General features: G+C 33.4%; 17 protein-coding genes and 2 non-coding genes across 28 annotated transcripts; 9 read left to right on the forward strand and 10 right to left on the reverse strand.

Annotated features, from left to right (window-relative positions):
* Positions 1-10,427: 10,427 nt before the first annotated feature.
* LOC113398639 (protein ENL-like) lies at positions 10,428-25,755 on the forward strand. 2 transcript variants are annotated; one of them, XM_026637488.2, is made up of 4 exons: positions 10,428-10,719; positions 10,798-11,005; positions 21,188-21,371; positions 23,572-25,755. In XM_026637488.2, exons 3-4 carry the CDS (start codon positions 21,188-21,190, stop codon positions 24,210-24,212), a joined length of 825 nt encoding a protein of 274 aa, XP_026493273.1. In that variant the 5' UTR covers positions 10,428-10,719; positions 10,798-11,005; the 3' UTR covers positions 24,213-25,755. The 2 variants fall into 2 exon arrangements, with proteins under 2 accessions (XP_026493273.1, XP_026493272.1); XM_026637487.2 differs by having other exon boundaries at positions 10,798-10,883.
* A 1,920-nt stretch (positions 25,756-27,675) lies between these two features.
* LOC113398540 (UPF0729 protein AAEL015238) lies at positions 27,676-28,227 on the forward strand. The gene has a single exon (XM_026637319.2). It carries the CDS (start codon positions 27,871-27,873, stop codon positions 28,129-28,131), a length of 261 nt encoding a protein of 86 aa, XP_026493104.1. The 5' UTR covers positions 27,676-27,870; the 3' UTR covers positions 28,132-28,227.
* Positions 28,228-29,459: 1,232 nt separating this feature from the next.
* On the reverse strand, positions 29,460-33,044 carry LOC113398539 (46 kDa FK506-binding nuclear protein). Of its 2 annotated transcripts, none has more exons than XM_064216864.1 (8): positions 32,797-33,044; positions 32,274-32,501; positions 31,956-32,120; positions 31,356-31,521; positions 30,752-30,962; positions 30,420-30,590; positions 30,029-30,201; positions 29,460-29,863 (listed from the first exon to the last, which is right to left on the reverse strand). In XM_064216864.1, the coding sequence occupies exons 1-8, from the start codon at positions 32,804-32,806 to the stop codon at positions 29,782-29,784; spliced, it is 1,206 nt and encodes a 401-aa protein (XP_064072934.1). In that variant the 5' UTR covers positions 32,807-33,044; the 3' UTR covers positions 29,460-29,781. The 2 variants fall into 2 exon arrangements, with proteins under 2 accessions (XP_064072934.1, XP_026493103.2); XM_026637318.2 differs by having other exon boundaries at positions 31,356-31,519; positions 31,951-32,120.
* A 505-nt stretch (positions 33,045-33,549) lies between these two features.
* Positions 33,550-34,628, forward strand: LOC113398653 (small ribosomal subunit protein eS17). 2 transcript variants are annotated; one of them, XM_026637506.2, is made up of 3 exons: positions 33,550-33,663; positions 33,805-33,956; positions 34,361-34,628. In XM_026637506.2, exons 1-3 carry the CDS (start codon positions 33,661-33,663, stop codon positions 34,605-34,607), a joined length of 402 nt encoding a protein of 133 aa, XP_026493291.1. In that variant the 5' UTR covers positions 33,550-33,660; the 3' UTR covers positions 34,608-34,628. The 2 variants fall into 2 exon arrangements, with proteins under 2 accessions (XP_026493291.1, XP_064073002.1); XM_064216932.1 differs by lacking the exon at positions 33,550-33,663 and adding an exon at positions 33,692-33,712.
* Positions 34,629-35,798: 1,170 nt separating this feature from the next.
* LOC113398566 (ubiquitin carboxyl-terminal hydrolase 3-like) lies at positions 35,799-43,357 on the forward strand. Of its 3 annotated transcripts, none has more exons than XM_026637356.2 (10): positions 35,799-36,067; positions 36,752-36,896; positions 37,177-37,495; positions 38,009-38,359; positions 38,602-38,750; positions 39,154-39,244; positions 40,080-40,211; positions 40,410-40,552; positions 40,980-41,126; positions 41,230-43,357. In XM_026637356.2, exons 1-10 carry the CDS (start codon positions 35,977-35,979, stop codon positions 41,390-41,392), a joined length of 1,731 nt encoding a protein of 576 aa, XP_026493141.2. In that variant the 5' UTR covers positions 35,799-35,976; the 3' UTR covers positions 41,393-43,357. The 3 variants fall into 3 exon arrangements, with proteins under 3 accessions (XP_026493141.2, XP_026493143.2, XP_026493144.2); XM_026637358.2 differs by lacking the exon at positions 35,799-36,067 and adding an exon at positions 36,161-36,309; XM_026637359.2 differs by lacking the exon at positions 35,799-36,067 and adding an exon at positions 36,214-36,323.
* A 34,379-nt stretch (positions 43,358-77,736) lies between these two features.
* Positions 77,737-79,209, reverse strand: LOC113398756 (forkhead box protein L3). The gene has a single exon (XM_026637642.2). The coding sequence runs from the start codon at positions 79,195-79,197 to the stop codon at positions 78,238-78,240; it is 960 nt and encodes a 319-aa protein (XP_026493427.1). The 5' UTR covers positions 79,198-79,209; the 3' UTR covers positions 77,737-78,237.
* A 10,890-nt stretch (positions 79,210-90,099) lies between these two features.
* Positions 90,100-91,951, forward strand: LOC113398755 (alpha-(1,3)-fucosyltransferase C-like). Its single transcript, XM_026637641.2, has 2 exons — positions 90,100-91,001; positions 91,621-91,951. The coding sequence occupies exons 1-2, from the start codon at positions 90,100-90,102 to the stop codon at positions 91,949-91,951; spliced, it is 1,233 nt and encodes a 410-aa protein (XP_026493426.2).
* Positions 91,952-104,774: 12,823 nt separating this feature from the next.
* On the reverse strand, positions 104,775-105,704 carry LOC113398770 (cuticle protein 8-like). The gene is made up of 2 exons (XM_026637657.2): positions 105,548-105,704; positions 104,775-105,437 (listed from the first exon to the last, which is right to left on the reverse strand). The coding sequence occupies exons 1-2, from the start codon at positions 105,647-105,649 to the stop codon at positions 104,835-104,837; spliced, it is 705 nt and encodes a 234-aa protein (XP_026493442.2). The 5' UTR covers positions 105,650-105,704; the 3' UTR covers positions 104,775-104,834.
* Positions 105,705-110,346: 4,642 nt separating this feature from the next.
* LOC113398842 (U6 spliceosomal RNA) lies at positions 110,347-110,415 on the reverse strand. The gene has a single exon (XR_003368936.1). It is a non-coding gene; the product is annotated as a U6 spliceosomal RNA (small nuclear RNA).
* A 1,384-nt stretch (positions 110,416-111,799) lies between these two features.
* On the forward strand, positions 111,800-119,267 carry LOC113398769 (cuticle protein 21-like). The gene is made up of 3 exons (XM_064216994.1): positions 111,800-111,908; positions 112,013-112,462; positions 118,723-119,267. Exons 1-3 carry the CDS (start codon positions 111,897-111,899, stop codon positions 119,161-119,163), a joined length of 903 nt encoding a protein of 300 aa, XP_064073064.1. The 5' UTR covers positions 111,800-111,896; the 3' UTR covers positions 119,164-119,267.
* Positions 117,044-122,888, reverse strand: LOC135193631 (cuticle protein 18.6-like). Its single transcript, XM_064216995.1, has 3 exons — positions 122,862-122,888; positions 122,299-122,700; positions 117,044-117,550 (listed from the first exon to the last, which is right to left on the reverse strand). The coding sequence occupies exons 1-3, from the start codon at positions 122,871-122,873 to the stop codon at positions 117,110-117,112; spliced, it is 855 nt and encodes a 284-aa protein (XP_064073065.1). The 5' UTR covers positions 122,874-122,888; the 3' UTR covers positions 117,044-117,109.
* Positions 122,889-123,876: 988 nt separating this feature from the next.
* Positions 123,877-129,907, forward strand: LOC113398767 (cuticle protein-like; the record flags this gene model as incomplete). Its single annotated transcript, XM_064216993.1, has 2 exons — positions 123,877-124,290; positions 129,290-129,907. Coding segments are annotated over 2 exons (951 nt in total), but the record flags the coding sequence as incomplete, so codon positions are not given.
* Positions 129,908-135,167: 5,260 nt separating this feature from the next.
* LOC113398688 (superkiller complex protein 8-like) lies at positions 135,168-138,844 on the reverse strand. Its single transcript, XM_026637552.2, has 7 exons — positions 138,697-138,844; positions 138,536-138,624; positions 137,817-137,965; positions 137,385-137,620; positions 136,870-137,057; positions 135,874-136,042; positions 135,168-135,378 (listed from the first exon to the last, which is right to left on the reverse strand). The coding sequence occupies exons 1-7, from the start codon at positions 138,712-138,714 to the stop codon at positions 135,268-135,270; spliced, it is 960 nt and encodes a 319-aa protein (XP_026493337.2). The 5' UTR covers positions 138,715-138,844; the 3' UTR covers positions 135,168-135,267.
* Positions 138,845-139,344: 500 nt separating this feature from the next.
* On the reverse strand, positions 139,345-142,473 carry LOC113398675 (superkiller complex protein 8-like). Its single transcript, XM_026637534.2, has 7 exons — positions 142,334-142,473; positions 142,131-142,255; positions 141,610-141,776; positions 141,030-141,265; positions 140,302-140,489; positions 139,538-139,709; positions 139,345-139,471 (listed from the first exon to the last, which is right to left on the reverse strand). The coding sequence occupies exons 1-7, from the start codon at positions 142,349-142,351 to the stop codon at positions 139,382-139,384; spliced, it is 996 nt and encodes a 331-aa protein (XP_026493319.1). The 5' UTR covers positions 142,352-142,473; the 3' UTR covers positions 139,345-139,381.
* A 643-nt stretch (positions 142,474-143,116) lies between these two features.
* LOC113398620 (pre-mRNA-splicing factor RBM22) lies at positions 143,117-146,149 on the forward strand. The gene is made up of 7 exons (XM_026637458.2): positions 143,117-143,401; positions 143,488-143,541; positions 143,645-144,138; positions 144,468-144,641; positions 145,134-145,276; positions 145,355-145,467; positions 145,621-146,149. The coding sequence occupies exons 1-7, from the start codon at positions 143,348-143,350 to the stop codon at positions 145,777-145,779; spliced, it is 1,191 nt and encodes a 396-aa protein (XP_026493243.1). The 5' UTR covers positions 143,117-143,347; the 3' UTR covers positions 145,780-146,149.
* Positions 146,150-147,271: 1,122 nt separating this feature from the next.
* On the reverse strand, positions 147,272-155,269 carry LOC113398787 (secretory carrier-associated membrane protein 1). Of its 2 annotated transcripts, none has more exons than XM_064216991.1 (7): positions 155,049-155,269; positions 154,867-154,968; positions 154,503-154,622; positions 152,970-153,174; positions 151,861-152,119; positions 151,120-151,237; positions 147,272-149,980 (listed from the first exon to the last, which is right to left on the reverse strand). In XM_064216991.1, exons 1-7 carry the CDS (start codon positions 155,103-155,105, stop codon positions 149,825-149,827), a joined length of 1,017 nt encoding a protein of 338 aa, XP_064073061.1. In that variant the 5' UTR covers positions 155,106-155,269; the 3' UTR covers positions 147,272-149,824. The 2 variants fall into 2 exon arrangements, with proteins under 2 accessions (XP_064073061.1, XP_064073060.1); XM_064216990.1 differs by having other exon boundaries at positions 154,503-154,631.
* An 894-nt stretch (positions 155,270-156,163) lies between these two features.
* LOC113398786 (furin-like protease 2) lies at positions 156,164-405,593 on the forward strand. Of its 3 annotated transcripts, none has more exons than XM_064216986.1 (15): positions 156,164-156,438; positions 188,344-188,394; positions 321,054-321,358; positions 373,204-373,308; positions 391,118-391,294; positions 391,392-391,526; positions 391,606-391,913; positions 392,148-393,944; positions 394,068-394,301; positions 395,328-395,486; positions 395,766-395,905; positions 396,445-396,700; positions 399,045-399,139; positions 401,275-401,438; positions 401,787-405,593. In XM_064216986.1, the coding sequence occupies exons 3-15, from the start codon at positions 321,197-321,199 to the stop codon at positions 401,943-401,945; spliced, it is 3,891 nt and encodes a 1,296-aa protein (XP_064073056.1). In that variant the 5' UTR covers positions 156,164-156,438; positions 188,344-188,394; positions 321,054-321,196; the 3' UTR covers positions 401,946-405,593. The 3 variants fall into 3 exon arrangements, with proteins under 3 accessions (XP_064073056.1, XP_026493471.2, XP_064073057.1); XM_026637686.2 differs by having other exon boundaries at positions 401,790-405,593; XM_064216987.1 differs by lacking the exon at positions 188,344-188,394.
* Positions 342,428-342,509, reverse strand: Trnas-gcu (transfer RNA serine (anticodon GCU)). The gene has a single exon. It is a non-coding gene; the product is annotated as a tRNA-Ser (tRNA).
* Positions 405,594-514,793: 109,200 nt separating the features above from the next.
* LOC113398630 (bifunctional methylenetetrahydrofolate dehydrogenase/cyclohydrolase 2, mitochondrial) lies at positions 514,794-518,960 on the reverse strand. Of its 2 annotated transcripts, none has more exons than XM_026637479.2 (5): positions 518,845-518,960; positions 516,997-517,452; positions 516,014-516,222; positions 515,618-515,740; positions 514,794-515,394 (listed from the first exon to the last, which is right to left on the reverse strand). In XM_026637479.2, the coding sequence occupies exons 2-5, from the start codon at positions 517,446-517,448 to the stop codon at positions 515,279-515,281; spliced, it is 900 nt and encodes a 299-aa protein (XP_026493264.2). In that variant the 5' UTR covers positions 517,449-517,452; positions 518,845-518,960; the 3' UTR covers positions 514,794-515,278. The 2 variants fall into 2 exon arrangements, with proteins under 2 accessions (XP_026493264.2, XP_064072993.1); XM_064216923.1 differs by lacking the exon at positions 518,845-518,960 and adding an exon at positions 517,691-517,844.
* Positions 518,961-576,716: the final 57,756 nt, after the last annotated feature.

Genomic DNA, 576,716 nt, shown 5'->3' on the forward strand with positions numbered 1-576,716 from the left:
GTATGTATATTTCCTGTTTTTTTTTTATTTCGCTGGAAAAACACGTTACGCGTTTGACCCACGTGAAAGTAGGGGGATATAGGGGGGACTCACCTTTGCCCTGGACGCCGAGTACGTCCGGGGCGTACACCGGAATACCACTAAAAAACCAGCGGTACCCTCTCAGTCTCTTCGGCGGGAGCCACGGGATCGCTTTAAGCTTTAACAGACCTATCGCAGCCTTAACAAGCCGTTACTGAACGGAAATATCTAGCTCTAGTAAAGTTCTATAATTAAATACCTATATGTATCAAAAATATAAAATAATTTATTAGCAATAACACGTTCCTAAGTAATTGGACTTTGAGATCATATCATACGATCTGTTCAGATCATAATTGCGATAAATAATTATTAACTTTATCATTCTCATAATTATTATAAAGAAATAAATTTTATTTGTTTGTTCGTATTTATTGTATTTACACGAAATCAACTCGTTTGAATGATATTATTTTTTACGTTATGAAAGTATGAATATAGCGACCGTCATTATTGATGTATTCCGGTTTGAAAGACGAGCACTTAGCAAACAGGCACTTAGTTCCCAAGCTTGGTGGCGCATTGTTGGAATGGTTAACGTTTCTTACAGCGCCAATTTATTTGAACGATGGTGACCACTTACCCTCATGTGCTTCGTTTGCCAGTTAGTGTACCTATTATTAATAATAAAAAGAACTAGTGCTGAGAATACTGGGTGATAGACTTTATGAGTTTTGATAAATATAATGTTATCGGAAAGTAAGCGAACGTCAGTAAGTGAGCGCTAATGTAATGTGCAATGCTATCCTTGTTAATATCAACTCATTTCGATAAATAGTACGTGATTATGCTCATATCCCTAAAAATAGCGCAAGCTGAAATTTCGAAATCCGTTGTCGCACTACTGAGAAATCATACATAATTCAAAGAAAGCAGACTTATTTGGGTTGCCTCGATTTTTAGAAGGGTATGCCTTATGTCTAAAAACATTATTAACAGTAGCGGCGAATTGATTACGAATTCAAAATACTTTAGTATTATTGTTAATTAATTTGGCATGAAGATTAACTTTACATGTTACGTGTTTGTGATGATGGATGGTAATTCTTTGTTGGAAGCTATGTTTGTTCGACGAAAAACATATTTTTGGAATCTAGGGAAAATTCTAATTTTTTAAAGACGATCGGTTTCATAATTAAATTATGTTATTAGCTGATAATATTTAGCACATACGGGCCCAAATGAAGCCATTGTAAAATTCGAGCACCAACAATTGATTTAAAACTATAAGTTTTATAATAAGGAGAGGATCATTATTATAAAACCTCTTATTTTAAAATAAACTTATTATTCGAACTTTTTTAACAAATCCAAAATCTAATTATTCTCTTGTAACGTATGTCACTTAAATATTAATCACCAAACTTGCTTTAATTGATATTAATACTAGTGTGTCGCCCAGTTCAAAATTCGTCAGTGTTTCTTCTCGATCATGACCGACACGAAGGAGATACGCCGGAAGGTAAGGTCCTGCCCAGGGTGCCAAGCTGAGATGATACTTAATTCGATCAAAATGTGCTTGCTTAGGCCTCTGATTCAAGTTCGCAACACAACAAACACAACTTATGTAGTAGTAGGTCCGTACGTTATTACCCCGGGAACCCCCTCTAGGTGTTGGAGGCCCGCATAGGCGGACCGACCGTCAGGCCGTCACGGTAGCATGCGTAAGCGATCCCGTGGCGCCCGCCGAAAGACGGAGAGGGTACCGCTGGTTTTTAGTGGGTATTCCGGTGTAGGCGCACTCGGCGTCCAGGGCACCGGCGAGTCCCACATACCTCCCCACTTAACATCACGTGGGGGAAACGCGTAACGAGTATTCCAGCGAGAAAAAAAAAGGTTCGCACGTTATAATTTTTTTTAATACAACCGTAGCGCCGCTCTCTAACCGGTCAGTAACTTTTTTCTACATCAATTATTTGTTAAATCGTAACAATTTATTAAATAACAATCAAGAATCCTCTTTATTTTTCTGACATCGACGGCTGGAGCTCTTCAAAATGAGACCATAACCGATGTTTCATGTGCAGCTATCTTCTCATAATCACTGGGACAAATATCGGCTTACGCTATTAATTTATAAGATTACATCAGAAGCAAGTAACGTAGGCATGATTGCGATCTTATCTCATATAACAACGCAAGGAGAAAGACCGATGATTGTAAACGCAAACAAAATGACCGCTACAATAGTCTACTGTGTGTATTCTTCGGTATTTTTGGTAAGAAGTTAATATTATAATAAATCAGAATCCTTTTATCCTCAGTGATATAGAGTGAGGCAGGTTTTTCCAGTAATCCCCCCTAAAGCCTATGAAGTTCGACTGTGAAGTTCTATCCAGATGCAACTATGACATTCAATGTATAAATAATATCACTGTTACTTACTTCAGGTAAATAACGGCCACTGAAAACTATCGTTGATATGTCAAACTTTATTTCGTAACATATTATTTAGTTTCATTTCCTTTTATATTGTCAATGAACATTTTAGCTGATACTTACCGAGAAACACCTCTAGTAATTCAAAATTAGATGACCTTGAAAAACTTTTGTTACTAATGAAGTGATATAATCGGTAATATGCAAGACAAATAGTTGGGTACCCTGGATCTCAAAAGCAAAGGTAACAATTAATTGCCATTCGAATGGCCGGTTAATATTAATCACTTAATTATAGCAAAAAAAACTGCTTAGATAAAATAATCTTAAGTAGCCAATCCCAAATAATATTAAAAAAATAAAATCGATCAAAGATATTATATAAGATATATGTCCAAGGAATGCCAATAATCTGTATTTTAAAATTCGATTACTTCAAGATAAAATCATAATAATATAATACATTTGCTGCAACGAAATATAAAAATAAATTTTTAGTAAACTGGTATTATGTCATACAATATGCGTTTATATAATCTCATATTTTTGACACAGGTGATAAAACATTCGTATATTTAAAAAAACAAAAAAGTGGGCTATGGCTGTCCTATTAATGCGCTAATGAGAAGGAGATAATTCTACCACGTTGCCCAATGCTGGTTGGTGGATACACACGTGGTATAATTTCATTGAGATTAGACACATGCAGGATTCTTCTTAATATTTTCCTTCAATGCCGAGGACCAGGTGAATTATAAACACGGAAATTCAGCGGTGATCTCCTGCCGTTGATTGATCGCAATCATCCATTAAAATACTCTTGTTTAAAACATCTCAGCTCAGAGTAGAACATGGACCAAATAAAAGGTTTTTTCAAAAAAAATACATCAAAATTTTTTTTACGCATATTTTTGAGACTGGACATGATGGTATGGTAGGTTGGTTACTTGCCTGTACTACTACTAGAGAAGCTGCTCAAAATTGAAATTGTGTCATATTGAGGGAAAAGGGGAAAGAAAGCAAGAGGGGACGTTAGTTCGGCGATGAAGCCGCGACGATCGCGCAGATGTGTCAGAATAGTCTTTATCTTTTTCCGTTTGTCTCTGAGAGTATTATAATGCAATTTGATTTCATAATTGTCATACTTGTTGTGGTATTAAATAGATAGACAATAATATTAATAACATATAATCAAGATTGCAGATTAAGATTAGAACCTATAATAAACCAATTGCAGATTAAGATTAGAACCTATAATAAAACAGAAATCAATTTAATACTTACTTCAGAAAATGTATGCCCACAGAAAACTTTATTGTTCTCTGAGAGAATATTTTTTACAGTACTGAAGAATTAAATTCGGCTTTTTTGTAAAAATAGTCGTTTTTAATAGTATTTGTTTAAATAAATATTTTTTTTTATATTTTCCGTTATTGATATATCTGTTTTAAGTATGTTAATCTATGTCGGAATATCGGTTATACATTTTTTTTTTAGTTTTACGAGGAGGAAATGTATTTCCACATGCCGATCTACGACGAACTCTCCCGAGTCCGCCACTGGAGGCTGGGCGTTAACGGTTGACGCCATGCGGCAGATAAGATGACTGGCTCCGCCGCTGACCACCGGTGTAAAACACCTGGGAGGCTCGAGTATCGGGCCCTCCCCCTTCTAGCCAACGAGGCCACTCACACGGTTCACTCTGCTCCTCAAAGACGTACCAGGAGCGGCCCCGTGGCATCCCTCTGCGCCAGTCTTAGCCGTGGCCGACGAGCAAGCCCAAGGCCCAGTGCACCACGAAGAGGTAACTGACATGCACCCCAAATAACGGTTATACTGCTTATTTACAACCGTTTTCAATAACCTATCTCTTTCAGTAACTAGAGATAGTCAAATCTATGTATTCTTCTGCCCTTACGTTCTTTTCAATAACCTATTGACAGTAAGTATTTCGTATCGAAACTAGCTGGCCCTTATCCGAAAACGGATATCTTACTATAGATAGAAACGCTCATACAAACCGTACTTACCAGCATTTCAAGTTACTTTCGGATAGACGAAGCTGTCTCTAGTAACGTCATTCGGTTATTTGTCAAAAAATCGGCCGATAACTTTGCCTTTTGAAAATAATGTCGCTGTAATTTCTATTAATATTGTAGCAGTGATGACAATTAGGAATTAATTCAAATGATCTTTGATTTTGATGCAGACAGTTACAGTGATACCGATATCGTACGGTCACAGTATATGAGACTAAATTAAATGATTACTAATTTGCATATTGAAACAGAATGAAAAAACTGCACGCATGGATGCTGAATGAATTAAAAAAAAAGTTTCAACCCTATTTGACTGTAACGTCTAAAAAGTAAGATTAATTTTGTCATACTAATGATAAGGAATATTTTTGTACATAATACCAGAATTCAATGTTACAACTTATTCCAGAAATCATGGTTTAATTGTCTTCTCTTCATCAGATACTTTTGGCAGTACGATTTTATGCCTTGGGTACTATATTGGCGTCTGTTGTATTTTATTAGAGTCCTAATAGACGTTAGAAGAACGAAACAAACATATTTATGTATTGATTTGTAATAATTGATTATTGTATTCGAGATAATAATCAAATTAAAAATAAATTAAAATAAAACAAGTTTTGATAGTAATAATATGTCCTGGTTATCGTATAACGAAACATTCGAAGAAAAATATAGATAGGTGATTTATTGGTGACAGAAAAATAATATGTCGATGGTTAAAGATAGATAACACAAAAGTTAAGGATAGGATACATCGGTTTTTATTGATAATCGGGGAAAGCGATCTATCCGGAATCATAGACAGGTTATTAATACGGCCGTTAGGTTAGGTTAGTAAAGAGGATGAGGAAATCTAGTCTAAAGCGAAATCGCATATCAAGACGTCTCTCTAGCACGAAAATATCGTAAAATAATTTGATTACAATAGAAACTACTAATAATTACTAACGCAACTAAACAATGGGTTGCTACTGAAAATTGGCCAGTATGCCATAGGATAGCAATTCTAATTGCGATATTATGCTTAAATTATGCCATTTTGTTTTGTCTTTACGTAAAACGTTACAGTGAAAAAAAACTACTTAAAATTGAAATTACTATAAATAATAAGTTACAACGTATTTAAGTAAACTTTTACATTATAAAATATTTACACTTTTCTGTGAAGATTTGCCTAACAGCCTGTAAATGTGCCACTGCTAGGCTAAGGTTTTTCCACCACACTGCTGTTAGAATTGTTAGAATTTCGCTGAAATTAGATGATTTCCTTCATCGCTGAGCACGAGATGAGTTATAAACACCAATTAAGCACATGAAAATTTAGTTTTGCGTGCCTGGGTTTGAACCCGCAATCATCATTTATACATTTATATACTCAACGCTTTATCCATAGAGTAATTTTACGATAATTTGCTTTACTGATATTTTTAAATAACATTAGCTAATTAATTTTTAATGATGTCTCTGAGATATAATTTTCATTTAAGGATTTAATGTTTATTAATTAATTAATAAATTACGACTAATTTATAAACCTTTCTGAGTGCGGCAGTTATTATCATATAAAAAAGATAACATTTAAAATTAGCAATATCGAGGATATTAAAATTGAAATTGGTAAATTTATTTTTACGGTCGGAATGTGGATACTTTTTATGTACCTAAAATAATCGGACCTAAAATTTTGTTAAACGATTGTAATAAAATTTAAGATACAAACCCCAGATAGGGAGGGTGAATTTTAGGTCCTTTTTTATTTTTGGTATATATAAATGATCTCGCAGTCTATATTAATACTATTTGTGATATTGTATTGTTTGCTGATGACTTTAAAGTTAACAAAAATACTAATTATGACGATGTAAACAATGCATTATTGCTACATAATTGATTAACAACAAATAATTTGTTTTTGAACGCCAAAAAAATTAAATTAGTTGTTATTAAAGATTTTTATTCAACTAATGTTAGAAAATAGAAATTATACCAAAGTATTTATAATGATTACTTTCATTATTCAAAATTTATCTAAACACGAGAGATAAAAAAATACCAGTTTATTTTAATTTAAACACCAAGTTTTCGACTTTACAATGTTGATTCTTCCTGAAGTTTTAGATACTACACTAATATTCCGCAGCCAATTTTACATTTATCTATACCGAAATTAAAACTCATGTAAAGAAATAAGATTATTAAACTGTACAGGATTCTATATATAATACAAGACATAACAAGATAAATATAATCATGTATATATAAGCATGAAAGAAACATTTATCACCGTAAACTCTATTTGCGTGCTAACTGCACTGCAAATTGTTTGTTGAAAAACATTTTAGCGCCTGCCGTTTTTTTAATGCAAATTGTTATTTATGTAAAATTGTTTCAGACATGAATAACAAAAGACATGAATATGGATTGAATATAAAAGGAAAAAAAAGTGTTTGTATCTTTTGAGCATGAAGTAACGTTACTTTGATTCTATAGATTCCATGCGACTATCCATCATTTTTTTATTCCATAATATGCAAGACTAGGGTTAGAATAAAAACGCTAAACAAATGATGTATAAATAACAAGCACTAATGAATTTTAAGCAGATACTAAATTATTGTTTACACTGACAGTATTTCTCTTTTTATGTTAGGGGTCGTGTACTCTTATTTTATTGTCCAATAAAGTAGGAAGTTATTTTCGTGATTCAAGGGAAAGATAAATAAAGAATTAAACTTAGTAGGAAGATTTATTTAACAATTATCCTTCAAAATTAATTAGCTTTATTGTACTACAAATCTCACCATTATCATCATCATCAGCCAATCGTAATCCACTGCTAGTTGACCTTACTATACTCTTTTTATGTGTGCCAAAGCTGCTGGTTCTCCGTCTTATGCATTCAGTCAGATCCCACCACCTTCTTCAAGTCATCGGTCCACCCAGTTGAGAGGTGGCCTACAATTTCGAGAGATTTTCCTTTAAAATATATCGGTTTCCAGGGGACATGCTTGTTGAACATGACTATGGTCTTTTCTAAGATCTTAGAAAAGACCCTGGGAAGACTCGCTTAGACTTCGCAGCATTTCTTTAAGTTGTTAAAACGACTCTGCAATTATGCAAATCGAAGGTGTATGATGTACTCGCCCTTTAAACAAATCTCAGATCGGTCTAATTAAAAATGGTTGATTTTTCTGTGGTGGATTTTTTAGTAGCAGCCAAGAGTGATATGAAAACTTTGTTAACCATGCATTGTCATCCAAACTGAACGTGTATACAAAATTTCAGCTCAATCGGTTAAAGATTTCCGCTTCTAAAAAAGGTAAGATTATCTTTAATATAGATTCTTCTACAACATAACTACCCACTTTAAAAGCACTAGCTTTCAAATTTAAAAAAAATCATCAATATCGGTTCACCCAGCCGAAAGTTCTGAGGTAACAAACATAAAAAATACAGTCGAATTGAAAATTTCCTCCTTCTGTGAAGTCGGTTAAAAATAAAATTACAATCTCCATAGATTCGATATTAAAATAGTGACCATCGGTATCAAAGACACCGATTAAATTATTTTTTAAGGCAAGGTGACAAACTAGCATGAAGCTGACCTGATAAAAAGTGACTACCACCGCCAATAGACCTCTGCAATACCTGGGGACTTTAAGAAATGAGTAGTTTCTATCCTTGAAGCTTTGCAAGTCTCTCGCGTAATAAGCATATTATTTCTCAAAAACTGCCGCGAAAGATGGTTTCATAGAGTAGTTGTGATAACCAAAAAATGCCTTAAAAATCACGCTTTTATGGATTTTCGGACATCGAGGTGTTGTGGCCGAAATCGGGATTTATGACGAGATGTCCGGAAGTAAAATTCAGCTGCCAGGATTAATTCAAACAATTTCTCGGAAAATTCGCCGTGAAAGTTCTTTAGAAGATGCAAAGTAATCCATCTAACATCTCTGCACAACGACAAAGGATCAAGCAGGTCGGAAAAAGTTTGATCGTCGACAGTTCGAGCTGCTCTACGTTGAATTCGTTAAAATGGAAGACGTTGGTATTAGAGAGCTCCTGCCCACTAATACTATGCTCGAAATATTGACGCCAAGTATTCCAATACTGGCTGCAAAAGCGAAATGCTCGCCAATCATGGAGATAGGATATATGGTGACTTTTAGCGGTTAACGCGCAATCTTGTGTCTTGACGAGGTTTAACTGACCCTGACCCCAGTCCGAGACTCTGGTCTGGTCTGGACTGGACTGGGTGGTTAGTTGGTTGACTTTGATCCGTTTCTGGTCGTGATCCCGAGAAATATTAGCACGGTCGGTCCATATGGTCTACAAAGATGTCCACATAGCAGTGAATAATGCTGATATACAATAAATAATTGAGATATTTATTATATGTATTTTATCATTTACAGACTAGGGTTGATTTTAAATTTATTATTTTTTTACATCATTCAATGTTACATAAGCTTGTTGCCTAGGGCAGTCAAGATATCACATCCGCCCCTTGCCTGGAGTAAGGTAGAGCAAGGGGAGCCAAATAAATGCTCTCGTTGGTTTGTCTTTCTTTTAGAGTAAGAGATGACATCTCATATCAATTTTAACGTCGGAAAAATTGACTTATATTGTTAGGAATATATTGTATTATCAAAAACTAGTAATTTTATCTATGTATAAAACTCATTATATTATATAAGTTATAATATTTGACATTATGTAGAAGGCTGGTAGAGCAGCATCTATGCCAGTAATAATGAGTATATCGTGTAAATAGTAACTAAACAAGACTAAAGACTCAATAGTGATAACTAAATATACAAATGTAGGTAGAGCTATAAATAAATGGAGAATGGAACTCTATAATAATCAGAAGAAACCTTCTCAAGAGAACAGTTTGAACTTAGATTAAAAAATGTAGAGCATATTACCGTTTTGAAAAAAATAAATAATGTGAACATGATTCATTTATTTATTGAATGTTAATAATAATAATAGATGAACATAAGCTTAATCCACAAACCCGCATGGTTGTCATGGGAATGAGATGGAATAAGCTTCGAACTTTCCCATCAAAAGGAGAAAAGGCTCTGTCGAAAAGACAATTACGGCTGTTACATTTTAACCCATTATAGTTCTTATAATATTTTTTTGTGATTTAACATTTTGAATAAACATTACATTATGTTAAATATGTTATTGCCTACTTTTAAAATATATAATATTATTCTTCATTTTATCTTTTGAGTTATTGATTAATGAATGTCAATATTTTTTTATCGTTATGGTTAATGTTGTCGAGTAGTTTCATTATAAACACTCAGGTTATTAAAAAGGCAAACTAAAAATTATTGGGTTTTTCTGACGATAAATACTGAGTAGCAAGCCGGAGTTATTATTAAATGCCGATATTATGAATACGGGAATTTATAGTATACTTCAACGGAAAATAAAGTTAATTTATCGTTTGTAATAGCCTTTAGAAAAATATCCAGCCATCCTCGTCGTGTCTCGGAAAGTCAAGAAGAAAGAATCCAGAGAATCATTTTATTTTCCGCAGCGTCCGAGAGAGTGATCTCGTCGCTTCACACTGTGTGCTGGTACGTCTTCACGAACATATTTCGACTGCTGTCCTCCTCCCAGAAACCTGAAAGAGAACACATTTCTAACGCTTACATAAGTTTAACCCCTAACCTAACACTAATTCGTCGTATCGTGCGAAATCTAGGTCATTATTTGTATGTAATGAATATTCTCACGCTTATATTACCTGCTCTATCAAAAATATCATTTTGTTTCATCATATGCCCATAGCGAATCTGAAAATTAAGTTGTATTCTATCGTAGCGTTTATTTTTTCAAAAGATGAATAAAAAATAACATATTCTGGACCATTTGCCGTGACTAATTAATGGCTTTGAATAACAACGATTCAATATCGTAATACAAATAATTACTTAAACTACACTATACTTGAAACGGAACGTATTTGCACATACGTCAAACGGAGGCGGGAGGACCGAGGCGGAGGGTACGAGCGAGGCCACGACGTCACTTGCCCACGTCACTCCGCAGCGCACCCGGCCTCATACAATCTCATTCAGTTAGCCAGTGATAAACGCGCTCCGACGACGTCTCGTCCGACATGCTGCGCACTTGACTTGCCGCCGAAAACCTACAGCTGCCTAATGCATCTTTGCCTGTCACCAATAAATCACAAGTGAGTTGTGGTAACAGTGCCAGTGATACGCTATCGCCGCGCTGACGATCGACTAATGACCTCGACGGTGTGTTATAGATGTCAGCCGTCACCGCACGCGGAGCGGCGGTTTTATCACATCTTAGAAAATGACTGAAGGTCCTCCATATCGACATGAGAAGCCGGTGAGTGCTCGCATAATAATATCGCGTGCCGTCCGACCGACCGTCCCCGTGACGAGCGTGACTAAAAAAGTTGTGAACGCATGTTTGGGAACTACACGTGATCGACCGACGTTCCTCAGCGGGTATGCATTGAAACGCTTGTTTTCTTTAACGTTATCAATTAACGTCAGAGCTTATTATCAAACATTTTAATCTTGACCTCATCTTTCAAATAGTTGACTGCATATTTAAATTAATTGTATAGGTATAATACAATTTATTATTTTATACACAGAGTTTTTTAATGAGAAGAGTGTCAGTGATCTTTCCCGCGCACTTAATGTAACTGGTTTTTGTGAACTCCAATAACGCAAGTTTTGCCATATGTACACAATACAACAACTGCCATTCAAATATATTTAAATAAGTTTTTATTGTATGTTTAGCTATTTTCCTTATCGCTTACGTATATAAGTTTAAATTTACATTTCGTAAGGAAATAATAAATAAATATGTTTTTTTTTTCTATATCTTTTTATTGACAAGATTATACCGGTAATGTACACATTTCGTTAATCACTTCTAAATTGAATATAAAATATTTAGTTATTTAGTGAAGTGACGTGTCCACCATTTTAACAAACAGCTAGTACCTACAATAGGTATTTACATATTATAATTTTTATTTTCATGTATTGTGTTCAATTATTTGATTATTGTTTTCTAACTTAACCAATTTTAATAATAAAATATTAAAATAAGTGATCATGAAATTGCACATACTTATCTAATAATATCATACAATAAAACCTCCGCAACGCGCGTATTTCAGCAGTTTTGTTCTATCAAGCAATACAAAAAAAATCTCATATTTTGTTAGTATAGATCATCAGATGATTTTTTATCGTTAATATCTTTTACAAATATTATACTGACGATAAACTTCAAGTGCCTACTCCATTAGACATCACTAATACCTAACATTTTTTGATATACTACATGTATAAATATCTAAAGTGATAAAATAGAATGATAAACTAATTATCTCAAAGGATATTGTTATCATAATTAGCTTGTCCCATTTATTTTATGAACATTATATAATAGGTATGCCTGGTAGCTTTGAAGACAACCTTTTGCTGGCAACATCCCTATACTGATGGAGCCGTGGATCTGTCTATCACGATACATCTCTTAGTCTGCTTTTATGACATCTCTGTTTTTTATTTTGAATTAATTTATTTACCTTACACACTGGATATATCTTGTATATTCGAACGTTCGCATCTAATACGAAAACCAAAATAATCATAACTTTTTATTATATTTATATACTATATCAATATGATGATAATTCTCGGGTTGTTTGTTTCATACTCAAAGTACTCGAACAGAGATATAATTATCAGGACGTAACCATGGAGTTTGATATCGAGCAAGAACTTTAATTCAATTTCAATGACTTATGAAAAATCGTCAAATAGAACAGGGAACAATAGTTATGGGACTTTTAAGCGAAACCGTAACCAAAAACCGATAAAAATATCTTTTTATAATAAAGAAAGTTTAAAATTGCATTTTAAGGTTATTAGTTATTTTCTATGAATATAACTAATAAAAAAGGTCTACAATAAATTCAAAGTATAAAAAAGTAAACACGATATTCGAAATTGTAAAATAAACCAATAAAACCCATCACATAAGATTGTCAAATTTAGTAACGGTTCAGGTATCCTTATTAGTCGAAACTTTGGGCATAATCTCTGATTAAAACTGTGTTTTTTAAATAAACATTTATTCATGCTTCTCAAAACATTTTTAATAATTGGAAAAAACTTTACAACATCTTGAAATAAATAAAATCCTTTAAAATGTCCAATAAAACAAAAATATTCTTATATTATTGTTCTCGATTGTAGGCCGTCGGAACTTATTTGGGGCGATTCGCGTAAACTTCGTACGTTGTAAGTTAGCAATATAATCATCATGTATTTTTTATCTGAAATCGCTTTTTTGTTTTTAAGAGGAGATGATTTCAAAAAAATATGTTTTATTTTGGACTTATTCTATCTGCATAAGTTAGATCGTCTACTGACATTTACATTTCACATTACGATCCGAAGAAATGTTACAAAAAACGACAACGTCGACCAGACTGTAGTAGTATTTAGTTGACATGCACTTACTTCTCCGCCTATCGCGTGTTTACATGTTTAATCCAATTTACGCGAGTAGAACCACAGGGCACGTCTATTACAACATGTTCGAACATTGAGCTCTCTTAAAATTGTCCTTATCCGATCGGATTGTGAAAGGTCGATAACCCCCATTAGAATAAATGTAACTAATAAACCAAGGAGGTTACTTCGTTAATTTGATTTTATAGAACAACTAGCTGAACCTGCGGCTTGACCGGCGCCAAATTTATAAAACTATCTATACCGCCTAATCAGTTACCGCCATATTACTTCGAGGGTTGGTTTAAAATGTACCCTGGCCTCCTTCTATAGGACTCAAACTATATTTGTATCAAAGTCCATATAATCGGTTCAACGATTTAAATGTGAAGAGGTAACAGAGTTACTTCCTCATTTAAGTTAACATTTATTAAAGATCTATAGAAGAGCTCTAAATATGCACTTTTCTAACCTATATACTCTTTGGGCCAAATGCCTATAAAATAGCACGTAATCAATATTGCAAAATATTTAATGTGATTTACTATAATTTGGAGACTCGGGTTCGTATCTGACACGAAGCCAAGTTTCCGAATGTCTAACTGTAGTCATATCTGTTTAGCAATAATTTTACCGACCAATGCGCCAAAAACTTGGGAAAACTCCAATAATATTTTTCCAACTGTTATGTAAAATATAGTCTAGATATATTTTTTGCGAATGTTACAGCCATAATACATTTACCAAAAAATATCGATGATGAGTACGATTATACATCTAAACCATTAACTCTTCAGCTATTTTGCCAAACTTGCTTTTTAATCGATTCAAAGGTTTATTTTTATGTTTTTATTGTGTTCTGATATCAAATGGGCAAACTCACAGACTTGTTGTTGGTAGGGCTTTGTGCAGGCCTGTCTGGGTAGGTACTCCTACTCATCAGATTTCTACCGCTAAGCAGCAATACATGACATCTTAGTTCTCATGGTGGTGAATTAAGAATGTTGAATGGTGAATATCTCTTGGTGGTGACTACTTACCATCAGATGGTTCGTCCGCCGAGCTCTATCAGAAATAGTAAAAAAAAACGTAGCTAATAAAAAACTGTCAGTAAATAAAATTTGAAAAGGGCTCTTTTGTGAGGTTTAATGTTTTTACTTTTATTTCTATATAAGGTCGCATCTAATTTACGGTAAGTTATGATACCGTTATGTTTAGTAAACATTGTAAAAGAAGTAAAAAAATGCTCGAATTTCGTACAAAACGAAAACATTACGACCACAATCAATGTTATTTTAATTCACATTTGAACGGAGCTTTATTGCTCAAACTATTAAAATAATAAAATAATGTTAATGAAATTTCATAATTAAATTTGTCTATTTTATTAAAATAAAAAATCATTTATTGAAAATACAAAAATAAGTAAACCATGAAATGCGTTAAATAAACTAAAATGTATTTTCTATAAAATATATTAGCATATAAAACTACTACTACTAAACACAAAAGTAAATCTCCTTTCAAAATAAACTCAGTAGGTAACTGTTTAACCTTGGTGTTTTTGTGTAACGTGACGACAAGCATTTGACTACTAAATTTTAAGCTGGAACGTGAAACGTGAACACTACAATATACATATATGTACATTGCTATTATTGTAAGCCGAAGAGTTTGTTTTTAACGCGTAAATACAGTTGGATTTAAAAAACAATATATTTTATAGGCTTAATCTTGAAGAAGGTTACAGGCTATTTAAAAACAAGATAAGACCCACAAGGATGGAGCAGTAACGGTAAAGTAAATAAAAAATAGTTACTGTACAGTTCATGACTGCGTGGCAAAAATGCAAGCAGCATTATCAAATTGAATCACAATTGCCATTGTTTTGGCGAAGTAGTCTTCCTGTCTTCAGATTTTTTTACAAGTAATTGTAAAAAAGCTCTACTATCAAGTCAGGCCCAAATGTAATGAGGGGACTATGAGATTAGCCGACCTAAGCTAATTAGCGATTTCGACATTAGCGAATAAAGCTCCTAGGACATGATAGATCAATATATTCTGCACGGTATTATAATAAACTCTCATGATATGTACTTAGTTTTCAAATTATCATTAATTAGCAATAAAGTTTCTAAGGACAGTTTGAATAAATTTTTCGTACGAATTTGATTACTTATGTAACGTTTGCGTAAAACGATTTGCAGAAATGCAAAAAGTTTTCATTTCGTCACGTGATCAGGGTTCCATCCGTTTTATTATTAGTTTGTATTTTATCAAGTGATAAAAATACATAGGTATACGTTGAATTACGTAATGATATTTAATATTTTTTTGATTAATGTATAATTCGATGATGAATCAATGTTAGTTTTAGACTTATTTTAATCTTGTAAAATGACGATTAAATACGAGCGTATTCTAATAAGTTACATTTCGCGAATGCGGTTTCAAATTACTGTTGAACGTCTCTCGAAGTTTTGGTGTACTCAACATTTAGTATTTAACTTTATATAACGCTTATTTTACAGAAATTTGATCACTTGAAATGTCATATGATTTATTTGTATTAAATGACACCGAATAATAATATATAGTGTTACACAATTTAGACACTTTCATTGTTAGCTTTCGTTATAAAAATAAATATATAACAATAATTATTATATAAATATATATTATTATATATATCTTATTCATATCGCATTTATGATAACCGGAAAATTGTATTTCTTGCTTTTAACCATAGAGATAATTAAATTTAAAATCATTATTAATTATAGAAGCCTTACTTTACTATTAATTTTCAAAAGTCTACCACGGGATGAATAAAAACTCGTAAGATCTGAGAAGAACCGGCGAAAGGAATTGGGTAAGTCTTTCCCACTCATTTTGTTTACAATGTTTTTATTGATACCGGAGGTGCTCTATATATGATCGTTACAATTCCAAAATGTGTTATAATCTAAAACAACCATTACTTTTATAATATCCATTAAAGCAAACGTTTCTTGATAATTGTTTTGGTTTTTACAATTAAATATCGTCAATTGATCTATGATCGACTATTTAAAATAAAATACTCCTAAAAATTCATATCTCCCAAATCTATTTGAAAAAGAAACTTCTTACACAGTTCATCAATTTATTTTCAGTTTCCTCGGTAGTAAAATTCTTGGTCTTATTCTCTAGAACTATGAGATTTCAGTCAATGCCGAAAAACTCTGTCATAGTAATTAAATGAATGATAGTTAAGCTAGACTTATAAATTTAGTAACGATACAATTGGAAATAATTATTTAAAAAACCTTAAATTTCCAAATTTTTGTATGTTTCCAAATTGTAGTTAATATTAAAATAATCAGTTGGAACCTAAAGTTCATTCTATAATTTAAATCATAATATTTAAACAATCGCTTAATAACTTTTTAAATTAAAACGTTTAATAACCTCATATAAAATTGAAAACATACTATCTCTGGTAGAACCTCCTTTATTCAAATTTATTTCAATAAAATGTCATAGTGTTCTTCTAATTTTGATATTAAATGTCACATCGCATCGCATAAAACAATCACCTAATTTAAAGTATATCTAACTCAAAATTTGAAGCACAGAAAACGGGTTTTATAAACACTTTTAACTTGTAATTTACTTGTACTTACGACTTTTTATATAATACTAGAGACTGTATAAATAAGGTTCTGGTATAACATATCTCATAATGGACTTTGTACGAGCGAGACAGTGGTAAGATTATTCTATCTACTAATAGATATTTAATAGTGAGTGTTGACTTGTTTTATATACAATACAATAGCTACGAAATAATCCATAAGCACGTCGAAAAAGTAATTTGATAGCTACACTAAATCTATTTACTGAACTTATTGCAAAATGCTTATATCGGTAATATTTATTTTACACTTCGATCACAAAGGCATTAAAATTTCTTGGTTTGCAAAATTTAAAAATAAAAAGATTGTTCTTTTGTCCGAATTGAACGTTTTTCATAAGATGAGACAAAAAAAGTGTTGAAAAGTTTCAAAAATAATTTATAGCGGATATAAGAGCCAAGGCTGATAATTAATACGAGGAAAACAATAGGAAACGAAGGTAACACATACTAATCAAATGTTGGGATTAAATCAGAATGATTGAAGAACAGGTGAATTTTAACCAAAAATCATGGCCAAGCAAGGTCAACTAGATTTTGCTCGATAGAGACGATAAACATCGTGACTGCATGTACCGGATGAAAACCTGCCACTTGTGTGTTAAGCTAAAAATTTTCTTCTGAAAAAGACAGAATGATTTAAACCCAGAAGTAGGACATTCACAGACTACCGTAACGTATTCATTAATAATGATCGAGAATTAAAAGTAACAGTTCGTCAATGTTCCGAGGCTGGTCGAATGCCACTCCTATCAAGGAGACATTTTTGATTCTAACACGTTTCTCCAGTGAATAATGGTAGATATACTTTCGCCACGATTTTATCCAGAAAATTGCGAATTCAAACCTGGGTCTACAGAATTAATGTGCCATTTTCTGTTCATAATTCATTTCGGACTCAGCGGTGAAGGAAAAGATCGTGAGGAACCTGCACGTAATAGTTGAGAATGTATGTGCCACGTGTACACCTGTACACCAAGCCGCATTTGAGCAGCGTGTTGGACGAGCCGTGCATCTTCTGACATTAACATACTGCACTTATCCGACGCATGTAGGTATCCTCAACGTATGAGCATAAAATTAATTAAAAACACAAATGCGCATGAAATTTCAATGACAACATTATTGAGGTTTTCATCCGGATTTGAACCTACTATCATTGATTCAAATTCACTAATTTATAAATCATACCATCATTTATACCATGATAGATAATACATTGTATAAGAGAAATAAATCTTCAATTGCAGCGGTACAACATGAACATTACCCAACGAATTATAACGAGGAAAACAATAAAGAATATTAGAATATAAAAACACTCAGTGCAAATAACGCGTAAAGAAACATAGATTTAATCACCATTGACACGGTACTGAACAAAATAATTAATGCATTATAACTTATCTAAATAAGTGAGTGGTAGATAATTTTACCGTGACCTTAAATAAGTCTAGGATATAATAAAACTATGCTTCAAGATACATTCAAAACAAACGAGAAACATTAAAAAATATTCGTATTAAGATTTTTCAAGATCTTTTGACATTGCACTTTTGGTCAATAAATAAAAAAAAGAATAATAAACAAAATATGCCTCATATTATTCAAAATAAGGTAAGGCATACATTATACCTTTATTTGCACTTTAAACAGTTCTTGATTAATATCTTTATATATAAAAAAAATACTATTCCACTTTAGTACTTATATCCACATTTATTTTAGGTCCAATGTTCCGATAGCTACTTCGTTGACATTCAAAGCGGCATTAATACGCGAATCCATAATGAATATCGTAGATTATTCAACATCTCGACCAAAGATTTCGTCAAATCAATGACAAAGTTTTATATTCGTCTTTTCTCCTCCTGGGATTGGAACAGACATTTTATAATAATATATAATAGATAATGAAATGGAAAGTGGAACATTCTCTTTTAACATTTTGAACTTCATCCAATCCAATCAATCTTTTTAAAACTTCAAAATAAACACATGTAACCATATGTAAAAAAACTGCCTGTCCTTTTTCCACGTAGTAGAAACCCCCAGAAACTTATTTGGAATGCACTAAAACCCCAGCGATGGCTGTCGCCATGGATCGAAGAGGTTGCGGGATCCTATTGATATAACGATTCAGCGGCTCCTCCCGGCTGAGGCCTACCCGGCTGCAATTCTGTCAGGGCCAAACCAATCATCAAAAACCACTTCTGGAGTAAAGCATCCTCTCTTTTTGTTGGTTTGGAGCTTTCACCTCCCGATGCTCCCATGCGGTGGCTTGATAGACTTATATGTGCAAAAATATTTTTTTAGTTACAGGTGTGTATAGTATCTTAAACGTATGATTTCCTTCTGACCGAATTTACCCATGGCGGTAATTCTGAGTGACTAGTCAACTGCGTAAATAATACTATAGTGGACAAATGTGTCTGCACACTTTTGGGACGTGTGTTCTTTGCCAATTTCAAGACACCAGGCTGCTATTGAGATTTTTTCGACGAAAAAACTCAATAACCTTACAGGTGCGATCAGGGCATAAACCCGCGTCTCGGCAGCTGTGGCCTTATTACTGTTGTTAACTCAGCCGCTGGACCGACGACAGTCTCTATAATTATAGAGATATCATTCTATATATTCTACCAATTAAACTTTCTCAGTAAACATGCGATGGCTCGAACCATGAGAAATACCTATTGGTGCTTATTACCAACACACACACACAATTGACTGCTCATTGATATAATTTGACGGCGAGTAGCGACTAGCTAGCTATTAAGATTTTATTCACTGCCAAGGCCGCGACGGGTGACGCAACAATAGCCGGCCGTGCTTTTTTGGCACCATTCACTCTAGCACTTTTTTTTAACAACTCAAATTGTCTATGGTCATATAGACAATTTGATTGAGATCTGTGCATTTTTAATACTGTTTACTACTATACCAATAATAATAACGTAAAATTTATTTCTAAATCGTCTTTTGGTGGTTTAGAAAACGATAAATCTTCCTACTAGTATTTATGGGTTAAACGTTGCAACCGAATTTTTATTTGGTTTCACCCAACCCAACTAAAAATTTATATTCGATTTATGAATCTATATATACTCTATTCCAACTACAAGAGGGGTAAAGCAAAAAAAACAGATTTGACATTGAATTGACGCAATATAATCGGTCGAGTTCTTGTATAATCTATGACATTCATTATGGTTTCGTGAAAAAATGGCGTTTTGAATGTCGGCGATGTTGTTATCGGAACCTTGGAAGTAAAATAAAGTGTTTATAACTATCAGATCAAAGCGAATAAATATAATTGTATACAATTTTGGCATTGACAAAACGATTAGCTGATAACACACATTTTTTTTATAGATGTCTACTGTCGAAACCCAAGACGTGTGGTGATAATTTATTCAAAATAAATGATCGATATCTTCCGTTATATCGTTTCCTAGATTAAACAGGAAACCATAACGTAATACGTATTATAAACTTATACCTAATAATATCAAACGTATACATATTCTACCGCCAAACAGCAATACCGAATATTTTTGTGTTCCGGATTGAAGGGAATGACCCATTGTAACTCAAGGTTCATTTATCTTAGTTGCAAAGTTGGTGACATATTGACGATGTAAGGAATTCTTGAGTGTCTATGGGCTAATTGGTGGTAAGAGATGGTGATCACTTACCATTAGTTGACCCATTTGCAAGTCTGCCAACCTATTTTGAATTTAAATAAAACATAGTACCCAATGTAACCTAATTACAGTTTAAAAAAAAAGATTTAACACGGAAGATCTTGTGTAATAATTGTAATAATAAAATGAATTGGAGTAAATTTAAAAATAAAAAATATTGAATCGACTTTTTATAAGATTCTTGAAAAACGATCGCTTCGGATTATGGAATCTAGGTTCTCCTGAAGTAGCTCTAAAATTTAGTAGTTACTATAAAGTAGAGTTGTAATTTAAAAATGTCGATTTCATTTTCGCTTTGCATAAGATTCAACGACAAATACTAAAACGGGGGACCATTTCTATCATCTATATAATTATTTATTTAATAAATTCACTCATTAGATTGTATAGATTAGCAACGAGTAAACACTTTATGCTATATGACTATTTATTTCCATCACTAGTGATCGAAGTTGTTTTATATAGTTTGGGACATAATAAATTACTGTGATAATAAAAAGTCTTATTAAGAATAAATTATTCCCTTGGAATTTTATGCCTGTACACATATTAGGTATTCGTCTCTACTCAATCTTCGACGATTATAAATGACTTAAAAACGAATTCTGTTCTAACGTACAATATATAATATACTGTGCGACTTGGCTATGTGCTGTGCTGATACTTGGTGCAGTGCTTACACTGAGGACCAGTGCCTTAGGTACTTAATAGAATTGAAAAAAACATGAGTGACTGTATGAAATATTCAAAGGATACATGTTACAGATGTGTGTACGCATATGGCTTGAGGTGGGCCACGCTTGCGAGCCGCGGCGTTCGGTGACGGGTCGCGCGCTGGCGCTGGACTGGCGTGTGTGGGTGCGCGGCGCACGCGGCGACATCAGCGCCTTCGTACACAAAGTTGTGTTTAAATTGCACCCGCCGAGTGCGTTCGTGTATCCCAAACGAGGTATTACTCATAAAATTATACTCATTATGTCACTTCATCCAATAAAGCTTATTCAATTGTATACAATCGCTAAATTAAACCTTATTTTTACATGACTAAAACACACTTACTTGTTGTCCTTTTTATTTTCGCACCTGAGAAAGATATCGATTTATATATGGTTCTGTCAAAATTAAATTAGTTTAGAGATTGTGAACAACAGAATCATCAGAAATTTCATAGAAATCGAAGCTGTTTTTAAAGTTAAGTTCAGAAGTGTGGTCTTTATTTTACAATTCCAATCAAAGAAGTAAAAACAAACCTTAGATTTACATTTGCTTTGCTAACAGTACTATGTTATGCACTAAAAACAGTTATTGATTGAATTATCTCCGTAATACAACACCATTCCGCTTAACTGCTTATAGTAATTTAATTTTACTTCCAAAGTTCCGATAACAACATCGGTGACATCCAATATGCTCTTTATTCATTGTATATTATAATGAACTGGCGACCCAACCCGGCTTCGCACGGGTGCAATGCTGATAGACCTTTTTAAGGTGTACAATAGTGTAGTATATTATTTTAATCTATCTCGTAGGGTTCAATGGAAGCGCAAAAGAATGTTAAACACATTATTTTTCGCTTACATTTACGACATCACATTAAAAATATTTTAAATTATCAGTGTTTCTATACTATATTATGTATTATACACATAAACCTTCCTCTTGAATCACTCTATCTATTAAAAAAAACGGCATCAAAATCCGTTGCGTAGTTTTAAAGATCTAAGCATACATAGGGACAGCCAGCGGGGAGCGAATTTGTTTTGTTATATGTAGTGATTCCACGGATAATTCACGATATACGCAAATAATCAAAATCATTTATTTTGATTTCTTCATTTAAATAGGCTTTAACAAGCACTATTGATTGAAGCATCGTCATTTTGTAGAACCGTATAAACTTAAAGCTACCATCACTTCGGAATGTAGATTCTACCGAGAAGAACTGGCAAGAAACTCAGTAGTAGTAGATACTAATCATATCCATTGTGTCAAAATCGTTTACTTGTGTTTACTCCCTCTTTAATTACAATAAGCTTTACGATGAGTTTGTACAAAAAGCAAACGATGAATAGTTTCAGAAAATAAGTATGATTTAAAATGATTAATTGTTGAAAAATTATCACTTGAAACTATTAGAGGAACTTTTTCACTCAATTCACTGTCCCATGTGTAGGTAGGTTCGAAGCATTTATTCTGCAGTAACGCCGGCTATAAAATGTAAAATCAATAAATATAAATATTGGACAACATCACATACATTACTCTGATCCCAATGTAAGTAGCTAAAGCACTTGTGTTATGGAAAATCAGACGTAACGGCGGTACCACAAACACCCAGACCCAAGACAACATAGAAAACTAATGAACTTTTTTCTACATCGACTCGGCCGGGAATGTACCCTGGGACCTCGGAGTGGCGTATCCATGACAACCGGTGTACACACTACTCGACCACGGAGGTCGTCAAATTCTTTCTCGTTCGTTTCTTCTTTAATTTTTTTTTATTTTGTAAATTCGTCCTTTAATATAATCATTTTTTGACGATCTTCTTCTACTACTTCTTCTACTACTTCTTCTACTCCTGCTAAGACGGTACTCGTAGCTTACAGTGAAATAAACAATATTTTTTACACATAATGCATAAACATTTCTTTCAAGGTAATATTCTTATTCAAGATCATTGCTATTTGATGAATGCAGTATTTGATCAAGATATACAGTGTCAGTACCGTATATAGTGTCAGTACCGTATATACTATATTACAATATAACTTACTTATAAATATGTTAAAGTCAACTGATGGTGTATGATTAAAACCTTATCATTTTATCTAATCGTAATTATTAACCGCTTTATTCGTCAATAGCTTGTTTCGCAAACAGCGGCGTAGTATTGTCTTATAGAACAAACTAATTGAGCCGATTATTTATTATGAAATAAGTTAATAATTTAAAATGATCGCTCTTTCGCTGCTTGAAAGCAACGTACTATATCTACATATGTCTGTAAACGTTAAAAATGGTTACATATTAAAGCAAACTCACTCTCGTTATCACCTTACGATAGTCGGTAACCAAGCACAGTGCAAACAAGACCGCAATAGTTCACTGTCTCACATTGAGCTCATCTGTTTATCATTTTTCAGTTCTTCAAGAACCACCGTATGAAATTCAAGAGTCGGGTTGCGCTTCGATCAATATACCAATCCAAGTTTACCTGAAGTTTACGAAGAAACCAAAGAAAATCTGTCTCAGATACAGTCTCCACATCGAAAACAATAACAAGGCAAATTCGGAAACGAGGTCCGTTTACTACGATTTTGAGAATCCCTCTGAAACCTTGTGCAGCGCCTTGATGAAGGGTGGAGGTGAAATAATCGGCAGAACCGGCGCTGTGGATAACTCGAACAAATTAGTCGTACTCTTCTCGGATGGACGGTCTAAGGATCAGAAAGCGATGAAAGTGAAACGTTACAAGTTCATTGAGCCGGTGCGTTGCAAACACGGAACTAAAAACGCACCAAAGTCATGCATACTCGAGGAGATTTGCTCTAAATGCGGCGAACCGATAAACGCCGACTTCAGAAAACAATTACACGCAGTGGCCATGACCGAGGATGAAATAAACCGCGTGTCGCAATTATACATATCGTATAACAGTTACGAGAAATCAGTGAACGCCTTAATGCTACCACCGCTCTCGGACCCCATATACAGGGTTCCAGAACTGCCGACGTCGCTTCGTGGCGCGCTCACTAGTGTGGAAGCGGACTACGCGATGCAATAAAGTGCCTTTCATTTGGTCGTTATTAAAAGTACAGACCCATGAAACGGGCTGCGTTTTTGGACAGCGACTTTATTTGATAAATGGGTTCTTAATCGTAGCAAAGCATCGCTTCCACGTAGGACTGAGGGTTGCCTTATAATTTAAAAAAAAAGATATATTTTTAATTGTTGCTTAGTTTTATGTTTTTGCATATTCGGGAGTTAAGTGTTTTAAGAGCAATTTTTTTATTATATTGCAAGGATTACAAGGCTCAATAGTGGCAAACGGGGGCAATAGTGCGGCTTTTTGTGTAGGTTAAGCTTTTGCGGGTTCGTCTTGACCACTCAGTTAGAATTCTTTCTACCGCCAGACAGTAATAATAAAGTATTACAGTTTGGCATTTTCTGGTTTAAAGATTGAATAAGTGAGTATAATTACGTGCACAAGGGACATATTGTCACTATCCCATAGTTTTCGGTACATTATCTCACAGTGCCAGTGTCTAGGGTCAATTTTAAAATACCGACGACTTCCTCATTAAAAAAAAAAAACTTAACGAAAATCTGATCTTCGAAAATAGTGCAGGTTAAGTAATCGTATATCGCGCCGTTTATTATATTTATAAAATTATTTGGATACTAAAATGTGCCATGGGACTGTTATCTGTTCATATAACATGTATCATAAGATGTTATTTTAATTATAATTTATTATAAAACATAAAGTAATGTTAGTAAATAATTGAGAATATTTTTATACAACATCTTTTATTATATTTATAAAAATTGTTTTTAAATACAACTAATTGATTATTAGAGAGATATAGAATATTTAAATCGTTATAAAATGACTTAAATAAATGTGCTGTGAACAAGATCTCAAATGTCAATGTTGTCATAAAATAATTAGGTTTATTAGAACTAAGATTATATGATTATAGTGATATATTTCTATTGTTACTATAAATTAATATTTATACTAATTATGTAATTTGTGACTAAACGTACCTATTGCATGTTCAGATGTTATCAAAGAGCTTTTAATTTTTTTTTTTCTAAAATGTATAACTATTTATATACTCTCCATTATTAAAAATTCAATTTTACTTAGCTATGAACGTAATGCTATAGAAATATTAATTTAACGAAAGATACTCAAATATAATACTAAGTCTAAGGACTTTAAATGTATTATCGGTACATACATTGTTTTAGAATCGAAACAACGAAATATAAAAAAGTTTGATTTAAATATGTATAATGTTACCACTTAAATATTTAAAAAATGTTTTCACACAAGGTGCTTAAATTATTTAATATTAATAAAATGTATATTTAATAATATAGCTTAATACCATAGGAATTTATTGTTTTTCCTGATATCTAATGTTATTCTTAAAAAAAGAAATGTGATAAAAGGAATTTACTTAACTTTAAGAATTATAATTTTATTCTATATTATGATGAATGTATGTTATAATGTACTTGTTAAGCGAAGTCTAAAGACCTAAAAAATAACGTTAATTCTATAAAAAAGAGCAAATTTATTTTAATAAAAATTATCATAAAAATCCCTGTTCAATCATTTTGTGTTATACTATCACAGTGTAGTCATTAAATTTCAAATTTTCAACCTACAAAGAAAGATTCTTACCTAAGATTTATTGATTCTTTCTTCGTAATACACGACATCCATAAAAGCGTTTGAAAGTGGATTTCCCGATAAATAATGCCTACCCACTTGAAATCAATCTATTAATGTTAAAATTCTAATCATTTCATAAAGATTCCAATCAAATCTTGAATTATAAAGTATAATTCAAGATTTTATTGGAAAGCGTATACATAATGTACATACATATATAGCTCCATTTTACAAGCAAATTTAAGCTGTTTTTTTTTGCCGCGAACTAATCAATTAAAATAAGTAAGCCGTCGTGGACTATTCTGTACAAATTTTAAAGATATCCATATTATACCCTGTACAAGTTAGCTTGATCTTTTTGACAGGCGGGCTAGTGATGGAAACAAAAATAGCCCAAAAAATAACGTTTTAAAATACTTGTAACTGTAAAGATGGTGTGGGTGTATTATGTGTGAAATTCTTTATTGCACTAGACATAAAAAACATTGGATAGATAAGCGACGGTGGGTCAATATTCATAATAAGCTATTTAATATTACGGAGTTATTTTTTTTTTCACTTTTCGACCCGTTTCTTTGGTAAAGTTGTTTAGTTCCATGGTCTGAACCACCTATTTAAATTTGACGGGAGGTCCAAAAATAAACCTCTATGTAAAAATTAAGGTTGAAAAATAAAATCATTTATCTTAAAATCAGTTTTTATTAAGGAAGAGAAGCACAGTCGAGATCATCATCACCAGAGTCGTCGGAGCTTGTGTCATCATCTCGAACTTCAATTATTATTTCTTGGTCAATTAAATTGTCAAAGTGGACGTCGCGCATCCGTACCGTCCGACCGATGTAACATTGTACAAGCGTCTATTATTTTCAGTGTTCCTATTTAAAATTTACTTTGAAGCAATAAAAAGTCTTAAATATTTTAGATAATGCTTGAATCCTTAGGGACTTTTGTGTTATATGTATTTATTTTTTTTTATATTTTTCAATTTTTAAAATCCTTAAATTAAGAAAATAATATGTTCGTCATTGCAAAGTTATGTCGATCAGAAAAATTTACACATGTCAAAAATATCAAGCTATAATGTATAGGGTATAATAGTCATCTAGGTCAAAGAACAATTTGCTATCTGACTACATAGACTAAAATCGTAAAATGTATTCAAAAAAATACAGAACATTTTTAGTAAATGAAATCATACGTCCTGAAATTAGAATCTATCACTAGTCCGTGAAAACGTTTTGTTAAAGTAGCTTTTACAAGAGGTTATCGAAAAAAATATAATTTTTCTATGCACACATTTTCCGTACCAATTCCTCTATGTTAGGAAAATGCTAGTGATTCAAATTTGATTGCAAACACATCAGACCGTTACTCCTAGTCCTACAAAGAGGATTGAGTAGCATTACCCAAACACAAATGGCAAATTCGTAGTCAAGAGTTTTTCTTTATTCAATTTATATGAATAATTCAATCATTATACATATAAATCCAAAGTTGAGTAGTAAATGTTCACAATTAATTGCTGCAAAACAACCTTCGGCTACGAGTACGATTGCTTACACAGCCAGCTGAGAACCTTCATTATATTTCGAGATATGACATGTCTAGATTCACCATGTCTAGCTAAAATTTTCTTATACGAAATATTTAACTGGCATCAATTTTCAACTATTATATATTTAAAAATAAACAGTAATAAATTAATGCATTAAAAAATCACATTAAAAGTACTTTCAGTAATTTCATTGTAACCCAGAATATTGACCAAACTTAACCCACCGTGTATTTGAGCTTTAAGAAATGAGTTTTGACAGCTATTAAATACGCATTGACAGACATTTGACATTGACTTGTTACCAATACTGAAATACTGAAGTCCGTCGATGTCAGCTGAATCAAGTTCCAACTTCATTTATGTTATTGATGTAATTTTCTAAACCTTTGTTAGTTTTGAAATTCTAGCACATTCCATAATTTAATCGGATGAAAGTTTGAGGCTTCCATTGTGAAATATAGTAAAAAATAAAAAAACAAGATGGTGTGCGTTCCATGTTTTATCATCCCAGTTCTGTTGTTTTTATGGCATAAATTCATTCAACCTTATGTACTACGTTTTTGGAACCCATGGGGCGTTAAAGATGCGGACGGAAATGTGAAGACGGAATTTCCTTTCAAATGTGAAGGTGGGGTTTGTGCTTTTAGTAGAAAACAAGTTGAAAAAAACGACACTGAAGAAATGCAGAAAGATGCTGGGGAAGTTCCACCAAAGATAGACGGAAGAATAAAATCGGAATAAAAAAATATCTCAATTATAATTCAGTTATTTATTTCATAACCTTATGTGCTATCTCTACGCACCGCTAGTATTTTATAATAAATCGATTATACCAAATGTACTTTTATTTCGTATACAATATATCTCTCGATTTAATTCCAGATTTGCTAAAGGATATTACAACACTAATGACTTTTTAGTTGACTGCACACCTTGGGAATGAAATGATCGCCTCCAGGCTGTTTCAAATAACTAAAATATAATTATTATTGTACATGCAAAATGGAAAAAAAAAAAAAATATCCCGCTGAGTTTCTTTCGCCGGTTCTTCTCAGGTCCGAGGTGCTAAATTCCGAACCGGTGGTAGATTTTTGACAATCAATAAGCAAGTGTAAACACTTCTATATTGAATAAAGATTTTTGATTTGATTTGTAAATAACCAAAAACCTTGTATGAGGTTGTAATCTTAAACTATGCAAAAGATAAATATGTTGGTTCAAAGGCTATATGTATTTCCTATTAAATCTCAAGGATAAAACAATAGATAAGTTATTAAAGTTTAAAAATACAGGTGTGGTTGATATTGTTTATTTCATACAGGATAAATTGTTCAAATGTTTATAATTAATCCAAAAATGTAATTTAATTGATTGTTACTAAATTTTAACAGGTACCTTTACTAGTATCTATTTGCTGGACTAGACCCTCAGATGTTAGCATTCATTTTATATGAGTAGTTTATTTTTGTGTTGTAGTCATTTACCATTAATAAGGTTAGTTTAAATAAAACAACATTAAATGGAATATTTACTCTATTTTACATAACCAAGGCTATTGAAAATTTAAATAACAAAATAATGTTTAAGCTGGGTCAGAATTTTGTAGCAGTCATTATGTGAAATAAAATTTGCATACGGAATACAAACAATATTTTGTCTCGAGACCATCAGGCATTTCCATAAAATAAAATAAGCACAATTATTTACTATTATAAATGATAAAATAAAGTCTACCTTGGATTTTGAAGGCCCTCGCTACTGTGTATATTAAAAATTAAATATACTTCAAAGCAGGTATTGATTAATATGTGAAGTTCATAAAGGAAACTAAACTAGCTCATTTTAAATGATTATTTAAGACATACTTTCACTAGATATCCACTTCACATTATCAACATCGGAGCCAAAGATTATTTTTAAGCTTGCTTGAATTTATTAATGCTGAAATTATTATATTGGAACTATGAATAACACTTAAGTATATTACATATTTATGGAATATAAGTTTATTGAAGTTATAAAGTTTGTTTAAAATTAGTAAGACCTAGTTGATCAAATTTAATTTATTAAAAATTGGCATCCAACCAGATTTCATCATTATGCAGCTGATGATTTCTAATTCTTAAAATCTAAATAACCTGTTTATTCTTAGTGTCTAAAATTATCAACTAACATAGTAAATAACTAATATGGAGCATCCACAAAAACAATGTAACTTCAGTAATTTAGACATGTCAATAAAAAAAATAAAACTTTCTTTTTGATAATGCTCCATATTAGTATAATAGTAGAAATGCTGACAGCATTTACACGATAAATGGCATTCAATCAATGACAATCAAATTAACTGAAACAATTAATATGTCCATACACTATGATGATAACTAGCACTTATTTAACATTCTTTAACTCTACTTCGAATACTAAGCTTGAGTTTGGAGGAATAACTGGTGGTGATCCCTTAGCACCATACCTGAAAATATAAATATTAATTTATACAAAAAGAGTAATAATCATTCTCTTCTTCATCATCATTCTTACCAGTGATTGGTGGAATTCCTACAGTAACAAGTTTATAGTGCTTTTTTTTTTAATTTGTATTTATGAACTTTTATATACTCTACTACTATGTACTTACGCCATTGCTGGTGGACAAACAATCTTCCTTTTTCCTCCGACTTTCATGCCAGCTACACCAACATCCCATCCAGAAATCACTTCCTTAGCGCCAAGTTTGAACTTGAATCCAGGTCCTTTCTGGCAGTTGTCAAACATCTTGTTGTTTTGCTTCAGACGACCCTCGTAATACACCTGTGGGAATAATTAATTATATCATATGAGCTAAACAAACTAATGACTACTCTCTCTGAGAGAATAAGGTTTGGTACAAAAAATATCTTAAACCGACAAAAAATAAAGAGAACTCATATTGAATACTAAACATATTTTTTAGTGGAAACAAATATCAATAAACATGATATTGTTAAAATTATACTTGTAATTAATTGATTTTAACACAATTATCTTACCATGACAACCTTGCCAGGTTTTGCGACTGCTCCATTGCCCACTTTCAAATCTTCAATAAAAACTCCACCGCTGAGTGATTTCTTTTCTTTTTTGTCACCCTCTTGAGCATCCTTTTTTGCTTCTGGTTTCTTCTTCTCTGCCTTTTGTGGCTGCTCAGCAGGCTTCTCTTTCTACATAATTAAAGGTTAAGTTCAAAATATCTGGCACAACCAATAATGTTGCAGTATAGTTAACATATACTTGTATTATACACAATATATTTTATCATTGTTACGATATTAAGAAAAAATTTATACATAATTATAATTTATTCAAAAAGTGGAAAATATACCTTGGTTTTCTCAACTCCATTTACTTGAGGTTCTTTCTGCTTCTGCAATTTCTTCTTCAGACGGCGTTTCTGTGACTTGGTAAGCTTGGACATGTCAGCAGTGCTATCATCCTTGCTGGTATCAAGAGTTGTGTCTGCTTTCTCGGAGGATTCATCTTCATTGTCATCATCATCTTCATCATCTTCGTCTTCCTCATCAGACTCTTCATCACTGTTAATCAACAAAACATTTTTATAAAGGAAATATTATCATTACTATTGCACAAAACATTGGAAATGAATAAAAAACTTGGCAATGATATAAATAATTATATAGACTACCATAAATATAAATATGTCAATTATATTTATGGTAGTAGTACTTTCAAGGCACTATATGTCAGTGTAATAACAATTGTGACATTTTTGAAAGCACATGTTGCTTTAGACAAGTTGCAAGAATTAGATATAAAGGGGACTGATAATTTATATACAATTCAACGAACCTTCCTACTCAATAAATAATAATAACATATTTTTTTTTATAAAATAGGCAGATAATCCACCAATTGTACAAAACAGTTACACATTTTTAAATTATTATGAAAAATTTGTATGTCCTAACCTGTCAGTTGCTTCGGTGGATGTATTCACTTTGAAGGACTCATCATTGTCATCGGTATCAATGTCCTCCCCATCGAGGAACTTTTGTAGTTGATCTTCACCATCTTCGTCCTCATCGGAGCTCTCGGCGGCAGCAGCAGGTTTGTTGTCTGTTTTTTTGTTTTGCTGTTAAATAAACAACTATTATAATAGACATAAAATAAGGTGGGTGGATAGGATGTAGATAGGACGCATACCATATATATTTTGGTATGTGACCATGAAAAAAAATACTGTCGAGTTTACGTCTTCTGCTCGGCACTCAGTTATCTCTTTTGAGAATTAATAACCAAGTGGAATTACTTTATAGTAAATAAAGATATTGACTCATTGGGTAGGTGATACACTCAGTAATATTTAAAAAAAAAATTAATACATTGTAAATTTATACCTTGAACAAGCTACAAGCATCAAAAATATTGCAAAATATTTAGTCTTATCAAATACTTCACTTATATTATTTAATGCTATACCACATTAACTAAAAACATTAAGATCGCCAGCATATTATTTTTGCAGTTTTTCGGGATTCAAATTCAAACAAATTTATGTCACACCTTAGCTTTCTTGTTAGTAACTCCTTCATTGCTATTCTCTAGTTTCCTCTTATTCTTGGCGGGAACCAGAGCTGGTGCCTCCTCTTCTTCTTCTTCTTCCTCTTCCTCGTCTGAAGGTTCCTCCTCAAATTCAGGATCCAGGTAACCCGTCAAGTGAACATTGCATTTACCTACAATTAGAAGAAATATTTAAAAAATTTATATTTTATTAATATTAAAGTAAGTTTCATGGGGATGCTATTAAGTTGAAGTTGAGTAGTTAGTTAGATTAAAATATATAAAATAAAATTATAATGTATTAAAATGATTAAAAAAAAAATTACCATTTGTCAAGAATGAAATAGAATCTCCAGCCTTAAAATACAGGTCGAGTGGTACTTGAATGGTCTTGTTCTTCTGTAATGTGCACACGAGGAAATTTTTACCATCCACCACAATCATCACCTGGCAGGGATCATTGTCGCCGGTGGAAATGTCCATAGCAGCTTGCGATATGTGAAACGGCTTCTCCACCACTTGGGAGTACCGCTTATTCGGTTCCATTATTAATCCTAAACATAATAAATTCCTCTTTATTTCTACAAACCAATTCTGATTTAAAGATAGTCAGAGTAAGCAAAGTTTAGTATGATATATGAAACACATTCAACATGTGTTGACGGCATTGTAAGTCCCACACGTTGCGAGGTGTTACTTTAACGATATAACGAATCCCAACCGAAAATGGTTTACAAAATGATATCGTTCTTGTGAAACGTCTGTTTAACATTACGTTTAATAAGTTTTTGTAACATAAATTGTTTAAATTAACAAACACGTGGTGGTATATGGTTACCGGTTACTTACCCCAAAACATCTTGAAAATTTAATATACGTATGAAAAAGAAGAAAATATCTAATAACAATCAAGGTAAATACTAAAACTAGGTAATTTGTCCGAAAATAATGGATTATCGATCCAACTACTATAGCGCGGCAAATTTACACAACCGCGTCGGAACTCGGATTCTTCGTCAAATCCACACCACCATAAAATTAATGTTAAAGATAATGAACGACAAATTGATGACAGCGCCACTAACTCGGGTTTCGGAAGTTCGATATTTTCATAGACAATAAAAATATCTTGAATGAATCAAATAGGTATACATTCTAGTAAATTATTTTAGAAATCGTAGATTTTGTCTTTCCCTTCGATATAATTTTTAGATACAAAATTGTAAAATTGACCAATTATATCTTATTTAAGATGTAAGGTTAATTTAAGCTTCATTATAATTCGTCTCCATTAGCATTTTTATTAATCCTTGGCTAATATAATTTATCGATTCCTTATAATACGAATAGAATTGTAATGTGTTAAGATTACATTTCTAATTCTTAATAAACAAAGAAATTATAAAGCTATTTAACCCATATTGGGTTAAATAATCTCTAAAAATTTTTGACGAACGTTTTGTTGTCATTACGTATTGATTTTTATAATTTTTAATAGTAATCACAAAACAATAACAAATTTAAAATGCTATACATTAGATCGTAAAAGTAATAACTTCTTTATTAAAAGTATAAATCCTATAAAATATACAAAATAAATAAAACAAACATAGATTTTTGATCTGTGTAAATCTTATAAACAATTTATAATCTGTACACTACAAAGTTTTTCTTTTCTGTTAACTGTCAAACGGCGGATACATAGTTTTCACAATGGTAAGAATTATTTTATTACTAAAAATCAATTTATATCTAAAGAATCATGGTACTTTATGATTTTTCACCAATAATATGTACATATGATATTGAGTTGTAGTCACTAACATTTATATTTACAGTATTGTTTTTAACTTGCAGGGTCGTGTTAGAACTAAGACCGTAAAAAAAGCAGCAAAAATCATTATCGAGAAGTACTATACAAGATTAACTCTTGATTTTGATACAAACAAGAGAATATGTGAGGAAATTGCTATTATTCCCACCAAACCTCTTCGTAACAAAATCGCAGGGTAAGTAAATCTTTAACTTTTCAGGTTATGTGTTACAATTTTACGATAATTGTAATTATTTTTATTAATGTTGACATTAAAACGGGAGTCATTTATAATCCTAAAATTATTATCTTTTCAATATAAATATTTAGTTCATACTTGTTGTTATTCCTGAATTTATTTGTATTTGCACAAATTGAAACAATAATTGTTTACTATTCTGTTTTGTATCATTTAAGGGGGATTAAGTTTTAGATAGTTAAAAGGAGTTATGACATTAATAACATGAAAAGTGAAAGTATGTCATTTACATGGCAAATTTTTTTACTTAATTTTTAATAATGTTTAAATTTGTTGGTGCAATCCATATTATCCACATTAGGCCTTATAAGACCTAAAATTAAAGTGAACAATTTTTTTAGGTTTGCCACCCATTTAATGAGACGTCTCAGACATTCCCAAGTTCGTGGTATCTCAATCAAACTGCAGGAAGAGGAACGTGAAAGACGTGACAACTATGTTCCAGAAGTGTCTGCTTTGGAACATGACATCATTGAGGTGGACCCTGACACTAAGGACATGTTGAAAATGCTTGACTTCAACAACATCAACGGTCTCCAACTCACCCAGCCTGCAACTCAGGGTGGTTACAGTGGCAGACGTAATTAAGAATAATAAATTTTAAACCTATCTGGAATTGTTTTATTTGCAGTTTTAAATACTATATTCATAGAAATAAAGAAAAACATTAAAAAATAGCTTTCAATATCTTTATTATAATTTGGATATTCTGTTCAAAACATTGGTTGCTTGTTTTATTTAAGATTTAGTCAAATCTGTATGCATAGTCTAAATTATAATGTACTGGTAGCCTTATGCTGAATTGAAGTGAGTAAACTTTAAAATAAAGCAATTATTTTTAAGATATGTTTAATGTAATACTATGTTTTATATATAATATGTGTTTAAATAAATATACTTTTTCAAATATTTTGTTAATCAGGCTTATGAGGAACGGGCCTAAAAAATTTTTACCAAAGTATAAAGTATATATGTAGAAAGTACTAAAGTATCACTATAGTTAAGTTTACGTTTGATGATGAAAATGTTTTTCTGATATTTGCTATTCTTAAAGATGACTAGCTAACTGCAAGAAAATATATATTATTGCACAAACAGATGTCCTGTAATCCCTCATTTAATCCGACACGATCGGAGAGAGCTGAGGGCGTAGGATCAACGATTACTTTAACTTATATAACTAATAAAACTACAACAATTATTAATTAAACTTTCCAAGGCATATCTTCAAACTTCCACTACTAGACTCTAGGCTGGTACTGAGAATTTATCGTCAAAAAATGCAACAATTTTTATCGGCCCAACCCGAGATTAACCCCGAACTTCAGGTTTTGCGGCTTTATAAAATAGCTACTAGACCAACGAGGCAGTCAAATGTTAAAGGTTAATGACCTAGAACATTATAAAACTAAAATGGAAATACGGTAAGTAATGCAATATTTTTTGTATTATGAGTAAATGTATTGAAATCTATTATAGGTATGATAATTTGGATTTTTATTATTCAATCACCTCAAAATGGGTGAATGGAATTAAATGATTTCTGAATAAAAATGGCTTTTAAACCCTGTCCGAATAGAGATAGTTTATAAGTTTATACTTCTCACCCACGGGCGAAGTCGCGGCTGGAAGCTAGTTAAAATATAAACGTAATCATAAAAATAATATACAATGAAAATATAAAAACGAAGAAAATACACGAAAATTAAAACATGACACATTTTAACCGGTGCGCGTATCCGAACGTAGGGATTGTTGTTTGCGGTGTTTCGTTTGCTTGATGTTTTCTTGCTCATTCGCTCCTACTCTATGTGTGAAATGGATAAATTGCACTCGTTCGCGTTCGGGAGTACCATTTTGTGAATCCTATTTTATGTGCAAAAGGACTTACTTGGATTTCTATGAATTAAAGAACTTATTTTATTGAGTTATTTTTATATTCTAATTATTATGAATAATGGAATGTACCCATTTATTAGATAACGTTAACTTGGATAGCGATCTTTTCGGTGAGGAGACTGTGATCACAAAGGACTTTAATTGTTCAGGTAAAAGACGCATTTATTTTAATTAAATATTGTATTTACCGGTTAAAATGAGCTCTTGTAAAAATACGCTACATGAAATCCATAACGGGAGGTTAGTTTGAAAAATCAATACAGCGAGCTAAAATAATCAGCTGTTCATAAAGCGCGGAGCGGGAGGGGGCGCGGCATGGGTGACCGTGAAGATGTGATTGCGATGCGTTAAATAATCTAATACAATACGTTTCCTACCTATACGATGTAAGGTCTGAGCTATGTGGTTCATAATACGACCCGTTATGTGGTACTTTATTAATTTTTTTTTCTTCTCACTAAACTTTCGTATTTTTATTCGGTAGTCGACGCTTCTAACCCCCAATAATACATTTGCAACGGAACATAATGACTCATGAAGCAAAACATTAACATTAAAGCTGGCATAGATTTAGTTTTGCGTAGTTGAACTAATCTCTGACATCATCAGTGATTTGCTTACATATAGTTCAATTAAATCTGATCCTCCAGATGCATTTGTTTACCAATATTAAATGTTAGTATTTATACCTATACACAAGAGCCCAATTAGTAACATAAAACTACCTTTGAATTTGTTGCATATATTTGTTATCAATTTTAAATTTTGAATACCATTGATTTTGTGATTGAAAAAAATGTAAGTGTCTATGTAAAAATCTTTCTTAAATACAGAATGTGCGATCAAAGAGCAGAACTGGCTATGTTTGCAATGTGGTGTTGTCAACTGTGGCCGGTATGCCAACGGACATGCAAAACATCATGCCGAGTCACTTGACCATCAACTATGTATGAGCTGCGATGTGTACTCGGTTTACTGGTGAGATATAAATAGATAAATTCATATTTAACTTAGTGCAAGGGCTCAACTAATCACTTAAAACTGCTAGGAATATTAATAACACAGATAATAGTTCATCTCAATGAGTTTAAAATCATGTAATATAAAATTAATTTGTCTATCATTTATGTATATGAACAATTTATTTATCTGTGTAATTAATGTACTTAGAGATTTCATGCAATTAATAAATTAATGTTAAATTCATTAATATTTTGTTTCATATAACCCTTAGTATAAAATCCATTTCTCTTTCCAGTTACAAATGTGATGACTATGTTTCAAACGATGTAGATCTTCAAACTATAGACAAAATAAGGCAAAGTATTATGCATGTTAGGAATAATGAAGACGCTGAACCAAATAGCAACATAGAACAAATTGAAGATGTCAAAGACAATCAGAGTCCCAACAGTCCTGTATCAAATGAATTGGATTCAAGTGATAAGATTGGATTGTCCCCGAGTATCATTGAAGAAACCAGCATTGAAGTGACGCCGACTAGCTCATGTGATGTTCCAAGCTCAGAACCGAGTGTCTCTGATATGACTGAAAATAAAACATCAAAAACTGCAAAGGTAATATCAAAATTGTTTTATTGCTCAATAAATTTGAATAGTCATTAGCATTATCTATTGCTATGATAATGATCTAGATTATTCATATTAGATTTTAATTTTTATGTTTATTTAATCACATAACATTTTAAACCTGATATTTGATTAATCATGTTGCATACTTATTGAAGAATAGCCTCGCTACTCTAGGGGCTAAATATAAATAATATAAGGCCAATAAAAAGCTTGTAGGTATTTCTTTTAAAACATTCTCAAAAAAACTTAGAAGTTTGATGTGTGTGCACTCCCATGCCTCGGAAAGCCATTGGTGAAGCCATTGGTCCTCTGCCTGAACACTTTCCAGTTGGATGGGGTTTGTTGACTCATTGGATTATGAGAGTATGCGATTAGAGAGAGCATCTGTGTTTGTAGACACACTTGTAAACAATAATATCTCTTCTGTAGATGGTGAGACTTTGGGTTATTTATAAGAGAGACCAATAAGTCAGATAGTTTGATATTTTATTATTTTAGAATGCAGAGGAACCAGTGCGCAGCTTGCGACCACGTTCACGGAAACGATCTCATTCCGAAGACAGTAGCTCAGCAGAGAATACAAGTCAACCTTCTAGGAGCAAAGAGAAGAAATCATCTTGTAATGGAAAGAGTCAGAGAGAAAAGAAGATAGTAGGTTTAAAAAATTTAGGCAACACATGTTTTATGAATGCGGTGCTGCAGAGTCTTAATAATATACAGGAATTTAGTTGTTACTTCAGTCAGCTGCCGTCGTTGGAAATGAAATCGAATGGACGTAAAGTGTACCATTCGAGGAGTTACACCCGTCAAGAGATGCATGACGTTGTGATGGCAGAGGAGCTCAGAAAGGTGAGAGTTTATGTCTTGTTAACTGCTTTATAGAGCCGAGATAGTTCTGTAGATAAAATATGTTAAACTAATCTCAAGATTGTAGGCTCAAATCTGAAAAACTTCAGTTTTTTTTAATCTGTAGTGACAATATTGTATAAAAATCTGCGAAATCTCACTCAAAAAAATGTTGCCACAAATATGCCATTAAATTGGATTTAACATGTAAAAAAGTATCGAAATGAGAATAACCATCACCTCAGGTACTCATAAACCTGAACACGGGAGGATGCGGGTCGAAGGGCGCTATATCTCCAGAGTGCCTGTTCCTGGTCATCTGGAAGGTGGTTCCACGGTTTCGTGGCTACCAGCAACAAGACGCACACGAATTTTTGCGGTATATGTTGGATAGGTGAGTTAATTAAATGACTTTTTTTCCCTTATTTATTGACTTTATGAGTGACAATATATGAAGAGCAAAACAATCAGTGTAAAGAATTAATGAACACCAACCTGAATCAAAATTTCTACTGAAGATATCTATGTTATGGAAGTCGATAGTATTGTTTTTTCATACAACAAGGTGTGATCACTGCCTTCGTTCCCTAGTTAGCGGTATTATGAAAATTTGGTGGATGGGCAAGTGGACCACCTGATGGTGAGCGGTCACCATTGTTGATAGACATCGGCGCCGTAAACAATTTTAAGGATTCCCTACATCACCAGTGCACCACCGCCCTAGGGAACCGACGCTACGTCCCTCGCGCCTGTAGGTACACTGGCTCACTCCCCCTCAAACCGGATGTTTCCCGCAGACTGCACACGGAGCTGCAGCAGCTGCTGCCGGCCGAGCGGCCCGCCGCCTCCATCGTGACGGCCGTGTTCGGCGGCACGCTGCAGAGCGAGGTGCGTGCGGGACTTAACCACTTGGAAGATCTGTACTGGTTACTCAGACGATACCGAGAGCTGAAATGGACCAGTTGTTGGTGTATTGTAGCCAATGAGTACGGGTTTGAAGCTAGGCAAACCCTTTTCGTGAACATAATTGTGTTTCATGTCGTACTCGCTGGTAAAGGAAAGCACCGTGAAAAATCAAATCCTCTATGTACATCTGTATGCATAAACCCTTCAAAACTTTATAAGCTTTAGCCTTTAGAAAACCAAAATTTGCATCTTACTCCTACGTAAGCTTAGCGTGTAGGTTAGGTTACCTGTACCGCGTGGTAATGCTAATGCTGCATAAAGACGAATATCAATAATCATATAGACTGCCGACGGCCTGGGATTTATGGGGGCCAATAACATTTCACAAGTACGCGAGAGTAATATTTATCAAGATAAAAAAAATATTTTGTGCCATTGAGAGATCTCAGACTCTGGAACTGGAATCCAATAACGTTGAAATTCTAAAATATATATATAATATTTTACATAATAAAATTCGTCTATAGTGATATTATCAATGCGAAGGTAACACTCCGTCAGTCTGTCAGTCTTTTGCTGCCTAACCACTAAACCGAATTTAATGAAATTTGGTACGAAGCAAACTTGAACTCCTTGGAAGGACTATTTTATCGACCGCCCCCTAAAACGCGAGTGAAGTCGCGATCAAAAACTAGTATTCTTTTATAGTATTTAGTTCCACTTCTTGACTGAGAAATGAAAGCGAGACATTAAATAAACAAGTAAGATTTTTCGTAATTAAATAAGTTGAATATAGCTATCGGTTTTATACTTTCAGGTCCGCTGTCTGGCCTGTGGGACAGAAAGCAAGAAGTTCGACCCATTCCTAGATCTGTCTCTGGAGTTGCCCGAGTCGGGTAGACATGAGACTCCGGTGGCGCTCACTGATTGTCTCTCGAGCTTCGTTCAGGTGTTTCTTGTTTGTTATTTTTTATCCATTTATAAAAAAAAACATATGAAAACCTTGTCTTGTAATATGATTTTTTTTTATTATTAAACAGAATACAAATTATATTTATTGCATTAAGAAGTAATGCTGCATGAATCAATATATGTTTATTTTTTATAGTCTTATAAATTGTTTGTAAAATATGTTTTACAATTTCAGGTTGAAGAGTTAGCCGATACAGAGCGTTACTTCTGCAGTAGTTGTAAATGTAAACAAAAATCAACCAAGCAGTTTTGGATACGGAGATTACCCAATGTTCTATGTTTACATCTCAAGAGATTCCGGTGGCATAATTACTTTAGGTAAGTTTCAGTAGGCTCTAATTAAAGTTAACAAAACTGCTTATTAGATGCTTATTTCAAACAATAATCATCACTCCCAATTAATATCATACTTCCAATGGAATTGGACATACAAAATTATGTACATCTATGGTGACGTCATCGCCGACTTCAACTTTTATATATAGGCCATTATCAACAGAGAATATCTATCAGCGCCCGATATATTTCTAGTCTGTCCAGGCGTATGTGCACAAACATAGTACCCTATGTCTTGCTAATTTTTTACCTCCTGACTGCTATTGAAAATTCCATGTGAAAAAACTCAATATTTTTTTAACGTCATAATATGCTGTCGAACTTGTTTACATACCTATTGAAAAGACAAACATTTAAATGAACATATTTTTACGATTCACTCACTTTAATCAATTTATTGAAATTTTAGGACAAAAGTAGACACGAGCATATCGTTCCCGCTGAGCTCCCTGGACATGTCCCGCTTCGTGCTGGCCAACGTGCCCGACACGCGCCGCTCGGGCCGCGGCAGCTTCCTGTACGACCTGGCCGCCGTCATCGTGCACCACGGCTCCGGGTGCGTTTCCTCCTAATATCATTAGCATAGATTCAATGCGTTTATTATATTACGGGTATATTTCTGATCTATGCCGTACTGACGTGCGCCGTGTCCGTTGCAGCGCCGGCTCGGGCCACTACACGGCGTTCGCCATCAACGAGGAGCAATGGTTCCACTTCAACGACCAGACGGTGCGCGCGACGGACGCCAGCGCCGTGGCGTCGTGCAAGCCCTACATCCTGTTCTACATCCGCCGGGAGTTCGCGCTGCCCTCCGCCTCGTGACCGACCGGCGCGCCCGACGACCTCAGCTGCGAGCCCGAGCCCTAACGTGGCTGCCCCCTAGGTTTCCTGATTACGTTGGCATTTCATACGGAGCGGAGCTCACGCGGTATAAGTTCCGATCGGAAAAATGTTCGAAACAACGTCATCTCGAACGCAACTTGCGTACATTTAGAGCATGTCAACGTATACGAACGCAAATTTTCCTTTGGAATGCGGCAGTTCAAACATTCTTATGTAACTTCTCAGTGGAAAGAAACCAACGTGGGCTCCCAGCTGATGGAATTCCAAATGAAACTTTGTAAAACAGAAGCAAAGTCAGGAAACCTCTCATTCGCAATCCGCCTCAATGTGATTTGAAACGTGTGTCTGAGAACGTTTTGTCTCCCATACAATGACATTCGTAAGAGGATGGCTGTCAGAAATCTTAATAATCCTGATGCAGCTGTTGTTCGTTGTTAACGTATAGAATGGTGTGATTTCGAATTTACGCTCATAGCTATGGCATGTTCAGACTAGTGAAATTACTGTGCAGCTCATACTTTTTAGTCTTCGGCCAGTAAATATGTATTAGACGCATTATTATATATTAAATTCAATCTCGTTTGGCATGATCTTGGCACTCGTATTTATATATTATACTATTCGATTTTTGAATATGAATTAAGAATATTGGAAAAGTTTCGCTTATTAAAAATCATATATTCTGTGACATCTGAAAAGTTCTACTCATATCAACAATTAAAACTTAGGAAATAGGGGCCGATCAGTCTTCTTTCGAGTCTACTTCATAAAATGTGACATTGGCAGAATATTTCTCGTCTAGTGCACGACATTTACAGAAGTGAAAAAAGTAGAAAGATGAATAGGATTCAAGTAAAAAAATTTTTCTTCACGATTTTATCTTCACCATTGAATTTTGAAAAAAAAAAAGAATCACAGAGAACTAAGCTGGTCTGGATTTGAACCTGCGATCTTGTATGACCTACCTGTTCGAATTACTGGATCCATCTCGGCTCTACTAAGATAAATATCCTATCATTTATTTTCACGGCTGTTTTTTGAACGTAATTTAATTGACCTAAAGTCATTGATACTGATTTAAAAGGGCTGGTCTCTTTCCGGTTTTAAATATTCTTATTAGATGTCATAAATATAATTGACATGATAATAAAATAGTTGTTGATGAATTATAAATATTTAAGCTAATTGAATATACAGAATACATGTAAAGTTAACATTGATTCGTTAACAAGGCGACTGACCTAATTTTCCCGTAATGTAACATTCGCAACGAGACTGATGCCTTACGGTGTCATCTAAAGTGTGCTTGCAAAGACCGAGCCGTGCTAGTTACGAGCACAGTGCCTAGCCTTGCTAGTTGCGAGCAGAAGACCTGATCAGACGTTACCAATTTCGGTCACAGTGAATACTTCAGACGATAAAATTGATATTATATGACAATCATGCGATTAGTGTGCTCGCAACGATAAATTCTTTCAGTTTTTACTGACTCGAGAGATACTGACAACGAGGAGGACACTCGGTGCTTCTCGCTAGAGGAAGTTCAGATCGCTTTGTTGACTATATAGTGTTATATTACGTTAAAATAGAGGTCAGTCAACTTTACACGTCTGTTCATACTGAGCACTTTACACAATTAATACAGTTTGCTTCATTTATTTGTAAAATTTTTTAAACACGAATAATTGTAAAGCATGTCATTTTTACATTCCTAAGAAATATCTGTTTTTTTTTTTTAAATGTATTCACAGCGTTATACGCAGCGTTTAAAAGCTCGTTAACAATATTGTGATAAGAAAATGTGTGTAAATAGGACGTTTTGATGATTTGTGTCGTGAAGTGGTCTCTTTTGCAAGTACCTAATTGTTTAACAACAGGTTTATTTTAATTACTTCAATTACTGGAAGTTAATAGTGATTGAATTTAATAAATTCGCCAACTTAATTTTCTTTGTTTTATTTATATTATAAACAACCTTTATTTACAGCATAGTATGAATTTGAGGGCACGTTTAAAACATGATTTATCTTCATCAAAATCTGTTTCGAAGGAAAGATGTAAAGGAGGTATGTTAGAGGCTGCTGGAACAGTTCGACTATGATTAGCTACTTTTAAAAAAACTTTAACAGATTCATTAGCGTTACTTTCCTCATTCGAAAGGTTCTTTGTAACTATACTATCCACTGTATTGTCTATGGTATTTAAATCACAATCATATACTTCTATTATTTTATTATTGCTGTTACCTGTCCAGTTTCCTTCTAATTTCTCGATTGGATCTGATATTTCTTTTGTACGCGACTTTATTGGAGTATCCAGTTCTATTTCAACTTTTTGTATTTCAGTCGCATTTCGTTCATCGTTTACACCTTCGCTTATTGTAATTGTATTATTAGTATTATTTAAGTTAAAATCATTCTCCGTGTTTTCTAAACTTGACATTTGGCTCACTGTATGTTTATGTATGGTTACCTCAGGTTCACAATAGACATTATTTTGCTGGTAGCTTTCTAATTTCTTATCTATTAAATCAGCTATTTTACTTCTTCTCCTTTCTCTTTGTGATAAAGTACTTAGTTTTGATTGTGTGTTTTTAGGGATTGCATTTCGATTATATTTGTCCTCGCCTGACCCGTCTTCTAACCAACTGTTCATTGATTTTCGCAAAAAGTTGCTATAATTCGAACTAGTTTCGGTAATATCTGACATAGATTGTTTAATTGGTTCGGCTACCTCCGTTAGGGTAGGTAAAGGTGATGAAGGTAGGTTTAATTTGGGTATGAAATTAAATAAAGGCGTAGGGACTCGACTCCTGTTTTTTGTTTGATCATCGTCGTCTGTGATAGTGGAGTTGGTTGAATTGCTTGTAAAACTTGATGGTTCAAAGTCATTTTCTATTGAAATATTTTTAGAAGAAAACAACCATTTATATTGTTCTTCCTTGCAAATGTCACTGCATTCAAAAATTTTATATGAATTTTTACAATTCCACAAAACGCCGTCATATAGTGTATCTTCGAACTCGATTACTTCAATATCATCGCATTGGTCGGTATCCAATGATGTATTAGAATTGACATTATTATTAATAATTGTTAAACATTTAATTTTATTGTATAATGTTCTTTCATCTTCGTCATCCAAACCACAGTGACTATTAAAAGTTTGATTTAAATTTTCACTATTATCGTTATTCTTATCATCGAATATATAATCTTCATGTTTCAAGCGTGTCGTTTCTCTTGTATTTATATTATTTTGTACTTCATTATTAGTACGATTGTGTGAATATTGCTGGTCAGATTCAGTTTCATCAGAGTTTATTTCGATTATTTGGACGGTTGGTTGACGGTTTGTTTCATTTGCATTTAATGGCACATGGTCTATTAGATTCGGGTTACCGATATTACGATTTATAACTAGAAACAAATGTAAATTTTAATGTGAACTTATAAAAAACTCGTGTTATTTTTTATTGTTATGTAATTAGTTTAATTAGTGTAACTTATTGTTGTACTACTTGTGAATGTATTATCTAATAACTGCGTTTGTAAAAATAGCAGGTACCCAATGGCTATTTGCCGGCCCGTTTGTGTGGGTGGTCAGTTTAAAAACAAACTCAAAAGATATATATACCTACATTATATGTATATAAGGTAGGTACTTAGTTACAGGATTTATATACTTGTAATTGTCTATGGGTGACCAAGGTGTGTACCATATCGTGGCCTATTTGCTTATCAGTATTCTCAAAATATATTAGTTAATGCATCATTTACCTAACTACTACAAAAACAGTATACCTAACATAAAACGGTTTTGATATATGGTGGAATAAAAGGTTGTCAGGGCATAAGATCCGACTTGGTATCGTAGATACGCAACGCACTTTTACCTCTAAAATGTATTAAAAAAATGGATCAAAAATACTTACTCTCATATGGATTTATAATGAAACTACTAAATAAGTTATTTGAAGTATACGTTCGTTTCATTTTACATTATAATTGTTAATATACTTCACAATATACAATCAAGCAAATTAAAATCAACTTTATAGTTATTACTTTTGGCAGCGAACAAGATTCAACTTTCAAGTGATCAGTTTATTTTTAAAATGTTAACGTCAGCGAAACGTCACTTGCTATTCAGAAATTAGTACTTGAATTAACCGATTTCTTGATGAAATTCGCACATAATATGACGTAGATCATAGATAATAGATGTCACTGTATAATGCTATTTAGGGTACGATTTGTTCGTTCTTTTTATCCGTAATAAAATAACAAGTAAATCTCATCTTAATAACTTAGTGTTATTAATTGAATGAATTACATAATACTTGTCTTATTTTTATTCCGCGATGGCTGAAGAACGGCGTCCACTCACAAACTTACCGAGCCTCGTTGTAGTTTAGTAACCGGTGAATGTCCTACTAAGGCATTGTAGCTTATTTTATAACTCTTTCCATGTCAGTTTTTCTGCGACACATGGGAAAATTTCGATTTACCTTTCTTCCCAGGCCTTCAATATCTGTCCTCGATACGTAATGGAGTGTCTGCGATCTTGTGGCGTACGCACCAGCTGCGATCTTCGGAATTTTACTTGAATTTAAATGGTATCTTAATGTGGTTACAATTAATCTTTGTTTTACTAAATAATAACGTAAACATTAAATATATTTTTCAGGAAAACTGCAGGTAGGTAATTTGTAAGCTATAAATTATTTGTTAAACACGGACTCTACTTTGAGTAATTTCGACAAGATCATGTTAATTACTAACAACCTATTTAGTATTTGCTTTTATAGGTTTCTATCATGCCATATGTCAAAATATAACCAGTATCCAGCCATCTGTGAGGGGTGAAGTAGCTACTGAAGCATTGTTGGAACAAAAAGACATTCATGTTTTTTGTCTATCTGAATTTCTGCAAATTTCTAAACATCTTGTCGTTTTAAGAAGTATTTTATAAATGCAGACAGCCAACCTGCCGGCGTCATGGTAAGTGATCGTCTTCCCTTACAGACCCTCACCATTTACCCGTCTTCCTTAGAAACATAGCTGACGTTACAAAAATGGCAAAAACAGAATGATGATGATGACGTATTTACTAGCTGATTTCAGCTACGGCGGACCTTAACTAGTTGGCTTAGGAGATACGCTCGCATTACTCGATGAGGCCGTTATCTGAAACTATTGAAAAACAATCATGCATATTAGCAACCACGGGCAATGTAACACTCGCTACTGCTAATCCCGGCTGTTGTAGAAAAAAAATTGAAATAAAAAGCCGAATAATATTTGCCCAATTCGGAACGACTTGCTTCGAACCTGGGACCTAAATATCTGCAGCCATATAGGTAGCCACTAAAAGCGAGTTGTAATATTTAATGGTCACACTAGTATAGAGAGCGACAGTTTTTAGTCTTCCATTTATCACTAAAATACCGTTTCAAAAATATTTTCCAACAAAGTGAGCATGAAAGGCCAATTAGGTTGTCGCTAAAAGCCGTGGTGTCGGGTGTAGCTACAGCGAGTAGAATGTTAGCGAAACAAAGTGTAAATGAATTGATTGCGCCAATTCTGACACAAAGGGAGACGAAATTGCATTAAAAGCTCCGCGGCGCGGGCCATTTGGCAAAGCACTTACTCCATTAGACGCGTCCAAATAACGTTACCTAGTGGTAGGAAATATTCCCTTGTGCGAGGCTCACAGTTCACACCTAGTTTTGCAAATTAGGTCGGTAACTTTGTTGTAAGGGCATATCTATTTTTACTCGTCTTCGGCGCGGCCCGAAGGGTGCCTTTTATCTTGTTTGTGTTTAATTGATTTATAGTAAATATTGGGTGTTACCAATTGTACAACGAAATTTTAATTTTTTTAATAATTATCTCTGCCACTATTTTGACAGCTGGATTATTCTCGTATCTGTCCGTGTATCACAGCAAATTCTATTTCAATTTGGTACTTAAACGAGATGACAAACATTTACGCAATTATACGAGTTCAGATTTTGGAGGTTATTAATTTTATATATTTGGTCTAAAAATATTTTGGTATTAAAAATTTATTAAAATATATAAAAAGTTTATTATAAGTATAAATAAACCTTTGATATGTGCTGGTTTGGACCTTGGCGTAGTTTATCCGCTTTTGATTAAATAAGATCTTGAAAAAAAAAAAACGTCATCAAACTAATAAAAATAAAACCTATTGGATTGATGGATTCAGAAACAGTTTACATTTAGGCCAAACTTAAAAACTATTATTTAAAAGGAAGCAATTTAAGTTTAACCGTAAATATAGATATTGAACAGTACAGGCATAAAGGTTATATTATATAAAGTGGCAGGCGACAAAGCTTAATTAATTGGCTTGTGCGCTTGAGTGGCACTTATCGCTAATTCACAAATTAACTGCCGACAAAGCGAGCTCTCATTCGCGTCATACACGTGTTGCCTCTCTCTATTTCACTTAATTCCTAACCGTTTTACGATCATTTCAATCACGCTTCAAATTGTTGCTAATTTATTAGCCTTACATTTACATTTTAGATTATCTTAAATTAAGTAATGCTTACCAAGGACATATGTACCTACTCTATATTTATACAAATAATTTATACATTTGTTGATCAATTATTTCGCTAATATCATAATATACTTCATGTGTGGATTAGAAACAAGATCTGAAAATAACGCAATAACAAGTAATAATTAAATAACTATTCTTCATATTAATATATTGTAAAAACCTTAATACTTAGTCCACTAACGAATTATTTATAAGTAAATATGTTAATATTAGCAATGATTAATCCATTTACAAAAGTGTAATAAATTGAAATGAAGTCGTAGTCAATCTTACGATCAGACTTCCTCTTAAAACACAATAAATTACGCATTAATCAAGCTTAATGTTTGCCGTTCACGCAAACATCCATTATCTCTGGCGGCACCGAAATGTTGCATTCATTGCGCGATATAATTTCAATTTGCTTTTGTCTATCAAAATATTTTTAATTGGTTATAGCGTTGGAAAATACTGTAGTATGTTATTATGAGCTCAAAGGCGTGTATTTGCCTAATGGATAAAGATAAAAGCGAGCGCTATCGGGCGATCGGAGCGTAATTAGAGGGGCGAAGCCGCCGTGTCTTGCCTCTTCCTTAACATGCCACTTAAACCTATACTGCCTCCTCACATGTCTTATTATGAAAGTGCCAGGAATCGCACCAACCGATGCTGATATAATAAGTATATGCAGCTTACTTATATTAAGCGCAATTATTTTGTTCAGTCAATAAGGAGAAAGTAGTGTTTTTTGTCAGCGGTCGAAATTTGACTTCAATAATTGTTATTGAAAACGAGTGACATGAAAAACAAAACCCAGACCACCAGTGAAAAAATAAAACTAGATTTATATTTGTATATATGTATATGTATGTACATATATAAAAACTATACATTTAATTATATATGGAAACAAAATTGAGCTCTTTATAATATTAGTATAAATTTGAGGAAAATATGTTTCTTACATGAATGCTTCGGACATTTTATTTCTAGTCATATTTATATTTTTTTATTGGTCACACTAAAGCACTTCAGTAGATACAAAAAAAAATTGACAAATAAGAGAAAAAGATACTGAACTATTTTGCCATTGACTATTTCTTGGACGATAAAAACTAAAGTTAGCTTATAAACTTGGAGTACTTTATAAATGTACATAAATGTAGGTTTTACTTGGTGGTGGTCAGATATTTTACCGCCAAACAGTAATACTTAGTAATATTGTATTCCAGTTTGAACGGTGAGTCAGCTAGCTACAGGCACAAGCGACATAACATTTTAGTTCCCAAGCTTGGCGATGTACGGAATAATTAATATTTCTTACTGCACCAATGTCTATTGTTGGGATCATTTGCTCGTCTGCCTACCTATACCATAAAAAATTACTCATTTTTTTTTATGACATCGGTAGGCGGACGAGCAAATGGGCCATCTGATGATAAGTGGTCACCACCGCTCATAGACAATGGCGTTGTAAGAAATATTAACCATTCAAGTTATATCCCTTGTGCCTGTAGTTACACTGGCCCACTCACTTAAAACCGGAACACAACAATACTGAATACTGCTGTTTGGCGGTAGAATATCTGATGAGTGGGTGGTACCTACCCAGACGGGCTTGACCAAAGCCGTACCACCAAGTCGTTGGATTGTTGTCATGTTGTAATTGGCTTATTGCATTGATAACTTTTAAACTTTAATCAATAAACAGCAGTAGTCTCTCTTTCAGGAATCGTAGCAATTTAAAAAATTGATAATTTTACATTACAATGATGGTAACATATCACAACGGAAATATACAATGCATATTTATAAATACATAAATATTTTTTATTATTTAAGAATAGCTTATTGTGAATACATGAATATTTTTTAAATGAAAACAGTGATGTGAGAAATGCAGGATTACTTCCGTACGCGATTGCGGTGCTTTTAGTGTAATTGCCCCATAAATATTCAGAAAGTTGGAAAAAAATTAATAACACACTATCGTGCGACGTTAATTGCAATTTACCAGTGCATTAATGTTTCCCTTAAGTGTTCCCTTTACTTAGGTACAACTTAATTACGTTTTAAAAGTGTTTAAAATATGACTATACAGAAAGTTTCAAGTTCGTATAAAATTTCTCGTGACATTTTCTTTATCTAGCAAATAAATAAGTAATTTCTTAAGCGGTCGTGTAAATAAGTAGGTTAGGAATAGGATTAGCATCTTATTTCTCAGAACTGTCAGTTTAGTGATGACTGAAATAATACATGAATTCATTCAGGAGATATGGCCCAGTGGTTAGTACGCGTGCATCTTAACCGATGATTTCGGGTTCAAACCCAGGCAGGCACCACTGAATTTTCATGTGCTTAATTTGTGTTTATAATTAATCTCGTGCTCCGCGGTGAAGGAAAACATCGTGAGGAAACCTGCATGTGTCTAATTTCAACGAAATTCTGCCACATGTGTATTCCACCAACCCGCATTGGAGCAGCGTGGTGGAATATGCTCCATACCTTCTCCTCAACGGGAGAGGAGGCCTTAGCCCAGCAGTGGGAAATTTACAGGCTGATTATGTTATGTTATGTTATGTATTTTTATATTATGTAAAAAAATCTTTCGTGATTGAACCTTAAATTGATTAAAAGACGACTTAAAGGAATGAGTAAATCTTATTGTCAGTAGTTGATTTTAATTTTCGATATTATGTTACTTACCCTTAAACTAATATTATAATGTTACATTATTTCTTCAATAGGTACATTAAAACAAATAAAATTATTTAACCATTCAAACAAGATTGTAATCAAATAGCGTGTCGGAAACTTTTTGATTTCGATTGAAAATGAGTTTTCAAAACTTTAGGTAAACTTAGATTCGTATCTTTGCTTCCTACTGAATCAAGTCATGCTGGTATATCGTGCTGTTTTACAAAGCTACAAACAACCAAACATGCACCCAGTGAGGGTTGTCGAGGCATTGGTTAGCAACCTTTAAGATTTCTTGTATCACTATTTCAAAATAGTAAAGACGAATAAATAAACTTTACTAAAGTTAAGAGTGATATTAAGCGGTACAGGTTTATTATTTTATAAAATAAAATTAAGTCTAAATAAACCATCAAACTACGCTGAAAACGTTTATCATTAGGGTATTTATTAAATTGATCATTTTAAATTATATTTCATATATTTTCTTGTTACACATTATCTACCTTCTAGTAGGTACGATATAAATTAGATAGAAAAATTAAGCTCATGAAAAACCTGTTGTCTTTTACGAATTTGAAACCGATTGATCTTTCGATTAAGATCAACGTTGTATATTCAATGTAATCTCGGTAAAAAATATATTATCAAAATCAAATTACATAAACTTAAATATATTAAAATTTAAAAAATTTAATATAAGTAAACCGAATGTTGTGAACACCAAAACGTAAATGGAAGCAATGATTTGACACTTTCTTACGAATGTTTTAGGAAATGCCGGCGGTCGCTCTGTTATCCAAGAGGCTAATACAAAGTCACCGATGCCTAATTGTCACGTTTTCACATAGAAATTACGATTTAATTCTACACTTTCAATAATAACCCAAATATATTAGGTTATTTATTTTGTCCTCTTTGTCGGTGAAAGGAAATCGATGGACTAATGTTTTTGTAAGAAATAGTCGTCTTACGAAATGTAAACTGACGAGACCACACGAGGCAGCATGTAACGAGTAGGTACAAGTACATGTTTAATTAAATATATATATATATATATATATAATTAAATGTTTGTTGGGAATATTAATCAGAGTAAACTTTTATAAAAGCTGTACCTATTGTGATTTAATTTTGGGTAACTGCCTCGCTTAGGTTTTTGGCTCAACTAAAAATTGACGAAATATGTAAATATGGCAAATATTTACATATTTAAGGGAAAATATGTAAATATGGCATTCTAGGATCAAGACTACTCAGCCTACTCGTAAATCAGTCATCAGTCACATAACAAAAAAAAATGTATTTATTTTAGAAACAAATAGTATTTTTTATTGTTTAAAATAACAAACATGAATAAAACTTAACCTAAGCCCTTTGTAATCCAGGTGCAGGGGGAGAAAAACGCAGGCGCCGCGCGTTTGTGGGGCGCCGACGATGTTCAGGTCTTGGACCATTGGGATTGTAGCATTGAAACGAACTCTGTTTGCGGGTGCTTCTTGTGTTTAAGACGGGGGACTGAGTTATCCTTTATATAATAAGTTCTGATTGAAGGAAAGAAGATTCACAACTAAAGTGAAATAATAAATAATTAAAATTAAATAAAATCCATAACAACAATTTTTAATTAAAATACTCCTTATATTCAATTAAAATTTATTAAGGTAGATGTGAAGTATGTAATTATTTAGGAACAGTACATTGTACTGGGCACAACTTCGATTTTAGAATTTAAATTCATTTGTAGAAACATCAAAAGTAACTTTATAACTATAACATATAATAATCAGCCTGTGAATTTCCCACTGCTGGGCTAAGGCCTCCTCTCCCGTTGAGGAGAAGGTATGGAGCATATTCCACCACGCTGCTCCAATGCGGGTTGGTGGAATACACATGTGGCAGAATTTCGTTGAAATTAAACACATGCAGGTTTCCTCACGATGTTTTCCTTCACCGCCGAGCACGAGATGAATTATAAACAAATTAAGCACATGTAAATTCAGTGGTGCCTGCCTGGGTTTGAACCCGAAATCATCGGTTAAGATGCACGCGTTCTAACCACTGGGCCATCTCGGTTCGCTTTATAACTAGGTTATACTTATTACTATTTCGTGGAAATTTGAAATGAAATTTAATTTTGAAAGTCAATAAGGTGAGTCGATTTCATAGTTTAACATTGTGTATAGAAAAACTTGATTTTTATAAAAATCTTTCCAAATATAAGCTTTTATCTTATATATTAAAAGCGTAAGCCGATATTTGTCCCAGTGATTATGGGACGATAGCTGCACATAAATAATCGGTTATGGTCTCATTTTGAAGAGCTCCAGCCGTAGATGTGCAGAAAATTTAAGAGGATTCTTGATTGCAATTTACTAAATTGTTACAATTTAACAAATAATATCTCAAAGTCTTTATAAAATAATACAAATGTAAAACGTACTAACAGACATCGTCAGCTTACAATGAAATTAAATCAAAACAAAACCTGTTATAGGTTTCGAAATTAATTTCTAAAAACCTTTAGAATAAATGCGAAGTACACATAAAATACATAAACTTTAGCACCTATAGGTATGTTTTTACTACTGTTTACTGTGACTACCGCCAAAAATTCTGTGCATGCAGTTGAATAGTTGGGCGGAAATGGTTTAAATTTCAGTTGCAAGATTTGACCCTATTAGATAATTATGTATTAGGCTAGATAGACGAGATGGAAAGCGGAGAACACTTCGAAAAAATTAGTGGCCAACGGTTAGTCAATAATTACACGCACACTAGGTATTACTAGTGTAGTATAAGTACTGGATAGTATTTGGTGAGTGTGAATTGTCAAGCGTAGATGTCAGGCAGACAAAGATAATAAAGTGGGTTGGTTCTAGTTCTTTTGTAGTACCACACTCTATTTAGATATATAAATATTTTTTAATTTAAGCTTGAAAATATTTAATTTTGTTTAAAAAGTTTCTCGTACGTGGCCATATGTTTTTAATATCGAAAACTTATGTTTTTGTTTCTCGGATCGTAAATGGCCCTACGAGAGTGGATGTGTTAATTTATAAATTTGTAACCATAATTATGTTGAAGAGGATCTCTAAAAGTTTTTCTGGCTTCGAGTGTCAATTATTTCATCACTCAGATCTATCGGCGCCGGCGCATCTGATGCTATCTGTATTTACACGTCAGCATTACGGAATAACAGTTTTTTGTTAGTAGACATTAACATATTCGGGGGAATGTTAAATTATTTTAATCGTTTCGATATGTATTTTTTTTTTCAATCGAATGAATTTATTTATTGCAGATTGTAGTTTACAATGGTAGTAGTACAAAATGACTAGCACATCAATCAGCCAGGGTATGGCATGCGATATTAATTTCATAAACTATTAATATTTTTAACAATAATTAAATAACTAATTTAAATACAATGATATTACAATACTGAATGAAATCATCAATCCTCTTGACAAATATAAGAACTATTTTTTATTTATATAAACATTCTGCTTTATCTGTTGTTGAAAAAAATATATACCTAAGTTTTTTTTGCTTGGCTAACGTTTTAGGCTCTGTTTTTTGTTGTATGGAATGTATCGTGTTATGTGAGAACTGATGTTGATGCACTATTTGTATCTTTTAAATGTTATATCAAAAGATATACATACTTACTTGGGAATAGGACTTTGTGCAAGCAAGCGTGAGGATGAAGGTGAGGATCAGATATTGTATACAAATGCAATAATAAGCGTTTGTTCCGGTTCGAAGGGTGAGTGAGACAGCGTACGTAAGGTTGGTTAGCAAATTGGTTTGATGTAAGGAGTGATTAATATTTCTTACAGAGCCAATGTCTATGGGCTGTAGTGACTTACAATCAGGTAGTCCATTTGCCAGTCCGCCATTACATAAAAATTAAGAATAAATAGTCAAAGTCGCTTATCAATTGCTGTTTACCTACACAATCGTGTTCCGTAACGAATTCTGGTTTGTTTAAAAAAAAACTTTACTTGCTTTACATGGTACGCAACATCATAATCGGCGATCAAAGTATTCATAAACATTGTAAAATAACTTCAAGAATCTATAAATAGGTGTATTCCTAGCCTACCTTCAGAAAGCAGATTGCCTTCCATTGTCAAATATTGAATTATAATAATTATTTCGTATAATAATTTATAATATCGCAGTTCTCTAATATAATTTATGTTTCATGATATATTGAGCGTTCAGTTCACTTAGCTACATAACATCGGCTGCATTAGGCTACGTGTGCATTAGCGGATCTGTAATCAGGCGGCACTCGCCTCTAATCACGCGACCGGTCGTCTGTTTTACCACACCGTTACCTTCTATAAATTAGATTTAGGTTGAGCACTCACTATACGTTTTTATATTTCACATTTAACAAAAAAATACGAGAAATAAAACTACAAATGAATGTCTTGAACATGAAATTGGTATGGCGACAGTTTGAGGTCTGGGGTAGGGCATAGGATACTTTTTTAATTCACCCTCGAGGGGGTAAAATTGGTGGTAACGGATCGTTTGCAGGTTAAGTTTTATAAATTTCGCGTGGGTAAAATCGCAGGCTTAGCTAGTATATTATGTAACCTATGTAGGTACCTATCAACTTTTAGTAAACGGTTTCGAAGAGTATAAATCGAATAGATAGATACCTAGCAATATCTATTTTTAGATAACTAAATTGTCACAGATGTTGTCTTCCATGTATGTATGTATTACATACTATACCACTAAAACGTGCCGCGTCTTTTGGTATAAGTTGTACAGTTTTATTTGAGATTATTCAGTAACGAAACACAAAGCGCGTCTCCTAATTTATTTATATAGATATATATAAGATGTATTCAAATTTGACATTGACATTGAACTCTCATAAAATAACAAAAACAAGGAAAAATAAAGACAACAGTTAACCTAATATGTACATTGTACCTATCACAAGAAATCTCACCGTGGCGTTTGATATGAATTGTAATAAAAAGCTGTATAAATTAATTGAAATGCTACATTACGTCAGTTCCAAATAGGTGCACTACACAAGTCGCTTTACAAATATAAAACAATCATTTGGACGGCTCAAAGAGCGGCGTGTAACGCAACATCGTGTGGCGACGGCGTAAGTTGCAAGCGGAGCACAAACACAATGCACATACACTTAATTCTATAAGCTCTGACTATATCAATTTTGAATTGTCACATTACAAAATTTAAATATAAAGTTTATGTCGGTTCGAAATATAGACTATATCGAAAAAAACCGACAAGTAACTCTGTAGTTTCAATTTTCTATGAACTAAAAAACAGAAATTTTAATTAAATACTGTTAAATTTTGCTTAAAATCAACTGTCATTTCACGATTGGCAACACCTTGGTTGTTTATGGTACGGTTTCAGACCAAAATTAGTAGATCATTTGGTCTTAGGGAATTAATAATTCAAATTAATAGACTAACCATATTAGTATCAAGCTTTGATTGTCTGTTTTTCATTAGTATTTATACAAAAATAATATCAGACAAGTCTCTTATTACTCGTGCCTCAAACCGCCTCGCGCCTCGTCATCGCGGCTCCTTTCATAGCACATCTCAATCGTTTGGATCCTCCCCCACAATAGCCTTAGCACAAAGAGTTGCGTTTGCCGCCTCGTTATAAAATCGCCCAAACAATAACGCGGTATCGCTTTCGGTAAGAATCAATCGAATCAAATTAACAAAGAACATCGATATTGACAACCGCTATAGTTTGAACCCTCTGTGTGTTTTCAATGAAACAATGGACGGGTCTTTACTAGTGGCAATTATGGGGCAATATGGTAAATAAGGCGGTGCGGGATTGCAGCGGCCATATTGAAAATAAAGGTGCGCCAATCAACGCCATGCTGTCTGCTTACTTTTGACATGAGACCTTTGTCGTCTTTTCTAATATTATAACAAAAACTTTTCTAATCATTGTTTTTAATTAATTAAAAATAATTAAAACATTTTTTAAATTAATTAATATCATTAATATTTATTTATTTTATGTAACAAGATTTTGATGTTGTAAATATGCCGATAGAAAATATGATTTTGGCGGAACGCGTGGCGGAACATTAGATGCCTGTTATCTGTAAAGTTAACGTTTCGATAATCGATAGAATTAAATACATTCGAGTGTTGGATTCAAATCTTGAGACAAAAATAGTCATAGATTTGTCTTCCACTTCTTATGTAAACAGTTTGGTTCGATATACAAAACAATAAATGTATTCACCCCTCATTTAAGAGAGCGTGTGTAAAGCGATGTGGAGCGAATGCTGGCACATCGCACATACCTAATAAACATTACCGCACAAACAGCGCGCCGGAGGCAGCAACGTTGGCGCCGAATTTGCATAGTGCCGACTCCTCTGTCACAGAGTGACAACGACAGCTCGCCAATATTTTCGTGTTATCTTTAAGCAACGGTTCTAAATATATTTAATATATATACAAGCTCGTCATATTGTTTTTAGATTTATACATTTTAAAGTCATGGACTGTGCTTATCACCTTTAGTTTAGATTAAAATAAATATTTTGTTTAGTTTAAACTTTGATTTAACAAACTGTTGTTAAATATTTGAACATAATTAGTCAACCTTTTAATATTATTATTTGTTCATTTAATATTTATATTAGATTTAAAAAAAGTCTAATTCGGTACTTACGTCACCGCCATCGTCAGTTTTTTCTACAAGCACACGGCAATAGATTTAAGTTTTATTAATTAAAGTAAGAAGTATTCAAAATGATTTAAATATTAGTTTATAGATGATTAAATATCCTGATAATTTAATGATCACCACCAGGCCTTTTCAGATATTAAATAACTATTCTATAACTGCTTCGTTTGTCGAGTTTAGGTAGCTAGGTAATAAGGCTGCATATTCTGAGGTTCTGGGCTCAAGGCTAGAGTTAGGCTAACAACAGTACATAAAAACAAATTGTTAATACGTCCTATTCATACTTTGAAATAGTTCTACGAAATTGACTCTTGAAATTCAACTAGCTTATATTATTTTATATTATTTTTCACTCTGTGGCAGTGCCACTTGAACGCTAACCTAATACGACGTATGTCAGTTACTCATGGCTACGTGCTGGGAAATTGCTCTTGTGTGTAAGGGTTACTCGCTTGATTTTCGACTCGCTACCTCATTCTGAATACTCGGAATGTAGACGCTTTGTAAGGTCATAATCCCCACGTACGCAAGACAAGTATATAATACTGGATAAAAATTATAGCGGCGAGGATGGTAAATCTTATATTAAAATTATTTTTTACCTTGAAATTCACTTTTATATATATCTATATTTATTTGTGTAAATAACACGAAAACCTGACAAAGATAGTATAAAAACAAATTAAACGTTAAGCAGAATATTGTACGCTGAAGCTGAATGTTTGTCAAAAATACAATTAAATGAAACAAATAATACCTATATAACATAAATATTTTATGTTAACAAATATTTGTTATCAAATTCCTTTGTTTATAAAGTAGGCTATTACAACTTTAGAAGTTGTTATTTGCACTTTGCCTTTTTAAGCTGATAAAAGTATTAAAAAAAATACATTTTAAAACCAAGTTTATATTTGACAGCTAAACAAATTTCGATATTCGGTATACTTGTGTGGAACTGGTATAAAATTTAGTTGCAGCGTTTTACCCACAGATTGAAAATCTAAATAAAAAGCTTGTTAAAATATTAGTACAAAATGATCTTAGTATCGTAAACGAATGTTATTAAACGTAGGAATACTTAGTTAAAAAGTATAATGTGTACAATTCACACACAGTAAAAGTAAAATTATAAAATTTTATTTTTTTTTGTCTCTTTGGCGCGATGCCTTTTCCTTTTATCGATTTTCAAATTACAACAATTCTAAAGAAGTTTCACTTTAAAATTATATTTGAAATAAAAAAAGGTTTAATATTCAAAAACTTAAGACTGGACAGCACGTCTGTAAAGAAATAAGTAATAATACAGAAAAAAATAACTCAAGGCTGAAGTTTAACTTACACTAAAAGAATGTGGAAACAAATAACGCAGACAAACAAACGAGGAAGCAAACAATGTGCATCTCGAGTCACCTTGGAATCATCTTCGTACTCGTAGGTCTAATTTTTCATTGGTCTATTTAGATTTGGTCTATTTATTTTGGTTAGCTGGTACCGTTGCGGAGGTCCTGGGTTCAAAACCTAGTCTGTAAAATATTTTTATTGAGTGTTCTATCGAGGATTTGTTAGTAGCAACTCGGTGTTTGGAAGTTGGTAGTGTTATACTTCTATACGTTCATAGGTCAATGTAATTTTCATCACGTAAAAAAAGATAAATCTCAGAGTCCAATGGCCTACCGTAGTGTTAAGTAACTATTCAAGTATATATACCTACCAGCCCTACGACATTATTTAAGTTTTACAAACTGATGTGATCTATCCGATTTCCGGTAGAGAAGAGTAAAATAGAATAGTGACCATATCAATATATGGATGTCGGAAGAACTGACAGGAAACTTCAAATGTGTGTTGATATAGTGATGTGACGATAGCGCATCAAATCGTAAAGTAACGAAAAACCAGTCCAGCATGACATCAGTTGCCGGCCATAACGTCTACCAAATAATATATAAAAATTGATCGTTAAATTGTTTGGTTAACATTTCGACTAGATAAAGGAAATTTATCGGAATAACAATTCACCGGGAAAATCCTGCTTTCTTGTCTTGTCACCGTTTCATTTGGTCATGATTAGTAGCAATTTGAAACTTTGGTTTATATATAACTAGCGACCCGACCCGGCTTTGCACAGGCGCAATTCTGAGATTAAATACATACATATAAGTATTACAGAATGTCTTATAACGTTCACAGCTTTTTTGTCATTAGACAATACAAACCGCTATGTCCCTGCATTTTAAATCTGCAATACCTTCTAAAATATTCATTTAAATTGCTTGTTGTAAAGGGCCATATTAATTTATATTAAATGCACAATGTATTTACTTAATTGGATAAGGATTTGCTGTATTTCTTCAAATCGCTTCGAAAATAAGCCAATATTTCTCGTAAAAAGTATAGGATAAAAAATGATTATTATGGGTTATCCCTAACAGATAGACATATACCATAGCGGCATTTTTTGAAGACCTTTTTAAGGTGTCCAATACTGTATATAGTACATTATTTTGATCTATCTCATAGGGTTCAGCCAGCGTTTGCAATGTAAGCGCAAGAAAATGTGTTTTTTTACTTTAGAAACCTCTAAAATAATCCGTGTTTTTCTACTAAGTATATTGAGCTCTTGATTCAATCTATCTATTAAAAAAAACCGCATCAAAATCCGTTGTGTAATTTTAAAGATCAAAACAGACAGACAGACGTAAGAGACTTTGTTTTTGTCCTCACTATAAATAACTCATATTTATATATATACTACCAGCCTCATTTATAGTAAGAAGTATATAAAATACTATCATTATTCATTGGTTAACATTTTGGTGGCAGGAATTATAAAAATGTATTCTTTCAATTTGCTCGATCTCAGTGTAATAGTATCGTAATGAGTTGGCTTGTGGCCACGGCTATTCTGTGTACATAACTATTTTATCTATAGGGACAGATAAACACTTTTGCATAAGAATATTTTCTTGTTTTGTAATTTCTAGTTTGGGTATTACCAATTCAGCTTCTACTATTGATTAATACTCTGTATTAATGTACTTACCTACAGATATCAAGTTATCAGTGTAATTACAAGTATGATATAATATCTATAGCCTATTATAATGGAAGTAGAAAACAAGATAAACAAACCCTAGATTTACGTATTTCATGCGTACTCAGCTTATATTGTGCACTACTTATAGTTCTTAAGTAATATATCTTTATTTATAATACAACACTATTACATTTAACTATTTATTTTCACTTTAATTTTACTGCCAAAACTCCTGCTACTGCCTATAACAGTTTCGTCGACATTCATAACGCCATTTTTTCGCAAATCCTCGACCAATGACATCGTGTCAATTTAATATCAGATGTTGTTTATTTGGCTTTTCTGCTGTTTTGGTTGGAATTTAGTATAAAAAATTATATTTTATTCTCATCATATCCACATGAGACAAAGTAATATATTACATGATAAGTCATCGTTTGGTGATATCATTGGTATCATACGGTCACATCAAGAAAATGAAGCCTGTTTACGATATGAGTTGTAACCCGAGACGGCTCCTGCATTGTAGTCAGTGCTCTTATACGCACTCTCCGCACACTCCATGAGCTACCGACTTTTATGGACATCTAACGGTTGCTCAAATTTAAATATATACTCATTAATTTAATATAGTAGTACACTTACTTATACAAAGTACAAAGTAAAAAATACTACTTTACGCAAAGTAAAATACCCTTGAAGTATTTGATATTGAATTTGTAAAATTTTAAAAATAAAATTGTTTTCGGTAATGTGTTTTTTTTTAAATAATCTACATCACTTTTGCGAAAATGAATTTATAGAAATTTGAAGATAATGCCTGCAATTCTGTACACTCTGTGTACTCCAACGAAAGTGAGACTCTTTTTTCGTCCGAAACGTTTCATTTTAAAATGTAACATTGTGAAAACGTATGAATTATATCTACATATACATTTGCGTTATGAATGCTTCGCTCCTCACTCTTACAGTAGGTTGATGAAATATTTGTATTAATATGGTTAATCATTATAATAAGTATAAAAAATATATAAGCTTGAAACTGGTGACTATTTTTTTAATTCTACATTGACGATGATGACAATTTTCAGGTTCGTTCGTGATCCTTTGGCCTATCATCATTCTCAGGAAAACGGAAATATTCATAGTTCCATTAAAAAAAAAAATATGTTAAAGATATTACGAAAACAAACAAAACAATATTATCTAATTTTCAATTTATATTCATTTTATTATCTTTATTTTTACTTTATTCATGTGTCAGTAACGTGCCTAAAATTATTTCATTCATTCGTGAATGTTGTAGATTAAACTTGACAGCTTTAAATAACGTAAGGCACACGTCCGATCTGTTCGTGAGCATTCAGCCCTCATCGTCCGGTTGAGATGTTTGTACTGGTCGTCTCGATGCGTATTTATTTACACATGTACCCCGATGTGTTTCTAATGAGCTTCTCTGTTTTCTCGACGATAAATAAAAGTGCTGTTATATCAACTACCAGTCTTTGTGCTTTGCGTTCAGCGTCCGTAATTACGTTCCACCGTACGTTCAAATATTTGTCCAAAACTTTCATCCATTAATGAGCTACCGATATTATTATATTTGGAAGTTTTTACGTAATATTTGAGTCGGTATTTTATAAAGTAATTAATGATATATGCGTTTACCAAGTGTTTGATGTTTGGTCAGTTTGTATTGTATTGTGTTTGTTATTCAGAAACGTCAGGAATTTGAAGAAATCCAACAATAACATCGCTGGTTATGTAAATATTAAATGAAGTGGACAAAAGGAAATGTGCATATTTCTCGTAGATTGTGAAGTGGTTTGTTCAGTCAATAAATGTTGTTAGGTTTTTTGCTATCGAATGGCAAAAGAAGTTGAAATAAAATACAATTACAATCTTCATTTCTTAATACAAACTTGTCATATTGCATTCACTATTTGACAGACGGATATTACTTACAGTATTACTATATGGGATTATTTAACAGGACATTTGTCAATATTATGTCATTAAAGAGAAATATCAGCGCAATCCTAACCCAAACATGATATGTTAGATATTGAACCTCATGTTCTGTTCAGTAAATGGTTGCGGTTCTCAAAGACTTCAATTTTAATCAATTTTGTCATTTCATAAGCTTAAATATCTATTGCTAGCTGTCCATCTCAACTTCGAATGGATATAATCCCAACAAGTTACATCTCCCTTAAAGTTTCTCTAAAAGTTTAATTTTCCAAAAAATCCTATTTGTTGAGCATCTACGTCTCGAAAGAAGTTACTAACCTGAATGTCAAGGCAATCGGACATATGTATATTTTCAGAGAACTCATAATGAGACCGTCTGTTGTATTGCATATAGGTATAATTTATAGATATCAATTTATTATATTATCTGGATATAGGTATATTTTTAAACGTGTATTGTCATCAAATCAATCTATTAAAAGCACATTCCAAGTAGTATAAAAGTCCAAGTCATGTCGACAAATGTGCGGCTGTGTGGTTTAAAATAATCCGAGGACAGTCTCCAGTTTGCGCCATTGTGCCTGAGCCAGTGTCAACACTTGAAGCACTTCCCCGAAGGGTTACGTCTAGCTTTCAAAACTTCACACTCACAAAAGATTTGTTTACATTTAAATTACACATAAAAAGTTTTAGAGCACATTGCTTTTATAATGTGTGTATAAAATAATATTTTAGTTGAATATTTAATTTATTACAAGCGACTCACCATGGTTTTAAAATAATAATGTTAAAACTTGCGAAGAAAAAATTAAATTAACGCAACATTTCTGAAGAACCCCGACCCCTCGGTATATGCTCAGACATTCAGAATTGATATTCAATAGCTTTTCCATTGCTGTACCTACCTAATCGTTACTGCCAATATTAGTGGACATGATATTACATAAGAAACGATTACAAAGTTTTAGTGTTATTAAAATAAAACTATAATGGCTATCAAAATTGTAAGAAAAATATCATTAAATAGGTACATTAGGTTTATTTACATTTTATAACTCTCAAAAGCATAGAATAACACTCACATATTGATTTTATTACTTTTAACTTTGACTTTGACTTGAAAATATTATGTTAAAATATATTAGTAAAAAACTTTTACTTAAATTACTCATAACAACGTTTTATATCTTGCTATAAAAATATAAAGTATTAGGTATTATATACAAAGTATTATATTATAAGTAGGTACATACTTATTATGGATTTTCGTTATATGCAGTAGAATATGTATGTATACTCTATTCCAACCATAACAGCAAAAAAGCCAAATAAATAACATTTGACAGCAAATTGACACGATATCATTGGTTGAGAGCTTGATTAATCTATGATATATTCACTATGGATTTACGAACGTCGACGAAACTGTTATCGGAATTTTGGAAGTAAAATTAAAGTGGAAATAAATGGTTAAGTGCAATAGTGTTGTATTATAAATAAAAGTATTTTAATCATAAACTCTTAGTATTGCACAATATAGCCGAGTTATCAGCAAATCGCGTGAAATACTTACGTAAATCTAAGGTTTGTTTAGCTTTTTTCCTAACCTATAACCTATTTCCATTGGAATAGGTTATAGGTTTTTTAATTTATTAAAAGAGTAACTATTTAATTTCTTAACGGATCTTCCCGTTTGAATCTATATTACATCTACAAGATAAAGAGTAAATTACTTCTAAAATTACCGTTTAGATCTAATTTAATCTTGTTAAAATCTACTTAAATACAAATACGATTGTATTTGCTTACAATCTAATACGTTAACTAAAAGATGATTTCCCAAATTTTTTATAGTTATGATATCATATTAAAACAAATATTAAAGAGCTCCTCTTGACACTGATCGTCGGATAAATACGTTTAACGTCGTCATAGAAACCACTTTAATAAACCTCCACACAGCGGTGGTCCGTATTATTGTAAACACGAGATTTATCAATGATGATACATCCTATTGATATTTGTGTCTAACGAGCCTGTCAATGTAACTTTGTTTGTAGCTCTGTAAACTAGTGGTCCAAATTTGTATATATAGATAATGTAATCGTATCATAATTAATTTTAAAGGCATTCGTATCTATTATATTTAAACATAATAAAAGTTTTTTTAAGTAATTATGCCTTACCTGCTTAAGACATAGGTATAAGAATTCGTAGAATATTCTTTAAATATTTTTGTGATCTACAAATCTTGCCTAGCTAAAATGTTTCTTGTCTTTGCTGTATATTACCTATCGTGTTTGAAACTGAAATTGATACCTACTTTACTAGAACAGAAAATAGACAAATTCTCTTTAAACAATATTAAATGTAATATAATATTTATTTTATAGGAATAAAATTAATTTAAAATGAAAATTACTTGTAAAATCTAAAAACCAGTGCGAAATTTGAATTGTAATAAGTACAATCAAAATTAGATATACCTATGTATAAAATTAAACAAAATAAAAAACTGACTACAATTTTTATACTAATACAAAAACGAAAATAAAAGAATTATGTCGACTGAATAAACAATCAATCTTGAAAATAGCAAAGGATTCATTAAAAAAAATGTCTATCTAAAAATAAATTTCAAAAATAAAGAATCCCAATATGTCTCTCTAAATATTAATTTATGTCATCGAACATTATTTTCTGTCTGTAGTCGAACGGTTGCTTGTAACAAACATAATGTTAGATACTATTTCGGTATTTTGAGAAATGACAATTTACAACGTGTCTTATTAAAAACGATGTACTTACTCTTAGTTTTATCACAAAATCGAAGCTCCCTACAATTTACAAGGCAAAACATTAAATATAAGTATCAGTACATCAGTTTTGTGTATAAATAAATGTAGTGTCAATAGGTTTCTTCAGCTTAACAGATAAGACACGCATAAACACATACACAGAGATACATTTTTTAATTTAAATTAAATTAATGTTACTAATATTATTATTGTGAATGTTTGGGTGATTGGATGTATGTTGCTCAATCACGATAGAATTTGGAAAAGATATAAGACAACGATTAAGATATCCTTTTATCTCGGAAAATGTACCTTAAAACTTACCCCCTAACATGCCGGCGTAGCCGCGAACGGAAACTAGTATAACATAAATTAAAAACTATTGATAGTAAAAACATCAACGTTACAAGGAGTTTCATATCTGGGTATTTTAAACAATACCGCATAAAATAATTAATGTTGGTATAATCCTAACCTCGCCTTATTCTTATAGGTAAATCAATATAAAAATCAAAATTAATTTAAAACATCAAGATACAGTTAAAGTAAGGGTTACTAAATATCGTAAAAACAATTATTATTAAGTTTAATAACGACAGGGACGTTCTATAAACGATATAGGAATCAAAACTTTCTCTAATATAATCGCGATCCCTCGCCCCAGCAATCAGCATCTGTTTCCTTGTCCCACAATTAAATGTGTACACGCGACCGACTCTCAATGCTCGATGCCCTTCATTCACATTCACATTATGGGAATAGTCCGCGAATTATATTCGCTTCACTGTTCTGTTCCGGGCTCGCTGGATCGAAAACTGCTCAGAATTTTTGCGTATTTGCTTTCGAATGATCAAATGAATTTTAATCTGCGTGATTTGTTTAATACTGTATATTACATTTCGTTATCATTACGATATCCTGTTAGATATTATTTATTAAAGTTTTCTAAAACTTTACTGATGCTTGATCGTCTTCTGTATGTTATGCACTATTGAGTGCGTATTAAATTATATTTATTATACGATGGTGATGTCCACTTTTGTCCACGGTGGCCAATCTCAATGGAGACCAGCCAACTACGCAGGACATAGTACTGAGCACAAGTGTGCACTCTCTATTCCCTCTAAAAATTCGATGAGACGACAAATCTGATACGACCGGAAGGAGTTTCCTAAGTATACTATAAGGACAGGACTACTAAGGTACTTTTAACTTCCAAACTGCGGGTTGTGAATTGAGAATTTTTCGACCTAGTAACGGTTATGAGTCCGAGCTGGGCTTATGATGACATTTTTTGCGTGTATTTGAGTTGGTCCCTTGCTTGTCTAGATTGGATCCGGTAGGTGGTCGATCGGGAAGCAAATAACATTCTTATTTCACTCGGACGAAGTCGGCACGGGTAGTACTTAGTATCATTTAATATAGTTTTCTAAAATGACGATTCAAACGTGCTTGTAAAAGTTAACTTGACTAAAGTATATCTTTGGTTTATTTTTAATTTTCTATTAATTAATAAGTAGTTAAATTTTCTAAATGTTTTATTTAGATCAGATATCTTTGAAAAATACGAAAAAGATAAAAATTAAACAAGTTTATTTAAAACAACTTACAATTAAGTTTTGGTCGGGTTTTGGCCATGTTTCAAAAAATATACATTTCAATTGCAACTTAGAAGAGATAGTAGTCTTCAATTCATAGTTAGGTAAACCTAGGGTTAGAGCAATCGTGCGTCTGATCGGTTCTAATGCAAACATAAACCGCAAGACTATCATTTGTCTGACTGAAATATTCAAAAGAATTGGTAGAGGACAGTGGAAGAGTTTTCGGAGATCGAAGACGATTTTATCTTTAATAGATATTTCAGATTAGAAAACAAAGTTTTTATTCTTTCTGTATTTAATTGATATCTGTATTCAAATAGATATGACACAATTTTTATTTTTATTGAGTTATAAAAATGGTTAGTTGGAATGATTCCCTGAAGCCATTGGCTACAGTCAACCTTTGTAAGGCTAATTCTATTCATCTAAAATGGTATAATATCCTTTGCGCCTGTAATTACGTTTAATTAGCCAGTGTAAGTACAGGCACTAGGGATATATCCTATACTCAAGGTTGGCACACTGGTGACATAATGACCAATATTTCTTATATGTCTATTGGCAGTGGTGATCACTTACCATCAGGTGGCCCATTTGCCAGTCCACTACCTATATGAGATATAAAAAATACTCTTCTATTGAAATTATGATGTTTGACTGTTTTTCAATTTGTTTGCATAAGAAATATATTATAAGGAATAATATAAGCAAATAGTTCGTTTTCCCGGCATATGCCTGTATCGTTTGCTCCTGTTCCTGAACCCTCAGCTGAAGTGCGAATCTGCGGGCGGTCGACACTTCACGCCTCTTCACTCCTGTTTGTTTTGCTGGCGTTTGAACTAACTATACAATCGTAACCCCTATTCTCTGTTACGTTAATATTTCTTGCTATATTAACACTTACGTACACGAAATAGTGATGATATTTGGATGCCTTTTTAATTGGGCTGGTATAGCTCATCCTAACGTACCTACTATCCCTGTTTTCTCGAGTGTTGACCGGGTATATTGCGCAATGACGCCTTTAATATGCCTTTTGACAGATATTAAGTTACTTCTGGGACTTTTTGGAACTATGACAATAGTTTCAGCTTTTATAATATTAAATGTCTGTTGTTTTAGGTAAAATATTATGTTCATTGTCATTATTAAACTATAATGAATTGTGTAGAAATCATTCAAGCAATGCCTTCTTTACCATACATATATTTAATAAAATATTTATAAAGTAATAAATAATAATAGATAACAACGCTAAAATTACTTCTACGAGTAATGCAAACCTTTTGGCTTTTGCTACTGGTGTTTTGGCAAGTTTCGATTTAATAATAGATATTTTATACTGAATATTCTTTGTATTTAACGTTATTGATGATAGGATTTACTGGTGGTAGGGCTTTGTGCAAGCCCTTCTGGTTAGGTACCACCCACTCATCAGATATTCTATCGTGAAACAGCAATACTTAGTATAGTTGTGTACCGGTTTGAAGGACGAGTGAGTCAGTGTAGCTACAGGCACAAAGGACATAGCAATTCATAGCATATTAGTCTGCATGGTTGGTGGTGCATTGGCGATGTAAGGTATGGGTACTTACAGCATCAATAAGCGATAGTGACCCACAGGTGGAAAACGATCCCGTCCGTTAACCTGTATCATAAAAAAAATATAAAAATATTGAGTAATAATAAGAAATCGACGATTATACAACAAAAATGTCGTGTGCACGTATGCAATGTAAATTTATAAATAAATAATAAAATAGTTCGTTAGTAAATAATTCAACAAGAAAAAAAAACTACACCGTTGTCAATCACAGAGGCGATGATTTGTTATAAAAATAGTGCGCGTCGCGACCCGCGGCGACCCATTCAAAACGCTCTCCGATTCCGACGCATTAACACCTATTACCGCGCACCCTTTGTCCCGCGCACTTCACGCAAAATACTACACTTTCCTTTTTACTGTTTATTGTTATCGTTTGTTTCGGAGCGCAAACCGTTCGTCGACAATGCGCCAGTCGGTGCGGCTGGATGGGCGCTTTCAAGAGTCCAAAGCGGTAATTTGCTTCATTCAGTCATTGTTGCCGCTAAAAGTCGCCTTTGTCGACACTTGACGGAATTGGGAGCGTTTAGATTCGGGAATGGGCAATTCGCGGAGTGGACGTTTTGCGCCATTCGTTCACTCGCTCGCTTTACGAGAATAGTAGGTACATCAGCGGCTAATGGATTCTTTTAAGTCCGGATCATTCTATTTTCAGGTTAAAATTTTTGTATGGATTAATTTTGTGCTATATAATTAAACTGTTGATATAATATATGTTACTGTTTAGCCGGAAACCTTTCCCAGATTCACTAGATTCGATTTATAGGTATAACTTATTACAAATAATATAAAATATATACCTGCCTAGCTACTTTTAACCGTTTGTTTCTTTAATTATTTGTAATCTTAGAGCTAAATACTCCCTTCGGGATGTTTTGAACAATGTAGGAATACTCACTGTTGCGGCACATTATATGTACAACAATATTGATTATATTTGTAACGTTGATCGCTTTGATAGAATCAGTGGTAGTCATTGTATTATGTACAACAATATTGTTTATATTCACAGTAACTTGATCGTTTTGATAGAATCAGTGGTAGTCACTGTATGAACACGAGACGTAAGGATAAGCTTGTAACGCCAATTTTCCGTCTCCTCAAAGTCAATAAATCCTTCTTGGGGCAAGGTATCCGTTTCTATAATAAAATTACGCAAATATTTTTAACTTTGCTGATTCATAAATTCAAATCATTCGTTAAAAAATATAAAAAAGCATATTATTCAATACAAGATTATATACTTATATGATAAAAAAAGCGTGTGGATAATACTTGTTGACTTCCAGGTAGGATATTATATACATATATAATTGTATTTAACTAACATAACTTTTTGTTCTAAACGTTGGAAAAGAGTAACCCCTTAATTTCTTCTTCTCGGTAGAATCATTAATTATTAATTATTCCGAATCAGTGGTATCTTCGCGTAATATATTTTTGTAAAATGACGATTCAAAAGTGCTTTTAAAATTCTACTTGATTAAAGTTTATTACGATGTTGATATGATTATTATAATATAAATAAAAAATATGTCTATATGTTTGCATTATATATCTATATAGGTATATTTAAATATATTTAAATCATTGAGTTGTTCTGTATGTAGAACCTGATTATATCGGGTGCGAAGCAAGGACGTGTAACAGGTTAACAATAAAATACATTTTTATAAGTTACTAGCTGTGCCTGCGACTTCGTGCGCGTATAAATTTAACAAAAAATATTGTTGTAGCCTAAGTTACTCCTTATTACATCAGCTATCTGCCAATGAAAGTCCCGTCAAAATCGGTCCAGCCGTTCCAGAGATTAGCCGGAACGAACATACAGACAAAAATTGAAAAAATAAATTATTATATGTACCGTGTATACAAACAGACGATCCAATTTTATTATATGTAGTACTAGCTGTTACCCGCGGCTCTGCTCGCGTAGAATATGAATGTATTTACAAATTAACTTAAAATAGTACAATAATGTAAAACCTCTTTATATACCACATTGGTGTGTATTTCAGCCCTTAGGGTAGAATATCCAGAAACGCTTAAAACGTATCTACTCATTTTTAATCGGTAGCCCAAAAATAAAATTTCATGCTTCTAACTTTAAAAATGACGGACTTCCAGACTAACCTGTATACGAAATATCAACCCCTATTTCACCCCTTTAGGGATAGAATTTCCAAAATTTCGCTCCTTAGTGGGTATCATGATATGTTAGTTTATAAGTGTACAGCCTAAAATATAAGTTTTATGCTTCTAGTTATACAAATGACAGCACTTTCAACAACTTACAACCTTTCCTCCCCCTTTTCAACACTTTACAGCACTTTTTTCCACTTAAAAAGTAGCCTATTTCCTTTCCCAGGATCTAGACTATTTGTGTACCAAATTTCATTTAAATCGGTCCACTAGTTGGCGTGAAAGCGAGACAGACAGAGTTACTTTCGCATTTATAATATTAAGTATGGATTATAAGTAATTTATACGGATATTTAAATCATTATGTATCCTCAACGATTGGTTTATTGGTTGGTTTACAAATCCTTGATCCAAGTTAAAATGCCTTCTTTACCATCAAAATAATATATTATTTAGTTTAATAAGACTTATAATACAAATGCTAAAGTAACTCTGGCCGTTGGTCGGGTACTTCATATCGACTAAACAATTGAGGCGTTCGTAATTAAATACATAAATAAATAAATATTGGACAACATCACATACATTACTCTGATCCCTATATAAGTAGCTAAAGCACTTGTGTTATGGAAAATCAGAAGTAACGACGGTACCACAAACACCCAGACCCAAGACAACATAGAAAATTAATGAACTTTTTCCACATCGACTCGGCCGGGAATCGAGCCTCAGAGTAGCGTACCCATGAAAACCGGTGTACTACTCGACCACGGAGGTCATCGTCGTAATTAAATTTCGTACAGATCCCTAGCTCATGGATAACTTTAAGGGAATGTAATCGAATGAAACAATTAATACAGTCATATTAAATAAAAGCTAAATTAAGTTATTAAAGAATATTATAATAATTGGGTAGGTACCACCCACTCATCAGATATTCTACCGCCAAATAGCAGTACTCAGTATTGTTGTGTTCCGGTTTGAAGGGTGAGTGAGCCAGTGTAACTACAGGCACAAGGGACGTAACATCTTAGTTCCCAAGGTTGGTGGCGTATTGGTGATGTAAGGAATGGTTAATATTTCTTACAACGCCATCGTCTATGGGCGGTGGTGATCACTTACCATCAGTTATCCTACCGATATCATAAAAAAAAAGTTTGTAGGAGGTCGATTAGTGTGAAATTTTATACACGACTACATTGTCCAAATAAGTTATTAAAGAAATATATCGTCCTCACTGACTTCCTAATACCCTTGCTCTCATTAATCAATAGGAAAACCAATAAATAACTAAGCGGCTTTAGAAGAATTAAGCAGGAAGTGCCTTAAAAATGAATCACCTATAGCTCATTCCAACCACCAGAGGAGAAAAGCCAAAGACGAGATATCATTGGTCGAGAGATTGAATAATCTATAATATTCAATATGGATTTGCGAAAATATGTCGTTTTGAACGTCGATAAAACTGTTATCGGAACTAAAAGTAAAATTATTTTGATAAAAGTTTAGTGAGTAGGTAATATTGTGGTTAGTAATGTTGTATTTTAAATAAAGATATGTTCTTCAAGCACCATATAGCTGAATACGATACACCGTATTGTTTTTAATTTCAAGAAGGATTTATTTCTTAAATTAATTGACTGAATGATAGGTATACATTCGTGAAAAATTTTCGTTTTAAATATCATCGAGTTTGCTTTCGGAACTTTGGAAATATTTTTTTACGTTATTAGAATAAAGATATTTTTGTTTCACTGCAGTGAAGTATTTGATTGCTTTGATTAATTATATTGTATGTGAATTTTATTACGTTTGTCCAGAATAAACTTATCCACATTATACTTAAGCGTTCTCAGAATTTACCTTAAATTATTTGCATGTTGTTAATGTTTGCATGAGTAGTATAGAAGTGACTTTTTAATATAATTATTAGGATTATTTTATCGATGGATAAAACATCTATTGAAATCGTTACGAAATACTTAGTACAAGGTTGTTAGAAGCTACAAATTAACAAGGCGAATATTGTAATGATGAATGAATTGATATCTCGGTAAAACTGTACGTTTTTTTCCCAAAATTTTTTAATATTATTTTTTAATTTTATTCATACACATTCCAAATAGATAAAATCCCTTATCATGGTTAAAATGTACGTGCTAGCCGAGATGGCCCAGTAGTTAGAACGCGCGATCTTAACCGATGATTGGCGAACTCAGGCAAGCACCATAAGCACATTTTCATGTGTTAAATTTATATTTATAAATCATTTCGGACTCGGCGTTGAAGGAAAACAACGCGAGGAAACCTGTAAGTGTCTAATTTCAATGAAATTCTGCCACATGTGTATCCACATTACACTTCGTTACATTAGATACTTCCCGATAGGTACCTAAGTTCTAGCTCCAAAGATTATATAGGAAAAAATACTGCTATATGTGCTTTTGTAGAGTTGCGGTTATTTTAATTAATAAAATATAACGATGACTGGTTCATTTTAGCCCAAAGGATCGAAATGCAATTCAACAGAGAAATGCTGCTAACATTTTTGCCACCATTTCACCATGTCATTTTATTAGATATTCACGCTTTCAATGCTTATATAAAAAATTAAATTGAAGTATCAAAATGGATGACCCAAAATCACCAGTCAATCGTTTAAACAAAACATACATACAGAAACATTAGGTACTACTTCAACATAATTTGCCACACAAAGCTGAAATAGGTGAATATGTATGATTTTTTGTTAACCTTTTCACAAGAAACTTAAATCGTGGTCGAGAGATTGTATATCTGGTTAATCTCCTAAACTTCCTTTCATAAAGGCTGAATAATAATCAGGAAGTTGACGCACAGCCCTTCGTTGCCTTTCACAGCCTGTTTACTATTCGCAGATTACGACAAATGCTATTGTTCCGCTGATAACGTTTGATAACATAATATTGGGTAACAAGGATAGTATTTTTGCACGAGGTACCTATTCACTAAACCGGAAAGTGAGAAAATATTTCACGCAGGTGGAACGACTTTGTACCTTAGGTATAATATTAAGGAATTTAAAAACATAAAACGATGATATTCCTATTATGAATTTGATGGAATTGATTTTTAAATTGGTCTTATTGTTTGATATTTTAGTTTTTATTTTGGAAACTGACAAGCGTACTTTGATATTAATTGCGACCTTAAAAAGAAGGTACTTACTTAAGCTGAATATCACGCTACAAAGTAACATGCTAGACGTAATAGGTAATATTAATTTGACTCATCGATTTAGTGACTAAATTTAAAATGCAATTCCTCAAGTCATCTGTAGAAAATTCCGTTTGAATAAAATAAATGGTTTTTCTATTTAAAAAAATCTCAGTAGCTGACTGGAGTTAGGTGATAGCCGACACGAGGAACGATGAAGATGAAGCCGCTGGTCTTGACAAACTAGATAGTGTACCTATGTTTGCGTACTTACTTGAGTAGTCTATCTCTTGCGCAAATAATAAGTCTTTGAGCCAAAAAATACCTCGAAAATATAATTTTAAGCGCTCGTCATTTTACATTCTGTATACGTAAGCATCACCATTCAAAACTTATGGATAAAGAAAGACTGTACAACAAACTAAAAATTATAACTAAACACTTATAAATAAACATACAATTATTCAACAGATATAAATCTAATTTGTCTAAAAACTAAAAGTAGGTACTTCCTAATACAATATTAGGACCACCATATAACATAATGTATATAAAAACTTACAAAGAATAAATACGTACTTATCTTTTGTTTGTGATGATTCATTTGGTACAAATCGGCTTTGCTTTTAGGCGTGAGAACGTTTTGCATGTATTGTGATATAATTTCTTGTAACAAATTATATAATTGTTAAGACAAAGTCTCGACTTTTAGGCTAATCAGTTGGGAATGTTTCGCTTTGTGCGGTATTATTAATGTGAAGAATTGTTGATTACAAGTTTGAAAGTGGCAATGGATTCAATTTTAGTATTACAATATCATACAAGCCAAATTCAAGACCGATAGTTCAACATTGTCCTATAAGAGAAGCTAATTGATAAGTTATATTAAAATTTGTCTAAAAGTTTTCAGATGATGAGATCGCAGATATCAAGAAATCTTATATATTAATAGCGTAATCCGATTTTTGTCCCAGTGATTATGGCTGGACGATAGCTGTACATAAATAATCTGTTATGGTCTTATTTTGAAGAGGTTCAGCCGTAGATGTGCAGAAAAAACGAAAGAGGATTCTTGATTGCAATTTACTACATCGTTACAATTTAAAAAAGTATTAATTTTAGAGAGCGGAAAAAAGTTACTGGCCGGTTAGAGAGCGTTGCTACGTAAGAAATATAATATATTGCTGTATAAGAAATAAAATTTAATTTGACATTAAAATTTAATTTAAATTACTTTTTGTCCCATTTGCTGTCGAAATACTTGGCCCTCTTTATTTATTCTTTTGTTGAATAAATAATGCCCATAATTGTCACTAGTCGAATAAAATACAGTTTCTTTTCTTTAGTATTTTTTTCATTCAACACTGAATGTTTTCCTAAATCATATATAGGTACCTATATTTTTTTAGTAGTTGCTACTTCGTGTAAATATCGGCTTATGACTGATGATATATTTCATTCATAGTTGAACATCAACAGAGTAATCCAATTACATTATAATTGTTAGTATCTTTACTATATACATAATTCAAGCAACTAATATTTAAATGAATAATTTGTGCTCAACATACTTAGTACTTAGTTTATTTAAGAATTCATATTAAAATTTCAACCAAAACCTAAACTTATATACATAGGTAAGACAAAAATCAATAGAATGATTCGATTATTATTTTGAAATTATTTGATCCATTTAAAACGAAGAATATTAATTTATTAACATAAGAATTGATAACATTAAGTGCTTAAATATATACAAATATGAATTAAAAATAGTTGATGTATGAATCTTGACCGCGTGGAATAGTGTCAAGAATGCTACAATACAAAAAGGTACTTAATTTGACATAAGACACGAATATTTAGATCTTTTTTTTGCTTCTGCTTTTTCCGCAGTGGCACCGGCTCTTAAGAATATTTGATAGTATCTTATTCAGTTAATATTGGGTATGTTAGTTGTATACCAATAAAACAAACCGCCCAGTTGGGCAGTAGTTGGCCAAAGATAGATTTTATAACATAGTACCTATATAAACAGTTTGTGCTATCGTTGACTTAAATGCAGCTACAATGTATTGAAGATTATTTTTATAAGATATCAAAAATATCGTTTGATGATGGTAGTTTCTCAGTCGCTATAAACTCAATAACTCATTCCAAAAATTACCACTCCTGAAATCCGTCGCTGTAATCTCAAGTCTAATACTTACCCCACTAGTAAATCCTCCACTGCCAATACGATGCTATCCGTGGACTTAAGATAATACGATAGGCCTCTAATTGTGACTACGATGACTAACGAGAACTTAAACCTTTTCAAATGACAGTTTTACCAACATATTTTAGACTAGAGTTCACGGGTAGGGTAATCATCTTATATTATTAGCCTTTAACAAATAAATTCGCGTGAAGTTGAATTATTGTTACCGAGAATGTAATCGCTGTTGTTTAAAACTTTTACTAATCTGAGAATAATTATGTGTCTTTTATAAACATTTGTGTAACAATTTTGTAAACAATTTGTATAATCAGCGTAGCGTAATTAACTAATGAATTAAAGACGCAAGCAGTCATTAGGCTACACTTACTATTCTATGAATACAAATCTCATAATAGATATGGTCTCTTGTAGAGGTAAGTATGTCAGTGCCTATATGTCAGTAGATAGCCTTATTATTGCTAATAAACGCCTCGGTTATTGAAGGAAAAAATATAATAAAATCTCGAGGCAAAATTTTGTCAAAGAGACGGAGGCTGATTTGCCTCACCTAAATATCAAAACCGTTTGAATGCTTTATGAAACTCGACAATTTCACTGGCTATCCCCTTCCTCTTTTCAAAATTGTTTTTTAAAACCTTATGTAAGGGAACTTATTAAGAAACATTTTTGAGTTAATATTGAGTTGATATTATAATTAAATTAATTTAAAAAATCGTCTAGTCCGAATCTCCCGTTCATCGATAGTCACCTACCTACTATAAAATATTGAAGAAACTTAAGGAAAACATGATAGATTGAATTCATAAATTAATATAATTTTGAAGCGTCCGATTTTGTAAAAAAAGTAAACAATTGATAATCGTTATCTCAATCAGTTGAATAATAATGATTTCTTTTATTTAAGTATAAAATTTAAATGGCAGGAATTGATTTAATTGTTTTAATTAGAACATTAGAAATTACGTTGATAACAAATTTTCGATTCTTTTCCTAAATCTACTATGTACCTAATACCTTAGCAACAAATTCGTTAACGCAATTTTTCTTATCAAACAATCATACCGAAATGCTTATTAAGTCACTAGTTGAAAATACAATTGTCTTTGTGTTTATAATTGCGTAAAATCTTTAATTGGATATGTAATAGATTAGATTTATAACAAAAATAAAAATATTGATTCGACAATTTTATTAGCTTGATAATATCTAGTCGATAAAAATATAGCCCTGTGTCAAAACGGCAAAAAGTTATTTTTAAATTATTATGAATAAATATAATTTTCGTTCACGTTCACCTTGAAATGTGAAAATTAAATAGTTTTGCATCAGTCAATACGCTATTTTCTTGATAAATATATTATGTATTAATCGATGTATTTAGAGTTCATTAAAACATGTATCTAACTATTTAAATTTAGTACTAATTAGTTTTGCATTTTATAAACTGAATTTAGGATTGTGTAGATAATCTACTTATAATACGACGATTTGTCATTAATTTAACTCATATTATTTTTTGTTTTTGATAGTTGGAATAAGTAGGTTTAGTGAGAATCTTTGAAAATACTTCATAAAACAAATAAACCTAAAGTGTTTTAATTAAATTTTATTAGTTCTTTTAACACAACGATTGATTATTATATATATTAATATAATATATAAATATGGGTTAAGAAAGTAAAAGAAATTGTTATGTATAATTTCTATTTATTTGAATTTATAGACTTGTCTTACGATCTAACTAATTCGACGATCTATTAAACAAATAACATTATGTTGACGTTACTATAACAACATTGAGTAGATACTTTAACTGTATATACAAATAGCTATGTATGACGTAGGTATATCTACAGTCGCTTGGTCGCTTTTCAGACTTTAAAATTAATTTTAAGTATTCACTATAAGTAGATTAATTATAAAACACGTTTATAGATACAGTTATACACACTTCTAACAATTAATTTACAATAATTTACACTTTGTGTTTAGGAAGAAACAAAAAACAGAACCACGTAGCGGTAAAATGTATACGGTTGCTCCGATAAAGAGTTCAACGCGCGTTAAATACGAATAATGTGAGAAGTAATTGTTTGAGAATAAGTATTTGACGAAGATAGAATAGTTAACAGAGGAAGGAAATTAACACTGACGTAGTTCACTATACCTATAATGTTCTAATAATACTGAGTATTCACTATTCACATTTGTACAGATAGTGGCTCGATCTTGCCATATTGTCTAAATTCATGACTTAAGTATCCGGTGGGTGCTGTTGATCTGGAGGGCTTGGAGGGGCCGGAGAGTGTGGTGCAGCGTGTCGGCGTAGCTGCTGGAGGATCGCGGGATCGAGCGCGGGCCACCAGCCTCCGAGCAGCGGGTAATGCGCGGCGGGCGTCAGCGGCGCCCGCACCTCTTCCTCCGTCGATCGCACTTCTTCTTGATCACTTGCCACTACGTCTATATCTTCTTCTATTTCCTCTTCTCCACTGCTATCCTTTCGAGGGCGTTTCTCGGGCATATCGTCGGGTGCAAGTAGAGAAGCAACATCAAATTGCCTCTTTCGTGCCTGTGCATTTGCTGGTACCCTTCCGCCGCCCCAAAATGGTAAAGGCAAAGCCGTCGGCGGAGGAGATTGTGGTGGAGGCGATGGGGAATCCTCACCGTCGTCGTCAACAGCTAATCCCATATGTTTTCGTACTTTTCTCTGAGCTTTACGTCTTCTAAAATCACCTTTCCGAAAGTCCTCAATGTTTGCCGGGTGAATCGCCCAGTAGTGACCTTTTCCATTGGCTGATCTTCCCGCTTTAACAAAGCAATCGTTTAGCGACAAGTTGTGTCGGATCGAATTCCTCCAGCCGGGACCTCTTGTTCTGAAGTAGGGATAGTTGTCAAGAATATGTTGGTAGATATCGGATAAAACAAGTTTGCGTTCGGGTGAGCTGAGGATCGCCATAGCAATGAGGCCGATATAACTGTGTTGTGGTTTCGGTTCTTCGGGCTGAAGTGCGCGTTGTTGGAGTAGTGACATGGAGAGAGCAAGACGTGGAGCATACGGTCCATAGCATGGTGCCACGGCCGGCGGGTACAGGCGGAGACGTTCAGCGACAGCGTAGTTATAAAGCTGAAGTCGGTAGTGGTCGATCGCGGCGGCAGTTACGGCGGGCGCGTCTTTGGCTAGCGGCCAAGAGCCTCCTTCGGCTCCGCTACACATGTTCGCGGTGGCGGTCGGTGCGCGAGTGCGGCCGGGCCGGAGTCAGCTTCAGCGGGCGGCAGCGCGCGCTACGCCGGGGGCCGCTCCGTCGCCGGCCAATCACCGCTCGCCCGCTCCTTGTATACGTGTTTTTGTTTAGCGACGCCCCACTCCGGCGGCTTTGCGACTCCACGCGCCCTGCCTTGAGGCCGCTGGTACTGATCGCAAGTAAACAGTGATTTATGAGCTGTGAAGTCATAAAAATTAAACATAAAGAAAACCTTACAATACGTGAACTTTACAATTAGACTTACATATTTTTTATGTATAATAATAATTATAACGCATCGTTATATCGGGTAGGATAGCCGATAATTACCTAATTGAAAAAAATGGGATCTTTATTATGTTTTATTTATCAATAGATATAGTATTAGGAAAAATATAGCAATTAAGAGAATCCTCTTGTGTGAAATGTGTTTTTTTTTTTAAGTAATTTTGTGTTATTTAGATATCAATGGATTTGTTTTCAAAAATTTTACAAATCAACTAAGGACATTGAAAGTTCTGTATCTGTAACTATATCTATAAAAGTATCATTTTTACACTTAATAGTATCTATATGTTGAAAACGAAATAAGTAGTATATGCCTAAATATTTAATTTTTCGTGATTCATTTGTTTGCTGTCGGTCCTTTTAAAACCGTTACAAATGACAACTTCGTAGCGAGTACTTCCCTGTTATTTTGGAGATATCACAACAAGCAACAACACATTACTTCTCAGGAGGCATGCGAGAGCGAGATGCAGATATAAAAATACGCTATCTGCGGCAAGAGAGATAAGGACAGAACAATATGCAACAGTTTCACATGTCGCGGTAAACGACTGTGATACAGCTTGCTCTTATACCAGACTATTCGAAAATAAACCCTAATACGTTTGCAATAAATTAGACTTTCTGTTGTGGGGCGTGAAATTTTATGTCATGGTGAATGAGAAAGGATAATAAAGAGATTTAGCCGCGAGTGCGAGTGGGGTAGCACTAGAGATATCGATGAGACGCCGCGAGCTAACAATGCAGTTGCCGCCCATTTAAATACGCCATTTTGTTTACTGTCTCCACACCGGCCTTTGTTGGGGAAAGCGATGTTACAGAATAAGGAAATTACGGGAAAATTTTACTCGTCCGTAACGTAGACAACCAACATCTCCGCTTCTAAGAATATACTGTATTGTGTGTTTATTGTTTCGACTGGGGACATAATGACACGACGTAGTATATATTTTTGTAGGTTTCTAGGAATTGAGTTTTAAATATATTAATATACTTTACGATACTGAATTCGATTAACGATACCAATAGTCTGTACTCAATCAGGGTAGAGATAAATCTATAGCCGACATAGAACAGGCACAATAGAACACGAGTTATAACCGAAGATTGTGGATTCAAATCCATCACTAAAAAATCGTATTCGAATCGAAACGTATCTAACCGTTTTCCTATTCTAGTAACACAATGATCCAGTTGCGGTCAAAGTTGGATCGGAATAATATTGAGAACGTATCGGAATCATTATACCTAAGTTAGTAAAATTGGCTTCCAGGCATCACTGAGTTTGCTCATGTGCTTACTTTTGTATTTATAAATAATTTCTAACCGTAACTTGCAGTTGTGGTCGAATACTCTGCCAGCCTTAACCTCAAAAATCTAACTTATACCGGCAGAGAGACAATTGAAGATTGTTACTTTATAAATTCTTGATAATGGAGCTTTGTGTAAGTCCATCTGAATAGCTAATATTAGACATTCTACCTCCAAACAGCAATACTAAGTATTTAAGTGTTCTGATTTGAAAGGTGAGTGAGCTAGTGTAACTACAGGCACAAGGGACTTAACATCTCAGTTCTGTAGATTTGCGCATCGTCGATAAAACGAAAGGTTAATATTTTTTTATGCACCAATGGTTTGAGCGATAATTGGCCGCATATGTATGCTAAAAAATAACATCAATCATATCATACCGATAACATTTTGCAAAGATCTCTAAGTATAGAACTAAGAATGTTAGTACCTACGTATTCGATACCATAATCTGTTTTGATAACATAAACCCATAGGTTACAAATGTGCCTATTATGATACAAAAATATGATGTACTTATTAAATAATAATAAAGTACTAAGCTAAACTACAATCTATATGGGTACCTGAGGTAGTACCTGATGTGATTTGTATTCGTTCTTATTACCTACCAATAATGTTAGGTAGTAAATGACATAACTTTCTGTGGGTATGATAGCATTGTAGCCCCGTACCAACTTCCTTGATAGTTTTAATAACACACTACCGGGTATTTGCAATCGCTCTGTTATTATTAATTTTGTATCCGTTTTGTTACTTTACTATAAAGATACGTGCTAACAAAACAAATCGGGGACAATTTCATATTATTTACTTAAGATATAGGTACCTATCAAAATTGGTTATTAGTATAAGGCTGCTGCAAACCTTCTTCAGCTATTTAAAGAATAAAATTCATACATATTGTTCACATACGTATCTATCTACATGTTTAATATACCGATGTACTATGTAGGTATATCTATATTAAGTACTACGGCTGCAAAATTGTATCGACAATGAAATAGGCCGTAAATCATCTCGTATAAAACAATCGACCTGTTGAAAATTGTTTTTCGAAATGAGCGAAACACCGCATACACAACCGACTAACCGATTCGCATACTAATTCAACCTTCTGAAAAAACCGTGATAACATACTAAAAAATAGCGAGTGCCAAATGCCAATTTTCTTGTACGTAGACAATGTCTATTTGATATCTTATCTCTTTCATATCTGTAGGGCTGAAAAAGGATAGCAAGATAAGAGTCCTGTAATTAGTTAATCTAAATGACTATTCAGAAATAAGAGTCTAAGAATAAGTTGTTTCGATATGGTATTTGGTTCTACTTAAATGGATCATTATTATATGTATTAATAAGATACTTTTTTATTTTATACGCAGACGTATTTTATAGGTACCTATTTAACGATAAAAATACGAGATAAGTCTACACGAACTTTGATGAAGTTTAAGATCCTTCTATTGTTTTTTAATTTTAAATTTATATTCACTACAATGTATATTTTTTATAAATGGAACTTCATTTAATTTAAAAAAGAACGCATCTCTACAATATTCTTGTATTTATTTTCGTTTAATCCTTTGGAATATTCAAATAATTATGTATAACTTGTTTACATAAATTTCGACAGAGATTCAAAATTCGAACGTGTTCTAATTTATGCAGATTGATTTTATAGCAAAACGGTCTGTTTCATTGTTGTTCTAATTGCCCGCCGCAAGACGGAGGCGTGACGCTCCGCCCACCGTTCAGGCTCTTTGTACACGACTGTACCCCGTAAATTCATTCTCTCTTCACTACCGGCCCACAGTTTACTTTATGTTTGCATTGTTTATGTAACTGTACCTAGCGGGGCGGTGTTACGTTGAATTTTATGATGCACCTGGCATTGGGATGCCATTTCGAAACTAATATCAGTTTATACTGAAAAAAAAACTTTACTAAGGATTAAATAGGTTTTAAATTAACAAAAACAAATGAAATAATTAATTATGTCAGAAATAAGTAGATACTTATTTATTCTACACCAACTTGAATTGTATGTATCCGTATGGAACACTCATTAACACATTTATTATTATATTAAAGAAATTTTTTATTGAATGGAAATGTAATATTTCGCGACAGAAAATAACTTTCGCAATTATTTAACGCTCGTCGTCTGTATATTGAATTAGGGACTTTGTGTGGAAAACTGTTCGCAAAATATTTAGGCGTCACAAAGGAGGTATTAGCGAGGCGAGGGATGGTAATTTTATGTAAATCGACCGCCGGCGGCAAGACGAGTTCCTCAGCGGTTTCACAATTTGTTTATGTTTTAGAAACAACTTCGACGTTCGTCTTTCGACTTTCTTTATATTTGCTATGAGGAAATATGTATAAGAAATTTTACGTGAAATAAATCTTTTTTTTTCTTTTAATCGTAAATTGAATTTTGTTCTCACACTAACTTACAGGTATACCTTAGTTAAAAGTTAAAGTAGGTATGTAAGTAAGGTGGGTGGACCACGGAAGGCCACGCTCCTTTGAAGGCCAACTATTGAAAATTCGTAGTTATTGACATGTAAAGACATATTCCTTCTGCTATACACTTAGATGCATCAAAATCAAGGCCACAGATGCAGCGGCAAGTCGCATGCGCTGTTTTTGTGGCTGTGCGATCTCATGCTTCGTAGACTTTGTCGTCGACGTTACAATTGTTAATCGCGCGCACAGAAAAACAAAGGTTTTTAGTTTAATAACGTATTATTATCTCATATTTGTTACTGTAAATTATAGTATAAGGATATGTTTATGGTATTTCAGAAAAATAAAATAGTTTTGCCTCGATATAAGTTAAAATATTGGTAGTATTCTTATGAAAGTCGTTTGTTCCTTATAAGGCCAATCAAAAATTTGACGGTTGGCCTTGCTAGGGTACATGGGCCTTACAAGGAACTTCTACAAACCATATAACATATGAACAGCTACTTTTTAGTTATAAATACGTACCTTTACAGTTAAAACAATGTTTTATATTTATAATATTTTTATTTATAAGGCTTATTAAATTTTTTAAGTCATATTGAATACTCTTTTTCAAAATTATTTTGACAAAACAATTGGAAGAGTATTTATCACAGCGAATCAAACGTTTTGCAAAACTGGGTGTACCGCTTACGCCTAAATTTATCAGGAAACAAGCCTTTTTATTTTGTAAGAGGTTTAAAATCAATAACACTTTCAATATGTATGCTCAAGAATGGCCGGACACAAATGGCTCAATATGTTTTTGGCTCGAAACCCATCTATTTCAAAAAGAAAACCCCAGCTAATGAATCCATCTAGAACTCAAAAAATGAATAAGCCCATTGTAAAACACCATTTTGAAGAATCTCACTTCTTAAAAAAAGTAATTGATAGTAATTGTTAGTTTGGCCTTCTTAGGAACATTTTGGCCTTACAAAGAACGGACCCATAAGAAGGTCATTTTAGGTAAAACAAAAAGTTTTAAATTTTATTATAAAACGCGTTAGCGTTATTTGATGTCAATATAATACTCATTACTACTATTTTTAAATAATTCCCATTAATATATTCTTACTTATAGGATGGTGTTCAAGTAATGTTCGTTGAGTTTTTTATAGATGATAAAAACATATTGAGCATTTAATGTTTCGCTTAAATGAAAGAGCTTATATGCTTAATGAAAAGCAGATATATCAATTGTTACAATTCTATTTTTAAGTCAAACGACTGATGTATAATATTGGCCTTGTTTGGAGCCGTGTCCCTTGCAAGGCCATTTGGAACAGCTTAATAAAACTTAATTTTAATAAAAAGTGATTAAAGCTAGCTTAAGAAAAAGTGATTTATATGGTACACAATAAAACAAAGTATTACTTAAAAATTTGGTTCCTTCATTTATCCAGTTAATTGACGAATAAAAAGTGTTTACTCGTTAAGGTGGCCTTCCATGGTCCACCCACCTTAGTACGTAATCAAAAAATGTTAAATTAGTAACCAATCTGATATAAAATACAAAACTAAATATAAACATGGATCATAGATAAAGCAAGTTTAAGTGTTTTAGTCACTTTAAATAAACATTGTGAAAAAACAAAATTAATTTTAGAAAACTACTTAGGTATGTATTTGGTTTAGGTACACCTATAACTACCTCGGTATATCTATTTAACTAAAGTCTTCCAATACCTATAGGTATCCTTACCTACCTGCTTAAGTAGATGGATAAATGTTTCAAATTAAAGTTTACGAGTTAAACCTTACGGATTAACCTATAGAGCGTTTTTAAGTGAGTGAACAATGTTTTGTCTCTCTCTATCTAATGGCAAATCAATAATACAAGAATGAGATAAATTATTTAACTAAACACTGGCTACACATCGTTTATAAATATTTTTTTAGATGTTTATTAAAGCTGAACTCTTATAACAACATACATACAAATAAACTGATTTCAGCGGGGATGGTAGAAATGGGAGGCAGACGGTTAATTAGGACGGCGTCCCCCGTCTGCGCATTATCTACATGTAGGTACTAAGATACCTACTTAGATATAAACAGTACAAACAGCTTAAAGCTTATATTCGTTTAGTTGAATATTATAAATTTTCAATAAATAAAAAAAATCGACGTTTATTTTTATTTAAATGACATAAAAGTTCGACGAATAAATTAAATCTCTTTTAAAGTGTAAAAAATATATATGTCACTATACCTTTGTCTAAATAGTGTTATTTAAAAAAAAAAACCTTTTGTACGTAAATAATAAATATATTAAATTGAAAGCCTTTAAACTATAATAATTGCTATGTAGGTAGGTAGGATACCTTTATTATATGATATTTTCTTAGGTGGCTGATAAGCTTGTGTTGTAATAACAAGATTTAAGAAAGAAAATATAAAAAAACAAATTTGTTTAGCAATACCTACTTTAGAAATAAACATTATTGAATGACCTCTTGAAAATTGCATGGCCAATAAAAGTTATTCTAAGAATCCAAACCGTAACCAGAAATTAAAAAAAAAATAAAGACATATCGAGCCCATTGCGATACTTGAACAATCATCATTTTATTAAAACGAGATTCTGCGTAATATAATCAAAGGAAAAATATACTTTATATAGTTAAAACTAGGAATCATTTTCGGTCAACTTTAAGGCTTTTAATATAGGCTGTAACACAATACCCTAAGCGTCATTCACACTCATTTCAAGTTGGTTCCTTTATTCTGGTTGACACTTTTATACGGTTACGATTAAAACGTACAAACGAAATTAGAACCCAATGATATTATTAACTTTTTTTTTAAACTAACTAACAATGAAACCCTGATCTTGTGACTTAATATTTTGAATAAGTACCTCGGAATTTACTCGGATTACCACCTACGTATTTGTGTAAACACAATAAATATATTTTTTTTATTCCATCTCTTAACTCTGCAGATTAAAGATAAGTTCAGAGTTTGAGATGTAGATATGAGCTTGTCATAATTTGCAATAATTTTAGCAAAATACAGATAACATAGAAGATGTCATTTAAGTTTTTTTTTAATAGAGTTTTTATGATTTTTTAAAAGTTATTTAAAAAAAAAGTAAGTCATATGAAACGCTTAGAATTATTTTATATAATTTATAATGGAATATTTAAACGTGTTTAGTTTTATAATTTATAAACAAAGCCTTTGTTGTTGATAAATATTGGCATTAATGAGTTTTCATTTATCAGTCATTTTAATCAAGCAACATGTGCTAAAACCGATATTTGAGCCGACACCCGTGACTAAGTATCAATACTAACGATCAATATTGATCGTACATATTCTAAATAATTAAAGTGCCTTGACTGTGTTCACGGAATGTATTAATTTATTAAAGTGTCTTAAGTAAAAGAAAATATTCAAATATAACTAAAGTCTACTTCATTTCCTCAGTGGTCACTTACATATTTATGCTGTGTCATATGACACATTTTTTTGGATATTATTAATATCAACAATTCTTCCTATGGACACATGTATGTCTATTAGGCTCGAAAGTGGTCGCAAATAAAACACCCGCCGGGTCGACGAATTTCGCCCAGCTACGTTGGTTTACGCATTGATTCGCTATACCTATCTAATGAAATATACCAGGGGGTATACTGGCAGTATACCTCCGGGTATATAAACATACCTTTATAAGTAATACTATGACGCTTAAAGTTTTTTAATTCGAAGTCAATCAAATTAGTAGGTTTATGGTAACTTTAAAAATCAATGTAAAATATATTGATTATAATCAAATTATATTTCGTAGCCTTTTCAATTAAATGTATCGAATCAAATATATAATTCTCAAAGCTAGCGTAAATAAATCAATTCACTCTCAACACGGAAGCCGTCGAGTGGGTATTAAATCGTTCACGATTGAAAACATTCGTGTTCATTCGAACAATACGTGAAAGCCATTGTCGAAAATTTCATTTTGTCAATACGTAAATAGTTCATAAATATTTAAACAGCTTAAACCGAACCCTTGGGAACGCTTTGTAGATATTTTCAAGTAAGCAAAAAATAATTTGTAATTCATTGTGTCAATATGCTACTGGCTAGCGGACTTCCGCTAACACTTTTGAAATTAGATAAGCACTTTATAAGTCAATGATGTTTTAGGATTTATGTTTTAATATTGATCTTGATTAACGCTATTATTGATATTACTGAAAGGGTTACCATATCGATTAACCTACTGGCAGGTTTCCTATCGATTTGAGACTGCAAGTTCAATGTAGTTCGGGAGGTGATACATTAATCTGGGTGACGGCGCCGTGGGAATAGGGCGCGGACGACTTGGATAATATACTTTTCAATGGCTAGTAGACACTAGTCCCTCGAGTCTGGACTCATTTGATATGTTAAGACGAGTTCTATAAATTAGTCTGTTTTAGATTCGGTGACGTTCTTAGTGTTTTAAACTATTTATTATTTTATTTAGTTTTACCAATCAAAATTTTAACAAAACAACATGATTTATACGATCATTATCTCTAAACGATTCCGACGTAATACCATTATAAAAGTTTTCTTTAATTAAAGTAATTTGTGTTTTATTATCACTATTAAGTATATACTTATAAGTAAGTCTTGCTTAACTGTTTATTCACAATATACAGGTCATTATTACAACAAAATCCTTCGGTATTGAAAGTAGGTACTCATCCAAAGCCTTTTGGCTATTTAAAGACAATTAAATTTAGATATAGACAATTTTAATACTTTTTATTATTAATTATATAATATAACAATTTCTCAAATGTTACTTCCACTATTTTAATTTAAATAATAAAATGTTATTTGCATCAATTCGTAGAAAATTTTACATGGTTTCTTATTAAGACATAATTATTATATATCTGATGGTAATTATTTTCCAGTCAGTACAAATCATACGTACTAGGTATGTAATTGTTTTGTTTGGGTAATATTTTAGATTAAATTGTGTTAAATATATATATTTATAGGTGTGTGCGTAGTGTGTGAAGCGGGAAGAAATAACAATGTCCCCAACATGATAGTAACTCGTATAATACGCACACAATGAACACAGAAAGAAAAAGTCAGAAGGTAACAGAGTGTACCGAAGAAGAAAGCAACAGTTCTGATAGAATCGATAACACATATAAATCACTAAAACTAAATACGAAAACAATTTGATATTAAAGGCTAGTAGACGAATCGCATCGAGCGTGAGAGATCGACTAACTAATTAGCTATGCACTTTTTGGCGACTTACGATATTGCGCGGTGGCGGGTAGACGCGGAACAAAAGCGTCGCTCGGCCGATCCGCCGCGTACTACGGGTTTCGCCCGAGTATGCTTGTGTATTAATATTTTGTGTTAATATTGCTATGAAAATAAATATACGAAGTGTAATGTCGGTGTGTATTGTGTATGTATATTATATTATTACAAAAACAATAAAAAAATATTAAGAGAATATTATATCGTATTTGTGTAATTGTATAGTGTAATAAATATCATAAATTAATAAACTAATTATATACACAATAATAATTCACCTACATATTAATAAATAAGATTTAAATGTATGAATTATTGTTGTTTAAATTGTAACGCTTATGTAATGTAACAAAATAGCAAGACATGATCGCAGACGTCTTCAGGAAGTAGGGCAGGGCAGCTGCACTTCGGCGCCTCGCCAGTAACCACTCCACACATCCCACACATTCCAAGAACGGACGTACACATCGGAACAACGTTTCGAAACCAACTTAATTCAATTACACGCCATTGTCCACAGTTTTTGCTCGAGCATTTTACACTCCAACAATGGTTTTATTTTGCCAACAATAACTGTATATTTCTGAGCACAATGCTCTCGTCTCGTCCGAGTTGACGGACCGTCACGATGGTCAGTATTTTTTCAACACTTGAAAATAACTGTTCATGAAAGGTGAATTGTGTTTGCGAGTTGAGTGTTTATCGTGTCCTGGTCTGATACTATCTTAATCTCGGATTAGTAGAGTGTTAAAAGCTATTGTCAGGTTGTCTAAATTCTTGAACAGGCGCAGTGCCCACCTAAGATATAATAGATCTTCTAATGCTCCCACGCAAAATTATGGTGCTTAGTTAAATCTTTTCCAATCGTTCTGTATCCGGTCAAGTGTTTAGATAAAACACTTTTATATAATGCTAATAAACTATGGTACATCTATTTTAAATATATATCGAATGCTTCACGGCAAATGAACGTATGTATAAAATGATAGTTTTTAAATTTTATTCGCTGCTGTTAGGACTTTTCATGATGACTGATAAATATGCTTATAATACTACTAAATTTACTGTCAAATAAATCTCAACATTTGTTTAAACAGTATGATATGCAAGTTGTAGAGTAAAATGTATGGACATTCAAAAAACTTTAATTTTAACTTTTTTTCCATCATCTGTTGTCATACCGTCATTATACTTTATATATACTTTACTTTCCAATAATTATTTTATTTTATTGTACAAATTTATGAAGACAATATATTTTAGATACAGCTACAGTAGATACTGTTGTGTTGCATTATACATACATAAATCATTAATAAAAACTTTAAAATCATAAATCACCTACTTGCTCTATAATCCCATCTCTATAATCTGTTACATTGGCAGAATAATTTGCGCTCATCAAGCGCAAACATTTACCACAAAAAAAAAAAAAAGATTTTGACATATGAAATAATTATTTTTTATGCGTATTTCTAAAAATGGTTTGTCTTTTCAACATTACAAAATATAGTACGAAATCATTGTTCTACTTTTGTATTTGCTTTTTATTGTATGTATGGTTTATTAGTTATCTCCTTAAATTAGGTGATGATATCACGTCCATTTTCACCATAACACAGGAAATAGATACGAAAGCAAAATGGAATAAATATATTTTGATCTGGACGAATTTCTATTATTATCCTCAAATCAAAAAGGATAAATTATTATTGCGAAACCTAAACTGCTCAAACAGTAATTGTGTTTTGACAAAGAACAAAGCGCTCTTTGATGATTACACAAGATTTGATGCTATAATTTTTAATGACGACATCCTCATTTCCAAAGACAGACCATTGATCCGAAATCATAGACAAATATATATTTTTAATACATTAGAATCATCTTATTCTGTTCCAGCTTGCGAAGTATATAATGATGGATTTTTCAATTGGACTTTTACATATCGTCTTGACTCTGATATTGTGTCGAGTTACTTTGTAGTGAGAAATCTTAAGGGAGCGATTGTCGCCCCCCGGGTTTCAGTAAAGTGGCATACAAGTTCCGGCCCTATTGCTAAGAGAATAAGAGCTATTTTAAGAGGGAAGAGAAAAGCAGCCGCCTGGCTTGTGAGCCACTGCAAAGCCGATAGTTTAAGAGACGAATATCTGACGAGACTACAAGAGCATCTTTTCAATTTTGGTTTGAAAATCGATGTGTATGGTAAATGTTCTCATGTGAGCTGCCCTGATGATCACTGTGGCCAAACAATAAAGAAGAATTACTACTTTTATATCGCGTTTGAAAACTCTTTATCGGAGGACTACGTGACGGAGAAAGTTCTTCATGGTTACAATAATTACGCTGTTCCTATTGTTTATGGAGGCGCTAACTACAGCAGGTATGATTTCATGAAAATATTTCGATTATAGTTCTAATAATATAACATAATTTATCACCTCATAAAATGGTGGGTTAAAACAAAGTTTTACTTTTTTTACTTTAATCAAAGTACATTCTTTAGTAAAAATATAGGCATAAGTCATTTTCAATAATTTTGCAAGTACTTTATTTTTATCAACTAATAGACGTTGACTGCTAGACATCGATCTCTCCAAGGGACCGCATCCCGCCGCTGCTGTTCATTCGATACCATGTATTCACCTCGACAATTCCTCACCTCTTTGTCACTTCATCTTTACAATCAGTTCAGCTAAACAAATATCACTTTACGAACAGTGCTTCAATAGATCACATCATTCCTCATCACGTAGATCGCTCTCATGCAGCCCATAGTTAGCAAAGATAGGATCTATAATATATCATCATTATTAACTAACAATCCACACTGATTAATTAGCTTCGACTTTAATTCGATGAGAGATAATCTCACAGAGTAAAAAATAATAATACGAAAACAGATTATAAATATATAATTTAATTTTAATTTTATACAATTTAAATATTTTGTAATCTGAGTCTGTGCTGATCCTGAATAAATCTTACCCAATCATATTTAGATTCCTGCCGCCAAGCTCGTATATAAACGCCCGTGAGATGCATCCATACAATTTGGCTTTCGCTATGTACGAAGCCATACAGACTCCGGCTTTATATGAAAAATACTTCAAATGGACTAATTTATACACGATTTCATCTGATTTTAAATCGAACCATCCCTTATGTAAACTCTGTTATGAGCTAAATCACAATCAGAAACGTTCAAGCAAAGAATATTTTAGGAAATGGTGGAATGGTCTAAATGGTATGAAGTGGTGCCTTTCAAACGAGTACTGGACTGAAGCGTCGAATGTTAATATTGATGCGAGACATATTTTTAATTTATATTAATCCTTCGAATAAACATAGTGACTAGGTCGGCGATTCTTTGTCTTGCATTATTGAAATAATTCTATTTACCTTTTTACATTGTTTAAACATTTATTTACACATACGCAATTGCCAAGGTAAAATCAAATAAATATGAAAATAAACCTTATTCTAGTAGGCTTTTAGTAGCACTTTTGAATTGTTACATTACAAGATATAAGTACCTATTACAAAACAAAGTTAACACTTTTATCTATACTTCATAGATGGATGTCGTTAAGTACCTCATCTTCATATTTTGTTTTGCATTATTTCAACTCATATTAACAATTAAAACTTTAAAATTTGCAATATATTGTCATTATTTCTTGACATCGGTAGATGTTTTTACGCAAACGTAACACAAGTTTGCTATAATTATAAACACCGTTCTCCCAACAGCATAGTTATACCCTCCGTTATTTCACTAGGTACATATTTTATTTACACAAAAAATAGCAGAGTATATAAAGCTAAACATACATATGTGTTTTAGTTAATATTCAAATTTCACATTCCCTTCCAAGCTAGCGTGCAAACAGGCACCTAAGTTCAAAAGCGGTCGGGTAGGGGGAGTGAAAACAATTACCTACATTTACATACATCATAGCTGCCGCGGGCAAATATTTTGGTGCCATATATTTGGGATACAGGATTTAGTAAAGTCCTGTATTCATTTTATGTTTATAACAAGCTGCTAAAAAGCAACGATAGTTTAGTATCAATACTTATTTAGTAAATGCGATAGGTACGCTGTCTATTACCTCTACACGCTTACAACGCTAAACCAATTTAGATATTTTTTTTATATGTAAATGGTTTGAGACCCGGGAAAGAACATAGGCTACTTTTTTTAATTCAACCACTCGAGTCGGTAAAATGGGGGGTGACGATAAGTTCCGCGCGGGTAAGGCTGCAGGTACCTAAATAAATATCAAAGAATCCAATTTTTGATTGTTATATCTTAAATATAAAGATGGATGTTAGTATAAACTTGAAACTTTGTCCATGAAAATTTACATGTATTTTTTAATTAAATGATTTGTTATGCTTATATACTAGCACGTCAACTTTATACCGCTCAACCGATCGCCAAGACAAGTTTTATACATATAAGTATATAGAAAGCAGTACGTTTGTCCGATCTTGCCAGTATGGGGTGGGTTAAAACCTCTTGAATACCGTTAAGAGGGAGAAGTTGAATTTACCTATAGCACCTCTGCAGCGTAACGTTTAAGAGACGATTTTTTATAAGGAATTCCTGTTTAAATTCATCCGTTAGACCAGGCATTTCAACATTTTATTAATTACATACGTATTTTGTAAAAATAAACAGTACGCAAAATAGTTCCGTATATTTTATTATCCGTGGACTAAAGAGAGAGCAATGAATAGACATCGACTTCAAATATACGATATACGTACCAAATAAGTTTGCAATTTCGCATTTATCGGGCCTCCGATGTCACAGCGTCTCGTTTCCGGATTAAATACGAACGCAGCCACAAAAATAATCCCGCACAGTGCAAGATTAAAGAAAACTCATCAGATCCAAACGTATAAGTCTTCGGTGGACGGTAGTTTAGTAATCCGTGGTACAATGCGTGTTATTCATTTCATATCGTTACAAAAGAGCATGTTGCTACAAATATTCGACACAAAGACGAGAAAGTAATTAATGTTAGAATCGTATTGGTTGAATCCAGTCGTTAGTGCCCTGGGGAGGCACGACACAATACGGTAGTTAGGGAAGCCGGGACGAGGGACGTATCGGCGGACGTTTAACGAGCAAATTATTTAGTAAATGTTGCCAAATAATAACATTAATGTGGGTTGGGGTAGACTCGCGACTGCTCGCTAACTCGCCCGCTCGGGGAAAGACTAGTGTGGAACGTTATTTTAAAAAAAATGCAGGTACCTAGGTGACGCAGTGATCGATATTTAGTTTGTAATTATTTTATTGTATCACAAACAAAACCGTTGGCAGACTTACGTGTATATTGCTCAGTAGTTTATTTCAGTTAGGCAGTCATGTATGCAATGCAAATCTACGATAACATTACTTTACCTAAAAATGAAAATACTTCGTTAACGTAATTAGTAGAAATAATAAAAAGAAAATAATTTGACAAAAACTTACTTTTTATTAATAGTTATATGTATCTAATAGTATATACATATGTATGTATGTGAATCGTGAATGAATGAAAGTGAAGTGAATGAAACGTGTGATATAATTGTTAAATGAATTATTTAAATTAAAATGATTTGATATAATATTAAAATATATATAACAAAACAGGATGGTCTAACCAATATTTGTTTTATAAATGTATCAAATGTAAATGTTAAACAAAAGATATTTTATTTGGGATATGTATTATATTTCTTTATCTCATTTATTTCGTATCCCGCATTCAGTCAGTTTTAAAATACGGCTTATCCACAAAGCCTTGTTATGAAAGGCAGAGGGGTGTCCCCCTGAGGGTGGTTAGCCAATGAGAGCTCTCGTCACACTCGACCGGGCACCAGTGCAAACAGCAGAGCCTGAATGCCACATAATTGAGTGTCTCCTCATTCCTCGTCTCGATGCTCAACGACGCGAGCCCATTGTGGACCCCATTACAGCAATTATGAACTAAATGTTCGCGAATTAACGACGGTTTTATAGATGTTTTACACGTCGATGGGCAGTGACTGATGATAGAGCTTCAATTGAAGTGGATGGCTTTCGTTATGTCAATATTTGGACGTAGATTTAATGTCTTGATTTGCTGGAGTTATGTTCAAGGACAGACTACGTATATGTCAATGTATTACAAGGATTATTGGAATTTCATTTAAAGATATACCGGTCTAAGGTCTTGATGCGTCTAATTGAACATTTTGTACAGGTTATCCGTACACCTCACTGAAATCGTGTGGTCATAGAAGCTCCGATGTTTATGTTTAAGAGGAGAAGAGATTTTTAGTTTACGCTAAAAGAAATACACATTGTTAGGGTATAAGTGTTCACGTCATCATGTCAAGTTTTTTATGAAATTATAATAAATAAAAAGTTGTAAAATACATTTCATCTTTATGTAAAGTATCTTCATACTTACTCGCACTATCTTTCTAATAATGACAAAATCGGTTAATAATTAAAACACGAAAAGAGCGTTTTTTAAAGTTAACAGTGCGCAAAACGAGCTCGCCATCGTGAAGACCCAAGGGACGAAGAAGTCCCCGCAAACGGAATGGATAATTCAATAAGCGACGGAACGCACCGACTAATACCGAAATTAGCAATACGATACGATTAAATAGATTTCGGTCGAACAAAGCAGATGTCAAGGGAATACGGTAAGCCGGGGTGTTTAGCGTCATTACAGTCGATGATGAAGGGTTGCGCAAATATTATACTCAGACATTTACTGCTGAATAATATGCTTGATTTAATTCAAAACATGACAGTTTTATTTTGTTCTTTTTTTAAATATTTTATTTTTATTAGATTTGCCAAATTTAAATGATGGAACTACACTATAGATTGTTCGATATAAAATAAAAATAAAACAATATGTCTATAACAAAAAGTTGTCTGATATGAAACAATAATAGGCGTACCTTAGAGTTAAGACTACTCGTATGCCGTGACAACACACGGCATGATACTCATATGCCGCTCTCCGACGGTACTCGCTTGTGCACGCCTCGCACACACAAAGGACACAAGGACAGAAATGAACATGATTCGTTGACATATAAATTATTAATAGTACGAAAAAAGTATTTATTTCATTATTAATATTACACGCATGTCAAATTACCTTAATAAATAAATGTAAAAGAATCTTATATCGTTCTCGTATTCGGTAAAACTCAAATTCAGGAGGTCACTAAATATTTCCGTTCCAATTTTTCCGTGATCCGTAATTGTCATAGTTGGCTCACAGGATCAATTATTTATCGAAAGACGAACTTTTATGTAACAAATTCTGATTGCTATACAATCAGACAAGTTTCTAGGACCTCCATGTGCAGGTGGTACTCCTTTGTCTCGTTACAAAAAGAAGTTTAAGATAAATTTCTTGATTTAATAGATGCATGGGAACTAAGCTAATTTCTAGCATTACAAATCGTCGCTCAAATGTAATGAACCTGATAAGAATGAATAGCAATTACTCATACTTGCTAATTTGATCGGTTCACAGATATATAGCGGTGTTAATAATCACGCATTGTAATATACTACTTATCTGTATTTTAATAAGGTCTATATTTGTATAGTGCAACTTGTTTTGTACTTATGGGTCGCTGTATATTGACACGCGGCGACACGTGCGTAGTAACGCACATCGCTTTGTCCGCGGCAGATTGTTTCCGGGTGACCGTATCACTTTGCCGATGAAAAAATATTGACATCGATGCGGCTTCTGTACTATATCAATAATATGAATGCTTTGAATCGCCAATAAACGAAAATACATTAAGCAGTATTAAGTATAAAAAAAAAATATCTTGATATATTTTGATATCGGTTGTAAAAAGTAAGTTGTCGTATTTTAAACAATCTGGTTATAGAAAAAGATTGACCGGTAAATTTTCAACTGCTGGACTAGTCCTCTTTTCTAATTAGACACATTGAAACTTAATAGTGCTTGCCAAGGTTTAAAATTCCGATCCTTGGTTAATGTCACCTATCAAAGCCATATCAGCTCACAGATAAAAAAATGATTTCAAAATGTATACAAAAGTGTGATTAATAAAATAAAATCCAACTTTAAGTTACCATTTCATATTTGGCTCTAGTGGAGGGTTTAGGCGGTGGGGGGGCAAAGACGGAAACAATTAGGCAGAGCGCCTGCGCGGGCTTCCTGTTCCCGTAATTGCTGTATCTGTTCGCTCGATGTGTTCTGTTATAATTGACAACGATTGTTAATATTCCAATATTGAATGTTATCTGTGGAACGGATTTACATATTTTACTAAAATAAACGCGAACTTTTTTTATCCGATTGAATACAGATAAAATAACATTGCTAAAAATAATAGGGTATAAAATATCGAGAAATGGGAAGTTATGTTTGATATGTTTTCATAACCAGTTATTAAATGATAAATGTATTGAACAATATCTGTTCCAAGACTAGATTTTATTTTCACCAGCAAGAAAATTAGCTTCAAATTTTCATCTCAGGTGGTTGAATGTAACTGTTTTTTTAGTATCTGTATTTATTATTCTTAAGACACTTTTGCATTTATGCCTTTTGTATTCTATACTATGTATCAGTCCCGACTTCGAAGGGGTAAAATTCATATAAATCACCTCACCCATTTCCTTGGCCCTTAAAGTTGAAATTTACGTGAAAGTTAACTAAATTAATTAGTAGGTAGCTACATTTCAAGTCATTCGGACCTGCAGTTTCTATCTGATAAAAACATTGATCCCTCTGACTCCGTTATAGTCTTATTGACGCACAAGCACAATCCATAGAATTCTCATATTACTAATTGGTGTGTATAATTCATCTCGTGCTCACGTGAAGGAAATTATCGTGAGGAAACTTACACGTACGAGACACAAGGCTATTACTTTACATGTGACCGACAGTCTCTTGACCAGTGTAACTACGGACGTACTCTTTTTACTTCCGGCCCCCATTTTATCCCCGTTTCGCAAAATCCGGTAAAAAGTAAAGTTCATAGCGAATGTCTACCATAAATATATAAAGAACCTACCTGGCACATTTCTAGTTTGTAGATGTTATAGTTTCTGAAATTTCGTGATTAATTATTGAGTGACATTTCGCTTCTATATATAGTGATTAAGGATAATAAGCCTATCTGATCTAATGGAAAATTAGTAGAGACATTACATGCATTGCAGAGTAATTTAAAAAATATATTTAAAAATATATCATAACATCGTATGATTTAATAGATACACTTCTTTTCCGTCGTTTTAAAATTAATTTAATACAAACGTCGAGACTATGTTCGTATATTAATATATTTTAATCATAATATTAATATTTACTTAGTAGGTAATATTCGAATTTATCAATGAAACTACTTACATATTTAATTTAAATGTTTTTTATTTTTGATTTAAAATTGTTTTGTAACAAAGCAAGAGCAAAACTTATTATTTTATACATCGTTGTTAAAAACATGTCTATTAAAATACATCAACCCTTCATATTATTCCCTGAGGATTTTTCAAAGTAACATTCGGTATAATACCTCTCGTAATAGTAACATTGAGGGCGGAGTGATCATCCGATAATAGTCGGATTAACACGACAACCCTTCGTGGGCGGATTATAAAACTTTACCAAAACATTTGTCTGTACTAATCATTTATTCACGTACATCAAATATTCGTAAAAAGAATTCAATAGTGAAGATGCGCCTTTTTCTTTTTTTTTGTTTAACGAGGAGCAAATTAATTTACACATGCCGCCCGGTCGGGGGACCGGGACGGGTATGTGGGACTCAACCGGGATCTACTGCCCCGTGCCAGGGCTCGCTAATGCTAATGCCCTGTCCTACCCACTAAAACCATCCTCGGGTTTCCACTATACCGCCGAGTGGTGAGGCCACGGGATCGCCAAGGGCATGCACCGCGACCCCACCAGCGGCAGCCAACGCGAGGCGGCTGAATATTCATGGAAAGCGCGCCTAGTGCGCGCCTTACCCCTCATCCTCCACGTGGGAATGTGGCGAACTCTCCCGAGTCCGCCACTGGAGGCTGGGCGTCAACGAAGCTGACGCCCTGCGGCGGATAAGATGGTAGGCTCCGCCGCTGACCGCCGGTGTAAAACACCTGGGCGGCTCGAGTAGCGAGCCCTCCCACTCCCTCCTAGCCAACGAACCACTCACATGGTCCACCCTGACGCCGATCAGGGACGTACCAGGAGCAGCCCCGCGGTATCCGTCCCGCCATTCTTAGCCGTGGCCGACGAGCAAACTCAAGCCAGCCCCGTTGCCCAGGGTACACCACGAGTAGGTGACTGACATGTACCCCAGTGAAGATGTGCCTGGTTATTGTCGACATTTAATATTATACTAGCGACACCGCACGGCTTCGCACGAGTGCAATTAATTGATAAAGAAAATGATATGATACAAACACCCATAATTGATCACTAGTTGTAGCACTAGTTGTAGCCGCGGTTTCATTCGCGTTTTAAGGGATAGATATAAGGCAAAAAATTGTATGACTATCTCCTTCCTAGGGGTGTAAGCTTGCTTTAAGAATTCGGTTCAGTAGTTCAGAGCTAATCCCGCATTAATTATATGCGTTTATTAGTTCCGAAGATTATCCCCATACGAACAAACAAATACCAACCCTTTAAGTATAGATGCAGTAAGTATTTTGATTGCAAGATCGTTCGTTAGTATGTTTTAAAGTCTCTTTTTACGCCTGACAGTTATTGTACATATATTGACAAGGGTATAAACTGCTCTATATAAAAATCAAAATACACTTTATTCAAGTAGACTTTTACAAGCAATTTTGAATCGTCATTTTACATATTATTAAGTACCACCGGTTCGGAATGTGTAGATTCTACCGAGAAGCAAGAGACTCGGTAGTTAATCTTTTCCAACATTTAAAATACAGAGTAATGCGAGTTAAATACGATTATAAGTATAATATATCCTGCCTGAAAGTCAACAAGTATCACAATAACACCCATGGGGGTTAAACAGTGTATTTTGTCGCGGATAAAATAACAAGGAGCAGCTTTTTAATAATAAAATTCTATCCTTATCTTTGCTATATATAAAATGTTCGCGCGGGTAAAGCCGCAGGTCCAGCTAGTTGAAATAGAAAGAAATATACTAATCGATTAATTTATCCGCCAATACTACGCCGTCCTATGCTTAGAGATCTCGTTACAAACTCAACGCATTCTCACAAGTTTTTATTTACCTTCATCCTAATATATCGAATCTAGTTATTGATTTTTTAGACCACTTCAGTTCAGTCCGGACCAATCAATTTGTTAAAACTTCTCTTACGGTAGGCCAGTATAAAAAGTATAAATTTACTCGGTGGTCCCTAACACCGAGTAAATTTATAGTGATATAAAATCTTTTGTGCTAGCCTGTTTAAGTAGGTACTTATCGTATACTCTATCGCCAAGCAGCAATATTTAGTAATGTTGTGTTCCGGTTTAAAGGGTGAGTGAGCCAGTGTAATTACAGGTACAAGTGATATAAAATCTTAGCTCACAAGGTTGGCGCATTGGCGATATAAGGATTGGTTAATATTTCTTACAGCTCTAATGCCTGGTGGTTGTAACCACGTACCATCAGGTAGCCCATAAGTAAATAATTTATTGAAACTAGTATGTCATTTTAATTTTGCTAATTTTAGTGCGTAACAAAGATTAAATAAAATATTGGTTTTATTTTAATGGTATTCGTTGTGAAACAGCGTTCTTAGCGAATGCTTACAATCTTACGAACAGTCCCAACTATTAAGTCTAGAAAATTGAAAGTCGAAACCTTTATCATTATAAAATATATGTAACTGTACTGACAATAGTTGTGACTGATCCTTGATATTCAATCAGTTGACACTATTTTATAAGTATAGATAAGCATAAACGATTCGTATAAAATATTAGAACTATCATAAAAATTTAGTTTATTTCGCATGATGCAAATGAAATTTAAACCTTTTAACTAACCTCCGTACTAAAAAAAAACATTTATTTATGCTATACCACCTTGATAGCTTTGTACGATACAAACATACAAACAGACACAGGAATGGCCCTATAACGAATTCTCATCCATCCATCTTTTCAATTGAAAACATTCACATTAATTGTATCTTTTCAAATAAATGATCTTTATATTAACATCAATAGTCCTGTCTACATTCGTTTATATTTCTGCAACGAAATCCTTTAAAATATTGTTCTCCGAAACCCCTCATTCAGCAAATAGCAGGCGATGCGTTAACAAATCAAATATTCACATCACACATTTCGCGAGCCCCCTTGCTATCCTAACAACCACTTTCACCATCATTCCTGTCAATTTATATTTGCCTGCAATCATTAAACAGGCGTTGACGCATATCAATTTTGACTAGACATTTATTCGTAGAACATTTTCTTGAATTTAAATAAATATGATTCAACAATTATCGTTTTCACAAGACGTTCAACAATCACCTATACCTATAAAAATGTATACTGTTAGATACTAAGTATACATTTTATATAAGACTAGCTGTGCCCGCGACTTCGTTCGCGTAGTTGTCGGAAACACTATCATGATTATCGTTTGATTGCTCACGTTGATTTTTGTTATTATAATCGTCAATAAGATTTAATAATATGTTTTACAGTACTTCAGCGTAGATTATATTTTTAGTTTTATTTTCTTGTGGTAGAAGAACATACTGATATTGCCCGCAACCCGATCTTGACAACGCGACATATAGTTGGCCGTGTGAAAAGCAGTCTTGACGTAAATCGATTCCTACGTGTTTAAATGTTTGGCCCTGTGATTTATTAATGGTTACGGCAAAAGATAACTTAATGGGAAATTGAATTCTTTTAAAATTAAAAGGTAAATCATTTGGAATCATTGGGATGCGAGGTATAAGCACTGTTTGACCAACTGCCGGACCAGTCAAAACTGTTGCAACGATCACGTTATTGCGAAGCAATTTACGTTACATAAATTTGGTGGTTTAAGATTTCTGAGTAAAATTATCGCAGCACCTATTTTTAACTTAGGGAATGTGGTGGAACGCCGCTCGGGTTTAAAGAATTGAGAAACTCTTGTGGGTAATGGACAGCATCTTCTTGATCCATTACATTATCAATAGATGTGTAGGCAGTTATATCGCCTGGAAGTTTGGTTAAAATTAGGTCGTTAATTTCGTCAACGCTACTATTTCTCGCCGCCAATATTGCCCTTTGACACATCCATTGGTAATCTTTATTTTCTATTTCGACGATATTAGGGTAAACTTTTGATATTAAATCCTCTATGCTAGTCACTTTTTCTCCTAAATCGCGATCAATTTCAATTTTATTTTCAGAATGAGGTACTTTTCCATCTCCTATTAAAAGTAACTTTGAAGGAAAATTTGTACTTCCTCCCCCCAAATGTGCTCTCATATTCGTAGATAGTTTTAAGGTATGGACAAATTTCCATAACGGTGAACTTTTAAGGCAAGACCTTACAATGTCTGCTCTTGTTCCTCTTAAAATTACCGGTAAAGTTTGTCTAAATAAATTACCAACATCTGTGTTTTTATTGCTTATTGTTATACGGTCAATTATGACAACCCTTTTCTTAAACATAAAAGAAATATTGTACAATAGTGTACGATTGCGAATATTTTTTTTGTTAACAATTCGATGCAGGTGTAACGACATCTGGATGTAAGACAAAAGAAAAAGTCAATTGTAAATAAATAAATCACAAACAAAATTCATACTCTGCCAAAACAAACAAAACGTTCAACAGAAAATGTAATAGTAAATCTGAATGACTTTTCTTTGTCTTGGATTAGGAGAAAAGTTCATGAATTGTAATACCTGACGGTAGACATGTTTGCTTAAACACTCAATTTTGATTCCAATTTTCTGTCATTATATAGGACCACTATGTACGTATAGGGTTTAAAAAAACATCAAGAAGAAGTGTATTTATCGATAGACCAGATTTACAAATTTGGAGTATATCATATATTTACAAACCTACCTTGGCTGACACCGCCTCCAAAAATAACAATAATTTTAACTATAATATGTTATCGTAATAACTTTGCTGACTTTTAAATAGTCTAAATATTTTTAATTTCATTTTACATAGTATAAATCTAAAAAATATTGTGATCATTGTTTGTTATTCATAGGTTTGTGTTAAGTTAGATTTAAAGTGGGTAGGTACATACTTATCTCCTTGGAAACACAGAACGTACCTACATATTGGTAAGTAGAATAAGTTGTAGAATAATAAGCAATTATTTTTTACTTTTTAGAGCATATTATTTTTTTTCTCTTTTGAAGTCGGTTTTTTTTTGTCAAAATTTTTGTTTCTAAAATATTCGGCCGAGTATCGCTAACGTGCTCCTTAGAATTGTTCCGTTCCCTTCCGTACCGTTACTTTGTCATGGATCCTCTGCTCAGAACCTTACCAAACTTTCACCATAGTACCCTTGAAGTATATCCTTTATAATAAAAAAAGAATCATTAAAATTGGTTGGCACAATTTTGAGTTATTCACTTATTTATCGCGCACATACATAATGCACATTTAAGACTCATATCGTTTTCATAAGGATACCATCATCGTAACAGGATAAAATTAAAATGGGGCCCCACGGGAAGCACTACCTTTCAAACAAAAAAAAATTATCAAAATCCAGTGAAAAGTTATGAGGTAACAGACATATAAAAAAAAAATACAGACGAATTGATAACCTCCTCCTTTTTGAAGTCGGTTGAAAACAAACAATATTAACTTAAACGTAATAAGATAAACAAACCGAACAATAAGAAGTTTAGATTGTTTCTCCTTTGGTGTTATTATTTCATAAGGTGATTATAGTACAACCGTGTTGAATATGCTTGAACGTAATAGAAATTACTTGAAATATTGAACTACTAATTTATTTGTGTAGTCATTTTAAACGATATTCACCTATTTGCTTATTTGCATAATTTATTTTCTCAGTGATGATTAATCTGCATCGGTGAAAGTATCGCTCGCCATTTTGAACTTTTTTACGTGTGTAATGTAATTTTTATACCTTATTTATACCGTGAAACGTTTGAATTGTTTACTTGCAAAGTACGAAGGAATGTTCATTGAAATTTTATCTTATATCGTAAGTTAAAACTACAGCAGATTATGATTTAAATGTAATCGATTTTAAACGATAAAAAATAATGAGCAAATAAGCTGATAACAAAACCTAATTTTGATAAATAATTTAACTATTAAGAATGTTAATTTTTTTAAGTCGTTATGTGCATTGCTACTTCGCAGAACTACACCGCGGGTGAGAGTGGCGAGCGCGGCGGCGGGGCTGACCCGCCTCCCCCTCAGCCTCCGCCGCGCCCCGCCTGCTAGCACACTCTTAACAAATAGATATATAGTGTCACGGACTTTTTTTTTATTATTAAAAGAGGAATATATCTTTCATACACATTTTTTGAGTAACTTAAAACGTTTATGCTGCGCACGCATCGAAAGTCCATAAATGTGAATAATTTTCCCCGTTTTTGCAACATTTCTCACTGTCGCTGCGCTCCTATTGGTCGCAGCGTAATGTTATATAGCCTAAAGCCTTCCTCTATAATTGGACTATTCAACAAAAAAAGAATTTTTCAAATCGGACCAGTAGTTCCTGAGATTAGCGCGTTTAAACAAACAAACAAACAAACTCTTCCGCTTTATATATTAGTATAGATTCTTGTATTCTTTGCAATAAAATGCGTCTAGACATTTAAACTGACATCTGGCTATCTCCGAATAAACAAAACAATGATCTAATAAGTAACAAACGCGGGAGTTCTCCACTTTAATTACAGTGGTTGCACAAAAGTAAAGTAGCCGAGTGAATAGGTGTCAAGGGTGATGCGTCAGAGTGGCCGAGGGGCGCGGACGTGCCGCGTAACAGGAGCCACTCGCCTCATAATGTTACGTAATTCAATTGATTCCCCGACACTACCCGCACGCTTCCACCTAACTTCGTTTCGAGCGTTTTGATATCGGATACGCCGTTTGATGCCTTCTGCAATTCTTTAGTTTCCCTCGAAATAAATAAAACGGTAGGTTCAGTTGACTTAAGCTTTTGTATTTAACAGAATAAATATGTTTAACAGTAATTTTACATCTAGTGGCTGTAGGAGACGGCAGGTGAGGAGAAGGTCACGTGGCCGAGAGAACCTTCGTATGCCACCTTAGCAACTGGAGCTGATGCGTAATGTACTTTTGCGACGGGAGCTGCATAGGCGAACTTGGCGACTGGAGCGGCATAGGCGACCTTTGTAACGGGGGCAGTATAGGCCAAGGGGGCTGAGTAAGCCTTGACGACGGGGGCAGCGTAGGCAACGGGAGCAGAGTAGGCTACCTTTGTGATGGGAGCGGCGTACGCGATTTTAGCGGGAGCAGCGTAAGCAATCTTTGCTGGAGCAGGAGCGGCAATGGGTTGTCCTTCATAACGCACATTGGCGTTGAATCCGTGCTCGTTGTCAGCGGTGTACTCTACGATGCGGTGCACACCGTCAGGCTGCACCAGAGAGTAGGAGCCGTGCACGGCGTCTCCGGCGCGGGACTCCTGCTGCTGTTTCACATCGCCGCTTTGCTCATCGTGCACGGAGTACTGGAATTCGTAGTGAGCGGGAGCTTCTTGTTCAGCGTAAGCAACCTTGGCAACAGGAACGAACGGGACAGCAATAGCCGACGCTGCCGCCACCATTCCAAAGAAGAGTACGCACTGAAAACGAAAACAAAAATTAACTTTATAATCCCTTCAGATGATTTAGATTTTGTTCTGAATATTATTCCTTAAAATCAACAAATAATATAAATATTAGTGTTGCTTACTTTGGTGAACATGTTGATTGGTTTGTTTGTTGTCGGTATGTGTTGCTGTTGCGACTGCGCGGAGCTTTTATACCGTTTACGACTATCACTGGCATTGCTCATCGTACTAGTATATCGTAACACACGTGTAGGTCAAATACTGGAGCAGATTATGTCATACGCATACATTCATAATTTGAGCCCTTGTCTTTTAACTGTGTCAAGTCTAAGAAACAGGATGCCTATTGCTAATGATATTTTTTATGTTTAAATTGAGTGTAGGATTAATAAATCATTCTTTAAAAAAAATGTATTTTTAGGGTAAAATTTAACTATCCAATTCAAGTGGAACGTTTTAAATTTAATGTTTGTAAATATAGAGCAAAAAGATTTTTGTTCTATCACTTGTACTTGCACAAGCTGCTCGGTGAAGCATCACGTGTGGCCACCAAACCGCTTTATACCAACGCCAGAGAGATGCCAATATAACTCAAAGTTTCTCATTTTATCACAAATAAAAAAACACAATGTATAGGATGACTACATCATAATTATTTTAGTGGTAGGGTTCTGTGCAAGCCCATCTAGGTTTTTTTTATTTTTTATTCCGTTTTGAAGGGTAAGTGAACCAGTATAACTACAGACACAAGGGGCATAACATCTTAGCTCTCAAGGTTGGCGATGTATCTAATGGCTAGTATTTCTAGTACCGCCAATTTCTCGGGTAGTAATTTCCACTTACTATCACGTTTTCCATTTGCAAGTCCGACAAACTATAGGACACAAAAAAAAATTAAACATTACAATACGACATTAATGCTATACCATTTTTGTAAATAGAACACTGCCGAAGCTGGTTTCCAATTACAAATATTCCTATTTTAATAAGAAAAACTCGTGATTCCGGATCGAAGCAACGACTGAGATATCGTTAGGCAACCTTTATATTGCTTAGCTATTAACGCTAATATACATTATAATTAAATATTAAATCACTGATTGACTTAATTGGAAAATTATCAAGACTTGAACTAGTTCATCTATTTTCTATAGATATTTAAAACTGTCCCATTGGAATTATATAAAATTTATTTTTATACTGTACAAGCTACACGTCCCAGCTCCATGCGGGTACAATAAGAATCAAATTTAAAATTTTAGATTGAACATAAAAAGAAAAATTACTTTTTTTCCCTTTTCTCTGCTATATTATGCATGTATTATACACAACGATCCTCTTAAATCACTTTGTTTATTAAAAACTTCATTAAAATCTATTGCATAGCTTAAAGGTAGCGTACAGACGGCGTGAAGCGATTTTGTTTTATACTACGTGGAGATGTTAAAAAACTATGTAAATATTGTACTCGAGCCTTTACAACAGCAAGGCGCATTGAAATAAGAAGTAAAATAAAGGTTGGTTATATTATACATTAGCTGTGACCCGCGGAGTTATCTGCATATTTATTATTCTTCTAACTATATGGGTGTGCGGATTTTTTTTAGAAAACATAGCCTTAACTGTACTATTCAATATATTTGTAATTTTTTCCAGTTTACGTGAATCTTAGCATTTAAGATTCATGCCTTTTAATCATTGGACTCTGTTCAAAGCTCAAACCCAAACGGAATTTCCTTGTACTTAATTTGTGTTTATAATGAAACACATGATCGGCTCAGATGAAAATCTGCCATGTGTGTCCACCGAACCACATTTGAGCAGCGTGTTTGAGTAAGCTCCAAACCCTATCCTTAAAAAGGACAGAAGACTAATGCCTGGCTGTGGGACATTTACAGGCTGTTACGACTATTTTTGAAGATTTACGCGAACGAACAGACAGCATAAAAATAAAAAACGATTTGTTTTTTTTTATATAGCCGTTTAAAATACACGTATAATCTTTAAGTAGTATTTTGAAATCACAGACATACACTTAATCATACAGTTTAATCAACAATATTACCTTCAATAAATCGTCGAAAACGGTAACTTAAATTATATTTATTGAAACAAGTTTTATTTTCAAATCAAATTGCATTACGAACGAGTTTAAAATTTTCCCATAAGCAATATTTTGTCAAACATTAATGTGCTATTATGGCCACACTAACATACTCGTTCAACGAGTAGGCTAATTACTTGCATATGTTAACTTATGTAAGTACATTATTTATGTAACAACAAACAAGTACTACTCCGTTAATATGATTTTGGACATGTGTATGTAGGCGTGCTATGTTTATGACAAGTTGAACGGCCATCATTTTTTAACTTTGCCGTTTCATAGATTCAAGTCATTTGTAAAAAATACATTGGTAAAGAAGGCATATTATTCGATTCAAGATTATATAGATGATAAAAAAGCGTGGAGTTAATGCTTGTTGACTTCCAGGCAGGAGACATAACATACATGTATAATTGTATTTAACTAACATGACTATTTTTAGATGATGAAAAAGAGTAACTACTGAGTTTCTTGCCGGTTCTTCTCGGTAGAATCTACATTCCGAACCGGTGGTAGCTTAACTTTAAATAGTTTGTTAAATGACGATTCAAAAGTGCTTGTAAAAGCCTACTTGAATAAAGTATATTTTGATTTGATTTGATTTTGTTGATATGTAAATTAAATTGGTAGTCTATTGTTAACATAATTCTGTAAAATTAAGTACAACTAATTAACGGTAAGAGTACTTCACAGCTCTGTAAAGGATTTAATAATTCATCTATCAACATTGGCTAATAACCTTTGAAACTAAGATGTTATGTCTCTTGTGTCTGTAGTTACAGTGGCTCACTCACCATTAAAACCGGAACACAACAATACTAACTATTGTATTTGTGGTAAACAGGTTTGTTAATAACAATATCACTGGTAAATATGTAGAGTAAAGAAATATTTCAATTAGAGCAACATGAGTAACATCCTCAAATGTCTTCTGGGATAAGGCGTTAACTCCGTTTGAGTAAACGGTTTAGAGTTTAATCCACCATGCTGCTTGATACTGGTTAGAGGATAAACATGTGGCAGTTTTTTTATGTGGTACACGCTGTCACAATGTTCCTTCCTACACCGCCGAGCACCGATTTAATTATAAATACAAAATAAGTGCATTAAAAATACATAATGCTTTCCCGGATTTGAACCTGCAATCTTAATTTGAGATTTACGTTTTCCAACCACTGAGGCATACCGCTCATAAAGCAACGTATTACTCTTCAAATCTTGTTTTTTTTTTGTAAAAGTCGTGCAATTTAAGTGTCCCTCGAACTATGTCAATTATTAGCAATATTTCATAAGCATGAACTCCATCAATCAGACGCGCATTCTTATCTGGACGTGTTACACGCATTAACGGTCCGAACTCCGACCACACCCATCACATGTGGGCCAAGGTTCTGCAAGATTTAATTTCCCTATAAGAAACCACTATAACATGATCCGGTATATCCGCAGTGCTCCAACGAACACTAAAGCGAAGTAGAAAGCAAAGGGTCACTAAACGATGGTTAATTGCACATTCTTGATGCATATTTTTTGTTCGATACAGACACCTTGTCTGGATATTTTTCAACGAATCGATAGGAATAAATAAATGATTATTTATTAGTCTGATAAAATGTTTCATAATTAATCTTAAATTCACGAAAGTTTTTTGTGATATTAAATAATAAATAGTAATATTTGTTGATAATCTCAAGGTTATGCGTGTAGCCAGTTCGATTCCGACCTTACAGTAGAACTTGTTACCTGTCTGGTATTCCGGTTTGAAGGGTGAGGCAAAGTTGTCTATACAATATGCCTATCAGCGTTGGTGATCACTCACGATCATGGGGCCCATTTGCCAGTCCGCTTACCTATATCACAAGCACAGACTTCTGGTCAATTCCTTAAATATTTTCGATATATTTTGTTACCGTTTAAAATAGAATCATTAATAATACACCAACACAATATACCTAATATAATTGTGGGTTGCAATCTAAAAAAAAAAGTTATTTTATCTGTATTTAAGGTCAATTTACTGCAAATCGAAGAAAATAATTTTATTGCATATCGAGCGACATTCTTTAGGTACTTTTACCGATTTGACCTCTGTCATTTCTCACTTTTGACCTTTAAATTTGAAACAGTTAAACATTTTGAGACCTTATTTAAAAAATTGCATAATTTTAAACCGGTAAATAAGTAATATGACATTATTGCTATGTGCCTTTTATTTATGTGTCTATATTGCGTTAACAAATTGAATATAGAAATTTTTTTAATGGTATCTGATGTATTTCATAAAAAATATGTTTAAGAACAACTAAAATTATCAAACAATCAGTAACAACTCAAGCAAGAATACTATTTAGGTAGATAGCGAGTTTGAACCCTTACAAGATTTTAATATGCCCAATGTGTGTCAATAATCTTCGTTCGTTCGTTCGTCAATAGTGTTCGGCGTTGAAGGAATACATCGTGAGACTTACTTGCATATATTTTCTCATTAAGAAAAGAGATCATTTAACAGATAAGATCATACGTTACGACCCTCTGTCATTAAGCTATTAGTTCTAAATTATAAATGATATTTTTTATCTGTTTGTTTGTTACGCTTTCACGTCTCAACTACTAAACCGATCGTTATGATAAGTTACATACATATTGTACGGAAAACTAAATCTAACCCCTGACATCTATTTGTATAATAACTGTAACTGTAGAGTCCTCCGGCATAGTGAGCCTTAGTAAACCGGAATACCCACTAAAAAACCAGCGGTACCCTCTCCGTCTTCTCGGCGGGCGCCACGGGATCACGGGATGCTACCGTAAAAAAAAACTGTGGAACGCTTCGCGATTTTGCGTGTCCTTGAGCAGGGGCCATACTAATCTTTTCTGTATCTGGAGCGATACAGAGAAGATTAGTATGGCCCTTTTGGTGTGTGTACTGCCGAAACAAGTACCTTCGGCATAGTCCCTCTCTTACATAGCCATCTAGAATATTTTCAAATATTATATACTAGTTGTTGTCTGCGACTTCACTCGCGTTTCGTCAGTTGTTAGCTATAAAAATGTTTATTATACCATTCATCACGTACTGTGTAAAGTTAGATAATTGATGGGTTACACTGGAAACGTAACAACATTAACGTTGGAGCGCGTTACGTATTATTCAACGACTTCGATGATGTACAATAAATTAACAATATCATAACAGATACATCTTCATTAACAACATGAATAGAGAAATTATACAGGTATAGAGTATACTAATTTTCATATGCGGCTTCTCCCTCGTGTTAGGAAGCGTTCGTAGGTTTAGGTATAAAAAAGTAGCCTATATCCTTTCTTGGGTTTCAAGCTTGTTCATAGCAAATTAAATAAAAATTTGATTCAAGGTTTGGCCGTGGAAGCGTAACAGACAGACAGAGTTATTGTCGCATCTATAATATTAGTACAGATGCTAATCAAAGACAATGAGATTTAGACATAGGCAATTTTGGAACTTTTTACTAATATGATATATTCCTAACATTATCGAATTGAACTGCAACTAGTATTATAGACTATTGGATACCTGTCTAGTTGTTTGTTATCTAATTACAACTAAACCGCTAAGCTAATAGTGATGAAATTTGACATAAAAGTAGTCTGACTCATTTGATTGAACAATTTATATATTTTAAATTAATAATTTAAAACTAAAAAAAAATATATTTTCAATAAAAAGATTTTCTTTTAAGTACCTATCCTTTTTAAACGTAAACCACCAACGTAACCACGTAACCAAATAATAATATTTTCTGATAAAGAAGAATTAATAACTCATATAATTTTATATAAATTATATATATATACTTAATATATAAAAAGGTTTTAAACAATGATGTACTTTACGTTACAAAGCAATGTGAAGCAATCAAAATGGAATACAGAATGTTCCCAAAGTTTTATACAATAATATACAAATAATCATTCCTTCATTAAAGTTAAATTTCACCACAATCTGGTTTTGAACTTGGTAGGGACCAAGTTCACAACCAGATGAATAAATCACACTTATCTCAAAGAAATCTCTCATAGACATATTAAGTTATTTAAATGATATCATAAATATGCATTGAATATTACAAGAGATGTATCATATGATAAGTAAGGTGTTTTGTGATCTGTATGTCAACTCACGATCTACTTACATTTGACTTTTCAACCGTACGCCGACGACCTTCGCCTCGCTGTCAACTGTAGCTTTAATTAGTGCATGGTCTGTGGCCTGCGGCCGATTATATGTCACCATGCCCAAAAAGCTCGCGATAATTCATGTATAAAAACTTGAGCGGGTCACAACGAGGCATAGTTACATTTCGACAACCGTAACAGCAACAATGGCAGCTAAGGTGAGACGAAAACAATTACAAGTTATAATATAATATATATTTTTAAATAAATATGAAATAAAAGTTTTAACATCATTGTAAAATGTTTCTGGTCCCTTTTTCAGTTCATCGCCGTCCTCTCCCTGGCCGTAGCCGCCTCCGCCATACCATTGGTTCCTGTCGCGAAATACGCGTACGCCGAAGCTGAAGCACCCGCTCATTACGAGTTCCAATACTCCGTCCACGATGAGCACACCGGTGACATCAAGCAGCAACAAGAAGCCCGCGCCGGCGACGACGTCCACGGCTCCTACTCCCTAGTGCAGCCCGATGGCGTGCACCGTATTGTTGAGTACACTTCAGACAAGGAACATGGATTCAACGCAATCGTACGTTACGAGGGACACCCCATCCCACAGCCTGCTCCTGCTAAGATCGCGTACGCAGCTCCAGCTAAAATCGCATACGCCACCCCTGCCAAGATCACATACGCTGCTCCAGCCAAAATCGCGTACTCCGCACCCATCTCCTACGCCGCTCCCGTAGCCAAGGTTGCGTACGCCCCCGTTGCCAAGGTCGCATATGCTGCTCACCCCCTGACTCAAGTCACCTTCTCATCTCCTGCCATCTCCTACCACCACTAAGACTTAAATTGTTACCATTATCTAATTTATTTATATAAATAGTTGCAAATAAATTATTTGTTTAAGATTTACTCTGTTGTTTTTCTTTATCGATTTTTAAATAAATAAAAAAACGTTGATAATACACATTGCAAAACGTATTTAATGACAAATTATTAAGAAAGTTTAGCAAATATCTAATATTGTATTTGACAGATGTAATTCTATGTTCTCCAAGCACTACTTGATCGACTCTAAAGAGCTTTGGATTGAAGAAAAATTGATATTTATCACTTACTCTTAGTTAGTAACTCTTTTTTGGGGCAATGTATACGTTTTTACAACAGGATCTCAGAAAACGTTCAAAATTATTCAATTATAAAATTCAAAAGAATCGTTAAAGAGCGTTTGTGTGCTAAAGGATATTACAACACTAATGACTTTTTAGTTGACTGCACACCTTGGGAATGAAATGATCGCCTCCAGGCTGTTTCAAATAACTAAAATATAATTATCATTGTACATGGAAAATGGTTAAAAAAAATATATATATATATCCCGCTGAGTTTCTTTTGCCGGTTCTTCTCAGGTCCGAGGTGCTAAATTCCGAACCGGTGGTAGATTTTTGACAATCAATAAGCAAGTGTAAACACTTCTATATTGAATAAAGATTTTTGACTTTGACTTTGACTTACTGATTATATGCCCGTGTTTTTAGTAAAGTTGTATAAGCTATTATTTGATTCTAAATTTAAATGAATGAATATTTAATTAATTTCATTTATAATTATTACATTTTATTTCAATGATAATATATTTTATATATGATAATATTCGTTTATCAGCTGATTTAAATTGGCTTATATAGTGAACCTCGAGGGGCATTTGTTACTAAAACCACCTATTTGTGTATCATTGTTTATCAAATATATTTATCTAATTAATGAGTAAAACCCTACTAAGTATTTTGTAGAAAATATTTTACAATTTTAAGACATTTTTAAATTAATTTAAGATAAAAACGAAACAAAATAACACAACGATTAATAAAAAAACACAATCCAACATATATTCTTTAAATATTAATAGTTCTAAATTAAAAGTAGCCTAAGTTACTCCTTATTGCATCAGCTATCTGCCAGTGAAAGTCTCGCCAAAATCGGTCCATCTGTTCCAGAGATTAGCCGGAACAAACAGGCAGACAAACATTGTAAAAAATGTTATTTTGTTATATATATCGTGTACATGCATTTAGTAAAAAGCGGTTATTTTAATATTACAAACAGACACTCCAATATTCTTATATGTTGTATAAGATAATATAATATAAATAGTAATATAAAATGAGCCGAGATGGCCCAGTGGTTAGAACGCGTGCATCTTAACCGATGATTTCGGGTTCAAACCCAGGCAAGCACCACTGAATTTCATGTGCTTAATTTGTGTTTATAATTCATCTCGTGCTCGGCGGTGAAGGAAAACATCGTGAGGATACCTGCATGTGTCTAATTTCAAGGAAATTCTACCACATGTGTATTTCACCAACTCGCATTGGAGCACCGTGGTGGAATATGCTCCAAACCTTCTCCTCAAAGGGAGAGGAGGCCTTAGCCCAGCAGTGGGATATTTACAGGCTGCTAATGTAAAAAATGTAAGATAATTGGTGAACATTTCGACCTATTCGTAGTTTCTAAAACTTGCTCAAGGGCTTTTTACAAATAGCGCTTTTGTTAACTTGCACATTAATATTCTTTCTTGGATATTTAACTGGATAATTCTCTATACATCATTTTTATTACAGAACTATTGAAAACCTTATTTTAACAACCGCTTATTTAAAAGATTACAATGATATCTTGATCGTATATAATTTCAATCGTTTATTTTAGTAGTTCGAATATAATCGTTTATCGTGACAATTGCATTGAGTTCAAAGTAACTAACTAACTTCGTTTTGCAAAGGCAGTATGAAGTCTTTGCTACCAGATAAAAGTCGTTCGTAAATCTATAAAACTTTCTAATCTAAGACAGAATAAACAAGCCTTAGATTTACGTATTCCATACATTTTGCTAGTAGGTCGGCTTAGCTTAGCACCAGTTCTTGATTGATATAGGTATCTTTATTTATAATCTATATAATCATCATCTTTCTTTTTTTTCTTTCTTTTAGCCGGTGATCTTCTAGTTAATTTACTCATAGATGGGCGGAAGCAGTTGAGAGCAAGGGGGGGGGCATTAGTTGCCAGTCTGAACGGCGGTGGCGTGTGGCAAAAAGTGCTTCTTTCGAAGCTTCCATCCTATAGGCTTCCCGGGAAATTATGCAATTAGATCTTCAGCTTTTTGGCAGATCGGAGCATCAAGGTTGTTATTGACGGTAAAATCCATCAATTCTGGTGTTCCACAAGGCTGCGTTCTATCGTCCACTCTGTTACTTCTGCATATCAATGACTTGTTGCATATCAGGAACATTCACTGCTATGTAGACGACAGTACCGTAGACACGTTACACACCGACCGTGCTTATATTTCTGGGGAAACGTCGACGAAAACCGGAACAAACTTGTGTCTGAAATCGAGTCTTTATTAAACAAAGTCTCGGACTAGGGCTACTTCAACCCCAAAAAGAGGCAAGTTTGCGCGTTAAGCGCTAAAATTTTGCCATTTGTCGTTTCTCCTCATTTTGAGAACATTCCAATAGTCGCCAAAGCTACAATCCGAATACTTGACGTCGATATTTCAAGCCTTGTTCAGTCCGCGGTCAATTGGAAGGCAAAGACAAATTGGCATCAAAAAAGCTCGGTGTAATCAGCAAGTGCAGTATTTCACGTCGACCCATCGTCTAAGACTATGCAAGGCGCAAATTCGGCCTGACATGAAGTACTGCTCTTACCTCTGGGCGGGTGCTCTCTAGTACCAGCTCCTTGCATTTGACCGTATCCAACGTAGAGCGACTCGAATTATCGACGATCAAGCCCTTTCCGAACTGCTTGATGCTTTAGCATTGCGTAGAGATGTTGGATCGCTCTGCATCTTCTAACGAATTTTTCACGAGGAATGTTCCGAGGAATTGTTCGGATTAATCCCGGATGCTGAATTTCACCTTCGGACATCTCGTCAAAATTCTAAGTTTTACCCGCACCACCTAGATTTCCAAAAACCACAACAGCGCGATTTTTAAGACATGTTCTGCCTCGCACAACCACTCTGTGGAACCAGCTTTCGCCGGCGGTTTTTCCGAATCGATACGACTTGGGAACCTTCAAGAAAAGAGTATACTGATTCCTTAAAGGCCGGCAACGCACCTGCAAGCTCCCCGGTGTTGCAGATGTCCATGGGCGGTGGTAGTCACTTTCCATCAGGTGAGCCTCCTTCTCCTTTGCCCCCTAAAAAAAAAATCTTTCCACTTGACTAATTTTTCGACAATTTCGCCTTATCATAGATTATTCAAGCTCTCAACCATTGATACCAATTCAATGTGAAAGTTTTATATTTGTCTGTACCTACACCTCTTGTGGTTTAAATAGGATATCATAAATACTTCTTAATATATTCATACTTAGACTTAATTCATTTAGTTGCGTATATAAAGTTACAAAACGAACTGTCATACGTAACCTTCAAAGATTAAAGGTGAAAAGGGATTAAAGTTTAATCCTTTCGTGCCATTGTAAATATTCAATATTGGACGAAAATCTCTGCTTTTGATATAATAATTGAAAGATACGAATTTTTTACATGTCCGCACGAAGGAATACAAAATATATAATTAGTTGGAAATAAAGATTATTAATTAGGAATAATTTACATTGAGACGTCAAGAAGTATGTAGAAATCAAACTTCAAAAAGGCTCCTGCACAAATTATGACCTCGTGATGTGACAAATGAATGGTAGCAGGATATCTTGGATTAATAGCAATTTCGATAAGACAGGGAATAAGTTTCATACATATATACATATCTCCGACTGCTATTCTTGACTGTAAATATTACATGCAAGAAATTTAATTCTTAACAAATAATCTTATGAATTAATTATGAAATAAAGTTTCATAACGATTTAAGCTTTCAGAGATTTGCGGAGATTGGGGTGAATAGTAAATATTTTACGCCTAAGGAGGGAAATAGGGGTGACATTTCTTATATAGGATAGTCTGGAAGACCGTCATTTTTGAAGTTAGTAGCAGGAAACTTTATTTTTGATACTGATTAAAAATGAGTAGATACGTATTTAGGCGTTTCTTGATATTTTTGGCCTAAAGGGAAAAATAGGTGTTGACATTTTGTATTTTGAAGTTACATTATTTTTGGGCTAGTAATTAAAAATGAGTTGATTCGCATTTAAGCGTTTCTGGATATTCTACCCTAAGGGCTGAAATACACACCAATGTGGTATACAAAGAGGTTGAAGTAATATTTTAAGTTAATTTGTAAATATATTCTACGCGAGCAAAGCCGCGGGTAACAGCTAGTCTCTCATAATTAGAATAAATATAAATTAAAAATAAAACATAAAATAAATCTTAAACAAAAAATTTATTTGTAACTATTTATATCACATAAATAACTTAAGCAACGACAACAGATAACGACTAGTGACTCTAGTGCTGGTAGGAGATGGAGGGAGAAGAGTAAGACACGTGGGTGAGAGGGGCGGAGTAGGCCACCTTGGCGACGGGAGCGGCGTAGGCGACGGGGGCGGAGTAAGCCACCTTGGCGACGGGAGCGGCGTACGCGATCTTGGCGGGTGCTGGCGCTTGGATGGGGTGTCCCTCGTAGCGGACATTGGCGATGAATCCGTGCTCCTTGTCAGCGGTGTACTCTACGATGCGGTGCACGCCGTCGGGCTGCACCAGAGAGTAGGAGCCGTGCACGGCGTCTCCGGCGCGGTTCTCCTGCTGCTGTTTCACGTCTCCGCTTTGTCCATCGTGGACGGAGTACTGGAAGTCGTACTGAGCGGGCGCTTCCGCGTAAGCGATTTTGCCAACGGGGACTACGGGCAGGGCTGAGGCGGCGACGGCCAAAGCAAGGACGGCAACGAACTGTAACAAAATAAATAATTATCGCGGGTTCTTTGAGTTTCAGTTAGAAAAGTTAATTTAAGTCAAGTCTATCTCATACAGTTTTTAAATTAAAATATCACCTTAGCGACCATTGTTGCTGCTGTGAATGTCGAAGTATGAATATAATAATGTAAGTCAGGTCGTGTATTTATATAAAAAAATATTGCAAAAATGTTGATCTTAGTGACACATTCGTGCCCGCGAGCGATATAGCTTACTCGCATGCACTGCCCCCTCGCGAATTAACAATCTATGTTAATGAGTCGTTGAGATCGACCTCTAATTGACAAATTCAGGCTAGGAACTCTTTTAAACTTATGAAACAAGTGATATTTCTTATGTCCACTTGATGGTAAGTGGCCACCGCTGTCCATTGGCGTTGTAAGAAATATTAACCATTCCTTACATCACACCCATACACCACCGACATTGGAAGCTAAGATGTTATGTCCCTTGTGCCTGTAGCCACACTGGCTCACTTACTCTTCAAACCAGAACACAAAAATATTAAGTATGTCTGTATTTCGTTAAGTAATTATCGAGATTCTTGACGGTTATTCTCTGTAGAATCTACTTCACGAACGTTGAATTAAATTATGTAACGTGACGATTCAAACACGTTTTTATGTCAACTTGAATAAAGAATATTTTGATCTGATTTGTTTTTGAGTAGACGAACACGGGCCGATGGCGATGATGATGATGGATGGTACCTACCCAGAAGGACTCGCACAAAGCTCTGTATCAGAGTGAATTCATTGAACTGTCATTCGTGCGTTACTACAAATATTATGAACTGTACATACTTATATAACTGACGAATGTTTATAACGACACTCACGCATTAAATAATAGTAAGAGTACTTTTAGTAATCTATGGCACTGAAAACCAGATCGACCCAGTAAAACTTTTTGCAACAAGCAACATATAAGAACGCGCCCGAGACGCGGTTATCGCATTCTCACTTTGACATTCGCATTATCAACATGTCTGCTAAGGTGATTTATTTATTCGATTGTACTTAAGTGAGCACTAACATAAAAGAAATTAAACTTGTTTATAAGTTAGCGTTTAGCTAACGTAGAGTAACTTTGGTTTAATAAAACATTACGAAGCTTAATAACAGATAAAATATATTTTTCTTTTACAGTTCGTTGCCGTCCTTGCTTTGGCCGTCGCCGCCTCAGCCCTGCCCGTAGTTCCCGTTGGCAAAATCGCTTACGCGGAAGCGCCCGCTCAGTACGACTTCCAGTACTCCGTCCACGATGGTCAAAGCGGAGACGTGAAACAGCAGCAGGAGAACCGCGCCGGAGACGCCGTGCACGGCTCCTACTCTCTGGTGCAGCCCGACGGCGTGCACCGCATCGTAGAGTACACCGCTGACAAGGAGCACGGATTCATCGCCAATGTCCGCTACGAGGGTCACCCCATCCAAGCGCCAGCACCCGCCAAGATCGCGTACGCCGCTCCCGTCGCCAAGGTGGCATACGCCGCCCCCGTCGCCTACGCCGCTCCCGTCGCCAAGGTGGCCTACTCCGCCCCTCTCACCCACGTGTCTTACTCCTCCCCCTCCATCTCCTACCAGCACTAGAGTCACTAGTCATTATCAGTTGTCGTTGCTTAAGTTATTTATGTGATATAAATAGTTACAAATAAATTATTTGTTTAAGATTTGATTTAAGTTGAAGTTTTTTATATATATTTTTTGCCCATTGAAAAGAGCATTATATGTTGATAGTCACGTTATACTCTTGCGAAATAAAATAATCTAAAATAACATAATTAAATTGAAAACTCGATTGAAACAATTTAAACACAAGAATATTTTTTTATCGAAAATGGCTTTAACACAGTTTGCTAAATTTTGTAATTCATATTATAGAATCATCATGAATATTTATACTAAAGTTATGATTATTTGTCGAAATGCTATAAAAGATACATTTTAACACAATTTGACGATACTATCTTATGTTTATAGTACGTCTCAGTCTTTCGCTGTATAATCGAATAGCTTGTAGACCATAAAAACAGTTGTTCTCAGTTTAATTGCAGCGTTAGTAGTAAAGCTATTATCAGCTACGATTCGGTCATACAACCACCTGAATTATAAGTGCAGAAGGACTTCGATATATTTAATATTTGACTTACAACTGCCCCACGATGGATGGATTGTGTGAAAGACGATATGGATAGAAATAATGTTACTTGTGAGATTACGTCCGACAGAGAAGTATGGAAGAAGAAGACATGCTGCGCCGACCCCAATAATAATAATAAAATTGGGATAATGGCAGGAGGATGATGATGATGAACTGCCTCACATCTCTCCCCGCTTCTTCATACACGGGCTGAAACAAGTTATGACATAAGCAGAGAATTTCGTCCAATATGGAATACTTATAACGGAAAAAAGGCTAAGCTATAATGCTTTAAAACTACTTCATTCATAAGAAGTTTAGTATGAGAGTTCATTCTGTAGCTTTAGGTATCTGTGTCACAAAATGTATTAAGGATACTTTAAAATTAGAATAGTTGATATTGAACTCAATATAAATTTCACGATTAGCGATATAAGTCGCTCTAAATTTATAAGTGCGCCGAAAACTCATTATTTTATTAGAGTAATATTGTGCATAGGAATGTATTATAACTGGAAAATCATAATTAAATGTATACTAATATTATCAATGTGAAAGTAACTTTTTTTTTAAGTATAGGTAGGCGAACGAGCCTCTGGGCCACGTGATAGGTCACCACCTCGCATAGACATTAGCTCAGAAAGAAATATTAAACATACCTTGGGAGCTTATATCTGGGAGATGAGATGATCCCTCGTGCCTATGGTTACCCTGGCTCACTCACCATTCAAACCGGAACTTAACACTACTAATAAGTGTAGCTGTTTGACTAAAAAACTGTCTGTTACCGCTTCACGCTTAAATCGCTGAACTGATTTAGATGAAATTTTATATGGAGATAGTTTGAGTACCGGGAAATGACATGGGCTACTTTATTTAATTCACCCCTCGCGGGGGAAAACGGGCGTCACGGTTTGTGTGCTATAGGTAGTGTTATAATTTTTTGTTTTGTTTTGAAAATCAAAATACTAAATTATAAGTGGTAAAGTAAGTTTTCCAAAGATTTTTACTTAATTTTTAGTTAAAGACGTTTGATTTGTTTTGCTCGATTAATATATTTTGGATATTTTCACGGATCTACAGTATTTTAAATACCACACAGTACGTATAATGTAACGTTCCGGTAACGGCTAGGACATAAAACTACAATTTATAAAAAAGAACTGTTTGGGCTATTTTTATTCTTAGAGCTTAAGACTTATTTCGCGATGGTTATTTAAATACTTACAGCAGCATCTCGGTATATTAAAATAATATTATTCATATGCACAGATCATTGATTATTTTAATAAAAGTAACAAAGACCATTGCATTAACACGACCAGTAAAACTAAAACTGTCACTCCAGCGTTCCCTCTCCGCGAAGTCGATACACCCTTCTTCGAGCATGACATTTGCTTCTTGAATAAAATCCCGCAGATACTTGCAGGTGCGAATTAATGTATTTAAATTTCTTCATCTAAGAATAAAAGATTATATAGATGATAAAAAATATTATTATATCTACTGAATTTTTTACCGTGGCTTCAGAAGCTACGGTAAAAAAATCAGTAGATTCTACATCGAAACGGTTTACATTCGATTTAGTTTGATTTTGTAAAATGACAATTAAAGTATGGTTGACAGAACAGTACCGAATTATTCATTAGGAAATCAACTGTCTAAACCCCCCATAGACAGGGGGAATGCCTACGAAGGTATATATATAACGGCGCGTTGATAATTTCAGAGGGTGATTTAGTATTAATAACAGTTTGCCTATTTTTTATGGCGTTCTGATAATTATTATGATACTTATGATAACAAATTATTTATTTTTAATCGAATATTTATGTTAAGAGCTGGTAGTCCCGAATAGGGTAGTGACACTTTCTAACCTATTGGCTCTCAATCTGAATTAATCAACCTGAGAAATACTGGGAAATTAAATAATAGTAACAATAACAATGTATCTTTATTTCTGATATTCCGCCATTGTCACGCCCAACATGGAGGATAACATCCAAGAACATTTTAAAGGTCATTCTGATGATCTGACATACACATCTTTTTTTTAGTGAAGGAATTGTATTCAATTAGATAGTTTTAACAATGTTAGTCCCTCGAGGTTCACGATGCAAACTTACCTTCATTAGTTCGCTACGGAACCAACTGAGCTGTCTTATCATTTCATATCCAATCAGGAATTAAAAACATTTGATTATTATAAATGATTTATATGGATTTTATGAATAAGTAAGTACTTCTTATATTGATATGTCTTAGACTCTTCAGAATCGATTAAGTAGAGCTTGGAGGACATAGGAAAAATTTGACACATAATGTGTAGGTAGTAACACATAGGTGTTAAATTTTCTGTTGATATTTGTCAAATAAAGGTAACTTATACAAATATGAGTAACTCTAGTTTGGTTTGTAATTAATAAGTAATTACTATAAAATAGAATAAAAAGACATCAGAGTAAATCTTAAACAAATAATTTATTTGTAACTATTTATATCACATAAATAACTTAAGCAACGATAACAGATAACGACTAGTGACTCTAGTGCTGGTAGGAGATGGAGGGGGAAGAGTAAGACACGTGGGTGAGAGGGGCGGAGTAGGCCACCTTGGCGACGGGAGCGGCGTAGGCGACGGGGGCGGAGTAAGCCACCTTGGCGACGGGAGCGGCGTACGCGATCTTGGCGGGTGCTGGCGCTTGGATGGGGTGTCCCTCGTAGCGGACATTGGCGATGAATCCGTGCTCCTTGTCAGCGGTGTACTCTACGATGCGGTGCACGCCGTCGGGCTGCACCAGAGAGTAGGAGCCGTGCACGGCGTCTCCGGCGCGGTTCTCCTGCTGCTGTTTCACGTCTCCGCTTTGACCATCGTGGACGGAGTACTGGAAGTCGTACTGAGCGGGCGCTTCCGCGTAAGCGATTTTGCCAACGGGGACTACGGGCAGGGCTGAGGCGGCGACGGCCAAAGCAAGGACGGCAACGAACTGTAAAAGAAAAATATATTTTATCTGTTATTAAGCTTCGTAATGTGTTATTAAACCAAAGTTGGATGTGTTACTCTACGTTAGCTAAACGCTAACTTATAAACAAGTTTAATTTCTTTTAGTTTAGTGCTCCCTTAAGTACAATCGAATAAATAAATCACCTTAGCAGACATGTTGATAATGCGAATGTCAAAGTGAGAATGCGATAACCGCGTCTCGGGCGCGTTCTTATATGTTGCTTGTTGCAAAAAGTTTTACCGGGTCGATCTGGTTTTCAGTGCCATAGATTACTAAAAGTACTCTTACTGTTATTTAATGCGTGAGTATCGTTATAAACATTCGTCAGTTATATAAGTATGTACAGTTCATAATATTTGTAGTAACGCACGAATGACAGTTCAATGAATTCACTCTGATACAGAGCTTTGTGCGAGTCCTTCTGGGTAGGTACCATCCATCATCATCATCGCCATCGGCCCGTGTTCGTCTACTCAAAAACAAATCAGATCAAAATATTCTTTATTCAATTTGACATAAAAACGTGTTTAAATCGTCACGTTACATAATTTAATTCAATACCACTGGTTCGTGAAGTAGATTCTACGGAGAATAACCGTCAAGAATCTCGATAGTTACTTAACGAAATACAGACATACTTAATATTTTTGTGTTCTGGTTTGAAGAGTAAGTGAGCCAGCGTGGCTACAGGCACAAGGGACATAACATCTTAGCTTCCAAGGTCGGTGGTGTATGGGTGTGATGTAAGGAATGGTTAATATTTCTTACAACGCCAATGGGCAGCGGTGGCCACTTACCATCAAGTGGACATAAGAAATGTCACTTGTTTCATAAGTTTAAAAGACGTCCCAGCCTGAATTTGACAATTAGAGGTCGATCTCAACGACTCATTAACATAGATTGTTAATTCGCGAGGGGGCAGTGCATGCGAGTAAGCTATATCGCTCGCGGGCACGAATGTGTCACTAAGATCAACATTTTTGCAATATTTTTTTATATAAATACACGACCTGACTTACATTATTATATTCATACTTCGACATTCACAGCAGCAACAATGGTCGCTAAGGTGATATTTTAGTTTAAAAACTGTATGAGATAGACTTGACTTAAATTAACCTTTATAACTGAAACTCAAAGAACCCGCGATAATTATTTATTTTGTTACAGTTCGTTGCCGTCCTTGCTTTGGCCGTCGCCGTCTCAGCCCTGCCCGTAGTCCCCGTTGGCAAAATCGCTTACGCGGAAGCGCCCGCTCAGTACGACTTCCAGTACTCCGTCCACGATGGTCAAAGCGGAGACGTGAAACAGCAACAGGAGAACCGCGCCGGAGACGCCGTGCACGGCTCCTACTCTCTGGTGCAGCCCGACGGCGTGCACCGCATCGTAGAGTACACCGCTGACAAGGAGCACGGATTCATCGCCAATGTCCGCTACGAGGGACACCCCATCCAAGCGCCAGCACCCGCCAAGATCGCGTACGCCGCTCCCGTCGCCAAGGTGGCTTACTCCGCCCCCGTCGCCTACACCGCTCCCGTCGCCAAGGTGGCCTACTCCGCCCCTCTCACCCACGTGTCTTACTCTTCCCCCTCCATCTCCTACCAGCACTAGAGTCACTAGTCGTTATCTGTTATCGTTGCTTAAGTTATTTATGTGATATAAATAGTTACAAATAAATTATTTGTTTAAGATTTAATCATGATTTTTTTATATATTTATACTGGAATGTCCACCCTGAGAAGATAGTGGGTGACCCATATGACCGATATTTTACTCTCCATATTTTGAAAAATAATTAAATTACATTAATACATTTCTTGTAAGCGACACTATTTTCCATAACAAACATTATTTCGATTATAAAATTGGAGATAACAATGTTTTAAGATCTACAGTCAATTTAAATTGGGTCATATTGTAATAAAACACTATATCTGATTAAAGAATACATTCTGTAAAATATATATATACGTTCATCTGTGTCTGGCTCACATATACAACTTTATATATGTGTCTAGCATACATATTTACTACTGGTCCAAAATAGCATATTGTTTTTTTTAGTAGCACCAGATTGAAATTAGTAGATTAACGTAATAATAAGGACATTATTTAAAGAGTATTCTACATTTTGGCCGTATCTCAATTTTAATAGGTTATTTCGACTAGTTTATTTGTAACTAGCAACCTGCCCCCTATTCACACGGGTACAGTTTTAATAATAATAAAAAAAAACAAAAGTAAATTGTATTGTTAGATTAGATTAGTTAGCATCGGGATCTCACCTCGGTTAATATGCAATGTATACATATCAAAGTCAAGGACAGAAATCTTTATTTAATATAGAAATGTTACACTTGCTTATGGATAGTAATAAATCGACCATCGGTTCAGAAACAACACCTTTTTTCTTTTCTTAAATCTCATATAATTTATAACATAGCACTCAAGAATAATGTTGCTTTCTACAAGTGACTTTTTATTTTATTTTGTTGTTACTACCAGTGATTGCCAGTGGTTAAAGTTTGTTTGATTGTTTGTAGGGGACAAACAATCAAACTAATTTTACCTCGTTATAATATTTGCATGGATTTTGACATAATCTATTTTTTTGCAATTAATGAATTTTTTTAAACACATTTCAACAAAATGATTTTATTTATTTATATTTTTATACCAGTAAAATGAAGACTTTATTTCTATAAACACACGTCATGTTAATGTTCATTTATGACAATACTAGTTAATTTGACATGGTAACACAGGTAAAGAATGAAATGATCACCTTTTCGAGTAAGTATATCATTAATTCAGATAATTCATTTAACTGTTATCATATTATCTATGATAAATATAAATATCTCGCTGATTTTCTTTAAGAGGTTCTTATATTTATATTTAATAATATTATAATATATATATTTTTTTAATTTCATCATACAAAATTATTGAACTGTAACAAACCTTGAATTGATTAGAAATATGAAATTAAAAAAATCCTCATCACATCCATTGCAGCTTGAAGTGTTCAATAGCTATTTATAATATTATCGTATCAATCACTCGGCAAATTGATCTGTAATCATTTTATATAAGTAATGGCACTTGTAAGCTTTTTTTATCGTCAAGCTTGCAGCAGTTGCTTGATATTGACCGTCGAAACCGGTTTCAAAGAGCTCGGAGTGAATAACTTAAAGAAATGTAAAAATATTTTAATTACTTTTGAGTTACTTATTTTTAACAGGATATAAATTACAATTATCCATACTTGTAATAATGAAATCACCTTTTTAATAATTGAGTTTAAATTTTATGGTCAAATTTAAAGCACAGTCGGTTCATGAAAATTTAGACGAAGTAATATCTTTAGAAATAGATTAATTTCACTGATACAAAGAACACTATTATCGCTACCTTAGGTAAGTGTTTCCACATATTTTTTATATAAAGACCCTTAAAAAATAAAAGAAAAGCATTCAATTTAAACGAGTTAGAAAGACTTTTTTTTACGGGTCAGTAAACAGCTGCCTACATTGCATATTTGTGTAAACACGAACTGTCGATACGAAAAAGATCAAATAGGATATTATACATATTTATATCTAACATATTCCCCAAATCTTTGTACCGTTTGCAGCTGAAATACTTGTGACCGTGGATTGAAGGTGCAAAAACAATCCTAACTCAACATCCAGTAATGCCTCCACAGGTGACAGGACAGGCTTATTTTTAGCACGGCGAATCGGAGTTGCATTTGTCAGATTAAGTAAGAAATAAATAAATAATTAAACGATTACAAACAAGGCTTACACTATGTATTGTATGTTTTAATCAATTATGTAATAATAATATTTTAATTTAAGTTATTTTTGAATTGTATTGATAACATTGTTAATAAATAAGAGGGTACTTTGACTTTTCTGTTCAATATTGTGAGTCACGTGATTTGTAGTGAGGCTTATATAAGTGATGGAAGCTCGGTACAGAACACTTTACTTGACTTTTAATTTTCACTTTTATCCTGGACCAGCAAGTTGCAGCTAACATTTAAGGTATAATTTTGTGATATAGTTTAATTGTTATTGCTTGTTAAATTATTGATGAATATATGAATTGTGTTTTTGTTATTATCAATATACAAAAATAGTATTATATATACAAAGTTAGTATAATTGTATTTAACTAACATGACTGTATTTTTGGATATTGAAAAAGAGTAACTACTGAGTTTCTTGCCGGTTCCTCTCGGTAGAATCTACATTCCGAACAGGTGGTAGCTTTACTTTAAATAGTTTGTAAAATGACGATTCAAAAGTGCTTGTAAAAGCCTACTTGAATAAAGTATATTTTGATTTTGATTAAGGTAATTGGTTTTATTGTAATTATTAATTGATACAATAATACGATTACTACAGCTGTTATAATGGCTAAATAAATATTTGTGTTTCATATATAATCTTTTATTGTATTATAACCTTAAAATATAATAAAGTAATAAATAAATTTATCTTAAAATATCATGACATAATGTATTAAGTCTCTATAAAAAAATCTAACACATTCATTCCTTCATTGGGAAATGCTACTAGAATTACATAGATGTTAGATGTGATCAGTAGCTGTTTTTAATTTTGATTTGTATATATGTATTTATTTCAATGAAAATAATTCTAATGTCATTAGAATTTTAACCAATAGATCTAAGTAATGTATTAAGTTTGGATTTGAAATTAAGATATACTTACATATACTCTGATTTAAACAACAGGCCACCTATCACATACCCACACACACATACGCGCGCGAAAGCTAATCTAGTATATAATATCTATATTTAGTGTTCTCAGTATAACCCAGATTTATCAAATAGCACAGCAGTTATTTTCAAATAGCGATTGTATTACATCAGGTCTCTGTAATATGTAGTTCAGAGAAGTAGGATTCCGTAATCGAAAACGGAACCTTAAAACATTACATTCAATAGAAATGTTATATTTTATTATACTTTAAGATTATTTATGCGAATAAAATTGATGAGTTGAGATGAGATCCGTATGATTATATTCGTAACACAAAGTCAACGATATAAGTGTTGTCTAGGGTTTGATAATCATAAACCTGATCCGATCCTGACCTGTGTTAGGATTATGTCATATTAATAAGTCTAAATGTAACTGTCTTTAATTAATTCGTATCTATAATATTTGACAGTCCAAATGTGACAAATGACCTCAGCAAATGTCGAACTCGCTCCTAATATAAGATTTTGGCTTAACTGGAGGTGGAAAAGAGTATTTTATTATTGCCTTGGCAATTGCTGTTATTTAAAAGAAAAATAATAAAAATACATATTTACTTTCCATCGAATACTTATTGTAATAAATTAAAATAACATAAATTAGTTTATTCAATAGACTGTTTTTCTAATATTCTTTTTTATAAGTTACATCTATATTTTTAAAATTACTATTATAACAATTTTAAGGGTAAATTAATTTTATTTAAATATTTAATTATACAGAATTGTTATCTATAACAGTAATACTTGTATTATTAAATAATACCGTCGTCGTTATTAAACTAACAGGTGCCAACGGCGGAGTATTGCATGTCCTTTTGAGTTTCTACACAATTATAGCTACTTATTAAGAATTGAATTGTAATGAGATTAAATAATTTAGTACTTCTTTTAGTCTTGTTATTTGATATGGGTTTTGTTGTTTAAAGCAATTATTTATAAATGTATCGAGATCAAGAGTTTTATGATAATAGGTCTTTTTTGAAATGTGTTTTTTAGACGAGCAAGATAACTTAAAATTATTTCATCAGAAGACATAAGATAAACCAAATCCAATTACAAAAATTATTTTCCGTAAAATCGATGCGGATTAATCGCCCTGGCGATGGGCTGACTGGCCTATACGTAACTAAAATATGCTTAAAATACCTTTAATGACATCCCGATATTTCGGACACTACAGTAAACGTTACAAATCAATAATAAAAAAACTAGACGTTTTATTTTATATTTATTCAAATCCGTATAAAGAATTTTATTGCTAAAATGTTTACGTAAATTAATTAATTTTACTTCATAACACAAAAAATATTTTAGACTCAGATTCAATTTCAAAAAGTATTTAGTTTTTTGTGTTATTTTAAAATCGCTGGTGCCAAAATGAAGTGCAGCAGGTTTTTTTTGGATCAATTGTGTCACACTACGTCATATGCAAGCCGACCAAGGCACTCATGTAGGAACACAAGTTGAGCTACTCTCGTAAATTGCGCTTAAAAGTTTGACCTTGACCTCACCTGCAATTGTATCTTATTAATTAATGTATGCTCTATAGCCTGGGGCTACTGGTATGTCACCATGATTAAATGGTATAAAAACATAAGCTGGTCACCGAGAGACACATTCAAACTTGAACAATCACAAGAGTAACAATGGTCGCTAAGGTAAATAAATATTTTTTTTTAAATTAAGAGTTATCATCGGGATCGAATAAATGTAGATTACATTTATATATCAGATAATCTTACACCGATTTAAAATGAAATATTCTTTCAGTTCGTCATCGTCCTCGCTCTGGCCGTGGCTGCCTCAGCCATACCTTTGGTCCCCGTTGCCAAAATTGCTTACGCCGAACAGGAAGCACCCGCACACTACGAATTCCAGTACTCCGTGCACGATGAGCACAATGGTGACGTGAAACAGCAGCAAGAGTCCCGCGCCGGAGACGCCGTGCACGGCTCTTACTCTCTGGTGCAGCCCGACGGCGTGCACCGCATCGTAGAGTACACCGCTGACAAGGAGCACGGATTCAACGCCAACGTACGTTATGAAGGACAACCCATTGCCACTCCTGCTCCAGCTAAGATCGCGTACGCCGCTCCCGTCGCCAAGGTTGCCTACTCTGCTCCCGTTGCCTATCATGCTGCTCCCGTTGCCTACCACGCTGCTCCCGTTGCCTATCACGCTGCTCCCGTAGCCAAGGTAGCCTACTCTTCTCCCCTTTCCTACGCCGCTCCAGTCGCTAAGGTTGCCTACGCCGCACCTCTTACCCAAGTCAGTTTCTCCTCCCCCGTCATCTCCTACCACCATTAAAATAAACCGATCCTCGTTAATGTTAAATTATTTATTGATGTGATATGAATAGTTACAAATAAATTGTTTGTTTAAGATTTACTCTGTTGTTTTTCTTCATAGAATACGGCACATGTATTTATAAATCGATGAAACGTATTTACAATCTATTACATCTGAAATATTAGATTTGTGTTTATTTTGTTTCCGTTCCGCAACGTATTACGAATCTTTAAAACAGTTTTAAGTTAATTAATCAGATAAATATACATGATCTACAATCCGTCATACATATAATACATATGACGTCAACTTTGTCAGCGACCAGCTCACCGTGGGGAGTCATATGGGGAGGCTGGGCGCGGGTGGACCGCACCTGAATTATTCATAGAGCCGCATAGTGATTTCATCTCATTGAATCGAGCTGCCGGCGGCCGTGATTACGACAACGATACCTCCGCTTGGTCGACTTGGACAATACAGCTTGTCAACTAACACCGATAAGCTATCGCTAGTCGAGGTTCACTGATATATTACCCTAACCTACCTTTATGACAAATTAATTCAACAATGGTCGAGTGTGGATCTTAGAATGACTCTAAACAAGCGGAAATAATAATCACATAAGCATATTCTTACTATGACTGAAATTTAAAATTACCATCATCGATTTCGTAAAATATTGTATGAAATTTAACTAAACAAGAATTAAATATTTTTCTCGTACAAAGATTAATAATCCGACTATAAATTTAAATATCACTTAAAAATAATACAAAATTATATGGAAATAATCTTCTTAGTTAAGCATACAATTTTAAAATAAATCGAAATCAATGCCCCACGCGGACCGCGCGCACTCCTCATGACGGCAGGTAAAAATGAAGAGATTGGTTTTTATCTGTGCCGCGGCGGCAAATTGAATGTAAAGTTGATTTCCCGGCGGGCTTCGCCGCATAATTCCCCACAAATTAAGCCGATACCGATTCACTTGCTACCGATGTAAATATTTTCGATAAATGCCTCCATTATATTTGTATGTTCCATTTGATAAAACTGAATGCTTGCTTGGTATTATATGATGCGACCACAACCAAACTATTCACTCTGATATTTTTATATAAATAGGCGTAGACTAAACAGTTCAACGACAACAATACACGATTTCAAAAAACATTTTTTTTCTCTATTTGTCAACCGATTCACTTAATTTTTACTTTAGTGTTATAAATTAAAAAAAAAAAAAAACCTTCAAAACAAACAATACAATATTTGTTTTCTTTAAATTTACAGTAATGGCTACCTTTCAATATACTCATACACTGTTATTATTACTTATCTGTACATATAAATGAAGAGACTTCTTTGTAATGCCTGAATGAATAAATTACTAGACCTCTTAAAAGCTGTACACACACATATATATAGAATGAAGAAAATGCAGCGCGTTTTGTAGCAGGTTTTATTATACAATACTGTCATATAAATATCAATCGCATCGCAATTTCACTCAGGAACGCCCGGTGACGCTGTAAAGGCCAGTGGGGCCAACAATACATAAAAAAAACACTCACTTTAAATTAATACGACGTGTTAAGAAATCGTGACGAGCGTGAATATTATGTTTTGTAATAAACACAATGTAAATTATTTGAATTATAAATCATAATATTATTTAGTCGAGTATGCTCGTAAAGCAATTTTAAATCATCGTGTTAAAGTATTGAACTAATATAAGGTCACTGGTTCGTAAGTGCCGAAGAAATTATAAATACTATTTATAATTTCTCAATTTTTTACAGCTTGTATCGCCGTCGGCAAGGTTGCTTAAAATAGATCAATTGCTTGAATATTACGTATAATATTTAATATCTAATTTATATCGATAGCAAATCAAAATATAATTATAGAGACGACTACAAGCCATGTATTATAACTATAATATAAATAGTACCAACTTCATTACATAGTATAAAACAAAGTCGCTTGCCGCTGTCTGTCCCTATCTATGCTTAGATCTTTAAAATTACACAACGGATTTTGATGTTTTTTTAATAAATAGGTTGATTCAAGAGGAAGGTTTATATGTATAATAAATGCACAATGTAGTAGAGAAACACTGATAATTTTAGAGGTTTCTGAAGTGATAGCCCACGACGACCATTTTTTATCCTTATTTTTACGAGAAATAATGGCTTATTGTTGAAGCGATTTTAAGCAATACAGCATTAATCCTTATCCAATTAAGTACCTTAAATACATTGTGCATTTAATATAGATAAATATAGCCCTTTATAGCATGTAATTTAAATGAATATTTTCGAAGATAATACAAATTTAAAACGCAGGGACGTAGCGTTTTGTTAATTGAACGTTGTAGGACATTCTGTAGTACCTATATTTAGAAACAGGATTGCACCCGTGCGAAGCCGGGCCGGGTCGCTAGTACAAAATAAACTGTGAATTATTATTTAGTCGTTTTTGATGAACGTTTTTATTTAAAAAGCGTATGATTTTATTTATAAACAAATACCTATGTATTATATTTCGATACAATGACGGGAGTCTGAACAATAAAACTATTTATATAACCCAATGGTCACGAAATTAAGGCTCTGTAATAACCTAAAATCTACGCGGTGAAAGGACACGACTATAAGCCAATATGTAATCATTTCAATCATCGAAAATACAAACCCGAGCACGCTCAGCGTTATCATGAGCATTCCTAATTTGTTCAGATCCATCTAATGTTCAACGGTAGGTACAGGAATATTTCGGCGAACCTGTATTATATCACATTTAGATATATATACCCATAGCGGTAAACGTGGTGGAATATGCACAAAGCCTATTCTATAACAGAAGATTTGCCAATTAATTATAGCTTTATCATATACATATTTTACCGCCAACCAGCAATACTTAATGTTGCTATGTTCCGGTTTAAATGATGACTGAACCAGTGCAACTACAGTCAAATTGTACGTAACATCTTAGTTCCCATGATTGGTGGCTCATTAGTGATGTGATATATTTTTTTATGGTTTTTATGTAATTTTATTGTGACAATGTCTATTGGCAATAGTGACCACTTAATGTTATAAAAAAATATAGTAATATTTAAAGAAGTCGCCTCTTATAAGAGAAAATATTAATTAAAGTGTTCTGAACTATAAAATGGCAACATTCTATTTTACCTTTTATATGAATCTGTTCCCACACTATCTTTAGATTACGAACGAATAACATCTATTATAGATGGAATCCGCTTACCGCTAAAAATTAATCAAGAAACCCTACGGCTTAGCGAGGGCGGTTTTCTCGCTTTGTACACACGAAATCAATACTACCTACACCGTAATCTGCAACACAGTCCGCTTAGAATATAACTATTTGAGCCTACAGCCTTTTTATAATTGGCATGATATTTTAAATAGTAGATTTATACGTAATTTTATATACAGTAAAGTGTCAGATGATTTATTTATAAGTAAAAATTAATAAATATATATATTTAATTAAATTAAATATATTAATTGCCATAACATAACCTAAAAATAACAAAAAAGTAAATTTATAACAATCTTTTTTATGGTCGATTATTGCAAAGCAATATGCATAACATATTTGTCATCCACTCAGCCTGATTTTGAGGAGAAAACTCACCTCTGGTTTTCAGTGGTCGTAAGATCTCATAAGTGACATTGGTAATTGTTACTATTTAATTTAAAAAAGTTACTACATAAATAAATATACCCACATAAAATACTTTGTAACGATATTATGATAACATTAGTAGAACCTTTGGTTTAAATATATTTTTAATCACTATTCTAGCGGCAAGATACGATGGCCGTTTTGACACATTAAAAAAGTGATGTGAAATGTAAATTTATTATCGATATAATATATTCAAATCTTTGTTTTTTTGCAAGTAATTTAATTCAAGTTTTTGTTGCAAGTAGTATCTGATTAAAAAGGTTTAATAAAAAAAATATAAAATAAGTTTAAGTAATATATTCGAACGAAATCAATTTAAATCAAAAATTGTCTTTCCCATGTAATGATGTAGGTACGTTTTGTTGCCTGTTCTGAATACTAATATTATTTCTATTATCAGTTTCTACAATAAACATATATAAATAAAATAAAATAAATAATTTATAAAATAGATAAAATATTTACAGTCAACACAAATATAACACCGACTACGAGGTCGAGTGTGAGAGTGTGACGTACACGTTTACGCAAAAAAATAAATAAAAAAGTTATCTTCGCGGTACCCTAATATTTGTAGTTTAGAAATCACATTCGATAAATTTTATGACTAACTGCACGTCACTATTGACAATAAAGAACAACAATTTGCTCCTTTGATGTAATTATTTATTAAATACGAAACTTCATGAGCGGGCAAACGTCAAAACGGCCATCATAGCGTGCCGCTACTATAGACGGTACATAACAATGTTATTTCTTAATTATTAATCTGTGGTGATCTGTTTTTTTTAAACATGTACTTGTTAAGTTTTATAGTTATAAAGTAATGTTTGTATAGTCTTTGGTTACAGTAAGAGCGTGTTCACAAAGATGAACTTAGTTGAGTCTTTGCTTGAAATAAAAATACTTTAAGTACAGTCAAATTTTGAAAGAAAATTACCGAAAAGACAGAAAATTAAGAAACATTTTATTCAACACAAAATAGATAAGATTTACTTACTAATTACTCTTTTCTCAAATTGTAGTCAACTATTAAACAATTAGGTTGATGTATGTTATCTATGGAAAACAACGAATACGTATTCAACGCTTTTCTATATAATAAGAATATTATTATTTTACTGAGCTTTACTTTTAATTTAGGCTTCGCTATTAATGTTTTTTTTATTATTTCGTAATACCACAAAGTATGTGGAATATGTATTTTTTATATTAATACGTCAGTTATTTTGATGACGATTAAAACTTCTTTTTAATGATATACACGTGGATTGTGGAGGTTAAGTCAACCAACTGGAACGGTGGAGTATGCTCCAACCTTCTCAAAAAAGATGAAGAGCTTTAGCCCGAGCAGTGTGTGCGTGCGTGTGCGAGTGGGTGTATGTATAATGAAAGAGCATCGTTATGAGAATTACAAATAAATATATACATTTTGGTTATTTTAAAAGGTATAATTTAAACGCAGTCGCGCAGCACAGATTATATTCGAATATATACTATAATTATCACAAACCCCATTCTAAAACAAGTAATACTTTACAATAAAACAAATATAGATTATAAATTATATATCGATGAACAACTTTAACATTTTGGGACATTTGGGAATTTCTTTTAGTGCAAACAGATTCAATAAAAATAAAATAATTACTTAAAGGATTTTTATTACAAAATAATTAACAATTAAGTTCTCACAGATTATAAAAGTTTTATTAGGTCGTATTTTTATTATAAATACATTACTTTTTACCACTCTTAGTTGGAATAGGACATTCATAAATATTTATCGACTTGTCTTTCGACACTGAAAATAATTTATTACTGCTTGCATTAAACTTGAGATCGCATACCTGGAACAAGACCAGAAGGTTATTTAAAAAAATTAAAATGAAATACATAATATAATCGAGTACCTATAATATGTAATTAATAAATATATATTCATATTTACTAAAAAATATAGCCTTGTAATTTCAGTTTTATGTATTAAATGTGCTATTTTCTTTTTAAATCGGTAAAAGGTATCTGGACAAATGGACAATGGTTCGGGCGATCTTCCCCTCCTCCCTAAAAATATCGGCGAGGCGCGGCACCTGTGTTTTTCGTAGCCCTGCGTCACCCAGAAGGATAAGACGGAACTAGGTAACCACCGCCAAGAAATTGGAATTGTAAGAGATATTAACAATGCCTTATATCGCCAAAGCGTAACTTACCTAGTAACACAGGCTTGTCAGAACAGCCTAAGCCTAATACTAAGTACTGGTTAATATGTGATGTGATTGGTGGTTATAGGTCTAGTAAAGAATTTTCTTTAAAAAAAAGAAATAATTAAAAATTAAACTAACTGTTTCGTTGTGTTCTTGAAACGTCTTCAACACTTTCAGTTCCTTCACCAGGGCGACGGTCACGCAACCGTCGGCCGTCGCGACGGCGACCCGCGAGCCGTCGCCCGAGAAACAAACGCTCAAAACCCACGAATTGAATTTCAAACTGCTTTGATGATTTTCATTCGCACTGCGACGGAAAAATTCATTATTTTATTAAGTTGAAATATAATTATAATATACGAGTAGGCACAAATTAATTTAACAATTACAATTTACTTGTTTAATTATTACTTATTAGCCTTTTAATTAACAGCCTAGCCTTTTTACTTGAATGACATTCAGCCTATACATCTTCCGTTCATAGAATACAGTAATATACTTTAGCCGCTTTTTACTCTGAAGTAATTATTGTGTAAATATGAAGTAAGACTTGTGTGTGTGTGTGTGTTCAGATTGTTTAATTGTTTGTAATCGTATACAGTGTGTTCTCCATTGACATAAATCACTAGAAACATTGCTTGCATAGCGTTAGGAAAAGAGTGTTATACGATCACTATTTCCTACAAAGTTAGCGAGTCTCTGTTGAGATTGGACACCGTCGTCGAAATCAAGTCAGGAGGTCAGAGCTTGTTTTAGTGTTTTATGCCTGCGCACAAATAGTATCTATGGTTTTGCGTTATAAATAAAGATAATATTGTGTATTTTACTTTGATAGTAAAAAAGTATTAAGAAACTGAATTTACATTGAATGTCTTGTACTCATGGCTGGCACGGATTTAAACACAAAAAATATTATTTTTACCCACGTGTTTTATCGGCACATTTTTTTTTATATAAAGCTAGCAGGCCGGGCCACGCATTACTGAGGCTACGTCACACGTTGGATTATATTGTATGATAAAGTCCTTCTAATCTAAAAACCTCTGAAACACGCCATAGAACAGCACATATGGCTGTTGAGTGATGCGCATTCAAAAAAACATCGATCTCTTTACAGATACAGATTATACTCACACATCAAAAACTTTGACAAGTCCGTCATTGGAGCCAGTGACCAATAGCTTGGAATTGGGCGAAAAGTCTACGCTTCTGACGATCTGTGTGTGGGCATTAAATGTGTGCGACAGCTTTCCTTGGGACACGTCGAAAACATACACGGTTCCATCTACTGAACCACACGCTACACTTTTACCATCAATACTCTATAATATACAATGAAACATATAAATTGACATAAGTAATAACGATTAAATTACGAAGATATACTAATTTTATTGTTTAGTGCTCAAGGTATTTATTGAGGGCGAAGACAGACAGACAAATGGACAACAAAGTTATGCTATAATAGCACTAAATAAATACACAGTCGATAAAATGACAGCAATGCAAATAGCAATTACTGTGACTATAAAAAAAGTTGCATATCATATTAGTAAGTGACTCTCAAACATATTTTTTCTTATTATGATACAATTAACAAAAAGCCGATTAATATGTTTTGATTTTAGTCAAGTTCTTCCCATTCTTACCCAAGCCACAGTCAATGCGAATTTCCCTCTTGAATCCAACACTTTGTCAACTGTGTTAGTAACTATATTGTATACAATAAGCTTGCCGCTTTGACTGCCAGACACAACACGTGTACCGTCCGGCGAAAATGACACATTCCAAACATCTGTTGCATTTGTTTTTATTTCATTGATCTTGTTACCGCTTGTCAATTCCCAGATCATTAATGTTGAATCTAATGATGCTGATGCTATTACTGATAATAAAATATACATACAGTACTAAATTAGTTTTTGTAACCATTTTATAAAGTAAAGCTGTTCAAAATTAATCAACTTATATAACAATAAAAATGAGGTTATTAATTTGGCTTTATGATTTACACTTGCGGTCAAGTTGATAGCTATAAAAAAATATGTCCAAAGTGCATTTTGGGTAATATATCAACTTACTATGGCCATCCGGACTGACAGCAACAGAGACAACAGCCATACAGTGGCCCTCTAAGGTGTGAAGAATATCTATCCTGTTATTTTTGTAGCTCCACACTTTCACAAGACTATCGAGCCCTCCTGTGACTAAGTATTCTTCTGCGGAATTGCTACAAAATAATTATACATATTGCATTCAATGATATGAAATTTATAATACAAATCTTATTTAATATATCTATGTTTTACTAGCATATTCATAATAAAACAAAGTAACTTATTTACAATAGTTATTAATTTATCACTTGCCCCAGATTTATGAAATTATTTCGGGAAATTGGCATGTAAATTCCAAATAAGTTAAAATATGTGTTTTTTTTTCTTTCGTTCATCACTAACTAGCTAGCTGTAGCTTCATGTCATCCCTCACAGTCTCACTCTCTTCTCTTCGCTTTTCTTCTTGAAGGATCCACATTCAAACTTTTTATAATATTACATTCAAAACATGTTTATATTGAAAAAATATTTGTTTATAATTTTTTTAAAGGAAATTCGCTTTCATAGTTATTAGTATTATATCCATTCTCATCACCACATATATAACTCAACATTTTCCTTCATCCACACAATCCACTGAAGACAGTTAAACTCAGGACAATGTTTTTATAAATGTAAATACAGAAATTTATAGTAAAATATTTCATAATTCATAAATATATTATAATTATTAATAAACGTACTTGGTATCGTCTTTCGTCCTAATACTCGTGACGAAACAGCAATAAATGGGATCATCGTGGGCATTTTCTTTTTTGTTTAAAAGTGAATACTAAAAGTGAAAAAATATTTATTAATAAGCATATGGAAGCCTATATTATTTATACTGGTTATTTTTACTTACAGCAGCTGCAGCTGGCATTATTGCCTTATAGAAGTAACAATATAAGATTGATATAATACTTTATTTAACCGGTGAACTAAATAATAAAAAGGTAAACAAGTGTGTAATTCCAGAAATCCTATAGTTTTGACAGTGACAGTCGAAGAGCTAAACATCCACAACTGATTTTGACAGAGCACAGATTAGGATATGACCACGATTGCACAGGGAAATAATCATTGTTCTCAGCATTATTTTTTATATAAATAAAAAGTAAAAAACTTTTTCAAAATCTTAAAGCTCGAAACAGTATTAAAATTCTATATTATTAAAATGTAAAGTACATTTGAATACTGTAGAACATGAGTTAAAATGTAAACTTCATATGTCTAACTTTTACACAGTTAGAGTATCTCGCGTAGGTACAAAACTGTGAATATTAACTTCTATTTTATTTTTTTACGCTCAGTTTAATAAAATTTTATAAAATATTATGATCATGTGATAACAATATGACGATGTCGTATTTTAGAAAAGTAAATAATAACAGTATCATATTTAAAATACCATATTTCAACATATTACTGTCATAATTATACTATCCAAACACAGATATTTTAGTAACAATTGACAATTGTATTGGTATAGTTATGGAAAAAAATAATGAAATCAAATTTTTAATATAGTTTTTATTATAAGATAGCTATTATAATGGGCAGTCATAAATATTCAAACTTTTATCTTCAGATATTGATATAATTTTATTACTTTCTGCATTAAATTTCACGCCCCAAACCTGTAACAGAATAATTATTAATAATTGTATTCATATTATAATAAACGTGAATGAAATATTTTGTACCTGATCAGTATGTTCTTTAAAAACATGTTGGCATTGCATACTATCCAAATCCCAAACTCTGACTGTTCTATCAGAGCTTCCAGATACAAATCTCTTACCATCTGGTGAAAATGCAACTGATAGCACCCATGAAGCATGCCCAGATAATGTGCCAGCTAAATTTGCGTGAACACTAAAAAAATATACAAATTTAATACATTAATTTATTTTTTCAGCCAATTGTAAAGTTATATATGTAGGTCTTATTATAAAGATATTGTTTATGGTATATTTTATGAAGGTGATGGTGATGATGATAGGTGATTTTATGACGTTTTGTAAAGATTATTTGTTGAAAAGATGTATTCAGAACAACACAAGAAGTCAAAAGTATAAATATTAGAAATAAATTATAATTAACTAGTCTTTTAAAACTATAAAGTAATTAAACAGAAAGAGTAAATAAACTACTTTAACTTAAAATTGAGGCAAAATCATTGATCTAATTACTATTAGTAATCTTTAATTTCCATTCTATTCTATGAATTCTATGAAAAATTGGAATTTTATATTTAAGCGAAGTTGTTATCAGAACTTTGAAAGTAATGATAGAGTGGGGTATAACTAGTTAATTCAAGATTAGTGTTAAGATATATTAATCAAGAGTTTGTAGTGTATAATATCACAGATCTACTAGCAAATCACATGAAATATTATAATCTAAGGACTGTTATTATCTTCTACTTTTATGGTTGAAAATTGTAATTAAGTAAAAAATATCTTACACATCATAGAGCTTCATGTGTCCATCATCCGAGGCAGTCAACAATAACTGAGAGTCAGGAGAGAAACATAAGCTTCTAATTGGCATAGCATGTCCTTCAAGAGTATGCACGAGCTTACCCTGTGCTACATCAAATATATTGATAATACCATCTAATGCACCACTCGCAATATATTTACCATCTGGACTCTATAAAATTAAATTATAATTATAATACTACAAATCTGAACCTTATACTAACTGGTAACTTTAAAAATCCTTCATAAGAAGTTAACACACTGCTCCAAGCTCAGCTCAATAAAATGGAATAACATATCATACTCTTAAAGAAATACTGAAATCACAATCACTAACTTTTTTAATTGATGCTTTGTATTTTAGTGTAAATACAATCATAAAACAAAATTAAAACCACACTTATTGTATTAAATATACAATCTTTTATTTGTAGTATACAAAATAAGGGTAGTTTTATTTATTAACATAAAAATTGTTTTTAATTTAACCCTTTGGAATTAAGCCATTATTTTTATTAAACATTTTTTCCAAAATTTTGGGTTCTGTCGAAATATTACTAAAAGTATGATATAGTAAAGGAAATTTCTTTTACCATTTTTATTGTGTTATCTATTGTACATATACATATGTTAATTTAGCTATAATTTACAAATATAGAAAATGTTAATCTATCTATATATGTATTAACAAATTTCAGTCATAGGAACTTACATATGCCACACTTAGTGTAAACTTTCCTCTTGTGTCTAATGTCTGCTCATGTTTGCCGCTCTCAACTCCAAATATTAACACTTTCCCAGCATTACTGCCTGAGATTACATGTTTACCATCTGGAGAGAAGTCCAGTGTCCATACATCCATTGTCCCTGTCTCCATTGTCTTTAACTTTTCTCCCGATGCAATGTCCCACAGAATTAGGGATGAGTCTTGAGAACTACTAGCTAGAGCTGGAATAATTGGAAGAGGTTAATGTTTTGGGTTGGTGGTTGTGATTTTTGAAAGCCGTATACACATATATATACCACACAGCCATCACACATTTTATTGCCAAACAGCAGTGCCTAGTATTATTGTGTTCCAGATTGAAGAATGATCCAGCAAGTATAATTACAGGTACAAGGGATAAACATTTTAGTTCCCCATATTGATGGTGCATTTACTATGTAAGGGAAGTTGATTTTACTAATTGGCTATGTATATGGGTGGTGGTGATCAATGTTCATCAATAATTACTGAATGATGGTAAAATCAAATTTTAAAATTTGTTACTGTATCATAGAACATTTCTTACTTTTTCCATCAGGACTTACAACAACAGATATTAAGCCAAGGGAATGGCCTTCTAGTTGATGTTTAACTTCTAATTTTCCATTATCTAGTTGCCATATCTTGATAATGTCATCAAGACCCCCAGTGATGATGTAGTTATCCGGTGGCTCTTGGGAATGGTTTGAATCTCTGATAAAATTGTAAAAGTTAAGACAAAAAAAATCTTCACTGATATGTTGTTTGTTTTTATTATTATGATCTCTATATCTTGAGATTCATGTTAAATTTCATAATAAAAGTATCTTAACTAACTGACAAAACTAATTTCTTATTAGACGCGATTTATTCGACTCAAATTTTAATATAAATTTTGTAAATGTATAGTATGAATACTAAGATTTAAATATATATTAATTCATTTTTTTTATGTAAGCATATTATAGCTGTAGTGTTACTAGTACAGTATTGAATGATAGGTGGAGAGATAAAACAAGGTCTGAAAGAAGGAAGGAAGCAGTTTATGATTATTATAATAAAGCTTACTGTGAGTTTTCAACATTTTCTGGATTTTCAGAAACTTCTTTCGTTTTTTCATGACAAATTTGGCTCCAACAACAGCACCATATGGCATCATCATGAGCATTTTCCTTTTTTAACTGTAAATAATACTGAAAGAAAATATAGAACGTGATAAACATTGATAAGTTACGATATTATAATGACTTATATTATATATCATTATTTACCAGCGTCGTTATAGACATAGTAGGGGATTCGTTTCGTGTGAATTCTACAATTTGTATCCTTATAATTATAACATTAATTCTAAATCAAAGTTAGCCGCAAGCCCTCAATTCAATTATTCTTAACAATTTGACATTGACAGTGACAATTGATATTAACTTTAGTTTTTTTATTTCCTTTTCTCTTGGAATAGGCAAAGCGCATGTATCTTGTTTGATGAAGAAAACAGAATAATTTATATTTTTCTCATAACGTAAAAAGCGTATTGTATTTTACATGCTAGGACAGTGTTACCAACCAATAAGTCATATGGACAAATACTAGAGGAAAAAGGAATAGAGATTTATGAAACAGAACGATTGTATAACAATTATCTTACAATGATTTGACTCGGTTGTTGTTTAGTCTTAACCAATATTTTGAACTACTGAGTTGAAAAACGAATAGAGTTTGAAAACTAAATCGCAAAGTTTTGAAAATCGAAATTAGATGTGGTTTATATTAAAATTGATTACAATTAATATTGATCTCATTTTTGGATTTAAATTTATTTCTTTTTAAGATTTGTTACGTCTAAGTTCATTTGTCGTTTGGTTAAAACAAATTGTAAAAATAATCATTAATAAACTGATAAAAACATCACATACAACGAATATTACTAAAGTTCAGGAAGAAATGATACAGTTCCCCAAAAATTACTTTTTTATATAAACATAGTGTAACGTATAATAGAGGGTAATTTTTATCTTTAAAGAATCTGTGGTATTTTTGGTTCAGTTGCGTCACCTGTGAAGCAGTACCTACTACGTACTGTCTTATAATTTTATAATACGATTTATTTGTGTTAAGTTCTTGCCAAAGAATATTCACTATAATACATATTTCAACGACTGTGAAATACATACTTCGTTAAGATAATATTTATTGTATTAAATCATTCGCTTCCGTAAAATATTTTACTTCCTACTTTGTTAGTGATAAATTGACTCAATTCTCAGTAATAACTAATATCAAACATGGCTATGTCAAAATCAACAAACACATACAATCGTCAAAATTGGGAAGATGCTGTAAGTTAACATTACGAATATTAAAGGACCTTTTCAATCTTAAAATATTTTCAATGAATAGATACTAATTCTAAACTTTTTCGTAGGATTTCCCGATTTTATGTCAAACATGTCTCGGTGATAACCCCTACATTCGAATGGTAAGTTATATTTATACATAACATGATAAAAATTGAAAATGATTTAACCGCATATCATACACGTTATAATAAAATAACTAATATTTATGTTTTTCGTTCACAGACAAAAGAAAAATATGGTAAAGAATGTAAAATTTGTATTCGTCCATTCACTGTGTTCCGTTGGTGTCCCGGAGCGAGAATGCGTTTCAAGAAAACCGAGATTTGTCAAACATGCTCTAAATTGAAGAATGTTTGTCAGACCTGTCTCCTAGATCTTGAATATGGGTTGCCAATTCAAGTCCGAGATGCTGCCCTTAAAGTACAGGATGATTTACCCCGTAATGAGGTTAATAAAGAATATTATATCCAGAATTTAGATAGCCAAATGTCTAAGTTTGATCCAACTCAGCCTAGCAATTCAGCATTGAAATCAAAGGGTGCCTCAGACCTTCTATTACGATTAGCGAGGACTGCACCTTACTATAAAAGAAATAGGCCTCATGTATGTTCATTTTGGGTAAAAGGCGAGTGCCGAAGAGGTGAAGAGTGTCCATATAGACACGAGAAACCTACAGATCCTGATGACCCATTGGCCGACCAAAACATCAAAGACAGGTATAGTTTATTGATTTGTCTTCTGTAATTAGAGCTAGTTCTATAAGAGCGAAAGTAAAATGTAAACCATATTTGGCATTTGCCAAAACATTTATAAAATAGTTAATCTAATTGTGCTTAAATGGCATAAACTTTACATTGCAAATACCATCAGCATTAGGCAAAAAGTCATGAACAACCCTCATCTATTAATTATCTTGTAAATTTTTAAAAATTTTTACTTTCTCTAAAGAAGTGTTCTTAATATTGAAGTTCTTAGCACTGAGCCACAGATTTATAATTAAAATTCTATTAAACAGCTATCATTATTTTAATAATATTTTTCACAGATACTATGGTGTTAATGATCCTGTGGCTGAGAAGTTGATGCGTAGAGCGGCTGCTATGCCAGCTCTTCCTCCCCCTGAGGACAGAACAGTCACCACATTGTACATTGGTAACCTCCCAGAGAATATTGTTGAGGAAGAGTTAAGAGGACATTTTTACCAATATGGGGAGATACGGTAAATATTATTGTATCTATAATACTATGTTTTTAAATCATAGACTACTTTACATGAAAACTTCATTTATTGGTAAAATAGATGACCAAACTAAATCCATAACTGAGATTTACCATGTCATTTTATATGTATTGAATTATTTTAGATTCAGAAATAATAATGAAATATTTTATCAAGAGATTTTTTATAAATATCAAATGATAAAGGTTACTAAATAGAAGACAAAGGTTTTCAATGTTTGGCTGTTGTGATTATATTGAATAATTTTCAATACACAATTATGTTTGTCTCAATAACTTGGAATTAAATATTTAACTAAAAAATTAAATTATACTAACATAAGACAAATCTTTAAAAATGTTGGTATGTAAACATACATCAATGATTTTATTCTTGAATATGTTATTAATCTCATATGTCAAGTAGTTAGTAGGTTATAATTTATTATTATTTATTAAAGGCACTTAATATTATTATATCGACTTTATCCAGATCCCTCACATTAGTGCCAAGAGCTCAATGTGCATTTGTGCAATACACAACTCGCAGTGCAGCTGAACATGCTGCAGAGAAAACTTTCAACAGACTAGTTATAGCTGGAAAGAGACTTACAATAAAGTGGGGTAAATCACAAGGTATGCATTTTAAATTTAAATTACATAAATCAATCTTAAGAAATTATGGAGTAACAGTAATATTTCATTATCAAACAGGCCGGCAAGGTACCAATGAGAAGAGCGAACCGCCACCACCGCTAGAACCTGTTCCTGGTTTACCGGGGACTCTGCCGCCACCACCTGCTTTCCTACATCCGTTCCCACCACAAGTATGATAACTAAATACTATGATCAAAATTAAATTTATAACTTAAATTACTTTTACATACTTTCTGAGTCAAAATAGTCCAGTGTGTAAACTAAGTGAGTGAATAAAATAAGTTTATAACACCTAATTGTAACAACATACTCATCATCCGCAGATGCCACCGCCGCCCAGCCGGCCGAACGACTTCTTCAACCTGCACTACGCGGGCGGCTGGGGCGCTTGGGGCGCTCCGCCGCCGCCCGCGCTGCACTACCCGAGCCAGGACCCCGCCCGCCTCGGCGCGCACGCGCACGCCTCGCAGCCGCAGACCTAGTGCCCGCACTTGTACTACGTCACTCGCACCGGCACCGACTGAACATTCTCTCCGGCTTATCGACGTGTACGATGTCGATGTGTTTGTGACATGTTTCCATATGAGTCGACCTATAAAACGATCTTAACTAATTCGACAATAATGGAACAAAAAAATATTATTTAAGTCTGTATAATTATAATTAGAGTAAATTTGAAGTTTTTTACCTAAAGTAAATGTATGTATGTGGAATCTGAAAAATCTGTCTCTATTTTGAATATTTGGTGTTATTCAAATTTAATATTTGAATGTTAATAAGAGAATATAGTTAAGCTTCGTGTTAATTATGGTTAAAGTGTTTAAGAAATAAAATTGGTGAGTTAGATCAATACTTTTTACTTTGTTTTTTTATTTGTGCTATTACATGTGGCTTGTTTTCGAAAATGTCAATTTCATATTTTTAAATTCATTATAATTTATAAAACTAGAAAAAATTATACTGATTTATATAAACAGCCAGGACGGGTGCTTTATTTTGTGGTAGGGCTTTGCACAGACCTGTCTGAGTAGATACCACCCGCTCATCATATTATATTCTACTCCAATCCAATCCACTCCAAGTTTTGTTGTGTTTTGGTTTAAAGGGTGTAACTACATGCACAAGGGACATAACATCTTAGTTCCCATGATCGGTGGCGTATTTGCGTGGTAAGGAATGATTAATATTTTTTACATCGGCATTGGGCAGTGGTGACCATTTATCATCAAGTAACGCATTAGCCCGTGCGCCTACTTAAGTCATAAAAAAGGAGAATGTATCACTGCCATCTTCATTCTTTTAGATGATATAACTCCAAGATTTATTTTTTTACAAAAATATAAACTTTTTTATTGACCCGACCTGGGATTCGAACCCCATCTTTAGATACTAGACCAATGAGACAGATGAATAAATGAATTCACCTAAAACTAACTATATATTTCAATGAAGTCGCTTTTTTATTTAAAGGAAAGGGTCTATAATTATTTTATGATGAAAAGAAAAAACTCGTAAATGCAGAATTTACCATATGAATTAATAAAATTGTAAATTTTACCTATAAAATATACCTAATTAAGATATTTTTTGTTATTGTGATTCCAGAATATATACCTCTTTATAACGGCACATTACATTATGACAGCATTGTAATCAATAATTATTAGAGGTATTTTTAAAGTAATGTGTTTAAGGCGTTCATCAAAATAATTAAAAAACAAGTTATATTATTCATTCTAAGATCATACATAAAATAATATATATAAAGCGTGAAGTTAGTGTTTGTTGGTTTTTATGCAGGATATATAAACTACCAAGTATATATTTATATAATTACCAATCCGGTTAATTAATATAAATTCAATTTTCTGTAATATTGATTTAAAAGTGCTAGTAGAAAGTATATTTTGAATTAAAGAACATGGCAACACTCGCCACACAATACAAACCTGCTTTAAATAAATAAAACAGCAGTTCTGAAACTATATTTAATATTAATCATAAGTTTATAACATGACTTAATCGTTACAAAACAGTTAAACATTTATTTAATTCTATGCCTTCGCTTACCGTTATCTGGGTAAGGACGGTCTCAATAATTTACATTATACTAGGCCCAGATACATAGATACCTTTTTGCTGTATCCGTTCAAAGGATACAATAGATAGATAGATAGATAGATAGATAGATAGTGTTATAGATAATTGATTCGAGCTGTTATCATGCTCGTTTCCCAAAACTGTCAAGATCAAAAATCGTATCTTAACATTAGTCATGTGACTAGTTTGGTAAATTTAATATCTTATACTATTTTATACATAGATATAAACGCTAAAATCGAAGTCTTGTGCATCTAATATCGTAACACGGGGCAAGAGGGAATCACACATGAAACATCAAAAATTAAGTAAACGGACCGATTACAATTCTTATATATTTTTAATAAATTCACATTTAACACATGCTACATTTGAAAATCGAATACGATTAAAAACATTTAAATTTCGAAGGGCTATTAAAATATTTACACTCGCCCATGGAAAATGGAATGTAAAATATTTATTTTCACTATTAATCTGTGAATAGTATTCAAAATAAAATTTAAATCTTATGGAAATTACCAATATTATTGCGAGCTGAGAAAATTAAAATAATAATATGTTAAACTAATAGTGTATTTACTATATTTTTTAGTATTGACATATTGTCCCTATCTATGGTTATAGCAATTAATTTTTCTAGATTATTATTATATTAGTAACAGGGTGCAGCGGTGCTATGAATACAATATATACGAAATGTAAGGCGTCTGTAAGCTCATGTGGTTAAAACTAGAATAAACTAAACTATATTATGATGTAATCGAGCCGCTGTAGGAGACCGCATTAACATCTAATACTGTACGAACCGAAGGGACGATACTTATGTTAGAAGATACGGTAGAAAAGTTGTCAACTTCGCTTATAGATATAATATAAACGGGATTTTTCTGCCAAATATTTATTGTAATTTTCATCGTGTTTAGGATATTATGTACCAACATGTACATGGTTAGTATGTATTCTGTAAAATTTAATATGAGCATTTAATAATTATAAAATAACGAAGGTCCAAACTTCTATCACTCATATAATATAAGTTATTGCCATGCACAAAATTCGAATAACATATTTTTTTTTTGGATTATGCGTTTTCCTACAGATGCTTTATAAGGAAGGCGTTATGAAACATAATTATAAATATACGTTACGACATTTTGCAGCTAATACTAACAATATTTAAATTAAGAACGAAAATGATTAAAAACTTAGCTACAATAAGGGTGATGCCTGTACGGATTATTCCATTAGAACATTAAACAGAGTACTACATTATAAATGAACGATTATAAATAAAACATAATTAGTAAATCAATAAGTTGCACAGCCATTCGACTTTGTGGCCGTATTTATAAAATGCGCTCGTAATATACCTAAAATAAATTAACAATATTAAATATGTGGCTGTTGATTATACATGAAAATATAAAATTTGTAAAAGATAATTTTTATTGCTGTTTTTTTTTATTTAAACAAATATAGATTTACATTTGTTAGCACTTTTCTCTAAACACTTAACACATAATAATTTCATAAAAGTTATTTCAAATAAGATGCACAGATAACGAATAATTTTAAAAAATTAATCATAACAATTTTAATAGAACAAGCAATTTAATTGTTTAATGAAGACTTTATAATATTTAATAATTTAAAATCTCAGCATTGAAGAAAATTTTTATAAATGAAAACTTGTTATAAATATTTTTTTGAATATTATGATATACTAAAAAGCGCTTTTGATAATGTCGATTACGTTATTATTGTGTATCCTCCACACAGGTGACGCTGATTAATAATTGTCAGTTTTATACCTGAAATACAAAATAGATTTGCTATAGAATTTATTAATCATTATAAAATATAATGCGCTTATCTTCTTAATTTAATGTATACTGATTTTTCATGGCGAAGCAAGATATCATTGGCTGAACAGCGGATACCGTTACTCATGTAAGTGAGCGAGACAATGTGTCAATAACTATTGGTTAGATTATTTTAAATCAGTGTCCCATAGTTCTATTTTACTTTAAATATTTTATTACTAATAAACTCGAATTCATTGTGCTAATGTATTTTATGTGATCTATAGAGTTAAGTGGCAGGTAAGATTAGAGAACAATAGAGTAAGAGTTTTGTGCAGACACTTACGGTGGTAGTCATCAAATATTCTACCGAAAAACAGAAATAAATTATATTACTGTGTAATTAAATACACAAGGGGCTTGACATCTTGGCCTCATAATTTATGGCGCACTGTAAGCGTCAGATGTGGTTGATATTTCTCACAGTGTCTGCTCCTACAGGTAATATACTCGTTAGCCGTGTCAACTAAATATTGCGATTAGCGTGTCTATTTCAGGAAGTGTTCGGTGTGGGGTGGGGGTGGGTGGTGGAGGTGTGGTAGCACTAGACCGTCGGCCGGCGTTAGTATCGGTTGGCGGAGGCGATCTGCGCGTTGACGGCGGCGGCGGCGGCGCTGGAGGCGGCGGTCTGCACGTGCTGGTTGCGCAGGATCTCCGTCGTGAACTCGGCCTGCGCCTTCGCCAGCGACGCGCCCGTCGAGCGGTAGATGCGGTGCACCTGGGGGGGGGGGGGGGGGGAGCGTTATTACCACACAGGACTCAAATCTCAATAGATTTTACATTATAACCATATAAAGTTATTTAATAATATTTAATTATTCTGTCATAGGTCAAGGGTTCAAATAAACAAATTGAATTTTTCTAATTTCATTGATTCAGGCTTTGTATATATAATCTGTTTTCATTGCACAAAAGAAACTCCCTTAGGTATGTAATTAGAATAATTCCAATTGTGTAACAATATGTTTACAACGGTATTGGCAATAATATTGCCCATTTTGATAAAACCAGAGACAGTCATTCTATAAACAGGATAATCATATACACATGTTTCCCACATTTAAATTGAATTGTATTTAGCTGTACATAATTGTACACAACATTTAATTTGTATGTTTCAAAATAGTATCTAATAGATTTCTTGCTCATTCTATTCTAATCTAGGTAGATTCTACATCCCGAGCCGATCGTAACTTTTTATTTAATGCAATTCTGTAAAATGTAGATTGAAAACTGCTTGTAAAAGCCTATTTTATCGAATCAAATCAAATCAAATCAAAATATAATTTATTCCAGTAGGCTTTTACAAGCACTTTTGAATCATCATTTGACAAACTATATTAAGTAAAGCTACCACCGGTTCGGAATGTAGATTCTACTGAGAAGAACCGGCAAGAAACTCAGTAGTTATTCTTTTTCAATATCTAAAAATACAGTCATGTTAGTTAAATACAATTATATATGTATGTTATGTCTCCTGCCTGGAAGTCAACAAACATTAACTCCACGCTTTTTTATCATCAATATACTCTTGTATTGAATAATATGCCCCTTTACCAATGTATTTTTTACAATTGACTTGAATCTATGAAACGGTAAAGTTAAAAATGTCTGCGGAATTTTATTATAGAAGCGGATACCTTGCCCCAAGAATGATTTATTCACTTTGCGGAGTCGGAAACTTGGCGTTATAAGCTTGTCCTTACTTCTTAATAAAGTATATTTTGATTTGATATGTAAACTCTTTAAAGGATGTATCTTCTAGACTAACAAAGGTTGCCAGTCACTTGTCAACGTACGTTTTATTGGGCATAGTAGAGGCATACAAAATAGGCCCCATTATATTAGTTTGTATACCTTAGTGATGAGCATGACGTCAGCTACGACGGCCGTGATGAAGCCAATGGTGACGATCAGAGTCACGATCCCAACGCCGATATTCTCTCTGAACACAGCGATGCTCGTAATCAGTCCACTGCAAATCAAATCGTTTCATGTTTTTAATATTACTCATCTCACTAATATTATAAATTCGAAACTTTGGATGGACGAATGTTTGTTTATCAATTACGCCTGAACGGCTAAGCAGATTTTGGTAAAATTTTTCAGAGATAGATTATAATCTGGAGTAGCAAACTGCACAAAACACCTGCAATCCCCTTTCCCCTTCTTGTCACAAGCGGGTAAAGCCACAGTCGGAAATGAGTAGAGTAATTGAATGTATTTTAAAGGGTAGCAAGGGATGAGGAACAATGTTGACCTTTCATTTATATTGATTTTAGAGATCGTGTATAATTTGACAATTAAATTCTAGTATTCATATTTACTCAACTTAAGCACAAGCTTACGGACAAAAGAAGACTTCAATAGCCATATAGGAACAATCCATTTCTGATGTGAGTATTAGAAACTCACCATCAGATCTTTATGAATGGTACCATGTCGCAATAAAATCTCTTTGAAAAAAATAAAATATATATATTTTGCAAATCCCTCTTCTATATAGGAACCTCCTCCTTTTTGAAGGGACACAATATATAATATGTATGTCCTATTAAATTAATTAATTATTTAACGTGTTTAAAATATTTTACTCACCAAGAGCCTCCACCGCTGAATCCAATAGACTGCACCAGTGTTATAATAATTTGAAAGAGGAATATGAAGAAGAAGACCATGAAGTTGAACGAGGAGTCGCTTCTAAACGCCTTGTAGATCGGTCTGTACCAGCAGATGAAACTGAACGGAGTCAGCAGCACGAAGTACAGTATGGACAGACCGAAGACTGTGAAGCCTTGACCGGCGAACAGTAGCGACAGCCCACCGATTATATTCAACGCCAAAACCAGAGCGTGGACTGAAACAAGACGATATTCATTTCTAATTAGCATAGCAGGTTTAAATATGCCGAGATGGTTTTGTAACGTGTGAATCTTAATTAAAGATTGCTGGTTCAAACCCGGGCAAGTACCAATGAATTTCCATGTGCTTAAATTGTATTTATAATTCATCTCATGTTTAAGTAAAACATAACAAACAGTGATTAGTGTCAAATAGAGAGAAATAGTACATTTCCAGGCTGTTAGTTTACTTTTAACGAAACCCACTTTTATATACACAGATTCAAATCATTGAATCTGTGTATATAAAAGTGTATATTCACCAATCCTTTTTCTTTTAATTCATTGAAGCTATGTGGCAGAATAAGTTCCAAACCTTCTCTCCAAAGGCAGGGGAGGTGTTTGACCAGGTGTGGGGCGTAAAGTTTAAAATTCACTTGCAAGATTTTACCCACATATTAATAAGTAAAGTTAAGTTAAGCTATTAATTAACTTGATCATGTAATTATAGTCGTAGTATGTAGTGTTAATTTTGTCACAAGTCCATTACTTATGTATATGGTAGATTTACATAATATTTAATATTGTAGAATGACTCAAAAGTTGTAAGAGCCACTTGAATAAATTAATATTATATTAGCATTGATATCTGTGATACAGGTTATATATAAAATAATTTAGATAAATCAGGATTTACACCTTTATATTTAAATTCTTTATTGCTTTAATCATCATAATCTAAATGAACAGTCACATCTTTTAACAGACTGTATTCACATTTTTCACTAAAGTTTGAACAACATCTACATAAAAACTGTTAACGCAAATTACATAGGAAATATATTATTTATATAAAAACAAACTTACACATCCAAAGATGATACAAATGTCGAACAATTCTTTGGAACTCCAACGGGATGTCTACATTTATGTCCTGATAGAAACATGGCTGAATGGGGCAGAAGGCGGGTAGAGGTGGCCAATTATTTCTTCTACCAGCCGAACCTGCTCTGAGTTCAGCTTCACGCCTGGCCAACTCTTCAGCTTTGCGTTCTAATTCCTCTTGCCGTTTCTGTAGTTCAATTTCATTCGGTATCATAATTTAAACACTTTTATTATAAGAATAATCACATATACTTCCAAGTTGAACGATAAAACTACCACTGTGCGCTGTAAATAAACAGATAGGATGCTGTTTATGGGCTTAAGAGGGAAGTGATTCCCACACACAATGTTAATTAATATAAACTACCTATTCCATGCGACTCCATCCACCTTTAAATATTTCGAATAAATTACATTATATATATGTTATTCAAAAAAACAGGGTAATATTCTGTCAAATTTAATTAAGAATAATCATCAGTGGTTTTGTCGTAATGAGGTAAAAAAGAGGCAGAGTTGGTCCTTCAGTTGATTTTGTTTCATGTAAGTGACTAATATATTAAAATGATAATCTAAGACAAACATGACGGTGGCACTGCCTGATTTGGGACATATTTCTAAAATATCAAGATAGTGTTAACATATAAAGTCGCTGAATAATTTACTAATCAAATATTTACCTTTCAATCATGCTTTCAGTATAAAAAAATATATTTTTCAATCAGTATAACACATATAGTATTTAAAATAGGCAGACAGATGAGCTAATGTGCCACCTTATGTTAAGTGACGGAGCCAACTTTGGGAACTAAGATATTATGTCTCTTGAGCCTGTATTTAGACTGGCTCAGTCACCTTTCGAACTAAAACATAACAATACTAAGTATTGAAAGGCAATAGAATCTCTGATAAGTGGGTGGTACCCAACCACACAACTATGCAATATATACACAGTTTACACCAAGTAAACTGTGTATATATTGCTTATTATAGTGCTCTATTGTTTGTTTTTGTTTTAGAAATATTAACAAACACAAACAGATTATTGCTATAGATAAGAAACCAAACGAAGTTCTAAATAATACTCTTATCAAGCAATTCATCAACTATGACTAATAGTGATAAATGTTACCTTTAGCTCCTTCAGTGCGAGTTTGGAAAAAAAGTGTATTAATAGCATGCATAACTATAATTTTTCATATCTAATTAATTTATAACTAGTAACAATTTTATTTTATTATTGCATATTTAGTTTTTATATTGAACTATATTTCTAATAATGATATCATAAATTAATTACAATCAATAATTACACATTAATATTTATCTATCATTAACATTATTAAATTGAACAATTTATTAAAATATATTCAATTACTGTCGGTACCTAATTTAAACAATAGTGCAAAGTGCTTTTATATACTTTTAAAGTGGTTTTAAATTACTAATTGCTGATATTAATTGCAATATTAATAAACTCTTGTGTCTTTGTGTGTAAAAAGTTCAACAACTTACTTGAAAGTCAGCTGTAGTGAAGTTTTGTGGTGGGTTTTGACTCTGTTGTGGTTGATTTGATCTCGTATACTGGCCGCCGATGGGTGGAGAGACTGCTTGCATTATCGCGGGTTGTGTTGGCTGGGAGGGCTATAAATATTAGAAACTGAGTTAACTGGACTTAGGATACTAGTTACAATTATAGAATACTCTATACTATATATTAAAATAAATTGGGCCAAAACAGAGTAATATTAAAGATACATAAAATCTATTATATATTCACTTCTCAAACCGGTCGATTACATCTTTGAAGACTATCTATTAATTCGTTGGTATTATCAACCCACTAATATACAATTAATGACTAATATACACAGTTTACCGTAGCCTGATTTGCATTTTGTTGTCCGTCAAAGGGATTGTAGTCGTCCAGACCTTGAGTGGCATTGTTTGTACTTCTAGCCACTTGCTGCACCGATGGATCCTGATATAAATAATCGTATAATATTGTATCAAAACAAGATATAACATTGATCAAATTTTCATTTTTATCAACCCACTCACCGCAAAGGGATTGTCTATGGCAGGATCACTAAATGGATTATCCTCGAACTTCGACATTTCTTATTTTGAATTACGCCACTTTATATAATTGTATTGTTTAATAAGCACAAAAGAAATACTTGACTACTATATTTTTAACATAAAGAATGATTATATACAATCAATCCATACGATTGACAGATTGACGATGGTGACGAGGTGACATTGTAACATTTGATGTTGCAAGCTGTATCTCTTTCTATAGCAAAGTTATTGGTCGCCTATATGTTACACTTATTTTTATAAATCAATTAATATGTTTGTGATCCAATATAGACAAAGATTTAATAATATATTTGCAGTTCTTTGAGTTTTATTTATTATTTTAAATATAAAACAAAATACTTTGCGTTTTAGTCTTGCGTTTGTATTAAGTATTGAAGTAGTTCAGAGCACACAGTAATAATATGTTAAAATTGACTTTGTTACAAGCAAAATGTAATGTAAATATTTTATACGTAATTCCAGAAAATCATTTTTATTTTTAAAAAAGCTTATTCTTACTTTTGTAAGTACAATTACTTCTCTGCACGGTCGTTAAAAAAGCGTTTATTGTTTTGTAATGGTAGTAAGTAAATAAGGTTTACAGATTTTTTTTAATGTATTAGCGGACATCAACATAATTATTTAAAAATATAATCAAACAATTAAAATATTTATAAATATGTATATGTATATACATAAGTAGTTTTAGATTTTTCTTTTTTTTTATATTTCTATTATAGTTTAGAAAACTATTTTAATTGAATATGCCTAGATATTTTTGTTAAGATGAAGGCACGAAATATGTTACCTGTAAGCTTGAACTAAACTTTTGAGACAAGCTACATTTATGTAAGTATATAAAATAAGTTTGTTTAAATTGTATGTAAACTTTACAAATCCTTTTTTCAGTCAAGTTTAGATAAAATAAGTTGAAGATCAACGACTTCTAGTAGCTTAGTAGTTAAAAGCGTCACGGATTTAGTTGTGTGAAATTAATGATAATAATTCATGACGCAATTTACAAGTTACGTAGAAATATACGATTCTTTATGTTGGTACTAAAAGAAGGCGAAAGTGGTTTTGCAGTTGGCAGAATCACTTGTCAGTTTATTAGACGATTCTGTCAAAGTAGGCAGCTGTTTATGTTTTGTATAATTATTTTACGAGTGTTTTGCATAACTATTTTACCGTATTGTTTATAAGTCGCTATATATCGCTTTTAAGATTATAAAGTGACACATATTCTTGATAATTGCATTCATTCGAACCATGTCAGATGTCAAGAGGTGAATAAGCTGTGTTTTGTGTCAACGTGTGAGTGACAGTTTTTTATATTGTTTGGGATTTGGTGCGATAAACATAAACGGTGAGTGGTGATTTCTTTCATACGATTTGATTTGTTATGTTTTTAAGATTTTAATATTAAACTTAGTTATCTTTTTATATTATTTAATCGGTAATTTATTATTAAAAAGAAAAATAAAATAAAATGTAACTTAAACTATCAATTTAATACAGCAGCCGTATAATAACTAGGTGTAAACTAATGACTAATTGTGACATACATAACAATTAAAATATTTTGATGAAAGAGTCAACAAGTTGCGCGTGCGCAGTGCCGTCGATTACAGAGGTCGAGTTGTAGCGAAAGTTGTTTGATCTTGATGTTAAGGAAGTGAGAATAGTTTATCTAACTTAATTAGTCCATTACATAAAATATACTTATTATTCTTATTATTATTAGCACGCAAATTTATATTGATCGAAGGAAATGTTTTTGTACAACACTGTTTATTTTTGAAAGTCTAATCAAGAAAGAGAAAGCGAAATTTCTAGACAATTGTTAGCCCAAAAAATTTGACGCACTACAAATAAGAAATATAAAGTTTTAAATTTTTGAGTATTTTAATATTATGAAAAAATTAAAATACATTTTACAGAATTTTTGTAATCTTTAATTCCTTTGCAATTTCGAATTATTTATGAAATATATATATTAATTATGAAATTATTTTAGCCTTTGTTAAATGTGTCTAGACACGTTAGAAGTTTAAAACAAGTAAGGCAGGCACAGAATTATTATATAATGTAATTTGTATTCCTAGGAAATGGTTTGCCCACTTCTATTGCATTAAATCTCTTCACTTTCACTGCTTGGACTGGAATATTAAATAAATGCAATGGATATGTTATTTGAATTAGTTATAGTATTTTTTTTTTTTTTATGAATTTGGTTTTGTTTTGTATAATGCATAATTTGTTCTAAGCATAATCCTTATAAGGGTGTCAGATATGTGAGTATCTGTTGATACAGCAATCAATATTTATAGAAAAGATTTACTAGAGATGACCTCTGGTTTTGACATAAAGGTAATACAGTTGAAGTTTGTACAAAATATTAACTTAATGTAATTTTTGAATAAAATTATTTTAGGAATAAGGATTGGTTAGCCTTTTGTATGATACTGGCTTTGTATGAAGTATAAATCCCTTCCATCTTTGTTAAAGTCTTTCTGACCACTAGATATTTGTTATTTTCCTGTCTATTAATATACTAGCTTAAAGACACTACCTCTAAAGTAAATGGTCCATTGCTCGGCTTAGGTCTCTCGGAAGTGAAAGAAAGTTTGGAATTTATTCTGCCAAATTACTTTCCCGAAGATGTTTATTAGTATGTCATCAACTTATCTTCATCAGAGAGCATAGGATTTAAACACGAAATTAGTGAAAAGTTACTGACTGCTATTCTTTTAGATTTATTACTACAAATACCCTCACTAATATTCTTCTTGATAAGCTCTTACAAAAAAATCACAGCGGTGTATGGGCTGCTTGCTGCTGCTTGATGGCCTTTTGCTGCTGGGTAAAGTTTCATGAGAATAGATTGATACATGTAGGTTTCCTTATGACGCTTCATAAGATGAGGTATAAGTTCAAATTAGGCACATGGGAACTCAATGATACTTGATCGGATTAACGGCATGACCTTCGTTATGGAAGATCTATTTATTGAGCCACCTCAGTTCTGATGGACAACTACCAAGAATTTGTATTGTACGAAATCACATACTGAAAACATTATACAAATAACTTTTAGGGCAGGTATGGTTATTTCCAGTTAAATGAACATATGAGCTCATATAGTTTAATAAATGTATTCGGTTATGAATAATATTTGGAATATATTTTTACATCAAAATAATACGAGTATTTTATTCAGATATAGATTTTTTTTATGAAAGAAATTTCGTAAATCGTGACCAATGTTGTTAATACAGAGTATAAATGCAAATTTTTAATGAGTGTTTTATCTTATCTGTACGCGTATTATTCAGTCTATTGGAATTATTGTGGTGAAATCTTGCATGGCTGTCTTAAATATAGAAAGATCGTCATCGTTGTCGAAAATCTCGACAAACTAAACTACGTCAGAAATCCATAATGAAGAAAACTACTATTAGGACTTTTACTACGTTTAATATTTCGTGGTTACAAATAAAAAGTATTGCGTTATTATTCTCTGAGTCACTAAACAATATTTACAGCAGTTACGTAGACTTTTTTGATGATTATTGTTTATGGTAGAACTTTACCAACATGTTCTTTATTCAATTAATAATTTTCAAATCATCTACATTCATAGACTGTATATAAACAATAATTAAAGTTAAATAATCAGCTAAGACAATAATGTGATTGAAGTAGAAGTTAGATTATTTAGATAATCGGTTATTTGTTAGACTGATTACAAACTGTTAACATCAACACAACTATATAAATAACACAGTTTTTTAATATTCTATACTTAAAATTGTTGAACTTAATAAGGCTTCGTCTATTAATTTCGTCTAAAATTCGTCTGCGGGATTCTTTCGTGAAACGAATTCCTTGCCTCTGTATCGCAATTTATATTTATTTCGTTACTAAATAATAAGAGTTCAACTTAAGAAACTTACTTCTCTTTAGGGAAAAAATTAATGTACTATTTAAGTATTCTAGAATATAACGAATAACTATTTTTATGTATATTCTTAATAGTTGTGTATATCTTATAGTACGTCTTTCGAACATTTTAAAATCATTTAAATAGACGAGTGAGTTTTATAACGTGTCTACTGTGAGCTACAATACAATAAATCATTGTATTGTTCGAATCACATGGAAATATTTTCTCATCGATGAGGTTGTTACACTCGAAAGGTCATATTTACGTTATGTATGTAATCAATTGATACGAATACGATTATGTGGGTCGTATTACGTAAATAACTACGACGTTTCCAGGCCACTGCATTCGTATAGCACAACTTTATCGATAAACGGCCGGGCGGCGTCATCGTGACGGTGTCGAATGTCGGATCTTCGCGAGAATGGCATATCTCATCATGTTAAATGAACTAAAACAGGTAACCGACTTTGTAACTCATGGATCCAAAGCTAATGGTCTAGTGACGTGTCTCTTTGTCGCTACGAATTCTGTTCGATTTATATACGAATGTTCTAAATACTTGTTAAAGATTATATAACAACAATTTAATACGTTTTACATAGATTATAATCTGCTAAGTTATTTAAATTTTAAAAACTACGTATTATGGTATTAGACGTCCCAATCTTATTATGTATACATATTTTTTAAGTTAATATTATGTTCTGCTAATTGGTAACCATATATTGGTACTGTAATGACTAATTAAGAAGGTACATTACACCTATTGTTACACTGTCTCGTTCTATTCAAAACTGACCACATTCCTGTTGAGTTTTGCTGTTTCGTGGTTGAATAGATGATGAGTATGTTGTATCAGAGTTGGGTAATAACGTACGAATGCTGCTTGTAAAACTTCATACGGTTAAAACGCTGTCATTTCGATTTCCAAACTGATTTTGATCGTGGGCGCCATTCTCAAGTGAGAATATCACAGGAGTAATTATAGTGATCAAGCGTGGGCGCTTTGTATCAATAGTTATTACTTTCAATTTTAAAATCACTAGCTTGTACCGAAAATTTCTTGACAATGAATCTATTTTAATCCAGAAGAGATCTGCCGTCTGCTAACGCTGTCAGCTACCAGTTCTGAAATTGGAAGTAGATATAAACATTATTTAAATATTATTATTATACCGTGATTAAAACAGAACAATCTAAAATATATATACCGTAGCCAACTATTTAACTAATACAAATAAACAACTAGATACTTACGTGTTAGCTTTTAATAGATGTACGGTAAGATGTTTACTCTAACAACATGCTGAATATTAAGATCCGAAGATTACTCCAATCGCGTTTTGTGGCTAAATTTCGTGTAGTTATTTTTGATATATCTATGCATATATTATTATAGATAAAAATGTATTAATCTATATACGCGGTGGGATGTAAATACTATATGGATCCTGCAGAAAATTCAGTATACCATTATTTTCTCTACCCCATCAATTAAATTGCATATTAAGTATATATAAGAATATAATTATTTACCTTTTATGAAAATGATCGATTACGAAATAATATAAATAAAAAAACAAGTACTTGAAGTATTTTAATAAAGATTTAAAAAAATAAGGTAAGTCCAACAAGTCCAATAATATTATTTCAATTCCAACATTGAGGGGGTTCAAATGGTGAAAAGTAGCCAACGTCCGTGAGGTTCAAACTTCATGAAAATCGATTTGGTGGGTTAGCAGTGAAAGCGGAGCAGACAGACCAGCAGACAAACAGAGCTACTTTCGCATTTATGATATTAGTACATATTACTACAGATTTCTTACATTTCTGGTAAATATATGGGAATTGGGTATCATTTATTTTAAAAGAATTTCAACAAATTAATTATCGAAGAATCTCGTATTCTAGATTTCCTAATAATGGATACATTCGTATAATAAAATAAAATTTTCGAGGTTTTTTTTTAAATATTAGATAAAAAGACGGATGTGGAAAGTAATTTATGAGAACATTAAGACAGTGAACGGGTAACCTTGTAACGCAGTAACGGTTTATAATATCCGAGTTAATAATGAGAACGACTAAGATTTTCGTCAAGGCGACTAACTTTTAAACTGTTTTGTTTGTAATTTCACAACGTGATTAAGATTGATCAGGTTACCTCGTTAGCGAAATATTGAAAGTTAGTTTGTGCCCGCGGCATCGCCCGGGAGAGGGTGGTTTAGGTAACCCCCCCTTATTACGAGTGTGCCAAATGATGATAGGAAAACGTTTAAAATATTTGTTGAAAATACGACTTTCATCATGGCCAATCTATTAAAGTGATACTTCTTTGTGATGGTAGAGACCGATTTCAGTATTGGTGTTTATAGTATTTTTTCAGTAAATTCTTGCGTTTGCCTGGTCTAGCATATTTTAGCACGTATCATCATGACCCAACCGATGTGGCCATGGCACCCATTTCTAAGGGAAACTACACAACTGCGCAGAACAAATTATAGTGTACGAATGTGTGCGTATAAGAAAATGCTATCTCCATTACAGGAAAGATCAGGTGTAGGTGATGTGGTTTCCGAAGTACGAGTTTCCGTAACACTTTTTGTAACACTTGCTAATTCGTAATACCGGGTTGTTGCTGATACCTTTCTAGAATAGGTTGGTAGACGGGCAGATGGACCACCTAATGGTAATTAGTCTCTATCGCTTATAGACATTGGTATTGTAAGAAGTATTAACCATCCCTTACATCGTCGAGTCGAGATGGGCCAGTGGTCAGAACGCATGCAACTTAACTGATGTTAACCCAGGCAAGCACTGATTTTCTATGTGCGTAATTTCTTTTTATAAATAATCACGTACCCGGCCGTGAAAGAAAACATCGTGAGGAAATATGCATCTATCAAATCGCATTGGAGCAGCATGGTGGAGTAGGCCCCAAATCGTCTCAAAAGGGTGATTTCCTTAGCCCATCAGTAAGACATTTACAGGCTGTTACTTTACTTACATCGTCAACGCACCACCAACCTTGGGAACTAAGGCTGACTCACTCACCCTTCAAGCCGAAACACAACCATACTATGAACTGCGGTTTTTGAAAAAAGGTCGAGACAACCAGAGGACAAAATGGGCACTGCTCTTTACAATACCTGATGAGTACCAACCATGTGTATAATTAACTAAATTCCAGTACGATTGTGGCGCATAGCTACTGTTACGCTTCTTAGGTTCCTAGCGTGAAGTTATACAACCTTGTAACCTTCCTCATTTAAACAGACTATCTAACGCAAAAGTAATTTATTAAATTGGACTGGTATTTTTTGATGCAAGTGAAAACAAATTATAAACTTAAGCTTTAAAAAAAGTATTGAAGTTATAAGCGAATATTAGTATGATCAGATAACATGGATATTTTATTTTATTTTCAGTAGGACAACCAACAGTATGTACAATAAAACAAAAAATAATAATCACCTTGCACAATTACATTACACAATATTTATAAAAAATACAAATTAAACATAATCAATGATAACAATAAATAATAATTAATAAAACGAATTAGATATACCATAAAATTAGAAATAAGCACAAATAAAATTCTTTATTTTTCGATTGAACTGAGGGCGGCTATATATAAGGAAATGGTTTGTAAGTTTATTTAATGTTTTATTATTAATAATTTTAATTATTTCGATACCTTGTTTTATTTGTAACTCATGATAGTACATAGTTGCCCATAGAAATGGCCATTACAAGCATTTGAAACCATCACGTACACCTACATGCACAGACATCCACTGGATCTCAGAAATTGCACTCATTCACTCTCCAACCCGGAATAATTGAAGTTTAATGGTAGAGTAAATGTAGAGTGGACGGAATCAAACACAGGATGGATATAATATCTTGTAGATTTAAAAAACAAAAAGTAATAAAGTTGAGTATTGTACAATACATTGAAAATATGCTTTATAATTACAGAAGTATGAATGAAAAAGCATATTGCTGAATAAGTGATTACTTTCAGAAAACCACTGGATAAAGGACATGAGGTTTAAATTAGTAAAAAGGTTGGATGTGTGGATGTTAACGAATACATTCATTCAATAAAACATGAATTCTAATTTTATCTTGTAACAAGTCTGGCTTTACTTTGAAATTATTATTTGTACCTCTTTAGTGGTAGTTACTTGTCATATGTTTATACTTTGATAAGGAAAACAAAACAGATAGCAATATTGTGAGATAAACTAGTATTACAAAACGCAACTTTGCTCGCTGAAAGTTTTGAAATATATTTGTACGTTATCAGCGAAACAATTGTCTATGCGAATAGCCATATTTATTGGCTTAGTAAGCTGAAAGTAATGTCATTTGATACAAACGAAACGATTGGATTGAAGGTAGAGGCGATAGAGCCGTACTTAAAGGGAAAAAACTAAAATCCCTGAGCACCTCAATATCACAATCGAAGCTTTCCTCTAGATATCAAGCATCTATGCGTTGATAAGTACATATCTAATTATTAACCAAAATGTATATCGAAGAATAATCGTATTGTTTGTACAATAAATTATCTTTGTTATCGTCACTAAATTGTTTCTATTGCTTAGATATCCTTGTCCACTTTATTATCGCCACTTTATGTTTTGGGGAACTTTACTAGGTTTTCTGATGACGTAACATTCCTGCAAATTGCCCTATAAAAGTTATTTGTGTTGATTCCTCTCCTTATTTTGCTTGGTAACTACATTTTTAACGGCAATAATAGATTTGTTAGGTAATTTGCGTATTATTTTTGTATAAGTTAATTACAAATTCGCCAGTGATGGAGATGTTGAAAAGAAAACAGCTTATCGTCGTTTGGACATGTTATGAGAATGGTGAATAGGATGTGACCGAAGAATTGTTTATTATGAATATTAATGCAAGAAGTAAAGAGAAAAACAATAAATGAATATGGAGTAAATAAAAAAAAAAAATACATAAAGTTAGTAAATGAGATGCCGTTTTCACTACGTAGGATATTTCTTTTTTGCGTCATAGGTTGGCGACGAGCATATAGGCCACCTGATGTAAGTGGTCACCACCGCCCATAGACAATGGCGCTGTATGAAATATTAACCTTTCCTCACATCGCCAATGTGCCACCAATCTTGGGAACTAAGACGTTATGTCCCTTGTGCCTGTAGTGACACTCGCCACTGTTGTTTATCGGTAGAATATCTGATTAGTGGGTGGTACCTACCCAGACGGGCTTGCACAAAGCCGTACCAACAAATGAAGTAAAAATAATTTTGCTCCGAATAAAACATAAAACTTTACAAATTCTCTGAAATATTAGTGATCGTAATTTTGCTCATGTCAACAAGTTGGGAGTTTACAAATACAACATTGAATGGATGCAATTTGCTTTTAAATTGTTAAAATACATCAATTTGAACAAGCATTTGTATATTGATTAAACCCCCATACCATGCTTCATTGAAATCATCATGTCCTGTCCAAAGCTATCGAGAAACCAACACACGTTTGAATAATATTCGTTGTATTTGTATAATAGCAATTAATATAGGGATCAGGATATTATTTCATTTTAACACTAACTGTTCATTCAATAATACATTATTATTAATAAATATAAATATGTGGGTATTCAATGTAAAACAAGGAGTTAAATGAAACACATAAATGATTTCCTGTGTATTAAATCTTTAGTAATATTTGTGTGCACGTATGTATGTGTGTGTGTTAAACGTTAGCAAGAAAATATAAATAAAGGTACGTATTTAGTATGTTTTAATCAACCTCGTTGTGTAATAAGATGTGTTATATTTATCTATAGTTGGTATATTTAAGGGAACTGAAGCATGTCTGAAACGTATTACGTTAATGAACGGAATCGATCAAACATCACGCGAACGCGTACTGTGTTTATATTTTGGTCTATTTTTATATACAATTTCTAGGCCTGCGTTTTCGTTCTCATGGAATATGGAATTAGATAAAAGTCCATTGAACTTTTATGCACTGTCAATTTGTCAAGCGATACACTTAGAAAATAACCACAGGCTGTCACAATTTTCAAAATACTAGTTTGTTATTTTGTCTTTTGAATCAATATTATAGTTATCTTTATAGATAGTATACATTCAGGAAACACTCAAAGGAAGTCGAATGTACCATCCACTCATCAGGTGTTCTACCGCTAAACAGCAATACTTGGTATTGTTGTTTCCGTTTGTAGGGTGATAAAGTGTGATTACAGGTACAAGGAATATAACATGTTAGTTCCCATCTTAGGACCCACAGTCACAGTCAGTCTGTATTTCTATTTTTTTAAATATCTGCGTGTTAAATGTGTCGCGTGATTATGTAGTCTGTAACTATCTCCATAAATTATCTGATTTTGTCAAATCAGTTTGCTAGACTGATATTAGCGTGACTAAATAAACAAACCGTTTTCAGATTTATATAAATATTAATAATAAAAAACTATTATTACTACTGTATAGATAATATATCACAGTAAAGTTGCCTTTTGTATGCCAATCACGCCCACTCGACCTTCCTATGAGGTCGCGATAAAATTAAATAATATACCTTATCTTAACTGCGACAACTCAACGCGTGCGACGTGACTGCATGCTTCCTTGATTTGGTGTATGGATTCTATAAATAGTACAGCTTGACTAGCCAGTCTAATAATTCGTCAATGAGACGTGTATTACCTATATTTTTCGACGATTTTATTTTTAACTAGTAGATAGGTCTCCCGCGTTTATTCAAAAGATTTTTTAGAAATTTCGAAACCTATGTCAGGTTTTATTTAGATTTAATTTCATTGTAAACTGCAAGTCACTCATCTACATTTTGCGCGAAAATCATAAAACTTATTTAAATGAAAATTTTTATGTCAAATATTATACATTAGTTCAGTTAGAATTAGACTTTGTAACAATTTACATTAATTTTGTTTACGTTTTTAATTTTTTTTCTTATATACACGTAGCGCTCTCTAACCGGCCAGTAGCTTTTAGTACTAGTAAGCCAGTAACAGTAACTCCACTCTCTAAAATTAATTATTTGTTAAATTGTAACAATTTAGAAAATTGCAATCAAAAATCCTCTTTAATTTTCTGCACATATACGGTTGGAGCTCTTCAAAATGAGACCATAACCGATTATTTATGTGCAGCTATCGTCCCATAATCACTGGGACAAAAATCGGATTACGCTTTTAATATATACGATGACCCCTTTTTTATTCATCAAAGTAATACCATTTTTAAATTAGGGATTTTGTGTTTATATGTATGATAAGAGAAATGGATTAATTTAATTAATGTTGCTATGGTGATCGAGATTTTATCGTGGCAAATTATGTCACAGGGAATAGTAATATACTGTTATGTTAGGCAAGATCCAATTTCCAATTCGGTCGATTTTAAATCTAAACGTCATGTTTCAATATGGGAGATGAGTAAATGGGCCGCCTTAATAGGTATAAACCACATGTATCAAAACCATACAATCATAGGCACTACGATGTTACGTTCCATGATTCAAAATAAGTAATTACTGTTTTACGGTTGAATACCTATGTAATGAATGATAGGTACCTACCAAAACTACGCACTAAGTCCTACCTACCCCTGATTATTAGAAACAGTTGTGTGAATTCCCAAAAATAATTCGATTTTAAAAAATGTCTTTAACGTTTTTTGATTACGTGCCAAAACGACATATGTGGATTTAAAAGAATTTAAGAATCTAAGTGACTGTAGTACTATGTCAATTAATCTTTACGCATTGCTTAAGTCGGATTAGTATTTTCTTTAGAATCTTTAAAGTTTATATTTTATATTTAACAGTTTTCATCATTAATTTTAATATGATCTGTATCATGTATCTATTGAAGAATACATTTAAAAAATAATTGTTATGAAGTTTCGCATTTTTCTGTTACCGATTTATGTTTTGATTTACAAAAACGTTTGGAACATTTCGTACGATTAGCATAGATATCGTGTTTGTATTACAGAAATAAATTTTTATACGCAAGATTAAAATAAAACTTGACAAACTTTTTTCAACGAGATTGTCTTTGAAGTTTGAAGAGGGGATACTCTGAATAGCCCATCAAAGTACTAACGGAAAAATAATGTTGCCATAATTTATACAAAATATTAGTGTAGCGGCAATTTTAATGTAATTATACTGTGTTACAGATAAACATCATATGAAACCTGTACAAGTTGATTTTTTTCTTCACATAGATTTATTTTATTTAGAAAATTGGGTTGCCCTAGTGTGTCGTTACAACCTAAGGGCAATAAGCCAGCGTACCTCCTCTAATACAAAGTACAGATATTCGATAGTATTGCTGGATTCTTAATTGGTTTACGAGTACTCTCTTAGGTTAAAGGTCATTTTAGTTACTTATTTATTTTTTATTTTATATTATTGAAAGGTGGACGGGCCAATGGGCCACCGGATGTTTAGTGGTCACCACCGCTCATAGACATTTAACACCGTAATATTAACTATTTCTTAGATTCCTAATGCGACCATGGTGGTCGCCTTGGGAAATAACATGTGTTATACTGACGCTGGTTCGCTCACCCTTTAAATCGGAACAATGTATGATAGGGAGATAATGAAGATATGCTGTTTGGCGGTAGAATTTGTGTTCGGTAGGTAGGTCCTTAACCGGTGCACAAAGCCATTTGCTGGGAAGTATCAACGATTCACTGCATGAAGGAGATCAATGTGATTATGTATTTATTACGTGTTGAAATACCTTACAATTATAGATTATATTACCTGTATTGCGTTATATTTGATATTTGATCTCAGTTCGGCTTACAATGAAATCCGATCCTAACATAGAAGAGTACTTATGTAACATACTTCAAAGTTATGATATTGCATGCGAAATTGGCCAAGACCTAGATGTGAGGTAAATAATAATGTTATTGAAATCTATTTAATATATCTCCACAGAAATTTGGTGTATGTTTTATATATATTGGATTATCTATATTCTAATCTATATCACAATTATTTTTTTTGTATTATTGGTGACAATACCGTATTCAAGAACAATTCATGTTAGACTTTTTCATTGGCTCTGACAGAGTGTCAACTGACACACTCTTCCTTGGTGTTTTTAGTCTTCGTGAGATTCTATATTTCTAAGTCAGACTGGACGATAAACCATAATCTCTTCATCTCCGTGGTCGAGTAGTGTGTACACCGGTTTTCATGGGTTCGATTCCCGACCGAGTCGATGTAGAAAAAGTTCATTAATTTTCTAAGTTGTCTTGGGTCTGTCTGTTTGTGGTACTGTCGTTACTACTGATTGTCCATAACACAAGTGCTTTACTTACTTACATTGGGATCAGAGTAATGTATGTAAAGTTGTCCAATATTTATTTATTAATTTTGTTCACCATTTTTATGTTGTGATATTAATCACGTTTGACGGCTTATGAATGAATATATTTGAATATTATTGACCTAGTAGCTAGCTTATAAGGCTGTAGATACAAAGGTCTTCAAACAATGGCTTGGTAACAGTCCCGAGTTAGAAATTGGCAGTGTTACACTTCCGTGTCTTTGACATCATCTATATCGTATGCCGTAGGTCATATGCCAGATACCTCTATGATGCCTTCGAGAGTGCGCTTGCCATATACTTTTATATATACTGCACTGTAGACTAGTTCTCGGCTGCATTTATTTTAGAAACTTCTTCTAATTTATATTTGACCTATCAATTACATCTGTAGGTTTATTTTAATGTGTAGAGTTTAAACTTATTTGATTTAACATATACCAGGTGAACCAGTCTGTCCGGTTCGGTATAAAATCTTTATCAAAATCCGTTCTGTGGTTTAGCTACGAAAGGGTGACATAATAATAAAAAGAGTTACTTTCGCATTTTAATATCAGTGTGGACGATAAAAATGTGGGTTGATGTTTAAACTTTTTGAAATAGAACATCGTAAATTAATGATAAAAGCAATGTTGGATGACATCATTATAAATAGATATGCATATAAAATTACATTTTGCAAATTCGGACAATTGTGTCTGGCGGACGATTGTATCTCGACCATTAACTAGGTTTACTGCGGCTCCGATAGGCCTCATTTCGTTTGCCTCTAATTGGTCCATAAACACTTATCTAGAACATTCCATTCCCTTCATTACCACTCCGAGCCAAATTGTTAACAACAAGAATAGCAGATCCATAATCGCATGGCTTTATAGAAGCACTAACTGTCGAGGTTACGGTTTCAACAAACGGAACTGAAATTAATTTTGGAAGAAAATTATCTTCAACGTTAAATCCGACGAGATTCAATATATAAGATCGTAGAAGCCGTTTATGGACGACAGAACTGAAATTGGTTTCAGAATATGATCATCTCAGTAATATACTCAATATTGTTATTATTTCGAGCGCAATACAACGGTGATATCAACGCGAATGACCTTAGGAAACTGGAGCGTGGCGTATGGAACATATCATAAATTGAACAATATAAGGGTTCCCCGCAGCTAGTTGTCTTTTCGAGCGAACTTCCTTTCAGCCCCGGGAATATGTTCGGCTCGTTTTGTTGTGTTTGCGAGTTAGCAACGGCAAATTGTCGGATTACACAACTCGTAAGTCGAACGGTCAACAGAATCGAGAATCTTCTTATATAACGACTTTACGAGCGGCTTCTGTTTTTTGACGATCGAATTTGTTTATTTTCAAAACACGGCGTGAACAAAATAACTTACCAGTAACGTAATTTGAATGAAGCTCTGTTGGTGTTACGAATTAGGAGTTTTGTTTTGTTTTACATCGTTTTGTGAATTACTGTGTCGCTGCGAGTGAGGAATGTTCTCGCCTGGCACGCTCTGTTTTTCCTTTCGAAAATATTAACTTTCCAGATGTTTTTCGTAATATCTATGATTTATGTTTGAAAGTACTTTTTTATTGTATTGTGAACGCAATCAGTATTTTCAGATGATTAGTGGTATTTATACTTTAATATTTGTAATTTTCTGTTGTTCCTGTTTACGAGCGTTTCGATTAGATACTTGTGGGTACATTTATGAAAATTAATTACAATGATTGGCTTACTGGTGACTTCGGTTCCTTATTTGATTTATATTTAGAATAGAAAAAATGAATATCTTGTTTTCTTTACTCGGTACATATTAATAAAACGTTTTTTAAACATTTTCTTTTCTTTGAATAAGATGATATTTACACATTTACATTCCAACTTTATTTTAGGAAAAGGCTCCATATTGGTATATAGTTTTTGTAATTTTTTGTTTTATTAACAGACTATGCACCAAAGTATTTCCTTTACAACTTCATTGTACATTTGACATTGTTGTTATTATTCGAAGCGTACATTCAAGCTAATATAATAATTATATTGAAGTTTTCTTTATTTATAAAAGATAGGCGGAATGGCAAAAACTACTGACTGACTGACCGACCAGGTGATGGTAAGGAGTCACAAGTACTCATAGAAACCGGCGCTGTAAGAATGATCAACTATATCTGACATTTAACTTTGTAATTAAGATGTGATATCCCCTATACCTGAAAATATTCTGGCACACTCACCTTCAAATTGCATAATACTTACTACTTAGTATTGCTGTTAATCGATATAATATGCGGTGAGTGGATAGTACCTAAAAAGGCGCGTTTGAATAAAATACCTAGTACCAAATAGTGTTTGATTCGTATATTTGATTTAAGGATAGGTTTTCACTTCTCGCAGTGACAGTGTATGTACAAAGATGAATGTCAGCCGTCCTAAAAAACAAATATTTTCATGAGTATTGCAACATACGGCTGTCACATTGAATACCAAAATGCAGCAGTCAAAAAGTTAATAAAATAAAATTCAATTCACCGCAACACATGGCGTGGTTTGTTAGAGTTTGTTCGGTAAAAAAATCAACGCGTCAATTCATCGTTAAACGTTTTAAATATAACTAACTCGTAAAGAATAAAAAATAATCCACCACATAAACGGTGTAAGCAATGTTAACTTCTGTATTCCGTACACCGTCTATCCAACTTGGGATCTTGTCAACGTAACACAGTCTCACTCACCAGAATACAAGTCTTAATATTGCCCTTTGGTGGTGAAATGTGTGGTGAGAATGTTTACCGAAAAACTACCCAGTTATTGTACCTTTTTTTTATTATTATTGTACCTAATCTCACTTAATGATTGTTTCTATAATATATTTAGTGACATTTTTTCTTATTTTTATGGAGTAGGTTGGCGGACGAGCATATGGGCCACCTGATGGTAAGTGGTCACCACCGCCCATAGACAATGGCACTGTAAAAATTATTAACCATTCCTTACATCGCCAATGCGCTACCAACCTTGGGAACAAAGATGTTATGTCCCTTATGCCTGTAGTTACACTGGCTCACTCATCTTTCAAACCGGAACACAACAATTATGAGTACAGTTGTTTAGCGGTAGAATATCTGATGAGAGGGTGGTACCTACCCAGACGGGTTTGCGCAAGCTTTGCGCCCACTAAGTTTTGCCTACCACTAAGAAAAAAGAAAAATTACGGCCACGGACTTGACAAGGACGCATACATGAAAGCTTGTAAACACTAAGAATTATTTACTATTCTTAACATTATCAATGTGATTCTAACCATGGTTTTTAAATTTGTTCTCTCTTGCTCTAATTACACTTTTACCGGTTGGATAACCGTTAAAATTTATGTCGTTTGATAACAATTCTTAGGATGATGTATGGGTTCAAGGTTCAAGACTAATGCGTTAGACAATATATTAGATGAGCTTATGAATTGCAAATCAACAATCCGGATGTCAAAACCAAGAGCAATAATAATTTGGCGTTTATATACACTACTAAATATTCATTACTCTGGAATAGATGCTGTGAGCGGTAACTAAATTTACGTCTAAAATATTTGCTAACTCAAAAGCGCTTTGTTAAATATTAATATTATTTAATATCAAAATGGTTTCAAATGTATCGTTACTCTACAAATATATTGTACATTTATTTATTTATTATACTAATAGATGTGTTATTAATTTAGTAGAATATAATGAATGCTTACGTTTAATTTACGAATATTATAAACATACACACACAGAAGAAGTACGCATATAGAAGTTTCAAATAATGATCGACTTCGTGTGTGAATACGCCTGCGTGTGTATATGCGTGTATGTTAATGAGTGCGCGCGCGCGCGTTTGCGTGTGTGTGTTTGTGTGTGTGCGTGCGTGTGTCTGTGTGTGATTTTTTGTGAACTAAACTAGCAAAAATTGTAATTGGTACCATTTTGTATATATTACAATACCTATATAAATTCCTGGCTGTAGCATGTACCTACGGTATAATACGCGTACAAATTTGGGTTATAATCCAATGTAAATCCAAATATTATATGTCCGATAAGAGGAATAATATTTTTTTTTAAAGGAGTCATGTCTGTGGGGTTTTTTGAGCGATACATAGGATAGGAATATTAGTAATTCATACGAACTGGCTCTGTTATTATCTATAAAAAAACATAAAACATTGTATATTTTCTATCAACTACGATCAAATTAATTTAAGATAAAAGGCGCTGAACTTTTCATGTCCATTCGTGTGTAGTTTATAAGTGAAAATCGATAATTGTAGCCGACGACAGTATTATGAAACTATGTTATTCAGATATTCTATAGGTATTGACGTCATATCACATGGCACGCATAAGAACTGGGACACGTGGGCGTTGGCAATTTTCTATTTATTTTAATACAATGCGTTTCGAACTATGCGATAAAATGATGTAGGATATATTTAATACAGAATATATGTATATAACAGAGTTACATAGAAACTAGTAATTCAATCTTAGGGAAAAAATACTCAAGATAATGTCACCAAGCCAAACAGCCTGGCGTCAGGGAGTCAGTGCTATACTCCAGTACTATACTGGGGAAGCATATGAAGCCGTTTATCATGTGCCTTATCTCTCTCGAACTATATAGTGTATGTGTAATCTACATGTGTTTGTACAAACTTGTGCACAATAATGTCCGTCTATTTTAGTTTTTAAACATGTGTCATTGCTCTGTCATATATTGACAATTCAATAAAACGGTATATTTTTTTATAAAACTTTATCTGAAACATTTCAAAAATAAGATTTTAAAATTTCTACAGCGATATCATTTCCAGTCTCGTTCTATTTTATCGCTAGAATATAATAGAATGGTCTTTTAAGATACAACCGCACTTCTCGAAGCGTTCGTGCGACATACGTTTTATTATTATCGTCGATTCTAATTTGTGTTCTAACTAATCTCACATTGGATACATTCCAGCGAATTTACCGTAAAATGTTATATGTTGTAGTAATCCTGCGTAGTCTTGAAATGCAACTCTAAGTAGAGCATCAAAGGATCTAAATTTGTGACGCAAATGTTGATCAAATTGTCAGGCGCGGCACGTTCGTGCTGTCACGTTATGCTGTTTTCCGTGGTCAGGAAACTTACGTGGTCAAGGAGTCGTTTTCAACTTGCGTAACTCGTGCTATCATTACGTGAATGTTTATGGTCAAGCTTATAAACTACACGTACCTAAGTCAGGAATGAATGAACGTGTATAAAGAACTGTGGCACTTGTCGAGTTGATACAATATTTGCGTCTGGTTTAACAAGACTGTTTCGAGTAAAGATCTCTCACTTAAAGTAGTAACTATTGATTATTCCGAACCGACGGTAGATTTATATTTAATTTAATCTTGTAATCGAATATTTGTTAAGGTTTTTAAAACTTCGCCTAACATAAAGTTGGAATTCAATATAGATGTTTACCTCTTTAATAAACTAATATTATTTACCTAAATCTGCCCAATATGCTTAATATCGAACACCCGAACTTTAAATTACCATATACATATTTATCTGTGACATATTAATTGAACTTGAAACTATATTTTCTCATTTAAAAACTGTTATGATAAACAAATATTTCAACTACTGAGGCACCTTGACCTCAAAAGGTAATTGTTTCTCCTCGCTGCTTGCACTGCTTCGAGCTTGGCTTGATGAGGTCCGACCTTGCCCTACGCTCAATGGCGTGCATTAAATATTCAGTGGCTCCAGTTCAGAGCCGGAAAACGTATAGATTTTATCGCATCACTAGCGCTACTGGTTCTAAATAAAGATTATATATTCACGTGAGACGATTTTAGTAATATGTTATCCATATTGCATAGTATTTGTTATATATTACGCATTGCATATGGAAGTATTCGTTTTGTATTCAGTGCGTTTATGGGTCTAATCCCAAATACTATATTTATTTGTATTGTTGAACTGAAATAATGACACTTTGAACGGATCGGATATGACAAGTCGAAGATTGGAGGCTATAGAGTACTGTAAAATTAGAACTATATTACAAAACAAAGATATTAAAATATGAAGTATCTGTATCTTATACGTTGCTGATACGAAATCAGTCAGTCCGAACCAGTATGACGTTGATTTGTCCTGCCCATGTACATATGTCGCGGCCATTGGTTGAATAGCTGTACTTTAGATTGACTGTACTGATATATCTAGCGGCGAGTGTCGAAACGGCGCAAGATAAAAACGTTATCGTGTAAAAAATCGTTTAGGCTATTCTAGAGTCGAGACCGCGAATCGGCAAGCTAAGTGTAGGGCGCTTGTGGCATGGTGGAGTGGTGGCCGAAGATCGGACTCGGTGACCGTTGGGGGAGGCCTATGTCCAGCAGTGGACAGATATAGGCTGATTATGATGATGATGTAAAAAATCGTATATGTGGTGTCTTTCCTGCTAACCGGCAATCGTTATCGAAGTCTATTAATTGTAAACAAATACCACCATTCATTTTTAAGTTCGTTTCATACCTCCAATGGAACAAAGGAACCCTTGTAATATCACTTCGCTGTCCGGCTGTCTGTATGTCCGTCAAAACTCTTTTTCTCTGGAACGCGTAGAGGTATAAAGCTGTAATTAATACTAATAACTAAAGTCTGCGGTCCGTTGAAGTTGTGAAAAAATCAAACTTCCCAGTGTACGCAATTAAAAGATAAGGCCGTTCATGTCGCATGTTCCATGCATTCGGAATGGGAATCGAAACCAAATAAGGTTCCTCTCGTTGACCTAGTATCACGAAATTTGACAAGAAGCAATATCACGTAGAGGAAAAACTCCGAAGGCCGTAAATTGATTACATCACTGTCTGTTTGCATTGCACTTCTTTTATACGACTAGACAATAGACTCTCCTCCGTATCGTTATATCGGAAGATGTATTGAATATTGTTTATGTTTACGGAGTTAATTGTTTACTCCGACCGAGTAAATGGAGGATGCAAACATCACGCAACGCGGGTAGTTGAATAACTAGCCTAATTACCAAGTGAACCATGCGTGAGTGTAATCGGTTGCGAAGCTTATTATCTTCGTTGGTTTTCCTCGGTATCTCATAAATATTATATGTGCTTACTTGGTGTTAGGACTTTGTGCATGGCCGTCTGGGTAGGTACCCACTCATCGTATATTCTACCGCCAAACTGCAATCAGTCGTATTGTTGTGTTGTGATTTAAAGGGTAAGAGAGCTTGTGCAACTACAGGCACAAGGGTCGTAACACCTTAGTTCCCCAACTTTGATGATGCATTGTTGATGTGAGGAATGATTAATATTTCTTACGGTACAAATGTCTACGGGCAGCGGTGCCCCTTACCGAAAGGTGGCCCATACACTAGCTACATAGAAGTGGATTTTTTAAAAAATTATGCCGAGTAAAGTGAATGTGTCGGTAGATATCAAGATCCTTGCTCCAAATCTTCTCAAACAAGAAGTTTATTAACGCAGTATTGGCTCGTAGAATTTTTAACGACTAGTAATAAAAAATTTTTTTAGTGAAAATACTTAAATCATTATATATGCCTTGTTAGCTGATTTCTTACAGGTAATGGCGAGACTCTTACCGTTTACGGTTTATAGTTTTACCGTGAGCTTCTTAGCGTTTCTCGCGAGTTACGCCGTTTATTCCGCTAGAAGTCGTTTCCTGAAATTGTGATAGAGTAAAAATATTGACGATTCAATGTAGAGTTTACGTAATGACATTTCATCTGAATAAAATATTTCTAAGCGGCATATGTCCGTAGTAATTCAAATACATCTTTAAAATGTTATTAAAAAAAATGATTAATCTGAATAACAAAACGCCCGTAAAAGTGACAGTAACTTAATTTAAAGTTTCTTATCTTTGTATAAATGTCCAATTATTTCAATGTTCAAATTTTAATGTTTAAACTGACCGACAGATATTTTTATAACTACATAAAAACACGGTTAAGTGATTCAATGCAACCAGACACGATTGCTAAACTAACGTTATAAGATATCTATGTGTGCATTGAAAAAATATGTCAAACATTCAACAATTATGTTAAAATAAAAATATGTGATCGTGGAAATGTAGTCTTTATTCCAAAGAAAATAAAGCCTAGAATTGAATTTGTATAAAATATGTTTTAGTTTCAGCTCCACTGCACTGGTTTGTATTACGAGTATTATTTTACGCTATTATTAATACGTTTAAGTTTATATTTTAACGTGCATACTTAACTCGGAACATAATTTTTTTATATACAATTGCTCATATTCAAGGTAAAGTATGTAACGCGGTTACCGCGACATTGAAAGCTTTATAACTAACAAATGTCACTTTTACTTTTAATGCATTGTTAGAATAGAATTGGAACGTTTTTTTGTTGACATTGACCGAAGGCTTAAATTGAATTTCAAATCTTTTTTTTAAAGCAGACGAGTAAATGTCACTTCTGTTAAGTTAAGCCGAGCCGAGATGTCCCAGTGGTTAGAACGCGTGCATCTTAACCGATAATTGTGGGTTCAAACCCTGGCAAGCACCACTGAATTTCCATGTGTTTAATTTGTGTTTATAATTCATCTCGTGCTCGGCGGTGAAGGAAAACATCGTGAGGATACCTGCATGTGTCCGATTTCAATGAAATTCTGCCACATGTGGTCCAACCCGCGTTAGAGCAGCGTGGTGGAATATGCTCCAAACCTTCTCCTTAAAAGTAGAGGATTTAAACAATGACCACCACTTGTATATATATATACATTATACATATATAGAATTAATTAATTATTATTTATTTCCGATTCATATATGAATTTTATAAATCTCTTATTTTACGTTTAGCGTTAAGATTCGTGTTCGTAAGAGGTGTGGGTTTTTGTTTATATATAATCAGTATATGTATTTACAGCAACATCATGTATATTCACAATAATATTAATTATGTTAATGGAAACACTGACACACATTGTATAAACACGGTATAGATCTGCGTCACTCATGAAGGCGTATGCGTCCACGTTAAATTATTTATTAATATAGTATAAACGCACAATTATAATCTTTACTTTTTTTTTTCTCACTTTATTCTCTCCTTAGCCATCTCACGCACACTGAGACATCTTATATTCACGTGCGTAACACATGCTCATGATAATTTAACATGGAGGCTTCTCGAGAGAACAGATCTATAGGTACAGTATAAATTCGTTTAATTAATTAATTAATATACGTACAAATGTACTTTGTTAGGTTATAAAAGTGGGAAATAAGATCCCTTATTTGGTCGCTAGTACGAAATTTCCAAATGACGAAGTCCTTCATTTGTAAGAAAATTGTAAAGACTACTTACACAAAGGCCTAAACAGTAACTTAATAATATGAAGTAATATATTTCTTGTTTCAGAGTAAAATTGTATTCCAAAAGTTCTTTTATCTACTTAAAATATTATACATAACGAATTTAACGAATTATAATGTAATTTTCATGAAAGGTAAAAGCCCAATTTTGACACATTTACCAAAATTACTAAGAAAATAAAAAAAGCAATATAAATTAATACGAATTAAATATATTAATTAATTAGTAAGGGCATTTGTAAACATTTCTATTCAAATACATGCTTAATGCATTACAAATAGAAAAACATTTCAGTGTAAATAATAAACAAGACAAGAGGTCAGTGGTCGGAGACGGTAAATAATGGCGGAATAGGATTAAGTCTTGTACTTGTGGTTGGAGTCACGTAAAAGCAACAGGCTGACGTATCGCAGCATCAAAGGGAATTAAGCCCAGAAATCGGGTCGACTTGAGAACACATAAGAGAGCTAGAGTAAACCTCAGTTAAACGGCGTATAGCTTAGCACTGCGTTGTACTCGACAAACTAACAACTGGACGACATCTCCTTTAACAGGCGACGCTTTAAGACTAGCTGACTAAATGTTTTGAAGTTGGTGTCGCAATCTCTGATACTGAAGACGATTTAAGTCCTTTCATTCCGCCTATTTCCATTAATTTACTAGGAACAGTGTCATTAGCATACACTGAGTTACATAATCAGCCTGTAAATTTCCCACTGCTGGGCTAAGGCCTCCTCTCCCGTTGAGGAGAAGGTATGGAGCATATTCCACCACGCTGCTCCAATGCGGGTTGGTGGAATACACATGTGGCAGAATTTCGTTGAAATTAGACACATGCAGGTTTCCTCACGATGTTTTCCTTCACCGCCGAGCACGAGATGAATTATAAACAAATTAAGCACATGTAAATTCAGTGGTGCCTGCCTGGGTTTGAACCCGAAATCATCGGTTAAGATGCACGCGTTCTAACCACTGGGCCATCTCGGCTCTACACTGAGTTAACGATGCAGATAAATTGGATATTTTTGATTAGACGTGCACTTGTAGATAAAAACGATTCTGGTGGATATAGGCAAGGACAAAATAGTTCAGTATCTTTTTGTCCTCTGTTTGTCAAACGATTTATTTCTCACTCTTTACTAGGTAACTAATGATGAGATTTAGTGCTGAGTAAATTTTACAGTCTCTAAAGTACAAGGTAGTTCTTTCGTAGAAAGTCTGATTTGAGGAGCTGGGGTCTAACTGCATTTAAAGTCGGATATAGAAATAAAATGATTTGTCTCATCCTTGTGCGTTATTTAATATGGATAAACGTATATATGTACGTATATATAAGCATATTATATTATATGTAAAAGGAAGATTTAGAACGAGGTAGCCTTCATGCTAAGCCATCCATAACGATGCCATATCGAGCTTCATTAAAATTCATCGACGTTTTCCGCGTTATTCCTGCATAAATAGATTCACGGAAAGGTCAATAATATTGTTATATGTATTTTTGGTAAACACTATTGTGCGGGAATCTACGCTTGTCGAAATTCTTTATTTAAATTCCAATAAAGATACGAAAAATACAACAAGATATAGTGGAAAGAGTCGGAAGCACCAAGCTTTTAGGGAAATGAGGTTCAATGTCTTTATTTTAAAAGAACCATTTTGGCGTTTAGCCTTTGTTTGTTCTAATGACGATATGTATATATTATATTTATTGCACGGAAATACTTAATGGAGACTTACCAACTGCGTAAGAGATACTAAAATGCACAAGTTTGGGCGCAAACATAGATGCAGTTTATATGCACTCTCTTCTTTTTGGGGCATATGTTGGCGGACGAGTATATGGGCCTCTTGATGGTAAGTGGTCACAATCGCCCATAGACAATGGCGCTGTAAGAAATATAAACCATTACTTACAATGCCAATGCCCCACCAACCTTGGAAACTAAGATGTCATGTCTCTTGTGCCTGTAGTTACAATGTATCATTTATCCTTCAAACCAGAACACAAAAATACTGAGTACTGTTGTTTAGCGGTCGAATATCTGATGAGTGGGTGGTACCTATCCAGACGGGCTTGCCAAAAAAATGCTACAAAGAATAAAATACACTTTTAGACTAAAACTTTTGCTCTCAACTTATAACGTCATTTCTCATTTGACACAAATTATATGATATAAAAGATTGTCGTAAGATGTACTTGTAGTAATTAAATTAAAGAATTTGATGTGAATAAATTTATCTATTCAAGTTTTTGAACTAAATAAATACGAGTACATAAATGGACGGAATGTTTTAAAAAAAATTATCCACCGTGAGTATTCCATACAGGATTTAGAATGACGTCACACAGTTAACCATGCATTGTCATCCAAAATAAACGTGTATACAAAATTTCAGCTCAATCGGTCGAAGACATCTGCTTCTAAATTGAGTTGCAAGATTTCACCCGTACATACTTACATTGCAAGTTAAATAAAAGCTTGTAAAAAAAGCTTTTATTCTTCATAAAAATGACTAGTTCCCGATGTGGTGCGCAACTGTAAATTTTCAGGATCCAAGTCAACATTGACAATGCAACGGGAGTGTTCGTTTTACGGCGTCAGAGATTCAACTTCGCATACAAATTACAGGTGGTACTTTCTCGTTTTACAACATCGTTAGTCGTACTGAAATATTATCCTGTTAAATGCTAACGATACTTGATTTTAACTCGGAAGTGTCGAGTGAAGTGGTCGATGGTGGAACATCTTTTCAAAACAATTTTAATTGCATTCAATTGTGTTACTTCAATAATTCAGTGCCGTTTCATATTTTATAATTATTTAATATTACGATGCTATATTTATATGTTTAAGTTTCTCGCATTAAGGTTCGTCGTTGATCCCCTGTTCGATTGGGCGTAACCGATAAATATGCCTCGCGGAAACTTAACACCCCTGTGCCCTGTACTTGTAAAGAAATTGACACAGATCCGTAGAGCACAACGTCTCGTCCCGCTTTGTGTTAATAGGCAAAAGAGGGGTTACATCGCAATTTATGGATATATTTACTCACGAAGGCGCGCCCCTCCACATTAAACAATTGTTGTTTGCATTAGTATGAGTGAGTAACGGCATGACCGTTACTCCTACTTACATTGTCTTAGTGTGCGTGAGACAACTAAAAGTAGAGATAGCAAAATACAATTACATTATTTTTTTGTTTTGGTAGTTTTTTTTTAATTAATCTTATTGTTTATTTTAAATAGTAAACCGAGACTACTTCTACATCTGAGAAATTAATAGAATCTATAAAAAACTATCTTAGTTTAATTTTATAAGTATAAGCTTTAGTTAAATGTAAATTAAATATTCCTAAATTTGCCCACGTGTGCTAATAAGATTTTAGCTGTTCAAGTAGATATCCAATTTATTAGGGTCGCGCCTAATAGAATATTCTAGGCTATCTTGAATATAATCATATTATGGTCTAGAGGGTTATTGAGGTTAACTACGGGGATGGCGTAATGTTACTGTCTACTAGGTATCTGGGGGACCAGTTAAATAAAGTGTTTCACGATGTATATAGATAGAATTCGTTTATATACTCCATTATATAAGCCGAGTAATTATATTATACGACAGTCGAGGTAGGTATTCATAAAAAATAACATATTTTATTCAAGTATTCTCACAAGCACTTTTCAATCGTGATCTTACAAGGTCAATTTTAATGTAAAAACCACCAGTTCGAAAAATAAATTCTACCTAGAAAAACTATCAAGAAACATTAGTAGTTACTCTTTCAAGTAAGAGGGAAGTACTTACAATAGTCTTGTTACACCAGACGCATATTCTGTCTACTGGACAGCTGTTACTGTAAAAACACTCACATCACAATAAAAAATATGCATTTAATAATCGTAGAGTTGTATTTACTATAAATCTAGTATCATAAACAATATCAATGAATAAAACTCAAGCCCTTTTATCATCTATATAATAGTGTGTGTGGGGCTTGTTACCAGGCCGAGGTCAGACTGGGTACGGTCAAGGCCTCATAGGCCTAGAGATCCGTCAGCCCGTTAGCGAGTTAATATCTGTGGGTCTTTATACAGGACATTATGATAAGCCAGTATGTTATGTCAATAAGCAGTGGTAGTCACTTTCCTTTAGGTAAGCTTCCTGTTCGATCACCACCTATTTCATAAAGTCTCTTATTTTGTAGTAAATAAACCGAAGATTACCGATTGAAATACCGGCAAACAGGGTAGTAAATTTTGATATTTTTTAGTTTTTCTTAGTTGGTCATGAAGAAAAACATAACGAGAAATAGCCTTTATAGGATAACATTTTGCCACAATGAAGTATCATCCAAACACATTTAGATGGTGGCGCGTACGCTATGTAAAGAATTGTTAATATCTCTTGCAGCGCCAATGATTATGGGTACTATCAAAACCAACCAGGTAGCCCATTGGTCAATCCACCGACCCATATATTATAATAAAAAAAACAAATAAAATAACAGCCCTCTATTGCCGATAAATAAATAAACATTATTCTTAGAATGACTTTGTCTATAAAACAAAACAAATAATATGTTCCAACTTTCGTCTTGATTCGTGAAACGCTGTCGAATTATGTTAATATCAAATATCTATACTTATATTATAAATGCGAAAGTAACTCTGTATGTATGTAAACCACTTAAGCGAATTCGATGAAATTAATATTTATTTATTTATTTATACTTTATTGCACCCAAACTTAAAACTAAAAATTACAATATTGAAACAAAAATTATTATTATATTATAATATTATTAATATATTAAACTAGTATTATTTTATTTTTAATAGGACAACCAACAGATAAAATATTACATCAAAATAAAAATAAAATAACATTTCGAAATTATCAAATGTTCTATTTACATTAAAATTTACATTAATTATTATTATTATTTATTTATTTTAACATTCGTTATTATAGGAAATGTTTCACAATTTTTTTGTAATTTTTTTTTAATCGTATTATTGATTTGAATCGCCAAAGAACGTCTTCACTTATGTCCCCGATAACGTGATGATATATTCTTCCCGTTATATTCCAAGAATGAGACTATTTTGCACAGTTATTTTATCAGGAAGTATTGTTGATTCGTTATATAAATAATAAGGAAAAGTCGAAACATGTGCCAAAATGTTCGCAACTTGTATACGCAGTACGTAAATGATTTTGTAATAAAACTCGAAAACTACCTCACATATTTACTTTTGGGTTTCAACAATTGATACAGTGATTTACGAGGAAGATTCACGTATTTTGATCGCAGGGCCATCTCTGCTAATTTTAACCTTATTTTTAACTAATTATAACGAAGTTTGTCAGCGAAAAAGAGCTTTGTTTCCTTAACTTCATGCCTTGGATCACTAATATTTGCATTTATAAAAATAGCGCTTTTTTAAATAAATAAACGCGACGATTTAATTTTGTACGTCACTAAAAATTTAAATCGCTGTCGTTAATATAAAACCTTTTCGGAATATAAAAATACGCTCGCATTACTTTCACAAATTTGAGGTTTCACTTTTATTCGATGTTCTGTAACAATAACAGTGTCAGATTTCGACGACATAACTGCTACATATAAACGAGTTACGAGTTAGAAGTCGCGTTTGTTGATTAGCGAAAATTCGAAATTTATTCGAAATTTCGTGTCTTTCATTGTTTTGTTATTTTGTGTTCCGAAGAATAAAATTGAGGTTTTCTCTCATTAAATTTGCAGTAAAAGCTTGGAGGTTATCGTCGTAACATTATTATTTTTCAGTTATTCTGATTGTATTATATAAAAGCTTGTTAGTTTAGCTTATAACGAGGGATAAGCGGTATTCAGGCCCTGGGTTCAAACTCGGGTATAAATATTGCATTTTTTTGTCGAGACATCCGTTGCTGCACCGAGAAAGCTTTTAAACTGATCCTGATACCAAACTCTCCGGTCCTGTCCGATTACCATTCTAAAGGATTATAAGAAGAATAGAGAGTACACTTGTTTACAAGGACGTTAGTTGATTATTTTCTGATGATACAGCATCACACTGTGGCAGGATTTCATTGAAATTAGACACACGGAAATTACCTTCACCGCCGATCACGTGAATTATAAACACAAATTAAGATATGGAAATTCACTGCTGCTTTCCTGGGTTTGAACCCAATCATTGTTAAGATGCATGCGTTCTAACCACTGCGTCTTATCGGCTCTTACGGCGCCAATGAGAATGGCCGTGACAGAAATCGATCAGGAGGTTATCTTCATATTGGTGCTACAAAAAAGTAGCTAGCTTCAAAAGTACTTGTCTAAAGTCTGTTTAGATAAAAGTATTTTGATTTATTGAATATAATATCTGGTTATTACTAGTGGACGGCGTGGTTACAATTTAGAATTTAAGTACCGTCTTAGTAATTACTTACGTAAATAATATAGCATCAAAATTAAAAAAGATATTTATCAACAAAAAATAACATACGTCGAATTAAAAAAAACTGAATGAATAATTCGTTTGTTGGAAAATATTTAATTTGTTAAATTGGAAAGAAACATCGTATTGTACTCTGAATTAGGTTTGTTTACGAAACGCACTCGCTCGTAACGAAGGATCCCTCCGTCGGAAATAAGTGAATGGAATAAATGAAATGTCCTATAAAGTGGATAGGATGCGGCTGTTACGAGGAGTATTTTGCTTATTATACTGCAGCCATTCCAGAGACTTGGATGTTACTTTGATAGACTTTATACTCTGTGGCGATTGACTGCCGGATTTAAGGACTTAAGGCTAATAGAAAATGAAATGTAAAGCGCGTATAATTTGTGCGTCACGAACGTATAATCTCCCATTTTGTAATTAACGTATTGTTTGTTTACTTATAAATATTTTTTCTAAAAAAAAACTTTTTAAAATATTATATATGTTATTACTTATAATTGATAGTATGTTTAATTAGTTGTTGTAAATTTGCTTCACTTTGCGTAAATTAAATATTTGGAGATCATTTTTTTAAGTGATTTTTTTGTCAAATTTCATTCAGATTTGTTCTTTTCGAGCGTGATCGACAAAAAATCAAACATATAAATCCTTATTTCTATGTTTGTATTTTTTTTTATTATGTTTTTGTAGGTAGACAGGCAAATGAGCAACCCCATATTATGTACATCTCAACCGTGTTTATATCGTGCTAAACTTACGAAATATTAACCAACCCTTACTAACCTTGTCTCACTCACCCTTCAAACCAAAACACAACAATACTAACTTGTCTCTTTTATAAATACATTATGTAAGTGATGAGTGGGTGGTATTTACTCAGACTGGCTTCAACAATGCTCTACTGTCATGTACATTTTACACATATTTTTACGATGTTAACATCGAAACGTGAAACTCGAAAAAAAATCCCTATTAAAAAGACTATTTAAAATCTAAATCTGCTAAAGTCTATGTTAAAACGAATTACGTTTTTACGATCACTTTTGAATCGTCATGATACAGAACTCGTATTGTAAAGCTACCACCGGTTTGGAATGTACATTTTACTGAGAAGAACCGACAAGAAACTTACTTAAATTATGTTCTTTCACATTTTTGTTCATATTTAAAATATTTATATGTATTAATGTTATGTAGTGTTTAGTTTTTTTTGCTATACATATACATATAAACGTCTTTAGAGTTGTGTCACACTGTATAAGAACTTGTTTCCTACTTTTACTCAATTTGTAAAAATGTCGATGAGTTTCGGAAATCTATAAAAAAAGACTTTTGTGTTGATCTTCATCAATCGCTTATTTATCTGTCTTTATCCCATTTATTTGTTTTGCAGTATGTAAGCCGTATGGAAAGGGTTCGGTAGATTTTTACGGCCTGACGGCCGATCCTTCTTTGGATTTGTTTCGCTGTTGGATTTGTTTTCATACGGGCTCTTACGTATTCGATTGATTGATTCGCGACCACCACTGCCTCGTTGGTCTAATGACTAGATATAAGGTCGCAGATATAGATATCTGGGGTTCAAACCCTAGGTCGGTCGATGAAAGGTTATTCTGTCATAAAAAACCAGTACCCTTGTGTACCTTTCTCGGATTTGACACCTACTCGGACACGACAACCAACCCATTTAGGACATTCCACTGGGTCAATTAGACTGACCTATTGGGTCAAAACATATTGACACGGTAGCTGCTTGCTACAGTTGAGGATAAGCCCGGGCAAGGAGGACAACTTCGAGACCATTAAGCAGGAAGACCACTCTCCTTTCTCGTTGCGCTTTCCTCGAACAGCGTGTAAAGCCGTTGGTCCAGCGCCTCAACTCTTTCTGGTTGTGTTAGATTTGCCGTCTCATCGGATTAGAAGAGAACATCTGTATTTACGCACACCTGTGCAATATAAAATATCCTCTGTAATTGCCTGGTCTCCCTTGAAATACGCTGCCGTTTCCGAAAACGGTCAGACTGAAAGGACCATTACGTGTTGAGAGTGACTTTAGTCCATTCTTGCGATGAAGTCTCGCCTGCAAATATAACATAAATTTTTCTCATGCATCAGAATCACATTGTTTTTAAAGTTTTGTGATTATTATTAAAATAAAAAAAAGACTAAGTTAAATTGTATAATGGTTCTAAGATGGAGCTTAAACGGCTAAGAAACAGGACGTCGGGTCGGGGATTATATCTAATAGCTACTTGCGTCGTAAAATATACAACGCCGGTACATTGTTGTGATCCGGCTTTGTTTTAATGAATATTGGAGTTAAACAAGCCGTTAATAGAATTTTATTACGGTTCGTGTTATTAGCGGTTTGTTAAGAACTTCGTTATTTGATCTTGTTATCTTTAAATCATATTTATTTAGTGTAATCAGTACTTGCAGCTAGTATAGCTGTCCCTCCCTAGTTGTCCCTGACTTTGCTCAGTTTAAATTAGCATTCACCGTGATATTCTTTTAAATGAGGAGCATATATATTTAAGATTTTTTTTACGGAAAATTTAAACAAAGCGCAATGTCAACAACAGGGCTAAGGTCTGGGTTCAGCTATAGTTGTGAACCATTGATGTGAAGGCTTTGTGCAACTCTGTCTGGTTTACTAACCTTTACTCATTATGTTTTTCTCCCTCTAAACATTACTTAGCAATGTTCTGTTATGTTCTGGTGGATAGGTTAGCCAGTGTAATTGAAACTATTAAAATAATAATTTGTAATATTATTTATCATCAATATCAAAATATACTTTATTCAAGTAGTCTTTACAAGCACTTTTGAATCGTCACTTAACAAACTATATTAAGTGAAGCTACGACCGGTTCGGAATGTACATTCTACCGAGAAGAACCGGCAAGAAATTCAGTAGTTACTCTTTTTCAACATTTAAAAATACAGTAATGTTATTTAGTTATTTACAATTATATATGTATGTAATATATCCTGCCTGGAAGTCACCAAGTATCTCGTATACTCCACGCTTATTTCACTCCATCTTGGACTGTGTGGCAGTTTACACATTATAAACAAAAATCACATATATTTTCTTATTTTAAATATAATAATATAAAGCTATAAGTAAACGTTTATTTTCTCCGAGGATTCATTAATCATCCACGTCAGCGCTTATACAATATCTCCTTTAGGCTTAAGACAACTTAATTCCCTTTAAGACAACCGGATTTTGTATAATAAAGTGCTTTTTGAATAAAACAATGAGTATTTAAATATGGTTGTTAGCATGTATATTTAAATATTCTTTAATAATATGATATAGAATGGTCAGGCACTTCTGAAGACTTTGATAAGAGATTATACCACTGCTGGGCAATGAAATCATGTGAATGTCAACCGGAGATTCGTTTAAACTTCGAACATTAGCAAGTATCACTAACGATGTGTTGGTTTGTTTATTCATCTTAAGTTCGTAGGAGGTGGTGGCTGGTTTTTTTGTGAAGTGGGTTTATGGTGATGGTGATCTATTTCGAGTGAATTGTTACTACTATTAATAATTGTTTTAAAATATACTTTATTCAAGTAGGCTCTCGTGAGCACTTTTAAGTCATATTACATGATTAAATTAAATTTAAAGTTACCACCACGGTTCCACTACGGTTCCACTACGGTTCGGGATGTAGATTCTACCGAGAAAAACCAAATATTATTAAACATCCTGAATGGAAATCAACGAATACTGACTCCAAACTTTTTTATTATCTACATAGTACATAAACCTCTATCGAGTTATACGCCTTTTTAATCAAAGTTTTTTTTAAATGTAATTGAAATTTATTAATTGGCATAATTAAAAGGTAAAAGTAAGGCTTTTAGTGTTTATAATAAAATTGAGGTGTGTTATTGTTTTAGCTCAACACAATTTATTGTATTGTTTACAAAGCTTAAACAATAGATTCATAATTAGTCTTTAATTAATTTTGAATAATTTGATCTTACCTTTAATATTTTCATTTAGTTATCTGTGTGTTGTATTGTTTCAGGTACGCTATATGTTTTATGCTGATGTTTGTCTGCTAGACATAATATAACAGGTAATTTAATATTATCGTTTTGTTCATATAGTCGTAAGTGTATAATGCTACCAATTCTGAGGACCTGGAAACATTTTCAGTATCAACTTCGATTTAGGAAGTAAGTAGAAAGTAGTAGTACATTTCTGTGCCCCGGATAATAACTTTCGTGTTTGACCAACTTTTTGGAATATAACACCTTCTATTTGCGTAAACGGTTTTTTGCGCTTCCATAATTACTTGAGCACTTTAATTTTGAACTATTCCTTGATATTGACTACCATGAGCAAAATTCGGTCATCGCGAATTCTTCAATAACAAATATCAACAACAACACGCCGATCCAATTTTGTATATAATATATGAATATTTCTGCCATAATACATAATATGTAGTTCTGTGAGCCGAGATGGTCCAGTGGTTAGAACGCGTGCATCTTAATCGATGATTGCGGTTCAAACCCAGGCATGCACCACTGAATTTTCATGTGCTTATTTTGTGTTTATATTTCATTTCGTGCTCGACGGTGAAGGAAAACATCGTGAGGAAACCTGCATGTGTCTAATTTCAACGAAATTCCACGCATTGGAGCAGCGTGGTGGAATATGCTCCTAAACCTTCTCCTCAAAGGGAGCGGAGACCTTACAGGCTGTTAATGTTGTACATATGTAGTTCTAGTATAATTGGTTTAGTTATTTATAAGATAACCTCATCCAAATGGACGAAACATTTGGTAATCATTTGGTTGTTCCCGTGTACCACAAGATCGTATAATAATAAAACAGTTAAATCACGAGCGACACTTGAATTATATTTATCTGTAAAGACAAATAGATTGTCATGCAAACAGACGCAGCAGACGCTTTGTAGCGGAGAGTTTACAGTTGGCTGGCCCGTATGGCGGTCGCCGCGGAACGAGATGAAGAATCGAAATTCGGATAAACAAATACTGTGCTAAGTGAAATCACTTAAATTATGTGTTCCCGTCACTTCGTAATCAATTACAAAGTGTTACGATACTACACCCGATACTAGTTTACGCCCGCGGCTTGTGCCGCGTATTAGGGCTTGGTCGTCAGGTATTAGTCACACAATATCTTTTTAAATTATAACTTGTGTTATTCTGATGTATAAGCTATGTTATAGTAAAGTTTCATTAAAATCCATTATCTAGTTTTTGATTGAAAGATTACAAACATCCATACATACAAAACTTTCGCCTTTATAATTTTGTAAGGATATGGATCGCTGGTTTTGAAAATGGATGTGGATGGATATAGAGGTAGGGGACGACCCAAGAAACGATGGATGGATTGTGTGAAAGACGATATGGTTAGAAAGAATGTTACTAGTGAGATGAGAAGTATGGAAGAAGAAGACATGCTACGCCGACCCCAAGTAAAATTGGGATAAGGGCAGGAGGATGATGATGGATCGCTGGTGATATCCAGTGATGCTTAGTGATGTTAAGGTTGCTTCAATCGTGATAAGCTAGTAATAAACACAATTTTGGTTATTCCTAAGTATGTGTAAGACGTTGGTCTTTACCATATACTCTTTATATATTTCAACGCTAAACAGTATTACTTGGTATAGTTGAAATGAGCCAGGGTGACTACATGCACAAGGGATACAATATCCTTGTTACCAATGGGGGTGATTATTTCTTGCCGTGCCAATATCCATGTAGTAGTGTCATTTATCAGGTGGCCATTTGATCATCCGCCTAAAGATTTGGTAAAAAAATATCATAGATTTTTTATGTGGTTATTTTGAGTTTGTAATTCATCCAGTGTTGAAACGTCGTGAGAATAATTGGTACATGGCGGTTGGATACGCTGGATAACCGGTATTACAGTAGCTTCGTGTAATTTTCTTCTCTCTGTACTCTGTCAGCTGTGGATTTACAGTATTATTATTTTTAATTTACTTAGTGATTCCTTAAAAATACGTATTAATTAATTGTCAATATGGTAATTAGTTTTACGTAACAATGATGCTTAATATTATCTGTCAACGAAGTTGTTTATTATTTGTAACGTTAACTGGTTCTTCGTCACTTCTTACAAAAGATTCCCACGGTTCTGTTCTCATCTATTCAAATAAACACATCTTACTCATACCTACTTTATTTACTTTGATGCGTGTATTGAAAACTAGCGCAAACGACTACTTTGAAGTAGAATCTATTTGACCGTATGAATTAAAATAAAATAAATAACTTTAAATAGTGACTGTAAAATGGACAAAATAAAAAGTACATTTATGCGCTCTCAACCTTGAATAGCCCAAATTAAAAATACCATCAGTTAGGAAAAGTGAGAAGCCTCATCGAGAGAAGACAAAAACTAAGCGTGTTTTTCTTCTAATTTTATGACTGTTTTTTAATTCAACTCGGGGTGAGAAGGACCGATATAGAAGACACTAAATATCTTCCATATCGGTCCCCTCACCTCGAGTTACCGATGTTCTTTTGTCGATATCGGATACGGGTACGCTCCGATCGGATACATGTAAACTCCAATTCAAAATGTGTCGCTTTTTTCACCCCGTTCAAAGACGATACGACATCTCATACAGATATGAACACGTGATAATCGTAGCGACGTTACGTAAAAGTGTTGTTTAACTTTGCGTCTAGAGTTTTTGGGTCGCGACCCTGATATTAAACGGTGGTACGATCCGGCAGATATGTTATCTGGATGCAGCTGCACCGCATCACCCTACGGGCATCATAAAACGATCGCCACTGGACAGTAGGCGATCGTTTTGTTTCCAACTTGTACTAATATATATTATCTAAGTTACACTCATATAAAATCTTATTTACTACTTAAAACATATTTTATGAAACGTTATAATCCTCATATATTGTAATGAACGGAAATCCTCGTTGGTCTTGTGAAATAAGTTACCATTTGCTTTGTCTTTATTATAATACTGAAATAAATAATGATATGATAATTATCGTATCGCCGTTGCAATGTTAATTGGCAAGCTTTATAAATTATGAAAAAAAATAAAAAAATGTTAAGCTATTATGTAGAGTCGATCCTTGTACCTTTGAAATATTAAGGCGTATATCATCTTTTCGTATACATAATATAAATGACGTCTAATTTTACACCGATCCACTGATCCATTAGATGATAAGGAATTATTATCGCGTTAGAAGCAAATTGCTTCCGATTCGCCACACGCAACGTGACCCACGCTAGCTTTCAGTCATCGTAACATATTAACTATAGTCTGACCCTACTAATATTATAAAGGTTTGTTTAGTTTATTTTATGCCAGCAAAGCTCGACAGACGTTGTCCTGTCTCTCTTCAAAATTCATGGCGATCGGTTGAAAAACTACAGCGCCCTCCATTGTCTAATGAATACATAGTAGATGGTAAAAGAACCTCCTCTTGAATCACTCTGATTATTAATGAAAATAGCATTAGCATCCGTTGCGTAGTTTAAAATTAAAAAAAAAAAAAAACTAAAGCTCATGTCAAAAAAACGTTGATAAATAATGCATATTACTCAATACAAGATTACAGTGGAATATAAATGCGTGGATTTAGTATTTATTGATTTATTTATTTAACTATTTATTGCACACCAAATATACATAAAGATACAAAATATATTTATTGATTTCTAGGCAGGATATATAAAAAAATGATTGTACTTTACCGACCTACTCTGCCGGTTCTTCTCGGTAGAATCTATTTTCTATTTATATGACGATTAAAAACAGCTTTTGTAAGCCTACATGAATAAAGAATATTTTGATTTTGATTTTTTGATTATGAAAATATCTAAGCGTAGACACGACGGGAGGAGACTTTGTTTTATACTATGAAGAGATGAATTTTATAATTTCAAATTTCTAGCATGTTTATGTTCATTTTCAAGGGAGTTGGCGTCGGTTACTATTTATGCCATAAATAAGGTCAAACGTTTATTTTAATTGTTAATAGAAAAACGTTATTTTTATTTTTAAGTGGTAACTCGTAGTACCTTTATAAAACATTTAGTTCATGATGAATGCTAAGAAGATTAGTCCCAGGATATAAATATTCAATGGTGCGTATACACCCAATGTTGGTTTGTATGGAGTTTTATAATTGAACACATTTCTTCATATTCGAGTCTGATGGAAACCGTGCATTGTTTTCGATGTCGAACATCAACGGGCGTGCTTGTTGTAAGACTTACTCGTATGCCGTGAGGCGTGACGGCATACGACATGTCGGTTTCTTATGTCATGTCTCTCTCTCCCTCTCCCCTCTCTATCTCTCTCTATTCCCTAGTGTGTGCGTGGCGCATATGTACTTCTATACTAATATTATATAGACGTACATTTTTGATTATTGTATGTAAAAGTAATCTTCGTAACTACTGATTAAATTCAGATTCATTTTTTACTGGTAGGACGCCACATTATTTCTGAGTTATGTAGGGTATTCATTACATTTAAATAGCATATACTTTTCTTTATTAATATATTGCACCTGCGCGAAGCCGGGGTAAATCGCTAGTGTATTTATTTATTTTTTGATATAATGCAATTATTTCAATAGCCAATAATTTCGATAATTCATATCCACAGTGCGACTCGTGAAGGCCACTTTTTATATTTGTATTTGATTTCTGCAAAAACTTTTTATTTCATTCAATCGATTTTATCTCAGTGTTAATGTATTGTTGTGTTCAGATTTAAAGAAAGTTATGCTGGAATAACGAAACGTACATACATACATGCATGGACCCTAAAAGCATTACACTCCTTTCTTGGGCAGTCGTGTAAGAATGAAAGGAAAATTTGCGAATATTTTTTTTTATTCAAGTCAATGGCTGTTGTTTTTAAGTTAGATTCAGACAAACTATTCTTATAACGCGACTTAGTTAAGTTACGGTTAAGCTATTTCGGTGAGTGTCTCTTAATGTCAGAATCGATCTCTACATTGAGTTTCAAGCGTAGTATAAATAGCTCACATTACGAAAATGTTGAATTAGCTAACGTTCATGTGACTTTTAGTTTGAACTTTGATATCAATTCATCATCGCATACGTTCTGATATGACGTTAACTCGTTTTTATGAAACTAAAATAGCTGAGGTGAATTGAACGCGGTCAAATTGAGAACTTGCATGTCGAACGTGCCACGGTAAATTATTAAATTTTTTCCGGTAATAAAACTTCTATTTTACGTAATTTCTATGAAATTTTTTTCGAATTTCAAAATATAACAATTTCTAAATTGTTTGAAGCAAATGATTGCCTCTAAAATTTTTACATTCAGATGTAAGTACATCATGGGGATCGGACTACTCTTATAGACATAATAATCTTAATTGTAAACTGCTTACATACATATATTTATGTAGTATCTTTGCGATTCGAAATAAGTTAATTTTTTTATGCGTATATATTTATTAAAGTAAAGTTTATCATGAGTTATTTACATATTTTTTTAGAATTGAATTATACTTAGCAACCAGTCCCGCCTTTGCTCGTGATGGACAAAATATACTAAAAGTCGTGTCTTTTTAGGAAAAAACCTCGGGTTCGTTGATACCTCACAAAAGTTTCATCAAATTCGGATGAATGTTAAAATAATGAATTAATGACGAAAATAAAACATACAAATCTTTATTTTATTTATTTTTATAATTCATAGCCCTTGATATAATGTTTGTTATAACAATCCTTATTAACAGTTCTCAGATAGACTAACGAAGCATTTAATTATTAACCAATCGATAAGGTAATTGCAAGTATAGACGCTCAGGTGACAATAATTTGATGATGATTGACGGACGGCGTGGCGGATGTGGATTAATTTCACGGATACTTATTAGTAGATTAGGATATGTCATATTTGATATCGTATAAATACGTATTTAGTTATGCAATAATATAAATGCCACAGCTAGGCTAAGATTTGCTTATGGGGTGAAGGAGGTTATAATATTACGCTGCTTCAGAATAGTTTGGTGGATTGACTCGTGGCAGAAAGAGTAGGTTTGAACTGGTCTATTTTGGCTCTTTATATACAACTAGTCGTTGCCCGTTACGCTCGCGTTTTGAAGATTTGTCGTTAGATGTCATCTATAAAAAGTCTATGTCCTTCCTTGCAGTTTAAGCTTGCTTCATACCAAATATTATCAAATTCGGTTCAGCCGTGACAGTGTAACAGACGGAATGACAGACGGAGTTACTTTCGCGTTTATAATATTAGTATAGCTTTCGATAAAATCTCTGAATGATAAAGCAAGTCATATTGCTAATGTAATCGTATTTATTGTATCGCGTGTGCTTGTTTCATTAGTATTTTTGATGGTGATCATAATTTTCAAATTAATTCGAGGTACTATTTCTTTTGTTTATTTGGTTTTACTAAGTTTATATTAAGTATCGCAGTGATTGTTTGATTTTCAGCCATTCTCAAGGGAGACCAGCCAACTAAGGAAATATTATAGTCCACAGTGTGTGCGCCAACATACGTGCACTGTCTGTTCCCTCACTCTTATAATTCGATGGGCCGGCAAATCCGACCCGACCGGAAAGAGTTCAGATGCAGCACCATGGCTTTACGTACTTACCATACGCAAGCACGGGAATGTACCCACTTCCCAACTTCGAGACCTTGAGCTGTTACTAAGTGTCTTTCGATAGAAAAATCCGATAACTTTTTATCGGCCCGATCTTGGGTTTGAACCCAGACCCTCGGGATCTGAGGCCTTATATAATGATCAGATACCACAAGACCAACGAGGCATTCGGGTGCAACGACATAGTATTTAGCATGTAATACAGCTAATAAACGATATCAACATTATCCGATTAGAGCGTTTGACAAGGCTTTAATAGGGCAACTTGCTTGCTTTGTAACGCAGAAACTTAGATAACACCTTCCTGTCTAATGCACTACAACGCAGCCTTAGCTAGTTTAGATAACCTACTTAGCATCGGATGAAATTGAAATAGTGTACACTCTACTGAAGGCTATATACTCGTAAATATCTTAAGCACCGGCGACTTTGCTCGTGTTTTACGGGGTCTGTCGTCCTTCCTTTGAATTCAAGCTTGCTTCATAGAAAATTATAAAATAGTGTAAGAGCAATAGATGGACAGACAGACTGACAGACGGAGTTACTTTGGTATTTATAATATTAGTATATACAATGTGAATTTGCGGCTTGCGACGACGCGCAGTTTGTAACGATAATGCTTCTAAAACTTGTACAACATACTTAGTATTGCTGTTTGGCGGTAGAATATGGGCTGGGCGGTACCTACCCGGGCTTGCACAAAGCCCTCACAACTGAGAACAATCATATTAAGTAATCAATATTTTATGTAGTCATATTTAGATTGGTAATCTATTGACTCAGCTATACGTGATGAATCTCCAATGACACATCGTCTGATATAAATGTTTATTTAGCGACTTATAAATTGAACTGATCATTAGGCCAACAATAAATAATACGTTCTTCCTGTATTATTCGTTTCTAGAATTAAATAACGCAGTTATTTTATTAATTTAGTCTAAAAATATAATTTATATTTAACGTAAAAAAGTTTATTGGAAAATTCGGCTAGAAATATTACTCGACAAAAGACTCTAGCATATTTCAATGGAAGTAGGAAAAAAGGTAAACAAACCTTAGATTTACGTATTTCTTATTATGTTTTTTACTAGTTCTCGCCTGTGACTTCGTCCGCGTGTTTCGAAAGGGACGGTCGGGCGGTCGTAGGTTTTAAGTATAAAGTATGTCATTTCTTTGGGTTCGAGATTGCTTCATACAAAATTTAATCAAATTCAGTTCAGTGTTTGTCAGAGAGCGCAACAGATAGACAGAGTTACGTTCACAATTATAATATACGTACAGATAATTAATAAAGCATGCAGTCATTGATTTTTAAGCCGGTTTAATATTAATTTAATTGCATTTCATTCTTGCCGGTTTATGTCTGTAGAATCTGCATTTCGAATCGGTGGTAGCTTTGTAAACAAAGTGCAAGTGTCTATAACGAAGTGTAATTACCTAAATTCATTTGCTTGAAATGGGCTCTTGAATAAAAAGTTATTTTTTAATTTCATTAAAATATTTCTTAAGAAAAATGATCATCTTTTTAAAATAATTTAAATAAATCCGTTTTTAATATTCGAATATCCGTCGAGTATAATTTTAAACAATATAAGGATCTATGTTACGATTTCAATTCAACGTTTCGAGCGACTTAAACTCACTTAACTTGTGTTACGTAAATTGCATATTTTGTACTCGTGTGTGTATGTGTGTGTGCTTAACTTTTTAACGTATTGCATTGCAGCCGTATGGTCGTGTTGTAATCTTCAATCGGGGTTTTCGAAAGGCAAACTCTAGACTGTTAGGTCTCGCAATATTGTAATAGAATTTTATATTATTAATACACTTTGTGCGTACTCAATTTGGTTTAAATAAGCGACCAATTTAACTTGGTCTCTCAGTTTGATAAAACATCGTTAGGGCTTTGTTACGTTACATTTATGGCGTAACACAACTGAACATTTATTAAATCTCAAAACAACAATACTTATAATTTCCGTCTTCTTATTTGGTGGGTAAGTGAGCCAGTGTAATTACAGATCTATAGTCAATGGCACGTTGAAGGCATAATGTATTTATGTTTTTATTTATTTCAAAAAGAGGGATGAGCAAAAGGACTACGTGATGGTAAGAAGTTCCGTTTGCCTATAGATTAGTGCTAGTAACTAAAGGTGCTTGTAAAACGTCAATGTGACGCCTGCTAAGGTATCTAGGGCGTTATATCCCAAGTATCGGGTACATTGTCTCACTCAACATATCAACCGAAACAACTGCAGGTCTGCAAAGCCCTAAGAAATTAAGTAAAGTAAGAGGCAGTAAATGTCTCACTACTAGGGTAGGGCGTCCTTAGAATTGGAGTATATCTAACCATGCTGCTTCGATGCGGGTTGGTTGATACAAACATGACAGATTCGCATCTGGTACATAAAGTTTTTCTCGTGATGTTTTCTTTTGCCATCGATCACGGGATGAATTATAAACTAAGCACATAAAAAATCAGTGGTTCTTGTCTGAGTTTGAACTGGCATCCATCGGTTAAGACTCAGGTGTTCTAACAACTGGGTCACTTCGGCTCATGCATTCATAGCCCAATCACTGTAAAATAGCTATAAACAAAGGTCACCAATAAATTCATATTAGTAAGATGGCTGTCTTACTCTGTCTTAAAAATTATAGTTGAAATTTGTATGTGTACAAAATGTGATTTAGTTTTCTTAGATTTTAATATCGGATCATGATAATTTTATTTATTTTTATTGTTTCTGCCATTCGCTGATTGTAAATTTGTATTTAAAATAAAATAGTAATTATTCACAGTTTTCATTTATAATTACTCAAGTGTTGATTATTGTTGAAATTTATAATTTAAGTGGAATCCCTTGATATTTTATTAATTGTTTCCGTAAGATAATTATGTTTATTAAATCGTTTTAAATCTTGTGGCGCTTTCTATTCGTTTTTGATTAGGCATTTGCGTGACAGCCCCCTTGAGGCTATTGTGATTTGTACTTAGCAGTGTCGAGAGAGCTCAGTGGCGAGAACACGCGAACAGGCGGAGATTTACGGTTCCCAGCCGGGTAGCGCTGAGTTTTATGTGGTGAAATTTGTGTTTAGAATTTATCTCGATAGCTATATAGCACGTGATGCATAATAATTTACTACTTGGTTATCCATCAACCCACGGAGGAAGGGCGTGGTGGTTGCAAGGTCTTAATATATCCTTTTGACACTAGTATGACGTTCACAGACTGTTGATTTCGTGAGCGTTCTCAGTAAGTGTCGCTGTTAATCATTTATTATTTAAATTTTCACATACAAACAATTATAATATTGTTTAATTGAATTACGTGTGGAAATGACGGACCGGTTTGAGACGATTGTCTAACTAAAATAACTACTAAAATGTTATTAAGATTAATTAATGTTTTTTTATTGTAAGTACATATATATATACAGAAAAATATTTGTGTATTTTAAAATAAATCTTTATGTCAAGACTATTCTCTATCTAATTCTCTTCGTACTTAGCTTTCTCCCGTTTGTGTTAGTAAGGAATATATCATACTTCTTACGGCGCCAATATCTTTGGGAGATGGTGACCATTTCATCAGGTGGTCCATTTCCTCGTCTACCTATATTGTATTATACATATATCTTAAAAAATGTAGGTATCTTACAGAGTTTTGAATTACTTAATTTTATTTTGTAGCAGTTGCTCCGCGTGGATTTTTTCGTTAAAAGTTACCTCATACCTAAGTTACAGTGGGTTGAAGTATGATGTTTTACGGTTAATAAATTATTTACCGATTTACCGATTAACGTCCGGTCTGGACGAAAGAATAGAATATCGGAAACAAATTGTATATAATTTTTTTTTATTGTATAATTATATAAATTGTAATAAAGTTTTTATTAACTACGAAAATTTGAAAACAATCATTTGTTTACGTAAAAATTTGTGTTGGATTGGTATTTTCTCTGTACATTTTCATGGATTAATTTATAACTAATTATTAAAAATTTGAGCGACCTGATATCACGCAACCTACCCGCTGTTACGGTAATTAAATTTGTATTTAGAGATTATTTGTTAATTTTTTTTTTTAAATATTTTATTTTACTTTCCAATTAGAAATTGTTTTAATTAGTGCGATTTTTGAAAGTCCAAAATTTACTTTTATAAATAGTTAGATTTTTATTTTTGTATGCGAAATTTTTTGTCAATAATATTTTGATAAATATATTTTTTTATTATTGTAAACCTTTACGTATTAAAAGAGTCTCGTGTCGTGTTCTGTATTTTAATAAGGTATCTTAACGCCCATCTTGTTTCACATCCTACAAAGTTTAGCAAATTTCTTCCATACCACTTTTGGGTAGAGGAGATCATATAATAAACTGTTTACGGCTGAGAGGGATACGAATGGTAGCCGATAAAGTAATAAATAACTGAAAAGTAAAACACTCTTTTTATAAACAATCGTTTATACGTATAAAAAATCTTGTGTTTATGATGTTCAACGTTGAGGAATTGTTTCGTCTGTAGCCAATTCTGGGTGTAGTATCAGGTAATAATAACTATCAAATGTGTTCGAAAATGAACCAGCATGGTAAAATTTCAGATCAGTGTTATTAAGAAACACTTGCATATTAGACCTAAAAAGCAAGAAGCATTGCATGTTTATAAAGTTTTACAAAAAAGCCATTATAAATATATCCATGTTTACTTATATATAATACACGAAACAATTATGTAGTAAGCAGATTTGGAAGGTGACTCGCATATCTTCTGTTTTTATGAACGACTTTTTGGAAATATTGGAATATATAAGTAATTAGTTATGGCTTGCGACTTCGCTCGCGTTTTAGCGGTTGGTGGTCAGGTGTTACGCATCAAAGTAGCCTGTATCCTTCCTTGTAGTCCAGGTTTTATAGAATTGATTAAATTCGGTTCAGTGGTTTGGCCGTAAAAGCGCAACAAACAGTCTTAGTTATTTAGTTTTAAGAAAACTACTATAAAATGGCTACCGAAAATGATTATTTTGCTCAAAAGCTAATATTATATTTTATGACATTTGTCATACTTTGAAATCTGGTTTTAATATTACGAGATGTTCCCACGAGATTTTTCAGTGAATATGAATATGGAGAAATCGAACGGCGGAGAAAAGACGCCGCAGAGGCAGCCTGCATTCGACGCGATCATCTGTCTTTTTTGATCTGACTTTTTTGTTATGTTTTCTAGTAATAATATTAATTTAATAATATTTAACAATATTATTGTAGATTATATCTATATATTTAGTTCAGTACTTTTTTCTCCTTTATTTTTCAACCGATTATATGGACACTGATTTATTTTTTATGTTATACTACAAATTGGGCTGGCTGGGGAAATAAGACGTTATGTCCCTTGTGCCTGAACTTATTATCAGGGGGCCTCTTTTCGATGCAGGGCCACTATTTGCTTACTCTGTTTAATAGATAATTCAGCCCTGAGTATATGTACACAAATATTGCATTCCATAACCATAAGGGAAAGTTTTTTTGACACAAAAACCCATTTCTTTGTATTTCGAAGCCTTTGGTCGAAGATTTTGATCCCGCACCCGTGTAAGCCAGCAACTAAACTAACGAGTCACTCGGATCATTTATAACGAACATTTGACCAGTATTAGCGGGGATTGGTCGAGTTGTTGTGATTAATATAACATGTCATAAAACCAGTTTGCAACAAATCAGCACTTCCGTCTTCGTGCAGAAACTCGTTAAGAGCTGTCAGCATTGTGAGTTTACGTGTTCTTTATAACAAATAGACAAAAATACTTGCATTTATTTGCGTTCGAATTTCAAAAGAATTATTATTTAATTTGTTTTTATATTTGACATGTATGAATTTAAGTCAGTGTGTTTGTTCATACGGATTTTAAATTAGTTGATAGATTTTATTGTCATTTTACCATTATTATATACGATTATATATATACGATTTTGATGGCTATAGTTGTAAGAAATATATTGGAATTGTTATATAAAAGTAACTTTGAATTGCTTATGATGATTGTACGTATTTGCTAATAGCACTATAATAAAGTCTGCCTAGTCGGTTTTTTCATAAGTAACGTTAGAAAATCAACACAAAACTTTTGTTCTGAGATGAAAATTTTTTTTAGCTAATAAAATGTAATATGTACTTATTATGTATATAAAATTATATAATACATATTCTATAATATACATTTTATGCTAATCCGAATATAATATATTTTGTATAAAATTATATGCCTTATTTAACTCGTTACATATAAGCCTCAACTGTCTGTAATTAAATGTGTTATGTTAATATGTAGGAAGTAATTTTTCAACCGCTTCTAATTATTGTATTAAATTTAAAGTAACAATTATATATAAATAACACAAGGAAAGTTGGTAGTACCATCTCGAGAGAGCCCTGTGATGTCCCAGAACTAACCAAGTACCACTCGAGTTTGGTATATTTAGATTTCTGTTTACGTTTTTGTTGATTAACAAAAGTTGGTCGGCTAAAGTCGAATCGCGTTAAACCTCTATTGGCGGATCGCGTTAAACCGCTAATGTTTTTAAACGTAAATGACTGAGCGAAGATTTTACCCAGAATGTGGAACGTTCCCACTTTTAATTAGAACTTGCCTTTGCAAATGTACTCTTAACATTGGAATAGAATCTTCTGAGAATCTTTTCAATTTCGCTCTAAATTAATTATCTTTCATAATCTTTATTAATTTGAGATATAAACTGAATGTCGGCGGACCAATTAACAGGAAATTTTAAATTACTTATTAAAAGTTGCAGGATTTGCATGAGTGGGGAAAATAAACACAATTTATTTTAATGATTAACGAATAAACGAGGGGAAGTTTTTTTCGTAATAGAACTAAATGAGTAACTGAGTAGTAACTAAAACTGAGATATATAACAGACGATGCAGAGTGGTTCGCTGAAGGGTTTACGTGTAATGTTATTGCATGAGTATCCTCGCTTCGCCGTTTCACTCGTTTTGCATTTAGACTTCTGACGTGACGAGCATTTCACATTCCTATCATAGATAAAGCTGTAGGAAGTCTATACTCAAAATTTGCTAAAATGCTGACTACATTAGACCTTCAATAAATTAACTTGTCAGTAATTGCTCTTATCTCATTCATCACTCACTCACGCTTCAAACCGGAACACATAAAACTTTAATTATACGAAGTGATAAGTTAAGTACCTTCCGGATTTGCAGAGTCTTATCATCAAAGGCTGACCATGCTTACGAGGGGCGTTCAATGTATTCTCGGTATCGAGGTGATATACTAATGATAAGGGTAATTTAATGATCTCATTACTTAATGACACTCTCTGAGGGTATAAATACAAAATTTCATTTAATTGCCACAATTAGTATTCAAGATATCATTGCGAAAAGACAACTATGATGACTGATTCGACAATGATGAAAAAAATCGAGCATCGCGCAGTGATAAAATTCCTCACAAAACAAGGAAAAACTCAAAAAATTATCCATGAAGAAATGGTGGCTCTTTACCAAGATTCTGCGCCTTCATTATCTACAATTCAGAAGTGGTCAAGTGAATTCAAACGGGGTAGAGAGAGCAGTGAAGACGACGCCCGCGCGGGTGGGCCAATTTGTGCCGCTACTGTAGAAACCGTCAAATTAGTCGAAAAACTTGTACTTGAAGATGCCCGTGTAAGAGTGAAAACATTAGCAGAAATGACTAAGCTATCCGTGGGTACCATTCACACAATCCTTCATGAGCGCCTGAATTTGTCAAAGGTCAGTGCAAGATGGGTGCCGCGAATGCTCACCGCGCTACAGAAACAAGTGCAAGTTGACTGTTGTAAGGAGTTTTTGGACCTCTGTGGTGAAAATCCGCAAGGTATTTTCGATCGGATTGTTACTGGTGATGAAACGTGGGTTCATCACTATGACCCTGAGAGCAAGCAAGAATCTATGCAGTGGCACAAAAAAGGATCAGACCCGCCGAAGAAGTTCAAAGTCACTCCGTCCGCAGGAAAGCTCATGGCCACGGTGTTTTGGGATTCTAAGGGAATCTTGCTAATCGAGTACACAAAAAAAGGTCAAAGTATTACTGCTGCATCATACGCAACCACCCTGCGTAATTTAAAGGAGGCAATTAAAGAAAAAAGACGTGGAAAATTAACCGCAGGTGTGTTGTTGCTTCACGACAACGCGCCGGTTCACAAGGCGCGCCTTGCCCAGGCTGCTGTGCGGGAGTACGGATTTGAAGAAATCAATCATCCACCCTACAGTCCGAACCTGGCCCCTAGTGATTATTATCTATTGCCTAATCTTAAAAAAGACCTTCGTGGAAAGCATTTTTCGGACGATGAAGAGTTGAAGGGAGCAATAAACGAACATTTTTCGGGCCATGAAGAAAAATATTTTTCAGAGGGAATTAAAAAGTTACTTTCACGAACAAATAAATGTATTGAGATGTTAGGGGAGTATATTAAAAAATAAAATTTATTCAGAATTTTCCGCCTTTTCCTTCATACCTATACCGAGAATACATTGAACGCCCCTCGTAGATACCTATGTGTAAAATTCTTGGAACTGAAAACCGTTGTTCCCGCGCCTGAACTTCTCTTTCCGTTCGTGTCGAGGCACAGCATAGGTTTCTGAGAGTGAAAGAAGAGGGAGTGTGTGTTTACGCACACACTTGTAGAGTCTTGTTTGTCCCGCCCGTTAACTAGTCACGATAGAGAAAGGTCGCCGCTCTCCAAATCAGTCAGATGAACATCCAGCAATGTTAACCTATACTAATATTATAAATGCCGAGTTAACTGCGACTACCTGTCTGTCTGTTGCTCTTCCACGGTCAAACCAATAAACCGATTTCATGGAATTCGATATGAAGTTTGAAGTCCAAGAAAGTATCTACGTAGGCTATTTTTTTAGGACGCGAGCAAAGTCGCGGGAAAAAGGAAATGATTTATATTTAGATAGGTATTTATGTAATAATTCTTAAATGATCAATTAGTATGTAAAGGTCACGGTTTGGTTTCGCAACCTCGGAGTCAGCGTGTTGGTTGCTAAGTATTGTAATGTAGTTGAAAGTGAATGTGAACCGCACGTGACGTCGCCTTAAAGTGTTTTAAACTGATCTCAAGTTATTCAAAGGACGGACGTTTGGACTGGCGGAGATATATATTTTTTAAGTTGTGTTGTGTTGTGTTGTGTTACGATGAGTGTTGTTTGTGAAAGTTGAGTGATTATACGTTTTTGAAGAGAATAAACAATACTTTAAGGTAATTTTTCAATAACGATTGTACGTTTAATGTATGTGAACATTATCGTTGGTTTTCCTGAGTTATTACTCGTCGATTGATGAATTTATTTGATTATACTTGACGTTATGACGTTCGTTTCTTTTTTTTTTGTCTAAAAAATTACGAGCACAGGTTAAAAATACGGTGGAGCTTTTTACTCATTAAATTGTTATTCTGTATGCGCGCTAAATCCTGTTTAAACTTTTTAACTCGAGTGAAAGTATAAGAAGGGCCGACGGACTGACTTTAAATTTTATTTTAAGCGTTTTTACATTTTATACAGAAACGAAAATTTTATTTATTATTGATCATCTATACATTTAATAAAATTTGATTTACAATTTTTGTCTGTCTGTTTGTTCCGGCTAATCTCTAGAACGACTGGACCGATTTTCACGGGACTTTCACTGGCAGATAGCTGATGTAATAAGGAGTAACTAAGGTTAAGACAAAAAAATATATAAATTCATTTGCGCACGAATTCGCGGGTACAGCTGGTTACAATATGTATGTGTATATATATAAATTCGTATGACTTTATGAAAGAGGTAAGTCGAATATTTATTATTATGAATAGTCACAACTGTTCATAGAAATTAGGACTGTAAGGAAATTTATTATTTTCTCGTATTACCAATGTGCCATAAACCTAACTACTATCAACGGGAACTAAGATGTTATGTCCCTTGTGCCTGTAGTTACAAGGGCTCCTCAATCTTCAAACCGGAGTCTGTTGGTGGTACAATATATTATACACAGAGCCCTGTCCCACGAAAAAATATTCTAAATATAATTAATCCGAATAATATTATCTTAATATAGTATAATAAGTACATTAATTAATTTTAATTAATTGTAGTAAACAGTATCTTGACAGAGAACGTGATGCTCTAAAACTGAGGCTTTATAAAAACCCAGTCGTTTAAATCAGCAAGATATTCGTGTACTTTTGAATATTCAATTATTATAAATCATACAGTAATCAAAATAGCAACCATATTTTTACGTTGTGTTCATAAACTATTCATCCGATTCCGTTTTAAATGTGGCGAGGTGTTCTGCTTACACTAACGAGGGTCCTGGCCCGAAAAAGGAAATTCCCTTTAAATGTTTGTCCTTCAATATAAGCGTTGCCTGTAGACCCTTACAATACCCGTGCGAACCCCTGACTGGTAGCTAGTTATTTAATTTCACAATCTACAGTACTCGCAATTTACATCTTAGTCACTGATGGTAGCAACAAATCGCCCACTAAGCTAGCGTTTACTGGGGAACGCGTGAGCTGTAATAAACCGATTACAATTGTTTTTATAAATCATCTTATGCGTTTAAGGAAAACACTAAGTCCCGGGTAGAATTTCACCAACTCGCAATTTAGAGATCTAAGCCCAGCAGCGAGACATACATATATATTTTATTTCCTTCTTTTTGTAACAAATATTACAAAAATGTATGTTTTTTTTTTCATTTATTTAATTATATATAGATTTTTTTATTATATTTATTGATACATTGCAATGTTTAGTTTTGTACGCTGAGTAGGCGATGAACTGATATGTTTCGGTGATACGCTTTAGCCTCAGTCTGTTCATTTAAACCCGTAGACTTAAATTTTACCGTAATATGACTTACGACGAACAAGAACATACGGAACGCCTCGGATACAATATTCGGGCTGGAGTCCAAACTATCGTGCCAATTCTAGAACATGCCCCTTGAAATCCCATTAATAAATAGCTTCTACGGTCAGCTTTTGAAACAAGAATTTACCTCTATTTCTCTACCAGACCCTGTTGTTGGAAATCCGGAAGTGTGCGCGTTGTTATGTGTAAAAATGTAAGTACTTGACGAAAGATACGTGAGTGTGGCTGTGTGTGTGTGTCAAAAAATCTATTCGTTCTATAATGTAGGTCGCAAACATAATAAAAAGGTAAAGCTTCAATGCGTGATTAAATTAAAACATGCTTGAAATAAAACTACTTTAAATTGATCGATGACAAAGTATGTCATTTTTAAAAAAACATAAAATAATGTAAAATATTTTTCATTAACCTAGAAGCACATCGTGGACATAACAACCTATATATGTAGTCGTTTGTTAGCTTGAGGTTAAACAAGTAATTTAGTAAAACGTACAGCGTTGTGTCAGCACGCGATCGCGACTTTAAGCAAATGTTATAACTGATTATGAATAAGTTTTCCGCTGCCCGAGGAATTACCAATTCAATAAAGTCAACGCACGCACGTAAACGTGCACTGTTGGGAATAGGGGTTTATAGAAATCATGTTAAGTGGCACCCTTTATTTACCAATTATTTCGTAATTATCATTTAGATTAATAGCTCTAATAATTAGTAGATCTATGACAGATGGTCTGTGTCGTCGCTTTTATGTCTCTGCGCTTTCTTTTGTTTATTTTTTGAGTCGAATATTTTATGAGGTTTGTGGCAGTGGCGCCGTGTACACGTCGCCTTATGCGTATTTAGGGCAACTTGCTCTGATCTGAGATTAGTTTAATGCCATTCTGGTATTGGAAGAGCTCGGTATCACCGCATAGGCGATCGATTTTTTTGTATTATAGGTGGCAAACGACCAGGAGGCTCACCTGATGGAAAGTGACTACCACCGCTCTGGACATCTGCAACACCGGGGGGCTTGCAGATGCGTTGCCAGCCTTTGAGTTTTTACGAGTTTTACCTCGATAAATTTTCAAATATCATAAAAAAAGGTTTTATATATCGATATACAAGCCTGAAAATATAATATTGATATTAATATATATTTACAGATAAAAAATAGCACTGCTATAAAATATGTATAAACTCTATTATAAACGTTAAGTACCTAATTGTTTTTTTTTTAATTTCATAAGCAAACTAGCACGCACTCAATAAAAATATGAATGCAATCGTCTTAATAAAATGAAACTAAAACACAATGACTCGGATAATTTATTCGTTAATAATACAATGTCGGTCGTTAAACTCTAGTTTAGGTTATTACCTATTACGGAATATACAACTTTAACTGCTCATAAATATATGAATTTGAATATGTTTTTCAATCGACAATATTTTTACGCAAATAATCGATTGTACGTATGATCTAATATGTTTGATTTGTTTTTTTTTTTTTCAAAAATGGAATCGATATAAAGCAAATGCTTGACTGCTTAAAATTCACAAACATTAAAATATATTTGGAGCAATTGAGAAACTTTTCCTTATTTAGCTTTGTCAAAAAAACATAACTGTTCAATGTTAATCTCTGCATAGTATAAAACAAAGTCGCTTTCCGCCGTCTGTACGCTTAGGTCTTATAAACTAAGCAATTGCTTTTTTTTCACAAATAAAATGTGATATTACAGTAAAAAACCGAGAATTTAAACTTTTCTATCCGAAAAAAGACAAGAATTTCTCTTTTTTTGTTTATTCTTCAATCTAAAAGTTGTATACCATTATTGTTCTTTAATCTTTCACGGCTTTAGCTATAAATAAAGTTTACGTGGTGGTTGAATGATGCGCTCTTTTTCTTTCGAATGACAAATTAATTATGAAAAAAAGAGACGAACAACTTTTTAAAAACTCACTAAATTGTAAGCGAGACCGTAAATATTTATAAAAAAATGAATGTTAATATATTTATGTATGGGGAAATATATTTTTGTCAATAAAACTGAATGTAAAGTATGAACTGAATGTAAATTGTCTTATTCGAAGATCTTGTTAAAAGTTTTAACGAAATAAAAAAAATGCGAAAAAGAATGTCGTATTGTCGTTTCGCAAAATATATTCAAAGTTTGTCTTGGAGCATTCCGGACTATGCGGGTCACAGAGGGATCCTCGAATAATGTTTTCGAAAAGATCACATCTGATGGTCTCCTCAAATTGCTTCGACCCTAAACTTAAAAGAATGTCTCATTAAATGTCAAATCGGGGGTTTGGTCCCTTTCGTAACAACCCTTAACGTATCTGATCACACAAAGTGATTTTCTCATAAATTGAACGGTGCTCTTCATAAATATCGGAAATGTTTGAGTTAGGTTATCCGAACACTTTCCCTCTGCTCGTTTGATATTGGGAGTCTGAACTATTCTATGGCCATTAATTTGCAACAGCTTAACTTTAGTGATTTGAAGATGCTTGATTATACATAAGAAATGCTTTCGTTTTCAATTATCCTAACAGAAAGGTTGCCTGATTGGTTGGAGGAAGTCGTAAGCGATAGATATAGCGATTTAGCCGGAAATGGAGTTTACATTCGTATATTCATACATTTAATTATTTTAGCTGTATATCAAAAAACTTATGCATATAATAAAGTAGTGTCCACATCGTAATTGTGCTAAGTTCAAGAAGTAAAGAGACCAACAGACCGATTTCGATCGCGGCGCGCGGCGGCTACTCTCAAGTGAGATTAGTCAACTGCGCGGGACTTGTCATGGTGCCCAAGTATGTGCGGAAACAAAAATGTACTCTCCCACTCTTATTATTCAAATGGATATGGAATACAACACGATCGGAAAGAGATGACCTTATGACCAGGCACGGGAGTTTAAACACAGACAACATCTTTGCTCCTTCAAGCGCAACTAATTAAGAATTCTCGTCAGAAAAACGATTATATTTTTGGTCAAAACGGGATTTGAATCTCTGGATCTGCAGTCTTACAAGCTAGTTACTAGCGCGGCTGTCTAGTAGATAACAATTACGATAACTAAAGTCATATGCAGGTAATTAAATTGTCTAAAGTAATTTTTATTTATCTAAACCGGTTGTGGTGAATTTACATTTTTATGACTGTTTTAGAGGATCTCGTCGGATTAAGTTTGAATTTCGAACGAGATCACCGCGTTATTGGTATCGTGTTCACATGCAATCGGCCGGCACTGATTTGAATGTGAAACTAAAGTTAGCAATCGAATTATTTCAATTCTCTGAACGATAATACTAGTTATTGCATTATATGTGTACAAATTCTCAAATGACGCATATTCGATTTTTTATTTTTATTTTATCGATTTTAATGAAGGCTTGGTTATTCTACCATATTTATTGTTTATCGGCTCATTTCCACAGTCGTGTGGCTAAGGGAGAACGATAATGAGAAGTGCAAGTATGTACTAATTGTTTTGCTATCGATACTACAACAGACTGTATTACTACTACAAATAAGTGGCAAAGTAAGTCACTGTTATAGAATAGGATATCAAAATTAAATCGGGTTCGATTCCCGGCCGAGTCGATGTAGAAAATGTTCATTACTTTTCTATGTTGTCTTGGGTCTGGTGTATGTGGTACCGTCGTTACTTCTGATTTTCCATAACACAAGTGCTTTAGCTACTTACATTGGGATCAGAGTAATGTATGTGATGTTGTCCAATATTTATTATATATATTGTTCTGTAATACGTGTGACCTCACCAACCCGCATTAGAGAAGCGTTGTGGAATATGCACCTAACCTTCTCCTTAAAGGGAGAGGTGGTCTGAGCCTATCAGTGGAATTTACAGGCTGAACATTTTGTGATTGAAGGTAGGACTACGTGCACAATCATCATATTACTGCCTATATGCAATACTTATTATTGTTGTGTTCCGGTTTGAAGCTGTACTACAACTACACTGATACTCTCACCGTATTGAAATGTTATGTCTCTTATGCCTAGTACTACAGGCATAAGGGACGAACTATCTCAGTACTCAAGTTTGTTGGTGTATTCGTTGAGCGAGAAATGGTTAAAATTTCATACGCCACCACCAACGTCTATGGGCATTGGTGACCACATGCGATTAGCTGACGCATTTGTCAGTTCGCCAATCTATGACATAAATAAAACATTATATGTGTATAGTTAAACAGGTATTATTGAGATACCAGCCATTTGTTCTCGGTGCTTATTGGAGGTTACTATACATTTAATTCTCCTTTAAAATAATATTTTAAAATGATTCATTAGTTCATATATAAAGTCGACTTAGATTATTTGATTTCATTTTAAAAATAAAAGTTACGACTATAACTTGATCTTTATTGTACATAAACTATAAATCAGGATAGACTTGAGTTTCTTTCTAGAAATTTCTTTATTCAATTATAAGAGTAAATTCTCTCAACTGATTGTACCTTAAGGATGCTGCCAAGACCTACATCGCTCCCAACCTGGCACGTAGTATCTACGTTTCCAAGTAGAGACTTCAGCATTTGACCACGAGATCGCACGTCCCAGCGCTTAAGCATTTAAGAGCTCTCGTTACAGGCTTCGCTATTATTAACCTTTGAACATCGGGCGTTGTGCCATAGGTCAACTGGAATTGATCGTTTAATCGCCTTATTAATGTTTGCTTTAGCTCATTACTACCCCCCCCCCCCCCCCACCATAGTTAATATATTGACGTTCAACGAATTTCGCGCAATGTTGCGACCTTTAAGATCTACGTTATAACGAATAGATCTCATTGATTCTGCGTTGGACTAGAAGGATTCTGGGGTGGGTATGTTTCATCATCGCGCTTAGATATGATTTTGGTAATAATTTTAGTTATTTTACCGATTTAGAGTATTACAAACTAAAAATAAAAAAGCTAGTTTTGAAAACAGATCTAGACTTTGACTTGACTATCAAACAAATTAACTTTTTTATATGTATGTTGTGTAATAAACTTTCCGTAATTCTATAGAATGCGTTAAGATCAGAGCTACTTGATGGGAATATTTACTTATATTGTAGCTAACAATGAATTTACATTAAACCACACATGGTATTTAATGTTCCGATGAAGTATTTATTGTTTATATTCGTGGAAGTAGTCATTTAGTTTTGTATATATTACGTAGAACTATTTTTTAAATTGAATAACAAGCGTTTTAATATTTGTTAATAAAACTAAATATCCAAATCGTTTGTAGGAAATGTGATTCTATTTTTGAAGTTTAAAAATGGTGGTGCTCTTGACAAGCGGACAATGGGCGTCTTACGAGCGTACTCGGGGAGGGCGAGACGTTGACTAATGATAGCCAAGGACAGGTGATCCGGAGAACGACTGCCCATTCATTGTGTATCAGCACATTACTTCGTATTTTTGAAAATATTCGACGTTCGTATATTTGTCTTTCGCAACAATAAAAACAACGTACGATTTTATCTATATAGATCCGAGATGATTGGATTCTTAATCGACGATTGGTGATTCAAAATCGGACAGCCACCGATGAGATCTAGTGTTTAATTATTGCTTATAATTTATCTCGTGTTCGCTGGCGATGGAGAACATCGTCTGCATGACTCAGATGATATTCTGCTACAGGTGTATCCACTAAGCCCAGTTTAAGCTGCGTGGTGGATTAAGTTAGTTCTAAACCTCCTTCTCAAGATAATTCGAGAACTTTGGCCCAACAATAGAACATTTACAGGCAGATAATGTAAGTTTAACTTAATGTAGTAAATATTATACTAAAATGTTATGTTAAAAATTATTATCATTTGCATAATTAAATTGAAATTCACAGAATTTAATTACGATGAACTTAACATTGGTTTTTCCGTTGTTGATGTTGGTCATGTATATATTTTTAAATGTTATTATACGCGTGATACCTTTGTAGATGATCAAAGAAAGAATTAATCTGTTTATTATTTAATCCGTGGAAAAGTGAGTTTTTAACTCACTTATTTTTTAAATAATTGCTGTTAAAGTTTATACTCATTATGTTTCTGCGTAATTTCAATCGCATTACATGTGAACTATCCCGTCTGAATTCCAAATTTCTCAATGACAGGAAACACACACGCACAGCAGCGTGATTTTTAAGGATTTACCTGCTTCGCTATTCTGTGGAATCAACTTTCGTCGCTGGTTTTTCCGAACCGATATGACTTGAGAGAAGAGATTACTCATAACCGCAAGCTGCCCGGTGTTTCAGATGTCAATGGGCGTTAGTATTCACTTTCCATCAAGTGATCCTTCTGCTTGTTTAAAAAAAGCAAGAATGTTCTTTAATGAGTACATAAATTATATTTAACCTTAACATTGAAAGTTAAATAAAAAAAATCGCGATTAACTTTCATGTTGGATTAGCTTTCGTTTGCAGAGCAAATACTATATATAATATATGTTATTATAGCCAACGGATTGCGATTATATTTTCGACACAATGATCGCGAAAACGATTCACGGACGCTCGTGACGCAACCGGTGAAAGTGAATTCAGTGTATCCGTTACGAGTCACTCTTGACTTTCAATTGAGGATGGGGATACCGCCGTTTTTATAATATTTACGTATAAGCAGTCATTTTTATCCTAACTAATGTATAATTGCGAAAGCGATCTTGTTTATGTGTGTTTGTTTGTTACACTTTCAACTTACTTAAATGATTATCATGAAATTTTGCAATATGCCATGGGACAGCCACGCTTCCTCCTCACACGCAGTATTGAAAAAGGTCTTTATTTAAGCTAAAATAAATACAAAAAATGTTGTATGTCTACTCGATCACACTGGTCTCAACAAGGGTAACATGCGAACATATAAAATTCCGTATTCAATGATAATTCAGCGGATAGAGAACATTGAACTTGATAGATAATCGTGAACTAAAACTTGATGAGGAATACTGTCTGTTCACGTGTTTAATTCGGGTTTAAATTAAATTTGTGTTCAGATTCTCCATAACATGGCAGGCTTTTGTGTAAGCCCGTCTACTTAGGTACCACCCACCAAACTGATATTGCATGGGTTTCATACAGTACGAATTGTTAGTGAGCTTCAATTACAAGCAAAATGGATATCTTATTCGCTATCGTTGGTGGCGTATTGATGAAAGAGACTGCTTACCATCAAGGGGCACATTTGTTTTCTTAAATCAAATAAAAATGTATACATAGAACTTCTAAAAACATTGTTCAAGATTTCTTCATAAAGAATTTATAAAATGAAAATACGAAACAAAATACCGCTTATATTTTTTTTCAGCTTAGATGTAAGTAAAAAGTTACTCGCCACAAAGTAACTTTAACTTATAACGCCTTCCACTTTTACTTAACGGACTAGCCGAGATTTTCTTTCTCGAGTTAATAAGTAGTCTTATAATATTAGCGTTGGTATTCCTTATCGCATAAGATTCCCGAAACTACATATAGTACAGCGTGAGCGAGGCACTCGGCCCGGAAACTTCGGAACGTAACACGCCGATATAATTGATAAAGTTTAACAATTAATATGCGGGCTGCAGACAGTGAGGGAAATATTGGTAAAAGTGCTCAGTGACGCGTATGGTGTTATAACAACTTAATTGTATTAAATTACTGGTAACTACTTGGTGGTAGGGCTTTGCGCAAGCTCCGTCTGCGTACGTACCACCCACCGATCAGATATTCTACCGTCAGACAGCGATACTAAGTATGCTTGTGTACCGGTTTGAAGAGTAAATCACGTCAAAATGATTGATTGTGAAGTTTGTTTGAATATAATATATTGGAATTTGGATATTAGTTCCAAAGGTTGGTTTCGCATTGAATATGTTAGTGATTGTTAATTTCTTCAATTGCCAATGCGGTGACCATTTTCCATCAAGTGACCAATTTACCAGGCGACCTATCTATTATAAGTAATAAAAAACACACACACCGATATAAATTGTAGCGATCGTTGTTCAGAATTTCGTATTGGGTGCGTGGAATTGAATTGAGACAGCCGATTGAATTGGACCAGTCAATACGCTTTGGCGTTATCAAGGCGAGGCTGGACAGCGGTTTGTGAATTGTGATGTTGAGTATAAATGTATTCTAACAGTTTGCTCTATTCAGACCTTTGCAAATTGATAATAATACGAGTATCGGTTAGTGAGGTGGTTCTTTGTTCTGAACGTAACGTAAAAGTAACAGTCTGGTGTGAAGCATCACAATGTTCTCGTGGTGGTCTCTTGATTATTCATCTCGTCCTCGGGGTTGGAGGTTATATAGGATGTATTCACGTGTCGATTGATATTCAGATTTGTTTCACATGTCCAAGTATTCACGTGTTTATTTATATTCTGATTTTTATCACAAGTTGAAGCATTCACGTGTCAATTGATATTCCGATTACTGTCACACGTTGAAGCATTCACGTGTCAACTGATATTCTTATGATTGGTTGATGCTTCCTTGCTTGTCTTCACCGCCGAGCATGAGATAAATAAATAAGGCAAAGTGAGAACACGAAAACTGACATTCACCGATATCATCGCGTCGATTAAGCGTATTTTCAATTTCACATTCATTTATTCAGCTTTTTTTTAACATTTAAAACCTAATGAATCGTCAATTTGAATAAATCACACAAAAACAGGTTTTAGTTTATAAAATGTTTAAAATCGAATCGAACGAATGACAGTTGAAATCGAAGAATCGAATATTATTCATAATAGATGCGACTAGTCGACCTTGAATCGTCAGCTGTTCACGCCCTAGTTACCGCGCACGCAAGCACTCACGTGGGGGACAGTTGCACGCGTTACAATCTGGGATTATTGTGAATTGCATCAAACATTGCAATGTATTTGAATAGCCGATCTGACTCGGTGGATTAAACGTGTGGATCATATTCGATGGTTAGGGTTCGAAACCCTACAAGAACTAGACAACTGCTGATCACACGCGTGTTTATAATTCGTCTTCCATTGTTATTTTCTTTGTTAGTAGATTTACGTGTTTACAAATTAGTTCATTATGGTTTAAGAACATTGCGTATTTAGTTCATACTATGATTGATTTGCTTGCAGTTCCAATAACATATTGTACTCAATTAAAAGTTAATTAGATAATGCATTTTTATTATTTGTCGTTTATAATATGATATAGATATAATAGTAACAGCCTGTAAATTTCCCACTGCTGGGCAAAGGCCTCCTCTCCCTTTTTGAGGAGAAGGTTAGGAGCATATTCCACTACGCTGCTGCAAAGTTGGTGGATTCACATGTGGCAGAATTTCGTTGAAATTAGATATCTAAATATTTCCTCACGATGTTTTCCTTCACCGCCGAGTAAGACATAAATTATAAACACAAATTAAGCATATGAAAATTCAGTGGTGAATGCCTGGGTCATCTCGGTTCATTGTTGACATCTCAACATATTATAAAATAGTCGCTTCTCGCCGTCTGTATGATTAGAACATTTAAACTACGCAACGGATTTTAATGCGTTTTCGTTAATAAACAGAGTGGATCAAAAGGAAGGTTTTTACGTATAATAAATGCATATTATAGTAGAGAAAAGCCGAGTATTTCAACTTTCCCAGTCGAAAGAAAGGCAAGAGTTTTTCTTATTATGTTTGTTCTTTAATATAAAATTTTATATAGACTCTTATTTGACCCGCCTGAAGCAGGACGGATAGTTAGTCATATGTAATATATATATACTGCTTAAAGAAACCATCTATGTTTAAAATTAAACAAAGATATAGTAATATAATCTGTTATTTATATGAATGAACTCTCGTCCGTATTTCGGCTGACAGTTCAAAAGAGTGGCCTACAGCGTAGGATAAATCATAGTGCACATTAAACAAACACAGGTGATCTATCTATTTCTCTTGTTATATTGATTTGTTTGGATAACTGATGACAGCAGTGAGACGACATTATTAAATCACTCGATTTTTCATTGAGCCGACACGGCAATCGAATTAAAAACCTCGATAAATACAGCCTTATAAGCTAGTCACTAGACCAATTGGTGTTTAACATTAATAAAGTCATTATATTTAAATCCGATATATACGTTTAATAATAAAATATACAGTAGTTTAATTTTATTAACGTTGTAATCAAGTGCGGGCGATGTTAGCAATAATTTAAGACCTCTATTACGCAATACAAAACCGCGATCATAAATCATATGTTATTATCAGCGTTAACCAATGTATGGAGGTATAAATAGTTATATGAAACATAAACGTATTAACGTATTTAACTTCAAATAAATAATAATGTTTTAGTTTACTGAATCATGGTTGTCACACGAAATGTATAGACTCTATTTAATTTTTTTTTTTAAATATTTCTAACGAATTTATTAAAAGATGTCAAACAACGAAATTGATGTTTAATGAAAGGCAATGAATAAATATATGTAGAGGAAATTATTAAATAAAAAACATAGATTTTCGTTAATACAATAAATATATTTTTCTTTTTATTATTATAAGAAGTTTACTACGTAAGTTATACGCAGCTCAGCTTCATTTAATATAGTTCTGTAAAATGTCGATACAAAAGTGCTTGCAAAGCCTACTTGAATAAGTGATTTTTGGGTAGACGGTATAAGAGAAATCCATGTCGTTTACCGTCACGGCACACTAGTCTGTCGTACCCTCAAAGCGCATCAATCGATGTTTCATATCAAAATGTATCTGATGTACAGCGTTATGCAGCGCTGTTTGCAAATGTTTCGCGTCATTGTTAGACGACAATCATGGTATGTAATTATGCGTGTCAAGATCGCGCGAAAACCTTGGGATTTTCTGTTTCATCACTTCATCGATTATGCAGTTTTAATTTGAGCACGATACACGGTTCTTAGTGACTCGAGACTGCGAGCAGTTATGTTGTACATGATAAACTTTATTTCGCACCGAGCGACTCAGTGCATACGCGATACCGAAGTATGCGAGTTCAAATACAATCAAGCACCGTTTAGTTTACGAGAGTTTAAATGTGTAAATGTGTTTATTACTAATCTCTTTTTAGGAAGTATGTGTTGGATAAAACTGTGTCGTATGTCTATCCGAAACCCGTTCGGCCGTAGTTTGAATAAGCTACTTCTCTTTTATAAAATAAGAGTTATTTTTCTACTTATATTTAAACGGTCTGTTACATGACACGCAAGAATATATTTATTTATAATGATAAATGTAGACAGCGATTAACTTGGTACAATATTATGATATAAAAAAACTTTGAAAGTAATTATTTCGTAAGCGAAAATAATTAATTATGTTGAGCACTTAAATAATACGTACAGATTAAAATTAAAAATAGCTACAAATCGGGATCGCTTGGGGAGCTTAAAATTGTGGCGGGAATACTGATATAATATTTAATGTAAAAGTAATTACACATACTGCTATATGTTGCTGTATATATATTGTGATATAGGTAGATAGGTGTACAAAAATAATAAAAAATACCAAGCACGTAAGATATAATATGAGCTGACTTCCTGGCGACCTTGTACAATTATTATAACATTTATGAAGTTGCTAAAATATTTCGTTATTAATAAAAATAATAAATTAATTTATCCGTGATATATGTTGATTATGAAATTTAACAGTAATGAAACAGCCAGTTAATGTCCAACTGCGGTACCGATCTTTTTGAGAAGAAGGTTTGGAGTTTACCAAAGCCCGATGTTCCGATGCGGGTTTGGATACACTTGTGGTAGATTTTGATCCACACATAAGGTTTCCTCATGTATAATTATTAATCTTTAATTATTAATAAAGAAAATGATAAGATATAAAGGGAGTCCTAGGTCAGTCAATTTAAACAAAGTAATTACTTCCTCTAACAATTATTTATTATAACAATTTATGGTTGTGCCCTCGTTGAGCGCTCAGACCAGAATGCCTCCCGTTATCCAGCCGTTCTCAACTATGATCAAGTCCTCGCTGTGATTGGCGAACGCTTCTGATTGGCTATCGCAAATTTAGTCAAATTAACATTCAATAATCGAAATTTTAACTGATCGTATAAAAACATAATGTTTTACATACTAACAAAATAAATAACAATTTTAACAGGTATATCTATTAAAACCTTACAGATACAGATATAATGAATACCCTATATAATTCAAGAATAATCTATCTTTCTTTCAGTGTAAAAATATTTAGAATTCGATCATTAGTTCCGGAAATTACCGCCTACATACAGACAAACAAATTTTACTTCTTTAAAATATTCGTATCGATTTGACTCAAACGTAAACGAGTGAAACTAATTTACAGCGTGTGTATAAACAGATATTAACCCATCGCTCGTAGCCATCATGTTTAGCTGTCACACAAAGTTTGGTTATAATTTCGCGACTTAACTAGATCTGTAGAGTTTGTTAGGAATTAAATTGATTTACAATTTTATTGGATATATTAATTTGTTTTTCTCAGTGTAAAATATAGTCATCATCGTGATTCGCTTGTAACTATTCCTTGCTTGGAGTGCCTCGTTGGTCTCATGGCTAGTAGTTTGGGTACAGAACATAACGGGTGGATTAATGATATACAAACAATTTAACCTTGAATTTATTTGACATTGATGATCAAGAACTAAACGGTATGAATAGATCCTTTGTGCGTCTGTCTTAGTGAGAGCCGAGGTGTTCTTACGATTATCTCAGTAATGGTCCATTGGAATGAGACGACAGTTACGACAGTATGGTTGAAAGAGGTATAACTTCAGGTTAGGCTTTTTCTTCATAGAAGATGAGGCATTTGCCCAACCCAATCAGAACAGGCAAATGGGTCACCAGGTGGTAAGTGATTACCACCACAAATATACATGGGCGCTGTAAGAAATAATTAATCATTCCTTACGTCGACAATAATGTGCCTGTAGTTACACAGGCTCATTCACCCCATTCAAATTGGCACATAATAATACTAAGTATATCTCTCTGGCGGTGGATTATATGATGAGTGGGTGGTACCTAGCCAGACGAGCTTGCACAAAGCCCTACCGCCTACCTAATTATATTACTATGATAAAGTATAACTGTTGCGACGTCGGTCTAAATTCAATATGTTTGTGAGGAATTCTCTCGCCCTTGTCTCATTTAATTGGGATCAGCTCTGTGAACTAGAAACTGTTCTCGAATAAAAATAGATTTAGTAAAGTTTTAATACCGGTCGCTTGCTCGTCACATCTCCCTGAGAATGCTTTGAAATAGCAACTGCTTAACAAAAATTCCCGTAATCGGCTTACAAACCCACGCAATAGATAAAGGGTTGTTATTCTACGTTGTCGAAACTACACGGCATATGCGAATATATCACCTATATTAATATTATAAATGCCTGTCTGTTGCATGCTTATACAGCTGAACCGATTTAGATGAAATTTGGTATCGAGATAGTTTAAGTCCCGGGGAAGGAGCACTTGTCGAGGGGGGCATTGTGGGCAGTAAAATGTTATAAATATCCCAAGCCTTAGGTTCAGCTAGTATTATGTAATCGCATAATTATTCCGTTTACTATAAATCGCAAGATAAATTAGGGTCAGCGCTCTCTGACACGAGTTTTCCCGAATTATTGATTCGTTTCGCTATCAAATTATTATAGTAGATAAAAATGAACTTTATTAAAGGTCAATTACAATTATGATTTATAATATTAAATACATATATATCACTGTGTTATATTATATTATATTTGTACTGTCGAGAAATGAAAATCTGTTTACTGCGCCGACAGGAATCCCCCGTCACACTTACATACTTTTTCAATAACAATATGATAATAGAATAGTCTCGTATAATTTATTAAGAATAAAAGAAGTTTTACTAAATGTGATGACGTATCAACAGGTTTTTTTTTAAAGTTTTAATAATACACAATTTGTAGAGGATGAAATAAAGATACAATTCTTTAATATCTGAATTGAGAAATGATATGTCCTTCCATTCGTTGCCTGTGTTCAACTGAATCTACTTGAGTCAATTAAATGCTAAACCCGATTCAACCGTCTGGATAGACTCTCTTTTAAATATAAGGTACATAAATCGATACAAGATTATATTGATGATAAAAAAGCGTGGAGTTAATACTTGTTGACTTCCAGGCAGTAGACATGACATATTTATATAATTGTATTTAACTAAAATATCTTTATTTTTAGATGTTGAAAAAGAGTAACTACTGAGTTTCTTGCCGGTTCTTCTCGGTAGAATCTACATTCCGAACCGGTGGTAGCTTTACTTTTAATAATTTGTTAAATGACGATTCAAAAGTGTTTGTAAAAGCCTTCTTGAATAAAGTATATTTTGATTTTGATCGAATCAAACTTTTTTACTTGAATTTTCAAGTTGGTTGCTTCAATTTGAATTTTATTTCTTAGTTTTAATTTGTTCAACGACAAATTAAAAATTAATCGAATCGGACATACATGCTATAAAATCTAACTTATAAAAATGTAATTCTTCTTAACACACAAACAATTTTAGACAAAGGCTTATGCTGAAAACACGCACATATATTTAAAGTATCATTTTTTACCTTAAATCGTCGAAAATAAAACCGTGTCATGTAGTCCTATTATATAAAAATGCGCTTAAATGTTGGTAAAGTAACTGTAATAGAGATTCAATAGAAATCGTTTCAAATGAATATGGAACTAGTAAATTCAAATGCGCGCGCATAAAATCCGCTTGCCGAACTAACGACATTATAAAAGTGACGATTTCAAATGAAAAACAAACGTAGCATAAATATCCTCATAACGAACGCTTGCAGGAAAATACGAGAGGTATTTTGTTACTAAAATGTCCCTACATCCAGTCACACGCGAGCCGTGATTGAAAAACAAAGCGATCAAATGGTGGATCAAATTCGTATTTAGTTTAGCTTTGTATTTGTTTTGTTTGCGGTTTTTTGTTAACAATCGTTTTTTTTTTTTATTTATACATAATAGTATCTCTGAATTTGTATTTGATGATGGTGTGCACGTAGCACACATTAACATTTACGAGTTGTTTGATACTTCTGATCACTAGATGGCTCTATATCAAATCTTTAATATTTCTACATCGCGGTGGCAAGATACGCTATTTATTTAGTATATTGCATTAAGAAGTAGTATGATAGTTTCGAATATGAGTGGCGTCTAATTGGTTTCCATCCTTAGAATCTAGTGAGCTTAGAATCTAGTTGTTCAGTTGGCGTATATGATTTAAGCTGTTAACTTTATTTTATAGTGTGTAGTATTTTTAAGTAATAAACTTTTCAGGCGCTTTAAGCGATTTTTGGTAGCACAATCGCAAATCTTATTGGGTCGGGTCACCAATGTTAAATGTATGTTTGTTACTATTACTATGAGGTGTTGCTCTTGGCCAGCACTAAAACTATAATAAAATTTTTGATACAATTACATTAAAAAATAAAGGCTTGTTTCATTTTTTTTTCTCTCGGCGGTACCAATGATTTTCTATGTTTTTTAATGTGTATTTATAAATGATCAGTGTATTCGAAACTTAAAAATTTGTTCTTATTTGTTTCAGGTACGTACGAGTTCAATAGGCGACGTTATCGCGCGAAGAAATCTTAAAAGTAAATAGTAAATCTCTAGTACTCTGCTCGTTCTAATCTCGTCTTCATGATCCGAATGAAAAGTCGCTTCGTCCAATAAGTTCCGTCGTCAATGTGGCGTTATTGCCAACACAATACAATAAAAAGGAATCCTTTCTTACTTGAATCGTTTTTTAGAAGAAATCGACGTATTCTATTTCGGGTAACCGATACGCACACCACGCTCGTCAAATGAGATATTGTTACCGGGTTTTTCGAGACTTATTCTCGTGACTAGGATAACTTGTATTCGTATAGGGTATCTAGGATAGAATTATTCTTACAAGTATTTTTTATTAGTTGGTCAGATTAATTGGGTGACTTTTATTTAACTATTATCCAATAAAATAAGGTATATATATTAACTACGGGCATTATTATACTTTAAATTGATGAAAAATATTTAAAAAATATCATAATGTCTAGACCATTCTATTCAACAGTTCAAAATGAGCTCCCCATCAGTTCCGCCAACAGATGATTCACGTGAAGGTTCCCACGGGAGTCGATTCCATTTAACTAAAGCTGTTGGAGCTCGGGCTACTTGTTGAAACGTTTAATATAATAGCGGCCTTAACTTCTTGGGTGCTTGTAATAAGGAGTTATTATATAAATTAGTATCATTTAAACTATAAAACTCGGATACTTCATTTCAAATATAAATTTATAAACTTTAAGGCGCTGAGAAACGAATTGAAATATGATGAGTTCTCAACCGGTTAATATCCATTGTTTCGGTTTTACATATATAATTATTTATACATAATTTGTTGTATTAAAATTTGTTGCATTAATGTTGTTGTTTTCGATGATGAGCCGTCAGTTGCAAAGCGTCGTAAGGCTTTGAGCGAGCTCGTCTAGTTGGGTACCATCAATATATTCTACAGCAATACTGAGTACCGTTGTGTTCTGGTTTGTAGGGCGAGTCAGTGTAACTACAATACAAATAAATAAATAAATATTGGACAACATCACATACATTACTCTGATCCCTATGTAAGTAGCTAAAGCATTTGTGTTATGGAGAATCAGAAGTAACGACGGTAGCTGAAATACCCAGACCCAAAACAACATAGAAAACTAATGAACTTTTTCTACATCGACTCGGCCGGCAATTGAACCCGGGACCTCGGAGTGGCGTACACATGAAAACCGCTGTACACACTACTCGACCACGGAGGTCGTCTAATACAAGAAATAATACATCTTAGTTCTGAAAGATGGTGGCATTGGTGGTATGAGAAATGGTGAATATTTATTACAATGCCAATATCTATAAACGGTGGGGACCATTAACCATCAGATGGCAATATATATATATATGTATAATTTTAATTCTATAGCAATCGAATAAGTAGAACAAATTCCATTTAAGCGATGCCGCGGAAAAACTGATAAATGAATTAAAAACCGGTGCTCAGTGCTTGATGGACATAAGCGAAAGTGGATAGCCTGGATCGTGACGAGATTTTAAACTTTTTATTCGTCCTTTTATAGATTGTATTACGTGAGTAGAGAATGACGCGAATCACATTAACAACTTAAAAAATATATTTTTTTATCTTTAAATGATCACAATGTTTACAACTATGCGCCACAATATTTATCAGGTTACGTCATTTCGTTTCGAAGAGTTATGTTTTGTTTAAATTTTGTTAGGAATAATGAGAAGGAGACCAGATTTCGGGTGAGGATGATAAGGGATTGTTAGCCGACAACATTCGACTTGACACTAATCCAATTAACGAATACGCATTAGAAACATATTGCCATATCTATATTTTTGTTCTAATTTACTGTAAAATAAAGTTGTAAACAGATGGTCCAGCCCTATGAGCTATGACCTAAGAGATTAGTCTACTAACTTTTTATATGTTTCATTAGAGTTTATTTGTCATCTCTCGTTCGTGGAGTAAGAAAATATTAGCAAATTTGTTGGATGTAATTTTGTCAAAGCTTTTTACGTCATGACATTAATCCTCAGCGGAGTTGCCTGATGGAATCTTCCAATATTCTTGTAGAGTATAGAATTCCTTGGGCCAACTTTGAATACTTTAAATTTATCAACTTTTACTTGATTAATTGCGTAAATGTGGAAATTAATAACACGTGCATACTTGTCTTACAAAACTGTCTAGAAACTTTGTCTGTGGGGTTGAGTCTCCGAACAACAGTCTACTACGAACTAGGATTGCTTGTCATGCCTAACTGCATCCAGCAGACTATTCAGTACATGGATTAAGCGTTTTATTCGATTCATTTTAATAACTATGGTTAGTAATTTATTAATAAGATGCGCTCGTCCACGCTCACTGCAGATACATATACATATACATATATACTAAAATATATACAATAATACGTAATTGAGTAGAGCTGTGGAAAAGATAGAAAATTTTATCAAATCTTTTTTATATGATAAAAATAAATGTTGAAATTATAAATTATAAACATATTCATTGTTTTTTTTCTTAAATATTTTACGCCCGTCTTATTGCCTCCATTGGTGGCAGGAGGACTTGCTCATTTTTCGCCCAGAGAATCGGAATTCCGATTCAACGGGAAAATGCTGTTGGCATTCTTGCCACCTTTCCCCGCGGTCATGATTTATGTACGAGCAATATTTTATTTTTTCTAAATAAATTAAACTAAAACTCAATGTTAATAATAATTCTTATGGAAAAAGTTTGATGTAAAAGCGTAGCTCGTTATAAGTAGAAATGCTTGAAGTTCATGTAAACTTCTCGAAGTAGTAACTTTGAATAGTCGTACAATTGTTTTTAGTGGTTTAATTAAATTATTAACGAGTTCTCCGAACTCTTATCTTGACATAAAATGTTTTATCTATTTTAACTTGTGTATTTATTTTTATCTTATTTATCGTATTCACTTTAAACTTTTGCGATGTAAATAAGTTTTTTTATATCTGGGTTTTATCCGCAATCGTATGCTTACTTCTCGTCTAGGTACCGTACTGCACCGCCGATTAGCTTAGTCATAGTTTTTATTCTATTCTATAAGTTAGTCCTACGAGAACTACATAATCATCTTATTGATTGATTACTTTATATGAGACTTAAAAAAAAAAGAAATGGTTCTACAGTACTGTTCGTTCGTAAAAGAAATCACCCTGACCCGAGAAGCTTGGAACTGGAACTGGTAGTGAAGTAGTTGCCAAGGTGTTAGGTACTCTATGATTATATCACCAACTGATTTTTATATCCATATATTTTTTTCTGTTTTATGTCGGTCCGTTCTTATAACTACGAATTGGACATCATATAATATATAACTCCCATATTATAGTGTTCCAGGAACGCCTCTGGGACAAGGTCATTCCATATCCTGCAGGAACGCTACAGCTATTTTTATTATTTTTTATATTTTAATTAATGGCCAAGTAATCTGCGCCTTGGAGTAAAATTAATAAGTAAAGGTTTAGTAAATATTAAATACCGTTTGTCGAGCCTTATTCGATTTCGTATCGGTAAATTGATTCAGTCGACGTTTTTTTGCTCTTATGTAATATAAGAAATGGTAATCGAACTCGTAACGCTAGTTATTTAAACTCGTTATTTTTACGTGAATCAACTTCCAATTAAGTGTCTCTGCGTAAAAAGTGTCAGCCTGCGAGAATTTCTCTGCAACACCTCAAACCTGTTTCTGGAAACATATTAAGTTTACAGATGTTTGACAGAACTTTGTCCCGACGATACCGACAAAGATATTTTTCAATTACCAAACATTTTAGGTAGTGGGGTTTTATGACTGAAAGATTCAATCACGTTTAGTAGAAATAACTTTAAGGCGGTCATCGTTATTTGGACTGGAATAGAGTTTTGATTGTAATTCAAACATATTCTACAAAATTGAAACAATAGTTGAATATATGTACTTCAATAGGACTGACGATGTTATCTGATTAATGTTAAAATATCCCCGAAATGATTCCCTCAGGTATATGTCCTTTGAACTAAGGTTATATATTCCGTTTATTGGGTCGTGAATATTCGCCCTTCAAACTAGGATGTCGTACAATAGCCTCAGGTAGCTGACACCTTGTTAGAGAGGTCGTCCTTTTGAATCTTGCCGTCATTCTTGAGTTGGGTCTTCGTAGATTCCGTTACAAACATACTCCTCTTAGTTAGACCAATGAGACACCTAATTGAAATCCTATATCTTCCACCAGCGAGAATGTCAGCCTGATATCTATACTGTCGATTGCGGTATTATATAGTCGTGTGCTAATGTATACATATACTTTACTCAGCTAATTAGCTTTACGTTTGTCAGTAGACTTCCAAGTATCAAAGAAGTCCTGTCATCGACGAAATATCTAATTGATACAGATTAATTTATTGATTATTTGTTGTTGATTAAATAAAACTGAAATAGAAGATGAATAGAGCATCATTTTATTTGTTTTAAAAATATTTTTCATATAAATAAAAACCATTGATGATATTTTTAGGATCTTTCAGCGACATTCTATATGATCGAAATTGAGCAAGCATAGAAAGATATGTAGTACCAATTAGATATATTTTAAATCAATTATAAGTTGTTATTTCTTTTCCGCCGTTTGTCAATCCGTCCTACGTCGATTGGTACGGGCTGTGTGTTCTCAGCGCTAACAATGAAATGGACAAGATTTTTCCGAGAAATACAATTAGATCGGACACATTTCTCGTTAACGTCGTGTGTGGTCCAACAATTTAAAGCGCTCTTGGTTTTCATTAATAAAGCTTCAGTGGAATCGTTCTTTATGTTCTACACTTTAAATGGCTCATTTTTAACCAGAGCGCTTTTCAGTGTTGTGCTTTTTTATGATTTCTTTCACGATGTTTTCTACGTAACCTCTATAGGATTTTGCGAGATCTACGTCAAAATATACTTCATTCAACATAGCTCTTACAAGATCTTTTGAATCGTCATTTTACAAGATTAAATTTAGTATAAAGTTGCCGCCTATATAGAATGTAGATTTTCCCATGAGCTAATCACTCAGTAGTTACCTTTTTTATCAATCAATATTATCTATGCAAACTTGGATACGTCCAATTGAATTATTCTTTGTTGTTTTGGCTTAATTTTTGTATTTCGTCACAATATCCTGTAATTAATTAAAAATTATCTTATATCTTGTAAATTAAATGTATGAAATATTACTATTACGATTACTTTTGTTATTTACTTGGTGTAAGAAGGTCTGGGTAGGTATCACTCATCGTACATTCTACCGCCAACCAGCAATGCTTAGTATTATGTTCTGCTTTGAAGCTCGACTGAGCTAGTGTGACTACAGGTAAAAGGGATATAATATCTTAGTTCCAAAGGTTGATAGCACATTTTTTATGTACTTAATATTTCCTAGCGCGTCAATATCTATGTTGGTGACACCATAAGGCTCATTTGCCCGTCAGTCTATTTGTATTTAAAAAAAAAAAGGATTGTTTTAATTTGTATTATTCATAGATATTTTGGCTTATTCTTGTTTCGTTTAGTTTCATAATGTTTAAATTATGATCTCTGATATCGCCTTGAATATTAATAATGAAATAAATTTTCACAACGTTTACATATTAATCATTATCAATTTGAATGTTCTGCTTCCAAAGACCTAGTTTTTAAATTGAGAAATGTTCCTCATTTCTATGATCATCTATTTCTGGGTCTGAGCCGGTCGGCAGATTTCGTAATTGTTGACTGGAACAAGCCTTTATCCTACCGTGTTCGCTCGTTAGCGATCAGAACTTGCCAACTGTGTAAACGTTGGTTAGCAAATCGCCTTGGAATTCGCAAGTTGCGCAAAACGAATAGAAACCAAATCAATACATAGATATATATTTGTATAAAAGTAAAAGCTTACTGTTGTAGAGCTGAAAAGGATTTTATAAATTATATATAAAGCGATAATACTACATTTTTAGCATTTTAATCATGCAATATTAAATATCTATTTGTTACTTTAACATCATCAGTTATAAAGAGAAATTTAAAGGTAATAGGAAACAAATGAAAGGTGAAGTTATCCAGCCTATCTCAGGCCTATTTCTCAATAGTGAGAATTTATATATATTTCAGTAGAAAATTAGGTTTACAGGTAACAAAGGTTCGATGTAATTAAATTTGTAATCAAAATAAATTTTACACTTTCAATAGATCTATATCGGTGTCATCTATGCCGTTCAAGTAAATTAATAATAGTCGCCCGTGTTCTTTCTGGGACTCAAACTTTCTCCACAACAAATTTAATTTAAAACTGTTCGGTTTAAGTGTGAAGTAACAGACGGAAATACTTTCGCATTTATAATATAGATTACTAGAGAGGTGTACACAAAGTGTCAAACTATTTTACAAACCCTGGCAGGCGTTATCGTACCTGTTTATATATTCCGATTTTCAATGCTCACTTTAAACCGCAACACAACGATTCTGCGTACTGCTTTTTGGCGTTAGAATATGAGTGGGGGGACCACCCAGACACGCTTGCACAAAGCCGTGCCACCAAGTAGAACTTATTATTTTCCTTTGGTATTTTATAAGTTTGAAACTGACATAGACGAATACAAATGATATAAGGTTGGTAAACCTAATAAACGAAAGAAAAAGAAATCTCGCTTGGAGGGGTTATAACGCTCTGCCCTTACGTGAGGATTTCCGCTAGTTCACTCTACAGTACTGAAGCGTAAAAGAACTTCGTTCCAAAGAACGCATGAAATCTGTATGTGTCATATTTGCATGGTGATTAATCCACAATAAAATAATATATTTTAAATCTAAAATAAATTCAGATAATTATTTCCCAGTTATAAATAAAATCGATTGTAGATTAAATCTCGTAAAATATTTAATTTGTAATTGTTCACGCATGTACACTGTACAGTCGATCATAAAAGCCGTTCACACACATTCATCAACGACCAATTTGCTATAGTTTTTTTTTTTTTCAAATAAGTTTAGTTGTACCGAACAGATAATATTGTTTGTCATTGTACAAAAAGTTTATAATCGGAACATGTACGCGCTTATATCGTCGGAGGTCGGATGAAACACAATGAATGAGCGAGATTTCATTTAGCATGAAATAATTAGTAGGATTATGGTCTCACTTAATTCCTACCATTTTACCTTTGTATATTGAATAATCTATTAATTTTTTCGATGGCTGGATGCGACCTCGGTCCCGGGTGAGTTACGTGTAAAATTAAATTCGGCTGGAGGCTGATTCCATTCAACGTTCTGAATAATGCAAAAGGATTATTGGACAGAATAAATGCGTTATGCATTCAAAAACTCCATTATTTTAAATGTATCATACGTCTAACTAATCGATCGGTTTTCATTGTACGTTTTTAATGTTGAAATATCGGCGCGTGTTAGATGGAGCGGCCATTTTTTTTTTGTTGTTTTCGAGTGCCGTTTTGTATATTGTAATCCATTTATCAACGGCCGAGCCATTTAATCTATGCGACAGAGCGTGAAATATATATATATATTTTAATTAAGGCTAACAACACATTAAATGGCCTTTTTCGTGGATATTTGTAACTTATATTGTTGACGTCATGTAGCATTGATTTGATTGGTTTGTTATGACGTGATAAATCTAGAACACAAATCATAAGTCTCTTTTTTGCTCTTTCCGCAAAAACCGTTTGACTCACGGAAGCTTTCTTGAAGTCGTAGCTTATTTTAATGCCAAAGGTTTTCCATAAAGTTTTTATGTGATACATATATTGGCACGCCTTGGGGTTAAGACGCGGTGCCTCAAAACGTCACGACGCTCTTTTTGCCTTCACGCTCTACTCTCTTGTGTGTAGCGTGTACTTTATTCTATAAAAACCATCTAAACGCAACTGTATGTTTTTATTTACTTTACTCTGTATTTAAAAATATAAATTCTATCAATAACAATCAGTTTCAATGTTCCGCATTTGCCGGGGACTTGTTTTTTTTTTTTTAATATTAAACATTGGAAATATTTTTGTTGCCTTGTGTCGTAACAATTTTTGTAAAATAAATTATATTAGGAACGATATGAACCTACCTTTTAAATAATATAGGGTGCTTTTTCAAACTTGACGTGTAGCGTAAAATATGTCCAGCGTCCGTTTAATAAATAAAAACAATTACACATTTTTTAGTACTTTTTATTGTTACTGCGTTATTTATCGACGGAGGCCATTTTAATTTACAAACTATGCGAATGGTAAATTATTTCAAAGTGAAATGTTACAATTTTTTTTGTATATATATTTTTTTGATCATCGGGATGGCTCAGTGGTTTAGTGAGAATTTTAACTAATGCCCGAGTTCAATCGCAGTCAACCAGCCTTTGATGTTCATGTTTTGAAATTAATTTGTCTCTATAATCGTGTTCAGTGGTGAAGGAAAACATTGTGAGGCAGCATGGTGGAATTAACTCTAAACCTTTCCTTAAAAGGAAGAGGTTCTGATGTAAGACATTAGCAAGCTTTTGCTTTACTTTTTACTGATCGAATTAAAACTTGACTTTGCTTTAGTAGGTATTCATGTGTCTTGTTTTGACCAGTTGAAGATTTAAAGACTTAACAAACAGATAACGATACACGAACATTAAACATATTGAGACAATTAAAGCACATCGACTAAAAGCAAGGTCTGTCTCGTAGGCCTATATATAATTTTTTGTTTTATCATAAAAATTCGTAAAATTATTTTAATTGGTCCTTCGAAGTATCGCACAGAAAGGTTTGCTTTCCCTAATGTCTATTCGACCACGTTGTATCGATAGTTACTACCGAACTGTACTTAATTATATACTCATAACTTTAAGCGCGATGCGTTTTTTTAACACAAAATAGACTATATATGTATGTATGTATGCAAAAGTTGCAATTTCGACTTACGAACGAAGACGTAGACAGAATTAAACAAAAGTTATCGCACGAACGTGACATTTCGTATCGTTTTTTTTGTATTGAAACTAACTATTACCCGCGACTACATCCGTGACATATTTATTATTTCCGTTCATTCCGTAATTTATAAAACTATTTACTGATACGTGTTAGGCTGAATAGATGTCAAACATGACGATCGGTTTAGTGACGTAGTCATTGTGAGGTGTGAGGTAGAGACAAACGTTTACAATTAGTTTACAGTTACAGTTACAGTTTACATATTATATTGAGACAAATATTTACATTTTTAATATATGTATATATATATATATATATATATTCCTTTTTTTTCGTCGTATGATTATTTTTGATTTTGATTATTATAATGATAGATTCTTTATTGTAATAATTAAAGTATATTACTTAAGTACAATAATATTTTTGTATTTTTAAAATATCACACCAATATTATTGTTTTAAACTATAAAATACTTTTAAATAAGCTAGACCCCATCAAACATTCAGCGCTCAGTAAAATATTTCAAGTAAAAAAGCGCTTTAAAGTAGCGCAACAGCGAGAGCTAATACACCTTGCAAGTGTTTCAAGCACTTAAATATTAAACTATGGAAATAAACACTTAATAACTGCAAATGGAGTTTTTACTGTGTGCGCTAAGGAGCGATAGCCGTTTCGTAACTGGGTCGCGATTATTTTACATAACTAGTAAGACTGTAACTACCAAAATCTCGGCAGCCGCTGGAAAATTACCTTCCTCGGACAGTTTATTAGCATGTCTTCGTTTAATGGTAACATCTGTCTGTCCAATGGGAACCGTTGGTTCCATTTTTAAAATATAAACGTAAATTTTGTTTCTCTGAGCCTTGGTCTTCGGTATTGTCAATTTATGACGACCGTGGATCATTATTCGTATCTATTTTTTTTTTTAAACATAGTTATGTACACTCTGTCGTGAACAGTAAAAACTATTCTTTAAATTTTTTTGTTATGTAAATCTCTCGTCGGTCTAGCAGCTGGCTTGTTCTTGTACAGATTATAAGGGCTTGGGTTCGAATGACAGATTATTGGGTTTCTGTCACGTGTCCAATAGTTCTCAATAAAAGCCAGGTTGTCAAAAATGTTTGGACAAGTTGAAGTTACCAAGTTCAGTTGCCAGTGTTACGCACTCTCGCCTCGAAACAATTGTTAAATCATTGGCCCAGTCTTTTCTTTCTCCGGTCGTGTCGCTCGCCCTCTGAACTGTAAAATCTCTTGCGTAGTTTGTTACCCAGTTGCGAATGACATCATTATCAATACGTTACACAACATACATTTACCTCAAGCCCGTATGGTTGTCTGAGATGGCTACTTAGCGATAAGATCGCCTTACGCATGTTCGATAGTTATATGTTTTTGATATTGATATGTATAATTCATATACTTGGTGGTAGGGCTTTGTGCTTGTTCTACCGCCAGACAGCAGTGCCCAGAACTGTTGTGTTCCGGTTTGAAGGGTGAGTGAGCTAGTGTAACTATAGGCACAGAGGACATCAATCTTGGGGATATCTCAGTTCTCAAGGTTGGTGGCACATTGGCGACGTAAGGAATGATTAATATTTCTTACGGCGCTTTTGTCTATGGGCGGTGGTGATCACTTATCATCAGGTGGCCCATTTGCTCGTCCGCCTACCTGTACCAATATATATATATATATAGTGGTTAGTGTCGAATATGACGACAAGTGATATGTGATGGTGTATTGCATTGTTCTGTGTCGTTTTTGTATTCAGCTCGTAATATTTGCGACGGATAACGTTACGCGGATAGCGACTCGCCGGAACGTGTCGTTTACGTAATTGTTTTTTTATTTATTTACATACGTATCGGTTATTTTTTTTTATTTGTTCACGTGTTGTTCTTGTATTTTTTTTTAAATTATGTGTTAATCGTAACTAAATTTAACGTAAACTTTATCGTAATTCGATATTATAGTGAAAGTTTGATTTCGAGCCCGAATTTGAAGTTGTAAACATAGATTCATTAACAATTTTCTCTCTTCAAAAATCCATGCTCATTTTTTTTTTAATAGGTAGTTGGATTGTAATGAGTCACTTGATGGTAAATGGTCAACCCAACCTGTACATTGGCACTGTAAGAATTATTAATCAAAGCAAAGCGCCACCATCCTTGAGAACTAAAATGTTAAGTCCCTTAGTTACATTCAATAGTTGGTACCGCATCGGCGGTACTCAGAGCGGGTTATACTGCAATGCAAGTGTCTATAACTGGTATTTACTCGTCGGCCTTCCTAAATTAAAAAAATATATATTTTAATATTCGATATTAAATCATCCTTTTAAACTACGTTATCTAATAGATAAATAAATCTGTAATGCTAATATCGATGCTGTATTCGTAATTGATGATAAGCGCAATTAATATGGCCAAATAAATTACAGTTGTTCAGCTAATCCATAATTATCGACATAATGTATTGCGACCACTGTTTATTTGCCTGTCGGTGCGTGACTCTAATTGCGAACTGTGGTTCTAAACGTTTGTTTAAATTGAATACGTTCGCTGTATGAGCGCTTTTCAAATAGCGTGTAATGCTACTTGTATTATCTGTGGATTCGTGCCGTTGTGTTTTTTGTTTTTATTTTCATTCCGTTTTTGTTTTTTTTTTTTTTTTTTTGTTTCGAATGTTTGTTTTCAATTACCGGATTATATAATAAAGTTGATCTTCGTAAATAAGAATTAAATGTTACTAATATTTTAATTGTGACGTGAGTCTGATGTCAGAAGGGCTGAACGGTACGGAATGGGATTATGGTTAGGAACAGCATATAGGTTAATTTGTAATTTGATGTCTTACATTTGTACCTACGCCACTCACTTACCCCCTCACGGAAACTATATTCGACTAAATACTGTTTTAGTTACTCGACAACAATTATTCTAATATAGATTTGTCTAGTTTTGGGAATTATTTTTTCTGTGATGTACAAAAATAAATTAGTTATAAGTATTCTAAAAAATAAGAGGAACGTGTAAGATACAGTCAGCTGCTTAAAACTGAATTGAATCGTAATATTTATTTCGGTTTGAGTTTTCGCTATTCTCCGTATATTATAAAAAAATAAAGTTTTACAACATTTCGTTGGTTTCATTGGACAATATTATCAACTAAGTGCTGAGTTTGTGAAAAAATTGTGTAAATTTATTATTGAAGTGTGAATTTGTATTCATGAGAACTTTTATTCGACGTTTTACAAATTGTTGGTTTTAAAAATGAAAAGATTAGTAGTGTTAAACAATGGCTAATTCATACCTAAGGATTACGTTTTTATCCAATTTATTCTTTACGCGCGCAAATATCGTCATTGGGTATCCAAAGCTTTGGACGTTTCGTGCAGATTTTTTAGTCATTCGATCAATGTTTAGGAGTACCCTTGACTAATCCAGACTATTCCGATAACCTTGAACCTCCACCGGACGTTTTACTGGTAATTCTAAATCCTGCCACATCCAGTTACCCCAGTTACCTGAGGTACGGATATATTCGGCGGAGGTCGGGCGGATCAGCAATCGCTGATCCCTGTCCTGTGGACGTTGTTGCAGACCCGATCCACCGAAGAAGACCGGGGAGGAGGAAACAACGCTACGCGCACCTTCTCCCCCCGACTCAATAGGCACCACAGGGACTAGGAGGGTTCTCAATACCTCGGGAATCCCTCCTAGGAACTGGAGGCCCGCATAGGCGGGTTGACCGTCGGGGCATCACGGTAGCATGCGAAAGCGATCCTGGGGCGCCTGCTGAAAAGACGAAAAGGATACCGCTGGTTTTTAACTAGGGCACTACGTCCTGGGCATCGGCGAGTTCCATATACCCCCTTCACGTGGGGGAACGCGTAATGCGTTTTTCCAGTGAGAAAAAAAAAATACGGATATATTAGTCGTCAGAGTCGTCATCTTGTCCATTGGCTATAAGGGATAATACGAGCACTTAAGGTTGAAATTTGGGTAATAAAACTGTATAACAATAATTTACAGTAGCGCCACGGTTACAAGGAGAGAAACTGTGAGTCGATGACTAAGGATTTACTGTTTGTAGACTATTAGAACTGAAAGATCGTTACTATGTTGGTGTCCTTGAGACTTGCTCGTCTGGCTTTTTATGATCAGCAAGGAATAAAAATAACATAATATTTTTTTTGATAGACAAAAAGGTCAAGTTATAATCTAACAATAAGCGATATCGAGTGGCGTAAATAAACTACGAACACTTAATAAAAGCATGTGGTGTCGACTTACTACACGATTAAATTACTTAGCGCCGGAAATTCCGGCGCCCGTCGGTGGGGGGGGGGCTAAGGATTCACGCGTTGTCATCAATCAAGTTTAGTCTCGCATTAGTGTAATGACCGTCGGCGCGGACGGATGTCGCCTTATTTTCTTTATTTTTTGCCAGCCTTCCCATCGAGGCAATTTCATACACGATACTTTCAACCTTTCCGCGCTGATGGAAATCTATGAAGGATAACCACTCGTAGCTATTATATATATATATATATATTTTAACAAAACGTTAATGTTTCTGTTCGACGATGTTATCAATCTTGTTTATTCGTAGCAATGCTTTTGTCTGAATTGAACATAAATTTTTCGAAGTTTTGTTACGAGGTTTTCTGAAACAATTTTTCATGTTAATGTATTTCATGATGTTTCAACAAAGAATTCTTTGAAATTAAATGAAAAGCATAAACGTCTTTATCGTTTAGTTTAGTTAAGTATCAACATTAAATTATACTTAGAAATAAACTTTTGGTTTAAAGTGTCGCTAAATATTTACTAGTTCGAAGAAAAATATTAACGTATTTATTTTATTGCTACTTAAGTAAAATATTTTTTATTACACATAAATTAGATTATTGTAAATACTTATTATTTATATTACAATAGCTATACGGTCACACGTAATTTAAAAAAGAAGTTAGATGTTGGTTCAGCCCTCTTTGATTACTGTGCAGTGTCCTGGTAATACAGGTTGGCAGAAGTAGGTCAGCAGTTCTGACCGTCAACGATCGGAACGTCAAGATAAAAGAGACTAACTCGATACGAGTACCATAACCGCTGTGACGTAAAACCTTTTTATGTCATTGGTGGGCACTGATAAGTGGTCACTGTTCACATCACATTGGTACTGTAAAAAAATATTAATCATTCCTCATAAAATTAATTCGCCACCTTTCTAACTACGATGTTAAAATGTTCTGATAGTTAAGTATTGCTGTTTGGTGCTAGAACACATGATGAGTATAGTATGAGGGTGGGTAAGACGAGATTATTTTGTGCCACACAAAGTCTCACCACAAACTAATATGATAATAAATAAAGTCAATTTATATTCAATTGTGGCACCAGCGTAGTATTGTATGAATTGGATTACATTAAATGTTAATCATTTATTTACTGTAAATATATTTACGATCTATATAAAATTTACCCAGACGAGACTTGACAGAATCCTAACTTCGCTAAACTGGTGTAGCTATTACACAAATAAATACAAATCACCGGTTTGGAATGTGAATCGCGTGAAACCGGCTTTTTAATTGCTCTTATATAAACTACAGTACATACATAACATTATTATATGTATTTGATACAAACTAAAAATAACGAATCGTAAGTTCATCTTTTTGTCAATATTTTTATTATATTTTATATTATAATTCATCATCATCCTCCTGCCCTTATCCCAATTTTATTTGGGGTCGGCGCAGCATGTCTTCTTCCATACTTCTCTGTTTGACGTCATCTCACAAGAAACATTCTTTCCAGACATATAATCCATCCGGTGTTTCTTTGGACGTCCCCTTCCTTTATCCACCCACGACCATGCTCAAGACCTTCCTCACAACATGGTCCTTATTCTTCCGCATAATATGCCCATACCATGACAGCCGGTTTCCATATAACCTCTCAGTTATCGGTGCCACTTTTCATTTGATATTATTATTATTATTATCAACAATAAACCAAATACAAAAATATCCAAAAATAAGTAAGTATAAAAGCTTGCTTATTCTATAAATGTCATTGGTAGCTGGATTGGCTAATGGGCCACCTGATGGTAAGTGGTAACTACTGCCAATAGAGATTGATACTGTTAGAAATATTATTAATTTCTCATAATACCAATGCGAAACTAGCTTTGGGAACTAACATGTTATGACCCTTGTGTCTGTAGTTATACTGGCTCACTCACCCTTCAAACCGGAACACCAAATAAGTTGCTAAGTCTTGCTGTTTGGCGGTAATATAAGGGCGGGTGGTATCTATCCAGACCTTCCATCAAGACGAAACCGACATCTAAGTATTTCTTTAAATTTGACTGCAAGACAAATCCAAAAACCAGAATCCAAAACCAAATCGGTTAATTATTAAAATTGGAATAGACATTAAGCAAATCTTATAAAGCCTCTGTTATATTTGGGTGTGATTTTATCAAATTCATTACATTGCTTTTATATTGCTAAACTATGGAAAATAATTAGACAAGTTAATACAGTAATCTGTATGGAGATGAGCATTTGTATCCCGTTGATGTCATGCAAGTCTGAGATGGACACGTTTGTCCCATTACCATTCGCTTAACGAACTAATTAGGTCAATACCCAGGTTACGTTCGTCGGGCAGTAATGTATTACATGTCTTTAATGAGAACATGGACGCTCCACCTCTAATACCGAACTAATTCCGCGCGCGACTTCGTCTGCGTTTGTGGGCAGGGAAGCCAGGTATTAGGTAAAATGTATGGCGTTATATGAAATAAGTTATAGCAAGCGACTGACGAACTTGCGACGCTAGATGGGTAGCTTGCAAAGCAACTGCACCACGAGTCTCATTGTAATATAAATATTAAACATAATGAAGTGAGAGATCTGAGTGGTTATAGAAATTAGATCCAACAGCATTGTACGCAAATATTTTTTTTAGTTCAAACTTCAGTAATAAATATAAAAATATGCGAAAAATATTGGTGTTTGCTGGTAGAGGAATTGCCGAATTAATGGTACTGGTACTGGTACTATCTCGTTATGGTAGGTAGCACTGTTTACTCAAAAGTAAAAAGTAAGTCTAGTACTACTACAGATTGATATAACTATAAGAAATATCGAATACGAACGGCATATGTACTCTGCGTATGTATGTACTAACCATACTTGTGCTAAAACAAGTCGTCCTTGCTCCATTCGCGTCGACGGGTCTAGAACTAATATGCCATTAGCGCCAGACAGGATGTGGCCGATCACGTTACTTACATTGGGCATGTATCTGTGACAATGACTTAGAAGATAATTCGAAAATAATGTCTACATATTATTACGGGAATACAAAAAGTTGGGACGGAATTTGGCTATTTTGTAAAACGACGTTTTGTAATACATTCTGATATAGAGGTTGTTTGTTGGACGTTTTTTTAGGATCTGACAGTTCGATTTCAAAAAAATTTTTGGTTTAGATAGACGGTTTATTGAGATAGGTTTTAGAAAATATAACTTCACGCAGCGACTTACTGTAAAGTATAACGTCATTATAACAAAAACCATTTAAACTGAATACTAAATAATTGTGCCATGCAAAAAACCCGACTTAACTTTTTGTCTTGAAATTCAAATAGACAAACGGGATGTATAAAAAACAAAATTGGTTCATAAATGACGGAGTTCTGAGGTAAAAATATTTTTAAAAAATCTATCGAATTAATAACCTGCTTTTTTAAGTAAGTTAAAAAGTCCTAACTTAGCGGAACCTAAACCTTGGATTCACTTTTTATTATTCACACCTCAATCGATTTCTCAGCACCATAGATGTAGACGGTATTCAAGACATGAACTTAGGAACCGTAGGTGGTATTTGAAAATAAATTCTTGATACTTGTAAGACCACTATTTTCTCGCTTGACTCGTACAACAATCACCGAAATGTTGAAAGCATCTGAATGTCTATGAAAGTCAAATGTAATTGTATCGGAGGAGATTCAATGGTTAGTTATGCACGTCATCTCGTTATAAACTCAGTCATTTTTCGTAGTACGTATAATGAATGGATGGTTTATAGGTTTATAATTATTGAATGCCATCGCAGACGTTTTACGTTATAGAAGTTAGATAGATAGTATTTAAACCTCCATGAGAAAATAAGTGTGGCAATTTTTGTGGTAATCGAAAGTGACCACTACCTGCAACGCCGGCAGCTGGCTGAACTGCTTGTTACATCTTTCTAATGAAAGTGCTTCAAATTTATAAGGAGCTTAAGGTCTTGACCATCGATTGCAAGTTTAAACACTAATTTTTTATTTACTTAACTTTGTTTATAATCTCGTGCTCGCCGGCCAAGGAAAACACTGTAAGGTAACCTACATAAGAATAAAAAAATGTTTAAACAGAACAAACATACATTGCAAACATAAACAACAACAAAAAGAACTAAAAACATTTTAAATACGTAACAAATTAATATACATTCACAAACACAATCTTATTTTACATGTGTAATTGTAATTGTTTGTGTGTAATTTTCAATCCGCGTTGGAGCAGTGTGTGCGGATAAGCCTCCAAATTTCCTCTGCAAGGGCGCCTTAAAGGTTTTACTTTACTTTTTAAGTATTCATGTCAAATGTTCTTTTCCTTTAATTTTCCTCTCTCGACGAATCTCTCAGACGTGTTATTCGAGCCGTTAGTCTATCGTTTCTATCGTTTTGATTTATGTTATTTGTCATCTGCCTGCATGTTTTTATTTCAAACAATATTGAAACTTATTACGCATCGCTGATGACTACAAATTTTACTCTGTTCTTGTAATATTTTGTTGACACTAACTTGACTCATGTATGCTTTGAAGTTTAACAAGTGCGTGTGTATGACCAGTCACAGCACCAAAGATTAAACTATAGACACAGTAAATGTATATGTTCCATTTATGAATATTTATTAAATAGGTTGTATAAAAAGTCGCTTCTCACTTTCTCTACGCTTAGATCTTTTTAATTACGCAACGGATTTTAATTCGATTTTTATCAATATAATCTAAAAGTTTTATATATACTCTTATTGTACCCGAAAATAATAAAAATATTTGAAAACTGTGACAGCGCAGTTAGCAGGATTAGGTTTTCTGGTAATATTTTTTATATCGACGATTTGTTCATTGATCCGAAATGATGTTCGCCTGTTGTTGTACCGCAGTGTCTCCGCCGATAATCGTTTGACGGTTAAATATCAAGTTATTCCACATGTTTGCCGGCACTTGGTTCTGATTCATCAGAACAAAAGGGTAAGTTTTGACAATATTAGCATAGTAAGGACTCGAAAGTGAAAGGATGAGGCTGATTTGCATCCGCCACTCGTTTGAAACGTCTCAAACGAAATGCTTTCATCTCCGGGCAACGGATTTGTACGCTCAAAGGGAGTATCATGACGATTTCGCAACAAAGCCGTCGTTGTATTGTTCCTTATTTAACGCGGTAATAAATAACGGCTTAGCGTGATTTATTGTTTTTTATTAAAATGTAACAGTTCGGAAATCGTGATATAAAATCTTAAGGGAAGCGGTTTATGATTCTATCGTTGATTATTTATTGTTGGCATAAATTTGTAATTGAAATGGTGGACAAGACAAAGTTCCTGTGGGTTCGTGAAGTTTAAATTTAATCTTGGATACTTACAATGTGAACCGCTTGTATTGGCCTATTTGAATGATATGTTTTGATTTCACAATATGCAAGGTGCCCATTGCCCAGCACAGTATTGTCATACATTTCGCTTCGTGCTCTCAATATTGTATTTTCAAATATTTCGCTCCTTGCTCAATTGTACATGACCTCATAGCGGCACCGCTATCTTACTTCTAATACTTTGTAGCTTTTTCTCCTATTCCAGCTGTATTCACAGTGTAGCTGGAAATATGCATTCGACAATTGTCCACGCGATTTCGAAATTCTTTTGCTTCCTTCTAAATTACTTGATTTGATACGTCAATTTTGTTGATCAAGATCGTTTTCATGAATTTTGATTTTTTTTACAAACGAAGACGACATTGCTTTGTGACTTTGTTACGGTAATACCGTACAATCGTAATTGTGTTAATATTTAAATCGTTTAAATATAAAATGATTTCAACGGTATTATAAACGTTATTTTGGCGTAAAGGCTGACGATGCTCGAAAAGCCATACGCGGTGTGAACTTGCGGTCTGCCGACGGTTTAGCTGCAGCGCCGTGTACACGGAGCTTTACGTTGAATAGATATAATTGGTCGGCAATACACGAACCATAAAGCCGCGATCCAGCCAGATATTTCAGCGTCAAGTTAATTGTGAAGATACATTGTTGGGAAGTCGAACTTTTGCGGTTAGCGGCGTCATTTGGTTCAGTTGGTTCGAAAAATACTGCCTACAGTAGTACGTGGTTAGCTATTGTTTTCTGTTCGGTAAAACGGACAAAACCACAAATAGAACAATAGAATAATGTTCAGTTAACCACACAAACATTTCATCGCGTCATGAAATATATTTTGCCCCGGCTACCTATTTTGCAAAAGCGTTTCGACGATTAGTAAAGTGTCAGACTATTTCTGTCGCACTAAATTACAGAACTCTCTAAATTATGTGCTTTGCAACTGGAGTTGTGTGTCTGTTGAATACATTGGAGCTCTCAATTTGATTTCTGTCTTTTCTGTTTAACGTATGTGCGCCCCGTCATTATGTTTCTCATAGACAAAGCCCGAAATTCGAATTAGTAAAGATTATTAACATATTACAGTTTATGTTTACAGAGATCCGATTTTATAGTGGCTAATACTATAATAAACTACGGGTTCAAATCCTTTTGCGCTGAGTTTTGTTGTGCTTAGTTTTTGTTTATTGTTTATCTCGTGATGTCCGGCGAAGTAATTTCTCAAAATATTATTCAAATGATGGTTTTGGAGCGTATTGTACTATTTTACTCCAGTGTAGTGTAATTACGTTTGGATATGTGTTGACGAATATCATTCAAAACATACATGTTCTCTGACGATGTTTTCGTCATCACCAAGAACAAGCTTATTTGGGTTTGAATTCACAAAACCCCGGTTAAGATTCACGTGTACTAACAACTGAAACATTTCGGATGTTTTCGCTTTTGTAATAAAGTATTCCCATAGGCTACAATGTAACGCCTGATATTAAAGATAGTCTTATTTTATATCATATTTAACGCCTGACGAACAACCCCTAAAATCCGAGCGAAGCCGCGGCCGAACACTAATTAAATATAATTATGAATAGATGGCACAAATAACTTATAATTAGTATGGACATCAAAACAATTATTTCTGATTAAAATCACAATTAAAATTATTTTAAGAGGATCACTGACAATACTTTATATTCATGATGTAATGATAATATAAATGAACGAAATGTTTATTTCGAAGAAATATTTTAATATAAAATGACCAGCGGTAGTCGCGACTTTGTGCGCGTTTGTATTTAACAAAAAAGTTATTGTTTAGTTCGCAGATTTTATTATAACTTATTAATTCTGTATTAGGCAGCTTTTGTGATATTCAATCGTTGGTAGGAGGCCGACGTGATGGTGACGACGACGTACTGGACAGTATTTGGACATTGCAGCGTCAATTTGTTATTATTTTATATGTTATTCTAAAATAAAAGCAACCGTTCCAGAGATTAGCTGGAACAAACAGACAGACAGTCAAAATTTGTAAAAAAATATTTTTGGTATATGCACGTACTGTGTATACACACACATATGCGTTTAGTAAAAAGTGGTTATTTTCATATTACAAACATACATTTCAATTTTGTTATATGTATATAAATTTATATTCGCGAACTTTTTGTCTAACCGTAGAGTGATGTGTGTGAGTGAGATGGATCGACCGCCATTTATAAATCTTTTCTTTATTGGCACGGTTTGTACTAAAGCATTTTTTCTGAATTAAGCTCCGTTTTGACATAGTGCGGAGGCTCGGTAACGACTGCGCTCTCGTGACCGTAATGCGAGTCTAAACTTGATGGATATATTCTGGACGTCAGTAAAACTATTACTGATGCGTTCATCACACCTACAGCATCGAAAAATCAAAACTCTTTTTTAAACTATGCTATCATCCAGATTTTTTATTATTGTTTACCACCAACGGATTTATTTATCCGCTCAGTTTTTGTTTCGCTATCGTAAAACTAATAATTTGGCATGGAATAATCTGAAACTATTTTTATTAGATGAAGAGTGAAATATTTTTTCAAATTAAAAAATATATTTAGGTATAGCTGCCCTCTTTCTATATTAATAATTTCGTGCAGGTCTACGATAGACCCGATCGAAGCCTATCCACAATTTTAGATCGTTAAAAATAATGATTTTTAGTGGAAAACACAAATCCGCAAAATTTGTATAATCGTGATGTTTCGATATTAAATCTATGAAATATAATGACATGAAAGTTCAACGGGCGGCCATGTTTTTTAAAAGGAACTTCCGAATACTAGTTCTGTAGGTTATAATAATTGGAATGCCAAAATTAGTAAAATTTTGTTTTTTATCTTTACCTAAATTGAAAATGTAGATGTTTGATAATCGTAAAGATGGTCACAATTAATTTTCATTGTGACCATCAATGGATGGTCATTATGAAAAAGTTATGTGTTATATCAAAAGTAAACTATAAACTGTATTTGTTTAGTTTTATTTGTTTTATCCGAGCGAAGCCGGGTTTTCATCTACTTTAATAATAAAATATCGGTAAATTTGTCGAATCATGGCATTTTTTATTTCGTTCTTTACCATTAGTATGTAGTATCCTTAGTAATATTAAGGAGGCGCACGGCTTTGGACCTAAAAAAAATAAGTGATAATTAGACTAGGTCAGTTTTGTTCCGATTCGGAATGTAGATTGTGCCGAGAAGAATCAGTAAAAAAACAGTAGTTATCATTTTTTACAAAATTACGTCGTTAACTAAGTACAGTTAGTGTTCCGGCATGAAAATCAACTAATACTATTTTTAAACTTTTATTGCGTAATTTCATCAATGATTTCTTGACATGAGATTTAAATTTATAAATAAGCCATAGAAACTTAAAGAAAAGAAAAAAGCCTATTAATGTCTCACTGCAAATTAAGCACATGGATTTAGTGGTTCTTGCTCCGGATTTGAACCCAAAATTAGTTAGAATACGCAGCTCTTAACCACTAGGCCACGGATAACGAATAAGCGATATAAATAATGTTTATTTTTTTATCAGATCCAAGATTGGAAATATTTTGTAAATTTCATTACGAGTACACGTCAAAGTTTCGAACGCTTTGAATAAGTTTCGAAATATGGTAGAGATCCATTTTTCTAATAACTCTTAAACCTGTTCTCCTGAAACTATCAGTGTCATATATAAATGGGACGTCAGAATTTCGCCTCAAGTTTAACAACTTCAAGACTCGGTCAGACAAATCCAATTTGAAAAGTTAGGGGTTGCTTTATTGTAGATACAGTTCCTAGAAATAAGAGTAATAACTTTATACATATTTTAAACAAAAGGTCCCGCATACGATTTTCGAACTTTCGAGACGAAATAAAAAAGTGGTCCGAGAAAGGTCCCTGAAGGGGGTTACCGAAGTTTACGTTCTTTTATATTTAATACATTCGGTCTCTGCAGGTCTTGTGTTATTATTTATGTTACATTTGCTCCTGACCGCCGGCCCCGGCTGCGGTATTGTTTTTAATTAATTCTACCGGTTTTCCGTACCTTCCTAGTGTTACAACAATTATTTTACCGACCTCATTAAGAAGTTTGTGTCGAGAAGAAAAATATTCTACGCGTGAGGTTTGCGCTCCGTTTTGCGTTTCCTTTTGTTGTCCAGTTCGTTTATACTCTTTATTATTCGTTCAATAGTACGCATTAATATTTTACATATATAATTTATTGTAGTTTTTTTATATAACTTCGAACATCTTTTGTATTCAATACTTTTCATCTCAGGCATCTCCAAGCTCGTGACTCTTGGAGATATTTATATTACAAATTGGGTATATTTACTGTAGGATCATAATATATTAGTAACAATATTCCTTATATGTACAATCATTTTATTTATTTTGACATAAATAGTGTTTATGTTTAACTCCGGGTAGCTACTGAAAATAATTTTCCGGAAAAATATATATTTTTTTATTGATCCGGGATTTGGTCCTGGTTTCCCTAGACATGTCTATGTACATATATAGGCATATCTCTAGATGTGCCTATTCACAACGCCGAAGAAGCAGTTAAAAAAGTTTAAGTCGTATTCCAATAACTAAACAGCATGTTTATAAATATATACTTATATAAGTGATAGTGTATGATGTTCTAACTTCTAACATAATATTATTAAAGAGGAATATGTTTAAAGAGTTAGTTAGATAAATGGAGCAATACGTGAAGGATCGTATCGCTGATCGTTAGTGCAACGTTCGTTCGTTGTTTTACAAGCTCGTTCATCATGTTTAATTGCTGATGTATTTTGCTCTTCTTCTGTATTTGATGTCTAAACTTCGTCTCGTTTCGAACGTTTGCATTCGTTTCTGGCTCGTTTGACAATTTAAATCGATTCAACATTAGCTATTTGATGTATGTCTTTGGATTTTCAAAATTCGAACGTTTAATATATATAATTTTTTTATTATTATATCTTCAGGGGGTTTTCTAGTCAACGACATTCACCTATAAGGACTAGTAATTTATATAACGATTGACGTTTTTTTGTAAATGGCACCGAAATGTATTGAAATTATATATTATTGCGTATTTCATTTGTTACGTGATCAAAGACTGACGTAAGGAATCCGTAAGCTTTGACTCGAATCGAATACTTTTATCTACGGAAGCTTTAATAAAAAAAACAAAATATTCTCACATTTTCGTAAATTTTATTGGTTAAGTTAGGCAACTAGTACTTAGTGCTTAGTTAGAGCGCAAAAGATTAAACAAAAACTGGAATGTTTTGTCTAATGATATGGTGAGCTAAAAATCCCATAAAATACGTAAACATTTAGGTAGGAATGTTCTTTGTTTATGTGACGCAATTATGATGTCATATTTTGACAGGAAAGTTACTGATGGCACAGAACACGAGAATAATAAGACAATAACAAGTTAGAATATTAAATTAACGGTATATGAAAATAGTTAATCAATTCAATCCTAACTAAACTAATCTTCTAATGTATTTTATCCAAGTACGTTAATACGTGTTTATATGGGAAAAGATGAAGAGACTGATAGAAAAAATTGGGCCAAAATTAACATATTTGTTAAATGTATTCTATATACATGGCTGGCAACTTAGTGATTGCCGATTTCTATCAAATAAGAAGGAAAATTCAAATCGAGTTTATTGACATAACGAAGCATTTTTAAATTTTTTCGATGCATGTTTGCGATACATTGAGCTTCTCTGCAATATCACGTGTTTTACTATGACGATCTGAATCAATAATGGCCTTGATATGGGTTGCATTGACTTCGACTGGACGGCCAGATCGTTGAGTATTTTTCAATGAAAAATCACCAGACTGAAATCTGGCAATCCATTTTCACCACTGCCTTTCTTTGAAGGCTTCATTTCCACATATGGCACGTAACTTATTTTGTGCTTGCGATGCGTTCTTGCCTTTTCGGAAGTAGTACAATCAAATATGTCTGAAGTGCACGCCCTGTTCTTCCATTTTTTTAATTAGGATAAAAACAAAACTAAAGCACTAATCGATATATTTTTTTTACTGAATTAAAGGTAGATGTCCAAACAATACGACAAAAAGGTCTAGTTTAGATTTTTTGCCCACGTTAAGAAAACAAAAGAAAGTGTAAAGTCTGTCTACCCACAAAATCAATCACTTAGTTGCCAACCCAATAGTAAAAAAAGTAAAGTAACCGCCTTTAAATGTCGTTCAGGTTTGGAGTTTATCCCCCCTTGTACCAATGCGGCTTGTTAAGATACACACGTGACAGAATTACATTGAAAATACATGTCGTCTTCCCCACGATGTTTTCCTTCAGCGACGAGTACGGGATGAATCATATGAGAACTATAAACAAAAATTAAGTACATGGAAATTCAGTAGTGCTCACCTTGGTCGGAACCCGAAATGTCCACTGGCCAATCTCAGTTAATGATAAAGAACTAGGTACACTTGTCTTTTTTACCGTTTATATTTATAACAGGTAAATGCCAAATTAATTAAACAAACATTAATTCATAATGTGACAACATTGGCAACGGTGTCTCTGTAAACACTACAGTCGCTCATTTATGATGAATTCGTTGTTGAATGTTTAAATTGACCTTTTCGATATATAATATAAATTCGTATATTTATAAATTAAATTTCAATAAAATATGGAATGAAATTATACAATCACCAGGCCGAACGCCCACCCTTCAACAAACAGTATTATTTTAAATTAACTTGAAGTGGCTTGCATTTCACAATATATGCCAAACATTTTGAATCTGTTAATGTAAAGTATGAAAATGTTAAAAATACATCATAATAAAGCGCGTGTTGGTTTTAATAATATGAATTTGATTGTATTTTATTAAATTACCTATGTTCTTTTATTGGTTCATCTCGATACAATCTAAATTTACTGATTAACTCGCTGATTTTAAAGTGCTGGTAAGAGCCTACTTGAATAAAGTATATTTTGATTTGTTTTTAGTGATCACTTAGAGCGTGCGCTAAAAGTCGTGCTGGGTGCACTTTTAGCGCTTGGACTTCCGACTCAAGCCTGGGACACGATGTCGTGGTGGTGTTCAACTGATTCAGAAAAACACTATTTGAATCCAAATTCGATCAAGATGAGATTACTAACTCATAATTAACATGATTTGGGAGAGAAAGTGCACAAAAATCCTATCCTCCTCGAAGACTTACTTACAGAATTAAGATTACGAGACAAAATATCATATACCAGCAATACCGATGTACTGCACATTTTAGTATTAATGTTACTGCGATAGTTTGATAGCCATTTTCCTAATTAGAGTAGATTAGGACCCATTTCGTGGCCTGGTAGGAAGTCTGGACTAAACGCCAGTTTATTTCTATGTCTGGTCATATGAAATCCCTAGTTAACAACGTCTCGTCTGTTACGTCGACGAAAGACCGCAAAATAAAAATAAAAAAAAACGCATCAAATATGATGCGGTATAATTTGACTAGTTGAGTCACAACTTAGGAAAATAATGCGTGCGCGTAGAAGAAGTCACTTCGTGCAAGAACTTTAATTAGGCTAAATTACAAAATGTCTTACTTATAACTTAGCTATTGAACTGTTTCTAAGTCTAAATTTTATTTTTAATTTGTATTATTTTTTTATGGCATTGGTTGGCGGACGAGCATGGGCCACCTGATGGTAAGTGGTCTCCACCGCCCATAGACAGAGGCGCTGTAAGAAATATTAACAATTGCTTACATCGCAAAAGTAAGAGTTTTAGTTATATTCTTTGATAGTTCTTTGTTCAATCCCCAATCCCCAAAAACAATTATCCTCAAAAAGGAAAGATTTTTATTGTGTAATTGCCGTTAATTATATTTTAAGAGCAAAAACTGTGCCATCAAATTCGTGGTTAACAGCAGTTACTGCCTTTTCTGCATTCGTCTCAATTATGTTGTCGCGTCATGTTTTCATATTTATCGTCAAATGACGGATTATAATGTATGTTTTTTTAATTGTTAGTTTTAGTTTTAAAGTTATTGCAACGAACATATTATTATTAATTGCCATCTTGCCAAGATTGTTTTAGATTTTTTTTTAAATCAAAGCCTACGTTGTTTACTTTCCAATGTCTCTTAGAGGTCACAAATAATGCTTTTTGTACTTACCCGAACCATTAAACGTTTACTTCAAGTACTTATGGAAAATTTAGATTTTACACTACATTAGCTACGCCGTTTATAAAAAGTAAATCCCCGTATACAGACGTACAAGAAATAATAATAAATCTTGCAAAACTCATGATTCAGTTTGAAAGCGACTTAACAAAAACGAGTTCAATAAAACATCACTTCAAAATCTTTATATATAGTATAGAGAATGTTACCTTATGACGTCATTCGCCTCTGTCACGTTTTCAATTAGTGTTCAGGGATGCTCGAAGTAATATTGTAGGACGTAACGCCTCGGCTATTCATCGAAGCTCATAACGTGACTATTGGCTACATTTTAATGCTCTCTCTCTCTCTCTGAAGACATCTTTACGGTCAACAAATATAAAATTCTTGTTCATCCATTGGTTCGACGCTTTATTGTATCTCTCGCTACAGTTCTTATTTTACCTTTTCAAGTTGCTTAAACATTTTTATTTAATGTACTACTAGCGACCCGTTACGGCTTCGCATGGGTGTTATGATGTAAATATTGTTTACAACAGCACTCAGAAATAATGTAGCTTTCAACCATAGATAGAGATGATGTGTTATAAATGAAAGTCTAAAATAGTCGACCTCAGCAAAATCCGTCCAAACCAGTGCATAATAATTTTCATAAAGTTTAGTATTAAGCTGAAACCTCTAATTTGGTTGCGGGACAAAGCCTCAACTTTACAATGCGTGGTTCGAAATTAGGATGGTGCCATATTTTAGAGCCAGCTATTTGTGTTTCATGGATAAGTAAATAATATTTAATTATTAGTATGTATTTATTAATGCAGCTGAATTTTCATTTTGAATGAGGTTGATTTTCACTACTTTTTTTTTAAATATTTAAAGTAAGGCAGATAGTAAACTTGGTGGTGAGCGATAAACATTGCCTATAAACATTGGGTCTGCAAAAATATTAACCATTTCCGAAATTTCACGGCGCCACCAACCATAGGAACTAAAATGTGTGTCTCTTGAACCCGTAGCGATGGTATTTTAAATCTGATCTCTGATCTGATCACCAAAATGTTCCCAATTTCTTTTATAATATAAAAATGATATTAAATAGGATTCCCACACCAGATCTATCATAGCAGACGTTGAACAATATAGCGTCAGCGTTAAGTGTGATTTCGCTAATTAGGTAGCAGTCATTCACAGGTTTCGCCGCTGTTCGCTAAATTATCTCGTGATATATCTACTGAAGAGTGAACTCTGATATAACTGGATTAATCATTTGTATTTTTTAGGAAAATTAAATGTTTCACTCGTACTTTGCGAACGAAGATTTTAGTTAAATACTCATTTAATTTAGTTCTCCTTTAATAAAGAATATTTTGATTGGTTTTGATTTTATATTGTGTCGTTGAGTAAGATTAGAGATTCCTTAAAAAAAAACAAATAATCAGTTCTACTTCAGTTATCGTGACGATCAACAAATATCAAAAATAAAAATGTTTGAATTTACGCCTGAAATCCACAGTACAGAATAACATTAAATCATGCAGGATCACCAAACACACACAAGAGGCATCTATTTCACATGTTAATATGAAAGTAGATCCTTTTCAAAATATGCTTTTTAATTCGACAAATATAAATTTAACTTTTGGACTTTATTTGATAATTCTGTTGTAATTAAATTTTAACTCAGGATTCGTATGTCATCCTTCGCTTGTTAATTCTTAACATTGTTTGTTGTTTCGCGATTGTAACTCAAACATACATAAATGTTTGTGTGACTTGTTTTACTTTCGCGTTAGGGACCTTTGCATACGTAATGCTCTCTTCGTGTTATTTCATAATTCGACGGATTCATTTCATAATAACCTTTATGTTCTACGTTGTAAGGTTTTGTTTTGTAATTACTATGTGTGATATTGACTTTGAAAAACAAAGATGATTTTGGTAGTTTAGAGTGGCTTTGATAAATAAATGTTTGGTGATGTATTGCAATAGATTCTCTCGCCATTTTGATTTTAGAATATAACATTTAAGTGCTGTTATCTAATTAAAGTTTATTGGTTTTTATTTTTTTTATACTGACTCCGCAGATTATGTTTATTTGTTTTCAATAATAATAGAAAATTCGATGTCATTTATAGTCAGATAGTTTACGTTGTTTATAATAATTTAAGTAATAGACTCTCTGTATTAGGCTGTACGTCGAAAATGGCTTCTTTCTATACTTTCATGAATATTTTTACGTCACTAGTTTTTACAGGCTGAAACTAAAATTTACAATGTTTTTGCATGATGGTTAAAAGTTTGGTGACGGCTGAACGGCATAGAAGTTGTTGTGTTGCAGCTCTAGTGGCGTGTTATAACAAATTGGATCGTATAAAAACTTCCTAAAATAATGTATATTGCGATGCGATGCCAATTTTCATGATTATCTGTCGTGAAATATCGATGTATATTAATGTCAAGTGAATTCACCAACATCCATTTTTATACATATGAAATAATTACTTAATTTGATTTGTCTTCTAATACTTGATTTATTCCTGGTATCTAAAGTAATACCTTGGTTTATAGATAGATAGCTCAATCAACTAGGCATTTGAAATTGTTCTGTCTGTCCCCAGTCACATATCGGTGAATTTCATAAAATGAAGTGGAAATAAACGCAGGTTACCTTTGTGCTTCTGAGTGTCAATACAGCCTGATATTCGTCGACACGTTGAAATGTTTTCATCATATTATATGTGGATATGTTTAAACAATTTCAAACGGTACGCCATTGGAATAGGGTCGAGATCTATTTGAAATTGAAATGATTTAGTGCATCGAGGCGTGGATTCTCCAAAGCAGTCACTTAAAGTAACGTATTTCTGGATCTCGTGTGAATTTGACGTCACCCGGCGTGAGACTAGCTTTTATTATACTGATGTCAATAACACTAAAGGATTCCTCGATGTTAAAATAGCTGATATCACGTAAATGTATTTATGTAAATGTATATGTTCGTTTTTAATAACAAGGAATTTAATGAACCTAAAAACATCTGAACCGGAGATTACGGTTTTAAAATCCGGTCTAGTACTACTGAATTTTAATGTCTTTAATTTGTGCTAATATTAATTAATCTCGTGCTCGGTGATGAAGGTGAATATTGTGAGGAAACCAAAATATTTCTAATTATATTATGCTACATGTATATATCTATATACACCAACATCGGAGCAGTTTGGTGGAATAATCTCAAAAACTATTCTGACAAATGTGCCCATCGTCTGACGTGACTTTTATATATTGTTACTATTCATCATCATCATCAGCCAAATATAATCCGCTGCTAGATTTAGACTCAAAGTGCGTCAAAGGTCCCGGTTCTATGCCTTCCGCATTCAGTCGGGTTCCACCACTGTCCTAGGGGTTCTAATTAGTGGTATTACTGCATGTACCTGTAAAGACACGCTGCATTAAAGCACCTTGGTGGAAGGTGTAATATTCTTCTAGTTTAATCTTTTATTACCCTCATAATATCTCATTTCCATTGGTCTGTTTCTCTTGTTATCGTCATCCATGATTTCAATATCGACTTTTATATTAATAGAACTGTTTTCTCTTTACAGGTAAGACGACGGTGGTGCTCTCTATTGTTTATGAGGTGTCATTATCAGCACTTCGCCCTGAAATAGACGCTGTAAGAAACTTTGTAAGCCTTTGTTCTAAATTTAAATACTTTTTTTTTTACGGAAACTGCTTTATATATATATAATTAATTGCTAATATATAATTAGTACTGGGATGTGGATGAAATGTGTTGAAATGAATGTGTTAGTTATAAATGAAGGTATCGGTAATATTGCAGGTGGATTGATTATAATTTAAGAAAAATTAACGTAATGAGATAGTACATTTATATTAAATAATATAAATTAAATACTTTATTTGACGTCCTATTTGGGTTCCATTTAGTTGATTAAAAAAAAAAAGTTTCTAATAAATAACGCTTAATAACGTGCGTATTGCGTAAGCTTTGTATCTATGTAAATGAAAAATAGATACAAAAATAAATAAATATACTAAAAAAATCGTGTGCGTCTCGGGACGCTTGATAGAAGTGATAACTTAAAAAAAAGTGTGTCCGAAATACGACAAGCGCTGCGTACGCTTAAGAGAAAGGAAGCCTCTCGGCTTCCTTTTTCTGGCGCTGTAACGCGTTACGTAACGAAACGGTTTACCCTCCCATAAGTTATCACTTCAAAAATACATATCTATCTCCCCACCGTCTCTTTGATTTACGTTTCAATTTTAGTTGCATGATTCGCATTTGTCCACTGACCTACCACTTCTCCACCTCAATATAATATTGTATTGAATTCAAGTGTCTGTTTCGCACTAATTTATAGTCACTAGAGATATATTACACTTAATTCCCAATTAATTAACATGACGTACTTAAACAGTACATGTGTTAGTTCGCAAGTAATTTGTCGCCAGTAATCATTCGGAACGCTCACGAATGTTCATTACGCGGATCCATTGGATTTTGGCTCGAAATTATCCGATAGTGTCCGTAATACTGCCTAGGGATCTGTTCTAAAGGACAAAGCGTTCTCCCCCCATTACAGTAATGATCAGCTAAACTTGACTGATTACTTTCCCGGGGGTTGAATTTTTCTAACGTCGCTGAGGTGGATATTAGTGGTGTTAGAGAAATCTCGTAAGTAATCGAAGTTTCAGTGATTAAACGGCGAATGCTCTTCGCAAACACGTGGGGTTTTTATTTTGCGTCTTAAACTTAGAAAATAATATAAGTAATCTGTTAAGATATGTATATTATTGTTTAGTAAGAAACCTGTGTAAATTAAGTACCTCTAGTGAAATAGGTAAAACAAATAATATGATGTTAATAATGATGGATCAATATTGACCTAATGATAAAAAAAATACTGTTTGTTCATGAATGTTTTTTTGTTTATGGTATAGGTAGGCTGACGAGCAAATGGGCCTCCTGATGGTAAGAGGTTACTAAAACCCCTAGGACAATGGCGCTGTAAGAAATATTAACCATTCCTTACATCGTCCTAACTTTGGGTATTAGCCACTTATAGCCACTAACCTTAGGTACTAAAGTTTTATGTCCCTCGAGCCTGTAGTTGCACTGGCTCAGTCACCCTTCAAACCGGAACACAACAATTTTGGGTATTGCTGTTTCGCGGTAGTGTATCTATTATTTTTACAATTATACATAATTACAATTAATATAATGACAAAAAGAAATTAACAATATGGGACCTAAGTAAAAAATATTGTCACTCACGTGTGCTAAATTAGCACAGGTGAGTAACAGCCTATAAACAACCAAAGGCGTTTCTACTTCTAAGAAGTCGGGAAACTTATTCCAACGTTGTTATAGCGTGTTTGTTGTTCAACGTTGAGGCGGAAGTACATCTGACACGTGTAGTTTGGTTAGGCAGGTTAGTTTTTCTATTTACACTGTTATCTATATAAGTTTCATTTATAAATAAATGTATATGTATTTATTATGTCAGTTTTAAAGAAATTATAATATTGACTGTCACTTCTCAATATATATTTGATAATGTATGTTCAATAAAATGTTAAAAGGTTTTCTGGAAATTGTAATGTATATTTATGTATTATTATTACTAGGAAGAAATAAAAGCTTGTGACGAATTTTATACGACACAGGATTAAATATTCTTTTGTGGGAACAATTTATGAAAACATGATCTCATAAAACGTACAGAATGGTTCAATACCAATTTAAAATAAAAACTATGGAACGTTTGTGTGTTAAAGGATATTATAAAACTTATAACTTGTCAGACGAAATGGAAATATGAATAATTATTTTGAAATAAAAAAAAGAATGAAAAGCCCTGCTGAGTTTCTTGCGCCGGTTCTTCTCAGGTCGGAAGGATTTCTTTCAGAACCGGTGGTAGAGTTTTGGACACTAAATAAGTACAGTAATAAGTGTAATGCTTCTATATCCGTCGACTTGGGAACCTTCAGGAACAGAGCGTACTCCTTCCTTGAAGGCCGGCAACGCACCTGTGCGCCCCCTGTGTTGCAGATGTCCATGGGCGGTAGTAGTCACGTTTCATCAGGTGAGCCTCTTGCTCGTTTGCCACCAACAACATAAAAAAAAAATTGAATAAAGATTTCGACTTTGTCTTTATGGTTTCGCTTACAAAGCGTATGGATCGATACAATTAATTCTTTGATTGTATACATCTGTTGGCGCGTTATAAACAATTTGTGAATAATTATGATGCGCGCGCACAGGGTGACATTTGAACTACACGATGACGTTGCGAACTCAACCGCCAATTATATAAGAGCCAAGTCGCTGGAAATAGACAAGATCATTGCTTATCTAATTTTATAATGTATATTTTATTACAAATTTAAATTGCGACTGTTTAAATTTGTGAGTGAGAGTTATAATAGTTGTGAAAAACGACTATTATTCCAAAATTACGTATATCATAATTATGTTATATTATTATTTGTTAGGAGTTTTTTATTTTATTGCAATTAATTATTTGCATGCAAATTAAACCTATTTATAACAACGCCAGCGAACTAGAAATTCTCACATACGTACATAAGTTCACACACAATTTTTAATAATTTAAATATAGAATAAAACAGAGTCGCTTACCGTCTGTCTGTCCTTATGTTTGCTTTGATCCTTAAAATTACACAACTGAGTTTGGTGGTTTATATGTATAGAGAAACACTGAATATTTTAGAGGTTTCCAAAGTGATGTCGTTAATAAACATATTTTTTTCGCTTACATTGAAAATGCTGGCACAACCCGACGAGATAGATCAAAATAATGTACTACAGTATTGTACACCTTAAAAAGATCTTCAAAAAGTTTGCGAAGGTGTATCTCGACCTCTCAGGGATAGCCCATAACAACAATATTTATCCTTTACTTTTTACAAGAATTTACAGAATTAATCCTTATTCAATTAAGTACCTTAAATACATTGTGCATTTAATATTGTTCAGTATGGCCCTTTGCAGCATGTAATTTGAACGAATATTTTCGAAGATATTACAGATTTAAAACGCAGGGACATAGCGGTTTGTATTGGCTAACGACTGAAAAACTGTGAACGTTGCAAGACATTCTGTAGTATATTTAGTATCAGCATTGCACCCGTGCGAAGACGGGGCGGGTCGCTAGTAAATTTATAAGACTTTCATCAATCAGAGAGCAGTTTTAACATTTACTAAAAAAACTAAAGAAACAAAATTTATCTACGAGTAAATACGATTTTTCAATCTCCTCTAATATTATAAATGAATGTTACGTTAGAAAATGCGTTCAGTATAAAGTCCGCTGTTTGTAGATATGTTCTTATAGTGTTGTGCAATGAAGTATTAAATAAATAAATATAATTTCGGCACGCCGCGTAATTGGATGTGTCCGAATACTGCCGTAACTATCTATTTAGTGACTGTAACGAATTGAGTTGTCCGATCGGTCACGCTGTGAATTTTGTGTTCATGGAATTTTGATTTGTATTGATGATAATGTAGAATGATCGGGTAATTAATGTATTAAATGTACATTTTAAGTTCGATTATAACTTATTTTCATAGTGAATATTACTATTGAATTTGATGCGAACACGACGAAATTCTTTTAAAGGTGTTTTATTCTTTACTCAAGTAGGTTCTTAAAATAACTTTTAAATATTCATTCTACCGAGAAATACTTGCAAAAAACATTAGTCACTCCTGTACATTAATTCTATACATGTGAAAAGCAACAGCATCATGTACAGCCTGTAAATTTCCCACTGCTGGGCTAAGGGCTCCTCTTCCTTTGAGAAGGTCAGGAGCATATTCCATCACGCTGCTCCATTGCGGGTTGGTTGAATCACATGCAGGTTTCCTCACGATGTTTTCCTTCACCGCCGAGCACGATATGAATTATAAACACAAATTAAGCATATTCAAATTCAGTGGTGCTTGCTTGGGTTCGAACCCACAATCATCGGTTAAGACGTACGCGTTCTAAACACTGGGTCATCTCGGCTCGGCTTTCGGCAATTTATGTATCTCGTATGAAAATCAAAGTCAAAAGTCAAGTCAAAAGTCAAAAATCTTTATTCAATATAGAAGTGTTTACACTTGCTTATTGATTGTCAAAAATCTACCACCGGTTCGAAATTTAGCACCTCGGACCTGAGAAGAACCGGCGAAAGAAAGTAAGCGGGATATTTTTTTTTTTTTTTTTAACCATTTTCCATGTACAATGATAATTATATTTTAGTTATTTGAAAATCAAAGAAAAAATCCAAGTATTATTTTTGAAAATAGAATGCAGACGAAAATGGTGACGCGTTGATATCATAATATTGTATATTTTATACATTGTATACAAATACCTTCTACTGAATGTGCTGTAATTTCTGATATCAGTTTTACGGGTGAGGGCTTGTAGATTTTTAACCTCATTTATTAGGATAGACGCTAAAATCTTGTACAGTATGTATAAATATAAATTAAACAACATCTACGGGCTCACAGTTGCCGTGCCTTTATTCAGCTCGGCGTCCTTCTTGAAAGACGTGGCCCACACTGATCTCATTCTTTTTATTCTTTCATATACATTTGGACTTACTTTCTACTTACACACAATTAAAAATAATTTTCACAGGTTTTAAACACGGCAATGCTACTCTTAGGACCTTAATACAATTGGATCTTTAAATATATTTATTTATAAATGTAAAATAATCTAAGGGGATTCAATTATAAAACGTATAAAAAGAATCAGAAGATGCTTATTGTAGTCGTTTGAAAATAAAAAGTGACGTCGATACACCTATTGAATGTAAGTTAACACGCAGTCGAAGCCGACAGCCATTGTTTATTGTGTGCCGCTGAATATTGTCATTATTTCCCCGATAGTTCAATCAGACCAAGGGCATTGTTGACTTTTGCTATTAACCTTTATTGTGACTCGGAGCTGTTAGCGATATGCTGTGCATAGAAAATATTAATCTCAGCCTGTCAGGGAGACAAGTGTGTTTTATTTATAATATGTTATCGGATAATTGTGGTGATCCTTAGTTAATAATAAATCTAGACAGCTTTTTAGTCTTGCTAGTTAAATTGTTGCTTTTATTTCGAATTGCTCACTTCCATTGTTTTTTATTATAATGTTCAGTTGATGGGCAAATGGGCCTGATACTAAGTGGTTACCACCGCAAATTAGTTATCTAAGAAACGTTAAACATTATATTATATACCGCCAACCTTGTGAACTAAGATGTTATGTTCCGTGTGCCTGTAGTTACACTGTCTTACTCCCCCTTTAAACCCGAACACAATAGCACTAAGTACTTTTTTTAGAATAAATTATGCGGATGGTATCTAACACCAGAAAAACACCAAGTGATTATTATAATATAGCTTTATTATAGACAAACTCTTTACAATTTTGAGTTTCAACTTTTTCTTTGTTGAGTATCACGGTATTCACGGTATTCATAGTCTTTAGTACCTATTAATAAAAACATATTCGAATCGTGCAACTTCATGTAAGTGTTACAGAAGAAGTCAATTTTAAGATACAATTAATTTTTTTTTGGGATATTTAACTCTAGTAACATCACTATAAGAAATGAACGCTATAACAATTTTCTTCTACTGTTATAACTTGATCTTAAAGAAAAAACCGACTAAGTGTGAGACTGAGAAAATGTACATTACGTATTCCGTACCATTCTTTAACTTAGGTTTTGTCTTTATTTGAACTAACTAGTTCTATCTACTATTTATGTTCAAAATCTTTACTAATATTATAAATCTGAAGGTAACTCTGTCTATTATTATTCTATTCCGGCTAAACCATTGTACGAAAATGATGGTAGGTATTTGGTATGAAGCAGACTGAAACCGTAAAGAAGTTACATATGTTTATTTTTATACCTAAAACCTACAATTATATACGAGCCGATGGCCATTTAATATTTCAAATTTAAGAGTTCAGTTACAGTTCAAAAACTGGTAACATTCTTTTTGAATAAAATATGTTTTGCCCATTTGTTAGAACACTTCATAACCTTTTTTGTTTTTTTTTGTCTCGCTGGAAAAACGTATTACGCGTTTCCTCCACATGAGGTGGGGGGGTATGTGGAATTCGCCAGTGCCCAGGATGCCTAGTGCGTCCTAGTACGCCGGAATACCCACTGAAAAACCAACGGTATCCTCTCCGTCTTTTCGGCGGGCGCCACGGGATCGCTAACCCAACCTAACTTAACCCCGGAAAGCACAAGGAAAGTATTGAGAGTTCATACAATACATACATGTTTGTCCAATATCCCGCATTGACGGATGGTGGTGAAATATCGTCCAAAAAACCTCCTCTAAACCGGGTGTTTTCAGCCCAGCATTGGGATATTTACAGACTGATCCTTTGTAACTGTATACTTCATTGTAATATTCTGACAGACATACGTCGTAAGCTTCCACAATTTGCGCGCGGAACGCTGAAAATATCATAGATGGCTTTGTCTCGTGTATTATCGAATGGGAGAGAGGAATTTGAATTGCGAGACAAAGGTCAACATTGTTTATTACAACCTATGCAAAGAACGTGAGATTAGTTGTTATGACATTCACGTTTCTTACGATCGTCGTGTCTTCTGAAGTTCAAAGGGCGACGAGGAATATACTGGGAATAGCTATTTCTTGCTCACACTCGCTTGAACTTCGCTATTCTCTCAACAACGCTAATGTTACGATCGAAATACCAAGACGCTGAAGATATATTGCATATTCGTTTTTGAAGACTTGAATTAAATTCAAATGTACCTTTTAATCATTTAGCTAGAAGAGTGACTAGACTAACTAAATCAACAAATGCTCTGTGTTTTGATTCAATTTAATCAAGTGGTAATTTGCTTAAGTTGTTGGTATATGTAATACGTTTGTGAAACCCAAGTATTTATTTTTGTTTAGTTTCGTCTGTTAAGTAAACGCTACTCGTTTAAGATTCGTGGATCGTTAAGAGTAGTTAACGCGACACGCTTGATTTACCTTAACATTAATGATCATATATTATTCAAGGCAAGGTCGAGGCCCTCCTCCCTATTTACCTAAATAATGGAAAACATTTTTATTACAAACTGAATGGGTCTTCGAGATTTTTTTCCAGAAAATTCTGTCGCAGTTCTTAACTAAATTTAATTACGAAGGTGCGCCCCTCCAATTTAAATAATCGGACTGCGTTAGTATGAGTTTTGCACCTGCTTTACAATATGTATGTATTCCTGAGATGTCAAATGTAAGGCAAAAAAATAATATATAAATCAGTTAATATTTGTTAAAGCATCCCGATAGTTTAATGTGGAGGCGCGCCTTTATGAATGATCATATCTTAATCCCTACTACATTAATACGGAAACCGTATAGTCCTTAGACAAATGTGTTCTCAGTCAAAACTAGGACATTTTATAGAAAAGGAAAATGTTGTGATTGTAACAAATACATATGTACATGATTGTAACGCGGTTGAAATACTGCACTGATTCCATGATCATGTAAATATATCCAGAGCGTGTACACAATCGCATACAATCTGCATCCGATTGCATTTGACATGTGTCGTTAAAATTGCTTTGAATAAATCAACACGTCTAGCAGAGGATGCGAATCTGGGCTGTATGCATGTCCATACATATTCATACAAGTCGCTCGTCTGACGGAGCTGTTATAATGATATGCGTTGGACGCTGTTTATCTGTTGATCTGTGCCGTGCGTTATTCCTCGCGATAGTTTGTATGGATCAAATTTGTCAATTCTGTTTTTGTTTTTTTTTCTTATGTACATAAGCTTAACAAGAGAGAGAAATAAATTAGAGAAATAAAACAAATGAAAAAATTGACGAAAGAGAAGTAAATATAAAAGACATACTTATTGCTTATCTTTAAACGAGATTTCCATCAGCACATCCAATAACAGATAGATAAATAAAATGTAGACCAATAAAATCGCACAGAATATAAATTAGAATGAAAATTAGATGTACCCATAATACTATGCATAAAAACAAACATATCGTATGAAGTAGGAGAACGGCAGAAAACACTCTTTCAATAATAGAAACTAAAATTAAATAATATTTCAGTATTCGGTTAATTTTCGTAAAGTTCTCTTTCTATAGAATACTTCTCGTCGACTCGTTTATGAGAGTCTGAATAAAAATAGCAGTTCCAGTAGCAATTATAAAATGTTTTCAAATAGTTTTTCTGATATTCTGATCTGTAATTGAAATCACTTGGCACACAAAATGCCAACTTGTTATTCGATGCCGGCTCGCGATGGTTAGTCGAGGCTTTATCGGCTAAGAGTCGTTCGTTATCCGTCCTCGGTTCTAGAATTTTAAGTGGACGTCAAGTGTTGCAATATCGATGAATATCAAGAGCTTACACTGTGCATCTATGTTTTTTTAAATTCTTAATGATAATACTAAGTTAATATTTCGATAAATTTGTCGGTATTCCGACAATGTAGCGTTACGTGAATTTCTCTTGATGGGGTCAATAAGTGGTTGTTGGGTTTTTCTGTCGAAACATTTTCAGTAATATCCCGGAGTGTGAAAGTTGCAAGTCACTCTCGTGCCTCGGAAAGCACGCCAAGCCTTCGGTCCTGCGAGTGAACTCTTTCCGATCGGTCTGTGCGCAAACACCGGTACCGGTAACGTCAGTCCCTATTCCATCGTTATCATAATCGTTTGGATAGTAAATTTGGTAAGACTAACAAGATTTCAGGCATTTATAGGCGAAGCATAGACGAGACCTTAGATTGTGCGAAATTTTGATTTTAAAAGAGATAACACCTACATATGATCACGGTATAAACGTAAGCAAGAAAAATCCCACTGCGAAGTAAAGATCTCAAACTTTGATGCAGCTCCAACATATGTGTCAGAATTTTATCCAAGATATGCAGCTTTCCAGAATTATAAAACGCCACACGCGAAAACTGTTGATTTAAAACAGTCTTTACCGTAGACAGTTTTAAATCTTTATAAACATTAAAATGTTTGTTCATCTATTAATCACTGGAGTCGGCTCTGTTACCAATCGCTTAAACAGTTTAATTGCATAAATTTATGCTAATGTAAACCTGTCTTAGTACTACTACTGAGCTACGTGATGATAAGCAGCGTGTACATAAGAGATGTAAACACTGGCTCTAAGAAGTGATACCTGTGCCTGACTAGTTCCATTTTTTTTTTCACACTGCAATAGTACTAAATATTGTTATTTGGTGGCACAATTCAATGGTCAAATTGGGTTTTATTTATCTGTCCTTTACCCAAATAATGTCTGGAAGAGTACGCTAAATGATTTCATTTTTCATATACTTCATTCCAATTTTGTTTATGTATTATTTATATTTTTATTATGTTTTATACTATAAACTATTTTCTATTCTATTATCTATACTAGTATTAAAAATGCGAAAGTCCGTCTTTATGACACGCTTTCATCGCTAAACCATTAAGCCGAATTTGATAAAATTTCTTATGTACAAAGCTTAAATTCCAAGAGAGGATATACATAGGCTACTTTTTTATACCTAAAACCTACTGACGCTTCCTAACACGAGAGAGATGCCGCAGGCGAAAACTAGTATACTCTATACCTGTATAATTTCTCTATTCATGTTGTTAATGGAGATGTATCTGTTATAATATTGTTAATTTATTGTACATCATCGAAGTCGTTGAATAATACGTAACGCGCTCCAACGTTAATGTTGTTACGTTTCCAGTGTAAACCATTAATTATCTTACTTTACATAGTACGTGATGAATGGTATAATAAACAGCGCGAATGTAATTCGCTTTAATAACTGAAATCAAGCGTACATTCAGCGGAATTAGCGGAGAAGACAATCATTTGCGGTCACGTACGTTGTACGACGCCGTGACGCCATGTTTTACGACACGTCACGTCGCTTCTTAAGATACGTGACTCGTACGCTACACGTCAAATCAATTACGGGACACTTGTTTTATATTAATTAGGTTTTGGATTTGTTTGTAGAATTATGTTTATAGATGATTTCCGTTGTATTATAAATGTATTTGTATTTAGTTCAATACATACGCTATGAAGATTTGAAAGTGCTTTTATAGCCGATTTGAATTAAGAATGCTGCAGGTCAGAGCCACCAATTGATTCTAATAATATCAACATTTCATATGTTCCAGGCGTCCCGAGATGGCTCATTGTATTAAGTTGGATTTCGAGGTCATGTTAAAGACTAACCAGGAGTACGGTTGAGAATTTGAGTACGACTGAGCAGTGTTGTCATCTAAAGTAACAGCTTGTAAATATCCCATTGTTGGGATAACGCTTCTTTTTACTTTGAGGGTAAGGTATGGAACTTATTCCAACACGCTGCTCCAATACTTGTTGTTGGATACATATGTGGCAGAATTTCATTGAAATTAAACATATGCAGGTATCACGGTGTTATCAGATCACAAAAAGCTTTGCATCGTCTATTATTTTTTTTTTTCAGTAGGATTTCGTTGCCTTTTTTGTATTACACTAGTGTAAGGCTGATCGTATGAGTATATTTGATCACAGTGAAGTATAGGATAGGCAATTATAATGTCAAAATGTGTGTCGTCTCTATTTAGTTAACCGATTTCAAAATTAGTTTTCATCGGAACATTTTTTACAAGAGTAAATGTGTGAATGATTTTTTTTTATATATTTTTTGAAATACATACACAATTACATTTTCGTAAATTTAACATAATTTAAGAGGACAGTCCTTGCGGAACGCCTAAATAGCGCTTACTATTTTCGAAATATCTTAAAACTGGAGCATTGATTATGGATGAAAAAAAACATTCAGTATCTTAATAGATAGATCTCAAGTTTCACCGCGTGATATTTATAAAATTTGTATTAATAACTCAGTAAATTCATCGTCAACATCACTCCAAACACTGAAATCGACCTTTTCTATTAACGTTTTTTAAGCTATTTAGCTGCTAGTTTATACATGTATTTTTGGTTAAATAGAGACACAAAAGTGTAAATAACAAGTTCACCGTGTTAAATTTCTATTATATCACATAATATTATAGTAATTTTTATTTAAATATTGCTTACTTTTTGGCATTCGTCGTCCATACTTTTTAGTATGGAGAAAATCATTTGACGGTTTTGACTTATTATTCGACATCGCTGTCAATAAATTTTCAGTCCCTCCCCAGATCTCAAGGTGGGAGCACGTTAATTTTTATTTCGAGCCGAGTCTTATAATCTCGCGAATCGTCTACGCACACATAGACAAGTTAGCATAAGGGTGGGGCGCGAGTGTCGTGGGATGCAATTGTTAATTTTTACTTTTCAAGATTTATCGACTATTAGTCAAGTCACATATTATTAAGTTAGTTCTTTGATAAATAAATATTTTTGTAATAATTAATAAAAATTGAACGATTTTAATTGGCTTTTTAATTACCCTGTATGAATCTACCCCATGGCGTACGAATTTACCGCATTTACTGTACGAACGTACCCCTACCATACCAATACGTGGGGTACATTCGTACAATTATTTTATGTAGAAAAAAGCCTATAACCCTTTAACCTTTTGTCATAATAGTTTTGGACTTTTTTGTAACAAACTATAATATATTTGTTACAATTAACCACATAAACTACGTAAATACGACAATTAATCACATCGTAAAAAAATATAATCTGAAAAGTGTACGAAGGGTAACTATTTTCCCCTAATGTCGAATTAAAAGTACAAAATTGTAAGGATGAACATAGTGAATATCCGAATGAACCTGAATGTAATGTAATTTTTGCACTATCCTGCTTATTTTTTTCTCTTAATACGAAATTTAAAACAAACGCTAACTCATACCCAAACTCATGTCGTTTAGTTCGTCTGCTTAATTCCTAATTATTTAAATGCTTAATTAAAATAGTACATAGTGCTAAGCAAAAACGGTTGATATACATTCCATTTTGTACTGATGCTATACTTAGTTAGTACCTTTCATGACCAGATACCGTCAGCGGGCCGCCCCCCTGATTTTTTTGTAATATAAAATAATTTTAATTGACTTGTTTAACCAAGAAGATTTATGTCTTAATTTTTAGTTAATTAAAAAAAAACTGATTAATATTTACCTCCATTATTTTTATTTATAAAATTTAAGTAAGTGATTATTTAATGTGTCTTAACGCCCTAATTCGTTATACCTACCAACCTTAAAATATCCAGAAAATAATAATTTAGTTAGAGGAGAGCAGTAGAATCAATAAAAATCATAATGTATATGAGGCATCTTAATGCACTCTGACCACACCCTATGCTAACAAATAATTTATAATTGTGTTGGCGAGTGACAACCTTATAGCTAATACATTACTCATAAATAAATGTATTTTTATAAATCCTACGTTATGAACGCGCAATGAAAATTTAATTTATTCGTTGCAACGAAAACAAGCAACTAATTGTCTAGGGGGTGCGTACGATACACTGCACAATGCAAGTGTATTATTGGAAAGTACCTATGTGTGTGTTCTAAAATAAATTCCCACGCTTACAAACTATGCTCTTAATTTATACTTGTGATAAATTTATTTAGAATTAATTTTATTCGGTGTGTGGTTCTTTTCTACTCAATCGGAAATCAAATCTCTTATATTCGACAATTAATTTGTTTCTATAAATTCAATAAAATGTATTAAATTTAAATACAATGCAGTTCTATAATTGCTGGTTAACGTTACAACATAGTTGCATGTTAAAATATTCAGTTCCAACATGGGAACCGAGCTTCGTGTTTGTTCTGTGTAATAAATATTGACACGACAGTACGATATCTTCGTGGTAATCGACAAAGAAGTAATTATGCGTTCATTAATGTCACTCGCACGACACGCCACATCGCGTGACGCTAATAGTTCATCCCGTATATTGCCAAATAAACACGTTTTGACACTCAAATTGATATTACATAACGAGGATGATGAACGCTTCGAATGTACGTAACCAATCAGATTGATAGACTGCCGGTGCGTTTATATTATTTGATATGTTAGATGTATTAAACATTTATGGAAATTCAAGTCGGCTTACGAAACTAGCCGGAGTTTTTTAATTGGCTGAGAAATGACCCACTGCTGGGCAAATAACTCTCACTCAGGCGAAACTGCTGAATCTAATGATATGTTGTTTTAAGAGCATCCGTTAAGAAAGGATTTTTGGAAATTCACATTTTAATTCGAGAAATGAAGACAGCTAGTAAAATTTAGAGTACGAGCATATCAATCCGACTTAGTCATCATAAATGTATTTAATTATAATTATATACTATACTATACTATATTATACTATACCATACCATACCATACTATACTATACTATATTATACTCACATTTTAGGGGTTGTCAGGCTTAAAAAATAGCCTATGTCCTTCGAGTTCAAACCTGAGCAACGCACAGACATATTTACATTCGCATTTATAATATTAGTACATATTATTGGTTAAGCAATCGCGTGCCGGTTATTGGACAATCTCTATAGCAGTTATACAAAGTTACAACACAATCGGATGAAGAATGTTTGGACGTACAGAATAGGAACGAAATAAAAAAATACGTTAATAATTACACGTTACAAGATTTGCGATTCATAGAATGTATTAACAAGTTCATTATTGTGGCTGGCGTGCCACGATACATCGCGTGATCCGCTCCGAGTTCATCTCGATGTTGAACTTGATATCTTTGCTCGTAATATTTCTTACCTTAACTTGAGTTTGATTTGTTAATTGACGAAGCAAATGGATTGCATACGAACGATGCGAATCTCACAATCGTCCAATAATTTATGTAATTAATATTTTCTTCATTATTATTTGAAGTGTAAATAGTTGCGTTTCACATACTTATTAGTTAAATATTCAGAATATTTGTAATAAACGGTAGATATATTTGTGTTGAATGTTCGTTCGCGCGCGTTTTATTGTATTAAATTTTCTTCAAACGTAGCGAGCTTAATATTTTAGCTTAAATATACTAAACCGAGATCGTATGTGCCTCGACTACGAAGTTCGAAATAAAGCGAGAAAGATAGGGTCGATTATGGAGCACGAAGTATTTGAAATTAAAAGTTCCCTCCCGAGAGGACTTGCTGTTAACAACTTGAGCAAGTTAATACTTCAGTGTCGAGAGTTCGATAGTTTTATTGTCTATGTATAAAAATATGATCTCGTGACACTCTCAATGCCTTAGAGATGGAACAGTATAGTTTTTTAGTTAGAACAAATTTGAAACTCACCGCGGAACAGGATTGTTATATCTAGGAAAATTATATACGATATTGGTTTTAATAATTATAAAATTTAAAGAATATAAGTATCAAAATAGCGTAACAATATTACATTTCAAGAATGAGCTACGATGTTACAGAACATCTTAAGTTCCCAAGGTTTTAGGGTTGGTTAATATTTCCTGCCGCGGTCGTGCTGTCTATAGCCTCTGGCTCGTACCATCAGGTATCCATTGTAAGTCTTGTATCTATTTCAAATAGAATAATATCACTGTTGGCTAGAGATGAATGTGATTGATCTTATTTATATTTTGAATTATCTTACTCTATGTATTGTTCACTATCGTCATAATTTATTTGTTAATTAATTATCTTGCTAAGTTTCTATTGCGGGTGTGTCTGTAGAATGTGGATCCGTAGCGGAGGTAAATTTAAACGAGCATATTTATATACTGATCAGTTCTACTAACCATTGTTAAACGGCAATTCAAAAGCGCTTGGAGACATAAATATTGCATATTTAGTACCGATACGGTTTTTAATTAGATTTTACTTACTTTCAAATGATGTCTGTGTGTCTTCAAATGTAAGGATGTACCGCGTGTTCGTGTTATTTGTTATTAAATTTACATTAGAATAGTTTATTCGTGTTGGTAGAGCGATTTGTTCTCGGACCATTTAATTCATTCGAGACGGATTAAAATCAAATAAATATTAAGTCGTCGGTGCTGTTAGTTCAGTAAATACAAATCTACTTTTAATGTGTTCTTGTAGTATGTGTAGCAAATTCGAGCCAACTTCATGATGAAGTTTTGAGAAACTTGTAGTTATGTCGTTTGCTTCATAATGAAACAAGTTATGCATTTTAAACGTTCCGTAGTGTGTTTATGAGTTACGTCTCGCGTATATAATGGCGTCTGCGGTTTTTCCAGTATTCATCAAGATTCTTAATTACAAAGCTATGTAGTCACTTATTTAATAGTTTATTGTATATCGCAAAATACGTTATGTACAAAGACTGTCTTTAGCAGCCAATATTAGGAAGTATAGGTATGTTACTTAATGTGCAAAACAAAAAAAAAGGGAACCTTACTACTTGTTAAGCGACTACTGAGTCCCTTAGAATGTATAAGTTATGACTCTCTGACGTTGGTAATAAGTAATCGAACAGCGCGCGCTTTTTCAGCTTCCTGTTACACACTTCCGTCCCTAGTCACGTAATCACTCCCACACATTGTACAAAAGCGAGACGAAAGATGTTGTACATAATTAAATGATTAAAAAGAAAACAATCTTATTTGGTCAAAGATCACCTTATGCGACAGATATGTCCCGTCATTTTCTTAGTTTTTATGTAATCCACACAATATCTAATTATGTAATTTGACGACCTCCGTGGTCGAGTGTGTGTACACTTGTTTTCATGGGTACGTCACTCCGAGGTCCCGGGTTCGATTCCCGGCTCAGTCGATGTAGAAAAAGTTCATTAGTTTTCTATGTTGTCTTGGGTCTGGGTGTTTGTGGTACCGTCGTTACTTCTGATTTCGTTAACACAAGTGCTTTAGCTACCTACATTAGCATCAGAGTAATGTAAGTGATGTTGTCCGATATTTTTCTTTTTTTTTTAAACTGTTAAAAAAGTGATCGTACATCGTAATTACTCGTCGTCCTCGAAATAACGTGTCCATAATAGGTTTTGCCAAAGCTTTAAATTAGCCGTCATCATAGTAATCATTTGCTTGCGATTGTCCCATTTGCGGTTGACGCAGTGTGTAAATTGCGTGGAACTAGATTTGGCAGTATTTCACATCTGCAGTGCTATTCCGTAAAAAATCACTTCATATCTCATTCGTGAAATGTTGACAAGCAACTGACGGTGATTCAGAATCAAAATGAAAAATCAAAATATACTTTATTGGAGTAGGTTTTACAAGCACTCTTGAATCGTCACTGTAAATAACTATATTAAAAGTTAAGCTATCACCGGTTCGGAATACAGATTCTCCGGCAAGGGACTCAGTAGTTACTCTTTTCTAAGATTTGTAATATATGTTAGTTAAACTTTATTATATGTTAGTTAAAATATATCTTGCGTGACAGTCAACAATTATTAGCTCTTTTCATCATCTTATCATATAATCTTGTGTTGAAATATATGCCTTATTTATTAAAATATATAAAAGCGAAATATCAGAAACTATAACACCTACCAACTTGAAGTTTGGCAGCTGTTCCTTATCCGGTGTAAACGACCGACAATAAACTCCACTCCTAAGAAATTAAAACGGGGGTTGGAAGTTTGTGTTTTATGAACTTCGCGCGGGTAAAGCCGAGTGTTCAGCTAGTTAATTAATTATTTTTTTTAATAATTTATTTGAATTTATGAATCGGCAAAGTTCAAAATATTTGTAACGTATAACTACAATAATCAGATTTAGTTATAGTGTTCTGATTTTATCATAGTTAATGTCGAATATCACACTCAATACATGCATGCATGTACTGTGCTATTATATAATGGTTTATGATAATATCTTGATTCCGCGAACTAACAAGTGTATAATAATAAAAATAGTAGACGAAATAAAGCGATTTTTTTCCTGTCTGTCGAGTCTGAGTGAGTCGTGTAATAATGTTCGGTAGGCATCACCGTGGGAGGTATTTTAGGTCACCTAAACAATAAAAGCGACAAATTCAATATCCGTGTATTGGTTCGCTATGCGATTATGTTATGTATTATCAATTGAATTGTTAATTAATGGCGTTTAAAGTTGGTTTCTATTAATTAAGCATTTTCTAGGTTACTGTGATATATATGGATAATGGTCATATCATAGCGTATTTTGCGGTTTGCATTTAGCTGCAAAATTAATGTTATTTGTTTTGTATATTTAATTATTTTAATAGTACATTTTTCATTTTACGGGATTATATTATTTGTAAATCTACTACCGGTTCGGAATGTAGATTCTGTCAAGAAGAACCGACAAGCTACTCTTCTCCCCAGTGATAATTGCGTTGTTATATGTATAAATCAAAAATCAAAATATACTTTATTCAAGTTGGCTTTTACAAGCACTTTTGAATCGTCATTTAACAAACTATAACTAAGTAAAGTTACCATCGGTTCGGAATGTAGATTCTACCGAGAATGACCGGCAAGAAACTCAGTAGTTACTCTTTTTCAACATCTAAATATACAGTCGTGTTAGTTAAATACAATTATATATGTATGTTATATGTCCTGCCTGGAAGTCAACAAGCATTAACTCCACGCTTTTTTATCATCTATATAATATATATCTTAGTAACCATACATATCCCTCACTCAGCTTCATAATATAGTCATATGGTCGTCTATATTGAAATCTAAAACTCTCGTAATATGACAAAGTGTTTCCGCCTTTGTGGTCGGAGTGGAAGGTTAGAGTGGGTATGTTCAGGTGTTTGGTACATTTTTGGGGATAATGATGTCCTGATTGATTTAGGTCACGGCGGCTAATCTCAAGGGAGCCCAAGAGAGACCATGGTCTCCAGCCATATTTATGGACAAATCATAGTGCACACGACTCTCTCAGTCAATTTCAAAATCCCATTGAACAGCAAATCCGTCTCAACACGAAACAGTTTAGGTGCAGAACCTAAGGCTTTACGTACTTTTCCAGGCACGGCAGTGTACACATTTACAGACTCAGGGCTGTTACTGAAATCATAACAATGACAGGAACCCAGGACCTCACCATCTGCGGCCTTACATCTCGCCACTCGACCAACGAGACAGACAACTTTGGGAACTTATCAGTGACTATAATCCACTTCGACATCCATCCATACAAACTTTCGCATTTGTAATATTCATAAAATATCATGAAATGCATACGATATACGAATATAATACAATGTACGAATACAAATTAGTGATCCCGCTTTTTTAATCGAAAGTGTTTAAATTCTTCAATGTGATATATTTTAGTGAATAAACAGTACATTCAATTTTGGCTCTAGACAAGATTAATGACAGGCGAAATGAAATATGGCGTGGTTGTGTTTATCACGCGAACTCCGTTGTGCGGTCGACACACTATAAAATCGATCGACTTGTGTGGTCTAGCGGATGACGCACGACAAAGTGTTCGCCTTTTATATCTATAAATCATTTTATATCTGAATCTATGCTTATATTATAAATGCGAAAGTAACTCTGTCTGTTACCTCGTCACGCTTGAACCGCTCAACCGATTTAGATGAAATTTGGTATGTAAATAGTTTGAATCCCCGTGAAGGACAAAAGTATTGTTCCTTATTTCATTCACTCCTTGATTAATTGTGGCTTGACAGTTTGTGCGCTACAAGTTTTATAAATTTTGCGAGGGTAAAACCGCAGTTTCAACTAATGTTTTATAAAAATAAACGACACATTATACCAGTTTTATAAGCACTATTGAATCATAAATTTATAACATTGTTTTTACTCCATCTATAAAACATTTCTCCTGTTGAAAATATTTAGTTTGCTCACTTGTGTCACCGTTGTGTTTAAGTTGATGTATTTGCAATTTTGTTGTTATTTTACTATTAATATTTTTATTTAACTTTGTATTGTTTGCACCATATACTCTCTGTTTGTTAGGGTTGACTGGAAGAGAATGCCTATCTTTATATAAAAAAAAGTTATATATTTTTTGCAAATAAATTAATTTAATGTAATCAGTGCATCGGTTCTGTTAATAACGGCTAATGTAAACCGAGAAGAGACGACAGGAAATATAGAAGTGAAAATTAGTAAAACAATTACTCTAACATTTTTTATCCTCTATAGTAATATTTTATTCATAAATTATATATGTATTTTTGAACATGTTTTTATATATAGAAAATACGTATATTATGTTTGATAAATAGCGCAACGTATCCGGTCGCTTAGCGATGTAGAATTGAGACTCAGTTTAGACCCCTTGAGCTATTGTCGTCCTCACGCCCAATGGTAATATGGCTATGATGGAAAGGGTTCTACTGGATTTTAAATGGTTATTATGGCACTTGGCTAGGAGTCCCATTTAAAGAACGAACTTTATACTTTCACCAGTTATGTATATAGTCTATTAACGCATTTTTCTTCACGTCAGTCAGAAAATACTGCGCGTATATTTTTAAGGTTACTTTTTTTAATTCATTCTATCATAATTGTATCAGTATAATGATTGATGGTTGGCGTATAATAGTGACAGGTTTGTTTCGTTGAATTTGATTCAAGAGAGTGTTTATAGTTCTATAAATAACATTAATCAAATGTTTTTGAATAGCATTCAATTCTCAAATCGTCCATAGCATAGACAATGATGTTATTTTTTCTACATCAAATCATAATTATATTGTCTCGTATTATGATGAATAGTCGACGTGACGATTGTTTGAAATTAATTTTTTAAACAAACGTTTAGAAAACAATTTTTAATCAATCTATTTCTAATCTGCTCGATTGATTAGTTTGCATGTTTACGTAAGTTAATTTCACTGAGGGAAGTTATGTGTCGTTCGAAGGAGCGTTCGATATAAACGTCACAAACTATAGTAACTCAACACTCATTATGTCTCTGAAGTACACATAGTGAAGTAAGACCCTGTAAATGCCCCACTGCTGGGCTAAATCCTTCTTTTAATTTGCGGAGAAATTTTGGAGGGTGTCCGTCCATGCTGCTCCAATCGGTACACATGTGTCAAACATTCATCCGACTCTTGCAGGATTCCTCACCATCGTTTACATTAACTCCGAGCACGAGTTGAATTTATCAATTAAGCACATGAAAACTCAATGGTGTTTCTTCTGGTTAACCCGCTTAGTCGGTTAAGATGTACGTGTTCTAACCACTGGGACATCTCTGCTGAGCTCTGTAACTAACATGTGTAATCCAAGCATAATGAGAGAGTAACCGCACCAGCCACCGCACTGCTATTTATAGCAATGATAAAATTAGCGATCTACAAAGCTCGGAGTATTTGAGCAAGTATTTTTGGGAATAATTTAAATTTTAGTCAATCTTGAGTGTTAATAACATAACTATTAACATAGGATCCAAATTTCTGAACAATATACAGAAATAGTTGGCGGGCGAGCAAAAGGGCCACAATATGGTAGGTGGTCACCATCGCCCATAGACAATGGCGCTGTCAGAAATATTAACCGTTCTTTTCATCGCCAATGCGCCACCAAACTTGGGGACTAAGATGTTTTGTCCCTTGTGCCTATAGTTACACTGGCTCAGTCACCCTTCAAACCGAAACACAATAATACTGAGTACTGCTCTTTGGCGGTAGAATATCTGATGAGTGGTTGGTAGGTACCAAGGGTAGGTACCCAGACGAGCCCTACCACCAAGTGTAGAGTGTTTTAAAATTAGCTTTAAAAAAAACTTATAAAAGTATATTTTATAACTAGTTAGTAATTGAAGTAAATATTAAGGTTTTAGTAAAAATATATTTTTTTTGGTTAATTATGTTTTTACAATAATTAGATTTTCTGACATCATCAGTCAATAGAAGACAAAGGAATTGTTTTTATATGGACATAATAAAAGGAAGGGTCAATTATAAATTCGTGTTTTAATTAAATGTTCTATTTTTGAACCCGAATCTTTGAACGGATGTTAGAAGCGATAATTAAAAGTTGTTTAGTGGAGTTCCCTCATTAAAAGTTCACACCCAACGCAAACATTCCCTTACCTTCACACAAAACCAGTATATAACTTCACCTACGGTATAAATATCGTCATAATCATTAAAACTGAAATTTAAGCATATACATATATTCAAATAATATGTATTATTGAGCCGAAATGGCCCAGTGGTTAGAGCACGTGCATCTTAATCGATGATTTCGCATTCAAACCCAGGCAAGCACCACTGAATTTTCATGTGCTTAATTTGTGTTTATAATTCATCTCGTGCTCGGTGGTGAAGGAAAACATCGTGAGGAAACCTGCATGTGTCTAATTTCAACAAAATTCTGGCACTTGTGTATTCCACCAACCCGCATTGGAGCAGCGTGGTGGAATATGCTCCAAACCTTCTCCTCAAAGGGAGAGGAGGCCTTAACTCAGCAGTGGGAAATTTACAGGCTGCTAATGTAATGTAATGTAAAAAATGTATTATTACAGGCGGGGGGCTGAGGTGGAGGGGTAGTACAGTGTCTTATATATGTTATAATATGGTAGATGAAATGAAAGTGATAGCATTTATGACGCGACTTTTTCCACTACCGGTATTTCGTATGCGCTTTTGTTGGTTCCCCTGTAATGTTCCGCGCGCTCCATTTAACTTTTGTGTGGTAAACCGAGCATTTACAAATTAATGTATTTATGTTAATGTATATAATATTTGAATTAGACTAATTCCATAATTGTAAAAAAAACCGATTAATGTTGCTAAATATATTGAACTCAATACCTACTGATAGAATTCGACAGAATACGTATTGCCAACTCTTTCTTCTGCATAGTGTTAGAAAGAACAGCAAGTATCTTAGCCCTGTCAATATAGAATATTCTCAAAAGGTACATCATGAACAAAATTAATTTACCCTTTATAAATAAAAATACCAGTTCTCATTTCGCGAGTTTTCCCTCGACATTTGCGACGTCTAGAAAAATACTCGTACTAGTTACAAGAGGTCTTTTGTGCGGATCTGAATTCGTCGTACCCACAGGTGGCTGTACGTATTACTCTTAACTTCATTAAAGATAAGCTCTTTTTTAGAATAGCGTATTAATTCTAATTGAAAGTATATCCGATGATCTTTTATATGATCTACATATTTTAAGAGATTGTTTTTGAATTATTTTATTTGGAATTAATGGTTTTTCGTATGTATTTTTTATAAAGGTTAATAGCAGGGCCGGACCGTAAGTTTAGGGGGCCCTGGGCTAACACAACTAAGGGGCCCACCTAAGACATATCTGAACGTAGACTTGAATTAAATTAATTGAATGGGTTTGATTAAATGCAGGACTCGCAGGGCTGCAAACCATACGATCTGTTTAATTTAATAAAGTTATGGATTCTATTATCGTCTATTTTTGACTTTGACTTGACTTAGTTGGGGCTCCCTTGAAACCATGGGGCTCTGGGCTGAAGCCCAATAATCCATGTGGTAGAACCGGCCCTGATTAATAATGTTATTTATATCTATGACAAGAACTATTAATATCGAGGATTATATAAAACATTGGTAACTTAAGATTCGGTTTTCAATGTAGAATCTTCCGTAGAAATTCGACAAAAAGCTCAGTTGTTAAATTTGTCCACCAGTAATGGTGGAAAAATGATTGTATAATAATTATTGCAACGGAGTGCAACTACATTATATCTCCTGCAAGGAAAAACCACGAATACCAGATCCATCTTTCTCAGATCTATGTTATGTTTTATCGAGCAAAAGGTTTTTTTAAGTTATGTGTACTGAATTGTATCGTTATCATTTATTTCGAGTAATACTTATTTTAAAGGGAAGAAAAAAGGAAGAATAAACTCAGATAGTATTAACGCGAATCATTGAGCGTAATGATCGAAGACATTATTTTGCAATCGCTCAAATAGGATGAAATCATTCCATAAATCAATGCTAGATTATAATATGCGATTTATATATTTCTCAACGAGTTTAGTGGGAAATTTTAAATGTATGTACCAGATTATGTGACGCTATCAGCGAATGGAAGCGCTCATCGTGTTCGCACGAACATGTAATCGTTCGGACGGCCGCCAAAGCTATGACCACGGCTCGCCATCCGAAGAGATTTATGCAGTGGCAACATCAACAACTCTCATAAACTTTGCACGATGCCGCCGCTTCGTTTTCATGACACTTTAGTGTCTAGTTTGTGAAAAATACAGCGTTTACATACATACGCGCACTGTGTGTACACATGTACAGTGCATGTATGTGTGTGTGTTTGTTAGTGAGTGGTAGTGTGAGCTTGTACGTGACTCTTTGAAGCGGTATTTTTATCAAAATTACGATCTGTTATGTTTTCAATACTTTTGACCTTTGGCAGTTGGCTCTCGTCATTTTTAGTATATAAGGCTTAAGATATTTTCTTTATAGCTTTGACTAGACAGAAGAAAAAGATTGATATATAACAAGTCGTGACCCGCGGCCTTGCTCGTGTTTGCCGATCAGCATTAATATTTGTTAGCTATTATGAAATTATTACATTAAATATTTATTAATTTAGCTATTTGATCTCTCCTGCACGCCAATGCTTAAAATTAAATTGGACATTTTGATTAACAAAGGTTGCCTGAGGTGCAACAGGCGGCCTTATCGTTAAAGGAAGGATCTCTTTCAGGCAAACTTTATATTGCAACTATTATCTAGAAATATTCCAATGATTGTTATAGGTATACATATTTGAAAAAAAAATGGATCATTATATTAAATGTTATAAATAAGAATGAACACTATATTAAGGTAAAGTTATAACACCAAGTTTCGGACTCAGCGGGCCATACATCCTCCCTGGGGCAAGGTAGTCGTTCCTGTAATAAGATTTCGCTGCTATTTCTAAATATTCTTGGTTGAACTATGTAAGTATATTTAGATTTTAAATAATTTGGGATATATTAATATTAGGTATTTGTTATATACGATACAATAATTATAATAACAGTACTCTGTATTGTTGTGTTCCGGTTAGAAGGGTGAGTGAGCCAGTTTAATCACAGGCACAAGGGACATAACATCTTAGTTCCCAAGGATGGGGGCGCATAGGTGATGTAAGAAATGGTTAATATTTCTTACAGCGCCTTTGTCTATGGGCGGTGGTGACCACTTACCATCAGGTGGCCCATATGCTTGTCTGCCCACAAATGCCATAAAAAATGTCTTATATTCATAATTCAAACAAAACATCCTTTATTAAGCATCTCAAGGTCAACAATAATTGCGAAGAGTTCAATAATAAAAAAAAAATACTATAAACAGCTTGACGTACTTCTTTTGGGCGTAAATGTTATAGTTATTGTACAATATAACATTCACGTTCGCGTTTTTACTTCGAGTTTCAGTTTTGTTTTATACAAAATATCGCAAGAGATCGAACAAAACGCAATTTATATTCGAATTTAAATAACGATAAAGGTGAATAAAGCCGCGCTGCTAGCTATTTTTCCTTTTTTCTTTTTAAATAACAGCCATGTAGTGGAATGTAAAATTGAAAAGTTGGTTCAATTTCAAAAATAGAATGACGGAAAGGGTCGTGGGGACAAACAGAGCGTAAACCGTTTGTGCTGGGCACACACGGCCGTGTAAAGAAATTTAGGCCGCATTCACAAGAGCCTGGAAAAATTTTGACCTCAGCCAATATCGTAAAGCGAAATTTCATAATAAGATTCGGCTAATTATTTTGTATGTAAATTGCTAATGAGGTCGCGTTGACAATTTGGAATAATTGACTCCGATAACAGCTTCCAGTTTTGCGTCTGTATAAAAAAATTATAATTGCAAATTGTAATGAAAAACAGAGTAATCAATTATTTTCCATTATATATTAAACTAATTATTTTGAAATTAAAAAATTAGGAATTGTTGGATTGTTGTTTGTTTGCAAAAAAAGATTTTGCAAATGAATTACACTAATCCCAATTCTTGAACCTTCGTCTTTAAATTATATAAAAAAGAACGTACGAATCAATACTTTGAACATAGGTCGTTAATATTCGGCAATCAAGCGTCAAAAAAGTGTACGCCGACCCTTATCACGCGGTCGGCGAAGGGACATTAACTTGCACCTTGTAACTTCGCAGAATGCCTGCTCAAAGGTCCTGGGTCCTTTTTAATTACATTCCCTAACCCATTTATGGAACAAAGATAAATATTAAGCTGTTTCACGTCCAAGCAAAAGAGAATGTGTGTTGCTTTCGAAATAAGGTCGTTTTAGTCTCCATGATAATTAAGATACGATCTATTCTACTACGTAATAAAGGCGTGAACTTTGTACGTACCATGTGTTTACTCGAGAAGTGTCACTTTGCCAGATACATTTAAATAAACGACGGTGAGTGGTAACATCGTTACGTTGGTGTGTGTGTGTTCTTTTACATCGTCTTCTTTCGTCGTTTTTTTCTGGTGGCAAACTGTCAGGAGGCTCATATTGACATCTGCAACACCGAGAGGCTTGCAGGTACGATGCCTTTGAGGAATGAGTAGGCTCGTTTCTCGAAGGTTCGCAAGTCATATCAGCTCGGAAAATCTTCCGGCGAAAGTTGGTTCCATAGTATTTGTTTGATTCGGAAAGTGCCTTATAAAGTGCGCTGTTGTGGATTTCCATTAGGTATCCAGATTTTTTGGAAATAAGCAGCAAAAGAATATTGAGATTTTCATCTAGAAAAAGTCCTTCAAATCGAAACAAAGCTATACTAAGGTATTTCTGTATGGTAGGAGAATGCGATGTGTGGTACTTACCCAGATGGGCTTGCACTGGACCTACAACGTACAATCAAGTAAGCTAGTAAACAAGATTTTTAAGCTGCATGTTTGCAAAGATTGACTATAAGTCTATTCCCTACACTAAATTTTTTTCGTGAAAAAATAACTGTTCATTCTTCGAAAGGAATAGTGTTAAACCTAACTAACAGAGGTTGGTCTGACTGTGGCTCTGTATACGTATTCGCGGTTTCCCGCCGCTTCACTCATGACATATTTAATCCATTTCCTCGACGAATTCGTGCGAAAATTCTTTTGTAGCGAGCACTTAAAATCAACGAAAAACATACGTGCCCAATTTGACGTTCGTTTCAAATCTCGGGAGGTTTTGCGTTGAGTCTGTGAGTGAGTGTGAGTTTAGTGTAACTGAACTTGCTAATCGACTCAATTGTATTCTATTGACATTGTGCTATGGCTTAATGTATTTTTAAAAATTGTTTAGCCATTGTTTTTCCTTGCTTAGCATAAAGGTTGTACAGCAGATCTATACGCTGATGTAATTCAATGTCTCAGTAACCTTGGATTGCTTAGGTGCCCAAAAAATTGGCTATGTCACTATCGTCAAACAATGGAACATATAAAAACACATAACAGATTATTTGAAACAAAAAACGTTGGGTCGCCGACGAGACAGGATCGGAGACAATCAAGGTGCAATTTAATATCCGCTATGTGTAATCACAGTTGATGAGTTTTTTTACCTTTATATTCGGGGACTTTGTCACTTTACCATTGTAACTATACCAACTAATATTATAACTACAAAAGTAAATTCGTTTGTTTGTGACATTTGTTTGCTTTCACGCCTCAACTACTCAACTGATGATAATTAAATAATGGCATACAGAATGTCAGATATCGGAAAACTTGACACAATTAGTTCTTGATACAATATCAGATCTATTTAAAGTTTTTACAGAAAAGATCAGATAGAGATAGACTGAATAAGTGAGAATTAGACCAACGACACGGTTACTATTTATAAAGGAACTTATCTATAGAACCACAACTTATGAGAACAAAATTAAATTATATTTTATCTGAAGGTATTATTATTAGAAACGTAAAAGCAGTTTAATGAGGAAAAGAGAAGCCGGCATACGACAGGATTCAGAGTTAAGTATGACACTAATAACTAAATCAATTTCCACTTTCAGGGAAGGCATTGAGACGCCGCGCCGTCAAATAAATTAATCTGGCATCAGACTAGCGTCATACTTGTAAGCTAGGAGCTGAGAATGTTTATTTTATTGTACGTTTATTTATGTAGATAAATAGCGGTTGCTTGCTTCTTATAATATTTGAGATTTTCGGTTTAATTTTTTTTTATAATTATGCCTTTTTCATAGCTTCAATTTTCATATCGATTTGATTGCGTATTTTTGGTATTGCTGTGCTAATATTTAGGCTTTAAAGTATATATTAACATTTTAATTATTTAATCAACTTTGATCATTCTTGTTTTTTTTATGGGGATTTTTAATTAATACCGTCTCTTAGACTACAGGCCTAGTGACAGTTTATAGGAAGCGATAAGACTGGTATGCAATTAACGAAAAGCTGATTTTGGGAAACGTCCCTTGAGATAACGTAGTGGGATATAAGCCATCGAATTGAAAAAGATAGCATCAACCCCTTTTATTGTTATTAAAGTGATAGCTTTTGTAATAGATTGGTTTGTCATTAACACATAATCTTTAAATATTTATATATATCTCCTCAACGTAGACTGGCTCACGACTGGTCAAAAAGTCCTGAAATTTTGATTGTGGTATTTGGAAGTAAATCATATAATATAAACTATAGGTAGACTGATTGGCAAATGGGCCACCAGATGATAAGTGGTCACGACTGTCCATGGACAATGGCGCTGTAAGAAATATCAACCATTCCTTACATCGCCAATGCGCCACCAAACTTGATAACTAAGATGACATGACCCTTGTGCACTTAGTTACACTGGCACATTTCAAAACCGGATCACAACAATAGTGAATACTGCTATTTGGCGGTAGAATATCTGACGATTGGGTACCAAGCCAGCTGGCTTGCACAAAGCCCTGCCACCAAGTAACGACTGTGGATATATGTCACTGAAAAGTCTTAGAAAACAATTAATCTTATTCCACATTATTCTTGAATTTAATCCTAGTATTCATACCAGCGCCTGGCAAAAAGTTAGCAAAGACAATTTTCTCAACGGAACTTTGTTACGTACCCAAGTAGTTGAAACAACGAAAACATTAACACTGAATTAACGCCCGACTTATTATGGGACTTGCGACTAACCAGAATTATTTCGCAGGTATACGGATATAAGGAAAAAATCTCTCCCTGTGGTCCGAACCCGTAGCTCTGACAAGCTAAAGTTGTCAAGGCAACTTCCCTCCTTTTGTCTCGCTGTAATTAATGTTGTACAACTATCGCTTTTATTTGCCGCCTTTTTAGTAGTGTCCCGAGACTAGCGACCGTTACGTATATGGAGCTCTCCAGTTTTTAGGTACAATTACATTACTAATAAAATGTGAAAAGGTTACATTCTTTAACGTATATTTTACGATTAGCGTCTCGCATAATGACCGAAGCTGAAATATCTGACATCGTAAACTTTCCTGTTTATAACCCTCGTACATAATTCGTTACTTAAATACGTCGGACGACGCGAGTATTTTTAGCGCCATCTTTATTTAAAGCGGCGAGTTCAAAGCGTTGTTTCGTAATTAACTTGTTAATTTAACTTTCTACTATTTCAGAATTCGTAAGTTTGTTATTTAGTGAGACAGTTGTATTATTCAAGGGATGTCGCAACTATAATTCTTTTAGTTCATTTTATTAGCGAACCTCAGAAGTTTTCGGTTGGATATTTCGCAACGAATTTTATACGAAGTAAACAGAAATTAGTCTGTGAGTAGATTGGCACCGTATTCGTCGATGTGTCTGTGCATTTTTATATAACTCATTTGTGGACGACGATATTTTACAGATACGTGATTAATGTCGTCGTAAATGCTTTCACAATTTTCTTATTGTCGTTTATTTTATTATATTTGGTTAGAACTTATCATGAAAACTAATCGAAAGATGTCTATGTATCATAGAAGATGATAATACTTATAAGTAAACGAATACTCAGTAAACTTGCCTGAATTTGACCCATGATTATTATTATCACATGTTCAATCTATTAACACTTGGACCTTTGATTAGTAGTGCAAAAAGCTTTATTAAAAGAATAACACCTCGACTCATTGCTGCCACTGGTGACAAGGGCTGGTTCGTTTCTTGCCCAGAGGATCGGAATTGCGATTCAACGGAGAAATGCTGCTGGCATTCATGCCACCATTCCACGCGGTCATGATTTATACAGTAACTATTTAATTCATATTTGTATATATTTAAGGAGTTAGTTTTAATTATATTATTTACATAAAATTATAAATTGCATATACTAATCTGTATGGGCTACTTCGGAGCTACTGTCAAAATAATATTATAAACAGTATAATCGTTCAAATATCAGCTCAATTATATACTTGGTTGCTGCTGTGCATGTCACGAGAACATTCAATTACAATAATATATTTTATTTATACCTTAGAACATACTGTATAAATATAAACGGTCTTTTGACATAATGGATTAGGTGATTTTAGTTGTAATTCTCTTTGAGTGTGACACAATTACATTGATTAAACTAACAACTAGCAAATTACCTCTATAGCTCAATGAAGAGAAAATAAAAATGATAATCGCCCTTCACCTCACAAATGGAAACGTTCGATTTCAGTCCCGTTATCATAAAAAGGAACGCGCAAAATTGCAACATCCAATGGCTCTTAAAAATGTATTGTCCCTCGCATTGTTTTCGCTCGGCGAGCATTGCACTGCACATAAATCATTATGAACGCTGATAGGACTGATACATCGTCCCATCTCGGGCCTGCTAACGACGCTGCGCTCGGAAATTGCAATACTCGTATGTCACAGACCGAGGGAAAGCATCCGTATTGATGCGGAATGTATTGGTCTCTGGATAACCAGTGTAGCTTGAACCTCTATATGAGGCGTAAATTGTTTAAGTCTCAAATATTTCGAACTCGAAACCCTGCACTTGGATGTCGCGCATGATTGGTCGTCAAAATGACTGTCATTCTAATATTTCCTATGTACGGAACTTTGAGTTGTGTTCAATGAAATTGATTGCGAATTTAACGTGTTTCATATTGTCTAAATGTTATTACTGTTGTAATTTGGAAGTGAGTCGGTAGTTCGTCGTTATCTTGCGGTTTTATAATGAAGGCAAGTTGGCTCGAACGGCGTTTTGTGACCACAATTGTTTGCAACTTACTTTGAATACAATTTTAAATGAGACAAAGTAGTTGCACGTATACATTGTTTACAAGCAAATATTTAAATTACATTACGATAGTATTATAGGGGACAAGATATTGAGGTTTATTTAATAATTATATTAGTGATTGTTAATATTAAATAAAAGTTACGGTTTTATAAAATCAGTTTAGCGATAGTTTTTTTTAAAGAAAGAAACGGAAAGTAACATCCATATTATTCTTTATCTAATAACCCTCTTAACAATATATGCCTGGAAGGTCGTCATTTAATGTCGCATGGTTACTTGAAAATTTAGTAAACTTGCCTGACTTTGACCCATGATATATAGTGATATAATATTTTATATATTTCAATCTTTATCTTAAATCATTTCAGTTAAATTACAAGCATTTTTTATTATGTCAAATTCATTTACGCGTCCCTTTACACTAAGATGTGGATAAGGTATATGGGATGCCACTGGATCGTTTGAGTACGCTATCATAACGCTGGGATAACTCATAAACACAGCTTGGTTCCTTAATGGCGACTTCATCTTAGTCCGGGTTTTCTACGGCAGGGCCGGTCAGATAAGCATCTATATAACGCTCCACATCGTTGGTGAATAATAATTGTTTTTGAATATTAAATAATATTATATTCGTCATTATATGAGCCTAGTTTGTTTGACGTACTCGGTGGTAAAAAAAACATCGCGAAGAAACATAAATGAACAATTAAATTCTTATACTGTAAACAGTATCCTATAAGTCGTAGTAGAGGAGCGTCCTGGTGATTAAGCAATAGGAGATAAACCATTCAACATTAATTATTATACGGGATGTTATTATTTATTATAAAGGAAAGTTAAAATCCAGACACACGAGGCCATATACGCAGTCAGTCCAGATAATTCTCATTATGTGCTTCAATCAGTTATGCGTATTACTCATGTAGATCATGTTAACGCTGACACGAGATTGGATCATTACACAGTTAGCTGAATGGAATTTGATGTCAGATCTTATGCATTGAATACGAAACTGAATACCTTCGTATATCTCCGACGACTATGTGCTTAGCTCTACGTATGTATATTACAAAACGTGTCAATAGTCTTCGATCACGTATATATATGTAAATGAAAATGGTGTTAAATCCGTTGTTCTGGCCCTGTTCCGTGTATGACGTATGATTTATTCTTTAACTATTGTATCGGCTATTTGGACAGAGAACCTGTTCCAATAAAGATTTTACGATCACTTCTAGAATCATTTTAAGTTTACAGTTAAAATGCAACTGTGCGACTTTCCGTTTGTTTTCGCTGAAGGAAATGGTGGTAGAGCAGTTTACTTGAATAATTTTCAAACATTTAAAAAATATAATTTAAAAGTAAAACTCCTAAGTGAATGGTAATCTGCGTCTTCATTACGATGAGAGTTTTGTTTTTGATTTCTGTTATTGATTTGTTTTTGCGAATGATTATTGATATTGATATTACCAATGAAAATAAGCGGGCCTTGATTTAAAAAAAATAACCTTGTATGTCTTGAAGTTCATAAAGTGATTATAAAGTATCATATATTAGAGTTTCTTGAGATCAAGAATATGAATGGTAGATATTAATAATATGTTTAATAATTAACTGTTCAACCGTCCTGAATCTTTCCAGAAACTCAAGAGGAAAAATAATTGGAAACAGGATGTTAAAATAACGGATTTTTAAAATCATCTTTCAAAAGTTTTGGTGGCTAATTAAAAAAATTGCTGACTAGATAGGAAGACTTACATATATATAGTTACTGTAAAAAATATTATGAATTGCTTGCACATCGCCGACGTTTCCGACGACTATTGAATCTAAGATGTTTTGTCTCTTGTGCTCTGGCTAATTGAGCCTCATGGACCACTCATGACGCTAGAATTATTGGCCTTAAACCCGAAAATGTATCTCGGGTTTTTCAATTTGTTCATTTTACATACATTACATTAACATCCTGTAAATTTCCCACTGCTGGGATAAGGCCTCCTCTCCCTTTGAGCAGGTTTGGAGCATATTCCACCACGATGCTCCAATGCGGGTTGGTGGAATACACATGTGGTAGAATTTTGTTGAAATTAGTCACATGCAGGTTTCCTCACGATGTTTCCTTCACCGAGAAGCAACTGAGCTCGAGATTAATTATAAACACAAATTAAGCACATGAAAATTCAGTGGTGCTTGCCTGGGTTTGAACCCGAAATCATCGGTTAAGATGCACGCGTTCTAACCACTGGGCCATCTCGGCTCAATCAATTTGTTCATCATTAGTATAATACAAACAAACACAGCATTATATTTCACTATATATATTGTATATATGACAGGTCCTTAGCAACGAGTTATGTTTAATTCATATTCGGATAGAATGCAGTGCACGGAAATCCAACTGACCAACAGTACTATTCTGTGAGAACTCAAATCGTATTTCACTCGTGAAATGTTGAAAACATCCTTCAAATGTCAGAGTTATTGTAGGTAACTTAGCATGGCACTTTCTAACATTTAACGACGGCGGTTTCGATTTCGGGTTATTTTTATGGAATATCTATGTTTCAACATCAATCTTTAATTACTAAGGGAGTTCCCTAACTGAGAGCATTCGCCTGTGACGTAACAATCTAATATTTGATTTTGAAAATTCGCCTGCCGCCTAATCTCTATCATTTCAGGTAAACTGTAATACTCAGTTTTTTCTCGTTCACTTATGTAATGCTCAAATTTTAACTATTACAATGATGGGAGTTTTGTAAGGTTCAAATTTCAGAAAATAATAATTTTATAAATATAAATAAGATTTACGTAAATATAGTATAAATTAAAACTTAGCAGTAATGTTAATTTTGCAAAAGTTGTAAAGTTACGTTTGTGTAAACAACCCTATGAAACAATCCAAAACGATCATATAAATTGTTGATATATTGTTGATGGTCGCCTAGATGAAGAAGAGAATTGAGAGATGCAATGGTACTTTTGAAACCTTAGATCCATTAAACGAACGAGGCATAATACAACAAAGTTACAAAATGAAGTTACTTCCATGTATTCTGTCAGCCCGGGAACAGTTTCATACACACATATAATGAGATCAAATATAATTTGAAACTACTACATGATTCTGAATATACAAAATAAAATGAAAAGTTGATGAAATATTTTGCAGCGAAAAATATATCTTAGTTTGTATTAATTATAAAAGCTCGTTACAGACGATTCTGCGTCAGTCGTTTTATCAGAGCGCAGCAACGTACCGTGAGTTATTCCAACTCCCAGCGCCACTTAAATGCCGGACGCTGTTATTCTTCAATTTCACTGTTTATTTGCTCAGCTTATGACAAATATTAGGTACGAATTTACGAATACCGACCGAAATTTTCAGTACAGAATTCATTAAACTCAAACATGATTTTCACACAGACACGAACTGTATAACTGGAACCGCAATTAAAAGTTTGCTCGGAGAATATACGCCAACATTTTGATTTAAAATTTGCGAATTCATCCGACACCCTCGACACTTCTCTTTTTACGCTTTAAGTCGAAATTTCGCCGTCGAACATCGCTCTCTGTCTCGATAACTATCTCGTAGGTTAACTCGTTTTATATCGATGTATCGATAACAGATGATTTCATTTTTAATATATCGATGAGACGACGAAACTATATACGCATGGTTTGATTTTATTTTATCGCGTTAGTTTCGTTTTATGGACTAATTAGTGTAATGGCTGCGTTTCAGCAATTTCCAATATGGACAATGCTTTTTAGAATTATTCTTTGTTTGCGAGCGTATCAAGAAATAGATTTAGCCAATAACATTGAATTACGACCTCTCCGTACGGTCACAAAGGGGACGGTAATTATTCTTATTGCTTTGCATAAAAAATCCTGTTTTTGTGAGAAGCCATCCAACTAATTAAAACGAGGTTCGTTCGAATAGACGAATCCGTAAAAAATACCTTTGATTTGAAAGGCGCAATTCTGGTTTTTTTTTATTTCATTATAACTTGGTTTTTGAAACTGTATTCCAAATATTATTTTCTATTAAGCTTATTGTAAATAACTGTCACTAAGGGTAATATTCAATAGGATTGTATATTATTGAGAACAACTTAAAACTTCTTCAAATTTTAACTAAAATCTACCTTTTTAACACGCTTTGTAACAGCGTGCGTCACGCAAAAACCCAATTTAACGAAGGTAGGATTTTAATGATTAATTTTACGTTACACCGTGAGAATGTAGTCACGGGAAATCTTCTAAGGTATACAGATAAAGTCGTCAATCTTCAAGATTATTATAAAATCCATCAAAATTGTCATTTTCGGATAGGACAACATTTGACACAATTATCACGACACGAGTTACTTCAGAATTTAGTCCACTTAATATTAGATCAGAGCCGAGATAGCCCAGTGGTTAGAACACGTGCATCTTAACCGATGATTTCGGGTTCAAACCCAGGCAAGCACCACTGAATTTTCATGTGCTTAATTTGTCTTTATAATTAATCTCGTCTTCGGCGGTGAAGGAAAACATCGTGAGGAAACCTACATGGCGTTGAAATTAGTTCAACGAAATTCTGCCACATGTGTATTCCACCAACCCGCATTGGAGCAGCGTGGTGGAATATGCTCCATACCTTCTCCTCGACGGGAGAGTAGGCCTTAGCCCAGCAGTGGGAAATTTACAGGCTGTAATTGTAAAAAAAAATGTAATATCAGATCGCCAAAATTTCGAACCACTTGGAGAATATCGTCAACCGTTGCAGTAAAGTCATAATAGTGAACATCTTCGAGCTTAGTATTCGCATTTTCGCGATACAGTTTCGTATCCCTTCGGACAGATTCCCATTAGCACGGAGCGAGGAGCTGCGGTTATTTTTAATTAATACCAGCTGAAAGTTGCGAGCTCTCATTAGCTCTATACCTACTTTTGGCTGCGAAATTATATAAATGTTTTGCCTTATTTAGTCCGTTTTGGAAATCTGTCAGTTTTTTATTTGGAAATCTGGTTTTTTTTTTTATCAATTGTCAATTCGGACTGGGTCCACTATAAACTGTCCAATATCATGTTTAGTTTTTTAATGAATTTGAGAGTTCTTTGGATTGTATGCGGATTCTATTTGGCTCTGCCATCCTTATTACTATAATTTCATCCTTATTCGTTTGTTTTCCTATACACGATTCGCTCTCACCAGCCTCAGGCGATGTTTACGCAGTTTTTGCAGTTTCTCACTTTATACTTATATTACTGAGTTTGTTTAGTGTGTATATTAAACTTCGTTTGTTGTTCATTTTATTTTATTATTTGAGTTTGTTGAAACGCGTTTTATTAAAAACGATTGAAGTGTTCAACCGGTTTTAGCCAGTTTTAATAATAAGTAAGGTTATTTACTTTCGAGTTTATACTTATTATTGTTATTATTATTCTCATGGAAATATAACATTAATATGAGTTTTTCGATAAAATATTATATATATTTAAAAAAAAGTAGAGTTAAAATTATTTTCCATATATATACCTATTTGACTGTGTTATTAACACGTCTACGTAATTTAAATGGAGTGTAGACTAGTATTAATTGAGTTCCTGGTCACTTTTTCAGTAATACCTATTTGGATAAATAAATCTTTGATTTAGCTACATGTTAAGTGCGAAAATTGATCAGGCTGCTTATTGCGGCTGTTAAGGTAAAAACTGCCGTCAAGTGTAAACGCTGTTATAGTTTCCTATGAGATCAATACCCTAATTAATTGATTATTGTTATTATCAAAACGGAATATTCGTAACTTAATAAATTTGTGAATCGAATCATGACACATCAGACAAACATGAATCAGTTATGTATTAATAAAATAAATTATGAATTTATTGATATGTTCAATAGTGTTGAAACAATTGAATATTATACATATATCGTTTGAATATTCAGCAAGTAAATATCAAAAGCGATTCAGAGCTAAATCGTTGTTGAGAGTTCGAACTTCTCTATCTGCGCGCTGAGCGCTAAACCCGGTTACAAACTTCTAATCGGCCTCTCTCTTTCGTAATTTCATGTTTGCTGTGAAGTTTAGTTTAGTTAGCAACTAAGACAAGGTTATAATAAATATATAAATTGTTGATGGACGGACAAAATGGGCGATCGTGGTGTTTACCACCAAAAAAAAAAAAAAGGTATAACGTCAATTATTTATTTAACTATTTCCTACATCACCAATGCGCCACCAACTTTGGTAGCTAAGTTGTGATGTACCTGGTGCTTGAAGTTACACCAGCTCACTCACCTTTCAAACTGAAACACGACAATAATAATTATGATGTTGGATGCGTTGGAATATTTAATAATTTGGTAGTACCCAGGCGGGTTTGCTTGAAGCCCTACGACCAAGTAATTGTCAGTTTCCTACTTAATTGATTTAATATTAATATTATGTTTATTTGCATATTATATTGCAAAAAGCACACAGAAGTCGAACATAACATAACATAAAAGGCGATCTTATCGGTAATGAACGATTTGTTCCATGCAACCTGAGGGCAGAGGTAGTGAGTAGAGTAGAGGTCTGGTGACCGTATAGGTGTAACAGACACAAACAAAATTATATACTTGTTAAATATACAAAATATTATAGAAAAGAATACTGATAAAAACAGTCAAAATTTTTTTAATTAAAATTAATTGATTAGCAGTTTTATAATTCAAAAGTATATTTATTTTCCTTAAGAAAACAGACAGTCTCCCTACACGAACATATCAGTAAAGACTATGATAAAATATCCTCTAACATCAGCTACTGTGTTGCCAGACTACATAAATACCCACACCAATAATAAAAATGTAGCATTATTTTATTAGTTTTTTTATTCATGTATTTAGCGTGTTAATTATATTCTTTCTTATTTCTTATATTATTATTATTATTATTCTTTGATATTGATAACACGCCTGGCGCGTTGGTCTAGAAAGATCTAGAGCATTCGATCGATTAGATCGTTCGAATAACATAATTAAATTATTATGTTATTCGAACGCTTTCCAAATTTAAAATAGGGAAATGTATTCGAAATTAGTAGAATTTACGAATTTCGAATTCAGCAGAGTTGCTATGTTAATAACAAAATATCAAATACAGGGGATTTTCTGTGATGGATGTAAATTAATTGTCTGTATACGCCCCACTATTTGTCAAAGGCATTCTCGTCTTTTAAGCAGAATGTTTGAATTGCATCTTAACGCAATACCGCTGTATTTTTCGTATACTTAATTTATGTTCATAATTCATAACGTGCTTGGCAGTAAAGGAAAATATCGTGAAGAATTGCTTGTACTGAATGAAAATCTATGACATGTCTGTCCACCAGTCCGTTTGGAGCAGAGTGGTCTTATGTCAAAAGCCGGCTTAAGCCCAGCACTGGGACATTTGCGGGACGTTACATTACTATAGTGCTTGCGTGGATTTGGCCGCGATCTTTGGCTGATTTCCATATACTGTATGCATTGAGTTCACTTTGCTCTGACGGATATAGCTGAGACTAAAATTTCGCTTCCTTTCGTATCATATCATAAATATTCAACGTTTAACGTTTGCTTTGTAATATAATCCGTACCGAAGCTTAGGTACCCGAGCGACTCTGTACGCTCAGTAGTGAATAAACTGAACAAACACACGCACAGAGAAAATAACTAGTCGCTCGTGCAATATTCAGCAGATGTCACAATCCACGAGGTGAAGTTACTATTCGATATTCGGTGCGTTGAAATCATGTTACCGACGACTTGCCGTTACAACCTCGACTTGGACATTCGTACATTAGTCGCAGCACCATTTTGAACTCTACTCGTAATTTTCGACTCGTGAACTGAAACAAGCAACTCCAAACTCGTGTATTGAAATAAAGCTGTCGAGACTTCAATGTCATCTTCCGGTTTCGTTCAACAGTTGGGCTTCGGGTTTTATTTGACAAGCGGTCTGCGGTTTGAAGCTCCGTAATGTTTTATTGTTGATTTACGAATATTTGATTTTTTCCACTTGTTGTTTTAAATTGATGTTAAATGTTGTGTTTTGTACAGTCCGAGAGTGGTTTGGTTGATTGGTGATTTTGGTGGAACTGCTGTAAATCTTATTTAATTTACGTGTTAACATACTTAACATGATGTTGTTAATGTGACCATTACCTTATAAATATACGTTATTTAAAACCATGGATACGCGAATGGACAGGTAAAGGCAAATTGGCCATGTGATGGTAAATTGACGTCACTACGGCCCATAGACATTGGCGCTGTAAGAAATATTCAAGATTTCTTATATCGTCAATGCGCCTTCAACTTTGGGAATTAAAATATTAAGTCGTACGAGGGACTCACTCAACCTTCAAACCCAATATAACAATACAAAGTACTGTTTGGCGGTAGACTGATGACTGTGTGGAATTTAACCAAACAGGCTTACACAAAGCCACAAAGACGTGTTAGGTTTTGTACGAGTTCGTGTAACAAAACCAAGGTGGCTTCGTGGTTGTAGGACTGGGTCACGTATTAACCGAAGATTTTGCAGTTTCTACGTTTTCATTGGCTTCATTTTTATTTATAAATCATCTCGCGCTCGCTGATGAAAACATTGTCAAAAACTGCATGAATCGAATGAAAATATGCCATTTTTGTTACTTTCTTATTAACGAATACCTCTTTGTTATTTCATTCTTATCAAGCAAGAGTAGTTGTTGCAGCCGAAATGGCCCAGTGGTTAGAACGCGTGCATCTTAATCGATGATTTCGGGATCAAACCCAGACAAGCACCAATGAATTTCATGTGCTTAATTTGTGTTTATAATTCAACTTGTGCTCGGCGGCGAAGGAAAACATCGTGAGCAAACCTGCATGTGTCTAATTTCAACGAAATTCTGCCACATGTGTATTCCACCAACCCGCATTGGAGCAGCGTGGTGGAATTTGCTCCAAACCTTCTCCTCAAAGGGAGAGGAGGCCTTAGCCCAGCAGTGGGAAATTTACAGGCTGCAAATGTATGTAATGTAAGCAAGAGTCAATCGTACATAAGCCGTATTACTTGTATTTATTGTCAAAACAATTGTTATTATTAATATTCGCTTACGTGTGTTTAAATACACTTCGAGCAAGCAACATCGGCACGAAATTCACAAAATGCCGACACGTCTTGGCCCCGCGGCGGGCTTAATTGAAATAATATTCCTTATCCACAAGCCAGAAGAGATTGAGGACGACGCGTGCGGTATTTGATTTATTTTATTAAAAGCTTTTATTTAACTTGCAATGTATGTATATATGTATGTGCGGGTCGAATCTTGCTACTCAGTTTTGAAGCAGATCTCTTTAACCGATTTGGCTGAAATTTTGTATACACGTTAAGTTTGGATGACAATACACGAAAAGACTTGACGTCATTATAAGTCCAATATGGTGGAACATTCGAGATGGCAGAATAGTTATTTTTTATGCACTTCTGCAATATAGGTATCAAATGATATGGCCCGATGTGAGTAATTCGAAAAATAATGTGACGTAATTATAAATTCAATATGATGGAACATTCGAGATGCCAGAATAGTTTTTTTATGCACTTCTGCAATATAGGTGTCAAATGAAAGAGGTTGTTAAGAATAAATTGAAAAAATCATTAGAAGATCTCGTTATTGAATATTTAGACTGTTCGAAATTAACCGGCAAACGACCTTACAACAATGATGCGTTGAATGAGATGAATAGACTCAGAAACCTAGACAGTCGTAACTAAAAAGTAAAAAATAAGTTCAAAGTAAAACTACTTTTAAAAAAAAGCTTTTATTTAAATGCTCTAAAAAGAAGAAAGTAAATTTTTCCTTTAAAATTTTAACTATCAATTTATAACCTCATTATACATAATTTCTTTAATCATAAAAGCTTGAATAGACACGAGTCTGTTTGTTTGCTTGGAAAAATTTTTGATAAGTGGTTGGTACCAATCATTATTATTCTGCACCCTTAGTATTTTCATGTGTGGTAAATTTTTATCATGATTTTATTATCGCTTAGTACGAGTTTAATTATTAAAGATAAACTCTACAAGAGCTATTGTGGTATTAAATTTGTTTTGTAATAAATACTTTGTTCAGTATTTTTGTTTTTATTATATAATGATCATAATCATTTAAAATAATTTAATAAGTGAACTATGTAGAGCGTACGTATGTATGGGTTACATTCTAAAATGATCGGATATTCTACATGTACAAAGTGCTCGTACTAATACGAAGCCAAAATGTTTGGCCGCTAAGCTGGATCAATTTACATAAAGAGAAGCCACCGTAATGTGTCATTTTGGTTTTCGCTTAATTCTGTACTCGTATCCTTAATTTAGAGCCTTTGTTGAATGTTTATCGCGTCTTATCGTTTTTCTGGCATTTATGTTTTGACAACTGATGCGACTTAAAATTGATTTAATTTACCAACCGTTTCATAAATGCCACATCAATTTTCGCTTTGATGATTTAAGATTTTAAAGTTTTAAACGTCTATATGGGAATATTTCTTGGTAGTACGTATTCATTTTAATACGTATTATAATTATGTCTAAAGATCAATACAAAAAAATCTAATTTTAGTTTCGATATAAATGCCTACAAAATAACGAAAAACAAAATGCTATTATGATTTTGGTAACAAGTTTCGCTAATATCGCGTATCGTGATAAATTCTATATTTAAACTCCTGCCTTAAATATTTATTGAAATTATGGAACATAAAGGCACTGACGTTGCAGCAACATATTCTATTATAATATTGTTACAGAGCTGGTAATGAAATGATTTGCCTCGAGCGAGTAATAGTGATGGTTTTAGGGGTAATGACCTGACCAGACCTGATCGGTAATGTAATGTGAATTAGCCTTTATTGACTCTGACGGTTTGCTTGGTTATAGTAATTCGTCAGTAATATCATGGTATGCTATGTTTCTGTTGTGCGATATTCATGTAATAGTTTTGAATACACTTCTTGATTTATTAAAACTTTGTATTTTTATGTATAGTTACTTGACTTGATAATGTACACAAACATGCACGTTGATTTAAATCAAAAATACCAGATTTATTCTTGCGAAAAACCGCTGTGCATTTTTACTTAAAAAGCCTTCCAAATTAAAATAAAATCTCCCAATTTTCCTGATTGCTCAGGTATAATAAAGAACGCTCACTAAAAATATTTTTGGGAAATTTCATCTTAAAAGTGTGAAGGATAACTTTGAATGAATTTTATCCGTATGAAGATGGGACAAGTAGTAAAATTAAAAACATAATCTTCTTTAAGATCTCTTAATAGACAAATTAAGCATATGAAAACTCAGTAGTGATGGTTTAAACTACTCGGATCATAGAAGACCATTTTTTTTTCTAGTAATGCAACAGTCACGGGCTAGTAGTATCTAGTTATTTAAAATTCGCATTGCACGCTCGATTGGGTATGTGCAATAACATTAAAGAAAACTGCAAATGAATTTTCAAGTAACCTAAAAGTTTACCCGATACAGCTCGAAAATTGGAATTTGCATTATTTATAGGAGTTTTATCTAGGTTGTTTCGAATTTAGTGCCGACCTTTCAAAAGGCAATGAATGGTCCTCACTAAAAGATCCGTAAAATCCGTAAAATTCAATGAAGTATAAACACTAGAATAATGTTTGAAATGATAATGAAAAATTTGGAAAAGTGTGTCAGAAAATCATAAAATGACGATGAATACGTATTTGTGATTACCACCTGACCGATTTCGGTAACAGTTGTCAAATAAGACTTTAAAGTCAAAGGGTGCGCATCAATACTCTCTATCCCAGAAACTGATAATCTGATCGAAAGAGAACGAAAATCAAACGAATTCATACACGCCATATTCAAAGCACAGAGTTGATATGAGATTTTGTAGGACAAAAACGAAATAACTTTTTATAAGCACACTTGTGATTTAAACCTAGGATTTCGAGACATATATAAAAAATATATATAGTATCATGTATTTTGCTTTGTACGTATTTAGAATTGTGTACTTAGTTACCTAAACGGTCTCGTGATATTGCCCCAAATATCATCGATCGTCGTAACGTAATACGCAGTGCACAAAGCCTTTGTGGTGGTGTATTAAATTTACAGTCAAACGAGATGTGGCCCTGACTTGTATGATTTACGTACAGCTCTTAACGGCTAGGTAAATATTTGGTGAATTCAACGCCCGCATGTACCGCAGACGTCACGTCACTGAAACGTCAAGTCGCGGACGTAACATGGTTACGTCGGACGCACGTTGGTAGTCAGGTCGACGTCCGCTCCACGAGCGAGCGAGGATTTTATTCAACTACGTACCAGTAAATTGCATCTAGTTTTATACAATAGTGAAGTTGACTCACTTCACATTGAAAAAACTAGTGTCAGTGTCAACATTTTTCACTATCGCGTATCACTTTTATTTGTAATAGTATATGAAGTTATTCATTTTCATTTTAAAATATTAAATAATTTTGCTCGGATAGAATTCCTTTGTATTTATTTTTCCTGTACATAAAACATAATTGCAGGTAAGCTTTAGTTTCCCGTCAATATTTTTAGTTGCCTATTTTTAGTAGACTCTTTGTTCGCTTTAGGGTACCGTCGTTTATAATACTGTTGGTTTAGTTGTGTCGAAGTCTATTTTATTAATAATAAGATTCAATGAAAACAATACCGTAATAAAATGATTATAGCACCTATTATTAACAATACTATGTGTTTTTTTTTAATTTGTCGCTTCAGTTTGAAATGTAAAAATGATATAACAAGGATGAGTGGATCGGTCTGAACAAAAGGTTTGGCTTGGCTTATATATTGTAAAGAGTGTTTTTGTAGAGGGGGAACTTTAAATTTAAATAAAAAAGAAAATTGCTTTATTTGACAATTTCTATGGTATTTATGTTTGAATGTGATATCGGGCATATGGCTGCCGATCCTGACGCGTACATGACATACTATGGAGTTATTATTTTCATAAATTCTTCGCATTAAATCATCATGTATTTCAATACGTGTTGTGTGATAATAAAATTAAATACTCTATAATAAAATTAAAAACATTATTTGTTATAGACATTTCGCCTCCGTATTTTTGCGAGCTAATGAACAATTACACAGTGAACATAATGTACAGTGAACAGAAAATAAAGTTTCAAGGAGATTAAAAAAAATATATAATTGCAATACCAAATGTGCGGAACACTCGTTGCGCGAGTATTATTTGTTTTTGTTTTGTTCTGGAAAACTAAAATCGGTTCATGCAGATTAAATGACTTGCTTTTGAAATGCTTTTGTAACATTATTCAAATTTGAAAACATTTATTTGTATGTAACGGGTAAGCGGACGGACATTTCGGCCATCTGATGTTAATGGTTGGCAAGACAATGCGCCACCAACCTTGGAAACTAAGGTGTTATGTCCTTTGTGCCTGATGTTACAATGGCAAGGTTTGCGGTAAGATGTACGATGTGTGGGCGGTACATTCCCGGATGGGCTTAGACGAAGCCTTACCAAGTAAAGGTGTAGGTATATATAGATGACTAAACGTACAATGTTCTGTGATTGTAGATCACTACAATCCTCTGGGAGCCATAATTTCATCCCACTCTGCACCTCCTCTTTTAGATGAAATTGAATTATTCCAACTTGGTTTTTATATATATTAGGGTAACGTACGCTCCCCTGGGCTAAGACGCCGATAACTTTCTCACTTCCTCTGTGACGTCACACGTAATGTTTACGTATAAGACTGGTTCCCAAGTGACACGGAGGCCTATTCGAGTGTGCTTGGAAAGGCCTATCGATCTTTCGCCTGACACCGTTAAAGTGTTTATTACGTCGTAAACGATATCGGCTCCCAATCTGATTTAAAACAATCTGATTTCGATATCCAGAAAAAAAATATTTTTAGAATTTTTTTTTATTTAGATGGATACGACCTTTTGCGAGGAAATGTGGAAGTTACTTTTTTTTAATTTCGAATGTAAATTTACTAAATGATGTAAGATTTTAATTATCTAAATAAAAATAAGAGAGTGTATATTAAATTCCCGCGCGTACTGCCAACCGAGTCTACTTTCAATATTCAAATACATATTGTGAACATTTGTAGCTCTAATTGTAATTAACTAAATTTAAGTAAGAATTTAATTATCGTAAGAATTAATTAATATTGTGTTTTTTTTTTAAAAACAGTGTAATCCTTTATGGTTTGAAACTCTATGTTTTTTGTTTTAATTACTTTTGTTCTTATGTTTATCAACAGTTAAAGTAATAGGTAAGATGTCCTTGTTTTTTTAATTTATTTAGAATTTTATTTTATTTCGTCAATTAGGTACTAGAATTGTAAGCAATACTAATACATAATTGACTAAGTAGCTGTCTAAGATTTATGATTTAAATAAATTTGATCAAAATGTTGGTAGCCAGTGCTTAACTGGATCAGTCACCATTCCAACCGCAGAAAAACGGTAATTAACGTCTTAGATGTATATAATATATACTAATATATATATAATAATGCGACAGTAACTGTCTCTATGTGTTTGTCTGTTGCGCTTTCACAAACAAACAACTGAAACGAATTTGATGAAATTTGGTATGAAACAAGCTCTAACACCCGACGATCAACCCCTAAAACGCGAAGCCGCGGGCTACGACTAGTATATGTACTTAAAATATCATATCATATTATAAGGTAGAATGAATAATAAGGTCGATGTTTCACGGTTCGCTATCACGTTAAGCTATAACTTGAACGATGTATTTATAAAATATTAATATTTTTTTTTTGTTTCAGGTAAGTTCTCCCCTGCAAGTAACGTGTTCGCAATAATTGAGGTTTGGTCTTGCATGTATTTCTTATCGGTTCTTCTTCGTGACCGATTGCCAAGTGCGCGGACATATTATAAGCGCACAAGATCGTGTGTTAATATAGATGAACTTTTTATTTTCTTACTTTCATGGTCAGAGTGAGGTAATCCCACGTGACTGGAGAGATACAACAGCAATTCCTTGCTTTCTGATGTACATTAATGTAACATTTCATAAATAAATAATCCATGATATTATTAGCACTTATAATCTCCAGTAATACGAGTTAGCTTCGAGACAAACGAGACAATACTTTGAATTGTTTGATGTTAAAATGTTATGTTAATGTTTTTTTATTCTGCTGTATAAAACACGCAATGATTTTAGTTTAGAAATATCAGTAGCTTATTTTCTTTTCCTATTAGAAAACAATAATGTACGTTTTTTTTTTACGGTACAATGAATAGTATAAAATGAATCGTAATCGTAGTACCTCCCTGGATTATTACCAAAACAATAAAAAAATACGTTTTTCTAATGTATAAAAAAGCTAAAAACGTACGAAAATATAATCATAAAATATTTAAATAATCAAACTCGACCATCGCATGAATCTATGCGGAATATAGGGTAGTAAATATTTCTGGAGGGAGCTAGCGGGAGTGTTGTTTTGAATTTTAATGATGTTAGCGCAGTGCCGCGACCCGAAACACTAATCCAAGAAGCACGCCTCGGTTTCTGTAGGGTTTTATATAAAACTCGACTTGTATTCATTTGCTATACTAAGATGATTAAATGCTGTGAAATAAAATGGAATCTGATAGGATTTAAAACGTGATATTCGTCACGTTAAATGTAAAATATTCGGGACTATTTATTCTTCGTCTTACGATGCTTTAGTTTGATGATTAAAAAATAAAATGCAAAGATTGATAGTCATGAAACTAATAAATATTATTTGGTACTTTTTTCTATTAATAAATAATAAAATAAATTTTGTAATCAAATTACCTCGTCGATTCCTCCTGTTCGTATAGGTACCACGTTCTCATCCATAATTCTATTATTATGTTTCGGTTAAAAATGAAGTAAGTCAGTGGAAATATTGGCGCCGGTTTGACAGCATAATGGTTTTTGACAGTGAATAAGTGAGAGTAATAGAGGGATTTTGAGTTTTGAGTTTTTTACTTAAGGCTTACCACACCACTTTAATCTTTAGTCTTCCGAAAACTCGTAAATATAGTATATAATAACTATTTCATATCGCTTTGTATATCTTAGCTGCCGAAGTACAGATGGCACCTTAACGGGCATTGCTCACAGCCGGGGAACTAGAACAAATGGGAGACGCTCGGATATCGTAACTGCGACTGTTATTGTAACGGATGTAACTTCGGATAAATGTCAACCGTGCACGAATTTAGTACCGCCCGCCACTCGCCTTTATTAGCTCGTCCTGCATGCATTAACGCTAGGGGTGGGAGTTTGGAATTTTGAAAAGTTTACCCTGTGTCCATTCTATGAACTTCATCTTTCAACCCATTCACCCGAATCACTTGGTAAGGACCTCGTGCAAGCGCGGCTCTGTGTGTACCACCCTAGTTTTAGTTTCGAAGGTCGGTACCGATTTGGTAATTTAAGTAATAGTCATGCTTACAGCGCCAATGTACATAGGCGACTGTGTCCACTTATTATCAGGTGGCACATTTGTACTACCTATTTTATATATAAAAAAATAAAACAACTATTTTATACAGACTTCAGTCGATTGACACTGCTCACGAGGGCTCAAGTATGTAATGAGAGAGTTTGGAGACATGTATCTTTAAATACTCTCGTAATTAATTATAAACGGGTAAAGTTTGGATGTAGGAAGTAATATTCGAAACTACTCACGCGAACTGTCTTCACTAATATTTAGAATGAACTTCCGAGGTGGTGGAAATGTTTATTATAGAGTTAAACAATTTTTTTTTTCTGAAGATCAATTCTCTTACGCAAATCGACGAAACAAAAGTAAGGCAAAGGCGTTTCTTAAGATGTAAGCGATGTTTAAACGAGTTCTGAGAATTACGGTTAATTCATTAATTGATAAATTATGACTTGAAAATATATTCAAAATCCATTTTAATATATTAAATAATCAGCATCAAGTATGCCGGGTTTTGCTTTATAATAAATATACAAATTTAAATGATTTTCAATGAAATTTGAACACAACCCTAATTATATAGCATTTATTAATTATAATTATATAGCTACAAAGATCATACGTTCTGTATATTACATACTAAAATTATTAGAGAATTCTCTGTATGAACAAACGTCGTAAGATAACCGGGTCGTATTGTATTTTCTTACATTTGCAACGACAACTTTTGTCGCGAACTGAAACTGATTCAGTATAGTTTCTTGCTTCGTTTAACGTTACTGAGAGCGGACGATACAGGACCAGACAAATATCGTTTCTAGTTCCGAACGTCTGTGGACGTGTTGCGATCAGTGGGTATTATTGAAACATTTAATGCTTAACTTTCATTTCATTTTATTTCTATAAATAGTCTTTATTTATTTTCTTCGCTGGTTTTAATTTGAGGTATATTATATAATAGACAAATACATTTATATATACCGGAAGTTACGGACTTTAAAACTCACAATTAAAATTATATTGAATGTATTATGTTATATAAAATTATCATGAATGACAATTTGTCTACTGTACATGTCAGTGTTGCCACATTGAATATTATAAAATCACTCGAGAAGGTAGAAATTCGCGTCATTAAATTGTTTTATGGATTAGGATACATTGTTTTACATGACGTTCGTTATAGTTTTATAAGAAGTTTATTAACTATTGAGATCAATATTGTTATATTATTTCAAAATTACTTCAACTTGGTGGCAAGGCTTTGTGCAAGCCTGTCTGGGTAGGTACCACCCACTCATCAGATATTCTACCGCCAACCAGCAGTACTCAGTATTGTTGTGTTCCGGTTTGAAGAGTGAGTGAGCCAGTGTAACTATAAGGGACATAACATCTTAGTTCCCAAGGTCGAAGAACGGTTAATATTTTTTACAGCGCCATTGTCTATGGGCGGTGTTGACCACTTATCATCAGGTGGAAATAAAAAATAAACAATATTCAATAATCTTATGTGAAAGTACGATTGAAAAATATGTGATTACCTTGTAATAAGACTAATTGGTCCTTCTTTAGGAAGTGTTTAATTAGATTACGTAAGAAAGTAAATTAAATTAATTAATTGTAATCTTATGTAATGTGGAATGTAGTTTTTGTGCACGTTTCACTGAAATTAGACCTCGGTTCGCGTTGCACTTAAAGAAATACTTTCGTCGTAATAAAAAAAAAAAAAACATGCTCATTTTTTTGTTTATTAATTAATGAAATCGACATGTTCTAAGAAACGTATTCGCAACTGCGTGTCGAGGTGTAATCAAATAGTGTTTATAATAAAACACTTGCTATAGTTATTAGACTTAAACGCTGGAACAATTTCCAACTCATTTGGTAGTCGGGCGAGATCACGCGATCTGGCAAAACTTTACCTATATCCCCGTAATCGCTCGTAATTCAATAGGTTAGTGGGTTAAACAGCGCTGATCATAACCAACAAAGGTTAAGTTGATGATTCATAGGGATTGAAATCTATGGGCAACTTTGATTGGATTCAAAGTGTGTTGATTTTCTCCGTCGAGCTGTTATTAAGAAACACTATTAATGTGAGGAACTATATCTAATTGTGGACTGTTCGAAAGATGGCCTTAGTACCAAAATACAAATGACGTTTAATTTAACGTACTGAACAATGTATTCCATAACGTTCGATGTTAATAAAGGCGGCTAAGGAAACCAATGTGTGTTAGATGAAATTTCCCTACACTTCCATCTTGAAAAAGCATGATGGTTTTTTTTTATGGTATCGGTAGGTGGACGAGCAAATGGGCCACCTGATGGTAAGTGGTCACCACCGCCCATAGACAATGGCGCTGTAAAAAATATTAACCAATCCTTACATCACCAATGCGCCACCAAACTTGGGAACTAAGATGTTATGTCCCTTATGCCTGAAGTTACACTGGTTCACTCACCCTTCAAACCGGAACACAACAATACTGAGTACTGCTGTTTGGCGGTAGAATATCTGATGAGTGGGTGGTACCTACCCAGACGGGCATGTACAAAGCCTTACCACCAAAGAAACTCTAAAGAAACTTTAAGGCTCTCCGGTATGAGACATTACTATCTTGAAATAAAAACAGTCTAAATAATTTACTTACCGAGTAAAATAAGTTTCTTCAAGATGTACTTAAAAATTAACCTTACTCTGATTCTGGAACTACTGGAGCTTTCGTAGCACTACGATCTAAGTGCAGACATTTCAAGGTTTCCAGCTTATTTTAGTTGAAATTGAACTGAATTCGGTAGTTGGTAAACTAAACCGAGTACCGGTTAATCTATAATGAGTTGAGGGGATCAAATAGCAATTGCTTCGCTCGCTGTACTTCTGTTTACAAATTAGATTAAGCCGACCTCGATCCCGGGACAACGTAATCTCAACTGATGGACCGTCGTATACCTAAATATTTTGAAAACAAACTATTAAGATAATGTCCTTGGACTGTCCAGTCGATTAAGGGCGAAACAAATCTGTGGGTTGTATTTTTTGCAGTTTATGTAGTAATGCAGTACCCTCATTGGTTCCAACGTAAGTTACGTTACTACTGAACTATGTATTAAATTTTGACTTTGATAAGAATTTTGATAAAAATTCAATCCAACATGGCGGATATCACGCCGAGCAACAAATAATAATTGATTGTATACAGTGTAGTGTATTTATTGTTGAATATACACACAATTCGCAGATTATATTTGTAATAATTTATGTTGTATGTATAAATTAAATAAATAATACATTTTCACAAGTTCTCGTCAACGGCAAAACCAAGTAGTTTACATCTATCACACGTGGCGGTGGAGTTCGCGGGGATCACCAGCAAATATCTTTCATTGGGTAGGTTGACTTAAGGTAAATGGTCTGCCCAAGGCAAATATTAATTATTTTCTCTCGAATCTTAGTCACATAGTATGCCGCCCCCTATTTATGAAGGATGATAACGATGGAATTTCATAGTTCGACGTTATATAAATTAATTGATATACAATATCAATTTTAATAACATATTTTTTAATTACACCGACTTGGATTACAAGCATTGCAACTACGGTATTGTTTTTTCCTGTTAAAATAAATTACATTTATATATATAATTATTTATATGTAGCGTATAAGGAAAAAAACAAATTTTAATTCCTCTTATTAACAAAGCAACGGCCGCGTATGCTTGAATTTATAAAAAGATTTTTGCTTACAATAAGCCCGTTTCCGGTCCATTGCATTTGAATACTTATATTTGGAATCCTTATTACCGGCTCTAAATGTGTAGGAAGAAGCGCCAACGACCTCAGAAGATATATTTTTCATTTACGAAATAAAAATAGTCTCTATTCAAGCAGGCTTTTATATTTTTGAATCGTCCCGGAGGCCCGATCCCCCCCCACCCCCCCCCCCCCCCAAACATGATGGTTGTGCAGAATTTGGTTACATTACCCCAGGAGGGTACCATCAGCGACTGCGGTGGAGAATCCCTCTCTGGGCATCCATGCTCAGGACGTACACCACCTGAGCAGAGATGCCCAGGCTGCCCTCCGAATACGGGGGGGGGGGGCAATTTTGCGCTCGCCATTGTTCGGGGCAAGCGGAGCAGGCATCATAATGCAACCTCTACCATGCGGGTAGATCTGTTCTCGACTTGGCTTTAGCATATGATTTGACACAACTGGTCACCTCGCCAACGCGAATACCAGACGTGGAGGATCATACACCTTCCCTGTTGGACCCTCTGCTGACTTCCCATCCGGATAGCTACCATATTATCGTCGATCCCCCTCAGGGCTCGTCGGACCACTGTCTCGTCCGGAGTACAGTGCCTCCAATCGTGCTACGGACATGTGCTCCCGAGTTGGCGCCGGTTTTAACGCGTCTTTTCCGGCAATCCTACGCATTAGGCGTAGTCCCGATTTCCTGGAAGACTACTTTGGTGCATCTAATTCCTAAAAAGGATAACCTCTTAGACCCGTCTAATTATAAGCCTATAGCCATCACCCCCTTGTTCTCCAAGGTAATTGTAAACAGGAGTTTTTTTTTTGACAAGATTTTCATTGTCTCTGTACACGTGTCGTAGCTTAAATAGTTTCTGCGTATGAAGTTTCTACCTTTGTGTGTATAGAGGATGGAACGGAGGAAACAAACAAATGTCTTGTTATCATGCAAATATATGTCGTATGACAAAAACGATATTGCTTTTTATTTACAATAGCCTCTATTTGCGTCTGTTTCTCGGAAATATGTGTGATGCCTTAGTACAGGAGAAATAAAGTTATGTTTTTCATTTTAGACTGATAACCGATTAAAAATATAGTAATCTTAGGATGGTCGCAAGATTAAACAACGATATTCTTCCAGATTCATTCATTAACACTAGTTTCACATTTGTTTTACCCACTAATCCGTGTTTCACAATACATCCCGTAGTATATCCAAATCTGGCCTATAATTCTAATTATCTTAAAAAAAAAATAGAATTATATATATGTGTAAATTTTTTATTTAATCTAGTGGTAGCGTTCTATTTATTTCAACATACTCGGAAACTTAAATACACTACTATTTACTAGGGAAGTCTTAGTAAAAACAGGGACAGTTCAGCATTACTGTACTTGTTGATATTCCCAGAATGAAGAGACTTAATACTAGAACCGATTTATATCATTTAAATTTATCTCAGAAAAAAAAATCGCGTTAAAGAAATGTTTCTGGGACTGGTTGACTTTCATGATTTTTTTGGTTTCATGAATTTTTGGATAACACAACAAACAACCGAAGATTTAAAGTATTTATTAAGAAATATTGATGAAGTTCTTGATTTCTTTTGCAGTCATCGTTGCAGTAGTTTCTTATTTTTTATTTTTTTATTTATTTAATTTATGAGTCTCCAACAAAGGATACATACTAAATACATATTCTTAAAATTAAACAATATAAGGGTTACAAGTTGTGTGCTCCTTCTATTATAGGAGACCAAATGATACACTGTTAGGCAAAAAATATTAAAATACAATTAAATAACAAGTGAAAAAATAATACATACAAACTTGTTTCTCGGTTTATGTGAAAAAGAAAATTTCCCGAATCGTTTTTCGCCTCGACTGTAACACGATATGGTGCGACTAAGTTATTAATGACATGCTAACGAAACGTTAGTCCACAGCTAGAAATTACAAGATATAAAAATTGCAACATAATGTAAAACTCATTTTCCTTGGTGATATTGCTCCGTGTAGGCCCCCGGTTAGGTGCCACCCGTTGCGGTTAAAAGGTTTAGTACAATGACCGTAACTACAGGCACAAGGTACGTAAAATATGAATTCCAAAGATTGGTAACGCTTTGCCAATGTAAGGAATGGCTAATATTTCCCACAGAACCTGTCACTTACCATCAGATGACCCATTTTTCCCTACACTTACCTTTTTTATATAAAAAAATCACAAAATGAATTTAACTGGCGAGCAGTTTTGAAAACAATTTTCGTCTCGCTTGTGCCTGAGTCACTGAGACGTCACAGGACGACAATAGCAAAGGAGACAGCTATCTCGTCACATACTTGGAGACGGTACAATGTGAACCTGTTTGACTGAGATCCAGCATAACTGATCAAAGCAACGCATTAGCATGTACGATCGGGCGTGAAGCCTTCAGTCGCAGTTAAATTTGAATTAAATGCTCGACTGGAACAGGTACCGTTTCTATCGATTTTCTAGTTCCAATGATATATGGGGAACTTTAGTGTTCCATTTGTAACTTTGTCATATTATGACGATATTTCAAATGGGATCCAATGAAATATGATATTACAAAGAGTGCTATTATCAAATATCTGTGATTGGGTATCGGTTTTTGTGCTGTACAGGTTGTATATATGTGATGAGACTTGAGGCTAGTTTGTAAGTTATAATGTTGCAGATTTCTTGACATTCTTTTTCTCACCGGCCAGTATCAGACATTCGGCCAGTATTCATCGTGAAAAATTAAAATATTACATTACAACATATTCTAAAAATAGTCAATCGACATATTATTAATTAAATTATTCTAATAAATTATAATTATACAATGTGTAAAAAAATAACTCTAACAGTACATTTTTTGGTTTTTAATTTTTAGTGCAAATTAAATATTATCAAAAAAATTATCCCTAAAAAAAATTATTTGATATTTATGTTTGATACTCGTATTTCTTAATTGTATATATGTGTAAAATTTTTATTTAATGTAGTGGTAGCGTTCTATTTATTTCAACATACTCGGAAGTTTGTAAGTTATAATGTTGCAGATATCTAGGTCCTGGGTTCAAACCCGTAGGGCCAATATAAATGTAATAGTTCGATGGCTTATCATTTTGTTAAGATAGTAAAGAAATAGAAAGAAGTAATATATTTGGGGTTGGTCACACACATAAAAAGCCAAATAAACAACATTTGACAGCAAATTGATGCCATATCATTGGTCGAGAACTTGATTAATCTATGATATTCACTATGGATTTGCGAAAAAATTGCCTTTGAACGTCGAAACTTATCGAAATTTTGAAAGTAAAATTAAAGTGGAAATAGAAATAGTTAAGTGTAATAGTGTATTATAAATAAATATATTTTAATCATAAACTCTTAGTTATTAGCAAATCGCATGAAATACGTAAATCTAAGGTTTGTTTATCTTGTTTCCTGCCTCCATTGGAATAGGCTATACTACTTGCAGTTGGCTATATCATATAAATAAAAATCCTAAAAAGTTAAATATATCGTTTAAAATTGTAAACTATTGTCATCATTCGAATTTCAAAAAAAATGTACAACATATGTATGTATTAATAAAAAAAATACCTAAAATAAGATATAGGTACGTATAAACTGATATTTTGTAAAAAAGAACGTATTAGGTATAATCAGAACGAGTAAAATCTAATATCCCCATTCGCGGTTAAACGTTGAACGAACCAGAAAGATCGAGTGGCCATTGTGCCTCGATGGAACTTGACCCTGTTGGATCTGGGGTTACGAATGATCCTCTTACCTTACCAGCGCGTATTGGCTCAATATTGTCTCGCAAATAAATCTGTCTTTTGACTACCTGGTTGCAACTTGCAACGTACGTTCTGCTCTTCGATGTAGTAACTTTAAAGTCGATATTCAGATTTGTTTCATAATGTTTTTAATATATTTTCGACGAGTATTTTAGCATTTTTTTTCCGAATATATAATCTGAGTTTACCTTTGTGATATATTCGTTTATTTAATAATTTATTTTGCGTAACAGAAGAACGATAGATAAAAAAATCAAAAGAAAACTTAGCATTGGAAGCAATCTATTAAAGAGATTTCTTCCAGAATATACAGAAGAATAAAATAATTTAGATAGATAAATGAGGTATTAATATATGTATGTACTATATATAACAGTAATTGTTGTTCGTGGCTTCGCTCGTGTTTAGGCGTTGGTCGTTAGGAAGCATAAAAAAGCCTGTGTCCTTCCTTGGAATTCAAAGGTTGCTTCATACAAATTTTCATAGAATTCGATTGAGCAGTTTGGCCGCGATACGTTTGGATATATTTACAAGGAACCTTCATTGTTTATATCATACATTTTGAATTATATATGTCTTGGTTACCCTCTGTTCCTGTGTGAGAGCATTTGTTAATTTTCTTATGTTATATTGTTTACATCTTGTATTTACTAATGTTCTTCGTGTGAACGTCATTTGGTGTAACGTCTGCCTCTGCAAAATTTATGCAAATAAACAAATATGATACTCTTTAATAAATCACACCCTGCTGACGAAATTAGTTATGGATCGCAAAAAACTTTATAAAGTATATTTATTTGAATAGCAAGCTTACCTCACGCTTTACCTAATCCTTTATTTTTTATCTGTCCCCGACATTCGCGATGTTTTTAATACAATCACTTGTTTGTGCTTGTACAATGGAAACATTATTACTTTTTGTACCGTTTCTAAATGCAGCAACGTTTATAAAAGGAGATTTTGTTATAGTGAATGGAAAGACGTAGCGTCCGCGTCCGGCGCAGGCGTATGCAAATAGGGATCTATTCGTCATTGTTATAAGGGCTATTATGCTTTACTCTCGTTTTAAATGGTGGATAGATTCTAAAAGATGCTCTTTACAATGTACGACGTCAGCTACAATCTTGTCAACGCGCGGTGACACAAAAGAACTCGTCAAGTTAGAAATATATGTCGTAAATTCCAGTAACGTTGACCGACACGAACTGTTTTTATTTACAATAAATATATATTATAAATGTTTCTGAAACATCTTTCAGTCAGTCAGTTCAGTTTTGCTAATCTCTCATTGGTCGTTTATTGCATCATCGGCTGCAACCAAGCAATGACAATTTAGATTGAAGGTAAATTAATTTACTTGACATTGATCTTCGTTTCAGAAACGATAGGTCAGCGAAACAGTTCATTGATACAAAGTCTCTTATATATAATTAACAACAATAAGATAATTTTGTACTGTCATTATCAGTAATAGAAATATCATTGGTAATGAGAACGATCATTTATGAATATTGTTAGAATTACTGACGCGATATAACAATTTCCCAATAACGATTGTACCGCAAATTGTGTAGTGACGTTGAAACGCTATACCCTGTTCAAGCTAGCTTGATCTTTTTGACAGACGGGCTAGTGATGAGAAACAGAAAATATAACATATATAATAGTCGATGGAATGATGGAATGCGTAATTCAAATTAGAATTCAATTTTTTTTAACTTATTTTTCTAAAAATAGTTATACCAGCTAAAGAGACCCCAACCTCTAGCCAAAGAGACCCCAACCAAAAGGATAACAATGATCTTTAATAAGGATTTTTTTAATCGATATTTGTAGCTGTTACTGCCTGTTATTCGCGTCCCTACCGATGTAACATTGTCGTCTATTATTTTCAGTGTTTCTATTTAAATTTTACTTTGAAGCACTAATAGAAAAGTCTTAAAATTTTCGGATAACGCTTGAATCTGTATGAACTTTTGTGTTATACGTATTTATTTAAATATTTTTACAATTTTTAAAATCAATAAATTAAGAAAATAATATGTTCGCCATTGCAAAGGTACGTCGATCAGAAAAATTTACATCTGTCAAAAAGATCAAGCTATCTCGTACAGGGTATATTACTCTTATATAAACAGAGACCGGTACCATGCAAGTTTCAGCTTTTAAGCCGTCTTCTATCATACATTAACTCTTCAACATAATTCATTCCATATTACGATACAGATAGGACATTTTTGGTGTAGTCACGTTAACACGTTCGGCCAACCTTAAACAATAATATCTATATACATGTATTATAAAATATAACATGAAATTTTCAAGGAAATATGTAAAATAATTTAAAAATATATATCTAAAAGTTCGGACATTTAAAACCTTAAAAGCGTAGTTTGTCTCCGTCTCCGAACCGAAGTACATGAAGTGCACTGCAACGACGCAACATCGACCGCACCTCGCCTCGTGCCGCAGCATAATAAGCCATCTTAATAATTCCTTTTGTTACGAGTACTCTTCGTCCATGAGATACGGTGCGGGACAAAATACTTAGCTGTATATTTTTTAGACTGCTTCATTAAATACAAGGATGGGAACGAAAATGAGTTAATTACAGAAAATATTTAGAAATATTGTAAAAGTTAAGTACCAGCGTGAAAATGTTCTACGCTGGGCAAAGGCTCTCCTTTTGAGGAGAAGGTTTGAACCTTATTCCGCTAAGCTTCACCAGTGCGCTTAGGTGGATACATATGTACCAGGATATCATTGGAATTAGAAAAATGCAGGTTTCCTCAAGATGTTTTTCTTCGCCGAGCTTGCGATGAATTTTAAATGCAAAATAAGCACATGGAAATATAATATAAATGCGAAAGTAACTCTGTCTCTCTGTTTGTTACGCTTTAACGGCTAAACCACTGAATTGATTTTGAAAGATGAAATTTGTAATGAACCGAACTTGAACACCAAGGAAGGTATATAGGGTTTATCTTTTTATACCTTAAATCTACGAAAATTAGTGTTCAATTAAAAGAAGAAAAATTTTAATAGAAATTAATCATAATACAATAAACCCATAATATAATATATCCCTTGTGGGATTGTTGGGAATGATATCTGGTAGTTTAAATCATGCCATAAAAGGATGATATATTTAGAAAATTGCGAACGGTCAACCTCGGCTCGTCTGCGAGAATCACCTTTGTTCGAGCTCAAGCTTTATACCACCAAAATAAAAATAAACAATGTAACAAAGAAAATGGCTGCCGGCGTTTGATTTTTAAATTCGAGCATTTACAATTTACGTGAATCCTCATGCATTGCATTGCTCCTGCCAATTCATTATCGTTTCATGTAATGGTATTCGAATGTGTTATTTTAAAAGTGGACAGTGTTAATGGTTTTTTCTTTTTTATGTTCACATCTTCAAGTAGAAGTAACGTTGATGATGATGTCTGACCGATTTTTGCCACGCTGGCTAATCTCAAGAGAGACCAGTCAACTACCCAGGATATATTGTTCACATAGTGAACAAGTATGTGTGCAAAAACAGGTCCCTATTACCTGACTCTCATAATCCGATGGAACGGTAAATTCAACACGACCGGAAATAGTTCAGGCATAGGGCGGCTTTAGGTTCATTCCAGGGTACGGGAATGCACTCACTTCTATCTACCAGATTCCGTGATGTTTGAATTTTTTGCCAAAAAGAGCCCAACAACTTTTATCAACTTAACCCGGGGTTTGAACCCATGCTCTCGGGAGCTGCGGCTTTATATCTAGCAATCGGGTGACTACTTGTATATTGACTATGTACGTGCATAAATAAAATTGAAATATATTTTAATAACTATATTGATTTGTGAAGACTAGTCTGAGCAGGGACCGCGGGGCGGGCTGGTTCAAGCAGTCGACAATGCTTGCGCAAACGTCTTCCTGCGATTATATTACTTTATGTACCTCCGTCCGCTTTGCCTCCCTTATATCACATCTAACGTGACCTTAAAGAAATGTTCGTTTATTTTCGACTTACACATTTATTTACTTTCAATTTAAATGGAATTGTCGTATTTTCAATCGAGTAAATACTTATTCGAAATTTCTTCGTGAAACTTCGAATCAGCTAAAAACATGTATAACGCAAAATGTCGCGTTCGCGTTTTCAACTTTTCAATGGTTCCAAATTACATGATGTTTTTCGCTTATTTGTTGTTTGAAAAGGTCCCCGAGGTGAATTTATCCAACCGGTGCTTTACTTAAATTAATATTAAAGTTTCAAGGCTTATGAGATTTATACAGGGAATTTAGCATTACATGTAATTAGTGCCTTTTATTTAAATCATAAATACGAAAAGGTTTTTAATAATGTTACTATTGTCGAGTAAATAATATTTCTTATATAACTATTCGTTATATAATACATGATAGGATTTTTTTTTAAATATAACTTGGACACCACCGCCTTTGGACATACACATTTTATGTAATATTAGTTATTGCTTACATCTCTAATGCGCCGGCAACCTTAGGAACTAAGATGTTATGCCCCTCGTGCCTATAGCTACACTGGCTCACTCACCCTTCAAACCGGAACACAAAAATACTAAGTATTGCTGTTATTAATATCTGATGAGTGGCTGGAACCTACCCAGACGGGTTTATACAAAGCTCAAGGGAATATCTCATCAGAAAACACTAATTCGTTAGTTTTTTTTGCCTTTAAACAGAAGCCTATACAGCGATCATCCATATTTCAATCGTTGAAAAAAGGCAAAACTGCATACAAACTTGTAACGTAAGTTACACCCTCTTAGGTGATGATGAACATTTAATTCATTAACACAGGCCTAAATACCGATTTCCATATTTCTATCATTAGAAATGACGAATTTCTATATAAACCTCACGTTCCATATGGAAATCTTGTGAAAAATTTCATCCTGTTAGACCCATCGATTAAGACTGTGCATTCTATGTCAATTTAAAATGTTCTTAAGTGGATAGGCTGGGATGAGGATATCGTATACTCGTATCGTATTGTTCAACACTCAGCTTAAACTTCACTTACAATTGGGAGGCACTGGTGCATATGAAATGTTAGACAAAGTTAGTCTCACCTAAGAATGGTCGCCATAGCGGAATTCAGAAGGATATAACAATAATCACGATTAATAGGTGCACTTTGAAAATATCAACCGGATATACTGTTCATCGTCTTTATAAATAAATAAATAAATAAATATTGGACAACATCACATACATTACTCTGATCCCAATGTAAGTAGCTAAAACACTTGTGTTATGGAAAATCAGAAGTAACGACGGTATCACATACACCCAGACCCAAGACAACATAGAAAACTAATGAACTTTTTCTACATCGACTGGGCCGGGAATCGAACCCGGGACCTCGGAGTGGCGTACCCATGAAAACCGGTGTACACACTAGTCGATCACGGAGGTCGTAAAATACCTTTTATCAATTACCTTTTAATTTTCTTTTTTATGATAACATATGTAGATTGTAGGCAGACGGGCAATTGTTCCACCTGGTAGTAAGTGGTTACTATCGACCATCAACATTGGCGCTGGGAGAAATATTAAATATTCAGTATTACACCAATGCGCCGCAACTAACTATATTACATCCCTTGTGTCTGTAGTTACACTGGGTCACCGATCCTCGGAACAATAATACTGATTATGACTGTATTTTTAGATGTTGAAAAAGAGTAACTACTGAGTTTCTTGCCGGTTCTTCTCGGTAGAATCTACATTCCGAACCGGTGGTAGTTTTACTTAAAATAGTTTGTTAAATGACGATTCAAAAGTGCTTGTAAAAGCTTACTTGAATAAAGGTTATTTTAATTGGCGGTAGAATATATGAGGAGTGGATGGAACCTAACCAGACGGGCTGACACAAAGACCTACCAAAAAGTAATCTCTATATCTTTTTTGTTCTCTATTTAATTTGATCAAATTGTGGTGTTTATTTATTTATATTTACAATATATTAATGATCAGATAAAACTAAACGGTATGTTCCAAAACAATTCTTCAACACGTACTCGCAAAGGCGCGCTGAGAAAAATAGTGTAATGTTGTTATTTGTATTACTTCCTCAGTTTCCGTAATGCAGGAGTTTCTTTGAAACTTCCAGACTCATTGAAAATACATTATTTTTCTGTTAGTGCGAGATCGTGCCAATGTTGTCGCCTCCAAGTTCTGCTCAAATGAACACATAGTAATGGCTTTCTTCTCAAGATTCTTCGTTTATTTTCAGCCTTTACGTTTCGCTATGCGAATTTACTCGAACATGTTTCTATTCTCGTTTATTGGTGTGACCTTCTTTTATTTTTAAATTTGTTTCCCTAAGTTACGTCTGTATTGACTGTAAATATTTTGTGTAAAGCTTTGTATGAACATTTACATAATGTGTTGTAGTAACTAGGTGGCAAGGTTTTGCCCCTTCATATAGTTTTTAATGTCTGCTACGACTTGCGGAATACCTCTTCGTACTGTTGGGTACTACGCCAGAGATATTCACTCGAGTGTAAACAACTGCGCAAAGTTTTACAATATATTATGTGTAAGATTTAAGTGTGAAATAGCAACGTAAGAACAATGATAGCGTCTGCTCAATTAGTGAAGCGAATTCGCATCGGATAAATTAGTTCAGCAGGTGTTCAAAATTTATTCCTTCATGGTATTGTCCTATATGTAGTAACTAATATATTAAATGTTTTCCATTTAACATGTCATTTGGCGAATTATGTACCTCAGTGTGTAAAGTTTCTATAAAAATGTATATTTGTAACACTGGATTTTTAGCCCCAATACAAATAATAATGAATGAATACATTAATGATTTTATAGCCAGCGTCCCTCGGGATGATGTAAGGATTCTAAAGAGGGGCTATCTTATAGCTGTATTAAATTCTGTCCAGGCATTTAAAACTTGTAGAGAAGCATGTAAACTCACTGATAGCCTATTCGAAAGAAGAATAAATATAAATAAACCTAAGATTCATGCAATTTGCTCAGATATATTGAACACTGTTCACAGATCTTGATGAATATATCTTTATTTATATCACAACAGTATTTCACTTACCTACTTGTATCCGCTTTAATTTTACTTCCAATGTTCCGATAATACCTTCGACGTTCAATAAAATATTTTTTCACAATTTCGTCAAGAATATCATAGATTCAAGTTCTCAACCAATGACATCGCGTCGATTCGATGTCAAATGTTGTTTATTTGGCTTGGTTGGAATAGCCCATACATGAACCCGTCGCGTTGGTGCGTGATCTCATAGCGCCCTTCGAAGGGACGGGGCGAGTATCGCTAATTTTTTATTAGGTAATTCGGCATTCGAATGCGATCTTATATACCCCGCGAAAACGCAGAGTTGATAAAAATGCTTGGAGTTGGTATTTATTGATTTTCATGGAGCTTAAGTAGGTTTACTTATATATGTGATTTGATTAATAAAAAAGTGGAATTAGTTGCCGTTCCGATTGTATTTATTACAAGAATTTATTCTAACTGGACGTAGTTTTATATTTAAATTTTTGTTCAATAATCAAAAGTGCTTTTAGTTTATTTTGTTATTATAAAGTTATACTTAGGGTTGGATTTGGAACTATTGGTTCAAACTAAATCAGCTATTATTAATCCTATTAACAGTAGGCGATGTTTACAGCTTCAGGTTGCTTGGCGAGTTCTTGTTTACCTTCGTCTATACCTAACTTGAGGTCAAACATGTGCTGATTTAGGTCGAACCGTGCATGTTACCGTATGAAATAAATTGTAGGTACGAGTTAACTCGGTCGCCGGGAACCATGAGGTGTTATTCATAGCGTTATGCTTTGAATGTGACGAATGAATTGATATTTTATTGATGGTGTAATACGAGTGTACTGTTTTTTTTGTTGATATTTTGGATGGGCATATGGTCAGCACCGGCCATATACATTGGCGCTGTAAGAAATATTAACCATTCCTTACATCGCCAACAGAGAGAATTATTCTCTCTGTGAGCGTATTGTTAAGCGCGTTACGCCTCGACCATCTAAAGATCTACTAAATCCCTTTTTCCTAAATTTATATCCAGTTTACCTTACTGACCTCGGATCAATGGGTTAATGCCAAGCTCATATTTAAAAAAATATTGTTTTATTATAATTTTTATTAAATTCAAATATAATTTGCGACCTAAATTTTTTTTGCGAAGTGTTTATTGCTGTTGGTCCTAATGGCCTCTACAGCGTCACCGGGAGGGTTGACTTTGCGATCTTTTTTTTTAAAGTTTGGAACTCTGAAAAAGATGCAAAGAATATATGTATAACTGAATTGGTAACCACTTTTGATTTTTTATAAGTCGGTTAAACCTGTTATTCGTAAAAGAACATTTTTAAGAGTAAATTAATACAATCTTTTACAAAAACAAAATTTCAAACATTTTTTTAAAGAACATGCAAAACTTTTTTAACAATATATAAACCCTACTTAAGCCATATTTAATGAAAAGTCGATTATCATAATGAATTCAGGGAAACACGAGGGCGGACCGTTTAACAGAAAGATGAGACAAAAGGCTTATTTAAGCACTCGGGCTTTATTAACTGGAATCGTAAAGTGACATTTACATAAAATACTAGAGCCTTAAGTAGAAACGACAAAGTTAACACGATGATACGGATTAATTTAAAGATGAAAACGTCAACATATCACAACGTACCTTTTAATATTAGTTCTTCGAAATATCTGAAAAACCTGATTAGTCTAGTTGCTAGAATATAAGACTATAGATTCAGGAGGTCCTAGGTTCAAATTCTGGATTGGATAAAAAATGAAAATGTCAAAAAAATCTCGGTAGCATGCGATGCGTTGTGCTCCCGTGTCTCGGGAAATGTGTAAAGCTTTCCCTACAGCCGTGTTAGATTAACATCTCAATCAACTATGGATGAATGAATAGAAATTGCACCTTTTATACCTGTAATATTTTCGAAAATATTCATGTAATGCTACCAAAATAAGCCATTATTTCTTTTAAAAAGTAAAGGGAAAAATGGTTAGTGTGGGTCATCCCTAAGAGATAGACATACACCATCGCGGACTTTTGAAGACCTTTTTAAGCTGTAGTACATTATTTTGATCTATATTGTAGGTTTCAGTCTGCGTTTGCAATGCAAGCGCAATAAATGTGTTTATTTACGACATCACATTAGAAACCTCTAAAATTATCAGTGTTTATCTAGTATATTGAGTATGAATTATACATATAAATTTTCCTCTTGAATCACTCCAATTAAAAAAACCGCATCAAAATCCGTTATGTAATTTAAAAGATCTAAGCATACACAGGGACAGTCACACTTTTTATACTATGTAATGAAGAAGAAACACTTATGAGAAAGCAAAACAAATCCTTTTTAATATAGTAACCGGCTTTATGTCAATAACTTTCTAGGTCATAGTATATCATTATAAGACCATGGGCGCTATAAACAAATCAAGTAGTTGGTGGATCAAGAAGTTGGTGGATCAAGCTGTGGATTAGTAGTGAGGCAGTATCTTACCAGATAACTGACAACCGATGCACACGGTTAGGAAGTATACATACTGTACAGAGCGTGATTAATCGTCACCCTGCGTATGGTTCCCACACTATTGTTATAAGTTTTTATAAACCTCGTTGATCATTTTTTAATTAAAATTTTGTCACAAATTTCTAGCAGATCAAATGTGTGTTGTTATGTAAAATTATTAGATTAGTGTTAGGGATCTGTGCTAGCTCGCCTTAGTTACCACCTACTCATGATGTATTCTACCGCCAAGCAGCAATACTTGGCATTGTGCTCCGATTTGAAGCACGAGTGAGCTAGGGTACTTACAGGTACAAGGGTAAAAGTTTAAAAGTTTAAGATACCAGGGTCGATAACAATTTTTTATGGTTATGTAAGCAATTGGTATTGTAACGCTTATCTTCACTATGAAAAAAAAAAAACACATGTTCCATTTTTGAATTTTAATGAAAAATATCACTATCAAAATGTATTCTTCCCGGTTGGTTCTATTTGAAGAAAAAAATTATGTCGGTTTTTATATCGTTAAAGTCTTATGGTATTGCCGTTATTTTCATTTGATTTGCATTATACGAAATATCCAAATGGGTTCTCCTGGCTTACATCGAGTTAGCGCTGCGCTAAAGGAGACCATTAGGAACTAAACATACATCATGGTTAAATTCTAAATCCGGTTTTTAGATTAAACAACAAATTGCCTCGGTTGTTCCATGATAATCCTTCGTTCTGGTACGCTGGTACAGTGTGCTCCGCGTAAGCTTCGGTTAGATTTAGTTTGAGATAGGACCAATATAAAGGTTGTGTTGTTTTTATATATGCAGTATTTTCAATTTTAACCCACTCGAAGTACAATCCTATTTGCTACAGGCATACGATTTATTATTGTATGGTGTAATATGTTAACTTAGCGATAGGGCTTTGTGCAAGCCCGTCTGGGTAGTTACTAATATTTCATCATACATTCTAAAACCAAGTAACAATACTTTAGATTGCAGTGTTCTGGTTTGAAAAGCTGACGATTCAATGTTATTTATGGCAAAAGACCCGCGTAATCTACGCTATCGCGATCCCATGGAATCAGTTGGCTCGTAGAAAGTTAGGAGTTTTCACACGGGTTTTATTTGATAAATTAATCAAATGAATCTCAAAAGAGTTGAAACCTTCAGATTTTAACTTCGTAAGAACCTTCTACTTTTTAGATTCAAAATACGATACAATCCCGTACAAAACTAAGTCAACGAATGCAACTCATAAAAATTAATTATTATATACTTCATTTTCAACTTCACACAGGTATATTTTCAACGTTTAGTTTGGTCCTAAGAAGAGGTTTCGGCGCAGTCGAGGACATTCATCTTGAAGCCTTGATATTAAATTTTCGATCCTGTATGTTTAAATGTAACATTTACATTACATTAACAGCCTGTAAATTTCTCATTGCTGGGCCAAGGCCTCCTCTCCCTTTGAGGAGAAGGTTTGGAGCATATTCCACCACGCTGCTCCAATGCGGGTTGGTGGAATACACATGTGGCAGAATTTCGTTGAAATTAGACTCATGCAGGTTTCCTCACGATGTTTTCCTTCACCGCCGAGCACGAGATGAATTATGAACACAAATTAAGCACATGAAAATTCAGTGATGCTTGCCTGGGTTTGAACCCAAAATCATCGGTTAATGCTCGCGTTCTAAAAACTAGGCCATCTCGGCTCTTTTAAATGTAACGCAACTAAAATTTACATTGAGGGAATTCTGATTGATTGATATTGAACCACTTTAAAGTATGTAGGAAAAAAAATATTTGATCCGACTTAATTTTAATCAGAGAGAACGACCAAAGAATGTGCAAATACGCAAAGCAAAAAAAGGTTCGCATATCCAATTGAAATGTACGCGGGGCGAATATTCAACGCGTCCAAAATAAATATGTGCTGGTGGGTTATTAAGTCGTAAATATTTTGACTCCTCAGTCGCGTAGCATTAATGGAATTATCCCTTCGCGATCTAAGTAATTTGGGCGTCCATCCCTTTTAACTTTTGCTAACAGGTCGATGATTGAGGTAAGAATTTAAAAATGGAATCATATCATTTACATATAAATAATCTGCATGTGGAATTGACGAGAGATATGTTTATTCTACTAATATTATAAAGCGGTTCGATTGTGATTGCGTTATGACTAAGCTGGTAATCCGGATGACATGAAGCCTTACATACTATGATCTTTACTAATATTATAAATGAACTATTCAGTTTGTTTATTTGTTAGTTTGTTACGCTTTCATATCTCAACCCTTTGCATGCATATTGTCAGGCACAAAGACGGGCATTGGGCAAGGGCACGCCTGAACCCAACCAAGTGATTCATTTTCAAATACGCTTTATTAGCGCATTTGTGGTTCACGCATAAACATGAGCTACGAAACCGATGTCCATATTTCTAACATTTATAATTTGACGATCTTCCATACGAACCGTCTTAGGCGATCCTGAATCCTGAATTTTATCATCTTAGGCGAGGAATTTTCAAAGAAATATTTTAACAATTGGTCTTAACTCATTAACAGAAGTCCTTAACTCATTAACAGAAGTCTAAGTGCCGATTACCATACTTCTAATATCATCAATAGTGACGAATTCCCATACGAACTTTCATCCTCGACTTAATCCCCTTAGTATTTGGAAAATATCTTTCTTGCGTTCCATAATAAATTCCTGTGCTTAAATTCACCCCGCTAAACCAACCGGATTATGCTGTGTATGTCAGTCAGTCATGTTTATGTTAATTGTTTATTATTATTATTGTTTGAGAAGTAGGAGAGGAAGGTCACTGCAACTTTAAACAAATCTCGATACTAATTATTATAAAAAAGTGTTAGGAGGTAAATCTTTACGTTAGATGTGCGCGAAGTTAGGTTATTATAATTTTAATAAACCAATAATTTGTTTCCTATGTGGTTGGGTAAAAAAAAATCATTAAAACAACAATTGTATGATGGGTATATACCGCATATGAATATATGATTAAAACTGAGCATTTTACCTCATGGGGAACTTTATATGGGTAATCCTGATGAACAGGATATTAGAATTCCGCGAACCTTCTCTGGCGGAGACATCGTGGCTTCGAGCTCTGACATAAACGTTTAACGCAAAGCGCGGAATCCGCAGCGCGCCGCTCTGCAATATTTCCAACCGTTTTATGTTAGGTACATCGCATACTTTAGTAGTTTAGAGCTAACCCTTGTGCGAGTTTGTGTTCAAAATGCAAGTTTATTTTTGAACCCCTATACGAAACGTGTGGTTCAAACCATCACAAGTTTTAAGAGATTAACGTTTCTTCCGTAAGTGTTTTGTTCTAATTTCATTGGTACGTTAATATTACTTATTTAGGTTTTTCGTTTTTTTCTTCTCCTGTTGTAAAACATATGTGTGTTCATTTATGTGACATTTTTATTTAAGTATTTGTTGTGTGTGTGTTTCTTTTTTATTGTTATTAGTTACATTACTGTTTAACCGTTACTATTAATACTTGGATCTTGCCTTTGCGACATCTAAACGATTTTTTTTTTGTTTAAAATGATAATATAGATTAAATTCTGTAGACGTGTTGCTTATTCGGAAATTTCTCGTCTCTCGAGGTCTCATTTCGTCTGTTAATTCTCTCTAATGTTTAGTTTCGTCCTAAGAATGAGCTTCTGCGTGGCCCGTGAAATTTATAGCGAAACATTTCTTACTCTTGTCTCCGTGTCGGTTGATATCTTGGAGCCGACTTGGTATTAAATTTTTGATAATGTAATGTTTAAATATTACTGTTTGAAGTAATTATTTCCATTTTAAGGTTATCGACTTTTTTGTTAATGTTACTGTAATAATGAACTAACTGTTTTATATCTGTGTTGTTCAATGTGTTCTATTATAACACGGAAGAGTAACAGTTTCTAAATTTGAAATTTCGATAAATCCTAAAATTAATGTTTAGCGACTGTGAATTATTGACACAAATGCCTAAATAAATAAAGGAATAAAGAAATATGTATGTAACCTTTAAGTTGTTGTAACTTATGATAAATTCAACCAATTTTGATAGTACCTATATTGCAGTAAAATAAACCAATTATTTACGTTTATAAACTTAGAGCCGTTTCGTAGATTACTACATCCTTTATGTTTGAAATAACATTGGCTTTCGAGCCCTTTGAATCGAAATCAGCAATACTAAGTATTTTTGTTTGGCAGTAGAATTATCATTGACGTGAGCGTGGTCGAGCTTGCGCACACTCCCTAGGATCAGTAAAAACTTACCGCGGCCGACGGATAAATTTACAAATAAAATTTCATAAATATTTTTGATATATTCACGGTCAGGCTTTTCATACTTCGCCCGCGTGGCTTATCAGGATTATCTCGGGATTTCCTCTCGGATTTTTTTTAACTTGTTCGCATTTGTGCGTTCGCTTATTGCGTTTTATCTGGCGCGTGATTTGCCGCATCGCCCGCCTGCAAATATGTTTATCGTGCCCTAAATTCCTCTCAAATTTATGAAGCTCGAGAGTTAAAAAATAACCAACGTGAAAGCGAGCTGCCGCTGTGGGAACTACCTCTTTATTAAATTTTAATATCCCTCGGCCTCTTTGTGATCGCGATCGTTTCAATTAAAACGTTTTCATCACGCTATGCTATAACTGACGCTTTTGGTTGCAGGTGGTCGAGCGATGAGAACATATTCGGAACGGATCTTCTTGTGATTTATGACGCGTTGAAGTGTTGAAGCAAAATCGAGTGGACGCGTGAGTCGGTTCGTGAGTGTGCTAATGTTGTGATCGAGTGCTCGCAAGGTTTCTGTCATGGTGTTGTCATGGCGCGCGCTGGCTTTGCTGGCAGCGCTGCAGGTGTGCGCGAGTGTGCGCGAGACGACGTATCACAACCATTTCGCCGTACACGTGCCCGCTGGCGAGCAGCACGTAGATGACATCGCCAGAAGACACGGCTACGTCAGTCATGGACAGGTAAGTTTGGGATTTTGTATTTGTGCGGTATGTGAGAAAACGCCTTAAAATACTAAGTTGTAGAGGTCCTTATCCAATATGTAGCCTACAGAACCACATACTTTACCGGAAAATTTAAATGAAAACTTTTATTCTTAAGATTTCTACAAGAATTATAATCGCACAGAATATTCTCCTTACGAGTCCGATTCAGACTTTTGTTTTTTTTTTGTCTTTCATCAAAAAATATACATAATTCATCCACACCACCTTAGCTCTATCGTAGTATAGAACTGATGTTTTCATTATGATAGAAGCATTTTTAATTGAACAGTGAACTTGCTATTTTCAAAAAATATAATATTTATTCAGAAAATATCTACGATATAAGCTACACAAATCATTGAGGAAAGTATGCTAGTGAAAATTAGTCTAAGCTCAACTTGGTATCTTGGCCTGGCCGTCTGTCAGCGGCCGTCCAATTAAGTTCTCTTCGTGATTAATGACTGCAATACCTAACTACACGAATTACCTCGACCAGAAAATTGTTCGTTGAGAAAATCGGTATGTGTTAAGAGTAATGCTAGCGAAATTGAGATAAATTTAATTATGTAAATTAATAATAATATAATTAATATTATATATCTAACTTGTATCATGTCTAAGCGTAACTTACATTTGAATTATATGAGTTATATTCCCTTTCGTTTATATATACTAAAATATTTGGCGAATGTCGGTATTCTCTCATTAATGTCTTATTAATGGCCACCAGCTCGGCAACGGCCTCATCTCCTATCGAGGAATAGTCTGGATGCACCACGATGCACCAATGCCTGTAGATGGATGAAAATGTGCCGGATAAAAAAGTTATTTAACGAACGAGATGGAAATTTACAAACACTATTCAAGCTCGGTGTCGAACCCATAATATTTAAATAAGATTCACCTGTTCTAACTCACTGTTTAAGAATTAACTAACTAAATGTTAAGCAGATTTAATTATTTAAAAAATTACTCGTGAGTATTTTTAGATAAGATTATACAGTGTGAGTATTTATAAGGTTGCTGTAGAGTGTCAAAGGAACAAATATTATCTGCCAGTACTAACTGGCACTGTTGTAAGAAAATGGTCCTGATTCTTCGATTCTATACGAGAATAAAGCTTTCACAGATCACATTTCTAACATTTCCTGTCGCATTATCCAACGCTCCTTTGTGTTGGACTCAGAACAGCGAATAATAAAAATGGTAACGAACATATTCATAAAGAACAAAAGTTACAGATCTCTCGTAGTCAGGGTTCGCGGATATATATCAGCGGATATGTATCAATTGATTTTTATCTTGATATATATCAATCGATTTCTTCTGAACAACACTCATAGATCTATGCTTAAGGCCTGACTCTGAATGATTTCTTTTTATGATTAGTCGATTACAAATTAATATTAAAATAAAATTAGTTGATATATCTCAAAAACAAATGAAGATTATTATAATAATAAAAGGTACTTTTTTTTAAGTGTTGATTAAAAATTTCTTTCTCAAATAGTCGTTTGTTACTTTTTTTTTAAAAAAAATGTGGTATTTCGATACTTGTATTATTTTACAAATTCCTTTCACATTTTCAGTGTTTACAGATTGAAATTCGCTTCGTTTTCTTAGCCTGGATATATATCGGATATTAATATACGAGTATATTATAAAAAAAAAGTTTGAAAATATACATAAATATACAGGAAATCTTTGCTGCTTTGATAAACGATGACGATAAAGACAACAATGATTTGACCAAGAAACACTGAGTACCTAATTTATGTTTATAATTAATTTAGAGTTGAGTCCTAAAGGAAGACGTGACGAAACATGCATGAGTTGGACGACATTTTGCCACATATGTATTCCCTAAACTGCATTCACTGCCTCGTTTCCGATTCCGAAATTTTAGGTTCTAAGGCTGAGGTTTGGACCGTGTCGATAAAAAAATATTGGGCTTTTTCTGGCAAAAGAACTATTGCCGTGCTTCGGAAACCTCGTAAAGCTGTTGGTCATGGGCCTGAACTCCTTCAGGTGTCGGATTTGATCGTTCAAGAGAGTGAAGCTGTGTGTGACCACATACACATTTGTGCACTATTATAAGGTTTATCAGCTGATTTCCTTGTGGAATGTGGATGTAGGTACTCCATAATACTCTAAATATCTTCTCAAAAGCAATAGGACGTACACATGCTGTTTCTTCTTTTAAATGAACCACTTCCACAATATTTATGCTCTGAGATGTTACATGATTCTATGTCTATATACAGCCGCTCATTGTTTTATTTTATTCAGTAAATATTGGATAAAGACTGGTCTAGACTTTTATGGGGCTTCCCGGTCTTTTTTTATGTTTATAAGGTCATTTTAGCCATATCAAACAAGGAAATATCTACGTTCACTTTACGAATATTTATTAGTATAATGTGATTAAGTGTCTAAAAAAATAAGTTCGAGCTATGTTTCTACCTCAGTGTAGGAGGCCTGAATTTTTTCGTTTGTCCATTGAAATGTTACAATTTGAGGGCCAAACTGAACATTTCTTAGAGGACGCAATTTTATTTTTGGAAAATGTAGGAGGGGGTGTCCAGTACCAGCTTAACCCTAAGTTTGTCGCCGCCGCCATCTTGAAAAAAGTAGTGTAAACGCGTTTTTTGCGATATCTCGAAAAATATCAATCTTAAAAAAAATGTAAAAACATGTTTAGTCTAACATAAATACTCCAATACAGGATACAGCAACCCATTTTCACAGTCTCCGAGTGTCCTCAGATCCAATCATGGCTATGGAAAATACTATAATCCTGAAGATTGGGGCTTGAAAAAGTATGGAAATATTTGGATGCCAATCCAAACTTCGAAGCCTCCAGCACACAGAAATTGAGGAACGCGCTTACAGAGGCGCGTTCCACAATTTCTAGATGGGTTTTCAAAAACTCATACCACCGAGTAAATATACCGCGCAGTTGACTAGTTCCCAGTGGCAAAGCAAATTAACCATTATCATTGTAGAATGAGCTTTACATTAATCAATTAAGAATATAAGCCTTACTTATCATATTCCATCTTAGATTTGAATCTAAGGGTAATTTTATTTTAACGATTAAGCGTGTGGTCGATAATTTGCTCTCATTTGGACACGTTTCCAATTCTATGGCAAAACATAATAATTCTTATTTACAAATATATAACCATTTTTGATATACGTATATACATAATTATATATGTAATAGTCTGTCGAATTACATTTAATAACATTACGAACATATTACATTTCGCTGGGGAAGCGCTTTCAGTCTAAACAATAAACCCGTTAGGTATCCAAACACTTGGCAAGACATTCGGTCCTGTGTTTGACGTGCTTCGGTAAATCGCCTCCGAGAGCCCTTACCGTCTCGCTACTGTCTACACTGTGCTTATATAAGCATAGTACATACACTTATATAATATATATATTTCAATAACATACAAAGGAATATATAAAATAAATATACTTAGTTTCCGTTCTTATTTCTGGTATATATGTGGTACTTAAATAAAAACATACAATGGAAAAGTAAATAAAAGTGGATAGAAACCTATCTCTTACAAGAGATGACGGAGGCTTAAGAAACATTGAAGATTATTTACTTAGCAAATATTTGTCGTCCGTCCAATGTTGATAAAAGAGTTTTAGTCTAGAGGTTAAAATAAAATTTGTTTTTTTTTATTAATTATGTAGGCGGGCGATCAAACGGGCGACCACCGCCCAAAGACATTGGCGATGTAAGAAATATAAACCATGCTTACATCGCCAATATGCCGCCAACCTTGGGCACTAAGATGTTATGTCTCTTGTGCCTGTAGTTACACTCACTCACTCACCCTTCAAACCGGGACACAACAATATTAATTAGTATTGCTGTTTGGCGATAGAATATATGATGAGCGGGCGATACCTATCCGGACGGACTTGTACAAAGCCCTGCCAGCAAGAATGCCACATAGAATAAATACATTACATGCACCAACACAGGTGTAATCTATATTCTCTCTCTTTCAATTTGGTAAGACAGTAGATCAAATATATATAAATATATATTTTAAAAGAATAATAGCAATGCCTCAATTTAGGGAATTATTCATATTTCTATTTACCCCTCCTTTTAAGCTTATCACTTGTGTTAGGTTAGATTAGTGGGTACGACAATATTCCAGGGGTTCAGAATCGATCCTGCGACTTTTTACATAGCTAGGCGGCTGGTAAACCATTGCGCTATTGACGCTATCCGTAAACTTTATGTAACGTATAGTCCGAAACAAGATAGAGTAACTCATTATTTTAAAATTGAGCTGGTACTGAAAATTATAACTATTTTATGTTAGCAGAACATCGACCTCAAGAGTTCACGGTCTGAGAACTCAATTGAGGAAATATTTCCTCAAAATATATTACGATAATACGAAATTTAATACAAAGCCCGCCCCATCACTACGACCCGATAACATTGATAACACACAAAATTTCATATTTATAATATTAGTGAGATAAATTTAATGTTTGTTTTAGTCAAATTTTAAAACATAATAACTAATATTTACGAAAAAATATTTGGGTTATCTTTATACGTGTATATAATACTTTTGCATGTGTCTGTATTATTGTGTGTGTGTGTGTGTGTTTTTTTAATATAATTTGCTAGTAAGTGATGCGAGTGATCTTTACGTATACGATGCGTTATACTGAAATTCGATCTTGTAATTTTACGATAAATGTGATTAATGCTGTCTGACGTGATAAATAAAGTAAATAACAACAGTAGCTGAACGTACACGAAAAGTTTCTGAAGTAAACCGCTAAACGTGATATTCGGTTTTCGTTCCATCTCACGTAGCGTCGATGGTCCTCATCCGCTGAACCCATTCGTTTTGTACTCGATGTACCCAATCGTGGTCCGTTGTGTCCGAGGATAACGTATTGGACGATCCCTGGCACTCGAGCGATATCGGGTTAAGGTTAAGTGGACCATACGAACTTTGGTTTTTATGGGATCGAACGTTTTGAGCAACAGTTCGATACATGATTTGACTGTATGACGAAAACGTGTTCCATATTTGAATTTGTTTCAAATTGTTCGCAATTTAATTCTCAATACTTTTTTTTATTGCAAACAATTACCGTTTTTTCTATACACTTTTTATTTTATGGGCATTAAAAAACCGAATATGGTCATTATAATGCAATAAACGCTTTGAGTGTATAGTGTGGTAGAACGAAGGTAATTATCCAGTTAATGACTTGAAAATAAATTGTTGATATCGTAGAATGCGTTACGCCCATTTAATATAGTTCCGTAATTTTTAGTGACGCGATGCAAGTGTGTGCGGTCCCATGTTTGTTAATGACGAGCTCATAATTGGATATCGGCCATGATGAATAATTACTGCGTAGGAGGTTTTGCATAAGTATATGCACACTCTCTCTATTTCCTCAATCTCATAATTGATTGATATTGCAATACACTGAACGGAATACAAACACTGGACCGATTGCTTTACGTACTTTTCGAGGCGCGAAAATGGAAAACTTTCAGCTTCCTAATTTCGGGCTGCTTCTGAGAATATCATAACAGACAAGACATTAATGTTAATTTTTTTGACCAAAAGATCCAATTCGAGCCCTCGTTATTTGAAGCCGTATAAACTAGCACCTAGAACAACGGGGTCATTTAATCACGAACGAACGAAGTGTGTTATTATTATATGAAAACCGTTTCATAAACAGTTTCAAGAGTATTGTTTATGCTTTGAGAGACCGTGTTCCGTTCTCGCACAATGGTTCATTAGCGCGTTAGAGGCACGACTTTATGTTACGAATATAATCAAACGCTTGTCCGGCGTGCGTTTTCCGATGACGTGTTTGTATGTTTGCGTTGCAAACGTTGAAATTCCATGTTTCCTTGCAATTTCAAACTTGTTCTGATTCGTGCGATTTTCGAGGTAACAATTTTGGAATCTCAACGTTATAAAGTTGCCAAAGCTCGGTTTCGTATTTACGTCTGTGTCTGTCTGATTTCATATATGGATATATTTGATTTGATGGTTTGATTTGGTTTGATGATATGAATGATTTTCTCTTTCGGATGATTATTACGGTTCACATTTTTAATAAATGAACATATAAAGTAAATCAAATTAATACAGAAGTTTTATTTGCTTACGATAAAAGGTTGTCAAACTCTGACAATTAACGAACTGTGTAATGGCTCGCAGTGGATAATAGATTCAGCTCGTGACAGATCGGTCTTTGTCCATCTGTGTGCCTTTTGTCAATAACGTGATCAGGGTCACGTTTACTTCCTACCATTATCTTCTTACTAATCGTACTCCTCGAACTCCATAATTCATATGGTAAATATGAAATTAATAAGTATTCTGAACAATAACAAAGTCTGGAGAATCATAACATAAGTTACTTTAACTGTAACAGTTAAAGTAACTTAAGTAACAGTTCGTAATGATAAAATCATACATTACCAATTCAGATAATATAATTATCGATACACAATATCCAATTAAAACTTAATTATATAAACATTCAGTTTTGTAATACGAAACATAAAGACACCGTCGCGACGCGCTGCTGATGATGGCGTCTCCTTTGAGATTCGAGTACGTAATGTAATATTCCGTTGAAAAGCAAACAGTGACAGGTGTTCTCAAATCGGTATGAAAAATGCGCCGCCTGGAGAATTACCTAATGGAGGTATGTGTCAACGGATAGAAGCACGAATAGAGTTTTCGGATTCTTTGTGCCCGTAATAAGCACCAAATATGCCAGATGCTCCGGGAATTCTCTGCCCTAGCGCTCCATTTATCATGGACGTATGTTTGTTATATATTTCTACGTTAAAAATGTTTCTCATTGTGCCTTATAAAGTCGCAATAGAGTCATTCGGGACGGAAGGAAGACGGACCTTTCCTGTAGCTTGGACCCTCGGGAAAAATTAATGAGAAAAGGGTTCATTAGAAAACAAACATCTGCTAGACCATATAGTGTATAATTTACGAAAAGTGGCTGTTTTCTTTGTTTACACGAATTCTAGAGACAAAGCATATTTGTACAATTTCCTCTACAATACGTTTTATACAACAAACGACTCGTTTAACTTTCTCGGGATAATAACCTTTGTGTGTTCAGGCATGAGAACTGGAATCGCATATATTGCCGCGTTTTGTAACACCTAAGTAAGATAAAGGTTGGTCGGAGCCTCCTGAATACTTTCAGCAGTTGCTCGTTGTCGTTAAAGTTTTCAGAACAAAGAGCAATTTTTAATTACAAACTTGGCGGATAAAGTATTTTGAACCTTTCGCGGCGAAGGTTTTCTTTTGTTTGGATAATTTAAAAATATGTTAGATACTATTTAAAATTAAAGTTAGCCGTAGCTTTTATTACTCTTCGCTTTTGAATACAGTTTATTTAACGAAAATAAGAAATATATACTATTTATTGTGACAAAGAATCGGTACGAGTATTCAGAAAATAGGTATCAACTAAGGCTTTGATGATCTTTTCTGGTCCTAACCCGAAAAACAACATATTTGCCTTTTTACGTAGCGGGTGTTCTACGTTCAACGAGATATTTCTCACGCAAACAAATAATATACCTCTTCTAGGATAAAATACTTTTCCAATATTGTATTAGATTGCGTACGAAGAAATGAATTTTTCTTTGTTTTTTGTTTCGTCCTTTGTTTGATAAAACCTCAATAGTTCTAATGACTACACGGGTCAAGTACGAAATCTGATTAGGTGGAAAGGTACAAAGATTTGCCGGGGCTGTTATTATGTTCGGATGTAGTCGAATAATAGGATTAGTGAATGTACTCGAAAATGGTTAATGCGTATTCGTTAAAACGTCTGAAACAGCAGAACTGTATTGGAAGTGGCACGTCATCACACTGCTTCGAAATTATTGTTAATTATATTTATAATGGATAGCAAATGGGTCACCTGTGGTAATTAGTCTCCTCGGCCCATGTTTATCGGAACTGTAAGATACCATACCTTGTATTAGCAATACGCGAGTGTATTTAAGAACTACTGTTATGTACCTTGTACTTTTGATTACACTGATATAAGCTTTGCCGGCAATTTATTTGTGGTATTCTGTGATAATTTGTAACGAAATATGTAATTATAAAAAATAATATGTTTAGGTTCTTCTACGGAATCGGTGATAGATTTTTTTCCTAGACGGTCAATAAGTAAGTGTAATACTTTTATATTGAATAAATATTTTTAACTTTTAACTTCGGTTTACCATCAAAATTCGTGACCTAACTTCTTTGATAGTAATGTTCAGTGAGTAATCGTTATGTAGTATTACTTCTATGGAAAACTTTATTTCAATAATGTCGTACGTATCATATATAAGATATTTTGTGTTATATATACTTATTATATTTTAAATCTTACGACGTACTTTAATGTAATCCTTTAAAGTTACTCCTTAAACGGTTGCTGATTGCACAGTGTGCCTCTTTTAGTTTATTTTCCTCTATGGTCCATGATTAGGCTGTGCGTGGTTGGACAGTGAAATACGAAAAACGAATTTAACACTTAGACCATTAGTGCGTCCATTACCTCTGTGATAAGTAGGTTTACTGGACCATTGTAGTTGGATGGTTTAAGTATGACGTATATTAGTAATTAGATACTGTTTAAAGATAATGATTGAATTGACATGTTCTATTTTTTTTTAAATGTAAATTTAGTAGGCTTGTAATCAAATAGACCACGTTATGGTTTGTGATCACCGACGCAAACAGGCAGTGGCGCTGTTTTAACCATTCGTTACATTACCAATACGCTAGCAACCTTGGAAACGAAATTGGTTTGTCCTTTGTTACACTGGTTACACTGGTGGAGATGTAATGGTAACTTAACCGAAGATTGCGGGTTCAAAACTCATTACTAAATATACTTCATAAGAAGTACGATTTCAAACTAATTATAATCTTAATAAATATACGAGTACAGAACTCCCATTCAGATGTAGACTAATGAACTAAACTAATTAATAGTCGGTTTATCCCTGTATACCAATATATATTGAAGCTCGCTTAGGCTTACTTAATCGTACATTGAATGCATAGTTCTAACATATTGGAGCGAATTCCTGCAATTCCGCGTGTAGGCGTTCGTGTGTATATATTAAAGAGACGAAATTCAAATAATGTTAAATATTAAGACATTAACGAACCATATAATCGTCGTAAGTATTTAATTAGTTCTAAGCTTATTCTTTACATTTGCAGCCTGTAAATTTCCCACTGCTGGGCTAAGACCTCCTCTCTGGAGCATATGGTCCAAACCTTCTCCTCAAAGGGAGGTTTGTGGAATACACATGTGGTAGAATCTGGTTGAAATTAGACACATGCCGGTTTCCTCACGATGTTTTCCTTCACCGCCGAGCACGAGATGAATTATAAACACAAATTAAGCACATGAAATTTAGTGGTGCCTGCCTGGGTTTGAACCCGAAATCATCGGTTAAGATGCACGCGTTCTAACCGCTGGGCTATCTCGGCTCTTAGTCTTTAGATCGACTTATATTCATCTGAATCTGTCAATGGGCGGTGGTAACCACTTATCATCAAGTAGCCCATTAGTCTATTATTATACAACGATCATAAAAAAATAGATATATTAATTAAATACAATTTAAATTATTGTTTATAGAATATACCTTGTAGACATTCCAAGGTATAATAGTCTAATGTTGTTATAGAAACAAATTTCTTACCCCAGAATGAATGTGTTGACTATAAGTAGGAATTTTGGTATTACAAATGTACGAGTATAGTCGATAATATGTACTGTTAAGTTCCTTTATTAATCATGAAAACCGAATCGTTCAATTTCCGAGAATTTGTTAAAAATCTATCCTACCTATGTCAAGGAAACCAATTTAAAATCCGTTTCGACGACTTGAATTTAATCGAACTATTCAAAGATAGTTTTAGGCGTATTTCGGAACATTGCTTAAGCTTGCTTTGATCCATGTTAACTGAATCCACAATCAGTCTATCTATCAATCTTGTGTGGCGTTTAAATAAGAATAATTAATATTGAGGATTTAATGATATATATGTATCATAACATACATAACATAATCAGCCTGTAAATTTCCCACTGCTGGGCTAAGGCCTCCTCTCCCGTTGAGGAGAAGGTATGGAGCATATTCCACCACGCTGCTCCAATGCGGGTTGGTGGAATACACATGTGGCAGAATTTCGTTGAAATTAGACACATGCAGGTTTCCTCACGATGTTTTCCTTCACCGCCGAGCACGAGATGAATTATAAACAAATTAAGCACATGTAAATTCAGTGGTGCCTGCCTGGGTTTGAACCCGAAATCATCGGTTAAGATGCACGCGTTCTAACCACTGGGCCATCCATATATGTATCACAGATTAAAATAAACTAGTTCTTTCAAAATTAGCGGCAATATATATATTTTTTTGTTCATTATATTTGAAATAATTGAAAATCATCCTCCTGCCCTTATCCCAATTTTACTTGGGGTCGGCGTAGCATGTCTTCTTCTTCCATACTTCTCTGTCTGACGTAAACTCACAAGTAACATTATTTCTAGATATATCGTCTTCCACACAATCCATCCATCGTTTCTTTGGTCGTCCCCTACCTCTGTATCCATCCACGTCCATGCTCAAGTTACCTTTTGAAGTAATTGAACAGCGATATAATTACCATTTATATAGACAATGGTTTTAAATTTTAAAAAAAGCCGGTCATGTGCGAGTAGGACCCAAGCACTGAGGATTCCGTATTCTACTATACAGATATATAAACAAACACTGATGTAACAAATTTTCAGCTTTCTAGCTAAATTTCATGATTCTAGGTTAACTTCTCCTCAGGGGAGAGGAGGTCTTTAGCCCAGCAGTGGGAAATTTACAGGATGCTAATGCTAATGCTAATGCATGAATCTTGCGTTTAATGAAATTTTATATAATCTACTCGTATGACGTTTGATTGTTTAACGTTCACATAAAATATATAACAGCCGGCTTTTGGTCTGCATTTAATGTATTTTTTGATATGAGAATTATATTTGCACAAGTAACGAACACTTTAAGAATCGACCAATTAAAACGAGCGATTCGTGCCATCACAACCAATCGCCTATTCCAATCGAAGAAGCAATAAATATAAATGAACTTCAGATCAATGCACTACAAATAGTTCTTCATTAATATACCATGATTTTAAATAGAATAAATCAAACATTGATCAATTCACTCACGAAGGCAGGCCTCTCTAATAATTTTTCACCTTGTATGTGTGAGTGAGGCTCCTACTTACAAGAAGTTTAAGTGTGCGTGAGACGATTAAGACAAAAGTAGCGACAGTAAAAAATAAAATATTTGTTAATAAACATCAATAATTCAACAAGCAGGGGCTTCGATATTGAACAGATCTATACTTACATGTATTTTTTTTTATCTGTAACTAAAATTTAATTTAAGAAAAGTAAAAAAGCCAAATCTTGGAGTTCGAAGTTTAAATTTTGTATGTTGGTTCAGTTCCGATGATAGTTCGTTTTTATGCTAAGCATGACCTTATGTCCTGGGTTGGTTGCAGACGAAGGAACTCCTCAATGGTCTACAGCATAGATATTATTATATACAAAAGCTTGATTTTTAATATTAATTTATTCATTTGTAATAATAAAATACGAGGAAGTAAAAGAAATTTTCTCATTCAAGCGAAGAATATAATTTATAACGTTTCAAAATATAATTAAATACGATCGCGTTCAGGGGAAAATACGCTTTCATAGGAAAATAATTTTGGTAATAAATTTATAATTCAACCATACATCCATAGCATTTTAATTCTCTCTATTATTCGCGCGTATAGGTTACCGAAAGCGTTTTATTATTTATTCAAAGCTATACAGTATCGTATCGTGTGAACAAACACAGCTGATTCGAACGCAACATTGGAGCGAAAACATGCGACCATTTGGTATTCACCTAAAACATGCTTCTCGTACTGATGGAAAGCAATATATACATATTTATAAAGGTACAGAGTTGATAATCGATTGTTCTAATTGTTTTAGTAATGATTAAGTGTCGGTATTAATTGGATAGATTATATCTCAAACTCAAACTCAAAATTCATTTATTCAGAATAGAAGCATCACACTTACTTATTGATGGTCAAATTAAACACTACCACCGGTTCGGAAAAAAGAACACCCTGACCTGAGAAGAACCGGCGTAAGAAACTCAGCGGGTCTTTTTTTTTTTTGTCAAGTTAAGTAGATACATAATTGTATATGAATAGAAACAGCCAGGAGGTGAATGTTTCATTCCCAAGGTGTGCTATCAAACAAACTCACTAATTGTATAGTAACCTTTGGCACACAAGCGTTCCTTAACATTTTTTTAAAATTTGGCAACAGAAGCATTTTGAACGCTTTCTGGGATCCTGTTGTAGAAGCGTATACATTGTCCAACAAAAGAGTTACTTACTCTGTGCAGTCGAGTAACAGGAGTAACAAGATTGTGTTTGTTCCTTGTACCAATGTTATGAGAATCACATTTTCTCATAAAAACATTAATATTTTTCCGTACATACAAAACATTACTGAATATATATTGAGAAGCAACAGTCAATATCTTAATTTTTTTTAATTTATACCTTAATGATTCCTTGGCTCCTAGGTTATAGATTGCGCGAATAGCCCTCTTCTGCAGCACAAATATAGTATGGATAGCGGCTGTGTTACCCCAAAGCATAATACCGTAGGACATTATACTGTGAAAGTAACTGAAATAAACCAGGCGAGCCGTATCAACATCGGTAAATAATCTAATTTTTTTGACCTCAAATGCCGCAGAACTCAGTCTACCCGCCAATCCGTTTATATGGGGGAGCCACTGTAACTTGGCGTCAAGAGTAAAGTCAAGAAATTCAGTTGTTTCAACTGAATCCATCGATTCTCCATTGATAAGTACATCGGGTTTTACATTTTGCACTTTGGTTTTATTATGGATTTTAGTTTTTTTATTATTCAGCCTAAGATTATTTACGCTAAGCCAGTGTACTATATCAGACATAGCATTGTTTACATCGTCATACTGTATCTTTTTCCTATTAATTTTAAAAACCAAAGAGGTATCATCAGCAAACAATACTATATCATGTTTGTTCCCAACAAAAAAGGGCAAGTCATTTATGTATATGAGGAATAGAAAAGGTCCAAGAATTGATCCTTGTGGGACCCCCATACTAACTGAGACCCCAGGAGACCTTGTCCCTTTAACGTCGACCCTCTGAATTCTATTGTTAAGATAAGAAGTCAGAAGGTCGAGTGCACATTCTCTAATTCCATAGTGATATAGTTTCCTGACCAGAGTTTCATGTTGAACACAATCAAAGGCTTTGGATAAGTCGCAGAAAATCCCTAAGGCATCTTGCGACTTCTCTCAGGCTTCATAGATATTTCTTATAAGTTCGATACCTGCGTCGGTAGTCGAGCGACCCCTCGTAAATCCAAATTGTTTTCTATGAAGCAGATTGTATCTATTGAAATATGCAAATAATTGATTTAGAATATTTTTTTCAAATATTTTGCTGAGGGTTGGTAGTATTGAGATTGGCCTATAGTTGTTAGGATCTGAAGAGCTACCAGATTTAAATATTGGAATGACTTTACTATGTTTCATCAGGTCAGGAAATACACCACGTTGAATACAATCATTGAATATTATTGCAAGATAAGGTGTAATCACATCAATAATTAAATTAATCACCTTTACAGAAATACCCCATAGATCAGCAGTTTTCTTAATGTCGCAAATATGTTATCTATGCAAGTTGCTGTGGAATATGTTATTCTAGTTGGTTCTAAGAACAGATTTCCCAGATTATATGAACTTAAGAATGATCTGAATCTAATACTTGTGGTTGTATTATGCAGTAAATTTATATTAAAATCTCCACAAACAATAATTTCTTTATTAGATTCTGATAATTTCGATAAACCATTTTCCAATACATTTTCAAACAATTCATATAATCCACTAGAAGGCCTATATACGTATACAACAATGACACGCTCAAGCTCTGCACAGGCTATTTCTATAGTTTGCTCAATAGAAATACTCACAATATCTTTACGTTCCTTAAATTTAAAATTTTTACTCATAAGTATTAAAGAGCCACCGCGTATAGCTTTATTCCTACTGAACAAACTAGCCATCTGGTGCCCACTAAAGTTAAACATGACCTGATAATTCAGAAGCCAATGTTCAGTTAAACACATAATATCAATATCATTACAGGTCAAAAATAATTCAATTTCTAGGTCCTTCCCTAACATTCCTTGAATCTTTTGGTGCACCAGGTTTACAATCTGTTTCGATAAATTCATTTATGGGTTAGTTAGTTAGTTATTTTTTTGGAAACTTTATTTTTTTTTAAATACTCGATTCTGTGATGTTTACTTTGCTGAATTAATATATTGGTGTGATTTCATATGGACATAGCTTGGGAAGAGGCGTAAATTAACAACTGTAAATGTCCCATTGCTGGGCTCATCTCCCTTTTAAGGAGAAGATTTTAAGCTTATCTCACCAGACTGCTGGAATCTGGGTTGGTGGATACACAGCTACGTGGCAGATTTTCATTGAAATTATACACATGTAAGTTTCCTCTCCTCGTAAACTGAAATTAGGCACATGAAAATTCAGTGGTGCTACACTGGGTTTGAATCCGCAATCTTCAGTTAAGATGCACACTAAAGATCCATATCAAGTAAAAAAAAAATAATGGCAAAATATTTTTAACCGCAAAAGATATCACTTCTGTTAATGAAAAACTGGAGATTATTGTTTCATTGTAACACATATGACATCACTAGTAAAAATAAATGAAAAGCAACTTAATATTGGCGTTGTATAAATGCCCTGACTTAGAAATTAGTTTTAACGCGCGTTACGATGGGGGGGGGGACAGGTTGGATACCTAATCCTTATCTGTGCCAATTGTATGATGTAATTTCATAACAATTGGTTGAATAGTGAAGACGTGTAACATAACAAATCCACTTTCGCATTAATATCAGTAAGTTTTCGAACTTAAAATAACAATTTAAATAAACAGTTCATATCCGGTGTGATGTTTTCATGTGTAAATTGGTATCGCATGCGTACCGGTAATTTCCCGTGACAAACTTAATCGCCCCTCGGCGTTTTAATCGCCCTCGTATCGAAAATTATCTGTAAGTTTTAATTATACAGCTGATAACGAAGTCTATCGGACACCACTATCTCGTTTATTTATTTACACGACGGTTTTAAAAGCAATTTCGATAATATCAGCTCAGTTAATCATGTGATAATTTGTGTAATATTAAATTCAGTGGAACGGCCATTACGAGCCAGTACGCTATTACTCCTCGAAAGGGATTTTACTCTTATCCATATAAATTGAATATCAATTATGATTTTTTTTTATGAGTAGCGTGTTTTGCACGCGAAATATACAACTTAACATAACTAATATAATTATACATGAAGCGTGAAGCTTATGCTAGGAGAGAGGACGATAACAGTTACTGGACTGCCAGTTTAATGATCCCGTGCCCGGTTTTGAAGGAAAGCATCGTGAGGAAACCTGCATGTTTTGATTTGGCGTATTTGCGCTTACCCATCTGGGTAGTTACCACCTACTCTTTAGATTTATAACCTCAACAGCTATAGTTAGTGTTGTTGTGTTTCGGTTTTAAGGGCGAGCGAGACAGTGTAACTACAGGCACAAGAAACAGATATAAGGAATGGTTAATATTTCTCACAGCGCCAAAGTCCGTTGGCGGTGATGACCACTTACAATCAGGTGTCTAATTCACCCGTCTGACTAACCGTTCTATAATATGTACTATATATGTATAAAAAATTCGCTTGAAAAACCAATTCGCGTTGTATCAGCGCGGAGGAATAAAGTTTTTCCGCGAGGTTAGCCTAGTTGCGGAATATATACAGGCAGTTATAATGACTAGTATAGTGATCATATCATCACTGTTGTGATACAGGCCGTGTGTTTTGTTTTATTACGTCCGGTTAACGGGGAATACCCTTCTCTTAATGTACCCAAAACAATTCGTCGTGTTTTTTCAAAATTAGCATATTCAATTTGAATTTTGATTGAAAAAAATTGAACGATGATATATTTGTTTACAGATGAAACCGCAATTGAATTGTGTTTTTAACTATATTTCAATACAAATATATACATAGCTCGTACTATAAATATTGGACGAGTTGAATATTCAACGTCACACTAACTCGGATCACGGAATAACAAATGTTTTTTACGATCTATCGAAAATAAATTTGGTGCTGCACTTGTGACAAAAATGAATTAACTCGCCTTTGAAATTTTAAATGTACAAGTACCGGACGGGACTTATGGAATAAAAAACGCTTGTTTTTAATTAAATAAAAATTACAGTGACACAGGTCGTTTGGACCGAAGCTCATTGTAATAATTTATGCCAAATACAATATATTATATTTTTATATTTTATTATATTATACAGCAACAAAGTATACGCGACACAGAGCCAGGAGGCACGTCATGCCGTTCGCCGTCACGGAATACGAGGCGGTCCTCTCCAATGAACGAAAATATTCAAAAAAATATAGAAATGTGGAAGTTTGTATGGATAGAAGTTTGTTATCCAACCACGTTATGTCGGCATGAATATTGGCTCAGGTCATTTCGGCATGTGAGTGATAGGTTATAGTCTGATATACTTAGTATTGTTGTAACCCGGAACGGGTTGAAGGGTGAGTGAGCCTGTGTAACTACAGGCACAAGGGTTATAACATCATAGCTCCCGAGCTTGGTGGCGCATTGGTGTGATGTAAGGAATGGTTATTATTTCTTACAGCGTCACTGCTCTGGGCGGTGGTGACCACTTATCAGGTGGCCCATTTGCCAGTCCGCCAACATTTTACATAAAAAGAAGTATCTTTTTAACCTGTAAGAGTGTACCTAACACCTGCAAAAACATCGGGCGAAACTGTGAGAAATTAGTGCTCGAATAAAAAAAGGCTATTTTTAATTAAAAAGCAACGTCACGAGATGCGATTAAATTCGTGTATTATATTTAATTTAAATAGCATTTAAAACGGGTTTCATTTCGCAAATAAAAGCGGTACTACAAAAAAAAATGTTAATTCTGACCCGGGCCTCGTTCCACATGAAAATAAATATACATACCCAATTTAAATAACAGGATATTTCAATTAAATACAACAAAAAAAATTTACGAGGCGTTTCTCCTCATCCGAACTTGATTGATATTTCAATTCGGATATCTTGAATATTAATTGAAATAAAAAGTAATAGCCTTTGAATGTTCCTCTGTTGGGAAAAGGGTGTCTCCTATTGAGGAAGGCTGGAGCTCCAGTACTCGGTTGATAAATAAATATGTTGGTTTTATTCACCGCGGAGCCCGATGGATTAAATATAAACTTGAGACCCCACTGGTGCGTGTTCGGGCTTGATCCACCAATCATCGATTAAGTGCCACGTGTTTTTACTACTAGGTCATCTCGGCATAAAATAACTCTGTCTGTCTATTTGTCTGTCTGTTACGCTTACATCGAAAACACTGAACTGAAATTTGGTAAGACGTAAGCGTGCGAAGTCGCGCGTAACACCTTGTTTTATAAATGATTATTGTAATTAAAAACGAAATGACTGCTATTTGTCTCAGCATACAATAAGTGTATAGAATGTTTCACAAACTGCTTCAGCAGTGTATTAAAGTGTTAAGAGCACGGGAACTATACATACATATATTGACGAATATTTTAATACATAGAGTACGAATCAGACAAACTTCGGTCGTAAACGGTAAATTTACTGTTATGACGTCACAGCGATTCCCGCCGTAACTGCGTTATCATAAAGTATTCATCAAAATTACCAATTTCGTACGATTCCATTATTTAATTATTGTCCTTTTGTTTCTCTATATTATTTTTCGTTAACGGACCATATTAAACCTTACTGTTAAAACATATGATCGGTTTTAAAATCGAAAATGTACCTTATTCAAATAAGTTACAGGTTTAAATTGAATGTTACCATCATACGTTCGAAATGTCGTAGCTACCGAATCTCGCCAGAAAATTGCTTAGAAAAATATATTGGTCTAAGTTAGAGGTCTACTTCAACAGAAGTAAGTTAAGGTTTCATCAGTTAACATCGCCGTTTCGTTTCTAGTTAAGCAACATGTTGGTGGATCAAAACATAATACCAAAAAATTTTAAAAATATATTAACTTTTTAACGAGGCTCATAAGAGGATATTTTAATCGTTATGTTTTGTTAGAATCAAATTAAAGGGTAAAGCTATCACCGTTTCGGAATGTAGATTCGACTGAGCGGATTCCGCAAGGAACTCACTAGTTAACACACTCTATATCTAAGGATTAAGGAGGATTACATTGTACATAATTAGCTGTATATATATTTATTTACGTAAAACGAATATGTATGACGCGTTTTTATGTCGACTAATATTTGTAAATATAAAACCTTTTTAACACAAAAATAAAGAAAATATATTGATTGGATTTAAATTTGTATGTATATAATTGTTTAGGCTTTATTTATTATTTTAATAAATTTAAAAACCTTTTATATGATGGAATAAGAAATGCGAATGTTGTGTCGGCCCGGGATGAAATAATAAGCGGCCTCAGACAACAACAGAGGTAATTAGGCTTTATAACTTAAAAGGTTTCTTATCTAACTCAATTTATCCTAAGTAGCCATCCGCGGGGAGGCGTTGTGTAGAGAATTGTTCGCACGCACGAATTCTTAGCTTCGAACCAAAAATGTATAGTCATTTTTATTCTGAACCCGGATCTCTGTGCAAGATTCGTATTTTATATTAATATTATGTTCTTATATGGTCAAAATCTAAATATTTTTTTATTTAAATTGCTTTTTATAAGCACTGAAAAATCGTTATTTTAAAATATTCTAAATTTGGAATGTGGACTTAACGAAATAAACTAACTAAACAAAAAAAGAACATTATAAATATAATCGAATAAACTCATAAATACAATTAAAATGTCTCAATTTTCAATTGTTTTATATTACGAAACAAAATCCTTCTTACAAAAACAAAATAATGAATACGCTATGATCCGCCACAAATTAATGGCGCTCCACTCGGAATTGAATTCAGGTCCTCGATATCTGCAGAAATATAAGTCAGCTACTTCACAAACAAGTAGTAGGTACAAGTATTCAAATCATTGAAATGTCAATGTTCGTTCCGGTAATCATCGCATACAGTCGTAATAATCGTTAAAGCCTTGAATAATTTATTTTAATCAAGCGAGTTTCTAGTGAACGTTTAAATATATTTTTTGGTTGCAATACCGCTTTTGATGTTAGTTTGATTTTAAATTTCCATTAAATATTTTCCCGAAATATTCATTGATAAGCGATGACGATATGAGAATATTTTTAACTAATAATGTAATTTTGAAACTAGATATTTTTCAAAGTTTTAAAAGTAATAATAAAATAATTTTGTTTCAAACAGGGTTTGTGGAAGTACTTGCTGGTACTTGTAAAATATTAACAGTCCCTTATATCAACAATGCGGCACTAATCTCAAAAACTAAATCGTTTTGTCCCTTGTACCTGTAGGAATGGTTCACTCGCTCTTTAAACCAGAACACAACAATACTTTTTCGCTATTAGATGGGGGAATATGTGATGAGCGGTTACCTACCGATAGGCTTAGAACCCTATTACAAGCAAGAGCTGAGCTGTTTTTATAATAGAGTTGTACCGGAAACAAAGTCATTTCCTACAGAAGTCGGGTCGTGGCTGCGCGCACGGCGTTTGTACGTATTCCCTTAGAAATGACTTGAGAACAGTTCTTGGCAGTATTTTTATGTTATCAACGTAATGTTTTGTGCGTTCATTAGTTGTAATGTATCTGTTTTAGTATTGACTGGATTCAATACATATACAATTAACATTTTGTCTTTATATAAATAATTAGCATTTCGAGTTCGTTCGAACCAATGAGAAATTAAAAAATTATAAATAAAAAAAAATATTCTGATTATTTTAATTTGATTTTTTATGTACGATATCCAAAGAATATAAAAATTGATTTGGGCGAAAAATAAACAGTCTTAAGTCCTAGTCAACCTAACCTGAACTACCGAATCAGCAAACCGGTCATGCTGCTTAGAATGATATAAAATACGAACACGCGCACACCGAAATTTTATAAACAAATATATTCAACAAATTTTGTATTAAACAACGAAACATACGAGATAGAAAAATAATATTTTAAGGCGTTTAAATACATTGAATAATAAAATGGGCTGAGCTTATTATTCAATGTATTTAAACATTATAAAATTTACATTTTAAACAAGTGGAATATATAATGAAATCAACGATAACATGAAATAAAAACTATTTATAAAGCGGTCGCTCGTTAGACGGTTCTAGAAATAATTAAAACAAAACGATGGTACGTGTTGTAAGATAGAAAACCGTTGAATATAATGAATTAATTGTAAATCAGTATTTCAAACACAGACTAGCCAATGTTACAGCCCGTTTCCTACGGTTCCTTCCCCCTTCGTTTCTTTAGAAAAGAAGGTCTAAGAAGAAGGTCTAAGAATCTCCTAATGCTACAGGTTATTTATCAGAATTCCAATCGACACGTGGAGATTTTCTCACGATGTTTTTCCTAAACTTATAAGGTCAATGACTTGCTTCTTTATCGTTTGTTACTTGTAATTTTTTTATTTATTTACTGATCGATCTTATTAATTCCCATTTTTTTTATTTTCAGTTTTTTTTTTTTCGTTTACTTTTAAGGTTTCATTTAATTTCATGTCTGTATAATCGGATTATTTTAAATAAGTTTTATTATTCCTATAATAAACTAAATGATCAAAAAGACAATTCGACGAGGATGGGATTCGAACCCACGCGTGCAGAGCACATTGGATTAGCAGTCCAACGCCTTAACCACTCGGCCACCTCGTCATGTAAGTATGACATGAAATTATAGTACGTTCTCTGACTTTTCTTTCACTTTTAGCATATTTGAACAGTTGTTTAGTTAGAGTATCGTTGAAAAGTACCGTTAACGAGACCAGTTCACCATATAATACACTAGTTTATGAGACATGGGATCTTTTTAGTAAAATTAATTATATCTTGTTTCGTATGAGTGTTAATTTTTTGTTTTTTATAATGTTGGAGTTCAATATTCTCGATAGGTTTTCTATTTTTAAATATTATAATATTTCAGTTTTTAAATATTTAAAATGTATTTAAATTTTGATTGCATGAAAAATTCATATTTACAAGTTTTTGAGTATTAGTCAAGTTTATACATTGAAATGTTAATTTATATATATATATATATGTATTAGTAACAAATTTACATAGAACACAGATCAAATTTTCGACTTTTAAGGGCAAGGTATTCGATTATAAATTAAGACGAATATATTGCAACCCGCTTACAATATTAATATTTTGAAAATATTACTATGTAATGGTTTATTAGTTTTTTATTAATATTGCCTTTTAGTATTCTAATATATATCTACTGTTAGTCACCGATTTTTATCTTATTAAAGTAAATCTTCTGATGATTCAAAATTAATCCTTAAAGGCTTCTAGGATAGGGTTTATTTTGATTTTGGTTTTTTTTCTGTAATGTAATTTGTATATTGATTTCCATACTAACCAGTGTACTGTGAATTACTGAGTTCGACAAAATGTCCAGAATGTACCTGTAGCAATACTTGTTGCAAGTTTCTCAGTTATTTTAAATGACCATCTTAATATTAAACTAAGCATATATTACATATGAAATAACAATTATTAATAATAATTGTTACGTTACTTGGAACTGAATTAAATTAAAACAATAACGATTACTTATAAATTTTGTTAAGCGGTGGATTTGTTAAACTATGCTGCGTCGGTTTCTTTCGAATGTCGATATATTTATGACAGAAAAACAGAAAATTTTGTGTTTTACTTAGTGATAGAGCTTCGTGGTACCACCACATATACAGCAGATATAATGCAACAAAACAGTAATATTTAAGCGATGTAATGGTTTAAATTTCAATCGGCGCAAATGTCTATGGTCTGTGATGAACACTAGCCATCAGATGACAAGTAGATCAATGCGATCGAAATAAAAATTATAAACACAACATATGCGTGATTATGTATTTTAAAATGAAATGTGTTCTTAAAATAAGGTACGTTATAAAACGGGGAGGGGGGGTACTGACTCCGGCTTAATAGGCTGTAGAGTGTATAAATTAAGCTTAACTTTAGAATGCAATGTTTTCGTCCACTGCGTCTCATTCATATTCCGAAGAAGTGTTGTTATTATTCACGCGCACCGGGCATATTATGTAAGTTTTAATGAAAGCACGGCTCCATTAGACGCGGAATATTCATTCCCTTGATGATCTCCTCGAATAATAATGCCGGGGTATTATTTATTGTAGCTGGAATACAATGGTAGCTAAAATACCCCTTGTATCTTGCATAGGTCTTGAGATACTTTCCTTTCTGTAAATTCCAATAATAGTGCTGGTTCTAATTAAGTTAGCTCGAATGGCTTTCGTGATGTTTGTAATAATAAGGAATGCTAGGGGTGAGGTCGAATTTTAACTCGAACTTCAAATCACAATATTTTGGCTGATCTAGTAATGAAAGGGGCACTTTAATATATAGGACTTTGTGTAAGCCCGTCTGGGTAGGTACCACCCACTCATCAGATATTCTACCGCCAAATAACAGTACTCTGTATTGTTGCGTTCCGGTTAGAGAGAGAGAGGTTAGGGTGAGTGAGCCAGTGTAATCACAGGAACAAGGGACATAACATCTTAGTTCCCAAGGTTGGTGGCGCATAAGTGATGTAAGGAATGATTAATATATCTTACAGCGCCTTTGTCTATGGGCGGTGGTGACCACTTACCATCAGGTGGCCCATATGCTCGTCCGTCAACCAATGCCATAATAAATATATATATATATATATATATAACTTATTGTAGGATCTTGGTTTCCGTACCTCTGTCTGTCTATTCCTGGTCGCCCTGAATAATGTCACGGTTTGTTTTGTTAGTGTTTTGGTTTGGGCGATTCGGGGTTTTTGTTGTTGATTTTTCCATTTTTTTATATCAAAATATGTCATTATTTATACTCGGATATGAGCACAGAATCGTTACGGTATCCTCGCTATGAGTCCAATTCGCACTTTGTCAGTTTTTCTAAATACTACGCATGCGCTGCCGCGGGTAGAATCCAATTAAAAAATCGTTTTTAAAAATTTTACGTGATTTTTTTTTTGTTTTTGCATCCGTGTAGTGGAGTTACGCGTTACACGTTTTCTCTGATATCGTCTATCTCTCTATGCAATAAATATGGATCCGATGCTTCGTTGCTGTGGCAAATTTATATTTTTCTTCTCATTTATAAAATCGATTAAATACTGGTAACTTATCAATATTAAAATAATAATTATCGGTACAAATTTACGATATAATATAAATATTTTTTGATTTTTTTTCCACGAAAATGCCTTAAAAACACAAAAAATCATTATCAAACTTGTCCTGCAGATTATTTTAAAAACATAACCGTTTTTTTTAGCTCTCCAAAAATGTATAACAACTAGGATCTTATTTCAAAGTAACTGAAAAAAATTATCACAAATCAAGAGTTGTGGAAATTAGTGTTCGAAAAAAAGGTAAATTTGCTCTTTGAATGTCTCGCAAATAGGCTTAATATGCCGATGCAGGAAGCAAACTGGAAGAAAAAAAAGAACAATATACTCATATAGTTCTTTTTTCAAAAACTTTTCACATAAGAATTGCATTTGTTTTACAAATTGTAGAAAAAAAAAAATAGATTTTCGATACATTTTTTAAATAAATTTTTGAAATTGCACTTTTGACTTATTTTGAAAAAATCTAAAAAACGTCATAACTCAAAAATGGTTCACTTTTGCATTATGCACATGGGGGTTAAAATTATCGCAAATAGTCACTTCTATCAACTCCTAACGGGAATACTTCGAATTACCAATAACCGTGTATAAAAACATATATTGACTATTTTTGTTAGGAATAAGCTCCAAAACTTCTCTTCAAAGTGAGGCCTCCTGCCTTAGTCTAGCAGTGGGAGTTTTACAGGCTGTTCTTCTTACCTTTATTTAAATAAATATTTTCTTCATTTTAATCTTGATATGTCATTGTTATTAGTAGTGCTAGTCTAAAACCACTTGAAATATATGTATTCGAGACACAGAATATTATGAAAATTAAAAGGAAGGTTACGTGTCACGCAATTAATTCCATTATCATTTTTCAACCGTCGTTTGGACGTCGTGGTCGTCGTGGTCAGGAACCTGTGTAACTGTGTGTGTTTTGTCGTGTTGGACTCTCGTTTTATCCACTCCATAGTTATGTTCTCGAATAAAATGCCCAGTGGGACAATCAATAGACAACGTCCAATCCTAATTCGTATTCGTTCTTCCGACAGTTGTATATACGACTCGGTCATATGTTTTCATAATCAAGTACTGTACATTATTACATTTGAGATTAGATACCACTCATTCATCACTTATTTCTACCGCTAAACAGGACTATTATTGTTGTTTTTTAACGACCTTCGTGGTCGAGTAGTGTGTACACCGGTTTTCATGGGTACGCCACTCCGAGGTCCCAGTTTCGATTCCCGGCCAGGTCGATGTAGAAAAAGTTCATTAGTTTTCTATGTTGTCTTGGGTCTGGGTGTATGTGGTACCGTCGTTACTTCTGATTTTCCATAAGACAAGTGCTTTAGCTACTTACATTGGGATCAGAGGAATGTATGAGATTTTGTCCAATATTTATTTATTTATTTTCTAGTGTGAAGGCTGAGTGACCCAGTATAATTACAGGCACAAGTGATTTTTATTTTTTTCCATCCTATGGGCGATTTAAGAAACGGTAATTATTTCCTCCGGCGATGGTGACTGGTAAGTGGTCATTTAGTAGCGCATTTGCCAGTACGTCTAGAATAATAAAAATATTATGGATAGATAGATTAATTCATTCAATATGGTCGTGATCGTTAGTAATGTATTTACGAAAATCCATTTGGTTTGTTGTCACGTCAATACTTGCCGTTTACCGTTTGAACGGTTATGCTATAGGGTTATCTATACGCTGACTATTGTAAATAATAATTATGGAATATGTGTGTGTATTCTTGTTACAAATAATTCTTATTAACAATTTGATTACGAAATTTTGTTCTCTGTTCTGAAAAGATCTATCTACTCCCATTTTTGAGACAATAAAAAAAGGAAACCGTGGCGTGCAATGGGAGCAACCTTGTTTTATACTGTGCCGATGTTGTACTAAATATTTTTGTCAGCCGTAAAAGCCTGCAAAATCTTTTTTCGAGCAATGTTATAGAACACTGGGTCCGAACTCAAATAAATGGGATAAGAGCTAGCAGATTACATGACTAACTGGTAAAACAAAGGAATTCTTTAAATTAAATGAATTTTATTTAAAATAAGTGGCAGCCCTCAATATCACTGATTGGCTTCTCATTTAGCACGATTGTGCGTTACGAATACATAATTCGTGTTCAACGTCGACGCTATTAAGATAATCTCCACGGCCTATACGGGTCCTATCATTGATTGCTAACCGCTTCAATGGGTGCTCCACACGTGAGCCAACTCAACCGCCAAATTTTGACCTCTTTAGCTATGCAAATTATATACCCGGTCGTTCATAGCTTGATATTAGTTGACGATCTAACGCGTAAATTGGGGTCATATTGATTGGTCAGCGTAATATGGTGGGGTAGGTTTCGAAACGATTTTGTTTGTATATTCTTAATAGGAACTTTTCGTTCGTTTGTGACAAAATTTCAGTTCACAATGACTTCAATTGTTAATAGGCAAAAGAGTTCGTGACTTACTGAACTAATTGTAAACATTTGTAAAAATATATATTAACGGTTACTTCACAGAAAAATACACCTTTAGACCGAAGTAGCAATAAACCGATACACAAGTTCCATTAAACTTCGATAGTGATACGAGTGGCCATCAAACCTTCGTCTCGATAGCATTCGAGGTCCCCTAAGTTTTTCTATGAAAGTTTTTATGATGCGGTCGCATTACCATTTGAACGTTTACGGCCCACATTTGGACGATAAAATCCTGGGCCAGGGATGCGTCTGAGCCCTGTGAGGTACCAAAGTTGACGCGGTAATAAGTTTCAGGATTAGAGATGTTTGTATGGCCGAACTGGACATTCGAGAAATACTAAGACCGATAAATTAAAATTTGTGAATATATGACCTGAGCTAGGTAGATGATAAAAATTGATCACATTCATAATCGTTGTACCAAATTAATTATAAACAAAAATTTAGCACATGAAAATTTAGTAGCTTGTGTTTTAATTACAAGACCGTCATCTTAGATGTGTCTTATATACGATATATTCGTTAAACTTTATAATTATTTGAAATTATATAAAATAACTAATATAATATCTGTCTTACGATGTTTGTCAGAATATCACGTCAAAACTTTTCAACGGTTTCGATTAACGCTCATAACATTATTAAAATATTCCCAAATATATACTTACTTGAAATAGGATACTTGAAATAGGATTTTGATATACTATCTCTTAGATATTATTCACCAAAATTTGAGTATAAATATGATTTATCTGAGCTTAATAAAAACCAGACTAAATCAATTTAAACGAATGCGTCTTGTTTTTATTAATATCAATCACTTTAGCAAATTAATCTATTGAGTACATATTTATACAATAGCTATTCGTGATCGTCGATTTTAAATGCTAGAATTTGTAATATTGAGAAAGCAAATGCTTTGAAATTAGACTGAGGGTCAATGAACAAAGCTAAACAACTTTATGATGTAAAGTTGACGTCATGACTTGGAACAAATCGAACTTCGACTGGCTCATTAGGTATCCGATAAATCTAAATTCAGAAACTTCATCACATGAATAACTAACTTTACCATAGACTCATTTGTAACGCGATCAAACTATGACAACATTAGAATTCAAAGTGGTCGAACGCCGCTATCCGCTTCTCGACGAAAACACGGCCATTGAATAAGTTTGTAAATGGTGGCACCCATTAAAACTTATTTCAATATCGCGCCGAGCATGCGTTACTGGGATCGGAGCAATCGCTTACACCGCACAGCATGTGGCGTGGTAGCTGTTTTCCGTTGAAATAACTTTAATTCAATAGAAAAGTTAAATTGTACGTCGCTGTTTTCTAACGTATTCGTTACTTTGATGATTTTCTTGAATTTGATGTGAAAAAGTCTCGACATTTACGTAAATTTCATATGAGGGATACTGGTTTTGTCATATAGAGGTCTACAATGGTCTGGCCTGCGCATAACACGCGTTCTTACGAAAAAATCAAATACAGGAGAGCAAGCAAAATAATCTCTAAAATAAAAATATCCAAAAAGTTTTTTCTCTCATGTGGTTGTCTCTGTTAGCATTTTTTTGTTGCCTCCGAACCTCCAAACTTAATATGGCAATAATATTTGGAAAAATATATTTTGCACTCACACATGCTCTCTTTTGATCCATTAAACGATCTTTCGTTTAATGGAGATTTAAAGAAGAATTACTGTTTTAACATTTTTGATGGAAGTAATTATTTACAAAACAAACTAAACCACGAAACGCGCTTGATAAATGTCTAAAGTTGTACCTATAACATTACGAACTATTTATTGTCTCGAAAGTTCGCTCGAACTTAATGTGTTAATGTCAACTGTGAATGGAAATGGTTTTGATTTCAGTCAATAAATAATGCAGAATCGGGTCACATCTAAATCACGGGACGTGACGTCAGCACTATCTCAATGCGCCACCTGGCCACCCCGAGATATATCTCATTCTTTTGTTGTTCGCGAACGAGTTTTTCACGTTCTCGTCTTCCTACCGACGTTTCCTCACACCTGCGCCTATTCGCGCCACCCATATTTATTGTGCTCATTCTGTGTAACGTCGGTAACAATAGTATGTTTCAAGTTAAACGTACAACAATATGTATATACGCTGTAATTGGAAAAGTTTTGACATTCGTTTGAAGTTTATTTTTTAATTTATATTTTCACTTTAAGAACTTTTCTTATAGTAAATAAAATGCGCTCTAATGAAATTGTCTGCGTGCTACTGTACTCGAAAATACACAACTGTTTTATATCCAATTTTTTCTATCTATAAGTTATTTGCTAGCAAATAGATTTTCATTTTTAATTTGCTGGAGTATCCTCGAGCTTGCAGATTGACAGTGATAATATTCCTGTGTTTCAGAAAGTCGCGTGGTGTTACTATTGGTCGATGAGAATAGGTAAAAAGAGTACTTCCGTTTGAGCACATATTTGTGTACTGCAATATTGCCTCCCTTGAAAAGTGTTGGCTGAAACCATTGAGGGCATTAATTAATCAATATAAGACCGACGTCACGAATTAATAGGAGTGTTGGATGTCTAAGATGATAAATGGATGCGTTCAGTTGTGGTGATAATGTTGAGATGTGTGAGATGAGGAGATTGGATACAAATAATTCAAATTTATTTATTCAGTATAGAAGCATTACACTTATTGATTTATAAGAAAAATATCCTGACACGAGAAGAACCTCCAAATGAAACTTAGCAGGTTTATTTGTCTATTCGGTTATCAATTTTAATCTGATAAAGAAATAGCCTGGAGGGGATAGTTTGATACCTAAGGAATCTCATCAACAGCATCCATGGATTCCTTAATTGTGCAACCTTTTGCACACAATTTTTTTTTTTTGTATTTTAACAACGCGTGCAATTTATTCTCCAGTTTATTGCCCCACAGAAGAATTATCAACTCTATCCAGTCAACAGTACAAAAGGGTATTATATAATTAATTTGACATTATAAATTTTATTTCGTCTGACTGTACAATAGTGCTCAGTCGTGAACTTATCGCGTTTAATATTGCGTTATTTTTTCCAGGGGCGTTTCAACTGATGTTTTTATTATAAAGACGTGTTGGGACTGAGGAAATATTTATGTATGTTAAGGAAATTTGTACTCTTGATGTACGACTCGTTTTCTCGTACGTTTCGAAGGAGGTTTAGTAAAACCTTCACTCGCTTCACGGGATATGATTTTTTTTTTGTTATATTACAGATGGCATTCATTCTATGTTCTTTGAATCAGTAGTTTGTAAGGTAAATGATATGTTGAAATAATTATGAAAAGACTAAAACTTATTTTTACTCATAATAACTACTAAAATTTTAAATGTGAGATAATTTTTCTCTAAATTTGTTCTATTCATTGAAAAAACATTCTATAAAATTATCCAACGGTACAATATTTAATTGAAATAAATGTACTAGCGGAGAATTTCTTTATTGAATATCAACATTGAGTGTTTTCGTTTAATTTAATTCGATCAGATCAAGAGAAAGGCTCGGAAATTGCAACGGATCATTGATAAAAACCACACTGTATGGTAATACTAAGCTCATTTATGAATATTTATTGGTTTCTGATGGTTATATAATATAAAAATAGTTATGATGAAATGGATTGGTATTTACTTCGATACTGTACTGTACACACTACTCGACGACCTACGTGGTCGAGTAGTGTGTACACCGGTTTTCATGGGTACGCCACTCCGAGGTCCCGGTTTCGATTAGTCGATGTAGAAAAAGTTTATTACTTTTCTATATTGTCTTGGATCTGGGTGTTTGTGGTACCGTCGTTAATTCTGATTTTCCATAACACAAGTGCTTTAGCTACTTACATTGGGATCAGAGTAATGTATGTGATGTTGTCCAATATTTATTTATTTATTTATTTATTACTGTTTAACCGATTATAATGACCTATTCAGTGCCTTTTCATTTAAAAAGGGTTTTTATATTATCAACATCGTCGTATCTTGCTACTCAACTAGATGACTGCACACATAAAACTCTGTACCGTTAAGGCGAGGTCCATCGTTGACAAGCCGGGGTCAATTGGGCGCCATGTGGGACCCCTAGAACAGCTCAATTTGATCTCATTTTGTAAGTTTTTATTTTAGTTTTCTTTGTTATTTTAGTAAATAAGTAAAACTGAGCTTGGGCACGATGATAGCTTTATCAATGAATTATTCTCACTCGAAAGCGTTAAAAAATGAGTTCTGTATTGGTCAAATGGTGTGTTTTGAAATCTGATGATTTTTATGCCAGGTTTTGCTACCGACAATATAAAAAAACTAATAATTTATTAAGGAAATATTGTCTATCATAAGTACATAAAGTCTCACTATAAAATTTGATTTATTATTAGGACTAGATCATAAAGCTAATCCGAGATCGGAACAAATAATACGTATAGTTGATAGATTTTTTTACGGTCCCAATGACTAACGTGACCACATATTCGAACATCTGACTCCCTCATTTAAATTGTTATCGAGACAAGTTCCCATTTACACTACAGTTTCGTACTTTGCGAATTGGAAATTAGGCGTCGTGGCCTCGTTATCATTTTCATTCCACTAAGTACGCCGGAGTTGTTAGTGCAGTGCAAAGTGTACTATAAATAAATGAATTCAGTGTTTGTTCACGATGGGTGCTTAAATTGCGCTGTTTATACAGGGAAACCGAAATTTTCATCGTATTATTTTATCCACTTTCGTTATTAACTATTTTAATTTTGCCATAATTTTGTTCGCACGCTCATCTTTGCCGATGATAGCTCGTTTAAATTTAATTGATTGAAAATTTTACTTTTCACGTTGGTTATTATTACGTATATTGTATCTGAATTTTATTTATATATTTTTCAGTTGTACATAACGTTTTAATGATGGAATTTTATAAGATAAAAAAAAATAATAATAACAGTGAATAATGACGTATCTGATAAGTTAAATCCTAATTAGCATTGTGGATGGGAACGTTAGTTTGTTTATTGGTTTGTAACAATCATTCATCGGATCATTGCATACAAGTTCCAGTAACGTAAGAAGTACAGAAAAAGAAAGTGCCTAATAACTTCCATCGTGGTTTTTGGTTTCGGAAAAACCTTAGATGGATCTAGTTAAATATTCAAATGTAAATTGTTGTGACGTTACAAATTCAACCAGTAGTAAATTATAGTTCCGAGATTAATTAATTTGCGCAAGTAATTTAAATCAGTTGCCTTTTGCGTGATAAACACGTTATATACATTTTAAATTGTCTGTAATAGAAATTACCCACCCCGTCATAGAATAGCTCGCCGAATACTACCCGTCTGACCAATTCAGATTTCAATTCAAATTCACGTTAACAAAGAAGGCGCAAAAGAAAACAGCAGAAGACAATTAAAGTTGTAATCCTGAAATTTCCATGTAAGTAATAGGCTTTTGACGTTCCACTCCTGGGCAATTCTGCCACATGTGTATTCCACCAACCCGCATTGGAGCAGCGTGGTGGAATATGCTCCATACCTTCTCCTCAACGGGAGAGGAGGCCTTAGCCCAGCAGTGGGAAATTTACAGGCTGATTATGTATGTTTTATTATGTACTCCTGGGCAAAGGCTCTCCCTTTTGAGAAGAAGGCTTGAAGCATATTTCACCACGCTGCACAAATGCGGTTGATACTCGTGGCCGTTTCTCATCCACCCCGTGTAGGTCTCCATGTTTTCCTTCACTGCTGAGCGCGACATTAATTAAAAATACAAATTAAGAACAATAAAATTTATTGGTGCTTGCCCCGGGTTCAAAATCATCGCTTAAGATTCACGACTCGTCACCGGCCATCAGGGTCTCAAATTTCCATATGAACCCCTGGAAGTAAAATGCAGGCACATCAAAATATTAAAATCGATCAAAATAAAAGAAAGATTAAACACCAAACTGGAATACAAGAATACTAAGTACAATACCTTGCGGTAGAATATATGATGTGTGGTCGGCAACTTCCCAAACGGGCTTGCACAAAGCCCTAACACCAAGTACTTGGTTTTACTAGTTACTTGGTGTTAGGGCTTTGTGCAAGCCCGAAGTTTGTCCGATTTGCACTTGTTATTATCACGATTTGACTAGTCAGGATGTTGTAAAACGTGAAATGGTATATTAACTATAATGTGGTAACTAAGATAAAATTTATAGAAAAGTATTAAAGTCATAGTGAGGGTACATATTTCAGACACTAAATTTTGTCCGTAATTTGTAGCGGCGAGGTAGCGTCGACTCCACCTTGGAAGTTCTTTTTTAAATAAGATGATAAAGAAGTGTTGACGTCGACGAGATTTTGACGAGTAAAAATAAACACTTTGAGTTCCATGAACGGTATACTGTCTGTCTGAAAATGTATTCGTGTTAATGTTATTTCGTGTTTTCGGTATAATTGTGTATATGATTTTTGCTTGCGTTTTACAACTTAATTAAGGGTTTAGTTTTCTATTTAGTTAGATGACTGTCTCGTTGGTCGAGTGGCTATAAGGCTACAGATTCTGTGGTTCTGGTTTCAAATCCCAGGTCGGGCCGATAGCAAGTAATTTTATTTTTTAGTCTGGAGTTTCGAAGTGTTTACACTTTCCTGTTTTGGAAAAACATAAAGCCATTAGTCCTGCGTCTAAACTCTTTCCGTTCGTTTCGGATTATTAGAGTTATGGAGCAGAGATTGAATCTGTGTTTGCGCATAAATTTGTGCACTATAATATATCCCATAGTTGATTGATCTCCATTGAGATTAGTATTAGAATAAATATCAATTATTAATATTATTTTTATGTTTATACGCTTATATGATCGTGATAATTCAGTGGATAGAACGCATGGATCTTTTCAAAGGTAGCTCGTTTAAAGCTGGGCAAACATGATAAAGAATCCAATATGGCAGAATTGTGTCATTCAACCGAGGTGCAAAATATTACTTTTCAGCGTGGTGGAATAAGCTGGTGTTCTATTTCAAGTCTGTTACGTTATTTTTAATCTAATTAAGTCTTATATTTAATTAAAAGTGGTTTTATGAAACATATTATTAAATAGATTAAGGATTATGTTACGTTATATTTTAACGTAGTGCCATATCGGCGACGTCTTGTATCGATAATTGCTTTCGCGAATGTTCCAAAGCGTTCTTAATGCTTCAAACATTAAGCTGCATATAATCTGTGGAGCTTCTAAGGCGTTTCGGTTGTATCAGGTGAGGATTATATCGGTTATTCAGTAGGCGACTTGCTGCTTTCGCACTGCTGTTTGTTTATCGTTATAAATGCAGTGCATTAAATCTGTTAATAGTTCAGATACTGGCTGTTAAAATATTATCTGTTTATAATATCATATAGTTTTTATTTTTTAAATACATAATTTTATTATTCTGATTTGGTTTTATAAAAACGCAATTTTATTATTGCTTTATTTGTTAAATTTATAACATTATTTACATTCTTTAAAGTAAAAAGGTACTGTATTATTTAACAGTTATATTTTTTACTTGAGCTTTGTACCTCTGGGTATATACCATCCACTAATCAGATATTCTACCGCCAAGCAGCAGTACTCAGTATTGTTGTATTTCAGATTGTGGGTGAGTGAGCTGTGTAACTATAGGCACAAGGGACATGACATCCTAGTTCCCAAGGTCGGTGACGCATTGCCATTGTCTATGGGCGGTGGTGGCTTATAAAGTAGCCCATTTGCTCGTCTGTCTTCCTATATCACAAAAATGTGTTCAGAAATTCAACGATACTTAGCATACATATTATAAGATTGTTTTATGTCAAGTATGCATAAATAAAGAGAAGTATTTTTTTCGATACTAAAAAAGTTTTTTTTAACAAATTTATAATCTACTCCTGTACAACATTTTTTAGTGCTGTGATCACAGATTTGCAATTGTTAGTGTTTTATTTTGTTGTAACGATATCCTCAGTAATCCTGCTTTTGACCATAAAAAGTTGGCGTAACGTTTTAAACATGACCGATGATTTGGTTTCGAATTTAAGTCAAACTTTTTTAATGATTTTATTTTAAGTGTATTTATTCGAACAACGCTATGAAAATGTTATATACATATGTATAAATGCTATTATGGCAAATAATAATGATAATATTATCCAATCATTTTTTTTAAATGGTAGAGTAAGATCATAAATTTCGCATATATAGTTAAGTTCATCAATAGTTTAAATTTAAAGCGAGTGAAACTGAGAAACGTAACTACGTATGCCTTAATATTATACAATAAAATCTTCTCCGTAATGCGTTGCTTCTGGTATAAATATTATGTATATCGGTTTCATACTTTTATGAGTATAGATAGATATAACATTGATTATATGAGGATTGGCTTATAAATGTGAATGAATTAATTATTACTCCCTTGATTGTGATAATTATTTCTCAGCTCCTAAAGATCTTAAGCATTATGTTGTACTTCTTTAAAACTTGACTTTAATATTAAACACAATTTAATTCTCTTCTCAATAATATATATGTATATACATATATAAAAGCGAAATATCAATCACTGATATATAATCTCAGCAACTATAACAAGGTTGGTTCCTTATAGGGTGTAGACCGATATAGATTTTACGAAACTCCACCCCTAAGGGGTTAAACGGGGTTGGAAGTTTGTATAGAAGTCCTATGTTTTTGAAGTAAGAGACTTGAAATTAAAATAATATGGTGTATATATGATGTGGAGGTGTACTAATAACGTATCTTTTGGGGGTTAAAACAGGGGATGGTTATTTGTCACAACTAGTAGATATATGGTTAAACAGTTACGTGTTATAATTTCTGTTTTTATGGTATAGGTATGCCAGGTGATGGTAAGTGGTCACCACCAACCATAGACATAAGCGCTGTAAGAATTATTACTTCATCCCCGATGCGCCACCAACCCTGGGAGCTAAGATGTTACGTCTCTTGTGCCTGTAGTTAAACTGGCTCACTCAACCTTCAAGTCGGAACACAACAATAGTAATTGTTGTTGCTTGGAGGTAGAATATATAATGAGTGGATGGTACCCAGAAGGTCTTACACAAAACCCTACCACTATGTAAATTAAAAAGGATGTTTACTGTCTTTTCAATTAGAAAGGCATTTAAAAATGAATGTACCCTTAAAAAAAAGGGAAAGGGAAAAAGGAAGCCCGTCCGCGGCTTTTATTTTTTTTTTTATTTTATTTTTTTTTTTATTTTATTTTGAACGAATGAAACGCGAAAATTGCTCTTTTATTTCCGTTTGCATCGAATGGCCGATCGGATTCCGTTCGGTGTACAATATCAATACCTTTTTTATTCGCACCTGGTTTTTATTCAACTAGACTCCTAGAGCGTTAAAAAAAATGTAGATGATTACATGACATTTTCATTCGGTCGTTCGTTCATTTTAAGAGTTATTGCGACTTCGTTCGTTCTTACTTTAAACGGGCTGATGAAATTATATTTATATTATACTAGTCATCAGACAAGATACACTCAAAAATATATCGAAACGGATGTGCTATATGGTGATCATGGTGGGAGAGGGTATTAAATGAAGGTTCTTCAATATATGGTCTGAGCTCAGATAATATGATATAGGTACACCTGATGGTAAGTAATCACCACCGCCCATAGACATAAACCATAAATATTCCTTAAAATTAACGCTAGCTTTACATTGAATTCAATAATTAATAAAACAAAAATATATTTCGATTTTGATTCGAGTAAATCCTAAAAGCATTTCGAGAAGAAACTAAGGAGTATTTGTTTCAAAAATCTCACACCAATGCCGACCAAATCAAAAATAACGAAGAAACAAATTAATGTACGAAAAAAATATATTTAAAATTAGATTTTTTAAAATATAACGTAAATAAAAATAAATTTAATTTGTGAATTTTAATGAATCATTTTTTGTACACTTGTCAAAGTTTTTAAATGGATTTCAGCGTTGCGAGTAATTTATCGCGTCGGCTAATGCAAAGAGCCCTCCGTGTAAGGGCCGCCTTTGATATTGTCGCACTCGTAACCTCTTTGCCGGTAAAAACTAAATGACGTTGTGCAGTCATAGGTCCAAAGGCGAGCGTTCACGCGCTACGAAGTGTCACTTCCTATATCACATATTCTGTCGTGATTGGTCCAATCAACGTGTCGGTATTCGGTTTTAGTCGGTAGTACAGTGAGAAAGGGTATATGCTACTGTTATAAATGTTATTTAATTATTATTATTACTATTATAAAGAACAGTTTCTATAATAATTTCTATACCTTAATTTAATAAAACAATTTTTTTATTGTTTTTTTTTAAATGCGGCTAACTAAAAATTATCATATAATTTAACTATGATTAATAATATAATTAATATGTAGAAATATTCGTAGACTTTTTTAGCTCCATTTAGTTTTCACATTTAAACGTATTCGAAATTTAAACATTAAAATACTTTTTTTATCGGATTTTGTCTAGCCGTTATACGTACACGAAAAAAATTTATAATTTATTCACGATTTGAGCACACGTACAGTGAACAACTCCAAGTCCATTTGTTATCTGCTGTTCTTCGATAATAATTCTTCAGGGCATGGCATAAAGTCGTAAATAGCTTACGATATGGGTCGTTGTTCTTTTACTGCTGTTGTATATCGTGTGTTCACGTAAGGTCCTCTTACAAAACAAGGGGGAAAATTCTTTTTTCAACGTAACTTATTCACGCTGCGCCCACTATGTGAGATGAGGACACAAAATGCCGCTTTCGAGTGTCATTAACAAGATGAAGAGATACTGGTACACTTCGTTAGGTATAGACGCTCGTGGGGCGATGGGGGGTGGTGAAGCCTTGTTATATTTATTTCTTTGCATGATCTATTCAAAGTGTCATTAATGAGATTACGCCTGGTGCGTTTGCTTAATAAAGGTAGAATGTACCTCCCGTCATCTGTTAAACCTACCCACTCGATGTCTTTGTGCAAGCGTGTCTCTGGCCGCACATTTCATACATCACTTGCTCCATCGCTCATCACTGCTCTTCAGTGTTAAGAACAAGAAGGAAGAAGAAGAAGATTTGTGTTTATATTTCTTACAGTGCCATTGTCCATTGCCGAAGGTGGTCATTGACCATTAAGAAATATGATATTAAAAAAAAACTACTACAATTTGTCAACGATATTCTTTTCATAGTAGCGGCATCAGAAACTTAAAATGTAGTTTAATATATTTAATTACAACTAATAATAATATTTTAGAAGAACTTTGTCTGTTTGCTATCTCACAACAAGATCCTATAGTTGGACTATAGTATCTTGTTAATAACTAAACCGTAGTTTAGTTATCTATGGAAAAAATAAATATGACGCGAATAGAGTCCCGGGAAACGGCTAGTGTACGCTATAAATGCGGTTCTTTTATGGTGGTATAAAGTAAACGTCCCGTTTTTTATAGAGTTCGTGTTGCGTGGCTCGCCTTAACCGAGCGAAATTAGGCCGTAGCGCCTTTTGAAATAAATAAAAAAAATCACGAAATGGGTTAACTCGTTAAAACGTTTTTTATATTTCTAAAACTGATTTCAAAGAAACGTACACGTTAAAGAATTTACGAATGTCTTAGAATTTATTTGGATTACGTCTTGAAATTTTATTTATGATATTTAGTTTAGCAAATTTAACGGACATTATGAAATCAAACTTTAGTTACAACTGAAAACCAAATCAATGAGTTATAAAATTAAAAAAAAATAAACATCAATATTAATATTAGAACTTATCTATTAATGGATTATTACCTTATAAGGTTTTCTTCGAAATTAAAAATTGATATAGGTAATATTTTGAAGTCGGAAGCAATGACTAATTCGTATATATTTAAAAAAATAAATTTCTATCTTTTTTGCGGTTTTTATGCTCGAAATTAAAATAGATAGCAGGAAACATTTATTTAATTATTCGTTCGAATGTAAAACAGCATATTTACATGGAAAGGAATACTGCGAGACCAGCCGTACAAGATACTCGGAATAAAAAACGTAAGGTATTTATTTTATTGTACGAAATATACAGTCAATCCCACCATGGATTTGTCACTAGGCGACGGGGATAACGCAATATCATTTTACTTGGATATCGAAACAAATTACTTTATTATTTTATATCTCGTGGGTATTGTCTTAATTTGTATTTTGTACAACATTTTTATAATTTAATTTCCATATGAATTATAATTTGACAGATGAAAGTCCCCGTAGATAAATCACGTCGATCTTCAATGAAGATTTTGGGTTCAAATGCTTAATTTATAATATAAGTTTTTTGCTGAGTTTCTTTTGCCTGTTCTTCTCAGGTCCAAGGTTTTTATTTCCTAACCGATGATATAGTGGTCTGCTACGGCCTTATTATTTTAATCACTCAAACGGCACAACACTTTATTTTTCACTAGTACACTTTTCTTTTCGACGTTAGGATTTTAATTATAAATAAAATCTCTTCATACTTTTATAATGTAAGTATTTATTTGTCAGCACAACTTTCTTGTTTATCTATTTATTTAATACTATGTAATATATACACTAATAAGTTTCAAATTCATAAGTTATAACTGGCCATAGTCACATAATTACTTTAATTATGTAACTATGGCAACGGCAGAATAAACAAGAAGGCACATTATTGTTGAATATAATTGTTAACAATAAAATATTTAAATAAGAAAATAATCGACTTGAATTGGAGAAATAAACTTAGATCCTTTTATAGTCAAAATAAAAACCATATTATTAATCAAATAACTATTTAAATCTAAACGGAAAGAATCAATTGAAATACTAAAATATTTGTAGGATATAGTTTGTGATTTATTAAAGTATTGTATATTTCCGCTTTATTAAGCAATATATCAAAATCTAAATACCTAAAGTCGGTAACAGGTCAAAGTCGTAAGGGGAATAGGTAATATAATTAAGTTAGAATAGATTAAATACGTTTCGAAGTAATCAAATATTCTCCGATTTGGAACCAGTGGTAGATTTTAGATAACCGATAAACAAGTGTACGATTCTATATTGAATAAACCTTTTGATTTGAACTTGTTCTGTTTCTCGATCGATGTCTGCTAAATTCATCATTATATATATGAGGAAAACATACCAAACATGATGCTAGGGCTTTGTGCAAGCCCATCTGGGTAGGTACCACCCACTCATCAGATATTCTACCGCCAAACAGCAATACTCAGTATTGTTGTGTTCCGGTTTGAACGGTGAGTAAGCCAGTGTAACAACAGGCACAAGGGACGTAACATCTTAGTTCCCAAGGTTGGTGGCGCATTGGTGATGTAAGGAATGGTTAATATTTCTTACAACACCATTGTCTATGGGCCGTGGTGACCACTTACCATCAGGTGGCCCATTTGCTCGTCCGCCTACCGATATCATAAAAACATTTAATTACATATTTTGTCTTGGCTTAGTTATAAAATGCAGACAGATTTATCTAACTGCGATGTAAAAGTATGTGTGTGTTCGCGACACCTGTATGCTGCTGGATCAGCGTGATAGAACTTCAATCATTGTATTCAAGAAATGAAATAAAGCTAAATTGAAACACCAGTTATCAATACTTGCGCTTTGAACCCGGTGCTCACTTAATTTGTACGTATAATATCTATCCAATGAGTTGTCTAGAGCACGTGAACTCTGAATACATGCAAAAGTCCAAGAAAGTTCTTAATAAGGAAGGAAGAAGTTCTTTTCCATTTTGTTTGTTTACGTTTATAAATCAATTAATTACAACTTTGCGGCGGAAGAAAGACGTGTCGTAAAACTCCCTTTTTTACGGAAGAATTGAACTTCACTATTGATTTTAATATATATATGTTTGGGGATGGAAACGGAATCATACCAATGTGTCTATCGGGTTCAGTATAATTCCATACGTATTCATGTACATTGTTAAGTGTATATATTTATTTAGTTATTGTAATCATCTGAGAGTGACTAACATGAGTTTTGTCACCTCTGTCAATGCTCTGATATTGGTCTGTATTGGACCATTACGAATAGCATTCACCTAAAATACGTAGTGCATAAACAACCGTTATATAACGGAATATCCTCCAGCTACAAATCAAGTCAAATCTCAAGGAAATTACTGGTAACGTTGACATTACAATGTAATTTAGATCTAAACTCCCTGTATAATCTTGACCTTACACGCAACATCTTGTTAAACACTGCACGAGAACCGCAACAGACTGACGTGTTTGGTGAGACAGTAGTTACAAAATAAGGTGTTGCATTACTAAATGCGATTTAGAACACTTGATTAATGTTGTTTTGATTCGAAACTTGATTGTATTTTCAAATTGCAATCAAAACAAAAACATAGAATAATTCAAAATGTTTGAATTATTTGTCTTTTACTTCGACGAGCGTTTGATAATTAATAATCGTTGTCTCAGATGTCCGTTAAGTTATTTCATTTAAAGAACGAATAAATAAATAAATACATATTTTTTTATTAATAAATATTGGACAACATCACATACATTTTGATCCCAATGTAAGTAGCTAAAGCACTTGTGTTATTATTAAAATCCATAGTAACGACGGTACTACACACAGCCAGACCCAAGACAATATAGAAAACTTATGAACTTTTTCTACATCGACTCGGCTGGGAATCGAACCCGGGACCTCGGAGTGGCGTACCCATGAAAACCGGCGTACACGCTACTCGACCACAGAGGTCGAATTATATATATATTTTATTTTAATTTTATATTTTTTTTTATTTATTTTAATTTTTATATTCATTGATAAGTTACTGAAAAAAGATTTATTTCTGTAACGTGTAACGAGTTTGACTTTTGCCTTGAAGTTTTTTATTAATGTGAACAGTTTCTCTCACGGCTTCGGCCGCGTGCAGGGGGAGGTGTTTGTTAGGTACCTCTCGTCCCTTTCTGCAAAACAATATGAACTCATCCATCATCTTACAATTTTGTGAAAAATGTTGATTGATCGGTTGCCTGGTTAAGTGAAAAACTAAGAAATAAATTAGTTTTGCATTAATAATATGATTGTTAGGATAACTATAAAAAGTTCAAATTAATTTAAAATATCAATTATATATTAAGAAAGTGCAGGAGTACTTTCGATAGTCAAAAGTCTAGTACTGTTACTACTACGCGTTTTAAAATTTCACAAATATACTCGATGGGGAGAGTCCGGAAAAAATATAACACAATTGTTCTCAAAAATTAGTACTACGACTAAGTATTAGGTAAAAACAGAAGAGCACGGCCAACCTTGGCGGAGTGCTAAATAATAGGTCGACTTCACACACCTGGAGATATATATAGGCAAAGCTCTACACTTGTGTGGTGGCAGTTTTAGTGTATAGTATATACTCATTATAGTAACGACAGCAGAAAAATATCCAATAATTTATTTATATGTTTATTTATTTTTTTTGTAATATTTTTATCAGTTTATGTATAAATTAAAAACAACAATGTTTGACATTCATTTATTTAATTTCAAATACTAATAAGTTCCACTTTATGATACGATACGATATGATATATATTATTTTAAAACATATTACACATTACAACTTGTTTGACTTATTATACTTTAATCGCAAATTCACAAATTATCCACACAATCACAATCTTAAAAATAACTAAGAAGGAAAAATTATACCGAGGAGCCGAGACGGCCCAGTGGTTAGAACGCGTGCATCTTAACCGATGATTTCGGGTTCAAACCCAGGCATGCACCACTGAATTTTCATGTGCTTAATTTGTGTTTATAATGCAACATCGTGAGGAAACCTGCATGTGTCTAATTTCAACGAGATTCTGCCACATGTGTATTCCACCAATCCGCATTGGAGCAGCGTGGTGGAATATGCTCCAAACCTTCTCCTCGAAGGGGGAGAGGAGGCCTTAGCCCTGCAGTGGGAAATTTACAGGCTGCTAATGTAATGTAATGTATGTAATTATAATTTTAAATGGCGACAACAACATGAAGATGAAAACTGTATCGACCTCTTCCGACGTATGTTCAAATACAATAACTGCAATTGTGTGACTGCACGATGTTGGCTACAGAAAACTCGAGTCGTTTGAATATTACGTACATTATTTTCAAGTTCGCTCACTTCATGTAGGAATGCGGTAACTTCATGTGAAGATCTTTCTTCGACATTGTAATTACTGACATTTTAATGTGCATGTTATATTTACTGCTGCATCGGGTCCTAGCTATTGCGGCTCGCGTTAAGCAAATGCATAAGTTTTAGTTCTTAGCTTATATTCATTTGTTTTCACGTTACAGCTCAGTCAAAAAAAAGATTGGCATAATTAACGAAACTATATTTTGGTTATTTAAGACAAAGACATATAAATAAGTATGTATATGTATGTCAGCAGTAGAATTCCTGGTGATTGGATTTTGAACAAAGACCTAGTGAAATTTTTAATCGTTTTTGACAATACATATGTCAGTGAATTGGTTTCGTGTCGTCACGCCATTGGTTGAATAAGTGTGAAGGGACGTAGGTACTTATAATTCCCTCAGGGTGCTCCTTCGATTTCCGCGGCCTAGGAAGGCCCTTTCTCATGCAATGGAAATCGCATATTTCACTCATCCGGAAACCCCAAGGCCTTAATGGAATATCATAAATAAATATTTCGAAAACAGACTTCATATTCTTGCATCCATCAAGTGTCCCATATATTAAGGCGGTACGTTACAGTTTGATGCATTAGAGCCCGATTGAATAACCGACCGAGATCAATATCCCGACGCCCCCGAGGAATATTGGAAGATAAATTCTAGTAAGATTTACGACTACATTTTAAACACGCTGCTTTACCTCGGCTGTTGAACTTAAGTAACTGTTATAGCTTACATTATAAATTTTCATCGGTACTTCCTGTTCGATGTGTTCAAAAATTATTCTAGGGAGGCAGGTTACCAGAAGAGCTGCCTGATTTTAAGCTTCATTCGAAAGTAGAAACATCACTCCAAACACCGTCAGTACGATGGCACCAACATAGGGTCATAGTATTAATATCTCTTAATGTTACCAGATTTTACGTGGTACTTTTATAGTTTTGGTTTCTCCTGGCTAATGCCTATGGAATTGCTTATGTATTTCCTTGACGCCTCATTGGCTGCCGTGTCATACCGAGAATACCCTCAAATTCAGCGCGCAGCATTTTCGCAGGAGACGCCTTTAGGACGTTTCTCTTATTTCTGTTTTTCTTATTGTAGGTCTAGTACTCCTCCCAATCGGTGCTTCTGTTAAGGCCAATAAGGTCATTAGCAATACATAATACAGAAAAAAAAGAAGGCGCGATCAGTTCACTTGGATAGTGAATACATCTCTAAATAGCAAAGTACAAGAATTATATGTACAGCAGCAGCGAAAGCTTTTAATAATTCACAGAGATCCATAATCCGTGTGAATTACTAAGTGATTTAAAGTCTCGTTTTACTGTATTTTCTGTACTGTGGTAGTAAATAACTCATTTCGTTCGCAGACGGCATTTACTTTACAAGCTTGTAAATATGATTCAAGAAATTAAAATATTATATAGACGAGAACATCTAACAGTTTTGTTATGATGGTAATATTCTAGGAAAACCGTAGACAACGTTGTATGCTTTACATTACTGTCCACCTTATATTTAACACAACATCGCTTAAATTCCATCAAATGGTAGCTCATGTTATATTGGCTCAACTTTAATTTAGTTTCGGTAATTTATTCAAACCGCTATAATATGAAACACTCGTTCCTCTAGCTCTCGCATTAGACTGCTTTTTTAGTATTCTAGTTGAATTATTAAGTCGATTTTACTAATTAGTGATTCTAATTCCATATACGTACAACATTTTACTTTATTCAAGAAGGATATTTTCAATGGTTATTTATAAGATCTCAAATCAAAGCCGATCTCGATAAAGGTCGAAAGTAATGTTATTAATTATATTTCATCAAAATATGTTCTAGTACTATTGGGCAAAGATTGAGTCATTTGATTATAATAGATGTATGTATTACTTAAAAGTGTTTTAAAAAAGAGCTTACTGCTAAATCCCATTTAACAGTAACAAAATTTAATTTGTTAGCCTTAAACATGAATTATAATTTTCGCACAAAAGCGAGTGGCAACAGATTACAGAATATAACGATAAATTAAATATAAATATCACCCGTAACTAAAATTAAGGAGAATATCATACAGTACGTAACATAACATAAACGTGCAAGGAATTACGTGACTTAACCTTCCTCCATAGAAGTACTAGACGCCGTGAGAGTTTAGGTCTTCAACGTCGGTACTAATGCTTCCGGCGTCTGTTTATCCTGACCATTATAATCCGGGTACCTTCAAGACAAAAGTGAATAGGTATCTTCTAAGTAAGCGTACTTCTTCTTAGACCGTATTAGTACTTACTATCAGGTACAATTGGAGTTAAGTGTAAGGCTATGTTTTTGGTCGTAGGGCTTTATGCAAGCCTGTCTGCGTATCTGGATGATACACCGCTAAACAGCAATATTTAATATTCTTGTGTTCTGGTTTAAAGAGTTTGTGAGTTAATTACACATTAAGGATACATGGCAGATTTTCTCAAAGCTGGTGGTTCATTGGCGACGTAAATTATGGTTAATATTTATTTTAGTGTTAATGTCTAGTAGTGAGGTCCACTTATCAAGTGAGCCATTTGCCAGTACCACTTATATTAAATAATAAAAAAAAACACTGTTTAAAAATCGAAACGATTTGAGCATTTATATAAGGATGAAGACTTTAAAATTACAAATAACTTATAAGGGTTGTATAAGAACCCGAGTAAGCCACTTAGCTTGGAGTAAAATGTAATAATGTTGTCTTATTCTCCGCTGAGTCCACAGACAACCCGGAGATGGGATTGTCGTCTTCAGTATCACATTAGCGTGCAGATATTCAGTGAACAGCACGGATCAAGCTAAGGACGAGAAGTACTTATATATACTTGTATAGTATATTTAGGACTCTGTTTACATATAATAGGTCTTCTTTTAAACATAAAATAGAGCGACGTCAGATGTCACGTGTATTTATTTATTCAAAGATGACAGAAGAAATAAGTTCAAAGTAAAAAGACTTTTTAAAAAAAAGCTTTTATTTAAATATGCTCTGAAAAGAAGAAAATAATATTTTCCTTTAAAATTTTAACTATCAATTTATAACCTAATTATACACAATTTCTTTTATCATAAAAGCTTTCTTTAAAAAGTATTTTTACTTTGAACTTATTTTTTACTTTTTAGTTATGACACTCTAGGTTTCTGAGTCTTCATCTCATTCAGTGCATCATTGTTGCAAGGTCGTTTGCCGGTTAATTTCGAACAGTCTAAATCTTCAATAACAAGACCTTCTAATGATTTTATCCTACTTAAGGCCACGTATGCGTGACCAGAAACAAAGAGCTTCTTGCCTAAATAAACAACGGCGTGATCGACAGTACTACCCTGCATTTTGTGTACTGTGCAAGCCCTGTCCAAGCATAATATAAGTGGCAGCATTCTTCGTTCCACGGTTCCGTGACTATATTTTGCTGGAAATTGCACAGACTTGGGCTGAATGAGGTGAACACCGTCTTTACCGAAATCTATACGGACGGATGGTATATTGGATTAAGAGTGACGTCAGAATATTTTTCAATTTATTCTTGACAACCTCTTTCATTTGACACCCATATTACATAAGTGCATAAAAAAAAAACTATTCTGCCATCTCGAATGTTCCACCATATTGAATTTATAATTACGTCACATTCATTTTCGAATTGCTCACATCGAGCTCTATCATTTGATACCTATATTGCAGAAGTGCATAAAAAATAACTATTCTGCCATCTCGAATGTTCCACCATATTGGACTTATAATGACGTCAAGTCTTTTCGTGTATTGTCATCCAAACTTAACGTGTATACAAAATTTCAGCCAAATCGGTTAAAGAGATCTGCTTCAAAACTGAGTAGCAAGATTCCACTCGCACATACATATATACATACATTGCAAGTTAAATAAAAGCTTTTAAAAATAAGTAATGTTAATTTAACGGAATATTAGGCAAGTGAGTTGTTACCCTTTTATAAATGAATACTAAAAATCTCAAAGAGAGACTCAAAAGATGGCTGACTTTTTGTTTAACAAAGTTGTACCTTTTTATTAGTTCATCTATGGCCTTTACCATAGATAGTTTTATCTTTTGCACGCTTTAAGTTTAAGTACTCAAAAAACACACACATATTTCTCAGAATGTTCACGTTTTTATGTGTAGATACAATAAATATTTACTAATATTATAATTACGAAAGTAATTATGTTCGTTTGTCGGTTTCATTTTTACGGTAGAACCACTTAACAGAAAACCAAAAAATTGAGTATGTAGCAAGATTGAACTTATATAACTGAAACCTACGATCAGTCCTCTAACACGCGGGCGAAAACTAGTTGAACATAAATTTGTCCGTAAACAGACAGACGATTTGACACATGCTGTGATGTAATCTCATATATAATTAAGCGTTAGTCAGTTCTAACTCCCATGCGATATTTCGTGACGCTTAAATCAAAGTACTTAATCTATACTTGTCTTGTACAAATCCGAGGTAGCTGCATCAATTCCCAAGACGAGGGTACATATGACGAGGGTCTGAACCATAGATATTAATTTGTACGGCAAATTAACAGACGCGAAATGGCAACCCTGGCTGGGATCTAATTTGTTAGCCGAACTAATAATTCCTCTAGTTCTTGACTGTCGTACATTATACCGGAATTAATTAAAGATAGTCATTATTTGGGAAACTGTGCCCTTAACTCTTAACTCGAGTTATTTAAAAAATTGCAAATAAATAAATTAAATTAAATTATTTGTCCCAACTAACAAACCCAGGCAAGCACTTAATTTTCATGTGCTTAATTTGTGTTTATAATTCGTGCTCGGCGGTGAAGGAAAACATCGTGACGAAACCTGCATGTGTCTAATTTCAACGAAATTCTGCGAAATTGGAGCAGCGTGGTGGAATATGCTCCAAAACCTTTTCATTAAAGGGAGATGAGGCCTTAGTTCAGCAGTGGGAAATTTGATGAATGTAATGTAAATGTATTGTTCCAACTATCAACGTACAGTATAAAAAAGTCCAAGTCAAAGTTTCTAGACTTTTTAGGCCGAAGTAGGGTTTCTGGAAATTTGAACTTTAATGAAGAGGTGACCTCTCGGAACTGGTAGTATTTGATAAAGTTATATTGTAACTTGTAAGCCGAGATAGGCCTGTACTTGGGACACATAAAACATAAACGAAGATTGCAGGTTCAAACCCAGTTCCAATGGATTAAGTTACGTATAATAATAATCCTCTTTCAATATTTGTCAATCGTAGAACTCCCTTATGTTACACAAACTTTGTCCATATTTTCTATTCTGTTCCACGTCGATAATTGAATTTTCATTAATCCAATGAGCTGACAATGCTTCGACTAAAAACAATTATTATAAAATAAATATTCCTTAATTAATTTATGCATCATATAATTGTTTACGTCACAAATCAAAGCCGATCAGGTACATTTATTATTGGTTTTATTTACATCGGATTATTGCAATATAATTAGTGCCTAATAATTTAACGATGTAATGTTACAATATCATAGTTAATAACGTTATATGGTTAACGTGCTTGTGGGTAAAGTAAGAGAACGCAAGCATTCCATCTGACTGCTATGAGAAGATTACTATACAATTTTTGGGTGTGTCGATCGCCTCATCAATTGAATCGTCAGTTTCGGAGATTAATATCGGCTACATACAAACAAATTTTACATCTCTATAATATTAGTATAGAAGCATAGATTGTGTGATTTACCTAAATTTTCTTGAGTGTTAATAGTTATCAGATTTTCCGTTGACTTAATTTTAATATTTAATTCACTTAAATTTCCTAAAGTTGTGATGTGGACAATATTCGATAAACAAATTTAATCAAGAAATACTGGAGTATGTGTGTCAATAAAGCGCAATATCGCATGATGAATTCATGCAAGCATATTGGCTGCCGAGGTCAGATCGACTCGCACGGACTATGGAATACTTGAGTTTTAAATCTGACCTCTTGTAACCTAGTTTAAAAAGGCCAAATTTGATATTAAACATATTACAGCAAACGGCATTTCTGTTCTCTAGCACGATAGTCTTGAAACAAAACTACTTATATAATATTCTGTATAATATCAAAATTTTCATTCAGTAGAACTATTCTATCAAACAACCAAACTCGATATTGCCTTATTTTCTCTTGAGGATAAGATCTGGAGATTATTTCACCGCGCTGCTTCTATGTGGTCGGATTTTATTTCACAGATGCAGGTTTTCCCATGTTTTTTTCCTTCCGAGCACGTGTTGAATTATAAATACAAATTAAACTCATATAAATTCGGTACTTCCCTGGGTTTTTATTCGTAATCAGCGGTAATCATTCACGTGTTCAAAACATGTCATAATATAGGTATTATTAGGATATAGGTAGGTTTTATTAGGATAAAACTTATCTTAAGTAATATAATAGTCTAGTGATACAAATTCAGTTAGGAATGCATTACAAGGTCTAAAACGAAGATAAGAAATCTTTACCTTGTTAAATTTTTTAAACCTCTGCAGTGAATTATAAAAATGGGAAAAGGGAAAAACGGAGCAAAAAGTGTATCCATAATTATAGTTGTTTAGTTACAAGAGGTTTACGAGTTGAAACAAGTCCAGTTGTAGATTTGCTGGTATTAATACCATCTAGTGGACTAAATGTAGTAATCGATTGGATAAATACATTACAAGTAATATCTACAGAGCTTTAACCAACTATAAGCGCAACTACTTTATTTCTATTCGATTTGCTTGTTTTCGCCTAAAGATCTCACTAAAGATATTCATAGTATCGTATAAATATTCGATGTAAAGTGAAATACAAACAAGCCATTATATATTTTAAATATAAGAAGAAAAGGTCAACAATCGCGCGTATCTCCTGCCTGTTGATATCCAAACAATTTTTCCTCTAACCACATTTGATATACGGTTTAAGTTTCTTTGAACATTTTTACAAATACTACGCATCTTTACGGGGACTTTATTGAACTAATAAAGGTAATAGAGTTTAGTTCCACTCGAGCGTAAAATTCCTGCGTGAACGCCAAAGTGACAAAAATATATATTTTACGACAGCTCTCTCTGTACCGAACTTTCTAAATAAATTGCCATGTTTTTCAAATTTTGTTCACTCACTCCTTCATTTCTATGTACCTACACATATAGGTATTTACTTCAATATTTATTTGATACTTGCACTTGATGTTCATACTATTTGTAAATTTTCTTAATTTTAAACAAAAGCTAATTTGAGGAAGTTATGTAAAATAATATTTAATTGCTATTTGTAGTAGGTAATTTCTTGCAGTTCTATTTATTTTGCCGAAATAGGTCTTGCATGTTCTTACGAAGCAAGACGATTATAGATATATTTAAATGTTGGCATATTTGAATTAGGGAATGGTTTAGTTTGTCGTATCGGATAATAGTTTAGAAATTAATTAGAGAGTAGTAGGGTGCAATCTAAAAACTACCAAATTGGACATTCAGAGGATCCTTAACGTTAATTCAATGCATCCAATAGCTTAGAAGAAAAGAGAGTGGGGTTTCTTCCAAATGTTGGCGTCCAAAAATCGCATAGAATGCAAAAACTGTATTTTATGACTAATACAAAAATACTGTTAAAAATAAACTTCCAAATTATTTTCTTATTTTGTTTAACGAACGGCTCTGCTTAATTAACTTATGTTTGAAATCCCGCTGGATTAAGGTCGGGTTTAGACTGAATGCAATTCCGCAGACTTGTTGTCTTTTGATTATAAAGCAATACTTCTTGTTAAATTGGTATGAACTTGGTATTATTTTATATGATATGATATTTTGCAACAACTGTTCGTGTATGCGTGTGTTTATTTACTTTTGAAAAAAAAAACAAAATACAATTTTGATCACAGTGGCTGATTTCCAAGACCATTTTTTTATTGTAATATTTGTAATTAATTAAGTAATTCAAAGAAATTGATTCTAAATAATGTATTTAACTGGACGATTTAAAATCAATACTGCATCTGGTCAAACTTGGCTCCACGTCAAGTGATATTAGCGACTCTCAAAATTATGATAAGAACTTCCAAATAACATTACGAGATAAATTGCCCAGTGGTTAAAAAAACGTGGACCTTAACTGAAGATCATTTTGCTTTGACTGTGCATTGAATAACATCCAGTGGTGACACCTCGTCCATATCGCTCTATGAAATATTAATCAATCCTTATGTCACAAATTTGCCACCAACCTTGGGAGCAAATATGCTATGTCCCTTGTGCCCAAGTTACACCAGTTCACTCACTCTTTAAACCGGAAAAACAATACGAAGTATTGCTATTTGATAATAGAATATCAATTACTTAAATCTGAACAGCGTTTTGAAGAAGCTCCTTACTTTCTTCCTAAGAGAAGAGAAAGCCACGTTACGTTATGTTAATCACGTAACGAGATATTTAAGAGCCATTAACTATCAAAATATTTTAACCGATACTGAGCTATGCCAAAATATATCAGAGACGCATTGGTGAGTGAGGTTTAATCTAGTAATCTCGATGTTAATTAATAATGAAGATGAAACCCTGCCAATTGACGTAGATTCGTTTCGTCTGAATTGAATAATTGACAGCTTCAAGTCGTTTCCAGATCTGCCAATTTCATTATCTGAAGACTAGAGATTCTATCGTTCCTTTTATTGCTCACTGTTTTATTGGTAGTTGGAATGTTCCTTTTAGATTTGTCGTGTCCGAGATAATTATCATTTTATTTACTTCGAAATTGCGATTTAAATTGAATGTATATTGTTCAAGACTTTTTTGATGCTTTCGTACACATTATTGGCGATTACACGAGTATTCTATGTTTAGATATAAGTCTTTCTTAAGATTATTTCATTTTAAATATATCAAATTGAATTTATAGTTCTAGAGATAGGCGTGTTCAATCATAAAACATCCATAACTACGTTACTAAAGATGAATTTAAGTTATACAAATTAATATCCATAAATTGACCTAATTACAGTACAGTACATTAAATGTAACAGGATTATAACACCATTAATTAAATACTATTTTTTATGTTTAATAAGTACGTATTAATTTAGTCTGAACTTAGGTTTAAACCTACAGTTAACGCTGCTAATGCATACATAATTAATTAATGTCCAATTACAGAAAATCGTAATATAATACGAAAAGAAGAAAGAAATAATTACAAAATCTCTAATATAGTTTCTTCTGTCAAACAGCAACACTTGGTATTCTTTTGTTCCGGTTTGAACGGTGAGTGAGCCAATGTCAGTACAGGCACAAGGGCCATATCTTAGTTGCCATGTTTGGTGACGCATTTGCGATTGATTTCCAGTCTATGGGCGATGGTGACCACTTACCATCTGGTGGCTCATTTGCTAATCCGCCATATATAATTAAAAAAAACTGTTATAAGACAATATTTTAATACTTTCATCTTTTGTTTCAGATCGGTGCCCTCAAAGGATACTACTTATTATCTCACCACAATGTCCACAAGAGATCGACGGAACCGAGTCATGATCATCACCAGAAACTTATCAATGAACCTGAGGTGAGTACCTATCAATGTACCAACTGTAATCACTATATATTATAAAGCAAAGTCCCGACATCTGTCTGTGTGAACAATTTCATTCGACTTTCACTAATTCGCGGAGTGATTCATGAGGTTTAGGTGTGTAATTCACTTCAGATTTGTATAAAATGGCTAAAATATGGCGATCTTTACTGGCGTGTTCCGCGTAAAGCAATAGAGCTGTATGTAAATGTATGCGACATTCAAAAGGAATTTTTTTCAAGGTAAAATAATGGAACACATGTTATTCAAGATCTTTTCCAATGATATTATATTAATGATACCCATTTGTTTAGTACTCTTTTCTTCTCCTGTGATTTGAATAGGCTATATATATAAACTTTATTTGAGAGGATAATCAGTTAAACGATAATATATCCTTTTCTTTCGTATGTAAAATAAAAGATGGCAGAAAGAGAGGACTCAGTTTTTAACTAAACACCTGCTAAACAAAGTGTGTAATTAGTAAGGTCGTTATTGTTTAAGGTATTTTAATTGTTATATATATCAAGAGCCTTACGATATCTTTGTTAATATATAAGTGTTTGTTGAACTTTAACCTATGTGGGTTTGCACGTCTGAACTCGTAAACTACTAATTCAGACTAGATAATGACATAGCTGACATTCACACGAGCAGACAAGAGGAGTGATAGATGTGAGTTCAACGACCGCGCAGGGTTCTTTATACTCGCAGCTCCGAATAATAATTCAATATTTTACAGTAACTGACGTGGATGATTCCGCGCATGTAAAATAACCTTTTTTCCTTATTATTAAATATTTATAATTGCGTATTATGTTACTTATGTTTTCCGCGATTTCAAATAATACATAGGAGTTTCTCTACATAAATCTAGAATTTATTTCGAAATTCAAAAGAACCAATCACAAAAAAGATAACACTGACTGACTGATGGATATGTCTTCGAATAATTGTTAATATATTTCCGCAAAATTGAATTCTCAAATTATAAAAATTAAAGTTACAAGTTTTAGTTATAGACATAACTTTGTATTTCAAATGCTGGACAAGAGTAACTCTTGAGTTCCTTGCCGGTTCTTCTTGGTATAATCTGTAGTCCAAACCGGTGGTAGTTTTACGTTTAATACAATTCTATAAAATTATGATTCACAAGTGCTTGTAGAAATTCGAATAAAGTATATTTTAATTTGATTTAAATGATAACAGTTAATTTTACATAGGTTCATATTCTCCATCTACTTTACTCAATTCTTTTTCATCCTTCAACTCCGCTATATTTAAAGGAGAATTTTAAATTTTTATGTACTACTCATAATCGAACGCTTCGTTCTGAAGATAATTTACTTTTAAAAATTCCTCCTCATTCGACTACATTCTATACAAATTCCTTTACTGTTCAGGCTATTCGTCTGTGGAACTCTCTTCCTGTTGCAGTAAGACGTGCACAATCACTTGCTTCATTTAAAACTATGTTGAAACAATACTATCTTGCACTTCAATGTTGTATTTAGTACGAGAGAATTTTAGTTTAATTTTATATATAATTTATATCTAACGAAATACATACATATATGTATGCTTGCTAGCTACCAGGTACTGTACATTATTTTATTTTAAATATATTATTATTTCACTGTAATGTATTCATATATTATGTTTATATCTGCCTTGTACACCCCTACCTCTTTCTATATCGGTTTCTTTCCTCTACCCTAAGGTTGCCTGGAAGAGATCGCTGTTTAGCGATAAGGCCGCCTCTTGTGCATCTTTCTTAAATGTGATTCAACTTTATGTTTACTGGTGTACAATAAAGAGTATTTTGATTTTTGATTTGTTTTGTTAGGCTTCGTGCAAGATCGTCTGGGTAGTTACCAATTTTGTTTGGTTGTGCTCCAAGGCACAAGGGACATAACATCTTAGCTCCCAAGATTGGTGGGGAATTGGCGAATCCAGTGTAAGATATACACGTAATAATAAATCTCATAATTACCTATAAATGTTGTTAACATGGTAAAAGGTAATAAGTCAAACAGGGCTGTCTTTTACTTCGAATATTAAATCAATAATGACAGAAATAGACAAATCAGTGGGGAAGTGAGCACTAACGCCGTTTTTATTTAAAGAAAATTTATAGCACGTCGTGATTCTCGCTTCGCGTACAGAGTGTTAGTTTGCAAGATCGGTTGACGTTTACGATAACTGCTCTGCTCCTCGGGGTGCTACTGAAGTTATAGCCATCCTCAATAAACGGCCTATCTAACGCAAGAATTTTTCGAATCGAATTGCTACTTCTGTAGATTAGCGCTTTTACACATACAAATTCTATAATATTAATACTAATAATATTCATATTTGTTTAATAAATTTTCACATTTTCCAAAGCTGCTTATAAAAGGAGATAGTTTCGTATGTACATTATGTATGCTTAACTAATCATTAAAAAATATTGATTTACGGTCTGTAAAAAGAATGCCAGTCGAAATATTTCGTTTCAATTTCGTTAAGTAAGCTTGTGTGCGTGTGTATATGTGCCTATAGTGTAAATTATTTGAATGTTTGTGTAACTAATCGACGATTTGGTGGACTTTAAACGATTGATAATAATCGTAATAATCAATTTGACGACCTACGTGGTCGAGTAGTCTGTATACCGGTTTTCATGGGTACGCCAATCCGAGGTTCCGGGTTCGATTTCCGGCCGATGGAGTCGATGTAGAAAAAGTTCATTAGTTTTCTATGTTGTCTTGGGTCTGGGTGTTTGTGGTACCGTTGTTACTTCTGATTTTTCATAACACAAGTGCTTTAGCTACTTAGATTGGGATCAGAGTAATGTATGTGATTGTCCAATATTTATTAATATATTTTAAAAAAATTTGTTCATATAAGCGTCTTAGGGGTAGGCGGGGCGTAGGCTTACATATCACCGATAATGTAATAGGCAGGCAACTAGCCTGAAAGTAAAATTAAATGGACTAAGGGCAAGCGAATAACGCCTAGATGCTATATAATTAATACGAGAGTTGTCATGTTTTAATACAGTTATTAAATTCGATTAATTTAATAATATCAATATTTCAAGTAGCTACCCTAAAGCAAACAATTTAAAGATTTGAATTCAGAGTTAAATTACACAATGAGGTGAGTTTTGGTACTTAATCTTAGTTGGCCCCGAGAGGTTTGAAATTACACTTAGACACTGTGTTCTAAATTGGTATTCGACTTAGTAATAAGATGTACATATAAATTATATCTACAGATGTAATTTAAATATGTTTCGTTCTGGAAACTTGTAAGAACTGCAACCAGATTATAAACTTTAATGACGTATTAGTATATATTTTGGTTTGTGAATTCGCACAAGTTTTTTAAAGAAAACAAAAGAATGTTTATTAAAAAAAAAGAGTGACGTCATATATACTTCTTACTGTAGCTTTTTATTGGCCTGGGATTTAAACCTTTCCATCAGGTGAGCCTCCTGCACGTTTGCCACCTATGACATAAAAAAAAAATAACCTAGAATCTAATCATATAAACGTGATGGCATTTTTTTATCTTATTGTTTGGCGGACTAGCAAATGGACCACTTGATAGTAAGTAGTCACCATCGTCCATAGCCAATGGCGCTGTAAGAATTATTAACCATTCTCACATCGCCAACGCGCCACCTTGGGAACTAAGATGTTATGTCCCTTGTGACTGTAGTTAATTTTAAGTAAATTATAAATTGACACTGTATGTACATTTGTATTATTAAATATATCTTCCCATCGACAACACAGACATATTTTAATATCGATGGGAATTTTGAAACAAAGAAAAATGTCTAGGAGTTCGTGCATTTAAGTAACAGGGCAGAAATTATCACATGAGGAAAAAGCATTATGACCCCCTAAACCAAAAAACTTCTGGAAAACCTCTTCTCTTAAAAAGGGAGAATTAAACTCCAAAATGCAACTTTTGAGATATTTCAATACTCGAAGTTCAAATTTGTAATTCATTAATATAATTATTTATATTCCTACATTAATTACTAATGTTGTAAATTCTAAAATAAATTCAATAATTTTTCAAAAGCACTGCGTGGTTTGGAACGGAAGTCTGTTTTCATTGTAATTTAATTAATCTATAATTTTGTTAATTTAATACTTTGTGTCTATAATTTAATATCCCAATGTTCCACATGTGACAGATCTCGTATTTATTTTCGATTCTTCTTCTTTCTTCGGACAACAATTTTAATGAAGGAACAATCCTACATGTGTGTGTAATCTTCAAATCGTAATAGATGCCCACTCTTTGGAGTCTACACTAGAAGAAGAAAGCCATTATTGGCTGAAATTTTGAATATCTATGATATTCACATGGATTCGCGGAAAGAAAAGCTTATTTAATGTCGTTATCAGAACTTTAAAAGTAAAATTAAAGTGGATATAAGTAGTTACGTGGAATAGCAGTGTTTTATAATTAAAGTGTTATTAATCAAAAAGAAGATTCTATATTGAATAAATTGCAAATGTCGCTTTAAATGCATAATACTGCAGAGCTATTAGGCGCGGAATATGTAAATCTGAGGTTTGTTTATCTTAATTTTCTTCTGCTTCGATTCAATATCAAAATATACTCTATTCAAGTAGGTTTTTATAAGCACTCTCGAATCGTCATTTTATAGAACTATATTAAGTGAACCTACCACCGGGTCGGAATGTAGATTCTCCCGGGATGAATCGCCAGGAAAATCAGTAGTTACTCTTTACCAACAATTGAATTTAACTTTTGTGCAACAAGTGCCCTTATAAATATAATATATATCGCCTGAAAGTCAACAATTACTAGACGCACGTTATTTTATCGTCTTGTAACTTTAATCTTGTGTTGAATTCGATTTGGGATACGTTAATAGGTGTTTAATCGTGACACAGACGGAGACACGTGTATAAATAGGAGTTGCTTTAATCTGCAGTTACGGAATTACAAAACAAGGTAATGGCTTTGTTATTGTGTTACATGACGAGTGCAATAAAACTAATTAGCCAAAGCTAATTCCGTTTGTTCGAAATTATGACAAATATTTGTTTTGACGAAACCGTCACCTAATGCGGTTTGATGATATCTTTCGTATGTTTTCCTCGAGTTAGTTAATCGTAACCGCGAATAGTGTGCTGTTAAGATGGACGACTAAATGTTTAGTTGGTAATGTATGTATGTATGTATAAACACTTTATTTTCTGTCGTTATTTACTAATTTATTCTTTGATTTCGTTTTTCTCGAAATGAGTTTCAAGAAGATTAAAAATGAATAACTTACTTCATATAAATTTGTTTATAATATGTAGTATGTTAGTTTGTATAATTAACAATAACGTTTAACGGACGTTTAGATAAACACTGAATGCTCTCTCTCTGCCATCATTGATTTGTCATTCGATAAAAGGAGACACAAATATGTTTATCATCCTTTAAACGACGTTTATAATTCGTAACGTTACCAAATCTATACTATCTATACTAATATTATAAATGAGAAAGTAACTGTCTGTCTGTCTGTCTGGCTGTCGCTCTTTCACTGCCAAACCAATGAACCGAATTTGATGAAATCAACCCCTAAAACGCGAGCGAAGCCGCGGGCTACAACTAGTATTACATAAAATAGTATGAAAAAGTGTTAACAATAAATTAACAACTTTGCTTGTATTGAGTTTAGATTTACAGTAGGGAAGATTTATGAACCTAAATATAAATGATACGGTCTGTTACCAGACCGCTTCGTTTTGCAAAAAAGGGGTGTATGATCAATGGAATTAAAAATAATAATAACCTATAACTATCGACGGACGATAGCTTCGTTTGATCATAGCGATACGTTTAGTAGTTATCACGTGATTGGCGTACAAAGGAAAGAAAACATCATATTTAATCATATAAATATCATATCGAATATCAACATCGGACAAGAAGAGACCTCCTTCGACAGCTGGCTAAAAATACACGGCAGAATAAAAAAGAGACAAAGGAATACATTTTTTACAATTTATAATAAACTATGTTTTTTTTTGTGTTTCTGGGAATCTTTGGTGAGAGATGAGTACCTATTCAAAAAAAAAAAAGTAAAAGTTGTTTGTTTTTACGTAGAGGATAATTTCTGGAAAAAAATTAAAAATGTTTTAAGGAATCTAGGAAGCTACAAATGTTCCTGAGTGATATACTAACATATATTATCATATCATTTTCTTAATTAATTGCACCCGGGTGAGCCGGGGCTACCCGTCCCGGATTAATTACACGGACTGCCTGTTCCACTAACATAACTAAGTGACCAAGGTTTTATACTGGTATTTTAGCTTAAAAAATGTGTTAGGAGTGGAGCCGACAATAGCCCAATGGGTCAGGATCGATCCTGCGACTTTTTACATCGCTAGGCGATCCGTAGACCATTGCGCTCTTGACGCTTAAATTATATATATAAATAAATATAAATATTGGACAACATCACATACATTACTCTGATCCCAATGTAAGTAGCTAAAGCACTTGTGTTATGGCAAATCAGAAGTAACGACGGTACCATATACACCCAGATCCAAGACAACATAGAAAACTAATGAACTTTTTCTGAATCGACTCGGCCGGGAATCGAACCCGGGACCTCGGAGTGGCGTACCCATGAAAACCGGTGTACACACTACTCGACCACGGACGTCGTCAATTAGTGTAAACAAATTATTTTTTTTTTTACTTTTTCCAGCATAATATATAGTAATTTATATTAATATTATAAATTCGTAAGTATATCTGTCTGTCTGCTGCTCTTTCATGACTGAACCACTCAACCAAATTTAATGAAATTACGTATCAAGCTAGCTTGAACTCCAAGGAAGGACCTAGGTTACTTTGTGTGTGTTTATGTCTAAACCTGCCGAACAAACTTAAAACGCGAGCGAAGGCGCGGGCGACTAGTATAATTATGTTGAAGTAATTTTCCTATATGTAATAAGGATTATGACTTTGTATTTATAACGTCCGATGAGTATTATAAAGCTCTATAAATTGTTGAAAAAAAGTGTTTTTTTTTTTATGTATATGTATTAAACTTATGTTTTTGACCAAAATAAGGTTATTTTTCTTCGCAGGCAACGCGCAGTCCTAAGAGAGTTTTTGGCGACCCGATTAAATTTCCATATTCGACGTTCACACGAAATCCCTTTCACGCGCCTCGTGCGTCATAATATCAACAACTTATATAATTAAAACATTATATAAAAACGCCATTATCGTCAGTATAACTAATACCATTTAACGCGAACATAAACACTGTGTTATCTGTGTATCACGCATCGAAAAGTTATTACTTAGCTGTATACGGATTATAGGCTTTTCCCTTTGACACAAAAGCACGATTTCCAACAAAATAACAGTGTAATCTGCTCGTATATCAAATTGCGACGGGACATAGCTTAGCGTTAGCGAGACATTTGATAACAGTAATGGCTGAGCCTAATTGAAACGTGTGTTTTACATTGATCGAAATTTCGCGTCGTATACGTCTTTTGTTTCTTTTGGGAGTTTTAATTATCTCATATATAAATATATATGTATATATATAACTTCTACGTGATTTATTAATATAGATACTCAGTGGTAGGCCTCTGTCATCTGGGAATAGCACAATACAGTAATAGGTATCCTAATAAGTATTTTTGTGTTTGGGTTTGATTGTAGAGTGAGTGCGCTAGTGTGTCTAATTGGGCGGTGGTGACCACGTACCACATCAGGTGGGCCATTTGTCGGTCCACAAATATGTATTGTTATATAAGAAAATACACTTATGTGGGTAAGTCTTTGTGTCCGGACCTGTATTTTTTTTTTGTGATATCGGTAGGCGGACGAGCAAATGGGTCACCTGATGGTAAATGGTCACTACCGCCCATAGACAATGGCGCTGCCAGAAATATTAACCATTCCTTACACCACCAATGCGCCACCAACCCCGGGAACTAAGATGATATGTCCCTTGTGCCTGTAGTTACACTGGCTCACTCACCCTTTAAAGCGGAACACAACAATACTGAGTACTGCTGTTTGGCGATAGAATATCTGATGAGTGAGTGGTACCTAGGGCTACCTGGGCTTGCACAAAGCCCTACCACCAAGTATTGATCTGAATTCCGGTGCTTTAAAATTACCGTCCCGGACTATGAGAGTAAAGGGATACAAAGAACATAATTTTTCATCTCCAGCGCAGTTAACTTAATAAATAATCGCCGTGGTCTTATCTAATTTGAAGACGAAGATTCTCCTCAGTAACCCAGACACGTACTTTACTAGTTCGTACAATTTAGCAATAGATAAAGACCGAATAACTATATTTTAAGTATTCGGACTTTGCTAAAGGAAATCTTAATGTCTCACGAGTACCGTTTTATAAGTTAAGTTTTTGTAAATCCAGTAATTGTACCGATACGTAAATGATTGCTCTCGTAATAATAGCAGGCACTTGAATTGTAAAATAAAATATGAGATTTACAGTGTCGTGTCTGTGGGAACTATTTGTTTGTTAAATGCATTATTGAGTACCGTATTTTGTATAATACGTTGAAAATAGTGTTGTTGGCTAAAATATAAACTTAATTGGTTCTTACCCTCGATTTTGGACATCGCACGACTCTATAGACAATTTAAAGCGTTTCCTATGTGGCTACAACAATTTAATTTTTATAAAAATAACCTTTAGTGTACTGCGAGTACCAATAATAGTTTTACGTAAATATCTATCTAATTTTATATTGCCATTCCAATACATGTGGTAAAAAAATAAATATATTTTCATTTCTTTGGACGAACTTTAAATGAAAAGGCTTTCGTTTTTATTAAAGACGTAAATCTACATTGTTATTTTAGATACAATTGAATAATATCCAACGCACACAAAGGAAAAGTTTTACATTTAATAAGGGAGGCGTCGAAGAAAAATTACTTATAAATACAGAAGTCCCGCGACCCTTATCCCTTCGATGGGATAGGATTTCCTCGTTCTAACTTCTTCCATAATCTTTTAATAGAAAAACGAGTATGTATGTATGGTTTCTTTTTTTAAAGTATAGTATAATTTTTGCGTATGGATTACGTCATTGTTACTTTTTTTTTAAATACATGTTATTTTTGCTGTAAGTATTTGAAACGGGATATTTACCGTGTTTTTTATTCTTATTTGGTGGTTCACGATATTTCGACATTATCTACGAATGTCTTGTTCACGAGAACATAATCACTTTAATTTAAAATGTTATTATTTTTAATAAAATGAGTTGCTGTAATTTTACCAATTGTACTCGTGGTCTCGTCGTCTCATTCCGCTACCTCTTCAGGTCATCATTCCACTTAGTTGCGGTAATGTACTAAGAAAATACGTAATTAGTTTCTGATATATAATACGTAGCCAGATCAAACGTTTAGTAGTTTACAACCCGCCTAGTTGGCGTAAACTCTAATGCGCTTCTGTATTTGCACGGAGCTAATTCCAGTATTCACGTTGATCTAATATAAGTTCATACTCTAATATGAATATACTAATATAATATGAATGTACAGACGCTGCAATTTCTTAGAGATTAAAAATCTAGTTCATGCTTAGAATATAATATGTTTTCAAGTTTTTGAAACTTGATGTAGGACTATCTGAAATCCCGTCTAGGTAGGTACCACCCACTCATCAGATATTCTACCGCCAAACAACAGGACTCAGTATTGTTGTGTTCCGTTTTGAAGTTTGAGTGTAGTGTAATGTGTGCCAGTGTAACTGCAAGTACAAGGGACAACATCGTAGTTCCCGAGGTCGATGGCGCATTGGTGATGTTGGATGAGGAATGGTTAATATTTCTTACAGCGCCAATGTCTATGGGCGGTGGTGAGCACTTACCATCAGGTGGCCCATATGCTCGTCCTCCAAGCTATACCATAAAAAACAGTCAACAAAAATGTAAACCAAACTAATTTATATAAAATATTAAATTAAATAACTAAATTGTATAATAATTGAAAATAATAATGTTTTTTATTTTTTTTTATATTACTGGAAAAAATAACTTTGTTTTCATATATTTATTTTTAATTATACATAATTTCTTTCTCAGCAACTGCTCCACAAGTTTGTCAGCTGTGATTCCAATCAAGATATATTTTAAGAAATATAGTCGATTTTAAACTTTGCTCAAGCGAGATACGAAATGATTTACAGAACAGCAGTACCAGTGCGTACTCAGAAACAAACTTCTGTCTGGAAATATTTTTCTAATACTTTACGTGTGAATCATATACAGACACTCACGAAGAGCGATAGTATCAACTTAAATGCAATGAGTCATTTCGTGTTTAGTTACTGCAGCGTTAATAGCGTAACACTGCCTAACATTATGTAGAATCAATTTTCTTGATACAGCATCTAAATGGGATGTCTCTTAGGTCGTTATACGAGGATATGCACCGGACAATTGCTTCGGTCATTTGATAACATTAGGTGATCGATATACTCGACACCAGAACAATGGATTAGATGACGTTGTTAGAAGCTAAGCTAATAGGTATTTTGTCTGTTTTAATTGGACGAAATTGATGGATGCGTTGTTTCATTGGACGATTATTATTGTAAAATATGACAATCCGTAATGGATGCGAGTGCTCTCATCATAAGATCGGTCGGCTTTGTTTGCTCGCCGTGGTTGGTTTTTAGTTTCATAGATTAGTGTAAGCCGGCGAGTATATATGACATATTTACCGGATCATATCGCATACATTTCAAAAAAAGAAGAAACAACACTTTTTTTTTTAATTACAGTGTGTAAATCCACCTTGTCCATAATAGTTGCTCCAAAAATGTTGGTAACTGTAAAAAAAGCGCAGAATCATTTTTTTTTTTTAATTATTAGATATAGACAGTAAAGTAATTACCTTGTGTATAAAAATACAATTTATTTGGAGTTGCAAGACACATATATACCTAGTTAAATACAAATAAAATTAAAATAAAACACGTAAATACAATTAAATCGCATATGTATTTAGTATTATGAAACTAAACGGCCCAATTTTAATAGATACTGCTCCTCCGTGTGTACTTTACACCAATTTACGACTAACATCGAAGTGAACTGCCGAGCTAATAAAACTTGGGGGCGTGGTGTCGGTACTTGCCTATGTTGACCGTCAACCTACAAAATAAACAGCCTTCTACGGACGCTATTACACTGTAAACACCTTCATAATGACCGACCTGGCATATATTTCTTTTTATCGCTATTTGTGTTTTAAATAAAATTTAAAAGAAATTCTTTAAACATATGTATATATTTTTATAAAATATCTATCTCAGACTTTTGATATAAAAAAAAAAAATCTTAATTGTTCATTTCGTCCAAATTATTTGTGGAATTTGTCGTTTATCATTAAGTTAACCTTATTCCATTAATTTCGGGTCGGGTGCTCTTTTTCTATTCCATTCTCCATCTCTAGTCATATACTCAGTCACCCCTTTATTTAGTCATTTGTCATCCCTTGCACAGTCCACCTTTTTCTTGGTGTTTCTGTTGCCTTATAGTGTAATGTATCATTTACATATCCACACCTAGTGTGTTTCTTTTCAGCTTATCTACTATGGACAATACTTCTAAATATTTATTTACATGCGTACTTTTGCTTTGAAAAAAATACACTAATTTTTTTTTGTTTAAGTAGGCTCTTATGATTAGTCACGTAACAGTATTGTATTGAATGCAAAGCTACCACACCGGTTCGAAATATTAGACATTAGCGTGAAAAACCGGCAAGAAATTTTGTATTTCTTATTTTCTACTTAAAACATAGTCAATTACATATAATTAAGTTTATGTTTATATGTCATTTGGAAACCATTGAATGCTAAATCAATGTTATATTTTTAAATACTAATTTTAATGTTCATTTTACTTAATCTAATGAGCTTATTACAAGGATATTCATTAGCAAGAGACGCGTGTTTTACCGCTAGCAACACTGACATTCAAGTGGACTGGTAACATAAGTGAGAGGCGTGCCACCAACACTTCGTGCCTTTCTCGTGTTTAGTACCCTTCATCATAAAAAGTCATCCATTAACCCCTTCACGTTGCTAACTGCTTTATAATGCGTTATGTGATTTAGAACTTCCTTCGAAAATATCTCATTTGCTTTCCACATATATATTTTTCTGATTGTCTATTTAATTATTATTATAGGTAGACTGACAAATGGGCCACCTGATGGTTAGTGGTCACCACCGTCAACAGACATTGCCACTGTTAATGATATTAACCATTGCTTTTAAAGTCAACGCAGCACCGATCTTGGGAAGAAATATGTTAGGTCTCTCTTGCCTGTAGAGACGCTGTCTTAGTTCTTCATTGGCACTGGTATTGCTGTTTGGGGGTAGAATAAAAGATGGCTTACACGCTGTCCACTCAAAAAGATTATAGTACTTTTTTTTACTAAATTTACCTTCACTTGTAAGAATGTGTTTGTCAAATCTTGAAACCATGTCCACCGGATCAATGATGATAAATAAAATTTAATTTTAGTAAATAGATGTAAAACGCTTGTCTTTATTTTTTTTTTATTTAACTTATATTAAGTTAATCAGTGATGCTTTTAAAGCATTTTATATATTATATACTTATTTTTATTTCAAATGGCACGGATAAAGAACCCCTAATATATAAAAGGAGATTTTATTTGAAGACGTTTATTATTTTTATGAATGTTACAAAGTTAGTATTATTTGGCTTTTTCAATATGAAATCCCTTATTGACCGGTCTATTAGCTTTAAGACAAAGGATTCCTCAATAATTTCTGTTTGTTGACCCCACAAGCAAGACCCGAACGGGCCGTACGATTTTTTTCTACGTAAATCTGTTTAAAACCTTTCGGACCCTGCCACAGGACCTTCGCTTTATTAGTTTAGGACCCTATTACGTCACGGCGTATAAGCACAAAGAGGCTTTATCAAGGCTCGTGTGCGTGAGATCGTTTCTACTAGACGACGTAATGACGTGAGCTATTTGTCAATATTTATAATTAGTGCTAATATAATTAGCATCCCATTAAGAAGACCAGTGTGTCTTGTCTTCTTTCATTTAGAAGAACGTTTTCCAAAACGTCTCATACATTCGTGTTACTGAGTTCTGCTGTTTAGCGGTAGAATATCTGATGAGTGGGTGGTACCTACCCAGACGGGCTTGCATGAAGCCCTGCCACCAATATGTAGGGGTAGAGCAATTAATTCAGATTCGAGCATTTCATAAACGAGTGAGAAGAACTAGGCATTACAGTGTAAAAGTATATCTTAGATTGTTATATTACGAGTACTCGTCAGTCAGGAAAGCAGTACTGTAACGGAATGTCAAAATCGAATCTTAGATTGTAACATTACATGCGAGTTCTGTCGGTGATGGGCTTTTAAACATAATAGCAATAGTGTTGTAACGGTCGAAGTCTTACATTTATTTCGGTACATCTCTCAATGGCCATGTGTCTCACTGAAGTTTAATGCAATTTACTTTTAAGTGCAACGGTTCTCTCGTCCAATGACACTAAACACATGTTAACAAATTCTCAAATTATGAATTCGAATTTCAATATTTATAATTTTTTTTTTTTTTTTTTTAATTAATATCTCCATTCCCCACAGAGTGTTGTGTGTTGAGGTATTTTTTGTAATAACGTTATTATAATGTGCCTCTGCATGAGTTTAAAATTGTTTTTTTTTCTAACGAATTTTTGTGTAGGAAATATTAACAGTTTTACGACGTTAAAATCATAAATTCGTCGGGTATATTTTCCCCGTCGACATAACTATGTCGTCGTGTATTTGCACAGCTGAGCGTATGCGTGCTAACAAGCGCCGTTAGAACAATATGGAGGCGTTGTTTGCGTAAAAAAAGTGATTTTTATCAACGTGACGTAACACGGATTTAGAAAATATTTTCTGCAGGAGGTATTATTAAACCGTTTTTGGGATATATTTCTATCCAATCTATGTTATTTATATTTGACGTTTATTTTGTATAAATGTGATATTTCAATTTTAATTAATAGATAGTGAATCTAGTACATAACTTATATATCAGATTTCATTTGGTCGCCGACGTCGGCCGTACGAGTTTAATGAAATAAGAAACGTTTAAACATATAAACTTTCGCGTTTTTGTTTCAACCTGCTTATATTATTTTCACGACAATAATATATTGGATATGTTTTTTTTCTGTCAATATATTCTCAGTAGTAATACGAAATTTGGCGTTTTGAAGTTACAGACATTTTAAACTCTTAGTCTTGCGCCTGATCTCTGTTCGTTCGTGTTGGAATAGAGAGTGCATCTGAGTTTACAGACTCTGCGCCTTGTTCACTCATATTTCGTGCACAATTGACTATTCTCTGAGATTTACGACCTATACCAAATTTCTGTTAAAATATTAGTTATATATATTGGGATCACAGTTATATAATTTTATATTGAGACTCGGTTTGGTATTTCCTTTCGTATCTAATTTAACGTTTATATAAAAATATCGAACGCTTCAAACATGAATAGTTCCCGCAAAGCTTCTTGGCGGAATAAATCGGGTTCATATTTCAAAGAGCATACAACGCCCCGGTTATATAGGCGAGCGTGTGTAACCGAGTCGCGCGGTCATCGTATAGTTTTTATTGGATTAAACAGACAAACTACTATCTTGTTAAATTTATACTAACATGGACTTGGAATATTATAAACGTTGCTTCATATAAATCTGCGAAATTGTGAACGTAATTTTGTTCTTTGTGACGAGGTATTCATATAAATAGATTGTTTTATGTTATTAATGCACTTAGTCTAGTACTTGTATTCGGTATTAATAGGGAGGGGGGTGAGTGAGGGACATATGTATCTTATTAGTTCCGACGACGTGATTGGTTAATATTTCATACAGCGTCAATGTCTATGTGCGGCGGTAACCACATAACATCAGGTGACGTATTCGGTTCGTCTTCTATTATAAATTACAAAAATGGCAATATATAATATAGTAGATTTTAAAGAAAATTAATTCACTGGTCTTCATTGTCATCAGCATCCATTGGCTCAGTGAGAATTTGAAGATGGTATGTTTGTAATGGTTGTTCCTTTCATAGTCAATGGAGCACCGACGCTAAGCTCATTGAGTCCCAGTGCACATTATGAAGTAATGCGCATCGCCTCTGTAATTACAGACGGTCACTCAACTTTGAAGACGCAACGTAGACATGAAATATATTTAAAGATTATATAGATAGACTTTAAACTTCATTTTCCAAAGGTACATGTCATTGGCGCTTCAGCTCTTCTCATAAATATACTATGATCGAATAGTATATTACCCAAATCTATTCTGTCAATCGTCTCAAACAAAATGCTCAAATGAAAGTTTTCGATCAAACACATAAGTAGAATTTTCAACAGCGTTTTATTTAACTTAATATTTAGGTAACGAACTGTACAGAGAACGACGTACACGGCGAAAAGCGGTCGAGTTTTTATTGAATTACCGCGGCACGAAGACAAACAGTTTCATACCTCGTCTCCGGTCTCCGCGGACGCTCACGCACGCCTGTGGTTACTATACGACGCCTTCTGTTCCATTATAACTTTAATGCCTCCTGTCCCTATTTTTATGTAACGATAATTATACCTTTAAAAACTTTACTTTTATTTTTAAATCCTTTTCGATTTGATGGAGTGTTTTACATTTTTAATTTTGATTAATTATCTTTGTTTTGTTCCGAGAGTGTTTTACTATATTCTTCCATCGATATCTATCTCCAGTCCTCTAGTAATTTTTTTTTTTGTACATATCACCATTTAAGCAATAATTTTCAGTTTGGCTGGGTCAAAAATAGAAGGTACCTTCTAATAATATTGTATATTATTGTGCTTGCCATTTAGCTTTTTAATTATTATTTTTTTAACGTTGCTTAAAATTCATTCTGTTTAGAAACGATTATTTTACTTATTGGAATTATCGTCGTTTTTTATTGTTTGTAAGAATTAATTCATTGACTAAACGTTGTTGGACTACGGAATTATAAAATAAAATAATTAAAAAAGTCGTATTTTTTTTTTTTGTTTTAATTTAGACAGTCGTGGACATTATTCTTCGTGCCCTTTGTTATCATATAAAACTGAATAGACATCGTTGTTTTTTTCTTAACGTGGCTATAAATTCCACGGCATTGTGATGTCACTAGCGAGAGCAACGTAACTCGGACAAACGCGATCATTCTCATGTAAATACGATGGTGCCCTCCCGCTCGTTCAGTGTCACCGACTGAAATTACCTCGTCTGAACTGAACAGTAAGGACGTCTTGTTTGAAACGCTTTGAAAGCTAAGAATTGTGCCATTGTTCACTTGTACACAGCACGTACCGACTTGAGTGCTTCTTAAATTTTATCGTGAATTGTGATTTTTTATTTCTTCGGGACGATTTTTTTTAAAGATTTGTCAGTTATATATTAATACATAATAGATATTATAAATATATATATAAACAAAAATAATATTTGTAGGTGTTACAATTATTTCTTGAAGAGTAGAGAATCAATAACTTTCAGATAATGTCAAACAAAACTCAACAATACTCTCTCTGAAATAGTAAATTGGTTTAGTGTTAATAATTTAATGTTAAATAGTAAAAAGACTAAATGTATTAAATTCACTACTCCCAATGTAAGATGTGTCAAAACGAGTGTACGCTTAAACGGGGAAGCATTAGATGTTTTAGAATCAACAGAGTTCCTTGGTATGACAATAGACTCTAAGCTCCAATGGGGCCCCCATATAAATAAGTTGGCGAATAGACTCAGCTCTGCAGCCTATGCGGTAAAAAAAATTAGACTTTTGACTGATGTGGATACGGCTCGCCTTGTGTACTTCAGTTATTTCCACAGTATAATGTCGTATGGCATCCTACTCTGGGGTAATGCAGCTGACATTAATACTATTTTTGTACTGCAGAAGAGGGCTATTCGTGCAATTTATAACCTGGGCCCAAAAGATTCGTTAAGAGATAAATTTAAAGAAATTAAAATAATGACTGTCGCTTCTCAATTTGTTTTTGATAATGTTATGTATGTACGCAAAAACATAAACGATTTTCCCAGAAATTGTGACGTACATTCTATTAACACTAGGAACAAGAATAAACTTGTTACTCCAAGTACCCGATTACACAGGGTTAGTAACTCTTTTTTGGGGCAATGTATACGTTTTTACAACAGGATCCCAGAAAACGTTCAAAATTATTCAATTATAAAATTCAAAAGAATCGTTAAAGAGCGTTTGTGTGCTAAAGGATATTACAACACTAATGACTTTTTAGTTGACTGCACACCTTGGGAATGAAATGATCGCCTCCAGGCTGTTTCAAATAACTAAAATATAATTATTATTGTACATGCAAAATGGAAAAAAAAAAAAAAATATCCCGCTGAGTTTCTTTCGCCGGTTCTTCTCAGGTCCGAGGTGCTAAATTCCGAACCGGTGGTAGATTTTTGACAATCAATAAGCAAGTGTAAACACTTCTATATTGAATAAAGATTTTTGATTTGATTTGATTTGAAAAATATTTTAACCTGCCTTCATAAAAGTTCATCATTTCGACGAAATTTTCCATGAATGCATTCTGTTTTAATTTAATTTCTGAGTTGTCTAATTTAATGACTTGTCTTGACTTTATTCTGGTCTGCTTAGCAATATTTTAAATCCATCCTTGTTTTCAGGTGAAATGGTTCGAGCAGCAACGCGAGAAGCGGCGAATCAAACGAGACTACAATCCGTACGAAACGTCGCTGTGGTCACAATTATCGCGAAGGCAGCCCTCGCATCGGACGAGACATCGAGCGATCACACCGTCGCCTTTTTTTCCGGATCCATTGTTCAAGGAACAGTGGTATTTGGTAAGCCGCGACAAAATACGTTTATAATAGAGCATAGATATAAGAAGTTAGTTAGTTTGATGATATTGTATTAATTTGCTATGTTTCGCTTTAACAGAACGGTGGCGCAAAAGATGGTCTTGACATGAACGTAGCTTCCGCCTGGCAGAAAGGTTATACAGGCAAAAATGTCGTTGTATCTATTTTGGATGATGGTATTCAAACGAATCATCCGGATCTCGCGCAAAACTATGTAAGCAATTTTTTTTCTTATTATTTTAACTTATCTATTCTATTTTCAATTTATTAAGGTCCCGAATCCTTTTTGTTAGGATCCTCTTGCTTCCACGGATATAAATGGAAACGATGATGATCCGATGCCTCAAGACAATGGTGATAATAAACACGGCACGCGATGCGCTGGTGAGGTCGCTGCAGTAGCTTACAATCAGTATTGTGGAGTTGGTATCGCCTACAATGCAAGTGTAGGTGGGGTGCGGATGTTGGATGGTGTTGTAAATGATGCAGTAGAAGCTAGAGCATTGGGTTTGAACCCCGATCATATCGACATATATAGTGCATCATGGGGACCAGAAGATGATGGAAAAACCGTTGATGGACCGGGACCATTAGCGAGAAGGTAAGTAGGGTGTTGTAACTAAATTTCAATAATTTAAATGTGAAATAAAAACCTAATTTTTTTACATATGAATTGTTTGTGTAAATATCTACTGAGCATAATTAATATATCATACAAATCATGATCGCAACACAAACGCTCAAAATGCAATTTCAGTTACCAAGGCCAAAAATGGAACCGTTCTTATGTTACGAGTGAAAGCAGTTTAAGTAATAATAATTATTTTGCTTTCAGAGCATTTATTTATGGAGTTACTAGTGGCAGACGTGGGAAAGGAAGTATATTTGTGTGGGCTTCGGGAAATGGTGGACGTCACACAGACTCTTGTAATTGTGATGGTTACACAAACAGTATATTTACTTTGTCAATATCAAGTGCAACTCAAGGTGGATACAAGCCATGGTATTTAGAAGAGTGCTCATCTACTTTAGCCACTACTTACAGTTCAGGTACGCCTGGGCATGATAAAAGCGTAGCTACAGTTGACATGGATGGAAGATTAAGAGCAGATCATATTTGTACAGTAGAACATACAGGCACTTCGGCTTCTGCGCCCTTAGCAGCCGGTATATGTGCTCTCGCTTTAGAAGCTAATCCAGATCTAACTTGGAGAGATATGCAATATCTAGTAGTATTAACTTCTCGTTCACAACCATTAGAAAAAGAAAATGGATGGATCGTCAACGGCATTAAAAGAAAAGTTAGTCATAAGTTTGGTTATGGTCTCATGGATGCGACTGAAATGGTAAATCTAGCTGAACAATGGGTATCGGTTCCTCCTCAGCATATTTGCAAATCGCAGGAAATTAACGAAGACAAACCTATAGAATCTTCTTATGGTTACACTTTAAGTGTACATATGGATGTTAATGGGTGCAGTGGAACAGTTAATGAGGTCAGGTATCTTGAACACGTTCAATGTAAAATATCATTGAGATTCTTTCCACGTGGAAATTTACGAATCTTGCTTACATCACCAATGGGAACTACCTCGACTTTATTATTTGAAAGACCTCGTGATGTCATTAGCTCTAATTTTGATGATTGGCCATTTTTAAGCGTTCATTTTTGGGGTGAAAGAGCAGAAGGTAAATGGACTCTCCAAATTGTCAATGCGGGTAACAGACACGTGAACCAACCGGGTATCCTTAAAAAGTGGCAGTTAATATTTTATGGTACTTCAACCGATCCTGTAAAGTTGCGGTCTAAAAGACCTTCGCCAATATCGCCACCATACGCTTTTCCAACAGCTGCTGATGGATACGATTCGGTCGGGGATTCTTTTTACAATACTGACGCGTTTACCAATTATCAAAACTTCCCTACATTATTCGCCGCTGGCTCAGATCCAGAAAAGGCTATAGCAAGTCTCGACGGACATAACGTTCCCTCACCGCATGGGGAAAATGTCCTCGCTGATAGTAATGATAGGCGCGTCATGCATGAATGTGACCCCGAATGCGATTCTCAAGGATGCTATGGAAAAGGACCTACCCAATGTATAACATGTAAGCATTATCGTCTTGACGACGCTTGTGTGTCACGATGCCCTCCAAGAAGTTATGCGAACCAAGGTGGAGTTTGTTGGCCATGTCATGAATCATGTGAGACTTGTGTCGGACCTGGACAAGATTCTTGTCTGACTTGTTCTCCAGCTCATTTATTAGTAGCGGATTTAGGTTTATGTTTACAACAATGTCCTGATGGATATTGGGAAGACAGCGAAGCGTCCGCTTGCCGGCCTTGCGCTGCTCATTGTTCAACTTGTTCAGAACGAGCTGATGCCTGTACATCTTGTGAACATCACTTAGTTTTATATAATGGAACATGTTCAGCCTCGTGCCCCCCCTCTACGTTTGAGAATGAAGACTATTTATGTGCTAAATGCCACCCCTCATGTGATACATGTATTGGCGCTGAAGAGACGCATTGTGTTACGTGTCTCGCTTCGAACTACATCCTTGATGGTACCTGCTTGAGTACTTGTCCAAGTGGATATTATTCTGATAAAAAGAGAAAAGAGTGCATGAAGTAAGTATTTTGAATGAGGTTAATCTTATTAGTTTTTAAACAAAAAAACTGTGACTTAATAAAAAAATTGTAGTTGTTAAAATCTAAGCTAAATTTATAATTAAAATTTTATCCTATTTTTAGATGTCCAGTCGGTTGTGCGTCCTGCTTGACCACATTATGTTTGACTTGCAACTCAAACTGGGAGTTGAATAAGAAGGGAAAATGCGTTGCCGTTGGTACCGATCGGTGTTCCTCTAGAGAATTCGCGGATGGGAGTCAATGTACCCCCTGTCATAGTGATTGTGAATCTTGCTTTGGTGAAACAGAAGCAAATTGTCTTACGTGCGCCACGCCAGCCTTGCTACAAAATCACAAGTACGTAATAACGAGTATATTCATTTATATATATTTTTATTGCACTCTAAAACTAAAATATACATGGAGATTTATAGAAGTTGCCTGAGGTGCATCCAAATGCAATTTGAATATTAAATTTTAATGAATTTATTATTTTTTTTTACATATTTAAGTTGAAAATAACACGTTATATTATATTTTATAAAAATATCAAATACTAAAGAAGTCGTTGCGCTACAAGTATCAAGACATTTCCTCCAAAAGTATGGTTCTTTAACGTAACGTGTACGTGATGGAGTCAAGTCCTGTTAAAATATTTCGAGATAAGATGAAGATTATAACGTCTGTATTGCAACCGAGGTCATTGACTCTGTTATGAGTGTATCTTTGCGATCGGGTTCTGAATTCTCTACTACATTCGCTTGGTGTTGATGGTAAATTGGAATTATAAATACATATAAAGCTTTAATTTTGAGTAATGTATTTATTATGATGAACGTGGTACTATTTATTCATACTATTCATTCAAAATTAATTAAAATTCATAGATTGTAGCAAGGAGCTCTCGAGACAGTAGGCATACTCAATAAAGTTCTATAATTAAAATTTTTATTTTTTTGGAGTGAGTTCTAGAATGAGACAGCGAGTATATAATTTACAATGAACATAATAGAGACAGAACTAAAATCTTAGTTATTTGTCTCTCGCGACAGAATAAACTGACGACGAATACTGAAAGGTCTGAAAAGATTCGTCACCATTACATGGACACAAACATATGTTTGTATAGACATTTATCGTTCAGAATCTGCATTCTATCATCTTGTGATACTACGAGTTGCGCTGCTTTACAAATTATCATTTATTGAGCTCATATTTGTAATCTTTTGATAAAGGTACAAGACGAAAAGTTTATTGATCACTGAAAATCCAACAAAGTTTTTTTTTTAATCAAATAGTTTTCGTGCTTCGGGATATCGATTGCAATAGTTACTGCGACTAACTGTTTCTTCAATTTAATATATATTTTCCAATTTTTCGTAGATGTGTATCAGAATGCAGTCGAGGTTATTACGCCGAAGCTGGGCGTTGTACGCGATGCATGCACGGCTGCGCGGATTGTGTATCACGTTTGAACTGCACTTCATGTACCGGCTCTTTGAGGCTGCAATCTGGTGCTTGCAGAACTGCCTGCGCTGAGGGGTGAGAACGAATCTTTTTCAGCGTTTTATTAATAGATTTGCAGAACAATTAATCTAAAATTATAACCATATTGTTGATAGGGAATTCAAGTATTCCCAAATGTAAATTGTTAATTGCCATGGAACGTTTTGTCAATATTTTGATAATGAGTTGTTCATTTTGCAAAATATTATTTCAATACGTAGAATAATTGGTAACTCATTTTGTGTGTGTTTCATCAACTTTTTCATAAGATTTTTTTTCTGTTAAATCGAAGTCAATATGATTAAAATTCTACAGGTATTACGCGGATCGCGGAACCTGCTCTAAGTGCTATTTGTCATGCCGCACTTGTATAGGGCCGAGACGCGATCAGTGTGCTTCTTGTCCACCGGGTTGGAGGTTAGCCGCTGGAGAGTGCCATCCTGAATGTCCTCAAGGTATTATTTTTTTATAATATAGATAGGTGGACTGTCAAATGTCAGTGGCTCCCCGATAGTGAGTGATCATGACCGCCCGTAGATATTGGCACTGTAAGAAATATTTATTATTCCTTACATAGCCAATGCGCCACGACCATGGAAGACCTTGAACACTAGTTACCGGAACACAACAATACTAAGTGTTGCTGTTTGGTGGTAGAATATCTGATTAGTGTGTGGTACCTAAGCAGGGGCTTGCATAAAGCCCTATCGCCAATAATATTCATTTACGTGATTCATTCACAGATTTTTTGCGCATCACATACACATATAATATGAAAACTAACTGCCTTAATGGTCTAGTGGATAGTATTAAGTTGTATTTCCCGAAGTACTGGATTCAATACCAGGGTCGAGTAGACCTTGAAAACAGTAAAAAGTTATGCGACTATAAACCATTCTAGGCATAGGTTACCTCTCCTTTTAAGGGTTGGTTGCCTCCACTTAGTTCTCTCTCGGCGATGTTGCTTACAATTAATGTTATTTTTCTTCTCCAGGTTTCTACCAAACTGATGATGGTTGTCGTCACTGTCATCACTACTGTCGCGAGTGTAACGGTTCCGGCCCGCTACACTGCACGTCCTGCCCCCCACGCTTCATGCTAGATGGCGGGCTCTGTATGGAATGCCTCGGATCCCAGTACATGGAAACCAATAGTGGAATGTGTCGCGCTTGCGACGAATCGTGTCGAACGTGTTCGGGTCCAGGGCAATACAGCTGTTCTGGTTGTTCGAGACCCTTGCGTTTTGATAGGTGAGTAATACTAATAGTTACTATAAATAATTGATTAAGGTAACTATTAAACTAAATTAATGAAATTAATATCAATATAGTAGAAAAGTACAATTTACTTTTGATTTTGATTGATATTAATTTTTATCTAGTGTGAAGCAAATTATAATAATTATGATTTTATCTCTCGATTTCTTTATGTCAATATCATATAGTATCTTTCGTAGTTTGTCGGGTTTGTAACTTACGTGCATGGAAAATATAGCCCAATCAGCCTTATACCTTATCAGTCATAATTTTTTTATTTACTCAAATTGTACACGATTCACTTAAATTAAATTTACATTGTGAGTAGTCTTGTACCTATTTAGGTATTGGACCTGTATAGTTCTGTAGTCCTTATCTAGAAACTTAACGTCCGTTACGCTATAAATATAGCTAAACAGTGGAGCCAGCGTCACGTCGCAGTGCTTCTGCATCGAGCAGTTAAGTCTTAATAAATGTTTGAACAACTTAGCAATTAGTTTTAAATTATGTACCGTATAAAGCTCGATCCCGACAGAGCAGTAGTCAATAGAAAGTGGCTATGCGACGGGTTGTAACCTCGTGGGTGTAATTAGAAATGGCATCAGAGTATCAATTAAATACTTCGATGATTTTAAATGTGTGGGGAAATAGTAAATTCCGTGGATAAAGTAGAAGTAATTCATATTTAAATACTAATAATGCAATTTTAATAATAGCATCTTGGTTTTGTTCTGTTACGTAAATTTTTACTATAGTAAAAATTGTCCGAAAGGACTTTGTTCAAATAGAAGATTTGAAGCTAATTATACCAAATTGTTTCTTGGAATATATTCATCTGACTCATACATGTTTTTCGTCCACAGTGCACTAGATACTTAAAGATAAATCGGGCACATGAAATTCAGCTATTCATAGCTAATAAATACCCCCCGAGATATATATATATATATATATACGATCATAAAGTTGCATTGCGCTCCGAGGCAATTAGTCTCCATTTAGAACTGATATAATTTAATTAACTGGTAAAATATTTGATTGCAACCATCTTGCAACCAGTTAAGAGAGATAATATTTAATATTTACATAATAACTTTCAATTGCAAGTCTTGTCTCAATAGTTCCATCTTCATGGGTTCAAACTCCGCCTATAAACTTAGTAACTGGAACTCGGCAGTGCTTCTCGGTTTTAATACGCACACGCACACATGCGTTTGAGCGCACACTTGTGCATTGTCGTATAGTCCAGCCCAGTCTCCTTTGAGAACCATCATCATCGTTAATTTCAAATATTATTATTGTTATTATTACATAACTTACTAGTATATATTTATGCCATTTTCATTTAGTTTCTAATCAAAGGTTGGCTATATACATCATAGTACTCAAACAACTTGTATATTCAATAGCTTAAAGTCCAAGAAGGTCAGGTCATACCCTAAAAGTTCGCTCCTTTGACCCTACCTCTTTAGGTCATTTAACATTGACTACTAGCACGTTTAATTAGGATAGTGATGTTCTTGGATTTTATAAAGACTTAAGATATTCTATTGACGGTTGTTTTGCAAATAACTTAAAGATTCTTATGACCTTTTTCATATTAATTTATTTTTATTACTACAAGTATTTTAATTTTGCGAAGTAGTCATCGGAACGCATGGAAAATAAACATGATTTTATACATTTTCACTAAATATTAACCGGATTGCGTTGTAATGAGACTGTAATACATTTTTTCTTTGATTTCGTGAAAAAAAAAAGATATAAGTGTCTATAGATAATATGATTGTTTAGACAAGATGTCAATTTAACTTGGTCTTAGTTAACGTTTAAAATATCTTTTTCCATAATATATTTTGTTAAAGAAGTTATTTAACATTCATCGCAGCGTTTTCATTTGTAGGTAAAATTTTATTCTGTATCACATACTAAAAATATTTTAAACGATTTCAATAATAATTAATAATGTATCTACTTATTACTGGACATATATTATTTTATTAAGCTGTTAATGCCAAAATTGGCAAATTTTAAAGAAACTTTGGTTTGCTCAAATTCCAATGAAATCCAGCTTGGAGTCATGAAAATTCATGTTGGAATAATTTGACCAAAATAAAGTCTTAATTTGAACTTGAACTTAATTTAAACAAAGCGAATTCATCACCATTTCTTGGTGATGCCTTTTTTTTAACTTGTTTTTTTACCGTTATTAACTCTTATATCTGCATTAAACTCTATCTGAACTGATCGAGAGAAAGAACCAGTGATCTTCTGTTAAAATCCACGTGCACCTGATGTTATTTAGAAATCATTAATAATCATAAATGTTTTATTATAGATTAAACAATCAGTGCGTCCGGTGCTGCTCCGAGCGAGGGATAGCCGCTAATGCTACAGCTTTACCTGATTGCTGCCACTGTCACCCTGATACCGGTAAGCTTGTTTTGATCAATCGAAAATATATGGTTGTGGGCCTTTGTCAAGACCGTTAAACCATCCACTCATCAGATATTCTACCGCCAAACAGCAATACTTATTATTGTTGTGTTCCGTTTCGAGAGCTGAGTTAGCTAGTGTTACAGGCACAAGGGACAAAGCGTCTTAGTTCCCAAGGTTATTGGCGCTTTAGCGATGAAAGGATTGGTTAGAATTTCTTACAGCGCCGATGTCTATGGGCGGTGATGAACACTTACCATGCAGTGGCCCCTTGGCATCTCCGAGTATCTAAATCACAAAAAAATAATAACAGAAGAATTGTTTTAACAATAAAGTCATAACTAAATGTATAAAGTTAATAAGTAAAAATAGCCAAAGTACTTTGTGTTCATGACGCGTCGAATAGTGACAGAATGCCATTCCTCTGTTGAATCGAAATCAAAAATTAAAATATTCCTGATCCAATATGTAAAGATACCACCGGTTCTAAAAGTGTTGAATTTAATGTAAAGCTACTTTTGGTTAGGAAAGCGGACCGCGAAGAACCGGGAAGAAACTCAGTAGTTACTGTTAGCCACCATTTGAATAAGAGAGTATGTCAATGAAAACCAATTAAATTAATCTATTCTGCCTGGAAAACAACAAATACTGAGTTCACACTCTTCATCATCAATATAATCGTGTATTGAGTTATATGCTTTATTTATCAGAGACAATACAGGGTGTATTGTCTTTGCGAATTATCCTGGGATTATTCCATTATTATTTTATATATTTTAAATAAAAGTAGCCTAAGTAACTCCTTATTACATCAGCTATCTGCCAGTGAGAGTCTCGTCAGAATCGATTCAGCCGTTCCAGAGATTAGACCGAACAAACAGACAGGCAGACAATAATTGTACAAAATGTCGTTTTGGTATATGTACCGTATATACGTACATATGCATTTAGTAAAATGCGGTTATTTTATTAATACAAACAGACACTCCAATTGTATTATATGCATGTATGGATACCTAGTTATTTTTAACTTGGCCTTATTATGTGTTAGGCGAAGTCGGAAACTAGGTGTTAAAAGTTTACCTTTTCTCGTCGTGTCATAATTGGAGACAATATATATAACAGTATCTGCTCTATCTCACTGCTGGGCTAAAGTTTGTAGCTTATTCCACAACGCCGCTCCTGTAAGGATTTGTGGATACACATGTGGCAGAATTTCATTGGACTTAGACACATGCAGGTTTCCTAGCAATGTTGGACGAGATGGTTTACAATCACAAATTTAGCATATGAAAATTCAGTGGTGCTAGTCTGGGTTTGAACTTCATCGGTTTAGATGTACGATTGAACCATCTCGGTTCATATTTAAGTGTCATTTTATGGTTAGAACTGTAAATTGTCACTTAAAGTTAAGAATATAATTGCATTCAAAATTATGTTGGGAATAAGAATCCGTGTTGGGTGACCTTTACGATTTTAGTGAAGGGTTCTTTCGATCTATTCGTAATCATCACGTTAATTTTTTTGGAGTGGAGTCTTCCTTTTACAAATTACTTTACTACCCTCAATACTAATTTATACTAATATTATATAGAGGTAAAATTTGTTTGTTTGTATGTTCTAATATGGTTATCTCCGGAACTAATGGTCCAATTCTAAAAAATATAGTTGGTAGATAGGTACATTAAACTGAGAGCTACAGAGTGTAAATTAGATTTACACGGTAACATTTTATTTATTAATAAATTGCATCCGCGCTAAGCCGGGGCGGGTCGTTAGTTTCAAATAAAAGTTTGTCATCCATGAAGGCGGCTCACTTTTTCACTTGCCTAAAGTTGCCACGTGTAGCTCCGGTCAAATGTTAACGTATCCGGTATGTCCGTTTGTTGTCACCCTGTTTGTCGGTGTAATTACGCCGAGGGTAATGCTGTGCGAGGCAAACGCGAAAATAATAAAAAGCTATTTCCACCTTTACAAATGTAATTCCGACTGTTATAAAATCGTCGTTAAAATGATTTGTCCGACTTGTAGGACAAAATGATCAGTCTTCAATAAAGTGGGTACGATTGTCCCTCGCAAATCTACTTATGACAGAAATGAGAAGTGGTATGTTATATATGTTCTCCTTACAGGGGAATGCATAAATTCTTCCGTGGCTGGGAAGCGTCGTATCCCCGAGTGGAGCGCGCTCCACACCGCGCAGAGTGACGCCGCGCCGCACGCGCTCGCCAGCGTCGTCGCAGCCGTCGCGGCGCTAGCGGTCACCGTGTTCATCGTCGCTATGATAGTCACACAGGTATGTGTTATTGCTTCGTCAAATAGAAGATATCTATGGTCACTACCATGACACCCACATCACGTAGATGGCGTCAAGTCCAGTCTTATCGGAGAGTAGCCCAGTTCAGGACTCAGTCGTAAAGTCAGTTGTTTACACAAACATAGTTACAGTATCTATCCCTGGCCAATACTAGAGAACTGAGGCGTAGGGCAATTTCTAAACGTTCATTGGTAAATTTTACTAAGGATTTCTTGAGGAATATTCGTAGCTATTAATGTCCTGAATTTGACTGATGACTTTTATACCAAGGAGTAAATTAATTATTTAAGTTATTTCAACAATTTTAAATGAATTTATTATTCTTAGCAGATGAGAAGATCGCAACAACCTCAATCACGTTCGAAGGGAGCGTACTACTCGCCACTCGCGTGCACGGACGAAGGTGACGTCACAGTGCTGGGATCGCGGACGACCTTCCCGGTCAGCGAATACGAGCAGGAACCGCTTCTCGAACATTCCACATAGCACGCTGTGATGTAGACGTAAGTGAAGTAGACGTAGCGAGTTTACGATCTCGGCTACCGAATGTAGGTCTTATCCAATTGTATTAGAGTTCATTTTACAAAGAAACAGGAAAATAGACGCTATTTTTTTTTCTTACGAAATAAAAATCCTATTCAAAGATCCTATCGTATTGGGTAGATTTATGTGATTTGTTTTTTTTTTTTTTTTCTTAACAATCAAAGATGTATTTTCAAATAGTATTTTTATGAAACGTAACGAACCGTATTCTGATACAATAAACTAATGTATTGTAATAAAATAAATCGTTCGATTGAAAGTAATTATATATTAGTTGTAATAAATGGTCGCAAATATAGATAATATATAATAATATGTCGTACGGTGGACCACTTGGCACTTGTTAAAATATTAGCCGTAAGATTGTGTTTACAGAATGATATAGTGAAGGCTCAAAACAGATATAGTACAGAATTAATGATTTTTTATTTTATATTCATTCATTCATTCATTTAGTTTGGCAGATTAAAATAACAGATAATATATTTAATATTGGCGCTAAAACTGACAGCGATCGATTTTACGCGGGAATGAACAAATTCATTTTTAAACGTTTGAAATTACATTTTTTTTTTTATATTAGCGTCACAATATGCATCAATTTACGTTCATATAAAAACGTATTGTTTTGATATCATTTTTAATAACCAGATCCAATATTATATTGGAAGCGATCATATGATTTCGTTACTGTTAATCCGAAAGGTCGTATTTCAAATTGTCTGTTTCCATGTTAACTAGCGTCGCTCTTAAAAAAAACTAAATTAAAATTTAAATTAAATTTAAAATTAGAAAATAATATAACATACGCCCTTTTGCAATAACAGTCGCAATAAACGATGTCGCAAACGCAGAGTTTCTTGTTACTTTTTCTATCCTAAAGTTTGGTCGAATTTAATATTGAAATTTATTATGACTATTATTTAAAGATTTTTTATTTCAAAACAACAGATTTTATGACGATTATGTTGAACGTCGGGGAGTTCCATAGCTCGGAACCAATTAGGGCTTGATTACTAACCGATTAGTAAAATTTTAACTTCGTAGGATCACAGGAAATGGTTCTAATCAATTTGTTAGATGTGTCTTTGACAAACAAACATTGCAAGTTAAATATAAAGATATCCTTATCGGTCAGTCAATTTGGGTAACTTTGAAACGTAGTCGAACTTTAAATATATAATACATAATATATTCATTGATGTCATGATAAATATATTTTTTTAAGAAACGCGACTACATCGCTTATTCCAAAACACTAAAGTGATTGCAACTTGCTCTATTTTGATATAATCATTCAATATGAATATTAAGCTGCACTTAAAAAAAAAAAATCACGTCGATAGATTTGTCTGATTCTAAGTTACCCAAAATTCAATAATTTGGTTTCAATATTCAATGCTTAGATCGTTTAATATCTATATACGAGTGTCACACTACAAAAGAACTGAGCGAAATGAACAAACGCGCCAATTTTATTATGATATGATACGCCTGTGACTCGTCAAACGTACTATTTAAATGGTGTACTTTGTGGCTATCAGACATTTAAAGCAAAATAAGATTATTTCGTGTATTAATTAAATACAATTATTTGGTTATGTATCCGAACTGAAAGTAATTGCTTATAAAATACCCAAAAATTATTCGCTAATTTTAACGATATTCGAATAGTGGACACGATTCGAACAACAAAAAAGTTTTTATATCTGAAATAAAATATTGTCCAAAAAATTCTGATCCGCTATAAAATCGAAGAAGGTCCCATTTACGGCTCTTTAATCCCGGTCAACGCTTGACCCGGTCACATAGCGACCCTTATTAGCCGATCTTGTTTACCGATCGTAAAACGAAAATTTGCTCGCGTTCCCATATTAAATCTAGATTGTTTCTTGAAATCCGCTTACAAAATACAGTCTCCAAAGTATATAGTCAAATATTGAGGCCTCGATTCGAGTTAGTTAGGTTTCGGTCGTTAGAATCAATAGTTACTCTCGGGCCTTTTGCTTGCACAGTCAGAGTTGCCAGTCCTCGGACCGCAATACACAGAACCTTTAAGTTATAATTGATTAGCACACTCTCCCCCTATCTCTGTATTGAACTTTAATTGTTTCCTATAACAGTTAATCAAAATTATTAACAAAAATTAAATCATTGAATTTTGAAAATTTCGATATCGAAACGTGATGTAATTAAGGAACAATTATTCGTGAAATTTGAATACAAGAATAAACAAATGTCACGTCAATGAGCTAAATTAAAAAAAAAAAATCAAAAACGCGCCGCATGTTCTGGTATAAATTTTATATTTAGCGGTTTCGTAGTTTTCATAGATAGGTATTATAAAAAAAAATCTCCTCGTTTATAAGTAGATAGGGTTTTTATATAAAAAGGTAACAAAAACAATGCGAACGATAATTTAATTTAAAATGAACCATTTATTACATAACATTAAGCCGCTAATACAGATTAAAAATAATGTTTTTGGTGACGCTACATTAAAAAATCACTTTTCATTTCGCTCTCTTTTTAAGAAGGTCACTATTTTTTTTTCTGTAAAATTCCTGTTAATTTTAAGTAGTATAGGCTCAAAAGTTACCAGAAATAAATAATGTACAATATGTTTTTCAATAATCCGTCATGTGGTGGTTACGACCTTTTTTATTATGATATTATTTTTTCGGTTCTTTGATTTTATACAATATTAAAAAAAAATAATGTCAATTGAAAGTAACTCTTACCTTGTCATTACTTGTCTTTATGTTTAAGTAGGAAGTAAAGCCTCGATCACATTGTGAATCCGCATATGCGAGATTATTTTTTTAATTTAACGGTACAGTGTAGTCGAAGCTTATTATTTGTTAGTTATAAATTTATTTGTTCGATTTGGAACTACAAACCTAGCGGAAATATACTATTTTATGTTTATTAAACTTTTTTATACTTTATTGATATTTTAGTTAAATTTTGTTAAAATTAATCGGTGAATTACACAAAATTAATAATAAAATACAGATAAGAAATATATCTAACAACTAACAATGTTACCATTAACATCACAAATGTAAATAAATAGTTAGATTGTTGAATTGTTAAAATAATAAATTATTATGTCAATAGATAAAATTATAATTGTAATTGTTTTTGGATTACGTTTTTAAGCGACATTTTTCATAAGGGTTTTTTATTGCCGTTAAAAAATGGCGTCACTACAGATCTGTCAAAAAATATAGAGAAATTGTGTGTTTTGATTACAAATTATATTATGACTTGTATTTGTCAATTAAAATTATGAAATTTCATATTTTCTATGCGTGTATGTTTATTTGCTTTTAATATAGATTTTTATGTACTTAGTTTTAAAAGTCTTGACATCTGATTTGGACGCATATTTCAGTGTCGAAGTTTGCATAATTTCGAATGTATTGTTTTTTTTTAACAAAATTTTTTATTGTTTACTTGGTGTTTTGATCTGTCTTAAGTGATTTTATAATTTGTTTTTGTGAAAATCATTTTAATTAAAAACGTATTTTTGTATGGAATATTCTTATGTGCAAATAATATTTATAATAAAAACAACTCTGTGTCACATGTCTTTTATTATTTGTGTCATGAAATTTTATTTTTTTAAATATTATAATTATAGTCACAGCCCCGTCATAAGCGCAACAAACTATGACAAAAGATTTTGAAGAGACATGACTCACCCGTCGTACAAAACACCCATGTACTCCGAATTAAACTTGCCTGAGTGTATTAATAATCAATTTCATTCAGCTTCAAATACGTTGCCATAACATAATAATGCATAATAATACCATAAAAATACCAAAGTCATAACAATAGTTCTGAGAAACCGAATTTGGAGCACGGTTGATCATTTCAAACACCAGACCTCCTGCGTGGCTCGTTAATAGTAAAATGTAAGTGTGCGTTAACGTATTGATACGTACACACAGACGCACACACCTTTATGTATTCCCTTACTATCATTATTCAATACAAACCGACAATGTATCTCGATTGGTTGGACATCGGACGCAAGATCAAGTTTACTTGCTTTCTTTACAAATTTCTTCTTTTTCTCTGGATCGTTACTGAGAATTTCAAAACAAAAACATTACTGACTGATTATTAAAAAAAAAAACTAAAAAAAAAAACTCAAATTCCTTTATTGAATATAGAAGCATTACACTTACTTATTGATGGTCGTTTTTTGTCAATTTTATTATTTACCAATATTAAATATGAAAAGAAACGGTTTCATTCCCAACTATAAACTCACTAATTCTATAATAACCTTTCGCACACAAGCGTTCTTTAAGATTTTTTTTTAAATTTGGCAACATTTTTTTTAATTTGACTTCTGAATGTTTTCTGGGATCCTGTTGTAGAACCCTACACATTGCCCCACAAAAGAGTTGCTGACTCCGTGCAGTCGAGTAACAGGAGTAACAAGTCTGTGTTTGTTCCTTGTACCAATGCTATGAGTATCACATTTTCTCATAAAATCATAAATATTTTTCCGTACATATATAACATTACAGAATATGTAATGAGAAGCAACAGTCCATATCTTGATTTTAAATTTAATCCCTTATGATTATTGATTTCGGTTCAAGGAATGAACAGTCGCATAAGCTAGTCCAACAAGTAATATAACACAAAATTACGTCACACATGTGGGCGCGACGTCAATACAATTCTTACATTTCTAAGATTAATAATTAATACAAAAAAGGGCGACTTACGACATTGTTGATTTTAAAAATAGTACATAATTTCCATCTGTCGAACTAAAGAGTACATTTATTATGATGTATTCACATAAGTGACGAACACAATGCATATTCTATCCTTGTCCAACATCGATTATTTTCGTAAGCAAGAAAGAGACACGTCCCGTGTGACAAGGCCTTTTGTTTGCCGATCAAACAGATGTTATTATAGCTGGCATACACTATTTACATTCAGGGTTGCCATTTAACGAAATTTGCACATTTATGAGTGTAAGCATCAAATTTATTTACAGTCCTTGTTTACAAATACTGATTAATCCTAATCAATGAAATATGAGAATGCGGGGTAATGTTAATGTGTCAGCTGTAGGTAAGTGGTTATCTTTCCCTAAAAATATTGTTATAATGAGAATGAACCATTCCATACATCAATTTACTGATAACCAGGAATTAAATATACCATAGCATTTGCTCAAGCCTAGTCCTAGTCTCTTCGCCGATACGTAATCTGTTCTGCACCCGGATCTGAGACAGACATTTTAGTTTTTTTTTAAATTTCGAATAACGATATTCCTTTCGACAATTTGGATTCCTTAGAATGTTTACATAATAATATCACTAACAGTGCGATCTAAAAATTTGCTATTTTTTTTATTAGGCACATGTAAGAATTGCAATGGAAGTGACCAGAAATGCGATTACGTTACAATTCACTTCGAATCTCACTGAAATCTTGACAACCGGTATATTATAATACACCTATCATACGGTGTATCATATATATCATGTAATTATTATATATAATGATGCTTATCAGATTGATATTTATCGTTCGTGTTTTGCGATGACTTGATTTTCTTTTAAAGAATAAAAAAATTAAATCAAGAGTTGTATTGCCTTCATGATGTTCCGATGAGCGTGAAGTTTGACTTTGAGAATGCTTTAAGGCATTTAAACCTTTATTGTCAATTACAATAACCTGGTCTGTAAGGTATTTTAAAAAATAACAAAAACGAAGTCAACGCAAGGAGTATTATTGGCATGAAGGTTATATTCGATCACTGGTCAATACTTCATGAAATTTTAGTGAAATTTACGAATGAAATTGATATTTTATTTAATACCTAAAACTATATATTGGAAATGAACGTGCCCAAAACCTTAAATTTCCATATCTTTAACTGGTAACCCTATCGAAACTCTAGCGGACCCTTATTATGAGGGCAATATTAGAGGGATGTTATTTGCATAGTATTGTCCTGTGGCCTGCATTAACATTTAGACAATCCGTGCCCAACCGGTCGTACAAATACCTTGTTTTAATGGAATATGGACAGCGTTCGGTATTTTGAGTATTGGGTCTTTTGAGGATAAATTATATTTCGTAATATTATTCAATATACCATAAAAAATAATCATTTTTGCCGGACCATGAATTATAGATATATATATATATATATATTTCACTCAACTTTAAGGTGGTGGTAGGTGGATTAAATAACATTATGTGTTTGTATTCTAATATTCAATCCAATGATCTACATTGGAACAGTGGTGTGGTAAAGCTTCAAGTCTCCAAGAGAAATGGAGTGAAAAATTTACTAGTTATTTGAGTGATTTACTTTTATAGGAGCAAAGTTGCGAGATACAGTACAAATATGATAATTTAATCTGAATTTGTGGTGTAATGTGGTAGCGATTGATAAAGTAGAATGAAGCAACCATCGCAAATCGGTGTCGTACGAGTCAATTAATGTTATAGTTGTTTAGGCAACGGACAAGCGGCCATCTGTTAAAATCTGCATAATCCTTTCTTGCGGTTTTTTATAACACACCGACCTCATAAAAAGGTGGGGAAAGGGCAAGCGTATATATGATAATAAAAATCTTAGCTCGTTAAAAATAAATATTAAAACATACTTTGCTTTTTTCGCAGAAGACTTTGCCTTGATTAGTAAATAATCGTTTATTTATAGTTGTTAGTACCAATGTTATTTAATTTTATTATATTTTTTTTATATTTTATCGGTAGGCCGACGAGCAAATGGGCCACCTGATGGTAAGTGGTCACCACCGCCCATAGACAATGGCGCTGTAAGAAATATTAACCATTCCTTACATCACCAATGCGCCACCAACCTTGGGAACTAAGATGTTACGTCCCTTGTGCCTGTAGTTACACTGGCTCACTCACCCTTCAAACCGGAACACAACAGTACTGAGTACTGCTGTTTGGCGGTAGAATATCTGATGAGTGGGTGGTACCTACCCAGACGGTCTTGCACAAAGCCCTACCACCAAGTAAATAAAAATGAACGATCAATCAAATTCAATTTTTTATTTGTTTCAATACTTCAATTCACAACATACGAGTATATAAGAAAAATCGAAATACTTATAATAATATTTAACAAATGATGCACAATATTTATACTGATGTATAACACACACACACACACACAACGACATCCCAATAATATACATATAATTATATATAATATGTGTATTAATTATAATTAAACGCGATTGTCACATCAGTGCTTTTCTCTTAATCGAATTTATATCATAAAGAAAGACATTATCAAGTATTTACTATTAAGTTTTAAGAGTATTTAATTTAATTTGTGGATATTATATGTATTTTATAAATATAATAGCTTTTATTGTGAGCATTAAGAGTTACCATAAAAAAAAATACAACTACATGACATTTATTTATGTTCACTAACACTATAAATGTGGAAGTAACTTTGTCTATCTCTGTCTGTTTGATGCTTCACGTTTAAACTACTTTACCGAATTTGATAGAATTTTGTATGAAGCAAGCTTGGAATCCAAGGACGTACATAGTCTACTTTTTATGCCAAACTCTTGACGACTAATCCCAAAACGCGAGCGTAAACTAATTATTAGTAAACCATCAGTTTACTTAGAGTACATATATCTTTTTAGTCTGTCATAAAAGATTGGAAAAAATTCAGAGAAAAATATTCGTTTCGAAGTGTAAATAAATAATTAATTTTAATAAATAACTGTTTACTTGCAAGCTTCTTTGACAACTTCCTCTAATCGTAGATTTTACAAAGTTTCAGATTTGAGATGTTTTAGACAGGTTATAAATTATTTAAAGGACGCTTGAATTTCACGACGAGATATGACGGACTTATCTGATCTTTGGTCCGCGCTGTGTTGAGGGTTCAGATTGTCGTAATTACCGATAAAAGTAAGGCAACGAAGCCATTGAATATTACAAAATAAGTCATTTGTAATAGTTGTATTTCGAATACATAATTATATAAGAAACGCCTTTCTTCGCCTGACCACAGGCAATATTATTGTAGCCTTATTTAGAGCACCTTGATTTTAAAGTAATTTCAGGAGATTTATTATATAAAAATCGTAAAGCATTCCTTTATTGGCATTTATGGGCTTAATGGAAATGATTAAATGGAATTCGGAAGAAACAATACTTATTATTCCGTCTAACTTCGATTTTATTAACTAACAATGGCTCCCACACTTTAATTAATTTACATTTCACATTATTAGTCAATTAAGTTTTTAAATAAGGTACAGGTAATTATGACGGCCAAATCTATTTGGAAATATATGTTTGTTTATAATAATGATATGGCCCAGTGGTTAGGACGCGTGCATCTTAATCGATGACTGCGGGTTCAAACCCAAACAAGCACCGCTGATTTTCATGTGCTTATAATTCATCTCGTGTTCGGCGGCGAAGGAAAACATCGTGAGGAAACCTGCATGTGTCTAATTTCAACGAAATTCTGCCAAATATGTATCCACCAAACCGCATTGGAGCAGCGTGGTGGAATATGCTCCAAGCCTTTTCCTCAAAAGGAGAGGAGGCCTTAGCCCAGCAGTAGGAAATTTACAGGTCGTTAATGTTATAATTATAAATACTGTGCTTGGTTGTAATGGATAATATCGTAAGGAAACTTGTATGCGTTTCGAAATTCTTCCTGATGAATAATTTGGAGTTTTATTAATTAAGAAAGTAAGCCATATAACATCTTTACTGTATAGTACGTAATAATTAATAAAATTATTTTTGTACTTAATTTATACTTATTAAGGAAACTTAGGCGATACAAGTTCACATACCCCAAGGGTCAGATAAGTAACAATAAATGTTAACAAATAGAGCAAACTATATGGAACAGGCCTGCATAAACCAAATTTAACGCGGCGGGAAAACTTTGGAACGCAACTATTAATTAAATAAAATTAATTTCAGTACCCTCGGTTTTATAAGTGCAAGTCGAGTTGGGCAAATTTTTATATATAGTAGTTAAAAGGGCTAAGACCTCCTCTTCTTTTGACGAGAAGGTTGAAGCGTATTCCATTACACTTCTCCAATATGGGTTGGTTTAATATGAAAGTTTTCCCAACATTAAGCTCATGGAATTTCAAGGGTGCTGGACTGACTTTTTCGGCTAAGATCGGAGATCGGTACTCTTACCATCTTGGATTACTGGGCCACCCCATCATCGGCTCCGTGTCACGTGGTTAAACTTTGTTTGAAACGTAATAATTTCCCCTAAGCCTCAAATATAATGCAACCCCACCAGTCGCGCCCGAGCAGATTACGATCCAAATGGCATACGTCAAATTGGCAAACCTTCTTAAAATAGATTATTTAGGAAAATAAACAAGGAAGTTATATTTCCTCACTTTGCTACGGCGTTAATAACCTTGGTTGACAGCAAGCACCTCATCCAGAAATAACCCTGGGTATAAACACATGGCTTGCCAATAAGAAGAACTCTATTTGTTTTATAATTTCATTAATTTCTTCAAAGTCAAAGTCAAAGTCAAAAATCTTTATTCAATATAGAAGTGTTTACACTTGCTTATTGATTGTCAAAAATCTACCACCGGTTCGGAATTTAGCACCTCGGACCTGAGAAGAACCGGCGAAAGAAACTCAGCGGGATATATATATATATTTTTTTTTTTTTTCAAAAGTTTTTGTGCAGTAAAATCTAATTTAATAAATATGAGCCCCCTCGAAGTCCTTAGCTCCTCGCGTACAACATACAGTGAGTATATGTTGCTTTATTGTCACGATACGTCCGTTAATCAATTGATAACATTAATTCAATGATTGTAGCTTTTAGAGTCCCGCAGAGCCTATATCACCGCGTTAATGTTCCCGTATATAAATTCGTTTCCCGCGTAACAATAAATTATGATGAAAATTAACAACACAAACTGTAATTGAAAATGTATTATTTAATGCGTATTAAATTTACGATTTAAACTTTGATATTTATCGAATAATACTAGTGTTGTACTTTGATTTTTTATGACAAAATAAAACGCTAAGACAATTAATGGTTATTAATAGTTAAAATAATGAAAAAATTTGGTCAATGTTTGTTTTGGTCTATAGTATAAAAATAAACGTATCCGATGCTGTAAATACATACAGCACGCACACATAGAGTTTCGAAAAATCGCAAAAATAGTCTTCATATATAATTTAAAAAAAATTGAAAATTTACTTGGTGGTAGGGCTTTGTGAAAGCCCGTCTGGCTATGTAGAAACCACTCAACAGGTTTTCTACAACCGTGTTAATATAAAAAATGTCAGGTGACGACAGACTAATCCCATATGGCGTCGCGTACAATATTTTAAAAATTTACGTAATATGTCATTGAATGTATCAATGTCTGTATTTTTTTAAATGTTATTGTGTTTCAACATGATTTTATTTAGTGGACATAACTGAACATGAGTAATTTTAAAAGTTTTGTATAAAATAGAGGAATATCATCGGTCTAACACGATATTGAACATGAATATCTGGGGGTTCATAACTTTGCAGCAGAATTCTATAATACATAATATATATAATTTTAGTATGTTTCTAGTGGATTAGCAAATGGCTCACCTGATGGTAAGTGGTCACCACTGTCCATATAGATTGGCACTGTAAGAAATGTTAACCATTCTTTATGTAGCCAATGCATTACCAAACTTGGGGCCTAAAATGTTAGGTCCTTTATATTTATTGCGTATTACCTCTATCAGAATCTTTGTATAAACTTTGCTATACGTTCATTTCTTTTATTTACGTATGAATATATTTTGCAGTAATAACAATTTAACACTCATGACTAACGTCTGAATGTAGAACTTTGAGAACAGTTGAGAATTTGTAGAATTATAAGCTTTTCGGGCTATAAAATAGAAACCACAATTATAACACTTCTGTGGTCGTTGTGGTTACAGCGTAAATTGAATTATCGGCTCTTCTGAGAACGTTGACAGCGGTCCATAGACCCTTAAGTCTAACCGTCCAATGGTTAGCGGTATTGGGAGCTGTTCATCTCTGTCTTTCTTATTAATATCAGTATAATCTTTCTCGCTCGCACCTGAGAAGAAAACTCAGGGTATAGAAATAAATTTAATTTTGCTAAAAATATTTTCGAACTATTTCTAAATTGAATTCGAATAAATTGTAGAACTTTAATAGAACAAGTTTCAAGTTATTGCGTTATATCCATTGTATTTTATTCGAATACATAAGAATAAAATAATTCTAATTTGATTTTGATAGATGGCAGTGCCTTGTTCAAGCTAAGTGTGCGTAGTCACAGGCACATGCACAAGAGAATCAAAACCATACAATATTTATGGTTGATGATGATTTCTTATGTTTTTCTGTAATATAGATAGGGGGTTCCGATCACCTGATAGTAAGTTATCACTACCTGACATAGATATTTGAATTTTAAGAAATATTGACCATTCCTTACATCATCAATGCGCCGCCTACTTTCTGAGCTCATTGTAAGATATTGTATTGTCTCTCACCCATCAAACAGGAATACAATAATACTGCTGTTTGGCGGTAGAATATCTGATGAATGGATGGTATCCAGACGGGCTTGCACAAAGCAAACATAACAATCACTAATCAAACGTGACTCAATTATGCTTTTATCTTAATTATGTAAAAATTAAGATAAAAGCCTTTGAAATGTTATTAGCTGCAAGCTCCCGGACGAATGGACCGACAGCCTTATTGAATTTATTTACATGAATGAAAAGGTCCGGAACAAAGGATGGGTAATATATTGCACGATAAGGTGCTGATGCGGTTTGACGGTCGGTTATTGGAAGTATTGCGGAGAGTTATTTACACCTGGAAATTCAAATTGTTTCCAAGTTTAAACGGCTTAACGTTATACTTAAATTAGACATTGAGACGTATATTTCATATCATATAGTATTTTTTATGATATAGGTAGGCGTACGAGCAAATGGGCTAACTGATGGTAAGTGGACACCATCGCCCATAGACCATTGCGCTGTAAGAAATATTAACCATTCCTTACATCACCAACGCATCATCAACCTTGGGAACTAAGATGTTATGTCCCTTGTGCCTGTTACTCTGGCTCACTCACCCTTCAAGCCGCAACATAACTAAACTGAGGACTTTTGTTTGGCGGTAGAATATCTGATGAGTGGGTGGTACCTACCCAGACGGGCTTGCTCAAAGCCCTACCACCAAGAAAAAAAGATTATTAATTTTTTTTAAAGATTCATCTGTCACGAGAGATAATGCTTGCGATGGATTGAGAAATAAATTTTTTGGAGAATTATTATCAAGCTTGAATTTTATTTTGTTGCCTGTTTTACTAAAATCGCAATATATAATAAAAAATTGATACTTACTCAATAAAATAAAAACCGATTTCACCTTTTACCTGTAAATAGCTCGTAACTCAACAACATCGACACAATATTAACCACGCACCTCTCCCCTCGTAGATAGAACATAAATTATTCTTATCTCTGCCGTAATTACTGCACAAGTATTGAAAACGGTCCCTTATTATACACACGAACCTATTTCAATGCGAACAGCCCTTATCACAAACGCCTAGGGGTCATAATTGAATAAAACTATTCACGTTAACATAAATAACGCTATGATTTTGTACATTATGGTGTATGAAATATTTATATTGCAATTAGATAAAAACCGAATACGTGAACCTTATACCAAGATAGAGCTGTCTATTTGAAGTATTTATAAGTTTATTGTTTTTAAAATAAAGTATATTATTTAATAAGGCTACTTTTCAAAAAAAATTTTTAACACCCGTAGACATTGGCGCTGTAAGAACCATTTATTTATTCATTCATTCATTTGTTTATCAGGTTTGCTCGCGATTTTCACATTGGTCATACATACATACATACACGCATATGAGCCGAGATGGCCTAGTGATTAGAATTTTCATGTGTTTAATTTGTGTTTATAATTCATCTCGTGCTCGGCGGTGAAGGAAAACATCGCGAGGAAACCTGCATGTGTCTAATTTCAACGAAATTCTGCCACATGTGTATTCCACTAAACCACATTGGTGCAGCGTGGTGGAATAAGATCCAAACCTTCTTCGCAAAGGGAGAAGTTGTGGAAAATTTACAAGCTGTTACTTGACTTTTTTTTTAATTTATGCCAGAGGAAGATATGGAAAAAACAGAAGTAGACCAGCACCAACCTTAGACGTAAAAAATTCAACAATAGAGGATAGTGGAGTCCACAAACATAAGTTAAGCATATGAAAGATTTTAAACTGCCTATTCATTTAAATCATGTTTCGTTTTGTGCGTTTCATGCACTTCCATGAATACATTGTTATTAAAAATACAATAAAATTATATAAGGTATTACTATATTTAGTATTATTTGTATAACGTCGTAATTAGATTATTTTATTCAAAACAATTATAAACATTCTCAGAATCGAATTCTTCTTAATTGACCGAATAAATTTATAAACTCGAAGGAACAAATAATATACAATTCAATGTTCCGAAGTTAGAACAGTAATATTGTTAAAAAGTCATTAAAACCATCTGGATACTGGACTATATCGCCGGGACTGGCACGAAGTTGGCAATTTGACTGGTTTCAATTGTTACAGAGACTGATGAATGATTAAAACTAAATATTACTTATGAAATGAAGCGTTACAAAGTTTTAGAAAGTAATGTTGTACACTCGAGATTAATAAAATCTGTGTATTGACACTTGTTACTATTGTGTTATTCAAACGGTAAAAGGTCACTCTATTTTTACAAAGTCATAACACTATATACATAGTTTGAAGAACGGAACGATAGCGCGATTCAGAAAATTACAACATTTTGTACGGTTTACAACACGAGTGTACGAGTAAATTTGCTAGTCAAATTTGTGTTACGTTTTATCAAACTATTTCCTTATTTATTTTTAATTGATTTCGTAAAATATATAAGAAAAGAAGCGTTAATATTTAAATATTTCTTCCAAATAACATCTTTAAAGACAATAGATTAGGGATAAAATAAGACATGGTAATTTAAAATTATGTTAAATATCAGTTAAGTTTCTTCTTCATTTATCTAAGTAAATAAGTAAAAAGTGCTAAACCAGTTAACGGGAGATTCTGCACTTAAAGCTATGTAGTCAATAAAAAAAAACCATGCAAGAGTTAGTCTGATTCGTGCACTGAGTCATTTGAACGCGCTACATACAAAAACCGAAACTGACAAAATATTTGGACATTAAATTTGTACCATTGTATTCAATACCAGAGATTTTTTTAAAAAGAATCAAATAATATAATGGAACGTATAACGATGCCATAGCAACGCTTGGCTGCTCTACTAGTATAGCCTTGACACAAATTATTGTTAATAGAGAGTCGAGATAGCCCAGTGGTTAGAACACAGGTAAGCACCACTGAATTTTCATGGGTTTAAATTGTGTTTATAATTCATCTCGTGCTCAGCGGTGAAGGAAAACATCGTGAGGAAACCTGCATGTGTCTATTTTCAACGAAATTCTGCCACATGTGTATTCCGCCAACCCGCATTGGGGTGTGGTGGAATATGCTCCAAACCTTCTCCTCAAAGTGAGAGGAGGCCTTAGCCCAGCGGTGGGAAATTTACAGGCTGTTAATGTATGTATTGTTAATAGTCAATATTATGCTTATTGATTGTCAAATTACTTGTACACTATAAAACGAGTATATTGCATAGCTTATGACTTGCACACTATAATATACAGGATAAATACAGATTCATCACTCACCCCGAAGCCTGCAGCTATCTCTGAAGTGCTTTGTGATGGATCCGCTCCCACAATAGTCTTTAATTCTTCATTTTCCACTTTAGTCTCCGGCCGTCCACGGGGTTAGTTCTAAAGGTCGAATTTTCCAGAACGAAAACGTTGAAACCAAAAACGTACCGTGCTTTCTTTTGCGACACCAGCGCCGGACACATAACTAATCCTTCGAGTTATTTCTGCAGCACTGGTGCCACGATAGAACTCGTACTCGTAAATATACCGATATTTCATGTTTTCCATTGTACGGTAATAAGCGAAAGAAAAAAATAATGAGGAAAAAACAAATGAATGACTGTTTCAATTGAATTAATTTATAAGTTTGAATTTGGAATTCTTAACCAAAGAGGAGATATTTCAGATCAAAGTGTCAGTACGACAAAATGCCAATTTCATATGTAAGGACCTAATATATTGCATAGTTTATTTAGACGCTGTGATCGGAACCTATCAAGACATCATCATAGACAATTAAACCTTCAAAATTAACACTGTAATGTACGACCGTCTTTCCTTTAGTAGAAAAAAAAATAGAAGTACCATATGAATTTCAATTCTATACTTATTAATTTGGAAATAAAAAAGGTTTATAAAGAATGTTATTCTGTAGTATTGTCGTCTGGGATTTTATTTTTAATTCCCTTCGTTATCACGGCCCGTAACAAGTCCTTAATTTTATCACAAAGTTTAACGAGTGAAATAGAATTGTCATTTTGTATAACTTTGTTTTTAAATTAGCGAGGAATAATGTCGAGCTTTTTTGAATGACAAAAGCGTTAATACACTTTTTATTGTATGTCTGTGTTGTATGTGTGTGTGAATATAGAATGTTATTTATATACAATTGATATTTTAAAATAAAATAAGTATATACATTTGTATTTTTGAAAATGAAATTCTTTAAAGGTAAAACTCAGGTCAGTTTTGGATACTGCGTTTACAGGAGAAACGTTCACATTTGTCAAGTTTTGTATTAGAAATTCCACCAACCCGCATTGGAGCAGCGTGGTGGAATATGCTCCATACCTTCTCCTCAACGGGAGAGGAGGCCTTAGCCCAGCAGTGGGAAATTTACAGGCTGATTATGTTATGTTATGATAATGTATTAGAAATTGAGTACCGAGTTTTACGTTTTAGTATTTGTATTGGTTTTCTGAAACAATACTTTCAAATTACGCCAAGACGTGGACTCCTACTTCGTGCTTTCGCACTTATTCCAAACTTCTCTGTTAGTCCTTAGCCATGGCCGGTAGGGCTCCTTAGATCACTGACAATAATAATAACTTGCTTACCTTTTCCCTTTGTCGTAAGCGCCGCTACGGCTAGGAGGGTTCTTTGTACCCCAAGGATCCATCTAGGAATAGATACTAGGCTCCCAACTGTTGGCCAACTGTTGGGGCATCATGTTAGCATGCGCGAGGCTGGCTGGCTTTTTAATGGGTATTCCGGTGCAATCGATGCTGCCCACATACCCCCCAGTGTTATATGGGGTAATGCGTAAAAGCGTTTTTCCAGTTTTTTTGAAAGCTAAGCTACCTCCTTTCTCATACCTAGTTTCAAGAGGTAACAAGGAACATAAGGCGATGCAAGGAATGGTTAATATTTCTTACAGAACCAATGTTTATGAGTGATGGTGACCACTTACCACTGGGTTGTCCATTTGCCCATCCGCCAACATTTATTTAAAATATATATACACGGTCAGATGTTTAATTCATTTCAATTGATTTTTTTTTATTGTTCCAAACTACTTACTTCTAATATTATAATGCTTATAATTTTATTATCAAAGCAGAAAAGTTTATATATTATTTCAGAATATATTCGTAGGATAACGTAAATAGGAACGAAAAGCAAACTCAGGCCAAGAAACGTAACACTTCCATATAATTAAAGCACTTTAACTCTAACTGTAGTTCTAAAACTTAGCAGAACAATTCATAGTGACGCCTGGGAATTCAAGACGTGTAAAGTTGGGTGCATACGTGCGATTTATTTCAGACAACCTGAAAGGCTGTCACGTAAATTTTAAACATATAAATAGATTTTAGTTCCTGTCTCCTTCGGAAATATTATACAGCACTAAAGTCTAGTTGTTATATCCAAAAATATATATATATACGTTTTACTTACGAACAGTTTTTTCTTTGTTTTTTTAAGTACTGGATATCATTGCCTTCCGATCTGTAAGTAACAAACAACTTTTCAATTACGCGTCGTAGCGATTCTACTATCCGTAAGTCAAAACGAATCGTTTCATAAATATAACCGTATCGGTAACCGTCTATCGTTGAGTTACAACTCTTTGAAATCCTTTATTTGATTTCGTCTGATAATATATCCTGTTGTAAAAACGTATACATTGCCCCAAAAAAGAGTTACTAACCCAGTGTAATCGGGTACTTGGAGTAACAAGTTTATTCTTGTTCCTAGTGTTAATAGAATGTACGTTACAATTTCTGGGAAAAATATTTATGTTTTTGCGTACATACATAACATTATCAAAAACAAATCGAGAAGCGACAGTCATTATTTTAATTTCTTTAAATTTACCTCTTAACGAATATTTTGGGCTCAGGTTATAAATTGCACGAATAGCCCTCTTCTGCAAACAAAAATGGTATTAATGTCAGCTGCATTACCCCAGAGTAGGACGCCATACGACATTATACTGTGTAAATAACTGAAGTACACAAGGCGAGCCGTATCCACATCAGTCAAAAGTCTAATTGTTTTTACCGCATAGGCTGCAGAGCTGAGTCTATTCACCAATTTATTTATATGGGGGCCCCATTGGAGCTTAGAGTCTATTGTCATACCAAGGAACTCTGTGCTATAGTTTTCTAATAAATTTATGTTGAAGTCACCACAAATAAAAACATATTTACTTGATCCAGATAATTTCAATAATGCACTTTCCAATATTTTCTCAAATGCTTCATATAACCTGCTAGGAGGTCTGTATACAACAATGACATGCTCAAGCTCTGCACAGGCTATTTCAAAAGTCTGCTCAATAGAAAGGCTCACAACATCCTTACGTTCTTTAAATTTTAGATTTTTGTTAATAAGTATTAATGAGCCACCACATATAGCTTTTTTTCTACTGAACATACTAACCATCTGGTGACCACTGAAGTTAAACATAAACTGATAATTTACAAGCCAATGTTCTGTTATACATAAAATATCAATGGCATTACTGTTTATGAATAACTCAATATCTAAATCTTTTCCTGCCATTCCTTGAATGTTTTGGTGCACCAGGTTTACAAGTTTACTATTATTATTGTTTTGTTTATTTCTAATTTTAAAATTTAGGAATGTAAATATTAGGAAAAATTAATATTAGGAATGTTAATATAAATTAAATTATTATTTTTATTATACATATGATCCTTGGTAACATTAGACATAAAATAATTGTTAATATTGTAAGCAATTAGGTTACCAATTTGTCTTCTGGATTTTATTGGTAGGTACATAGTACCCTCTGTTAACTTAAATCTATATATGAATTTATTAATGTCAAATAACATAAAATCATTGCTACAATGTCCGGTCAAATTGTATAAACTTACATTAAATCGTAAATATGTAAATTCTGTGCATCTGTCAAGGTATGTGAATATGGAAATGTACTAATTATAAATTTGCATTTCTTTTGATTTTGAATTTCACATAATAATTTTATATACTTAATTAGATTATTTTTGTTCAGAGATAAACTGTCTCCATGCATTAATACAACTATATTATTGGAATCCGCTTCTATAATAAAATTCAGCGGACATTTTTAACTTTGCTGTTTCATAGATTTAAGTCAATTGTAAAAAATACATTAGTAAAGAAGGCATATTATTTGATACAAGATTATATTGATGATAAAAAAGCGTGGAGTTAATGCTTGTTGACTTCCAGGCAGGAGACATAACATAAATATATAATTGTATTTAACTAACATGACTGTATTTTTAGATGTTGAAAAAGAGTAACTACTGAGTTTCTTGCCGGTTCTTCTCGGTAGAATCTACATTCCGAACCGATGGTACCTTTACTTAGTTATAGTTTGTTAAATGACGATTCAAAAGTGCTTGTAAAAGCCTACTTGAATAAAGTATATTTTGATTTTGATTTTGTCAGATATACTTGGTGTTAGGTCTGGGTAGCCACCACCCATTTATCAGTTATTGTACCGCCAAACACCAACACTTAGAATTGTAATGTTCCGTTCTGTAGGGTGAGTCAGCCAGTGTAACTATAGGCATATACATAACATCTTAGTTCCCAAGGCTGGTGACGTTTTGACGATGTAAAGAATGGTTAATATTTTTGAAGCGCCCTTTATCGGACGGTGATGTCCATCAGGTTGTCCATGTGCTAGTCTACCTACCTATATAGGAAAACATGCGTTATAATGGCTATTTTTTGTAAACGATATGACCCGCGCCAAAACATCATACGTGCTGAAATGTACTCGTCGATGTATAGTTCGCTTAATCGATACAAAATTTGATTTCCTGCTAGTTAAAACAAAGTGGATCCTATTAAAACCATAAAAGCTTCAGTTACCATAGCGATCTTTCAAACGAAGTATATTAATACCGAACAGATGTAACATCCATTTTTATATAAAAGATAATCTGTGACACAAGCTCTATATGTCAGAATCATAAGGGCTGTGTTTATCTGAGATACGATCCCATTGTTCGTCGAGAACAACGAACAGTTTATCATAGTTCATAGTTCTAAATTTTGTATTATCTTGTCAAATGCGGGTTAAGACCCTTAACGTAGATAAAAGTACGGTGTTCACTCGATGGCCTCTGCTTTCTCGATTAAGAATCAAGTTACAGTAGTAATATCATTTTTTATTTATATATAAATAAACATATGTAATATTATTTTAACCTGTGTCTTTGTTTAATTTTATTGTTCATGTATTATTGTAAGTTGAAATACAGTTGATGTATGTAATATTGTATGAGTCGAGATGGCCCAGTGGTTACAACGCGTGCATCTTAACCGATGATTTCGGGTTCAATACCAGGCAGGCACCACTGATTTTTCATGTGCTTAATTTGTGTTTATAATTCATCTCGTGCTCGGCGTTGAAGGAAAACATCGCGAGGAAACCTACATGTTTGTCTTGCAAGTCTAATTTCAACGAAATTCTGCCACATGTGTATTCCACCAACCCGCATTGGAGCAGCGTGGTGGAATATGCTCCAAACCTTCTCCTCAAGGGAGAGGAGGCCAGCAGTGAGAAATTTACAGGCTGCTAATGTAAAAAAAAATGTAACATTGTATATTATTAGTAGCATTTTACTTACAGCGACTATATGTTTCACAAAAAATATATAAATCGATAATACAAACTGTTATCGCCCGCGGCCCTGATAGTTGTCAAGTGTTAGGTATAAAAGGCGGTTAAAAAGAAGTCTATGCCCTTCATTGGGACTCATTTGTTTATTCATCATGTTTATTCAAACTGTCGCTGACGTTCTCTGACATAACTGTCTAAAGGTGATCGCTGAAAATCAGCGCTGACACCTGGGGTATTACTATTCCAGATTGTCAGCATATGCTGAGCGATCTTCCTTTTATAACAACGCACCGCTGTACAAATAATTAATTATCTTTTGTTTTTTTTTTATTCTAAATAATATGTACTTCTTCAGCTGTATTGTCTAAGTATAGAAATTATGTATAGTGTGTTGTTGTAAATAAAGAATTATACTATTCTATTCTATTCATTCTTGCTTCATAGCAAATTTCATCAAATGCAGTGGTTCCGTGGTTTGGCCGTGAAAGCGTAACAAATAGACATATAGCCGTAGCTACTTTCGCTTTTAGTATGTTTATATATCAGTAGAGACCTTAGTTCCTAAACATATAGAAAATAAGACAAGAATAAAAATAATAAAATGGAATCATTAATATAAATCACTGAAATTAAAAAAAAAATCTTAAAAAGGAGACTAATTATGTAGTACTGTTACTTTTAGTATTCTGTTAGGACGGACTAATTATCCTTAACACGGGTTATATACATAACTCATTAAGGTTAATAAGTTTCACTTTTTATAAAGTGTCAAACGAAATGTAAATAGAGTATTTAACTAATAGTAATATTTATTTATAGTCATACTTATATTGTAACCTCGTATACATATATAAGCTTCTTTTTACAACATTTACTAAACGGATCAAAAAAGTATACATACCTATATTTACAAAATTATGATATTTTTTGGTTTAATTATTATTAATTTATGAAAGAGAGTAATATATTAAAAACCTTAAACACTACGGCAAATTCAACGAAATAAAGTGTATTTTGTTTCTTTCGTAACGTAGCGTAACTTTCGTAGCGTATTGAAAGAGCCACTAAAATTTATGAAAGAGCCAGTCTGTTTTATAAAGTATGATTGTAATGATAATGCTAAATAATAATAATTACATTGTTAAAAAAAAACTAAAGACAATTCTAACAAATCTCTTTTAAAAACTAATTTGTAGCTATATAAATAAAAATTTTTTTAAATTCTATCAGTCATTTTAATTATAACAATTTTCAAAACCTTGCTCTTTCATGAGAGACAATTTAAGAATGAAAAGCTTAATATCTAAAAGCCAATAAAAAAAACTTCTATAAAATTAAATACTTTTAATAAAAACCTCTTTGACATTTAATGCCGGTGGTAAGACACAAATACCTTTAGTTTCCACAGAATACCGTCGCATTCTTAAGATAAAGCTACAAACAGAATATTCTCAACGAAAATAGACACAAGGAACTCTTTGCCCAGTTTAATTCTTCGTTCGAAATTATACTTAAATGTATATAAATAGAGTTGATAATACATTGACCGGAGTGAATAAATAATTTTGTAAACAAATGCACCGGCAACGTGGTTCTTAAGGAGTATTAAAAGGGATCCAACTAATATATTCATTCCACGTTTCAGACTATGAAAGAGTTACTATATATATTTTATGTTATTTAAAAATGTTACTAAGTAAAGCGTTTTATTGAGAAGTGTTTAAATCTTGAATATCATCTCTGTAAATTAATCTTTCATGTATTCAAAAAAATTAAATCTAAATATACTTTATTCAAGTATTTTTTTACAAGCACCTTCGAATCGTTATTTTTAAGAACTATCAAGTAAAACTACCACCGATTCGGAATGTAGATTCTACCGAGAAGAACAGGCAAGAAACTCATTAGTTTCTCTTTTCCAACATTTTAAATACAAAGTTATGTTAGGGTAACACACTAATATCAGCTATTCGTTTAATTTGAAAAAACTCTTTGCATCATTACACTGTCTACGAAGTTGAAGCTGATATTATAAATCTGGTATTTTTGTGTTTTATATCCTATTTATTGACTTATAGTCATAATAATACCGTAGCAGTAACATAACAATATTAACCAAACGAAAAAGTGTATAATCTTTATTTGGTAGGGCTTTGTACCATCTTGTTAGGTACCACCTACTCCTCATTAATTCTACCGCCAATCAGCAATACTCACTTTTGTTGTGTTCCATTTGGAACGATATTATGTCCCTTGTGTGACTACTCGCACAAGGAACATAACATTTTATTTTCCAAGGTTGATTGCGTGGTGATTTGCGGAATGGTTAATGTTTCTTACATTACCAATGTCTATAGACAGCAGAGATCACTTTCCATCAGGTTTCGTATTTGCGAGACCGCCTACATTTGTTATATAAAAAAAAAAACAATGTTCAATCGAAATGAAACGCGTTTGAAAGGGGATGGAAAAGTTATGCATGTTTATGTTTGAGAAACAGGTTTTGCTACTGACATTGTTGGGATAAAGGACGAGACCGCATAAATCTAAGAATTTTATGTTTAATTTAAAAAAAGGAACACTCGAATAAAGTAGCTTAATATGTTCTACAAGGCAGACAGTTTTATGTCATTTTAAAGCAACCACCGGGAGGAACGAGCAGGTGATTCTAATTTTAAAAATAGAGCACATTTTCGATGCAATGTCAAAAAAATATTATTGTTTTTTCTAAGGTGATTTAGTACTAGTACTGGTGTTTAAAAAAATAACAGTTATAGTTACAAAATGACCACTATTGGATGGCATTTTTTTTGGAACGAAGTTCTTTAACTCGGCTTACAGTAGAGTGACTTTGCAGAAGTCGTCACGTGAGGGAAAAGCGTTATGTTCTTTCCGGGCGACCTATTCCTCTCTTTCCCTCATACACGGTTTTGTATGATACAAGCTGTGCCCGCGACTTCGTGCGCGTTTGAATTTAACAAAAAGTTATTGTTGTAGTCTAAGTTACTCCTTATTACATCAGATATCTGCCAGTGAAAGTCCCGTCAAAATCGTATTATTCGAAATCTTCTAAATTGAATATAATTTTCTACAGGCGATGAAGGTTCTCTTTAGATAAGGGGATCTTCTCTCTGATGGGTACTTAAGAAAGTTTAATTGCAAACAGTTATTTTTTATTGGGTGTAGACGATGTAACTGAAAGTGAAGACTTGGAATAACATTTATTCCCTTAAACGCCGATAGTATTGTGATCTCTTCCAAAACATTTGATTATTTGTCCATTCCAACATAATTACAGTATTGATATAATCTATACTGATATAATAAATGCGAAAGTCTCCTCTGTGTGTCTGTCTAATTCGCTTTCACGGCTACATCACTCAACCGAATTTTATTGCAATTTGGTATGAAGCATGCTTGAACCCCGAGGAAGGACAAATGTCTTACTTCGACTTACAGGGATATACATTTATGGAAATACATACATGATTTTAATTCTTTTATAATATAGATTTTTTTAGTATAGAAATTCAAATCATATAAAATAAAACATATCAAGTATCCATGTAAGTTATGTTCAACAATAAAGCTTCCTATTCGAATCAATTAATAGCATTCATCTATATTTGTACGTTAAATATTATACAAAAAACGAATAACCCTTAACTCTCCAACCATCTCCCGGCCAATTTTTATTTTTAAATTTTTAATATTTTAGCGAAAATTGCCAGAAACGTTATACTAGAAATGTATTTATCACTTGATTTCTGAACGTCTGAAGAAGCTACTAGTTGCACCTACGTCATTGAAAATATAATTAGAATATCTTATCGATCACATAAATAATCCAAGTAATGTGCTCGGTTATAGCCACTGCTTATAGAAAGAAATATTTTTCTTAATGCTGTTGTGCCAAAGTTGGGTTACTGGTTGGGGAAAGTTCAGACTCAGTTGAGAAAAGTAGAGATCATGTGAGATCAGTTTCTAGGATAGCTAAATTCGAGTTTTATGGAACCCTGATACGGAATTCCCTGATCTTGTGAGCATTTTATACTTCGTCGGTCATGGGCTACAATACAGAATAGTCTTGAATACTTATTTTATTTCACTCTCGCTCCGACTCAGTTTGATTCGATTTTATACTTTTTGTAAAGGAACAGTTACTTTTTACTTAGCCTATTAAACATTTTAATTCACATTAATCACGTCACATAACATGTGCATTCCTATGCTTGTGACATAACTGTGCACTCAAATATCGCCTACCTTGTAGCGTGCTACGCTTGGTTCACATCGTAGCACCTCGTAGCACCTCGAACTTTCATTCCTTTTGCCTCAAAACGACCCCAAATTTACAACCTGAAATTAGAAAAAATCATGGTCAGCATTAGAAGTCTGACAAATGTCGATATAGATGGATATTAACATTTTTTATAATTAAATAAATATGTTGTAACATGATATGGTTTCCGGTAATAAATTAATATATTATCCATATTATATACGTAGTACGTCATAGAATACGTGCCTCGAACACAAAAGGGTGAGAAGGGCGGCGGAAAGGGTGCAACGTGGCATAAAAAAGCGTCATGTCGCCATGACGGCTCGCGAGCTGGTCAAACTTCCAAGGTGTACCAATCAGTGTTAGTACCAAAACATTGCAGTCCATTCACCTATTTTATGCTGCTTTTAATAAAAGCATTTATAGGACCGTTATAATCGTAGTTAATAGCAAAAGATAAATAAAATTTAACGAACTGCCCGCCGCCTTAATAACAAGATGTAATTAAAATAATTCCAATTGCAAACGACTTGCAATGAAACGTCTGACATCATTTTCAATACCCGAGAACATTTAAAGTAATTAAATGAACGAATACCTTCAAATTATACGGAAGAACGAATTTTATTGAGCAACTGTTATTAATTACTCGTAGATCGGTAACTTGTTCCCGTGTTCCCAATTTTCAAGTGCTTTGTGAGCTAATTATATGACGAAGGCATTGGTTCGCGTCACGAAACCTTTAAAATGGGTCAGTAATTTTCTCTAAGGCTTAATCGCTAGGGAAAATTATATTGATACACGGACAAATAACCGAATATAAAACGTGGATCTTTTACGTTATTTACGTTTTCAATACAGGGAATTAAAAGCTGAATTTTGTATTGCTTAATTTGTGTTTATAATATTTTCCTCAGGTCGTGAGACAGAGTAACAGTTAAAAGTAAAAACCTTTTATCTAGCGGTGCGAAGCTTATGTGACTATTACCATATCAAACTACTTGGAGGTGTGTGTTTCGTTCAATGAAATATAATTAAAATATATGTAAATTGAGTCTCTTTTATTCATTTCATTAATCAAATACTTCACTGAAACGATTTCAAACGTTGGAATGTCTATAATAATTTATAATTGATATTTTAATTAGTTTTAAATTACTTAACTATTGTGTTATTATGATAAAACTAGTTAAATATTCTATACCTTAGAACTTACTTTAAAATTTTATAGTGAAACTTATAGCATGCTCAATTAATTAAGCATACATCAACTTGTGTAAGGAGTTATACAAACTTTAGCTATAAATATCTTCGCTTTGATGCAATAGGTGAATAGCAAGGCTAATGAACAAGTGAATGTAATGGTAAAAATTTGCCTTAATTTTAGACATTCGTATCGGAGAGTCGACAAGTAGGAAATACTTTAGTTTCGGATTGTCATCCGATGGGATGAAAACTCAAAACCAAAGAATTTAAATTTGTATTGAACGAATTTTTTGGCAATAAACTCATTGATAGTAAAAGTCATTGATTCCACTCGGATTTCGATTTGAAACTAGGACCTTTGTATGTACAGTCTTGTAAGTTAACCATTAGAATAATGAGGCAGTCGACTGGCCCAGATATAAAAGATATAGTATTAATTACATACAATATTCATTATAAAATAAGTAACTAAGTAAAAGTAAGTTCAACTACGTGCATTTGTTTTATAAAAATAGATAGGCAGTTGTGCAAAATAAAAAAATAAAACAACAGTACACTGTATTGTTGTGTTCCGGTTAGAAGGGCGAGTGAGCCAGTGTAATCACAGGCACAAGGGACATAACATCTTAGTTCCCAAGGTCGGTGGCGCATAGGTGATGTAAGGAATGGTTAATATTTCTTACAGCGCCTTTGTCTATGGGCGGTGGTGACCACTTACCATCAGGTGGTCATATGGGCCATATTGGCATATTGGCCATATTGGCGGACGAGCATATGGCTCCACCAAAGCCAAAAAAAAAAAGTCACCAATGCGACCTTAGACACTGGCGCTGTAAAAAATAAGCATTCCTAACTGCACCAATCTAGGGAACTAATGTCTGTATGTTGTATATATGTTATGTCCCTAATGCCTGTAGTTTTTTAGTATTATTGTGTTATATGTATATGTGATGAGTGGATGATACCTACCCTGAGTGCTTCTGTGTAGGATGATTGGTGGTAAAATGTTATCTAACTATATCTGACATGACGTGCTTCATGGTTCGCCCAAAATGGTTTCTTTCAGCACTTAACATTTATCTTGTTTTCTCCACTAAGTCTAGTCCAGTGTCTGTCTAAATCCATTATCATTAGAATACGTCCAGCAGATCCAAACAACCAAAACAAATTCTATGACAGTTTTACAGTTTTTTTTTTATATACATTGTGTTGTTAAGCCTGATGCTTTAGCGTATTTAGGTTTATGCGTATATTGAAACGTCAATATTTGTCTATGGAATGATTTGACGTATGACGTCCTTTCCCTCTTTCCCTTCTCGTGTGAGCCGCGGTAACGTGTGTTGTGTGAGTGCGCCGCGCTTTTGAAATTAGCTTGTGTAACGGACTTATCCTGCTCCTGTAATATCACCTATTCCTTTGGTGTGTTCTTCGAGTGTATGAAGACCAAGGGAGCGCTCCCAAGAAGAACGTGTCTTCATAAGTCAGAGCCCAGTTTTGAGGTAACAACTCCCCTTTTTCCTTGATTTATAAATTTGACATTATTATTAAATTAATTTCAATTTGCCTGCTTGTAAAGTAATATCGTCATTCTCAGAAAATAATAATTTCGTAGAGAAGTTGACATTTTTGCTCGTAATAAAAAGAAAATTTTGTGAGATTGTAGTATATATTTTTATAACAACGGTACTGAGTGCTGCTGCTTGACGGTAGAACATATGATGAGTGGATGGTACCTACCAAGGCAGGCTTGCACAAAACCTAAATTAAATTATTAATAATGATTTGATACTCAATAATTTCTACGATTTGTCATGATTTTTATTTACCTAAAACTTTTTGATGAAGCTTGAGGGTGTTATAAACTGCGCGTATATGGCTTTCATGTGGGACGGAACTCGTTAACTTATTTTTATTGCCTGTATACCTTAATGTAAAATGTCTTCAAATATTACAGTAACGAACTGTATCCACATCTGGTTAAAATTATCTATTTCTCAAACGCAAATACTGTCAATATGAGCGTCCTATTTTAGCCTAATAATGATGACTCAGCCTGCGTTTATATTTACTAACATCACATAAAAGCACATCAAGGTAAAAATAATCGCTTATAAGCAAAATGATTTTCCTTTTTCAATTTTCTATGAACTTAATCCGACTGTAATACGTTTGAAATTTAATTGGATCGCTTACTTCATCTGAATCATTAAATCGGTCGTTAATTTAAGACATTTGATTCCTCAAATTTCACATTAATTTCTAGATGGTAACATTTTACTTTAAGGGCCTATATTTGTGGTATAATATATCAGTAGTCGATTTTAATATTGAACAGTGAGCCGAGATAGCCGATGTGGTACTTCAGGGTATGGAACTATTCATTCCGTATTCTGCGGTCCCCATCGGTGGCAAGTCCCAGCCCTGGTTTGATCGTTTCTGCAAAACGGCTTCACGCCGAAAATGGGAACGCTACCAAGACTGGGCTAACGCATCGGCGTCTCGTGATGTAAATACCAGCGCATTCAGAAAGGAATATAACTCTGCCTCTAGGTCCTTCAACAACGTGATTGCTAAGGTGAAGACGGAGTACATTGGCAGAATTAGCGAGAGACTGTTGCGCCTCCCTTCAGGAACACGTGCGTTCTGGTCTGTCGCTAAGGCTATCTTAGGGAATTTCTGTCAGGTCTGTTTTCCATCTTTGCACAGGGACGGTGAGTCATTGGTCCATATCGCGAAGGAGAAAGCTGACCTTTTAGACTCTCTCTTCGCGGCGAACTCGACTCTGGATGACCAAGAAAAGTCACCACCAACAATCCCGCGGTGTGATACCACGATGCCGGAGGTTAAATTCCGGCAAAATGCAGTTCGTAAAGCACTTCTTTCCTTGGACATTCATAAGTCGATTGGACCCGATGGCGTCCCTCCAATCGTGCTACAGATATGTACTCCCGAGTTGGCGCCGATCTTAACGCGTCTTTTCCGGCAAAAAGTATAACCGCTCAGACCCGTCCAATTATAGGCCTATAGCCATCACCCCCTTGTTCTCCAAGGTAATGGAGTCCATTGTAAACTGCCAGCTCCTGAGGCATCTAGAGGAGTACCAGCTGATTAGTGACCGCCAGTACGGTTTCCGTCGGGTTCGCTCAGCCGGTGATCTTCTAGTTTATCTTACTCATAGATGAGCGGAAGCAGTTGAGAGCAAAGGGGAGGCATTAGCAGCCAGTCTGGACATAGCGAAGGCCTTCGATCGTGTGTGGCAACGTCTATGCATACGACAGTACCGTAGACACCTCATACACCGGCCGTGCTAATATTTCTCGGGAAAACGTCGAAGAAAACCGGAACAAACTTGTGTCTGAAATCGAGTCTTCGTTAAACAAAGTCTCGAACTGGGGCCGGCTAAACTTAGTTCACTTCAACCCTAAAAAGACGCAAGTTTGCGCGTTAATCGCCAAAAAACACCATTCGTCGTATCTCCACGATTTAAGAACATTCCAATAGCCGCCACAACTACTATCGGAGTACTTGGCGTTGATATTTCATCAAATTGGCATCAAAAAAGCTCGGTGTGCCCAGCAAGGCAAGACAGTATTTCACGTCGGCCCATCGTCTAAGACTATACAAGGCCCAAATTCGGCCTCACATGGAGTACTGCTCTCACCTCTAGGCGGGTGCTCCCCAGTACCAGCTCCTTCCATTTGACCGTATCCAACGCTCGAATTATCGACGATCAAGCCCTTTCTGATCTACTCGATCCTTTGGCTCTGCGTAGAGATGTTGGATCACTCTGCATCTTCTACCGAATCTTCCACGGGGATGTTCCGAGGAATTGTTTGGATTAATCCCGGCAGCTGAATATCACCTTCGGACATCTCGTCAAAATTCTAAATTTAACCCGCACCACCTAGATGTCCGAAAATCCACAACAGCGCGATTATTAAGACATTTTCTGCCTCGCACAACTACTCTGTGGAACTAGCTGCGGTGGCGGTTTTTCCGAACCGATACGACTTGGGAACCTTAAAAAAAAGAGTGTACTCCTTCCTAAAAGGCCGGCAACGCACCTGTAACCCACTGGTGTTGCAGATGTCCATGGGTGGTGGTAATAACTTTCCATCAGGTGAGCCTTCCGCTCGTTTGCCCCATATACCATAAAAAAAAAAAAAATTAGGTGATGATTTTTTTAACTTATATTAAACATATAAAAATGCATTGCTTGCTCGAATTAAACCCATCAATTTCGTTTTTGCTTCACACGTTTCAGCCACTGAGCCATCTCGGTTCATAGGCATTTTAGTTCTCGATGAAGACAACAACAATCCAGCTTAACTAGTCTTCTGCTTTTTTAGAAAATATTTTTTATGACTGAATGTATCAATTATTTTGTAAAACATATTTCGAACAAAATTATAGTAAACTGTAAAATATAAAAGAAAATAAAATAAATAATTACACAGCGGAGTTAGTTTTCTATATTAAAAAAAAAAAAAAAAAATGTAAAGTTTAAATGTATAAGCATTCAAATAATATTTTGACCTTACCACGAGTCACAAGGTTTTAATTAATCCATTCAGTCAACTCAACGTCGTGAGGAAATCTTTACAAGTGGGATGAAAATCTGACACGTGGATCGAACCGCTTTTGTGTAGCAACCTTCTCCTGAATAGAAGAGGCACTTTAGTCCAAGAGTAGGAAATTACATTTATTTAGGCCTTACATTTACTTTTTTGCTGTGTGGTGGTGATGATGGTGACCACCTAAAATTAGGTAGTCCACTTGTAACTTAAATAACTTAAAAAATTACCGATGTCAATTTGATAAATGTTAAAAGTACAGAATGTAGTATTTAGAATTGCGAAACGTAAACTCTCAACACGATATATTTAAACTATCAAGCGATGTTTAAAACAAAAGCCTCAAAACCACGTCGCGAAAGCCGACCGGCGTAATTTAAAAGCAATTTAAATGAATGCAAGCTATTTCGTTTCGCTTGGGAGCAATTTCTTAAAGGTTGTCGCAAAAGTAGCGCGAGATAAGGGACCGAGTCTATGAGTGCTAATTTTAAATAAATTTAGCGAGATTACGAACCGAGGTCCGTAGATTTCGAGCACTTCGCATTGAGCGAAAAAAATTAAGGGTATAATAAATTTATAACATAATTAGCTAAATGTTAATCTGTTCTGCCGCTAATTGGGAATTAAGGTAATTTTCTGTGTTTTGTTATATATATATTGTGTATTTAGGGTACCTTGACTTCACTAATTTGTTAATGTAGCTGGGCTTAACACCCAGATACCGAGGTTCTGATTTCAAACATCAAGCTGGGTCAAAACAGTTATTGGATTTTTTTGTCGAAAAATTCTCAGTAGCAGTACGGAGTCAGGATGTTGGATTTGTGTACGAAAAGCCGTTGGTCCTTCGGATTATGAGAGTGAGTCATGATATGTGTTGAGTAGTTAGCTGGTCTTCCTTGACCCTGACTTCCGTGGACGAAATCAAAAACCTCCAAACCCCGAGGAGAGCCTCAAAGGGAGGCCTTTCCCAGCAGTGGGAAATTTACAGGCTGGTAATGTGTTATTATGTGTAATGTGACATATGTTACGGCATCCGTTCATTCATGCCCCACTTTACAAATTCAAGACTACAATTGTGTGATCTCGCAGCGATGCTTTGTTATGTATTGATTTGTAATGTAACACTTAAAGGGATTCGTTTTAATACTGAGAACGGGGTGAAGCACGTGCAGCCTCGTTCGATACGAATATCTCGGTTCTATTATTAATATATAATGACGTATTTGGGAGTCAGACTGACACATATGACGTGGCTAAAGATATGACGGTTTCTAATGGCGTTGTGCTCCCGATCCGCCCCCGTTCTCTCCTATGTTGTTTGCGCATGGCGCCTACTATAAACTTCGTAGCTATATATTAGTATATAATAAGAGAAATATATTAATTTTATTAACGAAATTCTCTTTTTATTAATTTCACCCCATATTTATTCGTTCGTTTTCAATGATCGTCTTCTCGTAACGTCTACATTTTAATTATTATTTTCTTTAAAAAAAAAAACAAAATTGCTTGTAGTTTGACTTATCGGAACATTTTATGGCAACATTTCAATTTTATTATCCAAAATGTTGACTTATTATCGTAAACAGTATACCGTTTTATGATTTAATAACGTTGCCCTTAGTAACGTGTAAGGGCTCATGTTTTCTACGTAATGTAATCTATATTATGATATAGCTAAAAGGTAGGAAATTGTTCGGTAATTGTTTTTAGAGAAAACGGTGTTGGGCGTCACAAGCGTTGAGTACCACGGCGTGAACAGAAACGCATCAATATATACACACTTTATATGAAAAAGAATTGAATTGCATACATTATGTTTGAATTGTTTTTTAAACACGAAATTTTGTTTATTTAATTTCAACTGTATCGTGTTATGTAATGTACTGTCGTAAACCATACCGTAACATTGTCAAACCTACTATTGGCAAACTTCAGTCTCGTGAACGAGAAATTCGTAGATAATGTCGAAATATCGAGCTCCACCGAATAAAAATAAAAATAAATAATAAAAATAACCATGTTAATTTTAAATCTTGTAATAAATGTTTGTGTTTAATATAGAATAATTTATTTGATGGTAGTTTTGTGCAATCCCGTCTGGGATACCACACACTCTTTAGATATTCTACCGTCGAACAGAAGTACTTAGTATAGTTGTGTTTCGGTTTGATGGTGAGCCAGTGTCTCTGCTGGCACAAGGGACATAACATCGTAGGTATTAAGGTGGTGGCATTGGCGATGTAAGAAATGGCTAATATTTCTTACAGTGCCTATTTATATCGGTGTTGGTGATTATTTACTGGGTGACATTTGACCAACCACATACCTATATAAAAAAAATATATCTATTAATTCAACGATTCTGATAACGATTGTCTTTACAAGAGTTCAAAAACGACCGTAACCATAATTGAAGATTTGAGTATAATGGATTAATTTGGTTTTGAAGCACGTAAATTCGTTGGTCCTGCACTTGAACTCTTTCCGGTCTCTCCTTGGCGTAATTTAGATTCTAAGCCGTCGTGTGTTTGTAAGTGCTAATAAAATTATAATAACCAAAAAAACTACTCACAACATACGCAAAACGGATCAAAGTTTAAATTTAAATTAATATAATGCTAATATTTTGACACTGGGTTAGCAAATTCGAAAGCCTTTTATAATTGGTACGTTTGCTATTCAATAACCAACAGACGGTTTGACAGATTCCAAGCAAAGTTATGTGTATGTATTATGTAGTTTATTTTTATTAACGCGTCAAATTCTTGCCATAGACTGATTTTGATGTGTACGCTCCATGAAGTATGGGAGCTGTATCCTTCATATATAGCGACTTAACCTCGATGTTTGACGTACGTTAAGCTGTATATATATGGGGTGCTTTGCATACACTAATTAAAAAAATATTCACAATGTTTTATTTACGCCAAGAGAACTATTTGCTAGTGGTATTTTTTTTTTATGGCATTGGTTGGCGGACGAGCATATGGGCCACCTGATGGTAAGTGGTCACCACCGCCCATAGACAGAGGCGCTGTAAGAAATATGAACCATTGCTTACATCACCTATGCGCCACCAACCTTGGGAACTAAGATGTTATGTCCCTTGTGCCTGTGATTACACTGGCTCACACACCCTTCTAACCGGAACACAACAATACAGAGTACTGTTATTTGGCGGTAGAATATCTGATGAGTGGGTGGTATCTACCCAGACGGGCTTGTACAAAGCCCTACCACCAAGTGAATAATAATATATACTAATAAACGATCATTTAGCTATCAATGCACATATAAAAGTATCTCTAGCTCTAGTACTTATTTTGATCTCAAATTTTTAAACAAAACAAATCCGATGTTCTATAAAATAACTGTAAATCTATAATACTATATCAAAACGTTGAGATAAAACACTCGGTTTAACTAAAATCGCTATTCATTATTAACATTATGAATTATCATAGAAAACGTTCGTAGAGTGCGCGTCGCCGATTCTGTCAAGCGTCGGGATGAGTCCTCGTAGAAAGAGATTTATTTCACACACACCCCAAATAAAGGGGACCGAACCAGTTCTGGTCTCGTGTGATAAGTATTATTGTGTCGTCATAAACTATTTGCCACTAAATAATTTTAAAGCTCTATATTCAGAACATCTTTACAAAACGTAATTATTGTTTTATACGTGATTTAAAGGCTTGATATAATTTTTATTTATTAAATAATAAATTAAATAAATTAACCCGTTTGATAGCTGAACTGCTTCTTATATTCTCAAGGCGTTAGTCTGGAGGGTATTTCACCACGCTGTTTCGATGGTTGGTGGAATTATTAATAGGTCCCTCTAATTTTAGTTACGTTAACCACAATAATTTCTATCACCAATAGAAAATATTGTCTTGAATTATAGCATATAAAAATCTATTGAGCTCGTCTGAAATCGAATGGGCAGGTTCAGGATAAGATGCTCGTATTCTAACCACTTGATTCAGTTATTAGATTCTGATGGCCCTTTTTTAATATCTATGAATATGTGCAATACAGTGACTACGGAGTGGGTCTCTTCGAACTATATTTCAAACGAATTCATTTTCCGTTTTTTTTTTTTATGGAATAGGTGGCAAACGAGCCGGAGGCTCAACTGATGAAAATTGACTGCCACCACCTCCGGACATCTGTAACTTTTACAACCGTGTTTTGCCGAAGGTTTTAGTATATTATATTCTTATAAAAGTAGCTGCAAAATATAACATTTTATTTAAGTAGTTTGTTTTTGATTGAGTACGTTATATTCTATATGTAAAATTAACAAGAATATAATTTTACCTAATAAAGAATGAAACTAATAAAATTACGCCTTATTTTTTTTAGCCGACTTAAAAAAGTTCTCAATTTGAATGCTTATGTTATTTTAAAATTTGTTCAGTCATAATGAATTTGCAAATTTCTTTAATTGTTTGAGAGTAATTCCAAATTTGTGTTATTTAAATTTCATAGAGATTCGATTATGAGTTTCGGAGACAATAAACGGAACTCTTAAATAAGTACCAGCAAATCAACTGCGAATGCTGGTATATACAATGGAAGCCAGATTTTATTTTTAAATGTAATATGTATTGACGTGTACGGTAAACATTATCAGGCGTCCCGATTTAGTATATAAACACGTCCTGATAAATGCTTCCAGCATTCGATTATAACAAAACTGTGAAAAAGTTGCTCGTTTTTTAATTATACTTGCAAGTATTTATTAATAAAAATAGATTATTTTTTATACTAGTTTCATATTTTATTTTTATTTGGACCAGTTGAAGTCAGACGAGTAAATTTTATAATTGCATTTTTTTGTTACACACGATGGAATTATTTAGCTAGAAAATATTTCAAGCAAGCATTTGAAAATGAAAATTACGAAAACAATATAAAATTTTTAGCATAACAGTTCATTTATAAAACATATTTCAGTACCTACTTTGAACGTTTTATATTTTGATAGTATTTTTACATTTTCGTTTTGTATAATTTTATTGTGAATTCCTTTAAATGTTCGCTTGAATTAAATAAATAAAAATATCCCGAGTCTTGTGCAATTTGACTTACGCTCCATTAGTTTGTGGATCGTACACATTATGCTGCGTCCAGACAAGGGCTATCTTAATAAATTACACAAGATAATATTTACTTAATTTTTTTAATCTTAACCTTAATCTAAACCTTAATCTCAATAGATGGTAGTCTTAAATCCAGGCAACCGCAGCTGCGTTTAAATTTGAGATAAACAAAATACAATTTCCTAGTATGAAATTCTACTATCACCTACCGTGGAGCAGTGTAGTAAAATAGATCTCTATAAGATAAATCCTTGTTCTGCTGTCCGATAAGCGCTATTACTTGCGATAGTATTAGTACGTCTGATTCGTCTCACTTATCACATAGTCATGTTCTACCGCTAAACAGAAATTCTTATTATAATTTTATTCCGGTTTGAAAGGCTGGTTAACCAGTGTAACTAAAGGCACAAAGGTCATGACTTTTAAGTTCCCAAAGTTGGTTATGCTTTGGTGTCGTAAGGAATACTTCATATTTCTTAATGTCTGTCTTATGTTTATCGCTTACCATGGCCTATCTGTTAGCATATTTATTTTAATGTGATCATATTTTATTGTTTTTATGTATTCAATTATCAGTAGAAATAATTCGATTTAAATAATTGTTACTAATTTGTACTTGTGTTGTTACTAAACTAATTTGTATTTTAAAATAGATCAAAACCGGATGTTGCTTCAGTGGAAGGTGGGACGAGTAAACGTTTAATGCTAGGAGTAAGCCTATAAATTGGCATTCTTACTTTGATTGTCAGAATGGAAGGATCAAGCACACAATTAATTTTGTATCAGTATTGATTGTGAAACAATCTAGGATAAATAAACCATTGAGTGTGAGGAAAGTTTTTATTTTATTCCAACATATCTGTGAGCCTACTATTTTAAATAGTAAAAATAAATCTTATTGTTGTATTATTAGAATAAAAACATATGACGATCGTGTTCGTGACGTTGATAATAAACGCAGATGAATAATGACTAAACATACATGAATAATTGAATTAAATGCTTGAAGTATCTTCTGCTAATACATAGGCATAAGTCGCTCTGAATTTAAGCTGTTACGTCACTTGAATTGTAATCACCATTTTATATAGCCGTCGTTACTGTTTTATTATTAAATTAATCTGCCCAATTTGACTTGTCTGAACGCAGCATTACTTCTAATAGACACTTGAAAGTGTCGCGCCATTTTTTTCGGTCACTGGATGTACTAGATATTTTATTTGTCTGTTTTTAGATTTGAATTAACGTAACTCATTATTTTGCTCTTTGAATGAACGACTGTTGATTGAAAATAAATTTAATTATTCGTTATTTGTATAATTGTTATAAATAAAAACATAATGTGCAAAGCGAGTGGATCGTATTACATATAATGTTGTTCCACTAAAATCCTACGGATACTCTATTAGCCTTTCCTTTTTGTTATTTACTATTTCCATGTTTATTGACAGTTGATACCCAATTTATTTTGAAAATAGAACCCTTCTACCACTTGGTGGTATGGTTTTGAGCAAGATCGTCTGATTGAACCAACCAATCATCATATATTTTAACGCTAAGCATCAATACTTTGTATTACTGTGTTCCAGTTTGAAGGACATAATAACTTACTTCCCAAGGTTGGCGTATTAGAGATGTAAGGAATGATTAGTTTTTTTTACGGCGCCAATGTATTTGGATAGTGGTGGTCACCACCATCGGGTAGCCCATTTGCCGTTCGCCTACCTATTTCATAAAAAAAGTTTAAAATTGAACAAGTTATCTCGTTTTTAAGTATGTTTAAGTGTATGTATGTATTCATGTATTCGTCTTTCACACTGTTTAACTTTTAACACTTGTATTGCGAATAGCGGTTTTGTTTAACCGGTTTAAGTCGGATAAGACCAGACCAACGGATTGCAAGTCTTAAGGAGAGCGAAATTTCCTTTTTAGTGTTATCTTGTTACGCTTTACATAAATATTCAAGATAAGATTTAAAAAATTAACGTCTTAAGCAGTAGTGTCTTTTTTAAGGCAACGGACAAAGATGCTCTTCTTTTCCAGGACACCCATAGGAAAGTGGGTATGATGCAGTAATATATATCTATATATTTATGGCATAGGGGGCAAACGGACAGGAGGCTCACCTGATGGAAAGTGACTACCAACCAAGGAAACACGGGTGCGTTGAAGGTTTTAAAGATATGTGCAGGCTCTTTTATTGAAGTTCCCCATGTCGTATCGGTACGGAAAAACAGGGCGAAATGTTAGTGACCTCGTAGATCGTGTGTTACCTATGTTTAAATGAAAGGAAAAATAACAGCAATTACTTATACAAGACGTCACATCGACGAAAACAAAAATAAAAGAGTAAGATATATTACGGTCATTGTTCTTGTAAAGAGAACGTTCAGGGATTGCTACTTAACTTTTTTATATAATAAGTAGATGAACTTAAAGGTAACTAACCACTGCCCATAGGTTTCTATAAAAGTGCTGTAAGAAATATTAATCATTCCATACATCGCCAATACGCCATCATCATCGGAAGCTTTCTGTCCTTTGTGCCTTTAGTAACATTTGTTTATACCATTTAAACCTACACACAACAATCCTACTGGTAGAACATATGGTAAGAGGGTGGTACCTACCCAGATGGGCATTCACAAAGTCCTCCTATTAAGAATCAAAATGTAAATCTGTGAAGAACATCATATCAATTTAAAAAGCCATAAAATGGAAATACAAAAGAAATTAAAAATCCAATTTCGTTAAACTTTGCCATAGAGAACGATAATAAAAAGTCCATATCTTAAATCCGAACCCCGTCAGTCCTCATGAAAGATTATCGTCAAACAAACCGAGCTCGAGAGCATGATTGGTACAAGTCAAATGCTTCTATATTTAAAATAAAAAAAAATTATTAATCTATTTCATACTTTTTTAAAAATATTTTAAATAAATTATCCCATTAGGTCGCCAATAAGAACTTAAATGAGTCAATTGATAGAACATATGATTTATGTAATAGGCAGCTTCGTCTTGCTCAATGATGAGAGGAAGCGTCCCGAACAAAACGTGTCAATATGTATATCTACAAACTCAAACTCGAGTAGTTTTTTGGGATAGGCTCCAAGCCTTTAAGAGAAGAATGTCCTTCTAAATAATTCAAAATACATATATTGATCTTTGACGGATACATTATCCAGTTTTACACATAAATTACAGGCACAAGGAACTTCTTAGTTCCTAAGGTCGATTACATTGGCATTTGGCAAAATTTATTTTGAGATCAATATCTATCGGTAATGGTGAACACCTACCATCATACAAAAAAAATGTCCAATAGGAAAATATAAACAAATTTCTAGGACAAGGAAATATTTAACAGATCCATACATTCGCCAAGAGAAATAAGTGCGTCTCTACAACATTGGAAGAATTAAACAGATCTATATTTAAGCAAGCTGTGCGTTATAAAATATCCAACTTAGATAAAGAGCGTGATTGAGCTCCGAATTATTTCCTTAACGGAAAAACACTTTTAAATTCAACAGGCCTTTATTTCTGACACCGTTAAATAATGGGCATTTTTTTATCATTAAAATTATGATTTTAATAACTACAATTATTTAATTGTATATTTTATTTATTTAAGTCGTTTGTAAGTCATAAGTAAATAAAAAAATAAAAATATCCGATTAAAATAGTTAAAATAATATTTTTAATCATGACATCGTTAACATAGCTTTGAGCTTGCCCTTTTTGCAAAGCTTATTTTGCCATAAATTCTGTTCTTGGCTTGTTTTTCCTCTGTTTCCGTAAAAACATTTTAGAAAGAATATATGAAAAATTAGCAAACCAAGTTGTTTAGCTAGAAAGATTATCTGAATTCGTCTGGTCTATTCGTTGGTTACCGTCCTCTTTAGGTTCTTTTAAATAATGTCACTAACTATAATATTCTTTTGATATTCCATATATAATACAGAGGTGAACGTGACTTGCTCCACAGCCAAGGTAAGCGTTGAAGAGAAACTGTTCAATTCTCAGAACACATGTGCATGTCAAACTGAATATGATATATGAACCCTATCTACCTGGTCGTCGTGAAAATTGACTACGTGTCATGAAATTGCAAAACAAAATGCCTCTTAACCTTGAAACTGTTTTTCATGTAATGAATATATCAATTATAATAGAATAATGATTTAATTCTGAATGAAGAAGAATTTTGTTTGTTTAGTTTTTATTATTAAGAAACTAAACTAAATTTAAGCTGTAGTTGTTAGTCAAAATTATGAAAGTAAAAAAATTTGGTAATCTTTAAAAGTTTCTTAGGTAATAAGACTTCACTACGTGCATCGTTTAGTTGCAGCTTTTTGAAATCCTTTATTTAATTTCGTCTGTCCCATTTTGGACTAAGGCCTTCACTCTTCAGGAGGAGAAGGTTTGAAGCTTATTCCATCTTTCCTGGTCTAGTGCGATACACAGTAGCAGATTTTCATCTAAAATCAAAATATACTTTGTTCAAATAAGCTTGAATCGTCATGTGGCATGGTGAAATTTAATGCTACCTCCGGTCCAGAAAGTAGATTCTACCGAGAAGAACCGGTAAGAAACCTTTTCCACCATTTGAATTATAGAGTATATCATTAAAGTACAATTAGATTTTTATATATTCTGCCCTGAAATCAATAAATATTAAACCACGCTTTTTATCCTTAATATAATCTTGTATTGAGTAATATGCCTTATTTAGCAAAGTATTTTTGACATAAGCTTTACCTTTTTTAATAAAATATATAGAGAGATAGAGAATCCTACAATCCTAGTGTTTATTAAAGGAGTGACGTCTGCATGGACCACTTCACAGAGTTCGATTGTGCGATAATTTTCCATCGTAACGATTTTCACAATAATTCAGGAAACTCCGCAAGGTCCATTTGAGCAAGAATATCTTATAACCACCAGTATGCATTTTAATGTCCTCAAGATACATATATTTTTTATATTATAGCGAGCAAACGAGCAGGAGGCTGACCCGATGGAAAGTGATTACCACCGCCCATGGGCATCTGCAACACCGGGGGGCTTGCAGCTGCGTTGCCGGCCTTTAAGGAATGAATACTCTCTTTTCTTGAAAGTTCCCAAGTCGTATCGGTTCGGAATATCTTATAACAATAAAATTTGTAGTTCATAATGAATGCTATTGTGTTTGGAGTTTTGTCACCTACCAGGTTTATGAGTTTGCAACAATGCGTGCACAAAGCCCTTCCACCGAGTAAATTGATCAAAATGGATTAACATACTAACGTGACACGTGATCAATCCTAAAATAGTTGTTCAATCTTTTGTCTCATTAGTTTTATAGTACACTTCATTCCGACTAAACTCTCGCAGTAATTATCTCAAGTTATTTAGTAAAAAGTCTTCTAAGCTTGCAGCCATTAGACGCGAGTCAAATTACAGAGTCGGTCCTGATTATATTATGCTAAAGTTAATACAAATTGCAGCGAAGTTATATGTAAATAAAGAAACTTTGTTTATGAACTTGTATATGTTTTAAGTACAACGCTATGTGGCTTTAGCTAATTGAATTTATGATTTTCGTTTACGAAATACGTTTGGATTTTATATCTAACATAATTTGTTTTTAATTAATGGTTGATTCAAATAAGTCTATTGTTAAAATTGAAGGTTCGTATCGTATAACATTTACATGGGCTCATTAACATTACTCTGATGTTATGTCTGAAGTATGTGTAAGATAATATTCATTTAATAATTTCATCAATAATTCTGAATACTATTATTGATAGGTAACTATCCGAATATTTAAAAAATATACATATAGAATCGACTATCTTATGATCGATATTGGTTCCGCGTATCCGTTTACGTGCATAACCGTGTACTTATTCTATGAGTTTACTATATGGATATAGGAAAAATTTATATGAGGCTCTGTCAAATAATAATTATAACATTTTATTTATTAACGCAAATCAAAGCGAGTTCTTAAAGGCCCTAATGGGCTCGAGATTGTCAGAGAAAATTGTTCTTTTAGCGATAAGACGTTCATTGTGTATCTTCTATCTTGTATGTATATTTAATTTATTTTAAATTTCGAATACAATGAAGAGTTTCTTTTTTATTTTGTTGCTATTTCCCATTTGATTTGTACAAAGAATACTTTGATATAAGAAATTATACTGATTGATTGATATTACCGGTAGAACATCCATAATCTTAAATGAACTTTTGTTCAAACTCAACAATTGACAGTTAATTTGTATTTGTATATCACCCAAAGCTTACAGTTGAAAGAATATATCGCGAGTAAGCCTGGTCAATTAAATTCCAATTCAAATTGGCGCAGCATGTTAGGATAAGCCGTAGCCCAGCAGGAAGGAAATCTTAGGGCTCTAACATATATTCTTGTTTTTTTATTTTTATTTCTAATAAGTCACACGTGTAAATAGGCCTGACTATATGTGGTCACCACTAGGTACTCAAACACATTGACACTATAAAAAATATTAACTATTCCGTACATCGCTGTTGCGCCTCCAACCTTGGAAACAAAGAAGTGTCCCTTGTACCTGTAAAAGAGTTTTATGTTTTGTTTCCTGAATTTTAAACATTTGTAACACAACCATTTTAGAAACAATTCAACAAACATTATAAAGTTGTGGCATACTGTTGACTAATGTGTAAAATGTGTCAGAAAGTATCGTTGTACAGTGAAAATCCATTAATTAAAGAGTAGGAAGGCTGTAAACGTGGAATAAGGCGAAGAAGCTCTTCAAGTTAACGAACGACATATGGTACTTGTAAAATTTTCATAACCCACGTGCGGAGGCGAGCTTTATGTTACATTAAGATTTAATCACGTATGCCTCAATTTTAGGCTTGTTACGAGTTATTAAATGTGTTTTGATTTTGTACAATTAATTTCATGCATGTTATATTGTTATATTATTAACTGCCTCGGTGGTCTAATGACTGGCTTATGTGCATTCAGATTTGAGGTCATGGGTTCAAATATTGAGTCGAACTTACATGTGCTTACAGTTATACTGGTAAGCTTATAGTAATGTGTAAGCTTCTAATTGTTCTACAGCTTGACTAATACCTCTTCTTAATTTAAGGTGAATTTTTTTGAGTTTACAAATAAATAATAAATGATAAGTTGCAAAAAAATCTATTAAATAAATAAGTTGGCACTTCCAGAATACATTACTCCGCCAGAAGTAAGACATTGTACTAGAAACACAAAGCATTCATCAATAGGCATCAAAATTCAGGTAGGCGTTCGGGGCAGACAGCAAAATTCACACTGTTTTTTCAGGCAGGCATTTCGTCATATATTCGAGGCACGTTGTACCGATTTTCGTGTTCCCGCGTCGTCTACCAAATTTCTCGTCCCCCTCCCCCCTTTCCCTAACCTTAACAACGTATGCTTTTCAGCAATCACAAGAATCCCTTACTGTTCAAGAAATTATTTACTTAATATTGTTTCAACTGTATTCTGATCACGTAAAGGCGAAAAGATCAGACTTGAAACACTTCGCTTTAACAAAATTACATCGGCCCGAAAGCGTTCCTCACAATTTATCATGCGAATGCGTAGGTATGGCTGTAGCTTTATTTCGAGCGATGGACGTTAAATTAAATTTCATTGAAACCTAAATATATTTTGTTAAAAGTTATAATTGAAACTCATTTGAACTTTACTGTAACATTATGTTTAAAAATTATTTGGTGACATGGGCTTTTAATATCAATGCCATTTTATCCAACTTATTAGTAGACATTCTGATTAGATAGATTTCGTGATTGCGTTAGTTTTTCATTAAAAAATAAATATCTATTTACCACTTCTATAAAAACATAAAAGAATAAATAAGGACTGTTAGAATAGCGATCCTGGATCATCGACTGTGATTAGCCTTCGCCTGTAAAAAAACACTACAAACTATTTAACTCAATTTTACTAACTTAAAACTTAATTGCTAAATAGCAATAATAAGTTCTATTTTATCGGGAGAAAACATTTTTTTTATATGTAATAATTTTCTAATGTAAAAAAAACCAAGATATATGAAACATTATTACTAAAATGAATTAATAAAAATAATGTATGCGTTGTATAGTAGATGTTTAAATTTTATATTAAAAGTATAATAAACGTGCAAGATACGCCCTAAGATTTGTCATTGATTCATTCTCCGTAAACATAAAAGTGTCTAAACATTAAGAGAGTACTAGTTGAAATTTAAATAATAGTCGTATTTTTTTAGTAAATATATTCACTGTAAAGATTCAATAACTAATCTTCTTTAACCACCGAATGCAAAATTATATTCGCATATTTAAATTATTATATTAAATGTAATGAATTAAAGCTAAGGAGAGATACACAAACAATGTAAATGTATCTCTTTTACTTATCAAACGGCGTACCATGAACCCAAATACCTTTTCCCTTCAACAGATGGCGCTGTGTGTCGATTGAATCGCGCTATCGTTTTCACCTCTTCGAAAGTATAGAACCACATTGGAGGTTTACATAAATTACTGGTGCTAATAATGCATACCTACATGAATATATGGCTAGTCTATAAATCAGGTACCTAACCGCGGTCTTTACAACCGCTTTAAATTTTTGATCAGATCTCATTTCCTTATTGGGAAACCGAGATCTGCAGAACTAAATTTCATAATAATGACAACTGTTTCAATGTTAATATTACTTCCAGAAATAAACTGTATGGTGCTATTTCATACAGTCTCTCTAAAATCGTTGCATAGCGATGAATATTTTCGCATAGATTTCACTACAACTCTCATCATCATCATCATTATACCATGATGAAAGAAGAACAAAGATAATGCAAGTTATACAATTGCAATACAACATTTATTATTAAAATAAGACTGTCGTTCCCCATCGGAGATTATTAATTGATTTTAATGTTGGAGTAATGACAATTTTCCACTTCATTATGACTCCTTATCTCCAAGATTATTCAAAAATCGAATTTGACTTTTTGACTCAGTATCTTCCTTCATTCACTCTTTGAACATCAATCAAACCACATACCGTACCGTTTTGCTGTCCCATAATTCTGAGGTGCCCGATATGATACATCAGAAGTTAATTGATGGCATAATGATTAAATAAGTCATGGAATTTATTCGCCTATTGTACAATACGTACATTCAATCGTTATGCGTTTACGTATACGTTTACGGCAATAGGCCTTCGACGCTGTCTGAAGACTGTTTTCTACCAAGGAGAAAATACAACAGCAGACTGTTTGTGTGATGATGATATTTGAATTTTATTTTAATGTTTGTTCTGAACGATTTATAACAAAACCATGGCCATGAGAAACAACTACTGCTTATTTTCTATTAAGGCAGAATTTTATTATTACGATATAAATAGAACCGAGTTTTGCAGTTGATGGAATGTGAGGATTTTAACCAGAGAACGTAGGTTCAAATTCAGGCACCACATGATTTATATGTATAATTAGTCTATTGCTTGTCTCACAACAATATATTAAATAAATAGTAGAAAATATGATGAATGACCAAATTACATGACCTAACCTAGACGGATTACCCTAGACGGGTCACAAAGCCCTACAGTCAATTAAATTAGCAGTCTGTAAATGTCCTATTGCCGGGCAAAGAACTTCTCTCCCATTTCATAACAAGATCTGAGCTAACTCCAACACACTGCTCCAATGCAAGTTGGTGAATTTATTTTGTAATTCTTTATGCAATTCTACGTCGGTGAAATTAATTTCAACGCAATATTTTACACTCACACATGCCCTACAACATTTAAAATAACACATCAGAATCTGCAGACCTCAAGTTGAAGGAAGACGAAATAAATGAAAATACAAAAAATAATAATGACAAACGATATGCTTTTACGGCCTTATATATCCTCAGTGAAAAGGAAGAAGGGCTGAAACGCCAGAATGGTACATTTGGGAAATGAGATTTAAAGTAAAAACGTTAACCCTCATTTCAAAAAAGAACTATTTTGGCGTTTCGGCTCTTTTTCATTTTCGCTGACGAAATGAACGTTATTTAGAGGTGTTTAGTTAAACAATGATGTTTCTCTTTCTATCTCAATTGATTTAACATTCGTAGGAAGAAGACAGATCTAATCTCATCATGCTCCAAAACAAAATTCATAAGTAAAGCCGTTTTTGTTTATTATTAAATTATTATTTCGTCAATAGGATTAAATTATTTACGAAAACTGGGAATCAGGTGTTCTGCTCTGATATAACACGCAAAACACCCAATTTATTTTAATATTCGTTAAGTTGAGAAAATGAACGAGTATTAAGTATTTACATCGTTACGATGTTTGAAATTCAAGATCAATTTAGCGTACTGAGCATCATTTTACAGTCTCGAGTATTTAAATGTAGGAGTTTGGTCCAATTATTTATATTAAGATATACTTTAGCTGAGAAGTAATTTGATTGGGTTTTCTTTGAAATTTCTGTGTATTGATTTTTTTTTTTTGTATTATGATCGCGTCCTGACCGATTTTGGTCACGGCGGCTAATCTCAATGGAGACCAGCCAAATAGGCAGGACATACTGTAGTGCACAAAGGTGGACTCTCTATTTGTTCACTCTTCTAATGTGTCGGCAAATCCAACAAGACCGAAATGAGTTCAGGCGCATCACAAACGTTTTTACGTGCTTTCCGAAGTACTTTAAATGTTTATTATCCTCTATTCATGTTCGTTTGTTTTTTCTTTCTTTATTTCTAATCATGACTGACTTTAATTATACAGGTAGTTTTTTTGCAGTACTGTAATCTACAAATATATTTATTATTTATTACTACGTACTAACTCAATTCCAATACCTTGAATAGAAGAGCAGATCACATTCCAGTAGCCATGGGGTCTAAAGAATACACAGACTTCGTAAACAGATGTGATGTCGCATCGCACATCGCACCATGACTTGGGCAAAGACCATATGAATGACGTAAGGGAAAGTTCATCAGGATCACCAGAACGAAATGGAAGTCAAAGTCAAAGTCAAAGTCAAAAATCTTTATTCAATATAGAAGTGTTTACACTTGCTTATTGATTGTCAAAAATCTACTACCGGTTCGGAATTTAGCACCTCGGACCTGAGAAGAACCGGCGAAAGAAACTCAGCGGGATATTATTTTTTTTTTATTGCACCATTGTCCTTTCTGCTCATGCGATGGGGCGAGAAGATGAAAGAAAAATATTTTTATGTAGAGACTTATAAATTTTATTGCTCAAACTCATATCTAATCATTGATTATGTTTAATTTATAGTTTAATACATATTGATCGTGCATGGTGTAAATAGTAGAACATTTTCCAAGATAATTTTTATATAATATTTTTTAATGTGGTATTGTATCTACTCTTGGTTGTCCTAGTGAATATAAAATAAAATAAAGCATTATATTTTAATCGTAAATCCTGTAATTACGTAAATTATTTATTTAAGCATATTTTGTTCATCTTCTATCTCACTCTAACTAAACTACGATCAGTAGCTTAGCTATGCTAAAGAAATAGACAGAGTAACTTTTCCTTTAATATTGTACTGAGAAATATTGGGTTTTAATAATAAACAAATCTAGTTTTATAGTATTATTGATAAAAAATAAAAAAAATAAGTATTAAGCTTTCAGATATTAAAACCATAATGGCGATTAAACCACATTTCATTCAGATCGTTCGAAATACATAACGTTAAACTTTTCAATTACACTTTAGCAAAATGAAAATTTATCCTCAATTTTAAATATAGAAATTCATTTTTTTCATTTCATTGAAATTTTTCAATAGTATATTAAGCGATTTTATGTTATAACAATGAATTTGCTGGCGAATAATTAAATTATGGATCTCCTGTTAAAACTATGACGTGTATATTCGATTTGATAAAATTTGTTTGATTGGAAGTTATACGAGTGACTAGTACACCTGTTGAGTAGTACACCTATTCTATGTGAACAAACTCAAAACTCACTTAAGAATACGAACGTGAAATAGCGAGTTATATTTGACAGCAGGAGAGAAAAAGAAAGAGCGTTCTTTTTATTCTGATCGAAATATGATTTTTTTATCATTCTACTTATTCTTTAACCTCGATGTTGTCACGAGATTAATATGGCCGAGTTATTATATAAAAAAATGTTTTAAAATATATATATACATATTATGTTTACTTATGTTTTTCTTTATATAACGTCACTTACATGTTTACTATGGAAATGAAAAATCGTCAATAAAAATGAAGGCATTTCGTTTTTTTTTAAGTAACAGGGGCAATGCCCTATTTTAAGGAATTACTTATATAACCCCAATTTACTCCAATTAAAGTGAAAGCTTGTACTAGGAGTGGGGGTGGGTAAGGACGAACCTGCGACTTTTTACATCGCTTGGCGCTGGCTGATGACGCTTATTTGACAAATTAATATTAATTGTCATTTCTTTTACCGCTAAACAGTAATGCTTAGTACTGTTGTTTTCAGGTACCTACCGTAATAATTATATATATTTCCCATTATATACATAATTCCCAAGGTTGGGGGCGTATTGGCGATACAATTAAATGGTCAATATTTCCTAAATCGAAAATGTCCAGAGGCGGTGATGGCATATAATTTCTTTGAATAAAATATTTCCAAAGAAATTACATGTTTCACACTTAAACTTCCAAGAAGACCGTTGAAGAAACCTACTTATCCACAAAATTATGGCGTTCGGCGGGAGATAACATACGCTCGAGGAGTTATCATAAATGATTATAGCTATTTGAGATTCGTTATGATCAGACAAAATATTCGACTCCAAAATGTCATTTACGCAGCACATTTAAGTAAGATTATTAAGTCGACGACTTTTGTTCGGAATGATCTCTTAGATCAGCATAATTTGTAATCTGTGTACAAATGCAAGTCTCGTAACTTTGCATTGATATGAGACTTTCAGAAATTGTTTTTCAAAGAATTCAATATATGATATTGTGGTATTATCTATCAGAATTATAAAAGTACTCCTATAATAACGAATGTGTGCCAGCGATAGCGCGATGTAACAGACATACATCGCCATCTAGTGACGGAAAAATAAAACATTTGAGAAGCCTGAACTGAACCCGAACGTAAGAACCGTCGGAGGAAAATCGTTTTCCAAAAAATATTTTTATAATAAAATTAATATTATCACATATTATATTTCAAACGGCCGTTACTTTTATAATAATCAAATCAAATTATACTTTATTCAAGTAGGCTTTTACAAGCACTTTTGAATCGTCATTTAACAAACTATTTATAGTAAAGCTACCACCGGTTCGGAATGTAGATTCTACCGAGAAGAACCGGCAAGAAACTCAGTAGTTACTCTTTTTCAACATCTATGTATATAATATACTTTAGCGAGCAAGAGCGCTACACAATTTTATGACATTATAATTAAACAATTCTGAACTTTTTCTGGGATCCTGTTTTAAAAGTGAAAAAATCTTTTACTGTTAACTTATATTGTCATTTCACATTTGACACAATTTATATGATATAAAAGCTCGTCGCGAGATTTAATTGTGTAGATAAACAAGTAAATTAAATAATTTGATGTGAATAAACTTATCTATTAAAATTATCAAACTAAATAAATACGAGTACTTACATCTCTTAATATTTTTATATATTTGATGTGAATATTTTTAGTATCGCCTAACATTGCTTAAAAAATACCATGTAGATATTGCAAACAAATTAAAATAAAGTATTTTTTTATTGACAACGTTAAATGTACTTCAAAATTTGGTAATGTATCGGAATGCAACCGAAAAATAAAACAAATGCCATCTTAAAAACAAATCATAGAGCTCAATATCAGCAGCATTGCATGCTTGTCTCTTAGTACCTATGATTTAATTTGGTTCAAGCAAAAGCAATTTGCGTAATTTATTGCGCTACGAGATACATCCCACCCCACGTTTGTTTGAAATTTCGAAATGTAGAGTCTAATCCAGGCTTTGATTGTTCGGACATTCAGTTAATCTGGACGGGATAAAAACTAGACTGGATCAAATTTAGTGAACGTTGCAAATACGTGTTGTGCTTTAAGCCTCACCTCAGTTTATAGGTCGATAACAATTATTCGACGAGTCGTCTCACACTGCCTTTTTTATCCAATAACTAAAATTGACGATAGAATCAACAAACACTACACGACAAAAACTTTTTTGCTCAGTTTTCTGGTAGAAAGTGGATGAGAAGGGCCGAAGATCGGGCTCTGTGGCGCGCCTGTGTCCAGCAGTGGACTAATACAGGCTGATTATAATGGCTCAGTGTTCGGATTGTATGTGATCAAATGTAATGTATTTTGGCATCATAATAATCGATTTAAATTGTTAGTTAACTCATACGGAAACGGAAACCATTTGATGTGTATGCACGAATAGCCAGTATTAACATTTGGATAGACATTAGGGCTTGGAATCTGTGTCAAACCCTTCATGGTTTTTAATCCGTTTGTATACGACATGTTTTTTTTAATTCTATCTGGAAAATTAATTAATCGTAATGTATTAGTTTAAATTTATTGTCTACAGTATTTTGGAATCACGTCCAAGTCCGAACTTACAAAGAATGACTATCTACAAAAACTTTCGTTATCAGAAGTGGGATGTGATCTTGCTTGACGTGTACCTACCGATGCTCATTGCTGGTAATTATTATAATATGTATATTGTTAGCATAGTATAATAGTTCTCATGGTTAGAGGCATATTAGCGTTGTAAAGATAATGTTGTCGAATTTAGAACCACATATTTTGTATTCATTATTCCCTTATAAGCCAGTTATTAAAAAATAAAGTTTTAAAATGTTTCACGTTTCTATACATCGTCCATATCAGCGATGTCTATAAATAAATTACCCTGACGGCATGAAGTATCAGGTTACATTTTTGTTGAAAAGAAAACAGCGTAACTTGATACTTATGCTTCACTCGATGGTAAACAATTGAAAACTGATTACTCATAGTTATTGAAGTCAATGAAGCAACACTTTCTGACATTTGACGATCGTCTTCAACGTTGAATTTCGATTTTTTTTTTTTAATTACTCGGAACATATTTCATAATAACGTCTCCGATTTATCTATGTTACCTTCGTTACAAAACAGCATATTTTAATGTAAATTTTCGAAACACTACGCCGACGCTCATTAGTGGTACGCCGTAAAAAATAATAACCGGCTATTATTCCTTAGTACATAATTAGACGGAAACTTGTGATATTTATTCTTTATCAGCGTGGAATATAAGAAAAAGTTGATTTTGTTGACTTGTGTTATTTTTTTTGAAAGTATAATTGTATGTTTTGTACATTTACTGTTACCGGGAACTAGCACCCCGCCAGGAGTGGAGTTCCGCGCAGGCGGGCCAACCAAAGCCGCTTTCGAAAAGACGGAGAAGGTTGGTGAAGATGTTTGGTCGATATTTTACATACTAGGGGTATTCAGGGGGGCGGGGAAAGTGGATTGGCAAATGAGTCATCTGATAGTAATTGGTCAACACCGTCCATAATCATTGGTGCAGTAAGAAATATTAACCATTCCTTACACAGGCAATTTTTCCTTATGCCTGTAGTCTTACATTGTCATTCATCTTCCAAACGGAAAAAAATAATACTAAGTATTGGTGTTTGGTGGTAGAATATATGAAATGTGGGTTTTTTTAATTTCAAGTTTAATCATTTAATATAACATACATAATCAGCCTGTAAAATTCTCACTGCTAGGCTAAGGCCTCCTCTCCCGTTGAGGAGAAGGTATGGAGCATATTTCACCACGCTGCTCCAATGCGGGTTGGTGGAATACACATGTGGCAGAATTTCGTTGAAATTAGACACATGCAGGTTTCCTCACGATGTTTTCCTTCACCGCCGAGCACGAGATGAATTATAAACACAAATTAAGCACATGAAAATTCAGTGGTGCCTGCCTGGGTTTGAACCCGAAATCATCGGTTAAGATGCACGCGTTCTAACCACTGGGCCATCTCGGCTCTCTATATTTAATATAACTTTAAGTAAAGGGAAAGTGTTTTTTCTTTAGAAGTTAATGTAGCTGGTATAGAATGAAGTTAAATTATTATTTTTATATGCGTTTATAACGTTCACTAATCCCACTTTAAGTATTAACAGGAAATATAATTTTGTATAAGATATTCTTACGAGTAACGCACAAATTTATAAATTAAAAGGAAAATAGGTTAACTCTACTTTTGTGAATCTATTTATATTCAAACCCAATGTAGCCTTCCTTGCAATTCTATTTCCGATACAATCTTGTTGTGTGTTATTTTTGTTGTATATCTGTTTAAAAACGAAATAATATTAAAAAACTTCCAGCTATTTTAATCTACTCAGTGATTAAAAGCAAAAAAATATCTTGCTACTCGAAATTTAAAGCGAGTGAAGCTAGAAGTAGAGCTAAATATATGTATAATAATAATATATACCTGCTAAGCCTTCTCTGAAATGCGTTGTATTTTCTGATGTAGGTTTTATGCGTATTGATATAGTACTTTTTTCAATTAGGAATCTTGATTGTAGGTCTTTGTGCAAGCCCGTTTGAGTAAGTACCACCCACTCATCAGATATTCTACCGCCAAATAGCAGTACTCAGAATTGTTTTATTCCGTTTTGAAGGGTGACTGAGCCAGTGTAACTACAGGCACAAGATACATAACAACATAGTTAACAAGGTTGATGGCGCATTGGCAGTAAGGAATCGGCGGTGGTGACCACTTACCATCCGGTGGCCCATATGCTAGTCCGCTCCTGTCATAAAAAAATGTCTACTTATTAAGTATAGATCGATTATACAATATGTTATGAAATCGAAACGAGAGAAGTCGTGTGATATTCGCTAGTGTTACAAAGACAAGTTTAATAAGACAGCAGGATGATTTATCAAGGGGCGCATGTTTCTGAGATGGATGCCAGTAATCGTTGTCGACACACTGCGCTGAAGTTTCGAAAGTATTACCTTTGGAATTTATTAATGAAGCAAGTTTCGGAACGCGATGTTTACTGAATTATATTTTATACATATTTAAAGTGAGAAGTAACAGACTGTAAATGAACACAGCTGGTAAATCCTGAACTAATCCTATTCCTAGCCGTATTCCTTTCTAAATCCTAACCTTATACACAGACGAGGTGACCTTTGTCCACCAATAGGACATGTAAACAGGGCGTTACTATAATTTATAGTCATGAAATATTTTGTATCTAAATCAAAGCAGTGTTCCTAAGTAAACACAGGGATCATAACTTTAAAGTCAGATAAGTATGATTAAGTTTCAGAAGTACTAAAGTGATCAGAGCTCATCTCCTGTTCAGAGAAGATAAAATATCGTGACAAAATTTCTTTTAACGTTTGAATCTCTGAGACAGTATATCTGAAAATTCATAGAGGATTGGCATGATAGAATTTATGTTACTCTTCTAATTCTACTTCTAATTTAAATAAGTGAAACAAAAGAATTATAGAAGTTCTTGGGTTCTTATATTCTAATGGAAGGGTATAATTAATAAACAATTCAGATTTAAAATTAACATTACATGCTTGCTCTTAATGCATTAACTGCTAATAATATGCCTTAGATTCAATGTTTTAGTATCAAGAGCTTGTCTAAAGCCAGCAAAATTGCCAATTACACCCGTACGTCTCTTATACGCCACTCTCTGCGTGAATTCATATCTATGCGCTTTCTATCTCCAACGTCTAGCTGTACTTATTACAAATTATACAAATTGTTCTGAAGGATACGATATAGTTATTTTATTTTTAATATGATAAATAATACGAAGCGCTAACAAAAAACTTTCTACCGGAAAGAGCTGGGAGTTGAATCCAGGACTTCGGAATCTGCAGTCTATCTAGCTACTATACCAACGAGACATTTGGCTTAAAAACTGTAGTCATGTAAGTATCTTCGAATTGTCTAATTAAAAAACGTCGATAAAACTACTATCATTTAAAATATGTACTATAAATATTAAAATTGTTAATCTAAGTGATTATAATAAACAAGTATGTAGTTCATAGGAAGTAAGAACAGACAAACAGAATAAGCAATTTTGTTTGTACACGAGAAGATAATAAAGTCAAGTTATTCTAAATATAGGAATTAATTGAATTATTTCCTCTGAAGAATCTTAGAATTATGATGATCAACTTATATCTGCTAATGAAAATATTATTGGCAATCAAATACAAACTTATCCAATCTCGTTCCTGTGAAAAAGTACTGCTTATAACTTTGATAACATTTATTGTGAAAGATAAAAATAAAAATAGAGGAGATTAAATATATAAATTTAATACTCGAATAAATATTTTTCTAAGAAATTTCCATATCCGGATTTTCCGAAAATAAAAAATAATTAATCGATTTTTTAAAATTGAAATATTCTATATATAATAATAAAAAAAACATTATCTATTTTTAGATTTAAGATGAAAGAAATTTAGCACAACTGTCACTTGCTGTCATTAAGTCATCAGCTGCAGAATAACATCTGATAAATTATGATGGTACGATGTACTATAAGCTTTCGTAATACATATTCATACGTTGGCTTGGACAGTAATTATTATTGTCCATTCTAATATTGTTTTGTCCAACTGTTTGGCTGTGACTGCCCAAATTTGCAGCAACCGTTTTGTTGTAGTTCGGAGTTTGACATTTGGCTTTGCGCCTGTTTGCTGTTTTTCAGCCGGTCGTGTTGGAATGCACTGAATAAAACTTTAAGAAATAAATTTGCAATTATTTGAACAATATTCTATAATATATCTTCTATTGCAGTTTTGTTCAAAACTACAATGTTTATATTGAGCTACATTTATTTCTTTTAGCAGAGAAGAAAATAATGCAAATATTACCAGCTTTTGTTGGAGTTTCTGACAACTTAGTGACTTTAATCTAAAAATCACTGAAGGAGATTATGTAATTTTAATTCTTCAATAATTAAGGCCTTAGTTAAATATTCTTAGGTAAATAAATATTTTTTCTATACATAGAAAAAATATGTGTATCTAAGGCCATGGAAAAACGTTTATCGAAAACAACGTGCCTAAATACACGCCAACACTCTCATGATACGAATCCTGACGCTATAATTCATACTTTGTTATGTAGTGAAAGAACGAGTTGTGGAAAATGCTTTCCAGTGGTTGGAGTAGAGCAGCTTAAGATTCTGAATATTTCTGAATACGAGGAGTATCTTTAGTAGTGTGTTATTTTGAACTAGTTACAAATTTTATAATACTAAGAATTAGTTAAAATTAACAGCCTGTAAATTTCCCACGGCAGGGCTAAGGCCTCATATCCCTTGGAGGAGCATATTCTACCACAGTGGTGGTGGTGGATAGACATGTGGCAGAATTTCGTTGAAATTAGACAAATACAGCTTCCTAACAATGTTTTCCTTCACCGCTGAGCACGAGATGAATTATAAACACAAATTAAGTACATGAAATTTTCTTATATGTTGTGTTGTAATAAACAAAGTAGGGCCAGCAAAAATAATAAATACAACGTTACTTACTCAAATTATTTCGTAATATGGAAAATTTTATTCATAAATCAATCAAGCCATCGGCGCAACAAATATAAAGTAGCTAATAATTTTAACAACACGTTAACAAAGATCGATCAACTCACTAACTTTCCGATTCAATTTGGGAGTTTCAAAATTTTGCTTCCGAGGATCTCCAAAATCGATAAACAATATTGTATAGAGCTATTTTTTTTTAATTTGTGTATTGTTGCAATTAACTTTTGGGAGCCAAGTCTGATATTTAGTATGAAGATTTAACTCCTCTCTCAACTCTTACTAACGATATTTCGTGTGCAGCTTAAAGTTGCCTAGTAAATCAATAATCAAAATATACTTTATTAAAGTAGGCTTTTACAAACACTTTTGAATCGACATTTTACAAAATATATAAAGTGAAGCTATCACTGTTTTTGAACGTATATTCTACCGAGAAGAACCGGCAAGAAACTCAGTAGTTACTCCATTTCAACATTTAAAATACAAATTTATGTTAGTTATTCATACTAATATTATAAATGCGAAAGTAACTTTGTCTGTCTGTCTGTCTGTCTCGCTTTCACGCCAAAACTACCGGACCGATTCAAATTAAATTTGGTACACAAATAGTCTAGAGCCTGATAAAGGACATAGGCTAGTTTTTATTTGGAAAAAAAGGGTTGTAAAGGGTTGAAAAGGGGGATGAAAGGTTGTAAGTTGTTGATAGTATTGTTATTTTTAGGACTAGAAGCATAAAACTTATATGTACACTTATAAACTAACATATCATGACACCCACTAAGGAGCGAATTTGGAAAATTCTACCCTTAAAGGGGTGAAATAGGAGTTGAACGTTTGTATGGAAGTTCGTTATTTTTTAAGTTCGAAATATGAAACTTTATTTTTGGGATACTGATTAAAAAGGAGTAGATACTTAGCATGATTTTTTTTTTTTTACTGATTACAAATGAATAAATACGTATTTAAGCGTTTCTTGATATTCTACCTCTAAGGGGTTGAAATAAGGATTGAAACTTTTTATGAGAGTCAATCATTTTTTAAGCTAAAAACATGAAACTTTATTTTTGTGACACTGATTAAAATGAGTAAATACGTATTTAAGCGTTTTTTGATACTCTGAGGGGGATACCTCTGTGGGGGGTGAAATAAGGGATGAAAGTTTTTATGAAAGTCCATCATTTTTTAAATTAAAAACGTAAAACTTTTTTTTTGGATACTGATTAAAAATGAGTAGATACGTATTTAAGCGTTTCTTGATATTTTAAGCCTAAAGGGAAAAATAGGGGTTGACATTTCGTATACAGGTTAGTCTGGAAGTCCGTCATTTTTAAAGTTAGAAGCATAAAATTTTATTTTTGGGCTACCGATTAAAAATGCGTTGATACGTATTTAAACGTTTCTGGATATTGTATGCCTAAGGAGGGAAATTGGGTTAACATTCCGTATTTAGGTTAGTCTGGAAGTCCGTCATTTTTGAAGTTAGAAGCAGGAAACTTTATTTTTGGGCTACCGATTAAAAATGAGTTGATTCGCATTTAAGCGTTTTTGGATATTTTACACATAAGGAGAGAAATCGGGTAGACATTTCGTATATAGGATATTCAGAAGTCCGTCATTTTTGAAGTTAGAAGCTCGAAGCTCTATTTTTGGGCTACCGATTAAAAATGAGTTGATTCGCATTTAAGCGTTTCTGGATATTCTACCCTAGGGGCTGAAATACACACCAATGTGGTATACAAAGAGGTATTACATTAACTTAATATTATAAGTTAATTTGTAAACATATTCATTTTCTTCATTCATTCATCTGCGAAGCCGCGGGTAACAGCTAGTATACAAATATAATTCAGTAGAGTTAAGCCTACCTTTTGTACAACTTAATCTTTTTTCGTGTAATAAAATATAAATAAAAATATTGTTCTTGTAACGAAGGTACAATTATCTTTAAATGGGACTTTAGAAAGAATTTGTTTCTTAATAATAAATGGTATGATTAAAGAGGCTGTTAGATATTCCATACTTGATCGAAGTATAGCCGGTTATATAATCAAACCTATTACAACAATAGGATCTGTAAATACACTGCCACCTTCATTCTTCACATCATACCTACCCATAAAATTGGTGGTTGCTTTTTATCTCTAGTTTTTCTGCTTAAATAAAATTGGTCCATTGATGTTAAGTGGTCACCACCGCCCATAGACAATAGTGCTGTAACAGATATTAACCATTCCTCACACCGCCAATGCGCCACCAACCTTGGGAACTAAGATGTTATATCCCTTGTGCCTGTAGTTACACTGGCTCACTCACCCTTCAAACTGGAACACAATAATTCTAGGTACTGCTGTTTAGCTAATTTTCCTGCAAAAAAAGGTGTAAAATAACCCGAGGAAACAGATTTTAGTGAGTTTTATAACCAACACAACACTTCGATGGATATGTACAGCACGCAGCATCCCTCCCGTGATGTGTTTTGTTCGTGGTTCGGAGGAGCTCTCTCGAAGAAGTTAAAGGATGTGTGATATAAAATCAAGCTACTGGTTTTGCAGGTACAAAAATAAGAAATTGGCCCAATAAATGTATGGCTTAAGTTTATATTTTCATAACTTACAAATTGATTACTCCTCTTTTCAACACATAACAGATTATCACGTATAAATATTAACATAGGATAAAAAATATGCCCTCGAATTCATAAAAATAACGTTTCGTATAAATCTGTAAATGATTTATTCAGTGAACACAAGGCGTCAATTTATGGCGACTTTCATCAATGTGCTACCATTGTCGAAATTATATGATTTATTTATGAGAATTATTGCTACCGTGTCGATGTGTCAGTTAATCTTCGTACAACTGTTTGACATTTTAAATGAACGATAACTCTTAAATTATTCACTTACAGTTATTATTGCTACGATTATTACAACTTTAACTATAATTTTATTTAAAGGGTGTTGAGATATTACGATAAAAACTATTTATATCTACATAAGAATTATTAACATTAAGTCCTTAAATATATACAAATATGCATTAAAAATAACTACTGTATAAATATTGAAAGCGTGGAATGATGGCAAGAATGCTAGCAGCATTTCCCCGTTGAATCGCTATTCCGATCCTCTGGGCTAAAAACGAACCAGCCTTCCTATCACCAGCGGAGGCAATAAGGCAAGGTGTAATCGTTTTGATGGAGGTTTTTTCACTACTACTCCAAGGGCCAAATGTTTCCAAGGGTATTTAGTTAAACACCGATTATCTTTATTTGCTATTATTGATATTCGAATGTTATTGATATTTCACATTCGAAAGATGCCGAAGATGATTAATCATAATTATAAATTTAACCTTCTTACTTTCCTTCAAGTAAGGCAAAGTTAGTTATTATACCAACTATTTATGGCGCAGTTAATGTTTTGTTAAAAATATAGTAGTCATATATACGTACGTTATATATTTAATATATAACGACAAGATCGTATAAAAGACCATAAAATATCTTAAAAAGCGTTAATATAATTAAATTTGGAATGTTGACTAAACAACAATGCCAGAGACTGTACTTCGGCAAAGACTATTCATATTTATTTATGTACACGTATCTAAGCTTTCAACATTTTTGTTTAAACGTTTGAATATTATGATTCCCTTTTAAAAATATTAAAACGGAGCTAACAATAAACGTTAAAAAACGCATACTTTTAATTGTTCGAGATCAATCTTTCGTACGCCATAAAAATTCCTCATAACCCGCCATAAATGTACCAAAACAATACGAGTTCCATTGTTTTTGATTGCGGCAATATTAAACCCAGCCGTATGAAATATCTGACTGGCTTCGCCTTCCGGACGGGTATTATCACGAAAATTACAATCAACCAGCCTTTGTTCGGTAACTGAATATTGGCGATTTGTTGAGTCATACAGATGTAGACTGTCCTTTAGAGTAACGGTTCGGATACTTTTACAAGAATATTCTTGGTTTAGATGCCGAGTCTGGTCTACAGAGTGTTGTTGTGATTTTCTGTCAAAAAACTCGCAATTGTAACTCGAATTTTATACCATCTTACTTTTTACCTTTCGGCCCTCGGAAAACACGTAAAACTGTTGGTCCTGCACCTAAACTCTCTTTGGTCGTGTCAGACTGACGTTCCACTTGATGACGCGAGGAGATAGGACCTCCTATTTCCTCACGTCCTCACATGACTTGCACATTGCAGTTGACAAGCGGACACAATTAATAACTCAGTGGCCAAAATTTATCAGACGGACAACCTCACCATAATCATCCTCAATAGAAGATTAAACTAAATTAAACAATAAAAATTACTTCACCAAGAAAGCCAAAGTTTATGACAATTTTATTAACATCACAGGACATTAGCCAACAGTTAAGGGCATGATTACCGTCTGATGTACACTTAAATTTCTCGATGTTACATTAAGCGCTTCAACACGAGATCACTGAAGTGGAGGATCAAGTTTGGTTTCGGTTCGTAAAATAATTTACATACACTCTCGTTTCCCGCAAGGCAACTCAGACTGGAGTGGAATCCGCCGTATTGTGTAGTTTGTATTCGACTACATTTTCAAGTGTGCTTAAAATGAGGGCTGGGTTTTACGAAACTACTTTACCGAATTTAGTTTTATTAATTGAAACTAATAGTATCTGTTATTTATTTTCATTGTTATGGAATTTCACTAATTTATTTTTGTTACTACGAATAAAGCCAGCGAAGTTGCAAGAAATTATATAATTGTATTTTAGTATATGTCATCGCTGTGTGTTGGAGAGTAGAAGAAGAATTTTTACTTACTTTATTTCTTGCTGTCGTAAAACGCAATGGGAATTTTAGCAAGCGCATTTATCATTATGATCGTAGCCAATAAGTGGCATTCTATATTGCTGTCGATAACTGTATCATGTGTACTGTGTTACCAAAATAGCGTAAGTCCAAGCGAACATGTATGCCAACTCCATTTTCAGGAAATATATTAACACTGCGCTGACTTTTAGTGTTTTACAACGACCTGTTCCTTTAAATCTAAAAATAAGAAATACGAGTAGTCCACTTTATTACTTTGCACAAAATGTGTAGCTGTAATTATTCAGAAAGACGAACACTGCTTAAGATAATTCATCTCACGTAGCGTTTTATCTTAGTGACAAATTGCAGCCAACGTGCCGCAATAATTCAGGTATTTTAATGAAGAGCCCCAACTTAGGAGTAGATAACGAAATAACATCTTGAGACAATGGAAATTGCCATTTGGATTCTTAACTGAATTAGGCTATAACTTTTTCGGCCCTTTTCTTGCTATAAAACTAAGTAACTAACTACTAAATTGGTCCTATCAGTCTTTTGGTCACATGAATTGTCGTAAGTTGGTTAGCATACAATTTATTGGAACCTTGTATTAGTAGTTTCCGAGAGTATTGTTATTGGTTTGTTAGGTTCAGTGTTCACTTATCGGTAAAATCTTCATTCTGAAACGGTAGTGATTATAAGAATATATAATCTTGAAAAATAAAATAAACGTTGTCATTGAGTAAACTTAAGAAAAATACAGCAATGTAGAACTAAGGAAATATAGGTGTTAACGTAATGGTACTTGTATAAAAATATATTTATACGAACTCGTAGTCAGTTAATATTTATAAAACTATATTAAAAATTAAGCTTGAAGAGATTCAAGAAGCTGTCTAGAGAAAAGAAGTACAAGTAGAAACAATCTGTGAATGATCTACTGTGATCTTCAAAGACTACCCTTTTGTAGGAAATTTATGGTTAAATTTATTATACCACGCTTCTCCACGTGGGTTGGTAGAATCACATGTGACGCAATGCCATCCAACGAGATAAATCATCAACACAAACTAAGCACCTGAAACTCAGTGTTTTACTGGTTGGCTGGCTGGTGTAAGAGCCACCAGATCTTAAGTGCTCACAACCGTCGGTAGACATGGGTGCTGTAAAAAATAGTAACAATTCCCTAGAACACCAATATGCCACCAGCATTGATGGTAGAGGTGTCCGTGACTCTTCAAATCGGAATACAATTATCCTAAGTATTAATGGTTAGCGGTAGAAAATCTGGAGAGTTGTTTGTACCTGACCAGACAGGCTTGCAAAAAGTCCTATAATCAAATAAATGTTACATTCACTGAAAGTTTGTTAAGAAATATTTTCTAAATGTTAAAAGTATCTGTCTCCTAAATGCAAAACAAAGATTACGTTGAAATAACTTCGCTCTTTAAATTATTCGCTTCTAAATTCCATTCCTCGAATAATTTATATTTGCTTCGACAGCTGCGAGAATTGTAAACTGTTTGCTTATCGTTTTACGAGTGACGTTGTAATTACTCCTCTATTCACTGATTTATTCAAGTATAAACCTTACGTAGAGACTTTATTATTTCAATTTTTTAATTTTTTATTCAACGTAGAAGCATAGTAATTGGTTATTGATTGATACCTATTTATGTTTGGAAATATTATTGATTATTAGAAGCGATGTTTTCATTCCCGAGGGGTGCTGTCATCTGTAAAGTCATTAGTTTTATATTCTTTGAGAGTTTTTTTGATTATTGAAATTTTGTCGTCAGACAACGGTAAAGTTTAAAAGGAATTACAAATTAATTAATAGTTTTTGCACTTTATTCAACATGCTTTTTGATCCCATTAAATACTATTTTATCAATTCAAATTCAAAAGTCAAATGATTCTTGGTGATCACTATGACTTAAGAATCGATACAACGTACTGCGTCGGTTGTTTTACCAAAAGAGGAACACCTAATATTAATTATTATTAGTGTTCTAGATCGAATGGCGAGCTGGTTTCAAATAACTTAGAAGAGACATATCCTAGACCTTGTGATTGGTTGACGGTTCTCGATATGTTTTATATCACTTATAGCTTCAGTGTCTATTGGTGTAGTTTACCATCAAATCTACATTAAACGGGAAAAAAATGTGGATTTAGATGGCGTTAAAGATACTTTGATAATACGACCCAAGTTCAAACATGTTTCTGTCACGTAACTGATAAACGAAGAGAAACAAACATTAATAAACATATATATTAAATGTAGTCTTTTAAATGCTAAACAAGAATCATTTAAATATATTTGGAGTAAAAAATCTAGAAGTGTCTGGAGTGGGACACCCAGTTGGATTGAAAGAAAGAGAAAGAGCTACTAAATTGATCGAAGTTGCTTTATCCGACATTTAAATGCCTTATCCACCATCTTCAATCCTACGTCACGTTTCCAGCTTGTTCTTGCCGAATAGCTTCACAGAAGACCTTCAACCTGTCCAATTAAGTTCTGCCAATTAAACTATACATCCCAGTAACCGGAGCGAAGAAATTTATGGTAAGAGCAACTGATACAAATTGTATTAGTAACAAATTTAACTTATTTTACATACGTTTTTAAATATATTTAAGGGATCTACCTATTCCTTTAAATATAAATTTTATAATATAGTCAATAACAGATTTAAAAAATCATTGAATATGCATGAACACTCGCATTTGCTGTCCTATAATTTTACACCGAAATCGTAAGAGGAATGTTATAAATAAAAAGGGAAACAATTTATTATACGAAGGCTTTTGATATTAAAATATGGCTAATAAATATTTAATGCAATTTCAGGCTAACGGTAAATATAACTCATCGCTCTTACATAAATTTTGACGAATAACCTAATAAAGAGGGGAGATGTTCATAATTTTGTTTTTGTTTATAAATATTCACCAATTATTTTAAATTAGTCGAGATGATCCAGTAGAGACTGAACGTGATAATTTAAGTTGGGGCTACGGGTTGTCATCTGGTCAAGACGCAATTAATAAAACTTCATATGCTTGATCTGTGTTTAAAATTTTAAAAAGGATAACATGAAACAGGATTGCCTGTCTTGGGTAAAAATCTGTAATATGTTTATACACAAATACAGATCGGAGCTCATTATAGAACGTTTACAGGCTGTTACGATGATTTGAATGACACTAATAATTTTCATTTTGTTCACATTCTAAGTTACTTCATTCGAGAATCGCTTTATTTCGCTTACGGAGTAGATTTTTTATTCTTAAGCTACTAATGGCTAGCTACTCATGGATCAAATGGAGATCTATGAAGATATTAAATATTCAATATTTTTTTTTTTTTATTGTATTTACTGAGGTTATTTATTGAGTATTGCAGCACTCGTTGCAGTAATTTAAGACAATTATATATAATATCCTTCTGACAGATTTTGGTCAGTTGCATGTGGATTTGAATCAGATTGGTCAGCTACCCGGATTTGTAACACAGAACCAATTTATTCGGCCTGCTGTTCGTAACAGATATTCAAACAAGAAAACAAATCTGTCAATTTTTATTATCATTAGATAATACAATTAACTAGCATAATAATGCGAAAAATATATTACTGTTAAGTTAAGATTACGTTATATCCGGGAAAATGTACCCAAAAACCAGCAGATTAATCCACCCCTCGAGTGAAGTCGCGGGCGGAAACTATACATAATAATGTAGTCGGAGTTCAAAATACGAATATAGACTTAATACAATATTATTTCAATAAAATTGCGCATTCAATATATGTAATAATGGTTTATTATTATTGCTGGCAACATCGTTTGAGCGGACGTCATTAAATGAACGTGTTATGTAAAGCAAATAACTCGTTTTACAGAACGGAATACATAATTATTGCACATTTCTGTAAATAAGTGTTAATTGCGTTATTGTTCTTGTTTGAATTTGTTGTATTGTTTATTGATCTTTTAAATATCTAATCTCATAAAATTATGATAAGTAGACTAATAATTTTGATCAATTCCATTTGAAATTGTTGTAATGTATTTTACTGGGTGGTGCATAATAGCAATAGAGTTTATGTGTTTCGATTTGAATGGTGAGTGACCCAGTGTAATTACAGGCACAGGGGAGGTAACAATCTAGTTCCTAAAGCGCTTTGACCATGTAAGGAATAGTTAAAATTTCTCGCCGCTCCAATGTCTATAAGCAGTTGTCCCCAAGAACGATCATTCGTTTGTCCACTCACCTATACAATAAATCAGATTTTTGGATGATATTCTTTATTATCATATTTTATTGTACACCAAACAACATTATTCAGTAGTGTTCTAGTTTAAAGGTTCAGTTAGCCAGTGTAACTAAAGGCACAAGGGACATGCCATTTTAGTTTCCAAGGTCGGTTATATGAGGAATTATAAATTTGTTGAGTGGCTAGTTTATACGGTTCAAAATACAAATGAAATGCGGATCTGTTCACACCAAGATACCTTCATGATGCTTTCATTTTTTGGACACAGAAGTATTTTGTTTTTCTTTCAAGAAATTTTCACTAGCTGTCTGTAGTTAGTCAGTTGGTATGTCATCATAACTACGAATCGGTGAGCCCGTAAAGCCTTTGGTGCTGCGCTTTATCTCTCTGCGGTCGTGTCGGATTACCGTCTCGTCGGATTATGAAAGTGAGGCCATAGAGAAAGTAAAATTTGTTTTTGCGCACACATTTGTGCAAAAACAAATATGAGAGTATTATTATTATTCTATGATATATAAATATTGGACAACATCACATACATTACTCTGATCCCAATGTAAGTAGCTAAAGCACTTATGTTATGGCAAATCAGAAGTAACGACGGTACCACAAACACCCAGACCCAAGACAACATAGAAAATTATTGAACTTTTTCTACATCGACTCGGTCGGGAAACGAACCCGGGACCTCGGAGTGGCGTACCCATGAAAACCGATGTACACACTACTCGACCACGGAGGTCGTCAAAAATATATAAACATGAAGAGTATGCTTGTGGTCGACATTCAGTCTTTTATATATAAGAACAAAAGGATACTTACAATGACTTCACCTGACGCCTAATAGCGCTATTAATTTATCATGATATTTGATTATTTATTTTATTTTATAATTCGCCACGTTATCGCGAAACAGGAAGTCACCTCAGAATCTCTGAATTAAAGAATTCTCGCAAGAACTTACTGCATTAGTACATTACGCCCCCTATTGTGAACTGAATGATGCATGGACGCGCAGATGCTCAAACAAATGATACCTATTGTCCGTTAATGGTGTGTGGGTGTTAAATAAATAGTGGTATATAAGAAATCTCGTACGTGACAAGATAATTGAACAAGGTTCTAAATTGGTTAAAGATTTTTGAGTTAACTTTTTAAATGTGCACCATTTAAACGTTGAGGACTATCGCGTATGGCACAAAGCGCTTCTTTCGAAGTTTCCTTAATATGGGCTTCCTGGGAAATTATGCAATTGGATTACCAGCTTTTTGACAGATCGGAGCATCAAGGTCGTTGTCGACGGTGCATGCTCCGACCAAGAATTCGTCAATCCTGGTGTCAGTCGTCAAATTCAACAAGGCTGCGTTCTATCGCCCACTCTGTTTCTTCTGCATATCAACGACTGGTTGCAAATCAGTAACATTCACTGCTATGCAGACGACAGTACCGTAGACACCTCATACACCGGCCGTGCTAATATTTCTAAACTTGTGTCTGAAATCGAGTCTTCGTTAAACAAAGTCTCGAAATGGGGCCGGCTAAACCTAGTCCACTTCAACCCCAAAAAGACGCAAGTTTGCGCGTTAACCGCCAAAAAACACCATTCGTCGTATCTCCACGATTTGAGAACATTACGATAGCCGCCACAGCTAGTAACGGAATACTTAGCGTTGATATTTCGAGCCTCGTTCAGCTCCGCGGTCAATTAGAAGGCAAAGCCAAATTGGCATTAAAAAAGGTCGGTGTGCTCAGCAAGGCAAGACAGTATTTCACGTCGGCCCATCGCCTGAAACTATACAAGGCGCAAATTTGGCCTCACATGGAGTACTGCTCTCACCTCTGGGCGGGTGCTCCCCAGTACCAGCTCCTTCCATTTGACCGTATCCAACGTAGAGCAGCTCGAATTATCGACGATCAAGCCCTTTCTGATCTGCTCGATCCTTTGACTCTGCGTAGATATGTTGGATCACTCTGCATCTTCTACCGAATCTTCCACGGGGAATGTTCCGAGGAATTGTTTGGATTAATCCCGGCAGCTGAATTTCACCTTCGGACATCTCGTCAAAATTCAAAATTTCACCCGCACTACCTAGATGTCCGAAAATCCACAACAGCGCGATTTTTAAGACAGTTTCTGCCTCGCACAACCACTCTGTGGAACCAGCTTTCGCCGACGGTTTTTCCGAATTGGGAACCTTCAAAAAAAGAGCGTACTCCTTCCTAAAAGGCCGGCAACGCACCTGCAACCCCCCTGGTGTTGCAGATGTCCATGGGCGGTGGTAATCACTTTCCATTAGGTGAGCTTCCTGCTCGTTTGCCCCTATATCATTAAAAAAATAATAATAATTACAGATACAAGGGTCTACTCATAAATTGTATGCCTGTCAAAAATTTTAAATTGTTATTTTAATATGCAGTGTAGGCTACTTATGTCTGGTATTCGAGTGCACTCGTTTAGTGATTGTTTTGTGGGACAATTATTACACTTTTACAACCGGAAACCCAGAAAACGTTCAGAAATGTTAAATTGTAAGATTCAATTCAACTTACATTACCACCGGTTCGGAATGTAGATTTTACTAAACATAATCGGCAAGAAACTTAGTAGTTACTGAACTGTTTTCCGAGGATTTACTTTTTAGGAGGTTTATCCTGTATTCAATGAAATCAATGAACATTAATTCCACGCAATATTATTATCCATATAGTATTTTATGGACTAGTATGTATTATCAGTTAATTTTTATTTGAACATGATATTCAAATTTACTAAGAAAAAAGCTAGAGGTATTCGAGAAACTTTATTATTATTAAAAGACAATATTCGTTTAAGATCAAATAATATACTTTACTGGGCCAGAATTGGATTATGAAATAAAAAAAATCGCAATATTGGAGCGTATAACTTGTCTTAGTAAAAGCCTTTTACAATAAAAACAAAAGAAAATCTTAAATATTCCATAAGAAATAAATAACAAAATTCTATGAATATAATAATAAACTTTTATTTCGGGACTAGCCCATATAGTATTAGTAAGACAATGTTTTCTTAAAAATCTGGTATTATTATAATTACAAAATTTAACAACAAAACAATTACATCTTTACTTTACAATTTTTAAAATAATAATATATATCAATAATAATTTTAAAATAACAAAATTTACATTTTTTTTTTTATATAATCGTTTATTTTTATTTCTTCCCACATACAAATTAAGATGTCGATATTTTTTTTAACGTAAATAACAAAATCAAACCAGTTTTTTTATTGATTTATCTAGATTTGTTCTTTTCTAACAATAAAATTTAACCTAATTTGTATCGCTGAATTTCGAAGAAGAATATTTTTAGCCAACGTTTCAAATGGGATTCTGCTTCCACAACAACGCGATTTTTGTGTCGTAATTGACAATTCGACGTGCATCGATTGGGATTTGGAGGAACTGGGAGCAATGCTTATGGCACGCTAAAACCTTTTACTCGATACGCCATTCGTATTACACTAGCCAAACCCGCGGTTTCAATCGCATGGAATTCATTTTATGAGGAAAATGCTTCAAGAACTTGTTTACAACCCTTTATTACCAACATTATTTCCAAAGGGTAAAAAAAGTAACCCGTGTCTTTTCTTAGGATTTCAGGTTGCTTCGTAACAAATTTAATCAAAATTGATTAAGCCGTGAAATCGTAGCAAAATAGATGCACAGACAGACGCAGATACTTTCGTATGAAACATCGTTAACCCTATCACGGCTAGCGTGCGAAAACTATTTATACTTAAAACCGCTGCTAAAGTTCATCAAACTGTTTTAAATTCGGCTGATTATCAGAATCTCCTTAAGCGACGAGTGTTCAAAATTGAGGTACCACGAATAAACACTCCCTTTGCGAGACGCTTCGGTACATTTAAAGAGTACTCCATATACAATAAAGTAACCAGTGTATGCAATATCAAAAAATTAAATATTCTCGAAGCAAAACAAAAACTATTTGAATGGTTAAATTCCATGACGTACGACGAAGTAGAACTTTTTTTGGCACCTTTAAACTAGCTTCTAAGCTAGTAGTACATTCAAGCTCCATTCTCAATAAACTGGCACTTACACATTATTATTCCGTATAAGCTCTATTATCAATTATACTGATTATTGTTTATTTATATTTATTTTACTTATTGTTTTTGTTTTTTAGGTATTACACACTATTCTATTTTTCATATATATTGCTGTATTTTATGTAACGAAATATTATTATGTAATTCTTAACGGGATCGTATATCGTCCGAGCTCTTGTTTAAACATACGAAATTGTAACCGGTAGTTGGTACCCGCAAGACAGGCTTGCCTAGTGCGGGACCACTGGATGTTTTGTAACTATGTTAACTTTTCATGTCAATAAATTTATTATATTTTACATATATATGTGGCGTAAAATCAACCAAACAGAACCTTTGGTTGGAGGGCTGAGCTGTTAAGAGGACTACAAGAGCTAAGTGCCCTTGAGAATCGCACGCACACACTTACAAAATCGACAAAAACGGCAAGCCCGTGAACTAAGGGTTAAGCGAGGTAACGAGGTTACGCCCAAATATTCTAATAGATGGCGCCAAACCGAGCGAAGTAAGATCAATCATAAATCTCATAAAAAATAGATAGGACAACAGAATTGTTTTTATTTCTTTCGATGTTAGTTAACAAATGATTATAAAAAAAACTGATTCAATTAAACTTACAATATTTTTATTTATATTTTGTACACAATAAAATAGACAGTTAGTTTTAACCTTTTATTTATATTATTATACCACAATTAGTTCTTATACTAAATATTAAAACATACCAATTTTTAACATTTTATAAAAGTTTGATAATCTATTTATATAATAAAATCGTAAGTGTTCGAAACCTGTAGTGTAGTAACCGTGGGGTAACATATAGCGTAGTGTTTGTTCGTTTTACTAATATCGGTTCACAAAGAAAAAAATATATATTCAATTAAAAAAAAAAATCTAAATATTTACAAGAAAAAAATGTCGTCAAGTCGATTTGGTTGAATCATTAGTTAACTAGGTTAATCATACTAGGTTTAATTATAAATCTCATAAAAATAGATAGGATATTAGAATTATTTGTATTACTTTTGACTGTTATTCGAAAATGATTAAAAAATAAAACTGATTTAATTAAACTTAAAATATTTAAATTTGGTACTACCAAAAAAAAAACATTTAGTGTTAATTTTTTTATTAAAATATTTTATTTAATTTCACTTGTATGTATGAATGTATGTACGTATGTCCTGGAATCTTGCAATCAATATTACACCCACTTCCATTGAAGCTATGGAGCTGAAAGTTGGCACACATATTTAGTCTCGATGACAATCCACGATTCATGAATTGCTTCCATATTCAATCCAATATGGCGGACGTTACTAAAAATTACAATTTTTGAATTACGTACAAATGACACTTCTAAATATTCTAGTTTTCTGGTTCACAACAATTACATTTTTTTTTTGTTACGACTTTACTTTTTTTAAAATTATTAATATTAGTTCATACATAACTTTAATTCCTATTATAAACAAAATCGATAAAATTAAACTCTTTCGCAATATAAATAGCTTCCGTGTTATTGTTTTCGACTTTCTTTATTCTGTAAAAAATAAATATATGTTAGTAATTATATTTTTATTAATTATAAAAGTATGTATTTAAAAAATATGTATCTAAATATGCCTCATAGTAATTTTAATGAAAAATATCAAATTGCTTCGAGTTCATGGGGATCGAACGTAGTCACTCTCAATTGATTATTTCCTTACTTTCATCAAATACTCTATCATAATATTTGAAGAACAGCTCGAAAAATCTGATTCTATGTGAACTGATTGCACATTTTTTCTAATAGATGTTTTCAATATTCATAATTTATAAAAAAAAAATGTTTACTAATAAAATACTCTTACCTTTTAATATCGTTCATATGTATGTTCGGCGCTTAATTTATATAAACGTTTTTTAGTTTCCCTCACGCATTTTACTTTATTTCCTATATTTACACAATTAAAATTTATAACAAATAATATAATAAAAAACAAATGCCTAATTACTACTACATTATTTTAACTTAATATATTTATCTACAAGAAAGAATAATATTTATTATAAGAAAACATGAAACAATGAATTTACAATTAAAATTACAAAAAATTATCTCGTAACGTAATGATGCTCGTAACGAAAAGATCGACACGTCTGTATAGCATCAGGCCTCGGCCGGCAATGTCTGTACACGGCGTTTACGCACACATGCGTACGTTATTTGTTCGAAAATAAGAATATCTGATTTTAAAAGAAATCTATTGATTTTACTAAAAAAGTGACGCAGAGATAAAATAGTATATTACTTGTAGAATAATCTGACAAAAAACCAGAATTATTGAATGTATATAAATATAGTTATTATTTATTAAAATTTTTTTTAGAGGTAACTTTGTGATTTTTTTCTATCGTACCAAATTAATTACATCATGTTTTCAAAATAGCAAATAACTAGCATTTATCCTGAAGATTATCATATATTTTTTTTATTTAGTTTACTGCGTTGGATCATATACTTTTTTGCATTATAAAACTTGCATTTAGCTCATGTAGTCCCCTTAAAGTCTACGCGAATTTTTACATACAGACTTGTAAAATTGCTCACAAAATATAGGTAAACGAGAGATGGCCTAGTGGTTAGAACGCGTGCATCTTAACCGATGATTTCGGGTTCAAACCCAGGCAGGCACCACTGAATTTTCATGTGCTTAATTTGTGTTTATAATTCATCTCGTGCTCGGCGGTGAAGGAAAACATCGTGAGGAAACCTGCATGTGTCTAATTTCAACGAAATTCTGCCACATGTGTATTCCACCAACCCGCATTGGAGCAGCGTGGTGGAATATGCTCCATACCTTCTCCTCAAACGGGAGAGGAGGCCTTAGCCCAGCAGTGGGAAATTTACAGGCTGATTATGTAATGGTGATGATGAATTATGGTACTATTATTACCATATATACCTGAATTAATCGAATCGTCTATTATAAATTCGTATCGTATCAAAACAAGCAACCTAGAAAATACAACGCGTTTCATATAAATACGAGTAAAACGGCAAAACTAACAAAGCAGTATTTCTATAAAAGTTAAAATTTGTAATATTTCAAAATCTGAAACTTATATGAGATATGTACAGACGGACTTAGATTTGATATCTTGCGGTATTTATTCTAGTCGGTCGGGGTGCAACGATTGGGTCACGTGATCCGACTACTAATGTAAGGATTGAGTTGCCAGTGTTACGCTGTCCTCTATCCATATAGATAAAACAAACAGTAACAAATTTTTTTTAAACACATTGCCATAACCTTCCTTTTATTTGTTATGGTATTATTTATAACTATATTAATATGTTTAAGTTAATTTTCAGATATTTCGAGCTACTCATGATGATGAGATTTTATTTTGAAAGTAGTGTAATGTTTCAAAATGAATAGCGTTGACGGACAATTTTAATTGTCAGACTGAATAGGTTGCATATATAATTTTTAGGCATATGTATTTATCTCATATTGCAACAATAAATATAAATAAATCTGGCCTTATCTTCAGATGAAATGTATGAAACTATGTATGTAATGGAACTGAAGATATATAAAGTAAAACACGTATTGTTTGAAAGGTAATTTGCTATAGATTTGCGCAAAAGATTGATCGAAGTTCGTGCAAAAAAGGACGAATTGTGATTGTGGGCGATACAAGTTACAAATAGTTATTTGCTTTAAGGATTGCGACATTATAACTATTTATTACAACGTTATTTTTATTATTTATAACGAGTGTAGTAAAATCACTTAATGGATGGCCGTTTATCCAAGACAATACAAACCAGTGGCCGTGAAATGACTTGTATACTGCGATCCTCTCGCCCTGTTTCTCTGATGCAGTGCAGTTGAGTTACTTTGCTACTGTTTTCATTTTTCAGACGTTATAAATTCTACTATTACCAAATACAGCTCCTACGTTGAATCGATTTGGTGAAATATTGTATATGTTTGTGTTATATCGTTTCAGATTGTGTTTATTGCAATATGTCTAATTTGACCGTTTTGTTTTTTCACGAAATAAGAAAACATATTGTAATTACATTACATTTTAATTTTAAACTTGTGATAGGATAATGTTTTTTTTTTGGGGTACATGTCAGTCACCTCCTCGTGGTGTACCCTGGGCAACGGGGCCGGCTTGAGCTTGCTCGTCGGCCACGGCTAAGACTGGCGCGGAAGGATGCCGCGGGGCTGCTCCTGGTACGTCCCTGATCGGCGTCAGGGCGGACCATGTGAGTGGGCTCGTTGGCTAGGAGGGAGTGGGAGGGCTCGCTAATCGAGCCTCCCAGGTGTTTTACACCGGCGGTCAGCGGCGGAGCCTACCATCTTATCCGCCGCAGGGCGTCAGATTCGTTGACGCCCAGCCTCCAGTGGCGGACTCGGGGGAGTTCGCCACATTCCCACGTGGAGGATGAGGGGGAAGGCGCGCACTAGGCGCGCTTTCCATGAATATTCAGCCGCTTTACGGTGGCTGCCGCTGGTGGGGTCGCTGTTGCATGCCCTTGGCGATCCCGTGGCCTCACCACTCGGCGGCATGGTGGAAACCCGACGATGGTTTTAGTGGATAAGACAGCGCATTAGCATTAGCGTGCCCTGGCACGGGGCATTAGATCCCGGTTGAGGCCCACATACCCGTCCCGGTCCCCCGACCGGGCGGCATGCGTAAATGCATTTCCTCCTCGTTAAACAAAAAAAAAAGGATAATGTTTTTACGCTTTACGAAAATATTCGTTTATTTTTTTATGTTCCTTGCATCTATTTTTATTATATTATGCATGATTCCATGTATATAAGATGCTTTTTTATACAGTTTTCATATATTTATAGTGATATATAGTAACGAAATATACCATATAGAAGACGACTGTATTAGAAAGCGACTAGCTTTAGCAATCACAGCATATGCGTCGGTATTAACCCCAATGGATGTTTGATGATAAAAAAAACGATTATATAATTATTTTAAATCAGCAGACCATACGTCATATGAGTTGCTTATTTAAAATAATTCGGGAACTCAGAAACTCCTAACATCGCATCTACATTAGGAATGAGATAACTGAGGGTGTTCGAAATACCGAACATATATTTATTGTTATTTTATGAATACAATAATTGTAAAATATGACATTTAAATCCTGTTGAGTTTCATTCGCTTGTTTTTCACGTGTCCGAGGTGCTTGTTTCCGAACCGATGGTAGATTCTTGACTATCAATAAGCAAGTGTAATGCTTCTATTGAATAAAGATCTTTGACTTTGTCTTATCAATTTTTGAAGATTTAATAAAGATTATGTCACCGGTCAATATTAATAACATAAAAAATATAGCTTTTCAGGCTTTATAAAATTAAAAAAATATTTTTAATAATATGATATAAAGTATAACGGAATTATTTACAGTATTCCAAAGGATGAGTGTGAATTATTGAATTTTAATTCCCAAGCTTGGTCGCGTATTGACGATGTGAGAGATAGTCAATATCTCTTACTCCCTCTAATTTACTTATCATCCATTGTGGTGGCCTATTTGCAAGTCTGCCTATCGATTTTAACTAATATATATATATACATACAATAAATATATTTGCAGAAGAGGCAATGAATAAATTTATAAACTCGGTACCTTCAATAACTAGAGCGTCCCTCGAGTATCAAAACGAATTATATAATACTGTATTGCGGGTTGGATATTACATTGTTTTGTATTACCAATAAACTATACTATCATATTTGTTTGAAATCTTATAAAATATAATAAGGGTAAATAACAATTTATTCGTGTTTTAGCTGAACCCGCTGCTTTACACGTGCGAAATTTATAATACTTTACTAATTTAGCACACATATGCTCATTTACGGCATTAAGAATAAAGTTGCCTGTGTCATCTCCAACTTAAACTATCTACACAATAAAATTCACTTAAATAGGTTAAGCAGTCTAAGCGTGAGTTAACAGACAGAGTTCCTTTCGTATTCATAATATTAGTATAGATTAATGAATTAATCTTTAAAGGAAAAATAATGTACATAGTTGTTTTTATAACGTATGTACCTACGACGACAGCGACGTATTATTTTATAACAAACGATATTTATTTATTTAAAGTAAATTGAGCCGAGGTGGCCCAGTGGTTTGAACGCGGACATCTTAACCGATGATTGCGAGTTCAAACCTAGGCAAGTACTACTGAATTTTCATGTGCTTAATTTGTGTTTATAATTCATCTAGAGCTCGACAGTAAAGGAAAACATCGTTAGGAAACCTGCATGTGTCTAATTTCAACGAAATTCTGCCACGTGTGAATCCACCAACCCGCATTGGAGCTGCATGGCGGAATATGCTCCTAATCTTCTCCTCAAGGAGAGGGGGCCTTAGCAAAGTAGTAGGAAATTTACAGGCTGTTACTATTCATTCTATAAAGTAAATTTATTATTAATAATAATCTTATTATGGACTCTGCGACTTTGACTCTTTGAGTTTATTAAATAATTTCAGTTGGATTGTTTCGTTGAACTAATTATACGGCTGCAATTTTAATGTGCTTCTTTCAAATACCGAGTCAAGGTCTAGATATTATTATATTTGACTGTTTTTTACGAGTGCCTCATAAAGTTCCTGCGACTAAAATATCTCTAATTGTGTCTAATTAACGTCCTATACAATTGTAAACGTAAAAGAAGGGACTGCACCTATATTGGCTGTCATTATTGTACTGTGAAATTATTAGCGCGGATGGTTAATCTTGAGATTTGTAATCACATTCATAATTAAATTCAAGTTTGTTTTAAATGTACAATACTGATCACTATTAGTCGTCTTACAGTTGTTTTCGCCGGTTCTTTGAACACAGTAGCCTTCTTCGTTTATTTTTATTAATCATACTTACTGCTACTAACGATATTATAAAAATGATTTGGTTTAATCATTGACATTCAGCTATTTGAAGGCCTATTTAGTAATTACAATCCTTTTGATTTACTTTCTCATAATAATTGATAAACTCAATACATTTCATCTTTTGCAAAAATAAATACAAAAAATGCAGCTTTAAGTAAACTTAAAATCTTATTATCCATTAAAATCAATTGATCATATTTGTCGTAAAATTGGAAGATAGTTTTCATTGCGACCTGCTATTTCCTCACGCCTCATTCCCGAAGGGTCTTCAACCGGTAATCGTGAAAAATGATACACAAATGATCTTTGTTCGTCGTTTTTGTATCGTATATACATTTGCACGTCAATAATGTTACATGTTAAATCGCTTTCACAATAATAATTGTGGAATGTATTTTACTCCTGATGTTTATGTAATTATTTTCTAACCGCGCAAGGCGAGTGATATTGATACTGTTCGATTAGTATATTTAGATAAATTTCACCGTGTTATGTCTAGCGAATCAACGCTAATGTTAATAAAAATTAAAAAAATCATGTTAATGTTGTTTACACCTTTAAAGACGTATCACTTTGTATGTTATCCGAGTCAGATCTTAATTTTAAGTGCTTAGTAAGTTGATGGTGTAACTTTTCCAATAAATAAATAAATAAATAAATAAATAAATAAATAAATAAATAAATAAAAAAAATTAAATAAACGCGGCTTTTTGTTACTACGTCAAAATGTCACTTGAATTATTACATTAGCAGCCTGTAAATTTCCTACTGCTGGGCTAAAGCCTCCTCTCCCTTTGAGGAGAAGGTTTGGAACATATTCCATCACGCTGCTCCAATGCGGGTTGGAGGAATACACATGTGGCAGAATTTCGTTGAAATTAGACACATGCAGGTTTGCTCACGAAGTTTTCCTTCACCGCCGAGCACGAAATGAATTATAAACACAAATTAAGCACGTGAAAATTCAGTGGTGCCTGCCTGGGTTTGAACCCGAAATCATTTACCGAAATTGACAATTACTACGCACACTACCAGGAATTCGCACTCACTTTAGATTTTGTATTCACATCTGTTGCTTTAATATAATTTACTGCGCGCTATCTATCTGAGATGAATAGGTTAGAGTGTGATCATATTATCATACCAGCATAAACAATATACGATACATTTGTAACAGTAAGCCGTTACAATTATTCTCCATCATTCCACACGAGGAAAACCAATGGAACAGGCCCACCATCGTAACTTATGATAAATTAGTGGATATCACAAATGAACTTATGAGAATAGTGTACACGGAGACCGCAACAGGGGGCCCTTAATCAAATAATATGGGACAATAAAAACGTACCGCAACCCGCCCAAACTAATAAATTTAACGACAAACTAATTTTGGTCAAACGAACTCCCGTTAAAGATGTTGATAAAATGTCAGTTGAGGTGGCAAGGGGACGACGTTTATTGATACGTTTTTGATATTTTTTTTATTATATAAGTGACATTTGATGAATAATGCTGAGTTATTGAGCTGTGATGTGGTTTTTATCGTGAACATGATATGTGGAATCGTTATAATATTGTTTAAAAAAGTAAAGCCTGTTACTTTGTGAATGTTCAAATGTCTCATATTCAGATTCAGAGATTCATTGTTTATTATCATATTACTTAAATTACTTGGTGGTGTTTCAGTACTAGCACAAGGGACATAACATCTTAGGTTAGTGGTGAATTGGCGATGTCAGGAATGGTTAAAATTTCTTACGGCGCAAATGTCTATGGTCGGTGGTGACTATTTAATATCAGGTGGCCCAACTGCTTGACGTGGTATATATATGTATATAAAGCTTGGTAAATATGCATTAGAATAATATAAATAATATGCCGCATATATATACCTATATCTATATAATATATTTACCTATACTATGATATATATACAAACATAATCACCACGCTGTCAAATATTAAATAAAAGCTGAGAATGCCCATTTATTAGAACACCTGAGCCTTCAGCCATGGTTGTAGGTTCAATCCCAGGCAATTACGTCTAGATTATCATGGATTTAGTATGTGTTTATTGTTTATTAGTTTGTCATATCATGCTCGGCGATGAAGGAAAACATATTGAGGAAACCCGCACGTGCCCACACGCTGCCAACTCGCATTGGAACAGCGTAGTGGAATATGATCCATATATTCTCCTCAAAATGGAGAGGAATAAAACTAGCTAAGTCACATGTATTATATGCTGATAATTTACTTATTATTATATATATTTTTTTTTATTTTGCTAAAGCTGAACTGTCTTTAATCCGTCGATTCCTGTGAACACATTTGCTTTGGAACTCATGTTGGATTCATGAACTCACGAAATATTACATGTTCTATTTAAATCTAAGCCAAGATAACTTTGTGGTTAGAACATTTGAATCCAAGTCGATAATTGCGGGTTCAAAACCAGGCAAGCACCACTGAATTTTCATGTGCTTAATTAGTGTTTAAAATGCTAAAACTTGTTCTTGACTATATATGAAAACATCGTAAGGATATCTGCTACAGTAGTATCCGCTAAACCATATTGGAGCAGTGTGATTATGCTCTAAATCTTTTTCTTAAAAGAAGAGAATGTGTTAACCCAGTAGTAGCATTTTTATAGGCTGATACATTTTTTCCATTTAAACTTTAACCGAGAAGTCGAAGCAAATAAGAGGGATTTTAGTAGAGCCATGTCAGTATGTTCATTAGATCCCTTGCAGCTAAGCCACTCTACATATTTAGACAAATAAGGCGATATTAGCGTCATCTTGAGAGCTGCGCAAATCATAAGCGAAGTAAAGTTATTATATCCTACAACGCAGATATTAAATATATGCCAAGCAACAATGTATCGATTTTGTTACAGAATGGAGTTGAATTCACTGACTCCTTAAGTATTTTTGACTTTTTCGATTTCGGTAGTTTAATTTTTTATTACTTTTAAGAGAACATATCATGTAAATATTTATAACGTACCTATTTAATGTGTGGAAAATATTTACATATTGAGTTTCGGTGCTAACTTTCCACTTATGACATCTCCAATACCGAAAGAGCCTAATTTAATAAATAATATTTTGATTAAAAAAAGGTAATTGTTTGAAGTTTAACAAAGAATATTATTACATTGGCCATCATAGCTCGACGTTTCGAAATTAAAGTAGAACTCTTCAGATTTAGTTCCGAACTTGGTAGGTAGCCAATACAATCCCATTGAAACTTTCCCGTTCCGGAAAAGCCTGCGGACCGTTCGCTATTTCTCGAATCTGAACCTTTAAATAAAACAATTTAGGAGAGATTGATCATCGAATAAAAGTTGGGAAGACTATGAAGCACGATTCAACTTCGGAGACTTCAGGTATACTTATATAATAAATTATAAATGTAACAGTTTATTTATATCACGATGTTGCCAGAATAAGAACCGGTATATTTGGACGGACAACAAATCTTCACTGAAATTCATGTTTATAATTATTTTATTTAAAATAGGGAGACTGTCCAATGACGCAGATGGTAATCATCTCTGCCTATAGACGGACGCTGTAAGAAATATTAACCATTCCTTACGTCATTGTCAAAGCACCTTTAAACTGTAACCACAAAAATACTAAGTATTGCTACTTGGTAGTAAAATATATAATAAGTGGATTCTCTACCACATACCACCAAACTAGAATAGACACATCAAAACTTCATATGATAGATCTGTACCCCCCTAAATTATCAATCGAAAAATTTGCTACTTCGTATATAATAAAGATAACTCTCAGTAGCAGTAGTATGTTAAAATTAGTGACACGATCCGGGTACTCTCGGGTCCGGTACATTAATAAAAAATGGTTATATATAAATATAGTTTATACTCTACAGCACTCAACAATAACGTAACTTTCTAACAGTAATGCTTTTTAGAATTGTATCATTAGGTCCGTAGGTGACCCTTATGTATAAACAAATAAACGTAACCTCTTTATAATATTGAGTACAGATAAAAGGAAAAAAATACTAAATAAATAATAAATAATTAAATATAATATATAAGCTAATAAAAACTTACAAACCACAAAACGTATGCGGTCTATAAATCCATTAATATTAATTATGCGGCCTCATAGCAGCTTGAAGGCAAATATACCTGAAACGCAAACACGACAGTTCATCGTCCTTTGAGCTGTTTATTTAGTACAGTAACGTATTTCATTGCGGTAATGCATTACATAGTGACTAGGAAGTATATATAAAGGTGTGTTTCCATTGGAATTAATGTAAATTTATTTATTTACAATTGTTAACAATTCAGAAAGTCTTACGAGTGACTTAATCGAAATAATTTGTCATCACTAGTATTGACAGCACCGATTTTTATAATTTTCCTTTCGTGTGAACGCCGCTTTACGCTAGTTATAGATTAAGCTAGTTATAGACCGCAATATTATTTATAATTATTGTTCGGGCATTCATTAAAAATATGCGGAGTACAATAAATTTTTTGTCACGTACTAGTCCCTAGTCATATTAATTTCATTGACTGTTTCGTTGATCCGGTAGCTAGCTTATAAGATTGCAGATCCAGAGGTCTTAGGTTCTAACCCAGGGCCAACCCAGTATGAATATATTACTTATAAGTTTTTTCCTGTCAAATGTAAAAAACAAAAGGAATATTTTTCTGGAAGTCAAAAGTGCTCACAAACCCGAACCTATAAAAGCAAAGCAGCACGACAAAGAACAGCAGTTCAACAGGTCTTGAACTCTTTCCGGTTGCGTTGAATTTACTTTTTGCTGCTTGTCCTTAATTTTTACATTTTTTTAAATAATTGGACGTAGTTTCTCCTAAAGGATCCAACCCACAACCTGACCGAAAATGAGTTAAGTATACCACAGTAGTCGTAAAGGTCGATATTTTCTATTAGATTAACTTATTTGTATGAAATATGGTACATTTATACAAATATTTCTCCAGGTAGATCGATACCTGGAGAAATACGAACAAGCACAACTATAAGCAAATACAGATAAAACTTTAAACTTGAATAACTCAGAAGTAACATTGTGGGTTCGATCCTTTTAGAGAAACTACGTCCAATTTAACAATAATATGAAAGACATTAATAATCGTTTTATATTCAAGAACTCTGAAAATAAATCACATTGTACTGGTAATTATTTCTCTGTTTGTTTCATTTCATTATTCATTACTCTAAATTTGAAACGATAAACAAAATTTATATTTATATAATGTGTCACTATAATATTGAAACAAATACAATCTTACTGAGAATACTTTGAACTATAGAAGCTATAAATGCATTTATATGTGAAACCATAATCAAAGGTTTGCACAAGACCCAGCTCATTTGTGAAACATATTTTGGCCTAATCGTCTGCCGTGACGGTTGCCGGTATAATACTCCAAATGCAATGTATTTTATTTAAATAAACTTTACAAGAAAGTAAACTTTAAAATTTTTGAATCGCCAACCACTTCTACCACTGTTTCAGAGAGCAGCTTCTAGTGAGAAGAAACAGCAAGAAACTCATATAGTCACTCACTCATATAGTTGCCCTTTTATCAAGTGGCGTAGGCGCTGCTCTCCACTCCCTCCCACACTTTTGTGTACATGATTATAATTAGAAATTTATATTCATTAATTTTTCTCCATATTTATTTATTACTTTTCTTTAATCAAACATCTTATATACAATCTTCAATTTCGCTGTTTTATACCAGCCGTGTACCGTGACGGTCACGTTTATTTATCTTTGCCCAAAAATTTTCTTTCAACGGTAACTTTAGCATTAACCAATGCAACCGGTAATCACCAATGAAAGTTATTTTACTTGCTGTGTAAGCGTACTAATATTTTAAATAAAGTCTCATTAATTCCACGCTATCGCGTCGTAATCCACTCGCAAAAATTGTGCCAAATTACACAAATTGAGAAACAGCTTGCATTCATGGCGGCATTTAAAAGTTTAACTCGTTTTCAGTTTCATTAACGGTTATACCTCAGATTAACGGCGTAATTATGTACGCAATTTGGCTCGTATTTAAATACACGTTGACAGCTTAGTGCGCTTGATGTGGACTTATGCGTGTATATCACATCCAGGGTTAGTTAAGCCTTTGTTAAACAAGGAAGTATTTCCTTATTATTTTATCTACGTTTGTTTTTTCAAAAGCCAATCTGGGAAGGATGCTATCATTTTTGTACACTAAGTGATTAAACCTTGACAATGTCTAACTATTTAAAAGATCTGTCCTCATCCTTTTACAAAAGAACTTTTTAATTAAAATAAGTGAGTTATAGTTATAGTACAGCACCAAGTATATTAAGTTTCAGCAAACCCACACGTACTAGGAAAAACTAATTAATTAAGATTAGTCTGTTGCTATACAGCACCAATCATGTAAAATTTCAACAAAAACTACAGCTACTAAGATGATATTTTTTATGAACTTATGCTTGATAAAAATCATACCTGCTTAGAACTGATACGTTCTTATATGAAACGCACCAGAAAATGCTTATTCACTTTCACCTTGATGATCTCATAATCCAGGTAGCTTATAGTATACAAGATACACAGATGTCATAAGGTCATTTCACACTTAGGCGGTGATATATGAAATGAGAAGCAAGGGAGCAAATCGCTCTAGCGATGTAAACATAAATTAAACCTTGTAAAAAGAATTTTTCTCTGAATTTTACAAATCATGCTAACTTAATTATATACGAATCAATAAACCGATATTACATGAAACGAATCGAAAGATTTCTTTGGCTTCAAGTCAATTACGTTCTTAACTTTGATTCTGATCAAGGTTTTTACTCAAACACAATTATTATAAATGTTTTCGCGAACAATATTTGAGTCTCACCGTTGTATAGCGATCAAATCTAACAATATTTCGCGATGGCACTTATCGTGTTTGCCGTCAACAGCAATAATCCTCTCGATAAACAGAGGCAGTACTGTTGGGAATTTGAGTGGTTAAATGGGACACGTAATATAATGCAATGACAACAGACATCGTGTTTCAGTTTAATGTACGTTTGATATACGGGTAAATTTTTATTCCGTTTATTTTAGATATTTCGTGGAATTTGTTAGATGTTTCTTTGATGCTGCCGATGTTTTATGTTTTTCTAGTCTCGTCGTTTGGATGAGTAGAACGAAGGATATGTTGTATATGATACGTTGAGAATTTACCTTTGCTGCAAAAATTAACTACCTCCTTCCAATATTAATTCCATGTGCCATCCTATTGATGCCATGTGATCTATCTGCACTGTGCATGCATGAACACTGACTCACTCAAGGACATGGGATCCTAAATTTATATCAAATCAAATCAAAAATATAGTTTATTCAAGTAGGCTTTTACAGGCACTTTTGAAGCGTCATTTTACAAACTATATTAAGTGAAGCTACCACCGGTTTACAATTACTTTATCCTAAGTTACAAATCTAATCCATCTAACTGTTAATATATCAATCATCACCATCCCAACCATATTCCCTATTTAATCTGGATCACCGCTGTCCTTTATCCGTACGAACAAAAGATTTGTTAGACTTTTATACCAACGGCGTCAATTCCTTGTTTAGTTGGATTAGTTCCTGTTGAGATAACCACAGAGTTGTAATGAGTGAGCATTTATTTTCGGAAATTGACCAAATTATTGGATCATCGAAGTAAACATCACACGTAAATTTGTCCATACGACAGCAACAATGGGATCCGGTCGTTTTGATTGAGGATATTTAAAGTATCATAAATGTATGATTTAAAAATAATGTTGCAACGTATAAACATGTAAAACAATTTGTTTTATCTGTGTACACATCTCGTTTTAACGACGAACAATCTAGTTGAAATTAAAGTTTATATTTTACAAAGAACACAATGTAGCGGCTTCGATTAAGTAGTAACTAAGTAACTAAACGATAATGATCGAGCTTGAAATAATACAGGCACTATCGTATCGGACATACGGATGATCGGGTTCCGTAGTTCAGTTTTTAAAAGACTGCTTAATAAATGCCTACAAGTCTATAGAACTATGCCTTACTCCAAAAATGTTAAAGAGGAATACAATATGTATGTTGATTGTAGCTTTATCAATGGGATCCAAATGCGGCTTCGCCCACCTTTGAGACGGGAGGAAGGTTTAAGGAAAAATTTCCATAGAGGAAGTAACTTTTATTACTTATAGACTATCATCTATCTCTCTTCCAAAATTCATTCAAATCCATTCAGCCGTACTAAAAAGCCGAGATGGCCCAGTGGTTAGAACGCGTGCATCTTAACCGATGATTTCGGGTTCAAACCCAGGCAGGCACCACTGAATTTACATGTGCTTAATTTGTTTATAATTCATCTCGTGCTCGGCGGTGAAGGAAAACATCGTGAGGAAACCTGCATGTGTCTAATTTCAACGAAATTCTGCCACATGTGTATTCCACCAACCCGCATTGGAGCAGCGTGGTGGAATATGCTCCATACCTTCTCCTCAACGGGAGAGGAGGCCTTAGCCCAGCAGTGGGAAATTTACAGGCTGATTATGCAGCCGTACTGGCATGATAGAGCTACCAAAATCCATCTGTCGAAATTTTCGCCTTTATAATATTGGTAATATTGCAGATACGCACAACATCATACTACGTCATCACTATATTTTTCTAATTTTTAAATGTTCATAATCCAAGGATATTTTTATAGCTCTATATTAACTTTTATTGTACATGTTACAATATAAGTCACTCTACGTGCAACCTGAAAAACCACTTAAGCGTGTCCCAGTGGGGTTCCACTTTCATGGTAGTTGTGAAAATTTCTCTCCAATAATAAAGAACTGCCTGGAAATATCTCCTGCTGTTAAAGATACGAATTCACTATTGGCTGAGCATTTTATTTCTCTTTAAGTATTACTCTGTTGCCGCAACTAAATGAGGAATATGTTTTTAACAATATGTTACATATACTATACCAATACGTTGAGAGTTACTTGAACGCGCTGATCTTAGGAATCAGCAGTCTGATTTGAAAAGTTTTTTGTGTAAGATAGACCATTTATGGAGAAAGGTTCCGGCTAATTTACTTCGAGTTACACAAGTTACAGTTCTGAGTAGTGTAGTACCATTTTATAACTTAGGTGAAACCACACTGAACTGCTAGAGAATAATATAATTATAACTAAAAAAACAAACGAAACAAATTAATAATCTGAAAAAAAGGACTAGAACAAATATTCGAGCCATAATATATTTAATTCCTCTAAAATGTGCCAAACAATAAAAGACTTTTCCGAATCGGTTCGGTCGAAGTTCTGGGGTAACAAGCATAAAAAAAGAATTAACCGAATTCTTTGAAGACCTCTTTCTTTGTTTGAAGTCGGTTATAAATATAAAGTATTTCCAATCAAGAAAATAAAATTTGACAGCAGTTTAACGTGTCTACATTTCATTAAGAACGAACACCATGATTTCGAAATTAATAGATGTTAATAAACAAAACATTTATGATTGACGACCTCCGTGGTCGAGTAGTGTGTACACCGGTTTTCATGGGTACGCCACTCCGAGGTCCCGGGTTCGATTCCCGGCCGAGTCGATGTAGAAAAATTTCATTAGTTTTCTATGTTGTCTTGGGTCTGGGTGTTTGTGGTACCGTCGTTACTTCTGATTTTCCATAACACAAGTGCTTTAGCTACTTACATTGGGATCAGAGTAATGTATGTGATGTTGTCAAATATTTATTTATTTATTTTATTTATTTATGATAAAATAGTTAGCGGACTTAATTCAAAAAGAGAATCGATCTTTAAGAATGTGATAGCGGTAAAAGAGGACATTTATCTTCGGATACGAGCTTAAGGTTACAGATGAACACCCTCTGTTTAATATACGATGTTCTGGCTCGTAACTACGGTAGCCGATCCTACAAATTGTTATTGGGGTTAGGAGATAATTCTCGAAGGCGGTGTTTAATTTTCTTAATATTTTACTTATAAAATAAGTACCAAGAAATATATATTACTGTTTAAAACAACCGATTGAGCTAGAATCTCGTGTATAGATTGTCATTGGTGATGAATTTTAAAAAAATACCGTAAAATAAATGTTCAATTGAAAACGGATACAAAAATAAGGTTGGATAGTGAGATAAGCTAAGAGACTTTCTTACAGTCGAAGCTAATAAAACGTGAATAAAAAAATTATAAGTTAAATTCAAACATAATTTGCGCTCTTCAAAGAACAGCCGTCAAGTTGTACTATCAGTACTTCTTCAAATAAATCACTTCGTCGGCAATTACTGTTTCCTGAGAAACAGAGCCCTCAAGTCTAAGTCAAAATGATAAGGCTACGTCAAGAAGTTTGGAAACACTTGAAAGTAGGCCCCCAACTGTCCAAGTTGTTCGAATTGTGAATGTAGATAGATATACCTTGGAACGAATTCTGTGGCGTTCCGTTGCTCATTCCTTTTCACTTTTGTAAGGTTCGGGAGTGTTGTTATCGTTCATTTAATTTAGACTTTTTGAATTTCGAACAATTCATGTCTTATTTAAGATAAAATTACAAGAAGCCTCTATAGATATTTAATTTATACAAAAATGTGAGGTTATGAAATGTTTTTATTTAAATTCATGGATAGAATTTTGTTTACATTCTGGGGCTTACGTAACGAAATATTTACTATAAAAAGTATGAAAAACTTGTTTCAAAATAAGTTACAATTATGTATTAAAACAACTGACGACCTGTTGGGTATTTCGGTTAAATTAATTAATAGAATCATACTTGATATTGCTCCGTACGAAGCTGTAACTTTTATCAAGAGTTTGGCTACGGGTTGCTTTCCTAATATATTAAAATGCAGTTGAGTTTTACTACTTTTAAGACTGGAAACTAAAGTGATCCGCGTGATTACGGACCTATTTATATATTTCCATGTTAGAGTGAAAAATTTGAGAAAATAATTTTATAATAAATATTTTTAAAACAACTTCTCTTCAAATTCGTTACAAATTATATTTTCTATAGGGATCAATTCGACTTTACAAGCAATTGCTTGACTACTGATGCGGGAATATCACTTCTTAAACATATACAAAATTTCAATAGAATTCTTATTTATCGTCCCCCCTATCAGGAAGACTCAGCTCCGCAGCATACGAGGTTTGAAAAGTTGGATAACTAACTGATATTGCTACTGCTCGACTGATAATATTAACGTAACGTTAAAAATATTGAATCAGTTTTCAATTTACACACTCGGGATGTTTTTAACAAAATAGAAATATTTACAGTTGCTACAATATATATAAAACAAAGTTGCAATATATTATTGAACTGTCTGAAAAAGTAAATAAATTATATTTATATAAATATAATATTGTCCTAAGCACAACCTCAGAGTTCCATTGTCCAAAGACAAATAAAAATAGTATGTACATACATTGGGTTTTCCAAGAAATTCAGTGTGGCAGCCTGAAGTTTGAGAGTAACTGCCGTGCCTCGAACAGCTCTTCCTGCCACTGAACCCTGTTATGGCTAGATCGTCGATCCCATCTGATTACAAAAAAAACAAAAGTTTCATTAACAATCGTCCATACCCATCGTCGTCGTAATTTCCGGAACGGTAATAAGTTTTGGTATCAATATAAGATTTCGAAAAAAAATTGTCGGTGTTCTGAACAGACAAACATTTTATAACAGATAATATGGTAAGCTACAGGATAAATATCAGGAAAACCTTTATAGAAAATAGCCTTGAAGGTAAAACTAAAACTTATACTTGAAGCGGATACGGGCAAACAGTTTTTAATCATACTAACATCAAAGATACACCTAACTTTTTTCGTGTATGATTGCTTCTTCTAGATTCACTCAGACATTTTCATGCATCTCTTAGACTTCGGAGTTCTTTACATATAATATTTAACAAATTTTTTTTAAATACTTATTTATGTTAGGAGTTTACTGCTATGAATGTTTTGATGTTATGAATGTATAATGTTAATGCCCGTGATATACTACACTGTGTTGACCTTGTTTCCTGTCCAATCGATTGTGAATATGCCGATGTGTTTCAAGAGCGATATTGAAGTTTCTTCATTTCTAGTTAACTTTATTAGAGCCGAGATAGCGCAGTTGTTAGAACGCCTACGTCTTAACCGATAATTGCGGGTTAAAACCCAGACAAGCACCACTGACTTTTCAGGGGCTTCATTTGTGTTTCTCTCGGTTTATCTCGGTTTATCTTAGAAACATCTCACGAGATGTTTCTCAGATGTTCACGAGAGTTTTCCTTCAGGAAAACATCGTGAGCAAAACTAGATGTGTCTTATTTCAATGAAATTCTGCCAGATGTGAATCCACCAACGTGTTGGAATATGCTCCTAACCTTCTCCTTAAAGGGAGGCCTTAGCCTAAGGAAATTTACAGGCTGTATATATTGTTCTTAGAATTACATTAAATATTTGGCTCAATTACTACAAACGCCAATTGCATATTGATTGTTCTTTCTATAATATTATGCTTTTGACTAATGATGTGTAGGTGATTAAATAACATTAAATCTTAGTTCTAGTTTAGTTCGGACAGTGAACGTTCAAATCCGCAGAATTGCCATTGAATTTTCAAGTGCTCGATTTGAGATTATAATTAATCCACCTACTCGCATTTAAACAACGTACTGGCATACGCTTCATCGTTATTTTCATAAGTAGAGAGGCGTTTAATAAAGAACTTTTATGTTATTGCTGTTAACTCATAAATTTGGCATTAATAATACGATGCATTTTTTTTATTTTTTCTTAATATGATAATGTAGTCGAAATTGATTTTTCGGTTACGACGCTTTTGGTCTAGAATATTCTGAATTTAAAGCGAGTGAAACTTTGAAGCGCAGCTACATATAAAATATGATTATATACATACTTAAATCTTTATAACATTTTAAATTAACATGGTTATTTTTATTACTACAAGTATTTAAATCGGGATATTTACCATGTTTTTGTATTTTTATTTGGTAGATCTCGATATTTCGACTTTATCTACGAATGTCTTGTTCAGACTACACCGAATAAAAATAAAAAACATGGTTAATATCCCGTTTTAAATACTTGTTGTACTTAAATCTTCTCTGAAAAGTGGTACAGCTTATGGTATGCGTTTGGTGTATATTAGTTTTGTCGTTTTTTTAGTTTGGGAACATAAAAAGAGTAACCTCATACATTAAAGTATATAAATGACATTTAATATTATTCTTATTGTTATAAAGTGGACTATAATTATTTTGCGTCATTGTATTGATTGACTCATGTTAATTATGACCACGGATAAGATGAAATACGCATGGGCGTATTACTAGATATTACTAAGTACCGCGACAAAATTACTATTTGCCCTCTACTTAAGCCGTTATAAAAAAAAGATACACGAATCTCTTGAATATTTACGTTTTAGAACAAGAACGTTACGGAATTGTCCTCGACCAATAGGAACATCGTACAAAACACGTTGATGGATTTCTCGTGTCCAACAGCAAGGTAACTAGAATTGGAATGAGGGCATGCAGTTGCACAAAATGGTTCACGGTAGTCCAATTAACTGTTGGTTAATAAATTTATGTGCTATTCGAGTCTGACTTTTAACGTGAAGTAAAATTTTGTATTTGTATTTTGAGGAGTGGTATTGTTAGCTCTTTTCTTCTAAATACATTGTTCGAAATTTGAAATTGTTTTAATAAAGTTTATTCTATAAAATTTTCGTTTATATTCCGTTCTTTGTCTTCCTATTTAACGTGGCAATAAAATGTTTCCTTATTAGGTATTTCTGCACGTTTTAATCGAATAGATCTAGTTTTTTCTAGATTATTCCAGAAGACCTAATCAGAGAAAATAATTAATTTTAAAAAAGGAAACGGGATCTTATTGATTTTGTTATTCTAACACCTGACTATCAAATCAATAGTTAACATATTAAAATATCAAAGAAACAACCTCGAATACACCAATAATTAAATGACTATCCAGCCCTTCGAACGATCCAGCCCTTTATTAGTTGCCACAATGTATCCCTTTGAATAAATCACCATAGATAACACAAACTAACACTATAATTGCGTAACATAATTGACTCAAGACTGTCACCCGATATGATCTGATCCACCATAACCTATAATCTCTGTATAATTGATGGCATAATTACATTGACATTGTATACTGGCCAAAATTATTGCTTGTAAATCGAAACCGATGTACATATCTGTATATGTATATGTTACTGTAAAAGCTCGAATTAAGGTAAGTTATAAGATTTTCCAGTAAAACCTAAGATTTACCGACATGAGTTGGTAAATGAAAGTATTTATTACAAAGGGACGACTTTTTCGAACTTTTACCATTCCAACCTAACCTAACCTAACATGTAAATCCTAAGATTTATCAAGTGAATGGTGGTAAAAGTTCGATTCCCCAAGTTTTATGGACATTTACCATTCATAATCGGTAAAGCTTAGGTTTTACTGGAAAATCTTAAGATTTACCGTAGTTCGAGATTTTACGGTAACATATATATGTCAGGTATAATCTCTGAACGAAATTATATGGTATTCGTTATATTATTTGGATTATCCGTTAATATAAATCCATTTTAAAATGATTCGATTTAATTCATGTGTTAAAAATTCAATGGATTCTTTTTTCTGACTCCGCTCGGGTATAATAATCATTTTATTTCGAGATTTTTTTTTTACTAATACGATGTAATTTAATTCGCCGACCGATCTAATCGTTTATACTACGCGTCGTGTGTTGTTCCTCACTTTTCTAGAGATGTTGAAGACTTTAAAATATCTAATTTTTATTTTTTTTGTATCGACTATAATTATGGCGGCGTTAAATTATTTTCATTTGTAATGTTAACCCGTTTGTTAGAAAGGGACAGACAGAGACATATAAAAAATATAGTTGTTATATTAATATTTGTAACTTAAATATAGTTATAAAAGGTAGTTATTGTAAAACCACAGACACTTAAACATTTTAAATAGTTATCAAATTAATGAAAACTAACTGTACTCAATATAATTTTATATCATTTTAAACTATCGAGAGTTTCGTTTATTGCGGAGATAATATTATTTATTGGCAGTATGTTCGGGTAGTACATCTACATTCAGGCTGAACATGTATATATAATTATTTAAACAAAGGGTTATCCCCGAGGGATGGTCAACATTTTTATCGTACGTACAAAATCCATGAGGACCGAGTGGAAAAGTTCGTGTAGCCTATATTATATATTATTAAAGTTTTTACTGATAATATCGTTTTGTGAACAGTAGAATAACAATTGGTATATTATTTTATATATCATTTGCATTTGATTTGGATGTGCGTCTTTAATTTATAAACACAAATAAAGAGCCTTTAAAGTAAAATAATAGCCTGCAAAAACTACACTGCTGGGCTAAAGCCTCTATTTCGAAGAGAAGATTTGAAGCATATCGCACCCTGCCCCAATGTGGGTTGGTGGATACACGTGCGGCAGAACGAGCACAAGATGACAAAAAGATTTAAATGCTTATAAATTAAAATTATCAAACAACATCGAAATTGCACTGGTAATCCTTACTACTTTTTGCTGAGCTAGAATAATAGGTATTTATTCGATATTAAATATTCAAAAGCCTATTTTCTTAAAAAAATACGAAGAAAGATAAATCGCTGCGCACAAATTTCTCCATCCTCCCTGATCTCCTTAAGCATACAAATCAATTTCAGAAACGTGTTGATAATGTGGCTCAACGTAAGAATCCCGCAATCTTGCGAAAGGATTGCAAGTGATCCTCTTCTACCCGGATGTGCGCCAAATTGCCGCCCGAGTGTTCCTCATGGCAAACATATCCGAAATGCACACAAATACTCCCTTTGTCGCTAGATCCATATGGCGGGACGGTTTTGAAGCTTTAATTTATGAACGACTCATTTGACAAAAGATATTTGAATGTTTGTTATAAATAACAGATAAATTATTTATGTTTTTGTGATCCTGATACCATGCATGCTAAATTTCGCAATGATCGATTGAGCTTAGACGTGAAATGTTAACAAACAAATTAACTAATATTCGCATTTATAAGTTGAGTTTAGTTTAGATATTGACTGTTGCTTTTCAATATGTATTCTATAATGTTATGTATGTACGGAAAAATATTAATGATTTTATGAGAAAATGTGATACTCGTAGCATTGGTACAAGGAACAACACAGACTTGTTACTCCTGTTAGTCGACTGCGTAGAGTCGGTAACTCTTTTGTGGTGCACTGTATACGGTTCTACAAGAAGATCCCAGAAAGCGTTATAAAAAAAATGTTAAGAAACGCTTATGTGGGTAAAGTTTTTATGCAATTAGTGAGTTTATGATCGATAGCACACCTTGGGAATGAAACGATCGACTCTTGGCTATTTATATTTATATTCAATGTATGTAAATAATAAATTTGACAGATAAAAATACCCGCATAGTTTGTTTCACCGGTTCTTCTCAGATCGGGGTATTTTCTTTTCCGAAACAGTGGTAGTGTTTAATTTCAATAAGATTCTACCACAGGTGTACCCATCAACCCGCATCGGAGCAGCATGATGGAATAAGCTCCAAACACTCTCATCAAAGGAAGAGGAGGACTTAGCCCAGTAGTGTAACAGTAAGTAGTAACTTTATTAATTGGTCACAAGTTTTTACAGAAATGAAATGCACTTTGTTGTTATTCAAACATACATACGTAAGCCTTACTGGCCAGCCACTATATAGGAACAAGCCGACGCCAAAATCCCCGAGAGAACAGGACCATTATGTATAATTGGCATAATCTTTAAATATAGACTATTAGGCCGGAACTTAATTCTGATAAAGCCGTATATTAAATAAAAAATTATAAACATTCTACTTCGCATTTAACAACTCATATGCGTTAACTTTCAAAAAACGCAAAATATTTAATCTGGTGATATAACATAAAATATATGTAATCATTTTAAATAAACATTGAAATCTGAATTATGATATATTTTATTAATTTAGTTACGTGAGCTTGCCTAACTCTTGGTGGTAGGGTTTTGTGCAAGCCCGTCTGGGTAGGTACCACCCACTCATCAGATATTCTACCGCCAAATAACAGTACTCTGTATTGTTGTGTTCCGGTTAGAAGGGTGAGTGAGCCAGTGTAATCACAGGCACAAGGGACATAACATCTTAGTTCCCAAGGTTGGTGGCGCATAGGTGATGTAAGGAATGGTTAATATTTCTTACAGCGCCTTTGCCTATGGGCGGTGGTGACCACTTACCATCAGGTGGCCCATATGCTCGTCCGCCAACCAATGCCATAAAAAAAAGTTTGTTTTATTCTTACTCACTTACATATATTGGGAAAAAATAATAATTAATAAATAAAATGAATATAAGGCAACATTATAAGTGAATAAATAAATGGAGCGAAAAAAACAGTCCAACTCTACATTTAAATGTAATTGAGGCGTTACTTTTACGTGAAAGCTTCTTTATGATTCCGTTCCGAAAGGCTTTTATTTCTGAAAATTATCCTTTTGACGAGCGGAGACTGTCTCACGGATTTTATTGGGAGAATGAAAATTTTACTACAAGTGGGATAGAAGCTTTATCCGCGCGACGCCATTTTGTTTACGTAGCCTTAAGTATACCCTATACATAATACAAATTTTAAATGATTATTGTTAGCGGAAATTCTAAATAAAATGTGATATATACATATAGTGACTTGATTTCAATAGACAATGGTTGATTTAAATTTATATTTATATAATTATCATATCTGAATATCTAATGCACAATGTTTATGTATAGAATTTGAAACAATGTCATAGATATTTTTGTTTTTTAAATAATTGTCATAAAAACGGGAACCGATCTTTTATCCGAAATACAGTTGAAGAGGATCTCGTAATATTTACTAAAAAGAGAACCAAAATTTGGAGCTCACACAATAGAATTTTAACCCTGCGGTTTGACAATGTACTTGAATCGAGTACGTAGAAAAATAAACGAGAATAGCTACATGGTAAAATATTCTAGTTCACATTTGACCTGAATTGCAAATTGGCCAAATAAGGTATGTTTTCCTACTGATAACCTTGAAATAGGTACATCAAATTATTCTAGACCGAGTATTTACAGCGTAGGACAGCGTCACGTGCCATAATATTAACGGACGCCTTTTGATAATTTCCTACATATGTGTCGTACAGTACGTGCCACTTAAGATATTGTTTCTGATGCTCATTGCTTAGACCAAGACGTGTTTGGCGGAAAGTAAAACAGGGATTATTTATTAGTTGTAACACTATTGTACCATTTGCCAGCGAAAATAAGAAATAAAAAAAAAAAAATGTTTTTCTAGTGTATAATATATGTATCAGTCATAGCGAATCGGACAGAATATATGTAAATCTAAGATTTGTTGGTTCTTTTGGCATTGAAATATCGTATAGTTTAGATACAATCCCAAAGACTTCACCTGTTGTAGAGACCTGAAAGTATAATTCTGACTAACAAACTTTGGGCTACCACCAAAAATTTCTAGACGGTAAAAACCTAATCACTTCTTGGCTAGTCTTACCTGGGATTTCTACCGGATAACTCCGGGTTTGCAGTTAAATTAGCTAGTCCTTAGTCACAGAATTGACTGTCAGACGATGCATTTTAAAATGTCAATGTTCGTAATACAGAACCTTATGGAAGATTAATTTCTCTATGTTTTAATTCAAAATACAATACTACTAGTCAAGTTATACTTAACAATTTTTCGGATGTTGCCACATATAATATAATTGTATGTATTTCTTATTGGAAGGCCATTTTATCATATAATAGCACACGAAATAACATTTTCGTTTTGTTTTATTCTTGCCAAATACAAAACACTTACAATAATCATTAACCTTCTGTTAGGGATTCCAATTCAATGCCCAAGGTTCACGTTTACAGATTGCGGATTGTATGTTAGAGAATTTCCCAGTAATCACTATGTTTAATCTGTTTAATCAGAAAGCGAGTAGCAAATTCAGAGAGAAACACTGAGTAGAGCAAAAGAAAAACAAATCGAATTGCCAGAACATTGTTCCAAATGTCCGTTTATTTATCAACAAATTGCAACAAACTAAGATTTGGAAACGTTTGAAAATCGGCTAAAAGTATGCTTCTTTATGATAACCATTTAAAATAGTCCCGTTTCAGCGTTATAAACTCGAAAGTTTGTTATGAAAAAAGCGAACCATTGTAGGGTAGGAATTCCGTTGGAAATTCGGAAACCTCTATTGGCTCCAGTAATATTTTGGAACTAATAGTCGTGTAGTCGTAAACTCAAAATTGTTTCCACAACAAAGTTGCTCTATTGTTCGCTGCTGCTATTGGAAATCGGTGGCCTGATTTAAATTTCATAGCGTATACGGAACAACGCCTCGTATTAGAAATGGTTGAGTTTTTTTTACTAACCAATTTTGAACGCCAAAACAACGGATGAATTTGGAACTTTACATACAAAACGTTTTACAGTCACTTACTACTTGTAAACTCATTCCCTCAAGTCATAGAATCAGTGACTTTGTTACTGAAGTTAGTTTCTAAATTACACACGACTATAATAGCAAAATATCAAGCAATTAGTTGTAAAAATGTGTTGTAAAATTTAATATTCTCTATATGAAGTTTGAATTAAAAATGGTATTTTTTATAATAGTAACATTATATTATAGTATTTATTTTTTAACATTTCGTCATAGAAATTATGGAACAAATCATGGGAGCAATAGACATTTGCTATCATTAGGCTGTCTGGAAGTAATAACGGCTGTTTTATTGAATATATTTTAAGGAGTTTTCATATAATACGTAAGGAGTTTCTATGCATCGCCATTAACCGCCAGAATAATCAGTATTTGTCGTGATTAAGGTCACGTACGCCATTTTGATTTGACTTGATGTTATTTTGTTATTGAAGTTTGCAGTATTTGTTTGTGATATTCTTCGCTTCTGGTTGCTAAAATCAGAAGCGGGATAAAGGTAATGTTAAATTATACAAAAAATTGGTGATTAAAGCAGTGACACAAGTTGAATATCTGGGTAGATTCATAAGTCAGGGTCCGGTAAGGCCAAGTCCTCGAAAATAAGCTTTAGTTTGCCTTCCCCCCAGTAAACGCGAAACAGTGGCAGCTACGATAAAACTAAGTGAACTTCTGAGCAGTATATGTACTATGGCGGGGTGAGTGAAGCCCAAAGACATCTGCCGCATTTTTTTGAGAGTGAGTGAAGTTTATACATTTAAAGTCCTACGAATTCCCGTGTAAGCCTTTAGGGTGAACCATGGAAGAATATTTATTTGTTATACGAATTCCTGTGAAAGTTTTTATGATATACCAAGGATGAATAATTATTTTTTATTCGAGGTCCTGTGTAAGTTCGTCCGCACATCGCGCGCTGCTCGTGAACTCGGCTACGCTGCTGCATCACAGAATTTTTATGGAGTTTATTCGACTACTGCTCGAGATGCTACGAGATACTACGAGATGCTACACAAATGGCAGAAGTTCATCTGACACATTCAGGTTTCCTTATGGTTACCGTAATAGCTGAGCACGAAATGGATGTTAAACAATTATTAAGTACATGAAAATTCAGTGATGCTTGCCCGGGTCTAAGTTTCTTTTACAAGCCACTAGATCATCTCGGAACATTTCTGTGATTAGCTAACCATTGCATGCCACTCAGCTCGATCTTCAGCTGTCCCCCTCCTTAACATTGCCTTACGAATATCATCGCCCCATCTAGTTACAGGGCGCCTTGGCCTCTGGGCGCATTTGACAATTCCATAAGAACTAGTTTGCTCTAACGGCCATCATTTCTGCAGCGCAAGTGTGTGACCTGTGTGACCAGCCGTTTGACTCTTTAGCTAAATATAATGAATATAAATATCTAGGTTATATTATATATTAGATATGCGTTACAATAATTCGTAACTATTTGATTAGGTTGAATATATTTTGTTTAATGGTAGAGGTTGGAAATAAATACAGTTTGTGTTTCTGGAAATACCGAGAACTGGTCCGACATCGTTGGAAATACTAAAACCATTCTTACCTCGCTTAAACTTAAGAGGTTTCAACATATATTGTCTTCGAAACTGCAACGTGCTCGAAAATGTTTCGAGATCGTATTGAAAATAAAATTGTCAAATGGAAGTATATTTTCATATCAAAGAATACATAGACAGCAAATCTAACATTTGAATTTAAGTTTGTATTTTTATAGTAAATAGTTTACGTAGATGTTTTATGCTATATACCTATTTATTAAGCACGTGATAGTTAAAACGTAAAACATTGTATGATTAATGGTTTGTAACACAATCACTATTGAATGACTAAATAAATTCATATAAAAGTATAAAATTTGATTTATTTGTGCAAAAGAACAAAAGATAATTATAGAAATAAAAGTATTACTCGGATTATAATAGTCCAATGATTGCCATGTCCAAGTAACCTCCCCAGTCGGATGTCCAATGTTCTTAAGATCATCGCTAACCATGAAGCCACTTATTACTGCGTTTGTCAATCCACGGTCTCAAAACATATTGCAAGTGTAGCTTGCTCCATAGCAAGCTACCTTGAATTTGTGATCTGCGCCCACAGCAAGATACCCAATATCGGTAGCATAACAATGCAACAATGTTTAATTTGTCACCTATCTGGGTGTAGTATCAAAAATAGTTCCGTTAAATAAAACAAACTGTCTGTTACTTATTGGTATATATAATGGTAAATTCATGTAAAGATATACATATATAATTATTTCCTGTTCGCATTATTTTCATTTAAAAAACTGTCGTATACTGTCGAGTAGCTTATTGGATTCGTAATGTTTGTCAGCTATCAGCTTGGCTACATATCAAAGCTTGGTCCAATTTTAAGCTTGAATAAATTTAATTTCATATTTATAACTTTTAAATTTATTCATTTGTATTTTATTCTTTGTTTATTTTTAAATATAGAATCTTATTTTATTATTATTTATTTTTATCGAAATCTTCTGGTGGTTCAATTCAATAGAAAAATTGTGATTTTTAAAATGTTTTTTAGTATAGATGAATTTGGAAGAAAGCGTGGATAAAATATAATGATAATAAATATATATTTTATTCAAGTAGGATTTACAAACACTTTTGAATTGTAATTTTATAGAAATGTATTTAATTTAAAGCTACTACTGATCTATCTAATATTTTACGGATGAAGACAGATTAATTAAACTACAAAAGACTGTGACTAATTGAGCTTCGAATTGTTATAACGAATTAAGTATTTTTTTATCCAACTTTTTTCAATTTTTATTTTTATATTTTAATTGAAATTATTATTGAGAGTATTCTACAAATATAGTAGGAAACTAAGTCAAAACACGAACTAGATTGTTTTGCTTAAACATATTAATTTACTATACAGAAAATCTTAAAGAATATCATCTTCTTGTAATATAGTTCTTTGCAAACCCTTCTGTAGGTCTCCAGTAAACCAGTATATACAATACGACACTTGTCAAACCAATTGTCTACATTTGACTTATCTTAGTAAGTCAGTGTATTCCCATAATTGACGCTACAAAACCATCGACTAGTATCTACCTCTTAAGAATGAATAGTAAGTACAGAACATACACTAAAATTTAATTATGAAAAGTATGTAATATTAATTTCCCACCACTGTAGCGTTTGTTTTATATTAATTTTATGAATTCAGGTTTTTTTTGTTTTAGAATCTATCTTCGATTCGATTTCAAATCGTTTTGTATTTTTTTTTTTTAACTAAATCGCTACATTTTGTGACTTAAATTTGCGCGCCGTATATCCCCGAGGCAGCAATACTACACAATGCTGTTCCGTATCGGGTACAGCGTTTGTCAGTTCCTGCAATTGTCGCCCCGCGATACTCCATCCATCTGCGCTCTAATATATAAATTTACTTCATTTATTTACTCGCTGAAGGCGAATCTAATTTATGGTTGCAGTGGCGTATTGGATTTAACATGAATTGTTGAACACAAAGAGGTTACTTTGGAAGATCGTTTTTGCCTAAAATTGTTTAAAACTTTGTTTTTTAAACAGTTTGTTGGTCTTGTGGGTAGCTTATATGGCTGCAGAACCGAAGATTCTGGGTTCAAGTCAACGGTGAACCAAACAAATTAATTATTCGGATGTAATGTTAAAAAATCTTGTTGCTTGGCAGTACTTAAACTTCTGTGTCTCGGAAGGTACGTAAAACCGGTGATTTTACTTCTGAACTATTTTCGGTTATGTTATATTTCAAATCATATCCTATCTCTTACCCGGATTGCTGGTCTCTCTTGAGAAATGCCTTCGACTGCAATCGTTCCGCCAATCACCATTATTAAAACCCGTTCGTTATTACTTTGAATATTTTGATGATTATTTAAAAACCTTAGTTCAGATATATTATAATATTTTGTAAAGTTTACAAATCGTGTTCAATTACAGACAGATTACTGTTAAATCATATGAAATTTGAAAAAGCACTTCAGTTCTCGGTCGCAACTCTAATCGTATTTTTCAATAGACACGAAGGGTAATACTAAAAATAAAATGATCGCAAGCTATGTATCTCATGACGCAAGGTCCTGGCAGCGACGTAATGCAATATGCCTCGCAAATCGGCCGACACTGGACTCAGAATAGAGACAGGTTCAATTTATTGCAAGTTAGTGTTCAGATAAAGGCGTCTTGGGATCCAATATTGAGTTTTATTCGTACTGTCATTGCTATATCTTTCACGTAGCCTTTGTAGCTGACGTTGGTTACGAATATAAACAAAGGTATATTTGAAATCGACTCAGTAAAATAATAATAAATGTTTTAAACTTAAAAGTCGAGAAATAAATAATGTTCAATGTCATTAGTCGATTAAAGTATTTTTTCTTCTTCGTGTTATTAGTAGCGGTCGCTTATTCGTCGAAATTACTATATTTCTTATGATATAGGTATGTGGCTAGGGTTACGTGATCGTAAGTGGTTACTACCGCCCAGAGTGAATGGCGTTGAAAGAAATATTCAACATTCCTCACACCGCCAATGCGCCACGAAGCTGGGAAACTAAGATGTTACGTCCCTTGTTACACTGGTTCACTTATCCTTCAAACTGGAATACACCAATACTGAGTTTGGCAGTAGAATATCTGATGAGCGGATGGTACCACCAAGTTAATTTCTGTGTATAATACATTAATAATATAATAGATATATTTGTAACCGTGTCTAGTCACCATTGAAGTGACTTCGATGACTTTTTAAACTTGGCGTTCTAAGAGAAAATATTTTAACATGACTAGACAGTCGATGGATAATTTCATCTCACAGAGAGATTTAATTCTTAGATTTTATCTGACTGCAAATTATATGCTGACGTAGTTGTCTGGGTACAAAGCGTTCTCTCGAATACATAAGTATTAGAAATTTATTCTGCGCTTTAGTTATATAATTAGTAGTCAACTTTAAAAATATTTTATAAATTTTGGTTTAGCTAGTTTAATATGTTGAAATGTTTGAATAGTGAGTTTAATGTCGTGCTCAAGGGACGCAATATATTATTTATCCCATGGCTCGCGGCGCTTTGATGGTAAGTGCTTCGTATTTCTTGCAGCGCCAGTACTTAAACGTAAAGAAGTACTATCGATCATTGCTAGATACACTTTTTTAATCTAAAGTACTTATTGATTTATCATGCTTTTTATTAAAACTGTCGATGAAACTAATTGCGATTTTTATATTTCTCTATTTAAAAATGTACACAACATTCACAAATTTTAACATATAAACTAATTTTAAAGTATTTTATTACTATATAATATAGAAAAAAAGAAATAGGGTATTCTTATTAATAAAGTTTGTTTGAAGATGGTTTAAGTATGTTATAATTTTTGGAATTTATACAAAATATTTATTCCGAGAAATTATTGTAATTTTTTCTCTAAAAACTCAATTTGGAACATGAAATATATCATATTACATAACATTAACAGCCTGTAAATTTCCCACTACTGTGCTAAGGCCTCTTCTCCCTTTGAGAAGAAGGTTTGGAGCATATTCTACCACGCTACTCCAATGCGGGTTGGTAGATACACATGTGGCAGAATTTCATTGAAATTAGACACATGCACAGACAGGTTTCCTCACGATGTTTTCCTTCACCGCCGAGCACGAGATAAATTACAAACATAAATTAAGCACATGAAAATTCAGCGGCGCTTGCCCGGGTTTGAATCCGCAATCATCGGTTAAGATCGGTTAAGGTCGGCATTCTAACCACTGGGCCATCTCGACTCTCTTTGAAATATGTCATATATAATCGAAATATTCATTGGATTTGCTACAAAGTTCAAAACATTCCATTCTTTTCACCAATAAAGAGGTCTATAGTTGCTAGGAAATCAGTTAGGGGGTTGCCATACTCATTTTGTATGCACCCCGTTACCGCACATTAGCCACAACACAACCATTGAGAAACGAAAAACTGGTAACTGAGTTAATCGCCGTGAAAATCAGTTTAGACTTCGCATTCTTAATGTTAAGGAAAACTCCGAGCAAGAGAAAAAAAAAATAATATGAGCGCACTTACTTTGTTTCCTTGAGAAATTTTAGCATATTTATGAATTCCATTACGTAATACGATGATATTTACTTAGACTAATTTATATTGAGTTTGTTTTATGTTCGCGAATTTCATGAAAATATCTTTTAATTGTCCTTAAGCAAATCAAGAGTATTTTATTCTTAATGATAATAATAAACATAGTTATTCTTGTTTACATTCAAGATGAATTGATTACGTCATATTATATATATTAGTTTAAATGATAAAATTCGTGAAATCTGTGTACATTTGTGTACAAATCAAATCAACATAAATAACTCTCTATTAAAGTTACTATAATAAGCTTTAAACTGTCATGTTAGAGGATTCAATTGAAGGCAAAGATAAAGGTTTTGGAATGTAAATTTAAAAATGAAAACCTACAAGAAACGGATGCGATATTCTTCAATATAAGTTAGAACGTATTATTTTTGAATAAACATATTTAAAGTATCAGAATTTATTTATGTATATTCGTTTAGTTTCAATTGTAACTGATTATATCTGATAGTGTTAATGCGTCATAATTATACGTTTTATTTTTAAACATTACATAACGTAAGTGTGGGTAACATTTAAAAGTCATATTTGAGGAATGTTTTACTTAAAATACTGTTTTGATGAAATATATACTTGAAACATATAATATAAATGATATTTAAATACCGTTGCACTAGGGTCTGATTTAGGGGAGGGCAACCGGAGCAACTGCCCTGGGGCCTCCACGTGAGAGGGGCCCCCAAAAAGAGATTCCGACGAGTTAACAAATATCTAGATATATTCAACTTATAATAATGTTACTAGTTCTTGTTTTTAAAGTTACCGGTACAAGAAAATAAATTATAACTTACTGACAGTAATTAATATATTCAAGTTGATTAATAATATAATTATTAGGGTCTCCACGCCTCTGTTGCTCTAGGGCCTCCACTCCTTTTTGACCCCAGGGCTTCCAGACCTTTAACTCCGACTCTGCGTTGCACATTATAAGTGACGTATTTATTTATTACTAGTTTCCGCCTCCGAGTTAGAGGAGGTGGCTTTGGATTTTTATTAACAAATTTCATCAAATTCGATTTAGCCGTGAAAGCAGAAAAGACAGACAGAGTTACTTTCGCCTTTATAAAATTTGTGTAGATTTGATGAATTGGATTTTCGTGCATGCGAAAATTTACAAATATAACCACGGCCCTATTTAATTACTAAATTAAAAAATAATAATAACCGGTCTCACGATAGACGGCAACGATTTGCAAAATTCAACAACAAGATTATTTTCCTATTTCCCTTTACACATTTCCGTCCCATTTATAATATTAGTCCTACCAATTGCGGCGAAAGGTAAAATTACACATTTAAATATATTTCATTATGTACACGCTGATACTGTAGATATTTTTATCGCAGTGAGATAGAGATAGAAAGAGAGAGAGGGAGGGAAAGGGGACATGATGGTCTAAGAAACCTTCAACCGCTTGCCGTCGCGCTATATGATTTGGTCTTACAACCAAGACGATAAAATAGATTTATCTTATCTATAAAGTATCTAATAATTACATATGTTACTGACTAAAGTGGAAATATACAATACTTTAATAAATCACAAACTATATCCTACAAATATTTTAGTATTTCAATTTATTTTTTCCGTTTAGATTTAAATACTTATTTGATTAATAATATGGTTTTTATTTTGACTAGAAATTAAGCTTATAAATAAAGTCGGACGACCAGCCATTCGGTTGGCTGAATACGAACAAGAAAGTTGTGCTGACAAATAAATACTTATATTATAAAAGTATGAAGAGATTTTAATCATAATAAAAAAAAAAATAACGTTAATAAATTTTTAATCCTAACGTCGAAAAGAAAAGTGTACTAGTGAAAAATAAAGTGTTGTGCAGTTTGAGTGATTAAAATAATAAGACAAGTAAGATTGTCGTCGGTCTTGAAATCACAATCTTCATTTTTCAGATAAAACATATGCTATTTTATACTGATCGCTATCATTGAAAATAGATCAACTATGCACCTTATAGCTGGCACCAATATTTGTTTAGTTAAAAGCGCTAAAACGGTTTACTATGAAAGACGCAATCAATCTTCCTGTCTGTGCGCGCTGCCACAGCTGAGTTTGCTCAGACTGATTTCAAAACACCGCGTTTTTTCGTACGTTCGCTTTTCTTCTACCTTCAAAACATTTTTTCAAAATCATTGTGGTATTAGTTATTAATGTAATTAAAATCACAAAACACCAAAATATTCGTCAATATTTGGAAATAATGAAATCCTTGATGAACCAGCGAAAGAAAGACATTTTTTAAACAGGTTATCATCTAAATAATCCTTTAAAAAAGTATATCTAAGTGGCATGCACAACTTTCTTTACGGTATATACGAAAAATTGTAAATAAAATTAAAAAAAAAACATTTCAGAAACTTTATTTATAAAATATTAATATCGCCTGACTGATTTCTTAAACGAAATCAGAGTAACATTTATCGAGGAGGTTTCTTGTTTCTATAGAAATCTTCATGTTCAATCCACTAAGCGATACCAGTTTCTTAATTAGATTGACAAAAAAAAAGACCCGCTGAGTTTATTTCGCCGGTTCTTCTCAGGTCAGGGTGATTCCTTTTCCGAACCGGTGGTAGTGTTTAATTTGACTATCAATAAGTAAGTATATAATGCTTCTATATTGAATAAATTTATTTGAGTTTGAGTTTGAATGTTTTAAGTAATACTAGCGACCGGCCCCGGCTTCGCTTGAGTGCAGTGCTGATACTAAATATACTACAGAATGTCTTACAACGTTCAAAGTTTTTCAGTCATTAGATAATACAAACCGCTATGTCCCAGCGCATTAAATCTGTAATATCTTCGAAAATATTCATTTAAATTGCATGCTGTACCGGCCCATATTGATCTATATTAATTTCACAATGTATTTAAGGTACTTAATTGGTTAAGGATTAATGCTGTATTGTTTAAAATCGCTTCGAAAATAACCCATTATTTCTCGTAGAAAGTAAAGTAAAAAAATGGTTGTTGTGGGCTATCCCTAAGAGATAGACATATATCATCGTGGACTATTTTTAAGCCCTTTTTAAGGTGTACCTTACAGTAGTACATTATTTGATCTATCTCGTAGAGCTCACCCAGCGTTTGCAATGTAAGCTCAAAAAATGTGTTTATTTACGACATCACTCTAATATTACCAGTGTTTCTCTATTATTTTGTTTATGTATTATACATATTATTAAACTTGCTCCTGAATCAATCCATTAAAAAAAAAACACATCTAAATCCGTTATGTAATTTTAAAGATCTAAGCATACAAAGGGTGTACGCGCGAGAGAAAAGTGGACTGTAGTTAAGGAAAAAAGGGAAGTTGTTACCTCAAAACTGGGCTCTGACTTATGAAGACACGTTCTTCTTGGGAGCGCTCCCTTGGTCTTCATACACTTGAAGAACACAGCCAAAGGGATTGGTGATATTACAGGAGAAGGATAAGTCCGTCACACAAGCTAATTTCAAAAGCGCGGCGCACTCACATAACACACGTTACCGCGGCTCACACGAAAAGAGAAGAGAAAAAAGAAGTACGTCATACGTCAAATCATTCCATAGACAAATATTGACATTTCAATGTGCGCATAAACCTAAATACGCTACAAAGGGACAGACAGCGGCAAGCGACTTCGTTTTATACTATGTAATGATGATGATAAAAAATAACATACATAACTGTCAAAACGACTTCAGTGTGATAACACCTTAACGGCACACAGTTTTCAGTGGAGATGTAATATTTACAACCTGGACTAGGGATGACACTAGGATTACTCGTTTAATCTAGAATATAATAGCTTGATGGATGTTTAGTTTGTTCACACCTGGTAGAGCATGTGCATTGCAACAATTAAAATAATTTTGCATGGATTAAGTTGCTGGTACAATGAAAAAAATATAATTATTACTAAAAACCGACACATACACTTAAGGAGTGTCTATATATCTATGACAGTGTGTAATTAAATTAATATTTTTGTTACTTTTTAAAAAAAAAATTGTGTTTATACAAGGTTATTGGTAATTCGACGTATTTTTATTAGGAGGCGATAGGAGTGATTATTTGCGATAATTTTAACCCCCATATGCATGATGCAAAAGTGAACCATTTATGAGTTATCACGTTTTTTAGATTTTTTCAAAATAAGTCAAAATTGCAACTTCAAAAATTTATAAAAAAAAAGTATCAATTAAAATCTATTTTTTTCTTCTGATTTATAAAAACGATTAAATACTGGATATTTTTCAATATTTAAACAATAATTATCGGTCCAAATTTAAAAATGCGAGACAGAAAACGATATTATTTCAATATATTTTTTATTTTTTTCCCTCAAATATGCCTGAAAAACAAAAAAAATCATTATGAAACTTGTTCTGCAGATTATTTTAAAAATATAATCGTTTACTTAGCTTTCCGAAAATGTATAAAAACTAGGAATTTATTTCAAAGCAACCAAAATAAAATGATCAGAAAGGACGCTGGTGGAAATTCGTATTCGAACATGACCGAATTCGTACTAAAGGTCGCTCTTTAAAATTCCCACAAAATTGATTTAAAATAATAACCGATGTAAAAAAACTTACTTATTTAATTAATACAAATTTAAAATTAAATTTAGATACATGAACAGTTCAGTAGCTAAGTTACAAAAGCAAATATTTCATATAGTTTTGCACTGCATATTAAGATAAAATTAACAACACTCATGTTTAATCTTCTTTAAGGTAAATTTGGTTTCGTCTCTTAAACAATTTAACCAATACATTTTGTATTAATTAAAGTAGTAATTTAACGCACTAAAAAACTCATTTATTTATTAAATATGGCACACAAAACAGATAATCACAGTTAACAGGTAAGATATAATATGTTATACAACATTCAAGAGCTATGTATGTATGTGATAATATTGAGCATGTGTAAAAATTGAATTTAAAAGGCACAATAAAAAAAAAAATGTATATTTAGTACGCGCATTGGGATGATGGTAAGTGGTCATCACCGCCCATAGACAATGGCGATGTAAGAATTGTTATTGTCTAGAAAAGCTTGCAAAATCATAACCAATTAAACTTAAGTTGTTGTCTGAGGACACCATATTAATATACACATATTTAAAAAATAAAAAATGCTACAAACCGATTTTGCGACAGTCAAAAAATGCATTTTTTTAATCTGTTCAATTCATAATACTTTATTTTGATGTATAACTACATATTAAAAAGATGAATTAAATAAATTTACCTGCAGATTAGTGTTGGTATTTTAACACGGAGGGCTTAATATATTCGAGTACAAAAATAAATATAAGTCTTCAATTTGATTGCTATATTTCAAAAACTAATACACTTTCATATTACAAACTTTAATGAAAGGTAATTAAATAAACGTACGGTCATGATAAGATCCCTAAGTAAATAAATATTGTGTAGAACTTCAATGCTTATTCCGTATATCATACTGTCTATGTTAGAGTAATGTTTTCAGAGTATATCATTATATAGGTATAAGTCGTAAAAACCTTAAAGCGTAAGGGGTCGTAAGGATAATTCGTGTGCCAAAATAACGTAATTATTTCGTTAGGAAACGCGACCACGTACGAACCCTTCGTTTATACGTGTCCCAAGGCTCGTGACTAATAAGATCTTGTACTTGGATTTTGATGTAAATAAAGCCAGCCAACGATGAAAAACTTATCTTAAACATACTTTAGGTAATGTTAAAATAGTTCATACTTTAAGAATTCCTACTAAATATTCATTGGTTCGGTGATATTGTAGTTTACTTAGGTATTTTATATTCTACAGCTAAGTTGCAATAATTAGTATTGTTGTGTCAATTTAAAGTAAAAATATCATTTAAAAAAAAACAGAAAAAAAATCCCGCTGTGTTTCTTTCGCCGGTTCTTCGCAGGTCCGAGGTGTTAATTTCCGACTCAGTGGTAGACTTTTTTCTATTAAAAAGCAAGTGTAACACTTCAATATTGAATAATGATCAAGGTCAACAACCTTGACTTTGGTTAAAATTACTTACGGCGCCAATATCTATTGGTAGTGAAGCCCAATTAGGTACGCCCGCCCGCCCGGTAACGTTGTAAAGGCCAGTAGGTCGGGCCAACAGCACAACTACAAACAGACACAAAAAAAAACCAATTAGGTACTATAAACTTGGTCATTTGTCCGTCCGCCTAACTATTTTATAAAAAAAAGATTGTAATTAATGCATTTGTTATTTTTAATTATTATTTTTCCTTACGATGGTTTTCTTTACTATTGAGAACAAGATGAATATACCTACCTACACGTCATGTTGAGTAGGCGTAAGCTCAATGATGCCTGCCCAAAATTTGAATAGACTTTATTATTTAGAAAGACTGTCTAAATATTTGTTAATAATAATAACATTGGAATTGTGAGCCGATCAAATTAAAAAAACAATAAAAAACAATTTTAAAATAATTTACACGAAATTGGATGGAAAAGAGAAACATTCGATACTTTGTTTGTGTTACCTGTTGAATAAATTCAATAGAATAAATAACTTTAATGTCGCTGCGTTCATTATTACAAATCCATTTTGGGTAATTAATTAAAATGACTGGATAATGCGGTTTTACGCGACCTTTTCGATTGAGGCTAATATTAGGTAAATTTATTCCTCTTACTGTTTTTATTATCTGTTATTAAATAGTCATGACGTTAACAGAAGAATAATGTTTGGTGATGAGAATGTTTATGTTTGTATCGCTGATAACGAATAATTTATGTTAATATTTTAATTATAATATGAAATGCCTCGGTTACACTTCCGTTACTTATCTTCGTTTTGCTCGAAACGATGATAATATATTTTTATTTTAACATTATATTAGCAGTCTGTAAATTATCCAATTTTCAATTTAAATTTTGCCTGTAAATGCTCCAATGCGGGTTGGTGGAATACACATGTGACAGAATTTCGTTGAAATTAGACACATGCAGGTTTCCTCAGGATGTTTTCCTGCACCGCCGAGCAAGAGATGAATTATAAACACAAATTAAACACATGAAAATTCAGTGATGCCTGCCTCGGTGGTTTCAGGGTCGTTATTGACCTTTTCGGGCCCTGGTAGAAATCGTGACCTACATTGTTTTTTCTTTCGTATCGTAATTAGTGTGATCAAGGACTCTTATGATATTCGTAGAGCACAGTACTGAGAGTATGCAGCAAACACCATACTTCGCCGACTCCCGAAATTTGACTCCCTGCTTCGTCGCCCCACCGCGCAAAAGCTCCAAATATTTTGACATGATATTTATACTATTACTTATAGGTATTCAATGTGTTTCGGAGAATGTTTTTGGTTAAATATTACCATAAAATATAATTCAACGTATAACGAAACCACAACAATGCATGTTCGTGTCTGCTAGTTAACATATGATGTAATACTAAACGCATACAAGTATATCAGTTATGATATGAAAAGAAAAAAAAATGAAAAAAACAGGAGTTCATATTGAAATATTCATAAAATAATATCATTGCTTATTTATCTTATATTAGATGAACAATCCTATTTCTTACTTTTTATATAAATTCTTAGCAAGTAGGACGCAATTCCTCTAGGATTTCCATATTTTTTTTCTGAGAAATAGATATATTATTTTCGAATAGGAAAAAATACAAACATTGTATTACGGAAAAACTTGAAATAGGAGAATCTCCAAGTACAGTTCGACGTAAAGGAAGACAAAGTTGTGTTATAATATTATGAAAACTTGGGTATTATTAATACATAATATTATATTATATACCCCTTATATATATACCCCGGTGTCACAGTCACAGTAGGTGTAATCAAACCTTTAATTTCCATGCGATCTAATAGAGCTCTGCTATATTATGCACTAGAGTTTTATAATTGATATCTTTATTTATACGTAATTATCATACTTTATGTTGATGATTTAAAAAAAAATTAAAGAAATAAATTCTATCAAACACTCTATTTTATTACAGAACTTAAATAATCTTTGTAACTATTTTAATAAGATTTTTTTGACTCTAAAGGTTACAAAGTGCAACACTATATCGTTCAACCGGAAAATAATTCCATTTTTGTATGTGTATAATTTAAAAACATTTCTTTAAAGAGGGTGTATGCAGTTAAAGACCTGGGCGTAGTTTTAGACTCTAAGCTTACGGTTTTTACATTTGCTAGATAACATCCAAATTGTATCGCATGCTTGGATGTATTTTAAGAGTTGGTAGGGATTTCAGTCAGTGCTCAACTTTGGTTCTGATCTATAGCTCATGTTCGATCTACTCTTGAAAACGCCTCTACTGTATGGAATCCACAGTAATCTTATTTAAATTATTTAGATTCCATACAAAGAAAATTCTACAAACATTTATGTGTTATAGAGCTGAATATTCTGCTAACATACAACTTTTGTCTCCTCTTATTTTACGTAGACAAGCTCGAGACCAACTTTTCTTATACAAAATGATTAACAGTTTTATAGAATCACCTCTCCTATCTATCAACGAATTAATTCCAGATATAAGTTATTATTTAATGTGCCGATTTGTAAAACGTAAAGTACTAATAATATCTTCTTATACCGTAGCTGCCAAAATTACAATAAAGTAAATATATTCAGATATTGATATTTTATTCAAAAAATGTATTCGTTTAAAAATAAAGTTGTTAAGATAAATGTATGCATCAAATTATAAAAATATGTACTGACGTGTATAAATATTTAATCTGTAATTAATTTGTGTTTAATGCCTTATATTCTATTATTGTAGAACGAAAACAGAATGACGTTGACAAGTTTGTAACTGTCAGTTGCATTCTTGATGAATTTCACATTTTGTTGATATATAACTTAGCTGATGTATGTTATATTGTATATTATTATTGTGTCATCTCATTGTTTGTATCCATAAAATAAAAAAAAAAAATAAAAAAAAAACTCTATTCTACTTAACTACTTATATCATCTTCCTTCGCCTTATTTTTATTTTTATATGGATAGTGAGAAATACGATATACTTGGAAAGAATATCACTTGTGAGATGACGTCAGACAGTATGGAATAAGCCAACCACAAATAAAATTGGGATAAGGGCAGGAGGATGATGATGACTTCAATTTTCTTCCAGAGGTCCAATTACAACTTCACTGACATTCAAAACGCTATTTTTTTTTAATTCATAGTGAATATCATACCGATGATATCGTGTCAATTTGTTTGTCTTGAGTGCTCTTCTGGTTGGCATAGGTTAAAGGTTGATTTTTATCTGTTCAAACTAAGCGAACTCAGAGTGTATGGAAAATATCGTGCTAATATGTTATTATGTTTCAAATATTATTTATTCTTGTTATTATAATACTTATTATAATATATTCTTTTGTCCACATGTCCCATAATAGTATATAGATAAAAAAATATATTTTATAGCGATATTTAGTTGCCATAAAATTATAATTACTCTCTACCTTTGTTAAAATAATTAAAAATGCATTGTATTGATGACGCTTTATAGCAATATTTGCAATAAAGCGTGATGAATACAATTCATTTGAGCGAAGAATGTTCAAATCGCATTATATTGTGTTTTAATCAAACACCACATTCATTGCGTCGAGCCAAATCTGTGGTCATACTGGGCGATTCTACTATAAAACTAAACTAAATTTAACTTTATCGCAATTGAATCGATACATAGCAGTTGTCATTTAGCTGTATTCCTATTGTCCAACAATTCAGTTGCTGTTCGGTCGAAGTTGGGGCGGAATATGTTCGGGAACGTATTGTAACTTTTTACACTCGGTGACTGAAGAAATAAGAATAAACTTGTAACCCATACTTTCCGTTTGCATACGGTACAGAGAACATTTTAGTGTTATGGTATACGCATATATAATAAGATGCCGGGAAATATAATCAATTTACCAATTAACAAAGTTAATTAAGACTAAATTAATCAATAAATCTTATTATTCATAATACTTTTTATAAAATAACGCCTGGAATTAGGCTCGAGTTCCATTACAGAATTGATGGAACATTAATTGTGAATAACAGTACTGTAAATCTGTTTATTTGAAAAGAGCAACTATGCGAGTTTCTTGTCGTTTCTTCTCGCCGGAGGCTGCTTTCCAAAACTGTGGTAGCGTTTAGGTATTGACGATTCAATAACGCTTCATTGTGAAGTTTACTAAAATCAAATACATTTGATTTGATTTTGTACACACGTCTGGGAAGGTACAACCCACTCATTATATATTATATATAAATACTTAGTATATTTGTGTTCCAGTTTGAAGGGCGAGTGAGGCAGTGCAACCACAGGCACATAAAATCTTAGCTCCAAAGGTTGGTGGCGCAATCGCTATTTAACCAATGGTTAATATTTCTTACAGCCCAATGTCTGTGGGCGGTGGTGACCACTTACTAGTGTTGCATATCGATATATATCGATAGACTATCGATAGTTGAGTTATTATCACGTGTCAATACTATCGTTGGTACCGATAGCTCCCCATGAGCAATACTATCGGTAGTATTGCAAAGACCCTTACCTTTAAACCTAAACTATCGATAGTCCAAAACTATCGATACTATCGATAGTATCAATAGTATCGATCAAAACGATACTACCGATAGTACTATCGATATCCTGAATAGTTTTTGAGGTCAACTCTCGATAGTCAAACACTTACACATCAGGTGGCCAATTTGCCCATCCACCAATCTATTAGATAAAGAAAAACCGTTATGAATTAGTAGAATTGATCCCCCGTTTCGACTGCAAACGGCACAATGATGTTTGAATACGATGCAAATATATCATGTAAACTTTGTCAATTTGTGTTGTCTGGTAGTACAGATATTGTTATGTTTATACTTACTGAAACTTCGCATTTATTCAAGATTTTGTTGGGAATTTCAAAACTTATCGACAGGTTTTGTTTTGATTTAATTTCATTGTAAACTGCAAGTCACTTATCTAAATTTGGGGCCAAAATGATGAAACTTTATTTACCTAAATGAAATTTGAATGTCAAATAGTATACATTAGTTAAGTTAGAATTGAAATTTGTCGATATTAAATTACTTTAATTTTGTTTACGTTTTTCTTTAACTCTAACCAGCCAGTAACTTATTTCCGCTCTCTAAAATCTATTATTTTTTAAATTGTAACAATGTAGTAAATTGCAATCAAGAATCCTCTGTAATTTTCTGAACATCTACGGCTGGAGCTCTTCAAAATTAGATCTTAATCGATTTTTTATGTGCAGCCATCGTGCCACAATCACTGGGACAAAAATCGACTTACGCTATTAATATATATGATAATTCACCAAATATATATTTTTGCCGCCATATCAATCAATCAAAATATACTTTATTCAAGTAGGCTTTTATAAGCACTTTTGAATCGGCATTTAACAAACTATATTAAGTGAAGCTACCACCGGTTTCGAATGCAGATCCTACCGAGAACAACCGGCAAAAAACTCAGTAGATATGTTTTTCAATATTTAAAATTACAAATTCATGTTAATTAAATACAATTATATATGTATATAATACACCTTGCCTGAAAGTCAACAAATCATACTTACATAAGTTGCTTAAAAGTGTTTTTTTAATGATTTATGAAAGAACAAGACACAGCAACTAATCGCTCCACAATCAACATTTATAAGGAAAACCGTTAAAAGAAACACAATTAAATTTGAATATATTTTTATTGAATTATTTCAATATTACAAAAAAATAAAACATTTTACGATATACATATACCAAATTTACTCTTAATACATTATGTCTATAATTTTTATTTTATGAATAATGTAAAAAAATTATAAATGCGAATTCCGCAAAGGAATGTATGGAAGACATGAACACTGGGAGGAAGTCTATTTTATAAGGCACTGTACGAATAGCAAAAATCGGACATTTATACCCAGTGTAACGAAGCTTACATTTAAATTACTCTTACAAAATTATAATACTTGTCAATCCCTATACCTATATAATAAATAAAGGCACTCATGCTATCAAACAATTTGATCATGGCAACACTGTCAAACGTCATAATTTTGAGATTCTAAAATCGGTCACAGACTAAATAAATCAAAGCTGCCATTTAATTTGTTTAATAATTAGACCTACTTGGATGTGCCTTAAATATTCGAAATTCAAAAACTTTTTTTATGATCCTCGCTGCTTCTGCGCCGCTTGGAAAGTGTTTTGCATAAGCATAGCTACTGTCATTGGACCAACACCACCGGGTACTGGAGTGACCGCACCGGCAATTTTGGAAACCTCTGGATGGAAAAAAAATACAATGTAATTTACGTAATATTCACACAAAAATAATAGCCCCCTATGGGTTGTTCGACGACCGGTTTTGACGAACGAAGTTTCAGTACATGCACTTATAAATAGAAATAAACACACAACACAAACACAATGTATATTTTCTTATACAATAAGTGTCTGGAATGTAATAGATGAAGAAATTCGTTCATATAAAAAATATATTCCTACCGTCATAGTCCACGTCTCCAACCAGTTTAGTCTTTCCTTGCTCGCTTTGTACTCTTGTTATACCAACATCTATTATGGTAGCACCAGGTTTAACCATATTTGCCTTTATAAGTTTTGGGATACCTGTTGCAAAAATTAAAAAAAAAAAAACAATGAAAAAAAGAAGATATAGGTACTTCGGTTTAATTATATTTACTTTACAATAAATAAAAATAAAAAACAATTAAATATTATTTGTATAAAAGAAAAATTTACCCGAATTTTGCAGTTAACATTAAACTTGAACATGATTTACATATAAAAAAAAGTTTGAACCCAAAATCTATTATTTTTAAATAAAGTTTTAATTATTATTTAATCCACCTGGTCAGACTTAAATTATATAAGGAAACTTACCTGTAGCTGTTACAATAATGTCAGCATTCCGACAATGCAGTTCCAGCTGCTCAGCCGGCGTGTATCTGTGACATATCGTCACAGTCGCGTCCATACCTAATCCACTGTCATGGTTCCCATCACTATGCAGCATCATTGCTATAGGCATTCCAACATTTTTCGACCGTCCAACTACAACGGCATTACGACCGAATGTCTCTATTTTAAACCTAATAAATAAAATTAAAAAAAAAAACTATCAGAATAAGGCCACCTCAATCTACACTAATTTTTCAATTAAAAAGTGGCTCTCAAAATGTAAAGTCAAGTTTTAATAGTAAGTCTTAACCATCATCTTGAAATATGCATTTTTGCAGATCTCAATGCTCTTAAAAATGATAAGAGCCTTTTCTACAAGAATTCATATTATCTGTAAGTTTATCACAAAACTTTTAATCTGTATTAAATATTATTCAACATGAAAAATTTTATTAATAAAATTATTAAAATGTCGTAAGTTTATCTTTCTTAAAATTCACCTTGAAACAGATAATGAATTATATTTACACTATGTAATGTACTACCAATGAAGTGTTGTGTACGGAGAGGTCTTAACCCAGTAGTTTTTATAATCTAGTATTTACAAACTATTAGTGCAGTAAATTTACTATAGAGTAAAATATATCTGTTATCTCAAACAGGAGTTAATTACTTTGACACACAAGAATGAAATAATAATTATTCTTTGAATATAATTTATGTCAAAATAATAAGTAACAGAACTCATTAATAAAAATGTATTGAAACCACAAAAGATCTATAATTATAAAAATAAAAAAGGAGACTCAAAAAGGAAGATATATGAAAAAAAAATTCCAAGACTATAATAGAAAGTATCATTTATAACAGACACTTTAACAGAAGGTATTGTTGGCAAAATAAATTAGTAATAATTTCTGTAAAAACTGTAAAAAATAAAAATGTAGAATATATGACAAACTTACCTCTTTAGCATTTCTATAACAGCAAGGGCGGTTGCAGGGACTATGGTTGGCATGTCTAGGGACAGCTGCCCGACATTAGTTATATGAAATCCATCAACATCTTTCTCCGGTGCAACAGTATTACAAACTTTTCTTTCATCAATACCACCCGGTAAAGGTAGCTGAACTAGTATGCCATCCACATTTTTGTCACGATTTAGAGATTCAATTGCTGCTATAAGTGCATCTTCCGTGAAGGTCTCATCATATTTAATAGTTTCTGCTTCTATACCAACATCACTAGCTGCTTGAATCTTGTTTTTGACATATGTATGACTGGCTGGGTCATTGCCTACGATGATGCAACGTAGTGATGGAGCTCGGTGACCTATGTTAATCCAGTCATGTATTTTTATTTTCAATTCATCCTTGATCTCTTTAGCCAAGGTTTTACCATCTAGAACTCTGGCCATTATTCTGTTAAATAAACAACTATAATTGAAACATTGAAGACAAAAAAAAAATTAGCACAAAAAAGATTTGTATGAGAAAGGTTTTAATGCTGTTCGAAAACCTAGTGACAGAACTAGTGCACACACAGAAACATTGCAAAATAAAATTAAAAGTTAATTAACACCAACATAATTCATATAATACATATATTTTAATTAAAACCATTAATACAGAAGCTGTACTCTGTTAAATTTGTTTTTACCTGGCCGAGCCCAAGGAATCAATGTACGTGTGACTTCTCATTGTTGTATTCAGTAGTGTACTGACTATACGCAAGCATATGCTTTGCCTCATCGCTTACTGTTGACGTACATAGGTCATTAGTTCACATCTTTGTAACAAGATAAAGATTTACCAGTTTCGTAAAATAATTGCAAAAAAACAAACTTTGTACCGTTAATCCATTCGAATTAAGTTTATACCGCTTTATAGCGGTTATTGAATAATAAGGCCATTTATGTAGAAAAGGTTATCAGAAATGAGTACAATATCGACACAAACCAGTATTCACTGGTTTTACAATACTCCACAACATATATAGAAGTATATTAACTGAATAACTCTCTGAGTTGTTATGTATCAATTGTTTCGACATTGAACATGATAAATAAACTAATTGAATTAAGTAACATATGAAGACAAAACTATATGATGAAATATCTATTATAATATGAATTATCTTCAATTGTTTTATTGAGTTACAGATTAATGATTAAATTAGAGTTTCTATACACTAAGAATGGTTTTAATAATTTTTAAATATTTGCTCTTATATAACTAGTCGAAAAATTCTATGAAATTCTATTTCTATTTTAAAATTGCCATTTTTTTCTGGTTATGTGTGGTGCAATGTTGATCAGTTATCCCAATATATATTTAATGATGATATGACTGAATTGGTCTTTGTTCAATCCACAATATTAATCATAATGTCCTCATTTAATATCAATTTTAGCAATATTTCTGAATTTATTATTGACATAAACTTACTTGTAACTGATTACAATATGTTTATTAGGATAACATGTACTATTGATAAGATTTTTAACAGTATTCGTACTGTAAATATATAGTAAGGTATAATTAATTAAAAACTACTACTTTTTTAAATTGTTGCATGTGATTCATGATATTATGGACTTATATTATTTATTTATCTATGGTTTTCTAAAACCTTACCTTTTCTATGATTCATTTCTGTATTATTTTTGGCTCATTGTTTGTTTTAACTACGATAAATATCTATAAAATATATATCGACTGGATAGTTTTAAAATATTTAAGACTTTTATTTATAACCTAAAAACATTCATGTGTCTATCAATGTTTGAATGAAATAGTTTATGTAATACTTACATTTTGTGTTGCACTTATTGTCTCGAAGATCTTTTATTATTTTTCACTGTAAGGCAATAAAATGATTACCAAAATTATATTAAAAGATAAATTAACTATTAGTGTTTAAAACTTTTGCAATTTGGAGGATGTCAGCTAGTCCAGCCGTCATGTGTCACAATATTCGCAAACACGAAAAGCAATATTCTGTCACGGGTGATTTCCGAACATAAAAATGCTTTTATATATTTGTAAACTGTAATAAATAATTGTGTATTTTAAATTTGAAAATACTTACTCAGTTTAAAATGATTTAGGAAATAGTAATGAACCAGATTGAGTGTAGAATAAAATATAATCGAATAAAAAGCACCAATGTATTTGAATGGCATCAACATTCAACAAATTATATTTTTTTTAAACACGGCACTTTTTATCAATGCTTGAAAATACCGGTTGGAAAAATTATTATGATTAATTAAATGGTTTCGGTTTTTCTTTGATAAGATAAAATTTTGTCTCGCACCTAATATTTAATAATTTTTTTTTCATTATCAAATAATAGGTATTTTACGTTTTGGTGTTTAATAACGAAATAAAGACAAAACAAAGCAAATTCGTATCTATCCTAATTAAGGATTTTGCTACTTATAAATAAAATAAAATATGATTAATATCAAATCAAAATATTTAAAGTATTTAAACTCATAGAAAATGTCATAAATCTACCATTATCTTTTAATTCATTTTTTTTATTAGAGTAGGTATAGTATGCGCGAAAAAGATAAAAATGAAGACACTGTGTATTGATTAAAAGTCTGGAAAACGGTACCTACAGTTTTCCTGAGTCTGGTCTTATAAGATGAGAAACCTGATTGAATAGAAAAGCAAGCATTTCACTTGCGCACACGTTCTTGCAATTTTACCATATCTTTAATAACTTTATACCATTTAATAAGTTCTAACATGTTACGTCCTTTGTACTGGCACAGTCATTGTACTATCGTAGGATCAGATATCATAGATAAGTATACTTACTATTATTTTATTAGTATCAAGTAATATTACCTATAGGTATTCAAAAATACCAAGATGACGAAAACATAACATACATTGTTATAAAAAACGTTTTGTATGAAAATAATTCGTTATCAGTAATTAACTCGTTCAGAATAGGCCACAAGTACAAAATTATAATGTAAATATTTTTCTAATTAATTATATAAAGATAATATTTTTACATCATTAAAATGACGCCACATTTTTTTATCGATAGTCAATTAGTCTTTAAATCAATATGACGATGTGGGAAATCATTTAAAACGTTCCATTCATTTGTTTATTATTAAAAAAAGAATATTTTTTTTAGAATCTAGCAATAAAATATAACACCACCAATAAATTTCACCACGCATATGAAACATATATTTTGTAAGGTTAGTTTGTATGTTCTCACCGTTTAAAGATTATCTTCAAGCCATTTCATTACTCATTATTAGAATCTATACTAATATTATAATTTCGAAAATAACTCTGTTTGTCTGTCTCTTATGCCTTCACGGTCAAACCACTAAGCCCAATTTGATGAAATTGAGTAAGCAACAAGCATGAACCTTAAGGATGGATATATGACCTTTTATACCTAGTACCTGACGACCAATGTAAATTATGCAGTTTACCTATTAAAAAAAAAAAAAAGTAAAGAGGTCATAATGCATTTAGTAGTATTTGTTGGTCGTTTTTGTATATCAAGAATTAAACAGGTTCCAGGATGCATCCCTGTAGGAGACTAACGGCTAATAATATTATATGACTTAAAATAAAAAAAAATGCTCAGTAGTTTTATTTAAATCCGACGTGGTTTTGTATTAATAAAATGTTACTTTTATTATTTTAGATTTTCTTTTCGAAACAAGAAAAAAACTTTTTAAAATATATTTATATGGAGAAAACTTATTACATGGTTGTCTAGACTAGGAATCTTTAAAATTAAAAGCTGGAGCGTATTTTAGGACATATACGAGTTACCTTGGTGTGTCAGATAGGGACTATATGACAAATCGGTTAAACGTAACGTCAAGCGGAAAGCGGAAGCCAATATAAACAATTTTTGATCAATTTAAAGTCATAATGTTATATTATTGAGTTTGCGTAATTATTATTTATGAATTATTATTTATGAATTATTTTATTGAAGTGATATTTTAATTTACTCTTTGGGGGCGTTCAAGTATTACGTAACGTAAATTTGGGGGGGAGGGGGTGTCTCGTAAAACGTTACGATGCGTTACAGGGGCGGGAGGGGGTCTTTCTTACAACACGTTACGTAACATTGTTTTTTTTTAAATAAAAAAATTAGGGAATCAAAACTCCCAAATTGGCAACTATTTTCATTTACGTTTTACGGGGAATCCCTCGATTGTATTAGTCTGGTCGTCATTTTTGTCCAACCTGTGGGATCTATTTCACATTTCACAAGAGCGTTCAAATGCACTGTCGTTACATGCATGGCAAGACTGTCTGCCATGACCATTGTGAAACTAGAGTACGGCCACAGCGCCTTGCTACCAGAAGGGCGAATGAGCTTCTCTGTATTGTGCATCGTTATGAAACATCGTCTGAGGATACTGACTGGCTCGACGAAGACGAATTTGATGCAAGTGGCTTAACAATTCCAGAACCGTCTTCGTCTGCACGCCAGGTGGCAGTGATGAAAGAATCTGAGTGGCTAGCAAACCCGTGGACAGAGGAGCAGTAGTTTCAATCGGATCGGATTGTTTGATCGGAGACTTACTTAGATACTTGGATAATAGTTGATTATTGTATTGCATAGTTGAATAATGTTAAGAATACGATTTTATTTCGAGTAAAATGTTTAATTTCAGCTGGGTTTCTGTTTATAATTGCATTGCCAAAGGTTAAAATAAAAATGTTATTTTATTTTAAGAGTATTAGTAAAAAAAGCTAAAATAGGAGAATGAAGGACGAAAACGATTATGTGTTAAGCCAAAAATGTATAAAAATAAACAAAATACGCAGGTTTTGTGGACTAAATTATTTAGTATTATTACCACAAAGTCAATTAAAAATATACCAAAGATAATAACTAAAATATAACTTTTTGCGACTTTAGGTTAAAAATGGTCACTTAAGTGTTACGTAACGTTTAGAGAGGGGGACCCCTCCCCCTAGGGTACAGAAAAACGTTACGGTGCGTTACAAAGGGAGGAGGCGGGGTCAAAATTCTTCAAAAATTGCGTTACGTAATACTTGAACGCTTCCTTTGCAATATTATACAATAAGATATGCTTTATAAGTCACCTTGACATTGTTGTAGTTTACGTGATTGGGGGCCATTGAAAATCAGCTTTAGGGTCCATATCTTGATTAAAGAAAAAGTGCTATACCTTTTATTTTTTTGAAATCACATCTCTGTAGAGTATACTGTTTATTATTGAGTGTATTGTTACATCATGCTGTCTTGTTTCATTTTTGCTTAAATTTAAAATGAAACGTCTCTTTTGTATAAATGATTACTATTAGTTCTATACATTAGGCTTAAGATTGTATAAGCTGTTTTGCTAGAAACTTGACCTTGAATTGTTTAATCGTGATCGAAAATTTTGTGGTCAATCTCGTAAAAGCACCAAACAAGAATGAATTTTCTATTGTGAACGTATGTGGAGCAATTCGTGTATTATCAAACATTTATCATTCATAGTTAACATGTCAGTTCCAATAGCTAATTTTAATAATACACTTATATATGTGGCCGTTATTGATATTTAGTAACTAAACCATTGGTGCTAATTTGACTTTTGATTTTAATGAATGAGAATCATCTCAATGATATAAATTTAAGAGAACTGTTCATTAAAATAATCATACGTCAAAATAGTATACGAACAATACTGTAAATTGCTATAAAAAAATCATTTGTTTTCTTCAAGCGAAAGTTCCTATTCTCATCGAGTGCCATCGAGTTTTTCTCGATATATATGTTATTTTTTAATAATCAATTTATTGGCAACTTGATGGTTTGTATGTGCGGCTATGTATGTTTATATCTGGTAATGAATACGCCTAGACCTTTAATTTTCAATCGAGATAAAAGTAATGCCAGGGCAATAAATGTTGCCGTCCACTCTTATCTTAAGGATATATTCTGAAATAAGCGATAATATAACATCAACGAACAACATTATATTCAAGCATAGCGATTTAACTTATTAACTTTTATACATGTACCATCACGTAATACACTTCAAGGTAGAGCACAATTAGCTGATCATGAAATTGTATCATATTTATACGAATACCTAGTCTGAAGAGCTTAGTATTGTAGTTATTGATGTGATAATGGATGTCCTCTAGTAAGTGTTTTTCATTGCTAGCTAGCAAGACGATGTCTGAAGTATGTCGTCTCTCGAAGTGCCAGATCTTATAGAATATCTGCTACGTAATAGCCCGTATATATTCAACTGTTGCACAATGATATAATATTATCATTTCTCCTTTAAGTTAGGAGGCAGAATTTTTCGATGCAATGATCCTGAGGATAGCTGAATGACCTCCTGTTATCTGCGCTGCTATTACTTAGTACAGGTTTGTAGAGTTGAGCTTAAGTTCTTTTTTTTCAAAGTATTCACGTAGTTGTCAACATTCCTGTCACGGTAGCGTGCCAAAGCGATCCCACGACGCCCGCCGAAACGACGTAGAGGGTCTCCCTGGCTTTTTAGTGGGTATTCCGGTGTACTATAGGTGTCCTGGGCATCTGCGACTTCAAAAGGGGAAACGCGTAAAGCGTTTTTCTAAAGATATCAAAAAAGTCTTGCTTCACTTAGATCAAATTTATTTATTTGTATTTTGTCTTTGTCTGTTTTTTCTTTTCTAATATTTTTTTCAGTATCATTGTAAAGGTAGTCTTTGCTCGATTCTTTTGCAGATATGTAAGTGTAAAATAATCCTTATCTAGTCTAGACCTGCATTAGTAAGACGTAAATGGGCGCGGTCTCGAGTTACGTGGGGGTCGTAGATAAAGCGACCAGGTCAATGTCTTTGATTATTATTTACAATCGAATGACACGCAATAAAAACATTTTCTTTCGACATTTTGGCGTATCGACGCAATGATTATATAGAAAAATTCCTATAACTTTAACTAATAAATTTTATGCCCAGTGTTAAAAAAAACACATAATATAGATGCCTCGTAGGTTTACAGTTACCTGAGCTTAAAATCCGAGTCGAGGAAATAAAATGGTATTTATTAAGAAATTTTTAGAGCTTCGAAATTTTCAGTTTCTGAACTGAAATGAGCTGTTCGTATTCAATCAGATTTTGAGAATACGGTAATTGATAGTGCAGATGTGTTTAATTTACACATATGCACTGGACCACTGCACATGCATACGTCCTGCGCAGTTGTCAAGTCATTCTTGAGAAGGCCGCCGTGGTAATAATCGGTCGGGAGATGTTCTCCCTTAATGCATTATAATTATAAAATTAAATGATTTTTGTGCGGAATGTATGAATATTTATTCAATATATCATACATTAAGGTTAAAATTTGTCGCTATGATTCTTCGGTACATTACTGATACCGAATAGAAGCTGCGGTTGGAGCGGTCTATTTCGATGAAATCCCGTGATGCAAAACTATGTCTCAAAGTTTCAAATAGAACGACCACAATTGCGGTTTGTATATGGCAAACATGAGTACATTTCATTCGATTTCACACATCGTACTTATATATTTTTCTTAACGACATTGAATTATTTGATTACTGTGTAGTACTCCATTTATTAATTTTGACTTGTATTATTTTTTTATTTTAGTTATTGATTTAAACATTTAAAATAAATAAAATGTCAAAATATATGTATTTTGACATTAACAGTAGTAGGTCGTTTTATAGGTCATTGATAAATAAATAATAAATATTGGACAACATCACATACATTACTCTGATACCAATGTAAGTAGCTAAAGCACTTGTGTTATGGAAAATCAGAAGTAACGACGGTACCACAAACACCCAGACCCAAGACAACATAGAAAATTAATGAACTTTTTCTACATCGACTCGGCCGGGAATCGAACCCGGGACCTCAGAGTAGCGTACCCATGAAAGCCGGTGTATACACTACTCGACCACGGAGGTCGTCAAATTTTATAATCTTATATAAATTATATATAAATAAAATTGATATATTTTATAATCGTTTAAATTTTAGGTCCATGAAGCTATAACATGTAAAACAATGCCATATACTTATCTATGTTTAAATTATCATACTTGTATAAAATGGCATCATACTTAATACTACTATATAAAATAATGCTTAAGTTTTTATGTTTGGTTTTTTACTTTTCTGCGAAAAGTACAAATTATATTTCTATAAAAGTATTACAGGTACTTCTGACTTAATATTGACTACAATTTTTAAATAATGAGGAGACTTTTTGTGTTCCCTAACTGAAAAAATACTAAACCAATATACATAAAATTCACACCACAATATCATGCTGTGCGTTTTGGAAAACATAAAATATATATAATTATTAGTATATAATATACAGTAGAAAGCGTCTGCCGACTGTTTTGTTTGTATGTTTATATATTAAATCAAGTTTAAACTGACACAACTTATTATGTCAAAGTCAGAGATAAAATACATAGTTAACCTGCATGACAAAGCGAAGGCTGGAAGTCTAATAAACATATTTATATTAAACTCATTGTCGCTCGCGGCTTTACTACCGTTTTAGGGGTTCGTCATCAGGTGTGAGGCATGAAAAGTACCCTATGTTCTTCCTTGGGGTTCAAACATGCTTCATACCCAATTTCATTAAATTCAGTTCAGTGATTTGGCCGTGAAACAGCGACAGACAGACAGACATTTTTAGATATCCAAAATGTGCAATGAAAAGTCTTGTTACAAAGTTGAGAAAAATCTACCTTCCAAAACATTTCCAAGGACAAATTCAGATATACAGACATGAGAGGTCCTTGAGATTTATTATAGGAAGGCCGAAAAGTAAATGGTTCACCTATTGGTGACAACGCTCAGGTAAACTGGCATTATAAGAAGTAATAAACCCCAGCCCAGAGATTGTTAAATATTCGTTGGAGAATGTTTTGTGATTCGGAGAAGCCTGCATAAAGTTCCACCACAGAAATGTGCCCGTGGTGTGATAATTAAGAAAATGTATCTACTACCAGTGCGAAAGTTGGTCGATTAACTAGTTTATTTACGTAACAATAATAAAAGGATTTCATGACCCGTTGTGACTGCGGGGGACATTTTTATCGTTACAGGGGTCAATAGCATATATTAAACAATGTTATATGACTGACGTTTACTAATCATATTATAAATTCAACTAGACTTGGACATATTGCGGAATATATTATAACAAATGATTGATTTAAAACATGAGTAATTCACATCGACCGAAATTATATTCTTAATCTATAATATTTATATGTGATGGATTAAGAACAGAACAGGTCACCTGCCCAAAACGCTATGAGAAGTTCATTTCACGAAACGAGGGAATATCCCTAGTATGCTCATTCTTAATGCGTGTGACTTTCATTGGAGAAATCATTTTTAAGGATTGTTTTACATACCGGATTCGTCTCGCTTATCTCTAGCCGTGTGCAACGACCACTGGGGTGCAAGTGTTTTGTTTCCTATGAGTTTGACTTTAGTGAGAATTCTAGCACATGCGTGTTCAAAAAAAGTATTAAAAAAATAATTGTTGCTTTCTCAAATATAGTTGAAAAGTTTAGCACTATGTTAATCCATGTTTTGTGTTTATATTTTACAGCAAATCGTCTATTTATTTTATATAACATTTAGTCATTTACATTGATTTAAAGATGGGCCGAAAAGAGGAACGCTTCTGCTCAAAAATAGTACGAAAAAAAGTACTTCTATAAAATGTAATAATCTAAAAACACAAAGGAGTCTTCTTGCAATTATTAAGCTTGCAATGGACAGTTAGAAAACTACACATTGTCAATATAAAAAACAAATAATATGGCATCGAAGAATTCATTCGACTAATAAGCAGGAGAAGGAATTTCTACAAAAATTAGCAGATCTATGGACGTTTTTAGAAGTCTGAGAAACGGAACTGATAGGGTATTTTTAAATTAATATCCCTAGGATGACGGGCAAAAGGCAAAATCCTACAGATCTTGATACTGCAAGAAAAATTAACCACTCGCTCATACACCGTTAGTGCGCCAGCAACCATGAAAACTAAGATGTGCTTTTGTCTGTATTTATACAGGTTAATACACACTCGGAACAACAGTACTCCAGTTTAGACGTATGATATGTAACAATATAAGGATAATTTATTTTCTATTTCACAACTTATATTTTTTATATTTGAATAAACTGTATAATCTTTTATAAAATATTCAAATTATTATGCAACTGTAATATGGCAACATTATTTCTGGCATTGTTTTCATTTACAGCAATAGAACAAATAAAATTATAATTGCAGCCCACATTTGATCGTACCTTGTTGGCACTCCCTTTGTTAGCAGTGCTAGGAATTTATTTTATATTTCAAAACAAATATTATATTCGTGTATATTATATTACGAGTATTATTAGTAGCATTTCAACTATAGCCGAGATGGCCCAGTGGTTAGAACGCTTGCATCTTAACCGATGATTTCGGGTTCAAACCCAGGCAGGCACCACTGAATTTTCATGTGCTTAATTTGTGTTTATAATTCATCTCGTGCTCGGCGGTGAAGGAAAACATCGTGAGGAAACCTGCATGTGTCTAATTTCAACGAAATTCTGCCACATGTGTATTCCGCCAACCCGCATTGGAGCAGCGTGGTGGAATATGCTCCAAACCTTCTCCTCAAAGGGAGAGGAGGCCTTTAGCCCAGCAGTGGGAAATTTACAAGCTGCTAATGCTAATGATAATGCTTCAACTATAAACAAGCGTAACTATGTTTACAATTAAATAGTCAATATTAAAATTATTTAGTATAAACGCCTTTAGCAGCGATATGTTTTAAGAGCTCACTTGTGTAATTGTAAAAACAGAGTTATGGTTATATGCTATGGGTTAAGAAGTGTATTATCTTTTATAAGTAATCACTTTATTAAATTTAAGGTCCCCGTCAACGGACGACTTTGGGTCAGTCCATCTGGGTTAGGAGCTACCAACGCACCAGGCCCCACGCACGCTTTTACCGCCAAACAGCAATAATTAGTATCGTCGTAGCATCTTAGCTTGGGGACGCATCGGCTATGGAAGGAATGGTCAATATTTCTTTTGCGTTGGTGACCAATAACTATCAAGTGGCCCATTGACCACTATAAAAAATTAAATGATAAAAAATCACAATTCCAACTAACACCTACCTAGTTACTCTAGTTAGGCGACTTTGATGTTTTGAATTTAATTAACACTTTTTCCTTGAAAGTAAACGTTTTTGGCTGACAAACTTGTATCTAGGAGTTTCGAAGGGAGTGTTCGAAGTTTAAAAAAAGTTACTTTTCTCAGTCGTTCAGTTGGCTAATATTCAATTAAAACTTTATAATTTCTCTGAAACTGTTAGCAATATTTTCTGTTTACGCCAACTTCCAGTCACAAATAACAATTTAGTAGAAATATTTAGCAGATGCCATTGATTGAGTGGTTTAGCCCTAAAATTATTGGAAACATTCGCTTTTGTCGCAATAGAATTTACAGCAGTTTTTCTAAAATTATTTGTCCCTTCAATTTGCTGTTTATTTCAAGACAAAATAAAATGTTTAGTGTGAATTCACTCACGAAGGTCAACCCTCTTCGTTTAATTATCGGCATTTTAATCAAATAAACTAAACACATTATTGCATTTGTATTTTTTGTTGTCTTTACTGTTAGTCTTCTCACGCACACTTAGATAATATGTGAGCATGATCGTCACTCACTCATACTAGTGTACGCCGATAATGATTATTATTTAACGTGAAGGGGCACGTCTTCTTGAGTGTTTAGATATCCTTGATAATTTTAAAAAGATGCTGTCTACAACATTATTAGGTTTAGAGTAATGCGACTCGATTTAAGTTGATCAACAATTTTAATTTTATTGTTAAAATAAAATGTAATCAATGTATATAATATATTTTATTCAAGAAAACTTTATAAGATAAGTTTTTTTGAATCGGTAACCAACTCTGGTTTCCGTTTCGGGAAGCAACTTCAAGCGAGAAAAATCGGCGAAAATTGGTATCGTTGCTTTTTTAAAACAAACCCAAACAATAAGAATCAAACAATAATAACCAAGATGGACTCAAAAATTCATAATCCTTATTCATTGTTTCGCTGGCATTTGATGTTGGTGATCACTACTTTAGTACAGTACTACAGGTTCAGTGATTTGGATAAATAATTTAATTCGACTTGAATCAACGACACTTAATTGGGGAAAACTTTCATTGAATCAATTGAATATTTGTTAGTTCGATTAGATTGATTTATCTTAAAGTTTCAAACAGCTTTCAATTATACAGTTAATTGACTAATATCTCCATACAGTGTATGTTATTATAAGTCATATTTATTTCTATTTCGTTACTATGAACCGGAATTGGAAATGCAGTACACCATACTCCTTTGCTTCAATAAGCCGCATACAATAAGAGCTGCGATCGATTGTCCGTTCAGGTGATTAATATGCCTTTGTATTCTTTGAACTGCCTATACAATAGCGATACTTCAAAACTGTATTGACTTTTGAACTCTGTGGCCTTCTTTTGTGTAGTCCTAACGAGTGGTCTATGGTCTTCTGGTCCTCAAAGTGTATCGTATGAATTGAAAATTCATGAATGATTGGTTTTAGATGTAAAACGGATATCTAAATTTATTTTGTTATAGTATCAAAAAACTTTTAGTGCATTACCAACTGTACGATATTTGTTGCTAAAGGTAATTATCATAAAAACTTAACTATATTACACGATTCTTAATAGGCTTCATATCTTTTCACCACCCCACCCCAGTTCGTGGTACAATGTCCCAATCTTTTCCTAAATTGGGAACCTTCGTCTAACAGACTATATTATTTTTTTAACATTCTAAAAATATGCCAAGATGATGTGGATCATTTAGGATGTGTATTTTTACACGACGAAACATAAATACTTGTAGTTTCAAAGTTGTTCATGAATTAGAATAGAAAAATGATAATTAGCTTAACCGCTTGACTGATCTCATTTTGAGAGAAAAATAGTGTTGCAACGAATTTGTTGTTGTTTTTAAAAGTAAACTTAAGATTGCTTTATTATAACGGCACATATTATATATTTAAATTAGGAACAATACCGATATATTGTCTGGATCAGACCATTGAACCCAAGCTATTCATCTCGGTCCAGAGACTACTGTTTCAAGTGATTAGAGGGGAAATGAAAATAACTCAAGAGGTCACAATTAAAATTGCGACTCGGGTGTCGCTAGAAGGCTCATTATACCATTGAGCTAATTAGCCTTGATTACGTTGAAGAAATCACTAATATCTTGATTAATATAAATTAAATCCTTTGCCTATACCAATTATTTAATCGTTTTGTCTATGTTTTGGTGACCTATAAAAGCTAATTGTAAACATAATTATTTTATCATTATTAAACTCGAAAAGAAAAATAGCAATTTACAAAAAAAGGGTTCAATTTCAATTAATTAATTCATCGACTTTGCCGTCTCAATTTTTCCTTTCGTTACAAGTTTTCTTAATTAGTTAGTTCCAAGGAGACTCGCTTCATAAAAAAACTGCCAATTTAAATTGTTCAGTATTTATTAAGAGCCGTGTTAAACTTGTTGATCTTTAATTTTAAACCTTTTTAATATTGAGCTTATTGCTGCTTCAGTTTTTTATTAAATATTGAATGAAACTAATAATTTTTATTACTTATTATTCTTTGATGGTTTTAATTTTAGATTCGAGTTTTATGAGTAAATTTATAAATTTATTATTAAGATATAATTTTATTGCAATATTTATGCAATAGAATAGTCTATGGTAATTCGTTCTGAGTATTCACGAAAAATAATTGGCATTGTTTTAAATTTGGATTTATGATTTAAATAGAACGAATAGTAAAAATATACTTAGAGTGCAGATTAAAAAAAAAATTTTATCTTATGTAAATTATCTGATTAGATACCAGCTACCATATTTTGAAAGGTATTCAATGGTAATTATACTTGACATGAAAAATAGACATGACGTCAGGTAGACGGACAACAGGGACACTTCATGTTAACTGGTCATGGTATGTCACATTCGCTCCCTCATCTTTCAAACCAGGAGTACTCAGTAACGCACATTCTCCTTTGAAAGGCGAGTTAGCCAGTGCAACTACAGGCACAAGGGACACATCTTAGTTCTCAAGGTTGGAGGCGCGTTGGCGAAGCAAAGTTTAGTTAATATTCCTTACAGCACGATTATCTATGAGCGAACTAGGTACTTAATAAGAATATAAGTATTTACATTAAGTATTTTATAGTTTACATTAGTTATAGAGTTTGAACAAATCCAAATAGTAAAGCTCTTTTGCAATGTTCATTTTAAAAAATTAAAACATGAGCGCCATGGTACGCCATAGGTATGAAACATCGCCATTGAATGAATTCACAGCTAAAAACAACGTATAAATAAATATGGCATAAAACAAAAAAAAACATATATCATATTTCTTTAATAAGATAAAGTATAGCAACGAAGCTTTAAGTATATATGTCATGCATACAAGTTTGAAAATGTGACGAGAGCGGCATACTTGGTGGTAGGGCTTTGTGCAAGCCCGTCTGGGTAGGTACCACCCACTCATCAGATATTCCACCGCCAAATAACAGTACTCTGTATTGTTGTGTTCCGGTTAGAAGGGTAAGTGAGCCAGTGTAATCATAGGCACAAGGGACATAACATCTTAGTTCCCAAGGTTGGTGGCGCATAGGTGATGTAAGCAATGGTTAATATTTCTTACAGCGCCTTTGTCTATGGGCGGTGGTGACCACTTACCATCTGGTGGCCCATATGCTCGTCCGCCAACCAAAGCCATAAAAAAAAAAAAAAAAATAAGAGTCATGTAGTTTACCGACACGATTCAGAGTCGGTTTTGCACCCAAAGCGCGCCAATACGTATTTAACATCAAAAGACTCATATATTACCGAGTTCTTCATATATTTCTTGTGTTTCTGTACATCCTCGTAGTTACCTATAGACCAGTACTAAAACTATGCTAAATTGTAGGAAATTATATAATGATAACAGATACTTAAGCTCCTTAGTCGATGCGGTATCCAATTCCGCAATAATATCAAAGCGTCGAGACTGTTTCCCAATTAATTTTAACTCGCCCAACAAACTTCATGAGTACCAAAAACTAAATACTAGCTTAACGTGCTAGTAGCAGCGACTAGCAATTACATCACAGCTGATACGGGGTATTAATTCAAATTCCCACTACAAATTGCCAGTTACTTCACTTAGTAAACTTTGTGCGCCTAGTTTCTGCATATATGAATACCTAACTTAGCCGTACATCGATTTAACTAAGTCAAAAGTAATATGAATAATAATTTTGTTTTTCTAACTTGACGGTAAATTCTCTAGACAATGCTAAGTTATTGCGATGTTTGCGACCGGCTATAAACGTTAGTGGCGGGGACGAATAAAGTTTTAAATTCAGTTAAGGCTAACATGTCTCCTTGCGCTGGGGTAGCGTAAATTTTTAAAAGCGTAAGAAAGTTTATACGTGCAATTTATATTTGTTTTGCTAAAAGCGAACCGTATCGGTTTGTTCAAATCAAAAACAAAATAAACTTATATATATACTCAAGTAGGCTCGTACGAGCATCGAATCACATCGATTTACAGTATTCAATTTATAATAACCTACCTCCAGTTTGTAATCTACCGAAAATGACTGACACGAACGTGTGTACGAAGTCGGAACGAGCAGTCAGTATAATTGTTAAAAATAAAAGCCACAAAAGCGACGGGGGTACACTTTGCCCATCGCGACAATCTTGTTCGTTGGCGAAGCAATGTGTTCATTTTTGGAAACAGCGTGTCATACCTTCAAATATTACCTTTAATATTTATTAGTTGTTTGTATTAATTTCTTCCTTTGATTCATAAAAACATGTAGGTAAAAAATAAACGAAAGAAGTCTTAATATATCAAATAGGTACACATCTTAAAACAATATTCAGTATCTTGTCAAACAGATTTGTAACGTATTTATCTCGCGTATTATCTGAAGCGTGATCAGAATCAACGTATCCAACACGGATTAGCCCGTGAAGTTCATTGAACCGATTTTTATGCCCCTTGTATATCTTTAAGAGTATGATCCAATGGTTTTACTTTCAATGCAATGTGTACTTTTATTTTTGTCTCATGTACATTATCGATTATATATTTTTTTATTAGATTTACTGCATCGGTTTTCTTATTGTTTGACAATAGTGTAAATGTAGAATCGAATATTTTCCGATAAATATTTTTCTCTAAAAATTCGCAAGAGCCTACTTTAATTAAGTATATTTTGATTTTATTTGATTTATCTTGAATAGAATATATTATAAAATATTTGAATATATAATACGATCATCAATAAATAAAGTATAATAATATGTCAAATAATTGTATGTTTTATGTCCTACTTTGGAGGTTTTACTGTAACAACATAAATGACCGTACACAGAGAATAAAACTAATTAAAAAGTTTAAGTCACTCTTAAAATATTTTTGAAAGTATTTATCAATAAAGAGTTCTTTCCGTTGTTATATTTTAATGAAGTCAATATTCAAACTTTATTAATTTCATTTTAAATTGACCGTTATCAGTGACTTGTCGAAGTGTTATGCTTTGAATAAAAATGAAGTAAATATTGAAACACAAACTAAAAGGCAAAAGTAGGATATTAGTTATATATAACAACTCGGTTGTACAACCTTGAGCATGCCTGTCTGATTAGGTACCGCCCATACATTGTGTAGGTATTGTAATGCCAAGCAGATATAGTATTACAGTGTTTGTTTAAAGTTTAAAATTGAAGGGTTAGTAAGATTGTTACTAAAGGCACAAGGGACATAACATCGTATTCCCAAGGTTGGTGCCACATTGGCTGTGTAAGGGATGGTTAATATTTCTAACAGAGTTAATTTTAAGGGCACTGGTGATTAATTACCAACAGGTACCCCAGTTGCCAGACAGACTAAGCATTTGTAATAAAAAAAGAATTAAACTATCGTAGTTCACTGTTTCCTTTCCCAGAGCAACGTGAGCTAAGTTCCCGATCCTCCTCATTGCTCATATTCTGGTCATAGATCAAAAAAATTAAGCGAGTGGAATATTAATAGAGCTTGTCCTGATTTGAATCAGTAATGTTCGCTGAAAAAGCACAATGTATTCCGCTAAGCCGTGTCAGTTCTTATCGATACATTGGTTGAATCTATATTATTTATAGGAACGTGCCCTAAATACCAGGTCATAGTTAATTCAATAAGAAAAGTTACATTTGATCGAACCAACGAACTTATTTTGATAGACATTAAATCGCATGTTATTCGACATGCAGACACGCAAAGGGCACCGAGTGGCCAGTGTTGTTTTAGTTTAGGTGAGTTACTTAATGTTGTTTTAAAACTGTAACTGAATTCAAATTCAAATTATTTATTTAATGTCATCATCAAAATCATTTACTTATTGATTTTTGAAGAAAAACTACCACCGGTTCGGAAAAGAAAATACGCTTTACTAAGAAAAAAAAAACTAGGAGTTACTCTATTTTGAAATTTTATGTTCATAGATAAAAGATGACTTTGAAATATAAGATACGCCCATTGAAAAAGGCCGGCAACTCACCGACAAGCTGTTGCAGATGTCCATGGGCTGTGATAGTCACTTTCCATCGGAGGAGCCTCCCATTAGCCAACTATAAAATAAAAAAAATAGCCAACTATGTGTACAGACGACAAATAAATCGATTTGTGAAAAAAAAAACTGACAATAGTTTGTTATAAAAAATGTTATGCTTATGTTAATGGGCGTTCGTCCCCGTCCTATACTTTTATTTCGAATAAGCCATTTTCAGAGTTACGTATAAGTTACTATAATGTAACCGTTGTTGCTAAAGTACTCGCTATAAGCGTGTGCACATGAGATTGATGACTGCAGTGAAGCGAAGGAACTATGATAAAATACTGAATGGTGAAAAGTTCACACTTCTGTTATCGTATGCTCTTAAGTTTCAGAAATGGTTTGAATTTTTATGTAGTTACGAACTGTTTACGTTAAGATAGATCTGTTTACTTTCAATGGTCGTATCTTATATTTGAAATTCATGTTTTATCTCGTATATACGAAATAGTTTTTGATTTAAAAGCTTTTAGAGTTAATATTTAAAATTGTTTTTCTCTGTAGATTAAACATTCCCGAGCTTAAAATTCTGAGTTGAAATAACGTTTTCTAAAACTTTAGCTATGTTTAAATCTTTCAATTTTAAAAATAGAATGCCATACAAAAAAGTCGTCAACATTTAGATTTTAAAATTCGTCGTGATATTAATTTCTACCTACATTTTAATATTGTTCTATTCGCTTACTTGCGTCTTTTTTACGACCATTCAAACGAGCCTTCTTGACCTGGACATCGTCCTCCAAAGCCTATGAAATTTAAATGAAGCTCGGAAAGCTATTTCACTTCATTCGAAGCCAACACGCAATTTGTCTGAAATTACTTGAATCATTGAGTACTTAAAGGAAATTGCTGTTAATATTGTACAACCGTTTATGTGTATTCAATAAGCAGTTGAGCGAACGACAATTTATTATACAATGCCAGAATTATGGGAAACGCTTGTTATCGGCTGTACCTGTAATTGTTTTTAACTTTGCATTCTTTGCAATAAAGTAGTAGTTAACTAATAAGAGCACAGCCTTTGAGAACCATATTTCAAATTCCGCGTTATAAATTGCAGGGTATCAAGATATGCTCAGAAGCCCCCCGAGTCTAGAAGTAGAGCTGTTGATTCTGTGCCTGAACTCTCTCCGCTCGTCTCGGATTTGTCTAATTTTTGTTTACTCAGTTTAGTTAAATAAAGGATTATTAATTTTCTAATTTTTGACTATAAGAATTAAGTAGCAGAACTACTTTATTTTATTATTTAAAAGTCGCCTAAATTTGAATGAACACTGCTAAACTTTTCACTGGAAAAACGCATTTACCGTTACATTGGAAGGTATATAGGAATGGCGGAATACCTACTAAAAACCATCTTCGTCCCTTCGAAGGACGTGACGGGATCTCTTGTGAATACAACCGTGATGCCCCGATGTGGTTAATTGCATATTGATCAAGATTCTGCAATATGTATAATCTTTAACGTATTGGAGTAGTGTTACGTTCAACCAAAACAATGACGACAGACATATATATATATACAGGGTTACTTTCACTTTTATAATGTTAGTATAGATATTTGATAAAACAAAAATATATATATTGATTTAAAGTACATTGTGATTCGACCATAGAATTGTTTTAACCTGAGGATGTGTATTTAATTCATTATTTATTAACCAACGAGATGCATTCGTTAAGACTTGCGTTCCGTGTTTTCGGAATTCAACAAAACAACCTTGGACGATTTGCATCGTTAATTGCGATGCAGGAAATTCATGCTAAAACACTCATTACGGCGTTGTTAGTTCTATAAACCAAAGAACATTATTTGTGTAGTTCCACTTTCATGGAAACTGTATAAATTTACATAACAATGAGAAAACCTTCACCCCAAGTTAAGTGATCTTCGTGGTACCTCTGCGAGTTTCTGCTCTTTGAGAACTTTAAAGTATCAAATGAGTGCTTTCAAACTGAAATCGTTTTAAGGAATTCAACTAGAGATAGACAGTTAATACTATGAATAAAAATTACTTTAGATTGATGAAACTTAAAGGATTCTCTTTATTTAAACATTCAATTTGATGCATGCTAATTCCTCTGTCTTCTTAAAATTTCATAAGAAAAATAATTTTCATTCATTTAATTTGGTTTATTTTTATTATTAATGTTTAAGTTATATTATAATATTTTGATCAGTAGTTATATAACATGTATATATATATATATCAATACATATGGCCGAAAGACTTCGGTATATGCAATATTCACGATGTTTTCCGTCACTCCGAGCATGAGATTAGTTATATATGTATAAACGTAAAACTCAATGATGTCTGCCCGGGTTTGAACCTGAGGTCTTTAGGTCAGTGGATTAATGACATTATATACATATATGATCATAATTATTCACGCTTACGACGCTTCTATTCAATGGACCATTTTAGTTCTATAAATATTATTACAGAAGTAGCATGCTACTGATTGTGATCCAAAAAGATTGCTTAATTTTTTTATGGTATATTTTAGCGGACGAGTATCTGGGCCATCTGATGGTAAGTGGTCCCCACTACCCATAGACAATGGCGTGGTAAGAAGTATTAATCATTCCTTACATCGCCAATGCGCCACCAACCTTGGGAACTAAGATGTTATGTCCCTGTAGTTGTGCCTCCTTGTGACTGTACACTGGCTCACTCACCCTTCAAACCGGAACACAAAAATACTGAGTACTGTTGTTTGGAGGTAGAATATCTGATGATTACCCACTCAGGTACCTACGCAGACAAGCTTTCACAAAGCCCTACCACCAAGTAAAATTATGTCTCAAATCAAATTCCTTTACAAACAACCCTCCTAGGATGTCTGTTCAGCCACGGGAAAATAATGGGATTCTTTATAACTGCTTATCTAATTCGATTATCGGCATTGCTCATTTCCGCTTAAAAAACAGGAGAAAAAAGTACATTAACATAACAAAAAATTTCCTAAATGCCTATTTCTCTTAAGAAAACTTTCTCATATTTCCAATTTCGCCAACAGAACTGATATTGGTATTCTTCCGTGACGAGATAGATATTTAATTTCCTTTTATATTTTAATATCTCTCCAAGTTTAAAATAACCATTTAGAAATGTTGAAACGTGTCACATTCAAAGCGGGAAGTTGGCGTTGGTGAATTCGAAATTTATCCAGAAATTTTACGTATGAAAAAGGTCGGTTCTGCACGGAGTTTTGTCTTTTAACATACATATTATAAAAGATTTGCTAACGCCACGTTCTTTGTTATCTCCACAAAGAGAAGTATCTGTATCCTCGGAGAAGTTTTTGCCGAAATAACAGATATGTTTGTATTAACAACAATTATTTATCCACACATTTATAATCATACTATAAATGCGAAAGTAACTCTGTTACCTCTACACGCTTAAACTGCTGAATTGATTGAGATGGTATTAGGTATGACCGACATAGCTTTTATCATGAAAATCATCTCTAAAGGGTGTGAAAAGGGGGTGGAAGTTTGTACGGGGTATGAATCAATTTTTGTATTTGAATGAATCAAAGTTTTAGAAATTTCGCATAGGTAAATCCGTGGGTTCAGCTATTATTATATAAAGTCTAAAGATATTTGTAAGAATAAATAACGTGGCTATAACGGGATGCTCCGCATATGTGAAATATTAAATTTGATGTTAAGAGATAAATAGAACTATTTGATTATCGAGTTTCGGTTACAAAATAAATGTATTTTTATTTTATAGCGCTACGCACTCGAGGACTATTTAATTTCTTTTAAACTTAAGGATTTTTTTGTCTTTCATATATATATGTATATAGATTATGTATAATTCCAGGCTACATATAATCATATATCTAATATTTAAATCAATGCAAGTAATGTATAAAAAGTTCAACAAATATTAAAAGAGGAACTCGATCATTTTCTGTAATATCTGATCAACTGCAGTTGGATATGAAACCGATTTAATGAATGAACGAATGAATACCCATTCAGATGTGAATGTACTCGTATCGACACGATCTCAGTTCACTTCGACGAGAAATTAATACCTTTTTTTTGTTTTCGGTTGAAATGCTCCTTTGATCTAATAATTTGATTGCGATCATTTTCATTTTGTACCTCTGATTAGTGCTTCTTCGGATTTATTTTCGTAGCAAGATTTTTGGATTTTTTTAGTCTTGCCTATTGTAAGAAATTTCATTTATCGAATAGCTGACTGCCTCGTTGGTCTAGTGGCTAGCTCATAAGTTTGCAGATCTCCGTAGTTCATAGATCCTGGGTTCAAAGCGTCTTAAAATTCTCAGTAGTATTCTGAAATTCAGAAGATAGAAGTTGTCCAATGCCTCTGAAAGCACGTCTGCCGTTGGTTCTGAGCTTGAACTCAGGTGTCAGATTCCTATCAGATAATTAGGGTAACGGTATAAAAGTGTATGAGACCGCCGGTTACGCCGTGACAGAAATTGGTCGCGAAGACTTTATCGAAATAGCACAGATAATAAATTATTGAAAAAGTATTCGCTAAATCGCTGTGTAGACAGTGTAAACTGAGTCATCCACATCATTATACGTGAAATGAACACCTCACTCTATATGAAATTTAAAAAAAGATCAATTGTAAAGGATTGAAGTTTTCCGAGAAATCTGAAGTGTATTCATCAGCAAATAGGTTTTTCGTTCACCGACTTTATCAAGACCTATTTTTATTTTAAATTATATAAGTGAGTTTATATATATAGTATATTATGTTATATATATTTTATTGGGAAAACTCATCTTGTGCCAGCCTCCATGATGCTATGTCATAGGAAGTCATCATTAATTATATAACATTATTAATTATCGTTAAATATAATTATATCATAACTGAAACTATTAAACATACAACACATAAAATAATGTTTTTATCGTTATTAATTCTTTATTAATTTTTTAAACTTTAATATTATTTTATTTAGCATAATATTTGAGACTGGCACAAATATATATATATTTCTTTTTTAAAAAGATTGACCAGTCATAAGAAATAATGAAATGATTGCGAAGGATTGAAATATTTAGTTGGAGAATTATAGTCAAGCTTGAAGCTTGACATTAGTACCATTTAGTGATATGTTATCTATAAAATTAAGGCATCATTTATGTCTGTACTTTCCCAAACATTTTATTTTTTCTTTAAACTATATGATTGATATGATATATGATAGTTTATGGCAACACTGCCTACCCAGATGTTTTTTAAAAAAACTCTCTCAGATTGGGTTGTCTGGAAGAGATGGCTAATTAGCCATAAGTCCGCCCGTTGTACAACACATAAAATAATTGCTTATATTTTTGTTTTGAGTATTATTTCTACTTTTGATATTTTTTTTGTGTTTAGTCCTAAGATTTCTATATTTTATGTTTGTGGTGTACAACAAATTATTTAACAATTAACAATTAACGATTGTCAGCTGTGTTAGTATCCTGAATAGCTACATAAATAAATGAGGAATGTCGCTTTCTATAAAGTACATACAGTATGCCATTCCTCGTTCCTCATTTCCTCTTCCCTAACTCTGAACTTTTGATAGGAGCTGTTCCTAATTGCGTCAGACGGCGATGCCTCAATGTATGTAAATAGGTAGCTGGTGCCTTGTATATCTAGCTAGATAACTTTTATGAAAATATCATGCAATGTGTTTCGAATCTTTGACCCAAATAAATGTTAATCATAGTCTAGTATCGAAATTAAGCTTATTCATTGGTCGCCCATTGCGTCATCGATTGCCACTGACTGTTTATGGTCATCTTTCAAATGTATATTTTTCTTTCGTTGAAAGAAAGAAAATCGAACTCTAATTCAAACTAAATCCAGCGCGCTTCGTTTTTTTTTTTGAACATTTCTTTTGTAATGGTCTAGATGCAAACGTTTTACTTGCCTATATAGTATATTAATCTATATAGTAAATAATTGTTTATAAGCGAACATATAATTTCTGGGAATAGAAATTTTATAAGCGCGTAAATATTTTCCCTTAAAATTAAATACTAAATGCTTGAGATAATAGAAGTAACAAGATGTTTTATATCTTCAGTAATGTCTGTACGACATAATTTATATATATTTTTTAATGTACTTTTTTCTGTTATTTTCGGATTAACGCCGATAATTAATGTGTACCGTATCGGTACGAATTTTTATTTTTATTTTAATAAGAATTTGAACGCACAATTGATTAAGATCGAGCAGTAGTCTCACGTGACGGTACGCCTACCACCGTCCATGGACATCTGCAACACCACGATTCTAAGAACTTGACCATCTAAGTTTCAATTTTAAATTTTTATTCTGTATTACACGTTCTAAGAACGGTCATCGCAGCTCCTATAATTCATAATAATATATAAAATACACGAGAATAAATGTTACCATCTATACACGATTAACATTTATTTTTCACAAAGTGTGGTATAAAATGATGATATGAAAGGAATTAAACGGAAACCCTTATCCCTGCCCTAGGGCGGGGTTCGTATGGTATCACAAAAAGGAATAACTTTAATAAATGAAAAAGGATAAAACTTTTCGCAACGGGTCAGTGACCTTGAACATTGCTGTTCAAAAAAACTTATTGGGCGATATGATCTTGAATATGAATAGTAATTAAGGGCCTGTAAGTATCCTTTTGGGCAAAGGTCTCCTATGCTCTGCTCCAATATTGGATCCAATATTGGTTTGAAAACATTATCCAACATATTATGCAGGTGTCTCAGTCGATTTTGTCCAGTGCAGGCTCTAGGCTCTGAATATAAATAACAACTGTTAATTCTAAATCTAAAAGTTTATCTAAAGTAAGATTATATAGATGATGATGGAGTTAGGTTTAGTTGATTTGTAATTTCATTGTGTAAATTTCATTATAATAGCATTTTATTTGGAAGAGACGAGCCACTGCCTTGCCAGTTCTTGATTTTAGAATCTTTAAACCCATATAGCGTAATCTTTACAATCAATTTTAATTTTTGAATATGATTATTGAACTATATTTATTGGTAGATGTCGAACAAATTATTTTACTCTGGTCAGGAAACTATATCACTATGGAATTAGAGAATGTGCACTCGACCTTCTGACTTCTTATCTAAACAGTAGAATTCAGAGGTTTGACGTTAAAGGGACAAGGTCTCCTGGGGTCTCAGTTGGTATGAGGGGTCCCACAAGGATCAATTCTTGGACCTTTTCTATTCCTCATATACATATATGACTTGCCCTTTCTTGTTGGGAACAAATATGATATAGTCTTTTTTGCTGATGATACCTCTTTGGTTTTTAAAATTAATACGAAACAGGTACAGTATGACTATGTAAACAATGCTATGTCTGATATAGTACACTGGTTTAGCGTAAAAAATCTTAGGCTGAATAATAAAAAAACTAAAATTGTAAAATTTAGCACACCAAACGTGCAAAATGTAAAACCCGATGTACTTATCAATGGGGAATCGATGGATCCAGTTGAAACAACTGAATTTCTTGGCCTTACTCTTGATGCCAAGTTACAGTGGCTCCCCCATATAATCGGATTGACGGGTAGACTGAGTTCTGCGGCATTTGCGGTCAAAAAAATTAGATTATTTACCGGTGTTGATACGGCTCGCCTAGTTTATTTCAGTTACTTTCACAGTATAATGTCTTACGGTATTATGCTGTGGGGTAACGCAGCCGCTATCCATACTATATTTGTGCTGCAGAAGAGGGCTATTCGCGCAATCTATAACCTAGGAGCCAAGGAATCATTAAGGTATAAATTTAAAGAAATTAAGATATTAACTGTTGCTTCTCAATATATATTCTGTAATGTTTTGTATGTACGGAAAAATATTAATGTTTTTATGAGAAAATGTGGTTCTCATAACATTGGTACAAGGAACAAACACAATCTTGTTACTCATGTTACTCGACTGCATAGAGTAACTCTTTTGTGGGGCAATGTATTGTAAAGTGTAATGATTCTGTGTTGAATAAAGGAATTTGAGTTTACAAAATAAATTTAATATGTACATTATTTTTAAGCGAGTTCGAGGCTACGAACTAATTGAATATTTTTAAGGAGTTCATTATCAACTGAGCAAACTTTTGGTAAAATTTAGTACAAGACCAGAGAAAATACCGCATAATGAAGTTTGTGTTAAAATAAATAAATAAATCTATTGGGTGGCCGAATATGTCAGATCTTCAAAGGCAATATCGAAATGTACCAACAATGTACACAATACACTGAGATGGACACAGTGTAAGGATAGGTTGACGCGTACAGCGCTATCGAGCGCAGATAACAGAAACAGAGAAATAAAACCCAACATATTTTTCTTACTTGTTTTTTCTAAGCCTCTTGACCGATATTCTACAGTTTCCATTAATAAGATAGAAATTTTGTTTAATGTGGCTGCACTTTGGGTATGATTAATCCAAAAACTGTTTTATCCAAACATTACAATACATTAAAACAATGTACTAGAAAAATGTCAACAGAAAAGTCAACGATTGCATCTTTCTCTTAAGGTAACACTTATTATAATATTTTATCTACGACAAATTAATAAAAAATTATAAATTCATAATCAGTCCCTGTACGAATAATTAACACAATACTGTGGTGTTTTTCGATAAGGATTAATACTAGTTGATTATTATTATAATTCTTATATAAGTAATTATTAATAAAAAATATTCTTCACAACAAAATTTATTCATATATTTAGGAATATCTTTACACCAACGAAGATCTATAAAGTTCAAGTTTCTATAATAAAGTCTGGTTTTCTGCTAGCGGCGGTATTACCATTCAGTCTAACCAATACGTCAAGGAACAAAACCTTGGGCTACGTTTGTCGTCTTTGATACTTGAAACTGTTTAGGGAATACTTGAGCGCAATATTCTGCATCTGAGAGCAATACCAAATTGCAAGAAGAATATATATATATATATATAAATGTTATGTTGGTATGAAATTGTATCAAAATTCAAGTCAAGTATTCGTTGAATTTAATTATGGTAATTGGTAATCTTATATCTACCTATTTAATATTAAAGCCACCCTAAAAACATAGAACACTTGAGTTACTTTTACTAGTTACAATCTAATTAACGCCAGGCTATCCTAACAAAATAAAAAAGCTTAATCAAGGATGGGGTGCCTACAAAAGCCGAGTTAATAAGCTTTTTCTTGTTTATTCTAAAACATGTATCTTTCAAAATAATGTAATCGTACTAGCTTTCCAACCTGACTTTGCACTCTAAAATTCTTAAAAAGGTTCCCTGTCTCATATAACCCCCTTTTACAAAAATCCTTAAAATAAAATAAGTCCATATTCTAAATTTAAACCTTTTGACTCAGCAGTTTTTGCAATTTTTGATAGTCAGTCAAGACAAACGATTTTATAAGCATAGATTACAATAAAATATTGTTAGTTGTTTTTAAAAGTAAAAATGTGTTAATTGATGAGGAAAGTCATAAAAAAATATTAAAATTTTAAACATTTTTATCTCAAGAAAAGAATCACATTCAACCGTTGTGGCGTTACGTCCGATGCACCTTCGACAATATGTTATGATGCGACGTTATCTCTCTGCCAGTAACGCCACGGCTGTCTGGCGACATGGGACGCTTACACCCAACGACAAGATACGTGATATGGAATTTCTCTCAGTGATACGTGAAGTCATACGAAGAAAAGTGCTAACCCTAAATTATATTTTTAGAACCAGAAGTAGGAATTATTAAAAAACAAAAAAATAGGCTGATCCCTAAAACAATGATTTTTAATTTATAACAACGATCAATATACAACAAAAGAAGAACATTTTATCTACAATAGAAATAACCATAATCAAACTAAACAGTAATAACGATAATACCGAAGTACGACACGTCATCCTGCTAGCGGTGGTTCTCGAATGTGTCCGCCGCACAAATACCGCCTCATTTTTTTATGGGAATTTGTGTGACGTCACGCTGATGTCAGTCGGCTAAGATGTTTATTCCAACAATATTATAAATACGCTTTCACCTCTTCGACAACGTCTAGAGTAGAGTTACGACAGAGGGCACCTAAAAGTGCTTATTGCACATTTCTCAAAAACTATTTTAATTCATATATAATAAAAGCCTTAATGTAATTCATTCTTATGTAAATACATTTATAAATTTATTAATGAAGTAGAAATAAGTATGATAAATGGAATTGCATTATGTTTTGAAACGTCACGTGTGCGTTTTTTTTTCATCATTATATATATATATATATATATATATATATATAACCCTTATTTAAATAACAACCAAACTATTTTCGTCAGGATGTAGTTAAAAACGAATATATTTTTTTAAATTGATAATATAAACATCTAAATACCTGTCTGTTACATTAATGTCGTGTCGTGCCCGTGTCGGCTTAAGTGCCGCCGCGTGTAAAAATACATCCATACGACTCGCCTTTTTAACGCTTCTCCCTCTAAGCTGTTTAGTTTGCCAACTTTTAACAGAATTGCTTAGCTTTTGGTCAAATAAAACATATCGGTTACAACAGCTTAGCTTTCTGGCGTTGCATACAAACAGTTAAATAAATGTTTACATAAATACATTTCAGTTTTATCAAACATTGCTTGGTTTCAGTCAGATTTTTATCTTAATAGTGTTTAATATTTTTTTATTAAGTAATTGATGATTGAATATTAATACAATATTACCCAATAGTACTAATTATATATGTCGGCGCAAATAATAAAAAGACGCTGATTTGACTTTTTTTAGAGGCAAAGTGCGTAGTTGGCCGACAGATGGCGTGGCAGTTCGCACTAACGGAAAGTCGGGGCCAGCGCAGAGTCGGGAGAGACAGTTCTCGGGCAACAAGCGTTGGGTGCACTCGCATTCCTCCGACGGAACGTTTGCCTCGGTTACTCTAAACACATATTATCTAATTTAAGACCCGTGATTAAATTATTGTGACTTATTATTTGTGCTAATTGTGAACCGAATTAAATTGTAGACGATTATTGTGTTTGTGTTACTACCTACCCTCATTACTATAGATAATATTACCATGTCTGATGCGAAGGATAATTAGAGTCGTGACGAAACTCCGACATATATAAAACATACATACCTAATCCACTATCAGACAGAATGAGTACAGTAATATAAAGTCAATTTCAATGGCGGGAGACGTAAAGATAAATTAACAACAGCGACCTTGAAAATATGTCTCCATTGTTCGAGATCTAAATAATCTGTGATATTATGGATTCGTAAAAAAATCATGTTTCGAGCTTCAATGTAGTTGTAACCGAAACTTAATATAATATAATAAATGTGGTTATTTAGTTTGTTGATTGAAATAGTGTATATATTAAAAACAAGGATTATATTAATCAAAAACTGTTTGTAGTGCATAATATATCAGAGCTATTAGCAAATCGCACGCAGTATGTAAATCTAAGGTTTATTATCTTTACTCCTCCCACCATTGGAATATGTCTTACACATGACATAAACAGAGAGTGCCTTACTTCTTTTTTGAATGGATTTTATTATTCTATGATAAATTTCGTAGGTCTAGTGGCTAGCCTCAAAGGCTGCAGGGATCAACACGAGTTAAGTCAACAAAATATTACTGGATTTTCTGTCAATAAATTCGTAGAAACGTGAAGTTTGGATGTTGGTAATGTTGACACACCCGTGCCTCAGAAAGCCGTTAGTCCTGCGGCTAAACTCTCCCCCGTCGAGTCAGAATTCCTTCCCTTTAATATTTGACTTAAATCAAAACTGCAATCCAACAATTTTGATTGTGATGCCCTCTGGAAAATAAACATACAAAACATACAGGTACTTCAAACACCAAAACGATACCAAAAAATATATTATGTAGGTATATGTTAGTATTTTTTACATTTACATTAACAGCCTGTAAATTTCCCACTGCTGGGCTAAGGTATCCTGTCCCTTTGAGGAGAAGGTTTGCATATTCCACCACACTGCTCCAAGGCGGTTTGGTGGATACACATGTGGCAGAATTTCGTTGAAATAGGACACATGCAGGTTTCCTTGCGATGTTTTCCTTCACCGCCGAGTACGAAATGAATTATAAACACAAATTAAGCACATGAAAATTCAGTGGTGCTTGCCTGGGTTTGAACCCGCAATCATCTGTTAAGACGCACGCGTTCTAACCACTGGGCCATCTCGGCTCATGTTAGTATTATTTCAGATAAATGCCAAATGTAATAATTCAATCGGAACTCATGTTTACGATCAACATTACAATAGTACGTGCTACTTAATGTTCGTAACACGACTCCGCATATATCTGATCATATTCAATAACATTATGTTGATCAGAAATGCATTTGAATTACAATCTATTCTAATAATTAATTTGATCTGCCAGATTATAACAAATTCCGATTGGCTTTCCGTTTTGATGTACAATCTTATATTTAGTTTAAATTTGTCTGCGTCGAGCGACTTCATAAAATAAATTTGAAGAGAATTCATATTATATATTTATAATTTATTTTCGCTGCGTATTCATTATTTGTCGGTTATTTTTATTTTGTTAAAATCTTATATTATTTTTCTTGAAATAAACCAAACCAAACCAAATGTACGGTAAACTTATTTATTGGAACTCGTTTCTTTAAAGAAAGCATTGCACCAGCGTCAATAAACATTGCACCACCATTCATAAACACTAGACTTGTCCTGTTACTTTTAGTTTACATAAATAAAAATACATGTTTTACTGAGAAGGACTTCCCCTGCGCTTACTGCTCTAATGCGGGTTGGTACCTACACGTAAATCATAATAAATAATAAAACATAATCAGCCTGTAAATTTCCCACTGCTGGGCTAAGGCCTCCTCTCCCGTTGAGGAGAAGGTATGGAGCATATTCCACCATGCTGCTCCAATGCGGGTTGGTGAAATACACATGTGGCAGAATTTCGTTGAAATTACACACATGCAGGTTTCCTCACGATGTTTTCCTTCACCGCCGAGCACGATATGCATTATAAACACAAATTAAGCACATGAAAATTCAGTGGTGCCTGCCTGGGTTTGAACCCGAAATCATCGGTTAAGATGCACGCGTTCTAACCACTGGGCCATCTCGGCTCATATACACGTAAATCCGTTGGTTGAAAATAATTGCAAATCACTCAATCTGTGAATGAAATAAAAAACGTTACCAAATATACAAGAAATAATTCCTCATAAACTTTACATGACTGCGTTTGTAGAACGAGTCTAGATGATTCTGACAGCGCGACAGAACATTTATCTCTTCACTATTTGTTGAATTCCTCTCGTCCTCGTAGTATATTTATCAAAACGCCTCCATTAGCGACGAGTTTTCCTCTTATAGATAATATTTGCGGATTTATTTTATCGTTAATATAACACTGATTGAATGATATTAGGCAAAACGTTGATTTTTAGATTAAATTGCCATTTGCAAGATGTAAATCTCTTTTAGGGAGGAAATGTTGTTCTTTATGAAATATTCAAGTCTCAGTGTCTACTAAATCATTCTATAGTATTAAGAGTACTTTGCTTGTATGCGTAATACGAAAGTTAATTAAATTGGTTACATTTTGCTAGTTTCGTAGCTGGGTCCTAGCCAGGCTGCCAGGGGTAGCCTTCAGACCTTAAAGGCATACGCAATTGACACATTATGATAAAATAAACTCGCCATTCATAATACTAAATTAGTCACACAATACATTAACTTTGGCGCAAAATTCAAATCTTGCCAGAGGTACTCATGATTAGCTGGCCACGAGTCTGTATTACTTTACAAGTGGGAATAGGATTTGTTTATTAATATATTTTTAAAGCTGTCATTTAAAAGCGTATTGGATATAAATATTTTAACAATGAATTTATTTTTGACGATTTAATCTTTTATTTCATTGAAATTTTCAAATATCGAATATATTTTAACTAGTGTACAGTTTTCAGAAAAACAGGACAAAACATGTTTATCAAAGTTATGTAAATAAAGTAACGTAATAGTTTGTAAATGCTGGGCCTCGGGTCGTTTCGAGGAGGGGTTTGGAGCTTATTCTACCGCGAGCCACCTTGATTTGGTAGATAGGTGTTAGATTTTCATCCGATATACAGGTTTTTCGATGAAAATTCAGTCGATTCAAAGTTTTAACCAATTACCTATATCGATTTAATGAATCTAAATGTATGTCTTTCATTGATTCAAACAGTCTACTCCTATTATTTAAACTTTAAATCAATCGAAATCTTCAGGAATGTAATAGACGGAAGTCTTATTGCAAAAGTTATACGCACAGCATTTACTATTTGTTCTATTTACAAAAAGTAGGCCTAAATATGGTTCATATTATACACATCTGTTGTATTCCATATAAAAATACATTTACTTTATCTTAGACTTTTTACAAAGGCTTTAATAATGGGGCCAAGATTTAGAATTTAGGCGCCGACGGAAAAGGCTTGGTGCCAAGACGATAAAACGGTAATATAGCCTTTCGTGCATTTGGAATTTGAACAACATTTCAAACAATATAACAGAGGTACTTATAACTGAATAACACTTAATTCAACTTATCCAACGAATATTATTAATATTAATTTATTGTTTAATTATGCACAGATGGCTGAATCGATTTGGGTGAGATTTAGCAGAAAGATAATCTTATAGAAATATGCAAAAGCAAAACAGTTCAGTAAATTTTGGTCGTCTATTAATTCTATATGTCTATCTAAATTCTGTGTAGTTAATTTCGTGTAAAGTGACAGATATGTGTAACAGAAAGTCGAGGGAACTCGCGCTATATTTGACTATTATTTATTATTTATTATTATTATTTATTTATTTCTAAACCATAGAACAGATGTAGTGTTAAAGTTTGACCGTTACATAGTACCAACTAATCATCAGAGAAAATATAATTTTCATGCAGCTTATTAACAAGGTGAGTTGTCAGAACTTACAGATACATACATATATTATGTGACTATCGTGAACTTGAACGCTGGGCGATAGTTTACATAATCTTGTATAAAAATTAAATAATATTTTAAAATATGCTATATATTTATTAATTGCATATAATGCTGGCGTGTCCTTGGTCATTATTTTCTCTAAATGTCATGGACTAAGAAATACTTACTATCGTACTATATTTCTTTGTTTTTTTTTCGTACACCAAGTCTCACTAGCTTACTGTATTCCTTAAAAAAAAAAAACATTTAAATTCGAATATGAAGTTATGGTGATGTTATTTTTTTATCGAGTTGTCGTAATGTACTAATCACGAAATGATAATACGACGCCGAGTAATAAGAGATTTACACCGTCGCCGCATCGGGTTGACACGAGAAAACCGAATGAGGTGCCAAACTAACATATTCCTTATTTATTACGTTCATTTAAGAACGAACATTCTTTGAAATAAAAAAAAAAGACTGATAAGAAAATTGATCATCGTATTTACATGGTTTAGGGTTTTGTGCTAGACCGTCTGGGTAGGTACCATCCACTAACCAAAAAGGCTACAGGCAAACAGCAATATTTACTATGATTGTGTTTCAGTTTGAAGGTATATATCAGATGATAGTTATCAAGGTTAGTTTCGTTTTTTCCAAGGTATATTGACTATGTAAGGAATGGTTAATATTTCTTACACCGCTGATGTCTATAGGCATTGGAGGTCACCATCAGGTCACCCATTTGCCCGTCCGTCTACCTATACTATAAAAATGCTCAATGCTTTTTTGGATACATGTAAAACGAATATTAACTCTTATTATTATCAAATCTAAATAATATACTTTATTCAATAGTAGTCAGATAGCCACTTACGTCTAATTGAATCGTCATATTGTATTATCAAATTAAACTTAATACTACCACAGAAGAAGAACCGGCAAGAAACTCAGTAGTTTATTGCGATTGGTTAAAACTAGAATGTGCTTTATCCTTCTGAATAAAAGATATCAAATAAAATCAATCATATCAGATCAAATAAAATAAAAATGTCAGTTACTGTCTAAACATCAGCTGTTAAGGCTGTGTGGTGTATATATACTTATAAATGAGAAATTCCTAAACCAATTTACATAAAACTTGTATTAACAGATGCAGTGCGTTTCGGAGGAGGGTTCATATATAATATTAACATATGCGAAACTACTTGATGCTTGCAGTTTAATCTTCTTTGATTAACACTATTAACAAGATAGGTGTGATGTTAACAAATATTAAAAAAATATATATTTCATTTCCCACGAAATAAAACTCCGTGAATTCGCTAAAATAAAATTTCTTACTAATTTCGACCATCTCACATCGCAGATCTAATCTTAAAAAAGATGATCTAAAAGTTCGCGATCCAAATTCTTCGTCTCGTCTCCGTCGTTCTTTAATAAGAGAATATAATATTCGTCCATCCGTTCGCTCTGATTAATTCACTTCATGTAAAACTAATATATTTGAATGATATGAAAGTATTATTTATTAACGAAACGTTCAAACGATAAACATTTCCGTTAAGAATTTTTATCAATAAATATTATGGTCGTAGTAAACATACAGCGCCTTTGTCTATGGGCGGTGGTGACCACTTACCATCAGGTGGCCCATATGCGCGTCTGCCAACCAATGCCATAAAAAAAAAAACCAATAACTTCGCAGCAGTGGAATATGTATCCCAGCTGTATGAAATACTGGCTATATAATACATGGATATATTATGTACTTATTAAATTATAATCAATCATAAATAAAAATAAAAAAAAATCAGTAATCCAAGACTTAAACTTTATAATTGCATAAGTATTTATTCGGTTAACGATGTAGTTTTGTACAAATAATATGAATTTTGAAGTTTAATATTTAGCCCGGTTTTCAGTTCTTTTTTTTTCAAAAATTATACAGGAATACATATTTTAAATTAAAAATTTGTATATGTAGATCGTACAACCTGTAAACAACTAATTGAAGACGCCATAGCCTATTCTAGCATTAGTGATGTTAATGACGTTTCGACTGACTCGTACAATCACTTGAATGTAATTACGTCAGAGACAATTTTTTTAATGACAACTAAACATGCACACACTACTTCCGTTAGGACTAAGCGATTTATAAGCGCGAGCGTTTTTTACAAAGACTGTATAAAGTATAAACAATAAATAGAAACAAATATTTATTATAAACAAACACTCGATGACTTAGTTTTATTTTAAATGCTTAAATTATCAATAGCTTGGTTCATTTTATAAACTATAGTTACACCAGTGGATTTAATTATTATTATAAAATAACGTGAGTACATTGACGACATCATACACACATACATACATACACAGATGTTAGTCTGGAACGTTGAGTAGATGTTTTACTTTTTATCCCCAACTTCTTCTTGCAGCTCCAATATCTATTAGCGGGGACAACTAACCATCTAATGGCAAAACTTGCTACCCTATTTTTTATAAAAGTGAAATGGCAGAGTCTGTGAGCTTTCACGGTAGCCGAAAACAGCTCAACGAGATATGATCACTAATATATTTATATATTTATCTTTAATTAAATAAAAGCTTTACTGACTAGAGATTGTAACATATAAACGCTATCGTCTTCAAATGAGACTAACCTTCCGTAATTGGATAGAGCCCCACCGGCCACGACTAAAGCCGACTTTAATTGCGGAAGCCAAGCCAAGATTTCCTCCGAATCACCAGTGGCTGGCCCGTAATTATACAATGTACTAATTACATTTTATACATATAAGATGTTTTTATACAATGTAGGAGATGTATATTAGTATTTTAAATCAAAATATATGTTATTCAAGGAGTCACTTTTGAAAGAATGAAGAAAGACTGCCGACACATTTCTTAAAGGCCGGCAACGCGCCTGCAAGCTTTCCGGTGTTGCAGATGTCCATGGGCGGTGGTAGTCACCTTCCTCCTGCCCATTTGCCACCTATACCATAATTTGTACATGTATAAAGCTACCACTGGTCCGAAGTGTAGATTCTACTGCGAAAAAGAAGTAATAAACTAATTAATTACTCAATTTCATCAATTTTGTACTTGTATCCTATTCATACTGGAGCGCAACTAAATTCCTGATTAATTAAATAAGTTTTACATATAGTCGTTTTCATAACTCTTGGAATTTATTTCAGAAATTTTCCTACTCACGACAGAAGTTTTTTTTTGCCTAGGACTCATAATGATGATTGGTATAAATTTGGATAATATAATAATTATATATAAAAAAAAGAACCCCTAAAAAAGAAAACTATATGTTCATGAGTAGCCGAACATAAGAAATAGAGATGTTTTTGTTTGTGTTAGGGCTTTGCGCTTAGGTAGGTATTTATTTATTTATTTTATTTGGTTATTCAATTCTTCTTAATTTAAAAATACTTAAAAATAATTGTTAATCAAAATTATAAAAAAAATATATCAACTTAAACATAATTTTTGCTGCCCATTACCTTTTTCATAGATGCAATGGACTTCACATTTAGATCGACACTGTTTTAATACTCATCATAAAAATTATACATTTGTGAAATTGGGCTATGTAATTTAAGATCATGAAGTTCGAAAGCCGAGATGGCCCAGTGGTTAGAACGCGTGCATCTTAACCGATGATTTCGGGTTCAAACCCAGGCAGGCACCACTGAATTTTTATGTGCTTAATTTGTGTTTATAATTCATCTCGTGCTCGGCGGTGAAGGAAAACATCATCAACGAAATTCTGCCACATGTGTATTCCACCAACCCGCATTGGAGCAGCGTGGTGGAATATGCTCCATACCTTCTCCTCAACGGGAGAGGAGGCCTTAGCCCAGCAGTGGGAAATTTACAGGCTGATTATGTTATGATTATGTACTCATCAGATATTCTACAGCTATGCAACAACACTTAGTATTATTTTGTTTCGATGCGAAGGGTGAGCGAGTTAATGTAACAGTCACAAGGTTGGTGGCACATTGGCGATGTTGAGATCGATTAATATTTCTTACGGTGGTACCACTTACCATCCGGTGGCCAACCTATTCTACTTATAAATAAAAACAAAGCTGAAGATAAAAAGTTTAAAATAACTTTAAGAGATCACATCTTATAAGAAAAAAATCAATTAAAGATCTTGAAATTTTAAACAAACAGTCTCTAATCCGAGTAGAAATAATAACTATCGATCGTAAAAAGCTTTTGAATGTTGAAAGAATTATTATAATCTATACAATTATAAAGATTTTAATACGTACTTTAGAGCCGTTTGTGGAAGAAAGATTTATTCATTAAGAGAACATACTTTTTACGGAAGATTACATCAGCTGCTAGAAAAAAAAACCTTGCAGAAGATTAAAAAACTTTATGAGTTAATTAACTTTGAACCCATTTAGTAGACGCGTTATGAAATCCTGTATTATGTGGGATGGAAAAATAGTAAATAACTTCTGATTAACACATGCATGAGATAAACTACATTGCTTTTATTAACACACATACACGAATAACTTTTTGTTCCTTATTTATACTAAATTGCATTTATCTGTTAGACTTTTTGTCCTAAAAGACGCTCTAGACGGATAACCACGTGTCGCTACAATAAAAATGCTAAAAGGGTATTTTCGAATATAATAGAACAGAACATCTTTATTTGAATACAAAGTGTCGCTAACATAGACAAAGAAAAACGAATAATAATGACGATAACATTTTATTTCTACAACTCCGTGACGTCACAAGTCGAATAGCCAATCAGCTTATTCTAAATTCTAAGAACTGATAACAATAAGCTCTTGAGGTTCAACACTGATATTCTGTGATCACCTTGCAAGGATTGTTTTGTATGAATGACAGGAGAGTTATGTTAATGTAAGTATTAATACACAAAAGAAAAAACATTTTTTTTTTTTTAATATTAAAAGGATTTTTTTAAAAGCTCTTTTAGTTACATTAGTCTCTATTTCACATCATATATCAAACTATCAATATTATATTTTTGAACACAGTTGATTCTATACAATTTTAGATACTATATACAAAACATCATTGATATTTTTGTGTAAAACACGAATTAGTATTATGCAAAACGAAATAGAAATGATTTATTAAAATGCTCTTAAGGTCGAATTAATCAAAGAGCTCCCGTAAAAAATATGGAATGTCATAATTTAAAATTCAGAGTCATTTCAAATTGTGATGAAGCCTTGTACTTGACGTTTCAATTTTCGTCATCCATCTGTTAGAAATGATGTTAATTAATTAAAGTAATTAACGAATACATTTCAACCTGACGAGGGTATGTCTGATTTAAAATGGATTTTTGTGAACGAAAGTCTATTTATTTAATGGATAAACAATGTAATGAACCGTAATTAATTTTATACTTAAATTACAAACGAATTGAAGGACACACACACATTTGTATAATTCACATGATCTTTCACGCACACATTTACACGAATTGCAATGTACAAAGGGAGAAGTAAAAAAAGTAAAAAGGGTTAAGTACTGATAGTGAAGTTTATAAATTACTGTGTAGATTAAATATTGGATGATACTGTATCGCAAACATCACTATCTTTAAAAACTGTCAATTTTGATTAGTACACTTTTAAAACTCAAATCATAATTTTCCACTATATATACTGCTTGTGTGTGTGTGTGACTTGATGCTAAATTTATATTTCAAGTAGGATACTATCATTTATGTGCCTACGTATTATCTTTTATTAATGTAAGCAAAAATCACTGTCCATAATGGCACCTAGAAATAAGTCGATATTCGATATGCTACATTGTCAATTAATACATTATTGTATGTTCTGTCGCCAGTCGCCATTCTAACTTCGCACTGTAATATCGTCGTAACAATTAAATATTGTAAATTATATTACAATACATATATCTATACTCAATTGCCTTTCATTACATCATCCACAAGATATAAAGGCAAATTTACATTCTTGTTTGAGCCACTCAATAGTTGTATCCAGTTTTTGTAACGAATTAAAGAAAATGAATATAATTATGTTGTTATTTTTTTATGATGTAAGTAGATCGAGCAAATGAGCCAGCTGGTGGTAAGTGGTCACCAATGTCCATAGACATTGGCGCTGTAATCATTAGTTGGGAACTAAGATGCTGTGTTCCTTATGCCTGTAGTTACACTGGTTCACTCACCCTCCAAACCGGAATACAACAATACTTGGTATATTAATATCTGATGAGTGGGTGATAGCTACCCAGAAAGGCTTGCACAGAGCCCTATCACCAAGGGATATAAATAAAAACATAGACAATAATCGTTAATTAAATGTCTATATTATTAATAATATTGAAATAGTAAATAGCAATTCAATGTGAGCGCTGCGTACACGTGCGGTAGAGATGTTCTTGCCGTTTATCGTGACGGCTTACGAGTCGGTAGTTAGTCGTAACGAGGCGATAGACGTTTCACGTCAAAATTTAATAAATATCAAGTAGAATCATATCAATAATAGGTACTTGTGAGTTATTTTTTCTTGAAAGTACTCAGAATTTACAAAGTATTTCATATACCAGATTCCGACAACATCAATTTATTCATGTTAGAAATTTGTTATATGAGAGGAATTTAGTATTGCTTGTATAAATGATGCATGCTTGAGGCGAGCGTTTGATCGATATATGTAGAATTATCCGAGACCGGAAATAGCCCATGGACTTTTCACATTATTGGATTTTAATCGATTTTATTATACTATGTATGGCTTTTGCAATAAATAAATTAATAAAAAAAAAAAACTATGAACATCACCGGTTGCGTATACAAGTCAAATTGATCTCGAAAAAAGCTGATTTGTGTTTCATTAATTTAAAGTTTTCGTTTACGTATATATGTGTATGTAATAAAATGTTTTTTTTCTACATTTAAGCGGTTCGTTTAAGGTACATTAAATAGTAAAACCCGTAAATTTTTACCGACACGTGGGAAATCATTTGGACCCAGATTGGTGGTATTTGGGATTACACCCGCTTAAAATCTTACCTTTTTTCATGAAATGATTCGTATCAATTCGTCATCGCTCTCCACACACTTATCGTTTTGAAAGAGGAACTGAGTCTGCTTAGAACCTAATATCTATATCCACTAGAAGTTTCAACGTCGGAGAAGCTAATGAATCGGTCGCTACTTCTGCACCATCTGTGTCGTTTTAAACAGTAAAGAATAATCCTGGAACCTTAGCTGATCTTAATTTCTTAAGTCACGCCCTATATTTTAAACCCAGGGCATCGGTGCTAATAGTTTGATCGTTATATCAATGAAGCAGTTCAAAATAACACTATTAAAATATGATGTATAACTATATTATTGCGATAGGATATAATAGAAAACGATATGTCTTTATGAAGCCTACAATATTAAACTTACCGTCGTAGCCAAAGCTATTAAGCTGCATTGTTAAGAATAGTGCGGGAAAGGCAGCGTAGTGAGTGCTACATGAGTCAACGCTACGTAGCGTAGCGTAACTCATTGTTTGTTGCGTAGCGCGAACTTAGGTACTTCTTACTCTACGTTTTGTTTGGGTTTCATAAATCTTAACGTTTTGTTCATGCCATATAATAAAAGTTACAAGTATGTTAAGTTACCAATTATATTTTAAATGTCAATATGAAATACCTTATTTTCTGCACATAATACATTACATTTTTAATTGCTACGTTTTTTGTTACAAAGCAGAAATATAATCTTTTTTTTGTTTTTGTTTTGAATAATGTTCTTATCTTTATTAAATGGAAGCCCGAATGAGTGTAATTTTATCACGGTTCATGTATGCATGTGTGTGTGTGAGTTTTTTTATTTCTGTTAACTGTTTATTTCCAGAACAGAATTGGATGTGTGGGTTCTAATCTTTATATTATCACGAGTAAGAGTACTTAAAAATAGTATAATATTATGATTTAAAAATAGTTACTGTATATATCTTGACCGCTTTGAATAGTGGCAAGAATGCTAGCAGCATTTCCTACTAATAAATTAATTTTCAAAAAGTCGTTTGTATGAAGTTCGGTTTATAATTTAAATATAAAGTATCTTATTGTGTCAAAATATGTTACCAATGAGAGCCGAGATGGGGCTGTGCTTAGAACGCGTGCATCTTAACTAATGATTTCGGGTTCAAACCCAGGCAAGCACCACTGAATATTCATGTGCTTAATATGTATTTATAATTCATCTCGTGCTCGGAGGTGAAGGAAAAAATCGTGAGCAAACTTGCATGTGTCTAATTTCAACGAAATTCTGCCACACGTGTATCCACCAAACCGCATTGGAGCAGGGTGGTGGAATATGCTTCAAACATTTTCTTCAAAGGGAGAGGAGGTCTTAGCCCAGCAGTGAGAAATTTGCACTGTTAGGCTGTTTGTTTCGTAATATTTTCAATGATTAAAATAACCATTATAATCTCCTTCAGTGCATCAAAGCTCCTAGTTTTCCATCCAATGCGTCAAATCGGGTCTCACCTTAATCAGGACATCTACTTAGCTAAAACCGGTGTCTGATGTAGCTGAACCAAAAATAATATATTGGTTTATAATTTACAAATAGTTTGCATATTATAGGGAAAATATGGGCACGTCTTCTAAGCGCACTGCTCAAATGAAAGAACGCTGTTCAAAGAACATATCTTTTTACTATTCGTGACAGATTTTTTTGTCTCTAATTTACATGGTATAGTAATTATTTTTACAATCAATTTATCTTTCGATAAATAATGAATTCGTTAATATAAATTCGAGACAAATGACAAAACATGTGAAGAATACACTAATTTTTCATTCTTATTCCAACCTTAAGTTTTTTTTTAGTTTCCAAATGATTTAAGATTAACCTCAACCTGTAATCTATTATGTAAAATAAGAATCATTATCAAAACTTGACAATAGACGAATAATTCCAGTTATTTACAGAGAACAAACGGCAAATTAAAAGTTTTCAACATTTACTCTTTTTTATTATAATGGAATCACCCCGGGATATAAATGATTGAATATTCCGAAAAATAATTATCAGAACCGTTTTTCAAACCGTATAAAAAAGTAAGGGAAAATTGATAACCTTTCCAAATCGGCTGCAAACACATTTTTCGGTGGGTCATTATTTATTTCTGTTTTTGTCAACAGGATTAGAAAGGAACGAAATACAAATCAAACTGATACCAAAATCGGGAGTAAGTGTTCCAAAAATAAATTTCTCTTAGCTTAAACAAATCAAATCATAACACAAAATCTACTTTAAAACACTCTAAACCCGTGGGTTTGGTTAGTATAAAATACGCAGACAGTTGCTAGAAGACAAAGGAAGCAATAAATTTCCCGCAGCAATGGCCGATACAGTACAGTTTTATGCACGTTTTCCTATAAAAATTTCCCTTATAAATCGCCAAACGGATACCCTGTCGGGCGCCGGACGACGACATTTCTGTAGGAAATGTAGTTTATCGGGCTATCTGTAAAAGTCCATTTTAAATGAAGTGTTATAGCGGAATCATATAAATGAACGATATCACTTGCATCGATGTGGATTGTACTTGTAAAATTTTTTTTATTGAAAAAAAAAACTCTTGAATCGAAAATGCAGCTGAATCGTGACTTACGTAAATCTTAGCACTCAAATTTGACCTTGTAGTTGGCTCTCATTGCATTCAAAAAATGGTTGTTCGAAAAAGGTAAATAATAATGACGACCCAGGTATTGGCAAATGCCTCATTTTAAGAAACGTTATTTCTTCCACGACGCTGCTCCTCTACGACAATATGTATATACATAGAAATGTCTTCTGACATAAAATGTAGTGTATAAATTAAGAGAAGCTAAATACCTAACTCTGTGACAGACATGTTATATCCATGATATGGCTAAATATTAAAATTGTTAAATATTTATCATAAAATAAACACTTTCATTACAAAAATTATGACAAAACTAAAATTGTTGGCCGGGCTTTATTCAAAGGATATCACCCAATAATATTTTCTACCGCCATTTAACAATATTTGCACTGTCGCATTCGGTGGCCGGTACGGTGGGTGAGTCAGTGTACATATAGACACAAGAGACGCCGTTGGCGTCATCTCAGTTGCCAATGTTGGCGAATTGGCGCAAGTCTTAAGCAGCATGGTATATTAAACTTCTGTAACCTTCTACGTTACAAGACTGCCCAGCATTGCGACTTTTAAGGACCGATCATTTTTAATCAGTTCTCATAATTAAAACGAAGATGAAACGAACTTTCATTTGAACTATTTATTTTCAACATATTCTATGTTCGAAGTTTCATTCCGGTCCATTTATACTATCCAAGTCACAGCGTACCTAAAATGTCTAAGTACAAAGTTTTACCTGGCCTTTAGTTTGCTGGACAAGTTCGCCAGACACAGGAAGGCTTTTACTGCGACACTTCGATTTCTTCCCGATAAATTGACAATCAATGGATAAGTCTAACTTTTGTCTAACTAATAATTATTTTCTTATCGTATTGCATTAAGCGAAGTTGAGATTATTTTAAAACGAGTTCGAGATAATTACGTTTTTCCTGGCGCATTGATAAATATCATTAAATCGATATCATAGACTTTAAAGAGCAGTCTTTTTTTGGATGCTATGAATAGAGTTAAAATACTTAATTTGTGGGGGTTAATGCCCAACAGGGTAGAAAGCACGCACTCATCAGATATTCTTCTTCAAACAAGAGTACTCAGTGTTGTTGTGTTCCGGTTTGAAGGGGGAGTAACCCAGTGTAATTACAAGCTCAAAAGAAATAACATCGTAGCTCCCAAGGTTGGTGACGCATTGGAATGATTGATTGACAAGGAATGATTAATTATTTCTTACAGTACCAATTTCTACCTATAGGCGGTGGTGACCACTTACCATCAGGAGGCCCATTCGTTCATCCGCCAATCATAAATAAAAAAATAAAATAAAGTATTAGTTGCAAGAATAAAAAGATATGCCAACAAATGTCTTGATATCGCCGACAGAGTTGGTATAAATGTCCATTTACACCAAATATTATACAAATATACATGATATACCTAGTATCACTAATAAGCATAATGTTAGGGCTGTCGCCCCCCCCGCACAGGAGCATTCACCTGGTTTTTTAAAGTATTTAACATATGTATAATGATACAATTTGTAACATGTCATCATTGAAAGAAAAAAGCCTAGCATTAAAAATAGTTGCCTCTATTGCATGGAATACTCAAAATTAAAGCTTTGATTGCTACATACAGTGAGGCAGTACTGTAACATTATGCTCAAAATCTAATCTTAGATTATTAAAATACCGGGGAGTACTGCTGGTGTTCTCTTTATTAGCCAGCTTATAATCACATTGTCCTGGATTGATATAAGGTCGAGGTTGACGCTGAGATCAATAACAACCTGGAGTTGTGGTTGATACTGCAACGTCGGCAGCCAAGCAGAGTTGACAGTGCTCACACTCACTGGCCATGAAAGCACGTTTCAGTTTCTCGTCTCATCGGAATATGAGATTGAGAGATCAGAAAATGTACCTGTGTTTCCTTATAATTGTGCTCCATTATAATTCCGACATATTCAGTAAATTTCCACTGAGAATAAACCCCACATATTGATACTAGTTACAGTTCAGTTTGGATAATAATTCTAGCTTAGCCAAGATACCCAAGATGGCGGATAAATTAAATGCTTGCCTATTATCATTATCATATTGGTATCAAATGAAATGACTTACTGAGAATACGAATGCGTTTATATATAATTAATCAATAAAAAGTAAAACTAAAAATAAATAATTGAATAAAATATATTTCGATTAATCAAAACAAATTGTCTTATTCGTATAGTTATTGTTATTTAATTATTTATAAATTACGATGGATATTTAAAATCATTTAAGCGGAAAAAAATTCAGGACGGAATATATTGACTGAAAACTTTTGACCGTAATAGACAGACGCGATGCAAATTTATTTTAGAAGAAGAACCATTTGAATTGCTTAGTAAGTGGAAACATCATGAATTGCGGTGAAAGTTGAAGTTACCTGTAACTTCAAAGTCTCAAACAAAATCTGTTGAAACTCCAAACTCGCTAGAACAGCGTACTGTTGGAATAAGTTATTTGTTATGGGTTCGTTATGGTATAAATATTTTAAAGTTGTTGATTTTTTCTGATGTTTGTTGCCGAATTTTAAGTAGATATTTTTTTGTGAACTGTGGTATGGTACCGTAAAATATTTCCACTAATAGTAAGTTAATAACCCGTCAATGCGTTGCCGATCATAGGATCCTAATATAAGATCTTCCATTGTGATTATTATTGGCTAATTCAGGTATTTCCCCTTTATTGATCGAATTAAAAGAAAGAAACATTTATTTAGGACACGGCATTAATCTTAAAAAAAAAACAACAAAAATGAAAGAAAATATAATAAAAAGAAATTTTGGTAGGCAATGATAGTGTCCTAAATATGTGTACCATTTAGCTACCAAGTTGGGTTCCACAAACCCAACTATAATTTTCAAAGGTATTAAAGATGAGCAGAGGTCATTGTTATAGTACGCTAGCCATAATTTAGATATTGTAGTTCACTAGTGTGTGCGTAAACACAGGTGTCCTCTCTATCCGTCACTCTCATGATCCGTACAACAAATCCAAAACGACTGTAAAGAACCCCGGTGCAAGACCGGCGGTTTTATGTCCTTTCCAAAACTCCTGACTACTAAGATTGATTGACGGAAAAAACCAAATGTATTCTTATTGGGATGTATTAACACACATGGACCTGAAGCAAAAACTAACACAATCAAAATATATTTCATTAAAATAATTATTTATTTTTGTGCACTATTTATTTATTAATAATAAGACTTGAACTATACAGCAATACATCATATGGAATAAAAAATGAAAATATAAATTTATGTAGAGTTATAAAACTAACCACCAAATAGTGATAGAACTATTATATTGGCAGAAAAATAACTATACTGAGAGGAGCCTACTTAAATATCTATAACAGATAAAAAATATATATTTACCAGCAAAGAGTTCTGACTGCAACATATAATATATTAAAATACCTGTAACCACAATTGATGGCTCTATAATTGGATGGGTACGGTCGATTGGCACGGGCGTTTTGTACAATGGAGCAACCATGCGAAAAACGCGTGATTTTATTGAATTCATTATAATACGTGATAAATAATAACTTAATATTAAAATTGAATTAATTTTTCAAAGTTAAATCTTATAGTCGTATTACGAACCTGTTTAATAATAAATTCGATTTGATTTTCATTTATCTACAGGTACTTTATTGCACAACGAAATTGGATTGTACAAATGGTGGGCTCAACGATACTTTCTCTACCAGCTAACCTCAAAACGTACGAGGTGATGAGCAGGCGTGCAAACTGAAAATTTGTTTTGTGTATAAATAAAAGTACATGAAATTAAATAAAAATAAATAAATTAAAAACTACAACACGTATAATATATAAAACATTTATCTAATAATATTCCATTTTTGATTATATTTTAATCTTGACTCTGTACAACGGCATTCCAAGGGTAAATTTTATTTTAGTATAACTTTGTAAACTTTCGTTCCGCTTATGTGAGCTGTATAATAAAAAAATATTATTTGATTATATTCAAGGTTCAAGGTTGAGACTTATCCTAGCGGACATAATTGATAAAGACCTCTCGATACCAGGTATTGTCAGCACTCTGCTTGACACCGAGAGTTATACGGTGGTGATCTCATTCTAGGAGTCAAGTATCACGCTAAAGGTGGAGCCCACAAAGATGCCGCGACTCGCATTTTTTTTTTCCACCATAGAGAACCTAAGCCAGTGCTGTGAGTGTTCTTGATATACTCAGACTAAATGTATTTGGATTCTGCCAAGATCTGCCAGTGACGCGGACATTACGGTAACCTAGTGGCACTTCACTATGACAAAAAAGATATATTATCATGGGTATGTATAATGCGCGAAAAACTTCAGTAGTTAAGCAGTCCCTTGTTCCTGTAACATTGGCTCACTCACCCTTCAAACCGGAACCGGTAGAATATTTGATAAGCGGATGGTACACACCAAGGCAGGTGTGAAAAGACCAAATATTATTACTTAGCAAATGTTTTTCTTTTAAATGAAAAAGTATTATTGTGAGTTTTGTTGGTAAACAGAATAGATCAAGATCAAGTACGTAAAATGCAACGCCATCTTCGTGCACGTTAACCCATATCGGTCGTAGCAGTCCATTACGTGGGCGATGCACCGAGGCAATCGGGCGGGGAGCCTCTAATACCATTGAATTAATTAAAACTGGCTGGTACGATACGCAAAGCGTGTTTGAGTTCAGTAAAACTTTTACTCTGGATCCGTGGATTAGTTTGAATGCATTATCAATATTCAATTTAGAATCGGCTGTAATAGTTCGGAATAACCGCTTTTTGTATTGCTCAATGAGTTTAGTGAATTAAATATTTATGATGTTCATTGTATTATTTAAATGAGGATTTTTTAATCGAATTTGTCAAATTCAGTCGGATACTGATAACTAAAATAAATATGTGTGAGTTATTAACAAACGAATGAAAATACAAATTCCTTTTTTTATGATATCGGTAGGCGGACGAGCAAATGGGCCACCTGATAGTAAGTGGCCACCACCGCCCATAGACAATGGCGCTGTAAGTAATATTAACCATTCCTTACATCACCAATGCGCCACCAACCTTGGGAACTAAGATGTTACGTCCCTTGTGCCTGTAGTTACACTGGCTCACTCACCCTTCAAACCGGAACACAACAATACTGAGTACTGCTGTTTAGCGGTAGAATATCTGATGAGTGGGTGGTACCTACCCAGACGGGCTAGCACAAAGCCCTACCACCAAGTCTTTATTTCTGATCGAAAGTAAATTATAAATAACAGCGGATATTGATCTTAAAATAAAATGTACATTAATTTATCAAACAAAATATCAGATTCAAACCCATTCAATTTAATCAAAGACACTAAGTCGATGTTATAGTTCTCAGATAAACTTAATATAGACGATGTTTATTCAACAGATATAAAACAAACGAATATATCAATTATCAGATGATATTTACTTGTTGAATATCGCAAGTTTAATGTACTAATTTCTGATTGATTTGTATCTGTTCCTTGTTTAGATATAAAACTTTCAGAATCTTAAACAGATTATTTTTGCAATTATTATTGAGATTCTTGTTTACTAAAACACGAACAATCACCGTTTTCAGAACGGAGCGGTGAGCCTGTGGGATCGTTTCTACCTGCTTATACTCGTAGCAGAAAACTATTTATTAAGATATCATTATTTTAGATAATATTATCCCAGAAAGCGTTCAAAATGTTTCTGTTGCCAAATAAAAAAAAATGTTAAGGAACGCTTGTGTGCGAAAGGTTACTATACAATTAGTGAGTTTATGTTTGATAGCACACCTTGGGAATGAAACGATCGCCTCCTGGCTATTTCTAATCATATTCAATATATGTACTTAAATAGGTTGACAAAAAAAAAAGACCCGCTGAGTTTCTTTCGCCGGTTCTTCTCAGGTCAGGGTGTTTCCTTTTCCGAACCGGTGGTAGTGTTTAATTTGACTATCAATAAGTAAGTGTAATGATTCTATGTTGAATAAAGGAATTTGAGTTTGAGTTTGAGTTTTGAGTTTATAATGTTTTTGACGGAATATTGGGCAAATGAGAAGGCTCACCTGTTGGACATTGACTACCACCGTATATCGTGCCCATAGTTATACTGACTCACCCTTAGATGTAACTGAGCATTGTTGCTTTTTTAATTTAATTACTTGCCATACTTAAAAACTATCAAATTTCGAGCGAGTCCTTAGCATAACATCCATACAAATACTAAAAGTTTTAAGGCACTATTTCTTATTTAAACTCCTTAATACCGAGATATTCAAGGAGATCATTTTATCATAATGCGTATAAAGTGTGAACTCAAGCTTTTGTCCACAAAAGCTTATCATCGCAAAACATATAACGCTACGTGTAATGGAATTTCAATTTACACAACACCAAAGCAAATCAAATCAAATCAAAATATCTGTAACTTATTGTACACCACTAAACACATTTAGTCACGTTCAAGAAATATGCACCAGAGGCGGCCTTATCGCTAAAACAGCGATCTCTTCCAGGCAACCTTAAGGTAGAGGAAATAAACAAAGATAGTAAGAAGGGGGCATACACAGCAGATATAAACATAATATATAAATACGTTACAGTGTAATAATAATATATTTAAACATAACATAATTGGTCGAGTACTAAATTATCTATTGTATTAATTATGGATTCATGAAAAATGGCGTTTTGATCGACAGCGACGTTGTAATCGGAACTTGGATGTAAAATAAATGATTTGTTGAGTGGGCGGTACGTACCCAGACTTGCAAAAAGTCCTACGTTTAAGTGAACTATACAATATACAAGCAGGAGGCTCACCTGATGGAAAGTGACTACCACCGCCCATGGACATCTGCAACACCGGGGGGCTTGCAGGTGCGTTGCCGGCCTTTCAGGAAAGAGTACGCTCTTTTCTTGAAGGTTCCCAAGTCGTATCGGTTCGGAAAAACCGTCGACGAAAGCTGAAAATTTCTTTTAAATCTTTATGATTGACATTACTTTGCGATGACGAACATATTATTTCCTTAATTTAATGATTTTAAAAATTGTAAAAATATTAAAAAAAAAAAATTAATAAAAAGTCCCTAAAGATTCAAGCGTTATCTGAAAATTTTAATCCTTTTTATTGCTTCAAAGTAAAATTTAAATAGAAACACTGAAAATAATAGACGCTTGTACAATGTTATATCAGTCGGACGGTAGGGACGCGAATGACATGTAAATGCTACAAATATCGATTACGAAAAATCATTATTAAAGATCATTGTTAAGTTATTGTTGCGAACGGAGGGTCCTTTTGGTTCGGGTCTCTTTAGCTAGTGGTTGGGGTTTCTTTTGTTGGTATAACTCTTTTTAGAAAAATAAGGTAATTTTTTTTAAATTCTAATTTGAATTACGCATTCCATTGTTCCATCGACTGTGACATATATTATATTTCCTGTTTCCCATTACTAGCCTGTCTGTCAAAAAGATCAAGCTAACTTGAACAGGGTACAGTAAATTAAGTATTACATTGGTCCATATATATTCTAATTATGTATAACAAAATATCGTTGCTTAGTAACATCTTACTTAACATTAAATTTAATCAGTCTGTTCTAAAACTACTTTAGTTTTATGTCTTATATTATATAGGTATTTACAAATGGTGGATTTTGTTATGTGAAGTGAATCTCGTCACTTAATATTAAAGGCTGAATAAACATTAAAGTCAAACAATATTTGAGTGAAGTTTGATTTATATGTACTTTATTTTTAAGGAGATAAGTGTTACATTGCAATAACGTTAGGTTCTAGCCTAATTTATGATCTATTTTCTAGCAAACATATGGGACTTAGTTAAAGGATTTATATAAGGACGATTTACATTTCAATGTTTAAATTTGTTTATGTTATTATATTTAGAGAAGAGCTTGTAGTCGTAGATAAATAGACAGTAGAGGTATTCTGGAAACTCGTCACTGCAGAACATGAAATAGCAGTGTGATATGCGATACTGACATTAATAATCATAAAATTTATAGAATACACATATCAAAATGGCGTATCATTGTTGTTAATATTTCACGAATGTGATACGAAGTGAAATTTTACAGAATCACGCAAAGCAATATAATACCGTAAGGAGTTAATTAAGTTTTTAAGCTCATTCCAACGCGCCAATTCACTGCGGGTGTGTGGATATTTGACAAAATTTCAGAGCACAATATGAAATATACATTATATTTAAAAATAAAAGACCTTTGACCAAGAGTGTTGAATGGAATACTCTATTCCAACTATAAGAGGAGAAAAACCAAATAAACAACATTCGACAGCAAATTGACGCGATATCATTGGTCGAGAGCTTTATTAATCTATGATATTCACTATGGATTTGTGACAAATTGTATTTTGAACGTCGACGAAGCTGTTATCGGAATTTTGGAAGTAAAATTAAAGTGGATAAGCAGTTAAGTGTAATAGAGTTGTATTATATATAAATACCAATCACATTATATTAACAATAAACTCTTAGTAGTGCACAATGTACATAAGTTATTAGCAATTCGCATGAAATACGTAAATCTTAGATATGTTTATCTTTATTCTTTCCTCGATAGTAATGAGCTGTAGAGAGTCAATTAAAACGTCTACGTCATAAATACACATATTTAATATTTACTTTCTATATAAGATGCAATAAATAAATAAAATCAATATATTTTAAATATAAAATTATAAATTAAAAATATACACAACTACATATACATATGTTTGCTGCTGTCACTTTCTATGGGTAAAATTCGTACAAAAGTAGCCCACTAAATTCCGCTTAAATTAAAAAAAAAATCACGCCCATTAGAATTGACTATGATATATTTCAAGTCAATCGGACCTTTAGTGAGCTCTCGTGATTGGTGGTGGTGTTTGTGGTGAAATACTTGTCACACATTATAACAGAAACCTTAACACCATAACAGAAATGGAACCGTGTTAATATCAGATATCAGCCTTGAGAGTTATATTCCGAGATATTTTTCTAAAAATGGAGATTTATACAATTATGATAATTCAATCAGCATTTTGCAAAGCAACCTCACTCTCGCCAGTCTCGCCAGTTCTGATATATCTTCCCGAGCATCCATTTATATTTGCACATTTGTAAGTTCAATCTTCGAGTCAGGCTAATGAAATAGCTCCTGAAATTTTCCGTTAAAAAAAGTATTATAAGTAGAATTTGAAAGTGCTTAAATTCGAGTGCCTTTGGAAATGCCGAAGCCGTTGAACGTCTTGAAATCTGTCTGGTATTATCGGTCTTATATATTTATCGCGTGTAATGTCTTTATTGTGTACTAGAGATATGCCATGGCAATTCGCGGGTCCAATTTATTAATATATATGATTGTAGTGCCATTAGCAAATTTGGTATATATATTTTTATTTTTAACTTTTATTTAGTCTTTATAAGTAAGGTCAAAATTGAGAAATAATTATAATAATTCTATTGATATATATCAAGAACTGTTTACATACTTTGAAATTTGGATAATTATAACGGCAAAGGTCAAAATTTTATTGTTTCGTCTTAATATCATTTCGTTTCACATAATTTGAAAACGATGTTACCTTTTAAAGTATTAATTCGAATAGCAAATTGTAAAAGATTATTTTTATATATATTAAACGTCTAAGGTATTAATCTGAATAATTAATAATGAATTTGAGTAAATCAAATCTCCGTAAATATATTTTTTTCATTGATTATATTTGATAGATAAAAATAGTTATTATTAAGGTATACTATATTTTAGTACATTGTTTTTATATATCTTCTAAGATTTGCGTGACTCATGTAGTCGTTCGAAAACAGTGTTTTGAATGAAACACCGTTTAGTTCAGCTATTTTATACAAAATATTTACTAATGATATATACAAACCTTCCTCGTTTATCGCCCTTTCCATTAGTGAAAACCCTATCAAAATCCATCTAGTGGTTTAAAAGAAGTAAGTAGACACACAGACAGAAACAGAAAGCGACTTCGTTGTATACTACTTATAACATAAACATAACATAAACAGCCTGTAAATTTCCCACTGCTGGGCTAAGGCCTCCTCTCCCTTTGAGGAGAAGGTATGGAGCATATTCCACCACGCTGCTCCAATGCGGGTTGGTGGAATACACATGTGGCAGAATTTCGTTGAAATTAGACACATGCAGGTTTCCTCACGATGTTTTCCTTCACCGCCGAGTACGAGATGAATTATAAATACAAATTAAGCAAATGAAAATTCAGTGGTGCTTGCCTGGGTTTGAACCAGAAATCATCGGTTAAGATGCACGTATTCTAACCACTGGGCCATCTCGGCTTTTTCGGCCACACTACTTATACATACACAACTTACACATACTACTACATACACAACTCACACACACGAATACACTAATAGTAAAAACTCCTGGAGCTAGAGTTAGTCGCTTTATAAATTCTTATTATAGTATGATTTCTCGAACTTAAATGGAAACAAGCTTTAAATAATAAAATAAATAAGTTGTGCATAAAAAGTGCTACTTTAACGCAAGTGGTTACAGATAAAGAAATGAAGATGCAGGAGTAATCAGTTAGGCAGTCGTTAAGTGGAATTATAAGTACGGCGCCTTCGGATGGTATTGTACAGAGTAGAAATATCAATAGGTCAAATATAATTTATCAAGAACGTTTTACTTGTAACTGGCTTTTATAAATATTTATATGATTAAATATTTATCACACGGACTGGAAACTTAAATGGCTTAGATGGATGAACAATTGTGATTCAATACGTTTGATCCTTTATGACCTTTTTAAAATATTATATATTAATTTTGCGTGATTATATTGTACATCTTATTTTTCTATTATCTAACAGTAAATTTAGTCACAACGAGAGTACAGTGACGTTTGATTCGTTTTACTTTACACATCATCATCAGCATAAAGAAAATGCATCAGAATTTGTAGCTTATATGAATTTGTTTAATTTATATTTCATACAACTAAATGCCGGTCAATTTACGTTTATTTTTAAAATAACGAATGAAAAGATCTCCTAAAAGCTTAATAACACGTAATGAGTTGAACTTATATTAGAAATACATCAAACGTTATCGTTTAGTACCTTAAGAGGCGGATATACGTCGTTGACTTCGATGGCTTCGATTGGGCACTACTGATGAATATACCCCTTGCAGACCGCATGCCTCTGCGCCTTGTGTTTCAGAGAAAAGTGCCACAGGTATGTGTTTCGTTCTGCATTTATTTATTTGGCGACAGAGGAGCTGCAAAACCAATTGCACTCTTTAGTAACATTTTTTTAAATATATTGCAATAAAGTTAAGCGAAGGGTTCCTTGTTGTGCTATTTGATATACTGACTATCAAAATTCTTGTGGTAGATGCAACAATTAAAACAGAGGGAATTCCGTTTATTTATTTCGATCACTTCACGAAAAAAAATTAAAATAATCATATTTAGTTCTCTTCAGAAAAATATAATCACACTTCACTAACATAATAAAAAACTTATATTTACATCTAACGAGATTGTACATTCATGTCATACTCAATAAGTGATATATATATTTTTTTTAATGCAATTTCGATAAAAATTACCTCGAAAGGAGGTTTTAATGCAACTCAAATAAGCCATTCATGAAATCGTACAGCTGAGTTTTAGTGACTGTGACAATTAATCGTTACACTTACCTTCAGTTTCCGAAACACAGATCAAAGTCAGATTAACTGATTTAGCGTTAAACTCTTTGGTCGCCTGTTGCCTCATCATCTGCCACTGATCAACGACCGTGTTATACAAGTGAAATCGGGTGATTTGACTTTGATGAGCGTTACAGAATGTGTAGGTGAATCGATAAATTACTTAAATCGTACGATTTGTTTGACTGTGGTTTTGAATTTTTATAGCTTTGATATTACTATAATCATATTTTTGATAAATTATTTTTTTTGTTAGAGTATTCGGAGACAAAAATAGATTGTGAAAGCAAGTCTATTTATATGTCTTTTCTTCTGTCATTGATTCCTCTAAATGTCTAAAATCTTCAAAATTGTCGTGTCTAATTAACTTCCACGCAAAGTTTTACTACAATCAGTACAGTCGTTACAGTGTAATTGAGTATCAAATACACAAACCTTTGTATCACATTGTGTTGCAATTCAACATTGATAAATCGGTCTAAATAACTAAGCATGCTTTCTATGCACGATGTTTTAAAGAGTTCAATGAATAATTGAACGTTCAGCCTGATCATACTGATATTTATTGTCTGTGGCGCGACCCAATTCCATACAACGGTATGTGAGAAGACGAATGCTATAGCGTAATTGCTAATTCGCATAATTTGCTCGAGTCTAATCAACCAAGTGCTCTGACTTCGCCCGCTTAAGCATTCGAGCGTGCCAAGGTACCTTCTGTTTTTCATGGCGGTTTATGGTAAGTGCCAACAGGAATGGCTCGATCTGAATTCGAGTCTAGACGGGTATGAATTAACGTTCAAGATCAAGAGACGCACAAATTCTGAGAATATTATGGCATATGTTTCATTTGATCGTGTTCTTGCTTGCAATCTGAGTTATCTATAATTCTATGGCCGCCAAGCTATCATTTGTACTGCTCTGTTCAGATGTGAAAGGTTTTTTTTATAACGAAATGCGTGGTGATGTCAAAGTCAATGTATCCACCCTGGGCAAAGATTTATTTTATAATAAAACCTCGTATTTTTATGCTTGATTTAATAAGATTTAAGCTGATATTAAATTAAATATATCAGAATTATTCATTGGATTATCTTGCAGCTATTAACGTAGTATGTGGGCGTGTGAATGTATTTACGACTCAGTGAAACAAAAATAGACGTAAACGAATAATGTTATCAGTAGGTCATTATTTCTTCGCAATAATATCAATATTCAATTCTTCATTCCTCTTTGCAATTAATTTTTTCAATATAATTTTTTTATTTTATTTTTATTTAAGTTTACAACACGCACAGGCGTACAGTTATCCGTACCTTTTTATAAATTTTTATAAATATAGATATAATAGAATGACTGGCTCCGCCGCTGACCACCGGTGAACGACCACACCTCCGACGCTCATAACGAGCCCTCCCCCCCCTTCTTGCCAACGAGGCCGCTCACACATTTCACTCCGCTGGTCGGAGAAGTACCAGGAGCGACGCCGCGGCATCCCTTCACGTCAGTCTTAGCCGTGGCCGACGAGGACGCTCAAGCCGGCCCCGTTGCCCAGGGTGCGCCACGAGGAGGCGACTGACATGCACCCAAGGAAGACGTAGCTAACTACGCTTACTTTAAATATATTTTTTTTAATATATATATTTATTATAAAATGTATATGATATAAAAAAATGAAATATATTTTTTTTTTTTGAGCAGGAGGCCATCTGATGGAAAGTGATTACCACCGCCCATGGACATCTGCAACACCAGGGGGCTTGCAGGTGTGTTTCCGGCCTTTTAGGAAGGAGTACGCTCTTTTTTTGAAGGTTCCCAGATCGTATCGGTTCGAATCGCCGGCGAAAGCTCCTGCTCCGCGCTCGATCAGAGAATGCTATTGCAATATTGTTATAACATATTATTTGAATATATATTGTGTAAATTTTAAAAAGGTATACGATTTTTTTTTAATTAATATATAGGGCGGTTGGGCAAATAAGCCACTCGATGGTTAATGGTGACCGGCGTTCATTAAAAAATATTAGTCCTTAAATAACCAATGCACCATCCACCTTGGGAACTAAAATTTTATGTCCCTTGTGTACGTAGTCACCCTTTAAAGCGGAACACAATAGTACTAAATACTGCTGTTTGGCGGTAAAATATCTGATGGTAATGCCTATTTAGATGGCCTTGTACAAAGCCCTACCAACGAGTATAATTTACACCAATTATATTATAAATATTTTTATTAATACATATTATGAATACATATGTATGTATTGCACTTCTTCCGGGTTCTTCTAGAACTTTCGGTCCAAGCTTTAGCTTCAGCTTAACATTTAATCAATCGATTCGAAAGAACTCGCAAGAATTTCGGTTGACCATATCGCGGTGACGCACGACCAAAAGTAAAACATTCCTATACACATTTCTTTTTAATTAATTCTGATCCGTTTCATAAAAAAAAACCTGCATCATATCTGAATCTAGTAAATATCTTTTGACATCAATTTCAATGGAAACTTTTTACATTAAAAACTATCATGATAATTAAACAGTATTCCAGCTAAAATATAACGGCGTCCATAGACATGACGTACATTCACGGAGGTCATTATTATTGTTAGAAAATATGAACCAATGAAGTGGCAGACGCAGCCTGCAGCCCCACCGCTGATTATATTTTAATGAATAGGTACTCCATAATACATAATTAAAAAGTCGAGTACGCGATTGTTGATATTTATCTAGGTAATTCTAATTAAGTGGCTCTTAATGCCCCACCGATGATCAAATGTTTCTATCCCTTTCTATTGCAATTACACGATATTGTCCAGCATAATACTTTGATGGTTGGAGGCTAGGTTATGAATAAATGTTTTCAAATGGTAAGCCTTTGTATGCACAATAATGTTGATGTTGTACGCATTCCATAATGCATATTGTGCTTCCGGGAAACATCGTGAATCCGGATTAATATCTTGTGACATTTAAACTGAACTAAATTTGCGATATTGATAAAAACAGTTACCGAGAGTTATTTATAAAAGATAGATGTAAATATATCGTGAATGACATTAATAAAGATATTTTATAGACCAACAAGTTTCTGATATAAAGTTTTTTGTGTATATGTAACAGTTTTGGCAGCGTTCGCTTCGAAAGCGCCTCGACCGACATTTTTTCCGACAACATCTACATAATAGGCTCTATCTCTAAAATATGCAACATATTACAAACAATAACGTCCGTCCATATATATGAAATGTCCATAAACATGTCCGAATATGAAAGTCACGATTTTCATGATTGTTTTAATTTAAAGCAGGTGAAACTGGATGATATAAGTTTTATGTGTAGTATTTTTTTTTTATTAACGTCTCCTCTTTTATTGGAATGACAACATCAACATGTACAGCCTGTAAATTTCCCAGAGCTATGACCTCCTCTCCCTTTTCAGGAGCACATTTCACCACGCTGCTCCAGTGCAGGTTGGTGAATTCACATATGGCAGAATTTCGGTGAAATTAGACAAATGCAGGTTTCTGCACGATGTTTTCCTTCATCTCCGAGCACGAGATTAATTATAAACATAAATTAAGCACGTGGAAATTCAGTGGTGCTTGCCTGGGTTTGATCCCACAATAATAGGTTAACATGTTCGCGTTCTACCAACCACTAACCACTGGGCCAACTCGACTCAGTTATATTGCTAATGCTGTTTATTAATAAAAAAGACAGAAAATCTTTATACTGCTGATTTTTTTTGGACTGGAGATTATACACTACATGCAAACAAAATTTTTTTTCATGTTTATAATATCAATTATAAATATTTCCAGTGAAATAATTATCCAAATGAAATAGAAAATGTTATTTATGGAACCGTTAATTTCACTAATCCAACACAAAACGTTTCTTATATACTTCGGCCTTTTGTATTCAGACAAACGAAACATTTAATTTAAACCCCTCTGTATCATTAATAACTGCAGGTAATCGGGCGAAAATTTTCTACGCACGATTTTCATTAAATCAGTTCGAGCGATTTTGTAAAATAAATGTTGTAAACGAAATTAGCATTAATGTTCGAATGCGGGTAGCTTAATTGGAATTATTGATAGGATGACTTCCATAATATGATTAAAACACGGTTGCGACATCTTAACCGATGATTACGGGTTCGAAGTTCGGTTATTTTGTGTTCAAATTTTGATCGTAGTGAATGCTCATGTCGAATATTGTAATTCTGCTGATTGCCTGTTCTACCAGGCTGGTAGCTGGACTTACTCACATACTAGGGATTAGGACGACATTCAGTTAAGGGATAGTTTTCTATAAATGAAATATTCATATGACATATTAAAAGTACCTATAAAGTAAATTAAGTAAAGTAACAGTCTAAATGTCCCACTGCTGGGCTAAGGCTCCCCTCCTTCGAGGAGAAAGTTTTGGAGCTCATTCCACCACGCTGCGGGTTGATGGACGCAAATGTGGCAAAAATTCATTGAAATTATACACATGCACATGATGAATTATAAACACAAATTAAGTATATAAATAGAGCCGAAATGGCCCAGTGGTTAGAACGCGTGCATCTTAACCGATGATTTCGGGTTCAAACCCAGGCAGGCACCACTGAATTTTCATGTGCATAATTTGTGTTTATAATTCATCTCGTGCTCGGCGGTGAAGGAAAACATCGTGAGGAAACCTGCATGTGTCTAATTTCAACGAAATTCTGCCACATGTGTATTCCACCAACCCGCATTGGAGCAGCGTGGTGGAATATGCTCCATACCTTCTCCTCAACGGGAGAGGAGGCCTTAGCCCAGCAGTGGGAAATTTACAGGCTGATTATGTTTATGTTATGTTTAAGCATATAAATATTCAGTGGTACTTGTCTGGGTTTGAACCTGCATCATGGGTTCACAAACACGGGTTCCAACAAATGGGCCATCTCGTATTTTAAAAAGTACCAATAGGTATGAAATAAAAAAAAAACTTATACGAAATAAAACGAATGTTATAAATGGTAATTAAACACGTAATGACTTATAATTCTAATTAAAAAAATAAATATCATTTTGAAAATGGAATAACCTTACATTATTTTACATCGACGGTTATTTAAGTACGCCTCGTTTTTATTTCAACTGCATTTAAATTACTTCAAACGTAAAATATATTAAATATTATGTAGTCAGCTATATTTAATAGAGTAGAAAAAATGTTTAATATACAAGTGATTAGGCCAGAGTTTGTTTGATTATTTGTTTCGATGTTAAAATTTAGGTCGTAAAATTATATGTTTCTTTCATTTGGTATCTGTTTTATTATATTTATTTTCGCTTTGTGGTGTACAAGAAAGTATAAACTAAAATAAAGTAATTGACAATTTTGTATAATTATGTCAATATAATTAATTATTAAAGTGGCA

Source organism: Vanessa tameamea, chromosome 14, assembly GCF_037043105.1.
Source record: "Vanessa tameamea isolate UH-Manoa-2023 chromosome 14, ilVanTame1 primary haplotype, whole genome shotgun sequence".
NCBI lineage: Eukaryota > Metazoa > Arthropoda > Insecta > Lepidoptera > Nymphalidae > Vanessa > Vanessa tameamea.

What these genes read in the sequence shown, in the direction of transcription:
- LOC113398630 (XM_064216923.1), bottom strand. Translation starts at nt 517,782, where the DNA reads ATGAGGCAAAGCATATGCTTGCGTATAGTCAGTACACTACTGAATACA. An exon ending in GTTATAGAAATGCTAAAGAG is followed by an intron (nt 516,223 to 516,996) that starts GTAAGTTTGTCA and finishes TTTATTTATTAG; the next exon opens with GTTTAAAATAGAGACATTCG. An exon ending in TGGAGACGTGGACTATGACG is followed by an intron (nt 515,395 to 515,617) that starts GTAGGAATATAT and finishes TTTTCCATCCAG; the next exon opens with AGGTTTCCAAAATTGCCGGT.
- LOC113398756 (XM_026637642.2), bottom strand. Translation starts at nt 79,197, where the DNA reads ATGTGTAGCGGAGCCGAAGGAGGCTCTTGGCCGCTAGCCAAAGACGCG.
- LOC113398539 (XM_026637318.2), bottom strand. An exon ending in TCCACCGAAGCAACTGACAG is followed by an intron (nt 30,963 to 31,355) that starts GTTAGGACATAC and finishes GTTGATTAACAG; the next exon opens with TGATGAAGAGTCTGATGAGG. An exon ending in GTTTGTCCACCAGCAATGGC is followed by an intron (nt 29,864 to 30,028) that starts GTAAGTACATAG and finishes TTATATTTTCAG; the next exon opens with GTATGGTGCTAAGGGATCAC.
- LOC113398688 (XM_026637552.2), bottom strand. An exon ending in AGGACGAAAGACGATACCAA is followed by an intron (nt 137,966 to 138,535) that starts GTACGTTTATTA and finishes ATTATTTTGTAG; the next exon opens with CAATTCCGCAGAAGAATACT. An exon ending in TCGCATTGACTGTGGCTTGG is followed by an intron (nt 137,058 to 137,384) that starts GTAAGAATGGGA and finishes TGTATATTATAG; the next exon opens with AGTATTGATGGTAAAAGTGT.
- LOC113398639 (XM_026637487.2), top strand. Translation starts at nt 10,848, where the DNA reads ATGACTGAAGGTCCTCCATATCGACATGAGAAGCCG. An exon ending in CATATCGACATGAGAAGCCG is followed by an intron (nt 10,884 to 21,187) that starts GTGAGTGCTCGC and finishes TACATGTTACAG; the next exon opens with ATGTGTGTACGCATATGGCT. An exon ending in GTTCGTGTATCCCAAACGAG is followed by an intron (nt 21,372 to 23,571) that starts GTATTACTCATA and finishes ATCATTTTTCAG; the next exon opens with TTCTTCAAGAACCACCGTAT.
- LOC113398769 (XM_064216994.1), top strand. An exon ending in CGTACGCCCCCGTTGCCAAG is followed by an intron (nt 112,463 to 118,722) that starts GTCGCATATGCT and finishes TTTCTTTTACAG; the next exon opens with TTCGTTGCCGTCCTTGCTTT.
- LOC113398755 (XM_026637641.2), top strand. Translation starts at nt 90,100, where the DNA reads ATGGTTTGTCTTTTCAACATTACAAAATATAGTACGAAATCATTGTTC. An exon ending in GGAGGCGCTAACTACAGCAG is followed by an intron (nt 91,002 to 91,620) that starts GTATGATTTCAT and finishes AATCATATTTAG; the next exon opens with ATTCCTGCCGCCAAGCTCGT.
- LOC135193631 (XM_064216995.1), bottom strand. An exon ending in ACTCCGCCCCTCTCACCCAC is followed by an intron (nt 117,551 to 122,298) that starts GTGTCTTACTCT and finishes ATTTTGTTACAG; the next exon opens with TTCGTTGCCGTCCTTGCTTT.
- LOC113398787 (XM_064216990.1), bottom strand. Translation starts at nt 155,105, where the DNA reads ATGTCGAAGTTCGAGGATAATCCATTTAGTGATCCTGCCATAGACAAT. An exon ending in TTTGTATCATCTTTGGATGT is followed by an intron (nt 152,120 to 152,969) that starts GTAAGTTTGTTT and finishes GTCTTGTTTCAG; the next exon opens with TCCACGCTCTGGTTTTGGCG. An exon ending in ACGTCATGCTCATCACTAAG is followed by an intron (nt 149,981 to 151,119) that starts GTATACAAACTA and finishes CCCCCCCCCCAG; the next exon opens with GTGCACCGCATCTACCGCTC.
- LOC113398620 (XM_026637458.2), top strand. Translation starts at nt 143,348, where the DNA reads ATGGCTATGTCAAAATCAACAAACACATACAATCGTCAAAATTGGGAA. An exon ending in ATAACCCCTACATTCGAATG is followed by an intron (nt 143,542 to 143,644) that starts GTAAGTTATATT and finishes TTTCGTTCACAG; the next exon opens with ACAAAAGAAAAATATGGTAA. An exon ending in AAAGTGGGGTAAATCACAAG is followed by an intron (nt 145,277 to 145,354) that starts GTATGCATTTTA and finishes ATTATCAAACAG; the next exon opens with GCCGGCAAGGTACCAATGAG.
- LOC113398770 (XM_026637657.2), bottom strand. Translation starts at nt 105,649, where the DNA reads ATGAGCAATGCCAGTGATAGTCGTAAACGGTATAAAAGCTCCGCGCAG. An exon ending in CAATCAACATGTTCACCAAA is followed by an intron (nt 105,438 to 105,547) that starts GTAAGCAACACT and finishes TTTCGTTTTCAG; the next exon opens with TGCGTACTCTTCTTTGGAAT.
- LOC113398786 (XM_064216986.1), top strand. Translation starts at nt 321,197, where the DNA reads ATGGTGTTGTCATGGCGCGCGCTGGCTTTGCTGGCAGCGCTGCAGGTG. An exon ending in GCTACGTCAGTCATGGACAG is followed by an intron (nt 321,359 to 373,203) that starts GTAAGTTTGGGA and finishes CTTTTGTTTCAG; the next exon opens with ATCGGTGCCCTCAAAGGATA. An exon ending in CCGGGACCATTAGCGAGAAG is followed by an intron (nt 391,914 to 392,147) that starts GTAAGTAGGGTG and finishes TTTTGCTTTCAG; the next exon opens with AGCATTTATTTATGGAGTTA.
- LOC113398540 (XM_026637319.2), top strand. Translation starts at nt 27,871, where the DNA reads ATGGTGTGCGTTCCATGTTTTATCATCCCAGTTCTGTTGTTTTTATGG.
- LOC113398566 (XM_026637356.2), top strand. Translation starts at nt 35,977, where the DNA reads ATGGAATGTACCCATTTATTAGATAACGTTAACTTGGATAGCGATCTT. An exon ending in GTCTCTCGAGCTTCGTTCAG is followed by an intron (nt 40,212 to 40,409) that starts GTGTTTCTTGTT and finishes TTACAATTTCAG; the next exon opens with GTTGAAGAGTTAGCCGATAC. An exon ending in ATCGTGCACCACGGCTCCGG is followed by an intron (nt 41,127 to 41,229) that starts GTGCGTTTCCTC and finishes TGTCCGTTGCAG; the next exon opens with CGCCGGCTCGGGCCACTACA.
- LOC113398675 (XM_026637534.2), bottom strand. An exon ending in TGTAAGTCCTGATGGAAAAA is followed by an intron (nt 141,266 to 141,609) that starts GTAAGAAATGTT and finishes CAATTATTCCAG; the next exon opens with CTCTAGCTAGTAGTTCTCAA. An exon ending in TTAAAGAACATACTGATCAG is followed by an intron (nt 139,472 to 139,537) that starts GTACAAAATATT and finishes ATTCTGTTACAG; the next exon opens with GTTTGGGGCGTGAAATTTAA.
- LOC113398653 (XM_026637506.2), top strand. An exon ending in CTTCGTAACAAAATCGCAGG is followed by an intron (nt 33,957 to 34,360) that starts GTAAGTAAATCT and finishes CAATTTTTTTAG; the next exon opens with GTTTGCCACCCATTTAATGA.